Source organism: Equus asinus, chromosome 4, assembly GCF_041296235.1.
Source record: "Equus asinus isolate D_3611 breed Donkey chromosome 4, EquAss-T2T_v2, whole genome shotgun sequence".
Lineage (NCBI taxonomy): Eukaryota > Metazoa > Chordata > Mammalia > Perissodactyla > Equidae > Equus > Equus asinus.
Window position 1 is genome coordinate 46,079,327 of NC_091793.1, and position 549,023 is coordinate 46,628,349.

At 35.6% G+C, this 549,023-nt stretch overlaps 3 protein-coding genes and 1 non-coding gene across 7 annotated transcripts; 1 reads left to right on the forward strand and 3 right to left on the reverse strand.

Moving 5' to 3' along the window:
- Nucleotides 1–185,599: 185,599 nt before the first annotated feature.
- Nucleotides 185,600–207,500, reverse strand: ALX1 (ALX homeobox 1). The gene is made up of 4 exons (XM_014865855.3): nucleotides 207,104–207,500; nucleotides 203,974–204,278; nucleotides 200,815–200,943; nucleotides 185,600–186,228 (listed from the first exon to the last, which is right to left on the reverse strand). Exons 1-4 carry the CDS (start codon nucleotides 207,327–207,329, stop codon nucleotides 185,908–185,910), a joined length of 981 nt encoding a protein of 326 aa, XP_014721341.1. The 5' UTR covers nucleotides 207,330–207,500; the 3' UTR covers nucleotides 185,600–185,907.
- Nucleotides 207,501–225,260: 17,760 nt separating this feature from the next.
- On the reverse strand, nucleotides 225,261–450,421 carry LRRIQ1 (leucine rich repeats and IQ motif containing 1). 2 transcript variants are annotated; one of them, XM_070507201.1, is made up of 26 exons: nucleotides 450,360–450,421; nucleotides 444,251–444,362; nucleotides 440,034–440,125; nucleotides 438,715–438,832; nucleotides 437,937–438,160; nucleotides 436,104–436,178; nucleotides 430,597–432,231; nucleotides 412,143–412,295; nucleotides 410,048–410,198; nucleotides 383,972–384,165; nucleotides 383,306–383,433; nucleotides 378,330–378,403; nucleotides 374,781–374,874; nucleotides 350,443–350,622; nucleotides 347,290–347,739; nucleotides 343,710–343,920; nucleotides 333,923–334,042; nucleotides 317,874–317,963; nucleotides 317,099–317,220; nucleotides 316,479–316,574; nucleotides 316,142–316,224; nucleotides 308,630–308,731; nucleotides 258,362–258,494; nucleotides 255,875–255,935; nucleotides 244,604–244,724; nucleotides 225,261–225,541 (listed from the first exon to the last, which is right to left on the reverse strand). In XM_070507201.1, exons 3-26 carry the CDS (start codon nucleotides 440,037–440,039, stop codon nucleotides 225,399–225,401), a joined length of 4,764 nt encoding a protein of 1,587 aa, XP_070363302.1. In that variant the 5' UTR covers nucleotides 440,040–440,125; nucleotides 444,251–444,362; nucleotides 450,360–450,421; the 3' UTR covers nucleotides 225,261–225,398. The 2 variants fall into 2 exon arrangements, with proteins under 2 accessions (XP_070363302.1, XP_070363301.1); XM_070507200.1 differs by lacking the exon at nucleotides 225,261–225,541 and adding an exon at nucleotides 445,511–445,655 and having other exon boundaries at nucleotides 244,431–244,724; nucleotides 450,360–450,402.
- Nucleotides 265,819–265,922, reverse strand: LOC123283587 (U6 spliceosomal RNA). The gene has a single exon (XR_006524269.1). It is a non-coding gene; the product is annotated as a U6 spliceosomal RNA (small nuclear RNA).
- Nucleotides 450,422–450,450: 29 nt separating the features above from the next.
- Nucleotides 450,451–477,414, forward strand: TSPAN19 (tetraspanin 19). 3 transcript variants are annotated; one of them, XM_014865854.3, is made up of 9 exons: nucleotides 450,451–450,559; nucleotides 456,959–457,051; nucleotides 457,137–457,209; nucleotides 463,844–463,968; nucleotides 468,190–468,264; nucleotides 471,924–472,034; nucleotides 474,004–474,147; nucleotides 475,391–475,474; nucleotides 476,754–477,359. In XM_014865854.3, the coding sequence occupies exons 2-9, from the start codon at nucleotides 456,986–456,988 to the stop codon at nucleotides 476,820–476,822; spliced, it is 747 nt and encodes a 248-aa protein (XP_014721340.2). In that variant the 5' UTR covers nucleotides 450,451–450,559; nucleotides 456,959–456,985; the 3' UTR covers nucleotides 476,823–477,359. The 3 variants fall into 3 exon arrangements, with proteins under 3 accessions (XP_014721340.2, XP_070363304.1, XP_070363303.1); XM_070507203.1 differs by lacking the exon at nucleotides 474,004–474,147 and having other exon boundaries at nucleotides 476,754–477,414; XM_070507202.1 differs by lacking the exon at nucleotides 476,754–477,359 and having other exon boundaries at nucleotides 475,330–475,470.
- The last annotated feature ends 71,609 nt before the right edge of the window (nucleotides 477,415–549,023 follow it).

Consider the following 549,023-nt stretch of genomic DNA (forward strand, 5'->3'; position numbering starts at 1 on the left):
TGTACAGGTATTTGGCCAAAGATTTTAAAGGATACATAGTTCTTATTATGTTTTGATCTGGTTACTTCAGACAAGGAATTTCTATTAAGAAAATAATTTAGAAGAAACAAAAATTTACATATTAAAGATATACATTGCAGTGACATTTACATAGCACACAAATGGAAATTAAGTTTCCAGCATTAGGTAAATGGTCAATAAACTTTTTGTTACCCCAGATCAATTAAATGTCTATGAGATGGATAATTTTGAAAACTTTATATGTACCTAGAAAATATTTGGTATAATGTATATTGAAAAACAAAAATGACATGCACACCTTGATTAAATTACTGCAAGTTGTACAGGCATGTGACATGGATAAAAGGTAATATATAAGTTGAAAGAGCTATAAATAGAGTAAATTTTTACATTTTGTTCCCATAATAAGTGGTTTTGATTAAAAAAATGACAACTATTTGACAAGGCAAAGTCTATTTACTTCTTTGATGTCAAAATTACTTCTCCATTATATTAGTTTTGTGAACACACACATCACCATTGTATAAAACATTCTTGTATTTCCTGGAGTTGCAATAGTTGTATCAGAAAGCCAAAAAATGAGTACAGTTGTAAAAACGAATCCAGAGGGCTGGCCCTGGGACCTAGTGGTTAAGTTCAGAGAACTCTGCTTTGGTGGCTGGAGTTCATAGGTTCAGATCATGGGCACAGACTTACACCACTCATCAGCCATGCTGTGGCAGTGATCCACATACAAAATAGAAGAAGACTGGCACAGATGTTAGCTCAGGGTGAATCTTCCTCAAGTAAAAACGGGAAGATTGGCAACACCTGTTAGCTCAGGACCAATCTTCCTCAGCAAAAAATAAATAAATAAATAATAAAAATAAAATAAATGATTCCCAGGAAAACTATAAGACATAAAACTTATCAAAATCTCTATTGTTATAATATTTTAATATTCTGCAATATCCTTATCAAAGCACAAAATTAAAAAATTAATTATAAAAATGTATTCACTGCAGTGCTGGCCTGGTGGTGTAGTGGTTAAGTTCATGTTCTCTGCTTCACCATCCAAGGGTTTGGATCCCAGGCACACACCTACACACCACTCATCAAGCCATGCTGTGGTGGCATCCCACATACAAAATACAGGAAGATTGGCATGGATGTTAGCTCAGGGACAATCTGCCTTACACACACAAAAAAAATGTTTTCACTGGCTAATAAGTAGGCTTTGACATTCCACAATACTATCTCCTATTCAGAGAAAGGAAGATACCGGCATGAGAATGAAATCATAGACGCCTTCCCTTTGTAAGTGTGGTTCCATTAGGCTCCAAATATCGTTTCCAGAAATTCCTGAGATGTTTTTTAAGAACGTCACTTTTAAAACATGCTTTATTTCTATCTTTGTGACAAATGGTTATTTTATAGTAACATTTTTCAGTTATTTTCAGTTAAAATATCATACAAATTATATAACATACTGACAATTTCACTTCCAAAATGGAATATAGCCTTCGTTTTTCAGTACACTTACTACTACAACTGCTCCTTGTTTGATACATTTGGATTCTAGTGTTCTCTTCACACCTCTTACCTTATTTTGTGTTAACAAGCTTAAGTGTAGTTTAATATAAAGAGGCTTGAATTAGAACCTTATAATCCATTGTTATTCTGTCTCTGAATCAATGGATGTTTCTATTGTAGTAAAGTAAAGAAATATCTGCAAATTAATATTGCTGCTCAAGAGATGGGCTTTACTTGGCTAATAGCCATTTTCAACACAATCTTCTGCACTTGTCATTCAGCCGAATTTCCAACAAAGAATATTGTCCTAGCTATTGGTAATATGGGTTAGTTAAATGGAATTGGACCTAAAGAAATTAAGGTGTGGCAATACAGTCTAATGATTTTATGGTTACAGGGTGTTTGTGTAAGTAGATACAATTCTATTTACTACTTTTTTTTAATTGTGACAAAATACACATAATGTAAAATTTATCACCTTAACCATTTTTAAGCGTACAATTCAGTGGTATTAAGCATGTTCACATTGTTGTGCAACCGTCACCACTATCCATCTCCAGAACTTTTTCACCTTAACGAAACTGAAACTCTGTACCCATTAAGCATTAACTCCCTATTCTCCCCTCCCGCAGCTCCTGGCAACGGCCGTCTTCTGTTTGTCTCTATGAATTTGACCACTGTAGGTGCCTCCTATTAATGGAATCAGACAGTACTTGTCCTTCTGTGACTGATGTATTTCACTTGGCATAATGTCTTGAAGGTTCATCCATGTCATAGCATGTGTCAGAATTTCCTTCCTTCTAAGGCTAATAGTCCATATTATGTATATACCACATTTTCACATTTATTACTATTCCTCATTTCCACGCTTTTCTCCTCCTGGCTTCTTTCACTGCCTCAGTATCTTCTTTCAGTTGTGAAAATATCAATTTCAGCTGATAAGAAATGTTTAAATTATGGCTTGTAACTAGCATATAATTTAAAGTCCAAACCATGACACTCTTGAAAAGGAAAAGCAGAGTTATTAATAATTACCTGAGGACAACTTATATGGACAGGACTGGCCCAGACAACTTGAGATGCCATTGGTTGCCCTGCCTTTGTGCTTCCTTTTTGCAGTGCACACTTTGCCACATGGGCTCCAAACTCTCCAGTGCAGCCCGTGATAGTGTTCCACCATCAAAAAACAAAAACAGTAACAACAAACACCTAAAAGTACTTTAGATCACTCTGAGCCTCTCAAAGTTAAATACCTCATTACATGTTATTCCCACAAAAGAAGGTCCAGGCTAGAATTATTGCTTATATTAACTTTATTTAAGCAACAACAACAAAAAAGAGACAAATTGTGTTTCTTAGATTTTCTAGTTAACTCGGTGATGTAAATCCAGTAGGTGCTATGCTTCACCCTAGATAGTACCAAAATGCCGTTAGAAACTTAGTGTTTTTCATCATTTTGTTATTCATTAAAAGAAGATGGTCATTTTATTTAAACGACCCTTTTTAAGAGTATTGCATCTGAGGTATTTGATATCACAGGCTTCTTGCTAAACTTTATTTCATTCCGTGCAATAAGATGAAAGTGTTTGCTAGCATTCTATAATTTAATAAACACCTCTGCGTCTTTTTTTTCCTCATTCAATTCATTCTCAGAAGGAAAATGACAAGTCTCCAGACACCAATGCTGAAGTCACAGAAATTTACAATCTAAATGACAGAGAATTCAAATAGCTGTCATAAAGAAACTCAGTGAGTTACAAGAAAACTCAGAAAGAAAGTTGAATGAGCTCAGGAATAAAATTGATGAGTAGAAGGAATACATCACCAAAGAGATGGAAACTATAAAAAAAAAAAAAGTTCTGGATATGAAAAACTTTGGGTGACCAGCTGAGGAATGGGGCTAATTAAAAAACACCAAGAGTATGTGGCCCTGTGTTGAAATTGGTAAGTGTGCTTCAGCAAGATAAACAGTCTTCTCATGTCAAAGAGGTAAGTGCTTAGTTCCTGATAACCTGGGACAAGTATAAGTTGACATCACCTAGAAAGCCACTGGCATTTCCATAGCTTCATGACATGCCCTGGTGGGAGAGTCTCTGAACTATTCTGCTATAATAGTTCTATAATAGAATCAGAAAGTTACTTTAATTTTATAAAAAGTGCTGAAATAAAAGACTTGAAAAGACTGGGAAAGTGGAGCTTCCAAGAGGAAGAAAAGTATATTCTCAGCTCCTAAGAAAAATCTTCTAGTGTTTTCTCTATATCTGGAAGTTTTAAAATGAGTAAGGTATTATGGGTCAATATTTACGATAAGCAAAGACTACCAAGCAACATGCAAAGTGTGGAAGGGTAGGGTGTAGAGTAGGAACTGATGACCCCATGGGCTTCATCGTGAGGAGGACGAGGCACACTGCTCTTGGAGAGACTCACCTTAAGTTTAGCCACTAGGAATAATAAGATCAAAAAAACAACTTGATAGATTGGAAATGGAAGGTTTAAGGGAAAGAGGGCTATCTGCCAGTTTCATTTCATATTGACTCAATTAATACTACCAGATGTATTTTCTATCATTAAAATTTCTAATAGGTCATGAATAAGTGTACTTAAAAATATAGTGGAATAGAGGAACAGACTGTTCACTGTCCATAGCCTCAAGTGTAACACATAAATGAAACAAGATGAGAGTATCCATAAAGAATTTGAGTATTTTACAGCAGCAGTGGGCACAAAAATGCGTCCTGTATGCCACTACCTTCATTAAGGGGCTTTACAAAAAGGGGACACAGATAGGACAGGTACAAGACAGTTTCACTAAGGGCTTCCTCTTTAGAGCAAGTGGTGAATTAATCAAAATCAGCATTGGGCTCATAGTTCAGAACTAGTTTAAGACCTTATCCATATCTGAGTCTTAGAGATTCCTAACTTTGTATCTCCTCAACTATGCCTTTCTTTCAATTGCCAATGCTGTCATTCAATTTCAGCGCTGCATCACATCTCACCCTACCACTTTCAGCCACCCACTATCTATTCTTGTACCTCAGCTTACGTTTCAGTTCTGTCAAAACTACTAATTGTTCTAAAGCAGAATTCTTATCATTTCACTCCCATGATTAGAAACATTCACTGATTCTCTGTTTCCTAATAAATTAATTTCTCAGCCTGGAATGGAGGACTTGGTACAATAACCCCCAAATCTTTCTTCTAACTTTATCTGCCACACTATTCCAACCAAATTCAATTCTCGATGCATGCAATAGCTTCCAATATCTCTTCCTGTCTTCATGTTCCGCTTCCTCATCTTTACTACAGATCACTTACACATCCTAAAATATCTTCACAATCATTTAGTTACTTCCTTAAAGATGCCTTTCCCCTTGTTAAACACAAGATAACATGCCCAAAATGGAGTTGCGTACGCTAAGCCCCACATCACCAAACTAAGACTTAATCACAGTTTTGGCTCTCCCAGAAATGGACTCTCAAACCAGTCAATCAGGAATCGCCTGATCAGCACTAGTTAGGTAATCTGCTTGATAGACCCCTGCCATCCCCTAAAGGAAAGTAGCCTTAAGTAATAAATCTGCTTTTTTTGCCTAATATAACTTCCTTCTTCCACTCCCTTCTGCCTATGAAAGACTTTCATTTTTGTACAGCAACTTGGGGCGCCTTTCTATCGCTCGATTGGATGCTGCCCAATTCAAATTTATTTTTCCTCAAATTCTTAAAATTTTTAACATGCCTCAGTTTATCTTTTAACACTCTAAAGGCAATTGATAGCTTCCTTATTTGAACATGTGTTCTGCATATTCCTAACTCCTTGCAATCTACTTTGATTTATAACTACTGTGCTTTTATCTTACCTTTCTCTCAGGAGTATATTCTTGAGGCAAGGTCCATGCCTTATCTTAAGCCCATGCTGAACTTTCTGTAATTTTTTAGAAATTGTTTTTTTTTTATTAATGTTATGATAGATTACAACCTTGTGAGATTTCGGTTGTACATTATTGTTAGTCATGTTGTGGGTACACCTCTTCCCCCTTTGTGCCCTCCCCCCACCCCCCCTTTTCCCTGGTAACCACCGATCAGATCTCCTTGTCAATATGTTAACTTCCACCTATGAGTGGAGTCATATAGAGTTCGTCTTTCTCTGACTGGCTTATTTCAGCCACCCACTATCTATTCTTGTACCTCAGCTTACGTTTCAGTTCTGTCAAAACTACTATAATACCCTCGAGGTCCATCCACGTTGCTGCGAATGGGCCAATTTTGTCTTTTTTTATGGCTGAGTAGTATTCCATTGTGTATATATACCATATCTTCTTTATCCAATTATCAGTTTCTGGGCATGTAGGTTGGTTCAACGTCTTAGCTCTTGTAAATAATGCTGGGATGAACATAGGAGTGCAAGGACTCTTGGGATTTCTGATTTCAGGTTCTTAGGATAGATACCCAGTAATGGGATGGCTGGGTCATAGGGTATTTCTATTTTTAACTTTTTGAGAAATCTCCACACTGTTTTCCATAGTGGCTGTACCAGTGTGCATTCCTACCAGCAGTGTATGAGGGTTCCTTTTTCTCCACAACCTCTCCAACATTTGTCACTTTTGGTTTTGGATGTTTTTGCCAATCTAACGGGTGTAAGGTGATACCTTAGTGTGGTTTTGATTTGCATTTCCCTGATGATTAGCAATGATGAACATCTTTTCATGTGTCTATTGGCCATATTCATATCTTCTTTTGAGAAATGTCTGTTCATGTCCTCTGCCCATTTTTTGATCAGGTTGTTTGTTTTTTTGTTGTTAAGCCGTGTGAGTTCTTTGTATATTATGGAGATTAACCCTTTGTCGGATAAGTGGCTTGTAAATATTTTTTCCCAATTAGTGAGCTGTTTTTTTGTTTCAATCCTGTTTTCCCTTGCCTTGAAGAAGCTCTTTAGTCTGATGAAGTCCCATTTGTTTATTCTTTCTATTGTTTCCCTCAACTGAGGAGTTATAGTGTCTGAAAAGATTCTTTTGAAACTGATGTCAAAGAGTGTACTGCCTATATTCTCTTCTAGAAGACTTATTGTTTCAGGCCTAATCTTTAGGTCTTTGATCCATTTTGAGTTTATTTTGGTGTGTGGTGAAAAAGAATGGTCAATTTTCAACCTTTTGCATGTGGCTGTCCAGTTTTCCCAGCACCATTTGTTGAAGAGACTTTCTTTTCTCCATTGTAGGCCCTCTGCTCCTTTGTCGAAGATTAGCTGTCCATAGATGTGTGGTTTCATCTCTGGGCTTTCAATTCTGTTCCATTGATCTGTGGACCTGTTTTTGTACCAGTACCATGCTGTTTTGATCACTATAGCTTTGTAGTATGTTTTAAAATCGGGGATTGTGATTCTGCCAGCTTTGTTTTTCTTGCTCAGCATTGCTTTAGCAATTCACGGTCTTTTGTTGCCCCATATGAATTTTAGGATTCTTTGTTCAATTTCTGTGAAGAATGTTCTTGGGATTCTGATTGGGATAGCATTGAATCTGTATATTGCTTTAGATAGTATGGACATTTTAACTATGTTTATTCTTCCAATCCATGTGCATGGAATGTCTTTCCATCTCTTTATGTCATCGTCAATTTCTTTCAAGAAAGTCTTGTAGTTTTCATTGTATAGATCCTTCACTTCCTTGGTTAAGTTTATCCCAAGGTATTTTATTCTTTTTGTTGTGATTGTGAATGGGATTGAGTTCTTGAGTTCTTTTTCTGTTAGTTCATTGTTAGTGTATAGAAATGCTACTGATTTATGTATGTTGATTTTATACCCTGCAACTTTGCTGTAGTTGTTGATTATTTCTAATAGTTTTTCTATGGATTCTTTGGGGTTTTCTATATATAAGATCATGTCGTCTGCAAACAGCGAGAGTTTTACTTCTTCATTACCTATTTGGATTCCTTTTATTTCTTTTTCCTGCCGAATTGCTCTGGCCAACACCTCCAGTACTATGTTGAATAAGAGTGGTGAAAGTGGGCACCCTTGTCTTGTTCCTGTCCTCAGAGGGATGGCTTTCAGTTTTTGTCCATTGAGTATGATGTTGGCTGTGAGTTTGTCATATATGGCCTTTATTATGTTGAGGTACTTTCCTTCTATACCCATTTTATTGAGAGTTTTTATCAAAAATGGGTGTTGGATCTTGTCGAATGCTTTCTCTGCATCTATTGAGATGATCACGTGGTTTTTGTTTTTCATTTTGTTGATGTAGTGTATCACGTTGATTGACTTGCAGATGTTGAACCATCCCTGTGTCCCTGGTATAAATCCTGCTTGATCATGGTGTATAATCTTTTTGATGTATTGCTGTATTCGGCTTGCCAGAATTTTGTTGAGGATTTTTGCATCTATGTTCATCAGTGATATCGGCCTGTAGTTCTCCTTCTTTGTGTTGTCCTTGTCAGGTTTGGGGATCAGAGTGATGTTGGCTTCATAGAATGTGTTAGGGAGTACTCCATCTTCCTCAATTTTCTGGAATAGTTTGAGAAGAATAGGTATTAAGTCTTCTTTGAATGTTTGGTAGAATTCTCCAGAGAAGCCGTCTGGTCCTGGACTCTTATTTTTGGGGAGGATTTTGATTACCGTTTCTATTTCCTTACTTGTGATTGGCCTATTCAGATTCTCCATTTCTTCCTGATTCAGTTTGGGGAGGTTGTAGGAGTCTAGGAAGTTGTCCATTTCTTCCAGGTTGTTCAATTTGTTGGCATATAGTTTTTCATAGTATTCTCTTATGATCCCTTGTATTTCATTGGTATCTGTTGTGGTTTCTCCTCTCTCATTCCTAATTTTATTTATTTGAGATTTCTCTCTTCTTTTCTTGGTGAGTCTGGCTAGGGGTTTGTCGATTTTGTTAATTTTTTCGTAGAACCAACGCTTTGTTTCATTGATCCTTTCTACTGTCTTTTTTGTTTCAATATCGTTTATTTCTGCTCTTATTTTTATTATTTCCCTCCTTCTACTGACTCTGGGCTTTGTTTGTTCTTCTTTTTCTATTTCTGTTAGGTGTTGTTTGAGGTTGCTTATGTGAGCTTTTTCTTGTTTAGTGAGGTGAGCCTGTATTGCGATGAATTTCCCTTTTAGGACTGCTTTTGCTGCATCCCAAATGATTTGGTATGTTTTGTTCTCATTTTCATTTGTCTCCAGATAATATTTGATTTCTTCTTTAATTTCTTCAATAATCCATTGTTTGTTCAGAAGCGTGTTGTTTAGTCTCCACATTTTTGCACCTTTCTCTGCTTTTTTCTTGTAGTTGATTTCTAGTTTCATAGCATTATGATCAGAAAAGATGCTTGATATTATTTCAACTCTCTTGTATTTATTGATGTTTGCTTTGTTTCCCAAAATATGGTCAATCCTTGAGAATGTTCCATGTGCACTTGAGAAGAATGTGTAACCTGCTGTTTTTGGGGGAAGTGTTCTATGTATATCTATTAAGTCCATCTGGTCTAATTTTTCACTTAATTCTATTATTTCCCTGTTGATTTTTTGTCTGGATGTTCTGTCCATTGGTGTTAATGGTGTGTTGAGGTCCCCTACTATTATTGTATTGTCGTTGATGTCTTCTTTTAGTTCTGTTAAGGGTTGCTTTACAAATTTTGGTGCTCCTGTGTTGGGTGCGTATATATTTATAAGTGTTATGTCTTCTTGGTGGAGAGTCCCTTTTATCATTATATACTGTCCATCTTTGTCTTTCTTTATCTGTTTTGCTTTGAAGTCTACCTTGTCTGATATTAGTATAGCGAAACCTGCTTTCTTTTGTTCATTATTAGCTTGGAGTATTGCTCTCCATCCCTTCACTCTGAGTCTGTGTTTGTCTTTGGGGCTGAGGTGTGTTTCCTGGAGGCAGCATATTGTTGGGTCTTGTTCTTTGATCCATCCTGCCACTCTGTGTCTTTTGATTGGGGAGTTCAATCCATTTACATTTAGAGTGATTATTGAGATGTGGGGGCTTACCACTACCATTTTATGTCTTGTTTTCCGGTTTTCTTCAATTTCCTTTGTTTCTCGTCCCATGGTTTAATCTGTTCTGATGAAGAGCTGCTACTCTCTGTTGTTGTCCTTCTACTTATCTCCTCTGCTCTTGGTTTTGTAGCCCCTTTCCTTTTTTTGATTTTTCAGGAATGAGGTTTTTCCTGAGGATTTCCTGAAGAGGAGGTTTTGTGGCAATGAACTCCCTTAATTTTTGTTTATCTGGGAAAGGTTTTATTTCTCCATCGTATTTGAAGGATATTTTTGCTGGATAGAGAATTCTCAGCTGTAGGTTTTTGTCCTTCAGATTTTTGAATATATCATTCCACTCTCTTCTAGCCTGTAAAGTTTCTGCTGAGAAATCTGCTGATAGCCTGATGGGGGTTCCTTTGTAGGTTAGTTTCTTTTGCCTGGCTGTCCTTAGTATTTTCTCCCTGTCGTTGACTTTTGCTAGCTTCACTACTATATGCCGTGGGGTTGGTCTTCTTGCATTGATAAAGTTTGGAGATCTATTGGCTTCTGTCACTTGAAGATCCATCTCTTTCACCAGATTTGGGAAGTTCCCAGCCATTATTTCTTTGAATAGGCTTTCTGCCCCTTTCTCCTCTTCTCCCTCTGGTATACCTATAATCCTTACGTTGCATCTCCTAATTGTGTCTGATAATTCTCGGAGAGTTTCTTCATTTCTTTTTAGTCTTACTTCTCTCTCCTCCTCTGCCTGCAGCATTTCTATATTCCCATCTTCCAAATTGCTAATTCCTTCCTCCATATTATCGGCCCTACTGTTCAGTGCATCTAGATTTTTCTTAATCTCCTCTATTGTGTTCTTCATTTCCAGTATTTCTGTTTGGTTCTTCTTTATCGTATCAAACTCTTTTGTGACATAGCTCCTGAACTCGTTGAGTTGTCTATCTGAATTCTCTCTTAAGTCATTGAGTATTTTAATGATGGCTGTTTTGAAGTCATGGTCATTTAGGTTATATATTTCATTTTCTTTGGGATTGTTGTCTGTGTATTTGTTATTTTCCTTCTGTTCTGGAGATTTAATGTATTTTTTCATATTGCTTAATGTTGTAGATTTGTGCCTCTGCATAGAGATAGAGATTAGTTGCTCCTTCCACTTGTTTCTGCTGGTGTGGTGGGGGAGCAGCTGTTTATACTGCACCAACCAGGAACCCTATCTGCAGTTGCTAACTGGGCCTGGGCCCCTCCTCGTAGTCACAGTGGTCCTTTGGATTCCCTCTTCTGCCGTGGGGGCCTTCACGGGGGGGCTTCAGGCTGCTGGTGCCTACTGTTGCAGCCCACCTAGACGTGCTCCCTCCTTGGGGTCTACAACGGTGTTATGGGCTTTTCCAGCGGCCAGGGGTAGGATCACTTATATTTGCCGCTCTGTCACTGTCGGCACCCACAAAATCTCACTTGTCCACTATGGGTCACAGCGGAGCTATTGGCATCTTCTACAGTCTGTGGTTAGCTCACCTAGCTATGCTACTTTTGTCCCGGGGTCTTACAGCCTTGTGGCTGCCGGATGGGTGCTCTCTACTAGTGCTGAGCAGAGGCTTTTGCTGAGGCCACTGTGAACCTGTAGGGTTTCCCCCTAGGCTACGGAGCCGGGTCGCTGGAACTCCACCCAGCCCCAGTCCTGTTCCCCAGGAACTTGGGGAGCCCTTTGCCCTGACTGGGGGATAGCCGGAGATCCTGATTTCAGTGGTGGCTGGTCAGCTGCTGCCCTGCCTGATATTCTCCTCTCCGGGACCCTCCTGGTGTTGTGGATGCTGGGGGGGGGCCCCTCCGCTACTGGCAGACAGAGAGTTTTGTCTGCTGCCCAGGCGGAACTTTGGAGCTTCACCCTGGGCCGTGGAGCTGGCCTCTGGAGCTTCACCCAGCCCCAGTCCTCTCTGAGATCTCCGGCAATCCCTTGCTCTGCTGGGAGGGCAATGGTAGCTGGGGGTCACCTCACCCTCTGGGATTCTCTCCGGGACTTTCCTGGAGTTGTGAATGCTGGGTGTGGCCCCTCCGCTACTGGCAGACAGAGAGTTTTGTCTGCTGCCCGGGCAGAACTCTGGAGCTTCCCCTCCAGGCCGAGGAGCCAGCCTCTGGAGCTTCACCCAGCCCCAGTCCTCTCCGAGATCTCCAGCAATCCCTTGCCTGGCCGTGCAGGCAGTGGCAGCCAGGGGGCCGCCACGCCCTCTGTGATTCTCTCTGGGACCCTCTGGGCACCGTGGACACCAGGCGGGATCTCCCCGCCAATGGCGGGGCAAGACTCTCCCTGCAGGCTCAGGTGTGTAACTCTAGAGTTTCCCTCTGCGTTTAGGAGTAATTGCGGGGGCTTTAGGTAGGGTTCTGGTCACCTGTTTCCACCGTCGCTCCTCTGATATGTGCTCGCTCCTGCCCTAGGTGTGTGTTGATCTTCTGGGGGCGTCCGTTGGAAGAAAGCCGCTTGCAGGTACTAGGCTGTTTGGTCGGGGTCGGAGAGTTTTCACCTATCTCCACCTCCTCCCGGAGGGAAGTCCGTCTGCCTTCCGATGTATAGTCGCGTGGGTCTCTCAGAGAGAGATGCTATCTGGATATCCTTTGTTAAGGGATGAGTGTCCAAATAATTGTAGACTCGAAGGGGGAGAGACAAAGAGGACTACTCACAGCGCCATCTTGGATCTTCTCTCTCTCGTTTTTTAATTAAATGACTTAAGTCTCTATTTCACTTAGAAATGACTACAATATGGACATATAATACTCATAGTAGATAAAAATTTGGCTTACTGTATTCATATTTTAGTCAGTATGTTTATTGTTGATTATTAATAAAATATTACCATAATCTTTGCAAGAGATCTATTAGATGTTGTGATTAAGCATAGCTTTAAAACCTAGCATTCTATGGCACAAGATACCAAATTACTAATTAGAAGTCTATGATTTGACAAGTACTGTTCTGTGCAATGATGATATAACACTAAATAAGACACAGGACTTCCCTTTGCTCACTGATGCTACATTCCAGTGAGGGATACAGAAAATGAGTTAATAAACAAGATAATTTCAGAGTATAATAAGTGCTATAAAGGAAATAAAGTAGAAATTAGAAAAAATAAGATATTATAAAATGAATTGAAAGGGCAAAAATATAAACTTGCTTTGAGGTACTCTGTTCTAAGTAACAGTGTTTACTTTTTGCAGAATAATTAGAATATGTTAATTGAGGGAGAATTTTCTTTCTCCCTAATAATACCTGCATGATATATAACTAAAAAAAATAGTTGTGCTTACATGTTGATGAAAATTTACTAGCCAAATTAGAATAGCAGTTAGTGCAATTTAGTGCGCTATTAAGTTGAGAGATTGCAAAGTTTAAAAGAAAAAATTATCTCCACGCAATTATGGGATATGAGTTTGGAGGGCACAGTGAAACATCAGACTAAAGGTCATTCATATAATCATCTGGAAACCCATTCAACTCATTATATTTCATGCATCATTAGTGAAAAACTGCCAATAAACTGTAAGCTTTTTAATGTAGAGAAATAAAAATTATGGAGGAGTAGATGATTCAAAAGATCGTTAGTGAACACCTCCAAGCTGAGTCAAATCTTAACTTCGGTTCTTTGGGGAATAAATATTATTACAAGGCAACAACTGTTTGGCAATAATGTAGTAAAGTATTCTTGCTTCAACATCTAATAAAGCACAATCTATATTTTGGAACCAACTGTAAAACTTGCTTGTGCTTTGTTTAAAGACCCTCAGAGGGAAACATCCATGAAAAAATAATATTCATTGAAAAAGTGTAGAGATTATAAACAGTGGCTTTTTCTCTTCTAGTAAATTCATAGGTATTATTGGGTAAAGCAACAATAATAGTGATTTACCCCTAAGTATTTTAACAGATTTATATTTACAGATGAGGTATGAAATTTCACTCACAAAACGAGCAAAGGTGCCTGGAGCTGATTTCCAATCCAGCAACTATGTCTTTGCAAGAGTATTCTTTTCTCAAGGAAAAATATTAGTTTTAAGTCATTTATAAAATGTACAAAATGATTTTTATCTGCGTCATTTGTCAAAAGAAAATGGAGGGAAAAAACTTAACTTTAAATTTATGGCCACACTATTCATATATTATTTTCACAAAACGTGATTTCCGCGAACACTGAAGATATTTAGCACACTGAGAGAAACACAAAGCTGGCTTTACACGGCTGTGTGTACAAAATGCTATGTATACAACATGCTGCATATACAGCTAGTCTATCTAATTATTGTTTGGTATTATTCTAAAACATAGAATATGCATACAAATATTATATACATACATATATATCATATGTAATCTTCAAACCCTTTTCACCTCTTGCCCACCATTGTCTTCCAAAACTAATTGACAGCAATAATTTCCTTGAGCTGGTTCTAATCAATTTAAAAACTTTTATCTTGTGTTCTTACTCTTTTTGAGATGCAGTGATGTATTTGTTAGTAAAATTTTACATCTTACTGTCATTTTTTCTATGCTGTGCTTTTCTGCCTGCACATTTCTTAAATTGGTCCTTTTATGGAAGATGAGCAGGCACTGAATTGAACAGTAATTTTCAAGAGACATCACCATTGGTAAGTAGGACACTTAAAAGTCAAGCGCAGTTAAGAAACCCTCAGCTCTAAACCTTACATGTAGCAAATGCCTTTGAGGCGCCCAAAGCTGTGTTCACTGTTTCAGGATATTAGCACGGTTTTCCTCAGCTTTTTGGCACTGGTTCACTGTTGCCACTTGAGTCCCAGAAACAACTCACCATAACAAATGACATGATGATAACAGAGCAATATGATGATCAGTTGACATGGTATACAGCAAGGTTTGGAGAAGGGAGAAATTCCTGGGTGAGGGTTAGGGGAGGACTGTTAAGATAATTTATTATAATGGACATAGAATATGGTAATGACATAAACAATCTGGACAAAGAAATGGGGAGGAAATAGCAAATCTGAGAGACATTTTAAATGGACTAGTAATAAGTTCTAGAGACTGATATTATAGTCTAGCTAACTCAAAAGCCTCCAAAAGTTCTCTCACTGATGACCTCATGGTAAACGATTACCCAATTTTCCCTACTCCCTAACATCTCGTGACTCACAACATGAATTTATCACTCCAGCTGGATTTATATCCTCACTACTGCTCTTGACTCACCTTACCAATTATCACCCCATGCTGATAGATATTTATTTCTAGTATGCCTTCATTTCTCTACTCCATTAATTTATTTTTATTTAGTCTTTCTTCACTATGCAAATCATACTTCACAACCATGTACCCAATAGCTACACTGATCGCTCCCTTTCTTTAATTCAAAGATCACATAGCATCTGTATGGAAACATGTACCGACTTGTCAGTGACATTACCATTCATCCTTAATGTAACACTCTCTTCTTTCATTTACTCACTCTCTGTCACAAACTTCTGCCATTTTGTTCCTGAAACTTCATCTCCAATTTATTCTTTTCACCTCCATCACTCTGCTCTCCCCCTTGTCCGGGGTCTAGTTACTACCTCAGGCCTCAGTGACTACAAGTCCTGACTAGCAGAGCTTCCCAGTCCTAAAACAAGAAGAGCTACCACTTGTTGAAAGTCATTGTTACTGAACCAGGTTTGTTCTGCCTGCTGCGTGATTATGCCCATCACTGACATGACAAGTTTGCAGCAGAGAAAGGGTTTATTCACAAGGCAGTGAAGTGAGGAGAGGGGAGAACAAATCTCAAATCCATCTTGCCAAAAAAATGGAGATTAGGGATATTTATAGGATAAAAGAGTGAGTTTGTCTGAAGTGTTGGAATAGATGATTGGAGGAGAGGAGAAGTGAGATAATTGATGATCTGTGTAAGTGTAGTCAAGTTTCATGGCTCTTCATAGGAAGCATGTTCACAAAATTTCGGCATTAGCATGATCTGAGGGTGTGGGTTTCTACTGATTGACTTCAAAGTGTTACCTAATGGTCATCTTCCCAGGCCCAGTTGATGAGTCAGTGGTCTTAACCAGCCTGAACTAGACAAAGAGTCAACTCTCAGTTCCTGAAAGACTTAAGCACTCCACCCTGACCCGTTATCTTGGTGACCCAAGTGTCAGAGCTGTTATCTATAGGGTGGGCTTTAGAACTAAGTACTTTTGCAAACAGAAACTAACTGAGTATAGTTAAAGCAAGTTGGCCTCCGGTTTCAACTATGTGTCAGACTGTGGGTGCCTGACACCTTACAATAAGCCTATGATTCCATTTTATGCATGAATTAAATGGCTGAATTCTTCCCATGAAAGTGTGAGGGAAATATAGTTTAAACCAAAAGTCCAAACGATAAATCTATGTTCTTTACACTAAATCAAGAATCATCATCCTTTCAAAGTATCTTGCACATCATTTCCCAGTAGATTTGCAAAAATTCTTAACTTCATTATGTTACAGGGAAGAACAAAATACAAAACAAAAGCAAACCAAGTCCTGTCCTGGATGCCGTCTAAGAGAGTGATGCGAATCAGCTTTAGAGTTTATGGACCTTTTGTTTGACTAAAATGAAGGAACTCATATGTCAGCGATAGACAAGGGTGTTACAGAGCACTCTTTTGCTCTGTGTAACAGAAAGAGCAAATATTTTGCATTTCTGTAAGCCACCAAAAAAGAGGGGGAAGTGAGGGATCTGGAACACAGAGAGAGATATGAGAGGTTGTGAGAAAGTGATAAGCCTAAGCCAGGTTCTATAGAAGGAAAAACCCACACGAAACTTTGTGTCGTGAGCAATAGCTCATGAATTTCCATAAAATGTTACGTCTGGCATTGATTTTGAGGTTATTTCTTGGCTGTTTTATAATTCTATCACTTTCCCCAAAATGTTCGGTAAAAGTCTATTACATATGACAACCTTGAGTTGGTGGTGATTTGTGGAAATCATCATAGACCTGGAATTGCAGTAAAGTGAGAGGAGCCTCAAATTCAGAGCAGTCCCAGGAGAGAGCGGAAAAGTATGGTGTCCGGTGAACAGACTGCTTCCTTTCCTCCAAATGTAATTAGAAGAAAGTGGCCCTTGGAGAAGTGTGTGTACAGTTAGATCTTCTTATTGCCGAGGAGTGTGAATATTAAAGAGAAACGGCATACTGAGAGCATGGAGAAATTGAATTTATCCAATTAAAATATTATTATACAAATACATCTCATGCTCAAAAATCCACAAAAACTCCCTTCTTCACACATTGAATCCAATTTATTGGGCTAATTTTTCACCCTCTACATGACCTATTTAACATCCTATTTGTTCATGAATTCACTCATCTCCATTTCAATCAATCAATCATCAATTGTTTTAAATACAGATATTCACTTACTGCCTACTTCCGTCCCTGCCAATATAGAGGAAAATAGACATCTTCATATGTCTCCACCCTCCAAGTACTCATTCTACCCCAGAAATCCAGGTCTACAAACTGTCTTCTCATGATGTACCTATTGTACCTTTCCTGTCTTTGCTCGTGCAATTTTCCAAGCTTCTCCCAAATGATTTATTCATTCTTCAAATAATTAATTGTGCTTGTTTTTGGCCTACAAAGACCTATACAGACTACATTGTTCTTTATTTAATAACAAAGGCTCTTTTTGTGTCTCCAGTTATATTATAAACCCATGGAGAACCTTTTACCGTTTTACATCTCTAACAATAATACAGAATAACGCTGGTGTGGTTGGCTGAATAATGGCCCCAAGACGTCCACATCTTAAACTCCAGAATTTGTGAATGTTACCTTATATAGCAAAAAGTGACTTTGCAGATGTTATTAAGGATCTTGAGATGAGGAGAATATCCTGGAGTATCTGGGTGGGCCCTGCATGTAATGACAAGTGTCCTTAAAACAGGTAGGTAGAGAGAGAATTCATTATAGTAGAAGAAGGTACTGTACCAAGGAAGCAGAGAATGGAGTGATGTGGCCAAGAGCCAAGGGATGCTAGAAGCTACTAGAACTGGAAGAAACAAGGAATGTATTCTCCCCTGGAGCCTCCAGAAGGAACCAGCCTTGCTGACTCCTTGATTTTAGCTTTAGTCCTCGGATTTTGGACTTTTAACTTCCAGCACCAGAAGAAAATAAGTTTGTGATATTTTGAGCCTCTAAGTCTGTGGTAATTTCTTACAAGGGCAGCAGAAAACAAGTACAACTGAGTATATAATAACTATTTAATAATTATTTAATTGACCTTTGGACTTTGGGCCAGGGTAGGGACTTTTGGCCAGCACTCTTCTACCACTCTGTAAATAGCAGTAAATTCTTCATCGTTGCCTGTTTAGCTTGAAATAAAAGGAATATCCCTTATGTTGGGCCCTAATCCAATCTCACTGGTGTCCTTATAAGAAGAGGAGATTAGAACACACAGAAACACATGGAGTGTACATGGAAAGGAGAGAAGACAATGTGAAGGGGCAGCCAGAGGACAGCCATCTGTGAGCCATGGAGAGAGGCCTTAGAGGAAACCAACCGGCAAGCACCTTGATCTTGGACTTCCAGCCTCTAGAAATATGAGAAGATAAGCTTCTTTTGTTTAAGCCATCCAGTGTGTGGTATTTTGTAATGGCAACCCTAGCAGACTAATACAGAGTCTTAAGATATCTTATGTATTAATCCACCAATAACAGATTTCACTAATATATACATAGTCTTTTTTTAAATCTCTAGCTATTCACAGTTCTTGTAGCCAGGATGTCAGCAGATTTTAATTATTAATATTTATTAAAAGTGCTACCAATACTGCAGATGCTTATGTGTACGTATGTAAAGAAATCACAAACATATACACAAGTGGAGAGAAATATTATTGATTTTTAGCCAGGCTTAAAGTGTTAGCACTCCAAAAGTTGTCAGAATATGACTACATGGCATCATCAGAAAAGACATATGAGAAAATGTTCAGTCACTCATGGGAAAGAAAAAGAGTAATGCTTTGAAATTCAGAGGTGACCTTTTCTACTTGGAGACTGTGATAAGCAGAATTCTAAAATTTCTCCAAGATTCCCAGCACCTGGGAATGTTACACAGCACAGTTGAACTAAAGAGGAATATTTACCAGGTGGTCCTGACCTATTCACAGGAATCCTTTAAAAGCAGAGAGTTTTCTCTGGCTAGTTGTGGAAGTAGAATGAGAGATTTGAAACAGGAGAAGGATTTGATATGCGGTTGTTGGCTTGAAGGTGGAGGAGGCGGTGTGGAAAGGACCTAAGGGCAGCTTCTAGAAACTCTAAAAGCAAAAACTTCAGGATCTCAGTGCTGCAACTGCAAGGAGCTGGATTCTGCCAACTACTTGGAGGAGCTTCTAAGCAGATGCTTGCCCAGCTCCTCCTAATGAGAACTCAGCCCTAATGGTAGCTTGATTTCAACCTTGTGATTGAGCAGAGAACCTCGCCCCATCTAGCAGGAATTCTGACAGAGACAACTATGAACTAACACGTGAGTGTTGTTTTGAGCTTCTAAATTTGTGGTAATTTGTTATCCAGCAATAGAAAACAAATACAATCACTATTTAAAGAGCTGTAATAGTACGTTCAGGCTTCTTCAGATTCAAAATTAACTCCAAGATTGTAAAACTGGGTAATGTTCTTTTATGTCCAGCATCTTTTAATCTGTGAGCTTTATTTAAAATGTTTTTTTAAATAGTCATTAAAATATCCTATTATTCTATAGTAACATACCTTCAAAAGTTATTAAATTATGTGTTTATCAGTATAAGAAAACTGATTAATTCAGCTACAACTCACCAAGGAATTGCTCTCTAAATTGCTCATAACCATTAGGAACCAACCTTGTATATAGTAAATCAATGGTCATTGCTGCTTAATAAGTGGGTCCATATGCATAGAAAAGATGTAACCACAAAACAGATAGAGAGTGCATGGCAGAGGAGTGTTAACATACATGCAATGTTAATGGATGTGTAACAGAAAAAATCACTTTTCAACCTACTGAGCTGAACACAGAAGGGGAGATCGTTTCTCTGAGATGGGGACACTAGTAGAATAATTAGGAAACAATCATATTGGAGAAGGAAATTTTGAACAATGTGGAAAATCTGCATGGAAGATCACTTTTTCCCTACTTATAACTGAAAAAATCTACAAAACCCACTAGCCTAATTATCACAGAAGCCCTATTTTACCTTTGAAAGAAGATCACATTTCCTGAAGTTCCTACTCTATGTAGATTTGTGCAATAGTAATTAGGAACAGAAATCGAAAAGACTGAATTGAAGTATAGGCCCTAAAATCTGGGTGGTTGTAACTGAGATCCTATTCTTTAAGGAGCAGCTTCAGGGAGAAAGAATTTGCAATATGCAGAAAGAATAATTTTCTTAGAGCATATTAACTCTGGGTCAATAAAGGAGAGCTAAGTAGACAACACAGGTGGGAGATGTTGAACCAAAATGAAGAAAAATGATCAAGAGGGGCTACGGACTTGATCAGGTAAGAAAGATGATAAGTGATAACCAAACTACTTAGAACTGTTCACAATTTTCCTAAATTTCCATTATAGTAGATTATATATGATTGATTTAATAGTCTAGGTTTTCATCTCAGTTCATATTTAAGACCAGTATCCAGGATAGATAACTAGCTATGTAGCCTTGGTCAAATTGATTTATCTATCTGTGCCTCAGTTTCCTCATCTGTAAAACATTACCTAGGTTACAGTGAGAGAAGCTAGCTCACAAGATGTGGTGAGGGTTTGATGAACTAATGTTTGTTAAATACTTAGAATAGCATCTGGCACAGAATAAGCATTGAGTAAATGTGTGCTATAATAATCTTTAAGACACTGGGCAAAAAATAATCCTCTGATTAATGCATGAATGCATTAACAAATGCATCAACAAACTTTTTGATTGTCAGTCATAGGCACCATATCAGATGCTGTGAATGAAACAGTGCCAGATATAGTCCATTTCTTCAAATAGCTTACGGTCTGAAGCAGATTAAATAGATAAGTAACAAAGAAATATCAAATCATGTGAGAAGTGCTCAGGGGAGCATATTAAATGGTAATAATGGTAACACCTACTTCTAAGATTGGCATGAAGTTTCAACATGATAATTGCTGAAAAGATTTTAGTACAATATTTGGTATAGAATAAGGACTTAATAAAAGTTAGCTCTTATCCTTGTGTCATAATCTTTTTTTCTTGTTTGTGTTCATACTTGTTGTTCCATTAGAGCATAAATTCCTCCAGTGAAATAAAAATCTCATCCTCAATCAACACTCAACATATTTTGGACAATGCGTGCCTGATACTCTACTAAGTACGGAAGACATAAAGATTAATAACGGAAGGTCCTTGCTCCGGAGAGAAAGACAGACTTGTACTTTTGAATCACAACGTAATGTGGTAAGCACAAATGTACTGATATAAGCAATGAACTGTGAAAATTTAGAGAATGCGTCACTGTTCTCTGAGGAAGCAAGAGGTTTCAAAAGATGTATTAACTTATCTAGGTCTTGAATTGAAGGTAGGACCTTTCCAGCTAATGAGTGGGATGGAATGAACTATGCATTGAAAAGATATGATCAGTTTAGAGGTTTTAGGGAAGACTCTTTAAGGCAACAGAGAAGAAAAAGAAAGGAGGGGTTGACAGATATGAGAGGACAGACATGGGTGATTTGGGGCACAGGTTCTGGGATAACTTGTAATCGAGGGTAAGAAATTTAGATTGTGTTCAGAGAGCAGTATGGAACATTGGATCAATGTCCTTGACTTTGCATTTTTGCATGAAATTCCCTTTTTGCTTAAGCTTCTGTGGATTGTGACCTTCATAGAATAAGCTTTGCTTTAGGGAAGAGAATTCTGAAGGATCACAGGTTGATGGGTCTCCAGGTTGGTGCCTGGACCTGATTTTAATCCCCAGTACTGTGCTTAAGAAATACTGCATGCTCTATAAACATGTGTGGGATTAAACTGAAAGCCTGGGCTTAGCCTGAAAGTGTTTCTTACTGAACTCACAATAAAAATTACTTTTGCTAAAATAGTCCAGGTTTGATTATATTTAAACCTACATCCTAACAAGAGAGGTCTCTTGTCCCACAACTTGATTGTTCTAACTAGGAAGGTAACTCTCAAACCATTCACCTGTCTTGGGGAGGATCGAGACAAGATCTTAAAAGGTGGGAGCAGGTTTTCCCCTATGGTGGGCGAACACTTCCCATCATAAGTTTTCCTTGTTTAAAGTATCGAGGGGTAAAAATATTTTTCTCCCTTTCTGTTTAGTTTGATGTTATAAAAGAGAGCAATTAAATATGCAATTGTGGAACCTGCAGGAGCCAGGACATGTCACAAGTTTCTATTTGTATTCTGAAAGCCAGTAGTGCAATTGGTTCTGAACTAATTCATCTTTAAACTAGAAAAATAGAAGTCTGAAAAATTAAGATTCTAAACTTGAAAAAGAGATTTCTCCTCTTCATCACAACTAGCCTAAGAATCTTTCCTAAAATATTTTCTCAAACATCAAATAAGTGACTTTATTACTTGGTCCTGTATGATCACACTGTATTTGTAATCTATTATTTGGCCAATATAGGTCTGAATTTTGTAATGGGTGTGCCTTGGTATATAGTAATTAAATTATGATTAAGTCAATTTTGATGAGTATCTCCTAGTGTTTGTTTGAATTTGAAGGCAATAACAGTGTTAGTCATAGTACGTGTTAGACACACCAAATTGCCTAATGAGATGTCTCTATTAATATATGAACATTGAAAGTTACAATTTAGTAAAATTCAATCCTAGCAAAATATCAAGTCATCAATCCTATCAAAAAGATCAAGTCATGATTTCTCCAATGGAGACCATTATTTTGCACTATACATAAGGGTTTTTCTTTCCTAAAAAGTTACGTGCTTCCGGTACCATCATATATTTCTTTGACTTTCTGTAAACTAACATACCATAGACTAAATTCCAATCCCCAGTGCTTGAGTCATTCGTGAACATGGGTGAGGTGGGCAGGGGAGAAGCAAAGTCTTATTTCCTGACACCTTCCATTTAATTAGTTGATTTTTAAATAGAGGGGTATCTCATTATCTATGTTCTAAATTAATGGCTTCTCATCTTTTATCCACTGTCCATAGAGTCTAGAGACACAGTGTACTTTTGTTGCACAAACTCATACTTGGTGGGGGGATTTTTATAACTGCCACAGGAGATGTCCCTCTGTGCCCACTCAGCCACCACAATTTAAAAATATTGTTAAATGATATAGTTATTATAGATTTATATATTTACACAGCTTATCATTTTTTAATGCATTAGCGTTTAGGAATGAAAATCCTCTAATAATAAAATGTGCTTTTCATCAATTCTAGCCTCTGCTTTTCCAATGTAATCTGTCCGATCATGTCCGTTTAGAGCTAGAGCCTTCATTACATTTAATTTTTACCAGCCTGAAATAAAGGCAGCCATTGTCTATTTTTTTTTCTCTGATTGTCCAAGGAAAAGCTATTTCATGGTGTGATTTAGAGTTCATGTCATCAAGTGGCCAGTTCTGTAAGCTAAACAATGTCAACGATGTAGTCTAGGCTGACAAGAGAATAAACTGTGAAGGGGAGCGGGAAAAGAGAAAGAATCATTTCCTAAACTCTAAAAGAAATAAAATTTGATCTTATGTCATATTCTCCAACTGCTAATAAACTGATGTCCAATATTTGTCTTCTCAGGACTACTTTCAAGATTTTTGAAGGAAAAGAAGAGAAAACATGTTTCTCTGGGCTTAAAGCACTTTTTCAAATTTACGTTCAGACATTGCCTTGACAGTTGTACTGAATTGTGCTGTGTGGGTAGAGCTCTTCAGCAGATTTTCAGTCATTTGTATTTTGGCCCATACAAGTGAAAAATTGAAGAGTTTTTGTTTAAAAAAATTCTTTGCATGATGGCTATTTGATTTTTACTACAGGCTTTGCAGAATCATAAGACCAACAATCCATGTAAACTCTGAAAGAAAAAAATTAATTTGCTTATGCTGATGATCACATAAAGAATGCCTTTATACTAACCAAATGATGCTGTAAATAAGATGAACAGTTTCTAAAGAATTAAAATTACCCTAAAAGAACCTCTTATTTCATTAATTTGGATAAGTGTATAGTGTTGTTTGCATAGAATAGTTTAATTAAGATGCTGCATTTATCAGCCTTGATTTTAAACCTCTCAACTATACAGCACTGGCTTTTCAGGGATCCAATGGAAAAAAAGAGATGCTCTATATTTTATTTATAGTCTCTTCTTTCTTTGAGCTCAAAAATGAGTAATACAATATTGGTGGTACAAGGTGCCTAGAAATACACTCCCATTCCATCATCCCCAAAACTTACATCATAGAAACAGGACAGATTTAAGGACATGATCAATGGCTCAGAAATTGCTGACAAAATAGCTTTGCCCTGAGTTTTGACAAGGATCTGGCCCTGGAGGCAATTACGTAGGCTGTTACATTAGCAAGGAAACACATGCCCCAGATCATCTAGTTCCCCTCCAGGTCCCTTCCGTACAGGGAGAGAAGTGAGGGAGCAGAAGGCCACCAGGAACACAGAAGCAGAGTCGATTGACACTAACGGCCCTTTTCTCCCTCATGGGAGGAGAATTCCTCATTCCACTCTGGTTGCTTAGTCTCCTTCAATTTCTATAACATATTTTTCTGTTCTTTATGCTACAATGACCTTTATCTTTTAAAATCTCCACCTTTTCAAATTTGTTGTACAGTTTTAGGAAATAATGCATAGCTACATTTCCATACTGTGCTAACACTACCTATTAATGTTGTCTCATATGCCTCATTCACGGTCCTAAATCCTGGGCAAAATCCCCAAAAGGAAATGTCAACTGCTTAAAATATTTCCTCTCGGTAATTTTTCAATACTGAGAATTTCAATAACCTGATAAAGAATTTTCTTCAAAGTACAGCACCATGTTAGGAAGACTCAGTCAAAATTAAACATTTTCTGAAGAGTTACGGTCCTACTTTGCAATTGCCTTTCAGAAGTAATCACTGGATTTACAGTTAGGTTTTATGACAATAACTGAAGCTTCCTAACCTAGAATTTCCCAGAAATCTTCCCCTCAGAGGAGAAGAAAAAGGAGGAGGTAAAGGAGAAGTTATCTTAGATTTTTATACAGATTATAAAAAGAAAAGCTGCAATGTTTTTTAACTACTCTCTGACCTTTCATAGATTTTACACATGGCACACACAGGATTGAAGGGAAAGAATTAGAAGTTTCAGAGAGAAAAGGAAGGGCACAAGGTGACTGTCCCTGAGGATTCTCTTAAGGTCCACAGTAAGACAAGTATTTCTACTGCGTTGGGCTTTCAGAGTCCTCCCGGACCAACAACCATGCAACTTCTGGGGAGAAACGGAAAAACATTAGAAAGTGTTCTTATTCTTCCTAAAATGTTGGCTCCCCAGGAAAGAAGGTGGAGGAAATGTCAGTTACACACATACCATATTCCCTCTCTTTCAATTTTCTCAGAGAGGAGGTGGCTTGAGCAGCATCAAGTATCACCAGCCTAAAACAACTGGAGGACATTCAACTCTACAGTTATCCTTGGACTTGGCATCAGCAGGGTCCTTTGCGGCCTCACTAAGAGTGAATGGATCATTCTAGGGGAGCATGGGTAGGGTAACGCTCTCTTGAAGTCTTTGTAGGGGTTTCAGACTCACGGGCCTTTACGGTTTCTCTTATTTTACTCTTACCCGTTGAGTAGTACCTGGATGTGTCTTCTCTTCAGATGCTTTTTCAAAACTGGGAGGTGCCCGGGTAATGTTCAGAGGACACATAGTCAAAAAGGTAGTTGCTTGGGTCTGACTCTCACATGCACTTTTAATGTAAAGGGATAAAAATTCTGGGGCTTTGAAGGATTTAAGTAATAAGACTTTTCTCTTTTTCGCCAGAGTTTAGAACCAAGAAAGAAATAGAAAGGGGGGCTGGCCCCATGATGGAGTGAGTTAAATTTCTGCATGCTCTGCTGCAGCGGCCCAGGTTTGAAGGTTCAGATCCTGGGTGTGGACATGCTCCACTCATCAGCCATGCTGTGGCAGTGTCCCACATACAAAAATAAGAAGATTTCCATCGATGTTAGCTCAGGGCTAATCTTCCTAAAGCCAATAAAAGAAAAGAGGAAGATTGCCAATGGATGTTAGCTCAGAGCCAATCTCCCTCACCAAAAAAATAAATAAATAAAAAGAGAGAGAGAGAGATAGAAAGGAACCAGAGATCAAAACTGTAGGTTTATTACAGATATAAGCTGAGCTGGATACATTGCTTAAGTATGTGGCCAAATGGGTTTGCTAGAACTCTCCCTACATACACACTCAGTGCAGACTTTGGAACACACCCACCTCTGGAGAGAAGTGAAGATCTGTAGAGAAAACACACTGCTTCTCTGTGGAGAGAAATGACTAACAGGCAGAGCAAGAAGGAGGAGTATCATTCTAAGGGAGAAACCTTCCCAGGGAACAAGAGCTTGGGGAATATTAGTAACTGTTCCTAAGAACAAAGAGTATCTCTGAGTTTTCTTTATTGCCCAACTCATATCCATAGAGCAGGAAAGTCGCATGAACTTTGGCATAGGTATATTACCAAGGAAGAGAGAATATGCATTTTATTTATATTTTAACTTTGTTGTATTTCTTAGAAACCCAAAAATTAGAGAAGTAATTTATATAAATTTGACTTGCTTTCCATTAAATCCTCAATTCATTAATATTTTTCAGTGAGCCCTAATATCATAATATACCCTCTGAAAAAAGGGGGTTTATTTATGTCAAGTAACTTTGGGAACCAATAGATACTCACTCACCTCTTAAAGGTTCACAATGCTTCTCAAATGTTAAAGGCTCCAGGATATTCCACATCACAGTTTAGTGTTGTCTAATTCATTATTGCCCAAACTTCTTTTTGAGCATGGAATATTTTGTTGTCTATGTAGTTGTTGTTTCTCAGATACACTTATTCAAATTCTGCATAGCTACTAGTTCCATGGAACACTCCATATAAAATTCTGGGCTTGGGAACTACTCAAATATATTTGGGGCTCTCATCACCCTTGTGAGAAAGACATACCATGATTCATGTTTAAGGAGGACATTTCCCATGAAATTGCAATGTGCTTTACAAATCTCAGTTTGTCATAGTTTAACCGGCAGCACTTTTTCTTTCTTAGTTGTGCATAAAATAATGGGATCCCCTATATCAATGATATCTTATTCTATGAAATACACATGGAAATATGAGACATAGGATGTCTATGTTTTCTTTTACCTATGTATATCCAACACAGTATTCCAAGTCCAAGGTGTCCCTATCATCTAGCTTAGTGCCTGGTACATAGCAGTGCTCAGGTTTTTGGTAAAATTAAAGTAAGGAATGAAGACAGTCATGTGACTTCTCGTACATTTTACAAAGAATTAGAATCTCATAGGTTTCCTGACTGGAATGGAAACACATGTTGTCTCTGGAATCGGGTAAGGTTTCCATGGTAAATTATTTCTTTCTGGTCTCTGTAAAGACAGTATTTGGCATCGCTTTTGTTGACATTAAATAATGTCACTTCCCAATTTCTATGCAGCCGAAGTTCACTGTTGCCAGTTTAGAAAAATAGTTTTGCATTATAAATGCTTCTTTGGTTCCTGTTCACTTCCCCTGTATATTTTAGTCTCTATTAAACACATTTATGTAATGTATTTTAATTTGAGATTCCATTTAATTTTGATGGCTTCAAATTATATTGCAAAAGCAAGAAAATAACATTGCAATTTTCACTTTTCCTTTTAGCTGGATATCTGATTGGTTGAACGTTAATTTGATACCTTAGCCATATAAGGTCAGAACTAATAAGCACTTTCTGTTGTCAAACAGCTGTTAGAATGATGGCTTCCCAAATAATGGCATTTTCTACCCTAATACAAACTAATTTTACTTTGTACTATAATAAGTACTTGTCGGTATCAAATTATCTTAGATCCCTGGCTGAAGATGTAGTGCATAATCAATAGTCTGATATTTCAGATAAGCAGATTGTTTTAAAAATGGGGAGGAGTACTAAAAAGTAGCTTCATTATTTTGGAGAAAATAACGAATTACATAAGCAATATGAAAGGTTATTTGCTAAATTTCTGTAGGACAAGCATTTGTAATATTCATGAAACAGTGAATCAAGATTTTTAGATTTAACGTATGACCTGTAAATTCCACTGAATAAGCCCCACCTTACCCTTTTGTTTCCTTATCATTATTCTTTACTTTCCTCATTAGAGATTCTAGACTCTTCAGATTCTTGCTAGAATGAAAATTCAGTTCTCTTAGCAAAAGTTGATCATCTTACCTCACAGTGTAGGAACTAAATCTCTTATGTCATTTCCCATATTTATATTGTATTGTCATAGAGAAGAGTTTGGGAAGAGGAAGGAAAGTGTCATCCATCTAAACAACCGTCATTTCAAAATTGTATTTCTTTTTCTCCTCAGTTAAAAAAAATGATAGAAGTAAAGTGGTTGAAAATATAAGCTTTCATATATTTTTCTGAGATACTCATTCCAAGAGCATTTCCTTTGTTGTGTAACATTGTGGTTCAAGGTGTGATTACACCGATGACTTATCAAGATGACAGAAATGAGCGACTTCCACTTGAGAATACTTGTGTTTGAGGGATTAAAACAAAGCGAAGGAACTATGTAAGAATCTATCTTTTGTCATCCTAAGACAGCACATAGATGGCTAATTATCAGAAATACTTTAAGCCAAGGGAATCATGACCACCCTCGATTCCTTAAGACGTCTACTACAGTACCTCAGTGAACGCTGGATAACGGATGAATGAAGATTAGGTCCTAGACGTATTTAGGACAACTTGACAAATATTTGGAGGGCTTCCATCAGATGAAGGAAAAAGATCTGAATTTTTGTTCTGAATCATTTTTGTTCCAATCTGAAGTGTTAACATAACCAGCTGTTCTGTCGATATAAAATATAAAACATATATCTTTATTCTCCTTCCCTTCCCATAGTTGTAATTACTTCCTCTTTCACTAAGTATAATAACAAAAAGAGCATTGGTTTTAGAGCCAGCCAGCCAATTATCTCTTTGGACTTTAATATGGGGCTCTAAAGGAGAGCATTAAGACAGACAAATTGAGCTTTGCAAGCCTCTGTTTTACTATCATTTCTCTTCTTTTTTTTTTTTTAAAGATTTTTTATTTTTTCATTTTTCTCCCCAAGGCCCACTGGTACATAGTTGTGTATTCTTCGTTGTGGGTTCTTCTAGTTGTGGCATGTGGGACGCCGCCCCAGCGTGGTCTGACGAGCAGTGCCATGTCCGTGCCCAGGACTCGAACCAACGAAACACTGGGCCGCCTGCAGCGGAGCGCACGAACCCAACCACTCGGCCACGGGGCCAGCCCCCTATCATTTCTCTTCTTATTGCTTCTTTCTATTTCTCTTTCCCCAATCTTTGTTTTATCTAGACTTGTCCTTATCACTCAGGAATTAAGAAAGCCAATCTCTCTGTCAAGAGCCTCCCCTAAATGTAAATGTCTTGGGGGAGCATGGTGTCTTCCTAGTCCACTTGGTGTGCTCCTGGCTCAGCTCATCACTGCTACCAGAGCCTCTAATACCATCAATAGACAAAAAACAAGGACAGCTCTAACTAGTGAGTTTAATTCTTTTTTTATTAACTCATCACCATGTTCTATACAATAAGATCAGCACAGCTGGCCTTGACCCTGTTGCTCTCTGCTCTAGTTTCTCAGAGCCAATAAAATGCCTGATTCAGCTTTCCTGCTGAGTACCTTTACATTCCCACTCTTTTCCATTTCTTCCCACATGGAGATACGCTATGACTAGGGATATCTGGACATGAAGAGGTGGTCCCAAAGATTTTCATGAAATTTTGATTTTTTTCTCTTCCTATCTTATCATTGAACATACAATGGGAGTTTGTAAGAATAAAAGACTTAGACATTTGTAGTTTTGTGAGAGAAGCATCTCAGATTTAGAGGTTATAAGCTAGCCTCTAGCACTGGTGAAGAATACCTTGTAAGTTAATGAGAGGTAACCAGGAAAGCTCCCATGCCAGAACTCTCACCATTGAGTCTTCCACATACTTATGTCCAGGCTAGGATTTCAATAGAGAAGACATGATGACTAAGACACACATTTTACTTTCAAATCTCATTTTATTAAATCTCACTTATCTTTAGACCCATACTCAATTCAAAGCAACCCAATTCTTTCCCCCCTTTTTAAATCTTTTTTTTTAAAGATTGGCACCTGAGCCAACAACTGTTGCCAATCTTTTTTTTTCTTTCTGCTTTTTTCTCCCCAAATCCCCCGAGTACATAGTTGTATATTCTAGTTGTGGGTCCTTCTAGTTGTGGCATGTAGGATGCCGCCTCAGCGTGGTTTGATGAGTGGTGCCATGTCCGTGCCCAGGATCCAGAACCAGCAAAACCCTGGGCCACTGCAGTGGAGCATGCGAAACTAACCACTAGGACTCGGGGCCAGCACCTTAATATCTCTTTTATTGCTAATATCTCAAGATATGCTTCCAGAGACTGTTCAAATATCCCCTCCTCAATGAAGCATTTTACTGCCAATCTGGGCACCTTTTGTGAATCCCTCCTCCTCTTCAGACTCTATTCATATGTCTCGTGTAGAATTTATAATGAATACTACTTCCCAGTTTTCATGAACTAACATAGTGCCTTCCACACAATCGGCTTTCAATGATACCATTGCTGAGATGTATGAATAGATGAATAAATGGCTAGCTGGACAAGACTTTTTTTCTGCTGGGCTATAAACTCGATATGGGCTTGGAATCACTCCTTGGTGGAGCAAGTGAAGGTAACTCTCTGATCCAGCCATTTTCTAAATTAGCATAGGCTTGCTCAGTACTGGCATCTTGACCACAAAGTCCAATTTCATTCATTATCTCCTTCTATTAAGTTATATATATATATATTTTAATCTTTTTTGGCTGAGAAAGATTAGCCCTCAGCTAACCTCTGTTGCCAATCTTCCTCTTTTTTGCTTGAGGAAGATTAGCCCTGAGCTAACATCTATGCCAATCTTCCTCCACTTTATATGTGGGTCACTACCTCAGCATGTCTGACAAGTGGTATGGGTCCATGCCCAGGACCTGAGGCCATAAACCTGGACCGCCAAAGCAGAGTGCACTGAACTTGATTACTATGCCACAGGACTGGTCCCAAGTTATATATTTTATGATATCTCTTAGTCACATGATAAATACAGTAAGTATATGCAAATTACTAAGAACAAAGATCAATGTGTGTTTCTCTACCAGACGGCTCAGTTCTTGAGAACGTGGTGCCCTGTTGCTCATAATTGTACTGATTACCTGCTTATGCTTTTAACAGAAGTTCCATAAAAGATCTTCATTCATCTTCTTACAGTACGTCATTGCAATTTGTAATTTTTTAGAGTGTATTTTTATAAGAATAGAATGTATTCACTCTGGAGACCAGTGACAGTATTATCTGTGAATTGGTAAGAAACGAATGTTCTGTGGAACCCAAAATTTTCAGACTATATTTCTGAGAGTTGATTCACATTTTTCTTTCAAGAACAATTGAAAATTTCTGAAATTTGTTAGTGCTTAAATATTCATATGTAACCTCACGCCCAGATAAACTAGTCAACTTTAAGAGAACTTTATTAGACATTTAGTTTTCACTTTAAAATTTAATATTTTATCATTTTCCCAAAAGAATATGTAATGGTAACGATATATTTTTTTCCCTCAAGCAGTTCCTTGATTAAGAGTTAGACGACTTTCTAACAAGGAGCTCCATCTAGTGGTACTATTAGAAATGTATCAAAGGCGTATATTTTCCTTAAAAAAATATAACTGCAAATTACTCCTTTTTTCTGTCTTATGTATTTTAAATATCTTTGAGTGTGTTTGTGTGTGCGTGCATGTGTGTGTGTATTCATTAAAGCAGATAGTTAGGAAGTGAAATTCAACTTCTCATATGATAATATTGTTGCCATATTTTGTAAAAATGGCTGCACCAAATATTTAAACATTAGTTACTAAATTTGAGACTCTTTATTCACTTACTTAGTTGATTTTTAATTTATTTCTTACAGCTACTTGTATATAGCTTATATATAAATACCATAGATAAAGGAAGAAAATTAATGAACATTGTTTTCTTCTAATCCTGAAGGACACCATATTTTCTTTTTGAGTCAATCGAGATAATACTTAACAATGAGTTTTGACCTTCTAGATTTGGTCCAGAAAAGTGTTAAATCCTGTGACCCTCCTTTCTTGCTTGCTTTTCTGTTCTTGCAAACCAGAATTCAAGTCCGTAACACAGAACATTTAAAGAAAAGTAAACGAATGGGACCATAAAATATAGGAAAAATAAACATCTGTTACTTCTCAATGTTTGTCACTACAAAGTTAAAGTGATATATTTTACATTTTGGGCTGAAAATGTCTTGTGAGTCAAATTGCACTTTGGCATATAAACAGAAATGAGAACATTTTCTTTTCATAGATTATTTGTGCTCATATGGGTGTGTAAAAAGATGCTGCCCAACAAATTAAAGCATATCTCTTATAACAAATGTACCATTTGATTTGTGTCTGTTGTTGAGTAACTAAGCACTTCAAAACTAAGTAGCTTAGAACAATCATATTATTATATATCATGGCTTTATGAGTGAGAATTTGGACAGAGCTTGGCTGGGGTTTCTTCTGTTCCATGTGGCAATGATTGTGAACACTCAGGGAGATTCAGCTGGTCTGGAGGGTGCTTTGTGAGGAGGGCTGGAAGGTGGAGCCCAGCTGGGGGTGTTGACTAGAACACCTACACGTGGCTCCGTCAGCATGGCAGCCTCGGGGTAACTGGACTTCTTACAAGGTGAGTCAGGGCTTCGACAGTGAACATGCCAATAAACAAGCAGGAAACTTCTTGGCTTTCCCTGATGACCTACCCTGGGACTTCATATAGCATCACTACAGTCACACTCTCAGTCACAAGCCCATCCAGATTCACTCAGATAAACACCCCACCTCTGGATGGACAAAGTGTCGAAGGATTTGCAACCATATTTGCAAACCACCAGTCATTCAAAGGGAATAGTTGAAAGCACTAAGAATGTTTCGTCTGTAGAAAAGAAGACACAAAGGAGTTCTGATGACTGTCTTCAACTCGCTGAAGAGTCTCCAATGAAATTAAAATGTAGTCTATATTATTCAAGAAAATTGGTAACAAAACTAATGAGTGAAATTAGAGAGAGAAGTATTTCAGTTTAATGTAAAGAAGGAGACATTTCTGATGACTAAATTTCCCCACTAATATAATAGGCTGCCTTATGAGGCTGTGAACTATCCATGTGCAAGAAGATGTCATAACTCTATAGATGTGAGACCTAGAGTGTGAGAGGTTAGACTGAGTGGACCTCAAGGTTCCAACAATCCAGCCGGATTTAAAGAGATTACCCTGTTACTCTATGGTTTGGAGGGAAGATGAGATATGTGGAGTAAGAAAAATGTAATTTATAATTTGACAAAACATTCACCTACTTCCCATCGTCTTCATGTTGTAACACAACAGCTATAACTCTGAAAGAATTAGTGATCTGATTAAAACCCATCTTGATGTAGGAAATGTATATAGTGGTGTTTCTCAATTCTGCTGCATATCGAAATAGCTGTAGGGAAATTTAAAACAGACAGTGATTCTCTAGCTCTACTCCCAGAGATTTCCACTTACTTCTTCTGGAGTGGGTGTTAGACACTAGTATTTTTTTAAGCATTCCAGGTTCTTAGAAAGAAATGTGTGGTTGGGGTTAAGGACCAATGGCTACAGCATAGGTGATACCCAGGCTCTCTGGCATCACCGTGGGAAACTTTGGCAGCTATGCAAGTTCCCTGGAAAGTCTGGGAAAACAGGTAATTGCAACTTTAAAACAACACCGTGTACCAAGAACCAGAATAAAATTAAAATGCTATCTTTTTCATCATGGCAATAACCAGGTCTACCTAAAACTTCATGTAGAACCTGTAGAACTTTCAGTTTGCCTTTTCAGAGCAGTTAAGGAAAGAGGATACATTTGTAGCTCACATGTGGTCCACAAAGAGAGAAAGTCCTTGTTTAATATTGGTTTCAAGGGATATCTGTCTCTTATTAAATCCAGACAGATCGGATAAGGAAATCGAGGATGAGGACCATAGCACGGTTATTTTGGGACTCCAGTGCCTAGCATTCTGCTCTATATAATAAGACTTCAATAACGTTTGTTAGGTTGAATTACTACATACAATAGAAACCTGATCACATATTTTAGGGACGTGTAATAAGTGGTCACCTTCTAGAGACTCTGTGGAAGGAAACAGGGATTCACGGACAGTAACTTTTCTAGAAACAAGTATGTACTGTAGACCATTTTCATTAGAACTTAAGAAATGTTTTTTATATCAGTCCCAATTTTCTCTCTTAGATATTTCCTGAACTGCTGTTTTTTGTTGAAATTAATGAAATATCCAAAAAGTTCAGTGAGATCAAAGCTATGATTCCCTGTGTATTTCCAGTTATGTCCCCCATGTGTTATTCAACATGAAATTCTTTCAGATCCAAGTGAAGGGTAAAATTAAATTTGCCATTTAAAAATTAGCTGAAAATTTAAAATTTCTCAGGAAACATGTCACATCTAAATTTCTGCTCTGGTTTGGGAATGAGGGTGAAAGAGAGCCTAGTGTGAGTTCTTGGGTAAGAACTAGAATTATTCTCCATTTTTATTTGAAAACCTTCAATTTCTAGTTATACCATCAGAGGGAATCATTAGTTCCAAGCATCAGAGTAAAGGTCAACCAAAATACCTCAGAGTTTATTCACTGTAAATCATCACAGAGTGATATTCAAACATTTAAAAACAGGGATCCCCATAAAGAATAGTTGACAGTCTAAAATGTCCTAATAACTTTAAAAAGGAATTATTTCATACAGTGATCCATAAGAAATTGGTAGTCTGCTATGCCAAATTCATCTTGAAGATCGCTGCACCTGACAAATTGCTAACAGTTTTATTTTCCAGTTCTGAACAAAATAAAAATTTTATATAAACCACCTTAAATTGTTTTTATTTTAATGAGTTGCTTAATTTTCCGTTTTAATGTGTTTTAGTAATTAAAGGAATTTTATACCTAGCCCTCACATGAATGGTATATGATGCAAAAAGCAAAACTGTAAAAGCAGAAGTTTTACCTATGTGCATAGACTACGTGGAAAAATCCATCATTTTTTTGTTTCTAGATAGAGTTTACTTAGCACTGAATGTTACCTCCTTGAAGGCAGGTATTGTAAACTTCTTCATCATGGGATTCCAAGCTCTTGGCACAGGGCCTAACATAGAGTAGGAATTTAAGAGCATTTTTTTAAATAAATAAAGAAATTAATCAATGAAGTTCCCCTTTCTAGTAAGCACAAATTATATTCTTTGGTAGGATTAATTATTATTTTCAGGGCAGAATTGATTCTTGATTTACATAATAATTTCTGAATGCAAGTATAGAATAATGTATTTTTTAATCATATCATGAGATTTTATTTTTCTACTTCTATGAAATATGTTTTTACTGTCAATGTCAACTTTAAATTGTGCAATTTACGCAGATTAGATACTACAAGATGTTACCACATCCACAGTGACATTAATCTAACAAAAAAGTATTCCCAAATATCTCTATTCCCTTCAAGTCCATTGCTAATCAAAAGGAGGGCACATTAGATCTACATCATGAATGACGAGAACAACGAACTCCCTCTGGTCTCTTTCACATAAGCAACAACAGTTCTAGTCATTTCTTACCTGGACAAATAAAAGCACAAAATCTTAATTTTGAGAGTAGAGTTAGGCCTAATTTATCATCTCTTTTTAGCTTGATACTTTCCCTTTCTTTCTTCTCTCCCAGGAAAACTTACTTTTATTTCTGACTTGTGTTTCTTAGGATCACATCCTCTATGAGTTTATCTATGTCTGTTCCTAGGATATTTTATAAGAGAATAGGATGAATTAAGAAGGCTAGCCTCCACTAAATAAGCTTTGTTTAATCCGTAAGACAACCCCATCAAGTACAGACAGGAAACTTCAGAATGATTACTAATATATTGGGCATTCAGTAATTTGCAAAGTTAAGATTTGAAAACAGATTTGCCTGACTCAAAGCTACTATACCAAACCACCTCTCTATTGGTGACAGATGTGTTTGAGGCTAGCAACAATCTCCATTCCATTCTCTAAGTAATGAATTTCTGAGTTGGGTGGCCTACTGATATTGGAAAAGTGAGATACTACTACTTATGTATTATGTATAGTGTATTCAGCTCTTAGGAAGTACAAATAGTGTTCAAGAATGACTGACTTGACCTAAGTAACAGCATTGCTTTGGACCAAGAGCTGCTGAAAGGGGCCAACCTGTGTTACCAATGGGGAGACTAAGTTTGGGCTTGAGAGCCATGATGATGAGGAAACCTGGAGCTGGGCTCCCCTTTAGCCATCCTCATTCTCACGTCTGTTGTACTCTCCTTCCCCCAATGTTACAAAGTGTCTCACTGGGATTAAGAGAAAAATCTCCAACTCAGAAAACTGATTTTTCCCTCTGTGAGAAGTCTAGTGGTCTTATGCTAAGATTATTATAGATTAGTATGTCAACTTTGTGAACCCAACTCTCCTATGCAAATAAAAACGAATATTTTTTGTATATTTTAATACGCATTGACTTATCCAGAATAAAAGTACTGTATAATAAGGAAAAATTGTACTTTTTATTTTTTCTGGCGCTTAAGACTTGTTCACCATTTCAGAAAATCATGACCTTGATAAAAAAAATCATTCATGATATTATGGTATTTTAGTTACCAAAACAAAACCGTGTATTCATTTATATAGTTTAGCTGTTGATTATGATGATTCTGTGTTTAAATGCAGACATTTAACTACTTTGTTAGGTTTTCTAGTACATTTTTGCCTGGGTATTTATATATTGAAATGTATATCATTTTATCACCTATTTCTTTCTTTTCATTGTCTTTCTACTACAAATGGGCATTAATAGATTTATAAATTATGTTCATAGATGAGATATATTACATATGAATTTGAGGATATTTGTTATGAAAAGGAATTGGATCTAAAAGAGATTAGATGAGAATTTCTGATAGCTCATGCTCTCCTTAATGTGGAAACTTTTCTTCTGAAAATCTGAGCTGAAGAGAAAAATATTTAGAAGATGGTCAACAGTTTAACTTGGTTATTACTCAAGAACTTAGGAATATCTACAATGGTTCCAGACAGTTGTTTCTTCCACATGATACTAGTGGCGTAGGGGGGCATGACGGTCCTTTGAATCAATCTCTTTGTCCAAGGGTATGCACTATATGACCCATGGTGTATCTTATTTCCATAAATTTACTTATAGATGGGTTTGAAGTAACCATTGCTCAGAGAACATCTTCCTTAGGTATGAGGCTTCTTCATGGATTATTCAATGTAGACTAAGAAAAAGACTTCATTAGGATATTTATACAAATCAGCATCATCTACGTATTTATGGTTTACTTACATTTATATTTCATCTATACAACAGTCTTGTGAATCATCTCACATAGAGAGTGCTAAAGTTGAGATGCTTGCTACTGTGTAAGATAAGTAAGCTGATTGCTAATTAATGTGTCCAACCCTAAGCAAGGTTCTCCCTCTACACTCACAAACCAAGAGGCAAGAGAGAAGGACGAGGTGAAAACAGCAGAGGTCAATGTGTTCTTTCTTCTCCCTCCCTCCTTTTGTCCCTCTTTTCTTTTATTCTTTTCTTCGTTTTTATTCTTTTATTCTTTCGTTTCCTTCCTTCTTTCTTTCTCTAAGCAGATGGCTATGGAAAATTAGTAATAAAATAAGGACTACAACTGTCACCCTGAAGTCTAAAGTGATAGGTCCAGACCCTAAAGGTCTTTAGATTTAAAATAAAGATTCAGCCAGCTTCGTTGAATTTAGCATTTAATTCAGACTTGAAATGAAAACTAGAGACACATTAGCAGACATTGGTAAAGTGAAGAATATGGAGCAAGATATCAAATGTATTTTGTTGTTTGTATTTCTTTAAAATTTCTATTTAAATTGTGGCTTATATTTAAATGTGGAGCTCACTAATAATTGTGCATAGGTTGATTTTTATAAGTCATCTCTAAAATTGAAAAGAAAATTAGAAAATTCTCTACATTATCAGTCATTCCTGTAAGCAGTCCAGCCTTTATGACCAGGGCTACAAGAAATAGGCAATTACTGGTAGCTATTGGCAAAATTTCCAGGAAAAATGAAACATCTATACTAATTTTGCACTCAGCAAAAATTATAACCACCTCTTGGATTAATGAAATGCTGAGGGTCTTTCTGGCTTTATTAAGTATGCTCTTTTATTTGCCTTAAATCTGACATTTAAAATTTTAGGAAGTGCTCCCCTTAAGCCATACTAGTCAAACAATTCTAAAATTTTTCATATATCCTCAACATCTCATTCAAAGCAATTAAAAGTTTAGGGTTTTTTTCTATACTTTATTCAATTTTGCTGACTTCTAGCCTCCAAAAAACTTAAAAGATTAGAACTCTGAATATGCCTAGTTGCAGTGCTCTCTTGACTCCAGCAGATGATTTTTTAACTTTACTTAGCATATTAAATTGAATAAAATAATTTTATCCATAAATTATCATTAATGCCACTGTCAACTTGGAGTAGATATTCACAGAGGCGAGGCCTGGGTCCTATATTTTACAGAGTTATCTTTTCCTGATCTGAACTGAGTGCAAACTATTCATATTAAAGTTACAGAATTTATCAAGTTGCCTGTTTTTAGGGGTGGTGTGAATTCAGAATGCCATTGTAAGACATAAAAGGGGTCAGAAATAAAGAAAGGGAATCAAGTTCACAGCACTGCCACATCTGTGCTATTCAGGTGTCCACACTTCATAGTATTACTTTAGTTTGTTATTTGAGACACTCTACAAGCAGCCTGTTTTGAAGTGATAACATAGATCTACCTTTCAACTCAACTAAAGCTTCACTCTGTCAAAGAAAAGAATTTTCAGCAAGCCATTTTTCCAAATATATTTGGCAATATCTAATGTTGTAAAACTAAAAGAAAAACAATCTGTTGGAGGGAATATTAAGAAAACAATTGATTCATTTTCATTCTCTGACAACATAACTCCCTATAAATAACAGAAACCTATGCAGCTGCTTCAGGCTATGCATATACATTCAAAAGGCTGGAATAAAGTGGGAAAACTTATCCAACTGAAAAAAAACTGGGGCCAGTCCCATGGCTGAGTGGTTAAGTTCACGCACTCAGCTACGGCGGCCCATGGTTTCTCTGGTTCAGATCCTGGGTACGGACATGGCACCACTCATCAGGCCACGTTGAGGCAGCGTCCCACGTACTACAACTAGAAGGATCCACAACTAAAATATACAACTATATACTAGAGGGATTTGGGGAGAAAAAGCAGAAAGAGAAAAAAAAAGCAGATTGGCAACAGTTGTTAGCTCAGGTACCAATCCTTAAAAAATAAATTAAATAAAAAATAAAATAAAAACAAAAAAAGAAGAGTGGCAACAGTTGTTAGCTCAGGTGCCAATCTTTAAAAAAAAAGAAAAAGAAAAAAAACGAAAAGAAAACTCTGTCTAGTTTTAGTATCTTTGAGATTGATGGTTGACGTCCAAAAACATCGTCAGCATGAAACAAGGTCAAGACATTCAGTCATTTCACAACTTGAAAATCTAGAATGGCCTTTATAATTTTCACATTTTTATTTCATATATTTTATTTTTATCACCAAAGTTTAAATGAAGAGTTTTTCACCATTTTAATACATGGCAGAAGATAAGGTGGGTTGAAGAGTAAGCCTATACTTTATTAATGTATTAAACTAGTTTTTCAATTATTTTTCCACAAGCTGAAGGCCGTTAATACCCACCAATTTGTATTTGTGGTTTGTGAACCCTCTCGCTTTTTCTTCACTCCTTATCATTTTGAGGCGTTGAAATCTCATTTGACGTCCCAGTCCTCCCTCCACCGCAGCTCTGCCATCAGTTTTTCCTCTCTGCAAATGTGAAGGTAAGAGCTCTTTCCCAGATAAATTATATGAAGAAAATTGGAGTTTCCTTGCTAAGAGTGTTAAAAGTATAAACGCAAAGTGATCCAGCATGTTTGTTTATTAACAACTATGTAAAGAGGACTAATTGTAAAAATCTGAATGCTTCCACTAATTGAGATCCTACTATACTAATACATTGTGTTCTGAGAACCTTCTGCATGCTTTACTCCTATGCTTTACAAACATTGTGTAATTGAAACTTCATCAATGCCTTGCAAGACTGATTATTGTGATCACAGTTTTACAGGTGAAAAAAAGGAGGCTTATAGAGGTTAAGTAATTTGCTCAAGATATATAAGCATCTTGAGCCAGTTCCAGAGAATGTTTACAGCACCATCCAAAGGAAGGGTCTAATGAAATGTAAGACAGGGCTCCTGCCTTCCAGGATTTGCCATTATCAGATAATGTTACGAATAGCATCCCTTCAGTTAAATTAGGTCACCTCATGGACTTTTTCTTTTCTTCTAGATAGTCTTTGTATCGTCATTATTCTCATAATTTATCTCAATACCGGCTGATTAGAACTGAGTAAATTGGGGATTTGCCTCTACATCCTTCTATGTTACAATCCTATGTACACATTCTCATGTATTTTCACCACTTTCTTAATAGGGGCATCTAGCTGAAGAACTTCTTATCTTTTTATACGTTGAGTTCTACTTGCATATGGTTATTACTTATGGTTTTTTAGGCTTCCATTTCTCCTCCCTGTAAGTTCTGGTGCTTGCTAAATGCCGTTTTACTAACTTGGGGAGGGCATTTAAATTAAAAATCATTTTCCTCCAAAATCCTGGCTATATCTTTTTCTGGAAATATACCTATTTTCTATTTAAATAGTCATGACTGGAATAATGAATATAAAGCATAACCAGCATCATTATTAAAACTTGGTTTGTGTCCATAGAGAGGGTCGAGAAGCCCACATCTAGTGACAAGGTGCCAGATGGTGGTTGTGCTGTTTAATTAGGAATCAGAAGAGAAAAGAGGCTACAGTTGGACAGGTAGTTGTCCCAGCAAGAGCTACAATAAGGCTCAAGCTCCATCTTTGCGGAAAGAGGCACTTTGCTCTTTCTGACTTTGGTCTCCAGCAACAAATCGTTGGGGAGCCCAATGGAGGCATTCCTCTCCTTATTACTGTTTGCCTACATTATAATGTGCCCCCCCAATATACCACAATATAATTATCTCAGATTCAACAGTAAAATACACACCTAAATTTCTGAAACAACGTGAAATATTTAGTCCTTGTAATCAGTCAAGTAAATCATGAAACATAAATCATGACTCCCCGTTCTTGCTTCAGTGTAAAAATCAGTCCACTGCATTGATGAAAACTGCAAACAAAACTAACCTGAGAGTGCCATCTGGTGGAGAGATCTACTACGACCACAATAGGCTATTAACTTCCCACAGGCTTTTCTTAAAATAAAACAACAGAAATAAATTGGGGAAAGCCTGCTATCCAACAAAGAAAAGTCCTAGCTAATACCTGGCAATTAAGAAAAGAAGGTGAAACCTAGAGACAGAGATAAAGGTTTTGCCTCCTTTAGCCCCTCCAAGGAAAACCTACTACTCAAGTTAAAGGCAGAGAAGGAGAGCGCGAAGGAGGCCTGTTGTGTGTTTCAGAAGAGTTGATCAGACTGCCTGATACAGGGTGAGGACCAGCACACAGTGCTCAGATTTCAGGGAGGGAGAGCTCTCACTGGGGTAACTACTGTGAGACAGAAGAAAGGACAAAGAAAATAACCAGAAGTTGAAAAAAGAAATGCAGCTTTCCCTCAAAGGATTTGATAGAGGTATAGATGTGACGTAGTAAAAGTGAATTGTAATAATGGGTGCTACGGAATGTGCAAGAGAAAGGAGTGCCTGATGGGTGTTTGGAAGTGAGATGATTGCCCTGGGGGCGGGGCCGTGCGACAAAGATGTTTCAAATTATATTTATACACAAAACACCTTGCATGAGGGCAGAGGTTGGTAAATCCCTGGTGTATAGCTATAACTTGGGGCTTTATTTGCATAAGTGCCTCTATTTCCTAAATAAAGTTGAGTGCACTGAAAAAGAAGTGTGAGGCTTTTGCCAAACACTATAGTTCCCTAAACTTGATCCAGTGGGGTAGAAAAAGGGGCTGTCTCCTGCCACTCTATAAATGGACGCCATAAAGAAATAGAGCTCAAATTTTCGTACTTCTGAATTTCACCATAGGGTACTTATTAGAAATGTGGGATTCCAGGCCCCATCTGCTATGATCTGGGGGTTGATGATGGGTGGAACCCTGGGATTTGCATTATAAAATCACCCCACAATCTGATGCAGGTGGTGTGGGACCATAATTTGAGAACCGCTTCCTGCTGAGCCAAGGACAAGTGAGCTGAGGCTTACTGCCTCAAAGTAAGCAGAAGTGATGCTGAGGGACAATGAAGTCTAGTTTGTGCTGCTGTTGTTCCCAGGCAAGTCTAAAGGACCTTAAGATTATAAGAAGACCGACTCATGCCGGTTTGCTGGGGATTTTCTGTTTTAGCACTGAAATTCTTGCACCCCAAGAGACCCCTCCGTTCCAAACAAACTGGGACATCTGCTCACCCCACTGAAGAAACTTTTTTTTCTTTTGGTGAGGAAGATTCACCCTGACGTAACATCTATGCCAATCCTCCTCTACTTTGTATGTGGGATACCTCCACAGCATGACTGACAAGTTGATCAGGTCCACGCCCAGGATCAGAACATTTGAACCTGTGCCACCAGAGCAGAGTGCACAGAACTTTAACCACTTGTCCATGGGGCTGGCCCCAGAAACTTCTTAAAAGTGTTGCGCACTGTTGTAGCTACTAGAAGCAAGCTTGCCAAAGAACAAGAGGGCCTCTTGAGGTGATCTGGAGTGAGACCATAGCTGCTGGGGAGCCCCTCTTGGGAATTACACCAAGAGGAGGAGTGAAGGCCTCAAGTGGAGCGGCTACCCAAGTCAACAGCAGGGAAGAAGTGGTATTCAAAAGTGCTCATTGATTGGAGTCATCACAGGGGCAGTAGACCATCTGTCCTGCTAGAAGCAACTTTCTTTTTTAAGCTTTAACATTCCTTTATTTCCCAAATCAGTAAATCAACTGGCAATAAAAGGTAGAGGGGAGAGGGAAATGAATTTGGCATAACTTGATGTTAGGAGAGCCACATTGATCTGAGTAAGACCAAATTTAGTGTGACATCTTCTGAAGTCACCAATTCCATCAACATGTCATTCCTTTACACTCCATGGGCAGTATAACTCTTCCAAAATTAAAGAAAATAAAAATATCCCATTAGGAAAACTGGTAAGTATTGAGACCCAAAAGCTCAAGCCAGTTCCACACACCTTAAATTTTTGACCCAGCCCTAAAATTGTCAGTAAAACAATGAGATAAAAGAAGACAGCCCTACATGGGGACAGAGGTGGTTGACTTTTTACAAACAAGAAAAATATGGTTACAGATTTTGTAAAATCTGCTGTATATCTATTTGAAGATACATGTGTTTGATATCAAAGGCCCCAATTTAATTGAAGGAAGTCAGGTCTACTTTCTAGAATTAAAAACCAAGAAATTGCCTAACTGGATCTCCTTTCAGAAGATCAAAGTTTTCTTAAGATCTGTCCAAGGATAAGATACTTCTTTTTTGCACCAATGGAGATTGAATGAGCTTGAATGGGTGTGGCAGAAACAACCAGTTCTCACCCAAATCCATGATCATCTCTTTTTTCTTGACACAGAGCCACACTATGTCTCCCTTGAACTTAAGTGTGGCCTTGTGACTGAGTTTTAGCCAATACTATCAAGATTGATCCATGAAACTTTCCCACACATTCTCCTCAACATACGTTTCCCTTCACACCAACAGTGATGGTGGCTCACAGGATACTCTTGGAAACATTTGGTGAAGATGATAGAACCTCCATCCACCTGGGAGCCTGAATGACTGCTGCAGAGGACCACCCTGTCCAAGTGTTCACTTGACGGGTAATCTATGTAAGAAAATTTTTAAAAATCTGTTGTACAAGCCATTATATGCTTTGGGGAATATTATTAGCAAAGTTAGCCTACTTTCACTAATTTCATCAAAGCCCTAGGCCAGGCTGCACTATAGAGCCACTGCTTTTAGTAAAAGAAGATATCCAGGGATGAGCGTGCACGGGGGCTGGTGCACCCTCTGCCTTGGGCTCATGTCATTTCAATGCAAAAGTAGTTCCCCTGAGGCAGTCCATTTCCCAGCAGAGAGTGTTCTCAAGTGTGAAGAAATATTGCAGCAGGCAAGCAAGATTTCTCTTTAATCCGTTTTTACTAAAGGTAATAAACATTAAGGTCTCATAGTAGAAAAAAAACAATTCAATTACAGGTGAAAAGGAACACATCATGCTGCTACTTAACATTTATTTCCCCAAATTGGAATTCTGATTAAACATAAGTTTTAAGTTATAGGTCATTTGAGAAGCTTCTGAATGTCATCTCTATATTTAAAAAAGTACATATGTCTCCTAAGGATCTATAAATTGGAGAGTGGGTCAAATGTGCCAGCAGCTTAGGAAAAGGAAACCCCTTAAGTGAGGGAAGTGTTGCTAATAAGTGGAAAGGTTATGTTTTATTGAATATACACATTCATGGTCACAGTTTTAAATTTCGTTCAAGCAGCGTTGCCAAGATTAAAGTTTATAATTAAATCCCCATTTTACAAAGATGTCAGTTAGTTTATTCAGTGGTTTCATGATTTAATTAATGACTAAGACAACTTATTTTAAGCATGAGTAGTTTTAATAGCAAAGTATAGTTTAGATTACTAACTTGCTGTTCCAGAGGGACTGCTCCCTTGTGAAAGGGCAATTCACTGTAAGGCTTTCTCATGTTCAAATCTGTTCTCTCTTCACGTGGAGTATTTTATGACTCAGGCATGTGGTTTCCACACAACTATCTTAATAGCAGCTTCTTCTCGACTTGCCCTGCACTGAAACACATACATTTTCTGTCTTATGGACTTAGTTCTGTATTTGTGGTGAGACTGTTAGGAGAGAGGCAAAACTCCTACACATGTATCTACAAGGGTGTACTTTATCTAATCGACACAGTCACTACCACTTGCCCAAATTTCACAAAAAAACCCTAAACTAATAAGAATTATGTAATGAACGTGGGAAAAAAGGAGGAAGATCCCAAAACCACTCAAAAAGCTTTATTACACTAAGCTCTGGCCTCTGTGACTCATCAAAAAGACTTCATTGGGTGGAGGAAAAGTGAGAGCACTTGTCACGTGCAGATGACTGCCTTTTCCTACCGCCAAGGGAAGCAAATGGAAGGAAGGGGATGGGCCTGATTAATAAAAATTTAGGGCAGCAGAGGTAGAGGAGGTCAGAGAGTTATCCAAAAAATTGTTATGATCTAGTATTTGGGCAAAACTAAACACTTAAAAAGGATCATAACAGAGCTTCTATTGGGTATACAAAGACTTCACGATAAGAACTCTTAAAAACAGACATCTCATCGAGAGTGAACCCTAATGTCCTAACATAAACTATGAACTGTGGGTGATTATAATGTGTCAATGTAGGTTCATCAATTGTAGCAAATGTACTACTGTGGTGGGGGATGTTGATAATGAGGGAGGCTATGCGTGTTGCGGGGGGGCAGGAGGTAAATATGGAAATCTATGCACCTTCTTAATGTTGCTGTGAACCTAAAACTGCTCTAAACAAAGTCTTTAATAAAAATAAATAAGTAACAGACATCTGCTACACCTATAATTGGTAGTAGGGTACAATAGAGAGAGAGAGGAAGAAAGATCATGCACCTGTGACAGCTCTACAGCTTGCACTGGGCTACACACTTAGAGGATATTCAAGTATGAGCCTAATTTTCAAGAAGCTTCCACTAAACCAGGAAATAAGTCTCATGCAATGAGACAATAAAATCATGCTGGAAAGTAGTAGGTGATTAAATATGAAAACAAAACCACATAGCAGTGGGGAAAGAGGACTGTCTTGCGATATGAAATTTGGAAAAGTAAATTCTGACGTCAGCTCTGCAATAGCTAGTTAGCTGACACTGCTGAGTTCACCTGAATTCTTTAGGCCTCACCAAAAGATTTTAACCACACGATCTCTAAACGTTCTTCCACCTCTAAATTCCAGGACTTTAATTTTAAAGCTTATCAGACTAGGATGAGAACAAATGTGTTCTCAGAGGATATTTAGAGAAAATGGAACTTGAAATGTGCTTTAAAGCAAAAGTAGGTTCCAAAAGGTGTCCAAGAAGGACCAGGAAGGCATCCAAACTTGGAAATATTAACACAAAGTAAAGATTAAATATGGTGAGTGGCCTGGCGTGTCCATTGAACTGTGAGAACTCATCTGAGTGGAGTAGAAGGTTCAGTTCAGAGGCGGCAGCCAGATGAGATGAGCTCATGAGGTATTTTGAAAATCAGGTTGAGAATTTTGACAAGCGTTTTTAAAAGACAATAAGAGAGACACAATTAGAGGATATCAGAGAAAGAATGGATGTTGAAGAAGTAGGTGGGAATGAAATGGAACAAAATTTTACAGGGAATCAAAATGATGCCTTAATGAACCAGGGTGGTGGCCAAAAGGAGTAGCTGGTCAAATAGTTTGTTTTGAATAAAAATATAATTATGTCAAATCAGGTAGAGATGTACTGGTTCAAGCTGCTCCTGAGGCAAAAAGAAAGCAAGAAATTTAAGCTGTTCTGTGCTTATTTTGTAAACAAAGAGTCGACTCTTGTAATCAGTTGCACTTCTGTTCCCCATATCCTGTGCCCATATACAAAAGCAGGCCTGCAACAACCATAATTATTTGCATTTTCTGAATGTTTGCAATTAATGCTCATGTTTCTAACAAAAAAAATAAAAGCAGCTATAAAAAGTGATTAACATAGGCACCAATTAAAATGTTGAAGTACGTGAGGCTATTGGTAGCCATATCATTACGGGGGAAATGTTTTGCCCTGTAATTAGCAGTCAGTTTTTAAATCTTCAAGTTGCGGATAGCTTCAAGTATGAAAGGATCACATTGTACAAACCGGGGAAAGGAAAAGGGGAAGGTTCTCGCCATTATGCCACAGATATTGATAAAGTTTGGACCACTTAGCGACAGTTCAGTGAAAAAGTCATGTTGATGTATATAGCTTGTGGAAGCAAAAAGAAACAAGCAATAGAGGAGATAAAATTAATCTTACGCAGAGGAGCTGAGAAAATTTAAGAATTTAGCACTCCCTCTACGTGAAAAATTGCTAAGCCAAAATTGGTTGGTGTCAGTTGCGTTCTGCAGACAGGAAGCAACAAGGTACTGAAGTTGTTGCATGTTGTTTAGTTAAATACAGGGAAGGGTTCATTTGCTCTATGGATTGTTTCCGAATACAGGAAAGAAATAGAAAACACGGGAAAGTTATGCAATGAGTTTTCACAGTCATGTTTAGAGACAGCAAAGTAAGTCATCTCTGAGATGTGTACCTGTCAAATGGAATAACAGTGTCAGAGATTTGGGTGAGAAATCAATCAGGAGCCTGTCTAAAAAAGAGTGACAGGGGGCCAGCCCCATGCACTCTGCCTCCGCGACCCCTGGTTTCGCCAGTTCGGATACTGGTCACAGACCTGGCACCGCTCATCAGGCCATGCTGAGGTGGCGTCCCGCATAGCACAACCAGAGGCACTCACAAGTAGAATATATAACTATGTACTGGGGGGATTTGGGAAAGAAAAAAAAAGATTGGCAACAGTTGTTAGCTCAGGTGCAAATCTTTACAAAAAAAAGAAGTGACAAATTGTAAAGAACTAGAAATTACTATTGAATACATTATATTCAAAATGCTTCCCTCTAAGAAATTATGATAAATAATTCATGTTGCTCTTATATACTCATTATAAAAAATCTAAATAATGCAAAAAAGAATAAGTTTAATTAAATTCAATAAAATTAATTAAACTATAAGAAAACCACACAGACTATCACTATCCAGAAATAACCTAATAAGAAATAACCTAGTAAATGAATTAGCTGATTATAAATACGGTTTTATTTATTTACTAGACACAAAATCTTTCAGTTTTATTGAGATATACTCAACATACGATAAGCTGCACGTGTTTAAGATGTACAATGTGATGAGTTTGATACATGAAGACACAGATGAAATTGTCACCACAACCAAGATAATGACATACTGGAAAACTTTTGGGGATACTGGATATGTTCATTATATTGATTGTGCATTTAATAGACGCTTAAAATTTTTTGTGTAAACGTTAGCTCAATTGGTCATCCTAAAAACACTCTAAGGTTGGTAATATTTTTATCCCCACTTAAAAATAAGAAAACTAGGCATAAATGGGTTAAGTAAATTCCCAAGGTCATACAACCAGTAAGCATCAATCTGAATTTAAACCTAGGTATCCTGGAATATGAATTATCCATTCAAATATAACATCCGTATGTATATACTGATACAAGTGGTAGAAAGATAGAATTTATTTTGTAGAAATTAAATCACATTAAAATTATATTTTAAATTAAAAGTAGTCTATTTTATTTTACTTGGATTTAATAAAATATAAATGGAAGTGAAAACGAAGGAATCATTGAACTTTAAATAAATTTTTCTTCACCACTAAAGATATCATTTCTACAAGATCCTTTAAGTTTAAAAAAATAAATTCTTATAAACAGTAACAGAATAAAGGGAAATTGTGTCTCTACATTGGTTTATTTAACATCCCTTAAGAGCTTAAGACTAAGATATTATTTAACTTTAATGGAAAGACCATGTAAGATATTGGTTGGGCATACTGTTCCCCGCTGGGAAGGTTTTTCTCTGGAAGTGAGTTTGTGAGATTAAGAGAGAGAGACAGACAGAGAGAGAGAGAGAGAAAGAGAGAGAGAGAGAGAGAGAGAATGTGACATGATACATAGGGAGAGGTTCTTAAGTCTAAGTCAGTGGTTGAAACCAGGAACAATTTTGCCCCCCAGGGAACATTTAGCAGTGTCTGGAGACACTTGTGGTTATCATAACTTGGGGAGAGGGATGGCCTCTAGTGGGCAGAAGGCAGGGATGCTGCCAAACATCCTACAGGGCACAGGACCGCCTCCTTCCAATAGCAAAGAATTATTTGGCCCCCAAAGCTGAGTATGTCCTGAGGGAGGAGAAGTCATGAGTGAGTCAAAGCCATGGACAAAACAAGAGAGCAGACACTTAGGTCGTAGAAGCAGTAACAGTGAAAGCCAAAACAGAGGGTTGCTTAGCGTGTTGCCCACAGTGGCAGAGATCTTGTAGGGAACCATGGAAAGCTACTTTTGAGAAGAAAACAGGGATTGACACAGTAGAATCAAGTCTCCAAAACTATGCTGGACCTCGATTCACTTTTGAGTTTCTCCCCAAGGCCTGCCAAGACATGCTTCTTGCTCCGCTTCCAGTTGAACCTGAGAAATAAACTCTTCTCACCTGCTATATGCTAAGCTTGCCTTTTATTTTTTTGAAAACTGCAAGAGCCTAAAAGAATCCCCAAGTTTGATCATTTATATATTATAGTCCTGTAATCTTCGGTATTTAATATACATATAACTTCTAATAAAATATTTCACCCAAATCATTCATTCATTTCACCAAAATGTATTTAAGTTGTTTTCCACATATATTGTTGTTCTCCTGTACAACCTGTTCTCTCATGGTAAAATTATAGTACTGGCACTGTCTGCTCCTTAACCAGGATCTTCAATAACGATTGAGTTAAAATAATTAAGATTATTTAGTATTAAGATAAAGAATGTTTATCATCTTTCCTACTATTATTTTAATATTAAAGAACGAAACAAAAAAAGTCATATAAGAAAACTCTTCACACTTCAAAAAAAATTATTACTTTCTTGATATAAAATATAATATAGTATAGTGTTTAACATAAGATTACAACAAAAATCTATACTTTTAATATTGTATCATTTTTATAATATTTTTGAAAGCCTACAATAAAATTTCACGATTTTGGTAGATTAAATGCTTAAACATTCTCAGTTTGCCCTTTGGAGAGGTCTGCCTAATTCTTTCATATTTGTTTATGATCAACAACTATGATATAGTTATTTCAAATCCATCTGAAATTATAATTTGGCATGACATTATTACAAATTGCATTTCATTAATAAATATAACAAAGCCCGGTATGGGATGGAGTCTCAATTATAATCTGCCACTTATTAAATGCATGAACATGATAAAATTTTATAATCTCTATAAATCTCAAGATTTATCTTCCATAAAATAGGAATCCCAGGGCCTATGTCATAGTTGTTAAGATAAAGTGAGGTAACACAAGCAAAATATTGAGCACAGTTATTGACAAATGTTAAGTGCTCATAAATGTCATCAATTATTATTGTTGTTGGTACTTGCGTTATCATGACATCAGCAAAATAATTTTTATTTAGTCTAAAGCTCGTTCAATGCAATGACAATAGCCATAAAACTGTTTATTTGGGACTACAACTAATTTATTGTAATTTTCTAAATCTATAGCTTATTTTAAATTTGATTCGTCATGTAAACTGGGTAAAAACTTTCCAAATTTAAAATATGTGACCTGGTTTTAAATATCATTCCATTTACCTGGTGGAAGCTTGGGAAATGGAAGACCAAGCAAGACTCAATTCTGACAACCTTTCTGTTTAGTCTGACAGCAGAGAAGAACTCGAAGCACGAAAGCGCAATTCTACATGATGGTGGAGTCAAATTCCATTTCCATATGACAGATAAAGGTGAAAAAGCAGTTGTCTCTAAAATTAACTTTTTCACAGTAAAGTGTTTATGAAGGTAATTTCTCCAAACACTGTGACAAATGAATAAGTCACTGCCACTGATTACTACACTGCAGACAGAGAATAAACACAAATTGCTGCTAAGAGAAGACTTAAAAACATTGAAGTTAATTGTCATAGCAATGCCAACCCATGGGCTGAGCTGGACTTCCAATTTTAGAGAATAAATAAAAGTCTGAGTAATACTAGGATGTCAGCAGGGACCATAGATATAGCTCTAAATATATCCAAAAGAAATGTGGGGGACGGAGAGTTGAAGAGAGGCCTACGTTAGTTTAGGCCTAATTTGAGAGTTAAAGAATGAAGTTATTAGAGAAGCTTTTTCATTTCTTTGTGGCTTCATTCTTTTGGGGTCCGTTTTTGTGACCTATAGAACCACAAAGAGAATTAAATACATTTTTCTATGATTTTAACCAGAGGATTGTGGCTTATTCAGATTATTTGGCAAGTCAGAAAGAAAGAAAGGAATTCTAGCTATTATGTTTTTGGACTACTATTCCAGTATGTTACAGATGAGTGATTTTTTTTTTGTTACAAGAACTCAGTTTCTTCTCAGTGGAAGAAAATTGTTCAGTGTATTCAAAGTAATTGTCAGGCAATTATGTAATTTAAAATCTTTTAGAAAGTGCTTTCCTGAACAATTTAACAATTTAGGAGTAAACCTGATTTTCAAACTCCAGATTAAATTGTTAAAGTTCTAAAGGATTTTAGTAGACCTAGAAAGATAGTATAATTTCTCTTTATTTGCAGTAGAGGTCTTTTAAGAATGGTAGATTTTGTACACTGATCTCGCTATGTTCTGTAGGATTAACTTGACATGTCAAGTCGGGGCCAAACCCAGCTACCCAGGGCCCCTGTGTATTTCTGTGCTTAAAGACCTGACCTCGTAAGTATATGTGCTATGTGTGTGATTTTGGCTATCCAGAAGGAAAGAAAGAATAGTATCTTGAGTATTTCAAAGAGAAGGAAAATGATTTTAATTTGTGTTTATATCTAGTATTTGTTTTTAATTTATAGCCTATTCAATATTTAATCATTCAAGTACTTTTTTGTTTTTGCTGAGGAAGATTCATTCATTCCTGTGCTAACATCTGTTGCCAATCTTCTTCTTTTTCTGCCTGAGGAAGATTATCCCTGAGCTAACATCCATCCAAATCTTCCTCTACTTTGTATGTAGGTCGCCGCTACAGTATGGCTGATGAGTGGCATAGGTCTGCACCCAGGATCCGAACACACTAACCCTGGCCGCCAAAGCAGAATGCGCCGAACTCAACCACTATGCCTCGGGGCCAGCCCCATCATTCAAGTGTTTTTGAGCCCCTAGTATATGATCCATCATCTCTAGTATTTTATATTCTAATCATCAATGGGAAAAACACATACACAATACAAAAAACATCTATTAGCAATATGCTGAAACACAGTCATTTACAAAGTGCAATAGTAATTTTGAAGATGCAACCATTAAGTCTTTCTAGTAGAAGAAACGGTGTCTTAGGGAAGATGAATTCAATTTTTGTCTGATTAGAAATGCGAATCTTTCAGACATATAAGAGGGGAGAAACACATTCAACTCGCTGAAAAGAACTTGATTCACGCATTCATGCCCAAATATTTTTTGACCACTTACCATAAGGCAAGCACTGTTCTCAGTGCAGGGATCCAACACTAAACAAAATAAAATCCTTGACCTCAAGGAACTTAAATTCTAGTGGTAGGGAAAAAAAAGGAGCTAATAAAAACATAAAATGTTAGTTGATGAGAAGTGCCATGAAGCACCAAGTAAAAGAAAACAGTAAGAGAATACCAAGTGTCATCGAGAGGATTGCATTTTAGACAGAGTAGCCAAGGAAGGCCTCTCTAATAGGTAACATTTGAGAAGATGCTGAAAGAGAGCAATCACTGGGAAATAGTATTTGTGGGAGAAATGCACCCCGGAAAGAGAAAGGGGTGAGTGGAAAGACCCAGAAGTGGGACCATGTTTAGGCATGTTTGAGGAACAGATTGTACAAAATAATGAAGAAGACTGTAAAAGTTTAGTCTGGCTGAGGAGTACCCAAGAGAGACTGAAGGTAAGGTTAGTAAAGGAAATTTCAGGAAGATTGTGTAGCATCTCCTAAGTTTAGCTAGGAAAGGGATATGATCTTTGTCTTAGAAAGAAAACTGGTGATAATGCAGGCAACCAATCCACTTGAAGTGGAGAGACCAAGTGTGAACCTAGTAAAATGGTCCAGGTAAAAGAAGATGAGATCCTGAAGTGGCCATGGGATGGAGAGAGATTTAGGATAATCATGAAGGATAGTCATGAATTGGACTTGTAGAATGAAGGAGAAGGAAGATCCAAAGAGGTTCTAAAATTTTTAGCTTACACAAGTAGGCGAGTGATGCTATTTGCAAAAGTGTGGGTTACTGGAGGAGGGTCATATGTGGCCAGAAAAGAATGAACCTCATTGCACAGAGTGTTTGTGGGACCTAAAGACACTCAGAAAGAGCCATTCACTAGGCAACGGAATGACTGCAATTAAAAATAAAAGACTGAATGCTTATTTTTAAAAATCAGGACAAGAGATATAAACAAATCTGAAGAAATACAAATGACCAATAAATAAATAAAAGTCTTATCCTATTCGTATACTCTCAGCCCCAGTTGGCCCTGGGTCTGGGCGGGACTGCGAGGTTGAAGGGCTGGGATGGAGCTGCCACATTCTCTCACCGCACATTCTCAGTTCATGCTGGATCCAGACCTTTTCTCTTTCTGCCACTGGAATTTCCATCTCTCTAAGACCCACATGTTGATATAGAGGTATCTAGCATTTCTCCAGTATTCTATTATTTGCCTCTCCATCCATGACTCAGTACAAGAAAGGAAGAGATTCTTCTACCCAGGATCCACCCTCCTAGGAGAGCAGAGGAGACAGGGATTATAAATGCTTATACTGTAAGAGTTTTGCCCCTCCCGGAAGGCAAAGCCACATCAGAGGATGGTATAGAGACAGTATCTTTGATGCAAACACAGAGAAGATAAATGAGCTATATTTTAAGTACTGCTTTTAGAGGCATCTTGTACCGTTCAAGAGTTCTTAGATTATTTTTCTTTGGACTATTTGCCCTTAAATATGCAACTACCGCCTGAACTTCTCTTTTCAATTAGATTCTTGGAAACTGAATAAATGCAAATAGTAAATTATAGTGATGGCACTTTGATTCTGGATCTTTGGTGAGGTTTACTTTGAAACCCCTTCAGGATACTCAGCTGATAGGTGGTTTTTTTTTTTTTTTGGAAGATTAGCCCTGAGCTAACATCTGCTGCCAATCCTCCTCTTTTTGCTGAGGAAGACTGGCCCTGAGCTCACATCCGTGACTATCTTCCTTTACTTTATATGCGGGACGCCTACCACAGCATGGCTTGCCAAGCAGTGCCATGTCCGCACCCAGGATCCGAACTGGCGAACCCAGGGCCACCGAAGTGCAACATGAGTACTTAACTGCTGTGCCACCGGGCTGGCCCCTCAGCTGACAGCTTTTGACTTAGTTCATTAGATTGGAATGCCACAGAATAAGTCAGAGACACAGAAGAGAATCACTTTATAAAGCAATTATGCACTTTAAAATAGCATGAAAATCATTTGTGTAAGTGAAAAATAAGAAGACGGCAACCATTTTGTGTTCTTTCCAGAAATGAGTTATGATCAAATTCATTTGCCTGATTTTGCTCAACATACTTGCTGTGTCACAGTATTCAAGGGGTAACTGTGCCATCAGGATTGTTAAAAATCTATTCACATCATTTTCCCGAAAGGTTCTCCTATGCCAAGCTTTCTTCCATTTTCTGTGTATTATTTATCTTGCTATTTGTTTGCTGTCCCTTTAAGAAATTAATTCATTTGACTGCTTTAGGAAAGGAAAGCAGTAAGTAGGCTAAAGCAGCAGCGGCACTATTAGCAGCAATACTGTTTAGCTTCACATTTTCCAAATTTGAATTCAGATAAAGGTCACATCTGAGAATTGTAAGAGCAAAGCTTCCTTTAAGAAAAGTCGGAATGCATTTTTATATAAACATATGATTAAAACACACATAATTATAGACTCCCATGAAACACCTGAAAATCACAGAACTCTGTTGAGAAAAGGAAGCAGAATACCCAGTACATCTCAATTCCTCTTTTGCTGCAGCATGAGGGCAGTGGCTTGCTTTCACAGACAGTATTTTTCCAGCAGCTTCGAGAGAGACTCAGGGTGGCGGTGGAGGGATGGGCAGGCTCAGAACCTGTAGGGTGGAGGGGGTGAGACCACAACATGTGCAGCTTGATGAAAAATCTCTCCCTTTCCCTCATGGCTGTACTGATGCGGTCATTTCATTTATTTTATATAAATTTGTCCAGCACAGTGCTTGCTATGTAGTTGATGCTGAATAAATGTCAAATGAATATATTAAATTATATTAAATATATTAAATTTGATTAAATATATTTGGCAGACCAATATAATTGAGGATTTTGGTAAGTATATCTATAGTAAATATAATATAGAGATAAATCTATAATATAGATATTGATCCTAATACATAGATAGATATTATTTTTCTTACTTCCTGGTAGCAGCCAACAACTTTAATTTCTGAATCTTTGCTACATCAATTCTAATTTGAGCTAGATTCTTATATACTAAGAAAGTTTTGCATTGGAATTTAGCCAACATAGTCCCATAAATCATTACAGAATCCACAAATTTTCCCTCACTCAAATTAGAGTGAAATCAATTTATTACACCAAAACATTTGAGTCTATTCTTTATTGCATTTGTTAAGCATTTTTCCTTGTTTATATCTGCCTTTCCCCTCCTTATACCATTCCTCAATGCTTTCTCTGTTAAAGTAAGGTGGAATGTAAGGCAGGTTTGCTGAATTTAATTAATGCAAAGGAAATAGTTATCCTAGCAAGAGAAACAAAGTAAAAGCTTTCAGAGTTTCCTCTACTAGTGAATGAGACTTTCATTGCAAGGTGTAGATAGAGGCTGGAATCATGAAGGAGGAAAGAAATCCATTCATAGATAAATTACTTGGAAATAATTTTTAAACTAGTGAATTATTTAAGTAAAAGTTTAAGAATCTATTTATAACTCCAATTATAATATTCATCCATTTTTTAAATTTCCAATTCAAAAAAGTATAGCAACAGTTGAAATTTCTAGCATGATTAAGGATTTGGATACATTGAATGATTGAGTATATATGAATGATAATATTCAAATAATCAGAATACATCATATATACTATTAAACCTTAATAAACTTAAATTTATACTTTTTTAAATCAGAGGGCACTTTACGGTCTTTCAAGTTTTAAGACCATACATACACATAAAATCAGATCTTATTTTCTGCACTTGAAATGAAGAATATTTAAAATCCACAAAAGCCTAAAATTTTAGAATTAGTTGGAGCCTGAACTTTCGTTTAATTCAAACCTCTTATTTTATGGACTAAAAAGTGCCCTGAGAAGTGATAAAGTCAAAAAGTCAGTTAACGTCAGAAGAGAGTTGTTATCAGGAGATTAAAGAAATGGAATTAGTATTCCCCAAACTGGTTTGCAGATAGTGATTAGGTGTGCTGTGAAAGAGCATCCCAATGCGACAAGCGCAAAGGATTTAGAGTCGTGTTTGGATTTATACCTCATCTCCATCACATTTCAGCTTTGTGAGCTTGGGTAAATAACATAACATTTTTTAACTATTGGTTTCCGTTATCAGTGTATTTTTATAGCCTATTTTAGAAACTTGAGGCAGTTTAGAAAAAAATATGTAATAATGAGAGCACTTTTCCCCTAACTTCTTTGGTTTGAAAAATCTCCAACCTAGAAAATAGTCAAAGGACTCTCACACGCCTTTAATCTAGATTCACCAATAAGTTAAAAATTTGCTTCAGAGATACAATTGTAAATAAGGTAAAAGTATACATATAGACATAGGACTATAGACATAGTTGTAGACATAGATATAGACACAGATAGAGATTTGTTTCATTTTCCAGAAAAATCTGAGAGTAAATTGCATACACAATGAGACTTTATCCTTAATCACTTAAGTGTCATCATACTTTACCCATCATATCCTAAGGACAAGGACGTCGTCCTACATAACCACGATAACATTATCACACTCAAGAAATTGATCACTTGTGCAATAATAATCTTCTTACATAAAACATCTCCCCAGTTGCTCAACAATGCAGTGTAACTTAAAGAAAAAGAATTACATCTAGTTGTCTTGTATTTTTAGCTCATTTCATCTGGAATAACTCATTTAATATTTTCTGGCATTCACATTTTGTTGGAATCTAGGCCAGTTGTGTCACAGAATATCTTGTAGGTTTGTCTAATTGTTTTTTTATAGTTAGATTCAGGTTAAATATTTATGTCCACAATCTTATTTTTAGGTGATTCGTCCCTCCTATTGAATCATCTCAGAAGGCATATAATTTAGGTTTGATGATACTAAGCTTAATCACTTGGTAAAGGTGATGCCTACTAGATTTTTCCATTGCAAGGTACTTTTTGCTTTTGTAATTCATATGTAAGCTGTAGCGATATTTTCTGATCATGTGAACATCATGTTCACAAACAACCCTAAAACAAAGTGGTTTAATATATATTAATGATCCTTGTCTGTAAATCATTTATTAAATTGATGGTCACAAAGTGCTGATTTTCTATCTTTCCTGTCATTTCATCTAATTTGTTAGATTATATGAGTCTGTAATTCATTCTTTTCATTATTCTTTTGATTTTCAAACCGTCCCACATTTGGACAGTGAGAGTCGATCAGAATGGCACCTCTGTCCTTTGCACATGATGCCGTTAGTCTAAGTTCTTCTTTGGTTTCTGGCACAAAAATATGTTTCAGATTCACCTTATCCTTTTTCTGCCTCAAACTTGAAATCCTTAATTTCTTTATGCTGCACTGGATCGTTTGAATGGATGTGGTTTTTAGAAACCAAGATCCAGGGGCTGGGGGTATTCTTTGCTACTTAGATTTTATTGCTTTTACATTTTTTTGTGGCTAGAGCTATGAGCTATCTCTCTATATAATTATGAAACATATAAAATTATGAAATATATAAAATTATAAATATGTATGAAAGTGAGTTCATATTTATTGTTCCAATTAGAATCCACCATCACGAATTTTCTTCTCAAACTCCCCATTCCAAATTTGGATCTCTCTTTTCCCACAGTGAAAATGCTGGCTGACAACAGCATCCATGTATTTTCTCATTTGCTCTATCCTACAATTCACCAGAAATTGCTTAAAAATCGTTACACCAATGCCATTACCAACAACAAACCTTCTAAGTAAGCTTCAATATTTCTTTGAAGGAGTGTGTGTGTGTGTGTGTGTGCGCGCGCACGTATAATCAAATTACTGTGTTCAAAATCTGGGTCAATTATCTTGGTCTATTATCTGGGTCTATTTTCTTCTGAATGGTTATGTTATCAGTTTGATATCAGGTTTTGTTCGTTTGTTTTTAATTTTGGGATTTGCTTTGTTTATCCCTTTAAATTAGTTTTTTAAAACAATTTGGAAAATTTTTGCATAATTCAAAATCAAAACTTCATTAAAAGGTAAATTCTAAGAAGTCTCATCTCCTTTCCCTTTCATTCTTCTCTTGGCAAATAGTTCAGTCATTTCTGGTTCATCCTGCCAGGATTTCCCTTTTCCAATAACAAGAGCCAGGGTTAGTTAGTTGCATGATGCTTGGTAAGTTACACATTTATTTGTGTATTTGTTTTAATTTTTAAAAGATACTCATCTTATTATGAAAATTATATTAGATCTATATAACAAACTAAATATTCTCTAAACAAGGCAAATGTAAGTAGCAATAAAAATATATTAAAGTGAAAAGATGAGAATAAATTGTTATGAAATTTGCATCCTAAGACAGTATTCTAAGAAATATATTTCATATACTCATTTACACAACCACAGCAAGCTTTCTTACACAATCACATTTCTATCTTTTGATAAAACGTTTTGGCACGTCTGAAGCAATGCCAACAAACTCAATTTGAAAGCTAATAGTCTAAACAACTATTTTAATTCAAACAGCTACTGAATAATTATTTTATTCCTACGATTTATGAATTTTAATGTTCCTCAAATTTTAGTAGGCAGTAAGTTTCCTCATCACAGAGATATTGATTTACATAATTTTTTTGATTTCTTACTGGGCCCAGTATAATTATGCATATCTAGAAAATGCTTTTAAAGATATTTGAAGAATGAATAATGAATTCTTCATAGAATTCTACATGAATTAATGAATTCTACATAGAAGTCTGTCAAAGGCTGCAGAATTTAATAAATTATTATGTATATGCATATATAATGACATCTTCTACTTTAAAAGTTACTAATTATTTCCATTATAATTTGCGTAATTACTCAGAGTCCTTAGAAGATTTTGTGAGGTAATTTTCTAAATTGATGTTCATTTGAATTATTCAGCTTCCTGACTGACTTGCTGGTTTTGTCTGTTACCTTGGCCCCTAGTAGACAGCCTTATAAAAATAAACTCAGAAATTTGTGTGAACTTTCAAAGTATTAGTGAATTATTTCAGAATTAAATTCCTTTAGAATACGGAAAAATGTGCATTTTCTCACAGATTTTCTAAATCTAAATTTCTAAAGAAATTTGTTTATTATTAGCCACAAGATGGTGCTGTTTTCCCACCAGCAAGCCTATAAATTGTCATGTGGGATATATATATTTTCAGCTATAAAATGCAGTATATAGGACAGCAGGGAAAATAGTTTCCCATTTGAACTGAAATCATAAAAATGGTTTTAAAACTGTTCTTAATGTCTGCCTTCCCCAAACACTCTTTTATTAGAATGTAAGGCTATTTCCTAACGCTGTAGCTTCATATACCCAACTAACTACTCAATGTTCCATATAAACATGTAAGTCTCAAATTCAACATATCCAGAACTAAACCCTCAATCTTCTTCATCGCCCTCACCCAAACCTGTTTCACCCAGCTGCTGGGTCTTTCCTGTTGCTTGGGCCAAAAACCTTGGAATCATTTTCACTCCTCTGTTTTTTTCGTTTCCCCCTCTCTCCCGTCTTTTCTCTCCCCTTTTGTTCCGTCTCTCCATTCAAATCTGTTATGATTTGAATCCTGTTGACTCTACTTGCAAAGTATTTCCAGAATCTAATCACTTCTCATCACCCCTACTGCTATTATCGTATACTTGGCCAGCATCACCTCTCAACTGATCTCCTTCCTTCAGTGCTTGCCTCCCTGCAGTTTACTCTTGACCTAGCAGCTAGTTATTCTTTCTAGTGATGCTGCTCAAACCCTGTAAAGGCTCCCCATAACACTCAGAGTCAATGTCTTGGTTCCCTGTTACTCCTCGGGCCTCACTTCTACCATTCTCCCTCCTCTTACCCAGCTCACGCCACAGTGGCCTTCTTGTTTTTCTGCACACAGGGGAGACACATCCCAGTTTTGAATCTCTGCTCTGCTCTTTCCCTTTACTTTGAATGCTGTTCCACAAATTATTACTTGGCTACTGCCCAGTCTTTCAAGGTTTTGCTCAAATGACACCTTCTCAATGTTACCTAACCTGTCCCATCTACATTTCAGTACCTCTGTGCCACTTATTTTCTAGCACACTATGTAGATTACTTGTAACTGTTAATATCTGTTTCCCTCATTCCATGCGTGTAGAGGTTTGTTTCACAGATTTAAACCAACGGTCTGGAACAATGTCTTTAGTAGGTGCTCAATAAATACTTGAATATATTCTATTCTAGGCATTAATAATTAGTATTCAATCGAAACAAATTTGATTTGCAGTTTACAGAGAATTTTGCATAGAGAAATATGAAAAAAACTAAATAAGATGTCAATTATATTGTATAATTGGCATCAATCTTAATTCAAAGTATATTTACTTACATCCCATAATATAAAACATATTTTCAATAAATGGCTAAACCATAAGCAAAATAGGCATCACTAAAGTTTGCAAAGCTCACTTGACATTACATGCTATGATTTGATGTAAAGCTTTCTTCTGAAGAGAGGGGATTAGGATGACGCAATGAGCCATATTTCGTTTCCTAGAATGTATATTTCTATAACATAAATGTATCTGTTGCATAAATGCACACACACTTTTATATTCGATTTCAGTTTTTGGTTTTATGTGAGAACATTTTAATGTGGCTTCTATGCTTAGTCTGTGTATGTGTAATTGTGGTGGACTCAGCTGTGGCTGAGAGAATCCGTTTGTCTGGTTCAGTAAGACATCCCTGTGAAAGGCTGAGCCAGGATATGCAGATTTCTAACATTTACACCAAAATGGGGTCAGGGATTTCAAACCAGAATAACTATGGTCACACTCATTTCTGTCATAGTCTTTTCGATATGATTTGAAGCTGAAACTGTATGTTCCACCAGTTTGACTATTTTTCTTAGTTTTACTAACTACTTTGGCTAAACATACTTGTTATTAGTAAGTTATTTGACTAAATTGAAAAATAAGTAGTCAGTAAACTCTAAAATTAGTTAAAATGTCAAAACTGATTATGTAGACATGTGCAAGTCTCCATATAAAAATCTATGTCCCCTTTCCCATGAATAGTCACGTGGGTTCCCACAGCATGGACACTTTGTAACACTGTCCCTCCATTGCCATAAGCGTGGTCACAGCCCCACTATGATCACTATCATGCTCCATTTCAGGTATTTTCAAAAGTACAGTGATTGAATGATTTTATCAAGGATTGTTAGTTCAGAATTTTTGTATACATGTTGCACTTACATTTTTAACCTTGAAAGTTATTTAAAGTAGTGTAAAATCTAAAAAAAAAGCCCAAAACTAAAGTTTATTTTATTTCTGCTTTCTAACCGTCTATGCTTCTAGTTTACAAATTTCAAGCTTTCAAATTTATCAGTCAGAAGAGAGAGAAAGAGAAGAAGGAAGGAAAGATGAAAGAAGGAAGGAAGGACAGATGGAAGGAAGGTCTTAAATAATTTAGCAATGTTACCGCCAGATGATGGTTAGCACTCAACTAATAAAGTTAATTCAAGGCACTTTACCTTTTAGATAGTATTCTCTGATCAAGTCCTGTTGTTTTATAGGAATGAGCTATCTACTTACCTACTTATAATCACATATGTAATTCCTCATTCTAACACCTGAAATAAACATTACTTCATATAAGCATTTATCTAATAATAAAATTTTTTAGTTCGCATCACATCTACTTTGCCTCTTTTTCCTTTGCATGAAAGAAGACTTTCAAGACTCCTGCATTTATGCAGGGCCACGTGTCAAGTATTGGTCAAATGGCTGTGAGGAGGGGGCCACCCTGTGGCTCAGTGGTTAAGTTTGCACACTCCGCTTCAGTGGCCTAGGGTTCCCCGGTTTGGATCCTGGGCATGGACCTAACACCACTCATCAGGCCATGCTGAGGCAGCGTTCCATATAGAAGAACTAGAATGACATACAACTAGGATATACAACTATGTACTCAGGCTTTGGGGAGGAGAAATTTTAAAAAGAGGAAGATTGGCAACAGATGTTAGCTCAGGACAAATCTTCAAAAAAATAAAAATGAAATAAAACGACTGTGAGCAGAAGTGGCTCTTGTCATTTCCAGTCTAGACCTTTTAAGAGTGGCTGTGAGTTCCCTATGCTCTCTCTCTTTCCTTATTTCCATGACCCTGGAAACCATGCTTTGAGATGGTATGTCCCAACACAGCGGAACTTCAGTTCCCCTGAGGTCCCTGAGTAAACTTCTGGAGCGATTACTCCCACTGATCTCACTAGACATGTGTTAACATTTGGGAGATAGATTTTTAATGCAGCATACTCTAGGCCAATCCTGAGTAATAAACCAGTAAAGTATAATTGTAAGGTTAGGCTTTATTTCTAATAAAGTCAAGATAAAACTTGCTATTTTATCACTATTTATCCCATAGCTATTAATATTTTCACATATTATCTTATTCTGATAAATTTTCGTACAATAGTTCCACTTGAAGCAGGCACCTTAAAGTAAATTATTCAGTGAACAAATGCATAGTACCTCCGATCATCCAAGTTATGTTATAGGACTGGGAGAATAAACAAGCACGGTCCCTACTCCAACTGAGTTTAGAATCTTTGGGGGAGACAGCTGACAAATAAGAAGATATATCAACTTAATCATGACAAATGTCATGGAAGGCAGTAAAGGGGTGTGACCTAATCTGGGAATTTAGGGAGGGCTGGAAGAGGAGACTTGAGTAAGAGCTGATACTTGATGTTCAAGGCTGGGATCAAGAGCAATTATGGAGGACTTGACCTTTGCAAAGATGGCCATCTTCCTAAAGAAATATATCTAAAATTACATCACTGTCTGGATCCTAAGAACATAGATAAATTTATAAGCAACATTTTAATTGCCAACAACTTGGTCCAGGGAATGAGTGCTTAAACTTAACATTTTAGTAGAGAAAAAAAGCTTATTTTCCTGCCTGTAAATAGAAGTCTAAAGCTGGAAACAAGCATGAGCACAGAAAATTAATCCTCTCCCACCAACTGAAAAAAAGTCAAGAAACTGCACATTTGGCAGGAAAATTCTAAACAGCCCGCAAGTGCCAATATCAGAAGAACAATCTTTACACTATGTAGAAAATTGCTAGTTAATCCTTCTCCAAAAATGTAATTTTATAAAATGAAAGCAAGTTCTATGTTTTAGCTATAGTAAATGAGTATACGGCTCTCTCAGATTGTTGGAAAATGTAAACGAGATTTCAAACAAATTATTTCAAACAGATTTAAACTACAATCTTCCTAATATACTACTTAATCTCTTGCATTTATAGAGTGATTTAGGCTTTCCAAAGCATTTTTATACACATTATCTCATTTGATTCTAATAGATGAAATGTACGTAATTATATATAAAAATGTAAAACCTATGACAACTCCACAACCCTCAAAATTAAATGTGAGTTGAAAATAAACCCAGTCTGTCTGGGGCTAGAATAAGTAAAATGAAATCAGATTTAAGATAGTATTAAATGGCAAAAGACAATGTACAAAGCAAAGAAAATAAGAATCGGGAAGAGCCTTTACAGATCTACTCCAAACTCCTCAATTATAATAATAATTGTAATAACTTCATACGGTTTATAAGGCATTTTTAAAAAACATACATGAGACTTTTAGATCACAGGTCATAAGTGGTACATTGACATGTGACAATCCTTTTTCTGTGTCTGTATCCTACAAGGAAATGACACTTTATAGCAAGGCTTTCTCCCTTTTGTCTATAAACTGTCATCTAAATGCACTGAAATCTATAAGCCCTTAATTAAAACAGGGTGATCCAACGATATTTTAAATTTAGGAGCAGATGTTACCTTACCATCAACTCTTGCTGAGATTTCACTGCAATAATTCTCCTGAAACTGATCACTCTGATTTCCCCTTGACTCCTTCATTCGATTTCCAACACAGCAGTTGGAGTGATCCTGCTAAAGTATATACAAGATGTGTTGCCTCGCTATACCCCCTGACATCTACTGCTCTCCCTGTCTTGTTCATTCCTAACCATGGGGACCTCATTGCTATTCCCTTGCAGTGCCTTAAGGACAGGACTGGCTACGTAAGTTGTGGAGCCCCTTGTTCAGAATTTATTAAGAATTTCACAATGGTGTGGCTCTTGTGCACAGGATCATGTGCACAGGTTGCACACCAACGCATCAAGCCCTCCTAAGGGATTTGAATTTACTGGGCCTTCTGCCAGGACACTCTTCTCCCAGATACCTGCACTCTAAACTACTCCCTATACCCCTCTTTCCTCCACCTCTATTGCCTAAGCCTTCAGTCCTTCCTTTAAATGCCACATTCTCAAGCCTTTCTGCCCACCTTATTAAACTCATAATCTTCACACATGCACTCTTCCATTCTCCTCATTATTTTTGCCCATAGCTCATATGCTATCTAGCACATGACATATTTTACTTATTCAACCCGTTTAACTTCTGTCTTCCCTTATTAAAATGCAAGTTTCCAGAGAGAACTTTGTTATTTTTTACTTTCATTGCTGTATCCCCTGCACTTAGAACAGTTGCTGTTACTCAGTAAATATGTTGGATGAATAAATGAGAATATGATTGGCTTTCAGCAATGAAATGCTAAAGAACATAGCAAGATTCTCAGGAATTACTGTGGAGCAGCCTGAGGTAGCAGGATATGTACTCCAGATACGTCATTGACTGAAATCTGTTAGTAGAATTGTGGCCCTAAAGAGCTGAATCAGAAAATCTCAGGTGAACCGTGGTTGCTGGGACACTAACCTCTGTCCTCCACCCCTCCACTAGCAGAATGTGCCCTCCTCCCTCGGCTCCCTTCCACCAGCCTGGTGCAGTGAGATCTGAAAGCTTTAACATTCCCTTGCCTCAGTCTTCACCTTCCATCCCTTCAGGTAAGTTTGGCTGGTAGGCAGCAGTAAGTAAATTAACTGTTTTTCTAATATTTATTTTTGGTAAGTCTGTTTTCTCTCTAAATGTCCACTTATTTAGAAGATAAACTCCTCTCTATACCACGTGTTAAAAAACAAAATTCATATGGTAAATTTGAAGATTTAATTGTTTTTATTAAATGATTCATGAATCAGGCAGCATCTCATCTGGCAAGCAGAGAAATACTCCAAGGGGTTACACAACAGGGGAAGGCTTTTATAGTAAGGAGGGTGGGACAAGGAAAGGAAGTCATCAGCAAGGAAAAAATGAAAGTTCACTGGAGGAAAGTAAAAGTTCAGGTGACAACAGCTTCTCATTAGCTGAGCTGCACCCTTTTCCATTGGCTGGGCTTGTTGCTGGGCAATAAAGAAGTCTTCCTTCCTCCTGCTGGAGCAGCAAATTAGCTGCACTTCCTGTTTGGGAGTGCCAAGAACCTCTCTTCCAGTTGGGCTCAGTAACTGACACTTAGTCTCTCTGTAACTTCTACACGTTAATCCTAGATCAGCTCTCTGGGCCATCCGTTAGATGGAAATACAAATCTCTGGAGACAGTCGTCTTCCTAGAGTCTAATTAATCTTGTTTTATGTTTGAGTTAAATAGAAGTTAAGATCATCATCTGAGAGAAGATTATTGGAGGACTGTGCAGAGGGGAAAATGTGCGCTGTAACGCTCTGAGAGAAAGAGTAGGAAAGAAAATATACTAAAAGTATAATGGGATGGTTTGTCAGTGTGAAGTGTGCATATTATGTGTTTTTTAAGACCTCTCACCTCTTTTCAGCCATCTTCTCTTTCAGAGCCTCAGTCGACCTGTTCAAATTCTTTTATCTGAACTTTCTGGAAATTCTATTTTCTAAAATCGAATGTTCATTTCTTGCTAGGACTTCTTTGGCTAGAGTCAACTTATATGATATGGTAATTTTCCCTTAAGATTCTGCTAAATTCTACTTTACCAGACAGCTCTTATTGTACAAAATGAGTTCAGAGGCAGATTGACATAGAGAAAGTTTATGAGCTTGGATGCTCAGCAAATTTGTATTTCCAGCCCAGGTCTGCCTTCAGACAGTAGATTGCTCATTTCTTGCTTATCTAATCTAATAAATTGAAAAGATATTTATTCAAGGAATATTTGTTGAGTGTCTTACTATGTGCCTGTCACCATTCTTGACACTAGGGATAGAGCTGTAAACAAGATAGGCAAAATCACATAGGGCCACACAATTTGCTTATAATTAATTTCTTAATTTATATTTTGCTCTAACCTAATCTATTGCATTTCTTCTTGTAACAGGAAAAAGTAGATCAAATATAGATAATAGAAATAAAAAACATATCATCCGTGAATTGCTAGCAGGCAAACATCTAGAATGGAGCTTACATTCTAGTTGGTATAGACAAACAGTAAAAAGCAGACAAGAAAATTTCAGACAGTTGTCAGTGCTGAAAACAAATAAAACTGAGACGGTGATGGAGAATGAGATTAATGAGGGAGATTGGCTAGCTTTTGGAGACGCTATGAAGATTAAATATACTCATATGGTAAGAGAAATGGGTATTGAGCAGAATGCCTGGAAAACTTTCAAGAAATATTTTGATGACCAGTAACTTCCTATAGAAAGTATATCTCTTTGGTGTCTATTTATGATTAATGTTTCCCAGAGGGAAACCACATAATCACTCTGGCGATTTTCTTGTGGATGAATCATATACTTAGGGTGAAGAAAAACCAGTGAGACCAAAGAGCTGAAGACAAACTACTAAAAGGTCCTTTCGTCACTCACAGCACATCCTTTTCCCCAAAATCTTTGGAGAACTATTACATACGTATATTCCATTTTTACATTTTGCTTATCATTAGAATGAGAGTTTATAGAGAGTAGAGAATATAGAAGTCATTTTGATGTCGTCAAAATGAACTTAGAAATTCACAGTTAGAGCCCAAACTGAGACTCTTTTATAGATGAAATAAATTTAGGAAAAAATGTCACAATGGTTGAACAGAAATGTGAAATACTTCAAATAAAAAGCATCTCAAGAACCCCAAGCACTTACACATGCCCTGAACTTCATAAAGCATGAAGTTTATTGGTCTAAACTTTTTTCTCTTCTGAAGTACACCATTTTGCCTTACCAAAAGGGGATTATCAAGATAAGGTTGAAAGCCCGCCTGGACTAGGCTGAACTGAGAAGTCACCTGATCAGGAATTTTTAATCCATAAAGCTAGCGTTTTCAGATAAGTAGGAGTGAGGTGTTGAAGGATATAAGCAAGACCCATAAAAACACATTCTCTTATAGCTAAATATATAGTTTGCTTCCCAAAACAAACAATTTACTTGCTGACCTGAAGTCAAATGAAATATGCTTTGATGATATTTAGGTCAAACAATAAAAAATTGAAGTTCGATCACAAGAAAATATTTTGGACTACTTTCCACATCCCTACACTTCCACCTAAGGAAAGAAATAGACTTTTTTCATAATGTTATTTTTTCTTTCAATATAATATCTATCGAGCATATAGACATTCATATCACCATCATTACCAATTAGCATTTGCTAAATTTCCACCAAGATCAATCCTAGTTCATAATAGTATCGAAGAGGAAAAATCTTACTCTTTCAGGAAAGAGAAGAATATCTTCATAATCTTGAAGTTGGCAAAATTTTGCTAAATGAACCCAGAATATGTTAGTCATAAAGGGGAAAAATGGACAAGCTGAAGTACATTAAAATTAAAAATTTCTTTTCTCCAAAACATACCATTAAGAAATGTTGAGGGGGCCGGCCCACTGGCATAGCAGTTAAGTTCACGTGCTCTGCTTTGGTGGCCTGGGGTTCACCAGTTCAGATCTTGGGTGTGGACCTACTCACTGCTTATCAAGCCTTGCTGTGGCAGGCATCATACATATAAAACAGAGGAAGATGGGCACAAATGTTAGCTCAAGGCCAGTCTTCCTCAGCAAAAAGAGGAAGATTGGCGACGGATGTTATCTCAGGGCTAAACTTCCTCAAAAGAAAAAAAAAAGAAAATGTTGAGGAATAAGGCAAAGCACAATAACGGGATAATGTGCTTATAGATGAAGATACACATTCTAGAACAGCACGGTATAATAGAACTGTTTGCAGTGTCCATAATTCAGCTGTCCAATATGGTAGCAATTAATTCTAAGTGAATACTGAACACTTGACGTGTGACTAGTGTGATTGAGGAATCAAATTTTTATTTAATTTTAATTATTTAAAATTTAAATGTAAATATTCACATCTGACTATTGGCTACCATATTGGACAATGCATTTCTAGAGGGTTTCGGAGACTTATTTATAGTTGCTTGGATGGTTAGAACCCGGGCCTCCTGACTCTAAATTCACTGCTCTTGTGTGAAACAAGCCAGTTTTGATGGTCGCAATGGAAAACTTACACACATTACTAGAAATAAGTTTGTATTTTACTCATTTTATTTGTTGTTATAGCTCTATTTATGTTGATTACTTTTACTCATTTTACTCAATCAGTTGGCACATGTGATAGTTATTGAGATAGCTAAAAGAAATTTTTCAGGAAATTTTTTCATCAAATGTTATCAAATTTATAAATTTTACTTCCTCAAAGAGGCATCATGAAATAGTGAGAAGAAAAAATTAAATTGAAGATCAAACCTTGCAGGGTTTTTTTTAAGGTCTGGTTAAAATTTGCTGGGGGTTTTTTGGTTTGTTTTTTCTTTTAAATCTGTTCAAGCTAGTGGAAGCCACTTCACAAATAAGCTTGGTAAACAAATTTATTTAGTGTGATTTGAGAGACACCAGAAAGAAATTCTGTCATAAAATCTCCTTCCACCAAGCAGGGATCACTGTCGTTGATCCTCATCGTAAGTCTTTATTTGCGCCATCATTGCCATTTAATAAACAGCAATTAGATTCCTCCATTTCAGCACTAAAGACCTATTTTCTTTTTTCAATCAAAACATTGCTAGCATTAGGAAGGCTGGGCAATCTGTCTTGAGAGGTAGAGAGAAAAAACCCTGTAGGAGTTAAGATCACAGGGAAAATAAAGATTTTAGCAGGAATATGAAATTAGAGAAAGGGATGACTCAGAAAAATAAATCTGGAGGAATCTGTACAGCCATGAAGAAAATATGTTTTTGCAGAAAACAGGATAAAAGAAGTTCAGATCAATATTTCTTTTTCATTCAAAAGTAAGGGTGGCACCAGGTGACATGTAGACTTTCACTTTGCTGTACTTTTTGTTCCTGATACTTATCACAACTGTAATTATAAAATTATTTGAATGTTTCAAATTAGAGTTTGTCCTTTCCACCAAACTCTAAGTTCCATGAGGACAAGGCTCCTGTCACTTTTGTTCATTGTTAAAATATTATCATTAAAACAATTCCTGTCATGCAGTAGGTATTCAACAAATATTTGTTGATGAATGAATGAACGGATGAACAAACGAATGATTGTTCCAACTAGACTGCAGAGATCTTAGGGCAACGTGTCTTCTGATCTTGTCACCTCCTTCTATCAGTGCCATACAAATACAGTTAGGTTATTAAAGTGCTTATTCTTGATGACAATAGCTACCATCTATTGAGAAGTAAGCATACGCCAGATTGTTAAGTGCTTCGTAAGTTTGTTACAACTTAATATCCAAAATTACCCTCGGTTATAGACTACTATTCCCATTTTACAAATTAGGTAGTAGAAATACAGAGATATTAAATTACCCAACATCACACAATCTATAAATAGTGACATCAGCATTCTTCCCAAGTCTGTTTAATACCTGTCCTTTCGTTTTCTCGACTATACTGCATGTGATTTGGAGACAAAGTCAGGGAAAAAGAAGACAGTTATCAATGAAAAACAATATCACCTACTTCACAATTTTGCAAATATCTGGCTTTGGTTAGTGATAAAATGTGTAGGGTTGGGTAGGAGCATATAACTAGGTCCTCGAGGCAGCAAAAGTTTGGCACTGATGCATGCGCCACCTATACTAGTAATGCTGCATGTTTTTATAGCCAAGAAAGACTCGAAATAGGATTTGCACTGCAGATACACAGAAAGACACAAATTAATGCTAGAAGGAGGAAGAAACAAACAACAACCCAGTAAGCTAAAAATTCAAGTACATATAGAACAGGAACTTTGCACCTCATTGGAATCTAAATCTCTATATCAGATTTCCTATTTACAGTCGATGGCTCATATATCACATAATAGCTGAATATTATTGAACTGAAATGAATGTACCATATAGTCCCCAAAATTCCAGTTCCAGAAATAACCAGGATAGTTTGTAAGAGCTGTTAATGACGGGCCATAACCAAGGACTGCTATTAAGTGAAATCATGTTTTTCTGGAATTTTGAAAGATATTTGGGACAAGAGATATCTTCCTCAAAAGTGAAAGGTGTTGGGGAAAAAAAAAAAAAAACAAGCTGATTGTAGACAAATTTGTGGTCATTTGGCTATTTGATTCATACACTGAGGACAAAATATTTTATTCTCAAGAAATTATAGTTTGCCAGCATAGGTTAAAGTCTTTCCATATCTCAAAAGTTTCTACATGTTCTCTGTGATGTGGAATTATTATTGACCACTCACCAGGCAGTAAAAGTATAGTCTGAGTGGCATTTGACACTGTCAATTCGTAATCTTATTAAAAGAGTAGTAGCTTTGAATTAATCTACCCTCAAAGTATTTTAAAAATTAGATTTTATTTCCCATCTGTGAGTTGTCTTCAGTATTATGGCCTTTGTGCGCCACCCAGTGGGGAAACGCATATCGTCTGCACAGCTTGAAAATGGTAATTTTCCTTAAAGTCCAAGACTCGTTGCTTAAATATACAACCTCCTGAGCATCTGGATGAAATCTCATAATGGGAGAACTCAGATTTTTCACTTTCTTCCGCAGCCCGGGAAGCCAGTAGGACACTGTGTAGCACCCTCCATGCACTTCGGCACACAGCCATATGGTTAGAATCAGTGGGTTCACCCAGTGCCAGTTTACAAAGAAAAACGCGAGCAATCAGAGCAGCTCTGGGTTTCATAGCCTGCCTTTGTACAGGGAGCTTTTTACACCTCATGGAAAAGGTAAGTTGGGCAAGGGCTAATATTTTTCTCCCCAGTTAAGGCAGCGGGACTGCAGCTAAAGCGATGTCAGAGTTTCCATCTCAGCTCCTTATTTTCAATGCTTTAGCCCTCTGCCGTAAACATTAACTCTATGAAAAAAATAAAATACATACTCAGTTATATTGCATCTCAGGTAGGGGAAATTCTTATTAAATAAATTGTCTTGAAAAGAAATTAGATGGAGCCTCATAAAATTCCATTTTTAGAGGAAGTAGGACAAACAGAAAGGGAGATAAAGGATTTTTTTTTTTCTAAATTACAATGTGTTTTCTTTCAAACGTCCTGGAAGAAAACAGCGGAAGGAGTCAGAATATAGAGAATTGGTCCAGCCCTATTAGACTTGATTCCTGCCTATAAGAGCATATCTAGTCATTCAGATGATTATAATGCTACGCAAGGACTTTACTCTGTGGAAATCAGCTCAAAGCGGCATTCTCCAGTTCTATCCGCCTAATTGACACAAACAAGTAATTTAGAAAATATGTTTGAACAAACAAGCAAACGCCCCCCTCAGCCTGTCTGGTGGCACTTCCGCTCTCCCAGTCACGGCCCAGGCACATTGAGGTTTCTGTGGTAAGGCCTCTCCCCTTGCAGTACCTGTTACCATGATAGAAAAGCACTTCAGTCTTCCTTGCGGTCAGAAAAGTTCCAGTTCTGCGTACTCAATTCATTTGGGGAAATTTTTTTTAAAAGATGGAGAAAACTCAGCTGGCTGATCCAGGCCAGAGTTCTCGTCTGCCTGATGTGCAATTCTCTGTGTAAAAGGGAAAGGGGGGAGGGCCTCAGATCTCTCACTCTAGAGGTAAAGAGAAAGAAAAAGAAGAAAGAAAACCTGTGAATTTAGTATTAGACAAAAAAAATTGTGTGTTTTTGGCATGGAAACTGCCCTTTAACTTGTGAAAACGTTTCTTACTAGTCTGGAAAAGAAACAGATCAGTTATTTTGATGGGAAGATTTATAGAGAGGGCTTACTTGATATTCTGGGGGGGATTTATTTCAACTTTTATTTAAAAAGAGAGACTATTTGTCATACATTAAACTTATTTCAGAGTATCAGGGCCATGCCACAAGCAGACAAAAATGATTACATTCTAAGAAATAGTGTCTAACTTGCTACCCAGTCCCACCTCAACCACAAGAATACCAAAGTACCCAACATAAATTTTCATTTCCTGACTTGTGAAGAAGGATGTTAGCCCGAGCGGCATCTGCATTTTTTCCTCGTGGCTCTCTGTATTTCCACACACCCACCCAGGAGGCTTATAATGCTTTAACTTTTAAAAAATGCCTTTTATATTTTCATGTCATTGACTTTTCTCATCTTTCTAAGAAATGAAGAACCTAAATCATTTTACTTGGGATCCTGAGAATGAGGGCTATCCAGGAAGACTGATTCAAGACTTCAGATGTAGGCCAGGGAGTTATCATCTCCCTGAACACAGACTTATCAGCTCCCCGAACCTCAGACCTTATCAGTCTGCAAGTGAAACTTAATCCTGAACATAAATTGCATTTCCTAAAAAAACGTAATCTTGCCTTAAGACAGCAACCTCCCTGATTACAGGGAATGTCTGTGTTTACACATTTGTACAGAGCATGCTGACTGTATTAGTGTCCTAGGAAACAAACTGTGTGCCGCTCACAGACCTGCTGCAAGCACTGGGGAGAGAAAGAAAAAGACATTTTGAAATCAGACCCCCGATCTCTAACTCCTTTCAAATTCCTGAAGCGCATTAGCCTTACTACTGCATGATGTACACGGTAGTATTTCTTCTAATGAAATCTGACTAAAAGTTTAAATGAGTTTAATGCATGAAATGTATAAATAAAATGTGGCCTTGATTAAATTTAGACTTGCTACATAACTTAAATGGGTAGCACAAGAACAGCTTTGGTATCATGTGTCCAGACTATTTGGGGCTTTGCAAAAGGAGTTTGGATTTTATCAGTTAGCGTAGAGCACTTTCTATCAAGAGCACAAGATATGTGCAGAGCTGAAATATGCAAAAATACCATGGCGAAAATGCAGTGTAATTGCAAAGACGCAAGAGTGAGAAAATAAAACAAGATAGCAGAAGAAGATCCCAGAACGGATTCTGAAACATTGATTTGCAAAGAGCAATTTACATAGGTAAAAGATGTATCTAGGAGTTTCCTCTGGATGTCTCTTGGTTTCATGATTTGGGAAAATATCTTAATTTCATGGAGCCTCAGTTTTCTCATTTGTAGAAGTGGATCGAGATGCCTCATGTGCCTACCTCCCGGTTTGGTGGAAGGATCAATGAGATACAAACATAAAAGGTCTTTGTATACAGTGCTATACAAATCTAAGGTATTATCGTTGTAATAGACTTTCTTAACTAGAGAAATTCCCTATTGACATCTAAGACTTACAAAACACGTACTCTTTCCAGCTAGCATATAATATACATAACCTGTTATATACAATGGTTAGGGTTCAGTTATTAGTAAGGGATCCTTAGGCTTTGAAAGGAAACTCTCGGGAAAACCTTGACAGCTTATACAGGAAACTTCATAAAGTAGCAGTAGAGTGCGTGGGCTTTGAAGTCAGACATCCTCGGCTTCAACCCTTCCTCTGCAGCTTACTAGCTCTAAGTAATACAGTATACAATCGGGCAAGTTACCATAACTTCATAAACTGCTGTTTTATAACTTGAAAATGGAGATAATAATACCTGCTTAATGCCTTTGCTGTAACAATTAAATAATAGAGCATGTGTAAAAGTTTTAGCTCTTATGCCTGGTATTTAATAATAAGTACTCAAAAGAGTCTACCTTTTTTTTTTCACATTATATATATCATACAAATGCCGCCATACGTACTTCAAGGAGAGCACACTCATAAATAAATGGAAATTATTCCACTTCAAAAGATCAAAGAGTTACTCTTCATTAAGAGTTTAAAAATGGAAGAGCAATACTGAAGTTTCCCAAACTTAAAATAGAGAGAAAAAAATAGACGAAAAGTTATTGAAACATAAGGAGGGAGGGAGACAGAGTGACAGAAAGTCCTCTTAAACCTCCTCAGCAGGAATGTTTGATGATTCTAGGCTAAGCCACAGCCAAACTCTGTTTTTTTCTTTTTTAAATATTGCACAATGCCACTCAGTTTCAGGCATTTAATAGAATGAAACCAGGTGAGTTTGAGCCAATTTTGCCTTTCATTTTTCAAGTTTGTTTATTACTTTACTTAAACCACAACATTCTGAGATCTCACAAGAAAATCTGTTTCTGTGAAATTTTCAGCCTGATTTCCAAACCAGAAAAGAGGTTCAAATAAACTTGGGCCCATTTCAAAAAAGCATCTGAGATTCTGGATGTTTATTTGAAGCAAAATGGACTCCTGACCTTTTGAGGTTCCCCCGCCACCAATAAAGAGAGCCTACAATGAATTTACTGTGTGAAAACCTGGTGCTTCAGCATCTGAATGGATAAAAATCCCATTGGTCTCAAGGAAAGTTGTTTCCAAACGCATGTAGTGGAATCAAGCCTTAAGCAGATATATTGATACCCTCCTTTCAGGAAAATGTACCAACCAATCAGTGTCCTAGCTCAGAAAATCTGTAAATAGGTTATTTATTCAATATACTTTATGAGTTTAAAAAATATTCCTAGGTTGACACCAATAAGAAGAGGCTCTTGTTGGAGGAGGCAAAGGGTTTAGTATTTCCTGGGGCACTATAGAAAAATTCAGCTCCTGGTACAGAGCTGCCTTTAACATCAACGTGGGACTTTAGAAAGTATGCCAATCCTCCCCAAGTTCTTGAACCTTTTCAAAAACTGAATTCTACCACTTTTGAAATGATGAACACTGAGAAATTGGATTGGAAACCACAGCATTAAATGCTTAAAATCCGATCCTTCTGTCAGGACCTGGGATAAATTAAGCTGATGTACATTATTTTTAAAGAAAGGAAAAAAATATGGGAAGCGGATTTCGAAGCCTGAAGGCATAGAAGAAAACAAGTTATGCAGGTGATACAAACCATCTTAGTTCATTCCTATAATGGCTTTCTACTTCCATATGGCGGCCCATACTGGAAATAATTCTTAGGAAAACACGTTTGTATGTGATAAATAAAACATTATTTTGAGGTTTCTGTTTTTATTTTCAGAGTATGCTACTTTTTTATTTAGTGTTCAGACTGCTGCTTAATTTCATTTATTTTTTTTTTTACTTTGGTGTTGAGTTTATTTTTACAAGGAATAGTAAGTAGAGAGTGCTAGAGAACATGTATAGATGATAAGGGTATAGGGTGAATGATTATCAAGTGTTTCCATCAAATGAATTCAGTGCAGCTGGATGATATGTATTAGGATTTAATCAAAGCTTTAGGAATTTAAACACAAAATGGGTTGAGTTTCACTTTACCGTAGTTTAAACTTGTTAGTTGCTTTACCGTTATTGGTAGATTTTAGTAATTTCTGGCTCTCAAATAATAGCATTTGTCTAAAGATACATATATTGTTAAGAACAAAAGCCTCTACCTTATTAATTTTGGTTGTTGTCAATGGAAAGATTTGATTTTGTAATAGGAGCAAAACTGATTAAAAGCTTCCCAATTTAGAGAAATCTTTTAAAAAGGCATTTCCTGCTAATGATTCAGGCAGTAATGATAAGACAAGTTCAAACATCAGAAGAGATTGGGCTGTAGATAACTATCATTCAAATATTTTCAAAATCCAACAGTTTAAGCCTGCTGCATGTATTTCTGACAAAAAGCATGGCTTTTTCCTCTGACATGGATCACTCCGATAGAAAGCATAAGCTTATCTTCAGATCCTGGACATTTGAAAAGCAAGAATTAGAAGAAATAAGATGTCAATCAGTTTTCATTTTGGAAAAGACGCATGTATGCATGTATACAAACATTGTTACTAAAAGTAGCATAATTTGTCAATAAAATTAAAATTATTTAAGTGAACTCCTGGATTTAGTGTGGGTTTTTTAATACTTTCATGGATTTCACTTTAAACCCTTTTAATGTTGCTTAATATAATAAAACGTGAATTGTCTGTGTATCATAGACTTAAAAAAATAATAAGACATTGCAGAATATAGATGGAAATGTGCCCTGCAGGCTACGGAATATTTAAGACTAAATGTATACAACCTGAAGTGAAGACATTAGATAGTAACTTGGAAAATTGGGTAAAATAGAATTGATGAAATATAGAGATATTTGAGACAATGATACCTTCAAAACTTAACTGAGTACTTTATTTATCCTTTTTACACAGTCCTTTTAAATATTTTCTCAAAAATACTCCTGGAACAAGACTCAGATATCAGAGGTGGAGTGAGTGAATGCTTACTGGCAGACTAAAAACTAGTTTAGCCCATGCGGCTGCCCACCTATGAAACCTCTTGTTTCAGTCTGCATTCCAAACTGTTGCATTGCATTTTATAGCATCAAAAGTGAGCAGAAAACATACTCCTGAATCAATTAACACAACATACAATCCTTTTCTACCTCTGATCTTAAACGGTGCCTGTGAATTGAAGCAAAAAGGCTCCGTTCTGGTGAATTTGACCTCTGTATGAGTCACCAATTAGTCCTGATCATTCAAGACGTCATATCCTCAGTTTTATGATTTGGAGCATAAAGTGTTTAAGTGTTTTATTTCACATTATTTCATTTAGCTGGACTTGAGATTCAGGGAAGAGCCAAGGATTGTAGCAAATCTGAAAGCTGAACACTAGTGTAAAACCTGGTGATTCCTAGCAGAGGATGTTTTCTGGGATATTTTGAGTCAACTGGACTCTCCACTCTCATATATGTTGAATCTCAGTTCAAAGGGCCTGCTCCTTTAAGAAGAGGAGGTTTATTTATCTGTATGTCCTTCCTCTTTCCCACAAGTGAGTGATAAGGATTTTTAATCAAATTTTGTTAGTTTATTTACCTTTTGCTACTTTATTTTTAAATTATTTAATTTTGCAATATATTGGATACATGGAAAGTCTTAAAAAATAACCATGCTAAACTACAAACAAATAGAATGTAATCGAAGTGTTTCTCATGTATGTGATATCAAAGTGGAGTTTATATACCATGGGACCCCTTAATAAGGCATAACTAATATCCACCTGTCATTGTCCTTTGCCTGTGAGAGTTTTCTGAGTATTTGCTATATGAAAGGATGTGTTTTGATCTACATACATCTAAAATCATGTGATAACAAGTTTCCATTAAATAGTTTATAATGAAGAATGGCATACCAATGACTTTTATACATTTTTTGCCACAAAAATAATTCCCAAAAATTTGTTTCTGTGGGAGCATTTAAACAATTTAGTCTTCATCTGAAATTATTTTTTTCTCCATTGAATTTATTGCAAAAAAAAAAAAAGAGAGAGGCAGATAAATCATCTGAACACTTCAGTCTTACACAGATAGAAATTTATCCCATGGATCCACAAAGGGCTGCTTCGTACAACACTGACACCTTACACAGTGGGTGTTGTTGACTGACTCTTAGCTGAGGGAAGAACTATTTCTGTACTGTTATAATTTTTATCCAAAAGGGACTCAAAGTACTTTTCAATTTAAGCACTACCATTAAGTTGAAATGCAGCCACCCTGGAGAGACTGCCTGGTCTGTCAATCATTGCATGGCCACTACACAGCTGATGGGGAAACAGCATATTTTTGGCAACCATGGTAAAACCCTTTTCATACCAAAAATACAGTGGATCTTTGATCTCATAGAGGGAAGGCAAGACTTGTTGGCTTTTTCCTCAAGGATTCATCCAAAAATCTGCAAGACCAAATCCATTACTCATACAAAACGCTTGCTGGGGTTGACCACATGACACAGAAAAGAGACCTTTTCAGAAACATTCAATAGGGAATTTTCCTCTCATGCTAAAGTTTTAAAATTCCTGAGAGATTTCTTACGGGAATATAATCCTCACCAAAATTTATGTTCATCTAGTATTCCAAATGTTACCCTCCAATTGAAATTTTGCTTTGTTATTTTATTAATAGTGCTCATATAGTTGTTTTATATACATTTTTTGTTTTATACATGTGTGTGTGCGTGTGTGTGTGTATTTATGTATGTTTCTAAGAAGTCAGGAATTCCTAAGAAGTTAAGAATGCACTTTTAAAAGCCAGGTCTTAATTTGTCAATTCTTTATTGAAAGTTAAATAAGAGGGCCAAGGTCTTTCTAACTTACTGTGATTTTTTAAATATGACTTTAACTCTTCTTTTAATTCCTAGTCTCTGATGAGAAACATAGTAATTTACTCATTTGTAATTCTCTCAGATTATTATAATAAAGGTCATGGACAAGATGGAAGCTGGAAAATCACTATAGTTACAATACTTCCTGAGTATGGGTTTTGTTCAGCTTGACTCGAGATCCCAAACAGGAGAGGAAAGTGAAATAAAATTTCTAGAGCACATACTATGTGCCTGAAATTCTGCTAGGAGCTTCACTTTTCATCTCATTTAATCATCACAACAATCCTGTGGTCGTTCTGGTAGGGCGTGGGATTGTTCCCAGTTACTCACCACCCTTCTCCGTGTTATGTTGGTGTTTTCCTGCCTCACTCACATGAGGCTCGAGTATTTGACTTCCTCTGGGCCATTTAAAGGTCAGAGTGATGCAAGAACCATTGAAGCAGACTCTTTTAGAACCATCCCATTGTTCCTGAATCTCTCTTTTCCCTTTGCCATGAGACAAACACATGCCAGAAGGGGCGACTATTTCTGCCAGAAGGAAGAAAGGAGGGAGCAGAGTTGTAGCTGACCTGAAAAGGATCTACAATCCAAGCAAGAAGTAGACCTTTGTTGTTGTGAGCCATTCAGATTTTGGCAATGTTTGTCTCTAGAGTATAACTTGACAGAATGCAGGTAAGCAACATTAATACTTATTTTGCAGAGGAGTACATTAAGGATCAGCAGAACGAAGTAAGTTGCCCAAAGTAACACGAGTATTAAACTAGACAACAAGGAAATGAATTCAGAATTGTCTGGCTCCATATCCTATGTTCTCCCTTATAATATTTTAGGAGGTCAAAATGCATGCTAACTCATCGAGAAATTCCCTAATTCAACTAGATAACCAAAGAGAATTATCTGTTATCCAACTGAATCACATACTCTTCCTAGGTAGGCCCTTACCAATGCTGGACCACCAGTTTGAAAAACTCCTTTGTTCTCTTCTCTTTTATTTACTTTTCTATTCTCTGTCATTTATCATCTGCGTATATTTCTTCTAAGGTTAATATACATATTTTTCAATTCAGTATTTGAATCTCAACTCTATCACTGGTTTCAAATCTCTAACCTGCCACTTACTAGCTATATTGCCTTGAACAAGTCATTTAATCTCTGTGAGCCTCAGTTCCCGGTGTTTATAATGGAATAATAATACCTTTCACAGACTTTTTGTGAGAGTTAATAATCCATAAAAAATGTAATCAGGCACATAAAAAACATTAAAATCTTGTTTCTAGTATCCTATCTTTCCTTGTTGGGAGGCAACATTTGTCGAGAATAGATGGTAAAGGGTCATTGGTAACTGGATCTGTAAAATGTTCAAATAACGTTCTTGAAACCAACTCAGTGAATGAAATAATTTCCTTGACCTTGATTTTCCTCAGTTTATTTATACCTTTTAAATGTTTAGTTTCTTCCAAAGAGACAAACTTGTTTTCTTTTGTTGTGTTTTCTAATTTTGCTTTCTAGATTGTTTTATAACAGTGGTAAGTTTGGCGATATTTTTGTTTCTTTCCATTAAGTCAAAAATATCAGATCTTCTATATTAGATTCATTGGGCATTGTTATGTCTTTATTCCAACACCTCTTATAGCACCAAGCACAAAATACTGCAAAGTTTTTAACTTTAGCCTTCTTTTAATCTAAGTATCAGCCAGAATTCGAGAGGTGATTTCTGTTCACTTTTAGCATTGTTAAAGTATAACATCAGAGTGACAGATCCATCCTTCATTTAATGTGAAATTGTTTACCTTTACATTAAATTTTGGCATCAGTCATCACGCCTGGGGTCACTTCACCAAACTTCTACTTTTATGAGAACCATAAAAAGAAAGAGGAGCAGACTTCAAGTTCAAAACCTTGATTGAAGTTAGGATTTCATCAATTACTAGAGTAACATTGAGTCTCAATTTTCCTTTCTGTTAAATGGGATAAAACAATCTATCTTCATGATACTCAACGTAATTTGAGTTTCAAAGGAGAAGGCATTAAAAAAACATTATTATAACATGAGTGATATTAAATATTAGGAATTTTTTCTATTGTACCTAAGATGATTAAAAAAACTACCATTTTCTTCTTATACCCTATGTTAACTCACAAATTCAGGAAACTTCAGTTTAATACTCTTAAATATATATATGTGCAAACAGTAATGAATATGTATTTACATATATATTTATATGTGCATAAAGTATATATTTTTTAATTTGTCAGAAAGTGAATTGTTTTTCCCTTTTACTTAAATCATGTTATTAATAGACTGGTACAGAAATGACAATGATTTGACTTCTATGAAAAGATAAGAAAAGCTTTTTATGAATTAAAGGTATTTTAAAATATAGTTAAGTAAGGCAATAGCATATCACAACTTTCCATTGTAAATCTCACAGAAAGAACAGCTTTGCTGCCCCTTCACCTTGTAGTTCAATTTCACCTTTTCATTCATAAGATGTACGTATTATGTTCAATTTCCTTTTCCATCCTCTATCAAATTTAGTGTCCAGGTTATTTTCATTTCTGTAACTCATCACTATTCATCAGGTATATTAGTGCTCATATTTTCTGCTCCAACAAATGTGAAACAAATTTAAAACCAAAGGAGCTGATCTTGAAGTAATCCTAGAAGAAAACATGGTTTTCAAATTCTCCACAGCCTGCACAATAAATTAGGCTGAGGACAGAGAGACTTTTTACAGAGAAACTCAACAACATATGTAGAAAACTTATATTTGCGCCTGGGTGCTCATGTTTCCAGATTGTTTTTCCTCTAACGCTAAAAAAATGATATTTGATTCGATCTGGGCACTTTCAACAAATGGGAAATAACTAGGTACCAAATACTCACTTGACACCTCTTTATATATGACCAGATATTGTTAGCTCATTTCTGCATTATCTTTTCACGTACCTGTAAGAATACATAATCACATCTCTTAACCATGTAACTTAGGTGGTTTCAATTATAAACTCACCAGCAAGAAAAAAATTTACCTTTGTGAGTATTCATTAGAGTCCACCAGGTTGGAATTCATCCTTTGATTGTCACAGATAAGTGCTTTTGTGGATGTTCAAAATGAAAGCAGCAGAGTTCACAATCTTGGCTCACCATGCTATCTGTCCACGGTCTTTGAAAGATGGCATATTTTCAAATATCCCAGACTGGCTCGAAATGCTGTCATATGTCACATCGGATTACCTTAGCCAGCTTGTGTTATGTTACATCAAGGATGTGACTAACATCAACCACATGGAAGGCAGCAGAGCAGTGCCGTCCGCCAGATAAATTTCAAAATGGCATGGTTTTTAGAAACCAGGATTTAGAAATTTCTGGTCATTAAGGGAAAAAAAGAGATCTTTAAATTACTTAAAAAGAGATTTCTGTTTTTTTCACTCTCACTTTCAAAGAGGTTGGCAGTTGTAGGCAAATTACGACTTGCCATCCTGAGTATTCCTAATCAAAGTTAAGCAGCAAAGAAACTCTGAAATTCATAATATCAAGAGCATTCTAGAGTACAAATACTCAAGTGAAAGTTAAAGGCAAGGAATTTAGAAAACACTATTCAACTGAATATTTGATGAAAACAAGAAATTTAATGAAAAATGGAGCAAATGTTGCATGATTTAACTATACTTCAAGCTCCACTAGTTTCGTTATGTAAAATGATTATATATTTGCATATTTTTCAGTGAATAAAAGGGATGCTTACCAACAAAATAATCAGACCAATAATGCAAATATTTCTAACATACATAATCCAAATTTATGCAAATTTGTCAATTAATAAAAACTATATATTGGAAATACTGTTAATAGTACCATGTAACTGAATGTTACTTTACAGGGTTCAACAAAGTCCTAATATTCTGTCAACCTTCAAAGATACCAAGACTCTCCATGAAGCCATTAGAGTTCATGGCCAATAACAGGACCAAAAACTTGAATAAGTGTCAGGTCTGACCAACGCCCACATTAATACTGGAGAGACAGTCCAGCCCTGCTCTGTCTGAAAATAGGGTTAGCAAGAACATTGTCTCTCAGTTAAACCTATTCATGGATATGCGGGATTAACCAACTATATAAAGAGGTTATAACACTTTCAAATTAGAATTTACAAATATTTCATACCTTTTTTATTTTCTTATCTCTGGTAAATCCCATCTTCAACCATTTTGAAATCTCTAATCCTTCTGGCTTCTTTTCTCCATCCTCCCTGGATCCTACTTTAACCTGTCTTACAACAGCACATACAAATAAATTGTGTTCCTATTCTTGCTATCCACTCATATCCATGAGTTATTCCAGTTAAGGAAAATTGCCTGAGCCATATATTTGGAAACCAAATTACTGTTCTCAGTAGGGATACATGGTTTCCTAATTACTCCGGACTCTCTTCTTAGTTATTATCATCTAAGCCAGTGTTTCTGAATGGAGTGACTTGTCCCCCATGGGACATTTGGAATGTCTGTAGAGATTTTTGGTTGTCAGGACTAGGGGGCTGTTACTGGCATGTGGTGGACAGAGACTAGAGATGCTCTAAACATCCTATAATGCACAGTATACCCTGAACAACAAAGAATTATTGGCCTAAAATGTCAATAGTGCCAAGGTTGAGAAACTCTGGCTTAAGCTTCGATTTTACCACTTATATGACTATGCATTAACATTTTTACTACAAAGAGTTCCTTTGAATCTTTGATCTGTGCATCGAAATGTCTATATAATCTTTCTGCTTGCATGTCCAAAGTTGCTCAAACTCAACTTGTCACAAACTAATCCCAAATTCTCTCCTACAGGTCCTCAATCCCAGTCTTTGTGAGTGGCATCATTATCCACTACCTAGCATCACAGGCCAGACACCCAGAGTCACCCTTCACATCTCTCTCCCTCATCCACATGCCAATACATTACTAAGTTCTACCATTTCTACTGTCTAAATATTCTCAAATGCATCAATTTCTCTCTACTCTAATGCCAAACATCTTGTGTGAGCTACCAGAATGTCTTACCTAAACTCCTTTAGCAGCCTACCAGCTAGACTCACCACATCAACTCTTAGATTTCTCCCAGTCCATTCACTAAAAGGCATCTAGAGTGATTTTTTGGAAGCTCAGATTTCATCAAGTATCCCTACTTTCTAACATATGCATACTTAAAAACTCCATTTTCTTCCCAATATAGTGATAAAGTCTCTTCTTGTTTTGGTCCCTGTTTGCCACCTCAGCCTCATTCCATGTCACTCCTCTCGCTCATTCTCAGTAGGGCAGCCTTCATTGCACCGTCCTTCAAGTCTTTCCTTTATTTAAATAATCTCATACTTCGAACTTATTTCATTAATTTCACAACACACATTATCTTTCTATAACTGTTCTTAATCTTTGGATTATTTTAGACTAACATTTGTAATAGTCTTTAAACATAACACAGAAAGATAGAATTTATCACCAGCACTTTGATCCAACGTCTTCTTCATTCTTGAGTGCAGCTTTTCAGAATATATTGACATGTGGTTTTCTAAATGAAGCATAGATACTGTATTTTCCATGTGACTACACATATAAGCTTGTCTTTCTATTGTGTTATACCTTAGTCCAGTGATCAAATTCTTGGTCACATTTATTGTTCTCTTTTTTCCTTTTTTCTGGTATTTAGTACTACAGAGAAATCAGAGATCAGACTTAATTTTTTTTGTAGGTAACTATTTCCCCATTTCTAGGGGTTCTTTTAAGAATTATTAAGTGTAATTGTATGTAATTAAAAATATTTTGTAATATATGTCTAGTTGTATGTCTTTTTCTAATACTAAAAATGATGATAATGATGAGTATTATTGTTAAGTAAGTCCTTAGTATGAGTCAGACACTGAGCTAAGTGCTTTATATGGAGTATTTAACCCTCACAATTACCATGCGAGCTGATTACCGTTGTTATCCCCATTTCACAAATCTGAAAACTGACACTTAGAAAGGTTAAGTCATATTCCCAAGGTTGTGCAAATGGGGCTTAGGTAGGGCTGTATGAGTAATTTTTACTAATGGAATGATGTTGTAAAAGTGATTTTTCACTTTGGGGACAAGACCAAAAATGATATGTTTTCTCTACCTTCTCTTTCACCAACTGGATGGTGCTACCCAGTGTGTCTGTGGAAGCCATTGTCAAAGATGGCAGAGCCTCTATCAACCTGGGTCCCTGGATGTACTGAATGCAACAGAGGCCCTACTCAATCCCAACCAGAAACGCCTACAGTGGATTGTCAGGGGAGTGAAATATAAATTTGTATTATGCTAAGCCACTAAAATTTTGTGATTTGTTTTTGTGTTTCTCTCTAAACATTTATTAATGCAGTCAAAAAGACAATAAAAAGCTACACTTAAACTCTTCTAGGTAAAACAGGCTGTTCAGTAAATGTTCTTTCAGTGTGTGTTAAAGGAAAATATAACTTAATTCATGTAGAAAATGAATTCTATTGGATTGACATTAGTAAGATGTCTGTTATCTAAGAGTCAAACTGTACTGAGGGGTTGATTAGATAAAATATTTCTGTATTCAGTGGGACCTTGGCAATATTTAAAAGTATACTGTTTTTTATTAAAAACCTTAAAATACTTAAACCTTCTGCCTTCAATTTTAATTTTGGTGATCTATCCAAAACAAATTATGCTAAACACATAAAAATGTTATGCACAAAAATATTTTAATTATAGGATTAGTTCATGTGAAAATTGGAAACAAGCTACACGTCCAGAAAAAGGCATACATTAGGGAAATTATGGCACATAATTTATTTGTTTCAATATTATTCAGCAATTTTACTTATTGTTCAGAAGAATATTAAACATAATACAAAGATAATGAATTATAAAGACACTGAAAGTGTCATTTACAAAATTGGAGGTTTGGTAAATCTATGCTCTACCTCTGTATATTAATTTTGTGTCTGTATATATATATCTGTATCTGTGTATATTACATTCATATCTATAGCCCAGAATTTGCCCTTGAAGATTTTCCTTTTATCTTCCTTCTCTTTTATTTATAGTGATCTGTGTTACTATTTAAAAGGTTAATTATGTGAAATAGTTATATGAAACCTATTACCATGGTTATTTTAAGCATGTTGAGGATGTATTTTTATTACATCATAAAGTGTCCTCTTTACTTGGACTCAAGGAAAAAAATTCCAATTCCAGGCATCACTGAACTGCTCGTAGGCAGGAATTTAATTTTCATTTTGGGCTATCAATCAAGTGACTGATGGTCTACACTTTGGCAGTTAAGAAGCAGAGAGCTAAAATTTGGGCTTGCTTCTCGCATGTGTGCAGGATTTTGTGACACATGTTTTATTATCTAACTTCCACCTGGCACCATTTCATTTTAAATGCTTATTTTCATTTAATTTTACATAACTCTATTGTTGCATCTTAGCAGTACCTATGGCTCATTGCACTTATCATGTGCCAGCACTGTACGAAGCAGTTAAAATGTGAATCACTGAGTCCTCCTAGTTACCCAAAGAGGGATAAACAATTATGGCAGTATCTACATTGTCCAAATAAGGAAACTGAGACAGGAAGGAGTAAAGTCGTTTGACCAAGTTCCTACAGCTATTAAGAAGCAAGACTGAAAACCTAGGCAGCGTGACTCCAGATTTAAAGCTCTCTTACTACATGCTTGTGTCTTAGTAAGTCACCCTAACCTCCTTGGAGCAAGCCAAAACACAAATGCATCATCAGTTAAATGGATTTTGGAATGGAGAAATTTTTTTTTAGAAGCTAGAAAATAGCCACATTTTAAAATGAGACTCCGCAGCAAAGGAAACCATCAACAGAATGAAAAGGCAGCCTACTGAATGGAAGAAAATATTTGCAAAGTATATATCTGATAAGAGGTTAATATCAAAAATATATAAAGAACACATACAACTCAACAGCAAAAAAAGAAAACAATCTGATTAATAAGTGGGCAGAATATCTGAATAGACATTTTTCCAAATAAGACATACTGAATAGGCATATTTTTCCAGAGAAGACATACAGACATGCAAAAGTCAACAGAGACAGGAAAAGGTGCTCAACATCATTAATCATCAGAGAAACGCAAATCAAAACCACAGTGAACTATCACCTAACACCTGTGAGAATGGCTATTATCAAAAAGATAAGAAATAACAAATGCTAGTAAGGATCCAGAGAAACGGGAACTCGTATGCATTGTTGATGGGGATATGTGTAAATTGGTGCAGCCACTGTGGAAAATGGTATGGAGGTTTTTCAAAAAATTAAAAATAGAACTACCATATGATCCAGTAATTCCACTTTAGGTAGTCATCTGAAGAAAACAAAAACACTAATGAAAAGATATATGTATCCCCTGTTCATCGCAGCATTATTTACAATAATCAAGATATGGGAACAATCCATATGTTCACTGAGGGATGAATAGATAAAGAAAATGTGGTATTTATATACAATGGAATATTATTCAACCATGAAAAAGAAGGAATTCTTGCCATTTGCAATAATATGGATGGACCTTGAGGGCATTATGCTAAGTGGAATTAGTCAGACAGAGAAAGACAAATACCATATATCTCACTTATATGTGGAATCTAAAAACAAAAACAAGTTCATAGATACAGAGAACATGATGGTTGGGGGTGGGCAAAATGAGTGCAGGGTGTCAAAAGGTATAAACTTCCAATTATAAAATAAATGTCATGGGGATGTAATGTACAGCATGGTGACCATAGTTGATAATACTGTACTGCATATTTGAAAGTTACTAAGAGAGTAAATCTCAAAAGTTCTTACCACAAGAAACAAAAATTGTAACTTTATGTGATGATAAATGTTAACTAAACTGGTGGTGATTTCACAATACGTACAAGTATTGAATCATTATGTTGTACATCTGAAACCAATATAATATTAAATGTCAGTTATATTTCAATTAAAAAAAAAGAATAGACTTGCCTGACACATACCTGAAAAGTCCATGGGATGGATCTAAACCTGTGATTGTTCTGGGTGTTTGCCAACGTCACCAGGAATATCTGTTTCTTGGGTCTACTTTTTTCTCTGTTGGTTTTATTCTCAGACAGGGTCCCCCACCCTTAGAGTGGCAAAGATGGTTGCCAGAAGCTCCAGGCTTCCTTGGCACCTATTGCTGCCATCTCATCAGGAGGGAGCAGCCTTTCCTGAAAGTGCCAGGAAAAGCCCTGAGAAAAGTTCTCATTGGTCAATGTGGGGGTCACAGCACCACGCCTGGCCCGATCATCATGGACTATTATTGGCTGAAGCAGGTCTAGGACCCACCCTTAGAACTTGGGGGAGGGATGGGATTAGTCGCACTGAAGCACAAGGACTGGAAATAGGGAAGGAGTGAGTTTTAAGGAAGGAAAAGGATGCTGGAGAAGTTAAAACCACAGATGTACACAGTTAACATCTCAACCCTAGCTAGCCTACTCCCACTTACGTTTCTGAAAAAAATAAAATAAGATAAAAATAAAATCAGAATCTCATTGGTTAATCCACCTGTCTACAATGTCGTACTTATTTTCTGCTTAGATTTACTCTTCCTTTTGTATAAGCAGAAGAGAGACGGGAATACATCCAATTCTTAAGAACTTACCTTATGGGAATTGAAACCTCAGCTTTTTTTCCTCTTTAAATAGAATGATTTAAATCACTTCTTTTCAAGCTGTATTGTGCATACAAAGTACCTGGTTTATCCTGTTAAAGTGCAGATTCTGAGTCAATAAGTTTGGGTTTTGCAGCCCGAGATTCCGTATGTCTAACAAGCTCTAGTTTCTTAGACACCGGTGCTGGTTGATAGCCACAAGAAAGTAGCAGGGCTTTAAATAACTGAACAAGCCTTTGAATAAAATTGAAGCACTATTTAAATTGGTTACACTGGCAGAACACCTAAAAGACTTAATGAAACTTTCAAAAGTTCTTAATTTATGATCTAAGGAAACTTTAGGGAACAGGAGAATCAAGCTGTAAAGCATGTTGCCAGCCACGGTGAGAAATAGATAGAGGGAAAGTTACATTCTTGTGTGGTGAAGAAAAAATATTCCCTGAGATGAAATGAAACACATATTTATTACTGAATTAGCACCACCTTTGCTTCTTGTTTGTGTTCATTCATTGTGAACTTAGATTTCATTTATTTCCTCCAATCAATGATTTTAATCAAGGATATGCCTTGACTTGCAAACTATGGATCTCAGAATCCATGAACTCCTCCATGGGCAATGCGTAAGACATAGGAAGCTTGCCTGAAGGATCTGGTTGGCAGACGTATTCAATTTAATTGTCTAAAATGGGATAGCAGCTAGTTTTTATTTATTTACATCTTGAATTTTAGTAGAGGAGGCAAAGCGCAGACCTTGGACACAGATTGCTTGTACTCAAATCTCACCTTCTCTGCTTGGTAGCTGTAATGCTTAGGACAAGCTACTCTGTAACCTCAATTTCCTCATTTGTAAATGGGAATGATATTAGTATCTATTTCAAATGTGTTTTAGAAGATGTGAAGATTAAAAGAGCTAATATATGTAAAAATGCTTATGACAGAGTCTGGCACTTTATGTGTTAGTTATTATTAGTTTGGCTCTTTGCAATTAAAAAATAATTTCAAGATGCTTGATCCCAGCTAGTAATTAGGAAATTGTTGAATGGTGTAGGCTCAATTTAAGTATACATAACAATATTGACTGAATCGAGAGAATTAACTCTTATCTTTTGCCAATTATAAATTGTAGCTGAAGTTACTGCTTAAACACTAGACACTAACTAGTATTCACAGCAGGGGAAAATAGTTACCAAAATCTCCAATTAGGGTTTTGTTTATACTTCCACTGGGAGGGATGATTTGTTAGTTTGAAAGAGACCGTTCGTGTTGATTACAGGTGTCAGCGCATCCAAGTATGGGCTGTGCTTGAAAACCTGCTGTGAGATGCAAGACACAAGAAAACCAAGCCTAATTGTTTTAATTCAAACATATTTTCATTTACAACTGTGTTGATTGCTTAAACCCAGGCTGAGTAACATATGTGAAAGAAAACTTTAAAATTGATGTTTTTAACAACATGAATAATTTGACCTAAATCAATGAATTTCCTTGTTGCTTTCTTTACTACTGAAAAAATCTGATCTTTAATAAACACCATCAGATGTATTAAACGCCTCTCTTACATAAATAAGATACAATTTTAATTTTGTCTTGGGAAGTGGCTAGAATGTATATGTGCTTGTGGGTATCATCAGAACACTTTTGAAGTCAAAGAATTCAGGAGTAAATAAATCAGACTCGGGTAGAAGTACATAAAAAATATTGCCTGATATGGACTGAGATAGAAATTGACGCCATCCTAAATTCCCCCACATGTAGTCTTTATTCTTGGTTGAGAATGTGGGGATGGGTTTGAGAGGAAGATGGATGACTACTTTCGTGAAAAAGAAAGCTAGATTGTGATACTTTCAGATGTCCTGATTTCTATGAAATCCCCAAAAAGTCATTATAGGGAAATGGATATCCTTAAAGTGACCTTACAAGTACATACACAATTATGTTCCCTTTATAATCTCATAATGCAATTAAGATATTTAACATATTATGGGGCTTTTTTGTAACTGACTCCTCAGAATTTAACTTCAAATAGCAAAATCACCCAAATATTTTGGACTTTATGACCTGTTATTTACTGCTCCTACTTTATTGTAGGGTTAGAAATGGAAAACATTGGATTAAGTGAAAAAAATTGAATAAAAGTAACAAAAGTGTCGAACAAGTATTTCTTTTATTTTTTTTAATTTCAAAAAAATATCTGTTTTATCAGCTTTAACTCTTGGGACTCTTAGCTCAGGGTATAATAAAATAAACAACATAGGATTGTCTTCCCTGTCAAAGTTAATTTGAATCAGAACAGAATATTTACCTTTACTTTGAGTTTGTGTGATTCAAGGTTAGTCTATTTTGGAAAGACGAGTGAGGCAAACCTAATCCTTTTCTGAAGCTCATTAATTGGAAGCAGGACCACACTACAATAGCCTTTCTAAACTGAAGGGACAAATTAGGAATTTAAATGAGATGAAAACTCTAAAACAGGGCTCTCCTAGTGGCTTCTTCTGTTCATACAGTTACATTCTAAATAAAAAGCTGACCCCATTCGTGTTAAATTTCACTAGTAACTGATAAGCTAGAGCAGAGAGTACATTAACACTCTGGGTAGTCTTGTCAGTCACTCTGAAAGAGCTCATAAATAATGTATGAGGATTTCTACTTTCTTGGCAAAACTCTTTCTTTTTAAATCAGTAGATAAATGGATAAATAAACAAATAGATCAATATATGGGTTAATTATTTTATCACTTCTCAGTATTGCTACCAGATCTTGAAGATTTTAAACATCATTTACATTTCTCCAAGTGAATGACTATACACTGACATTTTGTACTGTTTCTACAAATATCTGGAATGTATAACATTCCTAGTAATTGTGCAGTTGACCACAATGTCACAATCTTGCACTATTTAAGCTGTCTCCACAATGAAAACCAAATTGCAGATTAAAGTGAGTTGGCTAATGGAATGAAATTCTTGCACTAGTATTTTAAGCTTTGTCTAGATTTTTAAGCTCTCACTTAACCATCAAGTATTTTTCATTAGTTGTAACTACCCAGTACATTTCTCAAACCCATGAATTAGCAACAAAATGGCTTTTTGGCATGTTTCAGCAATATAGAAGAATAATTCCAGTGCAAAGCACTGTCCATCATCTATATTAATATATATTTCCGTACTGAACACCACCAATATCTTGTATGCTGAAGCACCTTGAGAACAGCTCAGAAGCACAGGAGGACAACCCAGTTCTTCTGAGGAGGCAGCATGGTGCGGTAGAAGGACCATGGACCTTGAGTCCTGACACCTGGAACTTAGTTTCCTGCTCTGCTACTAGCCAGTTGGAGGTACACAGGCAAACAAGTGGGGCGTGCCTGGGCGCCCATGGTTTCATGTGCAAAACAAAGGCGTTAGATAATCTCTTTTGTCCCTTCTATCTTGACTCTATGAGACCATGATGTTTGAATGACTCAGGCATAAGCAGGGAAGTCAGAGTCATAGCCTTTAGATCTGGAAGGCCTACTTGCCCTCTCTTTACATTTACTTTCAAAATTCCCAGAAGACTAATCTACACAAACTATCTCCAAATCCACCCCCTCCCACCATCTTCTGTCACTTTTAGCTAGAGCATAGTGTAGAGTCTATAAATTATATGCAACATTATGTAAGACTATAGTACACGCTTACATGTGTTTGGGGAGTGAGGGCCAAAAAGTTTCATTAGATTCTCAATGGAATCCATGACCTGAAAAAGATTGACTCCCTACTCTAGTTTCTATTCCTAGCCCATCTGCATAATCCAGCCACTATATATTCCCATCTCCACCTACAGGTTCAAATATTTCTATTTGAAAAAGATTTCCAAGTCAACATTGGGATTTAAGTCGCTGTAAAATAACTAAAGTTTTGGAATCAGAAAGAATTGGATTCAAATTCCAACTCTATAACTTACCAGATATAAAATTTGGGGAAATTTATCATGGCCACACACAGGGTATTCTTTCTAATATACAGACTATTCTTTGAAATATTAAATAATCATTCAAATATTTTTGAGCACCTAGTATGTGTCACTGATGGGATTGAGAGGCTTGGGTTGTTTTGTTTTGTTTTGATATAAGATGACTAAGCAAAGTCTCTTGGATCAGGTGACATTTGAGCAGAAACTTAGAGGTAGAGAACGAGTGACACTTGGAGATGTAAGAGAGAAGAGCATTTCAGGCAGAAGAAACAGCAAGTGGAAAGGCCCTGAGGGTGAAGCCCACTCAGTGAGTTCCAGGAATACCAAGGTTGGATCCCCGGTTGGAACAAGGCGAGAGAACTGAGAAGGTCAGAGAGGTAACTAGGCATTTGGTAAGGATTTCAGCTTCTTTATTCTGAGGATTATTAGCAGAAGAGTGGCATGATGTGACACACATTTTAAAGGAAAAACTCTGACTGTTACATGGGTCATAGGCTGAAAGGGGGCAAGAGTGAACAGAGGCCATTTAGGGAATAATTGTATTAAACCAGGTGAGACGTGATGTTGGTTTATACCAGCGTAGCAGCAGTAAAAGTGGCAAGAAATAAATGAATTCTGGATCTATTTTGAAATAGTGCTTACTAGAGTTACTTACAGATTGGATGTTTTGTTTGGTTTTGTTTGCCTCAGTGACTGGATGGATGGAGTTGCCATTTTCTGAGATATGGAAAAGGAGGAGATGTGGGTGAGGAAAGTGAAGTCAAGACTTTGCCTTCAGCTGTGTTAAGTTCTAGATATCTTTTGGGCATGTAAAGTTCTGGGAAAGTCTAGCCCAGTACATTTATGTTGGTGTCTTCAACATAAAGATTGTGCTTCAAGACAAGACTAGACCCAAGATGACTTAGGGAATGAGTGCCGTTAGAGGAGAAAAGAGGGGCAAAGAGAGCCTTGTGGTATTCTTACATTTAGAGGTCAGGGATGTGAGATAAAACCAGCTAAGGAGACTGAAAAATGCCTTAGTGGAATATTGTGAGAATTTACATGAGCTAACAGGTATATAAAGTTGTTGGGCTTTATTTTTAAACAACGCCTTATATATAATAAACCGTCAATAAATAAAACATATTTCATTCATACTAGCCTCTCTAGTTTTAGGCTTCATCTAAAATTTTTAACATCAATTGCCCAAAGGCCATTTGTATCTAATTGCTCCACTAGCACCTCGAATTCAACATATCTAAAACTGAGCTTAATCACCTTCTCCATTAACCAGATGATTCAATTGTGTGCTTTACCTTGGTCTTGAGTATCAATGCTCTCCCAACTAGTAGGGCAAAATTAATTTCCAAAAGAGATTTTCTATGTTTATTCCATGGGTTTGCTTTAGTGCAGAGATTCATGAACTTGCTTTCTGAAACATGATTCTGTAACAGAAATCCAAACTTCTTAACGATGGCATTCAAGGCTCTCAGTGATTTGCACCAAACCTTTTCCAAACCATCCATATTCCTCTCGTTTTTAAGAACAGTCTGCTCCAGTCAACATCAGTAAGGCCCTTGTATCACACCTGCTCTGTACACTGCTGCTGAGTCACCTCTGCTTAGATTGTTTTTCTTCCTATCTTTGGTCCAATAATATTTAGACTGTATGTTGACACAATAGCACAATTCCACCTTATTGGAGGGTTACCTATCTTAAGAGCTGGCTCCAGTGAGATGTTCTTCGAAAGCTTTCCACAGTCTCCAGTCAGAAGGGACCTCTCTGTCCTCTCAGAGCATTTGGCTCTTACCTTGCTTATAGTATGTCCCACTTGTACCTAGCACTTCAAAATTATCTGTGCATGACCTCATTTCCCTTCTAGATTCTAAAGTGCTCGAGAGTCCATGAATATTATTTATTGTTAAAGTAATTAAACAAAGAGGTCATTAGACTGAGGTGGCTCTAATGCCTTAATAGCCTATGTGAGCAAACTGAAACCTCAGCCAGAGCCAGTTCCTTTATGCACTTGTATGGAAGAAAACAAAATTTAAGAACAAACAATCACAAACAGCCCACTAGGCTTTTCCAAATAAGGCAACCACTTAAGCAATAGCCAATCAAATAATTTCCTTTGCTTCCACGTCTGCTTGTTGGAGGAGGTAACTGAGAGGACATGACTGCTGGTTGACCCTTGAGCTGGACCTGGGCAATCAGAGGCTCCCCACCCTCTTGCCTGTCCTTGGAATATAAGCTGTGACAACCATTCCCATAGTGGGAGCCATTTTCAAGGACGCAGCCTTGAGAGAGCAAGTTGTTGTTGAGACCATCTGGGCATATGCATGACTGAATTCAGTTAAACTATAAACTTTTAAGATTCTGGTGGGTGGGTGCAGTGATCTGCTAGTCTTCTGGCCACCCAAGATAAGCCCCCATGTAAATTCTCTTGCTTATTGATCCTATCACCTATCAATCTGGGATGGTCTGCCTCTTTCTTCAGTCTCTCCTTGCCCTTCATGTAGAAGGGCCAGTTTCAGATTTCACCTGGGGAGCTCTTGAGGTTGCAAGTGAACACTGCTCTACAAGAGTCTTTCCCCAGCTCCTGTTGGAGCAGCGTGCTCCTAACCACTTTTGGTTTGGGGTTGCCAGATTCGAATTAATGTTTGTTCAAATGAACTCTTGAAAATTTTAATGTACTTCAGATGATCTTTTAACACCTCGACTGCTAACATCTCTCTCAAGTGTTTTTGTAAAAACTTGCCTCAATATATGTTGAACTGTATTCACTCTACACCAACAGCCTTATTTTACAGAATGAAGGTTAAATTACCTGCCTAGGGGCCACACAGTGACCTTGATAGAATCATAAGAATTATGCTCAGTTCAACTTTTCTTCCCATTACACCACAGTAAATATAGATAACAAGTAATCATATATTTCATTAACAGAGAAGAATATAAATTTTTAATGGAGTAGAATAGCATGTGACTTTATAGTACCCCAAATCAATAATTCTGTCAGTTCTTGAAAAAACAAAATATGTATTGTTAAATTGTGTCAATAAATGTATATAATTATCCAGTTACACCCTAAGAAAACCAGTAGCATTCATCTTGTAAATTACTTGCAAAATGTCTTTTCATCTTGATTTCATCTATTTTTTCCTTTTAAAAAAACTTTATTGAGGTTTAATTGACTCAGAACAAACTGCACGTGTTTAATATATACCATTTGATAAGTTTTTACACGTTTACACTCATGAAAACATCACCAAAATCAAGATAGTGAATATATTCATCACCCCCAGGTGTTTCCTAAATCCCCTTGGCAATCCTTCCCCTCCCTTTTTTCAACTCTCCAATACCCACCCCACTCCCACCTCAGCAACCACATACTACTTTCCATCACTATAGAAGAGTTGGCATCTTGAGAGTTTGCGTTTTATTATCAAATTAAAATTGATCCATACAGCATGTACTTGTTTTTGTCTGACTGCTTTCACTTAGCATAATTATTTTGAGGTTCATTCACGTTATTGCATTTCTCCACAGTTCACACTTTTCATACTGCTATAAATAGTATTCTATTGTGTGAATATACCATGATTTGTTTACCCATTCACCTGTTGATGGAAATTTGGATTGTTTTCAGTTTTGAGCTATTAAAATAAAGCTGCTGTGAACATTCATGTGCAAGTTTTTGTGTGAACACATGCTTGAGCAACTCTCTAGGAGTGGAATGGTTGGGTCATTTCTAAGTGTATGTTTAACTACTTAAGAAATTGCCAAACTATTTTCCAGACTTTTTGCACCTTTGCGTTCCCACCAGCAGTGTATGGGAGTTCCATTTCTTCCACATCCTGCCGTCAACTGACTCGGTTTGGTTAGTCTTTTTAATTATAGTCATTCTAATATTTGAATTTTAAAACATTTAAGTTCCAGGCATTAGCAGCAGGGATACAAAGATTAATAATATATGCCTCTTCTTTCACAAATGTGGTAGACAATGAGAAAACAAATACTGAAACACATCATTTTAGTACAATGTGGTAAATCCTTTAATATAAGTATGTAGAAATTCTTTTAGGAACGTAGAAGTGAAGTCAAAGGTTGGGAATGACTTTTAAAGACTTACCTTGAAAGAGACTTTGACACTAATGAATTAATTAAGATACCTTCCTTTGTAAGATAGCTTGACGTTACCCAGCTAGAAAAGAAGAAAAGACAGAAAAGCATGTAAGGTCACAGCATTTATAGAGAGAGGGAAAGATGTGTGTGGCTAGCACACGTGCAGTGGGAACAGAGTTGGCAAGAAGGGTAGGGAGCAGATTTTAAAGGAATGTTTCTGCCATGCTAAGGGGTTCAAGTATCTTGAGGCTTGGGACAGGCATCTCCACATCTGTGCTTTGGAAAACAAAAGGCAGACAAAGCTGTGCAGAATGGGCTAGATGGAAAAGAGCCTGTGAGCAGAAAGACGTGTAGGAGGCTAATCAAAAGAAAATGATGAGGATCTACACTGATGTTTTAGTTTTCAAATAAAGAAAAATTCAACATGATATATTTTTGAGAAATATAATAAAAAAATCTCTCTCTCATAAAGACGCTAATTTCCCAAAGGACCTAAGTCTTTATTATACACTTATGATGGAATCCCCTAAGAAGGAAAGTTTTTGAATCCTTAGCATCCATTTCTTCTCTTAGAGATTTCAACTGCTGTTCAGTCTTCTAATAAGAGAAAGCCCACAAAACCCAAAACTCCTAGGACAAGCCTTTAGAGAGTTTACAGAGGGTTTTCATTAGATTACAGACGTCTTACCATCCAGCGCCACATTCTCTTCGGTAACTCCATTAAGTAGGAATAATTATTCTTGCAGTATACTTGAGCATTCCATAGGGCGAAAGCCACAGCATATGGTTTTGACTCTGATCACTCCTCTTAATAAAAAAAAAGTTTAAGTTAAAGTGGTGTATGGTATAAATTTATAGGTAATATTACTGCCTGGGGTATATAAAAATTCTATCATTTATGGCTAAAAATTGCAAAAAGGCCCTTTTCATGAATTTTATTTTTCCATAAGAAAAGGGAGTAATTTCACAGTATAATAAAATGGCTACATGTATGTACTTCCAAATCCATCTTAATATATCCCTTATACTAGAACGAGCTGAAACATATTTCAACTCTTCATTTACATGCATTCTGAAGAATGTCATAAACATAATACTAAAAATGCTTCCCATACATTAAATAGGATATGTTGCCCTACAGCAACGATTATTAACTTCTTTTGGTATCGAAAAGAATAATTACTTGTGTCCTTTTATGTACAAAAAACTGAGCAAGTCTCTAGGAAACAACTGCCTGTATTTTACCAGTTTATTAATATATTTATTTATTCAACAAATACTTACTGAGTTTCTGCAATATATGAGACATGGTTGTTAGCTGTATTGACTCAGCCCCTAACTTCATAGTGCTTACATTCTTATTATTTCATCTTTAATGTATTCTTGAGTATTGTTTCTTTAATACATCTCTGCTCCAGGGTTTCTCAAACTTGGCACCGTTGACAACCACCAAAATGTCTCCATTAGCAAATATCCCATAGGGGACAAAATCAACCCCCATTGAGAAGCACTGCTTTATTCAAACAAGAAGAGAGAGCTGTGTTTTTCACTTTAAATAATGCTGTTTTTAAAAATATTTAACTAAATTTGAATCTAACACTATTTCTAAATGATACCTAAAATCTAAGTAAAAAGTCAAACAAAAATTCCATTATGTTGATATTTCGTAATGTGTCAATGTTGCTCAATATCTTGGTATTTGAGGTTATATAGTCCAAACAATTAGATGACAGACTGAATGTTTCATTTATCATGTGGCAATGTAGTCGATTTTCTTTTAAAATATAATCTTTCATGTTATTGTTTTTAAAAATGTAACTTTTATTTAATTTTTCTTCTAAAAATCCCATAGTAACTCAACAATTATAAATCAAAGTGTATATTAAATAAATACACACTGTGAGGCTCCACTGCAATATTAAAATTGTTCTGTGAAGTTTAATTGAATCAGGACAGACTGTGAGTAATTATTTATAAAAAAGATTTGTCAACTCTGATAGAATAACTAACCCATTTTTCCAAGTGTTGAATCCAGCTTTATACTGGAGGAAAAACATAGCTTTTGGGTTTTACATAACATGTTTCAAAATATTCAGGATTTTTCACACATCAGATAGGCGTTTCTGAAAACTGAATACAAGTTATTTAACTGGATCTAAGTTATATAACTTTCCAGCAGCAAAAGGGGAAATCAATAGAAAGGGAATATTAAGAAAATATAAATTACATCGTGCAATTCGAAATAGGGGGCAATTTTTCATCCATTTTTTTTCATTCTTTTAAGAGTTAATTACAGTATAGATCTGCTCTTGTAATGGAGATGAAGTATAATATTTTTAATTTTAAGTTTTCTGTTATATTCTTCAACTTTTCTCTGTTTAAAGTGAAATCTATTTTGAAATAGGGCACTGTTTAAATTAATTGTTCCATTATGTGCTAACACAAAATCAAAGTTAGTAGGCAATTCAATTTTACTAGTGGACAGACTGATAAACATTGCTTCTTGCCTTCATATGAAAATCAATCTCAAGTTATTGATTCAGAGGCAATCTCTATTTGCCTCAGTGGGCTAAGATTATAATCAGAATGTAACCAGCCAAGAAAATAAGATACCATAACTTACTCCTTTTGGCCTGAAAAAGGTTCCTGGCACAGTGCAAGAAGGAAATCCACAATCGTTTCCCAAGGACTCTTACTTCCGGAAGTTTGTCCAAAACAGTCTTCACAGATAATTTACATGCATCATTCTTTTCTTATGCTCCTATTCTCTTACGTGGTTGTGAAGGGATGAGATGATGAAAGGGAGAAATTTGTAAACAGGATCAGTTTGTTATCTAATCCATTCTGCTTTGGCAATTGTATAATTCTGTGGCCATGATTTACTCTAAAATAAGGAGATACTGATGAGCAAGGCAGCTTTATGGCACCACACTGTGTTCACAAAATGGGTGTAAAGCTGGTCTATAGACTTTTATTGTTTGAAAAGGCACTAACACACTACAGGTTATTAAGCATGTAGTATCCATTGTACCTGTGAGCAGGAACACAACTACTTGTTATGAATCATCACTCTGTTCCTTTCTCTCCTTGTCTCTTGAAATAAGGTTCTGATATTTCATATCCATATTCTATTGCATATTTTGTAAGAGTGAGAATGTTAGCATTGGTTGAAACAATAACTTTGACCTATCGATATTCTTTTCAACATTTACAAGCATATATAGGAGCGTTCATCTCTTCGATGTTGATGATAGTTGAAACAAAAGGAACTTTTTTGTTAGAAATCCCGTGGTTCAGACCCTGGCTCCACTCATTAACAGCTGGTCAATTCATTGACCGCTTTAGGTCTTTAATTTACTGTTTATAAATGGGAACAATATCTTTTGCTTCAGTTGTTAGGATAAATTGAATTAGCCTCAGTTATTATTATAGCAATTATTACTATAGCTATTATTATTACATATTATTGTAAGTTATGATTTGTTATTGAAGATGTATTTATGGAAATAAAAATCTGCGCTTTCATGATCCAGGAAGATTTCACGGAGGAGATACAGCTTGTAAATACAGAAGATTGCAGAGCAGAGAGAAAAACATCTCGGGGAGCAGAGGCAAGACAATGTTCACAGCACACATGAACAACACGTGAAAAAAAACACAAACAGGAGACTTTTATCAGAATTCTACGACAGACACAAACCCCTCTCCTTTTCAAGGTTGTCTCACATAGTCTACCCCACAACAATAACACAAGGACTAGAGATTTGCAGTAGCTCCCTTATAATCTATTCTCTACCGAGCAGATAGAGGGATCTTTTTAAAAACATAAATCAAATCATATTACCCCCCTCCTTAAAATCTTTTAATGGCTTTCCATCACAGCTAAAGAAAATCCAACCTTTTTGCCCTAGCCCATAAGGTAGTATGTGAACTGGCCCCGCTTTCCTCTCTGATCTCTTCTCACACTTGTCTGCCCCTCACACTAAGCTCTAGCCATGGGTATCTTTATTTCAGTTCCTCAAACACATCACGCTCATCCAGGGCCTCTGCATCCTTTGCCCGGAATTTTCTGTATAGATAGTCACATAACTGGTGCCATATTGTTATTCAGATCTCAGCTAAAAAGTCACCTCTGCGGAGGGGCTTATTATTTCCTAGTATATTTTATTATTTTTAATGTACTTACTTATGATCTATTTCACATCACTGGACACTAAGCTTCATGAGAACCATGAGTGCCTTCTTTATTGCTACATCCTCAGGACCTAGCATAATGCTTCATCAGGGTTGGTGCTCAATGAATATCATTGTAGGAAGGAGTGAATGAATGAAAGCGATGAGTGCATATGCACTTTTTTAAAAAACAGAATTCCCTTGTGAGGGGAGGGGTACAAAGTATGTTGGTGACTCACTTCATGTGTCTAGGAGGATTTTTAAAATGTAGCAAGGTATTTTACATCTCTATTACTCGTTTCTACTTTGTTTGGTTCAAAAAATAGAAAGAAGAAATAGTAACAGCAATCTTTTTGAGCCAATTATTTGCATTTTCCAGTTCTTGGAGCTTAACCAACGTATTTAGAAATCCACACCCAGAACATTTGGATCTATTTACAATGTACGGTATTTTGAAAATGATTGATCGAGTACTGAAGGTATGGATAGCAAGGATGGCTCAAATAATTAAAATAAACAATAACCAAAAAAATCCATAAATTGAGGACTACCGTTTCATTGGTAGAAAGCAAGACCATAATCCTTATTTCGTAAAGAGTAAGGCGTCTTATTACAAAACCTATAAGTCACTTCCTCTGTGACATTAACTGCAAAGAGCTTTGTTTCAGCACATGTGTACAACACTCTCTAATTCACAGATCCTGTTCAGTTTAATAGAAGAGAAGGTTTTAAACTTCATGGTTATGAATGGGTGCTCTTTCTTCAGATATCTCTTGTTTGATTATCTGAAATTGGGGTTACAGTAACGACTGAAAACATGACATGGTAGGATCTTTGTTCTTACAGCCCAGGACTGTTTAATTTAACTGTATAGCTTTGACACATCATTTTACTCCTTTGAAGCAAGGAAAGCAAGTGGAGCCCTTTAAAAAAAAGAAAACACTAGAAGTTAACTTTTAGTAATAAAGTGAGGAAGAAATTTTTTGGATTATTCCATCCTTTAGGCCTGTCTATCCTCACATCATCACATTTTCAGGAAGAAGGATTGGCTGAAAGCTGGCTCCAACTAAATCCTTTTTAGTGCTGTTTTACTGAAGGACTGGAAAGTGACAATTCCTATCAAGCAGCTGGTTTTTTCTTCCCTTGCCAGACTCCAGGGCAATCATATTAAACTGAGAAAAACCACAACTCAATCGTTGGTCTTCCACTTAATTTTTCATACAAATTTAAGGTCAGACTGTGGCCTAGCAACCAGTGAGGTGCTTGTAACACGGGAAAAGTTACACCATGCAGCTGACAATCGAGAGAATGCTTTTAAGATGCTAGTAGAGACAGAATTCAGTGCAATGGTGTATTTTGAAGTCTATGCTAATTCTTACAAGTAGTTTTTATTTTCTATCGATTATAAAGTTTTACCAGTAAGCAGAGTTGAAAATCTGAATTAATTTTTGCAAAAGTATACATTCCTTTGAGAAACATCAAAATTGCAATCAAAAACCTATTATAGATAAAATATTTACCTACAGATATTTGTAGGTAAATAAGAAGATAACAGAAGGAGAAGTATGTGTGCTCTTGAATCTGGAGTTTCCATTTAAAAGCAAACTGTTTTGCTGTTCCTATATTTTTTTCGTTTGCTGAAGCACATGATTATTATTTTTAAGTAATTGAATAAAAATGGTCCTCATATTATACAACTTTTTTTTTCAGGAAACATCCCATACTTGCTTACATTTTTGATAAAATCTTGAATACTTTGATTTTTTTAAACTTGATAACTCTTGTTCCAATTACTCATCTGGAGGGAAATGCAAATATTAAGCTGTATTTGTTATGAGTCAGCTCTTAAGCTACTCTTCAGTCTTTTGGTTAACATCTTCTATGAATTGACCATGTGATGCCTGAGAGTCCTGAACTCTATGTTTTTCTGATGACTAGATTGGCCCTTCGGTAACATTTGCTCAGCATCAATATTCTATGAATGAGGTGACGTTTCATTGGAAGAAACAGATTGAAAACTTGTGTCTCTCATTTTGTCACATCTGGGTGAAGCTCCCAATGCAATTGTTTTTACTTTGTTTTAATCTTACAAAGAAATGCTAAAATGGAAGGGCTGACCCTGTGTTCAAAGTTATTGTCAGAAACAGTGAAGTCATAGGCTTCTGTTTTTAATAATCCCTTACAAAACACAGAGCATCATTAATCATAAATGGCTGCAGATTTTCTAGATCCTGGCATTGCTATGGGGCCTGAGCGTTTTTAAGTGTTTTATAAATTTGAGCAGACAACAGCCTCATGACATTTCATAAAAATTTGGCTATGATGGACAGATGAAACAACAGTCAAAAGCATTAAAATACTTAGAAACCAAAGATAGTTTTATTGCATTTCAATAAAATATGTCTAATTTTCATCTTCTTTCAGTTTTTATATTTCACTAACATATCAATCAATCAACAATTATTTGTTGAGTGACTACAATGCATTCAGCACCATTAAGCACCATAGGGAATACAAAGAGTTATAAGAAATTTATTCATTCATGAAACATTATATTCAGCATCTGAGTGTTTTGGAAGTGCTCTGTGCTTTGTGAAGATGAGGAGGACATAATTCTTTTCTTCAAGAAATCTGCATCCAGTTCTGGAGGTAAAATTTTTACACATGAAATTTAGGAAAAATACTGGATAAGTGAAACAAATTGAAGTTCAGACAAAGAAACTTCTTTGGCTCTTATTTTCAGGGAATATTTCCTGTTTGAGATGGGAACCAAATTGAGTCTTCAACCTGAGATTCAGATAAGAAGAGAGAAGTAGATGAATGCTGTGGTCTGAATGGTTTTGTCCTCCCGAAATTCACACGCTGGAATCCTGATGCTCCAAGTGATCCTTATAGGAGGTGGGGCCTTTGGGAGCTGATTAGGCCGTGAGGGCTGCATCCTCATGAATGGGATTAGTGCCCTCATTAAAGAGACCTCAGAGAGCTTGATTGCCCTTCCAGGATGTGAGGACAAAGCGAGATGCCACTGGGCATGAACCAGGAAGAGGGCCCTCACCAGAACTTGGCCACGCTGACACCTTGATTTTGAATTCCTCAGTCTCCAGAACGGTGAGAAATAAATTTCTGATGTTTATAAGCTACTCAGTCTGTCGTATTTTGTTTAGCAGCCTTAACAGACTGAGAATGAACTTCTGTGTTAGAGAAATAACATGAACAAGAGGCATACATGTAAAAGATGTGTTTTATGAGAAAGTGAATAGATCAATTTACTACAGGGAGTTTATGTGGCAGAAATAAGGTTGACAAAAATGTCCCAGGAATTGTATTTGCACAGTGCTTTTTCAACTCAACTCAATAAAGTGCATTAAACGTTATGCATAAGACATATGACTGGATTCCATAAGGAGTGAAAAGTGGAAGAGATAAAGCATGTATTCTCAAAGAACTCTTAATCAATCACTGGGGGATATACAAAGAACTCTGATAAATGTTGGAAAGAAATATCAGAATAGTGCTACAGGTATGCAGGGCAGAAACAAGCCATATGTGACATGAAAGGAACTCTCAATAAAGGTGCCATGGGAGCTAAGTCTTGGAGAGCATACAGGATAATGATAAGCAGTATTAGATTGTGAAGTCATTTCATGTAGAAGGAGCAACCGAGGCACAGGGAGTTGGGAAAATGAAAGGGGCGCTCATGGAAGAGTACATATTCATTTTAATTTGAAGGTATGTACATGAAGGGGAGAAGACAGAAATAGAGTTATATACAGCAGTCTGCTGGTAAATGTTTAACAACCAGGTCTCTACAAAATGTATGCATGTAGCTGCACTCTTGTATCCAAGACCAAACTGCAGTTGCAGTTAGCAATCTAGAGTAGTTCCAGCATGAATATTGGTTGATATTCTTACTTACAGAAATTAGTAAGATGAAAGTGAAACAGTAAAGATGTATGCTGGACTTTGATTCATTCATCAACTTCTTTGTTAAATCAGATAATTGTTTATGAATTCTGGGAGAATATTTCCTCAATTTGTTATGACATTCATGATTTGAGGGCTGCAGACATGACATATGTTTAAGTTTCAACTGCATTATTAACACTTTCTTTTTTTTTTTTTAAAGATTTTATTGTTTCTTTTTCTCCCCAAAGCCCCCCGGTACATAGTTGTATATTCTTCATTGTGGGTTCTTCTAGTTGTGGCATGTGGGACGCTGCCTCAGCGTGGTCTGACGAGCAGTGCCATGTTCGCGCCCAGGATTCGAACCAACGAAACACTGGGCTGCCTGCAGCAGAGCGCGCGAACTTAACCACTCGGCCACGGGGCCAGCCCCTATTAACACTTTTTCTATCACTTTCTTAAGTCTAGACCAGGGGTCAGCAAAGTACAGTCCTTGGGCCAAATCTGGCCCACTGCTTGTTTGTGCAAATAAAGTTTTGCAGGAACACAGTCATGTTCATTTGCTTCCCTATTATCTTTAGCTCTTTTCTTCTGCAGTGGCAACTGCTGGTCAGCAAATTTTTTAAAAAAGGTCAGAGAGTAATAATTCAGGCTTGGGAGCCAAACTTCTCTGTCAAAACTACTCTGTGAAAAAGTGGTCATAGGCAATACATAAAAGAATGAGGATGACTGAATTCCATCACAAAAACAGGCAGCTGGTTCATAGGCTACAGTTTGCTGACCCTGGCTCTAGATAATCAACAAAACAGTATGTTTCAATCCCTGATTTGTACTATTTTCCAGTTTCCATGGTGTAAATATTTCCACAATGGTGATTCCAATCTACCAAGATAACTTTCTTGAATGCGGAGTTAATAAGAGATGCAAAGTAGTGTACCATTGTAGAGTATTTCCACCATCCAGATACAATCTATGTAAATGACCTCAAGAGCATAATTTAAAATACCGTAAAATAATTGAGATAATGAGTTTTGAGTATTTGTTACTTTTGTTTATAATAAAATATTTAACTATAATGCATATTAACTATAAGTTTATATAATTTAATTTTTTTAATGGCTGTATTTGACAATTTACTCATAAAATTTCTGAAAATTTAGCATTCACTCTTGGGAACTAGTAAAGACTGTCTCCATTGGCTGTAAAACAGAGAGGATACATTATGGAGGACCTTGAATGTCAAACTCAAGAGACAGAAATATAATTCACTATGCAAGATAGAGTCTTAGAAGAGTTTTGAGATTGTGAATCACGTGATCATGGTTGTGCTTTAATGAAGACTTATCTGGAAGCAGTGTGAGGGATGAATTAAACTGGAGACAAATTGGAGAGTAGGATGCTAGTTAGGAAGTTCTTAGAGTGGTTTAAAGAATACAATGAGAAAGTAACCTCTAGTGGAGACAGTAGGAATAAAATGGAAGAGACTAAGGGATCCAAGTCTACAGAGAAGAAGAACCAATACGCCTTGGCTATGGATTGCATCTGGAGGACGAGGCAATGGGAAGAGTAAAAGATGACTCCAATTTCAAGATTTTTATCATGTGTGATTGTATGTTAATTCCATTGACAAAATTAAGATAACCAAAATGTTTTTGAACAGTTTAGTTTAAGATCGCTAAGGTTATATATCAAAAAAGTAAAAATAATTTGATGTAAAGAAAAAATATGTTCCTTTCTAGCATGTTTGATGATCAAAAAGTTTTGATTCTGGATGCTCCATCAAGATGTAACTAACTGGGATAAATTTCAGCAAGTTAATCTTTATGGGTCACAGTTTTCTCAAATTGTAAAATAAAGATTATAATAGTATAAAGACATAATAATATCCCCCATAGGTTGTGAATGTTAAATAACACTACTCAGATAGAACCTAGAATGGAGCTTGGCACAGAGTAAGTGGTCAATAAAATCTTATAAATTAATATGTTTTTAGTAGTGGTAGAAATAAATGCAATTGGAGTATGCAAGAACTATGCCTTCTTTCAAACTTTTTACAGCACATAATGTTCTCTATCTGTATAAACATGGATTATTTTAAAATAAAAAGATCAAGGAGTACTTTAAACTCATTATATTTTGAATTTGGTAAAATCCTTAGGGTAAGGAAAGAAAAATTACTCAAAAAAAAGTATTTAATCTTGGTTAAACATACATCCAGGAATTGGTGAGCTTTCCTCTTTCCCAGATACTTTAATGATGTGCTTTCTACCAAAGGGAAGTCTAACATTTTCTACAAAAAATACTATTTACTTTTTAGAAAGATTCATCTATGCTCAGAGATTAAGCTCCCATCTCTATACTGAAGGCATCCAGGTTCATATGTCCAGTCCAGGCTTCTCTTCTGATCTCTATCAGAAAAATCTATCCAAGAGTCTTCTCCACCCAGGTATTTCACAAGCAACTTTAGTTCAACAACTTTGAACAGATCTCATTATCTTCCTCACCTCACTCCTATACCCCCAAACTCTTCCACCTTTATTTACTCTATCTGCCTGTGACCCATGCCAGAAATCTGGGAGTCATCATTTACTCCTTCATTCTACTCACTTCCTGCATTTAATTACTGCTCAATCATGCATGTTTTCTGTTTTCTAAAAGTCTCTCATATCTGTGATGACAAAAGATCTTTGTTAGCCTTTGGAAGTCCTAAATTTCACCTGTTATCCCAGCCTAAATATGGGTTACAACACTTTGCCCTTACAAGGAGACCCAGGTTGATGATAAAATATATCCTACTCGTCTCCTTTTTCATTCTTCCATAGCCAATGATACTGCTACAGTTAAAATTCCTGTTACTGCTTCCTGGATTTCTTCAACAGTCTCCTTAATGATCTCCAAGCCTTCAGCTTATTCTGCTTCAATTCATATTGATCATTGTTAATAAAATGGTCTTCCCAAGAGGGAAATTTGACATTTTACTCCCTTGCTTAAACTACAAAGGGTTTAACATTTCTCTGAGATCAGGAAGATAAAATCCATACTCCTTATCTCAGCCTTAATAGATTTTTCTAATGTCCAACCATCCTTGCCTTTCTATAACAAAACTTTTAATTTATATATATTATTTTTAATAACAATTGACTTCAGCTTTTATTTCGAATTGTTGAATCTATATTCTCAACTGAAGTAGGACTATAATTTTCCGTCTTTTATACTGTCTATCTTGTTTGGAATCGAGATAATATTAGCATCACAGAATGGGCAAAGCAGATTTCTTTTTGTTTATGATCTCTGAAAAAACACGTATAAGAGAAGAATTTCCTGTTCCTTGGAAATTGATAATAAATGCCTACATAACCATTTGTTGCTGGGACATTCTTCAATGGTTAATAATGTCTTACCTTTAAAATTTTTTAATACTTTCCAGAATTTTGTTTATTTCATCATATTTTTCAAATTTCTAGTGCATGGCTTTTCAAATTTATTACTTTTCAATTTTTCATTTATCATTTTAAAATATCCATCTGTAGTTATTTCTTTTTTTATTTTGTATTTTAATTGATTACAATTTCTTTTTTTCTTAAGTATTAACAAGTGTCTACTTTGTTAATCTTTCAAAAAACAGTTTTTGGTTTTCTTACTCTTCTCTTATTTGTTATTATTGCTCTCTAGAGTATTCATTCCTTCCTCTGCCTTTATAATTTGCTTCTCCTTGCTTTAGTTTGTTGCCTTTGTTCAAGCTCAATTGAATTCTTAATCCATTTATTTTAAACTATTTTCTTTTTTCTGCTATTTGTATTTGTAACTATTGCTTCCCTATGTGTACTATTTTGCAGTGTTTCTCAAACTTTGGTTTTACTTTTTCTTTTTTTTTTCCTGTGGTTCAATTCTAAGCATTTCACCATTGCCCTTGTCCTTTTTAACTCAAGGGTCATTTAATAATATGCTTTCAAACTTCAGATAAATGGGATTTTGTTAAGCTATACATTTTATTGCCTTATGGTTAGACAAAATTCTCTGTACAATGCTAATTCCTTGAAATCTATTTAATATTTATTTGTGATCTAGAATTTGATCAATTTTTGTGAATGTCTCATGCATTCTTTAAAAGAACGTACGTTTGCTCTTCATTGGGTGTTGTTATGTATGCATGTACTGGTTTGAATTTGCAATTGAGTTATATGATTTTCCATAAATTTGCTAATTTTTTTGAGATTTGAGACATGTACGTAAATATTTCAAACTGTAATTGTTGACCTCCATAGTTCTTGCAATTGTCAGTAATTTGTAGAGAAAAGAAAAATGATATCTTTATAGAAAATTATTTGCTATTTATTAATATATGTAAAAATATATTGTGAGATTTGGCAGCAGTCTATAATTTCCCTTGTTAAACAAGCGTGTGGCTGGGGAAATAGTCTTTGTTCTTTTTATTCTTGTCCCATGCTGTGGTTTGCAGTTCTGAACCCCGCCTTCAGAATGGAGGTACTCATTTTGTCTGATGCCGAAGATATTGGCAGTTGAAAGGTCTCAACTGAAGTACCTTTCTGAAAAATGGCTTCTGCTGAAGGGAGCCGCGTGCCACATTATGCCTCCCAGTCTACATCAAATGACTGATCAATATGGACCTTTCAAGACTGGGTGCCTTATCTCAAGGAAGGACAACTTTGAAGAGCCATACCAGCTCCAGAGCATCCTGAGACATTTGTTACAACTTTATTGCAGTTAAATTCCTCCCATTGCCCAGGCCTACCACCCTCACTCCTTCACAGGGATTGATCTTGAGAGCACTCTCCACCAAATTAGCTACACACAAATACCCATCCCAGTCTCTTTCCCTGGGAGAACTCAACCTTACATAATGCACTTGCACTTGTGAGAATGAGGGGTTTAAGAAATAAATTCATAAATGTCAAATGGCATGATAGTCCCCGTAAAGTGCTGCTTGATATATCTTCCTAGGGTGGTGTCAGCTCAGATAGAAGCTATCCTGACACAGACAAATATAAAATAAAGAGCAACTCAATAGAACCAGAAAAGTCTATTAAAAATTAAAGGATTTGGGGGCTGGATAGAAAGTTCATAAGAGATATGAGCTTAAAGAAAAGTTTGAAAGGAAAACCAAAGTAGAAATAAAAGCTTGCTTCTAACAAGGGTAATAAGTTTTATTAACAAAACCTAACAGAGATGGAAAAGATGACGGAAAGACACTTCAAAAACGTAAAAAATAAAGAAGCATTGAGAAAAGCGACATAATAACATATTGTAAGGAAATCTTGACAGTGACTTCACTGAGGCAAGCTACTGATATGGCTGACTCTTCGTTCTTCCCTCTCACCTTAAATTTGCCTCCTCAGAGAAGAATTCCTTGACTACCCAGTCAAAAGTGGGTCTTCCTGTTACTTTCAATCTCTGTACCCAATTTATTCCTCAATAACATTTATTACAACTTTTAACTCTTTTATTTACTTGACTACCTTTTTAGCACATCCTTTCTAAGTGTCTGGACCTTCAGGAAGGAAGAACCACTATCTTTCTCACTGATCATTATCTCTTGCGTGTCTAGTGCTAGACGAAGCACAAAGAAGAGAAAACACGTATCACAAAAACACAGGAGATGTTCGCAATAATGTGCTGTGTAGCTTCACCCATATGCAACAAGAATTTGAAAATAGAATGTCTTAAAATGCTCTTTATTAGGCTTGGAAGCTGAAATCTCTTAAGTCTTACAGGTCATCAGTTTCTATCAAATTCACAGATAACTATTAATGTATGTTGTGTGGCTGACACCATACTATGAATTGAGATGAATGAGAAAAAAAAAGAATTATACTTGTTAAGAATTTATAGTGTTGTTGGATCAGGAGATAGACTTATAGAAAACAAATTGAAAATAATAAAGACAGATAAAAATCACATGGGCAAATGAATGGCATTCATGCAACAGCGGTTGAGGTGAACTTAAGTGCCAAAACAATAAGAGTTCTGGGTCATCATCTCCACTCAGTGAATAAATTGAAAGGTGAAAAATGGCAGGTTCCCAGATGGCTTTAGTTTGGTTTGGCTCTAAAACACAAATACTGTACTCTTAAAGGGAAAATGATATTTCAACATTTCTTTTCCCATGGAAAAAAATTAAGAATTGTAAATCTTTGAAAAGGAAGTTCATATTCACCAAGCTTTTAGCTTCAGTTCCAAAGGGCAAAAGTCCATTTACGTTTAGATAAACACTTACGAATATTTCAATTTCCAACAAATGACAACAAATTTAGATTTTTTAAAAGTTACTCTTAAGCTTTTCTTCTTAAAAGTTATTTAAATAAAATAGCTGTTTCTTAAGCAACTTACTGAAATACAGTAGCCATAGCACATAAACTTTTGGCTCTCTCTTTCTTTTCAGCTGCCAAGTTCAATTGCATAAATTATCCAAGTTTTCTAAAGTGTACACTGGAAGATATTTCCTAAAGTAGTCTGAAGTGTGTATATAGATTATTATTAAAGTTTATCAGAAAAATGTGTTGTTTCTTAGTGTATCAAGATGACATAATTCTCCATGAAGAAGTACACAGGTACATGAAATAATTTCATGCAGGTATATATGTGAACTAGAGTGAACTTAATTAGACACATTTTTTAATTTAGAAATCTATTTTGCAATAAAGAATAAATAACTTTTTTCACTGTAGTAGTATACACGCTAATTTTATTTTTGCGTATATTTTAAAGTTTTAGGTAGTTTTGGGGTTGGCCCTGTGGCATAGTGGGTTAAGTTCAGCACACTCCGCTTGGGCAGCCTGGGTTTGTGGGTTTAGATCCCAGACACGGGCATACACCACTCATCAGCCACACTGTGGTAGCAACCCATATATAAAAAGTAAAGGAAGATTGGCTCAGATGTTAGCCCAGGGCTAGTCTTCTTCAAACAAACAAAAAAAACAAATAGGAGATTTGGCAATAGATGTTAGCTCAGGGCTAATCTTCCTCAATGAAAACAAAAAAGGAGATTTGTGTAGTTTTAATAAATTTATGTTTATTTTTGTTGGTTTAACTAAACCATTCTAACATCAAATATAAAAAATACCTTCTTTTATTTATTAAATGTATACAAATATGTCTGTAACTGAAGGGATACATTTGAATGATTAATTATTTCATACATCAGTCAAAAACTTGTAATTTTTAATCTCATGATAACTGTATTAATATTTTCTACTGGACTGTCGCAGAAAGATACAACACATGATCAATAAGTATTCCCTGAAAGGGTACTGCAAGCCAAAAGAATCTTTCACTGCTTAAAGCCAAGGGTCTTGTTTGTGCTATCTGTGATGAAGATTGATATTTTTAAGATGTTTCATCCATCCCTCTTCCAGCATCTGTGAGTTTCCATTCACTAAGATGATTAACAAGTATCAAAGAGTTTCCTTATGGAGCGGGCCAAAGCTGGTATCTGCTTTCTGTCCAAGACAATGAGGTTGATGCCAAAAAAAGTACACAGAATTATCAAGGCAAGGTTTTGGCTACTCATACTTCAACATTTATTTGCTTTCTGTGTTCACATGTGTGCTCCAATAGAAGCCAACCATTTTCTAACTTTTTGTAGCACAGTCAAATCAGGTTGGAGAAAAGCTAAAATGAGAATTTCCATATGCTTTATGTTCATTATACAACCAGAACTGTGCTTGAGTTTTTCTGCTCAGCAAGCCATTGAAATAAGCACAATTATATAAAAACCAGAGAATTTAAATAAGTTACAGAATCCTACATACCTGGAGAGACAAGGAGCCAGGATTGTAAATTTGGAAGCTATCCTGGTCTTTTTCTTGCCCCCATCCCCCCGTACACACACGTAGGAATCATCTGCTAATAGTTTATCCAGGAAAACCCATCTCTCTTAAATATAAATATTTTTAATAAATTTTTTTCATACAATGTTACAAGAAAAAATTAAAGTTACAAAACTGTCATAAATAAGAGAGAACTCACTAGAATAAAATTTACTAGGAAAATGTTGCAAATTATTCAGAAATTATAACTCAACAGTACAAAATGAACACCACCACGAACCACAACAAAATACTCTACGGTTATAATGGAAGACCAGAAATAAAAGAACTCAGAATAGTTATACAGGCTGTAGCAGGTGACAAGCATAAAACAGAAGAAAGAGAAAGGGAAACTTCAGAAATAATGGATGAAATCACAGGAAGAAAAAGGAAAGTAGATACTAAAGAAACCACATATATGTATGAAGAAACCATATATGTATGTATGTATATATATATGATAGACAAAATGATAAATATAAAAGACAGGAAAAGGTGATTCACCATAAATATAATTGAAATTCCTGAGTAAGAAAATGAAACTATGAAACAAAACAAAAATAAAATATGCAATTAAAGAAAATGTTCTGAAATAGAACTGTGTTGCATTCATATATTGAAAAACCACGTGTGTGCCAAGGAAACTTCACTCAGAGCAATATGACATCTCTGTAACATTATCGGACTTCCAGAATTTAAAATGCCAGCCAAAGAAGATTATGTTACGTAAATGAGAAAGAAAATAAAGCTGGCATCAGACTTTCACACAACAACATTCCACAAGGAATTTCTTCACATTTGCTCAAGCTCTCCTTCAGGTATAAAGACTAAAGGAAAATAATTTTAAACCTGAAAGTGCTCAGAGAACAGTGTTCACATAAACCATTCTTGAGGAGCCTACTAGAGGATTAATTCCATTCAAATGTCAGCAAAAGGATAGGCTGTGAGCATTGAGTGTGTTTCACTCCAGATCTAAGAACAAAGGGTAGGGGGAGGATTAGAGTGACAGAATGGAATTGACGCTATGTAATCTGACAATGTAGAAATTGTACAGCAAACAAAATTTGCCTTTTATATCTAAAAGCAGCCTAAAAGCCAGCATCAGATTTAATGGAAAAATAATGCTAGAGGCATTCTTGTCAAAGTTAGTGAGAAGATGAGGATGTCACTATTACAACTATATATTTTACACTTTTTGGAGGTATTAGCCAGTGAAAATAAATTGGGGGAATAGAGAGGTATATAAAATAAAAGGAGAGTAAAGTTTTCATAATTTGTATGTATAATTATTATTTAGCTGGATTACTTAAAACACTCAAATGAAAATAAGACAATTCAGTAAGACAGTGATTCTAAAATAATACAGAGAAAAGTAGTCATCGTAAATGACAACAACTAGTTAAAATATCTAATGGAAGAGAAGAGCTGGTGTGCCATAGCAACAGGAAAGATAAAATTAAGAAATTCAATGTAAAGGCAATGAAGATTCCAACAGATTTTGTTTTATTTTCTACTCTAGGAGAAATAGATATGTTGATTGTAAAGTTCAATAAGAAAAATAAACAAGCAATAATAACAATACAACTCTAAATGAAACAATGTAGAAGGACTAACCCTGCCTGACAGTAAAACAGGAAGCATAATTTAAGGTTTTGATAATCAAAATAGTGTGGTATTAGAGCATGAGTAGTAAGATAGACCAAAAGAACAGAATTGAAAGTCAAAAAGTGACTCAATTACACAATTACATCTATTGTATAATGAAGAATGCATCTCAAATCATGGGCAAATGTGAACTTTTTAATTCGTAGTGTTGGAACAGCTTAGTAGCCATCTGGAAAAAGATAAATTTTGATCCATACTACATACTTTATGTCAGGACAAATTCTAAAGGAGTTTCAATCCTCAGATGTTCAAAATGAAAGTAGAAGAAATGATAGGTGAACTTCATACTCTTGGAAGGGGGAAGAAGTTTCTGTGATCTGTGTTGTAGCTATTAAAGCTGTATAACAATTACTCAAAACTTCGGGGTATAAAACAACCATTTATTGTACTCATGGCCTCTGTTGGTGAGAAATTCAGACAGGGCACAGCAGAGAGGCAGAGAGGGCTGTATGATGCCTAGAGCCACGGTTCAAAGACATGAAGACTGGGTCTGGGGTCATCTGAAGGCTTCTTTACTCTCATGTTTTAGGGTTGATGCTAACTGTTGTCTAGGGGCCTCAGTTCCTCCCTTGGGCATCTTCATGTAATGATCTGGACTTCCTCACAGCATGATGGAGGGCTTCCACAGAGTTAGCTTTCCAAAAAGAGTAGGTCAAGGGGGAGCTATCTCTTTTTTAGGACCTAATCTTAGAAGTCACGTAGTATCACTTCTGCTGTATTCTTCTGGTTGAAGCAGTCAAAAGACCAAAGATTTAAAGGGAGGAAACATAGATGCCACTTCTCAGGGAGAAGAATGTCAAAGTTACTGTTATGAGCTGAACTATGTTCCCCTAAAATTCACTAAGACTCAGTACCTCAGAATGTAACTATATTTGGAGATAGAGTATCTAAAGAGGTAATTAAGATTAAATGAGGTTATTAGGGTGGGCCCTAATCCAATATAAATAGTCTCCTAGTAAAAAGAGATTAGGACAAAGACACACAAAGACAGCCATCTCCAAGCCAAGGAGAGAGGCTTCAGAAGAAATCAACTCTGCAGACACCTTGATCTTGGACTTCCAGCCTCCAGAACTGTAAAACAATAAATTTCTGTCATTTAAGCCACCAAATCTGGGGTACTTTGTTATGGCATATCTAGCAAACTAATTCAGTCATTTTGTAAGAAGAGTATGTGAAATGGAAGGTCTTGTGATCATTAGAAAAATACAACCTTCCAGAGCCAAAATTCAGAAACAAAGAATGAGGACAATAACGAAACATTTTTGAGTGCATAAATGTCAGGCATGTCTACATGGCAAAATTATCACAAGCAAAACCAGAAAATACATGAGAAGCAGGCAGAATAATTGGAACTCATATCACCCACAAAGGGTGCATCTCATTAATAAATAAATATCTGAAAGAAAATCGGCAAAGGACTATATGAATTCATATTTCCAAGAAAAATAAATACAAGTGGTCCTTAAACATATTAAATGATGCTCCACCTCAAATATAGTAAGAGAAAATATAAATTAAATTCTCATTTTATAACTTTAACATTAACAAAGTTCAATGTTTGGAAACACATTCTGTTGCCAAGGCTACAGCAAACATACTGTGTGAGTGGAGAATGGGATTACTATGGAGAGTAAGTTGGTAATATCTAACAAAATTGCAAATGTATTCATTCTTTGATCTACTAATCTTTGGAATTTATAATACAGATATGCTAGCACACCTATGAAATGACACATGTACAAATTTATTCCTTTTGGCACATTTTGTAATAACAAAAGTTTTAAAACAATCTATGATTCCAGATTTAGAGAACTGATTAAATAAGCCACAATACATCCACTCAATGGAATATTATGCAGTTGTAAAAAATAATAAAGAAGCTCTTTATATACAATGCAGAAAGAAACCCACAATATATTTTCAAGAAAAATGAATAAAGATAGAGCAATGTATATATTTGCTAATTTTTGTTTAAGAGAAGGGGATAAAGTATATAGCTATTTTTAATTCCCTTGTGTTTGAAGAAGGAACCACACACATGAGAATCTAAAAAAGTGGCTAATTGTGAGAATGGTAGGCAAGGACAAGGATGGAAGAGAAGAATATAAATCTAATGCTTTTGCATTGTTCTGATGTTTGAAAGATAAGAATTATTTGTTGAAAAAATTAATCCAAATTTTAAGAAGATTGAGAAAGCACCATAAGAATTTTCTACTATAAATGCTATGTAACTTAAGGATTTTGCAAGAAAAAGGTATTCTGTGTACAAATAAGTATGAAAATGACATGCTTAAACAAAATTAGCAATTACTTTCAGCTTTTTCAGATAATTTTGTAGGCTAGTTATCACTGTTAGCAGTCAAGGGGTAGTTGATATTTGACAGCATTTGCCAAATATATGCCAATTTGCTTCTTTCCTTTCTCTTTTTTTCTTTCTTTCTAAAAGCACCTATTAATATCTTGAGGAAAGTCTGAGAAATTCTATTCTATATATTAAAATGTCACATTAATAAAATATGTAACAGGCAGCAACCTTGAAATGATAAATTTTTGTGGTTATTCACTTAAATTGAAGGTCAAATATTGTGGTATTCCTTCAATGTGTCCTCAGTAGAACTTTATAACTGCCCAACAAAAACAATGGGTCATTTTTAGAGCCCCTGGTCTAGGAATAAGTTGCTTTCTACATTACGCTTGGATTTTTTTCCCTGTGGCAACCTGTTATTACTTCCTAGAAATAAGGCACCATGCTAACCCTTCTATAGCAATTCTATTCTCTTAAAGAATAGTTAAGGAGGTATCACAGAGGTACAGAGAAGGCAGGGTTCACTTTGAGTTAAGGTGATCAGAAAAAGATGATGGGAGCGAATGTGAATCAGCCCTTGAACTATTATCATGAATGAAGATTTTGAAAATGTCATTCCAAACAAAAGTATGGGAACCCTGAGAAGCACACTTCCGACTTAGCTAATGGGACTCAGTACACAGCCAATAAGTGGGTCTCTTTCTGACCTCTCCGTTGAGAATTCATTTTTTTCTTTACTTGAAACAACGCCATATTGTCTCATTTACTGTAGCTTCATCCTAAGTTCTGATATTGGATCTGTAAGTCTTGGTTTCCTGGTCTTCCTTAGAAATCTCCTAGCTGATCTTGAGCATATATTCTAACACATAAATTTTATCAAATTTTATGAAAACTCCTGTTGGTATCTTGATTAGAATTGTTTTTAATTAATAGGTCATTTGGGGAGGAATTGAACATCAGCTTCACATTATTTGTGTTCTTTCACATCAGTTAACAAGGTTTTAATTTTTCTCTGCAGACGTCCTACACACCGTATGCTAGATTCTGCTAGGTACTCGATGCTGTCTGAGAAGATTGCAGCTAGTATGTTCTATTAATTACAGTTCCAGTTTTTTCTTGCTTTTGCTTGTATGCACACTGGAAACACAAAGGAGTTTTATTCATTAATCCCATATCCAGCTTTTTCCCTAAAACCTCATATTATTCCCAAAACTTTTCCTGGGATTTTGGAGATTTTTCTAAATAAATAATTCTACTACCTGTAAGTAATGACAGTTTTCTCCTTTTCCAACACTAGACATATATTTTTAAGTGTGTTCATAAAATACAAAGTGCACAGGTAACTCTAAAAGAATAATAATAATTAGTAATTATGTCTTCCTTTCACATGTTTTCTATTGTTCAACATTTACAACATTCATGTGAGGCTATATATTATTAAGTAATTAATTAATTAACTAGTATCCCTTTTTTGTGATTAAACACTGCCCCAATGTTGCTCTTCATTGAATGAGGATGCTACATTGCTAAACCAAATTACCTTAAATGAAAAACAAAACAAATGAGTTTTGAAGTTGAAAACTAGAGAGGCAGATCAAGAATTTCCAGAACTAGGTGCTCAAACAATGTAGGAAAACCCAGGCTCTATTTTTCTTTTTTCTCTCTCCTTCCCTTCACTTTTCTTATCTTTTCTGTTTCCATCTCTTTTGCTTCTTCTCATCCGTCAGCTTTTCTCTGTGTTGGTTTGTTCTTGGGATGTTTGACATGGGGACCCACAGAAACTTTAGCTTACATTACCCAAGCTAACAATACCATAGTTTCTCTTTCTGTGATTTCAAGAAAGAAGTCTAGAAGTAAATGTCTGTGTGCTGGCTTGAAATATGCTCACATCCTTGAACCAATCACTATAAGCACCTTGATTAGCCACCTTCCCACACAGATTTTAGTGTATGTGCCCAGGAGATGTAAATGTACTTCTGTGGGAGATTCTGAATTGCAGTTCATTGTCCCTATTGGATTTGAACCCAAGTTGGCTAGTGCCTTACCCTTGCCTAGCCTAATCTGTGTCCTCTCGTGGAGCTGGGTTTTGAGGATTTGAGAGAAAGATTCTGTCCCTGCATCCCAGCTGCTGAGAAGGATCCTGATTAACCCACCAGGAACTAAGCTTGGACAGCCTATGTGAAGGAGTACTCTCATTGACCCATCACCTACTGCTTTTTCACCATGTACAAGATCAGAACTCTTAGATGGTTTTATCTGTCAAATTAAATCTAACTGTTTCATGACCACTTCAACATTAACTGGAATATTTGCCTACATTAGTCTTTGAGTCCAGCCATGCTTAGTACAGGATCATTTCTCTCTCATCCACTGAAGTGACAAGTCATCTTATGGTAGAGAAAACATAACTCATAATATCCAGGGAGTTTTTTTTCAATTATTCATCTGAGTAATTTTTAACCAAAGATTTTTCCCAGGACTTCTATACTCTTTTTTAAGTGCCTGCCTTTAGTAATAGTCAATATGTAATGGTGGACATAGTCATGGACTTAAATTCACCCTCTGCATTTTCTCCCAGGTGAAATTCAGTGAGGGTTCTTTAAATTCCCTGAACCTCTGATTTTTTATTTATAAAAGTAATTATTTCATAAGGTTGCTTTGATTATTAAAGGCTTATAAATGATAAATTTATTTACTTAAATGGAAGCTTTTATTTTTTTGTACATCCAATATGTCAAAAGCATTGTGGAAAGAAATACAAAGACATACCAGAAGTAGTATCTCAATTCAGAAGCATATAATTTAGTGAGAAACCAAAGCATAGACAAAAACAAATTCTAATATAGAAACTTAATGGTAAAAATGTAAGTGACTTCAGAAGACATAATAATAATTTCCCATTTGAGTAATGTACAGAATGGCTATTATAATCTCAAACTAGTATTTATAATTAAGGTAGTTAGGCATAAACGCTTATTCATTTAAAAGTAAATGTCCTTGACATCTAAATCTATGGAAAACAGACTTTTCAGTCTCAGTAACATACCACCAAAGCAAAATATACAATTCTGCTTTCAGAAAGCCCTAATTAATTGTCAAGCCCAATAAAACCCACCATTTAGTCAATTTTCAGGATTGTTACTCTGAGTATAATTTTATGGTCATGTCCAAATTTGAAGTGAAGTAAATTCTTATTGAATAAACTGAAAATTTTTCCTAGAATGATTTGGATTTGATGTTTCCACTGACCGAATTAATGAGTCCCTTGGCATAGCCAGAATATATCCAAAGAACAAACTCAGAAGAAGTTATTATTCTTGAATCCCAGTCTTTTCAAAATAGCTAGCTATGGATGCAAAGCTTTCACCAATTTTGTTTTTTTTATTTTTCGAAAGATTAACTTAGATGCTGACAAGCCAGAATAAAACGTGGATTGGTGGTTTTAACTTATACCTTATCTAATGGGAGAGCCTGCTGTGTTGTTTTGGGTACTCTGACAAAGAGGGAGGTGTCAAATATTTGTCTGTCACCTAATGCTAGGCTTAACAGTCACTAAAGTGCTTGGATCCCCTAGCAGGGTTAGCTAGAGAGGGCCTATCATGGATTCTTAATTCTCTAAGAAAACATTAAAAAGTGACTTCTAATTGGCCTCATGAAAAGGTAAAAGATCAACCAGAGGGGGTGTATTTAGACAGAAAAGTGTCGAATTAGACCTGGAAACTTCCTGCAACAATCTGTGTAAGATTCTTCTAAATAGAGTATGTAATTTAAACTTAGACACTATTTTAGATATTAAAACTCACCTATGCCCATGGAAGTTTTAGTAATTACATGTTTAAAAACACACAGAGGAATAGCACCATTTAGTTTTTTTGTTTGGTCTGTTCAGGACTCTATTTAGTAAATATAATTTGATGACCATGAAATTTTAAGCCTTGGATTACATCATAGTTCTAAATAAGCTAACTTTCATTCGTTATTTTGTTTAACAAAGATTTGAGTTTTAGCTTTATGCCAAGCACTAGTAATAGAAAACTGTATAAGATAGTATCATTCCCATTACGAATGTCATGCAAACATACAAACCATAAAAGTAGTACATACGGTAGACTTTCTTTGAAAGTCTATAGGATCACTCAAGTGGCGGAGCGAGGCATAGATTAAGTCAGGGAATGACTGCAGGGGACAGAACATGGAGGAATCCCTAGCTCAAGGGTCCAAGGTGGAGACCATGAAGTCCCAGAAGAAGGCAAGAGCAGTGAGTCAGGAGCTGCCCCCTGAAAGGAATGACAATGGCGATCGTGATGACAATAAGAGCTGGCATTATAGAGTGCTCACTCTTTGCCTGATAACATTCTAAGAACTTTATACACGACACATTTAATGCTCAAAACAACCCAAGGTGTTCTTTCAATTATTATCCCCATTTTACAGATGAAGAGACTAAGGCGCTGAGCAGTCAAGTATCTTCCCAAGGTCACACCCCTACTAAGTAGAGGACCCGTCGAGCTGGAATTCAAACTCCAGCAAGGACTCTAGAGTCTGCCTGCATAACTAGGAAACCATGAGAAATAAAGAGTAACACGGGTCCCAGATTTCTCTCTTGGATGACTCCATGGACTGCATGCTAGTGTTAAAAATAAACACTAAGGGAGAAAGAGCATTTGGGAAAGCGAGGAAGAGATAATTAAATTTTACTCCTGTTCATGTTGAATTTGAGAGTCTTATAGGAGATCTAAATCGAATAGGCCATGGTTAGAAATAAGGGTCTGGACCGAGGAGAGAGTTGAAAATTAAAGATAGGTATTTGGAGGGCCTTGTATTGAAATCATAAACTCACTCAAAAGTGAGTAGAGTCAGAAAAGATCCCAGAAGAGAGCTATAGAGAAGGTCAATATTGAGTGTGCAGGCAGAGGAAGGTAAGCCCACAGAGAATTCTGAGTCTCAATGGCCAGAGATGAGCAGGAAGAAAGATTTCAAACATTCAGGGGGAAGAGGTTGGAGGGAGTGTAAATATCAAGCATGGGTCAAAAAAATAAGAAATGGAAAGTGATGATTCAATGTGGTATTTAAGAAGTCTTCATAAAAGCCATTTTAGGGAAAAGATGAGAAAATTCATATTTTATTTGGGTAAATAGTAATCCTAAGTATCTGAATAAGTGACTGAATGCTTAAAATGGCTCAGTGACAGGCTAATTGCTTTACATGGTGATAAAGACGGGGAAAGAAAAGAATACAGCAAGTTAAGTGATCTTTTCAGCGCTCTACTTTGAGTACACAATCCTGCTCAGGTATTTCCAAGCTCATCTTTGCTGCTTCTCTCAGTACTTTGTACCTGCTCTGAATCAAAACCTGTTGTGTAATCAAGCATCTATGTCGAATTATAGAAAGTGATTAAGTAATCAGAAGAGGTGATACTGTGGAAAACAGAACAACTAACATTATTAATCTCATGAAGTAAACTACAAGGGTAGGTTAAGCAAGTCAATAAGGTAATCTTTAAAAATACTGAGTTCATTCAAACCAGATCATTTGTCTCCATACAGGCTGTCAGCCATAAGGAATCACTGAATGTTAGAAATGGGTGGAAATGGAAGAGAGAAGTAACGCAAGGCCTAAAGAGCTAAAATAATCAACCAAACGTCACACAGCGACTAGTGGTAGAATATAAATCAGAATACGTCTCCTGATGGCAACTTCAGGGTTCTTTAGGCCACACTATACTGTGTTCTTACGAACTTTATAGTCTAAATAATTTGGACTTGCACCTGAAAACCCTTTTATAACTAAATAAGTCAGCTACATTAAGTATTTATACACAGATTGATAAATAAATGATTCCTGGTGGATATGACTGAATATGTTACTGAATACGTTGCAACCCTTTCATTATTATTCCTGCATCTAGTTGGTAAAACAATATGTTAATTAATGGAAAGATTAACTTTTGGAGAGGATGTCTTATTTCCGAGGATGTGCAAAGAGATAAATCATCATTACTATTACCATTAGTTTCCTGACATTTTGGCACAGTGGCATATCCTCTATAAAGAGCTGAGGAAAACCTGCAAGAGAATACTGTTCACAAGAACTGGGGGTTTTCCTCCCTGCCAATGTAAATATGTCTATGTATAAGCCTTACATTCCTTCATAATGTATAGTTCGAGTGCCTTTAAATCCCCCCTCAATATATACATATGCGCCTTAAATTTAGGGAAACTGTGGTATTTTATTCCAACATTTGCTTCCAAAGAAAGGAAACCAGAGGAAAGAATCCAAAACTTAAAACCTTTAGGTTTTTGAAAAAGTGATATCGCCTTACATATATAATGCAGCCTAGGACTGTATATGACTGTGCTAGTTAGTCCAAAGAAATAGGCAGATATTTTTGTTCTGTGCACTTGTCTGTATGTATGTTCTATTTCAATTAAAAGTTTCCTTTTTAAAACAAGAATAAATAGAAACCATTATAATTGCTATGACCAAAGTCTGTATTTTAAGCCTTCTTAATATAATAAATCATGAACAAAGATTGGAATGTTTTTCATCCCTTAAATGCATGAGAAATTTTTGAAATTAAAAAATATATATACGGATAAGCATACTAGCAGTTTTATCATTGAAACAGAAGTATTTTATTTAGATAAAGAAAATGGAAGGATTTGCTGAGAATATATTCACCGGTGCTCACTAAAATTTCTTAGGTTGACAATGAGCCTGGAGCATGTAGACACAAATCACTTTAGAGAATCAGGATTAGCAGTCAGTAAAATTAATTGTCAGGAATGACTTAGGAGGGATCTCAAAAAGAAAGAAACTTGAGTTATGATCAATTATAAAAATGACCAAGTAGCCAAAACTTACAAAGGTCAGGGCTTGGGCTTATCACAAACAAGAATCTATATTGGAATTTGGGAGTTAGAATTTCTCAGTGAACCCATAATTTCAAACTGTCAAATTGGAAATTTTTGCTACAAAATAAGCTCTTCTAGAGAAGGGACTATGAATTATAATGTCTTTTTAAATTATTACTTTCACTTATTTCCATATAGCAAGCACTCAATACAGATTTGTTGAATAAGTGAATGATAAGTGGAGTCTCTCCTGGGCACAAACTGTCGTCCTAGAAATGTTTGTCTCCCTTTAGAAATTCTAAGGAAACGTCCCTTGAGGTGCTGGTATTCCTGATATGCTCATTTGAACAACACGGAGGTTTGGAAGTTACTAGAGAAGTGGAGGTCTTCGTCACGTTATCTTACCCAGCTGAGTTTAGGAGAGATACTCCAGGAGGTCTCTTCAACTGCATGTTTGCACCACTTTATCTTTTAAGATAAAAGGAGTGAGGATAGATCAACCGAGAGAATTGAAAAAGGTCAGTGTGTGGAAGGTGTGTGTGGGATATATGTAAACAACCAAGCAAGCCCGACGAGAGTTAGAGACCTTGGTACCAACCTGGCAGGAGTGTGCCCTAGAGTGAGGTCCTCGACTTTTCCAGATATTTCTCTGGAGTCCTCAGAGTTTCATTCTCTTTTTCCTCTCATAATCTTTATTTCTCTTCTCAAACTCCCACTTTCCCAATTCGAGTGACCTAAGATATCGTCACAATTCCTGTCCCCTGCTCCTTCCCCCACCCCAGGCCCAGCATTTTCCACTGGGGATATCTACTAGTTAGTAAGTATCTCCTTTTTAATAGAAAAGATGTTTACTTACCAAATATATTGTAAGTATATCTCCTTGCGAAGCAAATCATATAAAATGAATTATCAGCCAAAATTCTTCTCTGAGGTAATTAGAAATGAAAGTCAGATTTGGCTGAAGTGAAGATCTGCTTTTCTTTAACCTAAAACTATGTAGTAGTTGAACTCCACAGAAGGATTTGGCAATGCGGTAATATGTTTCTAACCAGGGCCTAATTTCTTGCTATTACCAGTGGTTTATGGTCAAAGCATTACAGTCAGCACATTGTAAAAGACACTGGGGAGAGTGGCTTCCTTAGTGCCAAACTGGGATTGGGATTTCATTCCTGGTCGCCTATCGGCACACATCTCTACAGGCATCCTGGTTCTGGTACTGGGATAAACAAACACAGGAAGCAGAGTCGGAAAGCAATCTGTATTCGTGGTTTGTTTTCAAGCTGGCTTTCTCCTTCACTTGAACGAACAAACCAACATACAATCAGAATGAGTGCTGCCCAGAGACGGGAGTGAAATTTAAGAGATCTTACAGTGCGGTAAACTCAAAAATGTAACCTTCGCAAACCATTTTTGAAGCCTATAATTTGTGTTAGAATGATTCAGAGTGATGGGCCTGCCATACAGCTGAGCCTTGATGTAACACCAGGATTCAGCCTTTCCTTTCAGTTAATAAAGGGCTCAGAAGCCGAGCCTGCTGCACTATGGCTCCAGGTACCTGTTCATTCATTTCTTTTTAAAGCACATATGGCAGGAGAGCCTATTAGGAACCAGGCATTGTGTAAGATGCTATGGATGCAAAGATGAATAAAACATGGTTCCCGGTGCCCAGATTGCTTGGATTCAAATCTGGGTAGAAATACTTGCTAATGATTTGACCTTGAGCAAATTATTCAACCACTTTAAGCCTCAGTTGCCAGATCTTTAAAATAGAGAGAAAAAGAGTACCTATCTTTCAGGGACTGTTACATGTTGAAAAGAGAGATCCACGTCAAGTGTTTGGCATAGCACCTGACCCATACTGAATAATCACTATGTGTCATGCTTATCATTGGGGCCAGTTCTACACTTGATCTACAGTGTTTTAGCCCAGAAAATACTATTACACAAAATAGGCTGCAGTGCAGATATTTTTATTATTATTTTTACTTATGCTTCTTTAAATATAGAAAAACAATAAATGTAGACTATCTGTGATGTCTAAACTCACTTTTCTTCTAAGAGCTTGTTCCGTTAAAGCTATCCTAATGATCGTATTCTGCTCATACGGTTGGCTGTACAGTGAATCTAAACCAGTAGGTTGTAATTTTGAAAATCACAGCTCAAATAAAATTGCTTTCGATTGATCTTTTAAAAAGAAGACAGCATCATGTAATTTTAATTTTCTACAATAGCCATAGTAACCTAGAATTTAACAATGGCCTATGGCATCTTTTTAAACTTAAAGATCTATTGATTTGTTCACTTGCTCTTTTGCTGTAAGAAAACAAAAACTCTGACTGCAAGTAAATTTAATCTGAAGATTATGAAAACAAGACTTTTAGCTAAACACATGCAGACAATATCCATTTTTTCTATATTTTCAAAATATGTGATGTTGATTAGATTGCCATACCTTCATCATTTACCATATTAAGAATAACTTATCTTTATTATAGAACATTAAGTATTTCTCAGAGAAACAAAACCTAGAGTTATAAGTGTTATGGGAAATTTGAAAAAGTTGTGAAATTATATGGAACCTTTATATCTATATGGAATAGTAACATCTTTGAATCCAGCATTCTTACTTCATTTCTCCCAACCACACTGATTTTTTTGTTGAAACTTCAGCAAGAAGGAAACAAAAGTAACCCAGCATGAGATTTATGCAATGGGGCCCAACATGTATAACTTGGTTTGGAAAATTTTGTCTGCTCCATTTGGCTGAGTCTGAGCAAACGGGTTTTATATAATTCATCTAAACAGATTTTAAACAAAAATGACCTGTTTTCACTTATTTATCAATCATTTTAGCATCCAATCAAGCATGTTGGTACCATGAATACACATTTGTGATGACATAGACTTTTTCTTGAACATTTTATTAAACTTTTTATTTAATTATATATAAAACATTTATTAAATTTTGTTTAATATTTTATTAAACATTATTTTTCTTGTGAGTATAAATGACTAAAATTATTAATTAAAGAATTAAGTTAGATTTCTATGTTGGTCTATAATTCTTAATCTAAGACCATTCAACTTGTAATTTAATATCTACAATAAAATATTAAAAGTATGCAGTAAGAACTATGTATATAAAACACATAAACAAATCATACAACACAAAAGTGAAGTGCGTAGGAACACAGCAATAGATATCAGTGTTTATAAATCCATGGCATTCAAGGTCAGCATATAGTTAGAGATTTGAGACATTCTATAATTCAGAGAGCGGGGAACTGACATTGATTATATAGGACCAGAGAAACATAAATCTGACATAACAATTTGCCTAAAAAGTTGAGGACTAGTAGGAAGGAGATTTGCAGAAGAAGATTTCATTTTAAGCATCCTGCTAGGAGAAAGGAAAACTAAAGTCAGCTCCACCCTAAATATTTGGACAAACATTCATTAGAGACTGGCCAAAATCAACATCATGTTCCTGGATTGCTGAACTTGTTTCTTGACCCATTAATTGGCCATGCATCTGGGTTGGCTGCTAAGCCAGCCAGTTACTCATTCTCAAAAAAGAAGGAACTTTTGATTTTGACATAGCCTTTATTTTTGTTTGGAAAATATGAAAAAGAAGTGTGATGAAATTACATTTCTTTGCAACACTTTCATTATGCAAAACATATTTTAGCACATTAGATAAATGATATTGGGCTGATAGCAATAATCACAACATATACAAGGAGTACCCATTTCCTGTAAGTAACAGGCAATCATGAGAAGAAGCCATCTTCTGTTTACCATGAGATGCAAACAGTTTTCATCCTTAAGCCATCATTCATATTTTTCCAGGTCAATTTTTGTAGTGAGGCAATTTTGTTCATTGTTTATTCCCTTTTCACAATAGTGTTCTTATGACTTTTGCATTGTTCCAGACAAGCAATGCCTGAGACACTAAAATGAAGGTCTTAAAGCAGAAAACAAGATTTTCCTTAGTTTTTAGATGCATCTTTAATTTTTAACTGTCTTGATATTTTTGTCTCTGCTCTGATTTATTTCAGTTTGTGTTGACATAACTGCAAAACAACATTTGAAAAACAATTTAGTGTAACAAGCAAAAGACCTGTAGTTTGCTTGCCTACTCAAAAGTTTAGTTGAGCAAATTTTCTTTTTAATTGATTGAATTGCCAAATGAACATATCTAACAGTAAATGTATCTTTGAGAAGCCACATGATCTAGTTCCAACATTTATCACTTTTGAAAATTGTGGTAAAAAATTATATCACTATCAAATATAAACGCAATGCCAAAGTTTCAATAGAAGTTTCTATTTTTACCTAATTCACAATGCTATCACAGAAGGCAGATTCTAGTAGTTTGCTTATCTCTTCAAAGAAAGGCAGTAATTGTTAAGACAGAACATGATTTGTTTTTCTGATTAAAACAACATGAAAAATTTATATAATCTATATTTATGTGTCTGACTAGTGTAAATGGAGCCAGAGAGAGAAATCAGCTACTCATTATTTATGCATATTTGGTTTGTATAATGTATTAGTTAAGGTCCTTTCAGCTCTAAGTAGCACAAAACTAACAGAGGCCTAAAGCCTTGCTACTGAAAGTGTAGGCCCTGGACCAGCAGTATCAGCCTCACCTGGAAGCATGTAGACTTACTGAATTATAATCTTAAATTTAAGAAAATTCCCAAATGATTCAGCTGCAAATTACAGTTTCCGAATCAGTGGCCTAATCAAGAGAATATTTCACAGAATTGGAAGGTAGTTTCCAGCTTCCCAGGCGGCATCTCTGTAATTTTCCTAGTTTTCCACTCATGTTGCCAAGAAGGCTGCCACTGTGCTAGACATCATGCCTTCAAATGACCTTGTTCAAAGACGTAAAGAGCAGTTTCTCTTTGTTTGTGTCCCTTTTTGACAAGGAGGAAAATCTTTCACAAAAGCCCCCAACAAACCAACAAACCTCTTGGTGTTGTTGGCACCTGCCTGGTGATTCCATTAGCAGGGGGCATGAAATTGTCAAGATTGGCTGAGACTCATCAGTATTAACTTGGGGACTAAGGTGGGGTCAGCTTTCCTGGGTGCACAATCACACAGGGGCTTTGCTGCTGAGAAGTGGTGGGGAGGGTGGGATGACAGACGGACATCAGCAGTGACTGCCAAAACTATTGTGCTACTTCTGGTTCTTTATCCACCAAAGACCTGTCATGAGACTCACCAATGACACCACAGGAATCTATTTCTGCGATAAAGACTGTAATTTGAATGTCAAATAAAAGTCTTCTCTTAAAACTTATAATAATGCATTGTCTCTTTTTATGCTCTTTTTGTAAACACAATGTGATGCACGCAGTGAACCTGTGTAAATTTTTTTGCACTGTTATGCCTGTTATGCACTGTTACTTATAGACAGAACAAATAAGAGTAAATAGTCTCTCAAAATTAGTTTGAAGACAGGACACATTGAGAAAGATAAGATGTTTCTGTCGAATAAGTCCCATTCTCACACTGATTTAAAGCACCCCAAACAGTTTGGCAGAGCTCATTTTTTAAAGCACTTTGAGTTACAGTAAAATGAGTTCACAGAATTAATTGATTTAGTCACCAAATATTTACTGGGCACTTACCATATACCAGGCATTATTCTAACTGTGGATTCAAGGATCAGTGGAATAGTCAAGATCAGGGGACTTGTAATTGAGTGAACAAGACATAATAATCAAACAAACAACAATTCGGAAAAAACAATTACCAAAAGAAAAGGTAATAAAAATTAAAATAAGAGTGCTGAGATAAGGAATAGACTTCATTAGATAAGAAAGTTAAGGAAAGTCTTTATGAAATGATATTTAAGCTAATTTAGAGCATGGGGTCTGCAAGCTAGGCCATCTGTTTTGGTGTGCCCTAAAGCTAAGAATGGTTTTTTACAATTAAGTGATTTTTAAAAAAAAAATAAAAAAGAAGAATATTTTGTTATGCATGAAAATTATATAAAATTCAAATTTTAGTGTTCATAAAAAAAGTTTTATTGGAACACATAGAACTTTCACTCTACAATGGCTGAATTGAATAGTTGCAACAGAGACCCTCTGACCCTAAAGCCTAAAAATATCTACTGTCTGGCCCATCCTTTGGCCCGTCTAGAACATTGCCCATCTTTGACCTACAGATGAGCAGAATTCAGCCTTAGGAAGAGGCAGGGGAAAGGCATTCCAGGTAGAAGGCATATGCACAGAAATTCTAAAACAAAGCAGAATCAAGTGGCAGAACCATAAGTGACAAGTGGGAAGGCAGAAAGAAATTAAGTAGTAGAGATGGACAGTGGCCAGTTCATTTAAGGTCCTCATGTCAGCCAAGTGTGACTGTCATTAAGTGCAAGAAAAGCCCATGATGAATTTTAAGCAAGGAATACTGGATTGCTTACATTTTTAAAAGATCACCATGGCTTCTTGGTGGAAACTTCATTAGAAGAGAGCCATAGAAGGGAGAAATCCAAATGGAAAGCTACTTTCTGGTAAAGGCCAGTCAAGAAGTGACTATGGCTTGGTCAATGAACTACTTGTTACAAATCCTTGAGGAGAAAAGTTCAGAAGTTAAGGGTATTCCCATGAGGTCAAGTATTTGATCCAGATACTTATCTCATTGAATAAGTTGTAGGTCAGTTCCAGTTTTGTGGAACTTACGTGGTGAGTTGTCTGTGTTAGGAGATGAAAACCAGGCATGGCTAGGAGGGCCATGTTATACAACATGTGCTATGTTAGGGTAGTTAGTCAACTGTAACCTAAAAGTGGATTAAAAAATGGAGAAAGTGTAAGCAGTCATTTATTTATATAGTATGCTCTGAACTTTATATAACTATGTCAAGTTTTATTTGAGAGCAAATATTTCTCTCATCATCAAGAAAAAAAGAAACAGAGGCTGCCCGGTGGCATAGAGGTTAAGTTCATGTGATCTGCTTTGGCGCCCAGGGTTCACAGGTTTGGATCCTGGGTGCAGACCTGGCACCGCTTGTCACGCCATGCTGTGGCGGCGTCCCACATGAAATAGAGGAAGATTGGCACAGATGTTAGCTCAGTGACAATCTTCCTTACATACACAAAAAGAAACAGAAAGAAGGAGGGAGAAAGGAAAGAGAGATGGAGGGGAATGGGAGGAAAGGAGGGAAAGAAGAGGGAAGGAAGGAAAGAAGGAAGGAAAAAAGGAAGGGAGGAAGGAAGGAAAACTTCAAGTATGTCCTCTTTGAAACTCCAACAAACAGCAAACTTCTTTGCTGTGTGCCTGACTTTTCCTTATTCTGGGATTTTAGTTATGCTTCAAACAGTTTTGGATGGTCTCTTTTGTGAAGTAAATTGATTTCATGAAATAAGTTGAATAGTTTTGCCTTCCTTCATAGGAACAGAAACAATGAAGCTTTATAAACCATTTGCAAAGTGCTGTGTAAATTGCATCTTTGCCTCATTTTCCCGTTGTGTACTTGTGAGAACTTTGCTCTGAATAAGCACTTGTTTGGCACACAGAATGCTGAAATTCTTGCACCTTACTGTTGGAAGGAGACAATTTAAAAACTATTTAAAGCGATCATGGTCAGTTCTTGCAAAGGAGTCACCCATAACAGTTCCTCTATGGCAAAATCTTGCCACTATGTAATCTATCAGAGCCAACTCCTGAAGGTCCTCTTTAAGGAACGCATAAGGAAACTGAACTGATAATAACCGCACATGCAGCACATCAAGTAGATGTTTGTTTTTATTGTTGTTAGTACCCTGGGCACAGAGTCAAAGTTAATGGGCAAGTCATCTGAAGTTTGGAACTTTCAGCAGAAACTAAAGGAGGTTAATTGATTTACACTAATACTGATAAAGGGGCTTTTGTTAGCTGAGAATTGGTTAAAGCAAATTTGTCTAAGTATGATTCTAACCAGGAAAGACATTAAACACTAAATGTCAGGGTAAGATTCCAAACGTGAATTAAGATGAATCCTTCATATTTCAACATTATATAGAGTGCACAGTAAAAAGAGCACTGGATGAAGAGTCAGGAATCTAGAATTCCACTCTATAATTTATTAATCATGTAATTTAGAGAAGATTATTTTAAATACCTCCAGCCTCAATTTTTTCAACAGGGGAATAGGGTAATCTTATTTAATTTGTTAAATAGCTAAATGAAACTGAGAACATACTTTGAAAATTATTTACACACATGGTTATTAAAAAAATGAATCATTAAATGAGCTCCTAGAATCAATATAGTTACTAATCTAATGCAAGCAAAAAAGTCAAATTACTCTGGGCATAAATAGGGCGCTAAGGTCACTGAAATATTTCCACGAGTGTCTGAGGAAGGTAAGAGGAGTCAGAGGGACATAAATCATCTCCAACCTTCACCGTCACTGTTTCTTCTCATGTTGACTTCCGAGCTGGAAAGGTTGCCCCATCTCCGAGTTAAGCTTAGCTCTCAGACATAAGACAGATGAAGCAGGTTATCAGCAACTAGTTTGGGGAGGCCAGCTTATAACTTTTCAGTTCACAACAGGTTCTTTTCAAAATTCCACTATAAATCTGGACACATGTATTTTGTATAACTTCTAGTTTTTCATATAACTTCCATTTTCAAGCATATATATAGGATGGGGAAGTCAGGATATAAAGGACCACTTCATATTGTATTGTGGCTCTTTGTACCCCGCTGGGAGCAAAGGACAGAACAGATGCTGAAACCAAACCTGTATAACAATCAGGAGTTTGGGCCAGAAGCTAAAACACTCTTTTACAAATAGTAATCACAAATCTTTCTTAAGGTGACCTGGGTTATAAAGAAAATGGAAACCCTACCTCTTAAAAGACCATAAGAAATAAAGTGTTATCTTTCCAGCTGAGGTTAGAGTTGTTTGTGACCTTAAAGCTGGCAGCAATGGAAAAATCATGTCAAGCTTTAATATGTTACCCATGTGATAGTTTTTCGAAAGGAGTAAAGGCACATGTGATTCTGATGACCTCATATGAGATCTAAAGGTGTTACATTAGAGCAGACGACCAGCAAGCTTTTACTTGAGACCTTTTTCATACAGAGTGCTAAAGATACTGCCCACACCATATAAATTATACAAGGTTTTCCAAACGTATAGCTGCCTGCTTTTAACTAAAGCTAAAGTCAGCATGCCTGTAGGATTTTTGCTGTTTTGACCTCAAATAGCCTCAAAAACAAGGCATGAATATTGACTTTAGGGGGGAGGGAGCAGGAAGAATTTTCCAGTGAGATTAGCCTCAAGGGGTATTAAATAGTAAAGAAGCAGCACAAATATATTTAAGCTGCATCTGTAAATAAAAAGTTCCTCTGGGACAAAACAAGTAGATGATTAAGTATTTGAAAAACATACAGCAGACACGTGTAACAGAGTCACTAAATGCAAAGAAAATTAGGCAGAATGGAATAACAACAAGTTGAGATAGGCTTGGCTAGCCTAGACACAAAGAGTAGCGAAAGTCTGGAAGCATTTAGTCTTTCTTTAATTAATTTTTACCTATAAGGACGTTTCTCAAATGATTCTTCTAAAGCCATTTCTTGAAGCAAAAAGTAGAATCCTGGAACTCATATTCCAGCTTGAGACAAATTAGCTTTCCCAAAAGGTCTAAGTATTGAAAAGAATTAAAAATAGTGTTGAAAGATAACATGAATATTTCATATATATTTAAATATGAAATATATATGAATGTATAAGAAATATATAATCATATATAATATCCAGAATATTTGATATATATATACATATGTGTGTGTACGTGCCTGTATATCTGTATACACACACACGGATATTTGCCAAAAAACATAGAAGCCATCATGCACACTTCCTTAGGGAGCGGTTGATTAACTGACACAGTTGTTCCAACTGACTCAAGTAGCTGTTCATGGACTCATCTCAAATGTTTGAATTTTCCCAACTCGGTCCTTGCATTGGAAATGCTCAATGTAATGGTCAAGATAGAGCTCCTTGGACCGTTGTTGTAATAAAAGCAATAATATAAGAAAAAGAGTATTCAACCAGGCACATATCCTTTCGAAGAATATAGCTCGGTTACTAACAAAAGTTAGTTGAACTACCTTAATGCTGGTGAAAAATGGTGACCAGCCTAAATTCAAGAGACATTTTTCAAGGGCAACTCCAAGAAAGCAGCTTTCCAGTATTTACATTGGGCTCTTGGACTTAATTCACACTTTTCCCCCATGTTAACTTGAGTTAGTACATGGGAACACCCATAAAACGTTCACTCTTTGAAACATCATTTGTTTTAAATTAGGAAGCAATAATGTATTTTCTTTTACATTGCACTGCTATTGTTTTGTTTTTGTTTTTGTTTTTTTACCAGTCCTAACCAGTGGAAAGAAGCACTGGGCAGTGTAACTGAAGACTGGTTTTTTCCTCCATTCTCCCACTTTAGCCTTTTGATCTCTATTCACTTAATCTTTCAGCTTCCATTTTTTTCTCTCTCACATATAATCTTGAACTCCTCTTCTCCCACCTCCTTTTGCAACTTGTACGATTAGTTATGCAGTTTCCCACTTTTATCTTCAGAAATTTTCTCTCTACTGGTTTCCTCCCATGTGCTATCATAAATACACTTATATGTTTCCTTGGCTGAAAACATACACACCAACACACACACACACACACAAACAGCTAACAAACTTTTCCTTGATCTTGTCTTCTCGTAACCTACTCATCCTGTCTCTATTTTAACAATCTCAAATTTTTTCAGGTCCTCAAAAACTGTGGTCTCCAAAAACATTTTAGCATTACATGGTGGTGCTAAGCATGTTCTTTTCCAATGGCCTAGAGCTCTACTCCTAGGAAAATACCCCAGATACATTTTCACACTTGGGCAACAGGTGAAAATACAAAAATTTTTAGAGCTATATAGTCAGTAAAACAAAATTCTGGAAAGAAACCGAATGTCTGATTGATGTATAAGTAAATTTTGATATCTCTTGCATTGGACAACTATACAATAATGAAAATCAATTTACCTCAGCTACCAGAATAAGCATGGATGACTCTCAAAACATGATGTAAATGAAAAAAAGAAAATCACAAAATAATACGTCATAAGATTCTATTTACATAAAATTCAGAAACTAACAAAATTTAGCAATATGTGAATTAAAGACATATACATGTATATTAATAATATAAAGCAAGACAAGTAAATAACATGCACAAAATTCATAATAGTAATTATATATTAAATATACATAATATATATTTCAATATCTATGTACATATATTGAAGAAAGAGAGGAGGGGTACACGAGCAAAGGAACAGAGAGCACTCAAAATTACTGGTAATGTTCTATTTCCAATAAGGAAGTGAGGTGGTAAGCCGTGAAGGTTATATCTAAACTTTTCTGGGTACAATCTATTGTACAATTTAAAAACTCTATCGTCTCGCTTGTTTCTATCCCTTTACATATTTCTCAACCAGGAATATTCTTTCCTTTTTCTCATGCCCCCAACCAGTGTTTGCTGGCTAACTCCCAGTGACATTCCCCATCTCATCTTAGTCGTCTCTTCCCTAAGGGAGGTCATCCTTGGTCTAAAGTAGATCAGCTCCTTTGTTGTATTAGCCCATATCATCTTGCGCTCAGCCTTTCTTAACAGTCAGCTTACTTGTTAAATGCCTGTTTTCTCCACTGGGCTCTAAACTTTATTGGGGAACATAGTACTCAGCATGGCACCTGACACATAACGGATGATCAATAAAGAATTCTTGAGTTGAATTATTCTCTCTTTGGCTAAACTTCTTATAAAAGCAGTTTATAATGATGATGAAAGTTTCCTCAAGTCAAATATATTCTTCATTACCCTAAAATAATGACTTCTTTCTTCACAAATCTGTTGTATTTGCTTTCAGAGAGGTCACCAGTGACCTCATAATAGCCTTTAGTTAGTGTAAATCCTTAACCAATTCAACCTCTCCTCGAGATTTGATACTCCTAAAGAGAATATTTGGTAATTTGCTTCACTGAATGTTTGGTGTGTGTCAGAAAATGTGAAAATTCTTCCCTTAGATTCCATGACACGTCTTTCACCTGGTTCCTCACTTTTCCAACTTTTCTTCCTTTCTTCCCTGAGTTCCACTTGCCTCTTGTTTTCACCAAGCATTGCTCCCAGCCCTTGATTCTTCCTATTCTATACCCTATTCTGACTGATAATTCTTAGTTCAGCTGATCCTCATCTCTTGAACTATTACAGTATCCTTCTTACTGCTCCATGCCTCTAGTCACTCTTGTGCCAAGGCGCCTTCAACATGTTTCTTTAAAAAAAAAATCCACTGTTATTCCCTGCTTTAAAACTTGTAATTTCCTCTTATTGGTGATTGGATACACCTTAAATTCATTAGCTCAAATCATAAGGCCTTTCACAATATCTGACAAATTGCCTCTGCAGCCTCACCTTCAGATATTTCCCACTGTACCCTATGCCCCAACCACCCCAAATTATGTGAACTTTTTTTAACACATCCTTTAGTAGTTACTCGCATACGGGGCTCTCTCACATTATGCCTTATGCTAAAAGTTCCTTTTACTTTGCATCTTTGTTTATAAAATTCCAACATCATGGATCCTAATTTGGGGGAGAGGAGAGTGTCGGAAAACCATTTGAGAATCTGATAAAAAATATATTGAACCCCTTGTCAGATAAATTCATACATATGCACACAATTTTACATAGAATTTTGTGGAATTTGCTCTGCCTTATTCATTTTTCAAGAATGAAAATGAGTGCAGTGAGTTGAATGTCAAAATACTATGTAAATGTGATGAACTCTTCCTCCTTCCACCCAAGATAGAAAAATCTTTCTATGCCCTTTATTGCCAATATAGAGAACCCAGGTGAAATGGCTTCAAAGGAATTTTGAACAAATTGGCAATGTTGTCAGGTTGGTCATGATTTAAAAACAGATATAGTCTCTATCCAGATCTGTAGTGTATTAAGCAGTAGGGCACTCCATGAAATGATACAAACATCCCCTAAAGTCAAAAGAGAATGCTAGGACTAGTAAGGGTCAGAAGATAATTACCTGAGAAAAGCAGTAAGATAGGAAATTACGGAATGCTAGCAGGTTAAGACCACACAGTTCTTATAAGTCATCATCTCAACAACACTCTAGCCTCCTGTTCAACAATTAACCGTTCTGCAAACATGTATTATGCGTTATTCCATGTTAGGCATTAGTCTAGACACTGGAATACACAGAGTAATGAAAATGGTCTATGATCTTGAGGTTTCATTATCCAGAAGTATACAGCGTTCTTTATATCTAGTTCCCCATGAGATATATCAGTGAATGATTTATTCCTTACACCTATCATACATGTTAAACATGAATTTAAGGAAGACTGGCTGACACTACATATAGGCTGAGCTTGAACATCAGGATCATCAACTCTGATTACCTTGATAAGTTTAAAATGCAAAAGAGGACACCACAGAAATGCTTGCATGGACCTAATGAAACCTGATAGGAAACAACAAATATATTTTATATTTTTGATAAAGGTGTGATGTGAAATAATCAATCTTACTCATATATGAGCTACTAATTATAATTTTGCTGCATTGAACGTCACAGGGTCTCTAAAGCCAATTAATTGAGCAAGAGGAAGCACTGCCTGATTTCAAGTGAACGTTACTGTGTGCATCAGAGTCGCACTGGCAGTGCCTCCTTTCTGGGGTTTTCCACAGCAGCAGTTTAAAGGGCATAGCCCTGCCCCTAAGATGCTGAGCACGACTTTGGAAGAAATGTGCTCACCACTAGCAACTGGGCCATGGAACTTTTCACTAAGTCTAAGAGGAAAAATGTGTTCACTGAAACTGGTTTGAAATACATAGTTTTTTCAGCTAGATTTCACATTTTTATTGAACTTTGCATAACAAAACAAAGCAATTACATGCACATAAACATTTTAAAAGTGGGGTTAGAAAAGGAATATGAAACAGTAGCTAAAAAGCATGTGGCATTCTTGTTCAGCAGTTTTCAGATGTCCATTTGCTTCCTATTAAAAGCAAGTCCAAATTTCTGAGTCTCTTTTGGTATTTTATTATTTCCTAAAAGTTATAAGCAACAACCAGTTTCACACAAAGACTCTACAGCATATTGAATGTGCTCAGAACAAAAAATATATGTTTCTCATCATTATTTTCAACCACATCTACCACCACAGAGTAAATACTGTGAGCGGGGTGAGTGTGTAGCCACAAAATCAAAAAAACTAGCTTATCAGGGTGATGATTAATTTTTTTTTAGAATCAAAGAAAATTTCCTTTAGACAGTATTATATCTAAGCTTTTCTGAAGAAAACTTAAATATAATCGTTTCAGTTGTATTACACACATCAGCAATAAATAGGTAGATGAAAGGAGGAAACAAGTAAAACATAGTTTAATATTTTAAACAATTATGAGGCCTTTGAATTTACAAAACACATGCAGTTAATTTAACTTATTTAACTCTTACAATCTTGTGAATTATGGGATTTTAATCTCAATTTTACCAATGAGGAAAGTAGACAAGCCTTGAAGAAATTGAACAAGTAGCTCGAGATCAGTTATCTTTAAGTATGAGAGTTGGGGTCTTACTATGTCGAGTCCAGGACTCTTAACTCATCTAACATAGAAACTGTCTGAGAATCTCATCAGGAATGGGAAAAATATTAATTCTGAAAAAAAAAGTTTAAATGAACAACCCATGAGAACAAATCACCTAAAGTAATTTGCAAGAACCACAAAGAGCGTGATACATTATATGTTATCCTCTAAGTCCCCTACAGGCATGATATTGCTCTCAATAGGTCTCAATAAACACAAATCAATAAATGAAGAGCAGATCGTCCTAGCTAACATTTTCCAATAGAATGTAAATTAAGAATGGGGAAGTGAAAAACTAAGTTTAGCAAGATTTTGTCATTCCCTTGAGTAACACTAAACCAAAGATAACGACTCTGAATTTGATCATCTAACAAGTAGTTCTCTTACCTAAGAGACACATGGTCTAAATCAGTAACTCTCAATCCACATGCCAGAGGAGACCCATGAGACCCTTCAGCCTGCCGTGCTGACCCACAGCTGTGCACAGCTATTCCTACCTAGCCCATTACTGCCGGGACCTGACTCCCCCTACCCTCAGGCAGTTAGCACACCTCGAAGTCTAGTACTGGACAAAGGAACCAGGAGTTCATCCAGCAGTGAGGTTTGAGCAGATGCTTTGCCTCTTTCCTTTTTTTTAGTCATCTTCAGATCATCAAAGCAAGCAAACCTAACTGTGGACATTCAGCCTAAATTATGATAATTCATAAAGGTCATAATTAAGCAAGTTTTCTGATAAGCTCTGAGAGAACAAATACTAAAAGGAGATACAGGGGCCAGCCCCGTGGCCGAATGGTTATGTTAACACGCTTAAGTGGTTAAGTGGGCAGGCTTTGGCGGCCCAGGGTTCACAGGTTTGGATCCTGGGTGTGGACCTACACAACACTCATCAAGCTGTGCTGTGGAGACATCCTACGTAGAAGAACTAGGAGGACTTACTACTGGGAGATATAACTATGTTCTGGGCCTTTGGGGACAGAAGAAGGAGGAAGATTGGTAACAGATGTTAGCTCAGGGCTAGTCTTCTTCACCAAAAACCAACAAAAAAAAACAAGAATGCTGAGAGACTACAAATAAAGATTCACTTTGATTGCCTTTTTAAAAAAAGATGCATAAATTAGACACTAAGTTTGCAGGTAGAAAAACTACCATTGTTAGGTAGAAAATCAGGAACTCAATGTCTTTTCTTGTTCGGAAGGAAGATTACTCCACCTCTGCACAAAGTGCTACAAAGTGGCAGGGATTAATATGAGTAGGTATGGGTTTATTAACCCAGTTTTTATTAAAATGCACTGTAGACTTACAAGGAGTTAATTGAGAGGCTAAACCATAAGTACAAGTTTTGAAAACATTTAATAAAGCAGAAAACAGTAGTGAGCAGAGTGGTTGTCACAGGGGATACCAAATAATATTTGTTGAATGACCTGGGAAGACTGTTTCACTATAGCTTGAACAATTACGAGAACAATGCTGATGAATTATTTCCATTTAATCCATCACACATGTATTGGGTGCCAAGCAGGTATAAGTCCCTTCAACATATATTGTGCATGGTGAAAATTCTAAGTTAGAAAAAAATAGTGAATTTTCTGAGGAAATTACATTCTGTGCTTTCATTTCTCTGGTATGGGATGAGTTTCTGTCACAACTGCAAGAAAATAGTAACAGATAACAAGAAGAAACTTCTGGTATCCTAAGACTTAGATAGAGGAAGAGGTTACTAGAGAAATTAAAGTATCTGTATTTTTTAAATATATGTATATTATTCATTATATATTACATATGTTATTACGTCTATGTGTGATAATTTTAAATTATTTAACATTTAATCTTTGAAAGTTACTTTTGCAAAATATTTTTGCTGCGAGATGGACAATAGGATTTTAAGCAAAATTATAGCAAAGCAGTTATTATTTTAAAAAATACACATTTTAGATAAAACAGCATGTTAAAAAAGACAAGTCAACATATAAAAATCTGTATTATTGATTTCTTGTGATAATTTCTACAGAAAATGACCATTTTATGTTTCTGATTACAACTATTATTCTCTATGAGCCCTTGCTGAAATGTTTTTACAAGTGAGAGGTGTTAAAACTCTATTAAAGAAATTAGTCAATTATAGATAATCCATTGGCAAATGAGGTTTCTATCAACAGACTAAAGTGGTAGCTGCTTGAAATAGGACTGAAGATTGAATCTATTCATGAAAATGTGTTCCCTATTGACTGGTGCTTAAAGAACTTGATTATTTAGTTTCAATTTAGAAACTGTAGTTAGTGTCCCAAAACTCTACTTGAAATTTCTTTTACTAGTCTTTTTCACAAGGGAGCCAAACTGTTACTTCCTCATAACTGCCCTGCAATTTTCAGGGATTACTCTAAGTGTGAATTGTCAAGTATTCCTTCCAGCTGCCTCCTGTCAGGCTATAATCCCATACTGAGCCTTGTCAGAGGTCACTGAGCTCCTGACTAATGCACTTCATTAGAGGAGGAAAACAGAATGTCTCCAGTACACAAATGACAGGAGACATACAGCAGAACTGGGTGTTACTTAAAAAAAAAAAAAAATCACACTAAAATTTAAATCCATGAAATTTGAAAAGTCATATTTCCAATTATTCAGAACAAAAGTTGTATCAAATGTTTATAATCACTTGGCATTATTTTTCAATATCTGATACGTTTTGGAATTAAAATTTTCCAGCTATTAACAGTGATGGATGAAGCATTGGTAAGAAAATACGCATACCAACAAATCTGTTCCTTTTTCCACAATTGCCCTTTAAATCAATTTTCGGGATATTTAAATTTTCACTTTTCTCTGTTACTTAATATATTGTTACATTAATTGAAATCCTTGCAATCTTTTATTGTGAAATCTACTTTCAGTGAAGGTGGAAATCTGCAAATATAGGAAGAGGTAAAATTTTTAATCTCAAAAAGTTTATCTTGTGGAATTCTTTAATACACAAACATTTGGATGTCTCAATAAGATATAGCTAGGCAAAAAAGTTTTCCACCATTGTGTAATACACTGGTTTTTTCCTTCTTCTCCCCAAAGCCCCCCAGTACACAGTTGTATATTCTGGTTGCGAGTGCCTGTGGGTGTGCAATAGACTGCTTTAAGAATCACTCTTTAAGCAAACCACTAAGCGTTTGTTCTCTATTTGATTTTGATGCTGATGTTTCTGTTATTATTGTTGTGGTTTAGCCTTATACGAGCAATCCTGAAAGACTATTCTTTACTTAGAAAGATACTAATATTCATTATGAAACATGCTAAGAAATATTTTCTTGTTACTTCCCTGCTAAATTTAAATAATCTTAATAGGAGGTAGGAAAAATATGAATCTATGAAACCATTTTATGTAGAATAAGATAAAAAGAAGCCTTATTCCTACATAGGGATCAATTATAAATTGCAATAACCAGTATCTGACTACCGTACTCTCTCCATTAACAAACAGGCTATCACTTTAAGAAAAGCTCTTTCCTTAAAGAGATGATTTACTTTAAATGTCACTTCAAAGTGTCATGTAAAAAGAAAGATAAAAGACGTCAAAGTACATTGCAAAATTTTAGGAAGCTTTATATTTAAAAGTTAATGTTTTGCTTGCCCACCTGAAATTACTAGAATCAGTAATTTTTCCTGAAAGAATTGACTGATTGATTCCACATCTGTCATAAGAAGTTACATTTAGAGGGAACTAGAGTGAGGCATCTGTTCCTTTCTTCGTTTTTCAGACTGAATATGCATATATGAATTGTTTAGAGCAGCAATACCATTGGTATGTTTTGTCACTTTTATTTTTTATCTTTTTTTATTCATCTTCTTCCAGAAATGCTATTATTTTTTCCTTTCATTTCCTCTGAAAAAGCGGAAATATATATATTTATAAATATGTATAATTATATATAATAATATATAAATGTATATATTTCCTATATTTTTTTAAATATACATGTTTTGTCTTATGTGTCCTAACTCAGAGGCCAGGGGCCAATTTAAAAACTCATAAACTTAAACTACGCATCATGGTTAAAACTTACTATGGGAAAATTAGTAAAAATTGTGGCACAGTCTCACTAATATTCATTACATTCTGGTCAAAGAACCCCTGGAGTGTGCAATTATTTCTCAATCACAGTTTAAGAAATAATTTATCAAGTCAGAGCTTAAAGATCCACCAGTTTCTCATAATTCCTTGAGGCTCTTTCTTGTTTAGAGAAAGTCTTAAGTTGATATCATTGAGTTTTCCTAACGGCATTCTCTTTTCAAAATGTTTTAGACACCAGTTAGTTACTCTTATACACAGAGAATTGCGTCATGACATTTTGATGTGGTCTCACAATTTCTTTCTCACCGTAGTTTGCAGTCACCCGCTGGACCTCCATGGCGGTGGAATCGAATGACGTTTTTTCTGAAATCCCAAGGCTTCAAATTAGGGATCAGGGGTAAGCTCTTCTCAGCAGAGGGGGCTCATGGGTCTGGAATTTAATTAAAGTTCTTCTAGTGGTCTGAAACGTTCTCAACTTTCCTTCTTTCACCTACCTCTGGGAATTAGTTTAAAATTAAAAGTTTCTTTCAAGGAAAATCTCTAATATTCGACATCTCATTTGAAAATTAATTATTTTCATCCTGAAAATAAACTATTGGAAATATAAGATGTGAAATGTAATGCATTATTAAAACACTTTAAAAGATGACTATGTTGTAATGTATCTTTATACAGATGTTGGATTGTAGACTTTCCAGTGTGTATCAGTTGCAGCCCAAGACCTTTCTGAAATTGTAGCAAGATGGCTCCAGAGCCCAACTGAGACTCATTCTCATTGAAATAACTCAGGGAGATGTTTTCTTAGAGATTCTAAATACAAAGTTGCAATTTTATATTATTAAATTCAATTAGAAAGATTGTACTCTCAGAGGCGTTTTCTATCTTCTTAGTAGATTAATAATATACTTTTACGGAATAAGCAAATGAGGGATCAGGAAAACATTTGCTATGAAGAGGGAGGAAATGAGATATTTCACCAGGAGAAGACTTGAAGGTCAGCAAGGCAGGCATCAATGCTTTCCTCAGCATTTGAATGGCTGTTATATAGAAAATGTGGTGTATCCTTTCTGCCTTGCACCAACATGTGAAACTGGCACTAATGGGTAGAAGTCAGGAAATAGATATTTGGATTCCATTCAAAAGATCAGAATTATCTAACGTGGAGAAAGCTAATCTCAGAAAGTAGCAAAGTCGTCTCTGATGGTTCAAGGACACTAGGTGGCAGTCAATCCAGAATCTACAGAGAGATTTCCGCAATGGGAGAGCACTGGGATTATACAGCCTCCAGAACCCCTTTCAACCCTAAAATTCCTGGCTTCTATGTTTAGAAACACGATGAAATAATGCAAACAAACTAGCAACTGTGAGGTGCAAAAAATCTCTGTAGACTGGTTCTGCACCTATCATTTCTAGAAGTTTGAAATGAAAATATGAAGCACATAAGAATAAAGAAAAACCTTTCATAAGGAACTTTAAAATGATAAATTAGAAATGAGCATGTATATTTTGACCTTTAAAAATGTCACTTGCTGGTCCATTTTTTCCCTTATTTTTGTTTATCCAGTCTGGGTCAGGGAAACCACAAAATAAGACAGAAATATTTTCATATACTAGGAAGTAGGAAGTGCTTCTTAAGTGATGAAGACATGTTAAAAGATACAGGAGCCAGCTTGAAAGGGGGTACTGGTGGCCCACTCTGTGACAATTTGAACATCAAACTAATTGATAGAAATAGATTATAACAGATTGAAAAATATAGGAAACTCTGAGGCTATAGTGGTATAAATAGAAAAGATGAATTAATTGAAATTTTGTTGAGGAATGGGATATTGACATATGTACAGAATACTTAATTATAAAGAGCAAAAAACTAACTTTGCAATGGAGAGATCTACCTTAATCAAGTGAACAAAATGAATATCATGAGCATGGGACCAATTGAAATTATATACTACCTATCAGGATTCAATGAGAAGAATGCAGTGATATGTCAGTGATGCATAACCTGAATCTAGTCATTGGGAAATATTAGACAAACCCAATCTGAGAGACACTTCAAAAAACTAATTGGCTTATAATCTTCCGAAGTATCATGATCATGAAAGTTGAGGAGTTGTTCCATATTGAAAAATACTAAAGTGAAATGACAACCAAATAAACATGATTCTGAACTGGACTATAAGGGACATTGTTGAGACAACTAGGGAAATTTGAATGGAGTCTGAGGATTAAATGGTAATAATGTATCAATGTTATTTTCCTGATTGCAATTCATACATTGTGGTTATGGAGGATAATGTTGGTAATGAATACACACTAAAGTGTTTGAGGGTGATGGAGTGCCATGTTGGGACCATAAACTTAAATGTTTCATAAAAAAATATTCTATGTGCTGTGTACTTTCAACTTTTCTGTGGGTTTGTGATTGTTCAAAACAACGTCTAATTACCATATTACCGTTCATCTTCTTTTGGCTCAATATATATAAGGACTGCTATTGGTTTAGGTTATCTAATAATAGAGTAGATTTATTTGTAATTAGTGATCTTTCCATTTTTGAAAGTTTTTCAGTCAAGGATCAATAATCATCTTTCAAAAATATTAAAAAAAGAAAGTCATGAATTCTCTACCAGGCCAATGGGAGCTCTAGAGCAAAGAGTGCCCACTGGAAGCATCTACCCTGTTCTATTCTCTGCTTCTGAGTTCCACTATTTTAGGCATCTCACACAGATGGAATTAGTTCCGTCCCTGGCTTGTTTCACTTAGCATAATGTAGCAGGGGCCGGAGGAGGGGGAAATGGGGATTTGTTATTCAATTGGTATAAAGTTTCAGTTATGCAAGATGAACATATACTAGAAATCTGTTGTGTAGCATAGCGCCTATAGTCAAAAATACTGTATTGTGTACTTAAACATTTGTTAAGAGGGCAGATATCATGTTAAGTGTTCTTACTACAGAAAAAAGGAAACTTTTGGAGGTGATAGATATGTCTATTACCTTGATTGTGGTGATGGTTTCATGGGTGTATGCATATGTCCAAATTCATCAAACATTAAGTAGATGCAGTTTTTCCATATCAATTGTACTCAAAGCTGTTCAAAAAATAAACAAACTTATGTATTGGCAAAAGAATTTTGGATACAGCAGGGAACATGTGGGATTTAGAGTGTTCCTATGGTATAACACAAACACTACTAACTAGATCGTTAATCTCAAGCATATCATTTAGCCTCTGCGTGTAAATTTTTCCGTCTTTTTAATTGAGCTAATAATTCCAATCTAGGCAGGCTCTTGTAGAGTTTCAATGACTCAACCCATCAAAAAGCCCTGTTACAATGCCTAGCATATAGCTGATATCCACCCATCCATTCCATTCATTCACCACGTATTTATTGAGCAGTGTTTAAGTTCCTGGCATAAATTATGGACTCGAACTACAAAGATAAATAAGACACCTCTGTATCCTTGAGACTTTTGTAATCTAGCAGGTAAAACACGCACACAAATTATGATATACAAATTATGATATGAAATGAGAGAGTTATGCAAGAGGATATCAGAAAAAAGAATAGAGACTAAACAAACATCACTTCCATTTGGAGGGAAGGTCAGAATAAATAAAATCACTGCTCAATTATAATTCTAATATTAAATATAAATTATTTTCTTTTATTTTATTAGACTATTACAGACAAATATGCTTGAGAGAAGGCCATGTATAAGAAACGTGTCGTGTCAAATTGAGTCTTCATTTAACAAAATAATTTGGGGTTTGTGATATCTGAATAACACTGTCTTATTCTATTGTGTTTAAAATAAAACAACTATATTTAACACTTACTGGGGACTGGCTATGTACCAGACAATGCCCTAAGCAGTTTACACGGATCACTCATTGAATCCTCCCAGTGAACCATTGGCAGTAGGTCCCATCACTGTACACTTTACGGGTCCTGAACTTTTCTACCTACATGTCCTCACATACTGGCTTCATCCCATCTTATTCCTTTAAATACTATCTATATGCTGAACTGACTTCCTTCTTTATATCTCCAATTCAGACTTTTCTATCTGAACTTAACTCACATATCTCACTGCCTTGGGTGTACAATAAGCTTTTCAGACTTAGCAAACTGAACTGGCTTCTATCCTTATTCAACAAAAGTTGCTCCACAACCTTTCCCCTATCAGTTAATGTTGACTCCATCCTTCTACTTAATCAGCCCAAAAATTGTTGAGTTATCCATGATCATATTCTCTCATTCCTCACAAGCTATTTACTCACAAAGCCTGCTAGCTCTATTTTCAAAAGTGTATTCTCAGATCTGACCTCCTATTATTGTCACCATTGCTACCATGTGGTAAAAGCCTCTTCTTAAACTCTTGGCTGAATTTTTGCCATAGCCTCCTAATTGGTCTCATGCTTCTGCCCTCACCCCATTTCAATCTACTCTTAGCCCGGCAGTTAGAGTGATCCTGTGAAAGTTGTATCAGACCACAACTCTGCTCAAAACATTTCCATTGCTTCCCAACTCATCCAGATAAAACCAAAGTCCCAGAAATGGCCTAAGGAGTCTATAAATTCTCCACCTTCATCTCCTCTTATGCTGCTCAGAGCTTTTGCACTTGCTATTCCCTTCTTAGAAAGCTCTTTTCCCTATACTTGTAGAACATTCTCCCTCTCCTCCTTAATGTCTTTTCCCAAATGCTATATCCAAGAAAGTGAGATTTTTCCTAATGTCCCTGGTAAAAATTTGTACCCATTTACCCCTGTATTCCTTATCCGCCTTCCTTGTTTCCCTCTCATTTGTCCTCAGAGCACTTTGCTAACATTCTACATGTTTTTGTTATTGTTCTCTATGGTCTGCCTTCTCCATCTAGAATGTCAGCTCCACGACAGAAAGAATTTTTGTCTATATTGTTCACTGCTCTTTCCTGAGCACCTAATACAGTGTCTGGCACACATTAGGCACTTAATAAATACTCTCAAGTGCTTAATCAAACTCCTCATATAGCAAAGTGCAGCACCAGAAGTGAAACTCAGGAGTCTGATTCCACAGTTTGTGCTCTTACCCCTTGTACTGTACTCTTGAGGTTACCTTTAGCTCATCTCCATCTCAACCATGAGCACCCATTCTTTCCATGACTCTCAGTAAACTGGATCAATTCCCAGAATTTCTCTGATGTTGCAACTCTGACAACATGTGTAAATTGAACTGATGAATGCAGAATATTGTTGTTATAGAAGAGTGGGATTAAGAGGGGATGCATTCCTGGATGAGTTTAGAAGATGTCAAATAGGAAGATACTTGACCATATGTCCAGTCATGACAAAACTTCATATGGTTCTAGAGTCAGTGTGCATCTATATGTGCTCCTGAAACACAGCCAGTACATCCAGTAAGTGTTTTCCAAGCCCTAGAAAATCTCATGTTTTACAGATTACCTGTAACATACACACATATATACACCCCTCACCACCATCCCCCCTAAATTGGCACTGATATTCCGTAATATTCTACTCCCTAAACATAGGCACACCTGCATAGGTTAGTATGAAAGCCAAGTTGACAGCATATTTTATGCACTGGCTTATTTCTTGGCCAAAGATTTGTTTTCTGTCATAGAGACCAGGCTTTGGAGCTGTTTTTAATGCAACATAATAGAACACATATAGAAAGATCTCAGCCAACTTAAAAATGGTATATTGAACACCTCCTGTGTCCAAGGTGCAAAGAGGCTGGAAAGGAGGATAAAACAGAGTTGTGTCCAGGAGGAGTTTGTAGTTTGCACAAGGAGAGAGAATTAATACATACATAAAATAATTATCAAACAACTAAGGGACAAATTATGATCCTGATTAAACAGAATTAAGATAAAAAGATGAAACTATGAACCAAAGTAGTTAAGGAAGGCTCTGGGAAAGAATGAAAGAGAACACTTAGTAAGCACCTGCTATGTGCCAGGTGCTTTGCATATATTGCCTCACTTAATCATCATAGTAACCATATGGGGTCTGAATTATGATGTTCTTTTTATAGGTAAGGAAATTGCGTTGAGGTCAGTCCAGCAAGAATTTATTGCAACCTTATTGCAATCGTTTTGTATCTTCAGCCAGGAAAACAATGCCAGGCCAGGAGCACAGTGCCAAGCTTGGCACTGTGTTCCTGGCTGAAATAAAAACCATTGGTTTCTGCCTCTAATGAAATTTCAATCTTGGTTAAGGAAGTTGGTAACAAGATAGGTGAACATAATTTCAATTTAATGTTGAATCATATTAATATGACTACACTTACATTCTGTGGGAATAAGAAACTTCTACCCAAAAATGTGGGTCCCAGGGAAGTTTTTCTGGAAGAGGTGATGCCTGCGCTGAAGCCTAAATGATGACAATGGGGAAACTGCAATTTTCCAGAGGGGACTGTAAGAACAAAGTCAGAGAGTTCTGATACTGCATGGTGTGTATTATTCAAAGTCCTGCTAACTGTTGTAACACACAAACCCAAAAATATGTCTTGGCTCGAACTTGACAGAAGTTAACTTTTCTCATGCTTGTATTATCAAAGGGAGCGCTCCTTATGTCAAAGAGGCTCTTCTTAAAGTGATGATTCTGGAACCCAGGATCCTTCCATCTTAATTCTCCACCATCATCAATGTGTTGCTTCCAAGGTCTTCAAGCTTTTTGGCATCAGGTTAAAAGAAGGGGAAGAGAACCTATGGGAGGTTTTCACGCAGCAGTCCTGGAAGCAGTTGACCTTACTTCCATTTGCGTAGAACACAGTGGTATGGCCACTTCTGTCTGCAAGGGAGACTACAAGGGAAGGAAAGATATTTTATCATTTCACACAGGAAGGGAAGAAATTGTTTTCATGAATACATAGCAGTGTCTGCCATTGTGTATAAATTCTGTTATTGCTGTGGAGTGAGATTCAGTGAAAGAGAATAGAACAGCCCTGTCATAGAGAACATTTCATTACCTCATAAACAGCTTCAGTTAAAATCAACAAACGTTTATCGAGCACAGCCAGGTACTGTATTGGGTAGTAGGAGGTCAAGATTGAATCTCAAGCTTTGGGGCTGACCCCGTGGCTGAGTGGTTAAAGTTCCATGCTCTGTTTCAGCGCAGTCTGGATTCATGGGTTCCGATCCCGGGCACGGACTTGCAGGTTCCAATCCCAGGCACGGACTTAATCCACTCGTCAAGCCATGATGTGGTGGCATCCCACATACAAAATAGAGGAAAATTGGCACAGATGTTAGCTCAGGGCTAATCTTCTTCAGGCAAAAAAAGAGAAAGATTGGCAATGGATGTTAGCTCAGGGTGAATCTTCCTCACCAAAAAAAAACAAAAAACAGAAAAGAATAAATCTTATGCTTTGTCATCAAGGTGGTTATATTTTAGTAGGATACACTGGAAAGTCCATTGATAAGAGAAGCTTTGATTTTTATAATTGTAGGTGATAAAGACTTGGGGAAGGGAGGAACATTGAAGTGAGGGGATGGTGTGATCTGTTTTGCTTCTCTGTATTTAAGCGATGGCAAGCATGGTGCATTTGAGAGTGAAAGCATAGAGGCAAATGAGAAGGTTTGGACCTAAAATAGGTCAGTATTAGTGGAGTAGAAATAAAAAATGAAAAGTAAGAGGTCACAATTTACTATTTGTAGAGAATGGAGGAAAAGTCATAGATGAATCCTAGGTTTCTGACTTGCGTAAATGAGGAAATGGTTTTACCAATAACTAAGATATGAAATACAAAGGGAGAATTTGGCCTAGCAGATAGGATGATATAGTAAATTCAATTTTGACAAGTTGAGTGTGAAATGCCTGTGAAACATCTAGTGGAAAATGTCCGTCTGAATCTCAGGTACTATGGTAGGCTGAAAAATGGCCCCCTAAAGATGGCCACATCTTAATCTCTGGAAGCTTACACGGTAGAGGAGACTTTTGCATGCTACTTCACCTGGTCAAAGAGGCTTTGCAGATGTGATTAAGGATCTTGAGATGGGAAGATTATGATGGATTATCCAGGTGGGCCCAATGGAATCACAAGGGTCCTTAAAAGAGGGAGCAGGAGGATCAGAGTCAGAGAGAGAAGAGGATGGAAGCAGAGATCAGAAAGGAGAGAAAACGTTATGCTGCTGTCTTTGAATGTGGAGGAAGGGGCCAGGAGCCAAGGAATGTAGGCTTGGAAAGCAGAGGTGGGAAAAGGCAAGGAAACGTTCTCCTCTAGAACCTGACAGAAGGAACCAGTCCTGCTGACACCTTGCCATTAGCCCAATGAAACCAATTTTAGACATCTTACTACCAGAACTGTAAGAGAATAACTGTGTTATTTTAAGCCACCAACTTTGTGGCCTTTATAGTGGCAACGGGAAACTAATATAGGTACAAATGCTTGTTTTCCAGGAATGAACATGTAAGTATGTGATAGTTAAAACCGTGAAACTAGACACACACCCAGAAAGTGTGAGGTAAATAAAGGATAGCATCCTGGGAATTACGAAAATTTAAGGAATAATCTGAGGGAAAATACTTTGGAGAGTTGACCAAGAATAGATGAAGAGGGCAATGTCAGGAGAAATGAGAGACCATGGCATCAGAGAACTCAAAGTTATAAACAGAATTCGGATGGAAAGCTAGCAGCACATTCAAATACAGCACAAAGGTTTTGATAAGTTAAGGGACATAAATTGCTTGAATGGGGAAATGCAAGGTGTTAGGCTGGAAAAGAAATTGGAAGAGGAAGAGAGAATATCATCTTGGAGCATATATATTTCAAAGCACTAATGACATTATGGGGCTGATCTGATGTGAAGTTTTGATATTAAATTGAATTATAAACCCAATTCCACAGTGTGTGTGTGGGAGGGGGTCCCCACACCTCCAACAAGCAGTGCTCTAGACACTAGCTGGGTGTCCTATAATTCAACTCAATTCTGACACTGTCTACCTGGAGATAGCATCAGATTCCACAGGTTAAGCGTTCAGTCATACAAGACTGCCCTCCACTTCAGATGCCAACCATAAATCCAGGTTGTCACCTGTGCTTCTGACAAACTGGCTATAGATTAGAGGTTCCCCAGATGTCCTCCTCAGGCTTGGTTAATTTACTAGAATGGCTCACATAACTCAGAAAAACATTTTACTTGCTGGATTACCAGTTTATTATTAAAAACTATAACTCAGGAACACCCAGGTGGAAGAGATGCATAGGGCAGGGCATGGAGAAAGGGCGCGGAGCTTGCTTGCCTTCTCCAGGCACACCACTCTCCCAGCACCTCCCCATGTTTACCAACCCAGAAGCTCTCTGAACCCTATACTTTGGGGGGGGGTTTATGGAGGCTTTGTTACATAGCCATGATTAATTAAATCATTAACCATTGGTGATTGATTCGACCTCCAGCCCCTCTCCCCTTCCTGGAGGTTGTGGAAGTGGGAAGTGGTATTGAAAGTTCCAACCCTCCAGTCACATGATTGGGTCCCTTGGCAACCAGCCCCCATTCTTAAGTTACCTAAAGACTTTCCAAAAGTCACTTCATCACCATAAAAAAAGGCATATTTATTGCTCTTATCATAGGCAATTCCAAAGGTTTTAAGACCTCTGTGACAGGAACTGAGATGAAGACCAAATATATATTTCTCACTACAAATCATGATGTCATCAAGTTCAGACTGACATTTTTTGTTCTTCTATCCTGCCCCATCTCCACGACATTCTGTTGTTTCCAGTTGATTCCTCAGCTTCCTCTTTGTAGTACAACCTATCCCGTGGATGCATCAACTAATTCTTCTTATTAAAATAAGGCAATATGACACCTCTCTTTGGGATATTTTTATTCCAAACTTGTTGGAAAGTAAGGTTTTGTATTACTTAAAGGATGACAAACATAAAGAAGATAGGGTTCTGTGGCAGGAGGTGGCAGGCCATTAATAGTGATATCAGAATGGCATGGCAGTTATCTTCATCCATCAGTAGCTCCTTTTCACTGAATTGACTCTGTGTCATTTCTTTTATGTACACAACTCTTTATGCTAGATGTCAAGTTCCTCAATTTACGTGTGATAAAACAGAGACTTGAGAGTTTAACCAACTTGCTCCAGACCATAGCTAATAAGGAGCAAAACTGGATTTGAATCCATGTCATTTCCATCAAAATTCCCATTCATTCCACTATTTCATTCTATGTTGTCTACAGGGTGAGGGAAGTAAGAATAAAATTGTATTTCATAGACAATAAATTATTAATCAGTCTTCCCCAAAGTGACATTTTTTTCAATAAAAGGAAGGTCTTCCATAAATTTTTCTGTGATAAAAAGTCATAGAGTAGGGGCCAGCCCGATGTCACAGATGTTACGTGCACAAGTTCGGCTTTGACAGCCCAGGGTTTGCCGGGTTTGGATCCCAGGTCCGGACATGGCACCACTTGGCAAGCTATGCTGTGGCAGGCGTTCCACGTATAAAGTAGAGGAAGATGGGCACGGATGTTAGCTCAGGGCCAGTCTTCCTCAGCAAAAAGAGGAGGATTGGCGGCAGATGTTAGCTCAGGGCTAATCTTTCTCAAAAAAAAAAATATATATATATATATATATATATTTAAAATTCATAGCATAATAGTTTTAATACTGGCTAGCTTTATTTAATTGGTTAAGTACACTATGCTTCTCAATCAGTGTCTGCTTGATGAAGATACAACAAAATTTTCACTTTTACCACTTCAATCACTTTAGTATTAAGTAATTGAATGTAATGTGTGGAAAAGTATTTTAAACTTCATATACTGTTAAAAAATATAAGCTAGGGGCTGGCCTGGTGGTATAGTGGTTAAGTTCATGTGCTCTGCTTCAGCAGCCTGGAGCTTGTGGGTTCGGATCCAGGGCATGGACCTACAGACCACTCATCAAGCCATGTTGTGGTGGTGGCCCATATACAAAATGGAGTAAAACTGGCGCAGATGTTAGCTCAGGGACAGTCTTCCTCAAGCAAAAAGAAGATATCTATATCTATCTATATCTTAAAGCTAGTACATACTTTGAAATATTCTCCATACGTTAACAACATATGATCCTACTGGACTATATATTTGGTAAATGCTATAATTATATAAAATGTGCAAGATATAATAATAAATTCTGGCTTCAATATTTCTCAAATATTCCATATATTTTTCTAAATGAAGTGTTTCCTCCATAAATGTAAACTGCTCCATTTTTTCATGTTTTCCTCATTTTCAGAGATTTTCCTGCAATTTCACTTCAAGGATTGATGCAAGTGCAGCTGTGGTTTTTAAGGAGGTGTTTACACCACTTCTCATGCAGAGTTCATCCATCATCTTCAACTCACATATTTCAAAAATTGAAATATAGAACAACAGTGGCAAATGCATTTGACACCAAATAGGACTCCTGAAATGCAACATACCTTAAGGAAAAGTTGAAGTCAACCAAATCTAAACATAAGTATGAGGAATACCTCTGTATGACCTTTGGGTCAAATGAGTGTAAAGATGTTTAAGATTTTAGTTCCCAGCTAGGTTTAATGTTGAATATAAGCTCTATATTAAAAAGACATTATCAGAAAGGACTAAACTATAAAACCAGAAGATTTACTTCTGTTTTCACAAATCACTGTTTCCAACGAGTTTGACATTCTTACATCCCTTCCTCTGGTTCAAGAGGATCTTTTCAAAAAACAGGACATTTCATGCCCCTTTTCAAAAAACTTCGTTGACTGCCTCTGCTACTCACAGAATAACATTAAAACTGCTTTACCACAGCATCAAAAAACCCTTCATGATCAAACATGAATTTTTACTTCAGACATGGCTTATCCTCGCTCCATGGTGGAACCGCCAGCATGTTTACCATACCCCAAACATTGTCTGTACAATCAAATTGTGTACATACTATGTATGAGCAAAGCATAGAGCCTGGCAGCAACAAAAACAGTTTTATTAAAATTTATCAGAAATGCTTAATTTCCCTTTCAATACTTACCTACCTATTGGTCATGCTTCAAATCCAAGCTTAAATGCAAACTCTATTTGAAGTCAGTCTATTTAGTCCAGGCCTAGCTATTCACTCCCTCCTCTGCACTCCAGTCATACTCTAATCCAATCTCTTATGTAAAACATTGTGCTTTGCATTGAAAGTTTGTGGCTACGTGTCTCTCTCCTTCACTGGACTGTGAGCTCCATGAAAAGAGAGACCATGTCTTATTCTTCTTCAGATCCTTAGAGCTCAACATGGTACTAATTCTTAATTAGAATTCTTAATTCCATATCTAAAACTTTTATCTTGGTGGAATCCAAAAGTCTTTTGGATTTTACAAAAATAATGTGATATATATGATATGTAACCTATATGACCACAATCACGTCTTGGGGACTTCATTCTGTAATCATCATAATCGTATTTCTGCAGTGAAACATCATGTAGTAATCATCAATGATGTTTACCAAACGTATTTCTAGTTTCCTCTCTTCCAGACACCCCGCAGGATTGTACTTCTTGTAGTTTGGCAGAGCCATGTGGCTAGTTCCACTGAGAGTGGAAGTGATCTGTGTCATTTCTAAGTATCACTTGTTAAGATGAGATCCTTTGCAGCTCTCTACATCTCTAGCATGACAGCCAGTAGTGGTGGTGGATGTTCTGTCAGAACAGGTGTTTAAGTGACTATGTGAAACCATAGTGGACATGTTGTTATAAGCCACACACTTGGAGGTTGTTTATTCTCACAGCACAATTGAGTTCATCCTGACTGATACACATTTAGTATTCATACGAAGTGGGCAAATAAGAACTATGACTATCATGTTATTTCAGATCATGTTTTGTAATCAAATGCAATCAAATGATTTATTTCCTCATATTGGTTTTTCTACCAAATACGTTATAAAAAACTTTCCACTTTTAGAGTTTCATAATTTTGTAATTATGAAAAAGGCACTGTGAGCCAGAATCTATCAAACTTAACAGCGGGCAATACAGCTGAAATAGTAGGCATTAAAAGGAAGGGAAGAATCTCCTTGAACACAAGGTGTGAAGTTTTTGATATTTTATCTGCTTTTTTTATAAAAAGTATATATGTAAATGGTCAGAAAAGCAAAGTAGTGTAGGTTCACTAATATTAATTTTTAATTTTATTTTATGCTGATCTTCACTGGAAATTAATGTAAAGAAAAAACATTAGATTGATATATGATACAAGAATGTCATTTACATGAGGAAAATTCCCTACAACCATTCTGACTTCTGCACATATAAGAATAGAAATTGTTGTCCTTCTCTACATAATTTTATTAGATAAATTTATTGAGTACCTACTGCGTGTGTAGGTACTACTTTAAATACTTTACGTGTCTTGACATATGGAAGCATAAAAATTAATCTATGGGGTAAATCTTATTATTAGGCCAATTTTATAATATTATGAAATGGATGCAAAGAGGAAAGCAACTTGCCTAGCATCACAAAATTAGTAAGTAGGCCATACCCAGGCAGTCTGACCGCAGAACCTGTCCTCTTAGCTATACTATGGGAACCATGCAGCAACTCCCAATCTAAGGAAGCACAAAATACTCTTTAATACTTTTCATTCCATTTATCTTGGGTCTTATTTTCCACTGCTTATTAACCCAGTAGTTGATTTCAAAACATATAAAAGGATCAGCAATAGAGGACAATTACTTTATGCTACAATATTACATTGCCAATTCATATTTTGTTTGCCAGTCATTAAATCCTAAGAATATACTTTCAGAAAATATGTCATATGCCCATTTTTCTATTTCAAAACGTCTCTCAAGATACACCCATTACCACTGAATACATAATAATAAAAGTAATAGTAGCTACCGTTTATTGGTACCATTTATTGGTACCTGCCAGATGTAACACCAGGCATTTTGCTTTCATTACTTCACTTGGGACGTACAACAATCTTTCATGTTTTACATTCCTAATCTTATTTCACAAATGAGGAAACAGACTTAGCATAGATTTAGTAGCTTACTCAGAGATAGAACTGGAATTCCAAATGAGATCAGCCCAGTCTCAAAGTCCGTGCTGTGTACTCTATGACACATCATGCGTTTGGATGGGTATTGAAATAAACTAAAAGTAATTTCATGTAAGGGTTTTGGGTTTTTGCTTTTTTTCTTTTTATATGTCAAGAAAAATACCATAATAGTTGATATAAAAAGAAAACATATTCCGTTCCAGTATGGATTTCAAAAATGAATGAATTAATCAATATTCTTTTTTTGGAAAGCTCTAAGAAATCAAGTCAATTTATATGGTATGGCGGCACATAAAACCAGAAATTGTAGTTTGGTTTCTTTAGCAGTTTATTTTATATAATTTGAAGTTACAATGGGGCATCTCAAGAAGTATAATTTCTTCAGCTACAAACCAGGTACTTGTCATTTCAAAACGTAGCCCGTATCGATATTCCTTGTGCAACGAAACATGATCTCCTTAGCTCTTTTGGGGAAGAGTGTATTTCAATATGTAACCTCTGCAGCCAATCAGCATCAACTAGCCCCAGTGCATGTGGCACTTCAAAGAGCTTTGATGAACTTCAGTTTAAAAGGTGCATGTTATTTTTAAAAAACTGTACATCACACAATTCAAATGCAAAGATAGTCGGGTAAGAAATATGATAACACATATACCAAGAAATCTATTTCTAATAAATCTTGTGGTTATTTATTACCAGATGCTGCCTAGTTTTCCTTAGCAATAACACCTCCTAAGCAACCAACTTCAGAAGCACTCATGTCTAAGAGAACACCAGAAGCAGCATAAATCCCCTAAAAGAGCAATAAAATACCTTTCCAAAGAAACCAAATCCAGATTCCATACCATAATTCAGGCAGCACGGCCCATCATAAACAAAAATTCATTATGCCTGCTGTGTGGAAAAATGTTAAGCAAGAAGAAATAAACAGAGAATGTTTTAACAAATCATATTAGCCAAATGAAAAAAAAAAGAGGATAAAGCCACAGTTCTGAATGAGCCTGCCAATAAACCTTAAAACTGAGCCAAAATTTGGAAGAAATCTAAACATAGCCAGACCAAGTCTGAGTCTTCCTAAGATATTATATTCTGGGTTTTTCCTTTCAACTGTTTCCTTTAGGTTTAAGGGGAAACCTTGACCAGATCTAGAGATGTGATGTTAAATGCACACAGACTGTATCCAAACCTAAATTGAGGATGCAATCGAGTGAAATTTAGAGACATGAAACAGAGCATCATTCCCATACAAGAATTATAAAATACAGCAAGAGGGGATGAAAATGTTTGTAGTTCTAGAACGTTGCCTTTTAAAAAATCTAAAAATGGTTGTTTGTAATCCAGTCCTCCATCAACGTGCAAAGCTGTAAGTAGATGCAGTATGTATATTCCTCAGAAGTTTAGCGGTGTGGTGAACTTTTTATGAACAGGTAGTAAAATGTCCTACTCTGGATAGCCAGATACAATCAAAGTACTTTCTTATTTGATATAACACACACTATGACAACTAGCTGCCTGGGAAAACCCAAGGAAAAATGAAAATTCCTAACATGAAATAACATCGGTCATTTGTAGAACAAGACAATCATTCAGTTCTTGGCATCCTGGTACTTTAGACAGGCACGCTGCACATAATAAAATTGGGCAGATATAAATTGACTTCTCTCTGTATGGATGAGAAGTTCCTCTTCACGTGCTGGTCAATGTCCCACCACTGTGATCTTGTGATCTCCCAAGATCTTAGGATAAAGATGAAGTGTGAAGGAGAGAGAAGAGGGAGAAAGGAAAGGAAGACACCTTACAGAAGTCAGTCGAATCTGCCTGCCGTTCTCTGCTGGGGAGATTGTGAAATTAGGCCCATCTTTCTTTCCTGGAGAATGTTTCTTACATGTGTTCAGGAACAACCCAGGCTGCAGGGAAGGCTAAATTTGTCTTTGTAAATTATCCTGAGATCTTAACCACCATGTTTAAGACTGTTTACTGTTGAATAGAAAAAGGTCTATTAAGTTACAATCAACCAAATTATGAAGATATTTTTAGAACACAATGCCTTGGGAAGTTGTACCATATTTATATACATAGTGGAAAGCCTTGGGCTAAATACTATCAATGTACCAACCACAACAATTGAAACATATCACACTATACTCACAATTGATACATCTAAAAGGAACAAAATAGATTAATCATCTGGAAATTATAATTGATTAGATGATTATTTAAAAGCAATGTTATATTATTCTTCAGTGTAGATTTTTTTTTAAATAATCTTCCAAATACTGAATTCTCTTCTCATGGATAAATTTCTGAACTTGATGTGTGCTTTGAAACAATCTCTGTTTCTTCCTATACTTCATACCTACATATACTCAAGTGATCTTAAAGAGGGGAAGAGATGACAGGGGAAGTGAAAGAAAAATGTCCAGCCCATCTTGTCCTGCACATTACCTTACCACTCAGTATCGTAAGGCAATTCTCTCTCCTACTGTCGCCTCTCCTTCTCATTTTTTCCTTTTATTATCTGTACTTCACCCATTTTATCTAAATCACCATTTTCCAATCTCCCTTTTTGAAAGAAGAAGAGAGGATGCAGGTAGACAGAGAGACAGTATGGAAGGGAGAAACTCAGTGCAAACCACAAAGTGGTGAGAGAAGGCAGTTCTGAGAATCAGCGTGAGCAAGCATTAGAATGATACACAGGTGTCACTGATGCAGATAAAAACCATATATATCTGTGTGTTCATTTTGGCCTTAATCCTAAGTTGGGAGGGGGGTGGTTATGTGGTCAAGTTTTAAAGAAGATAAGTTTTTTAAAAATCTCCTGGCCTCATTTTTTAGTGAATGCGTAGTTTCATTCTCTTTTTCACAGCCCTTTTCTCACCAAAAATACTAAAAACTTGAAATAAAGATTTGAGTTTCACTTATTTCTTCTGTGCCTACAATAAAATGAGCTGGTGTGTGTATGTAAAATGATCTGGTATGTAAACGGTGAGGAAGAAACGGTGAATCTACAGTGAATAATCAGACAAAAAATTACCCTCAGAAAAGCTAATATATGGTTAATTCATAAGTATTGCAGGACACAGCTTGTGGACAATTTTTTTTTCTTATAATTAAAACCAGCTATATTCTAACACACAACATGTTTTGAAGATTATTGAATTCAGTCAAAAAAAAAGGTAGTAACCTTGTTTATTGCTCGATTATTATAAAGACTTACTTATTTGCCTAAATTACTTAAAATTAGTTTTGTTTTGAAAAAGGCTAAAAGAAATAGATTCACCAACGTGAAACTAAGACTAACCAGAATTTCCTTTTCAGGCCTTAAAATAAAATCCCAGAAAACAAATATGCAATTATTTATTTTCATGTCATTTACTATTTCACATCCTTCAAATGCTATCAGAATAAAAATTACAGCAATGAATCTATTTCAGGCTAATGGCTAAATATTCCTGTTTAAATAGACATTCTTTCTCCCATGTGCTTTTCAACAAAAGCTTTCCTTATACTGTACTCAAGGCTGACAACTTCTAGTTAATTTACTGAAACTGAAATGTCCATATTTATATTATCAATAAATCATTTATGCTTTCATAGGCATGGAAACAAATATTTTGCTGTTCGATTATATGTATTTAGGAATCACAACTTCTTAACTTAGCTAGATTACACTAGACATTTAAGCGATGTTCTTTGTAAGCAAATATAACATGGAACTGCTGACAAGAGGAAAGACCTCCAGAATTAAGAATAGAAAAGAAAGATGAGAGTTGCTTCTTGAATAAGCTATTTTACTAAATAATCTACATTATTTTTAACTTTTAGGTACCCTGTTTGGCTTTTGTGCTTTGCAAATCATACAAGAGATTGTTTTCACGTGTAACATGAAATCAGATTAATGAAAAAATAATTATTACAGTGAATAAATGTTTTAAATGGCAAAAATTAAAAAGTATTTTGGCTATTTAATCACTTTAAGTTACACAGGCATATGGCACAATCTGCCCTAAGAATAAAAACCTGGGTTGGTCAAATTAATCAAATAATTTTCCCAATTTGATATCTTACTCTGTGTTTTAAAGAGCAAGAGCACTACAATTTTTAAAATTCACTAGCAATGGAAAAAGCTCTCTGTATTTAGATTTTGCTTAAACAGTCACCTTTGCAATACTAAAACTCAAACTTTGCATTATTTATGTAATTTACTAGCATGATTATCAGCATTCTAATTTTCAATATTTGCTATCTTTGGTAACATAAAATATGCTCACTTATAAAATTAGAACATATACATAAACAAAAAGAATATTTTAATCACCAGATGACAGGGATATGGATACATAGAGAATGAAGTATAAAGATATAGATGTCATTATTCATATGTTCCAGTGTTCATGGATCCCCTGCCGCAGGCACCAACACAAATATGCCACCCCACAAATACTTTCACTTACATACATAGTTCTTTCCTCTTTTTCTCTTCTTTCTTCTCATTCCATTCTTTCCTCTGCCTGCAAATGTGTGTATGTGATATCAGATAGACAGAGGCATAGATACATTTTTAGATGGCTTTTATTTGTCAAAGTACTATAGTACTTAGATAGATTTAGTAAATTTTAGAAGCTGTAAAGGGAAAGCACATAAGCAGATAAGGAGGATTTGTATCATTTTTTATGTCTACATCCGTAGATACACTGTGTACACATTCACATACATAGACATCCACAGAGCACATGTTACCAATTAAAAGTTACATAAACTTAAATCTAAGTAAAAGCTTCAAAGCATTTTAGCCTGTGAAAAACATACATTGCCTTTAATTCAATGAAAAAAAATACTTTCTATAAATAAGCACAAAAATTCTTCTATATTTAATTTTTGTTCCTGTAGATCTATAAAGCCAGGGAGGGAAAAGACAGAAATGATTATTTCCAATTTTTGCTAAGTATGATATAAGAACTAACAGTTAGTATAGTGACTATTTTCCTTTGAAATCAGGTATCGTATTTCTTCCTGCCCTTTGTTTGTAATCATTTTTTTTGGTTAGTGTTAAATTTTCAATTTTGAAAATTAGAATGCAAGGATTCACCTATTTATAGACTATGTACCTAAGCATCTGCTAAATAAAAGGAACTCCGTGAAATACTAAAGATATAAAAAAAGTCACTCTGAAGAATGTCTAAATCTAGCAGAGGAAACATTTGCATGTTCAGCTAACTGTAAGGCACGAAGTAATGGAGGTGTGATAAAAGTGTATTGGAAACATTCAGAAGAGAGTGATGCGTTCCAACTGGGCTTTGAAAAGCTGGAGACTTCACAGATATCTTTCTTAGGAAACAGTAGCAGCGGATTTCAAAGAAAATGTCATAACTTGAAATTTACGAAAAGGCAGGGAACCGTGGCATGTCATAACAAACAAGACCCAGAGTGATGCTGTCTGGTCATATAAACCAGTTTGATGTTTTGACTGACTTAATCAGTCAGGTCAGGAGAAGAAAGGAGGGGTGTACTCTATGATTGACGTGACCAGTATAGACAAAATAATCACACTTTGTGTGTGTAAAGAACCAGTGTGCATCTGTGTACACATTACACAAGAGAGACACATAGATGATAAAGGGGACCACTATTTTCAAGGAATTTTTTCTACTTTATGAGCTAATTTACTGCATAATCAGGTAAAATATCAAGCTCTACAACTTTTGAAGCACTCTTTGAAGGACAATATTTATGTTACTTTAGGTGGTATGTAATAGACACACTTATTCATAGATAGCACAGTTCTCTTCTTGCTTCAGACCTGGTCAGGGTCACGTCAGTGCTGTAAATCCCAACCAAGAAGTTCAGATGTGGAATCCTGACTGCTTTTTACCTTTTAGTTCTCTTTAAAAGGTGCAAAACTCATTTCCTTTAAAAAGTAGAAACGAAATTACTGTGAAAAGATATAATTTAAAAATATATAGTCAAATATATATTATACATATAACATATATATAGTTAAACTCCTTTATGGAAGAATTTCAAATAAGAAATACAGAAGAAATGGAGGAAATAGAAAATAACCCACTGAACACCACAGTAATAATTACTGCAGGCAAGATCTACTAGGGAATACTATAATTAACTTTAAGGAAAAATAGGATATTTGCATAGCCTCAAAGTATCTCCCCCAAATACTTACTAATTTCTGTGAAGGTTTTAACATATATCCACAAACCCTTTGATCCTCTTCCCTCCAGGAGGTAGAGCTTAATTCCTCTCCCAAATAGAGTATGGAAAGAAAATAAAATAGTAACTTTACAGTGGGGAAAATCAGTAGCGTCTTAAACAATTGATCAAGGCTAACATCACTAGTGGTGAGCTGTGTTTGTATCATGTACCACCTGATATGATATAATGAGAATGGCATTTCACCTCTGTGAGTATTCTTTCCAGAAACACATAAGCCCACTCTTATCATATGAAAACAAAGCGGTCAAACCCAAATTGAGGGACATTCTACAAAATACTTGACTAGCACTTTTAAAAAATTTCAAGATCATAAAAACAAAGGAAGACTAAGAAATTGTCGCAGACAAGAGAAGACTCAGGAGACATGGTGACTATGTGCCATATGGCGTCCTGAATGGGAACCTGGTTCAGAAGACAGGGAATTAGTGGAAACATGAAATCTGAATAAAGTCTGTAGTTTAGTTAATAATATCGTACCAATACTAATTTCTTCATCTTGGTAAAGGTACTGTGGAATGAAAGATGTTAATGATAGAGGAGGTTGGTCAAGGGTATAGAGAACTCTGTATACTGTCTTTGCAACTCTTGGGTCAATCTAGCATTATTTCAAAATGAAAAGAAAAAAACGTCAAAGTGGGGCTGGCCCTGTGGCCGAGTAGTTAAGTTCCCGCGCTCTGCTGCAGGCGGCCCAGTGTTTCCTTGGTTCAAATCCTGGGCACGGACATGGCACTGCTCATCAAACCACGCTGAGGCAGCGTCCCACATGCCACAGCTAGAAGGACCCACAAAAAAGAATATATAACTATGTACTGGGGGGCTTTGGGGAGAAAAAGGAAAAAAATAATAAAATCTTTAAAAAACAACAACAACAACAACAAAAAACGTCAAAGTAGTACAGTAACCCCTACGGACCTTAGTCTCATCGTGTTCTCCTTCACACAACTGTCCTTCAGGGCTCCTAGTCTCTCCTGTAGCTCCTTCATGTCACCTTCTCCATGAGGCCTTACCTCACCATCTCAATTATAACTATAACCCCCTTCCACCCCAACAATTCCCTATCTCACTTTCCCTCTTTGTTTTTTCACTTAGCACTCATCATTTATAACAGACTATGCTTTCACTTATTCCTTTAGAATATAATCTCCATGGGGCAGAGAATTCTGTCGGTTTTGTTCACTGCTATTTACTAACGACCTAGAAGAGCACCTAGCACCAATGGCTAACTATTTGTTGAACAAATGAATGAAGGAATTGTATGTATATTGCACTTCTACTATGTTCCACATCCTGTGAACAAAATGGACATTATCCCTACATTTGTAGATAGTTACACTACAATGAGGAGATAGATACTTACAGAACAGCTATAATAAAGAAGCCCATTGCTATGACCAGGGAAATAGAAGGTGCTAGAAACACACTGAGCAGAACCGCCTAAGTCAATTTAGCAAAGGGTCAGCAAAGACCTTCTGATATAAGTGAATTTTAAGTTAGAACTCAAAGAGTGGGAGTATAACTTGACAAAGAGGAGAGAAAGAAAACATTTTTTCCAGGCAAAGGTAATACTTAGAAAAACCTAAAGATCAAAAAAGAGCCTATAGTACACCCAGGAATTCAGCAACCATCATCCATGGGTGTAGCATTGAGTGAGAAAGGTTAGAGATGTTAGCAGACACCAGATCCCGGAAGACCTTGTCAACCATGTTACAGGGTTTTGACTTTAACCTAAGGTTCTTGACGACATTGAAGAGTTGGAAACAAAGAAGTGATTTGATCAGATGTGGGTTTGACACTCTATTGCAGTATGGAGATGGGCTGTATATCGTGATAGATCAGACTAGAAGCAGAGATGCAGCAATCCAGGGAGACGTGGATACATTAAATTTTTATTCTGATGTCGAGAAATTTCACTTTTTATCTATAATATTTAAGAATAGCTTTTTCTTCAAACTAAAGTTAGTCATTAACTCATGAAAGATATGTTCAGCTTGGCCCTAGAACCTCTCTCTTTCTCTCCTACTCTCCTTTCATATGTTCTTAACCTGCACACATACAGTCACACACACATACATACACATGCACACCCATTTCACATTGAGATCTGTTTTTAAATAGCTGCTATTATAGTAAAGGGATTAGGGTCTTTAATTGAGAGACTCTTCTACTGTCAAGACACATATGTACACATTGTCAATACACATTGTACACACATATACACACATATGTTTACTTAACAATGAAACTTTAGTTTCTTTGTAGCTACAAGAGGTTTTTATTTTTTAAAGATTGGCACCTTGAGCTAATAACTGTTGCCAATCTTTTTTTTTTTGCTTTATCTCCCCAAACCCACCCTGTACACAGTTGTATATCTTAGTTGCAGGTCCTTCTAGTTGTGGCATGTGGGACGCCGCCTCAATGTGGCCTGACGAGCAGTGCCATGTCCACACCCAGGATCCGAACTCGTGAAACCCTGGGCTGCTGCAGTGGAACGCGCGAACTTAACCACTTGGCCACGGGGCGGCTCCCCAAGAGTTTTTTAGAAAGCTAAAGTTTATCTGTCCCTACCAATTGAAAGCCTGATATAAAATGCTTTAAAAGTGGCATGATTTTTTTTTTATCCATTGACTCATGGTCAATTTAACGCAACTTACATCACATAAGACAAGCTTTCAAACATGTATTATGATCATAGTTAAACTATAAACCCATTGAGGGCAGGATCTATGTCTGAGAATGTATTCCTGTATCCTCCATGATATTTAGAACATGGCTTGACAAAAACTCTATGTTAAGATTTGATAAATAGCTATATTGCCAGCACATGACGTTTAATATAAATAATTCAAGTTTTTATTGAGTACTTCCTATGTGCCATTCATTGTGTCACATATTGCCCACAAGAAACTCACAGAAGAGCAGAGGAATACATATTTTTTATAGCACTGAGTTTGCAAATCCTATCACCTTATTTAGCTAACATGATTATACTGATTATTTCATTAGAAATTAGTATCTAGATGCCAATGTGCAGGAGGTGACTTTTGGTGGCACATAGATTGGAAGGTAAAACATTAATATCCCAAATGAAAGACGTTCTTTTTTCTCGCTTTGTGTTTTTTTCTTTCCACACTCCTTTCATGAAGTCCTTCTCCTCAATCTCCCGGGCCTCCAGGGCTCTACGGTTACTCCCCAACCAAAGCTCCCTAATGAGGTGTCTGAGCCAGTGATAATCCCCAGAGGTTCCCAACGTTCCAAAATCCCCACTCTCCCTTCCCCCTCAACAATGAAAACTTGAGACCAGTATTTTGGAAAAGCATTTCTGGAAGGCTGCCAGCCCCTGCTCTAGACATTAGTGAGATTTGATTTTCATTCCATTCATGTGACCTTACTTTTTCTAAAAGAAAAGTGTAGTAGGTTTTTCAGAGGTGGGAGCGTTGGTAGCAAAGACAATATAAGAAAGAATTAAAGTTATTTAACAGGAGCCAAAGGAGAAAGCGAGAGAATTCAATGTGTTTAACACTCGTGCTTCTCTTCTTTTGAAGGCTGTATCATGAGCACTTATGATTAATTGCACATCTACACTTTTAGATTATTCCACAGTGAAAGAGACATTGCCAAAAGTGAATCCTTAATACTTTGCTTTCATTTTTCCTATGTCAGTCTCCTATTACATTAACTGCACATTTATTCTTTCATCTCTCATTCCTCATGGCGTTGAAAGACAGACATATCAGCACACAGTAGCTTGATTCACATTGAAATAACCTGGAAAATGCCCCAGAAACAACTGGGCCTTCCTGTGGCTGTGCCACAAAGAGGAATTCAGGATATCCAGTAGATCCCATGATCCAATCGCCACTTCACTGCTGCATGCACAGTGAGCTTACACTACGCGTTTTGCATCCTGGGTAATCAGACCATGTAGTTGGGTTGCTGAATGAGGGGCTATTTAAGGCAATTTGGGGGAAGATTTTGTAGTTAATGCCAGTCAGCCAGTCTTCTTTGAGCCCTAAGAGCATCTTAAATGCTTATATTCAAAGTTCAAAAAAGTGATTAAAGACTTGGGGGCAGTAAATTTCTCTGAAACTTGTACCCAAACAGCCATGGAAATCAACATGGCTGGCACTTCAAAACATATGTTAAAAGTGAAAGGTTAGTTGAAGGTCAAGAGGGGGGTGACAATGTACCTCATGTCCTCTCAAAATGGTTCACAATCAAAAGTACCTTGTTTTCAAGGTTACCTAATTTTCTTCCTCTATCAATGGAATCAAAAGTAATAATCCAGAGGAGATCTCTTCCTCCTCGAGGCAGGAAGCTTCCACACATCATGTATTCCTTGCAATTGATTAAGATCGCCTTAGATGTGGGGAAGCTGTTTCTGATCCCCTTATCACAGTGTAAAGTAAAACATGCTTGACTGGTTAATAAAGATGGAAGATGGAGTTACAAAGAGGAAAAGTTCACTTGACAACCCAAACAAAGACTCAAGTCCTTTGGTCACACCCAAGAAAGTCAGACAAGCATATTTTAGAAATAGACGCTTAAAGGCTCCTTGGCAAAATTTTTCTAATTTACCATCAATTAAGAATAGAACTAAGAAAAAGTGTGCTCTATATTAGTTGTCTGAATTCAAACACATAAAACAAAACCAAAAGAAAAGAATGTTTTCCAGGTTTAAGTTCTACAGTCTAGGTATGCAATTGCCAAAGGCATCTGTAAAAGCAATTTTTTCATATGTACAGAGAACACTAAATGAGTTCACTGTACTTCATAAGTTATTAATATGTATGATTTTAACTTCCCCTTTCATAAATCACCATTCATTCTCTCTAGTTTTTCCATATATACTATAATCCATTTTGGACATTGCACAAGCAGTCATTTCTCTAAAGTTTTGCTATAACAATTAGAATCATAGCATATTAGACGTTCAACGGTCCTTAGGGGTCAGCTAGATTGGCCTCTCATTTTACAGATGGGGAATCCAAGACACAGAAGTTAATGTCAAAGCCATGTCAGAACCAGTGCTTCAACAATGCTCTTTCCATGGGAGAACACATATACCGTAACAGTTACAAGTGTTGGTTGTGGAATCAGGTTGCCAGAGTTTGAATCCTGGCTCAACCACTGACCAGCTGTGTTACTTTGGATAAATTAATCTCTAAACCTCAGTCAGCCAGACCTTGTGGCCTAGAGGTTAAGATTCAGGCTCTCACCACTGAGGCCCGGGTCCATTTTCTGGTCAGGGAACCACGCCACCCTTCTATCGGTTGTCATACTGTGGCGGTTGCATGTTGCTGTGATGCTGAAAGCTATGCCACTGGTATTTCAAAGACCAGCAGGGTCACCCAGGGTGGGCAGGTTTCAGAGGAGCTTCCAGACTAAGACAGACTAGGAAGCAGGACCTGGTCACCCACTTGCGAAAAAAATTGGCCATGAAAACCCTATAAGTAACAGCAGAGCATTGTCTGACATAGTGCAGGAAGGTGAGAGGGAAACCTGTTGATGAAGTGCTTAGCAGGACAATAATTTGTTATATTAACCTTTGTAATTTATCAACCATTACTAATAATATCACCCCTATCGGGCTGTGAGAGCTGGAACCAACATTTTCTCCAGGGAAAGTTTTCTTGAAAGGAAAGGTTGCTTGAAATCAAACATGACAAATTCTTAGTTTCTATATTCCAAAGCCTCTTAGCAGAGTGTCTGATGTCACTAAATGTCCATTTTTATCAATATCAGTCTATATTATCCAGTCATTCAATAAGACATTGCACAAAACATGAGATCTTTAATGAGATATTACATATATGAAAAAAGTGATAGAAATTAATAACCAATCACAGAATATAAAGAACATTAAACATGTAATATTTAATTATTACAGCTTTCAGAAACTTAATTTTTAAAGATTGAACTATTTTGATTTTCAACAGGAAGAATATCTTTTATTGACACTTGTTTTTATATAAGGAAACTCACCAACTTATATCTCACACTTGTTATATCACTCTGAATACATTTCCTTAAAGCACACTCCCCTCTGTGGTTGAAAAGTTCACAAGAGGCCCCTTTCGTTTCTCAAGCTTCATATAAACGGAGCCGTTTCAGAACGTTGCTAAGCACTTAGAAAGTTTGCGATGTGGTTCATTTTAGTGCTGGGAAATTCTTTTTGGTGTTACCCTGACCTCAAGTGGTCTACTTCCTAATGCTTTTAGCAGCGAAAAACATATTACATTCAAACCTATTTTATTATTTATACTGTTTATAAATTAAGTAGAAAACACCCTCAAGTTTAAATAGCCAGAGTTTTTCTTTCAAGCCTGAAACAGAATTGTTGGGATGATCAATTTGTTCTCCATTTCTCCCTCTCTTCCACCTCGCCTCCTCTCCACAGAGTGAAAACTGTGTGTTCTTATTGTCCTGGCCCCCACAGTTGGTGCTTCTTCTGACTTTGGTAGTTTCACATAATTTATACCTTGATTTTCCCACAATGAAACCTATACCTATTCCCTCAAGACTGGGCAAAGTAGATATATTTTTTCAGCCTCAGTTTCTTCCACGGTAAAAGGTGATATGATTACCTCCTTCGGTGTTCTGAGATCTACCTAAGCTGGGGCATTGTAATAGGATGGTGCCTAATAATGCAGGCCCAGAGGTCAGATAAGGATCAATTCAAAGCCCATCTCAGCTGCTTACTAGACCTCTGGAGTAAGCAGTTTGAGTTTTCATCATCTATAAAGTGGATATAAATAATGAGATTGACTTCAAGGCGTTGAACGAGTTAAATGAAATAACACAAGTAGAAAACTTAGCGCTTTGTATAGCGGTTTAAGTGCTCAAAAGCATTAGCTGTGGTCACTATCATCATGTAAAGCAACTGGCACAGGACTTGGCATGTGTGGTTGAATAAATGGAAATTATTATTATCAAATATTAGTGCTATGGCATTTAACAATAGTAGGAACAAACTCATACTCACTTTTAGGTTAACAAGTCATGTGCCATTTTTCAGATGCAACACAACCTATACTAACCCTCCAGTGACACTCAACCTCATTCAAATGATGGAGGTAAGTATGATTTGAAAGGCAGATCCGCGGTTCATGGCAGCTCCCAGGTGGCCGGCCTGCCCCTGATCACACACCAGGCCTGCCCTGACTGTTGCCTATCGGGGCTTCAGCCACATGACATGTGCTTTTCATTAGCGAGAATTGTATTTTACCTTTGAAGTTCTTGTTTTAAAATCCAATAATACTAAATATTCAGCAACCCAAATTATATAGAACTTCTCTAGGATTGTACATAGCTCCTTACGGGCTTACCAATTTCTGTGTCAAATACAAACTTTATTTTATATACACTAAATCCCAAAGACGTTTATTTTGGAAACTTTTTGATGCTCTAGTTCAAAACAGATGAACGCGACCCAATAAAGCTAGGTTTTTTTAGATAAATTATGTAATCACATCTCTGAGTCAGGCATTCCAAAGAACCTGCTTTTAACAATAAAAATCTGGTTGATATACTCATTTACCCTGAGGAGAGCATTGCAATCCACGTTAGTATTTCACCAATTAGGCATTAACCAACAAAAAGATTCTGTGATTAGACTAGAAAAATCCCCTATATTATACATCACCTCCTGGAGATTTGCTATGTGCATTAACATATTAAAAACTCTGAAAATTCCTCGAGGACAGAAATCTCTTCCAATTTCTTTCACCTAGCTGATAAACAGACTTATAATGTGTTTCCATCTGAAGAACACCTATTACCAACCTGAGGAATTAGTGTTTCTTGAAACATCGTGAAGAAAAAATATTAATTTAAATGACTAATATGGAAAATAATGATTTTTTCCTGCTTAGATTGGGTGAGTGAGCAATATTTGGCATCTCAGCTGTCACTTCCAGTCTCTGGAACGGAGAGGAAGACCAATCTTTTGCTACAATCTAGATAAGTTACATACTTAACAGCCTACCATTGAATTTTGCATGCCTTTGTTTTTGTGGTTAGGGGAACTGAGGCTGGCCAGGAATGAAGTGAAGATAATTTATATAGTTTTTACAAAATTCTAAACCACAAACATCAATGTTAAATACAAAAAGCAATTTCTTTATTTTTTGGCTTTTTTTTCAGATGTACATCATATTTCGAATTCTGTGTACATTACATCATGTTCAGCACCGGAACACTAATTATAGTGCATCCCCTCACATGTGAGCCTAATCACCCTTTTTGTCCCCCCCCCTCCCCTCTTCCCCAATGGTAACCACCAGTCTAATCTCCTATGCTGTGTGTTTTTTTTGGAGTTGTTTTTATCTTCTACTTATGATTGAGATCATACGGTATTTGACTTTCTCCCTCTGACTTATTTCAGTCAGCATAATACCCTCAAGGTCCATCCATGTTGTCACAAGTGGCTGGATTTCATCATTTCTTATGGCTGAGTAGTAGTCCATTGTGTATAAATACCACATCTTCTTTATCCATTCGTCCCTTCATGGGCACCTAGGTTGCTTCCATGTCTTGGCTATTGTGTATAATGCCGCAATGAACATAGGGGTGCAAGTATCTTTATGCCTTTGCGTTTTCAAGTTCTTTGGATAAATACCCAGCAGTGGAATAGCTGGATCATATGGTAGATCTATCCTTAATTTTCTGAGGATACTCCATACTGCTTTCCATAGTGGCTGCACCAGTCTGCACTGCCACCAGCAGTGAACAAGGGTTTCCTTCTCTCTACACCCTCTCCAACATTTGTTGTTTCCTGTCTTGTTAATTATAGACATTCTGACCGGAGTGAGGTGACACTTCATTGTAGTTTTGATTTGCATTTCCCTGATGGCTTATGATGTTGAGCATCTTTTCATATGCCTGTTGGCCATCTGTATATCTTCTTTGGAGAAATCTCTGTTCATATCTTTTGCCCATTTTCTAATTGGATTGTTGGTTTTTTGTTGTTGAGCTGTATGAGTTCTTTGTATATTTTGGATATTAACCCCTTATCTGATATATGGTTTGCAAATATCTTCTCCCAATTCTTAGGTTGTCTTTTCATTTTGTTGATGGTTTCCTTTGCTGTGCAGAATCTCAAAAAGGAATTTCTATTAAATACATCAAAATTAGGTGCAAAATATATCTTAATGGTACAGCTAATAGCAACTTACATGGGAAAAGTTTAGATTTAATTAAAGGTATTGAATTCATTCATTTAAAAATATTTAATAAGTGCTTGTTGAGCATCTACCATTGGATGCTTGGATGCTGGAAACATGCTGGTGGAAAAGATACAACCCCTGTCCTTAAGATGGTGGCAGAGACAGATGTTTTAAATGAATAACACACAAGAAGTGAATACTGTGATGGGTTAAACTCAGGAGGCTATGGGAGCAGATCAGAGGGGCACTGAGGTTTCAGATAAGTCTTCCCTAGGACATAGGGTTGCCAGATAAAATAGAGGATGCCCAGTTACATTTGAATTTCTGATAAACAATGAATAACTCCTTAATATAAGTATGCTCCATGCGGTATTTGTAACTGGGTCTCCTGTACTTTTATTTGCAAAATCTGGTAACTCTACTAGGACATGATGTTTAACTTGCAAGGTGAAAGAAAAGAGTCAGATGAAGAAACAGTGAAGTCCAGCAGAAGCAAATGGACCCACATGTACAAAGATGCATATTTAAGCATGGGCACAGTGCCTGTGGAGAGGTACAAGCAGGTCGGGATGGCAGAATCAGAGATTTGGAAGGAGAGGGGAGTTGTAAACATATTTTGGAGTGTCTGCTTTCGTTAGAGGTGATGAGGAGCCATGAGATGGTTTTATGTTTACTGTTATCAGATTTGTGCTTTAGAAATAGCAATCTGGAATAGGGCCAGACTGGATGCAAGAAACCCATTAAGAGAGTGCTGTTAGTAAACTAACTGAAAGATGATGGTGCTTGAATTAATACGGTGGCAATGAGCTTGAAGAGATATTAATGACTTCAAAGTATATTTAGAAAATAGTGTAATGGCTAGGGGTTCATATCCTGAGATCCAACTGCTCTGCTGCTTATGAGCTGTGAGTGGTAACATACCATAGGGATTCAGAGTAAAGACGTTTCAGTCTATTGATATAAATAGAGTCCTCTTTGAGCTCAGGTTCTCACTGTTAATATGAACCTAATAATAGCATAGGATTGGTGTAATATTACATTAAATTATACATGTAAAGTGCTTAGCACAGGACTTGGTAGCTGATTGGCTATGAGAGAAAAGAGAGAGGTGTAAAGAATGGCACTCAGGTTTCTACTGGGTTGAGTTAGAATAACAGAGGAGTGAAAATGAGAAGTAGCCCAGAAATAGACCCATGCAAATATTGTCAACTGATTTTTGACAAAAGAGCAAAGGTGATTCAAGGGAGAAAGGATAGTCTTTTCAACAAATGGTGCTGGAACAAGTGGACATCAACATGCAAAAAAGTGAATCTAGACACAGACTTCACATATTTTGAAAAAATTAATTCAAAATGGACCAAAGACCTAAAGCTAAAAGACAAAACTGTAAAACTCCTAGGAAATAATATAGGAGAAAATCTAGATGACCTTGGGCTTGGGGATGATATTTTAGATACAACACCCAAAGCATGACTCATGAAAGAAAGAATTGATAAGTTGGACTTTGTTAAAATTAAAACTTTCTGCTCTGTGGAATATACTGTCAAAAGAATGAAAAGACAAGCCATAGACATGGAAAAAAGATCTTCACATAACACATATCTGATAAAGACTTGTATCTGAAATATACAAAGAACTCTTAAAACTCAACAATGAGAAAACAAATCCAGTTTTTAAAATGGGTAAAAGATCTGAACAGACACCTCACCAAAGAAGATATACAGATGGAAAATAAGCAGATGAATAGACGCTCAACATCACGTATTATCAGTGAATCGCAAATTAAAATGAGATGCCACTACATACATATTAGAATGGCCAAAATCCAGAACGCTGACAATGCCCAATGCTGTGAGAATGTGGAGCAACAAGAATTCTCACTCATTGGTGATGGGAATGAAAAGTATGCACAGTCGTTTTGGAATACAGTTTGGCAATTTCTTACAAAACTAAACATACTCCATATGCTTCCCATACAATCCAGCAATCATGCTCCTTGGTATTTACTCAAATGAGTTAAATACCTATGTCCACACAAAACTCTCCACATGAATGCTTATAGCAGCTTTATTCATAATTGCCAAAACTTAGAAGCAATCAAGATGCCCTTTAATAGGTGAGTGGATAAACAAACTGCGGTACATCCATCCATACGATGGAATATTATTCGGTGACAAAAAGAAATGAGCCATCAAACCACAAAAAGACATGGAGGAAACTCAGAGGCACATTGCTAAATGAAAAAAGTCCATATGAAAAGGCTACATAGTGTATGATTCCCTCAATGACAGTCTGGAAAAGAGTAAACTATGGAGACAGTAAAAAGATTAGTGATTGCCAGGGGTTAAGGTGAAGAGAGGGATGAATAAACAGAGCACAAAGGATTTTCAGGGCAACAAAACTATTTTGTATGCTACTGTAATGGTGGATACATTTGTCAAAAGTCATGGAATGTACAAAACAAAGAGTGAACCCTAATGTAAACCATGGACTTTAGTTAATAACAATATATCTAAATTGGCTCATCATTATAACACATGTACCACGCAAATGCAAGATGTTAATAATTATTAAGAGGGTACATAGAGGAACTCTCTGTACTTTCCTCTCAATTTTTCTGTGAACTTGAAACTGCTCTAAAAAAACCTCTATTAATTATATATATTTAAGCAGAAGTGGGTTGAGATTTTATGTCCAGTTTGAGCTTCCCTATGTCTGCTCTCTATATAGCTCTGCTCCTCAGAAGAGAGATCTGTGGTGTGGTCAAGGGTATAGCTATTGCAGTAAAAACATCTGCGAAGAATATTGATAGTGAGAAAAGAAGAGAAGGGAGCAGAGGGCCCAGAGTCACCAACATTTAGGTGTAGAGGAAGAGTAGACTGGAGAGGAGTAGGAGAGGCAAAGGATGACTAGATGAGGGTGGCACCACAGAAGCCAACATGGAAGCATTGAGCAGGAAGGAGTGGTCAGAATCAAGTGACTCTGAGACTTTGTATTAGTTTCCTCCGGCTGCTGTAACGAAGTACCACGTACTGGGTGTCTTAAAACACTGGAATCTATTGAGTCCAAAATCCAGGTGTTGATAGGCACTGCAGTTCTCCAGGCTGTAAGGGAGAATCTGCCCCACATCTCTCTCCTAGCTTTTGGTGGTTGTTGGCAATCCTTGGCGTTCCTTGGCTTACAGAAGCAACACTCCAATCTCTGCTGATTATCACATGATAATCACGTATTCTCTTCTTGTCTGTCTGTCTGTGTGTATCTAAATTTCTCTCTTCTTATGATCTTCACTTGATTACAACTGTAAACACCTTACTTCCAAATAAGGTCACATTCACAGTCACTGAAAGTTAGGAGTTTGGGGGAGCCACGATTCACTCCAGAACAGAATTGATTAAAGGAACTGAAAGGTGACCATTGGATTTAGGTAAGCTTTAAAAAAGTCATTTCCGTGGATTGGTAGAATTCAAAACCCAGTTGTAGAATTTTGACTAGTCAGTAGCAAGTGAAAAAGTAGAGATATTGAGTGCAGGTACGCCTTTATAGGAAGTTTTGGGTCAAATCTAAAAGTAGTGAAGGGGTGTGAAGATTTTTTCCCAAGTTTGTTTTGGTGAGGAAGGCTGGCCCTGAGCAAACATCTGTTGTCAATATTCTTCTTTTTGCTGGAGGAAGATTGTCACTGAGCTAACATCTGTATCAATCTTCTTCACTTTTGCATGTGAGACGCTGTAACAGCATGGCTTCATGAGCGGTGTCTAGGTCTGCACCTGGGATCCGAACCTGTGAACCCTCAGCTGCTGAAGTGAAGCTCAAGAACTTAACCACTATGCCTCCAGGCTGGCCCCTCCCAACTTTTATAATTTTTATTTTTTAACAAATTTGATTGGGTAAAAGGCAGAAAGAAGAAGTTTAAACATATAGAAGATGCCATAAAAACTCTGACAAGATGGGATGGGATGCAATACAGAACAAGGATTAGAATTAGAAAGAGAATCTCTTTTCCCCTAAACTAAACATGAAGAAGAAAAATGACTTATGGGACTAGGTATATTTGTAGACATAGTGGCAGGAAGTTTCCAGTTCTTTTAGGATGGCATTTTTTCTTCTTTTTTTTTTTTGTGAAGAAGGTTCAGTCAGATGGGGGAGTATTATAGTAAAAGATTTGAAGGGTGGAAAAGCTTTGAAATGTTTATGGTGGGAAAAAAGGAAGGAGGAATGACTGTGATCAGGCATGTGGAGGGTCCCTTTGGGACCAAAGACCTGGTGAAGTTATACATTCTTTTAGAGGAGCTAATCTACACAGATTCCTGATGTATTTTTAGTGACGTTCATTGGCCCAGGTGGAGGCAAGTGTGATAAAAAGAAAACAGTAGGCTTTTGAAGGTATTGGCCAAAGAGTAGTTGAAAGAATGGGCTGTGATGTTAAGCTGGATAGGAAAGGAAGTAGTTATGAAAGGGAGTGTCAAGAGAAATCGTACCGTGCTGAAGTGGAGGCAGCGGAGGATTTAATGGAGTCAGACAATAGGCATGTTGAAGAAACTAAGTTAAAATTTTTGAATGGTGTAGTGTATCACCAGAGAATGGGAAGTCAGAACTTAAGATTTCTAAGATGGCACAATTCTGGCCAATCTGGAGCTTTGGGGTGTCCCTAGTGATGTCGATGCCTGAAGTAGGGGGGAGGTGGGAGTTGCTGGAGTTGATCCTGCAAGACACTGAACTGGTTATAAGGCACTTATTAAAGTTTTTAAAGTATTGTGTAGATCAGCCAGAATATAAAATATAGCTAATATTAAGGATATATTTATTTTAAAAATATGCAGCATCCTGATGTTAGCAAAGTTGTGAATTGGTGAATCATATGTATGGCATCCTCTCCTCTTCTTTGCTGGGTTTTCTTATGACTGTTAGTTTGCCTGATTTTCCCCCATAACAGACCCACACATCCCCACCCACTTTGCTTCTCTCAACGTCACCTCCATGCTCCTAAAACTTCTCTGGTTCTCTGATTCGAACCTATTGCTTTCAACACCTGTGGTTTTCAGGTCAGCTCCTTAAAAATAGTTGAATAGATGAATGATTCATGTCAGTGAATTGAGAGGGAGCAAAGCAGAGAGAATGCAGACTAGATCAAATGCCTTCGGCTAAATTCTAGTCCTACCACTTACTAGCTGTGTGACATTAGGGAATCTTAACCACTCTGGGCTTCAGTTTTCTTATCTGAAAAGGGAAATAAGGGGATTTACTCATCTGTTACATAATAAGCACTGCTTAAGTGTTGGATAAATAAAATTAATGTTAATGAATTTACGTTCTTCCTCACATACAACAGCTGGGACTCCTGTATGAAATACTTTAGCTATGAGAAAGAACTCTAGTGGAGGGCATTTCACACCAGCCAGCACAGCTGATGATTTTCTCTTCCCCCAAATCACATTGGTGTAGACATCTCTTACACCTGTGCAGTGCCATCTACTGGTAAAAAAATAATAAAAAGTGGATTTAATATTTCCCTCAATAATAAAATTGTTAAAATTTCACAATTTTTAAAAATACCTTGAGATTTCAGATCTTTTCTAATCTGATATCCTTCCTCTTTATCTACTTTTTGTTTGTTTTTCAACAGGTAGATTTTTCCAAATAAAATCAATACACAAAATTTTAGGAATGTCTTTCTACAAATGCCTTGAAATGACTAGATTATTTGCAGGTTAAAACAATAACCCTTAGTGTATATCTAGTGTCCACATTGCTGAGCGGTTTACAAACTCAGGCAGAAAGACAAGTGAAATAGCAAGACCAAAGTATGGCAGGTCTATGGGAGACAAGCAGCCTCCCCATGGCTCGTCAGCTGGGGTCCCTCACGATGATGTCATTCACTTTAACAGCATGGGCTGGACATGAGCTTGACGGAAAATAAGGAAGCTGCTTTCTTACTCTTGCTGGGTAATCCAGGGAGTGGTGGCTGCCCTCTTCCTGAATGCTACCTAAGATTTAGACTTGAAGACTAGGTTTTACTTAGGTATGGGCTCTGGGGAAAGCAAAGAATAGATGGAAGACTGAGGGGGAGATAAGGAGTGGGGGAAAGAAAGCAGAGAAGAGAGATCATGAGTTAGGAAATGACTTAAGAAGCTCGTATCGTTCCTTGAGGTGAGAGATGCAAAGTGCAACTCATCTTTTTCTTAGGTATTATAAATTGTCCTCAAATTGAACTTTTCACCATTTTATAATAGGCTTTAGTGCTGATCTCTAGTTTTGTTTTCTACGCCGCCATCAAACTGGTTTTATGGATCTCTTTAATGATTTCCCATCAATTTGACTTATTGATAATTGATAATTGACTTACAGTAGCTGAGGATAAACCCATACGATTTTTCATGTCCATGAAATTCTCTTTGCATGGAAAGGCTTAAATTAGAGATGATTTCTTATCCCATATTTTGGATTCTTTTCAGGTGATCAAATTCAACAATCTTTGCAACACAGCTGTAAGCCCATCAGAAAAAAAAAATGCTTCTGTTAGAGGACTAATAAAGGCAATCTGCCCCAAAGGGGTTTGTTTGTTAATTGCTTTGGTCCACTTTACAAGGTCAAATCCATTCTCCTAATGACGAATCTCATCTGTTCTGGCAGAGAAAGAAATGTTTTCTTTCACTTCTACGTGTGGCAAGAGCTCATTCATCTCAGTAAGTTCTGAAGAGAAATCTAGCTACATCAGAGAGAGGAGTACTCAAAGGGCAACTGATGGCCAGGAAGATAGATGGAATTCACTTTCCTGAGACAGACATTCGAATGGTAACAAGTGATAGAAAACAGCTCTATATTTCAGCATGATGTGTGTTCAGCTCCTGATGATTAAACCCCCTGTGAGCCATCTGCGTTTAATGGGTTCGAACTACTTTGTAGCTGCAGTTTCTTCCTTCCACTGCTCTCTTATTTATTTGAGAGGAGACCGAACTCCACTCTTTAAAAGTTAAGCATGTAAGAAATCCTGCCAAGAGAATCAGAAAGAAAAGGCAAATTTATAGCCCAGTGTTGTTTTAAGTATTTAGTAGTATAAATAAGAAGTGTAGATAAATGTGTACAAGTAGACGCATAAGTGACCCTCTGTTTATCGCAGTTACATTATTTGCCTAAATTCCAGAGCAGAATTAACCCAATTAGTTTATATAATGGCTAATGCTGTCCCTCAGCTGCGCTATTAGAGATGTGCATAACTGAAGCTGGAAGGGGGATGGTGTTATTTTACTTATAAGTCAAGCCTTGGGGACTGTGGTTTGTATCCAGTGATTCTTGCAGATAAAAATCAGAATCCAGTGTGGAAATTATTGTACTTCGAAGCAATGTACACTATTCGTGTTATTAATGCAATTAAATTGAACTTCTGGTTTAAAATGCCAATGATGATAATGGCTTTCTCTATGTGGTGCTGTCTTACCCGAGACATGTCACATTTTACTAACATCTCATTATTTTTCTCTGACTTAGAAAAGTCGGCAGCCATAAGCACTCAATAAATATTTGCTGGATTAAATTGAACTCTGAGAACTGAGAGGTGAGGTGGCACTGATTATCAGTGACACATCTGGGATCAGACTCTTTATTCTGTCCTGCCGAATAGTGATCTTAGTCAAAGCCAATGGAAATATTACACGAAGAAGTTTAAATCTAAGAAATTTCGCACAGCTACAAATATTAATGTCATATAATTACATGAGCCCAGCAAGTTGTCTCCTGCCATTTATCTTCATTCTTAATATATTGACTATTTTCAGAGTTTTCCCTCTTCCTAACATCTAGCTATATAGCTCTCTTCCTAGGTCAATAAAATTTCCTTCTAAGATATTTCCCTAAATAATTTCTCCTGCTTTTTTTTTTCCACTTCGAACCAGAAAACATATCTACAAGGGGAGGCTCCTCAGGGCTTTAAAAACATCGATCAATTTCACAGCTGAGAATAGAGGGATCTAGATAAGAGAGAGCAATTCCTCCATTAAACCTCTGTTTATAAAATTTAGATAAGAGTTTTGTACAAAGTGAGACAAACATTGGCCACACTGAGGCAGACAAAGAGTTAAATTAAAGACACAAAAGCAACACCCAGCTGCAGCTTCTTTTTCTTTTCCCTTTCATGAGTAGGGAGTATTTTTCCTGCAATGACCTCAGAATCTTCTGTCTTTTTCTTGGTCAGAGATCAAGGGGTATACCAGGGTGAAACCTTCTTCCTATTGAACTTTTCTATCAACTTTCTGCAGATGTGGATTTTTAAGCTGCACTTACAATTTTTTCATTTTTTCTGTTAAACATTTATATAGAGATCTTATTAAAATATATATGCTATCTTTTCTTAGTAGGCAAGTTTTAGCAAATGTCATCCATCCAACTTAACTGAATATTCCTCAAAGAAAAAGGCCATGGCTTGCATTTATTCCTAACCTCCATGACTAGCATAGCACATTGTAATATTATGAGCTCAGCACATATTCATTAAGTTATTTGAGAGTAGAAAACTTGACAAAACATCATTGATTAAATTATTTCTCTGCTGAACCTGAGAACTTTGGTCCAGCTAATAAAATAATAAAATAAGAAAAAAAAGTTTAAAATTAGAGAAAAGTTGTGGTATGATGTAAAGAAAGAAAGGACTGCAAATATTTTAACTAGCAGAGACCTAGCTTTTCAAAACATAGTTTGGTTCTCTTTCTGGAAAAAGAGATAAAATATTATATTCTTATAAGATCCTACTCAACATCTAGCTCAAATGTCACCATGTCTCTTCAGCTTTCCATGACTTATAAGGGGTTGAATTAATTGCTCTCTTGCCTGTTTTCCAATAGTATTTTGTTTGAGCCACTTCCATGTCATATTACAATTATTTATTGTACTCTTTCATCTCCCCAACCAGCATGTCAGCTTCTCTTAGGTCTTGGCACAAAGGAGCCTCTCAATACATGTTTGACAATTTAAATAAAACTGAATTTAAAGATTAAAAGTAAAGAAAAATATCTAACATTGACCCAATAGGAGGACAAATTAGAGTCTGAAAAAAGTGTTTCATTTAAGTACTTCACAGACTACGACAAAGTATTTTCAAATACATTTTTCAATCATTTTTTCTTCGTGGCTTTAAGGAAAGCCTTTAGGATAAGAAGGCAGGAGAGGCTTTGGACACAGAAATTCTTTATACTCTTTGACAGTAAGTTTCTTCATCTTTGAAATGGAGACGATAATACCCATTGTCACAAAATTGTGGAAGTCAAAGGAGAAAATAAATGCGAAAGTGCCTTGTTAATTTAAAGCTTTATGCAACTTTTTCAATTACTGATGAAAAAAACTAAAGCTCAGAGGAATTGAATGACCCACCTAAAGCTTTAAAGCTAAAAATTGGTAGAACTATGATTCCTAAGGCCATATTCCTTCCATGATGCTGCCCAAACCATTTGCCCTCTTCCCAGATGCCTAGTCCCCATATACTGCACCCTGGCTCCTCAGTGATCCTCATTAAAATGCCTCATTCATTCATTCAACAATGAATGCCCTGCAGCTGCCTGCCTTAAAAAGTCCCATTCTCTTTCAGTCCTACATTCTGCCAGTAAGAGAGAATCCGATAAATTATCATGTACCCTATTTTACTCCTTCCATAACCTTTGACCATCCTCCAGGATGAAAAAAATTAATCTGGAGAAATGACCCTGGTGCTTAAAAAGGGTTTCTTAATCCCTTTTGTGCCATGGACCTGTCTGGCAGTTTAGTGATCTTGGGAATACCTTCTTAGATAATGTTTTTAAATACATAAAATGCATAGGCTTGAGAGGGAAACCAATTACATCGAAATGTGCAGATATTTATAAAACTGATGATGGGATGCAGTAATACCTCTGCATCTTTATTGACAGATGAAATAACAAGATCCAGTAACGAAACTAAAAACTACCTGAATTTCGAAGTAGTTTGAAAACCGTGCTAATCAAGTGATCAACTTGAATTACAATTATTTCAAGATATCTATAATAACTCTAATAAGTTAATATGCAAATACCTGTTCTTTCTATTGGTGGCAAAATCACAAGTACTGCTAATATTCTTGAATTTGTTGTCCCTATTCATAAATAAAAGAAAATGCTGCTTCATTCTAGGGGTTAGTGAAAATAAAGATCTAATTACTTTTCCATCTCAGTTTATGGGGCCTCTGAATGCCATCCAAAGATCTACCTTTCCCCACCCACTCCCCACTGAGTTATGAACCCTGCTCTAGCGACATGGGGAGATTTTGAGCATTTCAGTCTTTTCACATCCACCAACTGGACCTCATCGGTAGCCTGCAGGGGGCTCCTTTTGCCTTCTGCAGAAAACATATCATGTTTTGATAATGCTGGCAATTGTTCTGGATTATTCTCTCAAATCTTTAAAGTGTAAGTCAAAGTAAATAGGTAAGAGGAAATATTACAAGTATACTTTACATGAAGATGCATGAAAAACTTCAGTATGTTATAATGTCTCTTATTCTAAAGTTAGACATGCTATAAAATAGTGTCATGATGAACTACTCAAGTGAAGTCATTTATTTGCCTGTAGGACTTAAAAAATGCACAGTAATATGAATTCTAAGGCTAAGAAGAAAAGAAAAAGCTTCTCCCAACTTTCTACTATTTTATCCCATAAAACTGAAGAACTGGCTAGCTCCTATCTTAAAGCCTTGCTCACCATTTTTGAAATATATTTCCAGGATAAACGATGGCAATAGGTTTATTTAAAAAGGAAAGTTATTAAAACAAAACAAAACAAATCCTATTTTAGCATTTACTATACCCTGTAAAACCAATATTGCACACTCTGTTTTTGAGGTCTCATGCCGTAAATGCTGTCTCTACTGCCAGGCATTTCATTTCTGATTTTGTTTTCATTTGGCTCATCAGTGACATTACTGCCTGGCTTGTATAAAACATATATAATGAGACTTAGAGGCTAAGAACAAAAGTACTATTTAATGTATCATTTTATTAAATTGATTCCCTTACAAAAAGCCATACTTTCTTCAATGCAAAATATGAACAGCTATAAGGAAATAATGTCTGTTGGAATTTTATATGCCTAATTTCTTAAAGTAGAGATGGCTTAAAGTTAGCAATTGTGTTTTAAATAATAAACATACATCTTTATATTCTAATCAAAGAAAACAGAGGTCAGCCCAACTAGAATTTGAAAAATAAGATTATTTCCACATTTCTCCTAAAATATTTGGCAGCATAAGTGGTAACTATTTTTAATAAAAAATAATATCTAACATAATCACTCATCATTTACAATACTATTTGAATTAAATGTTAAAAGACAAAAGTCAGGGTCAATGGTAAGTTTAGAAAATTATTTAAATTTTTCAAACAGCTTATGCAAAATTTGCTTATGCAAATTGATCTTTTCACTTCTGATTTAGCCAAGGCATTGTTTAATTGCTGATAAACTAAAATTACAGCATTATATGTAAAATAGCATTATATAAAACACAGGAAGCTGATGTATGAATTGTACTTTGGAAATTAAATAAGTAGCCAGTATTTGAGAGGAGAAAGTATAAAGTAACTAAAAGGAAACAATAACGTATCATCTTTGTAAGAACTGTACTAAGTGCATTAGTCTGCCCCTTTCCCCTTCCCGGGAGGTAAAAAAACCACAGCCCATTGAAACGATGAAAATAATACACTCCCATAACTTACACACACAATTTCATGAGTTTCCTCAAGGTTATACAGGTTAAGTAACTCCTCTCTATTCTGTTGAGACATGTTGTCAGGACTGAGGGCAAAGATTACAGTGGCTTTCTTTTTCTACTTTCATAAGAACTTATATGAGAAGAAAATAACCACTACTCAATATTCATAAGATGTAAATGATATATCATCAAAAATCCACAAACTGTTTTCTGAAATTTCATTTTATGTTTATGAAGGAAACTGCAAACCTTACTTAATTCTCTATTAAATTTCTCTCTTACTGTGAGGTCCAAACCTTAACCAAATTGCTCAGGAAAAAGAGTACAAGAATCATCTCTTAAACCATCTGTGCAAGAAAAATGTGTAGAAGGGGCAAATAGGGGATGAGACTTCATGGGAACGAACATCCAGTGGATCAGCTACTTAATGGACGGAAACTCCCGATAATCAACAGTGTCAATCATTAGCCCAAATAAAAGTAGTGAAATACTCCTTAGTTTTTCTTCCTTAAGTATATAAATTCAACAGCTTTGTGAGTGATATAAATTGTAGTACACTCATGTGCCGCACAGAGACATTTAGGTCAACGATGGACCCCATATTTGACAGTGGTCCCATAAGATTAGTAGCATATAGCCTAGGTGTGTAGTAGGCTATACCATGTAGGTTTGTGTAAGTTCACTCTATGATGTTCGCACAACAACGCCATCACCTAAAGACGCATTTCTCAGAATATATCCTCATTGTTAAACAACGCATGACTGTATATGAAACTTTTTTAAACCTAAGTTCAGAAAGAGCAAGAGAAAACTCAGGAAGTGCATTTCATGCACTCTTTAGTTTTATCTTATTCTTATCCTATTAAATCAAAAGTTCATTTCGTTATATTTTAGCAACTTAAATACATAATACAATTTTCAGCCAATAAAAAAGAAACACCGGAATGTTAACACAAAAAATTTCTCGCAATTCTTACTGCCATCATAAAATGTGGGGCATGGATGAATGTGCAAACTTTATGCAGGTGTCTGTCCAGGAAAATTGTGGACTCACACTAAGGATAAAAACCATGGTTCCCTTATTTATATTATCATCCCAAATAGTACTTCATACACTGTTAAAAAAAAAATGTGCTGATTAAATTATATTTATACAGAGCATTGCAGATATATAACCTCAATTAAAAAGATGTTATTTAGGTTGAAAAAAATTTAAGCTACAGAAGTTCTAACTATTAAATAGAATGAGGAAGAAAACTTGAGAGTAGAAAAACTAAGGAATGAAGTGAAATTCAAACTTGACTCTATGAGCTTTGTCTCTCCTTTTTAAAATATAAGGCATTAGCCAAGGGACGCTAAAATTTAAATTTTAAAGCAGAAGAAAATGAACATGAACACTACTAATTTGGGAAATTTCTAGAAAGAAAATCTCACATCGTAGTTCTAAGTTTTAGTTCACAAATTCCTATTAACCATATATACTAATATATTAAAAGAAGTCATTCTCTTTTAAAACATGAAAGATATTTAACAGCTGCCTAAACAATCCTTTAACCAAAGCTCCTGCATGTAAGCATAATTCTCAGGGCCAAAGTTGAACAAGTTTGTCTTGGGAAGAAAACTGAAAAAGAGAGAACACAAAAGTAATAAAGAGCAGAGTTATTATGAAGTCAAGGGATGTTTGTTTAGGACATCACTCATCTCCATCATCTGCTTGATTTAAAATTTTATTACAAAAGATGTCTAACTGTTGTAAATATTTCCCCACTAGGAAGAGACACTTACTGGATTTAAGTACTTCTTCTGAAATTTAATTTTTAAAATTCATTTCTTCTTGTCCTCTAGCCTTTAGGGCTTCCAACCATATCCCTCAAGGCTGGAGGAACCACAGGAAGATTCCAAGAGAGTACAAAGAGCAGATCTCGCTCTGATCCAAGCCATGGAAGTCATCTTCATTTCAATTAATTTTCTTTGCCTTTATGAACTTAAGAGTCTTTCAAGGAGGTTAACATTTCACTCATCTGAAAAAGCTTGGAATGTGACAGGGGAAAGGGAGGAGAAGTAAATCAAAGGGGTTAGCCATTTTCCAGATGCAATGTATTTCTCTTCTCTTTTTTCCACCAGAAACTTTAGAGAGCCTTCTGACATTTTAATTCCCTATGCAAAAACCACAGTAGCAAAAAATGCTTATGGCTTGTATGTCAAAAAACAAACACACGCAAGCATGTGCCCTTGCACATGCCCGTGAAGTAAATATAAATTCCAATTCACTGCTCCTTTAACTAAAATATTTCTCTTAGTGTATTTATTAGATGTTTGTGTGTACAGTTTAATTGACACAATTTTAGTTTAAAAGCAACAGCAGGTTTTCTAACTTTCTTTTTTTCTTGTGTGTGATAACCATGTCACTGAGTCCATGCTGGTTTTTTCATTAAAAAGATGGTATTTATAAAAACTGTTCTCCTGACTATATTTTAAATCAGACCGGAATGTTTCAGTTACCACCTTTAGCCACATGGTTTCAGGAAACTATGCCCAATATTTCATGCAAATGCTGGTCTTTTCAGAAGAGTTCTTTTTTCATGGGGTGGAAATCCACAAAAACACCTAAAGGTAAAAAATCTTCGAGGCCTGGAGATAAATTCTCAGCAACACGGGAAATGCCCGATGCATCGTGGAGCCAGAGAGGGAGAAATGGCAGTTAACTCCCCGAAACACTCTGCTTCAATATTTACCTGACAGCTTTGGTATCTTGACATTTTCCCCAGTGCATTTCTTCCTTTATCAGGTATTATTTTACAAGGCATTTCTTGTTATACAGAACTAACATAAATCAATCTATAACACAGGAATTTGTTTAATACATTTATTCTTTAAGAAGTTGCATGATCATATTTCATCGACTCGTACAATAGAAAAAAAAATCCTACTACTAAAACAGAGTTTGTGGAGACTGGTGTATGGTAAACCTATTTAGTCTTCTCAGAGGTTCATTCTTAGATTTTAATGTTAAATAAAAACAACTATTCATTTAAGCTGGTCTCACTGTATATCTTGACCTTTAGCAATTCCACACACAGCAGCTTATTGTGGTATCCTTTAAATATGAGAAATAAGAATGTTTTACTTTGCCATTAAAAGAAAAATAAAAGAGCACTGTATGTTACATGGCCCATGAAATATTGGCAGTGTGCTCCTTGGCTTTCATTCGAAGAACGGCGATACTGGAAGACCTCCGTTCAAACTCTGGCTTTGTTTCAAACGCGTGTCCATTGGTAGCCCCAGTAAGAAGAGAGTCAGTGAAAAAATTGTTGAGGGGCACGTGGCTGAACTGGTTCTGGTGGTTTGAAAACCCTGTGTAACTGGAATCTGTCCGAGGCGAGTGAGAGTAAGGTGTCATACAGGACGAAGTGTCACGTGGTAACATGCATGAAGTAACCACAGAACCGCCGCTCGCATTTCCTGCCCACAAATTGTTCTGAATCTGGAAGATATAAAACAACAAATATTACATTTACGCGTTCTCCATTTTGTTCCCTTACTTTTGTTTAACTGCATTTACTATATTTTGTTAACTATTCATTGTTTCCTCCTATTGGGTGGTCTGTAATTGCATGCTGAGTACATAAAGCGATTGCTGAAAAATAATTATTTGAAAGATTTTTCCAGCTTGTTATCCTGTAACGGATCACCAAAACCCACATACTTGACCACATAAAATAGTCTCAAAATATGTCAATCTCTTGAGTGTTCTCAAAGTCATGATTTTTTAAATGAAATCTGGAAGATTTAGTCATGATTCATGACCAATTCATGTGCTTAGAAAAGCAGTGTAAAATATGGTTTTAGGTTTAAACATAGTTTTCATCTTTCTAAACAAAATGACACAATTGCTTTTTTTTTTTAAAGTTCTATAGTTGGTCTCTTGGTGTGGCAGTTTTTGTGGAAAACCACTGCTAACATTAGGCTATTTGCTCTATCGATATTTTTGATTAGACCCATTTTGGAAAATGTTTACCCTTTCATTGCTTTTTATTTCCTACAGTCTTGAATACATAGTTATTTAAATATGAGAAATATATACATATTTTAAACATTTATTCTATGACACATACAATATAGTGAGGCCACAATAGAACTATGACATATAAAACAAATTTAGAATTATAAAAACATGACAATTACCAAATAACGGAAGCACAATGGAGAAAAATTTGCACATATTAGCAAAACTTTCATATGAATAGAATCAAAGTACTACGTAACATCTTCTATAAGATTGAAAACTGGGTGGTTTCGTGTCCAAGAAATTCACATTTCACATTATTAAATTTCTACAGGTTTCCACAGGAAACAATTCAGTGCAATATTACCAATAAACAGAAATTCGTCTGAAGTTACTAGCATGTAAAGAAACGCTAAGTAGAATTTGCATAATATGAATTTTACACAGGAGGTATCTTAGACCAGCTATTTAAAGAAGGAAAAAAAAAACCAAACAGTGATCACATATATTACTGAAAAGTACAGGAAAAACTGTGACAAATGGCAGAAGCTGGGGAAAAAGAAAAATGTTGCATGGTATAGCATGGCAGAGAGATGCAGCCTTAGACGATGAAATTTAAAAATTGTATGCCTTTCACGGTATTATTACAATAGATTTGAACTAGAGCACAGCAACAATGTATATGTTTATTGCATCTGGCTTTCTTTTTTAAAATCACAATAATTAGAATGGAATCATCAATTATTTCAACACATACACAAATATTTTCTTATATTTATTTTTACATAAAGATTCCCATCTACTACATATAGCCTCTGGGGTAGTCTTACAAAATCCAAGCTTAAATCATACATTTTAAGACAACTTATTTTCAACTAATAGCAGAAAAAGCATTAAAGAATCTTCTAGATCACACTGGTAAAGATGTTACTCTGTCACTCAAGAAAGGACCTCTCAACCAGTTTCAAAACATAAGAGAAAATCTGAACAACTAATTTCATGCCTTAGGTGGGGCTTCAATGATTGACAAGATGCTCATTTCAGGGTTGTTGTAAAAATAGTTCTTTATATAAATATGTTTATAACCTCATTTAAATGTGTAAAATCTGTAACATATTTCTATAGACATATCTATAGATACATATATATAAAGATTTGCATACCTTATTAATCCTTAAATCATCATGGGCTACGTTGTTTTAATTTTGGCTCATCCTACTGTATGTATGCCACTTTAGCCAAAATATAATGATGGGTGCTAGTGATTGCTGAGTTATGTATCTTAAATCAACAACAGGGGCTGTTAATGTCATTTCTCTGTCAAGCTAGCTCTTCTAACTTGATCTGGGTGACTTTCCTCTGACATTCAATCATTGTGCTACACTGCAAAAACCACAGTCACATGTCTGACAAAAGGGCTTTCAAGAAATGAAAGTGAACTTGCTTGTTTATTTTTGAAAAAGAAAATGAAAGGCAAAATAGTGGGAGAGAAAGATTATTTACGTTTTATGTTTGTTAAAGGATTTCTCCATTTATATATAGTGTTGCTAGAATTTATTATTAAAATCATTTACTCGTATTCCAAATGCATAGAAATATATTTACCAACTAGGCGAAAAAGGGAAAATAAGGAAAGTACAGGCAAGGAAGATAATCTATGAATGTAAATTAAGAAAATGTTTTCTATTTAAAAGAATTAATATTAATCTTCCTATAAGTTGAAAAGAAATTCTCCAGTTTCCATGACATGGGCAAATATTTTTATTTTGACCAAAATTTTTTATTTGCACATGATCAAGCAAGTTAAACGCGTAACTTTTGGTGAAAGAATTTCTAACACACAGAAATGTTTTCTGAACGGAACTGATTGGTAAAGCAAGTTACTACAGCAATATTTTAGTTGGACTTGAGAAGATACCCACATATTCCCATGGGTAGTGACACTGTCACACATTTCTACTGATATGTCCTGTTTCCATGATCTCTATCTCCCCTCACCCTCCCTCCCATATCTTTCTTTCATTTTTAGACTCCTGGCATGTCTCCACTTGACTTTAGGGATCTAGCTGATTCTTATATTGAAAGTTAGATGCAAATCATAAAAGATAATATCCTCAGTGAACTGAGGTTTTGTTTCCTTTGAAGCATTCCCTTTGCATGTTTAAACATCTGATGATGACGATCAAGATCATGCTCATGATAGCTAGTGGTTATCAGTTAATTACCAAGTGTCAGGCATTAGATTAAATGAATTATGAAGACTTCTAATCATTTCAATACACTAAAAGGTATGTGCTTTTACTATCCCCATTTTGGAGAAGGTAAAACTATAGAACAGAGAGCTTAACAATCTCACCCAAGATGGTGGAGACAACTTCAATAACTCCAAGGGTGGAGGTCAAATCTGAACCCAGGAAATTTTGAGAAATGCTACTGTAATATGCAAACTAGTCTTATGAGTTGAAATTGCCTGTTTACTTATTCATACTCCTAACTTTGTGGGGGTTCACAGGCTCTATTCTCTGGAAGCAAAATCCCCAATGATTGCTCACAACTCTTTCTTCATCCTTAGGCCTAACACAATACATGAAAAGACTTTAATACAAATTTATTTAATGATTGAAAAAATCTCTAAAAACATGAAATTTGGACTGATGCATCTTGCAGATGTAATTGAAATTTTATGACAACTTATGCTAATATATCTAAATTTGGCTTCATGATTTGAAATCCAGAATCACCATACTGTAGAATCTTAACGGAAATCATGAAAATTACACACCTAGACCTTTCTGACTATATTTCCCTATGTAGGTTTTCTTTCCTATTAAAGACTTATTCTCCAGCTTGGATGTATCTTCCTGAAGATTCTGATTCATTAAGCATGGGGTGTGACTAAGGGGATCTGTATTAAAATAATGGCAATGATGATAACACACACACACAACTCTGAAAATCACCTGGGATTAGGCAACACTATTGAAATCTAACTTGCTTCTAAATGCAAAACCCCTGTACACGTTCAATGACATGCAATTCCTGTGATAAGAAGCTCACCTGTCCAAAAAACATTCCATTCCCTTTTCAGAGCTCTGTAAAGAAGTGAGTGTTATCTTCCTCGATCTATTGCTTCTGTTTCTGTTCCTTAAAATGGTAGAGAATAAGTAGCATCCTTCTTACATGTGAAAATCTTCAAATCTCATTAGGCAATTATTGTACAATCTCAAGTCTCTTTCCTTCAAGCATTCCTCACATGACATGGTTTCCAGACTGCATGGTTCCAGTCACATCCCTCTGGCTATGATGGAGGTTGTCAACACCCTTCATCCTTATCAACATCCAGCACTGACCACAGAATATCATATTCTAGATGTCATCTGATCACAGTAGGGAAAACCTGGCAGGTATCATCTTTGTTCTAGATCATCTACTTGTGTTAATATCTGAAGGCAATATTTGATTAAACCACAAAGTTGTCTGAGCTTGTGGTTTAATAAATCTGTTGTCAAGGGAGACTGATTCCATGGCTCCTCTAGCCTTCCACCAATTCTCTTCTTCAATAAGTGGTCATTTTAAAACGATGTGCTGGAATCTACAAGTCGTATTGTCAAAAACTGCATGTATCTATTTGTTAATAGAGAAGCCATACAAAAATCTGACTCATTAATAGAAATATTATATTTTCTGTTAAATTTTGAAATTAAAAAACGCATTTTTTTCTAAATAGGATCACTGCTTTTCTTTTTAGGATCATTTCACAGACTCCTACAGTGGCAGTGCTCAGGACCAAATACTGTTTCAGGTGTTTCTGTAGGCCTCTAACTATATAATATTCAAGGGCTTTACAGCCAGGAACAATGTTATTAAATAATGCCCATATCCTTCTTTCATTAAAAAAAAAAACAAAAAACGACTAACTGCCTTTACAATTTTTATTCATTGGTGTATTTAAAAGGAGCATAGAACCTAAAAATATTCCTTGCTTTAAAATGCTTCACAATGTTTTTCAAGAGATCTAGGGGTCTGTTCAAAGCATGGTTCAGGGAACTTAGCCAACTGCCTGCCATTAGCATGAATGGAGTTCAGCTGACTTACCACACTCCATTTGAACATTTGCCCCTTAATGGTTTTCTAATCAAATAAAAAGTTAACACTTAATTAGTCCACAACTTTGGCATTTCGGAGCAAAGTTGTTTTTTTGTCTGACTTTTCAAACTGAAATCAAAGTCATTTAACATTTGTTTTTCTTACAAGGAACTAAAAGCAATAGACAGCAAGGAGAGGGTTAACATATAAATATAGACATATACATTAAGAACTCTTCACTGCGGATTTATCTGTCACAAATTGAAGTAATCTAGCAAATCATGGATAGGAAATCATAAATCTCATCTACCTTCACCCTAGAAACTTGACACAGATACAGTCTTTGTATAACAAAAACTACAAAGAAAATTTTAGTATGCTAAACCTGCCGTATATTTCTAATATATTTGCTGATTTTTATTGTAGTAATTTTTCATACTTTTTAAAAACCTTTTAAAAGAAACGTGCTTTTTAGTCTTTGCCTTAGTCATAAAGTAGCATGATGTGTAAAAAGTATCAAATAGTTTCGTGATAGCATTATATATTCTATACCCTAATGTTAGCGTTATTTAGAACACACTAGTCTATAGAATTTAATCTAGATTTAATAGAAATACTGAACAACATGAAAATATATGAGTAACAATCTTTTCTTAATTTTAAATCACTCTAAAACCAACTAAATAATATCTTTCTAGTAAAATAAGTTGATTTAACCCTAACTCCTCCTTTGTATATGTACTGCTTCTAGCTGCCGCCAACATTTGTGTGGACACACACACACACCCACCACACACAGACATCATGCTACTCTTGCACTGCTAGCCTCACGTCACATTAACCTGCCTGTGGGAGTTAAAGCTTGCTTCAAAAAAGACAGAGATCAGGGATTCACAAAGAAGGATTTGTGAGGATGTTATAGCAATAGCTTCTTAACGCTAAAATCCAAAAGTTGATTTTGGTTTTTCCTCCTTGACAGAATGTTTACATTTATTGACTACTCTATACATTATTCAATACTTACGATATAGATTTATTACCACATTATCACTATATAATTTAATTTACCAGATTTGTATGTGGTCTCTTTAAAAAATGCAAACACTTTTTACGAAAGTAATTCAATTTTTTAAGAGACCATTACATTCTTTCCTAGCATATTCTTTCCTTTAAAATTTAGGGGGATAAAATATTAGTAAGAATCATACGCTTAGTACCTTGCAGGTATTTTTGGCTGTTGACTAACTTTAGGGTCCCATTAACTTTTCTAGTAACGGCATCAGTAGGTTTCTGGCAGGGAGAAAGAGGATAAATGTTTTTCTAAATAGTGAGTTTGGTACCAGTGAATAACACACACTGAGACTCTGTCCACCTGGAAAAAAAAAATCCCAACTTGAATTAATTACACAGTGAAAAGATCAATCTCAGCATGTTTAGGTACTCCCTGAGATAGAAATGAGGGTACATTTCATCAGTGCCTACTTATTAGGTATAATTTTCACCCCCAAAAATTAAGATAATATATAAATACTAAGATTTTTTGGAATAAATTTACATTTCAAAAATTCCAAAAGTATATCTTTTCAATTTATAGTATTATTAAGCTGAAGTGATTAGAAGTTATTTACTCATCAGAAAAAGATCACATATTAAATATTGATTGCTATTTAGATTTTTTAAATAAAATTCCATCTTAGAAATGTGTACAGGCATTTGGGACAAGGAAGAGTGCCTTTGCCCTTAAAGAAAAAGATCAGTGTTAGATGTAACAGTCATATGAGACCAATAATCTGAGAGGAAAACGGCTTTACAGAAAAAGAAAAGTATATATCTCTTGGTAGTGCACAAATGAAAAGCACTAAGTCTCATAAAAAATGTTAATGCTGGGAAATTTTCAAAATGACATCACATGAATGTGTTTAAATTTTGTATTATTCAAATAATATTTGAAATATGCTCCAAGTCAAAGATAAAAGAAATACTAAGGACATTTTTTCTTTTCCTTTAGTGTTAAATGTGTTTGTACACTTTATAGTAATTACGATCATTAAAATGTTTACGGAAAATCTCACCCTCTATGCCTTAAAATGAAACTTTTCAAATCAACTCACTTAAGGAGGAAATAAAATAACTGTACTTAGTATTCGCTATTTTATTTATTATCCAGCTATATTTATTTATTATTATCAAATGGAGAATTTTCCAATTATTTGTCACCTTATTTTTCATATATTTTAATATATGCATGATAGCTATTGCTGACTCATCAGTGTCTGATTTTCAATGACACAATTTCCCTATTAAAACAAAATTCACAATTATAAAAACAAAGATTAAAATATAAATTGTTTTCCTAATGAATTAATAATAAAATATAAATCAAATATATAAATACTTTTATTTGCACAGAATATTTTTAATCTTAGAGATTCCCATTTGGTGTCATATACGAGCTTTGAATTTATTCTTGAAATCCTGAATAAAGTTATCAATTATATTAGTTTGTATTCGTGTTAACTACAAAGCTAGAATTTTATTTTTGTGATTTTTAAATCAACTGTGAGTTTGTGCAGGTTTTTTTTCCATTTAATGCTCCAGGGCTCAGAATAAAAAAGAAAACCCATAGAAACATGAGGCTTAATAAATATGGCACACATACAATTCTGGATTAAAGTATATCTAAGGTTCCCACTAACAATAATTATGTGAAGTGCAGGTTTTAGGCCACAGGGCTGTTCTCAAAGATTTGCCAGGTTTGATGGTTTAATCTCCCCCGTGGTTCTTCTCTATTCTCCCGTAGTTTCTATATGTATAAGCAACACTGGCATTCTTCAATAATTTATTTTTACATTTTTTCTTATTATTTATTTTGGTAATCTACTCAATTTATTGATTTACTCTCTTCTCATAATATGTAAAATACTTATGACCAATTCACTTAAAGTCAACGCTTTCACAGCCATCACTTAACTAAAAGCAAAAAATTAGCTAAGTTAGTGCTACTGCATAAAGGCATAAAGTCATTGTCACATGAAATTCAAATATTACATTTTTTAAAAAATAAGTCTATTTTCACAATCTGAAACATGAATGCACTTCACTTCTTTTGGAGGATTCTTTACTTCTTTGAAGCGTATTTTCGACAAAATAAAAATTCTGCACTGTTTGTGTCTAGCTGCACCGTCACCTAATTGATACTGACAAAATCTGTCTCATGCTACACGTAACTTATTTTTAACCCATATATACATATAAAATATTCCTTATACATATTTATATAAAACTGCTACATATTTGTATACATTTAATTAAGTCAGCAACTTCATCCATTGTAACAACTACATTTGAGTAACAATAGATTATCATATATTTCTTCTACGATTTTAGCACATTTGTGCCACAATCAGTGAGAAACTGTACACTTATCGATATGACTTGTTGGCCTAATGATGTTAACATTTTTGTCCCTCCATTCATAATAAGTGAAGTTTCACTATCACCATATGACCATTTCATTGGTTGTTTTGTAGACATGAGAATATTCATTACACAATGCATCAAGTATAGCTACATTATTAACAGTTTTTAAAGATTTTAGGTTATTTGCTTACTTCAAATATTTAGGAAAAAACAGAAACAACAGTGATAAAAACGTGGTACTTTCTCTAAAGGTAAAAACTGCTCCAGATGCCTTTAAATTGCTAAACCACAGTGGCTGAAGGAGACAAGTTCAATATTCCTTATTTAGCTTAAGTAAAGGTAAACTTTAAGATTAGTACTGAAACTGGTGATAGAAGAAGGGTAGGATGAAAAATATCTTCACAATCACTATTTTACGGAAACTAAAATTTTCTTTTAAAAATTATCTAATTACAATGTGGAAACAGAATCTGTTAAGCTAGAAATTTTACACAGCTTTAATTTGCTTTGATAATCACCCTGAAGAATACAAATTATCTGTAACTTGAATTCAATCCTCAGTATGTTCACACTCCGAGTGGCACATATTTATAAAGTCATCAATTAAACAACGGAGAGGAAGATACTTCGTGGGTCTCTGTACATTTGGTAAACACAGATTTAGTTATGATTCTTACTATATATGAAGTAAAACCAGATTGAAAATTTCGGTAGGGAAAAACCTCAACTCCTGTTTTGAAATTTTTGATGAAAATATTTTTTTCATGAGAAAATAATTTTGGTAGATTGAGAATATTCTCAGGCTTCTCTAAAGTCACCATATTTGGCTATACTAATTTAAAGAAAAGTACTTTAACTGAATTTGATCTTTCCCTAGGTCCTTAAATAGTAAATTTACTCACAGATTGGATTAGTTTAAATGCTACAACATAAGAGATATTCAAACCACTTAGCCACCTCTCTACCGTAGAAAAAAATTAATAATTACTAATGGCTATTATAGAATTGCTACGATTTACTGAGCACTCACTACATACTAGGCAATGTCCCAAGTACTTGGCATAAACTATTTTGTTTAATTCTCACAAACAAGATATGAACTTTTATCCCCATTTTATAAATGAGGAGAAATATTCCTAGAGGTTAATTCATTTACCAAAGGTGTAAAATCTATTAAGTGGCAGAGTCAGGATTTGAACTCACGACTCCCTGACCATGAAGCCCATAGTCCCACATTAACCCCCGGCCCTCCTCAAATCCCAGGATTCAGCGCCATAGATTGTTTAGAAATCAATTTAATCCTCTCCATAACAAAAACGTACCATCAGTATCATCATCTACGCCACCAACTCTAGCACCAACAATACCTCCATTTTACAAACAGAGAATCTGAAGATCAAGGAAGTCAAGAGGCTTCCTCAAAGTTACCCACCCAGCTAGTAAATGATACAGTTAATGCACATGTAATTTGAACCAATCCTAATGGCATGAAATTAAGCACTCCTTATAAGAATGAAGGCTGGCTATAATCTTCCGGAAAATGTTTACACCCTCACAGAAAATATTTTATTCACCAAAAATAATTATTTAAAAAATGCTTTGGGGGGCTGGCAGTTTGTGTGCTCTGCTTCAGTTCGCTGGTTTAGATCCCAGGCACAGATCTACGCACCGCTTACCAAGCCATGCTGTGGCAGGCATCCCACATATAAAGCAGAGGAAGAGGGGCACGGATGTTAGCTCAGGGCCAGTCTTCCTCAGCAAAAAGAGGAGGATTGGTGGCAGATGTTAGCTCAGGGCTACTGTTCTTCAAAAAAAAAAAACTGCTTTGGTTTTGATAAATTAAAAACTAGTTAGAATCTAATGTCAATAGATACTTATATGCTTCTTAAACTCAAGGACAAAATTATGTGGGTCTCTTTTGGTTTGCTGGATCTAGTTTGTTTCCAGAACTGTTTACAGAATTTGGCACAAATATCACCTAGTTTGTGGTCTGTCCACAAAGCCGGAGATTTTGTCTAGATCATTTATATAATCCCTGTGCCTAAAACAGTACCTAGTACATATTTGTGGATAAAATACAAATAACTCTGGAAGAAAAAAAAATTAAGCCAAAAGGAGTCTGCAAAATCTTTCTAGTCTATTCCTTTTAAAGAAGAGGAAATTGAGACTCAAAGAGGAAAAGTTAATTGCTTAAGACCACAGAGCTGGTTAACAGCAGAGATTCAAAAACCATCTGTTTTATTGAAAATTGTCTAATTTTTGTTTCATAATGTGCTCCTGAATAAATATTGAAGTGAATCAGTGCTTTTTTTCACATTTATTCAGTGTATATATAATTTGCTTAATACTGTGGTGATAAGAAGGTGAGTAAGAACTGAATCATCTTTCAAATACTTTACATTGCAAATGGTGTAGCAGACACTTTATACAACCCACCGCAATGTCAGTGAGAAAGTGATGTGCTGACTGGAAGAGGAATGAGAGGCGGCTTCATGGAGAAAATATATTTGAGGTGAGGGGAAGAGAATTCCAGAAAGAGGGAAGAGATTCAGCACTGTTGACTGTTTTTTAAGATGTCACGTATTGGAGAACATCAAATTGTTTAATTTAGCTAAATCATAGTTTCACCAAATGGCAACTGATATTATGAGCCAAAATAAAGGGCTTCTAAAAAATTTTTTTAATTTTTCAGTACATCCAAATATACTACCTTTAGAATATATTAATACTGACATCACATCTCTCACTTTCTTGTTTGTCTGCTATCAAATATGCGCAAGCTTAAGAAAAAGAATATCTTAAAATAGTCTAAGAAATGTCTGTATTTTTTTTTTTTTTTGAGGAAGATTAGCCCTGAGCTAACTGCTGCCAATCCTCCTCTTTTTTGCTGAGGAAGACTGGCCCTGAGCTAACATCCATGCCCATCTTCCTCTACTTTATGTGTGGGACACCTAACACAGCATGGCAAGCCAAGCAGTGCCATGTCAACACCCGGGATCCAAACAGGCGAACCCCGGGCTGCCAAGAAGCGGAACATGCGCACTTAACCAGTGCACCACTGGGCTGGCCCCATGTCTGTACTTTTTAAATGCTTTGTATTATCATTTTATAAATTTTAAAAAAGAAGCATTTTTCTTTTCCAAGGTGATGCGATCTCTTGGGGTCAAAAGAGAACTATTTCATTGCTCAGTGATGGATTAAGGAGAAAGATGTTGCATAAAAAGCCCTGGACTCCTGAGCTTAGAAAACGTGGGCTCACGTTCAATGAGTTAATGGCTATAAGAAGGAAGCCTGGCTTAAAATATGCCCTCAACTGGTAGTTACTATTTTTCTGTTATGGCTGTTGTTTCTATAGTGTAATGAAGACCAGCAGAAACAAAGTATTTAGAACACTTAATATTAATTACTATTCATGAATAAACATATTCTATGTTATATATAGACATCTTTATGCTAGGTAGGATTAATATCCACACTGAGTAGGCTTGAGGAGATCATTTTCTAAACCATTTCTGGTTTTCATATATTTCTGTGTATGCTTTTGCTTTCCTGCCAAATTGCTAATTCTTTATTTCTGTCCTGCCTCCAACATTTTCTAGTTTCCAACTATTTTTGTAATTAATATTTTTTCTATAATCAGTAACAGTAACCAAATTCAATGTCTTACTGCGTTGAGTTGTTGAATTCTATTTTAGTTCCTATTTTTCCCATTAAAATATCCACTCTCAAGTCACATGATAAAAAAAAGTTTCCTTAGGTTGAAGCTTGAGAGACATGATCTTGGCATAATTATTTTTTTCAAACAAACAAAAAAATTCAACCGCATATTTTTAACTTAAAATGGAACTCTCTCCTGGCTTTATCCAATATCTTCATTGGGGAGTGGGAAACACTTGATTTCAGAATTTCTGGCAACCAAACATTAAATGACTGACCAATATAGAAAAATACTATGGATTTCACCGTATTGATTTCTATCACTGTTAATGAAATTGCACTGTCAAAGTACCTTCAACATATGATCTCTGTGCTCCCATACTTACATTATGAGGTGGTATACCAATGCACATAAATTATGGAGAAGCCACAGGCAGAATTAGTGCAAACTTCCCATGATTTATAAGGGAAAAAATTTTAATTTTTTGTTGACATGAAAAAAACTCTCCAATGTATAGTTTGACTGTACTATTTCCTTTCCTGCTTGAGCTACCAGGTTACCTCATTCTGCTAAGTGACAATATCTAAAGCTGTGAGCACAATAATACAATAGCAGGATAATCCTAGGAAAAAAGGGTGACTAGTCAGAGTATATTAGGTAATATTAAGCCCTTAGAAAGAGCTTAACTGGTGCCAGGCATTATTCTAAATGTTTTATGCTATACTAAAGAAGAAAGGGGAGGTAGAGATAAGGCAACCAACAGCAAGGAACGAGAAGTGGAAAGTGGACAGAAATGGGCTTTACAAGGAAAGGAATGAAGATAAAAATAATAAGATGCAAATAAAGATATCCCATGGTCAAGTCTTGTGGGATAGACTTATCAGTAAGACTGTCAAAGCGCATTTGAAAAGGGTACATAATTTGTGACTTCACTCTTTCTAAAGTCATCACTGTCAAGTAGGTCAAAATTATATGAAGCCTATGCCATCTCCATTTTTTATTATTTCCCTGGTTGTGAAGACATTCTCTGCTCCCCTGAACTAAACTGCAGACTCAAATAATATAACTTAAATCTTAGGCTCCTCTGGAATTAATTTATTCACCAGTCAATCATTCAAACATATTCACTGGGAGAAACAGTCTATTGTGAGGGTAAGATCTTGCAGTTGGGCCAGATTGCCTCTGCTCTAGTGGTGAAAGTGAGTAAATACCTTACCTCTCTGTGCCTCGGTTTCCTCATACGAAAAGTGGGGATAATTAATAACACCTACCACATAAGGGTGTTGTGAGGATTAAATGAGTTACTATATGTAACCTGCTTGGAACAGTACCTGAAACAGTGAGGGTACAGTAGTGTAACAACTGGAAAACATCCAGTTCCCAGTAGAGAGGAAACATCCTCATAGCTCTTTGTTTAGAACTCAACTAGGACACTTAAAAATATCTGGTGAATAAAATTTCATTAGCCCTATGAAGATAAGTAACCAGGAGTGTATACATGCTTTTAAACAGGAGGAAAAATAAGGGAAGTACTTTAAGATTAATTTTAAAAGTAAGAGAAACAAAACTCCTCTTACGGCAGGTAGGGGCACTTATCAAAAGGTACCCACACCGTTGGTCTTCTGGCAAACTGCAGTGGCAAGGCTTCCTCGTAGCAGCCTTTTTGAGACGTCCCTGTGAGAGACCCTGTGTGATGAGGGTCCAGTTCCTTAACTCACCTGGGCCTGGTTTCCTAACTTTCAAAATGAAGGAGTTGAACAAGGTGACCTCTAAGGCTCTTATTCACATATAATATTACCTTAATAAATTTGGTGAATTTTTCTGCAGGCATGAATGTCTCAAGATAGGATTTTAAGGACCATAAAAGGCATAAGAACATAAGAATAGCACAAAATTAAAAGGCTGAATTCATGTCCACAGGGTATGAATTTACAGTGAAGAAAATGAACACTCTTAAGTTTGGGGCTGCAACGACTTGGTTACTGGACTATCGAGGTATTCCACCACCATATATGTTACATATTTGTTTCAGAGTGGACTCTTATGATGCACATCCTTAAATAATAAGGAATATAATAACAGATAGCTTCCTTATAACATACATGCTCCTTATCATGTATCAAAGACAGTTCTGAATATTATAATTCAGTATTAGGAAAAAGTAATACCCAATTAGAAAGACAAAACATTTTTTATTTACATGCATTCCAAAGTATGAGAAAGAAAAAAAGTCTCTAAATTAAAAGGAAAAATTAGAAGAAAAAGAATTTCTGAATAGTCTTTGAAATGACAGAACTCCTATTATAAAGGAAAGTGTTTCTTAATATGATAAATTTTCAAAATTATGTTCAGTGCCAATTCTATATGTATTTTAAGTCACAACAGCTAAATATTTTCCTTGAAACAACGAGCAGCTGTGAAGCTGAAAAAACACATAGGAAAAGAGATATTTTTAAGGGGAACTGAAGGTTTCATACCACATATGACACTAGGTTATGGTATGGTTCGTAAAGCAACGGGCGCAGAGACAGCATACAGAGCAACGCTTTACGTATCTGTAAAAGCTAACAAAGAAAGTGAGTCTGAATAATTAAAATGTAGAGTAATTAAAAGACTTATACTACTAAATGATGCAATATAAAATACATATTGCAGTTGTTGCAATATATAACAAGGAAAAGATCCTGAAATATTTTTAAATGAATGGCTCTGAAAGAAAACCAACAAAATAAATACTTTAGTCAAATAAAAACCTAACAAACATGCAGAAAGCCTTCTGGAGGTTAAGATTTTCATTCTTGACTATTATATTAGATAAAATAAAGCTTACAGTAACCCCTTTAAGAGTATACAAACCACATCTGTTTTTCTCGGTCCGCATTCAGCTTGGTTTACCATACCTGTGGGTAGCTGTCAGTCCTTGGCAAAACTGATATATCATAGGTGGCGGCGAAATGGCTTTTAGCTTGTTGTATTTGGCCATAACGTTCTCTTTTTCTCCATTTGGCCCTTCGATTTTGAAACCAAACCTAATTTTTTAAAAAAGTAGAATTTTAGCTAAGGAATATTTGATAATGTAAATGTGATGTTAAAAGGCTTCAAATGAGAAAGGTAAACCAGGTCAACAAAATTACAAATAAAGGCATTTATGTCAGAAAAGGATCCACAGATTGTACTTTCTATCGTGTCCTGATATGATAAGTGGGACGTCCATGAGGCGATATAATAGAAAGAGTTAAGATATTCTCAGCAAATTTAACGTGTGTGTCTGCGACTCTGCTTTCTCATTTATGGAGAACAAAAAGGAATTAGACTATATGATCTTGAAGACTCCTTATATCTCCAAATTATGATAGCTAATCTTTTCAGAAAATGCTGTAGACCTGGAAGACATCCATAACTTTTTAGTTTGGGTTTAGCACATAATATTAACCTAGCCAATCTATAAACCAATTAATATCTGGGTCTGTCAAAACAACTGTCTTTAAAATATGTCACAAAGTGAAAATTCTTCTGGGTTGTACCCATGCTTACATAATCTTAGAAAAATTTAAACATAAAGATTGTATCTAAAACATCTGGCATCAGTGGAAATATCATGATTATTTACAAACAGAAAATATTAAGATTACATATTATGTCGAGCATGATAAAGACCACAGGTAAAATGGAATCATCTGAAGTTGAGCTATGGTTTTAAAATATACAAATGTGCTTATTACATAAATTATACCACTTATCCCATTTATATTCCAGTACGGAAAATGCTCAGAAATCTTCACAATCATTCTTCAATTTGAAACACTTACAGGGAATATAAGTAAGAAAAGAAATGGCGTAGATATAACCAAGTGTCAAGAAAGCCTGTGAGTCAGTGCGGCCTCTAAAAAGGTCACCAGGGAGTCCTCAAATTTCTCTAATTACACACTAGAAATACATATAATGGCAGCTGTCTTCCTCAGAGGGTTAAATATTCACTCATTCACACTTGTGGCTCTCCAGAATCTTCACTTTACTGCTTTAGTGTATTAAAAAGCGATACAGAAAATTATTTCTAGTATATATAATTTTAACATTTTTGTGTGGACATTACACTAGCAATTTTCGGGAAGCTCTTTTAGTCTTTACAAATCTATGTTCAGAACATAAAATATTTAGGAAAGAAGCTAGAAATCAAGCATAAAAATGCAAATTATAAAAAGCCTTTCATTAAAATTTACTTGAAATTCTCTTTTTTTCACATTCAATTCTAACCGTTTATATCTTTACCTTCACACTGATGGCCACATGCTAACCCTCAGTTTAATGTTTAACTACATGCTGCAAATCCGAGACGGCCCTTCAAAGAGTTTTCAGCAATTAAAACAAGGCAAAGAGAGCTACCTGTTGAAAATGGTTTCTCAGAACACTGCTGGTAAATGTGGATTATCCGCTATGCCCAGGGCTCCAGACAACATCAACAACAAAACAGAACAAAACATATTTTCTTGCTATCTCCACAGACAGGCACCAGCAGCACATCGAGGGAATTCAGTAAAGGGGTGTTATTCTTTTCATTGAGAAAAAACTAGACAATCTCCTTAAAATGGGTGCCAATTACCACTGCGATGTGAAACACAGGAAAGAGAACAACCTGAGTAAATTAGGTTCAGGTTGGCTCTCTGTGCGTGTTCTTAAGACAAAAATTAATCAGGACTTGATGAAATGTTAAGGGGAAAACACGCATTGTGCACAGCTGACCACTCTATGTGTAAACATATTTTTCTATGGTTACAATATAACTAATTTAAACATATGAACATGAGACCAAAAAAACACACAGGGGCTCATGTTAACACACTTGACAATTCTAAAATTCTTCCTTACCATATACTTTCTACATATTTACTTCCTGCACTAAGCTGAAGTAACCATTTGCCTCCACAAACTAAAGCGAAAATCTGCTGTTTGTTATTCCTGCCCCCCCAGAGGCTGTCTTTAACGATGCAAGGCCTTCCAAAGGCTTCATCTTCAGGAGAAATACGATTACTCCACTCGGAACCAAATTTCTCACTCCTTTATCCAGTTCTCTATTCTAGTGGGTTATGGGAATTATTCACAAAATTCACTATTTTCCTACTTAGAGTAGTAGAAACACACAAAGAAAAAGGCCGTTCTCCTGAATTACTGTTACTTGGGAACAAATAAAATATACATTAAAAATAACAAATCTGGTAAAAATAAATATACCTGACAAGTAGAATTTTATGCATTATAATTTTGTTTTTCAAATTACTAAAAAATTTAGCATATTGAATCCAATTTGATGAGTCAAATTTAATTTATAAATGTAGTTGAGTATATATTTAAAAATTACTTTAAGGTCACCATTTCTATCACTTCTGCAAAAACTATGTAAGTTATTTAGATTTGAAAAAAATGATAATGGAATGTCATGTATTGGCAACTACCAGGGTCAGAAAATCATAAATGAACTATATGATCTTTCTTTAATAATATATAGGGAGAATAGGTTATGGTATATATAACAATTGGGAGTTTGTGAGATTTTTTTCATTTTTCTTTGTTTTATTATAACACCAACCTCAATAAAATTATAGAATTATGGGCCATTATGCAAATACTTACAAATATTATAAACAGACAAAAACTTACCAATACTACCTGGTATCTAACCTAAAAAGAACCTCAATGTCTGATAAAATAGAAAATGAAGTAAGAGACATGGATTACTAGTTTGGATAGCTATGATTCTGTTTCCTGTCTTTTAAAAATTACTTTTCAAAATCAGATATATGTTATCATATATTTTCAAAATAATTGTTAATTTTTACGCCTATGTAATAACTCAAATGTTCTTTTGTTTTATGTTTTTGTGTGAGTTGTCAAATCCTTTGCAAGTAAAAAAGGAATTTTAGTAAACCTACATGCATATATTACATTGTTCTCTACCTCAGTTGGAGAATCAGTTTCTCCCGTTGTGGCAAAATCCAACTATGAATTATTCTAACACGATCCCTGACCCCCAACACACACCCAAGGCCTTATTGGGCTCCTACCTGGACCCGGGCCTCAGTGAGCTCTGTCCTCAGAGCAAGCTGTTCTCTGACATATACATCCGGGTAATGGGTTTTCTGAAAGACCTTCTCCAGCTCCTCCAGCTGCAAGCTGGTGAAGGTGGTTCGGTGTCTCCGCTTCTTGCTGCTGGATACGTTGCTGTCACATTTATCCCCAAGTTCATCCAGCTCTCCCTTCTCTGGCATCCCTTTCACAGGAGACATCCGGAGACTGTTACAGTTGTCCATCGCTCTATTTAGTTCCGTGTGAAGAGGCTGTCCTTCGACTTTAGTGATCCCATAGTTCACTGTACCCGGTGGGGGGAAACACAGTTCTCAGGATTGTAAAACACTTCCATGAAAGAATTAAGTTGAAGTAACTTAGAGCATCAGGAAAGCTGTCTGTTCATGATTCATTGTGCCAGTGTTAATTTGATTACCACATTATGTCCAATTATTAACTCACTTTGGGCAAGTTTAAAACCATTTAAAAATATGTACATGGACCTCATATAATTTGCCAAAATTCACAGCTCTACGTTACAGGACTAATGTTTATGCACATAATTTATAATCAAATAAAGGTGGTCAAATTAAAAGATGCTGTAGATCTTTTTAAAAAAAACCTAAGTGAGTATAATTTTGGAAAAGGGAAGCACATTTAATGTAAGTCATATATTTATTCACAGCAGACAAATGAAGCTACTTCCATGGCCCAAGAAAGAGATGTCAATTTTAAATAAAATCTGTAAATCAAAATATAAACAAACTATTCCCAAAAGTTATCTTCGTCCTCCACACAAAACCTATGGATTATAGATTCAAGATACGATATTGTTTCTACTATATTTCAAGTATCTCGACCGTATATTCATGTCTGCATTTTAAATGTTTTTTCAAAAGATGACCTATTAAATTATAAAATAAATTTCATATCAGTTTCTGGAAGTGCTTCCTATAAAAAAGAATAAAATTTAAATAGACTTCTTCAGCTTAAAAACTCACTTGCAATTCTTTCTAAATATGTCACATTTATGCTTAACTTATGAAATATGTTTTAAGACAGAAAGCTTTATTTTTCCCTTTAGTCAAGCACAGAAATTAAAACATTTATTAAAAGATTACAAAAGATGTCATCTGGTATTCTGTTTAGGGGTGTTTTAATTTCAGTGATTTCCTCCAGAGTGGACTGCACGCCTGTAGTACGATATAAAACAAAAATGGATCATATGGTGCCACACACACACACACACACAAAAGCAATAGATGCACATAATGAAATGGGAGGCATTTTTTTTGAAGTAAAGTCAACTCAGTCAGAACAATAATTTCCAATGAGTTGTCATACTTTTTTCGTTTTTGTCTGTTTTTAAATTCTCGTAAGGTATTAAACTGCTTTAATCATATAAAAATGTATTGAACTTCAATGCCTCTATAACTTAAATGCTTAATAGCTTTCATGCAAAAGAAGATGCGATGTAAAACTAGACATAAAGAAGAGCCATGACTGATTAACAATACGGTTTTGTCTCCGTGGGCAGGGTTCCACCGGGAACTGCGCTAATTAGGGATGGGGGCGGGGAAGCAATGGCGAGGCTAAGTAAGGGCAGCTCGGAGAAAGACAGGAACTTTCCTAAATTTAGCGGACGGCTGCCTACATTCATCTCACTAAATACTTTCCTATTAAAATTCATCCTAATAGGGTGAAGATCGCTTAAAAGTTGATAAAGTACCCCAAATCACCTATTTCTCTTCTTATTTTGGATTTCCGACAATCTAAAATATTATTGATTGAGTCCTACCCAGCAGTCAACACAGGACGTTACAGAATCGTTTTTTAAAAATCCTGTCCATTCCAATAACTTTGCGTATGCATCTAAGAATTCCAAAAAGAAAGTTACTGCAGTCTGAAATATATGCAGAAAGCCAAAAATTTCGTGAATTAAAAATAAAAATTGATCGCTCGCGTCTTTCTAAATGACAAAAGATTTAACTGATTTTCTCTATCGTCTGCGCCTTTCTTGTTGGTCTAACCTTGCGAATCAAAAGTAACTTGCAACGTTGAATGAAATAAGTAAAACATACGAGATCTTTCTTTAAGCTTACTGTGTACAAAGTGTCTAGAAAATGATCTCCTACGAGCCCAGCGTCCCTTGCCAGATTTTGAACCTCCATTAAAATAGGGGGCGGGAGGCTTGTTGTAAATATTTCACACTTAATTCGTTTGTTATTTTAAAGCAACCCGCTCCTTACAGCTTAACTGTGGAATATATACAATGATAAGGAAAAGTCCTCTTGGAATTGTAAACTTGCTTTAGCTGTCGCGATCTGAAAAAAATAGGTTTGTATTGGGTTACAAGATAGAAAAGATAGATGGTTTGTTTTGATAACATTTTGACTTTGAGATACTTGGCCATTCAAAGTTGAAGATTTCACCCAGAAGCATTCCGAAAGGCTTCTTAGGTGACTTTTAAATGTGGATTCAGAAAAATAGACAACGCAGAATTCGGCAGTGTGTGACTATACCGGGGATTCTTTGCCGAAGCTATTTAAAGCGATTTGGAGTTTAACAAAAATTTGTGCGTTGCACTGCAAACCCAAAGAAGCAGAAATCACAAATTCACATAAACTAGCAACCCTCCAACTTCACATGGAAAATTATCACTATGTCTTGGAAAATAAAAAAGGTTTTTCACTTAAAAGAGCTCAAACTTTTCTTATTCGTGACCACAGTGACGTCCTCTAACGAGCTCTGATCGATTTCAGCTCCTCCTGCCGGGGCCGCGCGGCGGGCCCCCAGAGGAAGCGCGCTGTCTTGACTCAATTACGTTCTATTTACCGCCCTATCAGTTTACTCTTGGATCCTGGATAGAGGGACTCCGGGACCCGTAGGGGACAAGACACGACAGTCAAAGGAGAACTGCGCGGAGGCAACCTGGTGCCGAATCCGTCCTTTGCCCCCTCAAGTCGCTGCAGCCAAAACACCGCTTCCTAAAACGCGCACCGTCCCACTGCCTCCTTCACCCGCCACTCTCGCTGCCCTTCTCCTTTCTTCCTTCCTCCCTGCCTGTCCCGACCTCACTTCGGGTTTGCGGAAAGGCACCCGCGGCTCGGCCTGGGGCTGGCGACTCACCGCTGCTGTCCTGACAGGGCGAGGTCCTCTCCAGGCGCACGTGATGCTCGGCGCGGGGAAGCGGCCCGAAGGCCTGCACGCATTTGCCCGCCGACGCTTTGCTGTAAAAGGACTCATTGTCCAGCGTCTCCATAACGTGCTCCAACGCGCCTCCTGCGCCCATGTAGAAGTCACTGTTTTTACTCGGCGGGCTCTTGAGGGCAAACTTCTCGCTCAGAAACTCCATAATCCTGGAAGGCTGTCGCGGAGCTCCTGGGGCGCGGAGGCTGGAGAGCGCTGGGGGAGGGAGCGAGTGGGCGGGAGGAGGGAGGGCCCGAGAGGAGGGAAGGGGAAGCGAGCGCTGCGGCGCCGGGAGCTGCCCCGCTCCGAGCCCTTTAATCTGTCCCGGCTGGAAAGGGGGCACCCGAAGTTGCTTTTATATCTTGAAACTCAGCTGGGCTTCTCGGGCAACCTCCCAGTTCTAATGAATATGAAAATAGGCAGGCGACTAACTCCACCCCGGGTCCCCCTCCATCCCCACCCCACCCCCACCTTCCCCCACTTACCCGGGCAGGGCGCGTCCAGGCCTAGGTTAGACAGACAGCTCCATTTCAGACAAATGCCAGGAGGGACGAGGCCCCGATACCCAGAAACATTATCGCCGCGACTGTGGACTGGCATTTCGGAGGAGCTTGGTGAGATCGCAAAGCAGTTAACCCTCCACTCCTCGCTCTCTGCGCCCTCCCGGGCCGCCCGCCCGGCACCCGCTCCCCACCCCGCCCCCACGCTGGCCACTCGCTACCAGAAAGATTTAGAGGCGTCTTAAGAACTTGAAAGGAAGTATTGCTCTAAAGGGGTTTTATTTCATCCGTAAATCGTTTATGTGGAAGATCCACATTAATCCGAAGCCCAGGAAGCCGGATACGTTGGCAGCTATTAACCGGGACGGCCGTGGTAGAGGAGCCGCTTCTGCTTCTAACGGGAGGAGCTCGGCGTCCCGCCGCGCTCGGCGCTCACGAGCCCATGGCCTTTCCTTTCTTTCTGGAATGCGGCGGCCTGGGGACGTGGTGACGATGGGTGGGAGAGGGAAGCCGAGCAGGAGGCATTGAAACCGTTATACCCATGTCCACTTTTTTCCCCACTCTCCTCCCCACTTCTCTCGTTGGTCCACGATTTTATCGTTACATCCAGATTATTTTAAGAAAACTAGATAGGGAAAGTGCCTTCAAAGAGCCCTTAGCCTAGGCCAGAGGAAGGCACGTCACACAAAGGGGTTTATGAAGGAGGAAGTCTTTCAGCGTGATTTTTTAAAAATTACCATTTTCACTTTTAAGGAGTCGCGGTGGTGTTACTTAGAAAAGCGCGTGCGGGGAACCAGGGGCGCGCGCGCACGGGGCTGGGCGCACTGGCGGGGCGGCGGCTCCCGCTCGCAGGGCCGGGACCTCGGGTCCCGCCGGCGGGGTTGGAAGGGCGGGCGGGAAGCTATCCGCTGCCTGAGGGCAAGCCAGCCCTGCGGGGTTGAAAGCGCCTGTGTGTGGTTTGGGCACTGAGTCTGGCTTCCGAGGAACCTGCGGTGTCTGCGGAAAATGCGTTCAGCGCCTTGGGCACGAAAAGTCAGCCATTTGCAACAGGCCTCTTAAACTGGCAAATTTGGTGAGAAGCTCCCACGAGTTGGGGACTAAAGACGGCACCTTCCCAGGAGGCCTTGGCTTGAGGGTTCTGATAGCCTTTCGCACACAGGCCCTCGCCGCGCCCGTCGCTTCCCCAGGCCAGCCTGGCAATCACGCCGCGGCCCTGGGCACGCCCGGCAGCCCCGACTCTGAGAGTGGTGAGGTCAAGCCCAACTCTAGCGGGCATCCGGATGGGTGCGGGAATTTCCACCCGCTTCGGGGGCTTGGCTGCGCCAAGACTCACGGGCACTCCCTCTTCCAGGCCAAGATAGGCCGCAGCCGGGGAGAAACAGTCTTGGAGCGCGGCGCACACCAGAACTGCTCCATACCACTGCTCTAGAAGCGAGGCTAGCCGTGAACACCCGGATCGGGCCGGCGGAGCCCATCAGATCGGCCAGCCCGGAGCAGCAGCCTGGGTTCTCCCTAGACGCTCCTCCCGAGGAGGGGGCCAAGCTCAGTTCACACGGCGCCGCACTCCGCAGGGCCTTGAGAGCGCACTCAGGTTCTGGCGAGTTGACGCTATTCCTGGAATTATGTAACTTTTCTGTATTATGACTACCTCCCGACCTGTGCAGCTAGCACCAACAACGAATTGTTAGATCTCAAGGGGGCGCGGTCAAAGAAAAGCTTTCCGGGACTGCGCTCCGGGAGAAAGCCAGACTGCAAGCAAGACGTGGGAACTCCAAGCCTGGCATCCTCCTGCAGGGCGAAAATAAAAGAGCCAAGGAAACGCAGGCGAGAGGGTGCCCTGGGGCATCCGGACTATGCTTAAGGCGAAGGAACAGCCGTGCGCTTTCTGGGCACTTCCTAGCCAGTTCCTGGGCCGCGCCTGCAGAAACGCTGGATGTCGAGCTATCCACTCATTCCTGCGTGGGTCGATGATTTTCGATTCTCTCCTATCCCCCTCTGTACCTTACCTTCAATTTTTCTGAAAGTCTGACTTTCAGACATGGGGAGATTAAGAGACATGGTCGTTAAATCGATTTTTCAAATATTCACAGCAGCAAGATCAACGCCTTGCTGACTTGAGGAAATATACAAACAACTCCTAGCTATAAACTTAGTTATGTCGTAGAGCTCTGTCAGCTTGTTTATAAATATGCGTCTTAAGAGCCCTAAATTCCCTGAAAAACATTCGGTGTCTTTTAAATGAAAGACATGATGCAAGCTCTAGCGTACTTGTAGCCAGGAAAGGTCCAGCTCAGAGAGAGCTACAGGGGAGCCAAATGGGACAGCTGCCTAGTAAACCCGTTTCCTCCCCAAACCCAAAACCCACTTTTGATGGTAGTGGTTGGAGGGATGGGTGCAAGGTGTCACCAACCCCACTTTGTGTCCCTGGAATCTCCTGGAAATGCAAATCTATTATACGGAATCCTGTGTGTTTTGGGACATGTAACCACATGTCCCCATAAGGGAGGGAACAGGTAATGGCAAACTCCCATAACGAATGCTTAATCTGCAGTTTTTGGCATGAAGCTGCATCTCTGGTTGCCAAGAGCTGCGTTAAATGGATTTTGAGAGGTTGAGTTGCAGTTTATGGTAGTGACACAGCTCTAGCCATTGGAGCATTAACGATAAAATAAAACTAATTAAAACAATCATAATTAAATGATTTCAGGAAGTCGCAAAAGGGAGAAGAAATTGGAGGCTGATTGGATAGGAGGCTGTCTCACGTTCCCTGAGATGTACCTGGCCTTTTTCTGCCTGATGCTTTGAGGATAACCTTCTTGGAAATTGACCATAGCACTTCGATAAATACTTTCAGCTACTCTTCCCAGCCGGGCTTGGCTCTTTCTTCCTCAGCAGGCTTTTAAAATCTGCTCTTAATCCTCATTCCTTATCCCAACCCTCCCCAATTCTGACCACTTGGCTTGGCCAGGGCCCCAGGGGCCAGTTTTCTCAGGAACCTTGGCTGGCAACAGAGACGCGGTTTATTAAGCCAGGTTCTAATTGGGATTTTATCTCAGCAGGCTCAGCCTATCAGCTCCAGGCTACCATTCCCTTCTTTGTTCCTCCTTTCTATTTCGCCTCTGAGAGCATTCTTCAACTCTTTCCATACCTGGAACCCAGGTTCTAAACCTGGGATTCAGCTCCCCATCTTTCCTGTCAGTCAAGAAACCAACCTGACATAAAAGCCCTTGCAGGAAGTGATGGGAGTGGGGGTAGGAGAGGGAGGGAGGAGATGGGGAGCCATCAATTTCTTTTAAAGCCTAACAAAATTGAGGACATCCCAGGAGTCCAGCACTTTGAGATCCCTGGGCGGTGTGCAGCCATTGATGCTTCTTCACATCTCCTTGATGGTTCTGAGGCAGCGCCTGCAGAGGGAGTGAGGAAGGAAGGTGCAGAGTCCAGAAAGGAAAAGGATGAGGCTTAGGGAGCCCTATTGCAGGTTCAGGTGTCAGGCTTTTTGAAACACTGTTTTCTCCTCATTCCTCTGGCACCATCGGATGCTAACACAGTGGAAAGGCTATTTTGTGAAGTGACTCTGATGCTCCAATTTGAAGTTGCATCTAACATTTCTGCCAACAGTTTATTGTTGCTGTTGTTATGAAGTGTCAATCCCCAAACATAGTGATTTGGAGTGTTTTTAAGGAGTTTTAAATAGTTTCTTAGAATTAAAGTAATTGAAAAAGTTAAAACTAAATGAAAAGCCCATTGAAATGACTATCTGACTCCCCCCACCACACACACACAAAGGTAGGTTCAGATAAGTCAAATTCAGATAAGGGATTTGCTGTCTGTCAGCTTGATTTATTTACATTAAAAAATTCTCATGATCTAAAAGCTGCTCTTAATGCCTCCCACCCCCATGAGAATATATTTTGGGAAATAAAAAATATGTGAGTAAATACATCAAAGCAGCCGTTGAAACAATGTGTAGACCACTCTAGTTCCTTTCTTTCTCAACTTATTGAAAGAAATGTCACACTTATATAGTAACAGTGGGAATGTCAAGATAGGATTGCAGAAATTTCAGTCTTAGCACTTTATTTTTGCAGTGAGAGTTGGAGCATAGTAAAGTAAGTAAAGCTAGGAAAAATGCATGCGTAATCAGATGAACTGTGCCAAATGTAGAAAAGCAAGAGTCTGGAGAGGGGAGGGGAAGCTGGGTGGAGGGAAAACTTTTATGAAAAAGTACTAAAATAATTGAATGTCATGTATGATGGCAGGAAGCCAGATGGCTTCATGTTTGTGTGTGCTCCGCTGCTGTTCTCTTTCCCTGGCTTCGTCTTTCGCCTTCCCACAGCTCTACAGACATAACAGATACAGAAATACATTTTGCATAGAAGCAGCTCAAGAAGTTTTCATTAAAATAAAAATATGTACACATACAAATAAATATGTTTATTATTTTATTATTATTTTTATATTATTTATTTTTCTTTAAAATGTATGTTCCAATCCATCATCGTCTACTCCAGGAAACACACTTACAGACTAATACATAATTTTGTCACAATTTGAAGCTTCCGTATTTAAAATTTAAAATCAATTACCTGAATTTTAATCAACCTTATCAGTCTTTCAAGTGTGCTGTTACAATGCTCAAATATAATAGATTAAATTTACCTGTGATTTCAGTAATAACATCAGGTATTTGGTATTTCAGGAACTCACATGATTTTTCAAAGAGCTACTTTTGTTTTTGAATTTCAATTTGTTTCCATAATAGTTTTTCACATAGTTGCCTCTCTTCTTAAGGAGAGAAGTGGATTTTTCTGCTCTCCTAAAGGATCCAATTTAAATGTAAAAATATAAGGCGGCTATTTTCCCCACGTACAAATATTTTGACATCTAACACATTATTATTTACATTTATTATGGACATTGTTTACATTTACTATAGAAATTTATTTTATTACAAATATTAAAAAATCATAATTCAACCACCATAAACTAGTCACCTTTATTTCTCTACGAGATATATAGATTTGAATACTGCATAATTAAGCTAACCTATTCAATTCACAAACCCAGATTTCACTAGCAAATTCCTAATCTGTTCATCTATAAACACTTTTTCGACTATTTATTTGAAATAGGAACTGCTTAAACTTCTAATATATTTTAAATACATTTTTTCCTGCTGATTTACTAGCTATGTCTTAAAGACAGAGCTGCTTATTGTCAAGAAGATGCTGTGCCTACATATTCATGCCTTGAGCTTTCAGGTTTCAGGAAAGACTTTCTTAAAGAACATCTCGGTATAGATAGAGGCAAAATAACATGACGGATATTTCTCCTTCGGATCAGAATTATAGAATGTAAGTGTAAAGTCCATGGTCATTAAACAAACTGACCAGGGTACGGCAGGCCGATCGATAGGTCCCAAGGCAGGTCCAAACAGAAAGAAGCAGATGCTTCTCGATTTAGACCCCCCACCTCGTGTGCCCCTCCCCTGCCCACGAAGACCCTTTACCTGTGGACAAGGGGACACGGTTTGGGCGCCAAGGCGGTGCTCTTAGAACGCACCTCATTGTAAGAAGCTGAAAACCATTCGCAACCTAGCTTCGCCTCTTGCCGTGGTGCTTTATAAATTCGACAGAAAGAAGGAAAACACAAACACGTTTATTACATCAAGGATTATTCAGGGAAAAAAGAGAGAGAAGAGCAAGAGCGCCAACTCCTTTATTTCAAACATCATTAAAGAACTTTAGAGAGAGGTAAAGATTAATATTCACTCACTTCTCCCTTCCAACCTGTCCTGCCCGCCCCCAGCAACATGGATTCCTGATGTGAATTTTGATAAGTGGGTTTTAACTAGCAAAGTGTTGGAAGTCGAGTTGCGGAACAAAAAGCTCTCTGTGGCTCGCAGATGGAAAGCCGAGCTCGTGGGACGCCCCTCCTTGGGGTGCAGGCAGGACCCGGCGCTGCAAGAGGCGCCTCGGCCGCGCGCGCCCGCGTCCTGGAGCCTGCGCCCTCGCCCAGCGGTGGCCGCAGCGCGACCTCACGCCAGGGCTCTCTTGTCCGGGACTTGTGCAGAGATTGAGTGCGGGGCAGACTTCCGGAGGCGAGGCGCAGCGCCCAGTGCACCCGTGGCTTGCCACCTGGTGCGCACCTCGGTGCAGGACCACCCTCTGGGCTACTGGCCCCGGGGAGCCGCAGGGGACCGCCCTGGTTGGCCTCCGGGGTGAGGGCTGAGTCGCCAAACGCCTCCTGATTTGACCTTAGGGCAATAGGCTAAGTCACCTACGATGGGGGACGAGGCTGTGATTAAGGGCGCCTATGTGGACGAGTCTCTAGTCTGAGCAAAGAGAATGAAGTTTCGCTTCTCCTGTAAACTTAAGAGCCTCGAGGACTACAGAAAGAAGTTGGTGGTTAACCGATTTGCTGCTAATATTTCATCACTGGTGCTTTCCCTCCTTTTAAAGTCTAACTCTTGGAAAAACAACATATTTTAAGCTTTCCATCCAAATATTGATATTGGCAAATAGATCATCCAACCGTCCCCTGGTGAGGACAGTGCCCTTTTTGTTTCACAAGTTGGTAATCAGAATTAATCCATATCACCAATTGCTGCAGATTTAGAGGATAAAGCAGAAGACTTGTAACTCTCTTTGACAGTATCGTGGGTGCGTGTACGTGTGTGTGAAGTAGCGCACACCTCACTCTTCTACCTGTCTTCACAGCGAACGATCCAGTCTCCCGGTTGGGGAAAGTCCGCCTGACTCCAAGAGACTCCCAGCGGACACGTTAAGTCCGAGGCAATGATCCCGTGTCTTCCAAAGAACTTGTTTTACGGTAAAAAAAATTTCTTAACCTCTACTGGATTTTGGATGTCCTCTTTGTTAAATGAAGCTGACGCACTACCTCTAGCAGGGTGGCGCCCGCCGCCTTCGACGACGTCTGCTAAAAAGGAATTCTCAGGACCTCAGCCGGTTACGTCATTTTGCAGCTCCCAGCATCAGCTGCCCCAAATGGACCTTTGCGATAAAGTCAGAACAATTAAACACTTTCCTACCTTCACAGTTTGCTCTCTGAGATCACAAAACCTCAGGAACGCACATTTATTAATAACATTTAAATATAACAAAAAGTTAAAATATTCACTGTTATTCTACCAAGTACTTCAGCATTTTTTCAAGCTACCAAAAAGAAAGAAAAGTTTGGCTTTAAATAATCCATTTATATTAGATTCTTTGTGAGATTTCAATCCCTTGTGCAATGCCAAAAAAGTTATAATAAGCTCAGTTCTTACTGAAGACTTTAATTTTAAAAGTAACGTGTTTGGGGGGAAATTTCTTTAATGCAGTTACTTATAGGGAATCCAAATATTTCCAATAAAGTTCATTTCTGATTAACGTTAATGAAATTAGTTCTTTCACATAATATTTGATTCACATGTGCTACTTTTGGGGAGGAGGGTTTTCAGTCATTCTTCCACTACATTAAGAATTGTTCAATAATTGAATTAAACAAAATTCTATTTTGAGTAAGAAATCCCTTTAATCTTGCATTCTTTCTAATGTTAATGCAACTTTGAATACTGCCTTAGAGTTTAAAAACAAATATAAATCTTGGCAAAATGAATAACTGAAAGAAACTTTATTAATGTAATTTATTTTTCTTGAAAAAATAGATCTATGGGCAATGTCTCATTTGAGCTATACGAGCGTCTTGGGGTATCTGTAACTGCTGGGTCACGTTGAGGCAAACCATAGCTTATATAAGGGCTTCTGTAAAGTATGTCATGCAACTTTTAGCTCCAGAAGTGAATTTTGTGGAATCCTGTAAATGTATTTTTTAAAAATTTTCTTCAAGTATTATCCATTGAAGGTGGACTTTGATTCCATTCAATATTTTCACCAAAAACTCAAATATAGATATCGCAATTACAAAGTTTTACAAATGATGCAGTCTTAGGAGGGCTAGTTAAAACTTTAGAATACAAAAAAACAAAAATGGGAGGCAAATATTTTTGGAGAAGGGAGAGTGATGGAATTAAACCAATGGAGACAAACATAAAGTTGCAAATTAAGGTTAAAAAATAAATATAGGAGAGGGGGAACATAGCTTTAAGGGTCCATGCAATAAAGAGCTGAGGATATTTTGAGTCTACAGCATGACTTAGTTGCTAAGGAAGCTGAAACACACTGAGCTTATATTACATTAACAGAAGCGAAGCAGTCACACATCGAGAAGGATCAGATCCTCACTATACACGGGATTATGCAGAACTGAGAACTGAGAAGTCCTCGAGAAAAAAACTCTATTTTTACAGAGAGAAACGGATAATTTTGAGCTTTTCTAGTGTACAGTGGGTGAGTCAAAGAGGATTTGGAAACTATGTCATTCAAAAAAAGGTTAAAGTAGTTAGTGATTTTTGACTTACAAAAGACATGCAAAAGAATGATTAAATTTATTCAGTTTAGACTCACTGGTGGAACTAGGTGGATTGGCTTCAGTTCAAAAACAGGTTTTTTATGTACAAAGCACGCTTTTTAACAATGAAAGGTCTCTATGAGTAAAGTGGGCTGATTCTCAAAGCCACACGCCACTGGACAAGAGATGTCACAGTGGTAAATCTGTGTTGCCCAAACCAAAGCTTCCAAATGATGTCCTTAATGCTTCCAATAGCATAGCATCTCTGAAGTTTCCTTCACAAAATAATTACCGTGTTATTAATCCAAATTAGGATTAATTTTCTCAAAGGAGAGAAGAAAAACTTTTTATCATCTTTTGCCTTAGTTATAAGCTGAAGTTAAAGACTACACTTAGAAAGTAAGTGTTTTCTATCAAATAACCATTGTATCATTCTGGCTTGCCTAACTTTTTTGTTATCTAGATAACCTTTTGGATTACCTGTTGTCGGCAATTTGGCTAATTGGTTGTACACATCTTTTATCATAGTGTATATGTATGCATATCTATTTCAATTATAACATCAAAAGTGTAGTAAAGTACAGACTAGATTCAGACTTACTGGGTTTGGGTCCAGCTCTACCACCTGCTGGCTGTGTGATGCTGAGAAAGGTATGTAACCATGCTATGATTCAATATCATCTTCTGTAAAATGGGCTAGGAATAGTACCTATCTCAAAAGATAGAAGCAAATATAAAATGAGTTAATGTATCTTCAGCATTTAGAGGTAGTGCCTGGTTTTATTATAAGCACTATGCGTATACTGTTTTTATGATTTTGAAAATTCAGAATGGGAAAGCATTTCATAAAGATTATGGACATGGCAAAAATAAAACAGTGGTGCTATGAAATTAAAAAATGACTTTAAAAACCGAAAGAGAATTCAACTATTTAAATTAATAAAGTGAAATACATAATTATGATTATTTAAGAGATAGAAAGAGAAGGAGAAAGGAAGATATGGGAAGCAAATCTCCATGAGGATTTTATGTCCTGAGGTCTGTCAGGTAAGTGTGCTTGCCCCAAACTACTATTCAGTAGTATTACCTGTGGCAGAAACATAAGTGTTACCTCTAACAAATTTTCTAAGAGTTTTGGGACTCAGGTGACTGGGCTTCTACTCCCACCTTTGCCATTAACTATCTATCTGTGTAATCTCAAACAAATACAGTTACCTCTAAAGATCTCAGTTCCTCTTGTTAAAATATTCTCATTGTAAGCCACGTATTGAAAAAAAGGCTATACTGAAGAAGTACAATTTATGTATTAGAATTACAATTCACATCAATTAAACTATATGGTGTCTAGGAGGCTGCTGTGGACTAACGTTTGTGTCCCCTCAAAATTTGTATGTGAAATCTTAATCCCCAAAGTGGTGGTATTTGGAGGTGGCGTCTTCGGGAGGTAATTAGGGTTATATTCAGTCATAAGAGTGAGCCCTCATGATGAAATTATGCTCTTATAAAGAGGTCTCTCTCTCTGCCATGAGAGGATATGACAAGAAAATGGTCATCTCTGAACCAGGAAGAGGGTCCTCACCAAGAACCTAACCAATGTTGGCACCCTGATCTTGGAATTCCAGCCTCCAGAACTGTGAGAAATAAACCTTTATTGTTTAAGCCACCCCGTCCCTGATATTCTGTTACTGTAGCCCAAGCAGACTAAGATGGAGGCCTCCCGATTCTTTGATTCTAATATCCTCCAAGTAAATAATATTAGAAATTCTAGCTTTTCCCAACCATTACTAGTCTTAGAGGACTCAGCATAGACTCCTGAAGGCTTCATGGAACTCATTCCTGGGGGTAGAATAGTTTGTTCAGGAAATCACTGTCCCTGTCAATATCCTTTGGAGGAAAGCATTTACAAAGAATTCTGCCAGTTTCTATATTGGAAACAGCTTCAATCAGACTGAAGAAGCATCAGCTTTTGTAAAAAACTCTCAACAAACTCTGAAAGGCTAACACCTCTGGAGGTCATTCAAGTTTTCTCCCCTTTAACACGTATAAAGAAAATCAGTCCCCATTATCAGGGACTTTGGTATGGGTATCTTTAATGTCATTTCATATTTGAGTCAAATTATTATTTTTCTCTAATCATGTGTATTTTTATTTTGAAATTATCCCAGTAATTATTGGTAATAACGCTATTTGAGAATACTATTGCCTTCTTATTTTTCAAAACCATCACATAGCAGTTTCCCACCTAAAGACCAGACTATAACCTGAAATCTATAGGCTGGATGGGTCTCAGGGTACTTTATCCAATTCTACCTCCTAATCATCTTTCCCATTAATTCCTGTCTCTCTCACCAGGCTCTCTCACTTCTGTCCAATCTTCCAGTCCCTGGATTGCTCTACTCTCCATTCCCTGAACATGTCGCCATATCTGTCTCCAGGTATTTATTCAGGCTGTATCCTTTGCCTAAAATGCTCTCCCCAATATGAATTCATCCTTCAAGATCAGTTAAATGGAATATGAAAACACCCTTTCCCTGTTCATTCTCATTTGAACTTAATTCTTCCCATTCCCAAAACATTTTTTTTATTCCCTGTAGGATGCAAACATAGAAGTTCCATATAGTGTTGTTTATTAGGTCTAGGTTAATACTCATGGTTTAAAATTAGCTTATATTTATGAAGATAATAAAGTTTTTCGTTCTCAATAAAAAAATTGAATAAAGACTAAGAAAGAAATCAAATCAATGGATGGATATCCTTTTCTTTGTCTCTCTAGGGAGACAATAAGCCACTATTTTCTTGAGGGGGAAAGGATGAGAGGTGGAGAATGTGAGCCAGTCTAGCCAATTACCTACCATCTGCTTTGGGACCTGGTAGTAGAAACATTTCATGGGTCTATTTTGGAGAATAGAGCATTGCCTACAGAGTTCTGGTGCTGTTTTCTAGAAATATAACCTTTACTTGCCCATGTGAAAAAAGATAACATGCTATTAGAAATGTATGCCTTTTACATTACCAGTGTATTGTGCACACTTTCAATGGAGGCTGTTCAGTATTTATGTATTTGAAGCATTGAATTCTACTGCCATTTCAAGACAAATCTAGATAAGTCAGTTTTAAAGATCTTTTGAAAATATTTTTTCATCATTTCATGGAAATACTTTCTAAATAAGGTATGCAGAATTGATCCAATTTTTGGTTTAATTTTGGAATATTGGTCTGGAAAGGTTTTCTGTGTCAAGTCACCGTTTATTGAGTGCTTATGATACCCGAGGTACTGAGCCAGGGGCTTCTCACAGACTCTGTTACTTGACCTCATTACACCCTATGAGTTATAACGTTAATGTAATGATAAGCAAACAGCCTCAGAGACTTACTACTTGTCCAAGATGACATATCAGAGTGAGGACTAGAACACGAGGCAGTTAGACTAGAAAAAGCATTTCTTTTCACTTTCTTCCTTATGCCTCATACCAAAATATGCACCAAGCAGAACGAAATAGCTGTGCTGAGTTCTTACTTTGTTCTATGTATTACCCTGAGTTATTCTCAGTATTGGTTTCATTTTGAAATTAATGGAAAATCCATGGTTGGACTAAATCTGAATGACCCAGAGAGAGAGGAGAAACTGATCCACCCTTACTATGTCTTCTTGGAATTTTCTGTTGATACATGAACTTTGGGAAAGAAATCCTGAATCCAGTAACTGTGGAAGGAAACTTCAAATCCATATCAGAGAGCAGAGCAGTAAAGTCAGCACTTATTTATATGATTTGGAATATATACATATAGCTAAATATTATTAATACTTACACATTTATGGATATCAATCAGAAATCATTTTATTTTTATACCTCTTTGTTTTTCTCCAAGACATGTAATTTTAGGGGCTAGTATAGCTGAAGTTTCTCTTGTAAGATAATGTCTTTATAATTCTATCTGAGAAAAGAAATGCATTGTATATATTGGGTTAAATAAAATATATTAATTTTATCAATTCCTTTTTACATTTGTACCATGGCTACTAGAAATATAATTTAAAATTACACATGTGGCTCACAGTATATTTATATTGTACTTGCTTATCTAGACCAATTCTATAAGGATCATAAAGCAAGTTTGAAAGTTTCTGTTATAGTCTTTGCAGGAGAAGAGTACTTTTCAGAAATTCCAATGACACACTTATTGAGGAAAAATAAGGTTTTCCATTTACTCACCTGGTTAGCACTGATGGATGCACTCAGGCCTCCATAAGGAAAGCACAGACTTGAAGTGGTTGCTCACCTTTGCTCTTGCAATGTAAAAGTGTTTACAACACCACCTCCTAAAATGTAGGGATGCTATACAGATTATACTCAGTCATGATACAAACAAGCTTGAAATAAAAGGAAAACTTTACTTGTAATGTTAATCGAATTGGTTCACTTTTCTCAAAAGGTTCATAGAAAAGACTTTCCTTTCTGTAACATCTTGGCGAGTTATTGTATGAAGGCAAAGATGACAGATGAGCCCCAGAGAAGCCCTCACTGCAACTCTCAGTGCTGTAGCAGACATGACCAATTGTGGCCCTCTTTCCTGCTGCTTCGTGCATGCTTCCCTACTTAGCTCAGAAGAGTCCTCATGGTCCCTTCCTACAGGTTGCCATCCCAGATCTAGTAGAAAGGGCTCTTGCCCTGAAGTGCTGATGGGGATATGAATTACAAGTGAAAAGTTTCCTTCAATTTTTAACTTGTATAAAATTCTAGCTCCTAAGAACAGTGGATGAACTTCATGGTACTTGGAGGGGAAGGAAGGATGTTGGTCAGACAGGACCATAAAAGCATGTATTGATTACCTGCTTTTTATAGAAGTTACAAACACACTACTTCTTATCTTTCAAATGTATTATATTTTTCTGTGCAACTGTTATTGGCTTTTATGTTCTATTAGATTATAGATTTTTATGTTCTGTTAGATTAAAACTGGATTTATGATACAATAGGATGCCAAATATAATATGGGTCCTATTAAAAGATCTCATCTATGCCACAGTCCAAATCATGCCATTTAAAAAATTAACAGCTATACATATGTAAAGCCTGAGACAACACAGACTGCAAGGTGAGTGTTAATCCTATTTCTCACCATCAGCAACATAAAAAACTTCAACTCGACTTTATAGGATGGTCTCTGATTAAAACCAAATAAAAACAAATATAGAGAGAGTTATATATAGCTATATGGTTTTATATATATATTATATATAACTCTCTATAAAATCCATATAGTTATATATATAACTCTCTATAAAATAGATTTAAATTCAATTATGAAGCTATATGGTTTTATATATATATTATATATAACTCTCTATAAAATCCATATAGTTATATATATAACTCTCTATAAAATAGATTTAAATTCAATTATGATGGAGTTAAATTATGCCATCTTAATGTCTAGAACCACAATGGAGAGTTATCTCTCCTGTTTATTTCATAATATTCACTATGTTTAAACGAAATAAAGTTCCTTTTTCTTATAACTAGGATTTTCATGCCTAATTTTCTATGGTCACTATCTCTCTTTTACCTACTATCTTAAAATTATTTTCTGGGGCATGGGGACATCAAACCATCCTAACTAAGTGATCTCACAGAACAGCCTGTAGACCAGTTCTATCCAATAGGAATACAATGTTAATTATATATGTAATTTAAATTTTTCTAGTACTCACATTTTAAAAAGTGAAAAAAGAAACAGATGAAATTATTTTAATAATATGTTTTATTTAAGCCAAAATACTACTGTTTTAACACAATCAACATAAACTTATGGGGCAATTTTGCATTCTTTTTCTCATACAAAATGTTTGAAATCTACTGTGTATTTTACACTTCCATCAGATCTCAGTTCAGACTAAGCATATTAAAAGTACTCCAGAGCCATGTGGCCAGTGGCTAACGTTCTGGATAACACAGATCTAGACTACAGTTCTTCATCTGCTGGAAAGAGTCTTCCTCTGAATCTCACAGTCATCAATGACAAAAACAGCTCCATCTAGGTACGCAAAAATATCACAGAAGGTAATAGATTTCATGCTATACTGAAATGGACAGTAGAATTACATCTACTATTTGTGATTAGTTAGAAATTAGCCTTATCAACTATTAATCTATAGAATGCTTAGGGGTGGTCTTCCCCTAAATTAAAGAATATTTACTAGATAACTCACTTTCCCCCAGTATAGTCATGAAAACCATAAATTCAGATGATGAATAATTTTCTGGCCTTTAAAGATGATGGGAACTTCACTTGGTAGGCAATATAATAATAAAGAAAATATAATAATAAAAGGAGACCTTATCCACATTTAATCTCTAGTAAGTGAATGACAAATGAATTTTTCTTTTCAAAAACATAAGCAAAAATATTTCTCCTTTCTAAGAAACTTATAAGAATCTATTATAGTCACTTTACAGTAAACTGGTGGTATGCTATAATTTAATTTTATTAGTCTGAACTTTGGATCAAATCTACCCAGATTTTGAGAAAAACTGAGGAAAATATGAGTAAATTCCAAACAACTAAGAGAAAATCAGCATGATGACGAATTCAATGACTGAACAGCAGAATCAAGAAATATAAGAACCAAAGCTCATTATGCTGATGATGTGAGTATCTGAAATTAGACAAAGATCTCTTAAAACACTGCTATTTATTGTTCATTTGCAATTTTAATTTCAGTAATCTTTTAATCCCTGTTTGTGCCTTCCAACATACTCTTTCAAATTAAAATGCATTCTCCCTTGTTTTCTCCTAAAAAGAAAAACTCAAAACTAATTTTCAAGAATCCTAATGTATTCTGTCTTTTGCCTCTAAGGCAGAGCAGTGCCTACCTCTAACAATGCTTTGGCTTTTGTTATATTATTCTGGCTTTTTTTTTTTTTTAATGTGAATGCTGTACTTCCAACTAATTTATGAGCACAATAAGAAATTAGGATTTAGAATGCTTCCCAAAACACTTAATAAGATCTCTTATAATGCACTATGTGCACAAAGATGTTGTTGGCAGAACCAGACCTTGGGAAGAGGATATCTTCATAAACCAATATAACTCACTCTCCTTTCAAGACATACTGGAATCACCAAACACCCTACCTCACACTTCTATCAGCCTTTTTGTGATCAGTGATTCACTTTGCCATTCTTCCTAGAAGTGACTGATGACAATCCTTTGTTATAGAACTGGGGCAGGAGGACAGGCAGGAAAGTGAGAATTGAGTTGGAAAGGGGTTAGGGTAGACACAGGGTGCAGGAAAGGACAAAATCTCATTTGGCGTCACACATTTGTGTACTTGCATTGCCTAGGTTCGTTTTTGTGCTTCCAAAATTCAGTGTCAACTAAGTGACAATGTAGGCTCCTATTTTTACCTTCCCAAATCCAAAAGACAAATATTCGCCTCAATGTCTCCTCCCCAAGGAAACAGGAGAAAGAATATTTCTCAGTTTGATTTCTTTCAGGCTTTATTCCAATTTTAAAATTAAAAATTTTTAAACTAAATTTAAAATTTATTCAATTTTAAAATACCTTTTCTATTTTCATAAGACAAATAAATGTGTTAAAATGATAAGTTGAGCTTTGAGAGGCTTTTTAAATGACTGTTTTAAGGTTGGACACAATAAACATCACGACAAAGAACTTCCAACTTAACACCATAATTAGGAAACTATTTTATTGACATACTTATCAATCATCACTTACAAATTTAAGAGCATCAACACCCATCATCTTCCTCAAAATTAATATTATGAAACAATTACACAGATCACAGAATAAGAATACCATAGATTAAGGTTATTTTTAGGCGCTAAAACAGTTTAATCCTAAGCATCTCACTTCTCATACTAGCCTTTCCAGTTCATTGATTTGAGCATATGAACCATAAAACCCCATCGATATCAGCCTTAATGTGGTTTTCTCCTGCCAGGGTTCACAATAAGCTGAGATAAAATATTTTCCATCATTACATTATGTTGGTTTGTGGATGCTGTTAGTAAAAGGATGACATAACAGCATGTTCATAAAGCAACTACACATGGAGCTTATGTTCCAAAGCTCAATTTCTAGGCCACAACATATGAATCTGTGGTTTTTTTATTGATTGACAGTTCAAGGCTCATTAACATTTGTCTCAATCAAGTTAAAGGGAGTTACAGGTTTGAAATGCAACAGGGCTCCAAAAGTTGATGGGGGGGGCACAAACTAAATAAATGCATCTCTAAGTCTGCCTAGTCAGTTTTCATTGAAATGTTTCAATAAAGAGTAGGAAAAACAGAGGAAAAAACTAAAGTTCACTGGATCCTATTACACAGAAACACACTGGAAAGTCACTGTAAAAAATGCACCAGACTCAGGATAGATCCTATAGAGCATTAAATGTAGATGAAGCATTTTACACAGTGTATTTACTAAGATATTACAGAATGTTACCCATGCAACAGAGTTTAATAAAACTGGTCTGTAATTTTAGAAAATATATTAATATTACAAAATGATAAGGTTGCTCTTTGAAAAGATTTTTTAAAGGATAATTTTAAGGCACCTTAACAAAAATTAAAATGATAGAGTATTGTTGAGTCAGCAGAATAATATTAACAAACGACAATTAGCATCTGCCTTTTACAAATGAGAAGAGTAATATACATCTGAACGACCTGCATGAAACATTACAGATGCAATATCCAATTAATTAAATTGATAAATATTTATATTTCATTTAAATTGAAATTGAATGTATATCTTCTTATAACTCTTTAAGATGACAAAGTGAAAAAAGGCCATTTTCATTATCTGTTTTGAATTACTTTATATATCAATTTATCTTTGAAATATCCAATTATAATAATCTGGTTGAATAAAATTTATTAATATATTAATTATTCATTAAAACTACATTAAACAGTATCAGTAAAATATAGTTATATTCTCTTATAACTTGTGTATGGTATTAACAATTATTGGTAACAAAAATCTTTTTAATACAAGTGTCATAAAAATTTTAAACCAAAGAAGAAAGTGGATATGCAAATTCCATTATAACATTTCAAAAATTAATTTTCAGGAGGTCATTTCACATGGATATAGGAAAAACTGCAAAACTGTATTTTACAGATGGGAAATAAGATAAACTCCATCAGAAAACAAAATCATGAAATACATATAATAATACAAATTAAATACAGCCCTCTAAAACCTTGTATCCAATTGGTAACATAGCCAGATATCCACAGATCTCTTGAAAGGAAACTGTTTGCCATGTTTTTGAAGGTGGAAGCTTGAAGGATTAGTGTGAAGTTTTTGCCTTCTTTTTGCCACTTCCCCATCCACCACTGAGTTGTACAGGATTGTCACGGAATGATATACGTTCTTTCCTAGAAGGTCTTGTATTTGTTATCATTGGTGCAAGTGTTCCTTTAATTGAACAACCTAGACAGTGATATTAAATGTACACTTTCACTTAACTTGATTCAAGCAAAATTATATTTTAAAGTAAGAAATATATTTGTCAACAACACACATTTTATAACTGTATGATCTTTGAGTTTAAAAAACGTATGTTGACTTTCCTTTTCACTTGCAACACAATGTAATCAAAGTTTAGTATAAATTACGTTTAGGTTAACTAAAAGGAACTGACTGAAAAATTGAATAGATATAACAATTTCCTGCTAGCTACAATTCAAATGTCCCTGGTATTTCAAGATTATCAGGTGATATATCTTCTTTGTGTTTAGATATTTAAATTTGATTATATTTTATATTTTTAAATTGCTTATATTTTCATAATTCATATATTAAAATTAGTTTTAGAAATAGTCCTATTGAAATAAGCATTTCTTTGGATAAAAGGATTCTTGGTAAAATGGAAAGCATGTTAGATCCAGAATCTAAAGATATTCATGGGTTCTAATCTGGCTGCGTAAAACACAGCTTTGTGACTGGACAGGTCACAGGCTTTCTGAGACGTCATTTTAAAACCAGGGAAATAACCTGTGCATTACAGGGTTGTTGTGAAGATTGCCTTTCTAATTATATTTCAATGGTGGAAAGATCTATGAGAGTGCTTTGTAAACAGGTGCTATCAAATGGGAGAAATTATTATTTACATGCAACAAGTTAGAACTTATCCAGAGAAAAGTAACAGAACTGTTAGAGGTTAAAAACAACTAGTAGTTGTAAGAATGGAACAGTGGACTAGGAATGTTTTACTCGGCAAGACCCCAAGAGGCCGTATCAAGAATACCATTAAAGAATTATGATCATCTGCTTTAAGTCTCCTGAGGCTTAAGCAAGCGCCCAGGGCTGTATCTGTGGGGAGACGTTGGAAAAGCAGCAGAGCGAGGGCTTCTAGAGCCCCCTCAGGCCTGGCTGGAGGCAAGGGTTCTACCACGTAACTCTCCCTTGTGATGCTTTTGTGCTTAAGTAAGTTTAGGGGGAAAAATATCTAATTTTTTTTAGAGGGTAATAGTTTTCCAACTAAAATTTAAAATATTTTAAAAATATATGTCCAAATAGAAGGGTTAGGAAACATTAGACTGTGGAAATTGATCTGTAATTTCAAATTTGGGGCAACACGATCGTGAATATTGATTGTAAAAGTCCGTTTTATATTTAAAAGCTCTTTTAAAACAAGAGCATTGCTTTTGGTTTTTAATCTTAAAACTGTGATTAAGAAAAGTTCAAAGGAGCCAATGAATCTTCATAAAGAGAGTATATTTTATTTTTAGAGAACATTACTGAAAAACAGGGAAAAAAATTAAAGCTATTGTTTTAGGAAAGGGTGTCCTGGCACAGAGAGGCCAGCGCCTATGGCTATAGGCACAAGTCTGTAATGCAGTTAGAGGTGGAACGTGGCTTATGAGTTTAGAGACCTTCACAGCTGGCACTGGGGAAGGCAATCTAAGCGGAGAGACGAACTAAGAGAGGTGCCAAGTGAAGTTGGCTTCCACGGGCCAGATTTATCCTGCACGAAACTATTGCCTGTAAGTCAGTCAGTCGTTCTTTTCGAAACTGCAAGAACGATTTCAAGCAATAGGAATATTACTGGTACATAAAAGCAGGAGTTTCCTAATGATAAAACAGTGGCCTAAAAAGCGTAAGAAAGCAGCCTAAAAGCTTATTCTCTTCTACTTACTACTTACATAATGGAAATATATTTTTTCCAAATAAGAGAATGGAATGTCTACTTTGGTCTATTTTAAAAAACAGTCACAATAACAGCAGACCCTCACCTTGCCCCAGCAGTAACAATTCTTTGATGAATAAACTGATTCCTGGATAGCAAGTACATATTCATGAGAACACGTTATTTAGGGAGGATGCTGGGGGTGGAGGGGCGGGGGACCAGGCGGGTGTGAGAAATGAAGAACTATTGGGACACATTTAAAATTCAGATACATTTATTCAAGATAAAAACTTTAGAGATTAATAAAAGAGTAAGCAGATTTCTACAAATGGCTAACACAAATGTTATGTTCCAATAGAGAAAGCTAAATCAAATTCCTTATAGGTGTTCTTCAAGGTAATACATAGAAATAAGTATGTATTTTAAAATATAATTCAATAATAGTTCATTGTTGTTTAATACTTTTGATGAAAATATTTTAATAATATAAAGATGTATTATTTAATGCCATTATTTTTAGTATAAGCTTTTTATCAAAGATGGAAAATAATATGTAAGAAAGGTGACACTTTCTGTGCAAAGTATTGAAATACAGATAATTTTGTATACTTCTAAAATAATTATTTCAAAATGAAATAAATGGAATTGCATTAAAACATAACTTTTCCTTAGGTCTAGTCCTCATTCTTAACAGTGTTTCCGTATTCTAGAGGATTTTTTTATTGACTACAAATTTACCATATGGTACACTTTCTTTTCCTAATACTGTTTTGTTGTCTGTTATTTTGAAACTGCTGATGAATCTTCAAGTCTTTTTGTACTTATCCACAATGTAATCCTAAATTTAGAAGGCAGTCTGTAAATTTTTCATTGTTTAATGTAATTCCTTCAGCAAATAATAATTATATTTTAGAGAACATGTGTGATATTAAAAGACAGCTTTATAGCAATTTTGAAGTATACTTTCAGTGGAATGAAAATGCTGTAGGAAATTTGTCTTTAAAATTACAGAAACAAATGTGACTATATACTAGTTTTAAAGCAATACTTTAGATGTGATTAAAAGCTTGCATTTATTTTGCTATGTGTAAATAAACAATTTGAGCAGTAATCAATATCGCTTATTCTCTCATTGCATTTAGTGAGAGTCTTTTGTCATCATATAAATTCTTGAACCACTAGAAAACTAGAAAATAAGTTGAGGAGTAAAACAACACATCTATGAAGGAACCACATATTGGCATTCATTGCAAAGCTATTATTTTGTCCTATGATTACTCTAGAAATGAAAAAAGAAAATAAAGAAGCAATTTAATACAGCCAATGTATAATCATTCTAAAATTACTTACCCACAGGAAAATATAATAGTGAGAGAATCTTGCCTCAAAAAATTATTAGAGCCAGACCTACTGATGGGTTCCTGGAATAAAAAATTATGACTAAAGGACCTTTGATCATTCTTTTCTCTTTTCTGCAAAATTATTGTTATAGATTTTATGTTTCTTTAACAGTCTGCTGCATATTCGCAGGTGATCATACAAATAAACCAGTCGGTCTCTTACATATATTCTGAAAGTATGTCTTGATAAGTATGCCCTATCTTCCAATAAGTCACTTCTTTGCCACATAATCTGTGTTCTGCTAAAGATTTGTTCTGGTCCTTTAAAAAAATTTTTTTGGTTAAATCCTTGGTTCTTGAACAAATGTCAAGGTCTATATATGCTGTGTTTTGATAAGTAATTTAATATGTAAAATGCTTTGAATGACTCTCCTGGTATGTATAAAAAAAACTTCATTGAACAGGTCAAAATAGAAATTTCATAATGTATAGTAATACGTCATTGAATTTTCATTGATACACCCAACACTATGTGTCTGGATATAGAAATCATTTCAAAATCCTTCCCATATTGTATTTCTTAGCAGCAGATACAGCATAAGTAAAGCATGGCGAAAAAAAATTCGACATTTTAATGAAAGTGACCAGAACAAATTTTTAGCAGCAAAGCATTTACATCAGTTTAAGTGCTGTGAATGAGTTACACTGGGCAAGTTTGAGGTTGAGGTGGATATTGCAGTATTCAAATAGCAGTTGCTTTTTAAAGTCACTGCTATGTCCGACCTTGAATGACAATGATCGTTTTCAGTGAACTTCAGGTAGACAGTTTAAGGTCTAACACTGAGAATGAAAATGACATAAACAGGTTGTTTATGTCATATTCAGATTTCCTCAGTGTAACATGTTGATTTTGTTTGTTGTTGAAGCTGTTTCCAAGCTTTTTCAGTGAATAAACGTTTTTTCTATAACATAAAAATATTAATAAAATTTCTGTTTTCTTTGAAATCTCAATTGGACAATGAAATTTACAGTTACTCTTTTTACCCAATATTTAAGAGACATATAAATAAGAAAAAGTTAGTTAATAGTCACAATAATGTCTACAATATTTACTATTGTTGCTAAAACATGATGTTATTTTTTTAAAACATGTGTGATACATATAATTTGCTTTGTCTATGTACATTTAATTTGAAAAAAAAACAATTCCTAATGAGCATAAAAGCTAATGTATATCAGATAGGGTGGGAAATCTTATGTCGATAGACATTGTATAGATTTTTAATTTTGTATTTTGCCTATTTCTTGATCTTTTATAATAGCTACCATTCATATTTGATCTAGAATCCTTGAGGCTTCCTTATAACATGCATTCTTTTCCCAAGTTTTATTATTTTTAACACACTACTGTGTTGAGTCCTTCTTAAAGACACCTTGTGGCTGTGTCTGCACCATTAGAATGTGGTGCTAAAAATACTGTCTGACTTCTATAAATTCTGCGGTTCTTATACTAACATTGTTCAACATTGTTTCCATTATTTTTCTGGAGGAAATTTTTTTGAGTGATTTATTTTTTGTTCTAATATCTAAATAGATTTTGTTATTTTTTTCAGAATTAGATTTGCCTTCTGTCACATTTAAATTAACTAAAACTCTTCTTTCCATTGATGACTATTCTATATAACTCTTGTTATTGCAGTTTTCCGGCTTTCCACCAAACTGGTAGATACTTATTGAGTATTTAAACTTCTAAATTGAGTAATAAAAAGTGTAGCTCAATAAGCAGTTGAGTGAAACTTAAAATCCATAAGCTACCTGGGTATCATTTTCTGCTTCACACAGTTGGTACTAAAAATCAGGTCATATGTGCCCTTACTCTTGTTAATTCAGGAAAGTTCTGTTTCCAATTTCTCTGATCATTTTTTTTTTTAATGTTCTCTTCAGGACTCTATTCAATTCCATTATATTTACAATATTTACACCTGAGTGTCCATAACTATTTGTAATTAAAGAATAATGGCATAAATAATGCTAATAATTGAGAATATTTTTACCCTTAATTGATATGCAGATTCCTTTGAAACAACTCTGTTCTTATATAACACTATATTTTAACTTCTAATGATCTCATCTTACACCTCATTTTCCCATGTTAATTAATTTTCCCAAAGTAAACTTTTAGCAAAAATATGCATTTTAAGTAAATTCTAAAATGTTTATCACTGAGCAGTTATCCTTTGGAATTTAAATGTTAAAAACCCAAATTCCATTTTCAAGATCACCTGGGGTCTTTGAAAACTTTAATGTAAAATCTTCCTTTTACTTAGACATTCATTCCACATGTACTTAGTGACTATTGTGTAGCAGGCACTGTTCTATTCTGCCTTTCAGTGGAGCTTCCCTGTCAATTTTCTTCTGTGTACCAAGTAATATCAGTAACTATCATACCGTAGTTGCTTTCCATTTGACTCTATTCTCATAATCCCATCTTTACAGTCCTCATATGGAACTTGTATAAAACAAATACTTATTGCCACTTTCCCAGATAGTGAAGACTTGTGAATAGGTTTCCAAAAAGTTTTCATGGAAACTTTCATTATCCCTTTTCATGCTTATTAGTTCTTAGCAGGGAGACATTTGGCAACAATAAACATGACTAGCCTGAGGATTTATTATATTATTGCACTTCAGTTTCATTCATTTGACAAATGCATTTCACATTTGATCATACCCATTTATTTTCGCACCACATTAGCTAGTGTAAGAAATTGGTTTGAAAACAACAATAACCACCAGAAAAAAAAAAAAAAAAACAGAGTAAAACAGTTAACAAAGAAAATGATCATGAAGGAAAGGGGTAAGAACTAAATTACAACGGTTAGAAACATGATGCTTTAATCTGTTATCAATAGAGCATACATGGATGCTGTCCTCAAAAATGTTAAAATGTGTGTAGGTTTTTGTTTTGTTTTGTTTTGTTTAGAAAGAATAAATGTAGCTGACATATGTACAACTAGTTCTCTTACACAAGTACAGATGAAATCTGTCTTTCTCTGCATAATGTCAACTGCTGGTGAAACTAACTACTGTTTTAGATCTGTAAACATTATTCAGTGTTACTAATAACTGTTACATTTAACTGTGTCAGGAATCATTGTTGACTGTTTCATTAAACTGTCTCAGATCTTGGCAATAGGTAGTATCGAGCTGCTAAAGGACATTAAATCAACGGCTATTTATTGTGTGACTACTCTGTGCTGGTTTTAATATTTATCTGTTAAATGATTCCACCAACCATGTAAACTTGCTCTTGGTGTAACAGTAATTAATTTTGACTCTCCTATTCTGGTTAAGGGCATATTTTAAAGGTCGAAGTGTTATTGCTAATGTGTTTGTTTAATTAATTGTCAAAGTTTAGGGCCAAAATATCAAGACCAAACAAATTTGTATTTTAAAGCTCCTACCCCAAAATTTCAGGCCAAGAAAAATCAGAGTTAATGGTTCAAGCAATAATTTTAAAAAAGCCTTAAACTTTAACATTGTTAGAGACCAACTCTCGCTGAACAACAACAATGATAATAATTCTATGAGATGTAACTCTAGCTTCCTTATTGACATGTAACTTTGAATACTTTAAGAGGATAGACAAAGCCAGATTTCATTATACATAGAACAAAAACGTTTAACTTGGCCACAATTGTTTATAAAATCTTATTTTCACCTTGTTTTTATCTCGGGAAAAATATAATGTCTAGAGTGAGATTGAAGTTTGAATCTTTTTTTTTTTTTTTTGAGGAAGATTAGCCCTGAGCTAATATCCACCACCAACCCTCCTCTTTTTGCTGAGGAAGATTGGCCCTGAGCTAACATCTGTGACCATCTTCCTCTACTTTATTTATGGGACGGCTGCCACAGCATGGCTTGTTAAGCGGTGCATAGGTTGGCGCCGGCCTCCAAACCAGTGAACCCCGGGCTGCCGAAGTGGAGCATGCGAGCTTAACTGCTATGCCACCAGGTCAGCCCCAAAGTTTGAATCTTTTTAATGGGAAATCTGATAGTCAGTATTTACCTTTCCTACAATGAAATTTGGCAACAGTTAGCATAGATCATGAATATCAAGGAATTAGACAATTTTGTAGTCAGAACATCATCATTTATAAGTATGCTAATTAATTAAAAATATTACTACAGTGCATATATGTAACAATTTATTGTGCATTTAGCATCAACAAAATTTTTGCTTGAACACAATTACATTGCTTTTTACCATTAAATCTACTAGGAGAGTATTATGTGTTATTGCCTATATTTTTTCATCATCCTTCAACTTCTCATTACTCTTTGATTCTCTGCCAAAGTCAATTCACTCATATCTTTCCTGAAAATGTCCCATTGAAGGAGAAGCAGAAGAAGTCCACATGTCCTAGGCCCTGGCTTGGCACTTTATATTCACTGTCTCTTTTGATTCTCATAACAACTCTGCAAGATACATATCATCTTTTAAAGATGAGAAAACTGAGGCAATGCACTTAAATTATTTGCCCAAAGGTAAGAGACAGTAACACAGTTGAAACTTGGCTTTATATGCCCAAGTCAAAATAAAGAAAGAAGTAAAGAAGCCAATACCTTGTTTAATATTCAGAAATAAAGTATGTTTCTAATATAACAGTACTACAAAGAAAATTACTAAGGAAGCAAACGTGAGATGCATATCTGTTTTTCATGGCTTGGAATGGAAAAAAACTGTTCATTACCTGGAATTAAGACCTGTAAAACTAAAACTGAATAAAATATGTCAATGAAAAACAATGCTACCCTCAATTTCTGTGAGTGGAGAAACACAAGAGATATTTCTATATCTGTATCCATAATGATATCTACCTATATCTACATATGATCTCATAACTTCTAACATGATTTTTTTAACTTAATTATTTTATCAAAAGTTGTTTTCAGACTTTCTTATCCTTTACTTACGTCACTGTCTTCTCTTTACCTCTCAAGGTCTCTGTAAACTAGGTGTTACCAGAATATCTGAAGTTGTGCAAAGACTATGCCCATATTTGAGTAATTTGGGCTATATTACATGAAAATATACTTTAATAAAAATAACATTAATGAGTAGTGTCTCCTTTGAACTTTGCAAAAATAGACAGAATACTAGAGACTTTTCTGTTTTCTTTTTTCTTTAAGATAGTATCTGAAGAAAATACATCAGAATTATATAACTATTTAGATTTTTGTACAAATAAGACCAATATGCTAGTTAATTAGTGGACAATTGAACCAAAACTCAATTATTATTTTTATGCATAGTTTCAGCCTATATTGAAAAATATCCAAGTAGGGACAAGATTACACGTAACTTTTACCCACCTTTTGAACACTCTATGTGACAGAAAATTCAATTAAATGTAAAACCTTTCTAAACGTGCAGTAAGGAAATTATTTATCTGTAAATTTAAGTTATGAAATGTAAGGGACCAATAGGAACTAGCAGAGCTGCCCAAATGGTCAAAATGCTGGTTGTAGATCTTGGAGCCTTGAAAAAGGTAGACTTCAAAGGAGATGTTGGTTAGGAGTGGGGCGGCAGAAGGCTTACAGAGCAGCAAGATGACAAAATGGGGAGGTAAATCCACCAATGAATCATCAGTGATATAAAGCGATTTATAACTATATTTTGAACTGTTATTTCTGATGTTTTACATTTTGAAAATCATGCTTGTAACTGAATATAAATGATAATGTGGCAAGAATTAGGAGGTAAATTTCTCTTTGTGTGTGTGTCTGTGTGTGTGTGTATCTATCTATCTATCTATGTATCTATCTATCCATCTATCTGTATATTTTGGCCTGGTATTTTATGTAAAATTGTAAACTTATGATCCAAATAAGAAACTTGGTAATATGAAAATGTCACATAATTGTGGTTTTCTCTTCCTTTAACAATAAGAGACTCCATGATGGGAATGTTATTGTTCTGACTGGCAGGGGACAATAAAGTATGAATATTTCCACATTCTTTGTGTTGAAAGAGACTCCCTAGATGGTTGTGAGCAACAGGAGCTGGTCCGTTACCAAAGCTCTAATTCCTTAAAAGAAACCAGGGGCCTCTAGTGTTGAAAGCCCGGTATGGCCCTCATTTGAGTAGTCTATTTCGGAATTGTCTTAGAGATGGTAACTGTATTACTCAGACTGTGACTTACTGAAGACAAGTTCCTAAGGGATATAGGTCAGCGTGAACCACGTGCTTACATTTAGAAGAGTCTCTTTGGAGAATATGCAATCTGTCCGTTCCAACCAAGTTTCCTTACTGTAGGAGTGGAGGGGGAACAACTTGCGACCACAGATGTGGGTCATGCTACCTTAAAAATTGACACTGCAATTCATTAACACATTTTTGCATTGGATGGAGTTTATTATTAGTACTTTCAGGGAGAAAAACCAAAAACAAAGCTATTTCACATAAGAGATATTGCTTATATTTTTGAAATACCAAAATAATGACTTTTTAAATTTTTTAAAATAAATATAAGCTCTACTTTTTAAAAAATTTGCAACATTTACTATATTAAGTGTAACTATAAGCAACAGAGGATGACCTGTATTTTTATAAAGTTTAGAATTTTGATATTTAATTGAATTTGAAATGATCTCTACAACATAGAATAGTACTTTGTATATATTAGGTGCTCAATAAACGTTTACTGAACAAAACAGCCACAAATAACTTCAAAGGTACAGTTCATTCAGGGTGGGTTTAAAATATTATTAACCTTATATTCAAAAAGAGAACCCCTCTATTTCCTTCCAGTTTTGGCCCATAAATGTACTAGAGTTCTCTTCAGGACATGCATTGCTTTCTTCAGGTGAGACCACAGGCCTGGCCCTGTAATATTCTGCATGAGAATATCAGATTTAAAAACAAAGCCATCTCTCACACAGTCCTATAAATTAAAAAACTGAAATTTATCTTAAAGAGGATAGCTATCTAATCTTATTCCTTGTTTTTCCTGTAATAACATTTTACATTTGTATAAAACTTCATAGGCTTTATGAATTACTTTCAAGATAACTTATTTATTAAATTACCTTGTAGCTGTAGGTTTTGTACCTAGTTCTCTCTTTAATGTATTTAATTTCAAGTTTATAAGCAACAACTTCTTTCTAAAAAGTAAACATCTGGCTAAAGATCAAGCTAAAGGTCATTTCCAAATGCTACTCTATGAAATGTTGACTGGGTTCTCAATAGGAAATGGGATATTTTTCTTTTAAAAAAAATGTATTGGGACATTAAGATATCAACTACTAAGTATTTACAGTAGAATATTCTTAAGCCAAATTATTTCAGTAGGCATGTTGAGTTTCAGAATCACTTCTAGCTTTTTAAAATTCAACTTTACTTTATAAAATAGCTGCAATTTCTCATGGATGATAGAATCTTTGGATCTTTACTTGGAAAACATCTAAAGGAAAGATTTACTTTTTCCCCATCTTAGTTGACTGCACTTAGCTAAAGTAATTAGAGACAATTTAAATAAGTTTGAAATCAGGGTCATTTGGAAATATTCTGGCATGGAGAAAATTTTCAGTTACAAATATGAATTTCGTACTATGAAACAACAGAAATAATAGCTTCTGTTCCTTTTTAATTGGGAAATTGTCATATACAAAGTTTTATTGTTCTAGTCGCAGAATTATGAAATTTTAAAGCTATAAGGAGTCTTGGATCTCTTTAGGTTTTTCTCTTTTTTCCCCCTTTTCTCACATGAGTACAAAATATGCATTTATATAGTCATCTAATTTTCACCATGATATTTTCTAAATGGACAAACCAAACATGAAATATCTCATCCAAGCTCACAAAAACATATGTATGAGACAGGGGATTCAAATTCAAATCTGGCTTACTCCAAGTTTCCTTCCAGTATGCCAGGCTTCCTTTTACCTACTAAATTTATAAAGGAGTTCTAAGTGACTTACCGAGGTCACAAACAAGCTGGTGAGGAGCCAAGCCAGAACTAGAAATTGATTTCCCAATCTCTCCACTCATACTCTTACCATTACCACACTGTCTCTCACCATGTTGAAAAATGCAATTGCCATATTCACCACCTCTCACCTCTGTACTTCATAACTCCAGTTTAGTAAGGGCTATACTATACTTTATTAAAGTCATTCCTTAGTCATTTTCCCTAGTTAACAACATAGTTTTATAGGCTGGAAGTAGCATATAAATCTTAGAAGAAAGAGAAAAAGAATGATGGAAAGTTTTCTTAACAATTTGAGATCTTATTATATGTTTCCTCAATTTTTCTCAGTGGTGAAAAATTCTTGGTAATTTTTCTCACTCAAACGCATTTCCTAGACTAAAACGTCATGAATAAAATAATACTAGGCTTTAATTTGGTCCAAGCTGTGAATCTCTTCTAAAGAGAATAGTGAGTCCAATTTACTTTTAGAAAGATGTTTTTCATACACATACTTAAAATTCATATACATATATATAAATTATTATATTCAGAGAGTAGTAATTCAGTGCATGCATATGTGTCAGTTATCGATTTATTGCCTCTTAGCAATGAATACACCCTTCATTACATGTTTTGTGATTAAAGAATTCCTTGAAGCATTTCTCCTTTGAAGTGAGATATGGTAAGCTTTCTCAGTAGAGGGTGCTGGAGGGACACTGCCTGAGGAAGGGGCTTTGCACTTACTGGCATAGGTGGGGTGGGGTTGGTCTGGTGGGTTTGAGGACCTCTGATGCAGCCTGCCTGAGCCACAGGCCCAGAACGTGATCCCTCTGCCACCTTGCAGCTTCCACCTAGTGAGACCTGTGTGCTGTCCTTTCCCCAGGGAAACAAAAGCCTGCTGCGCCTTCTGCCTTATCAGGGCCCCTCTCACTGCATGCCCATGCTCCTGATTGCTGTCACCTGTGCCCACTCCTGCACTCCAGAGCGTGTCCTCTTGTTTGCCCAGTAACTCCAGACCAACTTTGGTCTGGCCAAACCAGGGAGCTTCTGTGCTGACCTCTGGCTGAACCACACCTTCTCTAGTGAGGTCTGAACCTTCCAAGTTTGTCCTTTGAGTGCCCCCCCTCAGCCCTAGGGTAGCATAGAGCATTTCCCCATATTTTGTAGCTGCTCCTTTGGCATAGCTAATAATACTTAAACTTTCCCTGTTTAACCTACTATATGAGAGCCACCTCTTGATTGGACCCAGATTGTCACAACATATATTTATGTAGTTTATACACTTCACAAAGGCTGGAAATATGCTAGTGTTGCTCAGCACTCTTTCCCCTGGATAAAGCACTGGCCTGTCACGGAGCACTCTGTAAATATCTTTGAATGAACAAGTGACAAGATTGGCTTCATGTAGGCTGGATCCATGGGAACCTGCATCTAGTGATTGTGTCATTTCAAAGACTCACCTGGAAGGAAACCCTTACCATTTGGATAGATTCTGCTCTTTAATGATAACAGCACCAGGATTTTGGACAGGTCAGGTGCTCTTAGAAGCTTTGCAGACACTGTTGAATGTCAATCTTCCTTCCTTTGTCAGTACAGCCTGCCTCTCACTATGGAGCATGAAACTGTAGACACTTTCTTTTCCAGCCCTCAGGCAGCTAAAGGATGGCCATATTCATCCACGAATTCATTCATCAAATAGACATCAAAGGACCTACCATATGCCAGGCAGTTGTTCTAGGTACCTAGGAAACTTCATTAAATTCCCTGCCCTCCGGGAACATACATGCTAACAGGGGAGAAGGAGAATAAACAATAAACGTGAAAAATTAGTATCCACTTTTGTGACCAACAGAATCTGAAAGGAAGTCTGTTTAGCGCTTCTGAGAGAGATTTTCCTCCCTGAGAGAGGCTAAACCCTTTAAAATCCCATCTTCATGTTGATTGAATTCCATACTACAGTGCTATTTATAGTATGTTGCAACCTTTCTCTGATATCTGTAACCGTTAAGCTAAACCTCACACCACAGTTTGGAGAGAAGGTCATAGAATGTTAATGGAATTGGTTTCCCTTGTTCTGGAGAAGACAATATCCATTGAAAAATAAGGTGATATGAATATATGATACAGAAAGAAAAGCAACAGTGGCTGATATATTCATTTATTATCTTAATGTAAGTGACTTTTATGTGCTAAGCACACACAATTCATCTTTGTACTTTCTTTTTGTAAAGGAAACCATAATTTCTAATAGTGTCTTTTTGTTCCGTCTTTATGTTGAGATAGATGGAAGCAAAACATTTATGGTGCAGAAAAGTTGGATAGGAAGCAACTGACATATTTACTCTAGGAATCAGAGGACCCAGATTTGAGTCTCAGCTCTACAGCTTTCTGCCTCCTTAACTCTTGGCAATTTACATGTATAAAATTGAAATCTAAATCCTACTTATTCCAAAGTAAATATCACGCAATAGCTGGCAAGGAAAACCCTTCTGACCTTTTCTGTTTGCTTTTTTTTCTTTTCTTTTTTCCCTCCACTTTTTTAAGACTTTATTTTTTTAGAGCAGTTTTAGGTTCAGAGCAAAATTGAAGGGAAGGTACAGAGATTTCCCATATAACCCCTGCCCCCATTCATACATAGTCTTCCTCATTATCAACATTCCCCACCAGAGAAGCACCTTTGTTACAAATGATGAACCTAAATTGACACAACATAGTCACCCAAAGTCCATAGTTTACATTACAGTTCTCTTTTGGTTTTGTACATTCTATGGGTTTGCACAAACGTATAATGAATGACATGAATCCATCATTATTATATCATACAGAGTATTTTCACTGCCTTAAAAATCCTCTGTGCTCCACCTATTCATCTCCCCTCCCCCTCAGCCCCATAGCAACTATTGATATTTTTACCATTTCCATAGTTTTGACTTTTCAAGAATGTCACATAGTTGGAATCATACAGTATTTAGCCTATCCAGACTGGCTTCTTTCACTTAGCAATGTGCATTTAAGTTTCCTTCATGTCTTTTCATGGCTTGGTAGCTCATTTCTGTTTAGCACTGGATAATATTCTATTATCTGGATGTACTACAGATTATTTAGCCATTTACCTCCTAAAGGACATCTTGGTTGCTTCCAAATTTTGGCAATTATGAAAAAAGCTGCTATAAACATTTATGTGCAGGTTTTTGTGTGGACATAAGTTTTCAACACCTGTGGGTAAATACCAGGAGCGTGACTGCTGGATCACATGGGAAGAGTGTGCTTAGTTTTTTAAGAAACTGTCAAACTGTCTTCCAACGTGGTTGTACCATTTTTTATTTTCACCAGCAATGAATGAGAGTTCCTGTTGTTCCACATCCTTGTCAATATTTGGTATTGTCAGTGTTCTGAATTTTGGCCTTTCTAATAGGTGTGTAGTGATATCTCATGGTTTTAGTTTAGATTTCCCTTTACAGTAAGTATTGAAGTTGAGAGTGTTGGTCTTCCAACTTTGTTCTCTTTCACTATTGTGCCGGCTATTCTAGGTCTTGTGCATCTCCATCTTTGTACTTTCTTACTGGCCTGCATAGTGCTTTACACATTGTAGGCATGTAATTGCCTACTATCATGATGTGTGGTTTATACAATGACCCACAGATGCATGCAATAATATTTAAGTTTGAAGTTTACTCAATGAGGGATTATAAATGCATATTATGTATATATACTGCAGCTATGGACAAATCAGATATCCATATATATGTGTGTATATACATACAGAGACATACATGAATATAAAACATGGTGATAATTCTTGATTTTCAAATTTAAAATTATGTTAAAATATGCTTAGTAATTTGGAGAAAACTGTAATGGTCATCTTTGGAATCTACTTTTGCTTGAGCTAGCACTTTCAGTCTCTCGATCTGCATATATTATTGAGTATTGACATCCAGTAAACGATTTCACTTTGTATTGATAACTGAAATTAATCTTTTTAATAAAAGCTGTAAAATTATTGTGTTAATATATTGGCAGCATTACATAACGTCAGGACTGCCTCAGAACACCTTTCCTCAACTGATCTTAAGCTTTCTAAAACACTAAGGGATTTTCAGAAATCTCTGTTAGTTATTGATTATCAGTAGGAAAGTCCAACTCCTCCACTTTACTTTCAAACTTACCTGAAACTAGGCTTCATTTTGAATCCAACCTTATTTTACATTACTTCAGTATGTGGAACTTCTGGTCCAGACAGACTCCTCAATGTTCCATGAACGTATATTCATATTTTACCCTTTGCCTTGTTTAGATGGCTGCTTCTATGTCTTTCCTTACTTAAACCCCAAATATCATTCTAGGTACAAGTCAAGTCTATTGCCTCCAACAAGCCTTCCTCACCTACTTCAACTACTTTAGCGGCTTCACTTCTGAGAAATGTTTTTTAACATATTCAAAAAATTCAGTTCCATATTAAAAAGGCTTACTTTTCATGAGAATTTAGACATTCTCAAAGCAGAAATTGACTTTGAGTTGATTATGCACCATCACAGAGGTATTGTGGAGTCTCAATCCCTGGCTAACTTCGAAAGTAGAGTGAGTTCTGGGAAGTGCAAAGATGAGCAGGAGAAGGTGACTGGAAACCTAAACTAGGTATATAGCGAGCAGTGGCCATTCAATAAATGGTTCTTGAGTGGTAAGAACCACATTAATTATGTTCTACTCTTACCAACGAAGCTGTATATTTTAGTCTATGAAAGAATAAAAGGCAATATAGCACTGGGTTTGGAATAAGAAAAGATGGGTTCAAGTTGCTCCTTTCTCTTGCTAAGTTTTTTGTGCCAAAGGCAAATTAAATAAACTCTCTGAATCTCATTTATGTTATCTGTCAAAGAAAAATAATCATTATAAATAAGAAAAGATAATGAAATTTGTAAAGCTATAAATTGCTATAGTAATGAAATTATTATTATTGTAATGCATCCTTTATTTTAAGTATTAAGTGGGAAAATTGAGAAAACCAAACCGTTTAAGAAAATCAAATATTTTGTCTAAATATTATCTAACTGAGGAAATGTCTTGGCCCATTCATTTTATAGATGGCAATTTTTGAATAAGGATGTGACATCTTTCATCTCTTTTAAACCATAAGACAGATTAGAAAGCTAGGAAGGAGGAGCCTGCTGTGGCTTCTTGTAAGAGAGCAGAAAAACTTGAAAGGAAAGGGACAGAAAACAGGAAATTCTCTAAGAAAAGACAATATTGCTTGAGATGGTGGGTATGCTGAAAGTATGCTGGTTCTGGTATTATTTGACACACAGGAAAGGAAAATAATTCTACTTTGGAGTTTAAAATTATGCAACAGCAACATAAAACACATAACAATAACAAAGACTATAAACAAGTACTATTCTTTAGCCCTTGGTATATGCTAGGCAATATATCACATGCTTTATGTATATTTTTACTCATTTCTTTCTAAAAACTTTATGAGATAGACATTATTCCCATTTTACAGAAACTCATTCTTAGAGGTTAAATAATTTACCCAAGGTCATACAACTTATATGTCATGGTGGAACTGGGATTTTAATCCTGAGTTTATCTGATTCCAAAGAATACATGTTACAAATATTATAGCAAGCTTTGAAAGAAAAATATGTAGAAAAGTTCAAAGGCTCAAAGAGCTTTATAGCTGCAGCCCATAAACTACTCTCTAGATTTGGCTTGAAAAGCTAAAAGAAATACTTTAGCTTTAATAAGGTGACAAATTTTTGAGAAAGAGAGAGAGAGAGAAAGCTGGAGGAAAAAGAGCTTTCAAAATACCAGAGCTGTAAGTGGTTGGCCCAGGGCCATGAAGGCCAAGGACCCAAGGACTTTGATGGTTAAAAGATTTCTATAGATAATGGGCTAAGCCAAGTTTTTCAGTCAAGCCACTATTAAGAGTAGGTTTCTTACAGGTGGAACTAGTTAGCCCATGGGCCTAGATGCTAAGACTTCTATATCTTACCTCAAATGATTCTTCCTTTACAGCTACGTGTAGGTGGCAATTATAAAGAACATTTATTAAGCACTTATTTTGTGACAGATATTGCTCTAAATGCTCTACATTGATCCAAACAACAACTCTACAAGGTAGGTACTTCTTTTATCATTCCCATTTTAAGGATGAGGAAATTAAATCATGATTAAATGCAAGCAAACCGGTGTCAGAGCCCACACTCTTTATCATTATATCATGCAGACAGCACAGTAAACTAGGAACTACAGTCATCAGGGAAGGAGTATTTTAGTCATAATCATTCTGCTATTTAATAAAAGCTATTTTTCTAAAGTGGCTTGTCTCAAATTGTCACTTAGTGAACAGATTTAGTGATTAGTAGAGTTTGTAATAATGTCCCTTATTGACAACTAATTGGAATTACAGTGAGAATGGCCTTATTACAGTTTCTTAGAGAATGTGTTAAGAAATGAACTCTACACAATAATCTTGTATACTCTAAAATCTATGATTCAATGACACGTAAGTGAAAGATGAAGCTTGTGCATTTCATGATAGTTGCTGATATATTGACCTATTTATGTTTTAACATTTAGATGATATATTATGAACAGAAGCTTTGATGTTCTGTAAAGCGACGGGCAACGTCTTTGGTGTTGTTTTGTTTTTTTTACCCACAGTGCTTGAAAGAAATATCATATGAGTTTGTAACATGCAATGCTTAAAATGGATATAGTGTTATTATTATGTGTGGCACAGGTTGATTCCTTCTGAAATGTAATGTATATTTTGAAAATTGATGCAATTAACACATTATGTTAATAATGCAGAAAATCTATATTAGATGAATAATTTTACTTGGGTGATAAACCTAAAATTATTTCTTTCCTAACCATATTGACTAGATTTTGTGACAGATTCTATAATCAAGTAAGGAAAATTCAAGCACTCGAAGAACTTTGAATCCTGGGAAATATTTTTAAATTAGATATATTAAAATTATTATTTCAAAAGAAAATTAAAGTTTATCAAAATTAACTTGATGTATTAATGGATTTAAGTGATTAGAATCTACTAATGCTAAGTATATGAATAAAAAGTAAAAGTTAGAGAGTCATTTTGGAGTTTTCATTTATCTGGAGAGCACCATCTGGACCACTGAATATTTCACATTTAATCAAATATTGACTTTGTATATGTATAACTATAATATCAGTGAGTAATAAGACTTTTTCAAGAATAACTTAATACTGATAATAAAGTGTAAATTAATGTGTGGACTTTTGAAGCTCACTATACTTTGGGGAACTTAACAAAATATGATATGAAAATAAAACATCTTTATACTAATATACCACATTTTAGAAGATTCTTCAAAATCTCTAGGGTATGTAAGTTAAATGAAGAATTTGGGGCTCTGTCACCCCCCAATACCACAAGATATAGATATTATTTAAATGTTTACCTTTTTTTCAGAGTTAATAACTGCAATGCAATTCTCCCCAAATTAAAGGTAATAAATGTATGTGACAGATTTATAAATGTAAAATGTCATCATTAATAAATATAAACTGTCATCTGTTCAATAGAAATAGTTTTTAAAAGCATGGTTTTGACAGTATACCATTATTATCTAAAATACGTTATGTTAAAAGAATTTCCTTTAAATAGTAACTTTACCTACAACATCTATTAAACCAATGACAAAAGGCCAAAATACACTACTTTGATATATAAATCCAACTTTTTACAATTAGCCTAAAAAATCCTTTTAGAACTAAATGATCAAAGAATTCAATATGATCCATGGGGGCAGGGAGTAGACCACTGAGGCACAGAATACAAGCAAAATAAAAACTGATGCTGTTAATTTTAGAAATAATTTAATTTTGTTTACATCAAAAGAAGACATTTAAAGAAAGAAAAAAATTCAAATACTCATTTTTGGGCAGTTCTGGTTGCTGGCGTCCTTACCCCCTATCTGTAAAAGAATGCTTGCTGGCGTTAGGCTCCATCAATTCATTTGTGATTTCTAAATTAATTCTGAAGGAAACCACAACTTACTTGAAGATCCCGCTGAGTGTCTGTGTGCTTGATTTTTTTTTTCTCTCTTCACAGACAAAGCGCTTCCACTGGTCATGGAAAGAAGGTCTAAATCTGTGTCTTCTCTGCTTACAAGTCTTGCCTGGGAGCAATAGGAGAGAATGTATACAATCATGAAACAAAATATGGCATTTTCTGAATGCAGCTCACATTACCCCAAATAAACAAACAGGCTCTGTCAAACAACCGTCTTCAAAATGATACCACAATCCTTTATTGCTGCCCAGGCAGAACAAATGCACTATGTCAAAGCATTTTTTGCAAATAGGAGCCGATTTTAAAATTGAGCTTTGCTATTTGAGTCTGTACAACAAAAGAAAACATTTTAGTAGAGTAATTTTGATGAAAATCAATCTTAAAGGCAACTGATGAAACTTTAAACAGCTTAACATCACTTATTTACCAAGTATATTATTTAATTCTTAATTGAATGTTAGAAGTGTCATATTGGATTATTTTCTGCAATATTTATATTTTACCCCTTGTAAGTATATCTTCTCAATAAAGTTCCCTGAAATGCCTTTCATCCCATATTTGTATACTACAAAGTCACAAAAGATCTCTACCTTCTCATTATAACCATTATTAATATAAAAATATCACACATTAAGTCTAATTTGGGGTTAATGGTAAATTTATACAAATTTCAAGATATATTATTTTAAGGACATAAGAATTAGATAATTTATTTCATCTAAAATTACCATCTGAACTTTTACTACTATCTTGGGCTGAACCTAAGAGCTGAAAGAATTGCTTCTTGCCTATAAAATATTGTTTTCCATAATGTCTAATATCGTTAAGTAAGGATTTATCAGGACTCAGTCCTGAAGTGGGGGAAATGCCACAATGGAAAGCAAAGCAGCCTCAGAGTAGGTGGGATTTAGCTCAAACCACAGGATGCTTGAAATCCTGTGAGAAAGCATTGTCCTTAATGTTTGATGTGAGAAGAATTTAAATACAGCAAAATAAAACCATAAAACCATCAACGTGGTTAAAAAGTTGTCTCCATATGATGAACTACAAAAACTCATGAAATGAAAATCTAAAGATCATCCTCATGGATTAAGAAGATGTGGTGTATATATACAATTGAATACTATCCAGCCATAAAAAAAGAAGGAAATTCTGCCATTTGTGATGACATGGATGGAAGCTGAGGTCAATTTGCAGAGTGAAATAAGTCAGAGAAAAACAAATACTATATGATTTCATTGATATGTACAATCTAAACAGGTTGAACTCATCAAAGAGAGAATAGATTGGTGATTGCCAGGAGCTAGGGGTGGGGGAAATAGGTGAAAGGGTACAGACTTCCAGTTATAAGATGAGTAAATTCTGGGGATCTAACGTACAGTGTGGTGACTCTAGTTAACAATACTGTATCGTATACTTGAAAATTGCTAAAAGAGTGGCTCTTAAATGTTCTCGCCACGCACACACACATTAAAATCATCCTCTTTCAGATTTAGATCTTTGCCCTTCTCCCTTACATTCCCCTTCCTACCCTTACAAACATGAGCTCTCATTGTTAAGTAAGCAAGTTTGCTATTGCTGAACTCAGAATAGAAATACAATTCTATAATGTTAGTTACTTTTTGATGTACCTAGCGAAGTGATACAACTGCATTGTAAAAAACCTCAGTAGAAAACTGTTTAAAATGAAATAAATAACAATTGGCTTCCAATTTACGCTTGTGATTAGTTTGAAAAATGTTACACATTCTTTCTGAATTTTATTTCAATTAGTACATAAGAGTACATGCCTAATGTTCCCATTAGAATAGTTCTATCAATACTAAGACTTAAAAAGAACCAGTCAAGAATAAGGGGGAAATACCAAAGCAATACCACAGTTTTGGTGAGACCAGTTACAAAACAAACAGAAACATGTTAACCGCATAGGTGACCCTGCTGCTGGCTGAAGAGGCTTTAACAATAAGCCTCAAGATTTTAAAATCAGATTTTATTTGCTTCAATTAGATTACATAATTTCACTGTGCCTATTTAGAAAGTATAAATCCCACCGTCCTTCAAATAAAACGATACCCATATGTCAAGAAAATATTTGTGAACTCATGCCTTCCAAAAATCTCGCTATCATCTAAGCCATTAATGTCCAAAAGATTGTTTCTTCAGAAATAGAAAACAATTAATGTCAATTACTAATTAGACCAGATTATAACAGGGAATCAAATTTAGAAGCGAAATTTAACAGGAATTCATGATTTCACAATGGTGCCACCCAGCAGTTTAAATTCCAACCTAGAAATTTCATAAAGGGGCTAGTGACAGGTCCATTATCCCTCTGACACAGCCACTTGTGCATTAATAATCAGATTCAATTCCTGAAAACATCGGCTTTCAAGTTGCACATCATTTTTCCTCGTACTGTTAATGAATAGATAAATCATAAAAATACATCTTTTCTCCTATAGCACGCGAAACGGATATATGAGAACTAAACACAACTGATCATGCTTTTAGCTCTTATTCTGCCAAAGCACGTTTCATTCTAAAGATCTGCAACATTAAACATTTTGTATGATTATAACACAATAAACAGTTTTAAGTTAATGTTGGATAAGAATTTTCTTATGTGCAATTCAACAGCAAATATTTATTAAATAGTAATTTTGAAAAATTCTCATAGGTCTTTGTTTTTGAATAGCTCAGATTTCTAGCACCATCTACAAAGTTTGTAATTTTTTCCCTATATTTTCACAGTGAAATCAGGGGTATGAATTTTGCAACATGACTTCTAAACATCTGGATCCTGATTCATCTCCAACCCAGGCAACTTAATTATAAATAGAGGATCTCTCTCATTTAATAAAGAATAAGGAGTTCCCCTTTATTCTGCTTTTATTTCATAAACAAAATTTTATTAAATATTTATTTTAAAAGTATTTTTAGAAGGTAAGACATACTAAATAGCTTACATAAAAATAAGTATCTATTTACTTATTATCCAGATTTTTCAAAAAGCAAAATAAAATAATACAAAGCAAAATCAACTTATAAGCTACCTTGTAGTATTTCTACATATAAATATTTAAAAAATTTTAGTGTTATTTTCAAAATTAACATAAGCGGTATCTTTTTTTTGCAGCTTTTTTTTTACTGTACATTGTATCCACAGGATCTTAATTTAGTTCATTCATTTTAACTGTTTGAATAATATGCAAATTGTTATAAAATTATTGTAAATGCTATGAACATACCACATCATTATACCAATTTCTAAACATGTAAGTGATTTTAAAGTATTTTTATCTTTGGTTGCAGAAAGCTGAGTTATGCATAGCTCTCCATTCGTAACACATTTTCACCAGTGCACAAACCCCTTCTCTTACATAATAAGGCAGAATTCTTGTTATATAATATATGTGGGCATGGAAGGCACTGTAAATGTTTTATAGAGCTATAATTTACATGAAATGAAATGCACAGACCTTAAACATGAAGTTCCGTCATCTTTAAAATTTTTATTTTGAAGTAATTCAAAACTCCCATAGAAGTTGCAAAAATTGGTTCTGAGAGTTTCCTGTATAGGCTCTACCCAGATTGCCACAGTAATATCTTATATAACCAAAGTTTGATCATAAAACCAGGAAACTGACACTAGTGCAATAACATTACTAAACCACAGACCTTATTAAAATTTTACCAGTTTTCATATGCACTATTTTTTTGGTTTGTTTATACTTCTTTGACATTTTATCACATGTATAAATTCATATAACTATACGAATCAGGGTGCAGAACTGTTCCATCTTCTCAGAGAAACTCCCTTGCTCTCCCTTTAGAGTCATACCCTCTCTCAACCTAACCACTGGCAACCACTAATAAGTTCTCCATCACTATTATATGATTTTTGAGAATGTTATGCAAATGAAATCATACAAAAATGTAACCTTTTGAGATTGTCTTTTTTAATTCAGCATAATGCTTTTGAGATCCATCAAAGTCTTTGTATGTATCGAAAGTTTGTTGCTTTTTATTCTTTTCTCTTGTATATCTACTGTACGTATGTACCACCATTTCCTTATCCTGTCACTCATTAAATGAGATTTGGGTTGTTTCCAATTTTTGGCTATTACAAATAAAACTACTGTGAACATTTATATACAGGTTTTTAATTGAACATAAGTTCATTTCTCTAGGAAAAATGCTCTGGAGCAGCATTGTTGAGCCATGTAAATGTCTATTTAGCTTTATAAGAAACTGACAAATTTTTTCCAGGGCAGTACCCTTCTCAGCAGCAATATATGAGAAATCCAGCCGCTCCACATATTCGCCAGTACTTGATATTGTTAGTATTTTATTTTAATCACTCTAATAGGTGTATAGTGGTATCATATAGAGGCTTTAACAACTTCACTAATGATTGATTAATGAGGTCTAATATCTTTTCATGTGCTTATTTCTATCTGAATATTCTCTTTGGTGAAGTATCTATTCAAGCCTTTGCACATTTTCTAATTACACTGTTCAATTCAATTATTTTTTACAGATCACTACTGTGATGGTCAATTTTATATGTCAACTTGACCACATCACAGGATGCCCAGATATTTGGTTAAACATTATTTCCGGGTGTGTCTGAGAGGGTGTTTCTGGATGAGATTAGCATGTGAATAGGCAGACTGAGTTCACCAGATTGCCCCTCCCCAATGTGGGTGGGAATCATCTAATCCGTCCAGGGCCTGAATAGAATAAAAAGGCAAAGGAAGGGAAAATTCCTGCTCTCTGCTTGTCTGATGGAATTGGGACATACATCTTCTCCTGTCTTAAGACCAGACCTTCTATGACTGGCACGCCTGGTTCTCAGGCCTTCAGACTCAGACTGCAACGACACCACCAGGCTCTGCTGGGTCTCCAGCTTGCAGACAGCAGTTCACGGGACTTCTCAGCCTCTATAACTGAATGAGGGAATTACTTATAATAGACAATATATAATTCCTTATAATAAATAAATATATCTATAAAATCTCTCTCTCTATATGTGTGTAAAATAAATCTCTTTATATATATTTATATATATATATACACACACACACATGCATAAAAATCTCTAGATAGATTTTCCAGGTAGATGGATAGCCCAGAGGGGGCTGATGGTGTAATCTGCAGTCTGAGTCTGAAAGCAGGCGGGATGAGTCATCTTACTGTTCTTTTTCAAGATTGCATTGGCTATTCTAGGTCCTGTACACACACACACACACACACACACACACACACACACACACACACACACAAATATGTATAAAATATAAGAGAGATATATTTCATATTGGTTCTGTTTCTCTGGTGGACTCTGATTAAAATAACTACCAAATAGTTCCTTTGTGCCTCCTTCTAGTAACTTGTCCTCAGAAGCAACTGCTGTTTTGATTTCTTTCACCATTGGAGAGGTTAGCTTTCTCTGTTCTTGAACTTAATATAAAGAAAATCATACAGCATGTACTGTTTTGTGTCTGGCTTCTTTCACTCACTATATTGTTTTTGATACGGGCCATATTGCTCTGTGTATCAGGAGTTCATTTCTTTTCATTTCTGAGTAGGTATGCCATTGTAAGAATATACCACAGTTTATCCATTCTCCCACTGAGAAACATTTAGGATGTTTGTATTTTTTGGCCTTTATCAACAGAGCTGCTATGTGATTTTCATACAGGTGTTTATGTGGACATTTGCTTTCATTTCCTTTGAGTAAGCATCTAGGAGTAGAATTAACAGGTCATAGAGTAGGAGTATGTATAACTCTATAATAAATTGCCTATTTTCCAAAAGGGTTTTATCAGTTTTCATTATACTAGTAATGTATGAGAGTTCTAGGTGTTCCATATCTTTGCCTACATTTGTGCTTTCTGTCTTTTAAATTTTAACCATTCTAGTGCTGTGTAGTAGTATCTCATTGTTTTAATTTAAATTAATGTGCTTATTAACCATTCAAATATCTTCTTTTGTGAAGTCTCTCAAATCTTTTGACTTTTTTTTATAACTTGGGTTATTTATCTTTATATTATTTATTTTAGGTGTTTTTAAAAAGTATATTCTGGATACAAGCCCTTTGTTGGATGTGTACATGGGGAGGAGGGGTTATTTGCATGTGGAGCGTTGCTTGTGGAAAGAGAGAAAGTTGAGAGAGAGAGAGAGAATATGAATTTTTCTTCCAGGATGTGGTTGGGTTTTTCATTTCTTTTCATTCTGTGAATGGTGTCTTTATAAGTGCAAATGCTTTTAAATTTGATGAAGTACAACTTATCTTTTTCTTTTCCGATTTATGTTTTTGTTTGTTCTAAGAAAACTTTGCTTACCCCAGGTTTGTGAAAATATCTTACTACATTTTCTTTAAGAAGTTTTATAATTTTAGCTTTTCCATAGGCCCATAATTCATCTCAAATTCATTTTTAAGTAAGATGTGAAGGAGGAGCCAAGATTCACTTTTTTTCCATGTAGATATCCCAGTTGTCTGGCACTATTTGTTGAAAAAATTATTCTTTCCCTTTTGTAATTGCTTTGATATCTTTAAGGAAAATCAATTAACCATGTAAGTGTGGTATTTTCTTGGACGCTATTCTTTCCCATTGATTGGCTTTTCTACCTGTATGCATATAACACACAGTCTTGATTACATACTGGGGCTTTCTAGCAAGGCTTGAAATCAGGTAGTATGAGTCTTCTTAATATTCTTTTCAAGATTGCATTGACAATTTAAGGTCCTGTGCATCTCCATATACATCTTAAAATTTGTCCATTTCTACTAAAATGTTTTCCAGGATTGTACTGAATTTATAGATCATCTGGGGAGAATTGACATCTTACAATTTGAGTCTTCCTACTCATGAATATGGTGTAGCTATTCTTTTTTTGTTTTGGAGGAAGATTAGCTCTAAGCCAACATCTGCCATCAATCCTCTTCTTTTTGCTGAGGAAGATTGGCTCTGAGCTAACATCCATGCCCATCTTCCTATATTTTATATGTGGGACGCCTGCCACAGCATGGCTTGATGAGTGGTGCTAGGTCGGCGCCTGGGATCTGAACCCATGAACCTTGGGCCGCCAAAGCAGAGTGTGCCAACTTAACTGCCTCACCACCAGGCTGGCTCAAGCTCTTTTACTTTTTTAAAGCAATGTTTGATAGTTACTAAGGAGATCTTGCACATCTTAATGTTAACATTTATCCCTAAATATTTTACATTTTTTACATTGTGGCGAATGGAAGGTTTTTTAAATTAAATTTTTCTAAAGTTTGTTGCTAATATATGGAAATATGTATATATATATTTTTTTCCCTCCAAGAATGGGCTTGAAGGGTAATAAGGCCTAGAAAGACCTATTTTAATAAACACTGACAGATTTCCTTCCAGAATGACTGTACCAGCTTCTACTTTCACCAGCCATCCATCAGTGTTTCCACATTGTTAACAGCACTTTACATTACCCCAATCTTCTGATTTTTGCTATTCTGATGAGTATAGTCATGTAACTTCTTAGTTTTAATTTTTATTCCTCTGGTTATATAACTGAGCATCTCTTCATATGGATTTAGCATTAAGCATCATTCCTGTGAACTATCTATGTATATTATTTTTCTACTGCATTTATATTTCTTTTTCATTGGGTTAAGTGACTTTATATTGTTCATTTGCAGGAGTTCTTTTTATATTTAGGTAGTAAGCTATTGTTAGTTTTAGGAGCTGAAAATAGTATGTCCATCTCTATAATCTGTTAACCTTTCCTATAAATTCCTCCATAGGGAGGAATATTTAATCTAACACAGTCAAGTCAATCAATTGCCACATAATTTATACTATTTGTATCTTTTTAGAGAAGTCTTTCTTTATTGCTAAGTTCCAAAGATATTCTTAATCATTTTATTAGATCAGTTCCATAGCTTTACCTTTCACATTTGAGTCTTTAAAACTTCTGAATTCCCTTTGAACATTGTAAAGGTTGTATATGGTTTACATATAGCCCTGTTTTTTTCTCAATGCTAGTTTCCTGAATTCTATTTACCAACAATCTGACTTTTCCCACCTTTATCATATATTACATTCAAATATAGCCATAGGTCTATTCCTGAACTCACTACACATATCCATTGGTCTATTTATCCAAGCCTGTGCTAGCACCACAAAATGTACTTTAGCTTTGAATTAAGTCTTTTTTTTTTTTTTTGGTGAAGAAGATTGTCCCTGAGCTAACACCTGTGACAATCTTCCTCTGTTATGTATGTGGGATCCTGCCACAGCCTGGCTTGATGAGTGGTGTGTAGGTCTGTGCTGGCGATCCAAACTTGAGAACCCCAGTCTGCCGAAGCGGAGTGCACAAACTTAACTAATACACCACCTGGCTGCCTCCTGAACTAAGTCTTTATACCTGTGACACAAGTTGCTCTTCTTTTTCAAAGTTGACTTATATAATCTTGAGTTTTTATTTATCAATACGTATCTTAGAATGAGATTTTTCAGGTTCCTAATAAAACAGCTGTAATTTTGGCTGGAATTGCTTGTAATTTATGGATTTATTTGTGGACCGTTGACACATTTTATATACTATGTTGTTGCATCCATGAATGCTAAACTTACTGAGTATAGTGGATATTATCATCTCTCACTCAGATCATTTTTAATAACTGAATCAGATTCCTCCAGCAGCTAGGAAAGTTGAAGCCTGGGGGATCTCAGCTGAATCCCTCTCTGGAAATTGTCCTTAGATGAAAAGAGCTGCCGCGCCCAAGCCACACCCTTTCCTGAGGAGATGCATTGTCATAAAAGCCGGGTCCTCTTGACTCAAGCTGGCACAACTCAAAAGGGTCTACCTACTGCCAGAGCTCAATTCCTCTGCTGCAACTCTGTCGCAGTTCCCCTTCTCCCTCTGCTCAATCCTGCATCTTTCATCCTTCAAGGGAGTTGTTCTTGAAAGTCTTCCCCAATAAATGTCCTGCACTCAAGTATCAGAATCTCAGAGCATATCTCCTGGGGAAGCTGAACTATGACAGTCTTCTGCAGGAAAATCCTTGAGCTTTGGGGGATAAGTTTAATCAACAATATAATTATTTAGATCTACAAGTCTTCTGATATATATTTGGAAGTAAGTAAAATGATATTTTATTTCCATTTTTCTCATTCTTGTCTGTCGCACAATATGCTTTGATCTTGTTTGGAAGACAAAGATGTTATTTATTGGCTTCCTCAAAACCCACCTTTGAATGCCTGATTATGTCTTACTCTGTCCTCACTCTTGAAGGTTAGTGAAGAGTATTCTGGATGATATTTTTATTTACTCCTATTATTAAGAAATAACTGCATTGTCTTTTGATATGCATTGTTTCTGATATGATGTCAGCTGTCAATCTAATCATTATTCCTTCATCGAAAATCTTTCAATTCACTAATTCTCTCTCCATGATGTCCAGTCCAGAGTTTATTTCAGGGATAATATTTTCAATTTCCAGAATTTATAATAGGCTCATTTGCATATCCATCTTCCTCTAATCAAAATTTGATCACTGGTTCCATAATTTTCTTTCCATTTACTATTAGTATTATTCCTGTATCTTTGAGGATCTTATAGTAGCAGCAGTTGCAGCTTTTTTTTCTTCTAATTTTCCTCTTAATTATGGGCTGGTCCCAGTTGTGCAATTATCTGCCTCTACGTCCCCAGCATAAGTAAGTTGCCTTCATTCCCCAACACTCTCGGCCTTCAATTATCCCAGTATCCATCCTTTTGGCATAAATTCCTGATCCCTTCCCCTGTGTCTACTCTCAAACACATATAAAATCTATGTGTTTTTGTTCTACTACCATTTATCTTGTTTTTCTGTTCAGCTGTACCTTTCTAATATGAAAAAAAGCATTTATCATTGCTATGTTTGTCATATAGTTGTATGTAGTATAATATAGTGGGATATGGAAGAAGGAAATTAATGTCAGAGCATTAATCTCATAGAATCATTGTGATTAGTAATCTACCCAATCCATTTTCATTCATTTTTAGAAGTATAATAATAATTAAACATAATATCACTTTTTTTATCCTGGCATTCCTGAACACTTTAATATTCCCCATTCTTGCTCCAAAGTTGCCACTCAACATTCTGTGTGAAAGTGTTAATCAGTAATATATGCGGTGTTAATAGACTGAAGTACCAATTTTCCTATGGCAATCTACACGCCACTCTGCCAGAGGGGTCTCTATCAAAATGCAAGGAAATATTTGCTGAGTGATTATTTCAAATCTGTGCATAGATTCTACAAATATTTTCATAAACACATTGATTACAGCTATTGCTGTAATTTTGCTCCATTTTTCGGGAAAACTCCTTGAATGAGTGTTCATGAGAATAATGACTATAACTGCTCTGGATACCATAATACTAGTTTCCAATAGAAAGTTCATTATCTTTTTATACTAAATTCTACATGGTAAGCTAAATTATAATCAGTTTTCTTGGCAAATGTGGAATCTGAGCGAGGAGTATTAGTTGGTTGATATAAATGGAAGGTGTCATAAAGTTAGGGTCACCTGATACCTCCATTTTCACCTGCCCAGGAATCCACATACTTCTGTCGTTAGTTAGGGTACTCTCTTCTCTGGAAATTTCTGGAAACACACTGAAAATTTCATGTCTTGTGGGCTCCTTTTTTCTAGACTCCATATTGGCCATTCTCCTTCTGTTGACATAGTCTTCCTTCTAATAGCATATAGTACAATTGACTTTAGCAATGCACACACAGTTATATTGTCTAGAGTCTACAATCTGGTTACCATGTTTAGAACTTGGCTGTTCTTAAAGCTCCAATAATTTACACTTTATTACTTAGAGTGGCTGAGTTCACAGTTACTTGTTAACTTTTATCTGGCTTGATTTTCTGAGTTGTGAAAGTACTTTGCAGTTTCCCTCAAGTATCTTACTCTTCTAAAACATTCAAGAAAGTAATATGATAATGTAATTTCCTGAGTAATTTTATTTTAATTATGTAGCATGCTAATATTTTTAAATCTCCCATATAGAATTAATATTTAAAGTAATATATTTTAGAGTTATATTACAAATCAAGAAAACATGTTATTTTAATAGATAGCATTTTGAGATTACCCCAAATAGATACAGTTGTGATATTTTCATAATTTTTACTAATTATGGACATATTTTAAAGTACCATTTATTGAGTACTGATATCTACAACATTTTTCTGTAACTTTAAACACATTTCTTACCACAAGCTGAACTCTTCCACCATTAAGTACGTCAGGATCTAACTCGGGCAAGAAGTGATTGCTGCATAGTGATGAAAATAGAAAGCATATTATTATAGAAATGTAGAGGAAGAATGTGAAAGAAATGCCCAATAAAAAGCTTGAGAGAAATCAATAATTTACAAAATGGAAATAATAGTTTTCCTAATTCAGGTTACATGCAAAGATCTATACAAATTTACTTCTTTCCATAGTCATTTTAAAATTTAATTTGACATAAAATTTAAATTTCTAAATAACATTTTAATGCCACAATTCTTTGCCAAACATAAAAGAGCAAAAATTTGAAAGTACAAATAATGATAGCTAATAAATTATAGAAAATATAAATATTTTATTTACATTTACTTATGTATCTTGTCTTATGAGAAAAGCAAAGCTTCCTATTTTAAAAATAGCTCTAGTGTGTTTAACTCATTAAATACTAAATACTAATGCTCACAATTAACTTTTGTTTAAAACTAGAACATTGATATTTGGCTTTTCAAGAGCTGCTGTTCTTAAAAACAATTTTTCTTAAAATATTACTACCCTTTCCTTTATATATTATAGCTTCAAAAGAGAAAATCCATGAACAATTGCCTGTTACATCATATGTTTAAATGTAACTTACTTAGAAGGGATATTGTTAAATGTTTAAGCATATCTAAAATACATCCTGAAATATTTTGCTTATATTTTTCACATTATCTATACTAATGCTCTTAAATTTCTGAACCAGACCTCTTATATCTGGTTAATATAGATGGTAAGCTATGGGTTATATTATATTTGTTTTTAGTTCTAAGAATGTCATCTTATAAATTATGCTAAATTGATAAAAATCAACATAAATAAATTGTGCTTGCATTAATTAGAATACTTAGTAAAATAAAAAATCCTCAAATGTTGATATTATGCTAAATTGATAAAAATCAACATAAATAAATTGTGCTTGCATTAATTAGAATACTTAGTAAAATAAAAAATCCTCAAATGTTGATCACTTTATTTCTCCTTTCTTTGATCACAATGAAATAGAAAATAACAATCCAGATTATTAAATGTTATTTTAATTTTACTTTCATTCTTTTTTTTAATATTTTTAAAAGAATTACGTAAATAGAATTGACCACATATGAAGGTTTCAATTCATACATATTATAAAAAGGGACTTCATTTTTTTTACACAGTTTAACTTGCTGCTAAATTAAATTTTAACCCTCATAATTGTAGGATCTGGTTTGTTTGTTTGTTACTCATTTAAATAGTTATTACTCACAATGCCTGGAAACGTTTCCAAAGTGTTACCTACATTTAGATTCAATATCAGCTTATATACTTAACAAACACTTATAACAGCACTTTTTGTTTTACTGTTTTGTGGATATATGTAGCTAAAATGAAAATGCTGAAAATCCATGTCAAAAATATTATCTCTGGACTTTTATTTCCTTAAAACTTTGGTTCAGTAGTTATGTGCATACATGCTTTATATTATGTTGTTATGGGCTGAATTTTGTTCTCTCAAAATTCATATGTTGAAGTCCTAATACTCATACTTCAAAAAATGTGACTGTATTTGGATATAGGACCTTGAAAGAGTAAAGTAAAGTAAATGAGGTCATATGGGTGGGCCCTAATCCAATATGACTGGTGTCCTTAATAAGGAGAGGAGAATAGAACACAGACAACACAGACTGAGGGAGGATCATGTGAGGACACAGTGAGAAGGTGACCATCTGCAAGCCAAGGAGAGAGGCCTCCAAAGAAACCAGAATGACTAACTCCTTGATTTTGGACTTGCAGCTTCCAGAATTGTGAGAAAATAAGTCTCTGCTATTTAAGCCAATCAATCTGTGGTATTTTGTTACGGCAGCCCTAGAAACTAATGTAACAAAAATTAATTGATTACCTATTAGGTTCAAGGCACCTTGTTTGTTGCTAAGGGATAGAAACATTTGATATCCTCAACCTTGTGAGCTCACCTCTCTCCTGTGAGATAAAGATCTTATCATCTCACTTTATATAGGAGAGGAAACTGAAGCATTAAGATATCATTGAAAATTAGTTATATGACTAGTAAAGTAGCAGTGTCAGGGTTGAGTTATCATCTTAACTGTCAAACATAAATGATAACAAAAATAACAAAATAAAATACAACCTCCAATACATAGGATATTCATAAACATTAATGGATACCATGCATTTTACTTTATAAGGTAGAATCATTCGTGTGATTCAACTGTTGATATTAAGCATTACAGAGACAGAGTTCTCAAACATTTTAGGGTGAAAAATATAGAGTGATTAAATCTATTCTATATAAGAGGCCTTTTTATAAACTGGTAATGTGGTGTATTGGCCTTTGGCTATAAAGCCATGTTTGTTTTAGCACAATTAACCTAGGTTTCACTTTTCAAGAAGTGTTTACAATACAAAAATCTAATTTAAAGGAAATGACCTCACCATTTCATATTTCTGGAACTAGTTGTTTCATGAACCCCAACCTGTGTGTGAAGCCACTGGTATGTATATTCTTTACTCCTTTCTAATTTTTCATTTGCAGTGGTATCCTTGCAGATAAATTCCTCCTCCTTACCTGGGGAAGAAATATGGAATAGTTATTTGTTATTTAAAGAGATCAAATTTTGGCCAAGCAGTCCAGTCTAGGCTAACAATTTTATCACAAGAAAGAAAAAAGAAAAGATTAATTCATGGGAGCAAAATCATCTGTAAGAAAAATAATGTCACGCACTTACAGGTTAAGTATTTTTCCTGTTTGAGTTTTAAACCCACCTATTTTGAAAAACAAAGGAAAAGTTTTAATGCAACCAACATTTTATAAGGCTTGTTTTTTAATTAGAAAATGCAAAGACATTTTTGGTAGACAGTAGCATTCTAGTATAAAAAGAATATCTGTGCACTATGATGTCTCTTCAGGCTTATTTTAAGGTCCAATTTTTCTTATACTAGCCTTATCCATACGAAGAGTTTATAAATTATACTGAGGTTATTTGAAACAGAGTTTTTATTTTACATAAAGTGCAGCTTGTTTTGTGTAAGCTAATACAACATTTTAAGCTAGAAATCTAATTTATATCAGGTTTAGAGAATCTGTGGTTATGCCAGAGCAGCTATTTCAAAGACGGAGGGGGGAGCATGACAATGAAGTTGGGAGTGGAAAATATGCAAGAGGAGAAATTATGCAAGGTAAGAATGCAAGGTAACAAACATCAAAGAAAACAAAATAGAAAATAAAAAGAAAAATCCAATCCTCAGATTCAAGTGTAAAATTTACTATACATATGTTTGTGTTTTTTAAAAAATCTGCAGACATTGCTGCTATGTCAATGACATGCATTTCAGAGTTATACCGAGGGCCTGTTGGTCTAGAGCCTTCCTCCATAGACTCCATCTTTAGACTGCTTCTTTTTTGATGGCATCACTGTATTTAGGGACTTGTTAGCTTTGTAGGCCTGACTGACAGTACACCAGAGAAATGTACCTGTTGAAAACTAACTCAATGGTAATCAAACTCACAAGAATCCTATAATCTAAAACATGATATTTCAAATGTCAATTTATTACTTTAACTATTCATTCACTATAGATCATAGAAAGTTACCTTTTATTTGCAAATTATTTGGAAAACAAATGAAGCATGGTGCAAACTCTATTTTGAATGCTTGGTGCATGTGCACACACACCCTCACACATGTCCACACAAGCTTATTTGTCATTCTTAATATGTTGAGGATGATACATCTATCATTTCTTTTTTTTTCCTTAAAAATTGCTGTAGCAGTTAGTGAAATGATTCTAATTTTCAATCCAAAGAGATATTGGAGCCAGTTCTCAGGAAAGCTAAAAATCAGAATGTTTATTTCTCTAAACTCTGTGTTACTTAGTAAAGTTAACTTCCTATCAGTTTTCATGCCAACTTATGTTTCTGAAACAGCCACATCCCTTGCATCCTGAGCTTAAGCCAACTCCTCCATAGCTGCTATATTGGAAGAACAATTACTTCCCATGAGAGGAGGGGAGACCATTGAATCCATGAGCAGATACCATGTTGATAAATGGCCTTATGAGTATACAGAAACTATAAGGGACACTCAAACAAAGGGAAGATCTGGCATTGTCACACTCAGTTACCACACAGCATTAAGTCTCTTCTCCAGCAGAATCCCAGCTTTTTATCTGCCTTTCACAGTTGCCCAGATCAGATGTTGGCCCCATGTGTACAGTGACAGAAGATAGTGAGGACTCTGACCCAGATCATCAACTGAGCCCACAGTTGGAACCTTACCTCCTGTTGATATGTATCTTCTGTACAGAGAATCCTTCTGTAACAAGTGTACCTTTAGCTAAAAGTAAAAATTATCTCTTTCTTTCTGTTTTTAAAAATAGTGACATATATTTGCAATAGTCACTTTTTAAAGTACTTATTTTGGAACGTTTTCCTCAACTCTGCAATAATACTCCATAAACCCTAAGTGGTTTTACATCTAAACTCAGCCAAGGTTCTAAACAACAATCCTTGAGGAAAGATGACAAATTTCAGTGCAAGGTCCGATTCACATTAGCCATTTCACCCTAAGGTGAATAACTTTTTACCTTCTCCTCTAGTTACTCTTCTCTTTCTCCTTCCCTAATTAGATAAATTTCTTGAAATAGCAGACAAAGCTCAGTCTTTGTTGACTTATTGCTATTCATGCATCAGCCCACTGCCATGTGGCTCCCTCCCCATACCATTTCACTGGAACTGTTCACACTGAGATCACTAATACTGCTAAATCTTTGGGATTTTTTGAAGTTCTTATCTTACTGACTCCTCTATAATATTACACACTGTTGTTCACTCCTTCCTTCTTAAAAGGCTTATTTCCTTTGGATTTTGTGTCTTTGCACTCTCCTTATTTTTCTCTGACCTTTTGTCGAAACCCTATTTTCCTTCAAGGGCACCTCTTCCCTTGTCATTCCTTCCAATCTCAGCATTCTTCTCTGGGGTTCTATCCTGGCTCCATCTTTTTCTTACGCTATACTTTCCTGTATGAGGATATTCATTCAAGTTCTTCAGTCACTTCCACATCTTCTGAAACATGTATCCATCCAAAGCCTCTCCATTTAAGTATCCCAGAGATTATTTAACGCAAGTATGTAAAGAAGCTTAACCTATGTATTATCCCACCTTTTCCAAGTTCCTATAATGCTACCACCACCGTCAATGTACAACTCAGAAACCAGAGTGTTGTACTGAACCAGCATTCTTCCTCATCCTCCAACTGCATGTTTTACCTCTTAAATTCTTTTCAATCTGTCGAATCTCCTGTATTCCCATTGCCACTATTTTAATTCAGGCTACCATAATCTCTTCTGAATTACTGTAACAGCCTTTTCACTGCTTTTTTTACTTTTGGTCTTGCTCCCATGTATATATCTCCATACTGCAAATGGTCTTGATAAAAGTACAAATCTAATTGTGCTATTTCATAGGTTAAAATTCTGGTTCTCCATTGCCTTTGGATAATGTTCAATATTTTTTGGATAGCATATAGGCCTCGAATATACTTTTGGACACATCTCTTCAACTCCTGATTCAATCACCCAGATATTATAATTACTAAAAATGGTCTTTTTTGCCTATAGACCTCATGCTTGGGATTATCTACTTTATCAGTGTTGTTCCTACTTTAGGTCTTCAGGTCTCAGTTTAGAAATTGCATTCTTTGGGGTAAGCCCCTGGTCTCCCAACACTGCATTCTTTGTTCAACTTAGGTTAGAGATGTCCTCCAAAAATCCTATAGAGACCCCACAATAGGATTTATTACGTTGTATTTTACTTTCTGATTCATGTGTCTGTTTTGCCTACTAGGATAAGTCAAGTGGTACTTAGTAGGATGGTGCTCAACAAATATTGGTGAAATAAAGGAATAATTTTCATAGCTGATTAATATTCTCTCAGTGCCCTGAGAAATGTGGAGCTGGAATTTAGATTTTAGAGGAACATGTGCATTGTGGAGAATAACACATATTTAAGCATGATTAATTATTACAATAGAAATTTCAGCTCTGAAAGTCAGAATTAGATTGGGATAAAAATTGACAACTAAAGGTAGCAAATTAAAAAACAAAACAAACCAAAAAATCCTCCATCATATAAGGCTACTTTATACAACATCTACAATGTACACAATCCTAGAGGAAAGCAGTTCAGCCTTAAGAATTTCACTAAACGAAATGAAGTTTTTTTTTTAATTAATGGAAATATTTTTCTTTTCTTCATAAAGAGAAAAATAAGTGTTCATTAAGCCCATATGCTTCAAATAAATCAGTTTTCTAAATTTTCAATATAGCATAATATACGCAGGGAGATTAAGATTCAATTATCATTTGTATTTTTAATACATATGGCAGCTTTCGCCTGACTATTTTCTTTTCCCTTAATGGCCTTTCTCGGTAATATAATAACAAAATACTCTTGGTTTCATGGATGGAGATGAGTTCATTTCTTTACCAAAAGCTTTTGGAGGATATGGTTGCCGGCTGAGCAAAATGCTTTTACATGCGATGGAAATATTTTTGGTAACTTTGATAAATGGCTGGTTCTATGTATCTTATGCTGGAAATACTAAAAATATGATTTACATTATAAAGATTAAGTGGCTTGTATCTGTTTATTAAAAGAAGTTATTGCATCATACCTCACAAATAAAGTACAAATAAAATTGGGAGTCTGGCTTAAATGTTACACTAACAGAATTTGAAATTCATTAACATCTGTATAAATACTTGTTGATAGGCTGTTTATAGCTTCTTCCTTAACCAATCCAATCTGTTGTTGGAAAGTTGACAGCGCTGGCATGAAACCAATAACTCTCTAAGAGCCATTTGTGACTCTTGTGACAAGCAACATCCCTATTCTTTTAAAATATGTTTAAATATATATGTAATTGATCACTGAGGAAAAATGACTTCATGAATAAAGAAGAGGATTGTTGGTGAAAAAGTTTAAAAACAGAAATTTTGGGAATCGAGCCAAAGCTGTACGTAAGGGTCGAAGGCTAACTGCCCCACTGATCACTCCTTTACATATTTCACTATATTTTATGGCAGAGAGGGTAAAAAAAAATACTAGAATGAAAAATACTTGCTAGTTTCTGACATTTGAATTAATTTTCAAAATTTGTCTGTTTAGGACTTGGGTAGTACATAAAGTGTATGAATGACCTCTACAAAAGCAAAGAAAAATAAAAGTGAGTTACTAAATCATATCCTTAAAAATATATGGATTTTGCAGACAAAATTTTCAATGTTATGGAATTGCCAGATTTAAGTGAAACCCTCCGGAAAACAGAAACATCCTTTTACAAAGTGGGTGTAGTTGTGCTTATTAACCAGCTATAGTAAGTGTTCTGTATTCAACTTATGTATAATTCTACCTGAAAGCATATGTTTTGCCATTTGTATTGTTCAGTTGAGCTGTATCTCCTCATTAATATCTTTATAGTGAAGTACCAAATACTACATAAAGAATGGTTCTTTGGTTTATTCTGTGAGAGCCACGTAACTCAAGAAAACTGCAGTTTGTTGAAGTCAAAATGTATAATGTGTCTCCATGTTTGCTGTTAACCAGGGCTGGGACTAGGGTAAGGCAAGTTGGACAAATGAGATACTTGCCTTAGATACAAAATTTAAGGTGGTGCCAAAAAACTCATTCATCAGGGTAAACAATATTTTAAAATAAAAATTAATGCAAAATCCATTATGAACAAAATATCAAAGTTTTAAATGACAAGATCAGTAACAGCACTGTGCCAAGCTCTGCTGGAGCCTGAGGTAAAAGGAAAAATTAGTAATACTGATCCGTCTCTGCCATGGTATTGGCAGATTGGTCCATTTCTATCTAATACTAATACACATGTCAACAGGATATTCTTTTTAGAACTACCTAGTAGCTATTGTCTAAGATTGCTTTCTACTGTTTCCTGTCAATCTGGCACACCATTTAATTTTCCACTAGAAGAGGCCGTATAATTGTGACATGTGAGAGATTAGTTATAGAATGAGTTAATTCAGTCTATAAAGGAAAGGTGATACCTTATTCATCTTTCTATCTGCCTAGCAACTAACTTGCACATAGTAAGTTGACTTTTTCACTTACTAGCTGTTTAATGTTGGGAAAATTATTTACCTTCTCTCTGCGTCAGTTTTCAATCCTCTTAAAATGTGTAAAACAATAATATAAAATAATAGAACACCTATAATGCCTAACATATAGTGAGGATTTAACAACTGTAGCCGTTTTTCTATTGTTTTTTTAAACAGTGTGAAGTGAACTCCATTATGCATAGCCTTAATGTCATCTCAATTTCCATAGGCTAAGATTCAAGTACCCTGCAGTGAGACAATCTGCAGAAGTCTCTAAATCTAGGCCAAGATCAAGGTGGCAGCAGAGGAAGATTCCAGGATTAACCACAAAACTAGGCAGAACAATGTTCTGGGGTGAGTCCAGGAAGTCCTCCTTACCAGAATTCTAAATCTGTAACAGGTATTATTTAAAGGTATTTTATTTCATAATATGTGAGGATTTTAGTGTGTCTTTAATAAAGAAAAATTAATTTCCAAAAGATAAGAAGAGTACACAGCCCTAATTGATTTGAAGTTATTTCAAATAATTTTTAGCAATTGCTCAGTAATAACCATGAAGGAGGCTCCATTGACATGATTCTCTCCTGTTTCACTCTCTCAATTTAATTATCCTTGGAAAATATTCCTCTATCCAACCTAGACTCCCTCAGGGAGTGTTAATATAGTAGGTCATCCAAACTAGGGCCCACCCAATAGAATAATGGAGAGTATGATGATGTAAGTAGGTTGGCTTTCAAAATAACATGCTCATAATGGCCACATAAACGTTACTGCCACATGTTATTTGTTTGTTTTTTGGTATAGTTTTAGACTTTATGCTCCTGCCATATCTAAAAGTTTCTACTCTTTGGTAGAAAGACATCTGTAATTCTACTCATTCATGTATATTTATTAATTAAGGGACAGGTAGATGGTTTATTTCCTTTACTAGTTTCATTACAAGAGAAGCCAATAAGTGGCATGATATTGATACATTGGTGTTAGAAGCTTGATGAACCCAATTAAACATTTTTTTATATCATTGTGTGACTTTTTTCATAACTATGAAACAGAAATGCTCATAGCACATATGTCTATACATTCATAATGCATTTCTCATTGTCTATTAATTTTCTGTATCCAATGATTTCTATATTTGTCAAACTGAAGAATACAGATATACTTCTGTTACAGAGATATCACATGAAATACTGAATATATATTAAAATATTTCTTGCATTATAAAAAGCAATAAGTAAATGTAAGCAAAAATAATTTTCTTTTACAATTTGAGTGACAACACATTAGAGACTAATAAACCTGGCCCCATACTTATTGTTTTCCATAGGCAGTAATTTAAACAAGTATCCCCATAGCCTGCTGAAGATTTAAAAGTTTTCTAAGTGGATACTTCATTAATACAAAATTTTATCTTTTATTACATTATCTTTAGAAAGATAACATTTTATGTAGAAGAACTCTATTTGAAAATGGATCAGGGCCTCCACTCACGGATTTCAGTTTTAATTGAAAAGACAGGTTAAAAGCATTACTTATCCATTCACACTTTAGTGGAGACAGAAGTCGACACAGGCATTATAGGTCTTCCCTACAAAATTAATTCTTAGCTTTAAACTACTCATATAAATATTGATCTCTGAAGCTCATTTTTTGGAGTGGGAGTTGGAGTTGGAGTTGGAATTGGGGGTGGGGTATGAAGCTAGAAGGGCCCTTAATTAGGCAAGTCATCTCACTTACCAGACCCTTTGTTTTCTCATTCACGAACATAAGAAAGAAAAGCAAAACACTTCGTGACTATTCCTATCATCCTTGTGCAGGGACCATGCTAATCCCCATATCATTCCAATTTGAGTAGATGTGCTACCAACGTGAGCAACGGAAGCTCTTTTTAATCACTTTTATTTTCTCATGATATATACAATATACACAAAATATTGCACATAGCAGGTGTTTATAATTTTAAGATTTATAAATAAAATACATTATAAATATAGAAATAATTATAGGAATTATATATTACATAAATTGCATTTAAAAGATTTAAAATAATTATGTAAATAAAACTATTATAAATAACTATGTCACGTGAACCCTGCTCATTAAAAAAAAAATAGAACACCATACACTAGAAGGCCTGCTCAAAAATCCTTTACTTCTCCTGGGGCTAACCACTGTGCTGAAGTTTCTAACCTTGATTTTCCTGACTTCCTTTATAATTTTTACCACCTATGTATTAAGCAATATAGTGTAGCCTTGTTGCTTTTGAACTATACATAAATAGAACAATTCTGGAGTTATTCTTTTGTCTTCATTTATTCAATATTGTTTGTGACATTCATCTATGCTTCTGTGTTTAGATCTAATTTTTAATTTTTTATTGCTGCACTGTATTCCACTGTATGGATGTATTGAGTTTATTCACTCCATCGTTGTTGGCCACATGGGGAGTTTCCAATGTTTGGCTGTTAAGGACAACACTGCTCTGACTATCCTCGTACAAGAGCTTCTATAGGGCAAATATCTAGGAGCGTAATTGAAGGACTATATGATATGCATATCTTCAACTCTACTGTAATGTCTAATTGTTTTCCAAATGTTTATACCAAATTATATGCCAATCAGCAAAATAATAAGAGTTCCATTGGTTTACATATTGTCCAACACTTAGCTTTGTTAGGCATTGTTTCTTTTTAATTTGCAGTTTTACTTTGCATTTCTCTGCTACCAAATGATATGAAGCACCTTTTTATATGCTCACAAGTTAACTGGGTTTCTTCTTTTGTGAAACATATTTTAAGGGCTCTTGTTTTTCTTTTCCATTAGGCTGTATGTATTTTAATGATTTTTAGGAATTAGTTATATATTCTGGATATGAGACTTTTGTTAGTTAGAAGTGTGGCAAATACCTTCTCCATCTCTACAGGTTGTCATTTCACTACTATTATCACATTTTTGGATTTACAGAGATTCTTAATTTTAATGTAAATATATTTATCAACATGACCAGTACTTTTTACATATTTTTAAAGAAATAATTCCATATCATAGGTTATGAATACATTATTCTGCATTATCTTCTGCAACTTTTATATTTTTGCTTCTTACATTTAGGTCATTAATGTAGCCAAAATTCATTGTTTTAGTATAGATAATTGTTTAAGTAAGATTTATCGAAAAGTCTATCTATTCCCCACTGATTTAGAACACAATCTCTCTCATAATATCAGTTAAACATATGTGCATGGGCCTCTATCGGTTGTCATTTTCTATACTACTTTACTCTATTTCACCCTACCTTGCCCTACAATTACTAGCATACCATACCATACATCCCATCCCATCCCATCCATCCCATACAATACCATACCACATCACACTATATTCATTGTCTCATTTGCTTCAGCTCTATAATAAGTTGTGGCGTTTGGCAGCTTTGCCCACTTTATTCATCTCTGTTGAGTGTGTTTTGGCTGTTTGTGGATTTTGATTTTCCTTACAAATTTTAGATTCTGCTTGTTAACTTTCATAAACAAATACCTTTTGGGATTTAATTGAAATTGTATAGCATCTATAAGTTAATTTGGGAAGAATTTAAATCTTTGAAATTTAGTCTTCCAATTCATGTGTATATTTGCAGTTTTTCTACGACATTTTTGATAAAGTTTTATGATTTCCTCCATAAAGTCTTGCCTACTTTTTGTGAGACACATTCTTCAGTATATGATTTAAAAAAACCTATCACACATTGCAGTTTTTTTTCTTTCTCGGTTGATTTCCTATAAACTTAAGTTTAAGATTAGATTCAAGGTCAGTTTTGGTAAGTTACATTTTTCTAGGAATTTTTCATTTCCTCCAAATTTTCAAATGTATAGCCATAAAGTTGTTCACAATATTCTCTCACTACAGTTTTAAGTCTGTATCATTTGTCTTCTCACCCTGTTTTCATTCCTGATATTTCTATTTGCACTTTCTCTTTTATTTTCATGATTAGACTTGCGAGGGATTCATCAAATTAAAAAAAATTATTGTTGCATTGTTTGACATTTTTTCTATTTCATTAACTATTGCTCTGATACTACAATATGTAGATTATTTTATCGTTCAGTTATTTTTTAAAAAATTTCTTTATGATTTCCTTGACTCATGAATTTTTTAGATGCTTCTTAATTTCCAATAAAGTGAAAATTTTCTAGTAATAGTATTTCATTTATAGTTTATTAGCATTATATTCAGAAAACAAATTGCACATGATTTCAGTCTAAGTTAAAGTTTTGTAAACGTCCTGTGTGTGCTTGAGGATAATGTACATTCTCCAGTTGTTGAGTATTCTATACATGTTCTTTAAGCAAATGTTATTAAATTGGTTTATCAAATCATGTCCTTGCTGATTTTTTTTTAATTTATTATTTTGTTTTGAGGAAGATTAGCTCTGAGCTAACTCCTGCCAATCCTCCTCTTTTTGCTGAGGAAGCCTGGCCCTGAGCTAACATCCATGCCCATCTTCCTCTGCTTTATATGTGGGATGCCTACCACAGCACCGCTTGATGAGCAGTGCCATGTCCTCATCCGGGACCCGAACTGGCGAACCCTGGGCTGCGGAAGTGGAACATGCGCACTTAACCACTGTGCCACCGGGCCAGCCCCCCTTGCTGATTTTTTAAGTGCCTGTTCTACAAATTACTGAGAAAGATATATTAAAATTCTCCCAATTTAGTTTGGAATTTTCAAGTTCTCCTTGGTGCTTCTTTGGTCTTTGCTTTATATTATTAAAATTTTTTTAAATTAATAACAATTCATTTTTTATACCAGTTTTAGATTTAAAACAAAATTAGGAGGAAGGTAGAAAGATTTTTCCATATACTCCCTGCCCCTACACATGCAAAGCCTCCCTCATTATCAACATACTGCCCCCTCCCAGTGGTACATTTATTATAATCAGTGATCCTAAGTTGACACATCATAACCGCCCAAAGTCCATAGTTTACATTAGGGTTCATTCTTGGTGCTGTAACTTCTATGGGTTTGAACAAATGTATAATGGCATGTATCCATTATTACAGTAACATACAGAATAGTTTCACTGCTCTAAAAATCCTCTGTGCTCTCCCTGTTCGTCCCTTCTGCCCTGCCCCAAACCCTAGCAATACTAATCTTTCTACTGTCTCCATAATTTTGCCTTTGCCAGAAAGTCAGATAGTTGGAATCATACAGTATGTAACCTTTTCAGATTGGCTTCTTCTCTTAGTAACATGCGCTTAAGGTTCCTCCATGCCTTTTCATGGCTTCGTAGCTCATCTGTTTTTAGTGCTGAATAATATTCCATTGTCTGGATGTACTACAGTTTATCCATTCATCTACTGAAGGACACCTTGGTTGCTTCCAAATTTTAGCAATTGTGAATAAAGCTGATACAAACATCTATGTGCAGGTTTTTGTCTGGACATAAGTTTCCAAATCATTTGAGTAAATACCAAAAAGTGAGATTGCTAGGTCATTTGGTAAGAGTATGTTTAGTCTTATAAGAAACCTCCAAACTGTCTTCCAAAGTGGCTGTACCATTTTGCATTCCTACCAGCAATGAATGAGAGTTCTGTTGCCCCACATCCTCACCAGGATTTGGTGTCATCAGTCTCTGGGTTTAGGCCATACTAATAGGTGTGTAATAGTATCTCATTGTTGTAATTTGCATTTCATTGATGACATAGGATGTAGAGCATCCTTTCATATGCTTATTTGCTATCTGTATACCTACTTTGGTGAACTGTCTGTTAAGGTCTTTGGACCGTTTTTTAATCAGGTTGCTTGTTTTCTTCTTGTTGAGACTTAAGAATTTTTTGTATATTTTGGATAGCAGTCCTTTATCAGATAAGTGTTTTGTAATATGTTTTCCCAGTCTGTAGCTTGTCTTCTCATTCTCATGACATTGACTTTAACAGAACAGAAATTTTTAATTTTATTGAAGTCCAACTTATCAGTTACTTCTTTCATGCATTATGTTTCTGGTGTTGTGTCTAAAAAGTCATAGCCATACCCAAGGTCATCTAGCTTTTCTCCTGTGTCATCAAGCAGTTTTAGAATTTTCATGATTTCTTTTTCTTTTTCTTTTTTGAGGAAGATTAGCCCTGAGCTAACATCTACCACCAATCCTCCTCTTTTTGCTGAGGAAGATCCGCTCTGAGCTAATATCTGTGCCCATCTTCCTTTACTTTATATGTGGGATGCCTGCCACAGCATGGCTTGACAAGCAGTGTATAGGTCTACACACGGGATCCGAACTGGCGAACGCCAGGCTACTGAAGCGGAACTTGCAAATTTAACTGCTTTGCCACCAGGCCAGCTCCGAGGAGTTTTAGAATTTTACATTTAGGTCTGTGATCCATTTTGAGTTAATTTTTGTGAATGGTATAAGGTCTGTGTCTAGATTTATTTATTTTTTTATTTGTAGATGTCACTTGTTCCAGCACCATTTGTTGAAAAGAATATCTTTGTTCTGTTGTATTGCCTTTGCTCCTGTGTCAAAGATCAGTTGAGCATATTTGTGTGTGTCTATTTCTGGGTTCTCTATTCTATTCCATTGATCTATTTGTCTACACTTTTGCTAATACCACACTGCCTTGGTTACTATAACTTTAAAGTAAGTTTTGAAGTTGAGGAGTCTTGGTTCTCTAACTTTGTTCTTCTTCAATATAGTGTTGGTTATCCTGGGACTTTTACTTCTCCCTATAAAATTTAGAATCAGTTTGCCAATATCCACAAAATTACTTGCTGGGATTTCAGTGAATCTATAGATCAAGTTAAAAAGAACTGAAATCTTGCCAATATTGAGTCTTCCTATCCATGAACATGGAATATTTACCCATTTATTTGCTCTTTATTTCATCAGAGTTTTACAGTTTTTCTCATATAGATCTTGTACATATTTTATTAGATTTTAATCTAAGTATTTAATTTTTTTGGTGGCAGTGTAAATGGTATTGTGTTTTTAACTTCAAATTCCACTTGTTCATTGCTGTTATATAGGAAAGTGATTAACTTGTGCATATTAACCTTAGATCCTGAAACTCTGCCATAATCGCTTTACTTTAAGAAGTCTTCTTATTAATTCTTTTGGATCTTCTATATAGATGATCATGTCATTTGCAAAGACAGTTTTGTTTTTTCATTCTCAATCTGTATACTTTTTATTTCCTTTTTCTAGTCTTATTGCACTAGCTAGAATTTCCAGTACAAGGTTGAAAAGGAATGGTGAGAGGCAACATCCTTGTCTTGTACCTGATCTTAGTGGGAAAGCTTTGAATTTCTCACCATTAAGTATGATGTTAGCTGTAGGTTTTTTATAGATATTCTTTATCAAGTTGAGGAAGTTCCCCTCTATTCCTAGTTTATTCAAAGTTTTTATCATGAATGGGCAGATTTTGTCAAATCCCTTTTCTGCATCTATTGATATTATGATGTAATTTTTCTTTTTTTAGCCTGTTTACGTGATAGATACATTAATTGATTTCTGAATGTTGAATCAGACTTGCATACTTGGGATAAATCCCACTTGGTTGTGGTGTATAATTCTTTCTATAAATTGTTGAATTTGATTTGTTAATATTTTGTTGAGGATTTTTGCATCAAGTTTATGAGAGATACTGGTCTGTAGTTTTCTCTTCTTGTAATATCTTTGTGTAATTTTGGTATTAGGGTAATTCTGCTTTTGTAGAATTTGTTAGGAAGTATTCCTTCTGCTTCTATCCTCTGAAAGAGATTTTGAAAATATTTGTGTAATTTCTTCCTTAAATGTTTGGTAGAATTCACCAGGAACCCTTCGGGACCTGGTGCTTTCCCTTTTGGAAGGTGATTATCTATTGTTTCAATTTCTTTAATAGATATAGGCCTATCAGCTTATCTATGTATTCTTACGTAAGTTTTGGAAAATTGTGTCTTTCAAATTGGTCCATTTCATCCAGGTTAAAAATTTGTGGGCATAGTGGCTATCATTGCATACCTTTATCGTTCTTTTAATGTCCATGGGATCTGTAGTGGTGTTTCCTCTTTCATTTCTAATATTAGTAATTTGTGTCATCTCTCTTTTTTTGCCTTAGTTAACCTGGCTACAGGCTTATTGATTTTTATTGATCTTCTCAAAGGACTAGCTTTTGGTTTCATTGATTTTCTCTATTGATTTCCTGTTTTCATTTTCATGATTTCTTCTCCAACTCTTATTATCCCTTTTCTTCTGCTTACTTTGGGTTTAAGTTGCTCTTGTTTTTCTAATTTCCTAAGGCAGAAACTTAGATTATTGATTTTATATCTTTCTTCTTTTCTAATATACGCATTCACCACTATAAATTTCCCTCTATCCACTGCTCTTGCTGCATCCCACAAATTTTAATAAGTTGTGTTTCCATTTCATTTTCATTTAGTTTAAAAGTTTTAGTTCAAAATATTTTTTAATTTCTCTTGAGATTTCCTCTTTGATTTTTTTAGAAGTGTTGTTTAATCTCCCTTTATTTGGGGATTTTCTAGTTATTTTCCTGGTGTTGATTTCTAGTTAATTCCATGTGGTCTGAGAGTAGACATCTTATATTATATCTGAGGCTATGTTATAATAGTTCATTAAAAGTAAAAGTATTATATTTTCCTGGTAAATGGAAGTTTTTATCATTTTGAAATCACACTGTTCTTTAGTAATGTTTAGTAAATATTTAGTAAATTTACTTTAGTAAATTACTAATTTTTAGTATATTTTCTAATGTTCAGTAATGCTTTTTTTATGCTGTAAAGTCTATTTTGTCTTATATTAATATAAAAACACCAGCTTTGTTTTTGTTAGTGTTTTTGTGGTATATTTTTTCTATCCTTTTACTTTCAAACTTATTGTACATTTATAATTTAAGTTTGGCTCTTGGTTTTCATTCTTTTAATTCTAGAAACTACTGTTGTCTGCTCACTGGGTTATTTAACCATGTACATGTAATGTAAGTACTGATAGAGTTGAATATATATATACATACATATATTTATAAAATCTTATTTTATGCTTTCTATTTGCCTGACTACACTGTGTTCTTTTTCTTTACTTTCTTGGCTTCATTTTGGATTGAGTACTTCTTTTCTTTCTATTGTTTTCTTTTTACTTATATGGAAATAATATTGTTTGCATATATTCATTTTAATTTTTACCCTGGAAATCATAACATATGTAGTTAACATAATCTAAAATAAACCAATTTTTCCCTCCTTCTAGGGAATATACGAATCATAGAACATTTTAACTCAATTTAGTTCCATTCTGACTTATATATTAATATTTCTCTGTTTTTTACTTGACATTTAATTTCACAAGATATTATTATTGCTATTCATTCTGTCAATTTATGTTTGATTTTACCAACATAGTTCCTATTTATGAAGTTTTTCTATCTTCTTGCAACATGGATCTTTCATTTGTGATTTTCTTATGAAAATAACTGTCCATTTAAATAAATTTCTTTAATGAGTGTCTACTAGTAGCAAACTTAGTTTTTGTTAATATGAAAATGTCTGTATTTGTTTTTATTCTGATGAGTTCCAAATTGGCAATAACTTTCTTTCATTCATACAACTTTCAAGTCATTGAGAATATTCTTTTTTCCCTTCTGCCTTCTATTATTGTTTTTAAGACATTAGCTGTCAATTTAACTGCAACTTCATTGAAGATAATCTGTCTACTTCTTTCTCATTAAGATTTTTTTTCTGCTGTATAGTTTTACTCTTATGAGTCTAGCTGTGGATTCCTTTTAAAATCTATCTGCTTATCATTCAACTTTTGAATCCTTGGATCGATGTCTTTCATCCAGTTCAGGAAATCTTTCAGTTATTATCTGATTGGATATTGCCATTGCTTTATTCTATCCTGCCAATCCTTCTGAACTCCAAGTAGACATAACTTGAGCCTTCTCTAACTTTCTTTATATATTTTTATTTCTTAAGTTTTTCATTTCTTTGTTTCTCTGCACTAGATTCTATATAATGTCTTCTCACATATTTCCAAGTTTGTTATTTCTTCAGCTTTGTCTCATCTGCAGGTAAACTCGCATTATAAATTTTAATTTCAATTAGTTTGTTTTTCATTTCTAAAATTTATATTCAGTTTTCTCAAATCTTCTCTCCCCTACAGATAATTCCAGATAGATTTTATTCCTTAAAGTAAACATATTTATCTTATAATCAGTGTATAATAAAAATTAATATTCATTATTTGTGTATTTTTATGATGTCTACTGTTTCTATTAGTCTGATTCATGGTGTCTTATTTTATTATAAATGAAAATTTATTTTTCCACAGATTTTATATGTTTTCAATTCTGGCAGGTATATAGAGGTGCTATCAGATTAGGATCATGTTAAATTCACATCTTAAGACAGCTTTTAAAATTATATTCTGAATTTATGTTTGTCTCAGCTAAAGAACTGATCTATCCCTCTTTATTTCCCAAATAGAAGTTCTGTATAATTTTTTAGCCTCCAATTATTTCATTTTTTCTGTCCAAATTTATTCCTCTATCCTAATATCATAAAACTCATATAGCACTTGTTTGCCTAAAAATGTTTCTGCACTTTAAGTTACTAATTTTTTACCTTTTTTTCTCTTCCAAGTACTCACTATAAGCGTCTTTCCTAAAGTCAAGGAATCAAAAACAAATAAAGGATTCTCAATCTATGTAGAAAAAATTGTAACCAGAGTTGGCTTCCAATGTGTTTCACTATGTTGGAAAAATATATTATTAAAACATTGCCTATCTTTTTGAAGGAGACATTTTAATAGAGCTTGGTATAGAGAAGAAAGAACTGAATTAAGAAGCAGAAAAATTGGTCACTACCGCTTTAAATCTGTTTCATCAATTGTAAAACGGGAATAATACATCCTGCCAATCTGTGAGGCAAAATTATGAAATCAGGGGCCGGCCCCATGGCATAGTGGATAAGTCTGGTGCACTCTGCATTGGCAGCCCGGGTTTGCAGGTTCAGATCTCGGGTGCAGACCTAGACCACTTGTCAGCCATGCTGAGGTGGTGACCTACACATAAAGTAGAAGAAGACTGGCACGGATGTTAGCTCAGGGACAATCTTCCTCGAGCAAAAAAAGAGGAAGACTGGCAAGAGAGGTTAGCTCAGGGTGAATCTTCCTGACCAAAAAATAATAAAAAATATTAATCATTTGAGTACTGTAAATAAAAAGACTATTATCTTTTTTGTTTGTTTGTTTCTGGAGGATACAAACTTTAGAAGTGGTAATTTTGATTTTTGAGCCAAGGTCTGTGTGATTTCAAGGCTTTTTTCTCTCTGCTATAAGAAAATGACATTTCCTGAGACAAAGTTTGTTTGTGCTAATTCACATAGCACCTGTCTTAAAATCATAGCTATAGCCAGGTAAATTTGATACATTATTACAGTCTTAGAATATTGTAAGTTAGTGTTCCTTAAAAGTACTATATAGTTAATAAGCAATAATTACACACTCCTGGTTACTAACAGCATTTACAAAGTGAGTCACTCAAAAAAATGGGATAAAGTATATACAAGTTTAAATAACAGTTCACAAAGCCAGAATAATTCATTATATAGTTACATGTACTGATAATTTGTTTCTTTCTGAAGTTGTGAAATTAAAGTTTTCCTATGTCAAGAACTCTGAAGGTTTGAGATTTGATCCTACATTCAAGTAGAAAGTTAACCTATTGTTTTATGAATGCTGGCAGAAGATACAAAAACTCCTAGGTTTGGGACAAAGGGCTTTATGATCCATAGCACAGCAAGTGGCATGAGCATTAGCATATTTGTTCCGGGTTCCTTTGCCCCTTAATTCCCACAGGGATGAAGTGACGGAGTCCAGGTGGATACTGAGCTCAGGGTATGTTTGTGCCACAGCTGAGAAACCCCAAGCTTAGGGAGCTCAAATATTCTATAATGAGTTGCAAATTAACCTGCCTTTTGTATCGATGAGAAAACATTAACCTTATTATTCTGGACAGTAAGCACATCTGCCCTTTGCTTCAAGGAGACACTGTCTCTATCTTCTAATGCTGTTTGGTACACAAATATTTTTGAAAAGGTAGAACAAAAGGGTAGTTAGTACCACACCTCCAGGATGTTCAGAAATGCAAGAGACCCATGGAGCATTGTCTCACAACACTACTACCAGGCCAGTTTTGAACGTGAAACCAATGATTTATCTCTCCTTTCCTTCTATTAGAATTCTGACTGAAGTAACCCCATAGAAATTGTTAATCTAACCAAAATATTAGGTCCTATTTACTGTCTATGATTTTGAGTATTCAATTTGTAAACTTTTTTCTTTTTAAAATTGTTTTCCTAATTCGAAAAACAAATTAAACTAAGCCAGACGATTTACATTTAAGTTTAAATGAGAAAACAAAAAAAAGGAAAACAAAAAAAAATCAACAAGTTCTATCTTTAAGTCAAATTATGCTGTGTTATAATTCTTTTGTAGCACAGGAACACACGTAGCTAAAAGTTATTTTAGTTTTTCAATGAGCACAAACAAGATATATGCTTTAAATAGTCACACACTTATTTATTCTCCAAATGTGTGAAAAAGCTATTCTTCAGAAAGTATTTACCATAGGAAAAATACAGTGTTATAGAATAGTGTGTTTTTTGATCAATTCATCCATAATTTCCTACGGCTAGAATGTTCATTGTGCTTTTTCATTCCCATAATTTAACATCTGAATAAGATTAGTAGAAATTTATAAATTCCTCTGAGACCAAATATGGAAAATTTTATTTCAAAATTATTTCTTATTTTCCAAAAGTTATCCACAAGAGAAAAAGAAACTCTTTGTTATTTATTACAGCTGGTATATTAAGAACATTTTTAAATGTCATTCATTTCCATATTCAGGAATATGACATTAAGGGGAATTTCATGGGAAAATATAGCTTCCTGAAGAAGTGGAAACACTGGGGCTTTGGATGCAGCCACATGTAGGTTCAAATTCATACCACTCACATGTGAGCTCAAAAATCTGTTTCATTTTCAAAAAAGTGAAGATAGTTATATCTTTCTTACAAGATGTGAAGATATAATGAGATATACAAAGTCCCCAGAGAATATTCTGGTTGCTCAACAAATAGCATTCTATTCTCTTTTTCTTCAGAGGCTGCTACCTCAAAATATTCAGAATAGATGTTAGACATCAATTCCTTAGGTATGGATATTTACTAGAGATTCTTATCATATTGTTTAATTACTAGATGGAGGGTAGGAAATTAGTATTTACTATAGCTATACTAAGAGATAAATTTACAAATGAAAATGCATTTCTTTCATAATAAAGAGAAAACATACAACCAATCACATTTTTCAAATGAAAAAACCGAAATTCAGAAAAGTTAGGTGATTTATCCAGAACGCAACAGCTAGTTAGTGACAAATCTGAAATCTTCCACTTCATACTTGTGCCCTTTTCACCATATGGGTAACACTAAGGCAACCAGAGGGTTGAGTTGTCTGAGACCACAGCTGAGTACTTTCCATGTACACAGGGGTCAAGAATACCCACTACTATATTCTTTTGAGTTATAGAACCAGAAGACAGAAACAATTTCTTAAGTGTGCACAGAAAAATGCAAATACTTTAGGTCATGTGAGTCCTGAGTAAATCTCAGATTTATAACATTAGGTAACAACCCAAATAGTGTGCTGTCTTTGGAATTTAAGAACTATTTGTATAGATAAAGCATAATAACAGTAGACCAGGCTAGCTAAATTTTTCTTCATTTAACCTAATTTTGTGTTTAATTCATCTATTGAGTTTGTAATATCAATTATAGTTCATTTTTATGACTTTATCAATCATATTTCATTTCTAGAATTGCTACCTAGTTTTTACAAAGCTTTCTATTTTTACTAGTCTCTTCTTGTTTCATTACATTTTCAAATTCATTTTTGTGTACATAAATACATAATATTTTATATATTTCATCAAATTAAAGATGCTTTTTTTTCTGTATCTGCTATATCTATTTTCATGATTCAATGGATTGATTTTGTAGTTTGTTTTTTCTGTTGATTCTTACTCTAGTGGCTTGTTTCCCAAGGTGTTTAATGATTTTGTTTATTGTTTTAGTTAGTTTACGTTCTTTAGATCTGTATTAATGGGAATTTTTAGAGGTATGAGTTTACACTACCCAACTCAGAAAGATTTTTGACTGCTTCTTCCAGGTACTAGAGGGCACATTTCCCTTTATCAGGAGAGATAACTCCTAAGCAATCACTTGCTACACCTGTATATTTGTGTTTTCTTTCTTTGTATAATTTTTATAATTTTTAACCATTATTTTTATTTTACTTTTAATAAAACATATATATTTAAGATGTACAACCTGATGATTTTATATACATATATGTAGTGAAATGACTACTACAAGCTAATTAACATGTCATTTCCTCACATAGTTTTCACTTTGTGTGTGTGATGAGAGAACCTGAAATCTACTCTCTTAGCAAATTTTTAGTATTCAATACAGTATTATTAACTATAGTCATCACGCTTTATGTTAGATCGTCAGACTTACTCAGCCTTATATTTGGATTTTCTTGTCATTTCTGACTTCTGAGGAATTCTCTACTTTTATTGCCAGCTCAAACTTTCATTTAAAAATACTTTTTAGAGGATTGATGTTGCCTAACTTCAAGACTTACTATAAAGCTACAGTAGCTAAGACAGTATGATATTGGTGAAAGAATAGGCAACTAGATCAATAGAACATACCAGACAGCCCAGAAATAGGCCCACACAAATACAGTCTACTGATGTTTGATAAAGGAGCAAAGGCAATACAATGGAGAAAAAAGAAGTCTTTTCCACTATTGGTGCTAGAGCAACTGCACATCCACAAGCAAAAGAATCCAAACACAGACCTTACATCTTCGCAAAAAATTAACTTAAGATGGATCATAGACCTAAATGCAAATCTCACAGCTAAAAAACCCCTAGGAGATAACATAGTAGAAAATCTAGATGACCTTGGGTTTGGTGATGACTGTTTAGATGCGACAGCAGGGACATGATGCAGGAAATAAATAATTAAAAACTTCTTCTCTGTGAAAGACACTGTCAAAAGCATGAGATGATAAGTCACAGACTGGGAGAAAATATTTGCAAAAGACACATCTGATAAAGGACTGTTATCCAAAATATACGAAGAACTTAAACTCAACAATAAGAGAATGAACAACCTGATTTTTTAAATTGGTAAAAAGTTTCAAACAATAATGAGATACCACTACACACCTATTAGAATGGCCAAAATTCAGAACACTGACAACATCAAATGCTGATGAGAATGCAGAGCAACAGAACTCTCCTTCATTGCTGGTGGGAATGCAAAACGGTACAGCCACTTTGGAAGATAGTTCGGCAGTTTCCTACAAAACTAAACTTACTCTTACCATATGGTCCAGGAGTCTCTCTCCTTGGCATCTACCCAAATGAGCTGAAAACTTATGTTTACACAAAAACCTGCACGTGGATGTTTATAGCAGCTTTATTTGTAATTGTCAAAACTTGGAAGCAACCAAGATGTCCTTTAGTAGGTGAATGGCTAAACAAACAGTAGCAATCCAGACAATGGAATATTATTCATCAGTAAAAACAGATGAGCTACCAAGCCACAAAAAGAATGGAGGAAACTTAAATGCATATTACTAAGTGAAAGAAGACAATCAGAAAAGGCTATATATTGTATGATTCCAACTACATGACATTCTGGAAAAGGGAAAACTATGAAGACAGTAAAAAGATAGTGGTTGCCAGGGGTTAAGGCAGAAGGAGAGATGAAGAGGTGGAGCACAGAGGATTTTTAGGGCAGCGAAACTATTCTGCATGATACCATAATGAAAGATACATGTCATCATAAATTTGTCCAAATGCATAGAATGTACAGCACCAAGAGTGAACCCTAATGCAAACTATGGACATGGGTGATGATGTGTCAATGTAGGTCATCGACTGGAACAAATACACCACTCTAGTGAAGGATGCTTATAGTGGGGGAGGCTATGACTATGTGAGGCATATAGGAACTCTGTACACTCTTCAATTTTGCTATGCACCTACTCTACTTTAAAAAATAGTCTATTTAAAAATTTTTTTAATTTTGTATGTTAAGTGAGCTATACATGAACATTTAGTTCACCACATTGCCTGAAACAGAAATCTCTTTAACAATAACCATGGAGACAGAAGCTCAACATGCCAAGACTAACAGCTGATAAATTTTGGTGACAGTATGTATCTGACGTGGCTGGAAGTAGAGATACGATTCTAGCAGCAGTAAGAGTTGCAGTTTTCTCATGAGGACTGATATGCCCAGCAGTGGTCCACATATTCCCAGTCCATTATCTCACAAGGACTCAGAGACTTCCCCAATATTATTGCCATTTTACAGACAAGAATGCTTCAGCCCAGAGAGATTACACATAACATCACATAGTAAGTGATAGAGCTAGGAAATTAAAATTAGCCTGAAGCTCTCACCAGAATATTTCTTACCTATATAATCACAATTTTTTTATCTTCCCACCAGAGAAATAAAGTCCAGGTCCTAACTTCATCTACCTTCATGAGCAGGGTTTGGGAATCAAGAATTACTTGTAAACTTTGTATCAAAAACTAATTTTTGATGTGGTCACTATTTTCATATGTTCTTCTACTTTTCATGGTGTCTTTTTGAGACTGGATAGTCTTGGGAGGACATATTTTTATGCTGCTTAATAACTTGATATCATAACCCATAAAATTTTATTTTGCTTTTCAATATTTCTCTTAATTCTTCAATTACTTCCTACTTTATCTTTACCCATCTTCTATTTTTCCCTACCTTTACTTCAGTTGTCTCTTTTCCCTTCTATATTTCTTCCAGTGCTCATATTATGCCAAGAATACAGACAACATCTCTGACAACAGTGAAAGAAGTTTAGGTACAGTCTATAAAGGCAATTCTGGGAGAGGTCATAGAGTAATGGCAGGGCTGTTGAGAGAGTACTGACATCCAATGAGTCCCGTCACTATTGAATCTAGCTATTTGCTTTTTCTTAGCTTCATCTGTAAGCCCCAAGCTAGACATTCTAGGATATGAGCTGCTTCACTAACAGGAAGCATACACTGGCATTCCTTGGCTGAGGGAATATTTTTGACTTAGTTATCTGTTTTTCTTTTACTGGGATTTTGCTTTTTTTTTCCTGAGGAAGATTCGCCCTGAGCTAACATCTGTTGCCAATCTTCCTCTCTTTGCTTGAGGAAGATTCACCCTGAACTAACATCTGTACCAATCTTCCTCTTTTTGCTTGAGGAAGATTTGCCCTGAGCTAACATTTGTGCCAATCTTCCTCTATTTTGTATGTGGGATGCCACCACAGCATGGCCACCAACGAGTGGTGTAGGTCCACACCCAGGATCCAAATCCATGAATCCAGGCTGTTGAAGTGGAGCATGCTGAACTTATCCACTAGGCCATGGAGCCGGCCCCTCGCATTTTTCTTTTTAACTTGATCTTTCAATCTTATAAATTTTCTTCTTGTACTTGCTGGGGATTTGAGATTCTCCACCTTGTTTTGTGTCTATTATTTAAGACATCAGTTCAGAATTAGGCTTGCAGTTCTGGAGAGGTAACATTGCCTTGCTGAGCCTCATCTACAAAATTTGGCAATCACAATTTCTTTGCCTTACTCTCAGAGTTGAATCATATTAAAAAACTGATGTGTAATAGGGATGATAGTAAAAATTATTAAGCTTTATGACATGGGCACTGACCAATCAGAAAGGACACTGGCTTTGAACTGGAGCAGAGCTCTGGAAGGCAGAAGTCCTTTAGTTAATGACTATCATAGACCTTGGAAGGAAGGAGCTAAGGTAGCCATAGAGGGTAGGGTGGCAGTAGTGGGGAGAGGCTCAATGAAGTAGGTATTTACCAATCAGATAATAATGTATTTCAGTATTTTAACAACTGTTCCAGTCATACCTGCATATGTCAGTCTTATTATATCAGCTCTGTTTAAATGCTCTCCAATTTTAGAGCACTATATTATTTCATAGTATCTATGATGCTTTGATCTTGATCTTGATCTTGCCAGAAAATGACAATTGAAGGTTTTCACATAATGTGTCAACTACCACCTGCCTGACAGTAATTGTTAAGCTTCTGACTATTACGAGATGCATTCTGAGTTCAGAGAGGTTAAAATGTGAAAAAAATGTATATCTTGGAATCAATAAAATACTGAATACATGATTAATATTTTTGTTAGCACACTGTATTCTATAATATGAAATGTAATAATCCATAACAGCCAATCTTAGATCATTAAATTAGCCTGCCCAAGACAAGAATTATGCTGCATGATTTTTTATTGTTACTCTAATATAAACTTGATACATTTTACATGAAGTGCTTAATTATTTTGAGTGTCTGCTATTGCCAGGCGTTATCCTAAGAGCTGAGGATCTAGCAGTGAACCAACTGAGTCCTGAGCTTCAGCAGCATACAGAATAAAGACACTTTACTTATAGCTATTAAACATATACTTCTGCACACGATAGCATTAAGGACACGTCAGTCGGTCTTAGATTCAATGGGCGTATATAAGAAGGGAATTATTCTTTGGTAAAGTCTGATCAGGTCCATTGTTTCTATATTGAGCTTTGTGAAGCCCTAGGAGGCGTCGTAAATCCATCTCAGTGGCTGCTATGGGAAGTAGCCAAGAGATCAGACCCACGTCCTAAACCAGAGCAGATGTACTCTTAGCTGTTTTACACGCAATATTGAATTTTGAGTAATATTTCATTTGAAGAAAGAGGTTGTCTGCTAAAATATAAGTTTGAAAAACATTAATCTGGTGGACAAAGCACTAATCTCAGCATGAAAATGTTTAAATTACATTTCCAACTTACTCCCCATTTATAATTTGACTTCAAATAACCAAAGCACATCTAAACACATGACTGACAAATGATTCTGATTGTAGCTTTCAGTTAAACGATGAAGAAAGCTATGCAAATTATTCTATTTCAGCTGCTGTGCATGGAACAGCCTTCATCCCATGCTGTGAGGACAAGAATTCTGGAACCATCCTGTATCCATTATGTGTAGGGCTACTCATGCTTTTCCCTCCTTTGGGAGGCATATAAAAAAAGAATATCAAGATAATATTGATGTTATTGTGAGATTCTGCTGGGATTTGTCACATGCCCTTCACATTACACTAATTTTCATTTAATTATTATAAAAACTCTGAGTGATGCCCCCTATTTTTAAAGTGAGGAAATGGAGGTTAAAAGAATTAAGTAGTTTGCCCATGGTCACAATGGTGGAGCTCTGATTTAAAGCCAGTGGTCTGTTTTCTCTAATCTTTATCCTTACCTATGCCAGGCTATCTCTTCACGTCAACTTTCTATACCCTAGATATGGTTAGATTAGGGAGATGGGGGATGGGCAGAAGTGTGTCCTACCTACTTCTCTGAGGTGGGTAAAGGTATACACGTAAGAAATTGTTACATATATAAACTTTAAAAATGCAGCAAAACAATAAATCTGCTTGAAAATAAATGAACATTTGTTCTAAAAACTAATAAATCACACAGACTTCTTATGTGAAAAAAGAAATGTGTATTTCACTAGTTGTGAAATGCTACTATTAAAGTACCCAGAGAGATGGACATACACGAAATAACATAGCTTTATATCATGGCAGGATAGACAGCACATGTAGCTCAGACTAGGGGGCTAACAAATCCATGCAGGCAGACCAACCTTTCTGGCTAAGAACCAGGAGTTACGCTTGTTACATAGAATTCTCAAGGGTACCATGCAATCAGAGGTCACAATCGAGGCAACAGAAGCAATGTCACCATATCAGAGAATGGGCCAATTCAGATCTGGTCCCTGACAGTCACTGAGGTCAAGGCTTGCGGCAAATAATTGTATTAAACAGGAATATTCCCTGCACACTTTTAGAATTGTCATCTGAACAAACAAGTCCAGGTCATCTGTAGGTTAAATCTGAGTTCTTTTTCCTGGTACTTAGAGCTTACTTTCTAGTCTTAATCCCTTACAGTTTTTAAACTTACAACTGTAATTTTCTTTTGATCAAGTAAATGCTTAATACTTTATGGTTTTCCGACCTTAACAACAACAAACCTTCATTTAAATGCATGCATTTTCCATTTAATTCCATTGTATTATTTGTTGTCGAATGTAATTTTAAAATTCTGATTATAGTGATAATATAGTTTAAACTTCACAGTTTTAATGTACAGCATAGACTGTGATATACTTAAAATAACAAGGAAAATAGTTTTATATTCAAATTCAATAATCTCAAATTTTGTCAATTACGATTTATGCATCATTGCATGTACTTTATACAAAAGCAATTAAATTCAGAATAATAATTTTGGATAAAAGATCCAAAACTTACGAATAGTAATTAATATGTAACAAAAGGTGTATTTATAAATAAGTAGCTGAAATATGCATTTAAATCAAATAGTGAAAATAAAATATATATGAAATAGGGTTGCCTTCAGGTTTATACAAGAGACTTCATGTACAATATTAGTTCACATTTTCCTCACAGCAATTTTGAATTTATAAATTATTACAACTATGTTTTAAGAAATCTCAGATCACACTTAAAAACTTATTTTATTTTTAATTTTAGTCCATATTATTAATTTAGTGATAAATGTTTAAAACAGCTTTAGTTATGCTACTATTTTAGTTATTGCTTAATTTAAATAAAAACCCTTGAGAGATTATTATTTTTACTATAAATTTTACTTCTTTACCTATTTTCCACAAACCATGCTTGCACATGCTAGGCTCTCTTTTGTTCATATAAATTCCAAAAAGTAAGAAAATCAAGAGTCTGATGCTCGTTTTATCTTATATTACTTTATATTTCAGTCTTGAAAATTCTCATATTTAGTGTTTAAATTATATACACACACACAACACATTCACAATTCCATGGTATAGTTCCAAATGAAACACACAATAAACCAAATAAAACTATAAGACTAAAACTGGCACTATTTCAACATTCAACTGAATAAGAGTGAAACTTTTTCAAGACTATAATTAGTATATTATCAATAGAAAAGAGTGGGCCTTATGAATAATATGACACATCACATTCCAAAAAGGAATCTAAGATAATACTTTTCTTACTGTTTAATCAACCCTATAAAGTTGCTTATTTTATAATGATTTTTTAGAATGTGTGAGATCAAAACTGAGAATTTATATTGTTTGATAAATTGTATGATCCCTGAGAAGTGTAAATCTCAGCTTAATTTTAAACAGCTCAGACTAAGTGTCAATTTCAGAGACTTTCCTCAATGCTTACTTTTTTAAAATCATATTTTTAAGTTTAGTTCTAATATATTTTTAATCTATAAGCTTATTAACTATACAAGGAGAAAAGGTATCAAACGTATGTTAAACATTAAAACTGTTGTTTTAAGGAAACACTTCTTGACCTCATTAAAATAATTAACATTTCATAACATTATATTTCACATACAAGTTATGGAAAAGCAAAAAAAAATTATCAAAACAAACTATAGTCAATTACATTTTCAGAGCAGCAAAATGCACTTGTAAGAGTCTTCCTTTCCCTAATCCAATTGCCAAAGGCATTTTAGCAGCTCAAATAGGTGGTTAGAAACATTGCTGCCATATTTTCTAAAATGTACAGGTTATTTTTGTTGTCGTTATTCCTTCATGGTTTTCCCTTTCTGTATGTATAAATACTAAGAAAGATTATATGCATACATATTCACACATACACATACATATGTAATTGGAGTTAATTTTTAACATCATTGTTCTCACACTATTCTGGCGAGTTACTGAAACATTATTATTTGTGAGTTATTTACTTAATTATATATTTTATAATCTGAATTACCTCAAAGTAATAAAAATGAGGAATTGTACCGCAAGCTACTCCTTTAGAGATGCCTGGTGATTTTCCATCCTATTGGGCAATGAATCAATATTTTTAATAGCTTTAAATATGATGAACAAATAGACAGTAATAAATTTCATTTCAATTTTTTTCATATTTGATATACAATTTCACCTTTAAAGGAAGAATTTTAGTCAAACTGTCTTCTACTTCTTTAATGCTATGGCATTTGACTTGTTTCTAAAATTATCTGAGTTTCGCACTCTAAGACCTGGGTCACAACCTTATTTAGGGACAGGAAATAGTTATCAGGTCACTGAGTGGTCAAATGAAAAAGGATTTGAAATGCTTCAGCACTTAGGACTCTATTCATTGAAATGATTGACTCCTACGTTGTTTAAAGGTTGAAGTTTCTTTACTGGAATTAGTCAGCTTATGCCTACATAGCAATTTTAAGAAAAATCTACAAAGTATAAACAGATAGATTATAAGAGTATAAATGAATAGCCTTATGCATTTACAAAAAAGAATGTTCTTTAGGATATGCACAGATATTTTAATTAACAACTTATCTGCGTCCAAACCTAAGATAACTCTCTTGGCAGTTGGGTGCAATAAAACGGGAGGTAAAAGCAAAGGGAACAGAAAGTCATTTCTCTACGCTCTTTTTCTTCTAAAGTAGACTTAAAATTTGCCATGCTAATTTAGCAGCACACTTTACTATCCATACAAGATAAAGGCATATAATTATTCCTCTATAATAATGATTAGCCCAAGCCTATGATGGATTTTTTTTATGTTTTTATATTCACCTGATATATCTTTAAGTGAAACAATCTATCTCTGATGATGGAAATAGGCAAAATAGGAGAAGTTAGGGCAAAATGAGTAAACACTTGATTCGAGTCATTTAGCATTAGATCTGTTTCCCTAGAGGCCATGATCATTATTGAAATCAAAATTATCATTTTGCACAGTTTCCAAGGCAAGTCAGTGGCAGGGATTTTATGTAAAGAGAAGCTCGTGGGTAGACGAAAATATTTTTAAAACGTATGAAAAGTGATAGAAGAGAATTAAGTGAAAGTACTGCTTGAATAACTCATTTTATGATGTTTGGAAGCCTAAGAATAAGACATTATGAAAATTGCACAAAATAAAGGTATTCCATATTGACATAACTTTTCTATATGATCTATATGATCACTAAATCTTAAGAAATACAGGTTTTATTCCATGAATGTTAAAGGAAGCAATCCCATCACCGATGGACAGAAAGTTGGAAAATTAGGCACAGATTTTATTTTTAAGTTTTATTTTATAATAAGAAACTGGGCCATTAAAACTATGTAACCAAAGCTGGAGTGCGTGCACTGGAAGGCCCCTGCAGTCTTTTACAACTTTTCCGAGGCCTCGGTTGTGAACTGGGTTTGCACTCTGCCAGCAGAGCAGCTCTGACCCATGGAGAGCACTCCTTCAGATCAACACTGCCTCGGGCCTTTCTGCTTTCTCCAAGAAGTCTTACATTTCAGGCATCAAGTTGAATTTCTTCTGGAGATGATTAACCCAAACCCATGACAGATTTTTTCCAAGATATCCAACCCCTTATGTTTATTTTATCCTGGCTCTTTTTTGGATGTACTGGACACAAGTAACTTACTCATTTTACATGTTAAAGGGCTGATGGAGAGCCATTAATTCCCTTAAAAAATGAGAAAATATTTCAATGTGCTGGGTTCTATTGTGTGAGCTCACATTAACTGCATGATTTAAAATTTTAAGAAAGATGTTTCTCCTCTACTATAGAATTTTTTAAAGCATTTCATCACATCTCAACATAGGGATCTTACACTTTTTGGGAAATGCATTCTAGTGGTGTATTAAGAAACACAGTGTTAGAGGGATCAGTTACTGTTTCCATAAGCCCAGTTTGTAGAGGGTTTCAACTAACCTAAATCTTGGCACACACAATTTTAGTTAATGGTCAAATAAAAATATATAAAAAAGTCTATTCTCTTTATATACCAACCCTTATCATTGTTTCTATTTCTACAACATTTTCTTCTTATCCTGAGTGAGATGAGTTCCAGAAAATAATTCAGGTATTTTTACATTCTTCTTAAAGTAAAATATTTTAAACTCAAAGACAATTGGATGACTTTCTTAGAGATGATTATTGGTATTTTTTGAACAAGAACATTTTTTCTTCTTTGAAGAAACAGTGCAAAAGGGTAAGTTTTTTATAGGTTATTTTTGAGCATATATTCTAATCTCCTAGGACCTAAAGTTCCAAATGCAAAGGGATTTTTATTATGAACATTCAAGTTATTGTTAAAATATTTTAAATATTAAAATGCTTAAATATATAAATTACTAACATATACACATAGCGGTAGGAAAGCTTACTCAATAATGTATTTGGACATTTACTCTTCTAAAATTGACAGAAAAATATCAAAGGAAAAACATAAAATTAAATTTAAAGGAAATTTCAAATGTAAAGCCTTGGTTTCAACATAGCGACTGATAAAGACAAACAATCTAAAGAAAAATATATAAATTCTAATTTAACATTACATGCCAAGAGCATGAACTCATTTTATCAGATGGATATTTGTATATATGCAGACAAATGAGAAGGGAAAAAAAGCACAATATGAGATTGGAAAGCAGCTTCAAAGTATACTCCACCACAAACACAAAGAATTCCATTTGTATGTGAGCGTGTCATTTATTAGTGGAAATTCTGAGAAACTTGCAACTTTGAGTTTGATATAAACTTTGAGTTTAGCATTTGAGTGATAATAAAATGTTGATTATATGGTAAGTTTTAATTTCTTAAAATTAAGTCTAAATATTACTTATAATAGTAATTCATTTAACTAATTTGCAAATAGTATTTGATATAATCTTTTCTCTTTAAATAGAAATATCTCATACTCAATTTAAGGTCATTAGTGCAAAGAATCATAGGATATATTTAAGAAAACTTCAAGGGATAATTTTATTTCTATATAATATTGACGAACACCACAAAATTGTTAAAAATTATAAATCCTAGAATCACAAGAATTACAAAAAATCAGTTCACTGCTCCAGCTCAGCAATTCCAAAAGTATTAGTTTTTTCTCTTCCTCTTGAATAAAATTTCAAAATAAATTTTACCTTTACAAAACATATATATCACTATCTGAGTCAAAATATTTTATCTCTAAGTAGGGGATAAAAACTAAGTTAATTTTTATAATTAGATTTATTGCTGGAATGTTTAAAGATATCAGTTTCTTCTTTAATTCATGCTTCAATAGACTACTTAGGTTCAAGACCTTATATAGAGTGAAGAGAAGAAATGATCAGGGATAGCATATACATTGGGGGTGGTAGGTTAATATCAGAAGTGTGACTGATTGATTGATTGACATCACTTTTAGAAATCTGGATTAAAGCTGCCTATCAAATTTGTCCAGCTAAAATTTAGAGTAGCCCAGAATTTGTCTTCATTGACCAGAATCTGTATCTTGTCTATTCACTCAAGCACACGCATTTTATCTTCACCTGGAAATTCCCTTTCCATGGAGTAATAATCAGCTGAGCAGATTAATAAATTTCCTCAACATACATACACATTTTAAAATATAATGCTTCAAAATGTATCCAGTCACAATAATCAACTTCTAAATTATACAAATTTCATTGTAAATGGCTACTGTTCCTGATAATGGCAACAACTAAAATGTGTTGAGCTTACTAAGCATTAGGTACTAGTCTCAGTGTTTTACATGTACTGATTCATTTACTCAACTCTGTGACCTATGCATTACTTTACCTCATTGTACCAATTTTATAAATGAGGAAACAGACACAGAAAGGTTAAGTGTGTGATTAAAGTCATACCTCTAGCAAAGGGCGGAGTTGGGATTTAAACCTAGGTATTCTGGATCCATAGCTCACTCTCTTAACCATTAGTATCCTTTTTTTAATTAAAATAATGATCTTGAAAAATCTTGCAGAAGGTGGTGAAACTTTGGGAAAAATACATAGGATCCCACAGTTGTATTAAACTACTATACAATCTCAATGGAAAATAGAAATAGTTTATTTTTCTGAGAAACACAAAAACATATATTGACTTTAATATATTAGTCATCCCTATTCTTCTAGAAAATGTTTCAAAAACTATGAAACCTTAAAATGAAGGAACATTGTTTATGATGATGAGGTTTTTCAAGATCCAAAACCTCACAGCTGGTTGGGCTTAAGTAGGAAATGATTAAATGAATTCCAAAGTTTGCTAAATAGATCTGAGGGGTGGCTGAGACAGTGGGACCTAAAGCTTGAATGTGAACACTGAATGAGTTGTAAGTTTAAGTTGGGAATAGGCCAATATCTGACTTTGAGTAATAGCAATTGGCAGGAAGAGTGTTTCTGAGAATCCAAAGATATTTTTTTTAAGTCAGGACTGTTTATTAATTCAACAAATACTTATTGAGTGCCTAGTATAGATGAATCTAATACTGTTGCTAGGTTCTGGGGATGGGAGGAAACAGAAATATGACTAAGACTTGATCCCTGACCTTGAAAAGATTTACAGTCAGGGGAAGAAATTGATTAAAAACCTGTAGTTATAGGACAGTATTAAAGAGACATGGACAGAGGCATATGGGAGGCTTGGTGGTATTAGGAATTACTTACAGATGACATGACATTTATCTGAGACATGAAGGATAAGTAGAAATTTGAAACTAGAAAGGTGAGAAAAAGCATTAGAGATAAAGGAAATATGATGAAAGTATGAAGGGCAGGACATTTTTTTTTGGAAAGAACAAGCAGTCCATTATATTGAGGGAGATAATGAAGTAGTTCAACATGGTTAGGGAATATTTCAGGATGGGGGAGAAACGGCACAAGGTGGTGCTGGAAAGGTAGGTTGGGAATAGTACTCAAAGAGCATTGTGTGCTTAAGACTTTGGGCTTTGTACTAGAGGAATCAAAGACATTGTAAGATTTTAAACAGGAGTGTGCTATATGCAGAATTACAGTTAAGAAGACACTGCAGTACAAGTATATACGACAGCATTTACAAGACTGAGAGATGCTATCATCTTGTAGCTATTAGAAGATTGTATAGTCTTCCAATAGCTATTAGAGAGGAGGCTATTACAATATTTCAAGGAAAGAGACACTGCAGGCAACAGTTCATGTGGGGGTAGTGCTTATATTTAGTGAATGAGAAAGAAAACAGAATTAAGAATGATCCTGATTTTTCTAAGTGAGGAATGGCTAATGATATTATTAAAGAAATAGAGAATAAAAAATCTAACAGGTGGGTAGAGTGGAATGAATATAACACAGTTCATGTTAGACAGGCTGAGTTTGGAGTGCCTAGAAAAAATCAAAGGGGAAAGGATGAAGGAGATAGAATGAGTTGTCATTGCCTGTGAACATAGTTATACAAGAGAATTAGGTGTTAGATCTTGATCTTTTTCATCATGCCATGGGATTAGGTCTGATTTTTACTTCCACGATGTTTTCTTTTGCCTATTTACATGTCTCCTCAACTGGACTCAAGGGTAGTTTGGCTTTTTATTGTGAGGAAGAGTGGCCCTGAGCTAACATCCAATGCAAATCTTCCTCTTTTTGCTTGAGGAAGATTGTCCCTGAGCTAACATCTGTGCAAATATTCCTCTCTTTTGTATGTGGGATGCCGCCACAGCACGGCTTGATGTGTGGTGTGTAGGTCCACACCTGGGATCCGAACCGGCGAACCCTGGGCCACCAAAGAAAGTGCGTAAACCTAACCACTACACCACCGAGCCAGCCCCCCAAGGGTAGGTTTTTTAAAGACAGAGACTATGTCTTACTCATCTTCGTATCCCTATATTCATCTTTGTATCCTTAGACCTCGCATAATGTCTCACAAAGTAAACATTTGCTCTATGAGTAAATAAATACATGGATTGAATAGAGAATAAGGTCAGAGACAAACAAAATTCTACAGAATATTGATATTTAAGGAACAGGAATAGGCAGAGAAGACAACTAAAAAGGAATGGTGAGATAAATAGGAGAACCAGGAGAGAGTGGGAATCAAAATGTAAAGAGAGAAGGGAAATTCTAGAGAGAAATTCCTGAAGGGGCAAGTAGAATGAGGGCAGAAAAGAGGTCCCTCAGTTTAGCAACTAAGAGGTTAACATCGATTGCCATAATGAACATAGTTTGAATAGAATGATGTGAATGTGACCAGAGTGTACACTCTGCATAACTTTCTAAAAGAATTGTACATGAGATTATAAATTTCGGTTTATTAGTTTGTCTCTCACCAAGCTGAACTTCTGAAGCAGGAACTGTTTTTTCACTTGTTCCTCCAATTTCAAGAACAGTGAAAGAAAATAGAAGCTTGAAAATGCTTTTTGAAGGAATCACAAAAGTAGCACAAAGAGAAGGTAAGGAATAAAGACACTGATTAGACTGCCTAAGGAGGCTCATAAAAAAAAAAAGAGAAAGGGATGGGCTGGTAGCTTGAAAAGGAAACAAAATCACATTTTCAAAGGCAGAGACACAGCTTGTTCATATAGCAATTTTAAGAAGTTAGTGGATATAGCAGAGTCAGAAATTTAAGAAACAAAAGACAGGAGACAACTAAACGTGCACAATATCATGGGATCAGGCAGAATAATATCCAAAGCAAAGATAAAAATTTTAGCCTTGGAAAGGAAGTGGGACACTGTTTAGAAAGAGAGAAAGAAAGTTATAGTGAAGTTTGGAACGTTAATGGAAATAAAAACAATGCTTGCTGCCACGTACTGAGCACTGTGCTCAGCAATGATTTCCCTCCTCCTAACTGCTCTATGGGATACATATTATTCTTCTCATCAACAGCCGAGAAACGAGTTAAACGTACCCAAGCCTCATCACCACTATTTCTTTGCTTTTTCCCCTTACATCTGCATGTCTACTGTATTCATCCTGGTCCAAGCTACCATCTCTGGGCTGGATGATTGCAATGACCTTCTAACTGGTCTTATCATCTTCATTCTTGTTTCCTTTCTATCTGTTCTCCACACCACATGTTCCATAACCCTTACTTGAAAAACAAATATGACCATTTCATCTTTTGCTTAAAGTGACAGTTGCTCTTAGAATAAAGAAAAGCAAATCCTCAATATGGACCAAAAGTAACAGACTAAAATTGCTGTGTCCCCTGCCAACTTCTCCAGCTTCATCTCTTTCCTTGTTCTCTGGCCATAGTATCCTTCTTTCAGTTCCTTGAATGGCCCAAGTTACCCCTGTCTTCAGTCTTTCAATAGGCTCATGCTTTGGCCTGGAACACTCATTATACACACCTTCTCTCTTTGCCTAGTTACTACCACTCAAACTTCAAATTCAGCCCGTGTCACTTCTTCCCTTATCCTTCTGGGCTACATTTATAATGAGCTTCCCTTACTTTTCCTCCATAGAACTTTATTCAGTTGTGCCATTATACATTTATATGAGTATTTATAAGTGTCAGTCACCCCCTGCCCCGCCCCTGCCAGATAAGGAACTCCATTAACCAGGTGTGTGTTTATTTTATTCACCACTGTATTCTTATCTCCTTGTACAATGCCAAGTTCATGATGGATATTCAATAAATATGTGTTGGTAGATTAAATAGGGAAGAAAAGGAATTAAGTCTTAGTTCCTTCATTGTAAAGGCTAGCTATTCTAGTATCTTCAAAACAGTTCTATTCAACTTATCTAATGACCTTACGTAGCATGTATTATTTGCTCCAATTAATTAATGAGAAAATTAAGTATATAAAGGTTAAGTTACCAAAATTACATGAGTTTGGGCTGGGATCCAAACTCAGTCTTATCTAATTCCAAGTTAGTGCATGTGTTTCTGCTAGAGTGGAGATAACAAAAATTGAAAGGACAGATGAATGTAAGACTCATCCAAAAAAAAGAAAAATCCAGGCCTGCCCCGGTGGCCTCGTGGCTAAGTTTGGTGCACTCTGCTTTGGCAGGCCAGGTTTGGTTCTCAAGCACAGAACTACACCACTCTTCTATCATTGGCCATACTGAGACAGGGGCTCAAATGCAAAATAGAGGAAGACTTGCAACAGATGCTGGCTCATGGCGAATCTTCTTCAGTAAAAAAAAAAAATCCTAGGTGAGTAATTTGATGCAGAGGTAAGAACAACAAAGTATAAACATTATTGTTACCACAACAATAAATATTTTAAATTCACCAGAAATCATTATCATTGTTAGACCTCCTGAATTAAGTCAATATTCATTTAGATTTACCCGTATATTCATCCTTTGCTCTTCATTACTTCCTATATCTCCAAGATTTCACCTGGAATCCTTTCCCTTTTGCCTAAAGAACATCCTTTAGTATTTACTTTAGACTTGGTCTATTGGTGAAGAATTTTGCTTTGCTTCTTTAAATGTGTCATTGTTTTACCTTAATATGTTTTAATTTATTAACTTTTTATTAAAAATCTGGCCTTTAGTATGTGATTTCAAAAACATCTCACTTAATCATTTAAAAAAATTTCATCAAGGTTATATATGTGCATGGTTTTAAGAGGGGAAAATGGTAATCGCCAGCTCTACCCCTCCCATCCCCAATTTACACTCTTAAAGGCAACTACATTCAATCATAATCATCATTTCTTTTACTGTTGGCCCACGTATATCTTGACTTCTTTATTTTTGAAGTTTTTTATATTACTTATTGACTTCACAATATGAAAGATGCAGATTTAGCCATTTTACAATACCTCTACCATACAGACAGATATCTCCTCTTCCTATTTCCTAGACAAATCATCATTTTTGCTTATACCATGATTCAGTGTTTACCTATTTATGAATATGTTAGTATCATTTACAGTTGAGCCCTAGAGGGTACTGAAAGGGAAGCCTTCATAGCTTGTTCTATGGTTTTCCTCTAGCTGCAGGGAAGCATGAGGCTTTTATCCTCCGGTCAAGAAATTGTTAGAATCTGTACTGAATCCAGGATCAATGAGAATTCAGCTGTACCAGACCAAGAACTTTGACCTCATCATTGAGATTGCTTATTGAGCAATAAGTAACCAGTATTGATGAAGTGCAACTGAACCAGAGAACGGGAGCTAGTTATATATCCTGAAGAGGACTGTGTTACTAACTGGTCACGTACCTGAGAATACTATGCAACTAATTGATTATAATCAGAGCTGACGGCTTCCCTTAACTGAGGTTGTCCACACACTCACGGCCTCATCTCTCATGCCCACACATCTCCTAAGTGCAGAATGCATAGGACACCAGATGCTGTGCCCAGGCATCATGATGTCCTCACTACACGGAGCATGCTGTGTGGTCTCCTATCCTTTGTCCTCCCTTAAAGCTAAGGAAATTTAGTTTTGTGTCAAGCCTATTGTGTTCCACAAATTTAAGGGTTGATTTGACCTCAAAATACACTGCTGCTAGTAGAAAAAAGTGCCACAGCAGTTAGATTACATTTCCTTTCTTGTATAACTTTTTTGTTTTGTCACATTTGGTTATCTCATTTTTTACATTTAGTTTTCTATATACTATAAATAGTCTCCAAATTCTGTTAGATAGGTACATATACTGTACACTCATGCATTAATATTCTATACACATATCTATAGGTTATCCCAAAAGTCTCTTCCCAAAGAGTTTATCTCCTATCAAATATGTCCAAGCACATCAAACAAACAGAAAGATTTTCTTCCTCAGAGAGATTGCACATGATGTTTTCTGACATCATGAAGTATTTATTCTCTAAGCCTTGTGAGCTGTCATCCTGAGATCTCTCTTCACCATCATTGTAAAGATCCCTCTGTCTCTTTCTCTTGCTAGATCTCATGTATTCCTTTTTCATGGTGTACTTCTTCCTTTTTTGGAGGTAGTTCCCCCAGTAGCTTCCTGAGCAAGGTTGCAAAAGAGACAAATTAAGGCTCAATATATTTATATTTTTAAATTTTACAAATAGTTTGCCTGTTTACAGAATTCTAGGTTGGAAACAACTTTTGCTAAGAATGTTGAATAGACTGTTCTATTATCTTCTAGGGCCTAAGATTAATGTTGGGAAATCCAGTGCCTTTTAGATAACTGATCCATTGCATGTGATCTGTTTTTCTTTCTGGAGTACTTTTAGGCTCTTTCCCTTGTTACTGGGTTTATGACATTTTTCTAAGATGTGCCACAAAGATGGATTTATTTTCATTCATTTTCCTAACATTCAATGGGCCCTCTTGATCTGGAAACCAGTATCCCTTAGTTTTGAGAATTTTTTGATGATTTCTCTGATAATTTCCTTCAGTCTATTTGTTGTTGTTTTATCCTTTCTTTCTGAATCTCCTATTATTTATCAAGGGTTGGACCTCCTTGACTGAGTCTTTTCTTTTTATGTTTTCTGTCATGCTTCCCATCAGTTGGTATTTTTGCCCAAGTTTCTGGGAAATTTCTTAACACTATCTTTTAACTTTATCTTCTGTCAAGTTTTCATTTCTGTTATCACGTTTTTGTTTTTCAAAGACAGACTTTTGGTTCTCTGACCTGATTCTTATTATAGCATCTCAGTCTATTTCATAGATGCAATCTTTTCTTATGTCTATGAGAATATTCCAGGTATTTTTGAAGACTTTTTCACCTGGTACAGTGCCTGTTTCAGTTGATTATTATGTTTGTTACTTTTTCCTGTATTCTTCATGTTATAGGTTTCTTTCAAGTGTTTAAGAATCCTCATTTATGTGCTTACATTTTAGAGTGGGGGTCTAAACATTGACAGGAAACTCTGCACAAGTGAGTGAGGCCTATCATCTGAGAGCCTCAGAGTAAGGTGCCCTACATTTGTACATTGGAAATACCTGATGTTAATATTTAGATGTTTCCTCTTGGAATGCTAAGAATCTCCAGAAAGACTCTTCTAATCTCTTTCCTGGAGGTTAAAGGCATGGCGCTATGCAGTGAATGTCTGTGTCTCTCTACAATTCCTATGTTGAAACCCTAACTCCCAATGTGATGGTATTTGGAGACGGAGTCTTTGGGAGGCAATAGGGGTTAGATTAGGTCATGAGGGGTGGGGCCCACATGATAGAATTAGTGGCCCTAAAAGAAGAGGGGGGAGAGAGAAATGCATGCACCAAGGAAAGGCCACATGTGTACACAACAAGGAGGTGGCCATCTGTAAGCCAGAAAGCTCTCACCAGGAACTGTATCAGCAGGCATCCTGATCTTGGACTTCTCAGCCTTTAGAACTGTGAGAAATAAATTCCTGTGTTTTTAAGCCACCTAGTCTATGGTATTTTTTACGGCCATTCGAGCTGACTAAAAAATATAATTATCAGCACTCTGGAAGCTGAGCAAGGGAAGGGCTTGGGGCCTTGGCATTTAATGTGTATACCTACACTTACTCTTCTTAGTTTTAGCAAAGTGCCAAGAATCTCAAATAAGCCTGGTATTCCTGAGTCCAGAGACTGTTTTATTCCATCCAAAGAAATAAGTTCAAGAATTTTGCAAGGGTAATTCAGACCTATTTATTTTATTATCCTCTTCACCTCACTTCCAGAAGGCCTAATACCATCAATTCTGAAACTCTGAATTTGAGATAGTTCTTATATTTCATTGCTGATTTAAGCTTTTTCTTTCTCCTTATGGCTCATATATTTATTTTCTAGCCTAAAACATTCTATTGCTGTTGCTCCTTCCTTATATTCCCATACTTGTTAGTATGTGCCTTAAAAATATCTCCACTGAAATTTTAATAAGGGTTTTCAGATCCATCATCTTTATCTGGAAGACCTTAGATTATCATTTAATTTTCAAAATATCATGAGAAGTAAACATTGGTGTTCCAAATTACAGATGGGAAAACACAGACATTGATCATACAGCTAGTGGGCATCTATGCAAGATTCAAACCTTAGTCTTCTCCGTCCAAATCCCTTGTTACTTTGTTATCTCATGTAGCCTTCTTCAGCTGGAAGACTAATGTCCTTGATGATGAACTTTCCAAGGTGTCATAATACTTCTCTGGGACCTTGATAGGATTATTGGCTATCCCAGAAAGATAGAAATTGTCCTAGGTAGCAAGTAGGTGGGCACTTGATACAGGTGGGCAGAGAGGTTTCTTTCAGGGGGTAAACAGCAGCACAGATAACAAAAGGGTACCATGGGCTTCTCCCTGCTTTCTCTGTGAAGCTTTGGCTCAGGAGTCCTAGTGTCATCTTCTTTCTTCCTTGTGGCTGTACAGAGAAGCAGCAGGTGGAGAGCTGAGTGGCATGAGTGGCTTGCTTTCATTTTTGAAGAAGAAAGTTTTGCCGAGTATAGACTTTCATGGTGGAACTTATTTTCTCTTAACACTTTGAAGATATCATTACATTGTGTCTCAGTCAGCTTGGGCTGCCATAACAAAATAATGCAGACTGGATGTTTAAAGGACAGAAGTTTATTTTCTCATAGTTTTGGAGTCTGGAAGTCTGAGATTAAGGTGCCAGAAAGTTTAGACTCTTGGAGGCCTCTCTCCTTGGCTTGCAGATGGTCACTTTGTCACTGTGTCCTCACATGGCCTTTCCTCTGTTAGCATACACTCCTGGTGTCTCTTCCTCTTCTGATTAGGATACCAGTCCTGTTGGATTAGGGCCCCACTCATCTGATCTCATTTCACCTTAATTATCTCCTTAAAAGCCCTATCTCCAAATACTGTCAGATTGAGGTTTAAGGCTGCAACCTATGAATTTGGGGAAGGGCACAATACATAATTTTTTTGGCTTTCATGGATTATATTAAGAAGCCCGCTTCATTGTTATTGCTCCCTTGAAGATAATAAACTCTTTTCTCTGGCTCTTTAAACAATTTTTCCCTTTGTCTTTGTTTTTTTAGCAATTTTACTATGATGTGCTACAGTATGGTTTTCTTTGTATATATTTTCTTAGTGATTCATGGGGTTTCTTGAATTCATAACTTGTGGGTTTTTCCTCACTTTTGGTAAGCTCTCAACCATCAACTCTTCAAATATTACGTCTACACCATTCTCTCTCACCTCTCCTTCTTGGACTGTAATTACGCATGTTAGACATTTTTGCTGCATCTCACACGTCTCTTCTCTTTTCTGTATTTCCCATTCTCTTTCATTTCATGCTTCAATTTGGATATTTCTTCCAGAGCTATTTTCCAATCCAGTAATTCTCTCTTCAGTTTTGATTAATCTGTAGATAAATTCATCCATTGAGTTCTTAATTTCAGTTTTGCTGTGCTTTTAAGTTATAGACTTTCCATTTGGATATTTTTACAGGTTTAGTATCTATTGAAATTCTTAATTTCTTTTTCTACATCCCTAAAGTTATTACGTATATTTCTCTTAAAGTTTCCATTATCTGAAATCTTAGTGGCTCTATTTCTATTGTCTATTGCTTATCATGGTGTTCAATGACTTGTCTCATCTTCTTGTATGCCTATTTCTTTTATTGTGTGCCAAATATTGTATAGGAAAAAATGTAGAGATAATTTGAAGCTTGGGATGATGTTATCTATTTTTTGGAGATCATTTATATTTGTTTCTGGCAAGAGGCTAGTAGAAAGTCAATTTCCAGTTCACCTAGACTGGTGACATTATCAAAAGCTTGCTCAGCTTCTCAGCTTTCTGGATTTCCTTCTTGACTCATAATTCTTTACTTATTTGTCAGTACTCCAATGATTTCAATTAGATTTTTTAAAACTAAGTTTTCTAGCTTTTAAAGCTGTTCTCTGCAGGAAGGTTGGTTTGAATTACATAGTCCTCTATTAACAGAAGTGGAAGTTCTCTTGTATTTTTTTAATGAAAAATCAACTAATAATATCTCACAGTCTACATATCATGGTTCATTCAAAGAATTCTAAGAGCTCTGAAGGACTTTCTTATTTTTTAACAATACATACATCATATATATATATATATATATGAAACGCATAAAGTATATATATCTAATATATATTTATATATGTAAAGCATATATACAAAAGGTATATATATGTACATGTAAACATATACTTGGTAATACATTATATACATTTTATTATGATTGAATTTAGGGGGAAATTCGAAAATACAAAGTACTTATAACTGATGTGGATAAAAAAGAGTTTAATCAGCTTCTCTATGACGCTGGATTGCCATTCCCTGAATCTCCCTTATGCATAGATAAATAATTTAAAAAAAATTACAGTTTATGGGGCCAGCCCGGTGGCACAGCAGTTAAGTTCGCACGTTCTGCTTTGGCGGCCCAGGGTTCGCCAGTTCAGATCCCTGGTGTGGACATGACACTGCTTGGCAATCCATGCTGTGGTAGGTGTCCCACATATAAAGTAGAGGAAGATGGTCATGGATGTTCCAGTCTTCCTTAGTGAAAAGAGGAGGATTGGTAGCAGTTAGCTCAGGGCTAATCTTCCTCAAAAAAAAAAAAATTACAGTTTGTTTTATGCTTCACTGGACTACATTCCCTAATTGGATTTTCTTCTGTAGGAAATCGAAATGATCCCAAACCTGATATTATTAAATGGTATGATAGTGCCTAGAACAGATTTAGGGAGTTTTCTTTATTAGCACATAATATCCACTTATTTTCTTTCTTATTCAAATACTTATTGAGTTCCAACCATATACCAGGCTCTATTCTAGGTGCTGAGGATACAACAGTGAATAAGACTGACATGGTTCTCCTTTCACGAAAACTTACATTCTACTGGTGGAAACACAACATGTAAGTAACAGTTTAAACTAATAAATGAGACAATAGCAGGTACCTAAATGTGGCAGGTGCCATGAGAGAGAGTAACTAGGCAGAGAGGAAAGCGCTACTTTAGATAGTGCAGTAAGGGGAAGCCTTCTCACAGGACTAGAAATGCAAAATAAACGAGAGGAACCATTTGTGCAAAGTGTTGAGGGCAGTTTCCGGGCAAAAAGATGAACTACAAAGGCCCCAAAGTAAGAAAAGCCCTATTCAGTTTGAGGAACAGAAAGAGGATCTGACGTTTACAGTCAGGTGGGCCCTGATGTGGAGTATAGCTTTTGTTCTAAGTGCAACGGGAGGCCATGCAAAGATTTTTAGACACTTAGTTAACAAAAACGTGCCATAATTATATTTTAAAAAGAAGTTAAAATATAGTTCCTGATCTTCAATTATCTCTAAGTTGATCCTCCAACTTACTTTTCAATTTTATTTATCTTTGCTATTGACTCTTTCCCCAGGGTCCTTTTCTATCTATTAGTCAAGCTGAGAAATAAAAAACAATCATACAAAAATTAGACAAGATTTTGCTAGCTGATTTTTAATTCCCTGTAAGTGCAGGCAGATTTTCAGTTTTCTAAAAAGAATAGTTTTTCTCCTACATCATTACTGTAAGGATTTTATTAATTATTATAGATAAAGCACTTGGAACAAAGCCTTGTACAAATTGTAAATGACAGGCAAGAGTAAAGAGACTATTCTATTCTACTACATTACATTACACTATATGGTAGATACAAGTTCATCCAGGAAACTGTGAGAACACAGTGAGTAGTGTTCTAAGCTAGAATCAGAAAAGTTTTCCTAAGGGATTAATGCCTGACATGACAAGGATTAGTCAAGTGAAGAGAATTTCTGAAATGCATAAGACAGTGAGTCCAATTTGTCAAAGGAAGAAACATATTCAAAGACATTATATAAGTATCTTGCAGCTCCATCTATATTTGAAGCTGTTTAAGAGTACAGTCCTTTGTGTTTTTATCTATTCATTAAAAAACTTTTATTAAGCATCAATTATATATTAGGGGCTATACTAAGAGTGATGGATACTAAGAGGGTACATGGAGCTCAAATTTAGTAGGAAAATGGTAATACAAAGTATACTGATTGTTGAAAATTGAGATACTGGTGGACAGATAACCTTTTATAAATATTCATATCCATGACTACTTTGATTAATATTGAGTCTTGCTCAGTAGAAATAAGACTCTTCTTATTTCTTCTTAAGAGCATGCCTTCGTGTAGTCTTTGGTTGCCTGTATAGACCCTGCGGCATTTACTCTACCAGTTCTTACTACCAATTGCTTTAGCACTTTTAGCAAGTACTATATACAGCTTTGGAAATACAAGACCTACTGTAAAACAGTCTACATCATGTGACCCTGTGCACTAAGCTGGTACTAAAAGAGAGAAAGTAGGAGAAGAAAATGCTTGTAGTCACACAATAAAAAATACCACAGGGGGCGGGCCAGGTGGCGCAGTGGTTAAGTTCGCACGTTCCGCTTCAGCAGCCCGGGGTTCACTGGTTCAGATCCCAGGTGCGGACACGGCACTGCTTGGTAAAAGCCATGCTGTAGTAGGCGCCCCATGTATAAAATAGAGGAAGATGGGCAAGGATGTTAGATCAGGGCCAACCTTCCTCAGGAAAAAGAGGAAGATTGGCAGTAGTTAGCTCAGGGCGAATCTTCCTCAAAAAAAAAAAAAAAATACCACAAAACAAGATGGTTTGAGTAGAAATGCTCTGAAGAAAAAAGCACAGAAATTAAAGGTCTTTTAACGCCTTGAATTCTCAAAAGTTTAATACAAAAGTATTTGAACATCCACGTTGTATAATGACATATGGTATGGGTGAATCTTCATTTTTGTAAGAGGAGAAATAGGAAGGATGTTAGTGAGGACAGCACCACACTGTGAATTAAGAAAACCTGACTTTAAAAGTACAATTGTCTCAGGGATTGGAGGATCTAAGGCTAACCCTCCCTCTCTGAGAAGCTTGTCGGGCCAGATCCAAGTTTTTTCCTGGCTTGTCTAGTTTCCTTCCTTTGTCAAAGCCAGAACTCCAAACTTGGCATTGGCTTTAGAAGTAGCAAATTTAAAAATTTCAGCAGATTAGGGAAGGAAAGTCATTTATGTATAAATAAAAAGAGCAATGAATCAAGCAAAAATATAGTTTTACTTGTGGGCTGTGTGGACTGGTTCTCATCTATCTGAAAATCAAAATAGGTGATTGAAAATATTGTCACTCAGAGTCTAACAGATTTGGTACTTCATAATGTTAGGTAATCATAATAATATTAACATTAGATGACATAGTAGCTAATTATAGGGCACAAGTCAGATATTTATCACCATGTTGGCAGTAAACTGTTTCTTAAATTAATGCAAGCTATGAGAAAGGAATAAAAAAATTGATTACTGTTTCCCAGAGTTTTGCCTAATTTAATAGTCTTTGTTTTTTCATAAATATTGTGATTCTAAGTTTAAATTCACTTCAGGGTTAGCCAAGAACATTTGCTCTTCAGTGTCTGTATTTTGTTTGATTTTGGCTACCTTTGTTTTGATAAAGAAATTATCTCTATTTCCTTTCAGCCACTTACTCTCTGCATGATCTTGGGCAAGTCACTCATCAAGCTCTCAAAACTAGTTTCCTCATCTGTAAAATGTTGACAGTTATAGTACATTGTCCAGAGTTTCTGAGAAGGTTGAATCAGAGAATTTAATAAAACTCAGCACAGTACCTAGTAAAAAATACAACAAATACTACCAATAACAAACAAGAGAAAAAAAATAAAGCTATGCTTTTACAATGAATGTTGCCAATGATTACATGTTTTGAGCACCTACTCTGTATTTATATTGTGTGTTTCAAGCATTTCATGAGTAGGATCTCATGAAATCCCCAATAATGAGTATCCAGTTTTACAGGTGAAAACTAATACTAAACAGAGAAGTTAAAAAATGTCCCCAGGGTCACACAGCCAATAAACGGTAGCATCCAGATTCAAACTGTTTTAGACTAACTCTGGAGGCTATACTTTACGTCCATTAAGCTATGCTTCTCCTTATACCAGTGATAGCTATACAAGAGCGATGTCAGGGCACCAAACTTAATATTTAAAACCAAAAAGGGAAACTTGGTGAAAGATCTTCAAGGGAATAACCAAGGAAGTGTTTCAAATTCCAACACAAGATCAGACATTGAAACGCAAGTAGAGATTATGGGTGATTAAGGATAAACCAAGACAGGTACTCAACACTAAATAAATATAAATAGATAAACAAATAAGTCAAGTAAACCAGTGTTGAATCTGTAAAGTCCTCAGGCACTTAGTTGTGTATTATAGGAAGAATTGACTGATATATAACCCATGGCACATATATGAGGTTACCCTGGGAACAGGTGTGGTCAAAGCGTCCTCAGCCTTGGTTGGGTTAAAGGTCTAAATCAGGCAGCCAGACAAAAATTGCCAATATTTCATGAATATGACAAAATATTTTGTAAAACAAGCTCTCTTAAAAGGATATAGTTATTTACCTTATATCATTTAATATAATTTGATATTTCATATTAAATATTCCTCAAATTTAAGCATATTTTTTACCCTAGACCAGGAGTATATCTACCATCCTCTCTGTCCTGATAGTGATATCCAGATAAAGGCAACAATAATAACAAAAGTATTTTAGTTCAATTTATAAGAGGAATCATGGAAACCTCACATAAGTAATATTCAAAGTAGAGAAGAAAGTATTTTTAAACTTATCATTTTTAAAAAAAATCAGATGTTATTATAAAATAAATGGGCATTATAGAAAGAAATAGTAAAATAACAGTATAATCTAATTTCAACAAAACCAAACACCTTATAATACACTGCTGGTATGCCATTGTGCTGAGATGCTGTTCCACATAGACTCATTCATTCTAAACCTACAGCAAAACTTAATTTTGGGGGATAAGATGCCCAACTATTAATTTTATTTGAATTTTTAAGGGAAAACAAAAATTACATTGTGGTGATGGTTGTATAACTGGAAATATATTGAAATTCATTGAGTTGTATTCATAACGAGTGCATTTTATACTACGTAAACTGTATTTCAAAGACCTGGTTTAAAAATGTGCCCTCTTTTGGGAAGCTGGAGTTAGGCTGCTAACCAGGAAGCTAACTGGCTTTTGTGGGCCGGTTGGAAAATCAGAGTGTGAGTCTAGGAGATGGGTGAGGCCAGAGCAGCAGTTAAAGATAACATGGGATTCAACCTGGCCAGTAATGATCAAATAATCTTTGCCTCACTCTTTTCCCCTTAAAAAAAGGGGCATAAATAACATATTAATTAGGGGGAAAAAAGTTCTGCCACGCACAACCGTTTTTGCTACGCATACTCCTTAAAAAAAAAATAAAGCCTTAAAATAACTGTTAGTCACCAGAATGTCTGGTACATACATTAAAGACCATTCAGTGAAATTAATGAAATGACAAATGTACTTGAGGTTGCAAAAAAAAAGTAAACTAAATACATTTCATGTGGGGGAAAGAAAACCAAAATACACGTCATACCACAAAGCATATGTGAAAATGTTCTATGTTCTATATCTCTATCTCTATCACTTTGTCTCTATCACTATTGGAACTATTCCTAGGATATCTTATATTAGTATACAAATCAATAAATATATCATACACACCTATATACTATCCTTGATGATAACAGATCTCCACATTTCACAGAACAAGAGAAAAATGCAACAGCACATGTTAGGATGGATGTCTGTTTTCTGATTCTGAGATGCACACTAATTTAAAGGGTAAAAATGCTCCCATTATCTTCTTCCTAGGCATTTCTTTTCTAAAGAAATAATGCTCCTATTTAACAGGTCATATCTGTGGAGTGGTTGTAGATTTTAGCAGAATCTCTATTCTTCCTTTTAAAAACAATGAAATGGTGAAATTAAGCGTGCAACAAGGAAACGAAACTTGATTAAAACCCAAGTCTTATTTTCTATTGGAAACATATTGTAATTCAATTAAAATACTGATCCATAAATTTTTTTGAAATATTGATTTTTGACATCTCTAATGGTCACCAAATTTTTTACTATGGAAAAATTTAAATATTAAACAAAACTGAATGGCAGAACAAATCTCCATATGCCATCATCTATTGATCCAACAATTTACCACATTTGCATTACCTATCTTTCTATGTATATATTTATATCTATATACTTTAAAGAAAATTCTAGACCCCATGTCTTCCACTCCTACATACTTAATAAACATCTCTAGAAAAGTATAAAATTGGTGTTTATCAAATTTTTTTTAGTTTGAAACAATACTGAATAGAAATGTAAATCAAAATGTATCTATTTTCCCGAACAAAGAATCCTAAAGTTTATATGGAACAACAAAAAATCCTGAATAGCCAAAGCAATCCTGAGAAAAAAGAGTAAAGCTGGAGGCATCACAATCCCTGACTTCAAAATATACTACAAAGCTATAGTAATCAAAACAGCATGGTACTGGCAGAAAAACAGACACACGACCAATGGAACAGAATTGAAAACCCAGAAATAAAACCACATATCTATGGACAGTTAATCTTCGATAAAGGAGTGAAGAACATACAATGGAGAAAGGAAAAGTCTATTCAATAAATGTGTTGTGAAAACTGGACAGCCACATGCAAAAGAATAAAAGTAGACCATCATTTTATACCATACACAAAAATTAACTCAAAATGGATTAAAGACTTGAAGGTAAGACCTGAAACCATAAAACTCCTAGAAGAAAACCTAGGCAGTATGTTCTTTGACATCAGTCTTAGCAGTATTTTTTTGAATACCATGTCTTCTCAAGCAAAGGAAACCAAAGAAAAAATAAACAAATGGGGCTACATCAGTCTAAAAAGCTTCTACAAGGCAAAGGAAGCCACCAACAAAATGAAAAGATAATCCACCAACTTGGAGAAAATATTTACAAATCATATATCCAATAAGAGGTTAATTTCCAAAATACATGAAGAACTCACACAACTCAACAACAATAAAACAAACAACCCAAACAAAAAATGGGCAGAGGATCTCAACAGACATTTTTCCAAAGAAGATTTACAGATGGCCAATAGGCACATGAAAAGATGTTTATCATCACTAATTATTAGGAAAATGCAAATCAAAACTACAATGAGATATCACCTCACACCCATCAGAATGTCTATTATTAAAAGGACAAGAAATAACAAGTGTTGGAGAGGATGTGGAGAAAGGGGAACCCGAATACACTGCTGGTGGGAATGCAAACTGGTGCAGCCCCTATGGAAAACAGTATGGCGATTTCTCAAAAAGTTAAAAATGGAGATACCATATAACCCAGCTACTCCACTTCTGGGTATTTATCAAAAGAAAAGATTTTCGAAAAGATATATGCAGCCTTATGTTCATTGCAGCACTATTCACAATAGCCAAGACTTGGAAGCAACCTAAGCGCCCATCAATGGATGAACGGTTAAAGAAGATGTGGTATATATATACAATGGAATACTACTCAGTCATAAAAAAGATGAAATTGTGCTATATGCAACAAAATGGATGGACCTTAAGGGTATTTTTCTAAGTGAAATAAGTCAGACAGAGTAAGACAAATACTGTATGATTTCACTCATATGTGGAAGATAAACACATAGATATGGAGAACAGATTGGTAGTCATCAAAGGGGAAGTGAATAGGGGGCACATGAAAGGGGTAAAGGGACACATATATATGATGAAAGATGGAAACTAGACTTTTGGTAATGAACACGATGCAGTCTATACAGAAGCCAAAATCTAATGATACACACCTGAAATTTACACAATGTTATAGACCAATGTGACCTCAAAAAATAATAAAAAATAAATAAAATTGAATCATGAAATATTGAATCAAATATGTAAAAACTGAATATGCATGTAGACAAGGATGAGAATGTAATGTCAATTATAAAATTCATTTTTCGTGTTAAATGCTAATATTTTAATAATACTTTTATAATAAAGGAATATTGAAAAATAAAAAATGTATCTATTTCCAACTATGCTAGGAAGATGCATTAATTTTAAGATTTAGAATGTGCAGAAGACAAAGTATTAAAAATTCTAAATAGTTCACTTCTATTCAAATATATTTGACTCTATTTTTTCCTATTAGAAATGACAATCCAAAAGTATACGTAAAACTATGAACATTTTAATATTAAAAAGAAAGCTATGGCACTCTTGCTTTTAGTCACATTTGCTGCTCTATTACATTTAAATATTTCTGTTTAATAACTTAAGTCCATAATTCTTCTGAATGCTGAAATCAGAAACATAATCTGCCACTTAGCTATGTAAATCCTTCACCCCAGAAGTGAGTTAGGCCAGCCTCAAATATAGTAAAATATTTAAAATTCTAGAGTTTAATTTATAATGTTTAATGCAATCTGACTGTATTGGCAGTAAAGTGAATATATTAGAACATCATTTCAACATGTGATCACTTCCATTGATACAGGCCAATATTATCTGTCAGTGTAAAATTTAACTAAAGTTAGTGACACTGATAAAACAGCGTTATAAGACTTTCACATAAAAATACAAGGAATTTAAATTTATATAAGCATTAATACAGCTACTACTCTAATATGCTCATGAATCAACACACTAAATTAGTATTTTTAGCTCCAAGAACCAGATTTTGACTTTAATTTTACCTTATACATAATTTTTTACATATGTACTTTAGGACTACTGAGGATTTAAGAATTTTGTTTTAAATACAATTTTCCATCTTTTTATCCTTTTTACCTTTCTATACATCTCTGATTAAACCATACCTTCAAAGTAACCATCTCTTCTGGGCTGTGACTTCTTTGATAATTTTGTATCAGAAACTTTCTTTTCACTGTTTTTGAACAATGCTAGGCGCATGGTGGGATCTAGACAAAAAGAGCAAGATAAGACAAAAGTTCAGCCTCTGGTTCATTCCTTCTCCGAAATGGCTATAGATTTTCTTATGATGCTAAAAAGTAATACCCATTCTATAAGGTTCTGTTAAATTGATGCTTATGTTATTTTAAAAAGCTTCATAATGTAAAAAGGTAACCAACCATTCATACATTCTTGGTTATCTAGTTAAACACATAGCTAATATCTAACACAAAGAACAGAAATATTCACAATGTGAAAATTTTACACTTAAATTTTCCAGTTATGGCATTATCTTTTTGTTTGGGGAGTTGCTTTATTGATTATTTTAGCTCCTTTCTTAAATTCCTGGTATTTCTGCTGAAATAAAGTAAAATTTTCATAAATGCATAATAGGTAAAAGCTATTATTACAGGAAAAACCACATGCCCTACTTTTCTCTCCTGTAAACTGTGAGGAGCTGGTGTGTAGGAGACGGAAGAAAGACAACTAATGGGATGAAGAACAGATAGAAAAGGATTATTTCACTAACTTTACAGATAAACCAATGGTTTCTCTTTCGCCTTAATGTCTTTTATGTACATAACAAAGAAGATGTATAGATTCTATATTTTTTTTATAGTCAAGAGCATTCTAAATCTATTAATTTTAGAAAATAAGTAGGATGATTGCAAACGTAGCGTCCTATAATCTTTTACTGGTAATGAATGGTTCTACAGAATGTGAAATTGGGGATTTGGTGCAGTTGAATTAAGACGAAAGGTTTTCACTTGGTGAAGAACTGTGAAAAGAAAATGGTGAAGTTAAGTAACAGGGAGTAGAATAAAGAGTGGAAAGTTATGCATTTAAAGTAGGTTAACATAAAACCACAATGTAGAGCGGTATGCATTTTCTTAGTATTTTACATCATCTTGACAAAAGAAAGTTTAAAAATCTTTGATTAACATCTAGTGCAACAGAATTGAATATGCTAAATGGAAAAATAAGATTTTATATATCATAAAGCCCAAATTACATACTTCAATAAAATGCTAAGGTAGAGTGTTTTTAAGCATGTGAATTAGATACGCAGAACAGTATTTGCAGAGTTATTCTCAAACATCAGTAACCTAAATTTCCATTAGTCTTCCAGTAATAATTTATCCCTATTAAGCATGATTTACATGTTTCATAGAGATTATATTACTCAAGATTAGGAAAAATACTAGTCAGTATTTGGCCACATCTCATAATTATATGTGACCTAAGGTATTATAAGAATTGGGTGCTTCTATATGAATTCAATATGAATTATATCAATAAGAATGATTTTTAAAACTGTATATGTATTTAATAGAATAAGTATTAGATATCATCTGAGTCATTTATGAGAAAACCATAATGATATGTCAAAAGGAGACTTAGGGAAGATAGCTCACCACGGCCTTATATTCCGTATGATACCTTATAACCTGCTGATCTTTCTACACATTCTCCTGCATTTCTTGCTTTTCAATTTGATCTATGTATTTCCTGAGCAAAGACATTATAATTTGACAGACCTGGGGTAGATCCAAGCTCCAACTTTTACTAATGTTATAACTCTGGACAAACTGCTCTCAGCCTCTGCCTCCTCCTCTGTTCAACAGAAACAGTATTGACTTTGAAGCATTACTTTGAGAATTATCGAGATAATGTGTGTAAAGCATCAAGACTTGTGCCTGCATACATGCAGGTGCTCAACAAATGGCAGGTAGGAAACATATAATTACAAGACAAACAACAATAATATTTCCAACTTATGATATTCTTGGAAAAGATCTAAAATCCTTCAAAGAATAAGGTGGATATATAGGAAATTGATGGATCCACAATTGGCTTCATTTTATTCAATATAGCACATGGAACAAAAGCTATGGATCTTTTATAAGTTCTTTGCTACTGCCCTGGAAAAAGAACAATCTCTCTATGAATTGATTTCTTAATATGAAAACATGGATAAAAATATCAGTTTCCTCATATTATTTCCAAGATCAAATAAGTTAATACACAAAAAATATTTAGAAGAGTTGTCCAGCTCACTTTACTCAATAAAATAATTTTATTCATCAAGAGCACATAAAGAGTGCTACATATGCAGTATCTTTTGCTTCAAAACATTCTGACTGTGCCACCTTAAATTGATTTAAAACAAATTAATTCATATTTCAAAGGGATGAGGATAAGAAGCAAGAAACATAGTCATCCTAGATGGAAAAAAAAATCACTTGACTTTGATAGTCTCTGGAAACACTACTGTGAATAAGACACTATTCTTACCCTCAAAAAATACAAAATCACATAAAAAAGTCAGGAGAGAGGATATTGTAGAGACTACATTGTGACAGCTTTTCCTTGCATTATAAAGTCAGTTTTGTGCATTTAAATCTACTCCTCTGAGATCATCAATGGCAAGTCTATGTTGCTGTTTTTTAAATCTTTCTATCTCTCAGTATGACTTGCCCAGTGTCTGGGAAACAGGTTTTAAATATGTCTTTAATAAAATATTTAAAGAAACCCATAAGTAAGCTGAGTTTCTGTTATGGATATGGCTCTGTACTCCACACTTTATATCCATTATCTCATTTAAGTAACAATATTCTTAGGCATTAGCATACCCTTAAAATTATTTCATCCCTCGTGTAATCCCTTTTCAGCTTCTGGAATCCTAATCTTAACTCACTGGTTTATTTTATTCTCATTAACTTCATACATGAAAATCGAGTTATTATCCATTTTATGAATGTGCCAAGTAAAGCAGTGCTATAAAATGTTTTATGTTAAAGTTGAATGACAAGCTATATTTCATTATCTTATAAGTACTATTTATTAATTTAAATTTGCCTTCCAAAAATCAAATATATATTTAAATGACTATAATACACACACACAGTCAGGCACATATACACAGTCAAATGTATTTAGTGACTTTTTATCTAAGTTATCGCTGATTCGGTTAACAGTAATTTATTGAACAGCTACCACGGTATTAGGTTCTGGGAATTCAGTGGGGGAATAAATGCAGTCTCTGCCCTCAAAGATCTTACTACTCAAGAGGTTTTATTATTGGTTTGTTGAGAGCACAACAAAGTAACATTTGATCAAAATTCTTTTTGGAAATCACTGAGGTAAACAAAATAAATCAGCAGTAAATTTCATTTTGCCACAGTTTTGTCTATAATGTTCCCTTTTTATCCTTCCCCCTTAACATTCCTTAGTTACCTTATCATTTTGCAACCTGATCTCTTTGCTGTAGCCCATGAACTGCTTAATTCATATTAAACAGTTGGCCTTTCTTATTTTCTACCTGGCTTAATTCTTGGTTATAACTAAATGTTCCCAACACAATCTCAAGCTATTTTCTTAATTGAAATAAGATCAGCACCTACTTATTGAATGCTTAGCATGTACTTGACACTGTGTTATAACACAGGTGTTATAAACAGCTGCAAGATGATTCTCATCCCTAGTCGTGGCTCTACCCTTATAACTAAAGGAACCTTGTTTGTTTCATCCTGCTCTTTCTTTTCTCTATGAAATTTGCAAATTGATATGCATACATATGATGCATGTTGGAAAATCATATTATGTCTTCATCCTTATATTCTTAGCCCTTAAACTTCTTACTGTCTCCTCTCCACCAAAATCCCTTTACTTAGATCTCATCCTCTCTGAGCAGTGCTCCACATCAAAACCAATCCCTCACTCTCTTTCCCCATCCAGCTCAGCTCAGTCTTGCTACCAATTCTGCTCACTGCCTTTAGGTTATTGACTCCCATGTTTTCAATAAACCAGCAACTCTCACCTTGCACATGTACTAAACTCTAAACTTCCCTGGGTATCAGCTAAATTCCAATGTAGATCACCAAATTCTGAAATTACTTCTGTGCATGAAGCAACAGTAAAAACACAGAGATAAACAAAGAAATAAAAACTCACAAAAACAAGCCCAGTCATAACTGGTTTATGCTTATGTCCATCATGAGGGAAACAGCAGTAACTTACTGGAAAGGGAGTTTCCAGTATAGGGAAAACAACAATCAGGACACAAACTCAAACTGAGTCAATCACGGTAACTCCTCACAATTTTAGATTCCATCCCACGGCTTCCAATGAGTTCCTCCCCGAAACCGCACCTCCCCCCAACCCCGGCCATCCTCCTGCTGCTTCTGTTTAGAAGCAGGTGGCCTCACTTATCCTAACAGAAATCATCAATACTGAGTCTCCTTGATGGCCACCCTTTCCTTCTTCACTAATCAGCAACCTCAATGGGTATTCCTCCTCTATTGGCAACTTTCTTTAAATAATTGACCCCCTGACTTTTGCTCTATTTTTACTGTTATCTTAAACCAAATATCATTGAGTTATATCCGTTGACTGATAAATGTATGGACAAGATACAAACAGGAAATATTAAGTGCTTGGTACTGAGAAGCTTGCTCAAAAGGTTTTTCCTGGTAGAAATTTGAATTAAAGCTTCCATACTCCATGCATTTATGCCTCACCTCCTCGAGGATTATTGCTCTGTCAGATTGTAGGATGTGATTGGTTCTGTTTAATTAAAAGTTTCTATTCTCTGAAGCCCCACCTGCCACCCTCCCTACCCTCACAGAGCCAGTTTCCAGTAGTTTTACGGACAATGTTGCCCTCTGGTGGCTTAAAAGTTCAAGTTGGCAAGTTGTCCATGTAAGGTATATATATCTCCACGTATATTTAAAAATTACTAGCAAATTTTAAAGTGTTTAACAGAATTTAAATATTTAAAATATCATTTTAGTTTATTAATGAGTAAAAGTTTAAAACTATGGCAATTATTTTAGGCAGAATCACATAAGCTAATAGCATATCATAAGTCAACTGAATTATAAAACTGGAAAAGTACAAGAAAATTCTTCATTCTATAAGAAAACTTGAGTATGGTGTCTTAAATGATTCACTCACAGATACAAAATGACATAAATGCTACATAATCAACCTAGCAGAAGATTAAAGTATCACAAAAATTGAAGAGGATCCCACTGATTTTCTTTTTCATGTTTTTCTTCTTCAATCTAAACTTGAATATTTCTGTTCTGTCTATCTGTTGTGAAGGAGGAGTAGAGAAAAACAGTGAAGAGAATTTAAAGCTCATCATTAAGTTTTACATTTCAGAATGCAAATTTTAAAGAAAAAATAACTTTTGTTTCATCGATCTAATAGTATTTTGATAAAACAAAAGCTTAACACAGAGATACAAAACCTCACACAGTAATAAGAATGCAATTTAGTTTACAATCATGTAATCAGAGTAATGATCCTCACAAAAATTATACAATTGCCATTGTGGATTTTTACCTAACAGGTCATGCTTAATGACCGCTGTCAAAATGTTAAATTTACGACGTGGCTGTTAACCTGGATGTCTGGTTGTCCCTTTTAATTTGTTACCCTACCATGCCCCCTTGTGACAGATAAAAAGAGGTCTAATTTTTTTGCCCAATAATTTTGGCCATTAAAGGAGTGATTTTGTCATATGAGCACATATTCCTTATTGAAACTTTTGCTAAAACAGACTATTTACTATGCTGATTTATTAAAATGTACTCAATCTAAAAAAAAACCCAGTTACAAGAATTAGCAAGATTTATATATTTCCAGAGACACATTCTAACAAGATAAACGTTTCCTTAGCTTCAGTATCAAAGTATATTATAAACACTGTAAATATCTTTTAAAAAATAGATCTTGAACACAAATAAGGAATAATTATTTGTTGAACATTGGCTGAAGCAGTTCTTAAGCCCCTTCTGATATTCGAACTTGCCCAAGAAGTTTCAGAAACTTATTATTCTCACAACAGCTATTTAAAGAATGTTTGTTGATACTGTTGAAGATGAGTAGAAATAGACATCAAAGCAATAAAAAAGTTTATCAAACTACGGTGATTTACTGGACTGGATTCCACTTCCCCAGGACTGAAAGAGAGTGTCCCTATTGTTAAGGGTTTGGAATTACTACTTCCCTGGGTAACCACCGCACAGTGTTCGGTTCACAGAGCCCCGAGGCAGTTAATAGGAGTTTATAAAACAAGAGAGCTAGGGCACAAAGCAAGTTGACCAACAGAGTTCATATTTACGTCTTCTTTAAAAATGCATAAAATTTCAGTATTTTAAACCTGACAAACTTGCAGTACACACACACAAAATATTACAGTTATCTCAAAAACATAAAATATAAAATTAAGATATCGCTAATATAACACTAAAAAAGGAAAGTTGAACATTCGTGAATATAAAGAATGAATCATTAGTAACTTGTCAATGGCTAGTAAGTCCTGTGTCAACAAATATTAGTTCTTCCTTAGAAACCCACAGTATTTGGGTTATTTCTATTTCTGTTTTTTTAAATTAAATATATATATTTCTTAGAATTTTACTATTAAATGATTAAAAATAATGAATAGAAAAGTTAATAAAGATAAAAATTAATCTTCTGAATGCTTCTCTGTATGCTTACATCAGCTAGAACTATATGATAAATGCAGATTCCTTGCTCTTCTCAGGAGCATTTTATGGAAACATTTCACTGACATTAATACCTTCATAAAAGAAACTGATGAGTAACAAAAACTGAAAACAGTTAAAAAAAAGTCATGTTTCTTATATTAAGCCTATGAGTCCGTGAGTAACTCTTTATAAAGTTATAAGTAAATGCAAAGTTATACGCAATATGCAAATAATTTCAAATAGTTTTAATTATAAAGTCATAATAACCTGCTATTTCTTACCTTGACACCTGTAAACTACTCCACCTATTAAGTAATTACACTAAAATGATTAGAAGTGTCCAAAGAAAGACAAACGATTTGAAGAATGGTCTGGCAAGTGGGATATAGGAAAAGATGCCTTTGAACATTTCCCAAGTTCTACATAATCATGAAAGATAGACATTGTGCTCCTTTTCCAAAGTGTCAAGTTGTGGGGCCTTCACAGCTAACATTCATTGAACTGATGAATTTATATAAATAGTTTATTGAATAATCAACCAATTTAAAAACACACAAAGGAATAAGCACATGAAGCAGATGCCATGTAGAATTAACATTTGCCAAATTGAACTGGCTTAGAAACAAATCACAGCATAATTCTCAATGTTCAATAGATAGAATAATCAATAGCAAATTATATAAGAAACAGGGAAAAAGTGAAAATAGTATTTAAGAGTATAACAAATCATTTAATGTAATAACGTAATTTTCTCTAAGTTTTCTTGGTTTTTCTTTTGGAATTATGACCTCAGACATACTCATACCTGTGCATTTCATTCCTATTCTTATTAAACATAATTTAGTGAAAAAAATTTTAAAGTAATTTATCTTCAATATCAGACACACAGTTATTATTCAAAGTGCCGTGATTACCCACCTAATGTTTTCCTTAATTTCTTTGATTTCATTTTCTGTGCTCTCTTCAGCATTTGCTGAGCAGTAGAAATATCCTTAAAGCCCCTATTAAAAGATTAAATTTAATAAAGGCAAAACAAACATCCAGACCATATTTATATATACACATACATATAAACATACACATCTGAATTATACTAAAACAAATTTGGATTGGCTTTTAAGAATCTATAATTTAACAGATGTATAGTTTCTTAAAAAACTAATACAAATATTCATGAAATCTTGAAAAATATCTGCCTTGGATATTTAAAAGTCTCTCAATTTCTTAATATTTTAGTGTGAAACAGATCACATACCATTCTTCTGAAATTTTTTCTTCTTTTTCAGATTTTAGCAAACTCTTTCTGTCGGTCTTTGATTCAGATGTCCAGGACAAAGTTCTATTTTCTGATCTGGCAATAGAAAAAAACACACTTAACTGAATCAACACAAGTATATCAGCACTTTAAAAAACTACAAGCTGTTTACATTGTTTCAAACTTGGAAATAAAATCCACTTAATTTACAGAAAAACTTTATCTTGAAAAGTAATAAAAGTCTGCCATTAATTTAAAATGTTTACATTTCAATTACTTGAACCATATTTCAATCCTTTTGTCAAAATAAATGCAGCACTGGAATTTTTATTCTAACCCTTATCTCTATCTATACAGCAGTATTTAAAAGTCCACTTGTTTACAACAAATTACATTATTTCACTAACACTTAAGTTTTGTAGTTGCTTTAACGAACCTACCTCACACATTTTTCTTACACTGAAAACGCCATAAAATCACTATATTTTTAACACTAAATGTTCTTCCATATTTCTAAATAAGTAAGTTCACACCTACTTTCATCGTTTTACTACTTTTGTGAGGAATGTAATATTCTTGTCATTCACAGGATGATCCTCTAAAAGAGTAATTTAGCTTACCTGCTAGTAAATTGAGTGTATTCCGAAGAAAACAAATTTTCTTTCTCATTACACAGCCATGCTTGCGCTGGATGACTTGGTAAATTAAGTGAAGTTTCATCACATTTTAAGGTTCCAGACAACTTATTAAAAAAAAGTACATAAGTATAAAATAAATTGAAAAATTATAGCATTTATATTGTATTACTTTATATACATATTATTGAGTAGCCTCCTAGAGGAAAGAAAGAAAATTTGAAAATTATAATAAAATGAAATTTATGAAATATACATATAAATGTCCTTTGTTGTAGGGGTGAGAAATATGCTTTTTGGTATAGTTGCATATACAAAATGATTAATTATAAAGATCTTTAAAAATCTCAGAAAACAAAAACTTCAAAGATTACCAAATAAATAACAGATATTCCAGTCCATTGACCTCTAACTGAAAATCTTCAGCTGTTGCCCTCTTAATGCATATTTTTGTACTTTTAGAGTGCTGTTGACTAGTGATTTTAGTCTACTGCCAAACATGCAGCTGAAGCATATCATTTTTTTTTTTGCTACTGTGAAATAAAGTGTTGAAAGAAATCCAAAATAAAGAAAAAAATTAGGAGCAAATGAAAGAAAAGCTACATGAAAAATTACATCTGGGGATGAGGAGGCAGTCAGAGGATTCTAAAAGTAATTGTGTTTTTCAAGTCAATAAATTGTATTATTAATCACTGTAGCATAGCATAACCTTAAGAAATGAGCAAAGATCGAGCACTAAGAGGTTTCCATGACATGTTACCTTTGGCCAGTGCAGCTGGTTTGGGAGAAGCAGTGTTTGTGAAGGGAAACGGGCGGAATCTAAAGCTAGCCATTCTTTCTCTAAGGCAGCCTGCACAAATAATAACATTAATGTACATAATTTAGTTTGCATAACTTTTACAAAGAGTCTTTCAAATTGTCTTATATACAACAAATGTTAAGAAAGTATATCAGAACTTTTATTTACAGGAAAATTTGCTACTTGCTATTATGAGATGTTATGCATCTGTTTAATGCAAACATTCTGAAAAATGGGATAAGAGTTTTCATCCCCAAGTGGGATTAAGTGAGAAGTCAAGTGCTCTGAAAACTTGTGGATCGCTCAGTGTATTTAACTGTCTGATAACTATGACTCTGAGCCAACTCATGCTGTAACTGAGGGAAATAATCTTTCAGCTCTTTATAATGCAAATTATAATATTTTCCATCAAACCTCATTATTGAAAATTCATAGTATTTTAACACATTAGTATCGATTTTTCTATAAACACTGCCTGTAGGATAGCTTTTACTTAACTTTTTTTCAAAATTTCACAAGTTTTCTGAAGAGGTAGAAAAAAGAATTTCCTGGCAATAGAAGGAAGATGGTTCCTGATATTATATTCCCTAATTCAAGTGTTGAATGATAAAAATATAAATTTAAATTTTGAAGAGATCCTGTTTTAAATCCCTTCACTCTTCATCTCAAAATATCTTTATTCCGTTTATGTAAGTTCCAAATTCATTTTATCTTTCTTCAATGGAACTATACAAATTATGCTGATTAAAATTTAGGATATAATTATCTACATTTTATTTGCCTGGTCTAATACGGTTTAGAATGAACTTCTGTGGTTCTATAATGTTTTTTGAATCTTTACAAAAAAAGATGATCAGAATACCAATGAAATTGTTTTTTAATAGGTTCTAAAATGAGCAAACATATTTATAATTTAAAAACTAGAATGACTACATTCTGAGAAGACCTAAAAGCAATTTTCCATTTATATAATGTTAGTGTTTCTTGACTATCTCTTGAAAGACCATGGGGAAGGCAAGCCTAGAAGGCCAGCCTGACTACAGACTTGCAGCACAATGGCAGACTTTTACTTATAGCATTTAGTCTTAGGAAATCTCATCAAATTCATGTTATTTGAATATCTATGTAAACAGAACACTTCTACTCAGTTGTTAGATAGTTACTTTGTCCAATACTTTCTAGGCAGAGATTACCAATATATATATTACAGTTACATACCAGGTATATCTGGTTTGAGAATATATATACCTGGTTTAAGCAGTGCTATTTGATACAAAATTGCAGGATTCAAGACGGATGTTTTTAAATTCTTTCTTTTATATGACAAATAAAGGAAAATTCAGGTCTATCCCAGGAAAGATCAAGGCTCATGGCATATCAAATTAGTATCCCTACTCTGGTGAAAATTGCTAAAGTGAAGAGAAGATGTGAAGATGTGGAGACAATATTACAAAAGGCAATGTACCAGACGATTCTGGGAAGATGGGGAAGTAGGAAGCACCAGGACCCTGTCTCCCAACCTAGACAACTTCACTGGCAGAATCTGTGTGATATAACTATTTTGGAACTCTGGAGTCTATTGCAGGCTTGCAACTTCCAGGGGAAGGCTGACTTGGATGGTAAATTGCAGTAATTTTGGTCAATTTCAGCTCTTGGCCCAGTAGCAGCTATCTATCCTCCATTCTCCAGCCCTGAGGCAGGCAGCTGTTCATGTGTTCCAGGAGTAGCTTGCACATAACTTGCAGGAGCCAGATTAAACAATGCGGATCCTGTCCTCCAAATTTTGGGAAGCTGTGCTCTGATCACTGATTGTTTCTTCTGATCACAGAGGTGCAAAGAGGTAGGTGGCTTTTGTTCTTGCTCCTCCCCTATTGTTTCAAGCTGGTGCCCCATCAGCTAAGTGATCACCAGGGGATTTAAAGAGCTTGTGTTCTACTCTCCTCCTCTTTTATTTTTCCTTTTTTCCCTTTTTGGGAGGCAGAAATTAAAGACTAGGGTAGTCATAAAAAACAAAAACTGCTAAAATATTCAAAAGCATCTGCATATACAGGGAAATTAGAAAGTCAACATACATGCCCAGGGAAAGGCACAGGATTAGAAAAGATCTGAGAAGACCTTAAGTTTACAACTCAGGCTGATCTCGGCACAGAGACAGCCTACAGCAATCTAAACAAAAATAAAAACAAAAACTCCACAGTAAACTGTGGGGAAAAGAGAGAATCTGATTTTCAGAGTTAACACATTATTAGATTCAATGTCGAGTTTTAAATAAAAAATAACATGGCATACAAAGATATAGAAAAGTTTATGGCCCATTCAAAGGAAAAGAAAATCCCTGAAAAAGACCTCAAGGCAGATTTACTAGACAAAGACTTTAGAATAACTGCCTTAAAGATGCTCAAAGAACTAAAAGAAGAGAGAAAATGATGTATAAACAAAAATGGAAATATCAATAAACAGATAGAGAACCTAAAAAGAAAACAACAAGAAATTTTGGAGCTGAAAGTACAATAACTGAAATAAAAAATTCACCAGAATTCACTAGTAGGATTCACTGGAGTGATCTGCTTCTGAATAGGCAGATAAAAGAATCAGTGCACTTAAAGATAAGAGAATGGAAAATATCAAGTCTGAGGAACAGAAAGAAAAAAGATTGAAGAAAAGTAAACAGAACCTAAGGGGCCTGTGAGACATCATCAAGTGGACCAACATGTGCATCATGGGAGTCACAGAAGGAGAAGAGTGGAAGAAAGAGGGCAGAGTAATAGCGACCAAATATTTCCCAAATTCAATAACATACCTAAATATAAACATCCAAGAAGCTCAATGAACTTGAAGCAGGATGAACTCAAAGAGACCCAAACTGAGACACATTATCATCAAACTTTCAAAAGCCAAAGAGAAAATCTTGAAAGAAGTAAATGAGAAGCAATTCATCACATACCAGGGATCCTTAATAAGATTATCAGATTTCTTATCAGAAACTTTGAAGTCCATAAGGCAGCAGACTGATATAGCCAAAGTGCTGAAAGAAAATAACTGTCAACCAAGAATCCTATATCTGGCAAAACCATTCTTCAAAATTGATAGAGAAGTTAAGACATTCCCAGATAAACAAAAGCTGAGAGTTCATTACCATTAGACTTGTCCTGAAAGAAGTGCTAAAGCGAGTCCTGCAAGTTGCAATGAAAGGACACTAGACAGTAGTTCAAAGCCATATGAAGAAATAAAGATCTCAGTAAAGGTAAATACATGGGAAATTATAAAAGCTAATATGATTGTAGCAACAGTCTATAACTCCACTTTTTGTTTTCTACATGATTTAAGAGACTAATATGCTTAAAAACTATTAGATTAAAAGCTAGTATTATTGTAACTTTGGTTTGCAACTCCATATTTTGTTTTCTACATAATTTAAGAGACTAAGGCACTCAAAGGAATTATTAGCTTATGTTTTGGGGCACAAAATATATAAAGATGTAATTTTGTGATATGAACAACTGAAAGAGGTGGAGATGGAGCTGTAAAGAAGCAGAGTTTTTGGATGTTACTGAAGTCAAGCTGGTATAAATTAAAATTAGAGTGTTATAACTTTAAGATGTTAAGAGGGAATGGGGAGTTATTGTTTAATAGGTATGTATTTTCAGTTTTACAAGATGAAAAGAGTTCTGAATATGGATTCTGGTAATGGCAGCACCACTTTATGAATGTATGTAATACCACTAACTGTACGCTTAAAAGAGGTTACGATGGTAAATTTTATGTTGTGTGTATTTTGCTACAATAAAAAAATTGGAAGAAAAATAAAAAAAGATAACGTGCCACCTGAGGAGTCACTGGAAAAGGATCAGTACTTCCAGGCAAGGATTCTGACTTATACACTGGCTTTTATATACACAAACAACTGTTTTTTCCCTAAACACCTGCCACATCACCTTCTTTTTATATTCTCTGGGACTCCAGCTGTTTTCTTTCTGCAGCAGAACAAGGTCCCACAAAGCACAGTGATTTCTTTGCCATATCAATATAGATGTTGATGAAGGTCTCTTCTTTAGAAAACTACATAAAATCTGGGGAAAAATTTAAGTCTCTAAATTGACATCTAAAAGTGCAGAAAATTTTGAAAATAGTTTTTCTTGGTTTTTAATGTAAGGTCACAAATTTTTATAAGATTCTAGAACACTCTTTACCACCGTGTCTCAGAAATTTCTAGAAGTATAAAGAGGTTTAATATAAAATGCTAAAGATACTTTTAGTAATTATATAATCACAACTAAAAAATGTTACCAAGACTACTGATTTATATGAGCTCAAGCTTAATATCAGATAGTCTATTTTGGCAGTACCTAGTATGTTGAGGGAAAAAAGTCTCAAAATGTCAGGAGGAATTGGCCAGGATTATAAATATACTACTGTTTTAAAAATGTATATTAATATATTGTGCTTACCATTGGACATTTATACAAATTTCAGTTATTGCTTAAGAAAACTTTCTGTTCAGATATTAACTTACAAGTGAGGATTTGGAAAGCCTTTTGGTTATTAGAAGACTAGTATCAAATTTACTTATATATTAAAAATGAACTTGAACTTAGATAAATTTATAACTGTGTGTTCACAATTAAACATATGAACATATACACATATATTTGGCTTTTGATCAGAGAAGACATCATTATTCTATAATGCAACTTTGATAGACCAGAAAATAAGGCTTTCAGAAAGAAGAGTTGCAAATAACATTCATGTTTATTTGCATATGTATATACAAAATTTGTATGTCATCTAGTGAAATCCTTTCATTTGACACATGAAACTAGGATCAGACTTGCTCTAAGCCACAAGTCAGAGTTGCACAAGTCCTAGAAATTCTAAAAGCTGTGACTTGATCTTTTTCCTACTCCCTTCACTACCCCACTTTCCTCCTCTTCTGCCCAAGTTGCCTCTTGCTATCCCACAAAGAATTCTTTCTAATACTTCTTGATAACTTTTGTAGCATCTCAGAATCCTTACAGTTTGAAACTTGGTCCATTACGGATTTCAAATTTCACTTTCTAAACCCTCGCCTCCATTCTCAATGCAAAAGCATGGCTACTCATACTGTTAGAGATTGCTGTTACATACCATGCATGTCTCTTTTCACTAAACCAAACGTAACACTTTGCTCTACTTTTTTCCTTTGCCTACACTGTAGGTTTTGTTTGTTTATTTTCCCACAGTGTGCTGTAATAAGTAATACTCTGTGAAGTTAATTTGAGATAGGGATCAAAGATGAACTCCAGAGCTGAAAGTTGCCCAGCTTAATGCATTTTGCCTACTTCTCAAAAATTATTCCTGCAAACTTATTGAATTTGACTTTGGTTTGAGACAAAAAACAAATCCAAATTTGACTTTTGTGGCTTTCCACGTCTATCATATGTTAGCTTTTCTCATCTTCTCTCGGTTTAGGGACTTATAAGAGGATCTGTTGTTTAAATTTAAAGACAACTTTATTGGTTCTTTTATATGTTGGCCTCTAAACAGTATACATAAAAGAGAAAAAAATCTGTTAAATTAAGTCAACAAATAAAAATATCAATGAAGGGCCAGTGCTGGTGGCCTAGTGGTTAAGTTTGGCATGCTCAGCTCTGGTGGCCTGGTTTCAGTTCCCGGGTGCAGACCTACACCACTTGTCTGTCAGTGGCCATGTTGTGGTGGTAGCTGATGTACAAAAAGAGATTGGCAACAGATGTTAGCTTAGGGCAAATCTTCCTCAGCAAAAGAAAAAAAAATCAGTGAAAATTACTTTATAATTTAAAAGTTGTAAAACAAAAGTGCTAATGTAGATCACTATGCCACATCAGACTTCACACACATATTGCTTTTGATATTTATGTTATTATAGATATTTTATGACAAAGTGGCAAAAATTTCCCACAAAGGACATTAAGACCCAGGATCATTAAAATTTCTACTAAAGTAATTCTTTTAAAAATGTTATGCACTGGGGCTGGCCCCGTGGCCGAGTGGTTAAGTTCACGTGCTCCGCTGCAGGCGGCCCAGTGTTTCGTTGGTTCAAATCCTGGGCGCGGACATGGCACTGCTCATCAAACCACGCTGAGGCAGTGTCCCACATGCCACAACTAGAAGGACCCACAATGAAGAATATACAACTATATAAGTATGGGGGGCCTTTGGGAAGAAAAAGGAAAAAATAAAATCTTAAAAATGTTATGCACTGTGGACTCCAGGACCAAGACAATGTCTTATTCATCACTATTTCAGAGTTCATTATGAGTAGTACATAATAGATGCTTAATGTTAGGAGACAATTCTTCATGGGTCCCCCACATTTCTGCATGTCTCGTGACAGCTTTTTTCCAGACTATCTTCCCAAGGATCTCTGTATAGCTAACAGCCTGGAAAGATAGAGATGGTGTCCCCTCCTCCTGGGTTAGAGGGCACTGTGCTCCCTGACTCATAGGGTATGGGGCACACTGATTCAACCAATGGGGTTTGAACATGGTTCATAGTGGAGGAAGGAGCTATAATTATCTTGTGGGTAGGGTCCTTCACGCCAATTCAATGTACTGTTGCTGTTGCTTTTATATCTGAATGTAGACTAGAAATTGATGTGTTACATGTTTTACTTTTCCATCCCATAAGTACCAGAGGGGATTATCTCAGTAGGGGAAGACTTATAAGTACAGAAGTGTTAGTGTGACACACTTTCTTGTGATTTGATACTTGTGGTATGACCAATGGGTCAGGATTTAGCATAAGCACCTCTACCCTCTGATGTCTAAAGCTTTCACTATATAGATGACATTCTGTTTGTTGTCAAGTCAAAATGATAAGTAAATTATATCTCAATTGAAAAATAAAGCCTGAGTTTAAACCATCTTGATTATGATAAGTGTTATCATAACTCTGCCAGCAGAAGTTGGCTGATAAATCTGAACAAAATTCCTGGGGCCTGCATTCTAGGGTCTGTTCTGCAAGTAGTTTCTTGGGACTCTGTGGGAGAATGTGCAATGCCCAGTCTCTTCAGAAGCCAAGGAAAAAATACTGTCTCTTCAGCCTTTCACCACAAGAAAAGAGGCCTAACATCTTATTGGACCCCTTCAGTACTGGAGACAATACAAGCCTCTGTGACTGATGATTTTGCCAGTTGGAGCCTCTGGCCTCCATCCAGAGGCATTCCTTGTGGTTTTGGATTTGTGGCCTTTCTGACACAGATACCAGTATATTCCTATTGAAAAGCAGCAATAAGCTCTCTGCTGGACTACTTTATAAACAAAATGACTGACCCTTGAGGCCTTGTGACTCTCTGGCCTGATATTCCCGATTTGGGGTAGAACAGCTCAGATTCAATGACTATCAAGGTGTGGCCTCCCAAAGCCTCACTTGTCAAAGGGAATAGCCAGCCTAGCCCCAGTGCCATGTTGGTGTTAAATGAAAAATTGTAAAGTATACTTCTTAGGGAAACTTGATTTCCACTCCAAGGCCTGAACCAAAGCTGCTGGCTTGGAGGGACCTCAGTTCACTCTGGTTCCCCTAAATGCTTGGGCCTGGTTCAGGGATGGTTCAGCTAAGCTGAAACCCAGCTGACTCTTGGGCTGTAGCCAGTGGCCTCACAGTTTGGTCTGCCATTTGGAAAACTACAGACTGGCTGACTAAAGACACTAGTGTTTTGATTACTCATATGTATGTCCAAGGACTCATTCCGTGATGACATGACTAGAATCAAGTCATGGATTAGGCCTGATTCTGTTTCTGATGTGGAGGCTATCAACGCATGCCAGACTTGTGACTTCTGCAAAATGTACCCATTTGTCTAATGGTGGAAAAGATCCCATTGCATGGATTCTTGCCCCTGCCTGCTCTTGGAAAATTGACATTACACTTTCAACACCTTAGCACTGTTGATACCTTTTCAGGTTATCTAAAAGCTGACTTTGGCCATATAACTGTGGCCCTTGAAATTCACCTGTATAATTTTTCGGTTTTCTGCACCATTGGAGTCTGACAGTTACGTGCATTTTGTCACAAAACTACTCAACCATAAGCTGATAGTATGACTTCACCATTCTCACTTCCTCTGTCCACACACGTTGCTAAGGCATTTTGATAGTTAATGTGGCTGTCCCCAGAAAGGGATCATACCCTTGAAGCAACTTTCTAAGTAATGATTAGAAAAAAATGCATGGAGGGTAATATAGACCTGTTTCAACAACTCAAGATTCTGTCGGACCATTCCTGGGCATGATGCTATTTCTTTCCCCTAACAGTACGTCCCAGGCCAGCATGATTGACATATTCTCAGGATACAGCCTGGACAAAGAAGGCTCAGGACATACAAACTTAATGCTGGTCAAGTTTTATAAAAATGCATTTGTTCCTCGTGTTCCAGACCCTTCCAGACAAAAGGTCTAGGTTTGAATAGAGAATGATTAGAAAAAAGGTGAAGTGACACCTACTGAAATGGGACACTCTAATTTTGAGGATGTGGATGGAGAACAACCATCCAGGACCTTTGAAAGGAGCACCTCAGTTTCTGAGAGGTATAGGGAAGGGAGGGACATTGATGATCTTTTGTCCTTCAGAAGTATCCCAGAAGCCTTCCTCCACAATAAAAAAAGGCCCCTTTAGGGCCCTCCCAAACTGCTGCAAGCACCTTAAATTTACCTTATTGCTGAGTTTGCCATCTCCTTCCAGGAGGCTGTGACCACAATGTGATTGTCATTTCACTTAACTTTACTGAGAAGTCTAACAAGGCAGCAGGGTGGCCCAAGATCCTGCACCTTCCATGTAAAACATCTCTGGATGTTTCTCCATCCCATTTTCAGTCATCCAATGGGGTGGACTAATGCCACCTGGAAGGTGCCCTGGTTATGAATCACCTTCAAACGTTTAAGAAAACACCACTATGGCCCTGGAAAGTATGCAAGTCAGCTTCAGCTCATTGGCTAGGGTTGTTTTAGACAGCAGAATTGCCTTAAACTTCCTCCTTGAGGGCCAAAAAGAAGTGTGTAATAGCTAACACTTCCAGCTATACCTGGATTAAAGCCTCAAGTCCAGTGGGAAGATCAATACAGAAACCTAAAGAGAAAACACCTGGGGTATTGATAGTAACCTTAGTTAAATGCATCATGAGGATAACCTAATTGATTTTGTCCTAGCCCCTCTCAAATTATTCAGAGTGGCCACCATAGTGGGTATTTATGAGAAAATTTGCCACATAGACAAAAGGGGTAGATATTGTTGGGAAATAATTTTCCATAGGTCTCTAAGATTTCTGCGTGACTTACGACAGTTTTTTTCTGGACTATCTTTTCAAGAATGTTAATATAGCTAATGGACTTGGAAGATAGAGATAGTCCTTTAGTGTTTTCCTCCGAGGCAGAAGGCAAAATTTGTTTGCTGTCTGGTATAATAAAGATAATGACTTCCTCTTGTGCATAGGATAGGCAGGTTTACTAGCAGCCCTTTATAAAATATGGGGTTTCTTAGGCTTGGGATACCTAGGGGGGAATTCTTCAGATTCCTCCCTGTGGAACTTGGGGGCAAAGGAGATCTGATATGAACATGAAGCTCCTGCTGCCCGACGTGACAAGTAATAAATGGCTCATTTCTTCTGCCAGCATCCATGAAAGTGTGGCAGCCTAACTTAGATTGCACGCAGAATAAAATCTCAGATCCCTCACAATTCTTGGCACTTAAAAAATTAAGGTAAACTATACTTAATAAAACCAAAATAAATGGACTCTTGTTATGAGTGTTCCATTGGTTAGCCATTTCTTAAATGCAATCACACTTCAGAGAGGCAATATAAAAACTTCATGGCAGATTGATCTAGGCTTTTTGATTAAGGCTAATTTAGAAGACAATTTTATATTTACATCTTTTATAGCAATTGTAATTTCTGCAAGTATCCAAATATATTTCTGACATCCCCTAAACTTAGGGCCCTGTTCTATCTGTCCCTATGTACCTACCTCAGCACCATGCATAGTACCTGCCATATTGTAAGCATTTAGTATTTGTTGGCTGGAAGGGAAAAAATAAGTTTGAAGAGATGTTATATGACTACATTGTGATACGTCTTAAAGAGAAGAAATATGGACTTAATCCAAAGGCAGCTATTTTTATTACCTAAATGAATGATAAAAGGGAAGGCCTGGTTAGATAAGTCTTGCGCTTGTATATAGGAAAGTTAGAGAGAGAAATAAAAAAATACAGGGACACTGTGGTAACTTGATTATGTCATCTGAAGTTGTAAGATAATTTTAAAATAAAGCGGTAATGATGGAAAAGGAGTAAGAAATGTCAAAGGCAGACAAAGTAACAATACCTTCCTAATTGGTTCTTGGCTTTAATTCTCAGCTCTATAATCTCTGCATTGCAAACAAAGTTGTTCATTTAACTCTTGTGCTCAGACTCCAATACTAACATATTTGAAATAAAATCCCAAGTTCTTGACATTATATCCTAGGCTTTATGTGGACTGAACCCTGGCCATTTTTCTGTTTCTTCCCTACTTTGGCTCTTCTCCACCACTAATCAGCTCTACCTATTGTAAACTTTTTGCTCCTTTAGTGTAATAAGCGAGTCCTATTTCAAGGCTTCCACACTGGCCTTACACTTAGCCCAGAGCAGTATTACCCTATGCCTGTTCTTTCACTTTATTTTCACATCTCTATTAAAATATTATACCTTATGGAGGCCTTTACTGATCATCCAATCATATTCTATGCTCTATCCTTTAAGTTTCCTTGCTTTTTATAGTAATTTTCAACACCTTATTGTATTCTATATATTTATATGTTTATTCACTGTCTGTCACCTCAAGTTAAATGTAAGCTCTTTGAGGTCAGGGATCTTATCTCTTCTGTTCACTGTGATGAGAACATTTAAGATAACCACTGACTTGAAATATTGATTTATAAATGTTTCATTCTGACCATTTCATTCTGGTATAGCTTTAATTAAAATTAAGATCCTCCTGAGAACATCTACAAATATTGGATTTAAAAAGGAGCTGAAGGCACTCAAGAGCAATCAAAGCAGTGAGGACTTAAAGAGCCAAGATCCCAGAGAGTAGAGTCTTTTGCTGATGTGAACCCTACATTTGCCTCTGCATTTTCCCTCAGGGTAATTCCAAATTTTAAAAATTAACATGAAAGAGCAGACAAGTAGAAATCTGAGGCCCACTTGTAGCAGTTTCACTGGGATGAAGGGACAGAGGTTGAAGTGCAGGAATGCCAAGCTAGTTAGGATTGAAGGATCGAGATCCCTGAGAAGAGAGAGCTACAGAAATGTGAGTGCCAAAGTCATGTATAAAATTTCCCTTCACGTGTTTGCCAATTCCAGGTAGTACGTGTGTAGGAGAGAGACCTAGACTCAAAGTGCAATAGCAACAGCTGGGGTGCTAAAAAGCTAAGAAGAAATTTCTTCAGTCACTTGATGCTGTGGAGAAAGGGATTAGAATTTAGGGACAAACAAGGTGAAAGTAACCCAGTAAATAGCTCAGTTTCAGTTGAAGACACCATATTGGCTCAACCCTAAGAGAAATCAGAAATAGACCAGCTTGAAAATAAGCCTGAAAAGGATCTCTGCCTATACAATATCTGCCTCACAGAATAAAATTAAATCCTCTTTAGAGAAAGAAAACATATTCCAGGGCCTTAAAATTTTTCCACATATGTCTAACACTTAATCAAAGATTAAATGCTAAGAAAGAGAATCAACTGACTCAAAATATAAGAAATAAACAGTCAATGGAAATAAACCTACAAGTGATCCATATCTTACAATTAACTGAGAAAGCTTTGAAAATACCATACTTTGTATGTTCAAGAAAATATAGGAAATGATAGAAAACTTCAACATATAACTCGATTTTACAATAAATAATCAACTAGAAATTCCAGAACTAAAAAATGGAATAACTGAAATTAAGAATTCAAAAGATAGGGGGCCTTCCCAGTGGCATAGTGGTTAAGTTCACAGGCTCTGCTTTGGCAGCCTAGGGTTCGAAGATTTGAATACCTGGCACAGACCTACACACCACTCATCAAGTCATGCTGTGGCAGCATCCCACATAAAATAGAGGAAGATTGGCACAGATGTTAGCTTAGGGACAATCTTCCTCTCTCTCTCTCTCACACACACACACACACACACACAAAGTAGTCTAGGGTATGGTGGTAGGAGGGCAATATCTTCAGAGAAGAGAAAAATAAGACATTACTGACTTTTCAACAGAATCTACAGAAGGCAGAAACTAACAAAATGGCATCTTTAAACATCAAAAGCCAGAATTCTATACCTAGAGAAGATATCCTTCAAAATTTAAAGTAAAATAAATTTTCAAGCAATCGAAAACTGATCTGGACTAAAATAATTACTAAAGAAAGTCTTTCAGACAAAAGAAAATGATCCCATATGGAAGCATGTTAATACAGGAAGGAATGAATGCATGGAAGAAGGTAACCACAAACTAACAAGCTAATGAGGGGGAAAAAGGGAAAAACAAAAATACCTGATTAATGCAAAATAAGGCAGTGAAGAAACAAAAAAGAAACACAGAACAGTTAGGACAAATAGAAATATGGTATATATAAACCTAATTATACTCTTAATTGAAATAGTCTGAATACATCAGTAAAAAGAAATATAATGCAGAATGGAATGTAAAAATAAGCAAAACTCAACTATATACTCTTATAAGAGTTTCACTTTAATTATAAAAGCACAGAAATATTGAATGGGATTGGTTAGGAAAATATATATTATGAAATTAACAGCCAAAAGAAAGTTGTTGCAGGTATGAAAATATCAGAGGAAGGAGCTGTTAAGGCAACTAATTAAAGAGGAAAACTAGAATTAAAGAGGGAAATTTCACATGATAAAAGGGTCAATAATACAATGATTTAACTATCCTAACTGTGTAAGCTCTAAAGTATGAGGCAAAATTCGACAGAACTAAAAACTGATTTAGAGAAACTGACAATGATAGAAAGAGATTTTAGCATTCTTCTGTGAATAACTGATAGAAATCGCCCCCAAATTACTAAAGATACAGAAGATCTTGAAAAATACAATTAATAATATGAAGTAATTGAGATTTTAGTAACAATATACTTAACATCTGCAGAATGCACATTCCTTTCAAGTGCACATGGAACATTTCCCCAAATTGATTACATGCTGAGACAAATTTTTAAGAAACAAATAACATCAATCTTACATTGAACTCTTCTAGAAAACAGAAACAGAGGAAATATTTCCCAACCAAAAGTATAAGGCCAACATAACCTTGATACCAAAATCCGGAGAGTTTTACAAGAAGAAAAATTTACAGGCCCAACTTCTTGAATATAAATGCAAAAATCCTAAACAAAATGTTAGCAAGTCAAATTCAGAGGTATATTAAAAAAATACATTACAGCTAAGTCGGTTTATTCTAGGAACATAGGTTTAATGTTTGAAAACCAATGATTGTTATATATATAAAAAGCATTTGATAAAATCCACATCATAGCTATAATCTTCCTCCTCATCATATTAACCTCTTGGAAAGTTGTAAGAAGAAGCTAAGGAAGATAATTTCCTTAATCAAATATAGAGTTTCTATAAGAAACCTATATTAAACATCTAACTTAGTGGAGGAATATTGAAAGATTTCACTCTGAGACCAGGAGCTAGGAAAAGATGTCTGCTAATATCACCACTATACAATATTTTACTGGAAGTAGTAATCAGGACAATAAGGCAAGAAAAATAAATATGAGGCATAAGAATTGCAAAAAGAGAAATAAAACTGTCATTGTTCTCAGATGACATGATTGTGTATACAGAATATCCAAAAGACTTGAGAGACAACCTACCAAAATTAATAAGTGATTTCAACAAAGTAGTTGAATACAAGGTCAATATACAAAAATAAATATAATATCAGAAAACATCATATACATAGGAATAAATCTAACCAAAAATGTACAAGATCACTATGAAGAAAACTACAGAGTATTGTGGACAGAAATTTTAAATGGCTTAAATAAATGGTGGGATATTCTATGTTCATGGATTGAAAATGTAATGTTCTAAAAATAACTGTTCTCCCAAACTCATTTATAGATTCGCTGCAATCTCAGACATAATCCTAACACTTACTGTGCAAATTGACAGGATCATTCTAAATTCATACAGAAACAAAAAGGGTCAACAGTAGCAGTAATAATTCTTCCCTAAAGAGGAAGATGAAGTTGGAGCTCCTATAAGACTAGATATCAAAACATCATAAATCAAACAGTAATTAAAGTAATGATGTAAAGATAAACAAGACACCAATGAGAAAAATTAAGATAACCCTTGCACAGAGTTACCTGATTTAAACAAAGCTTCCACTGCAATCCATTGTGAAAAGTATGGTCTGTACAACAAATGGTATTGGGTCTATAAGATAACCAAATGTGTGTGTGGAGGGGAACTTGACCTCTTCCTCACACTACACACAAAAATTAATTTCAGATGCACCATAAACTTAAATGCTGAAAGCTAATATCATAAAGTTTCTAGGATATCTTAATGACCTAGGAGTAAGCAAAGATTCCTTATATGTCACAACAATTAAAAACTTTTGTTTTTAATTTAAAATTAGAAACATTCTGTTCATCAAAATAAACCATAGAGAGATTGAAAAGCCCCAGAATTTAGAGAGGATATTTGCAAAGGAAAACAGAGTAGTACTTAGAATATATAAAGAACTTCTACAAAATCATTAAGAAAAAAGATGAACAACTCAACTGAAAATTACACAAGCACTGGCTCATGTCACAAAAGTGGATATCTAAATGACCAGTAAGTGTATGTAAAGGTATTCAACCTCATTAGTTATGAAAGAAATGCCAGTTAAAACAACTATATGATACCACCACAAACCTACTAGAATAGGGGAAAAGGGCATGAAAATACAAAGTGTTGGTGAGGATAGAGCGCCTCTGAAACTCTCATATTCTGCTGTAAATTGATACAATCACTTTGGAATATCATTTGACACTATCTACTAAACATTGGTACACATTATGATGCAGAAATTCTATTCCCAAAAGAAATGTGAATATGCACATCATTAGACATGTACAAGAAAGTTCACAGCATCTTTAGTCATAAGGGGTAAAACTAGAAATAACTCAACAATAAGTAATCTACCAATAGTTGAATAGACTTTTAAAAAGTGGTATATTCAGGTAATAGATAAAAAGTGGTATATTTAAAGGAGTGATATATATACAGCTACACTCACCACAGATAAATCTCACAAACAAAATACTATGTGAAAGAAGAGTATATACTGTACGATTCCACCTATAGGAAGTTCAAAAATAGGCAAAACTACTCCATTATGATGGTGTTATGAATACTATGGAGGCATGAGGAAGTCTTTGGGGATGTTAATATGTTCTATATTTTAAGCTGAGAGATGGTTATGTGGGTGTAACTGTCTAGAGAAGAGGGAACAGAATGAGCAAATCTAAAGATGTAAAAGGCAAGTGCTCTGTACAGTAAAAGGGTATTCAATTTGGTTAGAGCCACAGGAGAGAAGTAGTGGATATGTGTGTAAGCGGATAAGTTTGCTACCTTATTGTGGATAATAACTTGAATAACAATTTAAGGAGGTTTTCTCATTTTGCTAGGCAACAAAGAACTACTTAAGGCTTATGTTGTCAGGGCATAAACAAGCTCAGAGTTGGATTTAATGAAGAATAATTGATGAAGCATTGTGTAAATCTGGTTGAAGGGTACACAGGAACTCTTGTAAATATTCTATGACCACGTTTACACACTGCGTAAATGAAGAAGATGTCAAGAAATCAGAAGCACACTTTTTCAAGTGTTATTTGAAAAAAATCTGTTGAGAGGACAAAAACCTTAGAAACTGGTGTAGCTCCAAAATAATATACTAAAAATATTTTAAGGCCAATATTCTATGTTGTATATATTTATATGTTGTAGTTGGTACTTACTTCATTAAATGTAAAATCTTCTAAATCTATTTCTTCATACTCTTCTTCAGATTCTTCATTCTTAATAGCCTCCAGAGCTGTCGTCAGTTTCTTTCGCAAAAGAAAGCCTTTGCAAACTGCCTAAACAAACATGGAAAGCATGTTATACAAGGTTATAGATCAAACTCCAGACCAGATTCTCTGTGTTCTCCCATTAGGAAGATAAAACATCTTAGACCTTAGTTTAATGGCTCAATAATCTGTTTTTTGAACTTTATGTGACACTTAAAACTGCAAGATAAATTAAACGACAGCTTGTGTCTAAAGTCCTGAATCTCAGGAGACATTCCTCATGGTAAGCAAAAAAGAATCTTTAAAACTCCCCAGCTGCACATGTAGGTCAACCAATCAATTATCCAACTATTCCTCCAGGACTCATTCTAAACTAAGAAGAAAGGGATATAAAGGAAAACCAATTTTGCTAATTTTCAAATGATTATGTATAAAATAAACTAACACACATTTAGGAAAACTTCAACATATACAAATGGCCATATTAGAGAGGGAGTATCATGGCCCATGACAATGAACTAGCTTCATTTTAAAATAAGCACCAAATAATAGAAGTAAAAACATTCAGATTCCTCAATAATCTTGGAGTGGGGAAAGCCTTCCTAATTAAAACTTCCAGAACACTGCACTTTTTAAAAAATCAGTCTCTTTATATACTGCTGAGGAGTGAGCTCCAGCATATAGTAAGTGTAAAAAACAAGGTAGAAATAAGTGTCTACCGCATGCTGCCATTTATCTATGAAAGATTGTATATATATATATATATATATATATATAAAATAAACATATAATTTATATAAACATATATTAAATATATGTATATGTTGTGCTAATATTTAAAAAGTGATAGTACAAATCATAAAATTAATTTTAAAAATTGTTACCTATAGAGGCAGAAAACATGGTGGAAGTTACAGCAGTAGAAGCTAGACTTCTCTGAATATACCTTGCTCGATTTGACTTTGGAATCATGCACATGCTTAAGATAATTGTAAAACAAATAAATATGAAATAAAAAGAAATTCCTGAAAAAATATAAAAATATGTTTCATGCTGTGGGCATAACCACACAGAAGCTATTTAAAGTGACTTTAAAATAGATTTATTTCACTATATCCCTAGTGAAATGCACTCAAAAGACAAATTTAACTCCAAAAGATACCTTAAATATGTTTTCAGAAATCATATTCTTGGTAATAAAATTGGTATTGTTACTCAGAAAGATATATATATTGAGAAGTGGAATATACAAAAAATGGCCAGACCATAAATGACAATATAAGTCACCACAACTTCTACAGCAACCAGCCTAGGAAGTCAAACCATGACTGCTGCAACCTCTTGGCAATTAGCCAAGAATAGTTAAGAGTTGGCCAACGACTGCTGGCTTTCCTACTTTTCGTCCCTACTTCTAACTCAGAACCAACCAGAGATAACCAAATATGCTTCCTAAACCAATCGCATAAGATGCCCTCTTCTAGTTGTCTGCCTCTGATCTTCCCCATGCCAATAACGTCCAATTAGAGCATACCTGAAGCCTTTTCTCTTTTTTTTCACTATAAACACTTTCCACTCTCTTCTCTGCCTTTGAGTCTATACCAAAGGCAAGCAGTGGTGACTGACTCCCTTGCTATAGCATGCTCTGAATAAATAGCCTGTTTTTTCTTATTTGTGTGGTCATTGTTTAGTTCCACTATGTATGTGCCTGTGTACACACACACACACACACACACACACACACAGGAGGGGGAGTGAGAGAGAGAAGAAAAAGAGCAAATTATTTTAATGTCATCAGGAACCACGATTTTGTATAAAAGAGATACAAATATAAAATCAAATAAGTAAAAATCCTTTAGTTCTAAATTTAATTTTAAAATATCAGTATGAACCCATGGTATATTTTTTTCTTAAAAATATATATTTTTGAGGCTAGGCCAGTGGTGTGGTGATTAAGTTTGTGCACTCCACTTCGGCGGCCTAGGGTTTGTGAGTTTGGGCCTCAGGCGTGGTCCTACCACTGCTCATCAAGCCACGATGTGGTGGCATCCCACATAAAGTAGAGGAAGATTGGCACAGATGATAGATCGGCAACAATCTTACTCAAGCAAAAAGAGGAAAATTAGCAACAGATGTTAGCTCAGGGCCAATCTTCCTTACACAAAAAAATGTATTTTCAAGCCTTAGTACATTAAAAACATTCTAAAAACAATGACCCCACCAGTAGCAACAAGCACTCTTAAATCCTAAAGCATCCCAAAATCCAGAGTGAGGTCTCTAAATATTATTCCCACTGAAGGAACCCAGGATCTTTGGAGAAATGACTGAATCTGGACCTGGGGCAAAATGTACACAAAATGAACCTGGAATATCAAGTCACATTAGAAAGCAAGGCAAGCTTTAAAGACTACTGAATCGTGTCAAAAAAGCTAACTTGAAGAGGTTACAGTTGGCCAAATAATGGACAATTTGGGCATAAATAAGAATAATAACTGTAATAGAATTAAACACATTATATATTTTAAAAATTTATGTATACATTATGATAGAACACGTTATGGTGAACTCTGGAGGATACTAGGAAACCACATTAATCTAAAAGTTGGTAAATAAAAGGAAAGCATCAAGCATTTAACCTGGCTTTCCAGTACGAACTACACCTCAGGGTAACTAAATAGTTGATTAGACACAGTTTCTCTTTATAGGCATATTTTAGTTAACAAATGAGGAGGAAATAATATAGACAGTATCAATATGTTGCAAACCATTAATAAAAAAATTGATTTGACAATGCTATCAATGGCCACTAATATTCCCAAAAGGCAACCAGACATTATGTACCTCCTCACTGTAATACATACCATCACCTCTGAAGTATTCTTGATAAAAAACCAAACCCAAATCATATCAAATGTTAGATCTTACTGTCAGTTCACAGAAAATGCGGGGATGAGAAACATGTTAAATGATGTCATGGGGATGCTTTTGGAAAATTCAGAAGGTAGAAAATTTATAGGAGAAAAGACCTGGTTTCTTCAATAAATAAATTACAAGAAAAAGAAGAGAGGTAGTTACTACATATTAAAAGACTTAAGTAACATATAAACCAAAGGCAAAGTGCTGACCTTGTTTGTATTTTGATTAAGAAAAACCTGTAAACACACATTTATAAAACAGAGAAATTTCAACATTGATTTGATACTTGGTGATATTGAAAAATAACTGTCAGTTTTTAGGTTGGTATTACATTGCGGTTATATTTAAAATAACGTCTTATAGAAATTCATACTGAAATATTTACAAAAGAAATGATAAGCTATCTGGAATTTGTTTCATATGATCTAGCGATGAGGAAGGAGACATGGGTTGGTTATAGAAGATCACTACTGGCCAGTAGTTCAACTCATGTTGAAGTTTGGTATAAGTTTAGTATACGGGTACTTGAAGCTCTTCTATATGTTGAAATGATCCTCAATAAAATGTTAAGAGACTTATAGATGGTGCAGTTTTCTTTTTTCTTACAATCAATATAATTATGTGAAATCAGAAATCAAGATTTTAAAATTAGGTGAACCGTCAGGCTTCTTTTATTGGTTATAATCTGTAATTTCCAATAATCATGGATATGATCACTATTTTCGATGGAAACATAAAGAAACAGTATTCTGCCATGCAGCCCATCAAATACAAATCAGGGACAGTTAATTAGTAGAATAGATTTTGAAATTCACTGAGAGTCTATTATATGCCATTCACTGATGATAGAGCAGTGAATAAAACATAGACAAAAATCTCTATATATGAACTTTCCATTCTAATGGGGGTAAGAACCAAAAACCAAGTAAATAAGGAAAATATATCCAATGCTAAATAAATGCTACGGACAAAAATCAATCAGTGACAGGAGATGGGGAGCATTGGGAAGGGATTGCTATTTTAAATAGGGCAGCAGGGGAACCCCTCATTGTGTAGTTAACATTTGAATATATATACATAATGGATCCATGGGCCACTAACCTAAGGATACTATCAGCATGCAAAATTAATAGTCTGAATGTTGTTCCTTATATCTGTTCTCTGGCTTAAAATCAGGACAGGGAGATTTCTCTAGGGTCCCACAACTGCTGTCTTCCATGCATTCTTACACTCTGACTCTATGACCAGCTGGCCTTGCTCTATTCAGATAAGACAAAAGCTATGCTATAGCTGCTACTGCTGTCAACATTCTTGGGCCTGTGGTCCTTAGCAGGAGTTGGAAGAGGCTGATACAGACAGAAATACAATGCCTCACAGTGTCATTACTATACCCAGAGCGACTGGCTTTTCAGAAGTGGCAAATCCAGTTCTCTATCATGCTCATAGCCTCCTTTCTCTGAGGTAGTATACTGGAGTCTTTCTCTTCCCATTCCTGTGCTAAACACTTGAGCCTTTCAATGTTCCCTTCCTTTTTCCTAAAACCTGTGAGAAACCCAGACCTCCAGGAATAGGTACCAGTCCTCTACTCTAATTTCTGGGTGAGGATGGCATTAGTGAAGGGGCAAGATCCCCATAACTGTACTCCTCCACCCATCCAACATTTTTCACATAAAATTCAATTTTTCTTCTCAACTCTGAGATACATCCTTCACAAATATTCTCTGTGTTCTACTCCTCCCACCCCTAGTCCCACTCTTTCCACATGGAAGCAACTTGTGTCGATCAAACCTCACCATCTATCTCAACAGGCTCTTTTTTAGCTTCCACCAAGACAACCTCACAAAAGAGGTAGAGGATATGTTAGGACATTGTCATTCCCTCAGAAGCATTACAATGTCTTTTGCGTTTACACATGTGGCACACTTCAGATTCCATTTACATATTGAGGTCTCTTTTTCAGAAAAGTATGTAGTATGTTTGGCAGGCCTGGTTAAGCTATAGTCTCTCATCTATTTATTGCCTACACTATGATGTTCTACTTTTCGCTAACATATCTTTTATCTAACCTACAAATTTCTAATTCAAATTCTAATTGTTATCAACACTTTAAATCAAGTTTAAAATCATCTGCAAAATGAAAAACATAAAAATCATATAGGATTGTTAAACAGATTAAATTAGAAAATTTATATGCAGTGATGTACACATAATTGTCACATACTAAGCATTCATTAAATATTATTTCCCCAACTTCCTTGCCTCCTTATTTTTCATAATTCTACTTAGTTTATCAAATAAGAAAATTGTGATATTAAACATCACATAAAATTCAAAAACTACTATTGACAAAATTTTAATCATTTTTGCCTATAAAAATGAATTTCAGTATAAAAACAATATTCCACTATTTTGTAATGATATGAATAGATTATAACTTCTCAAGAGAGTTCAAGTTTCTCCTAATCTGAGGAGAAAGGATGTCAATATGAGTTAAGAACTTGAAGAGTATTAAACGGCAGAAACAAAAGAGAGGACATCTTTGTGTGATGAGTAACATGACTGAAAACATTGCTTGAGAAAGTGGCCTTCCTCTTTTTAACTTATCCATTATGGAGAATACCATCAGCTCTTTATGTTCTTTATTAGTCTCATGTAGTTGTGTTGTTATTGCAGACCTGGGCATTTCCTGTGCTGTCGGTGACTGGCATATACAAGCTACTTTAGAGGGAAACATACTATTTTTCTCTTCCCCCTTTTGTCTTAGTCCGTTTTGGCTGCAATAACAAATATACCATGGACTTGATGGCTTAAACAACAACGATTTATGTCTCTCAGTTCTAGAGGAGGCTATGGAGTCTAAGATCAAGGCACTGACAGATTTGGTGTCTGGTAAGAGCAAGCTTCCTGGTTCATAGATGGCCATCTTCTCACTGTGTCCTCACATGGCAGAAGGGACTAGAGAGCTCTCTGGGATCTCTTTTATAAGGGCACTAATTCCATTCACGGGGGCTCCACCTTCATGACATATTCTCCTCCCAAATGCCCCACATCCAAATACTTTCACTCGGGAATTAAGTTCCAATATATGAATTTTGTGGAGGACATAAATACATTCAATTTATAGCACCTTTCATTTTGAGATTTTTTAAAAATTCCTCTTATTTGGGATTCCTTTATCTGGCATTTATGCTCTCTGGTTCCTTGCTATCTTTCAAAATGCTTTCTCTCTAACATGGCAAATGGGTCTGTGACTTCTTACTCCTAGGGAGGTACCCTTCACATCCCTTCTTCCCTGACCCTGTCCTGGAAAGCTTCCAAGCATTAGGGAGACATGCTATCTTTCCCTTGATTCTTTTTTTTTGTTAGGTCATCTTCTCTTCTTCACTTACCCCTCCCTATCCTTTTTCTTATACCTAATAATGATAAGGTATTAAGATTAGGTGCAGACCTAGGGAAAAGAGAGCATAAAGGGAAATCTTTAATCCAGGCCTTCAATGACAAGAGCAAAAGGATTGATTCATGGTGGTTCACAATGGATCCAGACCAACTCATCAGGAATAGGATTTCTACAAAGCTCTAGACTGTCAGATAGTATGTATTTTTCTGGTGTGACACATACAGATACCTCCCTCACAAATCTGTCTAGGGTCAGGAATTCAAGTCCCAGCCATCTCTATTCAGTTTATGAGAAATAACAGTAATATAAATGTGTAATAAGTAATGTTCAGATTCTCCTTATAACTTATTTCTGTCAAGGTTTCAATTTTTCTGCCAGTCATCCATCAATGATTAATTCATCTTTCTTTCTCACATATTCAAATCAATTTCTTGGCTAGACAATTCTATGTGTATTAGACATATCTGATATCTTGTTCTTCTCCAACTACCATCAACTCCCACCCCCGGAACATACTATGTATACACTTACTCCTTGTTAAAATCCTTCACACATCTCTGACCATGTTCCTCTTAATATTCTAGCTCTTATGATACTCTAGTTGCACTATAACTTATTATTATTCCAATAATATGAAATCCTGCATTCTTTTACTTCCACTATCCTTTATAGCTGGAATTCCATTCTCTTACATATTTGCATTGAGCCTTATCTATTTCTCAGGTGTACATTACATCCTTTGTATTAGTTAGAGTAAGCTAAGTAGTATAACAAAAATATTAAAAACATATAACTCAAAAACAGTTTATTTCTTGATCACATAATGAATATTGAGAGAGTAAACAGGACAATGGCGCAGCACTTTAACATAAGGTGATTCACGTATCCAGGCTTTGCAGACTCTGCAATCCCAACAGCTTCCAAGGATACCTCAGAAGCTATCTTCATTTCAGCCAACCAGAAAGGGAGAAGAATATGAAGGAAAGTCTGTGGAAGGTTTTATGGGCCAAACATGGAAGTGGTGCCTATATCTTTCACTCACATTCTATTGACTAAAACTCAGAAAAAAGGTCACACAGAAGCACAAGGGAAGCTGGGATATCCAGTCTGGTTGTATGCTAGGAAAAGGAGGATGTGGGTTTGGTGAGCAGAGAGAAGTCTCTACCACATCCTTCATGAAATCTTCATTTTGTTCTTTCTAAAGCCCAGGTTCTTTCTACTATATCATGCTCTGCTCTCCAGGATGATTAGGCAGTCTAGAATTCATACTTTAAACAGTTTAAGAAACTAGATGATTGTATTCAGAAGAAGAGAAAATGAAGTTGAGTTGACTTCAATGATTTTAAGTTACCATGACGTACAACAAAACAGACTTGCTCTAAATTGCAAAGAAAGGCTGGATTATGCTTACTTTTGTTAACAGATACAAAGAAGCTCAACAAAAAGACATTCAGCAGAGATATCAGTCACTGAAGTAGACTGTTTCATAGGTAATGAAGTTCTCTTTATTGAATGGAATGAAGCAAAAGTTTAATATCCATTTGCCATCAATGCTGAAAAATGTATCACTCATCCACTGATGACAGAAGGGAATTTAGACTTTATAACATATTCATTCCTCATGTAGCAGAATACTATTTTGAGATGGTAACTGAGGTTTCTTTCTTTTCCTTGGAGTTTCCTTGAACCCATTGCCCTCCCCCAACTCCCACCACTATTCAGGCATCAGTAACAGCTTTGTCGATGCATTGCCCTTAGGAGTACAGTCCAGACAAATTAAGTCAACAGAAATACTAACTATATTCATTAGAACCATAGCAAAGATAATTCTCTTGAAAACTATGGCTTTAATAGCAAAAGCTAGCAACTTAATTTTAAAGCTATTCTTCCAGTTGCTTATGCTAATACTTTGGAGGCATCCCTGACTCTTCTCACTCTCTCATATACCACATCCTCATGGACTAACACTACCAGCTCTCTCTTCAAAGTATATATGCATACCCTCAAGATAAATCAACATATACTCTGGGATGTGATTTTCTTACCAGTTCTCACTGCATCACTCCAGTCCATGCTACCATTATCTCTCGTCTGGATTACTCCAATAGCCTCCCAGCTGATTTTGCTGTTTCTACTCCTACCTTCCTGTGGTATAATCCCAACATAAAATAAGCTTGATCATGTGAGTCCACCGCTCAGATTTCTGTAATATCTCTCCACATCATTCAGAGTAAAAGCCAAAGTCTTTACAATGACTTATCAGTCATAAGTCCTACTCTTCTCCCCTTTATCACTCTCCAGTCACACTGGCTTGTTGTCACTCTGTAAACACAGTGGGTATGCTCCTAAATCAGTGCCTTTGAATCTGATATTCCTCTGCCTGGAATATTCTTCCTCTAGATTTCCAATGGCTTAATCTCTCACTGCAATGTTTCCTTTTCTGGTTTTCCATATGCATCCTGTCTAAAACAATAAACCTTCCTTTGGTACACCTATCCCACTTTTCCTGCTTTATTTTTTCCCCTTAGTACTTATTATTATCTAACATACTTATTTAACTTATTTATTAACTGCACATCCTAACAGAATGTAAGCTAGTGAGATTTTCATGCCAAGAAATATTTGCTGAATGAATAAAGAAACGGAAACACAATTTCTGTTTAGTTACCATCATTCAATTCAGGCACAGTTCTGTGAATTTCCACAGACCTCATTTTATGTATTTATTTAGTCTATGTTTGCCTCTTCCACCGGATGTAAACTCCATGAGAGCAGGGATTGCTTATGTTTTGTTTGTTTACATTTCTTGAGCCTAGAACAGTGCTTGACAAGTAGCACTAAAAAATATTCTAAAGAACATTTGCTGTTCAAAAAAATATTTATAAAAATATTTGATGAGTGAATAAATAAAGGGATGAATGTGATCAGGTTAAACTTTATTTCAAACTCTGGTCTTGGTGAGGGTAAATCAAATCTATCACTACTTGCTTTTGGAATTTTTAAGTTATATGGGTATTTGAAGGACTTCAATAATTATTTTAGCAGATTTTTAAATATGCTTCTAGAAATAGTTTTAGATTAGGCCAAATGAGACCTGCTTTGGCTAATCAAATGTTAGCAGCTGTGACAAATGACACATCTGAGCAGAAGTTTTAAATATGATTATGTGGTTCAGCTTAGGCCTCAGTCATGAGAACAGTATTTCCAAATTGCAGGCTATTCCTTCAGCCTAGACACTAAGCAGAGGCACAGCCAACCTGCAGGCAACCTTCAGCCAACCTATAGCCTACATGTCACATGAGAAAGACATAAACCCATATATTTGTAAATCACTGATATTCGGGGGTTGTGTGCTATACAGAATAACCCAGTGAAATACAACTAACACATCTCTCATGTCTATTTCACCAAAAGATGAAAACTAACCTGAATAAGAATAGCAGCCTTCTCTCTCTGTTCTTGGATATTTACAGTATTTTCTCTTTTTACTTTTCTTGAAATAGGTTGATTCTCGATGCAGGAATTTGCCTGGATTGTCAGGGGTCCTGGTGCAGCAGTATTTAGCCTTGCAGACAAATGAATCTGTTTGCGCACAACGTAACCACGCCAGTATGCCTGGATTACCATAGCCGCCATACTTTTAAGAAAAGAAAACATTTTTATTGCCCATAAATGCACATGGACTATATAAAGTATTATTTAAAAAGACCACTTATTTTGTTTAAATATAGTCGTAGAAGTAAAAACGGTACGGAAACCTTCAAATCTGAAGGAGAGAAATGGGTCAGTAACTTAGTGAGGGATGTGAAAACAAGGGATTTTTGTTTGTTTCTTTCAAGGAGAGAGCTATTCCTGAGATTTTGTATAATACTGAGGATGCTGAACTAATGGGGTGGGGGGGGGAAGTGATGATGCAGAACAGAGGAACAAACGTAGGAGCCAATGTTGAGCTGGCAAGAGAAGATGGGATCCTGTTCACAATGGAGAGTTTAGCTTTGGAGAGGAAGGAGGGCCTCCCTTCACTGTAAGAGAAAGGACCTCTCAGTTCTTGGCGATCTTCACTTTCCTCCCTGCCCATGGACAAATACTTAAATCATACTCTTACAAGCCCAGTGGTAAATTCTAACACTTCCTCAGCCTACATTTATTTGCCAATTTCAACCTCTGAATCAATCAATGCTGTGTTTTTCCCAAATCCCCTAAGGCTGACCAGCAACATTAGCAAAATTTAGATAACAATGTATAATGATTGTAAGTGGGTTCTCAGTGTCCTTAACCATTTAACTCTTCCTAATTGGATATGTTTTCCTTCGCCCCACAGATTATTGCAGGGATATTATCAAGGTACAGAGTAGAGTCAAAATGATAATTATTCTATCTTAGCCTTTTTCCAAATTCCTGAGTTTAGTTTAAAATGCATATGAACGAGAAATGATTCTCGCAAATCCCCCTGCCCTAGTGCTTCCTTGAAACAGTTTTCAGTAATTTTATAATTGCCAAACCCAGTGAAATTTTCTCCTTCCCCATATTAGAAAGGAATGATGTAACCATTTTCTACTGTTATTTTGCTTTATTTTTGTTATTACTACTGGTGTCATCATCATCATCATCATCATTTTACCTAAATCCTCTAGAAGCCTTCGATTGATTTTGTTATGAATAGAAAATTGAAGTTAATGGATAAAACTTCTGGCCTAAGATAAACTACTTATACACCCAATACTTGGAAAACATAATCATGTTTCAACAAATCATTTCCTCCTCCTAGGGTAAACAAAACTTTGTAAATTTTGCTATGAAATTAATTCACGTTTGGCTATTCAATCATCAATTCATTCCTTTATCTTTTGAACAAAAATATGTTAGGAAATTTGAAAGCACTATAATAGGTATTCTGATAAAGAAAAGAATCTGAAAATCTGTTAGCAATGTATAGTGGTAAGGAATGAAAGGCCCATAAGAAAAAACATTTAACCTGAGACAGTATGTCATGTTTCTCTACAGATACATACAAGTTTCACTGACTGTAGTTGTGAATTTCTTCTAAAGCTGACCAGTCATTGAGTGCTTGACTTCCTCAGCCCAATATCAACAAAATTTCCAAAGGGAAAACAAAAATGTAGATGAGGGATATTCTCCTCAGTGACACTAACACAAGGCCTGCTCTTCACTACATTGAAAGCAGGTTAAAAAGCTGACTTTAGGCTTCCTGAATATAGGATGCTCTCTCTGTTGAGAAAAACAGCTTATATTATTACTATCATTATCATCATCATCATCATCATCATCTTTTTTTTAGTAAAAATCATAATGACAAAAATGCCCTTAGCATAAGAACATACACAAATCAGGTTTAGGAAGCACCTACACAACTGACAGTGAATCTTCCTGAATCACTGAATGGCAAGGTTTAGCAAGTGGCTATATATTTTCTCTTTACTCTTTAGGTCTTTGGTTTGTCTTATATTTTCAGTTCTTCATCCTTCCTTATTATCATCATTTGGCTATTTTATTTATTATGGATACAGAAGTTCTAAATGTTTTTATACGAAATTTCAATAGGTAACATCTAGGGTTTGGAGATAAAGCTACCCCAAAATATGGTACCCTGGCATATAGTGTTGTGAGCTGAAGGCATTTCAGAAAAGACACGTGCAGGAAGGACTTTCTGACCTTCCCTGGAAGCAGGTCACAAGACAGTCATGTGAGAGGTACTCTCCCTATACCCAAAGGAAGGAAGCATTCTTACCTGAAGATGAAGGACAAGAGGAATCTGAATGAACAGGACTTTCTAAGTTTCCCCCAATTTACCGCTCTTAGCTCATATCCTTTGTCCTACCATATTTTTCCACAACTTTCCACTCTTCATCAAACCTAATATAAAAATGCTCACTATTTCTTCAGGTCTTCATTTCTTTCTGAAGGCTCCCATGTCATGTAAAACCTATATTAAATTTGAATGCTTTTCTCTTATTAATCTATGTATTAATCCCTAATTAATCTAACAGGGGACCTAGTAAAGAACTTAGAAAGGTAGAAGAAAAAGGTATTTTTTCTCCTCTACAGAGCAAAAGCAATCTACTAAATAAATTGGTAAAATATAAGTCAGGAAATGTTAAAGCCACTTTCAATAAACTTTTTTAAAACTTTGCATCAGGAAACACATGTTAGCTTCAGCACATCTAACTATTTAATATAGCTCCCAGAAAAGATATCACGATTCACTCTGACAACTCCTGAAGGAACAAAGACTGGAAAAGGCAAGATTAACAACTGTGACATTTTGTGTTCTGCCCTGTTCAGTACCAGTTATTACAAGAGAAGTTGAATCTGATCATTTTTAATTTTGTTGGCTTGACACTGAGGCCAAAAGTAAAAAGAACAGAAAAAGTTGACAGGCCAAAATAGAAACCAATCTTTGCTTGTTCAACAAACAATTAGAGCCAACCATCAGCTCTTTTAGAGTTTAATAGTTGGAAGAGGTTTTATGTAACTAATCTCAAAGAACATTGTCCTACCTTACAGAGTTCTTATGCCAAAGAAAATTGTAGTACCTGTAATGAAATACTTGCTTATTAAGTGTTTACTAGGTCAATAAGCAAAGAAATAGCAATTGAAAAGGTATATTTTAAAAAATAAAATACCTGATTATTCATAAAGTATCCTTTTTAGTATTTTCAGAATAATGTAGCATTTTATTTCTTCTTAAAAATTCATTTTAATTGGTTAGAGATTAGAAGGCAGAAAAAAATTTCATATTTACTCATTTGAAATTATACAATACTAGATAATTAAATCAGAATCTACCAAAATTCAACCAAATTAATCTACACTGTAATTAATAATTTGTGCACATCATAAAAACAAAATCAAGGGAATTAATATGAAATATAATAGTGATTTAAATTCTTTAGCAAGCTATAATTTGGTAACAATGACTAAGATTATCCATAATAAAAAATAATAAATATACAACTTTAAAAGAAAAATGATCTCTAAATCTTACATTTTTTCATGATTTTCAATATTTTTGTTGTTCCTCAGCAAAGACCTCGTCATCACTCCTTCCATAGATGGTATTCTTTTGGTGGGGATACTGCCTGCTTTGCTGTCTTCTCTTTTCTGGCCTTCTACTTTTTCCTGATTTCTTTTCTCGGTATCTTCACATAAGGAGAGGTTGGTTGATGGGAAGCGACTAGGGCCAGAGTCCACTTGTTTCTCAGAAATATCTGGTGAGTCTGGTTTCTGTTCATTTGCATAGGAGTGGAGGACTCTACTTTGCAGGATGCCATCGCTGTTGGTAGGTGCCAGATGATTTTGCTGGGCTTCTGATTCATCTTTCTTGGTGATACTTACATCTCCATGTTCATGTGCATATCGATATTCATTACTAAGTGTCATCAATTTCTTAAAATAATGGCAGAGATTTTCTGCTGCATCCAAGGTGAGTATATTTCTGAGCAAATAAATAATAAAGGACATTTAATAGGAAGAATTATATCAGCAAACATTAAAACTTGTAGAGGTTTTGAAAATTTCCCTGTGTACCCTGACATAAACATTAAACTTTACTATTGCATTCATTAGAAGGTTATTTCTGGTTGTTTATATAAAAATTGATCTCATTTCTAACAAAATTTTAAAATATTTGTTGAGTTAATTTTAATCTGTTAATCCAGACAAAATGTCTGGAAGTTTTAGGACCATTTTTATTCAAGGCATTTTTGGTACAAATGAATGAGAAAAATCCATGTTTTTACTACCATAAACACAAGAAATCATGGCTGCCTAAATTTGGAGAAGTTATTTATGAAACAAAGTTGAAAGTACTTTCTACATTGACTCTTGCCATGCAAAATATTTATATTGGACTTTTAAACAAAGAACTTATATTATGGGAAAGTTTTTATTCCCATTTTTCTCTGAAAAAAGAATCAATTGCAAAGAGAATTCAAATATTTTAAGATATAAATGCCTGTGATTCTCTCGAAAAATTGCTGGATTTCTATCTTATTGAGGTTAGGACTTGTCTACTTAAACTTTCGGGTTTGTCAGATTTGAGGCTCTCAATTGTAAATGTAAAGGGCTTTGCACCTGTATGAGCCTTATTCACGGCTACATTTTATTTATCTTCCTTTATTTCCATTTTATTAGTTTTTAAATTTTACTTCAAATTTATATTTTCTGACTGTATTTAATATACAGACACAAGTTACCTTCAATTTTTTCTGAAACAATGCAGAATATAAATAAATACAAAAACATTTAATCATGCCAAATGAAATGAAAGTTAAAATTATTTCCTAAAATGTAGAATTAGACAGTTCTTATGTTCACAAAAGTAATTATTAGACATTAGGATAGGCCCATCCAATATATGTTTGATATTTTGTATTTCATTCATTTTGTTGGCTAATAATGCAAAAGATATTAGGATGTTCAATATTAGGATGTCAAATGCTTATGGTTATGTGTTGAATTCAGTAGCATCTATGATTAAACATATAAAATATAGTCTATTTTCCATTTTCAATGCTAAAATAAACCTTAAATTGCAATGACGATAAATTGTCCAAAGGAATTGAGAAATGTAAATTTCAACATGAGGGTTGTCAAGGGTCACCTTTACATAAAAAAATTGTTCATTAGCATACATATACAAGGAGATAGCAGTTTAGATTTGCAAAGAGGTAAATGTAAACAACCTTAGTATTGTTGAAAGTAAACACTATCTATAACAATTTGAATTTTCTTTTCTTCTTCTCCCCAAAGCCCCCTAGTACATAGTTGTATATTCTAGTTGTAGGTCCTTCTGGTTCTGCTATGTAGGACACCGCCTCACCATGGCTTGATGAGCAGTGCTATGTCTGCGCCCAGGATCTGAACCAGAGAAATCCTTAGCTGCCCAAGCAGAGCATGCAAATTCAACTACTCAGCCACGGGGCCGGCTCCTAATTGGAATTATTTTTAAAGCTATGAGATTTATTTATAACCTGAATAAACTATATTCAAAAACATTTAAATAGAAAAACTAACTCTTACAAAGGATGACCATGTATGAAAGCACAAATAGCAATAATTTAAGTTTGTAATTCAGTAATTAAGTGTAGACATTTGGAAGCACATATTACTGTTCCAGTTATAATGCAAAGTCATCATAAGTGAAATATGAAATAATTTTCCTTTTTCATCTGTATTTTCAGAAGCAATACAAATTAGAAAATATAGTTACAGAAACATCAATTGTAATTCATTCATAGTAATGCATTCAGAATTGGAGGTGGGGAATGGGAAGTTCTCCTTCTTTGGTAATTTATTTATTTATTTTTGGTGAGGAACATAAGGCCTGAGCTAACATCTGTTGCCAATCTTCCTCTTTTTTCTTGGGGAAGATTGCTGCTGAGTTAACATCTGTGCCAATCTTCTCTTATTTTGTGTGGGACACCCACCACAGCATGGCATGATGAGAGGTGCATAGGTCTGTGCCCAACATCTGAACCTGCAAACCCTGGGCTGCCAAACTGGAGCACATGAACTTAACCACTACACAACCAAGCTGGCCCCTTTCTTTGATAATTTTTTAGGACTCTACTCTCAGCTTTTGTCCTTTGAATGTGTGCATGTGTTGACTGCTTTTCTCTACTGGGCCCTCATAATAATTTAATATATAAATATAACATGTGTAATATGATACTTTATATATAATAAATATTATATGTACTATATAACTTGCCATGCTCTATTTGTATCTGTTTATTTATATAATTTTCTCTTATGCTAATCTGTGAATTCTTTGAGGGTAAAGTGTAATACTTAGTTTATTGTGTGTTTTTCCCACAATAATTGTTGAATAAATTTATGACTGAATAATTGAATGACTGACTGAATGAATGAATGTTTGCATCTTGTCTTGAAGCCATCTTCATGCTTTCATTTATTTTATGCAATATTTTAACTTTCTACTTATGTTGAAAATACATATTAATATATTTCAAACAATTAAAAGATGATGCCCAGAAGTTTTTCTAAAGGGAGAATATCCCTAAAACACATTGTTCTAATCTAAAAAAGTATGATTGTAGTAATCAGAATATTTTTTAAACATATATAAATTGCATTACATATTTTCATTATGATAAGGGGACGATAACAGTCTTACCCTTTTCCAGTAATATAGTTTTCAGTTAATAAATTGAGTTCTCTAATCTGGGACTGACAAAGTACCAGGAAATGTCCAAATTCTAGTTGACAGTGTTCTTCAGTGGGGCTTTCCAAATAAGAGTTTAGCATTTCACCATTGAGGATTCTTAGAGCAGGTAACATTTTAAGTAGAGAATGCCTATTGAAAACAAGAAAAAAAATTAATAATATGGAAAAGGAGAGTTTATATATAAAATAACCATATGTCTATTACTTAAGGACAGAGTATATCTCAGAAACTGCTTTTGATTTTGTAGAGAAAATGACACTATTACATTTGTTAAAGAAATGTATGGTATCACGTCATGTACAAAATAAGTTTTAGAGTTCTGGACATAAATTTAATGATTTTCTTCTGAAACGCAAATGGAAAATTCAAGCAGTTGCAACTTGGTCTGGGATAAATAAAAGGCTGCATTATGAGAAGAATAATATCAGATATACTCTTTTAAAAAGAAGACAATTGAAATAATCTTACTAAAAGTTGCTGTTTATTTCAGAAATAGACATGAATTCTGACTGTTTCTCTTAGTAAAATATAGCGAGAGTAAGACTAAAACAAGAGGGGTGAGATTACCCTGTTTTTCATGATGTGGAAAAATCTAAAATTATGATATTTTTCCTTGAATTTTGCTAATAATTATAATTATTGAGAATCGTCAAGATGTGAGCCAAAGTCTATATCAATTTAAAAGACAAATGCTGTGAAAAACTGGGTCAGACAGCAAGAGCTGTCCACAAACCCTGGCAATTTAGAAGTAATTCCCAAGCCTTTCATAACGAGAGAGCAGTTCTCTTTCAAAAGGCTATACTGATGGTCACAGAATCAAAATGGACTTCCTGAATGAGTAAAACTCTTTAGTTAAAAATTAACAGTTGCTATGAGGAAAACTACAAAACTCTGACCAAAGATATCAAAAAAGACTGAACAAATGGAAGGATGTTCCATGAAGACATTTTCATGGGTAAGAAGATTCAATATTGTCAAGAAATCAGTTCTTCCCAACTTGATATATATCAGCAAGATATTTTGTGGATATTAACAAACTGACTCTAAAGTTTATATGAAGAGGTAAAAGACCCAGAAAAACCAACTCAATATTGAAGGAGAAGAACAAAGATGGAGGACTAATACCACCTGACTTCAAGATTAACTATGAAGCTACCGTAATCAAGACAGCATGGTATTGGCAAAAGAAATAGACCTACACAAATACCGTAAACTGATCTTTGACAAAGGAGCAAATGAAATACAACGGAGAAAAGATAAAAGGTGGAATAACTGGACCATCCAAATGCAAAAAGATGAATCTGGACACAGACCTTATACCATCCACAAAAATTAACTCAAAATGGATCACAGATCTAAAAGTAAAATGCAAGTCTCTAAAACTCCTAGAAGATAACATAGGAGAAAATCTAGACCTTGATTATAGTGATGGCTTTTTAGATACAACACCAAAGACAATCCGTGAAAGAAATAATTGATAAGCTGGACTTCATTAAAATAAAAAAATTTCTGCTCTGAGAAAGACACTGTCAAGAGAATGAGATGATAAGGCATACACTGAAAGAAAATATTTGCCAAAGACACATCTGATAAAAGACTGTTATCCAAATTATACAAAGAACTCTTAAAAACTAAACAATAAGAAAATGAATATCCTGATTAAAAAATGAGCCAAAGACCTTAAAAGACATCTCCCCAAAGAAGATAGAAAGATGGCAAATAAGCATATGAAATACATTCAATATCATATGTCATTAGGGAATTGCAAATTAAAACAACAATGAGATTCCACCACCTACCTATTAGAACGGCCCAAATTCAAAGCACTGATAACACCAAACACTGGTGGACATGTGGAGAAACAATAATTCTCATTAAGTGCTGGTGGAAATACAAAATGATACAGCCACTTTGGAAGACAGCTTGGTGGTTTCTTACAAAACTAAACATATTTTACCACTTGATCCAGCAATCAGACTCCTTGGTATTTACCCAAACAAATTAAAACTATGTCTGCACAAAAGACTGCACACAGATGTTTATAGCAACTTTATTTGTATTTGCCAAAAGTTGAAAGCCTCCAAGATGCCCTTTGGTAAATGAATAAACAAACTGCGATACATCTGAACAATGGAATATTACTTAACATTAAAAAGAAATGAGCTCTTAAGCCATGAACAGACATGAAGGAACCTTAAATGTAGTGTTACTAAGTGAAAGAAACCAGTCTGAAAAGACTATGTACTATATGATTCCAATGATGTTACATTCTGGAGAAAAGTGAAACTATAGAGACACAAAGATCAACGGTCGCCAAGGGTTCAGGCAGAGAGAGGGATGAATAGGCGAAGCATAGAGGATCTTTAGGGCAGTGAAACTATTCTGTATAATACTACATGTGGATACATATCATTACACATTCCTCAAAACCTATAGAATGTAGAACACCAGGAGTGAACTCTAATGCTAAGAAGCAGGTAAAAAGTATTATGCTTTGTTAATAAAAAGTTTAAGGTAATTAAGAAGATTTGCGTCCATATATCTTGAACCTTTTTCATAGTCTTGAAGCTAGCAATGTTTGCCAACTCATAAACTACCTACTACATTTACTACAAAGGGTTAAATAAATGGTATATATCATGTTTCTGGTTGGATTCATTTTACGTTATGGTTCAAAAGCAGGATGTTATATTAAGATAATAACTATTCATCACAGGTGATGAGGCAATCAGAGGTATTCACCACAGAGGTATGACATTAAATATAACATGAAATCTTTGGCTGAGGCAGTCATCAAAGCAAGGAAAGGTTACTCTCTGAAATTGAGGCTGGTAATAATCAAAATACAATGAAGAGATTAACTATCTGTATTCCACCCTACCAAATTGTTTATTACATTACTAAGAAAGCTACACTGTATTCTTTGTAATGTCAAAATAACTTATTCAGTAATAATTATATACTGTCAGGTATGAAAGAATGATGCTTTTGAGATATGATAATAAAGGATGTTGAAAGTTAAGACTGTATTGGTGTTCATCCAAGTTAAAAAAGCAGATGCTCTAATTCTATTACTGATCCTGTTTCTTTGGATTAAATTTCCTAAATTATAGATGAGTAACTACAAGCCTTCAATAACTTGATGAAAATTGCCCTTGAGAATAACCAACAGTTCTAATTCTCTGGGTAGCAAGCAAATTTCTATCTAATACCTTGGTGTCTAGAGTGGACCTGACCAGCAGAAGAAATGAGGTGTACCACTGACAGACTGTAGACTGAAATAAGTACATCTTATAAGGAAAATGAATAAAGCAGACTTTCTTATTATAAGTCAGATTCCTTAGAAGTTAGGTAAAACTTATTTTTCTTTTCTTCTAGAGTATAATCATTTCTGGTTAAACAAAAACGGTAAGCCATTGGATGTACAAAACATTTCACCTGGATCCCAGACCCACAGCAGTATTGCAGGTGCAATAGCACCTATGACATACTCTTGAGCTGCCATCTTTCAGTCTCATTTTGGTTAAATGAGGAGGTGTCAACAAAAGGAAGGCAATACTCATGCTGCTAACATGAGAACCACAGGGAACATATGCATCCTTTATCTTAGTTACTCTCTAAATCTATTGCAATGGGAATTCAAGGATCACCCTCGCAGGGTGATGGTTCTGAAAAGATTGTCCTTGAATGATTCCATCAGTGGTACCTGAGATGCTTTTAAAATACAGTCTTCAGCTACACCAAAGATCTCTACTGGTGGGTTCAGAGAAATCCGTGTTTTTAAAATAGAGCCTTTCTTGTGATCTTAAAGGATAAGAACAACTGCATTGGGAAGAAAAATAGGCTACGACACATTATACTAAAATCAGAGATGCTCAGGTTTAAAAACCTTTAAAAACTCTAAAATTCTTATCATTTGCAAATTGTCTTAAATTTTCAGAAAAATATATGTCACTTGGAAATTTATAGCATGCCCTATATATCAACGATTGCAGAAGAATTTGCCAAAATAAGAGATATTGTGGGCCTGGGCAGTTATATTCCAGCGATCTATTCATGGGTTAACGTTGCCATTGGTTTTACATAAATGGTATAAAATTTTCTTAGAAAAGTATTCCTGTAACACTAAAATTAGAAAGTACATATCAAATATATAGAGAAACCAGCTTTCTATTCAGAAATAATTGACGACAAGATGAACATCTATTTTCACCAAATAATCTAATATAATCCTAGAGTCAAGAATATAAGAATTTGCTTTATTAGATTAATGGACAGATCAATATTTTACCACAAATATTTTACTTAATAGGTGTTTATTCTCCAGACAACCAAAATAAGTAAAAATAAATAAATTCATAGATGACAGGGGACATTAGGTTTGTTTCCAGGTATTACAACTGGCATTATGTGGAAGTTGTTCAGATCCTAACTGACAATAGATCAGCAAGGGGGAAAATGATAATTTTATCATCAAATAGTATATTTTGGACATGGCTATTGATATAGATTCCATTAAGTTCAATATTTTAGCTACAGACAATAATTCTAGAGAATTTGGCTCAACAGGGCTTGAATTTTTACTTTGGAATATTTTGATGTCAGATTCATCACCTTTATATAAAAAAAATTCCCAAAAGTTTATTTTAGTCAGAATATTTTTAACCTCTTTTGGATGTAAAAATTTAGTTTGCTTGGATCTTCAACAGTATGACAATATCTTGAAATTTGTGATTTATACAATAAATATCCAGATTGGAGTTAGCGTTTTATTTTAAAGATCTTGTCTTTAATTTTTTTTTTTTTAAGCAACAGTTCTCAGATCTGTGTAAGTCAGTAAAGCATGGATTGGCCTTAAGTTCAAGTGTAGCCTTATAAAAGTCTATGATGAATGTGTTAGAAAGTGCTGTAACAAGTTGATTCATGTTGGAAATGAAGTATAAGAATACCGTGAGATCTCAATATTAGTTTTTCCAGCTGGGCTCCTCCTAGTCAAGGACTAAATCAATATTTCATTTAGTAAAAACTTCCTTGTGAATATTCTGTCACTTAAGAAGCTCTATTAATCATTAATGAATGAAACACTTTCCCAAAGGAGATTCCAAACTGAGTTTGTGGATTAAGTTTTAAAAAGAGATTTCTTAGTACATCAGTTTTGTTCATGTTATCACTGGCTAGACATGAAAGTAAGAAGCCATTGGGAAAATCTATAACTAATCCCTTTGTTGGTATCAAGGGGTTATGTAAAGTTCACTGGAACACACTGCTTAAAGTTTGAGTTTATCCTTTATTAACAAATCCATATTTTATGGATTACTAGATTTTAAATCCTTTAGATAAATGAGTCTCTTCTTAAAATTATGAAAGTTGTATTAAGCTAACTGACCTAAGTGAAATTTGATAGGTAACATTTTCAAGGTTCTATTACTCTAGTTCAGAAAAGTTCATTAAAACTTTTAGAAATTATAATAGCTAAATAATTGTACATATTTATAATATAAATACCACCTATTTTCTCTCAGTATTATTTGTAATTAAATGTTTTCTTTAAAATGAAGTATATTACTTAGTAAGTGTAGTAAAAGGTGAATATTTATCGTTATATATTTATATTAGTTTAATATATTTTACCACAAGCCTATTTTATTCAACAAAATGAGTGTTTATACTCCAAACAAACAAAATAATGAAAAACAAATAAACTCAAAGATTATTCAGAACGTAGGTTTGTTTCTAGTTGTTGCACCTGGCAACGTGGCAGCTGTTCGAATGGAAACTGATGCTGGATCAGCAAGAGAATTCATGTTCTACTTGCCCATCACCTAATAGAAAAATTATTGCCCCTAAAGAGCTTGCTCTGAATATGAAATGACTATTTTATTTGTCATCATAGACTTGGTCTATACAGTTACTTGGGAAAATAAAGATATCTATCTAAAAACAGCCCATCAGATATTTTCTTTATAAATAATATCACCTGCCAAGTACAGTCTTTTTGACATAATTATACTCTTCTTTTTGTATGGTAAATTTCACTCTGAGATCTGGCTCCTAGATATGTGGGCCCAAAACTTGGGATTAGTACTTTAAATCCCAAAGTAAGAGAAGCACAGCCCCAGAAATTCAGCCAATGCATCTGGTTGGGGACCTTGACTGCTTCTATTCCAGATGAGGGAGTCCACCCAGCCGGCAAGAAGTCTAGAAACATATTTAGAGGGCTTCTTCACATATACACAAAATTTTTAAATAGTTGTAATTTCTGATCCCCTATGATTTGACTAACTAATAGTTGATATTTTCTATAATAATTTGTCATAATATTTTCTCAGGACACTTGGAGTATCTGATAAACACTATCATTCCCTAGAAGTCTGAGGACTCCTGTTTTAGAATTCCCGATATTGATAATTACTACAAATCAACAATAATATCAATTGTCAATTTATAGATAATAACATTTTCAATCACTAAAATAAAATTAAATAAATTCAATAGAAAAATTAAAGGGGCTGAAACATGCATTTTTTCAAGCTTTTACACATTATAATGTAATTAAATTCTGTAATGTATTCCTTCAACAAATAATTTTGGGTGTCTACTACTTACAAGGGATAGAAGTATATATATATACTTTCAGTTCTGAATTAGAAGGATCTGTACTATAATCGAGGGCCACTCCTACTACTTAACTTTAGCCCTTTTTTTTTTATGGGTTTTTTTTTTATTAATGTTATGATAGATTACAACCTTGTGAGATTTCAGTTGTACATTTTTGTTAGTCATGTTGTGGGTACACCACTTCCCCCTTTGTACCCTCCCCCCACCCCCCCTTTTCCCTGGTAACCACCGATCAGATCTCCTTCTCAATATACTAATTTCCACCTATGAGTGGAGTCATATAGAGTTCGTCTTTCTCTGACTGGCTTATTTCGCTTAACATAATACCCTCGAGGTCCATCCACGTTGTTGTGAATGGGCCAATTTTGTCTTTTTTTATGGCTGAGTAGTATTCCATTGTGTATATATACCACATCTTCTTTATCCAATCATCAGTTTCTGGGCATGTAGGCTGGTTCCACGGCTTGGCTATTGTAAATAATGCTGCGATGAACATAGGGGTGCAACGGACTCTTGAGATTTCTGATATCAGGTTCTTAGGATAGATACCCAGTAATGGGATGGCTGGGTCATAGGGTATTTCTATTTTTAACTTTTTGAGAAATCTCCATACTGTTTTCCATAGTGGCTGTACCAGTTTGCATTCCCACCAACAGTGTATGAGGGTTCCTTTTTCTCCACAACCTCTCCAACATTTGTCACTCTTGGTTTTGGATGTTTTTGCCAATCTAACGGGTGTAAGGTGATATCTTAGTGTAGTTTTGATTTGCATTTCCCTGATGATTAGCGATGATGCACATCTTTTCATGTGTCTATTGGCCATATTCATATCTTCTTTTGAGAAATGTCTGTTCATGTCCTCTGCCCATTTTTTGATCGGGTTTTTTTTTGTTGTTAAGCTGTGTGAGTTCTTTGTATATTATGGAGATTAACCCTTTGTCGGATAAGTGGCTTGTGAATATTTTTTCCCAATTAGTGAGCTGTTTTTTTGTTTCAATCCTGTTTTCCCTTGCCTTGAAGAAGCTCTTTAGTCTGATGAAGTCCCATTTGTTTATTCTTTCTATTGTTTCCCTCAACTGAGGAGTTACAGTGTCCGAAAAGATTCTTTTGAAACTGATGTCAAAGAGTGTACTGCCTATATTCTCTTCCAAAAGACTTATTGTCTCAGGCCTAATCTTTAGGTCTTTGATCCATTTTGAGTTTATTTTGGTGTGTGGTGAAAAAGACTGGTCAATTTTCAATCTTTTGCATGTGGCTGTCCAGTTTCCCCAGCACCATTTGTTGAAGAGACTTTCTTTTCTCCATTGTAGGCCCTCTGCTCCTTTGTCGAAGATTAGCTGTCCATAGATGTGTGGTTTTATCTCTGGGCTTTCAATTCTGTTCCATTGATCTGTGGACCTGTTTTTGTACCAGTACAATGCTGTTTTGATCACTGTAGCTTTGTAGTATGTTTTGAAATCGGGGATTGTCATTCCGCCGGCTTTGTTTTTCTTGCTCAGGATTGCTTTAGCAATTCGCGGTCTTTTGTTGCCCCATATGAATTTTAGGATTGTTTGTTCAATATCTGGGAAGAATGTTCTTGGGATTCTGATTGGGATAGCATTGAATCTGTATATTGCTTTAGGTAGTATGGACATTTTAACTATGTTTATTCTTCCAATCCATGTGCAAGGAATGTCTTTCCATCTCTTTATGTCATCGTCAATTTCTTTCAAGAAAGTCTTGTAGTTTTCATTGTATAGATCCTTCACTTCCTTGGTTAAGTTTATCCCAAGGTATTTTATTCTTTTCGTTGTGATTGTGAATGGGATTGAGTTCTTGAGTTCTTTTTCTGTTAGTTCATTGTTAGTGTATAGAAATGCTACTGATTTATGCACATTAATTTTATACCCTGCTACTTTGCTGTAGTTGTTGATTATTTCTAATAGTTTTTCTGTGGATTCTTTGGGGTTTTCTATATATAAGATCATGTCATCTGCAAACAACGAGAGTTTTACTTCTTCATTACCTATTTGGATTCCTTTTATTTCTTTTTCCTGCCGAATTGCTCTGGCCAGCACCTCCAGTACTATGTTGAATAGGAGTGGTGAAAGTGGGCACCCTTGTCTTGTTCCTGTCCTCAGAGGGATGGCTTTCAGTTTTTGTCCATTGAGTATGATGTTGGCTGTGGGTCTATCATATATGGCCTTTATTATGTTGAGGTACTTTCCTTCTATACCTATTTTACTGAGGGTTTTTATCATAAATGGGTGTTGGATCTTGTCGAATGCTTTCTCTGCATCTATTGAAATGATCATGTGGTTTTTGTTTTTCATTTTGTTGATGTAGTGTATCACGTTGATTGACTTGCGGATGTTGAACCATCCCTGTGTCCCTGGTATAAATCCCACTTGATCATGGTGTATAATCTTTTTGATGTATTGCTGTAATCGGTTTGCCAAAATTTTGTTGAGGATTTTTGCATCTATGTTCATCAGTGATATCGGCCTGTAGTTCTCCTTCTTTGTGTTGTCCTTGTCAGGTTTGGGGATCAGGGTGATGTTGGCTTCATAGAATGTGTTAGGGAGTTCTCCATCTTTCTCAATTTTCTGGAACAGTTTGAGGAGAATAGATATTAAGTCTTCTTTGAATGTTTGGTAGAATTCTCCAGAGAAGCCGTCTGGTCCTGGTCTCTTATTTTTGGGGAGGTTTTTGATTACCGTTTCTATTTCCTTACTTCTGATTGGCCTATTCAGATTCTCCATTTCTTCCTGATTCAGTTTGGGGAGATTGTAGGACTCTAGGAATTTGTCCATTTCTTCCAGGTTGTTCAATTTGTTGGCATATAGTTTTTCATAGTATTCTCTTATGATCTCTTGTATTCCATTGGTATCTGTTGTGATTTCTCCTCTGTCATTCCTAATTTTATTAATTTGCGATTTCGCTCTTCTTTTCTTGGTGAGTCTGGCTAGGGGTTTGTCAATTTTGTTAATTCTTTCGAAGAACCAACTCTTTGTTTCATTGATCCTTTCTATTGTCTTTTTTGTTTCAATATCATTTATTTCTGCTCTTATTTTTATTATTTCCCTCCTTCTACTGACTCTGGGCTTTGTTTGTTCTTCTTTTTCTAGTTCTGTTAGGTGTCGTTTGAGGTTGCTTACGTGAGCTTTTTCTTGTTTAGTGAGGTGAGCCTGTATTGCGATGAATTTCCCTCTTAGGACTGCTTTTGCTGCATCCCAAATGTTTTGGTATGTCGTGTTCTCATTTTCATTAGTCTCCAGATAAAATTTGATTTCTTCTTTAATTTCTTCAATGATCCATTGTTTGTTGAGAAGCGTGTTGTTTAGTCTCCACATTTTTGCACCTTTCTCTGCTTTTTTCTTGTAGTTGATTTCTAGTTTAATAGCATTATGATCAGAAAAGATGGTTGATATTATTTCAACTCTCTTGTATTTATTGATGTTTGCTTTGGTTCCCAAAATATGGTCAATCCTTGAGAATGTTCCATGTGCACTTGAGAAGAATGTGTAACCTGCTGTTTTTGGATGAAGTGTTCTATATATATCTATTAAGTCCATCTGGTCTAATTTTTCATTTAATTCTATTATTTCCTTGTTGATTTTCTGTCTGGATGTTCTGTCCATTGGTGTTAATGGTGTGTTGAGGTCCCCTACTATTATTGTATTGTTGTTGATGTCTTCTTTTAGTTCTATTAAGAGTTGCTTTACAAATTTTGGTGCTCCTGTGTTGGGTGCGTATATATTTATAAGTGTTATGTCTTCTTGGTGGAGAGTCCCTTTTATCACTATATACTGTCCCTCTTTATCTTTCTTTATCTGTTTTGCTTTGAAATCTACCTTGTCTGATATTAGTATAGTGACACCTGCTTTCTTTTGTTCATTATTAGCTTGGAGTATTGTTCTCCATCCCTTCACTCTGAGTCTGTGTTTGTCTTTGGGGCTGAGGTGTGTTTCCTGGATGCAGCATATTGTTGGATCTTGTTCTTTGATCCATCCTGCCACTCTGTGTCTTTTGATTGGGGAGTTCAATCCATTTACATTTAGAGTGATTATTGAGATGTGGGGGCCTACCACTACCATTTTGTGTCTTGTTTTCCGCTTTTCTTCAGTTTCCTTTGTTTCTCGTCCCATGGTTTAATCTGTTCTGATGTAGAGCTGCTACTCTCTGTTGTTGTCCTTCTACTTATCTCCTCTGCTCTTGGTTTTGTAGCCCCTTTCCTTTTTTGGATTTTTCAGGAATGAGGGTTTTCCTGAGGATTTCCTGAAGAGGAGGTTTTGTAGCCCCTTTCCTTTTTTGGATTTTTCAGGAATGAGGGTTTTCCTGAGGATTTCCTGAAGAGGAGGTTTTGTGGCAATGAACTCCCTTAATTTTTGTCTATCTGCGAAAGTTTTTATTTCTCCATCATATTTGAAGGATATTTTCGCTGGGTAGAGAATTCTCAGCTGTAGATTTTTGTCCTTCAGATTTTTGAATATATCATTTCACTCTCTTCTAGCCTATAAAGTTTCTGCTGAGAAATCTGCTGATAGCCTGATGGGGGTTCCTTTGTAGGTTAGTTTCTTTTGCCTGGCTGTCCTTAGTATTTTCTCCTTGTCGTTGACTTTTGCTAGCTTCACTACTATATGGCGTGGAGTTGGTCTTCTTGCATTGATAAAGTTTGGAGATCTATTGGCTTCTGTCACCTGAAGATCCATCTCCCTCACCAGATTTGGGAAGTTCTCAGCCATTATTTCTTTGAATAGGCTTTCTGCCCCTTTCTCCTTCTCTTCTCCCTCTGGTATACCTATAATCCTTACGTTGCATCTCCTAATTGCGTCTGATAATTCTCGGAGAGTTTCTTCATTTCTTTTTAGTCTTGCTTCTCTCTCCTCCTCTGCCTGCAGCAATTCTATATTGCCATCTTCCAAATTGCTAATTCTTTCCTCCATATTATCGGCCCTACTGTTCAGAGCATCTAGATTTTTCTTAATCTCCTCTATTGTGTTCTTCATTTCCAATATTTCTGTTTGGTTCTTCTTTATCGTATCAAACTCTTTTGTGACATAGCTCCTGAACTCGTTGAGTTGACGGTCAGAACTCTCTCTTAACTCATTGAGAATTTTAATGATGGCTGTTTTGAAGTCATCATCATTTAGGTTATATATCTCATTTTCTTTGGGATTGTTTTCTGTGTATTTGTTATTTTCTTTCTGTTCTGGAGATTTAATGTATTTTTTCATATTGCTTGATGTTGTTGATTTGTGCCTCCGCATGGAGATAGAGTTTAGTTGCTCCTTTCACTTGTTTCAGCTGCTGTGGTGGGGGAGCAGCTGTTTATACTGCACCAACCAGGAACCCTGTCCGCAGTTGCTAACTGGGCCTGGGCCCCTCCTCGTAGCCACAGTGGCCCTTTGGATTCCCTCCTCTGCTGTGGGGGCCGTCACAGGGGGGCTTCAGGCTGCTGGCGCCTACTGTTGCAGCCCACCTAGATATGCTCTCTCCTTGGGGTCTGCAACGGTGTTATGGGCTTTTCCAGCGGCCAGGGGTGGGATCACTTATATTTGTCACTCCGTTGCTGTCGGCGCCCACAAAATCTCACTTGTCCTCTATGGGTCGTAGGAGAGCTATTGGCATCTTCTACAGTCTGTGGTTAGTTCACCTGGCTATGCTGCTTTTGCCCTGGGGTCTTCCAGCTTTGTGGCTGGTGGCTGGGTGCCTTCTACTGGTGCTGTGCAGAGGCTTTCCCTAAGGCTGCTGTGAGCCTGTAGGGTTTCCCCCTAGGCTAGGAAGCTGGGTCTCTGGAACTCCCCCCAGCCCCAGTCCTCTCCGAGATCTCCGGCTATCCCTAGACCCACGGGGCAGGCAACGGCAGCTGGGGGTCGCCCCGCCCTCTGGGATTCTCTCCGGGCCTCTCCCGGAGCCGTGAATGCTCGGCGTGGCCCCTCTGCTAATGGCAGACAGAGAGTTTTGTCTGCTGCCCGGGCGGAACTCCGGCGCTTCCCGTCCGGGTCGCAGAGCTGGCCTTTGAAAGTTCCCCCAGCCCCGGTCCTCTCCGAGATTTCCGGCAATCCCTAGTCCCACAGGGTGGGCAACGGCAGCTGGGAGACCTCCGTACCCTCAGCGACTCTCTCTGGGACCCTCCAGGCGCTGCGAACACCCGGCGGGGACTCCCCGCCAATGGGGGGGAGAGACTCTCCCCGCAGGCTCAGGTGTGCAACTCCAAAGTTTCCCTCTGCGTTTAGGAGTAATTGCGGTGGGTTTAGGTAGGGTTCTGGTCACCTGTTTCCACCGTCGCTCCTCTGTTGTGTGCTTGCTCCTGCCCTAGATGTGTGTAGATCCTCTGGGGGCGTCCGTTGGAAGAAAGCCGCTTGCGGGTACTAGGCTGCTCATCGGGGTCGGAGAGTTTTCACCTATTTCCACATCCTCCTGGAGGAAAGTCCATCCGCCTTCCGATGTATAGTCGCGTGGGTCTCTCAGACATCCTGAGATGCTGTCTGGATATCCTTTGTCAAGCAATAAGTGTCCAAATAATTGTAGACTCGAAGGGGGAGAGACAAAGAGGACTACTCATGGCGCCATCTTGGATCTTCTCACTTTAGCCCTTTTTAATGCCTGAACTCTCGTTTAGTTTGGCCACTTTTCCCTAATCTCTTATCACTTTGCTTCTGAAAACAATATTCCCCAAACACTATTTTCCTTTTCACACAACTATTTAAAATTTCTCCATAGCTCTTTAAAAAGAGTGGCTAACATTTATTAAGTGTGCTATGTGAGAGGCACTCCTATGCAATGCTTTCATGTAGTTTCCTCAACTACAAAGCGGGGATACTAGGCAGCAATTTCATCAGGCATATCGTGAGGATTAAATGAGAACAATGCTTGGAACAAAGTAAATACTATACCACTGTTTGCTATCATTATTAGTTTTCATGGTTACCATTTTTTTACATACATTTTCTATACCTAACAAGATTATAAAAATGACTTGAAATCATGGGTTACATTGAATTTCTTTTATGATATTCAATATGTTAGGACACTGGTTGCATATAGCAAGCATAGAGTAAATACTTGGTGACTGAGTAAGAACCAATATATAGTCTGGTTAGCCTAGTAATGGAAAATAGTAGATTTTTGCGTGCTTACTATGTTCCAGAAGTTTTCTCAACAAAATATGTGTATTATCCCATTCAATTCTCATAATTATCCCATAAGCTAGGTACTATTATTATCCTCATTTTGCCAAGAGGATTCAGACACATAGGAAAGTTAAGTTATTTGCCCAGGATCACACAATATAGGGCAGGAGTAGGATATCCTTGTTTAAAAAACAGTGATTTCCAAACTTTAGTGTGCACTGAATCACCCAAAGGGCTTGTTAAAACACAGATTACTGGGCATCATCCCCTAGTCTCTGATTCAGGGGGTCTGGACAGTGGCCAAGATTTTGCATTTCTAACAAGTTTCCAGGTGATGGTGGAGTGCTGGTCTGAAGATAGACCTCTGAGAACCACTGCACTGAGTTATATTCTTTCCTCTATGCTACACAGCTTAAATTGCACTTGGAAAAAGATGTTTCTAAACAAGAAGTTGACAAGTCCTATCCTAAAACATGTGGAAACATACCAGGTTACCTTAAAAAACAATGTAATATTAGGAATTTATGTGGAAACTGAGTTTTGAAGATAAAAGAAAGAAAAATAGACTTTCAGGCAAAGATAATAACTCTTCTGTGATACATAAGTTATCAACTAGTAGCAAATCACACAGGTGTTTGACTTGTTGTAAAAATGCTGCTATTTTCTTAACCAAAGACAAAATAACAAATTCAGGAAACCAATGCATCTGGAAAGAGTGTCAGAGGTATGCAGAGGCCTCAGACAAGGGAGGAAAAAGAGAGTACTTCCTAGACTCTTATCTTATTCTACAGGTAGATTAAGTCAGATATAGGAATTTCAAACATAACTAGATCATTGATTCTTCTGTAATAAATCTTATTTTCCTCTGAAGTGATCAGCACCAGGATCTTCCTGGTTATGGCCACACATCAGAGAGAAACCAAATCAGGACAAATAGTCAAGTGCTTCTGACCTATGATCAGGTGTCACAACAACCTTTTTTTCAATTATTCATTCTTCTTTGTCTACATTTGTTCATAAATGTTGTATTTTCACTACCTGGTCAAATTGAGAAGACTTGCTGACTTGCTCCAAACTCTAAGGATCCTGAAATAGATTTTTCCTACCTGAATTTTAACAGATGTTTGCCTTTCCTTACACTTAGCATGTTGCCAAACTCACCTACCTTGATAAACCCATGACCCAACATGATACAAATGTCAAATGTACAATAAATCACATCAAACCATGTAACAAATGAATGCTGCTAGATATAAAAAGAGACAAGAGTTTAGGACAGAATCATCATCAGTACCAGAAAATTCCAAAGTGGACATATGCAAAGTCTTTCAGTATTCTGGGATGTAATTCACCTGGACCTGGGTAAATAAGTAAAGATTTGAGGATGTGTGAGAGAAAATCACTTAAGGCCCAGGGAAAGATCCAGTGGAAAGTGAAAGGCAGGAAAATTACAGGAATTTACATAGGGCTGGGAATAATTCTCATCAGCCCAAGTTGAAAGGATACATATAAGAGGCATCAGGGAGAATACTCAGAAAGTTGGCACCATAGTAGTGGGGCTAAATTAGCACTAGTCTAAAGATTTCTTTGGGACTTCTCTAATAGAACTTAAGAGCAATCTTTGAAAGCATCTCATTAATTCTAAGTAACTTAGCTGCTGCACAAAAGAAACAAAATAGATGTTATTTAAAGGAAAAAACAAAATTAAGAAATCAGCGATATAAAATTTAAAATGTCCAGAATACAATCAAAATGACCAGGCATGCACGAAGCAGGGAAATATGACCCATAATCAGAAAAAAAAATAATAAAAATAGATTTCAAAATGATAGAGATGATGGAACTAGTAGACAAGGATGTTAAAATAGCTATTATACATAGTCTTCATATGTTCAAGACGATTTAGGAAAACATGAGCACAAATAGGAGAGAAATTGCAAATGTCAAGAAAAAAGACAAATAAAACTTCTGGAGATGAAAAACACAATATCTAAAATATAAACTGAAAAATAGTCTGGATAGGATTAACATCAGAGTAGATACATAAAAAGAAAATAGAGCACTTGAAGACATAGCAATAACTATTAAGAGTGAAATACAGGCAGAAAAAAGTGTAATAAACGTAAGAACAGAGCAATAGAGACTTCTGGGATATATCAAGGTCTAATATTGGTGAAATTGGACTCCTAGCAGGATAAGATAGGAAGAAAGCAGAAAAAACATTTGAAAAATAATGTTCCCCAAATTTCTAAATTTTATAGAACTATAACTCTATCAGATCCAAGGGGTTCTATAAATCCTAAGCAGAGAAAATCCATATAAAACCACACCAAGCACATCATAATCAAATTGCTGAAAACCACTGACAAAGAGGAAATATTAAAAGTATCCAGAGACAGAGGAATGAAGACAAGAATATCAGCAGACTGATCAGAACCAACGAGAACCATGAGACAGTGGAAAGACATTTTAAAGTACTGAGAGAGGAGATTGACTGCAAAGGGGCATGAAGTAATTTTGTGAAGTAATGAAAATGTTCAGTATCTTGATTATGGGGGCTTTACAAAATATTTACACCCACAAACAAAACAGATGAGGTTTATTACATGTAAATTATCTCAAAAAACCTGATTATAAAAAAAGATGTTGGTCAATTTGGGGAAAACAGTGTTAGCATAATATGAGCGATTCAGATTAGAGAAACTTTTTTAAAGAAGAAAATTCATTTTAAAAAGTTACAAAATGTCTTTCTTCATTTACACCTAGGTCCTGCAAAATTCCAAAGAGAGGCATGAATTCACACATGCTTATAACACATACTTTAACAGACACCAACTTTCCCTTTTAAGAAAATAAAACAAAATCAAATTACTGGCACAAAGAAAATAATTTTAAGTAGAAACCTATGTGATTTAGATGACTTGCAAAAATTATTTCCGAAGAAATGTCTTTTCTATAAATATAAAAGTCAAGTTAACAACATACTAAAATTGTCACACAATCAATGGTATGGATCAGAATTATCATTCAAATTTGCATTAGTTCATGTGTATCCAATAAAATATTTTAGGCTGAAGATTTTTTTTCTTTAAAGATTGGCATCTGAGCTAACAACTGTTGCCATACTTCGTTTTTTTTTTTCTTTCTGCTTTTTTCTCCCCAAATCCCCCCTGTACATAGTTGTATATTTTTTTAGTTGTGGGTCCTTCTAGTTGTGGCATGTAGGACACCACCTCAGCATGGCCTGATGAGCAGTGCCATGTCCACGCCCAGGATCCGAACCAGTGAAACCCTGGGCCACTGCAGTGGAGTGGTTGAACTTAACCTCTCAGCCATGGGGCCAGCCCCTGAAGATATTTTTTAAACTATTTTTACAAAACTATTTTGTTTTTAATAACTTTTAAATTATTTTTCATTAATTTTTTCCAAGCAATCAATATACACAGGACAATTTTCATCAAATTATATTTTCTGGGAGATCTCGTCAAGATGGTAGTATAGGCAGACCCTGAATTCACCACCTCCCACAAACACAACCAGGTTACAACTATCCTTGGAAAAATTACCCCGGAGAGAGAACTGAAAACTGGATAAAAAGAACCCCCACAACAAGGGACAGTCCTGACTGAGGCGGAAGAGGCAGAAATTCCTTCTGGAGAGGAAAAACCCATCTTTGCGAGCTGCAGACCTTCACAGCTGGCCGAGTGGGAGCCACCGGAAGATACGCAGCCCTCCCTGGAGGAGTGAGGTCATGAGGGGGGCCCATTACTACTAGAAGCATCCTTCAGACTCAACACAACTGAGATGAGTGTCCCACTATCTGGCTTTGCTGGCAGTTAACTGCAATGGGGGATACCCCCAGAAAAGCTGTTGGAGGAAAGCTGTAAAAACCTAGCTCTTGAAGGGCCAACACACAAACTCACCCATCTCAGAGAGCAACCTAAAATCACCAAAAAGACAGCTGCAGTCCTTTGGTGAAAAGAGACTTATCTGGTAGGCTCTGGGTGCATCTCAGTTAGAGGTAAGACCTCTCCAGAGACTGAGACTTTGGTGGTGGCCATTTTTGTGACCTAGTACATGCGTGCTGACACGATGCTGGCAGACACCACTGAAGTTCTTCCCCTGGCCTGATAGTCCAGGGATCTGCCACACCCACTAGAGTGCAGATTTAATCCAGTTCAGCCAGGGCAGGAAGCCTGCCCTAAAGACTGGCCCCACCCAACAGTAAGCCCTCAGGCTACTTGTCAGCCTGCATAGACTGGGTGCCTTGATCCTCTACAAGAAGGCGATTGTGTCCACCTCTGTGGGGCAGGGCCTGTGTGAGGACCAGGTGAATTGTGGGGGGCATTGGTGAAGAGGTTGGGGCCTCTGCAGTGGGGCAACTGGGTACACTCCAGAGGGTCAGGAAGTGTGCACAGTCCAGGGCTGTGTTGACAGTGTGTGTGGACCTGTGGGGGGTGGGGCTTATCAGTGGCAAAAGACCTGTGCTTCACAATCAGCCACAAAGAGGATTGACTCCATCTTCCAAAGTCTGAAACAACTGGTTGCTCCTGTGCCTGGGGTCAGCCCCATCCAGCTGCAATCCTAAGAGAGCTGACAACAGTCTTGCAGGCCTGAGGCCTACAGCAACCGTAAGCCCCTGAGCCTAGCAACCAGTTACACTGTGTACATACTCAATTAACAGGAAAACTGCAACAGGAGTGTGCCACTAGACCTTGCAGCCGATGGTGCTGGGGTTCCCCAAACACAATTTACAAACAGCCAGCCAGGGAGGGAAAGACTAGATTCCTTGGGTACCTGAGGTAACAGCAACCCTGCCACAGCAGAAGGACACAGAGGCCCACACAGGGGTCACTTCTGGATCATCTGGACTGGTGATGAGAGGGAAGCACACTGCTGAGCCTCAAAAGGCATCTCTTACATAAGGCCACTTCTCAAAGCTCAGGAGACAAGGCTGACTCATCTAATACACAGATATAAGAACAGAGAAAGAGGCAAAATGAGGAGGCAAAGAAAGACATTTCAAGCAAGGGAACAGGACAAAACCCCAGAAAAAGGACTAAATGAAACAGAAATTAGCAATTTACCTGACAAACAGTTCAAACAAAAACTCATAAGGATGCTCACTGATATTGGGAGAAGACTGGATGTACACAGTGAGAACATCAACAAAGAATTGGAAAATATAAAAAAGAACCAATCAGAAATGAAGACTACAATACTGGAAATGAAAAATTCACTAGAAGGACTCAATAGCAGAGTAGATGATACAGAAGAACAGAGCAGTGAGCTGGAAGAAAAACTAGAGGACATCACCATGCTGAACAGATAGAAAAAAGAGACCGAATGAGAACAGTCTAAGGGAACTCTGGGACAATATCAAGTGCACTAACAATCATAGTATAGGTGTCCCAGAAGGAGAAGAGAAAGACAAAAGGGCAGAGAATCTATTTGAAGAAATAATAGTTGAAAACTTTCTTAACCTAAGGAAGGAAAAAGACATCCAAGTACAGGAAGCACAGAGAGCACCAAAGAAGATGAACACCAAGAGCCCAACACCAAGACACATTATAATTAAAATGTCCAAAATTAAAGATAAACAGACAATCCTAAAAGAAGCAAGAGAAAGGCAACAAGTGACATATAAACGAAAGTCCATACAGCTATCAGTGGACTTCTCAGCCAAAACCCTACAGGCTAGAAGACAGTGGTGTGCACATATAAAGTGCTGAGAGGAAAAAACCTACAGCCAAGAATACTCTATCCAGCAAGGTTATCTTTCAGAATAGAAGGACAGATACAGAGCTTCCAAGACCAGCAAAAATTAAAGGAGTTTATCACCAAGAAACCAGTTCTACAAGAAATACTGAAGGGACTTATTATTTAAGTGGGAAAGAGAAGACCACAAATAGGGATAAGAAAATTATCAAAAAAAAACAAAAACAAAAAAAATAGGCAATAAAATCACTGGTAAAGGCAACAATATAGTAAAGGTAGCAGATCAACCACCTATGAAGATGATATATAGGTTGAAAGACAAAGGGACTAAAATTACCTATTACAATAAGAGGGTAATGGATAGACACACACAAAACAAAAGATTAGATATGATTTCAAAAACATAAAATGTGGGAGGAGGGGATTAAAAGAGTAGAACTTTTAGAAAGAGGTCAAGCTAAAGAGACTATCAACTCAATAAATATTGCTATATATGTAGAATATTATATAGGAAATTCATGGTAATCACAAACCAGAAACTATAATATGTAAACAAAGAAGTAAGAAGAAGGAAATCAAGCATATTACTAAAGGAAGCCATCAAACCACAAGGGAAGAGAGCAAGTGAAGAAGAAAGGAACAGAGAAGAACTACTAAGACACCCAGAAAAAAAAGTAACAAAATGGAAATAAATACACTTTTATCAATAGCTACTTTAAATGTCAATGGACTAAATGCTCCAATCAAATGCCATAGGGTGGCCAAATGGATAAAAAAAACAAGACGCATATATATGCTGTATACAAGAGACACACTTCAGACCTAAAGATACTCACAAACCGAAAGTGAAAGGATGGAAAAAGATATTCCATGCAAATGACAAAGAAAAGCAAGTGGGGGTAGCAATACTTATATCAGACAAAATAGACTTTAAAACAAAAACTGTAACAAGAGACAAAGAAGGACTCTACAGAACAATAAAAGGAACAATCCAACAAGAGGATATAACACTTATAAATATCTACACACCCAACATAGGAGCACCTAAATATATAAAGCAATTACTAACAGACATAAAAGGAGAAATAGACAGTAACACAATAATAGTAGGGAATTTTAACATTCCACTTACACCAATGGACAGATTCATCTAAACAGATCAATGAGGAAACACTGGCCTTAAACGACACATTAGATGAGATGGACTTAGTAGATATATATAGAACATTCCACCATAAAACGACAGAATACACATTCTTTTCAAATTCACATGGAACATTCTCCAGGACTGATCACATATTAGGCCACAAAACAAGTCTCAATAAGCTTAAGAAGATCGAAATAACACCAAGCATCTTTTCTAACCACAAAGGCATGAAACTAGAAATCAACTACAGGAAGAAAATGAGAAAAGCCGCAAAAATGTGGAGATTGAACAAAATGCTACTGAACAATGATTGGGTCAAAAAAGAAATCAAAGGAGAAACAAAAAAATACCTAGAGACAAATGAAAATGAAAATATGACATTCCAAAATCTATGGGATACAGCAAAAGCAGTTCTAAGAGGAAAGTTTATAGCAATTCAGGCCTATCTCAACAAACAAGAAAAATCCCAAATAAAAAATCTAACAGTGCACCTAAAGGAACTGGAAAAAGAAGAATAAACAAAGCCCAAAATTAGCAGAAGGAAGGAAATAATAAAAATCAGAGCAGAAGTAAATGAAATAAAGACTAAAAAAACAATAGAAAAATTAATGAAACTAAGAGCTGGTTCTTTGAAAAGGTAAACAAAATTGACAAACCTTTAGCTAGACTCACCAAGAAAAAAAGAAAGAAGTCTCAAATAATACAATCAGAAAGGAAAGAGGAGAAACTACAACAGACACCTCAGAAATACAAAAGATTATAAGAGAATACTATGAAAAGCTATATGCCAACAAATTGGATAATCTAGAAGAAATGGATAAATTCTCAGAATAATACAACCTTCCAAAACTTGATCAAGAAGAAGCAGATAATTTGAATAGACCAATCACCAGTAAGGCGATCAAAACAGTAATCAAAAACCTCCCAAAAAATAAATGTCCAGGACCAGATGGCTTCCCTGGAGAATTCTACCAAACATTCAAAGAAGATGTAATACCTATCCTTCTCAAACTCTTCCAAAAAACTGAAGAGGAGGGCAGCCTTCCTAACTCATTCTATGAAGCCAACATTATCCTGATACCAAAACCAGACAAGGACAACACAAAAAAAGAAAATTGCAGGCCAACATCACTTATGAACATCGATGCAAAAATCCTCAACAAAATACTAGCAAATTGCATACAACAATACATTAAAAGATCATACATCATGATCAAGTGGGTTTCATTCCAGGGATGCAGGGATGGTTCAACATCCACAAATCTATCAACATGAAACACCACATTAACAAAATGAAGAAGAAAAATCACATGAGCATCTCAATAGATGCAGAGAAAGCATTTGACAAGATGCAGAATTCATTTATGATGAAAACTCTAAATAAAATGGGTATAGAAGGAAAATACCTCAAGATAATAAAGGCCACATATGACAAACCCACAGCAAATATCATTCTCAATGGAGAAAAACTGAAAGCTATCCCTCTAAGAACAGGAACCAGACAAGGATGCCCACTTTCACCGCTCTTATTTAACATAGTATTGGAAGTCCTAGCCAGAGTAATCAGGCATGAAAAAGAAATAAAATGGATCCAAATTGGAAAAGATGAAATGAAACTGTCACTATTTGCAGATGATATGACTTTGTATGTAGAAAACCCTAGAGAATCCACTAGAAAACTTTTAGAAATAATAAATGAATACAGTCAAGTTGCAGGATATAAAACCAACATACAAAAATCAGTTGTGTTTCTATACACTAATAACAAAATAGCAGAAAGAGAAATTAAGAATACAATCCCATTTACAATTGCAACAAAAAGAATAAAATACCTAGGAATAAACTTAATGAAAGAGGTGAAAGATCTGTACACCAAAAACTATAAAACATTGTTGAAAGAAATTGAAGAAGACACAAAGAAATGGAAAGATATTCCATACTCTTGGATGGGAAGAACTAACATAGTTAAAATATCCATACTTCCTAAAGCAATCTATAGATTCAATGCAATCCCTATTAAAGTTCCAACAACATTTTTCACAGATATAGAACAAAGAATCCTAAAATTTATATGGAACAATAATGACTGCAAATAGCCAAAGGAATCCTGAGGGAAGAGAACAAAGCTGGAGGTATCATACTCCCTGATTTCAAAATATACTACAAAGCCACAGTAACCAAAATATCATGGTACTCGCACAAATATAGATACATAGATCAATGGAACAGAATCGAGAGCCCAGAAATAAACCCACACATTTATGGACAGCTAATATTCGACAAGGGAGCCAAGAGCATACGATGGAGAAAGGGGAGTCTCTTCAATAAATGGTGTTGGGAAAACTGGACAGCCACACGCAAAAGAATGAAAGTAGACCATCATCTTACACCGTGCACAAAAAACAACTCAAAATGGATTAAAGACTTGAGTGTAACACCCGAAACCATGAAACTTCTAGAAGAAAACATAGGCAGAATGCTTTTGACATAGGTCTTAGCAGCATATTTTCAAGTACCATGTCTGACCAGGCAAGGGAAACAAAAGAAAAAATATACAAATGGTACTACATCAAACTAAAAAGCTTCTGCACAGCAAAGGAAACCATCAACAAAACAAAAAGACAACCTAACAATTGGGAGAAGATATTTGCAAACCCTATATCAGATAAGGGGTTAATAACCAAAATATACAAAGAACTCATAAGTCTCAACAACAAAAACAACCAACAACCCAATTAAAAAATGAGCAAAAGATCTGAACAGAGATTTCTCCAAAGAAGATATATGGATGGCCAACAGTTACATGAAAACATGTTCAACATCATTAACTATCAGGGAAATGCAAATCAAAACTACAATGAGGTATCACCTCTCTCCAATCAGAATGGCTATAATTAACAAGACAGGAAACAACAAGTGTTGGAGAGGATGTGGGGAGAAGGGACCACTTGTTCACTGCTGGTGGCAGTGCAAACTGGTGTAGCTGCTATGGAAAGCTATATGGAGCATCCTCAGAAATTAAGAATAGATCTACCATGTGATCCAGCTATTCCACTGCTGGGTATTTATGCAAAGAACTTGAAAACACAAATGCATAAAGATATATGCACCCCTATGTTTATTGCAGCATTATCCACAATAGCCAAGACTTGGAAGCAACCTAGGTGCCCATCAAGGGATGAATGGATAAAGAAGATGTGGTATATACACACAATGGAATACTACTCAGCCATAAGAAAGGATGAAATCCAGCCACTTGTAACAACATGGATAGACCTTGAGGGAATTATGCTGAGTGAAACAAGTCAGAGGGAGAAAGTCAAATACCATATGATCTCACTCATAAGCAGAAGATAAAAACAATGACAAACAAACACATAGCAACAGAGATTAGATTGGTGGTTACCAGAGGGGAAGTGGGGAGGGAGGAGGGCAAAAGGGGTGATTAGGCATACATGTGTGGTGGTGGATTATGATTAGTCTGTGGGTGGTGGACATGATGTAGTCTACACAGATTGGAAATATATTATGACGTACATCTGAAAGTTATATAAGGTTATAATCTAATATTACTGCTATAAAAACAAAAATTAAAATTAAAAATATATAAATAAATAAAATGGAAAAAAATTGTTTTCTGCAACTATAATAAAGTATGCACATATGGTACAACAATATTTCTTTACCTCCAGTTTATTTCCTGAAGAAGTGGGTTTCCAGTGAGAGATAATTCACGGAGAGAATAGCACGCATCAAACCACTTTATGGTACTTGTAAGATCTACAGAAAGTAAACAATAAAAATCACTATGAAAGGTATCACAGATAAAGAAAAATAATGTCAGTGACCATTTTATTTATTGGTTAGATATTAAAGAAAAGGAACAAAAGTTATTTATTCTGCAGAATATGATATGCTATTAAAAGGAGACTGTATTAAAAACACCAACTCTGCTGTCAGAATATTTATTTCTAGGATATAGCAGCTGTGTGAACTTATGCAAATCATACAGCTGCTTTACGATTGAGGTTCATATCTATCTCGCAGGGTGAAAATTAAATGAGATAATGTGTATAAAGGGCTTAGAACAGTTCATGCCAGATTATAAGCACAAAATCTGAAAAAGTGAAATCTAAAGTAATAGAATAGTAGTATAATTGAACATATCCCTAAATAGAATTACATGGATCTGTTATACCTTTAAAAGTTAAAATAGTAGGTCAATCTAAGGTACATTACAGATGAATTTATACTGGAATTGCCCTCCCACAGAAAACAATCATAAAAATGGACAATGTATAGGAAGTACCTATTTATAAGCCTGACTGAGATAAAAGAAACACACATGGTAAACCTCCAATCACAATGGCTTTCTGCCTGAGAGCAATTTATCACTTCAGAGCGGGAAGTGGAGACCCAAGTGTTTTTGCTGAGTGAGGAGGCAAAGATTAGAACTGAAGCTGGAATTTATGGCAAAAAGTATTGAGAAGAAGCTGTGTGTGTATATGTCGGGGGCGGGGAGAGTTGGCAGAAGTTTATGTGAGGATTCCCTGCGGGTCCTTGAACAAGTGCTAGGTGTTACACCAGCAGGGCAAGAATCTGAAAAGCCTAGCAGAGATCCCTGCTGTAGGGCTAAGGCTGAATAATGACACTAAAGGTCACGCAGCAGTGAAAGACATTGGAGTTTCATCCCAGCCAGAATAAGATCTAATTGAGCATCTCAGAGATTGAGCTAAAATCCAGAAAGACTATGCATTAGGAGTGAAAACAATGCCCTGGGGTAGGGGCATGCACTAAGACTTGTCTTAGGAGAGAATGAAATTAAGGCTGATAGAAACAAAATTATTCATCAGTTATCCATCCAATTGCCTGCCAGAAGTAAACTTAACACCCTTTAAAAGGAAGACAACAATGTCCAGACTCAGTAAACTGTATTCTGTATAAGGTTCAACATATAGTTACAAATTACTAGACATATAAAAAATAGAAAAATATGATCTTATCATTAAGAGAAAAGCAGTTAATAGAAACACATCCCAAAGTGAGCCAAATGTAAATCAATTTTTTGACAAAGACACCAAAGTAATTCAATGGTGATAAAAGCTTGTTCAACAAATGTTGCTGAACAACTGGATATCCCTATCAAAAACTGAACTCATCCCTTCACACCATTCAAAAAATTAATTTGAGACGGATCACAGACCTAAAAGTACAAAACTTCTATAAGAAAGCAAGAGAGCATAGAAAATCCTGTTCTCAATCTGGAGGTAGAAAAACATTACAAAGGACACACAGAACAGTAACTATTAAAATATGATAAATTAAGTTTCATCAAAATTGAAAACTTCTGCTCATCTGGATGCCATTAATACAATTAATAGGTAAAAGAGGGACTGGGAGAAAATGTTTACAAAGCATATCTGCCAAAGAATTTCATCCAGAATATATAAAGAATTTATACAAATAAATAAGAAAAAGACAACTAAATTTTAAAAATGGTTAAGACACTTGAACAGACACAAAAGAATATGCAGAAATCATCAATAAATCATGCAAAGAGGCTTAATATTATTATTCACCAGGGAAATCAAACTAAAATCATTATGAGACGACACAATGAAACACTAAACACCCTCTAGAACGGAGCAATCAGAACTCTCCTACATTGCTAGTGCAGATGTAAAACATTATGAGCATTTTGGAAAACAGTTTTTTCAGTTTTTTATAAAGTTAAGCATAGACCTACTCTATTATCCAGCAATTATACTCTTATATATTTACCCAAGAGAACTGAAAACATAGGTCCACAAAAGGATTTGTACCAGAAATTTCCATAGGAACTTTATAATGATAGTAGCTCAAAATTGCAAACAATTAAAATATCAATCAACAGGAGAATGTACAAATTGTGATATATTCATGAAATAGACTACACTTCAGAAAAAAAAACCTACTGATATGGTGGAATGTCACATGAATGCTGAGTAAAGAAAGCTAAAAGAGAACGTATTGTTTGATCTCATTAATATAAAGATGTAGAACAGTTTAACTTATCATGACAAATTTAGAACTGTGGTTGTCTCTATGAAGGAAGTGACTGGGAATGGGGATGGGGAAATTTTGGGGGGAGTTAGTCAACCAAATCAATTCATCATTCTTCAATTTAACAAACTTTTAATGGGTGCCTACTCTATACCTGTTAGGAGGCAACAATTTAGACAAGTTTGTTTATTCATCCTCATTAGGCTATTTATTTCATAGGTAAAAGATACATGAATTTTAAATATAAATGTAATTGTGACATTTGCCCAGGTCTACCAGAAAGATATGGAAGTGTTCTGATTTTAAAAGTGGAAAGAAAATTTTGATTGAATTATTTCACCATGCTTTTGAAGGAGTTCAGAATACGCCACCCCAATATGCCATTCTGGCATATTGACAGTTTTAGTTAAAGGTGCTTAAAAAACACAGATGCAAGAACAACACTCTGACCTCCTTCTTCCTCTTAAAAGCAGGAGATGAAATTCCCATGTTAAAGATATCCTCCACATACCAGAAGACATTTTTTTTTTAGGAAGATTGGCCCTGAGCTAACATCCGTGCCCATCTTCCTATATTTTATTTGTGGGATGCCTGCCACAGCATGGCTTGCCAAGCGGCGCGTAGTTCCGCCTGGAATCTCAACTGGCAAACCCCGGGCTGCTGAAGCAGACAGCGTTAACTTAACCACTATGCCACTGGGTGGGACCCAGGAAGACATTCTTATCTCAAGGACAGGAAGTCAAGGCCAAGAGAAATGTATGCAAACTTGTTAAACTAACCTTTATTTCCTAGTCACTTGTACATCCAATTAATTACCTTAGCCCAAGCTCCTTTGCCTTGTCATATTTTCACAATTTACTACTCTTTGTCCAACTCACTACATAAGTGTTTAATTCTAACTGCTTCCTGAGGTCTTTATTTTTCTTGTGAGAATTCCCGCATACATGTTAAAAAAAAAAATTAAAAACCTGTATTCTTTTCTTATGTTTGTCTTATTGTTATTTTAATTCTTAGGCCCGGCCTAAGACCCTAAGAGAGTAGAGGAGAAATTTTTCCTCCCTTACATCTTACTGTATAGATATTTTATTTGTGAATGCCATTAACACATTTACCCAAAACAACTTCTTACTATATTTAAAAAGTAAAATCAAAAGCCTATTATTTAAAAAAATTATGTATTATTCTAAACTTACCAGAGAGACAATTGTTGCTGACATCTAGTTTTTCCAAAGAAATAAAATGAAAAAGTGGTATGATTTTTGTTAAGCTGAAAACAAAAATAGAATACATAAAAATTTTAAATTAGAATGTCCTTAACACTATTGATGTAACTATATAATAATACATTTTTAGAACACAATTATAAAAGATAGGCAATTGTATGTAGTTATATATACAATTGTATTTGTACAATAAAATGCAATTATAGCAACATCTATTAACAGTACTTACTAAAAATGCAGTAATTCTAAAATTCTAAGTATTCTATAATGGAAGATTTATATGCATCTCTAAAGAGAAAGGAATTGCCAATTCCAATCAAATATCATGGACTTCAATGTGTACTCAGTCTTTAAATAAAAATAAGTAGATTTTCTGCTCTTGCCGTTTTGTTTTGTCTTTGTGTAAGGCTAAATATACAGAGAATTTATATTGTCTGAGTATTTTTTTCTGGCTCACACATATAACAAGCCATTAAGTAATAAAAACATAAAACGTATTTATTCTCACTTTTTGACAGAATAACTGATTAGAGTAACTAGTTTTGCTTTTTAATTAAAAAAATGTTTTATTCACTATATTGAAAGTATTACAAGTAGAAAGTTACACTGGGGTTATTTCTAAATTTGAAATATGCATCTGAGGAACACAATTATAGGAAATGTTTCATATCAATAGAATGGACTTAAATTTGGCAAAAATATATTAACATTTAAAATTAATATTCATTATTAATTCATGCATATCTAAATTCTAATAATAATGAACTTTGTACTTTTTAAAAGTTTCTATCTTTTTCTAAGACATAATTGTCACTAAGAAGCTTTATTCAAGCAAGGAGTGCCAATGATATCCAAAATATTCCCATCATTGGAAGCAAAAGCTATGAAGGGAAAATTAGTTTAATTTGCATTTCCGACTAAGACAGTCTACACTTACTTTGTAACATAATGTCACATTACTCTAGCTACCTGGAAATGAAAATTAAGCGAGTTTATCTAAATCTTTAAACAAGACAAAAATCTCTTTGTATAAAACATATTCTCACTACAAATACAAAAGTCTTCTGAACTAATACCCCCTATAAATGTTGGAAATCCATAAATGTTCAAAATATGCTCCAATTAAAGGAGTACTTCTGGTACCAAGAAAAAAGAGGCATGCATTAATTTCTACTTCTTTTACTTTCTTGTTTTTTATACTGTCCCTCCAGTTGTCCTGGAAGAGATTTTTACATCTTTATTTTTACCAACTCCCTGCCATGGAAAAAAAAAAAAACCTACTATTATTCTAAGGTCAGAAGCTTACAGAATAATGAACAGGAAGCCTCATGGTTCTGGCATAAAACTAAGCCTTGTATCGACCTTGACTCCTCTCTTGCACTATCCTGTTCTGCATTAGCAGAGACAGAATATACTACTGATGAAGAAATAGACTAAATAATGAGGCTGGAAGAAGATCTCTCTGAATGTAACCAATCTTAACTACAATATTACTATTTATACAAAACGTATACAACACCACTTCTTAAAAACAATTTCCGGGGGAAAAAAATCCAAGGTAACAAAAGTATTAAAATATTGGCCATTACATTTATACATACAATTTGTTATTTGCATACACATTCTTTAATAGTAAAATTTACTGAAATGTCACATGTACACTGAAAAAGAAAAAAAGAAAGAAGGAAGGAAGAAACTTACAACTTTTTCAATACATGATTAGTGGATTTAAGTCCTAATTTTATGACATTTCTAACTCAGGCACGTTGTAGATCATTATTACAAGTAAGAAATTTAAGTTCTTCAAGTGAAAATATAATTCTAATAAATGTATTTATTAACAAGAACATTCTTATTTGTTTTGTACCTTTACTATATTTCTAATACTAAATCTTTACCCATCTCCTAGAAGAATTTTGAAAGATTAATAGTTGAGTTTTTCTCTTTTTGCAGAACATCTCATTTTTTTAACCAATAAGTTATATGGCAACATATAGATAGCAGATAAATTATGTGAAGACATCAAGTAAAAATAACCAGTAAAGTTTTAAAATTAAAAATAAAAATTGCTTTTACAAAAATCAGTCTAAGTAAAAAAAATGTTTGGTTTGGCCAAATATTTTTATAATATTGAAGTTTTATCTTTTCAGATAACCATGCTTTTAGGATCATGTTCTTTTTCTTTTTTGGAAATTTTAATCAAGAAAACTGGCTATTCATTCACCTTTATGACTATTCATTAGGATGGCAGAAACCTAATAGTAGAATCTTTTTTTTCAAACCTCTAACTTTTCCTTTTACTGACATTCTGTGTATATTCTTTTTCAAGAAAATTCAAACCAGAAAGACAAAGGACATTAGTGAAAACCTAATACCATTTGACCTTGTCACATTAGCCCTGGGCATTAAAAAGATATAAATTTCAAAGACGACAAAAAGCAAAAGATTTGTACAATGAGCAGCCAATGGGTAATAGTTTCCACTTTCTGCTCCTACTTAGAGTCTCACTGGAAGTTAGAAAGGCTTATGAAGCCAGAGAGTCTTCCAATTAGAGCTCCACTGAGAAAAACTTAAAACAGTCACATGTCCTAATGCAAATTTAAAACATAAGTCAAGATGAAACAGTATTTCAAACAATATGTACTAAGTATCATTCTTTATATGTATTTCATTTGTTGGGGAAAAAAGCATATGGACACATAATTTCTTCCTTGCTATGAAAATATTTATCAAAAATTAAAAGAAAAATATATGCTATTTAAAAAACACACCAACCACAATCCAACTATCACATTTATAAAATTCTTCTCAGGTTTGCAAAATATATTGACATACATTTTCCTTTTGATCATCATTAAAGTCTCATTAATTAGGTAACGTAGGTATTACTATCCCTTTTACACGTGAAAAAACTGAGGCTCAGGTAAGGAGAAGAGAGTTCTTCAACATCAACTGACAGATAAGTTGTAGATTCAAAATTCAAACCCGAATCTGCTGACTTTAAGTTTTACCAAACCTGGTGTTGTTCTGAAAAAGTTAATGTACATGTAGAAGCTTAATGTAAGATGGGTAATTTCTACAGTTAATGTTATTAGCTTATTGTGAAAAATCCCAAGGTTGAATTACTTTTCACTATGATTTTAGGAAATGATTTTCCTGTGGTTATGTCCATTTCTATAAATCACATTTCCCTGGAGCCCTCAGGCCTTCTCCCTTCACACTTCCAAAAATGACAGCAGGTTACACGTGCAAAGAGCTTTGAGAGATTCACAAAAATACATTCAAATATAAGTGACAGTATTATTTAAAAATTCAAAATATTATATATTATATAATAATTTTACCTCTTTTTAAAATATAGTTAAGTTCAAAAGATTAAGTTCTATTATTCTTAAGAGTTTTTTAAGGGTAATGACATATTACTCAGTTTTGATCCCCCAAAATAGCAAACACCACCTCAATATCCAAATGTTATAAGGCAAAGCAAACAAAATTATAAATAAGGATTATTTGCTTTAAGTATCCCAATTATTGTTATCAACTCTAAAACATTTTAATAGTCTTGTTTATGATAATTCTTAGTCATACCAGATTGATAGGGCAAAAATCTATTAACTACTACTACTTTTAACTTCTAAAAGTAGAATATTTCTTTGATGATTTAAATTGTCCAAAAAACTTAAAGGCATTATTTTTCAAAACATGTTCTTGATTTAAATATTTTCTAATCTCTTTAAATATTATTAGGCTCATTAATGTGGCTTGAGATCCATTTCTACAAAATACGCTAGATATGTCAATTACTGAGAGATTTACTACATATGTCCAAAGCATACCTGAGGATTTCTATTGAAATTGTATTTCTTACCTGAAAAATATTGTGAAAAGATTCAATGGGTTTGTGATGGCCCAAATTACTTAAACAGTGTTATCTGCTAGAGCTGGCTCTAGAATAAATGTCATTTTAAAACCAAATCAACTTCCATATTTTAGATCTGATTAAAAGAATTTGAGGGAATTTTTTAATACAGATTCAGTTTTTGACTTGTCAAATAGTGCAATAGTCTAATACATGGAAATTAAATCATGTGGGACATACATGCTGAAAGGATGAGCACTATTGTGGCAGAGATTGAGAGAAAACTAAGTTTTGGGGGAAAAAAGAGGCATATATATTAACCTTGGATTGTCCCTATTCACTTGTTTTGTAGGAACCGTGTAACTTAAAGAAGGAATTTCTTGTTAAAGGTGGTTTCTTTCCCTTACTCCATGTGCCTTTGATGAACAAATTAATCATATTAGCGTGAATAGGTCTCAATGAAATATCAGTGGAGGGAGACATACACATATTGTGCTCCTGTTTTGGTTTTAGACAGTTATTCTCTGCAAAGATCCAGATGTTTGGTGGTTTCAAATGGATCTTCTGTGGCAGGTACACATCTCAATTTAACGTCAAGGTATTTTTTTAAAGTGTTACTTTATATCCTTAGGGAAATCGAATTTAAATCAATCTTAACAGTTACAAAAAGACATGGAAGTTGAGAGCAGATTCAAAATTGTTCTTCCAGGACTTAATAAGTACCACTTGAGAGAATGAGACATCCTTCTGAATTAAATTAACTACCTCCTGTATTTCCAAGGACTATATTCTTTACAAATATAAGCAAACCTGACCTGAGAGATTCCTACAAGTATATCTTTGAGAAGAAAGAAAATGAGTAGGATAAGTCACAATTAAAATTCTACTAAAATTTGAGAGTGTATCAGTACACAACTTTAACTTTTTAAATTTTATAAAGTTCTATCTATATGTAATAATTTGTTGTGATGCACCTTCATCAAATTACCGGAAACACTGAACAGCTTTTCTACTTTGTTATGAAGATCACACATTTATGTTAAGTAATCATTCACTCCACTTAAACTTAAGCAAAGTATATTTTTACCTGTTTTGAGAGAGCGTCAGGTTCTGTAGTAAAGGGAGCCAATATGAAGAAAATGCTTCCACAGTTGAAATGCTGTTATCATTCAAGTGCAATTCTCTTAGTAGAACATGATTCTCCAAGGATGGAAGCTATATTTAAATTTGGCCATTAGCTTATATTAAGCAAAATATTGTTGTCATTTAACCACGTTTAAAATATAAAACTTACCAAAACTAACAACAGACATTTTCTGGTAAACAGCATACCATAAATCAAAGTATATTATAAGAATTTTAGTATGAATAAAACTTTCAATAATTAACTTCATAATTAGAATTTGTTTTTTAATAAAAAGTACTTTTTACAAATTTTAATTAGAATTTCATGATAGATAAGTTTGGTCTCACTTATATACTGAAATATAACTGAAAGGTTGTGATTTATTATGTTTCAGTATTATGAAAAACTAATGTTAAATTAGATTTCCTTATAAAATATTCTACTATGTTGAATACTTTTTAGAGGAAGGTACATAACAGTGTTAAAGTAAATTAGAAATCAAATACAGCTGATAAGCAAAAAAGAACAAAGAAAAATTAATCAAAATTGCTTTTAAAACGTGCAGTTGATATTTTTATCAAAAAAAATTGTGTTAATCACAGAAATTAACTAATTCAAAGCAATTACCTCACTTAGATAATTTCCCTGTAACTTCAGTATTTGGAGCAATCCACAGTTTTCAATGCCCTCGACTTCAGTAAGATGATTATATGAGCAATCCAGGTATATAATGGTAGGAGTATCACAAAGCCCTCTCGTACTAATTAACTGATTGTGGTCCACAATTAGTCGTTGAAGATTTTTCAAAGATTCTAAGCCACCTGGAAGAAAAATTTTCCAAAATCACTTGTATCATACATTCTTTCAGACTCTAAAGGAGAGTTTCAATCTTTTCTTAATAGTTGTACCTTTATATTTCCCAATATTTCTTATTATAAGTGAAGACAGCCCAATTTCCTGGTGAAAAATGTGTAAGTGTAAAATGTATTATTATTTAAACTTGTATCTAAGAGATATATTTTTGAATGACATATATCACTTTAAAATTGAACAAAATACTAAAAGGCATACATTGGGCACTTAATGTTTTATATTCAAATAACAATGGAACAAGGGAGACATAGAAGGACTCATTTTAAAACAACAGTTTTCAGGGCAGGCCCTGTGGCCGAGTGGTTAAGTTTGCGGGCTCCAGTTTGGCAGCCCAGGGTTTCGCCAGTTCGAATCCTGGGTGCAGACATGGCACCCTCTTATCAAGCACGCTGAGGTGGTGTCCCACATGCCACAACTAGAAGGACCCACAACTAAGAAAAAAAATACACAACTATGTACCAGGGGGGTTTGGTGGAGAAAAAGAAAAAATATAAAATCTTTAAAAAAAAAAGTTTTCATCTCAGTTTCAGGGTCTTTGAATTTTGAATCGTTGCTTAGGGTTGAATGTATAACATTAGAATGCCATTTTTCTATCATTGAGATAGCTACCTTAGATTCCCAAATGAAGTAGTTGCAATTGTATTAAAATTAATGAAATATTAGCATATTCTTCTGGTATTTCGAGATTGTCACAAGTGGCCTCCTCTTTGCCTAGATAAACTTAAAATCAATATGATACTATCTAAGAAATACAATAAGGCACTTAGACTATAGCTCAGAGGTCATAAGGAAAAAGTTGAGAAGGTTGTTTAAATAAGCCATCAGAGTTAACATTGGAAAGAGACTCTAAGGAAGTCTGTAAAAGTTTCACAGAAGATATTAAAAATCTAGAAAATGTTGTTTAAATTGATTATTGGACCATATATGTTCTCTGTAGCTACTACCGTGTTACACGAAATATGCAATTCTGGAAAAAGGAAGTATTTTTTAAGGTCTAGAGTAAGTACCAGCAAGCAGAATGTCTTCTGTGATTATTGTACATATGCAAGTCATTGAGGCTAAACCTTGGAGAATTCAGCTTCATTCTGATTTTCTTGACAAACCTCCACAAAATATTTTCTTCAATTAAATGTTGGAATATACATGAGTTTTTTTACCAAAACTTATTTGATAGTAAATTGAAGGATAATCTCGAAGGAAACATAATTATGTATACAAACGAATATCTAGAATTCATGTAATAAATCTATCCTGAAGGAATTTAAAGCATTTAACCCAAGATTTAGTCTTTTGATTACATATTGTGATTTACATAAAGAAAGGACAGACAGCCTGCTTGTATCAAAAAATGAAGAAATAAAAGGAGGAATCAAATTATGTTACCAAGATCTCACAAGAAAACTTGATTCTGCATATTTTAAAAATTCAGATACTATTATTATATACAGTATTACTCAGGATTATGAGTGTATTGTAAAAATACTTCATAGAGATACATTTCAAGAAAAATAACATTTAAAAGTCACAGTTTCTCTAACAGTTTAAGTCAAATAAAGCAACTTAATGTTACAGATGATTATTTCTCATAAAAAAGAATACGTTTTTATACTAAAAAGTAAATTTTCTTATAATGTTAAATAAAGTATGCAATATCTAAGAGAAGCAGGAAAATGCATAGAAGACCTATAAATGAAAAGACAGACTGAAATTTAAATTCAGGCAGTAATCTTACATTTTTAAATATTTATCTAGGCTCAATGAACGGGTATTTTCCTGTAATGTATAACAGCAATTATGACTTAGAGAAAATTGTTATCTGATGTTATCAGGAGTGAGTTGTTCTTCCCTATAAGGTATTTGATTAAAACAGATCAATTATACATGATCAATTCCAAGGGATTAGAAATAATATATTACATATAATAATAAATATAGATTAGGTACAATGTAATTTAAAGTCTGCTGAAATAGAAAATACTTTGGAGTTTAGCATACCTTATGATCACATCTAATGAACATTGATTAACCCACTGAAGCAGATAAAAGGCATTCCAGGTAGAAGGAAATTCTAATTAACATAAATTTGTAGCTGTGTGAAATAAAATGTCATTTATCAAATATTTAAACATCTTAACAATCTATTTTCATAAGCTTAATATTTTTAAAAGCCATGAACGTTGTTCTTAGGTCTTTCAGAGCTAACCAGAAATAGAATTTTCGATTAGCTTATTTAGAGTGTGGAATGCATTTGTGAAACTTTTCACAGGTCAGCCAACACACAAACCAAGAATGAAACATTAGGTTACACACTGAGGAAAGGTAAAGTATTTGGCATAAGAAGTTGAAAGAAAACAGCCAATAAGGCAGAAAAACAATTTGGAGAGGAAAAAAGGAAAAGGCAAACAGAATTCTGTGATGATGGGAGTGGTTAGTAAAAATAAAATTAAAATAATATATATTCTTCAATTATCAAAGGCATTTTTCCCTACACTAACTTATATACGGTCAACAGTGTGAGCCAGGGTGGCAAAGGCGTCTGAAATAGGCCACTGCAGTGGCAGTGATGAAGCAGCTGAAGACTTTTGCTAGAGGCATCAATGGTGTAATCAGGATGGAAGCCACAGTGCAATGGAAGTGAAGACAATGAGTGTAGACTACTTATTAGAAATTTGATACTGGAGAGAAGGGCCTCCAAAGTCCTTAAAATAGCCCACAAAACCCTATCTCTGAACTCATTCTCTATTATTGTCCCCTTCCCTTGGTTCATTCTAACATGCTGACCTCCTTGCTGTTCCTCACACATGGCACACATGCTTCCCCCTTAGGGCTGTCTGTATACATAAGAAATAACCATCAGTGTGTGACATGTTAAGCTAGGAAGAATTAAATAGAGCTTATTAGCTAATTTCAAATATTAAGGCACCATGATTTTCAATCAATACACAGAGAAAGTACAATTAGTCTACTCAATGATCTGTTAGAATTCCAATCTGGTGGAATTACCATGACTTCAACCTTTAGATATTGAGGGTATTTGACTGAGCATTTCTACTTCTAGGAATCCGTTATATAGTAATACAAAGCTGTAAAGTAAAATATAGAGAAATTCCTTGTAAAGCAAAATATAGAGAAATTCCTTGTCGTATTATTTAAAAACAAATAAATGGAGATAAGTTAAATGTCTATCAGTAAGGGAATAGTTAAATAAATCATGGAGAATCTATAAAATGAATACGTATAATCTTCAATATGAAGAAATCTGACATAGAAGGATGTCTATGATGTATTACTATATATAAAACCTAAGTTGCATACACACGCTTTTAGCTATTGAGTAAACCTGAAACAAAATCTACACATCTACAATTGCATTGCATAGGACAAGGACCTTGGGAAAACCTGATGCTGTCATCCATCAAAAGGGTTTGTTATATAGCCAAAATGGGGGAACAGGAGGGCATACTTCTTAGATTTTAAAATGAAAGTTTTAAAGGAAATTCAGTGAAATTGGAAAAAGGAGACTCAATAGGATCTCTAAAACACTGGCCTAACTATAACAGTGATGGAGGATATGCATTAAAATATATATACATAAGTTATACCTATTAATTACTAATTAATATATATTGGTTATATAACCTAAAACTTAGCTTAATGAGAAAAAGGAAAGGAAATCATCTAAAAAGTATGTGGAACTAAGGTCTGCCAAAAACAACCAACCATGTGAGTGAGGTTGGAGGTATATCTTTCAGCCCCACTGAGCCTTGAGATAACTGCAGTCCTGTTTGACCTCATGAGAGACCCTGAGCCACAACCACATAGCTAAGCCACTCCCAGATTCCTGACCCACAGAAAATATGAGATAATAAATGCTTTTCGTTTTTAATTGCTACATTTTGAGGTACTTTGCTTAATAACAATATATAACTAATACACTAAGGATTCTATCCTGAAAAAAATGGGAAAGAAGAAAATATATTAAAAGTGATTTGGGCTATGGAATAATATTTAAAGAAATTTAATGTAACAGGAGTTCAAAGATATTAAAACAGCAGATGTAGGCAAACAAATGGACCAAAATAACACGCTGACAGAACTAACAAATACTTTAGAAAAATCATTGTACAGAACAGACAGCTAAAGATTGAATTGTCCACAAAAAACAGATAATCACTTTGAGAATAAATTGTGAAGAAGTAGAAGATAGAAAGACATAGATTGAATTAATTAAATAAAAATAGACGGGAAAGATAGATAAAATCAACCAAAATATAAATCAGCTATGACTGGAAAATAGAACCAAGCCAAAAAAGTTTTCAAATATACAAAAAACTAACTTTTCCAGAAATAAAAGGATAACTCACTCTGTAGTTTGAAAAGGACATTACATTCCAGAAAAAACTTATGTGGATTTATTGACAATAAGATGTTTCTTGGTTAAGTTATCAGTGAGGGAAAAAGAAAATGTCATTCAGGTATCTAGGCAGAAATCAATTACGAGGAGGGAAAAGTCAAGTTAGCTTCTAGGTTTACCACAGCAACATATAATATCAAAATGCAATAGAGTAACATCCACAAGGTACCAGTGAAAGTGTGACCTAAAAATGGAATGCACGGCTATATTCTCATTCAACTATGATGGCAATGCCAGATATTCTCAAACAGGAAAAAATTCATGGAATATAGCATCCATTAGCCCTTCTTTGAAAAGTAAGACTTAAAAAGAACTAAAGAACTATGTAAGTCAGATAAGCAAAACATGAAAGGAGCTGTTGTCATGAAAAGGACTGGTACTGGGTATGTAACATCAGCATGATGGCAGAGTGAGCTCTTCTCTTACACTCTCCCACCTAAGATACAATGAAAAGAGCATTCATATGCCAACACACAACACAAAAGATGTCTGAGAGACCCATGCAGCCATACTTCTGAAAGTGGAGGTTCTGGACTCCCTAGAGGAAGTAGAAGGAGGTAAGGGGATCTCCTCACCCTCCCCCAATAGCAGTGACACAGGGCACATGACTGCACATGGCTCTGAGAGTAGAGGGGGAATGGGCGGGGCTCGTGGGAACACCTTTGCTCTCCAAGTTCCCTCACAGCCTGTAGGAAAGCCCCACATAGAGGTGGCTAAGCTATTACCAGGGTGTCTTCATCAAGCCAGCATCCAAGGAAAGCAGATAGTGAGGGCAAATTGAGAATGCCTCCAAGATTGCACTGGTGAAAGAAAGTACCCCTCTCCCAGCCCAGCACTCAAGCTCAGCTGGTTGGCCAGAGCCCCTGTGCATACAGTAGAAAAGCAGCCACTGTGAGCAAGTGAGCTGGGGTTGTGGCAGGCTTGCAATACACAGCTCTTGACTCCCACCCAGTGGCAGCAGGTGGAAGCTGCAAACAAATACTATCACTATGCAGAGGCACAAATCCACACCATCAAACAATATGAAAAAATATTTTAATACTCCAGATCAAAAGGAAAATGAGAAGTGCCAGCATTCAATCCTGAATTTATAATCTAAATGACAGAGAATTCAAAATATCTATGATAAAAAACTCAATGAGTTACAAGAAAATACAAATAGACAATTCAATTAAATCAGGAACTGCTTCACAAAAGAGATTGAAACTATAAAGAAAAACCAATCAGAAATGTTGGAGATGAAAAACATAATGGATGAGATAAAAATCTGGACTCTCTGAACAATAAAACTGACACTATGGAGGAGAGAATCAGCAGTCTAGAGGACAGAAATATAGATATGCTTCAGATGGACGAGGAGAAAGAACTAAGACAAAAAATAAATGAAGAAATTCTCCAACTCAATAAGGAAATGAAACATAAAGACTATAGGTATTCCAGAGGGAGAAGAGAAGGAAAATGGAGCAGAAAGTTTGTTCAAAGAAATAATAGGTGAGAACTTCCCAAACCTGAGGAAGAAGGTGGAAATACCAGTGAAAGAAGTTAATAGATCTCCTGACCATATCAATGTAAAAGGACCTTCTCCAAGGCATATAGTAGTAAAGCTGGCAAAAGTCAACAACAAAGAAAAAATATTAAGGACAGCGAGGCAGAAGAAAATAACCTACAAAGGAACCCCCATCAGGCTTTCAGCAGATTTCCCAGCAGAAACCTTACAGGCTAGGAGAGAGAGGAATGATATATTCAAAATTCTGAAAAACAAAAATTTTCAGCCAAGAATACTCTATCCAGCAAAAATATCCTTCAGATATGAGGGAGAAATAAAAACTTTCCCAGATAAACAAAAGCAAAGGGAGTTCATCGCCACAAGACCCCCAGCTACAAAAAATGCTCAAGAAGGCCCTCATACTTGAAAAAGAAAACAAAAGGTTTACAAGGCCTTGAGGAAGGATATAAATAGGTAGACAAAATGAGAAAATTGCAGCTATCAGAACAGGTTAGCAAGCACTTAATAACAACATTAAAGATATAGGTAAGGAAAACATAAAAAATAAATATAATCTTGTCATTTTAACCACAAACTTACAATACAAGATGGAATAAATTGTGACAATAATAACTTAGAAGGGGAAGAGGAAAGGGATGGGATCAGCTTAGTATAAGGAAAGAATAGGCCATCAGAAAATGGACTTTCTCATCTATGAGATTTTTTATATAAACCTCATGGTAACCACTAAACAAATAATCAAAACAGAGACACAAATGATAAATAAAGATAAAATGAAGAAAACCATCATAGAGAACTACCAAACTGAATTCATAGTCCAAAAAGCAAAAGATGAGAAACAAGGGAAATGCACAAGAACTGGAAAACAAGTGATCAAATGGCAGCATTAAGCCCCTATATATCAATAATCACTCTAAATGTAAATGGATTGAATTCTCCAATCAAAAGACACAGAGTGGCTGAATGGATTAAAAAGCAAGATGCAGCAATATGCTGTCTCCAGGAAACACATCTCAACCCTAAAGACAAACACAGGCTCAGAGTGAAAGGATGGAAAACAATACTCCAAGCCAATGGCAAACAAAAGAAAGCAGGTGTTGTCATACTTATATCAGAAAAAAGTGGACTTCAAGATAAAATAGGTAATGAGAGACAAAGAGGGGCAGTATATAATGATAAGAGGGAGACTTCACCAAGAAGACATAGCACTCATAAATATATAAGCACCCAACAAGGGAGGACCAAAGTACATAAAGCAACTACTAACAAACCTAAAATGACATATTAACAACAACACAATAATAGTAGGAGAACTTAAGACCACATTTACATCAGTGGATAGATCATTCAGACAGAAAGTCAACAAATTGTGGATTTAAATGAGAAACTAGATCAGATGGACTTAATAGATATATATAGAATACTCCATCCACAACAACAGAATACACATTCTTCTCAAGTGCACATGAAACATTCTTAAGGATAGATCATATGTTGGGAACCAAGGCAAGCCTCAATAAATTTAAGAAGATTGAAATCATATCAAGTACCTTTTCTGACCATATGCTATGAAACTAGAAATCAACTACAAGAAAAAAGCTGGGAAAGTGACAAATATGTGAAGACTAAACAACATGATACTGAACAACCAATGGATCATTGAAGAAATTAAAGGATATATCAAAAAATATCTTGAGACAAATGAGCATAAAAATACACCACACCAACTCATATGGGATATGGCAAAAGCAGTCCTAGAGAGGGAATTTCATAGCAATAAGGCCCACCTTAATAAACAAGAAAAATCTCAAATAAGCAGTCTTAAACTACACCTAACAGAATTAGAAAAAGAAGGACAAAGTCCAAACTCAGCAGAAGGAGGTAAATAATAAAAATTAGAGCAGAAATAAACAACAGAAAAAAAACAGTAGAAAGGATAAATGAAACAAAGAGCTGATTCTTTGAGAAGATAAACAAAATTCACAAACCCTTAGCCAGACTCTAAGAAAAACAGAGAGAAGTCTCAAATAAACAAAATTAGAAATGAAACAGGAGAAATTACAACAGATAACACAGAGATACAAGGGATTATAAGAGAATACTATGAAAAACTATATGCCAATAAATCAGACAATCTAGAAGAAATGGATAAACTTAGACTCACACAACCTCCCAAAACTGAACCAAGAAGAAATAGGGAATCTGACTAGACAAATCACAAGTAAAGAGATTAAACAGTAATCAAAAAACTCCCGAAAAATAAAAGTCCAGGACAAGATGGCTTCTCTGGAGAATTCTACCAAACATTCAAAGAAGATTTAATACCTACCCTTCTCAAACTATTCCAAAAACTGAGGAAGGCAGAACACTTCCTAAACATTCTATGAGGCCAACATCACCCTGATACCAAAGCCAGACAAGGACAATACAAAGAGAGAAACTTACAGGCCAATATTGCTGATGAACATACATGCAAAAATCCTCAACAAAATGTTAGCAAACCGAATACAGCAATACATTAAAAAGATCATACACCATGAGCAAGTGGGATTTATACCGGGGACACAAAGATGGTTCAGCATTCACAAATCAATCAATGTAATACACCACATTAACAAAATGTGGAGTAAAAACCCATGATCATCTCAATAGACACAGAGAAACATTTGACAGGATCCTACATTGATTTATGATAAAAACTCTCAATCAAATGACATAGAAGGAAAGTATCTCAACATAATAAAGGCAACATATGACAAACCCACAGCCAACATCATACTCAGTGGTGAAAACCTGGAAGCCATCCCTCTGAGAACAGGAACAAAACAAATGTGCCCACTTTCACCATTCTTAGTCAACATAGTACTGGAGGTTTTGGCCAGAACAATTAGGCAAAAAGAAGGAGAAATAAAAGGAGTCTAAATAGGCAATGAAAAAGTGAAACTCTCTCTGTTTGCAGACAATATGATTTTATATATAGAAAACCCTATATAATCCATTGGAAAACTATTAGAAATAATCAACAACTACAGCAAAGTTTCAGGGTACAAAATCAACTACAAAAATCAGTTGCATTTCTATACTCTAATAATGAATTAACAGAAAGAGAACTCAAGAATACAATCCCATTTACAACCACAACAAAAAGAATAAAATATCTAGAAATAAATTTAACCAAGGACGTGAAAGACCTATACAATGAAAATTATAATTATTGAAAGAAATTGATGATGACATAAAGAAATGGAAAGATATTCCACGCACATGGATTGGAAGAACAAACTTAGTTAAAATGTCCACCCTACCTAAAGCAATCTACAGATTCAATGCAATCCCAATCAGAATCCCAATGACTTCTTCTTGGAAATAGAACAAAGAATCCTAAAATTCATATGGGGCAACACGAGACCCTGAATAGCTAAACTAATCCTGAGAAAGAAGAACAAAGCTGGAGGCAACACAATCTCTGACTTCAAATTATACTACTAAGCCATGGCAATCAAAACAGCATGGTACTGGTACAAAAACAGGCACACAGATCAATGGAACCGAATTGAAAGGCCAGAAATAAAACCACACATCTACGGATAGCTAATCTGCGACAAAGGAGCTAAAAACAGACAATGGAGAAAAGAAAGTCTCTTCAATAAATGGTGTTGGGATAACTGGACAGCCGCACGTAAAGAATGAAATTATACCATTCTCTTATGCCATACACAAGAATTAACTCAAAATGGATCAAAGACTCGAAGGCAAGACTTGAAACCATAAAACTCCTAGAAGAAAATATAGGCAATACACTCTTTGACATCAGTCTTAGAAGGATCTTTTCGAATACCATGTCTACACAGACAAAGGAAACAAAAGAAAAAACAAACAAGTGGGACTTCATCAGACTAAAGAGCTTCTGAAAGGCAAAGGAAACCAGGAAAAAATGAAAAGAAAATTCACCAACTGGGAGAAAATATTTTCAAATCATATATCCAACAAGGGGTTAATCTCCAAAATATATAAAGAATTCATACAACTCAACAACAAAAAAACAAACAACCCAATCAAAACATAGGCAGAGGATATGAACAGACATTTTTCCAAAAAAGATCTACAGATGGCCAATAGGTGCACGAAAATATGTTAAACATCACTAATCATTAGGAAAATGCAAATTAAAACTACACTAAGATATCACCTTACACCTATTAGAATGACTATAATAACCAAGACAAAAAATAACAAATGTTGGAGAGGTGTGGAGAAAAGGGAACCTTCATACACTGCTGGTGGGAATGCAAGCAGATGTAGCCACTATGGAAAACTCTGTGGAGATTTCTCAAAAAATTAAAATTGGAACTACCATATGATCCAGCTATCCCACTACTGGGTATTTATCCAAAGGCTTTGAAATCGACAATTCAAAGAAACTTATGTACCCCTATGCTCATTACAGCATTATTCACAATAGCCAAGAAGTGAAAGCAACCCAAGTGCCCATTGACTGATTATTGGATAAAGAAGATGTGGTATATATATATATATATATATACAGTGGAATACTACTCAGCCATTAAAAAAGATGAAATTGTCCCATTCGCAACAACATGGATGGACCTTGAGGGTATTATGTTAAGTGAAATAAGCCAGACAGAGAAAGACAAACACTGTATGATTTCATTCACATGTGCAATATAAACTAACAGACAGACAAAGAGAACAGTTTAGTGGTTACCAGAGGGGAAGGGAGTTGGGGAATGGGCAAAAGGGGTGAAGGGGCACATTTATACTGTGTCTGACAAATAATACACAACTGAAATTTCACAATGTTATAAACTATTATGACCTCAATTTAAAAAAAAGGGACTGGGACTGGTACTGATCCATTTTTATACAGATCTAATGCTGCTAAAGGATATACAGATAGACTCATAAATCCTGATGTGATGTCATAAATCCTGCTGTGAAAACCAAAAATTGTGAGGGGAGAAGAAAATTGGAAAAAGTGTAAATATCCTAATTTATTCTATTTTCTCAAAGAGGAGTTAATATTGTCTCAAATAGATTAATCAAAAGCACATCTTTTAATAAACTACTGAACAACAAAAAATATATAACTGACAAAATTGGAAGGGGGAGATGGAAGTGTAAATGAGATAATTTTACCATTTTTAGCATGAGGAAGGCAATAAATAGTCTAAAATTTTGAAGTCAAAACATTTTCATATAATTTCCTGCTCTATTGCTTAACAACACTTTCATGAGTTTTTAAATATGTCCTAACTTAATAAATTGTTTATAGGAAAATTGGTTGAAAATGAATGTTTCCAACCAGTAATTCACATGTGGATGATTTTTATTCACCATAAGATTATTTTATAATTTTATAATAACATTATTTTATAATTTTATAATAACAATATATTTCAATAGTTGCTTTCCTTATAAATCATTGTACTTTTTAAAAATTCAAGTTGATTTCCTATTTCAGTAGTGGTAAATTTCTGGCTGTACCACCTCAAAAGTAGTACTAAAATGTTAACTTATTTTAATATTAGAATATAAAATATATGCCTAAAGCATATCTCTCTATATATACTCAATCACAAGTATTATTAAACAATTTCTAACATTTAATTAAACTTAATTACCTAAACTTTCTTAAAATTTAAGGTAATTAAACATTACCCTAAGTACATTTATTTACACATGAAAAGTAGGCATCATCAGCCGAATAGTTACAAACAATGTTCATTTTAAGTGATTTCTTATTTTGCCACCTTTTTTCACCTTTAATATTCCTCCTTCATATAGGAGGACATTTTGTTTATCATTTTACATTTGTTATTCCTCAAAGACTTTCAAATTTCTATTCAGGTGTTAGCTATGTTTATTACAGTTTTATTTTCTTAATAGCGGTATGTGACAATTTTTTCTAGAAATTAGAAAAAAACAGTTTTCAGTGTGAGAAAACTCATTAAATCTGCTGAATACAAAGATCAATTTCTTTAGCCTCAGAGTTTGAGGAAACAAATTCAAAATTCACCAAGAGAAGGCAAGTATAACAGACAATACCACATAAATCTGGAACCCCAATCAGCTATACCCAACCGCAGGACAGGAAATTAAACTGTCTATCTCAAATCTCAGGATTCAGTAAGAGGAAAAAAATTCTCCTTTTAAAATAATAAGCATAATCTGACTCTCCCATAGGTTTGCAGCTCAAACTCACTCTAATGGCAGCCAGAGAAATTCCACCAAAAATATAGCACAAATGATTGCAGATTGTTTGTGTCCCTCAGCATCTGAAAAACCCTCTCTAAAGAACAAACTTTCATCCCATATCTAAGAATAATCACAAAACTTAAGTTCCAAGGGAAAAAACAAGTGACAAAAAAAATGACATGAAATAAAGTACAACAAGTAAGAGTTAGCAGAAACAACGAATTCTAGCAAAACCAGACCCACATGAAAATTAGAATTAACTGAACTTAAAAACTCAATGACCAAGATTAACAGCAAGTCAGAATTTGTCACCTAGAATACAGATATGTAGAAATTACCTAGAGGCAGCAGAGAGAGATAGTAAGATAGAATGTAGGAAATATGAAGGCTAGAGTCAGAATATCTAATATATATCCAGTGTTTCAGAAGAAGAAATGAGGATGAAATGAGGATGAAAAAACATTTGAAGTGATATGGCTGACAAATAGAGAAAATTAAAAAGTGCAAGCTACATATTCAATAATTGCATCAAACACTAAACAGGATGAAGCAAAAAGAAATCCACACCTAGACATATCAGAGTAAAAGTGCACAACAGCAATGACAAAGAGAAAAATACTTGAAAAAGACAGAAAATACCCTTAAGGTTTCAGAAATTTAACTGCCAGCTGACTTTTTTTTTTCTTTCTTTCTTTTTTTTTTTTTAAAGATTTTATTTTTTCCTTTTTCTCCCCAAAGCCCCCCGGTACATAGTTGTATATTCTTCGTTGTGGGTCCTTCTAGTTGTGGCATGTGAGACGCTGCCTCAGCGTAGTCTGATGAGCAGTGCCATGGCCGTGCCCAGGATTCGAACCAACGAAACACTGGGCCGCCTGCAGCGGAGCGCACGAACTTAACCACTCGGCCACGGGGCCAGCCCCGCCAGCTGACTTTTTAATAGCAACAGTGAAAGCAATGGAATGATATCTAAAAGGTACTGAAAAAAAAATCTTCGACTTAGAAAAATACAGCCAGTTAAATTATGATTCAAACACGAATACTAAATAAAGACATCTACATACAAACAAAATCTGATAGAATTTTCCACCAACTAGTTCTCTTACCAGAAGAAATTTTAAAGGATCTGTATCAGGAAGAAGCAAAGTGATATAAGATCTTAAATGAAAGAAGAATAAAGGGCAGAAAAGCAATAAATATGGGCAAATATAGCCAAACTTTAACGGTATAAAACAACCATAATCTGTTCCTTGAAGAGTTAAATAAAAATACATTTAAAATCCTGAACAACAAACATATATGTCAGGAAAGTTGAGGTAAAGATATCAATTAAGATGCAATAAATGAATGCATTTTATAATTTCTATGGTGAGCAGTAAATTAATAAAATATATATCCAGCAAAAGAATTGAGAAAAAAGAGAAAACTAGGGGGAAAAACATACCAATCAACTAAAAAGAAGACGAGAGACAAGAGGGAGAAAAGTAAAAAACGTAGCACAGGCTTTCTGTTTACAGTAATGATGGAGTACAGAAACAAGTCTTCCACTGATAACTAGAAAAAAATGACAAAATATAAACATATCTGCTCAAGGCATTAAAGAACTAAAATGGTATCACAGAATAAGAGGATTAAGTTCCAGAAGAGTGAGATGAGCACATCATTCAGGATATTTATTAATTCTGAGAAAGGACAGCTTAAAGCACTAGGAGGTCAAAATTTGTGCTCCAGGCTTCTCCTCAGAGAAGGAGGCCTAATGAATCCCTACCTTACTTTGTCTGGGACCTCCATGTACTATACATTAATCCTAATGTAGAATGGCTCCCAAGGTACTGAGGCCACACTTTAAATAATCTCAATACCAATATACGGAGTTAGCTACACAGAGATTGCTAATACTTACAGCTCTAAATGATAAAGACCTCCAGAGGAAAAGAACATCAAAACCTCAAAATGATTCTACAGTTTTGTATTTCCTTTGTATGCTCTGACTACAAAGTAATAAAAAAAAAAAACAAGGGGATAATATCATGTGAACAAAAACTAGATAAAACAACAAACAATAGAAACCATCCACAGAGAATCCAGATAATGAAGTTATTAGATCCAGAAAATAACAAAACTTCATTAAGCACATTAAAGAGAATAAAAGTTAAAAACTTACATATTAGATACTATAAAAATGTGAACTGAATGCTAAATAAAAGCAAATAAAAATTCTAAAAGTGAAAATCTACAACTACAAACAAGACTTTCAGGGCTGGATTGGACATTATATTAGACACAGCTGAAGAGAGAATTAGTGAACCATAATTTGAGTACAAGAAAACATCCAGGGGTCAGCTTGGTGGTGTAGTGGTTGGGTTCTCACACTTGCTTCAGCAGCCCAGTGTTCGCTGGTTCAGATTCCAGGTGCGGACCTACATACCACTCATTTGGCCATGCTTTGGTGGCATCCCACATACAAAATAGAGGAAGATTGGCACAGATATTAGCTCAAGGCCAATCTCCCTCAAGTAAAAAGAGGAAAATTGGCTAGAGATGTTAGCTCAGGGCCAATCTTCCTCACCAAAAAAGAAAGAAAGAAAGAAAGAAAATATCCAGAGTGATGCATAGAGGCAAAAGAAATATGAGAAAATTGTAAGAGTATGTCTAGGCATATAGATAATATAGATCTATTGGTCTATATAAAGAAATGATGGCTCAGAACTTTTCAACACTGAATAAAAATGCCAAGCCATAGATTTAAGAGGCACAATTCAGGCAGGGTGAATACCAAGGTAACCACAAGTAGAAACATCAGAGTAAACTGAAGAAAATAATGGACAAAAAGAAAAATCTTAAAATGAGAAAAAAAATTATCTTTCAAAGATCAGTAATTGGGTTGATGTATATCAACGTAATTGAGAAAAGCTAAAATAAAATGGAACATGTTCACAATGCAGAAAAGACATGCCAAATGGTAAGTCTATATCTCAAAATACATACACACATGTGAGTGTGTATACATATACATATATATGTTAAACCATACTCAATCAAATAAAATCTGAAAGAATTCATCTTCAGCATACCTGTACTAAAGAAAATACTCATGCATATTCTGCAGGTGGAAGGAATATTGTAGATGAAAGGTGGAATAAAGAACAATGGAAAGGTTTAAAAAAAGTGGGTGACTCTAAATGTTAATGACTTTATAAAATAATAATGTCTAAGATATTCCAAACACATACATTTAAAACACATGATAATAATAGCACATTAAGTCGGGAGGGAGTAAATAAACTTTAAGTTTTCTAAGACTTCAGTATTGCCTTGGAAAAAGAGGAAAGTATCAAATAAATTTAGATTTGCTAAATCAAGAAGGCATGATATAATATCTACAGTAAACCAAAAGAGAAGTAAAATAATATATAACTGGTAATATAATAGAAAGGAAAAATGAAATAATTTGAATCCTCAACCAAACCAAAAAAAGGCAAGAGAAAAAACAAACAGAACAGGAAGAACAAACAGAACCAAGTAATGAAATAGTAGATTTAAACTCAAAGGAAAAATGAAATAATTTGAATCCTCAACCAAACCAAAAAAAGGCAAGAGAAAAAACAAACAGAACAGGAAGAACAAACAGAACCAAGTAATGAAATAGTAGATTTAAACTCAAATATATCAATAAGTGCACTTAATTATTGATTACACTTAATTATTAGGGACTAAAGTCTACAAATGAAAGCTAGAACTTGTCAGGCAGCCTAGATGAAACAACAAAAACAACAAATTTTCATGTTACATAAGAGAGACATAAGAAAATTAGAACTTGTAGACATACTGTAAGCAAAATGGTAGAAAAAGATACATTACGTAAACACTACACAAGTAATTCTCAAGTGTGGTCCAGAGACCCCATCCTCTCTCCTACAGATGCCTTTAAAGGTTTCATGGAATCAAAACTATTTTCACAATAATTCTAAGTCATTATTTGCCTTTTTTACTCCCATTTGCTTAAGAGCACATAGTGGAGTTTTCCAGAGCTTACATGAGGTGTGATATTGTAGCAAACTGAAGGCAGAAAGAAATACGGAAATCCAGCTGTCTTGTGTTAGGTTAGATATTAAAGAGATATGCAAATATGTGTAAAAATGACCCTCTTCACATTACATCTTTTTGTTTAAAAAATACACATTATTTATAAAACTGCTATGAATGCAAAGGTTTTATCTTCAGCTTTGAACAAATTAGTAAATAAAAATACATTTCTCAGTTATTTTCTAAAACAGTAAATACTGATAGAGATAACCCACATAAATTAAAGCTATTTAAGGGAGGTCCTCAATAATTTTTAAGAGTGTAAAAAGGTCCTGAGTCCAGAAAAAAGCTGGTTTGGTTATGTCAGACACAGAAGACTAAGGCAGAAAGCTTTACTACAGATGAAAAGGGGTGTTCAAAATGATCAAATTGGTCAATTCTCAGAAATATGTAACAGTCACAAATTTGTATGCACCAAATAGCATGACCTCAAAAATATTTGGAGCAAAAAAAAAAAAATTGTCTATAAGAATAAAGATCTACAATCATCATGGGAGTCATAAATATAACTTTTTCTCCATGACTATGCTATTATGATCTGTACCTCATTTAATCAACAGGCAGTAGGGCACAATGAGAAATGAACAGGCTCTGAAGCAGGCAGTCCTGAATTTCAATAAAACATGCCTATTCCAAAACTAACTGTATGAATATAAACAAGTTACTTAACTTCTCTGAGCCTTTGTTCCTTTATTTGTGAAGTAGGGGTGATTTCACATTATTGGGAGGATTAAAAATATTATGTTCATGTTGCTTGTACAGCACTGTCACATGCTGGGTACTAAAAATGATAGCTATTAGTGTTTCCTAACAAATATCTTCAATAAAAACAAGGAATTAAAATACTATAAGTGAAGTGAGCAAATAAGGCTTCAAAGAGAAATGTTTGAGCTAAACTTTGAAGAAGGAATAGGATATTCATATACACTCAAAAAAGTAGATACACAACTAATTAAACAGTAATTTGATCCAGTCAATGCATTTGGATCAAAAGGGGTAATCTAGATGGGAAGGAAGTTAGAATAACTTGTCACCCTTCCTCTTTTAATCTTGCAAATCTTTGCTGTCAAATGAAGGATGAGAACTGACCAAAACAGACTTACAGCAAGCCTTACCTTAGAATACAATTACTTCGTCAACGTCTATAAGAAAACGATGCTCTCCCAGTCAAAATTTCTGATATTTCTGCCACTCCCCATCCAAAACAAAACAAAATAAATAATAGCCACAAGAATATTCAAGAGTCTCTTTCAAAGGACTTAAATATAAGTATAAATATAACGGCTTGCTTATTCTTCAGTTTATTGCTTCAATATATTCTTTATTAGCTCTTTAAAAGTTTCCTAGGGCCCACAAAATAAAACTGAAGCCAAGTATGTTTATCCCTCAAAGGGTTCTTGCCCATGGCAAAATTAGCATTTGGCTATACAACTTGCTACAAATATCTATTTCAAAGAATTCCTCCCACAGAAATGAGCCAATAGTCTAATAAAACATTCCTGCCACAGGGCAAAAAAAAAAACTCTCCTATAAGGAACAGCAAAACTAAAGATGTTAAATTAGGGTGGAGGTTTCCACTAAATAAGTATTTGGTAAGTGTCGACCTCCTTTAGCTACTCAATGATTGCTATATTTGAACAGTTACGTACAAATATGCTGAGTTGCACTTGATATTTTTAATTTCAATGCAAAACTCCCTCAGGATCATACATGTTGTATGGAAACAAGAATACTGAAACAGGAATCAGGAAACTGGGGTTCTAGCCCGACCTAGGCCAGAAGTTAGATGAAAACTATGTGGGTCTGTTTTTTCATCTGTAAACTAAGAAGCCTAGACTGGCAGATCTGTTAATTCCCTTTCAGCTTTGTACTAGGCATTGTGTTGCATTTCAAAACTGAAGAGTAAGCTAGCACCATCTAGTGGAATCCAAAGAATTCACTAAGTATACAATGAAAAACACTTCCACAAGCAAAATCTCCAGAGCCTTATTTTATTTTACTTCATTACTTTTTTCTAATGTTCCAAAGATAATATTTGGTAGCAGGAATTAACCCAGGCACATTTCCCCTGTGAGCCATGATGCGGTAATCAAGCCTATGTGAAAATGTTGAATTATTTCAACATCTTTCATACTTATGTCACTTTTCCAGAAAGCAGTATTGTCTGAAAATAAAGCAGCAGAAAAAAAAATCTCTTAGTATCTCTACCCACTTACAATAATATTTCCTAGGAATGTATTACCTGAAATTTAGAAATTAATAAATTAATTGCTAGCATGAGAGAAACACTTTTTCTAGATTAAAGTTTTCCGAAAATAGCGGACACAGAAGCTTCATGAACGAGAAAACAAAAATAATTATTTGCTCTTATACATTAGCATCATAATTATTTTCATTTTTACCCAATATTCAATAAATGAAATATAGCAATTTACTCCTATTCTTTCTTTTTCCATAAATAACTGTCACTAGGATACGCTCAGTGAAAGTCAGGGTAGTCACTTGTCCTGTTTGTTGCTGCATCCTCAGCAATTACCAGTGCTGTGTTCTAGTGCCTGGAAAAGTGCTTACACATAATAGGTGATCAATAAATTTGCTCATTAATAAACTTGTTAATGAATAGACCTTAAAATCATTACATTTTTTTCAGCATACAGAGTTGTAACAGTATAAACAGTAATAATTTTAAATATTATACGATTATTAGAGAGGCAGCAGAATGAGTAAAAAAAAAAAATTATGTACTAGGGTTAGACTGCTGAGTTTCAAATCCTGACTATCATTTACTAATTACATTATCGTAGACAATTTACTTAATCTCTTTATGCCTCAGTTTTCTTACCTAGGAAAAAAACCGATTTAACAGTACCTAATTCATAGCGCTTATATGAAAAACAAACGAGTTAATATGTATAAAGCACACAAAATAAATGCCTGGGGATAAAAAAAAGTTATCTATTGCTATATTTATTATATTAAGTTGTATTTTTTCCTGTTAATAATGCTTATAAAAGAATTTTGTCATACATCATGAAATTTTTCAACATTAATTTAGTTTGAAAATATTTCTGCTGGAAAGTCAATAAAATCCAACATAAAAATGGGAGGAACAAAGAAAATTAGATTATAAATTATGTGACCTATTTTTCGTTGGCTTTGGCTATTCATTTAAAAACTAAATCAAAAATACTAACTCAAAATACAAAAGATTTCCCACAGATTAGTCTTATAAGCTTTAATGATCACTGTGGCAACACATATTCAAAAAATTTTTTTCCAAATTACTTTAGAAAATAAAATACCAATTTTGCCTGAAATTTACTAATGGGAAAACTCGGACAAAAGTAAGCACAAACTATAACAATGATATCATAACAAACCTGAAAATTTAAACTGCAATTTACCCAAATTAAACTGAGTTATAAAAGATAAAGTCATGTAACTTTAAGGAAAAAAAAACCATAACACATTTTAAATTAATAAAATAGTATAATAAAATCTCTTGTCATTAAAATAAATCCATCTTTAAAATCATCAACCTAAAATGAACTTAAATTAAAGCAATTATTTTATGCATTCAAAATGTGAAATAACTCCAGATCAAGTCAAAATATTCTATAATCAAAAACTTTTACCAAAATAGAACCAATTACAGAAAGCAATATAAAAATATACACAGTATTCTTTAAATTACTACAAAATTTGTATGAATGCGTACATCCCAATATAATAGTTTATTTTTTACTACATTTGGCCAGAAAATAATATGTAACTCAGGATGTAATATATCTTAGAGATACTATTTTGAATTATATTTTTAATTTATATTTCAGTTATGATTAATAGTAATAATAATAATTAAAACCATCTCTTTCCATAGCCACAGCACACAATATGTTTAAACATTAAAGACATTAACAAAAATATATCACTAACTTTGTAACTTTCAATTTATAGAATTAAAATTTAAACTATTACTTTAAGAAAGTATATTTCACATTGTGTTTACATTTTTACACTTGAACAGTTTAATTAGAATGTAAAACATTCAGCATAAATAATTTCAAATTGCCTTAACAAGATTGACAAAGTTGCTATTCTTATTTACTTAAATGCAAAGAAAGTCGAATAAAAATGTGCATTAATGTTTTCTAATAAAAAGAGTAGTTAGAGCTAGCATTAAATATTAGCTACAGCAGTAACTACAGCTTAGTAAGAATTAGGAACAAATTAAACTTGAAACTACAAATGTAGAATACACGGTATTGCTTCCAATTTTATTTCACCTCCTTAAGAAATATAGCATGAAATGGTAACTTATAAACTTATAAACACAAATCTATCTTTGTGCCCCTTCATAAGAGTTCTTAGCATCAATATATCATTGAAAGACAAAATCTATGCTTTTCACTTAGCTCAACCAGAATCTCTGTAAGCAGCTCCTGAAGATGAAAAACAGACTCCAACTGGTCTTGAGAAAGTCTACTTTCTCATGTATACTCTTCTCACACTCAATAAATACAGTGTTTTCATTGTACCCAACAGACAGCAAAGATGTCTTTTACCCTGTTTGCTCTGTACTACATGGAGATACTTCAGGTACATCAATTAATACTATGGCAGTTTTCACATAAATCTTGCAGATATCCTATCCCAGGAAATCCACTGGCTACAAAAAATTCCATACAGTACTGCTGGCAATGAAAATGAAGTAAATGGGAGTTCAAGCATTTCTGCTTATAAACAGCCTTTTTCTTTTTTTAAGTTTGTTTCAGTGTGTGCCAATACAGAAACATACATTATCAATGCACTTGCCTTCATTCCAATGATAACAACAAAATTATTTCTATATGTATTTTAAAATAAAATTTTAAAGTAGAAAATTTATATCAAAAGTATCAGTATTTCCATATGCGAGAAGTCATGAGTGGTCCCAAAGCAGGCAGCACAGACACATGGGCAAATAAACACATTAAAGAATATTATACATTATAGTTTCAAAAGTGTGCCTTGAAATGTTTGCAAAATCAAAGCTTGCTTTGTGAAAACAACTATATTTTTGACGTATTAAAAAAAAATGGGAGATGTTGGTGACTGTCTTCACCCAACTCTCCCCACACCTCTTCCAGAAATTCATAAAGAGCAACAAAGAAATAAAAGTACCCACAACCTATCTTTCCAGTGTAAATGAGAGATAAAGAAACTATAAGCTCAATTTTTTTCTAAGTGAGGTAATAAGTATCCAGGAACAACACAATCCAGGCTGAATCCACACTCATACAGAGGGAATCCTATGGAAACTGAATGGATAAGTAAGAAGTGGAGGTGACCCAGTGGTGAAAGAACCCACGTATTATCAACAAGGCCTCCCTCCAGAAAGAGAGCACCATCCTGAATGGGACGATAGTACTGAGACCAAGCATATAAATTGAATTAATAAATCCAATTGGCCACATGAGAGAAAAATATTTAAGCTGGAATAAAAAAATAAAACCCAAATCTATGCTGTATACAAGCACATGCTTAAAATAAAGTGATTCAGAAAGGTTAAATTTTTTTTTAATGGCCAAGTAGGGAAATACAAACAAAAAAGAACTATATTAGACAAGGTAGAATTTAGTTTCAAAAGCATTAAAGAGACAAAGAAGGGAACTTAGAATTTTCAAGGCTAAAATTCACAGTAAAGATAACACAGTTAAGAATATCTATGAAACAGCATAGAGAAACATTCTTAAAGCAGAAACCAAAGGATACGCAAAAAGAAATGGGCTGATTAGTAACAGACAAATTTAAACTAGCTTGACTCCCTCAGTCCAAGGTCGATCAAGTAGACATAGAACGCCTAAAACAAATGATCACTAAGGTAGATCTTAAAGATAAAAATATAAACTCTATATTCCAACAACAAAAAATGGCCTCCTTTTCAAGTACACATGAAACATTCCTGAAAATTGACCACATATTAGAAAACCACAATAAATTCCAAAAAGCAGAAATGGTACAAAAATCATTCTTTGACTTTAATGCAATAAAACTAGAAAGAATAACAAAACAAAACAAAAATGGCCTTTTCATATAGAAATTTAAAATCTTAGGTAAAAGATAAAATACATATAAAATGGTAAAACTGATGAAAATACCTATAACAGAAGTTATGGACTTAAGCAGTGCTTAGAGGAAAATTTATAGACTAGTATTTATGTCAGTAAGAGTGCAAAAGGATACAAAAATAATTGAATTAAATATTTAGTTCAAAAATAGAAAAGAACAACATAATAAACAGAAGAAAGGCAAAAGAAACTGGTAGCAATGCGTATTAGTGTTAGAGGTGGAAAATGGTCCAAGCCATATAAAGTGTGTCTGGCACTATCTTCCTAAATGACAGAGGTCTTTTGCACCAGCAGGACATATTGCAGGAAATTAACCTAAAGATATATCTGATAAAGTATGAAATGACATAGATATCAGGTCAGTCATTATGGCAATGTGGAAGATTGGAAATCATCCAATGTCCATCAACCTGGGACCAGTGGAATAAACTCTGGTCCATACACACAATTGAATACTATGAAGTCATGGAAAAAGAATGCTATGCACTTCATAATATGTTGTTAAGTGAAAAAAAGCAACATAAAGAACAGCGCATAACATATTCTATATTTTGTGAAGGGATTAGCATATATACATATATTTCTTAGATATATGTGTATATATGTGTGTATATTTATATTTGTGTGTATATTTATATTTGTATAAATACACATATTACATTATACATATATACATAAAACACCTATCTACAAAAGTAGATGGGAAAACACACTGAAAAGGACAGAGATGAAAGTACAATCTCTTTAGGGATGTGTTTTTTAATGTAATTTGACTTTGGAAACATATATCTGTTTCACATACCAAAAATAAAATTGAATCAAACAGGAAAAGTGAACTGATTTTATTTCAAATTCACAACATAATCACAAAGATAAAATGCTTCAGATGATCACATCACTTTGTGGGACAAAGTACAAGGACCAAAAGAAATTTTAAAATCAATTTAGTAGTTTTCTTCTTAGTAGTAATATTGGCATTGTTGTTTTGAAGCTATCTCATGGATATAAGAGATAGCAAATAGTTATGTTAATGTTGTTATCAACCAAGAAGTACAGTGGACGAGGAAGGGCATACAACCATAAAGTTAAAAAAGTAACTTTAAAAGTAAATTCACAGGGCAGGACAATTTGTGTATCAAAAAGTATAATAAGGCACTGACTGAAGTATTCTATATTATAAAAATCTATGAGTTCATTACAATACTAAGAAAGAGAGAAGAGGGGAAAGAGAAAGAGAGAAAGAGAAAACAAGTGCAAAACCAAAGCAAAAGAAATAAAACAAAAAATAAATCCATTTGGTACCACTGAAAGTAATGAGGGCCACTAAGAGCTTACTGTAAAAATTTGTCAGTAGAAAGGTAGGCACTTATCCTTGTCTTTTCTCTAAAACTATTTCAAAATAACCAAATTGTTCTTATTAAATAAATGATTCCAGCTTAAAAAATGTGGAAGGAATGATCAGAAAACTCACCCTTTGGACACCACCCCCCCACCATTGTGATCAATGATTCAGGTCACATTAATCAATGGATGAAAGCATCAGATGAAAGGTTGCTGGAGAACTTTATAATGGAGGGTTTAGTCTATCACTAGCTATACTCAATACTCAATTGTAGCATCATTAAAAGTAAACAAGCCCTGTATGACTCCTGATGTAAGGCAATATGAAGCTCAGAGCACCACCTATGAAAAATTCCTGCCAAAATGACTGAATTTGAATCTAATCAAGCCTATTGAGCTAACTTCCATTTATAGGAAATGCAGGGCTTAATGAAACAATTTTAATCACACTAAAAGAAAGTAAATTGACAAACTCAGAATGCAGGACATTGTACAGGACAATTAACACAGGTTCTGCAACAAATTAATGGCAAGGAAGACTGTTACAGATTAAAGAGACTTGAAAGACTTACGTAAATGTAATATGTGGTCATTGTGTTATGATTCAAAGAAACCCAGATAATTTTAAGAAAATAAGAAAAATTAAATTATGGATTATCAATTGTACAAGGAATCAATATTAATTCTATTAGGTGTCACAATGCATTGTGGTCAAGCAAGAAAGAACCATATTATTAAAAACCATTTCCTGAGGTATGAAAGGATAAAATTATATAATTTCAGGATTTGCTTTAAAAAAGAAAATCAAAACCAGAAAAAAGTAATGATGAAGGAAATGCTGAATATGGTTATATGGAATCTCCACATACTTATTTTGTGTTAGAAGTTTTCAACAATAAAATAAATGAAAGAAAAAGCAACACATAAGCTAACAAACAAAAGCAGGCCTAAGTAGAACAAGGCCTAAACACAGAAAGTAGGCTTACTTCTACTCCGTTATCCACTCCCATCCTGCTCCCTAGTATTTCAGTCCAGACCACATTCCCTAATGACTATCGAACAGAGGAGGTGGAAAGGATGGTACCTTTTGGGGGTCCAAAAATTTAAAACATTAGTATTGTACCAGAGTAAAGTTTTTATCTAGTTCCCGATTTTTTGGCAATCCTTGATTATTCATTAACTATTATTTAAGCCTCTATCAACTCACTTGAGAATCTTACAAGTTAAAAAAGAAAAAATAACAGAGAATTTTAAGCTAGGTGGTGAAAAATATAATGAGATTTTTATTTTAGAATTGTCACACTGGAAATAGTATAGAAGTAATCTGAAGTCGAATTTCAGTGGACAGAAGAGGGAAGTTGGGTAGTAAGAAGTGAGAGCAAGAACAGAACACTCCTTCACAAAACTTGACAGCAAAAGGTAAGAGAGAGGAAGCAATGGTAGGAGTGAACAGCAATAGCAAGAACCTGATGTCAGACAGGGGATAAATGATGGAGTGAGGCACCAAAGAAGACTGACAGGCATACTTATAGAAAATAGAAAGACTGACCTTAACCAAGAAAAGACACTTTCATCACTAAATTACATGAATTAAAAAGTACGGGGGTGGAAACAAATATAGATATATAGGTATACAGATATACAGATGGAGGGATGGAGGTAAGGGAGATTCAAACTGATGAATTCTTTCTTTTACGTGGTATTAGTAGCCTTATCTAAAGAAGGTAAGGTTAGTACAACTGACGTACGCAGGCAAGGAGAGTATTGATGAAAAGGTTTACTGGGGAACAGTTCTGACAGATGCTGAGAAGTGCAAAAAGCATAGGCTGTATAAAAATATGATGGCACCAAACTGTGGTATTATATTCCCCAGTAGAGCCCAGATCACTACTGGTTTAAGAAAAGGAACAGGAAGATGAATATATTAATTTAAGGAGCTAGTAACAACTACCCGTTTGCCAGTGGTGGGAGCACATTCCTTTTATATACATTAAAAATAATTTTATTTCCTTCATACATCTGGATAAATGATTAAATAAGTATGGAATGAGTAAAATAAGCAAATTAGTGATGGCGGCCTACTCTTAAAAACAGATAAATGAAACAAAATATAATCATGAGAAATAAATGTCTATATACTCAAATTCCATTGTTCTCACCAATTCGAGTGATTTTATTATGTGAAAGTTCAAGACTTTGGATATTAGTGCAGCCATCCAAACCATGAAAAGAAGTCAGTTGATTTTTACTAAGACGAACAACACAGAGATCTGCCAGATTTTCACAGCTGATGGTCTCAATATGGTTTTCCTAAAACAAAGAAAAAATTTAATTTGTTTTATTTCAATGGTTTATTAATGAAATATTTAAAGCTTTCAAAAAGAGGAAGGATGAGATATGATCTCCAAATGAATATCTGAATCTCTAACTTTGCAGATAATTACGCAGAATGTTATACTGTCTAGAAGAAAATATTAAGTAACCTAATAAATAATTAACTGATTTTGTATTTATTAATAATCTTTTAAAAGATAGAAAATACAAAGGATCATATAACAAAATATTTTAAACAATCTAAATGAACATAAGTGAATATTTGGTCATAGTTCCTATAAAACTGTTATTTTAAAGAAACCAAGCACTGAAAAAATTGAAATCTCTCCATTTCTCTTCTTTAGGCCCTTTTGCTCCCTTCCCCTCTCAAGAAGACCAATATCATGAATTAGGCATATATCTCATATATACATACACATCTCTGCAATACATAATATTGGTCTCAGTGTCAAGATCACATGTCAGGATGCAACAGCAATTCTCTTTTTTAAGACCTTTAAGCTTTTTAAAGATAAATGTGCTTTTAAGAATCTGAATGGTGTAGTCCCCCAGTATCCCTCTCAAAAATATTTATGAGTATAGCCATTGTCTAATGTATGGAGCTTAATAAGCAGCTGAGGAAACCCAAAAAGTTTTAAAAGAAATCATTGGTGGAAGCATTGCCAATTTTAACTGAATATAATTCAAAATGAAAAGAAGCCTCTAGTCCTCCCCAATCTTCTATGAGAAAGAAACGGGCTGAGAAAAATTCTCAGATGCAAAACAGGGCACTTATGGAAAAGGACGTATGCCTTGAGGATGGAGTCAAAAGCCCAGTGGGCAGAACCAAGAGTCATAAAGAACCATTCCAATGGAGGAGAACTGAGTCCTTATTAAGGAATTGAGGATATGTGTTTGGCAATGGACCAGGGACTGCTACAGCTTCTTGTTTTCTCCCACTTTGAATGGGAATGACTACTGGAATTAATCAAGCCCTGTCGCACCACTGTATGTGAGTGTGTGAATGGGCAGGGGAGGAACAAGTTTTTCATTTTACTTCACAGATCTCTGAGTTGAAAGAACTCTGAGCAGATCGTTTCGACTGGATCTGATCAAATGAGAAGATTCTGTGCTTCAAGTCTGAGTCTGATGCCATAAGTTGACGAAACTTCGGAGTCTTTGAGACATGAGTGTATTTTGCTTGTGGGAAGGATGTGACTCATTAGGAGCCAGAGAATAGATTGTGGGAGACGATCACTTTGATAGCCCCAGTAAATCTCACAACCCAATATTCACACAAGCACATAGTCCCCTCCCACATGAACTCAGGGCTTGGCCAACAGAACATTAGTTAGCATGATGTCAGCAGATGCTTGATCAGCACTTGCATTTTGGAGCTTGTCTTTTTGGAATGCATCACTCTTGGAATTCGGGACCCTATAGAGAAGCCCAAGAGAGCAGAGAGACAGAGAGAGAGAAAGAGAGAGAGAGATTGAATTCCAACCTTGCAAGGCATCAGACATATAAGAGAAGGCATTTTGGATATTCCAGCCACAGCTGAAAATTACATAAGAGACCCAATCAACACAATATGAAGCAGAAGAAATATCCAGGGAAGCCTGGCCTCAATTCATGGCCCACAGAACAATGAGCAAATAAAATGGTTGTTGTTTTAATTTACTAAGTAATGTGGTCATTTGCTAGGCAGCAAAAAGTAACAAAGAACAGTAACTACATCATCTGCAAATAGAGTTAAGTAATTTCCAGATCATACTACCTTATGATCTTCCCTCTTGTTTCTCACAAATTCTGGCCCTTGATCTCTTTAGACCTTGAGTTACAGGGTATTTTAGTAAAGGTTTCTTCAAAATTGCCATTTCTGAAATGTATACATGATTCCATTTTATATTTTAAGATAAATAATGAGAACAGAGGACACACCTGTGCATCAATGTACTTCAGTTTTTTGCAGTTACTCAGATTGTGCAAAGAAGTTAATCCACAGCGTTGAAGAGACAGAAACTGAAGATTTGCACACTCTGCCAGTGTGGAGAGACTGCAACCTGGCAAATCTTGAAATGTAACTGTTGTAACCTAGAGAATTCAAGAAAATTGGAATGCATAACATTATCTAATGATAATAGTATAAACTATACTAGTCTTGCAAAATTGTTTAAAAGAATTCATCTAAAAAAAGTAACGTTATTGGGTCAGCGACATGGCAGAGTGAAGTCACCCAGGACTCTCTCCCCTCCAAATTACAACCAAAAAGAGCAACTGCTTTCCAACCAAAAAAAAAAAAAAATCCTACTAACAGAAATTGCCAGAGACCCACAGCAGCCAAACAACAGAGGGCGGAGAGGCTGGAGCCCCCTCAGAGGAGCTGGAATGAGGTAAGAGAGATCTTCGCTCTCTCCCCTAGAGACTGGGATCGCTGCCATGGGTGAGGGAAGGAGCAGGGGAGAGGCTGCACATCCACAGGATCATCCAGGACTCCCACAGACCCGTGCAGTGGAAACCCTCTAACAGGGAAAGCTTTCACATGGGGGGACTCCATCAAGCCAGAGCCCCAGGAAACCAGAGAGGAGGAGCTGATCGGAATCCAGGTCTGTGCGTGAGACAAACTGCCCCTCCTCCCCCAACCCGCCCTGTGCATGGACATCGTGGCTGAAGGCAGAGGGTTCAGAATGCGCTGCTCTCGACCCCCATCTAGTGGTGACAGGTTGTAATTGCAACCAAATAAGAGCATTATGTGCAAAAACCGCTCCTCTACCATCCAGGAATTTATAAAAGCTCCAGTCTAAAAGGAAAACAATAAAAATAGATAATTATGTCCTGAGGACTTGGAAATAGGTAAACTAAGTGAAAATGAGTTCAGAATAGCTATCATCAAAAAATTCAATGAGGTAAAGGGAAATATAGAGAAACAAGTCAAGTTCTGGAGTTACTTCACAAGAGATTGAAACTATAAAGAAGAATCAATCAGAAATACTAGAGATTAAAAATACAATGGATCAGATAAAACAGAATACGGATTCCCTGAATGCCCATGTAGACACCATAGAGGAGCAAATTGGCATAATCGAAGATAGACAGGCTGAACGGCTCCAGGCAGAGGAAGAAAGAGAACTAAGAATTTAAAAAACTGAAGAAAATCTCAGACAAATAGCTGACTCAATGAGAAAATGCAACTCAAGAATAACTGGAATTCCTGAGGGCATGGAAAAGGAAAATGGAGCAGAAAGTGTGCTCAATGAAATAATAGAAGAGAACTTCCCAAATCTAGGGATTAAGACAGAAATGTGTGTGGAGGAAGCTTTCAGATCTCCTAGATTTGTCAAGGTAAAAAGACCTACTGCAAGGCATATAGTAGTAAAAAAGGCAAAAATGAATGACAAAGAAAGAATACTCAGGGCAGCAAGGCAGAAGAAAATAACATACAAAGGAACCCATATCAGATTTTCAGCAGATTTCTCTACAGAAACCGTACAAGCTAGGAGAGATTGAAATGACATATTCAAAACTTTAAAGGATAAAAATCTTCAGCCAAGAATACTCTATCCAGCAAAAATATCCTTCAGATATGAGGGAGAAATTAAATATTCTCCGGACAAACCAAAGCTAAGGGACTTCGTAGCCACAAGAACCTCCACTACAAGAAATCCTCAAGAAGGCTCTCATACCTGAAAAAAGAAATAAAGGGGGGAAGGGGTCACAAAACACAGAGTAGGGAGACAAATAGATAGAATCAGAATAGGATAGCAAATATTTAACTATAGCATTAGGATAAAGGGAAGGAAGTCACCAAAGCAAAGACAATCTTATCACTCTAACCACAAACTCACAACACAAGTTGGAATAAGAGATGAAAATAATAATTTAGGAGGGGAGGAGGAAAGGGACTGGATCAGTCTAGACTAAGGAAGTAAGAGATCACCAGAAAATGGACTATGCTATACACAAGATTCTGAATACAAACTTCAGGGTAGCCACTAAACTAAAAAACAGAACAGAGACACAAAACACAAATAAGGAAAAATCTAAGAAACTCAGCATAAGAAATTGCAGAAGTCAATGGGTAGGCTAAAACACACAGGGTGAGAAAAAAAGGAAACACAGGAAAACTGGAAAATGAGTGACAGAATGACAGCATTAAGCCCTCATGCATCAATACTCACCCTCAATGTAAACAGATTGAACTCTCCAATAAAAAGACACAGAGTGGCAAGATGGATTAAAGATTAAGATCCAACAATTTGTTGCCTCCAGGAAACATACCTCAGCTCCAAGGACAAACACAGGCTCAGAGTGAAGGGGTGGAAGACAATACTCCAAGCTAATGGCAAACAAAAGAAAGCAGGTGTTGCAATACTTATATCAGACAAAAGAGACTTTAAGATAAGGCAGGTAAAGAGAGACATAGAGGGCCAATATATAATGACCAAAGGGACACTTCATCAAGAAGAATATATAAATATCTATGTACCCAACACAGGAGAACCAAAGTTCATAAAGCAACTATTAAACCTAAAAGAAGAGATCAAAAATAACACAATAATAGTAGGGGACCTCAACACCCCAATGGACAGATCATCCAGACAGAAAAGCAACAAAGAAACAGTGGAGCTAAATGAAAAACTAAACAGTTGGACTTAATAGACATATATAGAACACTCCATCCAAAAAGAGCCGAATACACATTCTTCTCAAGTGTGCATGGAACATTCTCAAGGATAGACCATATGTTGGGAAACAAGGCAAGCCTCTATAAATTAAAAAAACATTGAAATAACAACAAGCATTTTCTCTGATCATAATGCTATAAAGCTAGAAATTAATTACAAGAAAAAAGCTGAGAAAGGCACAGGATGTGGAGACTAAACAATATGCTATTGAACAAGCAATGGATCATTGAAGAAATTAAAGAAGTAATCAAAAAATACCTGGAGACAAATGAAAAGGATCATGCCATACCAACTCATATGGGATACAGCAAAAGCTGTATTAAGAGGAAAATTCATCGCAATACAGACACACCTTAACAAACAAGAAAAATCCCAAATAAGCAATCTTAAACTACACCTAACTGAATTAGAGAAAGACGAACAAACAAAGCCCAAAGTCAGCAGAAGGAGAGAAATAATAAAAATCAGAGCATAAATAAATGCTATTGAAACAAAAAAGGCAGTATAAAGGATCAATGAAGCAAAGAGCTGGTTCTTTGAGAAGATAAATAAAATTGACAAACCCCTAGCCAGACTTACAAAAGAAAAAAGAGAGAAAGCTCAAATAAACAAAATCAGAAATGAAAGAGGAGAAATAACAATAGACTCTGCAGAAATACAACAGATTATAAGAGAATACTACGAAAAACTATATGCCAATAAAATGGATAACCTAGAGGATAAATTCTTGGACTCCTACAATCTCCCAAAGCTTAGTCAAGAAGAAGCAGACAATTTGAACAGACCCATCACAAGGAAAGAGATTGAAACAGCAATCAAAAGCATCCCAAAGAACAAAACCCCAGGACCAGATGGCTTTCCTGGGGAATTCTACCAAACTTTCAGAGAGGATTTAATACCTATCCTTTTCAAGCTATTCCAAAAAATTAGGGAGGATGGAACACTTCCTAACACATTCTACATGGCCAACATCACGCTGATACCAAAGCCTGACAAGGAGAGCACAAAAAAGGAGAACTACAGGCCAATATCACTGATGAACATAGATGCAAAAGTTCGCAACAAAATTTTAGCAACCCGAATTCAGCAATTCATCAAAAGGATCATACATCATGATCAAGTGGGATTCATACCAGGGACACAGGGATGGTTCAACATCCACAAATCAATCAACGTGATACACCACATCAACAAATTGAGGAATAAAAACCACATGATCACCTCAATAGATGCAGAGAGAGCATTTGACAAGATCCAACAGCCATTTATGATAAAAAATCTGAACAAAATGGGGATAGAAGGGAACTACCTCAACAAAATAAAGGCCATATATGACAAACCCACAGCCAACATCATACTCAATGGGCAAAAACAAAGCACTATCCCCATGAAAACAGGAATGAGACAAGGATGCCCTCTATCACCACTCTTATTTAACACAGTACTGGAGGTTTTGGCCAGGGCAATTAGGCAAGAAAAAGGAATAAAAGGAATCCAAATAGGGAGGGAAGAAGTGAAACTCTTGCTCTTTGCAGACGACATGATCTTATATATAGAAAACCCCAAAGAATCCATTGGAAAACTGTTAGAAGTAATCAACAACTGCAGCAAAGTTGCAGGGTATAAAATCAATTTATATAAATCTGTAGCATTTCTATACTCTAACAACGAACTGAAAGAAAAAGAATTCAAGAACACAATACCATTCACAATCACAACAAAAAGAATAAAATACCTCATGGTGAATTTAACTAAGGAAGTGAAAGACCTATACAATGAAAATTACAAGGCTTTTCTGAAAGAAATGGATGACGACATAAAGAGATGGAAAGACATTCCATGTAAATGGATTGGAAGAATAAACATAGTTAAAATGTCCATTTTACCTAAAGCAACCTACAGATTCAATGCCATCCCAATCAGAATCCCAAGGACATTGTTTACAGAAATAGAAGAAAGAATCCTAAAATTCATATGGGGCAACAAAATACCCCGAATTGCTAAAGCAATCCTGAGAAAAAAGAACAAAGCTTGAGGCATCACAATCCCTGACTTCAAAACATACTGCAAAGCTACAGTAATCAAAACAGCATGGTACTGGTACAAAAACAGGTGCACAGATCAATGGAACAGAAGTGAAAGGCCAGAAATAAAACCACACATCTAGGAACAGCTAATCTTCAACAAAGGAGCTGAGGGCATACAATGGCGAAAAGAGTCTTTTCAACAAATGGTGCTGGGAAAACTGGAAAGCCACATGTAAAAGAATGAAAATTGACCATTCTTTTTCACCATTCACCAAAATAAACTCAAAATGGATCAAAGACCTAAAGCTGAGACCTGAAACCATAAGTTTTCTAGAAGAAAATGTAGACCTAAAGCTGAGACCTGAAACCATAAGGCTTCTAGAAGAAAATGTAGGCAGTACACTCTTTGACATCAGTATTAAAAGGATCTTTTCAGACACCATGTCTTCTCAGACAAAGGAAACAATAGAAAGAATAAACAAATGGGACTTCAACAGACTAAAGAGCTTCGTCAAGGCAAACAGGATTGAAACAAGAAAACAACCCACTAACTGGGAAAAAATATTTGCAAGTCATACATCCGACAAAGGCTTAATATACATAATATATAAAGAACTCACACAACTCATCAACAAAAAAATCAGACAACCTGATCAAAAAATGGGCAGGAGACATGAACAGACATTTCTCCAAAGAAGATATACAGATGATCAATAGGCACATGAAAAGATGTTCATCATTGCTGATCATCAGGGAAATGCAAATCAAAACTACACTAAGACATCACCTTACACCCATTAGACTGACAAAAATAACTAAAACAAATAGCAATAAAGTTGCAGAGGTTGTGGAGAAAAAGGAACCCTCATACACTGCTGGTGGGAATGAAAACTGATGCAGCCACTATGGAAAACAGTATGGAGATTCCTCAAAAAATTAAAAATAGAACTACCATACAATCCAGCTACCCCACTACTGGGTATCTACCCAAAGAGCTTGAAGTCAGCAATTCCAAAAGTCCCATGCACCCCAATATTCATTGCAGCATTATTCACAATAGCAAAGACACGGAAGCAACCTAAGTGCCCATCAACAGATGACTGGATAAAGAAGATGTGGTATATATATATACAATGGAATACTACTCAGCCGTAAAACAGAACAAAATCGTCCCATTTGCAACAACATGGATGGACCTTGAGGGAATCATGTTAAGTGAAATAAGCCAGTTAGAGAAGGACAATCTCTGTATGACTCCACTCATATGAGGAATCTAAAAATGTAGACAAAGAGAACAGATTAGTGGCTACCAGGGGAAAGGTGGGGTGGGGGGTGGGCACAAAGGGTGAAGGGGTGCACCTACAACATGACTGACAGACAATATTGTACAACTGAATTTTCACAAGATTGTAACCTATCATTAACTCAATAAAAATAAAAAAATACAAAACAAAACAAAAAGTAATGTTGTTTATTCAAACACACATTTATTAACAGCTCAGTTTCATTTAAACTATCTGGTCTCTTTTGCTCCCCATATTGAAATGCAAAATAATGCAATCATCCACAACCAATTCAAGTTCAAAAGTAATATGCATAGAAGCAATAATATAATAATTTATTAGCTCATTCCCTCATTTTTCACCAAATTCACTTTCCTTGTTTTTCATATCCTTGGCATTATTTTCAGGATTGCACGACAAAAATGTTTAAGACCTGTGTTTGGCAGTATCCTATGGATATCTGTATAGTACCAGGAGCTACAACAGGTCAGGGGATGGATTTTGTGTCCAACCTACCTGCCACACTTCAACTAGAATAGCTCAGCTATCTTCCAGAAAAAAAGAAAGTTTGACTGAGAAGAGATATTATAAAACCTGTAATAAGCAGAACCACTCAATAATACTTGAACCATGCAATGCAAACAACATTCTATCACAACTCTTCTGTATTATAAAGGTATGAATCATTCCTTACTACTGAATAATATAATATACACAGATGATATAGAATCTGTGGTATAACAAATCATGACTAGTAATTTTTTTCTGTATTTTTCAAACATTTTGAAGACCATACATTTACAACATTTCTTGTTATTGAGATAGTGTGGACTCCACTTCATAAAGCTTTTTTTCTTAAGGAACTTTTCGTTTTAGTGTCAGTCTTTTAAACTCAGGAAAATTCAATATCAAAGAATGTATTCAACTTTTTTATATGTATATTAAAAATTACACTTATAGTTCTACAAGAATATGTCAGATAGAAATATTTTGGGATTACTAAAAAACATTCCACTTAGTAAACTCAAGAGCTCTCATCTAAGTAAAATGTCAGAGGAATACTATGATAGTATGTTGGTTCCTTACTATAATTGAGTCCATGTACTGAAATAACTATATAAGTTAAATGACTTTATAGTGAGAATACTTTCATATTGCCACATCAAAAATCCTAAGGCCACGTTTCCCATATACTGAATAACAATTTAAAAATTATTAGCTTTGTAAGAAGAGTCTAATGTATATCATACTTAAAGCAGAAATTCAAAAAATATTGTACTGAAATTGAAAGCATTATTGCTTCAGAAAGATGGAAAAGTATAAAATTCTTAAGTGCAGTGACTCCTATTCATATGGAACATTTCCTGTGCATTAAATTAAACTAAAAGTTTTGTATTTACATATTTATGTAAGTGAATGAGAAGACCATACGTTCATGGAGATATAAAGAAGAGATTAAGTCTACTCCTTGCATTAAGTAGCAAAAGCAATAATCGATATTTAAAAAACTTCGAGGGAGTAAAACTTTCTAGTTTCAAAATTATTTTAGGAATTTATAAATTATTCATAATCTAAAACAATTTTGAAATAAATTTCTTTTTTATAATTTTTCAGAAAGAAAAATATTCACCCATTTGTGTCAAGATAACGCTCATTTAATTTGTCCACAAAGAGATACAATAAACTCTGTAATTGGAAAACTGACTCTACTAAAAAATAAACACACCATTTAGAATCTAGCACTTAAAAACTCTACAACTCTGCAACTGCAGCTTTATAATAAGAATTACCTAAATTACTTTATAATTTATATTATTCTGCTTGATTTAATAATATACTACTTACAGTCAACTATACAAACACAATTAAGTTCTAGTTATTAGGATATGGTAATTTTTATAGTTTAATTTAATTATAGTACAGGAGTGACAACTGCTGTAGTGTCCTTGTTAATGGTAACTACTTTTGAATATGAGGCATTTCATAATATTTCCTGATCCCTTTTATTGAACATTTAAAACATTTCCTTATTATATAGCAATTTATTCTCTACCCTACCTTAGATTTTTCCACACGAGATCAAAATAAACTTTTACATTAATCATTTATTGATACACGCATGATAATAATCACATAAATAAAACTGCTTGATGCTCCAAAAATTAAGGTCAATTTTAGAACTAGTACTCATAGGTGTTCATCACTGTATGGTTAGCCTGAAAAAGAGCAACCAGAGCACAGTGGATGTTCACTAAATGTTTCTTAAGTAAGTAAATGAAGAAACCACCCCAGCCCTATGGCAAAACTAAAATATGTCTATAGCATTAATAGTTTCTTTCCCTTATAAAGAGTAATATAAAGATATTTGAAAAATTAATACTTTCAGGATCTCTTGACTTGAAAATGAACTGTTCTACCTATAGAAACTATATTCATTATATTTTAATAAAATATCACAAATCAGTTTTCCACTTAATCATTTATATTACCCTAAATCCTTGACAGCTCATGATACATGAAATGACCTAAAATAGCTCTGTAGTTTTTGAGAGTTCACTCTTAATTATTCTTGAGTTCAACCCAAGGAGTATCAGTCATCTATGGTAAACTGTAATTACAAAAGTAACAAAAGCAACGACTCTACGTTTTGCATTTTGCAGAACATCTGTTCTGTGCCACCATCTCAAATCTATTCAATCCAGAGAAATAATATTGTTTAAAAAATCAGCTGTAGAGACTGAATCTGAGGTATGATTTGTGGTTTAAATGAAAGAAAATCTAATTTCAAGTAAGTCATGTACATTATGACTTCACTCATAAGTGGAAGATAAAGCAACAACAACAAAGAAACACATAGACACAGAGAACAAATTGGTGGTTACCAGAGGGGAAAGAGGTGGTGGAAGGGCAAAAGAGGTAAAGGGCACATGTATACGGTGACGGATGGCAACTAGACTTTTGGTGGTCAACACAATGTAGTCTACACAAATGTAGAAATATAACAATGTACACCTGAAATTTATAGAATGTTGTAACCACAAGCCCATTAGAGCCAGTTCAAACAGACCCTCTCTTCTCAACAGAACGATTAAGAATTATCTTTCATAAAATTTTCAAAATCACGTAGTCAAAGTATGTGCAGAAGAAGAAACATTGACCTGAAATGACCTCGGAACCAAAGATTCTCTTCTTCAGGGAACCAAAGGACCAGGACATGACCAGATCTTAAAAGTGAGACTCTTATCAGAAGCAAGGATTTGGTCATCCAGGAAGATCCAGTGTTAAAATCCCTTCCCTACCTCACCACAAACAGACGACAGTGTGTAAGCCTTAGAGTGCTAACTCAGAATTTCAGCACTGCCAGAAGGCCAGGGGCTTACTTTTCCAAACAACTGCCTATTGTAGTAACCCAAGGGTGGCCAGTTTGCCTCCAGGCTATAGCCGTGACCTGTGACCTTTTACAAGAGTCTGAAAAATTTACCCTGGGGTAGCCAATACTGTACAAACTCCACGCTGTGCGCTACCTCTACTGGAACCAAAAGGTGAATATTTGTTTACTTCAGGCTGACTGGGCAAATTTCAGGCTATACTACTGGACAACCTGAATGTAAAATTAAAGGCAGTATCCCCCCTAAATCCAGTCTCTTTCCTTCCCACTACAACAAGAGAAGCTGTCCATGATTATACACAAATAATTGGAGAAATTTATTCTAGCAGACCCGACTGACTAGCCTTTGGAGAATCCAGTTATGGAAATATTTACTGACAGGAGCAGCTTCATGGACCGTGGACTTTGAAAGGCTGGGTATGCAATAGAAACTCTTCTGGAAGTCCTAGAAGCAGAAGCCCTCCCTCCACGTACCTATGCCCCGAAGGCAGAAGTCATAGCCCTCATGACAGCCTTGCATCTTGGAGCTAAGAGAAAGGCAACCATTTATACTGATTATAAGTACGCCTTCTGTCATTGCATGCACTTGGGGCCATATGAAAGACAGAGGTCTACTAAGATCAAGAAGAAAGGAGATTAAATATGCGGAATAGATACTGGCCTTATTAGAGTCTGTTATGATGATGCAAAAAGTGGCCATAGTACATTGCCTGGGCCACCAAAAGACTTATAGTTATATAGCTAAAGGAAATAATTTGGTTGATCAGGCTGCAAAACAGGCAGCCACAACCCAAAATTCAAATCCTAAGGCCCTAGCACCCATCCCAAGTGTGGATCTGCCCCAGTTTAAGCCTCACTATTCAGAAATGGATTTAAATAGAGCAGATTAATGGGGATTTTATACAGACTCATGAGGTCCAGATGGTAATCAGTACCAAACAACTAAAGAAGGCTGGGTTTGGGACTGGCCTGGTGGCCTAGTGGTTAAGTTCATGTGCTCTGCTTTGGCAGCCTGGATTTCACGGCTTCAGATCCCAGGCATGGACCTACACACTGCTCATGAAACCATGCTGTGGTGGCATTCCACATAGAAAATAGACGCATATTGGCACAGATGCTAGCTTAGGGACAATCTTCCTCAAGCAAAAATAGGAAGATTGGCAACAGATGTTAGCTCAGGGCCAATCTTTCTTACCAAAAGCAAAAAAAGAAAAAGGATGGCTGGATTTATAATGAAGAGGGACTAGTGATTATACCCAGCACTTAATGAAAAAAATCATTACTCACCTACATCAAGAAACCCATATGGGAAAGATGCAATCTATCATTAATTACAAAAGTTTTTATTGTTGGTCCACAAATGCAAAGGACTATCCAAAAGGTAGCACAAAATTGCTTGATTTGAACTAGAAACAATCCCAAAACTGGGCCACCACCAATAATCAAAGGGATGAAAACCCAAGGGACAGAAGCAGAAGATGATGAGCAAACAGACTTTACCATTATATCACGAGCCATGGAAAATTACAGATATTTGCTGGTATTTGTGGATACGTTCGCACGATGGGTAGAAGGCTTTCTATGGAGGACAGAAAAGGCTTCCAAAGTAACAAAGCCCTTACTAAAAGAAATTATCCCTTGTTTTAGGCTGCCTCGTTCAATTCAAAGCAACAATGAAGGAGCTTCCATAGCCAAAGTAACACAAGAGATGTCTGGAGCCCTCGGAATACAATGGAAGTTACATGCTTCATGGAGACCTCAGTCTACAGGACAGACTGACAAGATGAACCAGACCTGAAAGAAAACAATGGCCAGAATATGTCAGGAGACCTACCTAACATGGGATAAGGTATTGCTAGTTGCCCTGCTTAGGGTAAGAGTAGCCCCTAGAAGTAGGCTTGAATTGAGCCCTTATAAAATGTTATATGGGAGATCCTCCCTTAAGACTACGTTTTATTACAATCTTGAAAATGGTCATATTGTAAAAGAATTGGATGCTATAAAATGTGTACAGTCTCTAGGTGCTTGTTTATCTGCTATACATAAATATGCTTCTAGCCAGTTAATGTTTCCTACAGACTTTCCCCTGCACTGCAAAAGCCCAAGGGATTGGGTCCTCCTCAAGACTTGGAAAAGTCAACACCCTGAGGACCAACTGCTACCTAAGTGGAGTGGACCCTATGAAGTCCTTCTGGTTACACATTTTTCAGTAAAATTTAAAGGAGTTAAACCTTGGATACACCATTCACAAGTAAAAATAGTACCCATTTCCAGTCAGGACCTCCTTCGTCCCCTTTATAATTCTCAAACAGGTAATGTCCTTCACAGAAAAGAGGAAACAGAAGGATCAATCATCCAAACACTGGGCGACCATGGAGGCCTACAGCCAGCAGTTCTACCCAAGTGTATTCCTGTGAACCTCTAACTGAGCATAAGGTACTTTTCAGAAAAAACAGGGGGCTGGCCCCATGGCTGAGTGGTTAAGTTCGCATGCTCCACTTCAGCAGCCCAGGGCTCACCAGTTTGGATCCCGGGCACGGACCTACACACTGCTCATCAAGCTATGCTGTGGCGACATCCCACATAGAAGAACTAGCATGACTTACAACTAGGATGTACAACTATGTACTGGGGCTTTGGGGAGAAAAATAAAAGAGGAAGATTGGCCACAGATGTTAGCTCAGAGCCAAGCTTCCTCAAAAAAAAAGAATTCTCATTTTGGTTTCAGTCTTTAAAAAAAAAAAGCAACAAAAACTGAAGAAACTCTTGGATCTCCAGGTACTAGGCTAAGTGGGTTTCAACTCCTTTTATGACACCCAACTTTGACTGACCAATACCAGTATCTCCAAACCAGGATGAGAAGAAGATGGCATCTGATGTAGACAGCTGTCCCAAGGCTCCAGACCAGGCCTGTATTCCTAACCTTATATCTCCTCATTTAAATCCTCGTAATGTTTAAACCCTACATAATTACTACAATAATTAATTTCTAGATTGCCTTAGCTTTTTACCCACCACAATACCTTATTCTCCACTAACTCTATAAGATAGATGAGAACCTGATTACAAAACCCTTTTGATTAATCACAAAAATACCATTTAAGATTTTCCTAAAACTATGTTTGTTTTTCCAATCCACATCTTAATGAGCCTCTGATGGCAATGTTGTTTTACAATGGACACATTCCTTTGCTACACACAAAAATCAGTCAAATTGTTGGATATGTGGTCAACTTCCCCTTTCTAGTACATCGGGGTTACGTTGGTGGGTTTCTTCCTTATGAGATATGGATTGGAAAGCTTTAAAGCAATTTATTATGATGGAAAGATCTAGCTCCAGTGTTCATAGTACATCCAATACTCCTAATTATGATCCTGAAATGAGGCCAATAGCCCATACTGATAATGATATAGGGGCACAGCTACTCTTTCTGTCTTACTTGGACAATACAATTATCCCAACAACTTGCAAATAAACAAAAGAAGACTGATTACTGTGAGAACTATGGGAAGTTTTACACAAATTTGGGATGGATATGTTTGGCTTACTCTTAGTCATGGATCTTTACATGCACTGGCACCTTTATGCTGGGAACAAAGAAATCATTCTCAACAAAATCTACCAAATTGTACTCAAAATATGGGATGGATATCCCCCGAGTCATGTCAAAATGCTATCATACTTAAAGAAAGTGATTGGTTTGCAACAGACTGGGCTTGATCACCAAGCATTTACGGGGTGGCTCTTAATGGAACTCAGTGGTTATGTGGAACAATCCTCTAGCCTTGGCTACCACTTGGATGGCTAGGATGCTGCACCCTGGGTTTCCCTTGGATGCAAGGAAGGATTCACCCTGAGCTTACATCTGTTGCCAATCTTCCTCTCCTGAAGGCTAGATGGGCTCATTCAGTGTTCCAATGCTATGACCACTATGACTATATTTGTTCCTTCCTTGGGGCTAGAAGATATCACATATACAAGCTCTGACTAAATTTACTCAACAAGCCCTTAATGACAGTCAAGCAGGAATAGCCTTGTTAAATACTGAAGTGCCTTTAATGAGGAAGGCTGTCCTTCAAAATAGAATGGCCTTAGAGATTCTAAGAGCATCCCAAGGTGGTACATGTGCAGTTATTCAAACTGAATGCTATGTCTTTATACTGATGAATCTTCCAATGTGTCATTCTTGTTAAAGCACATGAGAAAGGAGGTGAATGCCTTGAGCAGTCCTATAGCCAGTCTTGATTTATTTGATTGGCTTCCCTCAGGTATTGGCTCCTTTTTGTGATCCAGATTACAATTCCTATTTCTATTACTCATTGGAATTCCAGTATTAGTCATAGTATTCAAACTGATTACTATTTTCTTTACTCAGTGTTGTTAAGTCTGGTATGCAAGCTAAAGTAATGATGGCTCAACAACTTGAAATGGTTTGGTCAATTTTATGACTCTGGACAAATTTCCCTTTCTGATAAAGATTATTTTTGATAAAGCTTAAGAACTAATCTTAAAACTAGTATTTTCTATAATTGTAAACAATGTAAGCATAAAGAGTCACAAAAGCACATGTACAATGTTTGTGCAACAATCTAAAATTAATTGGAAAAAACATATGAAAAACTTCCTCTGTTTATACACACACACACACACACACACACACACACACACACACACTCACTCACTCTAGTCTATTATTTATTCCCAATGTGGATAACTAGGCAAAGCTACATGATAAAGGCCTAGCACCAAGGGACTTGATGGACCGAGGGCAGGCAGAAAATATCCTGGTGCTAAGGGGTGTTGCACTGATCATCAATGCTTTTCAATAAAAAGGGAGAAAATGATGAATAAAGAGAAAGCAATAGGATATATTAGAATATATGAGGAAGCCATTTGGTTTAAAATTAATTTGGCCTAACCTTGTTTTTACAAAAAGGCCTGATGTGGCCAGTTGGACATGCACTGTACACCTGTTTTAAACATTTACAGTATCCTAAAGCCAAGATAGGGATGTTGCCTTCCCTCCCACATCAACATCTCTTTATAAATAAGGTTTATAAATAAGGATTTCTTCCCAATGGGGCATGGCTATACTTACTAATAGGTCCTTTGGCGATGGTCTCGTTACACCTTCTGTTCAGGCTCATGATTCTCAATTCTCTTGTCAAGTCTATTCCCAGAGACCCAAAGATATCAATCCCTCTTGGAACCACACTCCAGAACTCATGAGTAGTTAACAATTAAAAGCTGGTCATTCTTCAAGTCCTTGTTATGCCTATGCCCCTTACCAGCAGGAAACAACTAGAGCAGTTGTTACCCCATCCTCTCAAGATTGAGGAATGAACAACAAAAGGGGGGATTTGTAACCACAAGCCCCCCAGAGCCAGTTTGAACAGACTCCATCTCATAGAAACAGAGTGATTTAAGAATTGTCTTTCAGAAAATTTGCCAAGTCACATAGCCAGAGCATGCACAGAAGAAGAAATATTGACCTGAAATGACCATAGAACCAAAGATTCTCCTCCTCATGGAACCAAAGGACCAGAACATGACCAGAATTTAAAAGTCAGACTCTTATCAGAAGCAAGGGGTCCATCATCCAGGAAGATCCAGTGTTAAAATTCCTTCCCCACCTTACCATAAATGTTTAGGACATTACCATAAATGCCTAAAGCCCACCAATCAAAACCTGTCTAGTCAGTATTTCCATGTGCCAGCCTGATCTCCCTAACCTCTTAAACTTTACCTCAAATCCTGAATCAGGGAGACAAATCTTAGGGCACATGCCCCCATCCCTTTCAGATCGATCTCGCAAAATAAAGCTACATTTCTTTTCCCAAAAACTGATGCTGTAATAATTGGCTTTTTTTAAATGCACATTGGGCCAGAGAACCCCAATTTTGTGTAGTAACAATACTATAGATCAATGTTACCTTAATAGAAAATTAATGTTAAAAAAGTCAGCCATGTACCATCACACCACCAGTTTATCGTAATTTGCCTTGTATAAGGGAAATGAGACATTCTGATCTAAAAGTTAATCAGCAACTAAAATGTTATCATTCATGCCATGTTATAAAGCCATATCAATATCCTTAAGCATAGTACACTTTTTTGTGCTTGTTATTTAAAGCAAGTTACCATTAGTAGCAAAATACAAAAAATAAAAGAAAAATGAATTGTTAAAACACTAAAACTAGGAAAAATAAAAATATCTCAGTTGTCAACAATCATTGCTCTCAGTCATATCCCTTTGGTCTATTATTGCATACAGTGGGTGGTCCAGCATTTTCAACTTTACAACTTCTTTGAGAAATCAAGCAGCCCTCAAAAATCCATTGACTTTTCTCTTCAGATGCTTGAGATCCATTTTTAACAATGACTATTAAATGTATTAGAATCCCTAGACAAGATTCTTCATATATACTATTTTAAAACTCAGCAATCTATGAAATAGGTATTGCTCCTCCAGTTTATAGAAGACAAAACTGAGGCTCAGAAAGGTCAAGCACCTTGCTCACGGTGACACAGCCAGAAAATGAAAATTAGAACCCTAATCACACTCCATACAGGGCTTGTTAGTACTGTATCAAATTACACTCAAATAATTTTTGTTAATTTTCTTTTAATCAATACACTCTATCTAAATTGTGAAGCTAGTAATAATATGGAGATATGATTAACATTCAATTCGACTTATCCATCCTCCCCCTCATCCACCCCACAGTCAAGTAATGAAAACCATTATTTGTTTGGCAATACATAAAGAAGTATGGACATGAGACAGACCTTAATTTGTGCCCTGAAGGCTTAAGGTGAGAGACTAATATATGCAAAATGAATTCATTACTGGGTAAAATTGCAGAAGAGTAAATTTTTCTCTTCTAAAGGTCCTCTCCAGAAGGACCTTCTAAAGATGGCAGTGGGCGAGCAAGATAAGGACAAAGACATGAGGCTAAGTGATTAGAAAATCAAAGTAAGAGTGAGTCATGGTTCAGTAGCAGTGGTAAATGAAGACACTATAAGCCATCTGCCAAACAGAGTCATCACAAGATGGTATTTTACAACACTTCAGCATTTATAGGGCACATTATATATTCATAACATATATATTTATATAGTATATAATTTATATAGCATAATTTATATAATATATAATTTATATAATTTTATAATATATATAAACATGTATTATAAACATTATATATTTATAGGGCACATTCACATATATTTTTTATCTTTACACTGTGTATTTGATGCTTCAAAGAAAACTTAAATGTTTAAAATATTTGCTTTGAGTAGTGGTCAGAAGATAACAGCGTCTTTTAGAACATTGCTACTTGAATGAGCCCATGGATCAGCACAAGAGCATCACTCAGGGGCATTGCAACAATGCAGAACACTGGGGTTGATCACCAGACCTAATGAATCAGAACTGACATTTTAACAAATCCCCAGGAGATCTGTATACACACTACAAGTTGTTAGGCCTTGCTCTAAGAAGAAAGGGTTAATTCTCACTTTATGTAAATTGACAGGAATTTCACAGAAGGAACAGAGTGGGCAGGAGAAAACACATCAAGGAGAAAGAGTTTCACATATCTTCACTTTCTCAGTGTTCTCCTCATTGGACAGAACAGAGACCCACAAGGAAAGAGAAAAGCATCAGTGTTTCTCTAACTTCAGTTTTCCTTTTGAAATAAGTATACTGCAGACCTGAAGCTGTCACTCATGCCTACCCCAAACAGGTATTAATGAGGAAAATTACTTAAAATAATTAGAAGCTTAATGTCATCAATTCAGAAAGCCTGCAGCAACATCTTAGGGAAAGTAGAAAAGGAATGATTCTAGAGATAATGTAGCCAAAGAAAAAAAGTAATAGAAGAACTAATGAGAGATTCTACATGTAGCTCTATAGCCTAGGAAACAGAGGACAATTCAAAGTAGTTCCTGTTCCTTATGCTGCTCTTTCACACCCCAAAGATCTCTTTAAACCCCACTATCTTATTATCCTCTCACAGAATACCCTGAAAGCTTATTTACAGCAATTATCATGATCTATAACAACGTATTTATTTATTTAATGCCTTTTTATCCACCACAGTAAGCTCCATAAGGACAAAGACTGGGTTTTGTTTCTGTTCATTTGGTCCAACAATAAATATTGAATGATCACATTGGACAGATGAATATTTGCTGAGTGAATGAATAAAATAATGCATATATATTAATATGAATGTTTCCCATCCTAGGCATCTGTCAGTCTTTATTGGATATATTTGAGATTCAGGTCCTAGCTAAATATATGTATTCTAATCATTAGTCTATTCTAGTATTGCACTATTTGAGTTGCACTATTGCACTACTACACTATTCTTTCCTGTTTTTCTACACATTTGTTAGCTTCTGTCTTAATTTTGACTGAAACTATGGTCTCCATAAACATAGAAAACTAGTAGTATTTGGTGAGAATTCTTTTAAATTTCAAGCATATATGCATCATGTTTATTTGGCACAAGGCTAAATAATCAGGTTTCAAAATAGAAATTCTAGAGTCTTCCACTGTAAGCCCTTCTTTCACAGCACCCGTCAAGTACTAGGAAAATCCATTTCATTCCAAAAGAAGCCACCAGGTGGTGTTGTGGCCCAAGGCTAAAGCAAACCCAAACCTGAATATCAAGTTAGGAGTTTCACACTAATTCAACCCTACAGTCCTGGTGCCTCCCCTCTCGGAAGCTTAGTAATGGCTATAGGTCCCTTGGACACAGCCTTCAAGATATAAACTGAAGCTTTTTATAGCGCTTCACTAAGGGAGAAGACACCCTGAATAATTTTAACTGAGGAGATCTTTTAAATATATCCATGTCTCTCAAATGGGGGCAATATTTCATTAGCAACTTCAGTAAGAGACAGAATTCTTGGATACAAAATATGCCTTCTACTAAGATATTAAAAGTTACACTTGCTAATTGCTATTACATCTGAAAAAGTATTACAAAATTTTAAAATACCTGCTGTAAAGTATTCCAAGGGCCACACCGAAGAATTTCTAGTGTATTCAAAGGGGGCATGGTGTTTGCTGGGCATTTTACAAGTCTCTTTCTCTTAACAATTTTCTTTTGTTGACTTTCCTTGAAAATTTCAAACCAAGGTTTAAATGATTTCATCCAAGCTAGCCTCTTTTCTTCAATGGAAGACAGAATTGCTGGCTCTGGTACAGAGCAGGTCAGGATAATTTCACATTCAGCTCTATTTTCATGACCTTCTTCTGGAATTTCTTTCATTTGAGATTTCACAGAGTTTACCTCTTTAAAAATCAAGGAGTTTTTTGCATTACAGCCACCCAAGTCTTCACAAGGAGACTGTCTACCTAAAATATAATTTTGCTTGTTTATTTTGCCTTCTACTTTGATCGTGGCATCACTGACGTTAAAAATCACATCAGTATTCAGAGCATTGTCTTTTGAGTTCTCTTGAGTTTCTTTAGATTTTAAATCTCTTTCTTTTTCTTGTAGTATTACATTTTTGCATATATCTTCAGAATTATCTAATTTTAGTGGTAGTAGTTTTTGTTTCATTGACATCACTGAAATATTATTCTCTTTATACAATGTTCCATTCTGTTCTCTCTCCTCTTTTTCCACTTTTTGTATCTTATTGTGTTGATTATCTTTAGTTACTGTCTGCGCTTCATTGTTTTTCTCCCCAATAATTTCTTGATTATGTCCTAATATTATGATTTGGGTTTCTTGTCTCACATTCTCATTAATAGCAGGTTTCATGAGTTCCTCTTTTTGTGTTTGTGACTTTAATTCTTGCAGCTGAAACTGTTCTGTCACATTTTCTTTTAGATCTGGGTTTTCCAATTCATTCTTTTTGTCTATATTTTCAAGTTTTCTTTCTTGCTTGACCAATTTTTGTGAACATTGTTGTTTTCCCAGGTTTTCATTTTTTTCTTCCATTTTAAATTCTGCCAAAATTGCTTGGTTTGATATAGATTCTTTTAATTGCACTTGTATCGATTGTTTGAATACAAGCTGTCTATCCGCATTTTCTCTGTTACTCAATTCTTCAACCAGCCAAAGGGGATCACCTTCCAACTTCTCTGACTTTTCATTCCCTCGCTTTTTGGCTATATCATCCTTATTCTCTGTTGTCTCTTCAACAGTTAAATGTTTGGCATTACATTCTCCCTTCTTTAATGCTCTACTTACTATTTGCTGTTTTCTTGCTTCTTCTCTTAATCTTAATTTTTCCTTATTTAGCAGTTGCTCTTTTTCTCCTCTCACAAGGTTCTTTTTATCTTCATATTCTTTTTCTCTCCTTTTCCTTTCCTCTTGCTTCTGCTTTTTTATCTCTTCCTCTATCCTTTGTTCCTCCTCTAATCTTTTTCTTTTTTCTTCTTCCATCTGTCGAATTTTTGCTTCCTTTTCTTTCCACTCTTGTGCTTTTCTTTTCTTAATTTCTATTCGTTCTTTTATGATTGGGCCATATTTTTGGTAGGCCACAAATGCTTTATATTTAGCTTGAATTTTTATAGCTGCATTATGCTGCAGTTTTAATAAATGCATTTTCTGTTTTTCTTGTAGGTCTCTAAATCTTATTCTTTCTTCTTCCATTTGTAAATGCAAGTTTCTAATAAATTCCTAAAATAAAGTAAGATAAATAGTAGTCAGCATAAACTAAATGTGAGATATTATTAAACTATCACCTAAAATATAGATTGAAAACAAACACTAAAACTGAAGTCATAATGAAGTTACTATAAAATGCACTTAGAGGAACTAAGCCAGCCCTGTTAGACTAGCAGTTAAGACCTGGTGCTCTCATCACAGCACAGCTGGGATTCCTTTCCTGGTCAGGGAACCACACCACCCGTCTGTTGGTTGTCATACTGTGGCAGCTGCATGTTGCTGTGATGCTGAAAGCTATGCCATCAGTATTTCAAATACCAGCAGGGTCCCCACAGTAGACAGGTTTCAGTGGAGCTTCCAGACTAAGACAGACTAGGAAGAAGAACCTGGCCACTCATTTCCGAAAAAAATTGGTCATGAAAACCCTACGAATGGCAGCAGAGCATTGTCTATATAGAACTGGAAAGTGAGAGGATGGTGCAAAAAGACAGGGCAGAGTTCTGCTCTGCTGTACACAGGGTCACTAGGAGTCAGAATCCACTCAATGGCCCTAAAAACAAAAAGGAACTAAAGTCATCTATTTTAAAGGGTATTCATTTTTTAAATATTTAGGGGCTTCAGTCAAATTATAAGTTGATACTCCAATATTATGGTTATACCAAGCCACCTAGATATAAATTGAGGAATTCCTCGAAGATAAAAAGTATATGAAACCAGAACGACACAGAGAAAAAGCAAGAGAAACCACAAGCAAAAATGCGTGCAGGAGAAAAGTACTTCAAACTTTCTGAGTTGGGAGTTCTGATAAAGGAGACTCCTGGAGCTGCACAGACACTGCAGAAGCAGGGAATTATTTTGCGAGGCTTATGATACCAGGAAGGTGAGGTGGAACATATGTCTAAGTAATGTGAAGAACTAGCCTAGTCACACATCTTATCCTTTCTCAACCATTAAGAGCTAAGCACATACTGAATTAAATGAGATAATGTGGAGTTAAGTGAGAACATATCATTGTCACTAGAGTCCTAACACAAAAGTAAACATGAACCGGAGCATGAAGAGGTTAAAAAATCTTCCCGAGAGCAAAAAACTTTGAGATAAGCTTTGCTAACTGCAGCTGTGCATATTCAACATAATCAACTGTTGTTTAAAACTAACCAGGACTTTCTGTCCCTCCTTTGTAGATGAGTGAGCTGTCTCTCCCAGGAAGGCAAGGTCCAGACATCAAGATTCAGCCCCACAAGGCCAAATGCAAGCTGAAGATGAAAACTAACCACAGAAGTCCAGGCAGTCAAGGGAAAGAAGTTCAGTCTTCAGGCTAAATGCAAGGCTGGTGGGAAGGCACCAACCAGCAAGGCCACATGCTCTCCCTCCCCTGTGTAAAACTGCAGATAAAAACTCCTACCTTCTTCCCCGCAGGAGGTGGACCTGAGTAATAACTCCCATCTCCTCCTCTGGCTGCCTTTCCGCAGTAGTAAACCTCTTTCCTTGCCACAAGCCTGGGGTTTCAGTTTTCTTCTTTACAGACCCTACTATGCAGCAGATTAAATGATCTTGTGTTTGGGTTTGGCAATTAAGATCAAGAAAATTCAGCAAATATTTGAGGAAAACTAACACAAAGAAGGTGAGAATGAAAATACTTCAAAAAACAGAAGGAAGAACCAATTTCTGAGAAAAGAGGGCTATTAAACTAAATGAAAACTTAAAGAAAATTTTTTAAGAAAAAATGTTTAAACAAGAATACCTTTATATAAAAATGAAATGAAAGTGCTCAAATAAGAACATCTGACTCACTCAAACAAAAAATCAAAACAGAATGCTGAACAGATGACTGCCTAAAGAAAAACTTCAAAATTAGGTGCCTTCCCAAAACAATATACAAAATAACAAAGACATGAAGTATATGAGACATTCAGGTATAAAGAGGATCAACACAGCATTTCCAAGATGACTACTAGGAGTTCCAGATAAAGAGATGAGAAAAACTGAAGAAAAGGGAATAACAGAAAAATGATTTAAAAATCAACAAAAGGTCATAGAATGAAGATTTGAGTTACACACACATAGAAACAATGATAACTCATACAGATGCTAGCAGTATTTCAGAACCCTAAGGAATGTAAGCTCCCTGAAGGCAGGGGCTTTTTTCTGTTTTATTCACGGCTGTATCTTCAGCACTTACAGAAGTGCCTGGCACACAACAGAAAACCAGTAAATGTGTGTGGATGAATGTCAAAAGTGAAAAATCCTAAAGCTTCAAAAGAAAATAATGAATATCAAATTTGTAAACATAGGTAGCATAGGCAAAAATAGGGAGCAATATCTTTAAATTGTTTAAACTAAATGGTAATAAACCTGGATTCTACAGCCAATGAGACTCATCATTCAGTTTTAAAAGCAAAATAAAAATATTTTCAAGTATACAAAGATTGAGAAAATTTGCCATCCAAAAACGTTTTTTGACAAGTATTTAGGTATGTACTCCAGGAAATGAAAACTGAGTCCAGAAAGCAGGGGAAGACTTACAATTCAAAGAACACTGATGATCAAAGAAGCCATTAATACTTAGGACTTAATTTTTGTTCTGTCTTCTTCTTTCCATCGTTTCACTCAAAAAGTCAGCTAACAGTTTACCGTTGCTGCTTTTTAGGTAATGTGCCTTTTTTCTCTGGCTGCTGTTAAGATCTTTTCTCCCCCTTGTCTTGAATTTCAGTAGTTATAAAATTAAATTCCCAGGTGTGGTTTTCTTTGTATTGATTTTATTTGGGGATCTTTAATCATCTTTTAAAGTTTGGATTGATTTTTTTAAAAACAATTTGAAACCATTTCAACTATTTTCTCTTCACCCATTGCTTCTGCTCCATTCTCTCTCTCCTTTCCTTCCAAAATTACTACTATAGACATTTTTTATCTTTTTACTATGTATCACATACTTCTTGTGCTATTTTCTGCTTTTCTCACTTTTTGTCCTCTCTGTACTTTAATTTGGATATTTTCTATTCACTTCTCTTCAGTTTCACTAATGCTTTCAGCTGCTATGTCAAATCTGTTAAACTTATCCACTGAATTTTTAATTTTATATATGGAACTTTTCAACTCTGCTTGTACACTTGATACTTCACTATAGATTCTAATTCTCTTTTTACATCACCTATCTGTTTAATCATCTTGCTATTGCATGATAGTTAGAGGTACTCTAATGGCTCTCCTAACTCCAACATTTGGATTACCTGCAGGTGAGCTACTATTGTCTTTTTTTCTTGTCATTCATATGAACCTGTCTCTTTACATGCCTAACCAACGTTTTTATTTAAAGATGGACAGTATAAACCTGTGTTCAAGAGTGTGCTTATATAAATAAAGAAAAGAGTTGAAGAAAATACAATCAAGGGTAATACTGTTTATACTGTTTAGCTGGATAACAGGATTATGGGAAATTTTATCTACTTTATACTTGTAATTACTTCAAGTAATTTTATATAAAAACTATGGAGTAAACAAAAGTTAAAACTAAATAAATGTCTTAATCTTAAATTCAAAGGGGTTATTTAAAACAATTAGTTGTGTTCAAAACTGCAGTAACTTTTTATAACAATCCTCAATCATAATGAAATGTCCATAATAGTATGTTTCCTCAAACCTTAAACGAAATTTAGAATTACAATTTTATATAGACATGTTCACTCACTGAACCAGGTTATTTTCATTTTCAGGACATTCTATTTCAAGGAGAGTTTCTGATGATTAACGAATTTTTTTAAGTTTTAGTAAATTAAATCCTACACCAGCTAGGCAATATTATTTTTAAATGCCCATTTCAAACATAGTAATTTATTTCAAATGAAGAATAATTATTGTACTGATTAAAAACGATAAATATATACCTCATGTTGTTTAAATTTCTCTTTCCACATTTTCTCTTCTCTATGGAGTTCATCATTCATCTTGTCCTGTTCTTGCTGAACAAATATTATAATCAAATATTAAAGAATATTGTGTTCATTATATATGATTATCACAATATATACTTGTAAACAATGGTTAGAGATAACAATGCACCCACTGGTCCTCAGTTATTAGTAGTGGGATAACAACTTTAATCTCAACCTATAGCATCATATAAATGATAGCTACAGTTCCCATTTTGAGCACATAAAGATGTTTGTACCCTGGGAAAGTTGTTTTATTTAAGTATGTTTATTAACATAATAAAATACATTGACTAGAAATACTGTTGGACAATGCAAAAATTACAAATAATGATGTTTGTAAGATGGAGTTTGCATTACAATTTTTTTCTTGCCACATCATTCCACTTAATTCACACAATAAATCAGTGGGTAATAGTTTTCTTTCAACAACTCTTTATTAAGACCTATTTGTTAAGTCTCTGCAGAATAAACAAAGGTCAGTAAAATATAATCTCTTTCCTCAAAAACTTTAATATGGAAATGCTATTGTTAAGTTCACATATTACCACAAATTTAGCTGAATAGGTTTATCACAGGAGAAGAACTCTAAAGGATTAGGTGTTGGAATAGGTGTTATAATTAGAGGATCATGAAAGGTTTCATGAAGATTATATTTGAAATGACTAGGCTTTTAAGAAGTTAAGCAGACATTTTAGGCATTTAGTAAATGTTTTTATAGGAAAATGATTACAGCTCTGTTTCAGGAAAATTATAAGTTTGTATCACATAGAGTTAGAGAAAGAGTCAAGGAGACACTGAAAAGATTAGTGAGGTAATATTAGAGGAGCCCATATGAGAATCGATGAGAGCCTTCTGTAGACAGGGTGGCAAGAGTGAGAAGAAGTGCAAAGACAATGGAAACATGAAATTGCCACAATTTGCTATATATAAAGGAAGTGGGAAATAAAGTGGGATATAAAGGAAGTAGGAAAAGTTCTTTAGACATTATCTTAATATGAGCTGCAGGACCTTTTGATGGGATTTAAGCAAGGAAATAACTTTAAAAAAATATATCCTTCTGACAGCACTATGGTGGATGAGTTTGTGGAATATAAGACGAAGAGTAGTGAGCTCAATTAGAGAGTACAGTAAATATTTCAAGCCAGACATCAGGACACCCTGAACTATGGAGTAGCAGTAGATACATGCATGAGAAGACAGCTAATATAACTATTAGAAGGAAGCAGATAACAAAAGAGAAGGAAGAATTAAAAACGGTCCTCATCTTTCCAGCTTAGACTATGATGATAGTGGGGCTCATCAAAATAAAGAACACTAGAGGAGGACATTAGCTCAGTTATGGGGGTGAGGCACAGACCATCACTTACATGGTTGAACCACTTCAACCAAATAAGTTTTACATAATTTCCATGTATATCAGACCACATAGGAAGGACATTGAATGATCAAGAAAATTCTGTTGGCTTTTTCTATGATTAGAAGGGTATAAAAAAAGCAAGTTTATGTTGTAAATGTCATCCTTCCTAGGATGATCTTCAAAACTTCGTAGACTCTAGAGGCCCCCAAGATCCAAAGCAGTATCTGAAATTCCAATGAATTTCAATAAAAACTAATCAAGGAGTCTATATTAAATACTGTTAATCCACAGACAATTGCTTCGCTTATCAGGAGTAACTGAAACCCACAGAACAAAGCTCAATCTACACTATACTCTAAAAACCAATACCCTTCAGAAGTAGCTACTGATTCAAAAAATGTATGAAAAACAAAAATTAAAAACTTTACCTTCTGAATATTCTCTAATTTCTTCTTTTCAACTTCAAATTGTTTCATCCAGCAATGTCTCTTTTCTTCTTCTTCTTGAAATTGTTTTTCTTCTCTCTCCCTCTGGGCTTTGAGAGTTTCTTTCTCTTGGTCTTCTAGTTCCTTCTGTTTGTCTTGCCAAGCCTCAAAAGACTGCTTACATCTTTCTTCTACTTCACAGTATCCAAATTCTATATCAGCATCATCTGTATTCATGAAGAGAAGTAATATTATTATTCTTAAAATCAAACCTGTCAAAAATGATTCAACGAAAATTATAAAAGTAATTTCAAAATGAAGAAATAATGTCAACATATTACCAAAGTAAAAGTGATAACATGCAAAAAGAAAATATATTCTTGAATATACCTGGAAATTCCATTGCAGTCATATACATGGAAATTCCATTTCAGTCAATAAAGAAATCACATAACTTGCCTTAAACTATTCCACAAAACTTAATACAAAAATATAATGTGTAGTTAAGGGATATTTAATAAATTCAAGGCTGGGTATATCTATTGCAGTCAGCTATATATGTGGAAAAATTTTAAATATATTTAAATCAAGTTAATCTAGGAAGCATAAAGAAAACTATGAGAATATGTAACTAAACAAATATAGTCAAAGCATAATAATTTTCAAATACTGTGACTGTATTTTTCTAAATGTCAAAAGAAAACTGTCTAAATTTTTTTTCATATAAATATAGTCAATCACATAAAAATTATCAAAAATATCACTGAGCAGTTTGGTCCACCTGGTAAAACATGTTCATTCACAGGCGAGTCATGAGGATCAGGCTCTGGAACAGAATCAGGACTGCCACGATGGGTTTTATTTCTCAGAAATTCTTCTTTTTCAATTTCAGATAACATCTAGGAAGTGAAAAGAGTACCAATGATTAAAGAAAACCTAAATAGAGAGTAAAGCCATCTTTTTCATAAGATACTAAGTATTTATAGACACATATCGAGAACTTTATTTACTTCAAATCTTTCTCAAATACAATTCTATAGTACATTGATAATTATTCTCTTCGTGGAGAATAAAAATGTCTTCCCAAGCAAGCAGACTATTTTATCCTCCCTATGTTTTTCAGAATTCTAATCACTCTCTAATATTTAACCACAATATTCAATTAAACTGCCTGATAATCATTTCAAAATATTTCTACTAATGTTTGTTTTCTTCCTAATATATTTCTCACTTTCTTACCTGTAGTGATTTCTCACATATAGAAATTAATATATTCAATACGTTTAAAAAATAGAACTATTCTCTTAACACGAATAATGCACAAGTCATAATTTTGACTAATACTTTTCAATAATTAGACTTCCACCATACTCTAGTTGGAAAGATACATGACATCTATTCCAATTAAGTACTAGTATGATGATTCAAAATTAGTATTTCAAGTTTGATGTTACCAAAAGGAGAATAAAAGACATACATATAAGTAATTTTCAGATTATGTCAAACATCTTAGGGAGCAGGAATAGAGTTAGATAAAATTAGAGAGAGTTAAGTAAAATGAGAAGTAAAAATGAGTCCAAGATGCTGAACCTGTAGATTAGATTTTCTCTGAAATATATTTCTGGGAGTTTTAAACAAAATAGGCTCCCTTTTACTCATTTTTTTAGGGATTTTTTATTTGTATCTTTTTAAAAAACAAACATAAGATGTTCTCTATTTAAAATTTCCATAGAGTATTTAAAGTCTCTGCTGGAACACAGTACATTCCTAAGCAAGGTAATAAATACCACAATATATTCATTGTTTTCCTCAGAGTTTTAGGGAAAAAATATCATGCAATATAGTTCTACTGTTTTATCTACATGCATTTTAAATTCTCAAGTATTGATGGTTCAAATCACTATTTCTAATACTTTTAAAGATTGACATTTGAGTTGGTTTATATTATATGCCAAAGGAAAACATAAAACCAAAAGTGATTTGATTAAAAATAATTAAATTTTTAACTTTTAAATCAGTGAACTATCATCCTACATAAAAGGAAAAGGTAAATTTCTAACTGTACTACTGAGCACTTTCAGTCAAATGTTGAACATATACCTTCATTAACTGTTCCGGATTTGCCTTATCTTCAGTTGATAATTCTATCTTTAAATGCACATGATTATTAGAAACTGTTCCATAACTATAGCCTAGAGAAAGAAAAAATATTATAACTGTAAATATTAGAGTAGGGCATAACATGTTAACATTCCAAACCCTTCCTATCATCCTTTAATCTCAAATTCTTAGTATATTCTTGATCAGTAACTCAAAATTTTTTAAAAAATGAAGAATAAAGAACAGAGGAAATCCGTACTCTTTATTCTAAAAATAAAAGTTACTGGGGCTGGCCCCGTGGCCAAGCAGTTAAGTTCATGAGCTCTGCCTCAGCGGCCCAGGGTTTCAACCATTCAGGTCGCGGGTGCAGACGTGGTTCTGCTCATCAGGCCATGCTGAGGTAGCGTCCCACGTAGCACAGCCAGAAGGACCTACAACTAGAATATACAACTATGTACTGGGGGGGCTTTGGGGAGAATAATAAGGAAAAAAAAGATTGGCAACAGATGTCAGCTCAGGTGCCAATCTTAAAAAAAAAAATATTAAAAGTAAAAGTAACTAATTTTTAAAGCACTTTAACTCTTTATCATCCTTCATATGCTAGACTGAAGTTTATTTTCCATGTACACAGAATAATGTTGTGTTCAATATTGCAATGACAACTTGATTAGAAATCAACAAAGGTTCAATTCTATTTCCCACAAACTAGCAATATAATCTTGCATAAAATATTGAAAGCACTTTAATAAAAGTATTACTTTAAAAGATTATAATTACTAGCATGTGAATGAAGTGAACTTTCAATCCTGATTTTACGAGTTTTTGTTGAATTTATCTTTTTATCATCTGGGAAGATGTAGTTATGTTTCTTTTCCTTATTCAGTTAACGTTATGATAATCATGTTATCAGGATAATGTTCCCTAATAGTAAACTATTTTTAATAGATGACCATTCTGCCATTAAACCGACTATTCACACCTATTTTGTCAGATATTATAGATTTTCTTCTTCAACAGCTGTTCACAACCTTTCCTGGATGCTTTCCTTTGTGAGTGGCTGAAAAGCAGAAAATAACCTTCTCCGGGTTCCTCTGAAGCTAGGTTTCTGAGGGTGATTTAGGTTCTGCCAATTGAGACATTTGCGTTGTCTTGATTTTCATAAAAATGTTGTGTGAAGAGAGGCAGGGAGCAATATTTTCATTTTCCTGACCCCAACTACGATAATGGGAGCTTGGGTTGGAGACAGGAGTGTATAGTAGAGAATTAACATTGCTGAATTTCTTAATTATATCAGACAGCAGCTTCTGCAGCAGCCCAGTTCTGCTATATATGTGTATATTTTTTACGTCTTGGATGTTCATCCTAGAGTCTGTTTCTTCAGTTCTATTAACAATTCTGTTATTTACTGTAGTAGCTAGTCTCTAAAGATGTCTCTCCCACACTTTCTGGTATGCACATGCTGTATAGCTCCCACCCACACAGAACCTAGCTGACCCTGTGTAACCATCAACGTGCGGTAGAAATGACGTTGCATGACTTCTGAGAATAGGTCATAAGAAGCCTTAGAAGGTTCCGTCTCAGTCTCTTAGCATTTTGTTCGTGGATGCTCCTTCTCAGAATCCAAGAGCCATGCAAGCCATAGGGAGAGACCACATGTAGATGCCTCGAGATGACAGCCCTAACTGAACTCCCAGCCAACAATTAGCATCAACTGCCAGCCATTTGAGTTAGTCATCTTGGAATTTCAGTCCAGTAAAGACTTCAGATGACTTCAGTCTTAATCAACATCTTGACCATAAATGCATAAGAAATCCAAGCAAGCAAGAACTGTCTAGCCAAGCCCAGTCAACACACAAAACTATAAAAGATAATAACAAATTGTTATTTTAAACCACTGTTTGTTTTACAGCATTAAATAATCAGAACATCTACTCTACCCATAAAAACAAACATACAAATACCCCCCACAAAATCTTACTGCTTGAAGTAGTTAAAATAGCTTCTGTTTACAACTGAGAGCCCTAATCAATACAACCTTGTTCATAAATGAAATTAGCCTCTAGTGAATTTACGAATTGATGGCTATAATCTGTAGATTTTTTCCTTGATAGATTATAAGAATTCAACTGCAAAATTATTCCTAGTTTCTAATTTGAGAAGAAATTCCTTTCTACCTTCTTAGCAGATTACTAGTTTAATCATCTTTTCAAAAAATTTTAATAATGCGAATTTTCTTGGAAAATTATTTTATTCATTGAGTCTATCAAATCTATTTGATTAGAACTGTACATGATATCTCACAGTTTTATAAACCACTGCTCTAATTGTAGTTATATAACCTTTTATGTAACCAATTTTCTTTTCTCTTTTTTTTTGGTGAGGAAGATTGGCCCTGAGCTAACATCTGTTGTCAATCTTCCTCTTTCTGTTTGAGGAAAATTGTCCCTGAGCCAACATCTATGCCAATCTTGCTTCATTTTGTATGGGGGACACCGCCACAGCATGGCTTGATAAGCGATGAGTAGGTCTGTGCCCAGGATCTGAACCTGCAAACCCTGGGCCACCAAAGCAGAGTGCATAAACTTAACCACCATGCCATTGGGCCAGCCCCTGTTACTAATTTTCTATAATTGTATTTTCTTCAATTTTTTTCATAATTAGGCTATATAAAATTGCCAATATATTTTCACTGTATAAACCTCAGTAAATATAAATAAATAGACCATTAGAGTCCCCATAACTCAACTATAGATAATCACTGCCAAAATTTGAAGAGTCTACATATAGTAAGTCTTTACATATCCATTCACACAGGTGCTCAGGACAAAAATCTTGGAGCTGATCTTTTCTCTTCCTTTCATACCAATCCATCAATAAATCATTTTGGTTCTTTCTACCTTAAAAATTGTTTCCAGAATATGACCATTTTTCATCATTTGTACTCAAATCACTCTCATCCACACCATAATATTACAATAGTCTTTTAGTAGATTCTTGCTACCTCAGGGCATCTCCTCTAAACAGTCACCAGAATGATTGTCTCAAAATATGTCAGATACTGTCATTCCTTACTTGGAAGCCTTCACATATGCAGAATGGAATCTAAAGTCCACACTGCGATTTCCAAGAGCCCTATATGTTCTGATCCCTTGTATTCTTGGATACAACCACAAAGGCTTACCGTTCTTCAAACATATCAAGCACACTTAGTGTGCTTTGGCCTTTAGAGTGTCCTCCTCTGAAACACCGACTCTCTAGATATCCACATGGCTCACCTTCTCACTCTTCGAGATATCTATCTGGCTTTCCTTCTCAGTCATTACTTAAATGTCACCTCCTCAGAGAGGCCTTCCCTGACTTATCCTATCTAAAATACAACCTCCCATCTTCATCCTCTTATCTTCAAGTTTTTCCTTCACAGAAGTTATTATTATTGAAATATTACATATTTATTTATTTGTTTATTGTTTGTCTCCCCACACTAGAATATCAGAACAGAAGAACATAACCTTTGTCTATTTTGTTCTCTGTGGTATTCTCAGTAGCTAGAATAGATACTTTCACACAGAAATATTTGTTGAATGAATATCTATGAATACCCACATTATAATTTATACTAATATTTGCATAAATGCCGTTGAATTTTATAATGTTTTAATAATACATCACAAACATTTTTTATGTTACTAAATATTGTCTAAGCCACCTTTCTAACGGGGCTATTATTGGACACACCAAAGTCCAATTGAATACTCAGGTCGTTGCCATTTTTTATTATAATTCTAGTTAAACTTTCAATCATTTCATTTTCTTTGAATAATTCCAGAAGTAAATTTGCTTAGTTGAACCAATAAAGATTGTTAGGCTTTTGGCATAAATTATATTTTTATCCAAAAAGATGTATAAACTGATACTTCTAAAATATTCCCATGATTATTTTTCTTTTCTTCAGTGTAAAGTAAAAGAATGTCTGGTGTTAACTCGGACTAGTAAAACAAACTGTTGACACTGGTTATTTATTGGAGACATAGGAAGGCAGTAATGAAAGTGAACGAACTAAATTGAACAGTCCACTATCCCATAGATATTACATTAGAGATAAATGCACATACATGTATATAATGAAATAAAAACTTCAAGCAGTTTAATTTTCTAAATTATAAATTATTCTTACTTACAGAAAACTTATCTGCCAAGCAGATAAAAACTGTACTTACTTAAAACATCAGGATCTTCCAAGTCCTGAAGAATGAGCTCTTCAACAGTTTTACTCTTATTCTTTATGACGTCAATACAGTGAAGAACTGACTCAGGTAATTCATCTACATCCTGAAAATTTGAATAACGAAAGAAACCGTAAAATTGTTTATTAAAACTATGTATCAAAAATTTGATAAAAATTTTGATATACCAAAAATTTGAGTAAAATGTGTAAAATGAGGTAAAAGGGTTCCATGTAAAGAGCATACTTCAAACAAATATATTTTGTTAAAATTTGCTTTTTATTTTCAGGTAGTTATAAATTACATCCACGATTCTTTTGGATTTCACAATCAAATGAAGAATTTCAGAATTTTTTGTCTCAAATTTGCTGTGGATAAAAAGACAATATTATGTAAAAATATAAATTTTTCCAAAAGTAAGATGTTTATTACTGTAATCCTAATTAAAAATCGAAGTGTAGTTATTTTTTGAAACTTGACAAATAAGTCTTTTTGGAAAAAGTTTAGTTGAGAAGATTCTGAAACAGCAAAACAAGTAAAGGAATTTGATTCATTTGATATTTAAAAATATAAAACTGCAATAGGGAAAAAATTAACAGAATAATGGAATGAATAGATAGTCTTTGATAGATTACATGTATATAACAACTAAATATATACAAAAGATATTAAAAGTCAATTGAGAAGAGATGGATAATTCAACAAGTGATACTGGGAATATGAGCTAAATATATGCAGGAAAATTTCAAATTAGATCTACATTTTATAGCATATCTAAAATTAAATTACCATTGGATTAATGATTTTGATGTAAAAGAATGAATCCATGAATAAACTTTCTAAGCATATAAACATTGGGGAAAATACACAAATGAAAAGATAACATGCTTGATTTCAAAAAAGTAACTATTTCCATAGGTCTAAAGATTTCACATAAATTTTTCTTTTCATGTATATCTAATCACATTAGAATGCTCACGATTAAGTAAAAACGGCAGGATGTAAATACATATGTGTGTATATATACTATAATCTCAATTTTGCAAAAAATATACATATATACATGTGGAATTATAGGTGATTTCTATCTTCATCATACTTTTTATATTTAAATGTCTATCTATATATATTGTTTAAAGGTGATCCAAAGGTAAAATATGAGATGAGTATACAAAATATATTAAGAAAAGAAATTTGTCTCCTGAAAAGCTTACTCCAATTAAAGACTCAAAAATCTGACTCTTTAACACTCACTGTATCACTATCATCACTCTGGGTTTCTGATTTTGAATCACTATCAACATCATCTTTTTCCAAGGAAGAAATGCTGATTTTATCCAATTCAGCTTGTATTTCTTCTTGGAGCTTTGCATCATCGTCATCATTGTCTTCCATCATCCTTCATAGTAAAACACAGAACCATTTAAAGAAAATTTCAAAGAGGCTAATATGCCAGTAAAAGCTACAGGTTCTTTAATGTGTGATATCAATCCAACAGGTTCTATGTAAACATGTTTTAGCTTAACAAACTTGTCACACCTTATTATAATTATGCCATATATTACAGAATATTTTTTTCTCTCTCCATTCATTACTTCTTTAATGTTTGACTACAAAATGATCAACTCTAATAAGATTCTTTTAATTTTCTAAGGGAAAAGTAACATGGAGTGGACTGGCTTACCTTTCTGAACCAAGAAACTTCACAGTAAAACTCATCCTCATCATAATGGGAATAATTTTAGGCAAGATACCTTTGAACAGCTTGAATATTCAGAGATTAAAATACCCAGAAGAGAATAACCTAAGTCAATAAATGGGGAAACACATGGCTAGTTTCTACTCATAAACTCGAGTTGTTACTTTTAACAGAGAAAGCAACACGTTTTTACCAACAATAACATGTTGTAATAATGTATAATATATGGCTTATAAGACCAACATTTATTTCATTTAAATCTTTAATATTTGTAATAGATAAAGGTCACGCAGTAGATTACATATATCTTCACATTATCATCATTATCATCAACCACCATCAGTAGATTCCACATGTTGAGTACCTGTGACAAGCCAGGCACTAGAAGACACTTGTGTGACTGACAATGTTCAGAGGAAGTTAACAGGTTAAAGGTTATTACAGTCATTATATAGATGAGAAAACCAAGGTTTGAAGAGGTTATTTAATTGCATAAGTCATTATGCTAATACATAATAGATGTAGGATCCTAATTCCAAAGCCTGTGCTCTTCCCACTACCAAATGGTCTCCAAACTCAGTCAAGCTCTTCATCAGCCCAGCAATCCTTGTGAACATGCCCTAGTCCAATAGTCTTCAAATTGCAGATGACAATTCGTTAGTGGATCAAGAAATTAATTTTTAGTGGATCTTGATCATCAGGTTTTAATGTTAGGAAAGGAAAAGTTACGATAGGCCAGAAAGGAAACAATAAGTATACTATAAACACTAAACATAAAAATTGTTGAAAAAAACATTTGTTTCAATTATAAGTATATATATATATACACGAATCTATAGACATACGTATACATATATGTATATATGTACCCATGTACGCATGAGCTCCAATGTAGTATTTTTTGTTATGTGTTTGTTTTACAGTGGGTCTATACTCTAGTATATACTCTAGTAGTCAGCTGTTATTTTATTTTCCAGACTGACAAACTTTAATTCTTTCCTCAAGTCCCACCATTGTCTTCTTGGCCCGCCTTTCCTTCCTTCTACCCCTCCCTCCCTCCTTTCTTCTTTTATTCTTCCCTCCTTCCTTCCCTCCTTCCCTCCATCCTTCCTTCCCTCTCTCCTTTTCCTCCTTCCTTCCCTCCTTCCTTCAGTCCTTCCCTCCCTTTATTCTTCCCTCCCTCCCTTCTTCCCTCCTTCACTGTTTTCCTCTTTCTTTTCCTTCCTTTACTCATTCATCTCAAAATCAACTTTTTGGGAGCCTACCAGGTGCACTCCCAGCAGTGCTAGGTGCTACAAATAAGACAAGCAATCTGTTTTCACAGTTTATCGTCCAGTTAACAAAAAAATGAAACACCCTCATTTTTCTACTTCTTTTCCTGAAATCTCTTCTTCCTCATCTTACTAGGAGAGGAGCCCCTCTTCCTTAACAAAGTGTAACTCTTCTCCTATGCTCTGAATCTGACAACTGCTCACCTACTGAATTGCGCTCCATCCACTACTCCTTCTGTTTACTGTCTCGCCATACACTTTTATTCTACTGGCCCCCTCTCCACACAAACACAATCAGTTCACTCCCATCCAAAAAAAGATACTTGTGCCTGCCTTTCTTTTAGTTATAGATTTCACAGGTAAATAATTTACTTGAACTGATCTCCAAGTATTGCCAAAACTCTTGGGCATTTATCCCAGAGAAATGAAAATCTATGTTTACACCAAAACTTGTACACAAATCTTCACAACATTTTTATTCACAATAGTCCCAAACTGGAAACAATCAAAATATCCCTCAATAGGTGATTGGTTAAACCAACTCTAGTCCATCCACACCATGGAAACAAAAGAAAACATATTATGTGATTCCATTTATATAACATTTTTGAAATGACAAAATTTTATAAATGGAGGACAAACTAATGATTAGCAGGAGTTGGGGTGGGCAGGGTCGGAGGAAGGTGGTTATGGTGATAAAACGGCAGCACTAGAGAGCCTTATAGTGTTGGAACTCTTCGTATCTTGATTGTGGTAGTGGATTAGTGAGCATATTTATTTTATTTATTTACTTTTTTTTTTGCCCCACCGCCCCGTCAGCCCGCACCCCGACACGGCCCCGCGTGCCCTCAGTCTGCACCTCGACACGGCCCCGCGGCCGCTCAGCCTGCACCCTCACACGGCCCCGCCCGCCGGCCCCTCAGCCGGCACCCCGACACGGCCCCGCCCCGCGCCCCCTCAGCCCGCACCCCGACAAGGCCCCGCCCGCCGGCCCCTCAGCCCGCACCCCGACACGGCCCCCCGCCCCCTCAGCCCGCACCCCGACACGGCCCTGCTGGCCCCTCAGCCCGCAGCCCCTAGCGGCCCCGCACCCCCTCAGCCCGCACCCCTCTCGGCCCCACCGCGGCGTCAGCCCGCACCCCGCACCTCCCCAGACCTCACCCTGCCGCCCGCTGCCTACTTTGAAAGCGCCCGGAGCCAGTGAGCATATTTAGATGCAAAATTATATATAAGGTAATACACACACAAATAAATACAAGTAAAATTGAGGAAATCTGAATGAGATCAGTAAATTGCATGAATATCAATATCCTGGTCGTGATATACTATAGTCCATAAAATATTACTATTGGGACTGGTCATGATATTATACTATAGTTTATAAAATATTACCATTGGGAGACAGTGAACAGAGTGTACAAGGGATATTTCTGCCTTGTTTCTTAAAACTGGATGCAAATCTACAATTCCCTCAATAAAACTGTAAAGATATCCTAAGTACTCACTAAGAAAACAAATAAACTATGATGGATCCATAGAATGGAATACTATGCAACCCGGTTAAAAAATGAGTATCTAAGGGCTGGCCCGGTGGCACAATGGTTAAGTGCCCAGTTCTGCTTTGGCAGCCCTGGGTTCGCTGGTTCGGATCCCGGGTGCAGACATGGCAGCGCTCGGCATGCCATGCTGTGGCAGGCGACCCACATATAAAGTAGAGGAAGATGGGCACGAATGTTAGCTCAGGGCCAGTCTTCCTCGGGAAAAAAAAGAGAGAGACAAGGATTGGCAGCAGTTAGCTCAGGGCTAATATTCCTTAAAAAAAAAAAATGGGTATGTATACTGTATCCCTGTGGAAAGGTGACCAAAGGAATAATTGAAAAAAGGCAAGTGGCAGAAAAATATGCACAATAACATTTCTTTTGTGTAACTACACACATACACAGGCACACTTTTTTAAACAGAAGCTTTCTGGAAGAAATTGGGGAACTTTTAATTTTCATTTCATACATTTACATTGAGTGATTTTTTATCATGAATATGTACTATTATAATTTGAAATGCTAGTTTAAAAATACTCAATTTTACCCACAACCTCCCTCCTCCAAAGGAAAACAGAGCAAAATTTAAAAAAGAAAAGGAGGACAAAACGCTATCCTGTAATTAGAGTGCAATTCAAAAGCTTTGTTAGAAAATTAGATGTTTTTTAACGTTGTTACAAAGCAGAATGCACAGGCACACAGAACTTTATGTAGAAAGAAAGGCAGGAGAATAAGGCAAAAGTAAGAGTCATTTCTATCATATGCCCCTCTCTGCTCATCTACTGATTCTTTAGATCTGCCCTAATTACACACTCGAGCACATACGTAATTTTAAATTTTCTAATAGCAGCTTTCTAAAAGTAAAGAGAAACAGGTGAAATTATTTTCATAATATATTTCACTTAACCTAATATAGCCAAAATCTTATTTCAACATGTAATCAATCTAAAAACTATTAATTATTAAGGTCAATATAAAAAGTTTACATTCTGTTAGGCATACTAATTCTTCAAAATCTGACGTGTGTTTTACACGCAGCACATTTCAGCTCGGACTGGCTGCATTTCAAGCCCTCCACAGCCACCTGGAGCTGGTGGTTACCGGCAGGACAGCGCAGCCCGAGATGGACCCCCCTGTAAAGGGGCTACAGTAAACTACCTCGCGTTGCTAATAAGTCACTCGGAGTGGGCTAAAGCTGCCCAAAGTGGAAAATCTTAAGGAATTCCACCCTTCCACCCTTTACCACTGTAAAGAAAAGGGGAGAAAATCTACTTGTAAAGGTAACCATAAATTATATATGGAAAAAAAGAAAGAAAAAGGAAGGGAGGGAGGGAACTGTCGCGGGGGGCGGCGGGGGAGTGGAGGATGGACCAGCCAAGCCTCCCTTGGTCCTCAGGGTGGACCTTCAATTTTTGAGGGAGCTACCGAAACCTCCAAAACTGGAGGGAGCCTCGTGCTCCGCAGACTCGCGCGGCCGCCCGCTCGGCCCGCGGCTGCCCCTTGGCGGAGAGGGGCCCGGCTCCGTCCGCGCTCCCACAGCCCGGCCTCGCCTCCCGCAACACCAACCCGGCCTGGAGGGGCCCCGGCTCACCCACCAGTTGCTAATTCCCCCGGCTTGGTTGGAACACAGCGCCCAGAGCCTCCAAACAAAGCGTAACCACGGCAACAGCCAATCCCAAGGAAGATGGACCGGCCTTTCCTTACAGGTGCCCCAGTAGGACAAACTATCTCCATTCGAAATTGGAGTGAACTCTACATCTCAGGAGCTGGATGAGGCGCTTACATTTTTTTCCAGGTAGATTTTAATATTTAAATAAGTTTGAGAAGTATTTAATAAAGAAGTGACATTTTGTTACAATTACCCAAGTAAAGGTAGACCGACCTTTAAATTGTTTCAGAGCTAGCTATATTTATACTTGAATGAAGTGAATGTTGAGTGACTCATGTATAAATTGTTCATTCCACAAAACGTTAATCCTAAAGAGTGATTTGGGGGTCTGGAAATATAGGATAGAAGCCAATAAACTCTTTGCCTTCCATGAAAACAGTTTCTTTTTAAAAAGAAAAAAAATTAATCAATGATCTCTCAAGGCCTATCAGAAATTTCTAAGTGAACGGGTATGCGGGATGAGAAATTCGAAAAATTACTTTCTGGAATATATTTTACTGTAAAATATTGACAGTGACACCCACTGTTTTAGTATAGCATTTGAAGTTATAAGTATAGATAATGCTATTTAATTTTAACTTAAAAATTCCTCAAGATTTCTTTTTTGTGGAGCAAATATATAGGGTACAAAACGTGAAATTTCTTCTTAGTTAATAACAGATACTTCTGATTTTAACTTTCTTAAAATTTGCAAACAAAGCATTAAATTCCAAGAGGAAGTGGTTAAGCATAATTTTAGATATCTGACATACAATACAGTAAAAGTAAACATTTCACTGAGCCTTTCAAAGAAAATAGACTCTATATCCTGGTAACAATAAACCTGTATTGCATCAACATAAGAATTAACAATATAGAGTGAGAAATCAGTAGATTTTTAATGTTAGAAAAGCACTTTAGTGTCTCGTCCAGGAAAGATAATGATTTTCAAAAATAAACTGGTTTCAAATCGAATTAAATTTAGAATATTTTCATTATAGAAGTTTATGTTCAAATGCCATTTCTTCTTTTTTTGTTTAGTTTTATTTATTTTTTTTAGTTTATTTTATTTACCTCTGCTTCTCTTTTCCACTTAAAGACCATCCCAGACTTTCAGGTTCCCTCTCTAACCCTCTTTGCGCTCTCTCCTCGCAGCTGACATGGTCATCACTGATTTATAAACTATTCAAACTTTTTTAAAATCCTCAGGCTACATTATTATGTTGAAATTCACATGTAAAAATCTTAAGATTAATTTTATTTGTAATTATAAAACTATTCAGTCTTTTCCTAAATAATATCAAATCCATTAGTAAGCAATTAATTTCTAAAACTAATTTTAAATAGCTATTTAGTCATCAGCTAATTTGAATATGATGTCTAAATTGTTTTCCTTCTTTAAGCTCACCTTTTCAAACAAATTGATAGCGTATCAATTATAGCTCTGGTTTGAATCTCAGCTCTGCCACATATTAACTAGGTGAACTCAAGAAAGTTATTCTTCCCTCCTGAGTCACTTTCCTCATTGGCAATACTAGAAAAAATAGCATAATAGTGCCTAATTTGCAAAATTTTGATGGTCAAGGCAATTCTCAAATAGCTGCATAGCAGATGTGTGTTTGTTTCATTTCCTTAAGGATGATTATTAAATAATATTTATTTATTTGTTTGTTTATTTATTTATTTATTGCTGAGGAAGATTGGCCCTGAGCTAACATCACTGCCCATCTTCCTCTATTTTGTATGTTGGGTCGCCACCAAAGCATGGCTGCTAACGAGTAGTGTAGGTTTGTGCCAGGGAACCAGACTCCTGCCGCCAAAGCAGAGCACGCTGAACTTAACCTCTAGGCCATGGGGCTGGCCCCTGTATAATAATATTTTTAATATGCAACCCATAATGTTGGCTTCTTAGACATGACCACCTGCTTCAGAGTCCATTGCTTTCCCACAGTTTCCATCCCATTTCCCATCCTCATGTGCACCTCCCTTGTATAACCTTAGTATTTCTATACCTGTACTACTTATTAATTAGTAAGATTTAGCCAAGTACTGAACTAAGTGTTTTACCAACATAATCTCACTTAATTTTCACAACATCCCTTTGTGAAAATCATACATTTACAGATGATGACACTGGGGCTTGGAAAGGGTAGCAATTATTAAGTAGGTGGATTCAAGAAAACTATTTTACCTTCCTGACTGTCTTTCCTCATTGGTAGTACTGGGGATTATAGCATAATAATGCCTAATTTGCAAAATTTTGATGGTCAAGGCAATCAATATGAATGACATTGTAGAATATAGAATAATGTTAATAGCTTAAGAATTTAAGCTCTATAGACCTGGGTTCAAATTTCATCTTTGCCTCTTTCTGGCATCCCAATGCTGGCAACTCTACTTCCTACTATATCTCTCATATCGTGGTAGTATTCTCCATCCTCAAAGCCGTCTTTCCGTTTGGATCACATTCATTTCTTATGAACAAGGGCATTAGCTTTGTAAAGTATCTCCCTGTCTTAGATTTCTTTTCTAATTAGACTTCCACACCAGTGACAGAATTTGCCTCCCCATCACCTTCAGAAAAATAAAAGCAAATTCTTAGCAAAGCATACATGGTCCTTCACAATCCTTAGAGTCTACTTCTCTAGCCTTATCCTTCATCTCTTGGCACTCTGACCCATGGCCCCAAGCACTGCACTATAAAGCTTGTGAACACAGTGTTCCATCTGCCTTGAAAACTTCCTACCTCTGCCCCATGTTTGTCTGCTTGGGACATTCTTAATCATCTTTCAAAATTATCTCAAATTCATCTGCTCTTTGTAACTTCCCGGTTCCCTTTATTCTCTATCCCCGCTCCCCCAACACATAATTCAGAGTTGGCCACAGGTTTTAATATTTGACTCCGTATCTTATTTATTCATTTTTGTGTTCCCATCTCCTGGCACTTAGAAGGAACTTAAAAACAATAACAAAAAGTAATTAGAGTACTATTTAATTAGTGAAAAATGACACCTATGAATAGGTGAATTATTGTAAATTGTCTTATAGCATTTATACAGTTAAAAAATGTCTCTGCTGTTGGACTTTAATCAGGAAATGAACAAAAGAAATACCACTTTATTTGATTATGATAAAAACAAATTCTTTGTCTATAGAAAAAGAAAATATAGGTTCTTCACACTACAAATATTTAAAGAGGAACTGCACTAACTTGTTGTGTATCTGTATGTTGGCACATATTCATTTTCCTTGACATTGTTTCCAGTATGTGAGGCTGGTGGCTGAAAAGATCAGCACATGACTGTCTCTTCTTACCATTCTGTGCAAACATGGCTATGGGCTTCCTTGACTCGTTGCTTGGACACCCTGTTTGGTCTGAATGTTTGCGCTCCCCCACCCCAATTTTCACATATTGGAATCCTTACACCCAATGTGATGGTGTTAGAAGGTGGGATAGGAGGTGATTAGGTCATGAGAGTGGATCCCTAATGAATGGGATTGTTGTTAGTGCCGTTGAGTGGATTCCGACTCCTAGTGACTCTGTGTACAGCAAAGCAGAACCCTGCTTGGTCTTTTTGTACCATCCTCTCACCTTCCAGCACTATTTCAAACAATGCTCTGCTACTATTCATAGGGTTTTCATGGCCCATTTTTTTCAGAAGTGAGTGGCCAGGTCCTTCTTCCTAGTCTGTCTTAGTCTAGAAACTCTGCTGAAACCTGCCCACCATGTGTGACCCCGCTGGTATTTGAAATATCAGTGGCATGGCTTTCAACATCACAGCTGCCACAGTATGACAACTGACAGAGAGGTGGGTGTGGTTCCCTGACTGAAAGACGAATGGGGCCAGGCCGTAGGAACACTGAATCTTAACCATTAGACCGCCAGGGCTGGCTCATGAATGGGATTAGTGCTCTTATAAAAGAAACCCCACAGAGCTCCCTGGTCCCTTTCACCAAGTGAGGATACAAGAAGTTTGAAACCTGGAAGAGGGCCCTCACACAGCCATGCTGGCACCCTGATCTCAGACTTCCAGCCTCTAGAATTGTGAGAAATAAATGTCTATTGTTTATAAGCTACCTAGTCTGTGGTATTTTGTTATAGCAACCCAAACAGATTAAAACTCTGCTGCTTTGAAGTTACCATGAGCATCCTCCTTACCAAGTTGGCTGACTTTGAGAGTACTGAATTCTCACTCTCTTTGACCTCTATATCATGTAACACCATTTTAGAAATTTCTTCCTCTGTTGGTTTCCATGTTTATCTTCTCATTGTGTAAAAGTCTGCTTTAAAAAAATCCAAATTCCTAACCATATTATTCTCTACCATCACACCTCTGCTCATCTTCATCTATAGTCAATCCCTCTTCTCTTTCCTTCATTCCCATGACATCAGCTCCCTGTGGATGACTCCCAAGTCTGCATAGCCTATGCTATCCATTTACCTGCCCTCCATTAACAGTCCTTAACCACAAAAATATCTTTTACTAACTCAAACTCAATTATTAAATATTAAATTTATAATTTTTTTCAAACAATTTCTTTCTCTGTTTTTCTGTTTGCAGTGATTATCATTGTTCTTTTATTTTTCCATCCTACAGGAATCTTTCTGATCATCTTTGATTCTTTCTTTTCCATAGTAAAGCATATGGAAACTGTATCCACACCCTTTTTTTCTCCCTCTAATTACCTTTTGTAATTCCCTTTCCTAACTGTCAGGCATTTTGTTTGGATTTTTCCACCCTAATTCACTTCTTTCCTTCATCTTGGGCGTGTAGTGGCCTCTACCTCCCCTGAGAATTGTCCTATGACTAAGTATGTGCCAGTGGGTTATAAGCAGAAGAGAAGCGTGCACCACTTAACTTGCTTAAAGATGTTTGCTGGAGTTTGCTCACCTTCTTTTCCTTTCAGCTGGTTATACAGGATGACATTTCGAGCAAATTTGGGAGTCATATATTGAACAGGCTGGAACAGGCCCCAGCCAGTTTCCAAAGGTGATTTCCTAGAAGAGAATCAATTACCCATCTTGGACTGAGAGAGAAATAAATTTCAGTTTGTTTTTGTATTTGGGTCTTTTGATAAAGCATTTTTGCCTCGACTCTAACATGCTAATTATGACCAAACAACAGTCAAGTCTGCGCCTTCAACATTTCACACCAGAGTTATGCCGAGAGTGCTCGTTCTTTAGTCTCCTTTCTCTTTCTCATTTGCAGACAGAGCTCAGGACTTTGGGCCTAAGTTCTTGTTTAGGCTGTAGGAGAGGATCATAAGTTTTTCATATGCTGCAGTAAATAGAATTGAAGCCAAAAATGTAGATCTACAGCATCTTGGGGAGAAACAAATAAAAAGCAGACAGTCTTTCCAAGTGAGTGTCCCATCAAAACAGGCCAGACGCTGGAGGAATCTAAGACTAAAGGACGGAAACTGGAGAAACAAATGACAGCAGGAGAGTTCAAAGCAGAGGGTGGAAGACAAAGCCTAGAGAGACTCTTTAGACTGTGAAGAACTTTGGGAGTTTTTAGGAGGAATGTGGCCTCGGGTCAAAGTATGGAGAGAAGTGCATGGACTCTAACCCAGACATCTCTTATTTCTCTACTCTTCATGGCATCCTTTATTTCGACAAATAGATTAGTTTCTTCCTAACTAGGGACACATAGCTTCAAATTAGTCTCATTAGATCTGCTTTCTTCATGTCTATTATGCATTGTATGTATAAAACATTGTAAACTACAATACTTTTTAAAATATGGTGCTAGCTAGAATTGAAACAATGAAGGAAAAGGGAAAGCTTAAAATTATTGTATCTAATAAAAATGAGCACCAAAACCCAAGGGGGTAAGTGTTGACTTTTCCAAAAAGTTTTAGGAAAATTGGCTATCTGAAAAATAATTTTTAACTAACATAACCTTAAGTTAGTTCCTTTCCTTACAGTGTATACCAAACTAAATTATAGACTAATTAATTTAATTCATCCATTCATTCAGTCATTCAACAAACATCTATCGAGTACCTACTATGTACTAGACTCTGGGGTTATAATGGTATACAAGACCTACTCTCTCTACTTAAAGACCTCAGCATCTACTTGGGACAAAAGACAAGCAAAGGAGAAATTAGGCAAAAATTGAGGTTACTCAAAGGCTTCCAAGGCGATGCCTCAATGTAGAGCTATTATCCTGGAAAAGAGGAGGGGTGGGCAGAGGTGAACGAAAGAGTCCAGCAAGGAGAAAAAGGTGTGTTAAGACTGGAAACAACATAAAATATTTTACTTTCTGAAAACTGCAAGCAGTTCAGTAAGGCAGCTATTGACATTTTATACAAATGCCCTCTTGGTCTCTACTACCTAGCCAGTAAATGCAGATAGAGAAAGACAAGTACAGTTTCAAGATAGCTTCAATATGTCCTTATATTCAGGAGGGCGGAGGGGAATGTTATACTGACCACTGGCATGAGAAGAAAAATGTGCAAATAAACGACATGAGTAGGTAGAATTATTTAAAGTTGCTACTGTGGTGAGTGTTTATACTAAAGTTGTGTGTTTCTTTTCAGAATCATCAGTATTTGGAGAGAAAAAGAATGTTAAGGAAAAGCAAAACATTAATTTTTAAATACTTTCTTAATCTCTTTAATGGAGCTTTCTTGGTAAGAATCTTCATAATTATTTATTTAAAAATGTAATGTGTTTTATTGGCAATTTAAAAAAAAGCATTGATTGTCTTTTTTGTAGGTTTTTGGACTTTTACTTATGGGATTTGGCACATGGCTTTTATTAGATAGAAATAATCTTTTCACAGCTTTGGGTATGTATCTGTTTTCCTTTTATTCTGTGAATGAACCAAAGTGTTGCATTTCAAACAATTGCATAAATGATTTATTCAGCAGGTGGCAGTATTTCTCTAAAATTCATTATGTACTGTCCAATTTCTCTGAAAGTCTTTGTCAATTGGTTTTGGAAATACCTTATGAAATAATAGGACCTAAATCCAAGATCATAAAGAAGAGAGAATTTGGGGAGAGAGAGCTTGGAACTTTGGACAAGAGGGATGAGAGAAATGGAAGATAGTGATTGTTCTGCTAACTCTAAACTTGTACAGATTTGTAGACTTGAAAGGATAGTGAAGATCAACATAGTTTCACTGCCCAAATTAAACAATCTCTTTTAAAACTCAGTTGTCATCTTCTCTCACCATCATGTGGTTTGAAATAAAATATAATATTCTCTTTGGAAACAACCTAAATGTCTGTCAACAGATGAATGGATAAAGAAGATGTGATATATATATCTCACATGTGTAAGATATATATGGAATACTATTCAGCCATGAGAAAGAAGGAAATCCTACCATTTGCAAAAACATGGATGGACCTTTAAGGTATTATGCTAAGTGAGATAAGTCAAACAAAGAAGGACAAATACTATATATCACTTATATGTAGAATCTAAAAACATTGAACTTCTAAAAACAGAGAGTAGATTGTGATTACCAGGGCCTTAAGGTAGGGGAATTGGGGAGATGTTGTTTAAGGCTACAAACTTATAATTAGTAGATAAATAAATTCTGACAATCTAATGCACAACATAGTGATTATAGTCAATAATACTGTATTATGAACTTCAAAGTTGCTAAGAGATCAAATCTTTACTATTCTCAAAACAAAAAAGAAATAATAAATATGAAAGAAAGGAAGAAAGAAGAAAAAATAAACATGATAAAGATGTTAACTAATGTTACTGTAGTAATCATATTGCAATATATAAATGTACCAAAACAATACATTGTATACCTTAAACTTACACAGTGTTATATATCAATTTTATCTCAATAAAATATATTCCCTGCAAAACACATTTTCTGAAGCCAGCATTACCCTCATACCAAGACCAGACAGGGACACCATAAAAAAAGAAAATTGTAGGCCAATATCCTGGATGAACATAGATGGAGATATCCTCAACAAAATGCTGCAAACTGAATCCAGCAATACATTAAAAGGCTCATGCACTGGGATCAAGTGGGATTTATTCCAGGGATACAAAGATGATTCAACATCCACAAATCAATTAATGTGATATGTCATATTAACAAAATGAAGGACAAAAATCATATGATTATCTCAATAGATGTAGGAAAAGTATTTGACAAAATTCAACATCCACTTATGATAAAAATTCTCAACAAAGTGGGTATAGATGAAATGTACCTCAACATAATAAAGGCCATATATAACAAACCCACAGCTAACATCACACTCAATGGTGAAAAGCTGAAAGGTTTTCCTCTAAGATCAGGAGCAATACATGGATGCCCATTCTCACCACTCTTATTCAAAATAGTATTGGAAGTCCTAGCCATAGAATTAGGCAAGAAAAAGAAAGAAAAGGAATCCAAATCTGAAAAGAAGAAGTAAAACTGTCACTATTTGTGTATGACATGATATATATATAGAGAGAGAATCTACCTAAAGAATGCACCAAAAAACTGTTAAAACTAATAAATGAATTCAGTAAAGTTTCAGGATACAAAATCAATATACAGAAATCTATTATATTTGTATACACTAATAATGAACTATCAGAAAGGCAAATTAAGAAAACAATCTCATTTACAATTTCACCAAAAAGAATAAAATACCTAGGAATAAACTTAACCAAGGAGGTGAAAGACCTGTACACTGAAAACCATGAGACACTGATGAGAGAAATTGAAGACATAAATAAATGGAAAGATATTCTGTGCTCGTGGATTGGAAGAATCAACATTGTTGAAATGTCCATACTAGCCAAGGGAGTCTACAGATTTAATGCAATCCCTATCAAAATTCCAACAGCACACTTCACAGAACTAGAACAAATAATTCTAAAATTTGTACAGAACCAAAAATGATCCTGAATAGCCAAAGCAATCTTGAAAAAGAAGAACAAAGCTGGAGGTATCATGCTCCATGATTTCAAACTATACTACAAAGCTATAGTAACCAAAAAAGTATGGTGTTGGCACAAAAACAGAAATACAGATCAATGGGACAGGATTGAGAACCCAGAAATAAAACCACACATATAAGGACAATTAATCTATGACAAAGAAGCCAAAAACATACAATGGAGAAAGGACAGTCTATTCAATAAATGGTAACTGGGAAAACTGGACAGTCACATGCAAAAGAATGCAACTAGACCGCTATCTTCCACCATACACAAAAATAACTCAAAATGAATTAAAGACTTGAATGTAAGACCTGAAATCATAAAACTCCTAGAAGAAAACATAGGCAGTAAACTCTTTGACTTCTGTCTTAGCGATATCTTTGTGAATCAAACTCCAGAGGCAAGGGAAACAAAAACAAAAATAAACAAATGGAACTACATTAAACTAAAAACTTCTGCACAGTCAAGGAAACCATCATCAAAATGGAAAGACAACCTACTGAATTGGAGAAAATATTTGCAAGTCATACATCTGACAAGCAGTTAATATCCAAAATATATAAAGAACTCATACAGCTCAACAACACAAGAAAATCTGATTAAAAAATTAGCAGAGGATCTGAATAGACATTTTTCCAAAGAAGACATTCAGATGGCCAATAGACACATGAAAAGATGTTCAACATCAGTAATTATTATGAAAATGCAAATCAAAAGCACAATGAGATATCACCTCACACCAGTTAGAATGGCTATTATTAAAAAGACAAGAAATAACAAGTGTTAGAGAGGATGTTGGGAAAAGGGAACCCTCATACACTGATGGTGGGAATGTAAATTGGTGCAGACTCTATGGAAAACAGTATGGAGGTTCCTCAAAAAACTAAGAATAGGACTACCATGTGACCTAGCTATTCCGAAAAACATCTGGGTTTTTATCCAAAAAACACAAAAAAACTGATTCGAAAAGATATATGCACCCCTATGTTCATTGCATTATTATTTACAATAGCCAATATATGGAAACAACCTAAGTCCTAAGTGTCCAACAATGGAAATGGATGAATGGATAAGAAGATGTGGTATATATATGGTATATATATGGTATATGGTATATATATATGGTGTATATATATATATATATGGTATATATATGCATAAATTATATATATAATGGAATACCACTCAGCCATTAAAAAGAATGAAATCTTGCCATTTGCAACGACATGGATAGACCTTGAGGGTATTCTCCTAAGTGAAATAAGTCAGAGGGAGAAAGACAAATGCTTTATGATTTCATTCATATGTGCAATCTAAAACAAACAAACAAACAAAATAAAACAAAGGCAAGCTCATAGATATAGAGAACAGATTAGTGGTTATCAGAAGGGAAGGAGGTTTGAGGAGGTGAAATTGGTGAGGGAGGGCCACTGTGTGGTGATGGATGGTAACTACACTTGTGGTGGTGAGCATTTTGTAGTATATCCAGATGTCAAATTATAATGCTACACACCTGAAACATGTATAATTAAATTTTGAATATGAGATTAAGAGTCTGGGACCAGTCTTACCCCAGGTAGCCAAGACTATGAAACATAGGACCTATCAGCAGCCATGTGTTTACCTTATGAACTGAGGCACATCAGAAGCTGGTCGGAGAAAAAAGTGAGAGGAATCAGATTCCCTAGAAAGACAACAGATAAGAGACATCATTTACCTCTGATTGGTTTAAGGCCAAATGCATATCCACAATTTTCCAGGTGTGGTTGTTTGGACTTTTTTTGCGTGTCCTTGATATTCATGAAAATAAATTTAATATTTTTCGTTTGAAATGTGTGTATATACGTTTAATATTCCCAAATATGAATAAAATAATTAAATGCATTTAACTTCATACAAAAAACTTTAGATCTTTACATTGCCCTTATTTTACCATTTTGTAGTATGCTGTGGTCACTGTGGACTGAAGTTTAATAGACTAAGGGATGTTTTTATAGAAATATCCTTGGTTGGCAGGAAGGAAGCGATATTTTAACTGCTCAATAGCCACCTGTGGCAACTGAGTATTGGCTATTTCATTGGACAGTGCAGATACAGAACATTTCCATTATCTCAGTAATTTCTATTGAACAGCACTGTTAATCATTGAAAAGATAGCAAAAAAACGTGTACTATAAAGCCAACGTATTTCTTAATAGACATCAAGTAAGAAAAAACACGTTTGTGGGGAAAAGCAAGCTAAATAAGAAAGTTATTATGGGGGCCGACCCCATGGCCGAGTGTTTAAGTTTGCACTCTGCTTTCTCAGCCTAGGGTTTCACCATTTCGGACTGTGGGTACAGACCTAGCACTGCCCATCAGGCCATGCTCAGGCGGCATCCCACATAGCATAGCCAGAAGGGCCTACAACTAGAATATACAACTGTGTACTGGGGGTCTTGGAGAGAAGAAGAAAAAATCCCAGAAGACTGGCAACAGATGTTAGCTCGGGTGCCAATCTTTAGAAGATAAGTATGTAATAAAGTGCTACAAAGTATTCAATAATTTATCTAAAGTTTAGCAATACCTAAGTGCTTGATATTTTTATTCTGTTCTGTTTGTATGCTTTGCTTATGCAAGAGTATTCGTGATGTCTGAATGCATTAGCAGTTTGCTCAGAGTAAATGGGTGTGTAGAGATCTTGTGACAACCTTTCTCTCTTTCCTTCCCCACCACAGTGACAACAGTAGCTTCCATTTATTTAGTGTTGGCTCTGTGCCAGGCTCTGGGCTTAAGCACTTCCCATACAGTATCTAATTTAATAATGTAGTAATTATGGTGAAGCAAAAGTCATTTTCTTTTCTTTTTTCTCTCTCTCCATTATGGACCTGACAGATAATTCTCATTAACGCTAATGTACTTGCTTGTGAAAAAACCCCTGCAGAGGTAATCAGAAATTTATCTTTTAAGTTCTGCTTCTAAAAAATCTTGTATTTAAAACACTTCATGAAGTCTCAAAGTTTCAGGACATGGAACTGAAAATAACCAGTTTGAGGCAAGAAATGTTGGATGCTCCCCTCTTCTTTATCTGCAACTTTCAATTTATTTCTCTCTTTTTAAGTCATTCTGCCCTCACTTCTCCATTCTTAATAACACCATGCCTCCTAAGGTCCCCATCTGTCCTCTGCACTGTACTAGCCTTCCATAGCCTTGTGCTGATCTCCTTTCTCAGCCGTCTTCCAAACATCACTGAGGTAATTAATTTTAAATGCAAATTTAACCACGTAACATTAAAAGCTTCTCTCTGGCTCCCCACTGCCATTATTTACTCATATGACAAATATTTATAGAGCATCTTCTACGCGGTGGGCACTATCCTATGAGCTGAGGATACAGTAGTGTACAAGAAAGATAATGGTCCTGTCCTGGAACCTAATTCCAGGGAGGAAGGCTGGACAACAGCACCCAAAGTGCCCATAGTTTGGCCCTTGCAAACCTTCCCAGTCTCACCTGCCTCAAACTGAAAGTGCCAGCAAAGCTGAGTTTGCTACACACACTGCGCAGTTCTGTGGCTCTGAATGCTGCCACCATTCCAACCTAGATGTTTCCAACTGTCATTTCAAGCCTAAGCTCAGGTGTTACCTTCTTCAGTAATCCTGCCTACCTACACCCTCCCACCTCCTCTCCGTACTGGATTAGGTGTTCTTTGTACCAAGCGGTACAACCGTTTCTGGGATGGAGAGTCTTGATTTATGGTATTTGTTGATTTCCGTGCTTTAAATAATCCCACAATGGCTGATTTCAAGGTGCTAATATGAAGTGAGTTGGCCTACAAATTTTGTGAAAATTTAACAATTGGTTTTTATAAGCTAGAACAAGCTGGCTTCAGCACACCACTGTCTCCACTATCCTGTCATAAATCCTAGGGCATATTTAATTTATTTATTCTTCCTTTTTTTTTTTACAAATATTTGTTAAGCACTTAGTATTCTACAGTCTGTGCCATAGCACTAAGCAGTTAAAAGTTAGTCTATTGACTTATATAAATCTATGTAATTTCTAGCCCAGAGAGCTCACTTCAGATAGGGAGAGAATAAAATATAGTTTTAATGGGGGCCATGTTAGCAATAAACTCAAGGTTTCATACAAAGGACGCTTAATACATACATGTTAAGTAATCAAAAAACTTTTGATGAATGAATGAATGAATAAATGAATACATAAATATTTGGATGTACATTAGACATAGAAGAGTTCACCCTAGGAAAAATTGCCTTCTTTCCTAGAAGACAATGAAGATAAGGTAAAGGTAAAGAGATCATCTGAGATGGAAAGAATTCTCTATCATGTCGTTAAAGAAAAAAAGTTGTTGCTAAGCATAAGTAAGAGGTGCTAGAACCAGGTTAAAAAAAGAAAGAGAATCCTAGCGGTTTGGCAACAGCAGCTTAGCGAAACCTTGGGTTGCTGCATTTATTATTAAATAGAAAACAAATATCACTTAATGATAAATTATTTTCTGGTTTCCACAGATGAAAATAATCACTTGATACTATATATTTTTCGAATTTTTGGTGGAACTGGATTGGCTACTGTTCTTCTTTGTCTCTTGGGTTATTTGGGAATTCACAATGAAATCAGATGCCTCTTAATTCTGGTACGTATATCATTTCAATAGCCTGAATTTGTATCTTCGATTTTCAGTGTCCAAGTCACACAAACGAGCAATAATAATTTAGTCACCATAGCATTTCAGTAGAGTGTGCCCTTGGGAGTAAGGCAAATGAAGCGCCCCTTCCCAAGAAACTTTTCTAGGTAGAATTTTCTGGGTGGGTTTTCCATGGATCAAATCTGGACCCTAACACTCGCACACTTAGATACTAATTTTCAACACAGAGTCAATAGGAAGTCATCTCCTAGGGTGAAGTACGATTAACCAAACTTAAGAATCTGAAGACTAAAACCAGAATAAAGTGCATTAAAGTCAATGAGCAATGCAGATGAGCAAGGAAAAGGAAATACATCCTGTAGTCAGCACATTTTATCCCTGTGGGCATGCATGTGGGAAGCTGACTTACAGCTGAGATCATAATTTATTATTTAACAAAGAGAAATATAACTACTGTGGGGACCAGACTCTGGCCTCTGACTAGCACACTCTCTCTCCCTAGGCATGGAACATGAAAAGATAAATTATTATCAGGAATATAGACCTGAGCATGAGCCATTTACTGTACATGTGGCAGGTATGGATCACAATTCACAGACTCAGACGAAATACAGCTTTTAACATTTTCTTTAAATCAAATCTGTTTTAATTCACAGGCACTCTCGTATCAAGCAGACAGGAAATTCAACTGTAACCATTGTGTCTTTTGCCAGGAAGAATGCAGTTACTTAGCTTTTATGTAGCACTGGAAGTCTGACTGGTCACTCTAGACACTGATTATCAAGCTACGCTGGTTACCATGAAAGCACTCGCTTTCCCAGCTCGGATGGTACCTTCAGGGCTACTCTGTGTGCTATTTGAATGGCCTAGGGTGGCAAAGGCAGGGCTGCTGTTCATCTAGTATGTACCAGTACAGGCATGTCAGTGGAACCCTTTGTGAGCAATTGGTAAATAGCCATTACTTCAGCTCCTTCCCTGCGGTACTCCTCCCTTGAGACATTCAACCTTCTCTAATGACACAGCAATTCAAGGAGTCATGCCTGATATGAGGATTAGTTGCTGCCTGTTGTTAATAATTTCTACATATTATTATTTGAATAGTAGCCCTGGCAGAGACATTTTAGGCAAAACTGGAAACCACAGTTTCATTTCCCTCTGGGGTCTTGCCACCTCATCAGGGCAATGCCAGGAAGCCAAGTGCTAACCCCTGTTGCTCTGGGAACCCACAGACCTCTAGAACTGGTCTCAGAATCTTTTTAGTATAAAAAGAGACCTCACTCTCTCTTCTCAAAGGCTCACCCTCTTTTCTCAAATCTTGTCTTTCGCTTCTCCCAGGACATTTAGCATAGTTTTCTCATTGGGATTCTGATTTTGGATATGGAAACCAGGACAGAAATGGCTTGCAGGAAATTTTCGACTGTTCTCCTAGCCAAAAATTCCCATTTAGGCAAGAGGGACACAGAGTCTGCTACTAGTATAATGTTGGGGATTGGGGATGGGAAAGGCAGGGGGAAACTAGGAGTAAAACATAAACATCTTGTAAGTTTCCACCTCTTGTAATTCAAGTATTGATGGCCTCCAACTGAGAAAGCCTGATAGATTCCATCATAAGGTACATGATACTAGGACCTGCCAGCTTGGATCTTGAAGCCAGGACACCACTCTCCCTTCTGGATGCTCCATGGAAGGGGACTGCTACTGTTTGTAATCATAACACTTCTGCTATTCTCCTCTGAACTTACCAATACTTTCTTGACGAAAACATTCTTCTTTAACCATGTTAATTCAAGTTATAGGCAATCAAGTTATGGGCAGATGTTATAGGCCTTCGTTCTATTCTGTGGCTTAAACGTGATTTTGCATACCCCTACTCTAATCAAATAGATATTAGTTCTGCAGTTTAACTCATCAGAGCAATCTTACTTCCCTCTTTTAAAAGTTCTTGAGTAGTATCTCACTGTGCTAAGTGCTAATAACACATAAATATGCTAAATTTTTCTTATTACTGTAAACATCTAACTGGTATTAAAAGATAATTTTCAAAGGTAAAATCATGACTTACATATATGTAAATGAGCATGCATCAAAGACGTTATTTAAATAATTAATTAATAAGGGAACCAGTAAGAAGTAACAACTGGTTGAAATGAGAATTAGATTTGTGGAGATTTATATTCTCTGTTATTCATTTGCATTTCCACAAATAAGAATCATTTGCATTGCTATGGACAAGAAACTTTGATATTACTATTAGAATTCTCTAACTCTCTACAGAGTTGAAGTAGCCATAGCTTAGTCAAAGGTAATGTTTCATAGCCCCCATAGGATCAGAAACCAGGGAGGATCCACTAGACAACAACCAGCTTGCCGTTAAAAAGAAACCCAGTAATTTTTTTTTTATTGTGCAGGGAAGGAAGTATATTCCTCTACCCTCTAGGTTCTTCTGGCTGGTCTAAGAATTAAAGTGACATGAGACACGATAACAGGAGAAAATCAAACAAATTTAATAACATGTATACATGGAAGAAACCCAGGAAAACTGAGTAGCTCACCAAAATGGCTGAAGCCACCTCCTTAAATAGCATCTTCAGCCAAAAACAAAGGAGGACGTTGGGTGTAGTGTTTGGAGAATTCAAAGGGAGGAAGGCAATTTACATGGAGATGGAAAAGCAAATGTTTGTAAACAAATGTTTGCCATGCCTTGCAGAGATAATGAGAAATGAAGAGGACTTTATCACATGGACCTTGCTAGGTTCCCCCATGTCTACCACACCTAGTCTATATTACACTATAGTTATCTATAGTGATATTTCCTTCCTGAAACAGGCCTTCTACCCTAAATTCTTTGAGGCAGTTAGAGGGAAGGTCAAAGTTTCTTCTTGAGTCTTTTGTTCTTAAAAATAAGCCGAAGAGATACATTTTGGGGTGGCAAATTCTTATCCCTCACAATTGTTTTGCACAATTTTTCTTGCCTCTACCAATCTCTTATAAGTGAAGATTAAGTGAGATATTGTATGTAGAAGTATTATAAATCTAAATATCCAAACAGATCTAAAGACGATATTTTTGTCTCTAAAACTTTTGTCTCTGAAAATAGGAAACATAATTCATGTCAATAAGCATTTTAATGGACTATTTTAAAATATTAAATGTTTAAAATATGTGAAACTAAGGATACTAACAGTAAATCATTCTTATATTTTAGTTAGTAAAATATTTAGACTGCAAACTTTTTAAATTATTATGAATTCTAGACAGTATGCATCACTGTGTGCTGCTATAATGAAGAAGATTGCAATCACCATAAGTTAAAAAAGACAAAAATAGTCAAATAAGTGTGAAAATCATTTTATTTGGCTTTGGATAGGAGTATTTTCAGTTTTCAAAGAAATAGTCCAAATGTACAGACTTAACTTTGCTATTGCAGTTACTTTTGTTACTTTCTATTTTGTTTTTCATTGCTTTTGCATGATGGAATAATTTACATAGTAGGTCACAATTTAGTGAGTTCTTCAGTTTTAGCAGAATAGGGTGTTAAGTAGAGGCCCAGATAATTGAATTCTCCTGTATGACAGTTTTAGATCTAAATGAAGAAGGCATCATCAACGACTCTATTAGACTACATAGTCTATTGAGGTTCTCATGAAATACAGCCAGCCCTCTATATTCACGGGTTTCCCATCCTCAGGTTCAACCAGCCATGGATCAAAAGGTCTACAATCGTTGCATCTGTACTGAACATGTACTGACATTGTTTTTCTTGTCATTATTCCCTAAACAATACTGTATAACAACTATTTACATAACATTTACATTGTTTTAGATAGTATAAGTAATCTAGAGGTGATTTAAAGTATATGAGAGGGTGTGCATAGGTCATATGCAATTACTAACCATTTTATATAAGGGACTTGAGCATCCTCAGATTTTGGTATCTTGCAGGAGTCCTGGAACCAATCCCCTGTGGATAATGAGGGATGACTGTACTATCACTTCTTTCTATTGTACTCTTATCTAAATGTTCATTGATTTTTTTCTTTGCCTTTTGTTTTCAATAGTTTTATTCATGTATATGAGGACAGGAAACTTATCCAATATCTATGTATATTTTAAGACTGTATATTTCATATGATATGCATTTTCCCATCATTGTAGCATCTAAAAATATATTAGAAGCATAGTTGTCATCTCTTTTTTCTTTTGTTTTAGTATGCAGTACTGTTGACGTGGGCCTGTGGTGTTCAGGTTGTACTTTCAGCACTCATCTTCGCAAAGAAAGAGGAGGTATGGAAAGATCATCCTTTTTTTGAAATCTAAAGAAAATTGGATACTTTAGATTATTGAGACTTCTAAACCTTTATTAAAAGCTAAAAGTAAATGTCTTTGAGGAAAAAAGGATTCAATGGAAGTTTATTATTTCCGTCCAGTTGATGCTGACTCCTAGTGACCCTCCGTACAGCAGAGTGGAACCCTGCCCAGTCTTTTGCGCCATCCTTTCACCTTCTGGCACTAATTTTTCAGAAGTGGGTGGCCAAGTCCTTCTTCCTAGTCTCTCTTAGTCTGGAAGCTCTGATGAAACCTGTCCCCCATGGGTGACCCTGTTAGTATTTGAAATACCCGTGGCATAGCTTTCAGCATCCCAGCAACACAACAGCTGCCACAGTATGACAACCTGCAGATGAGTGACCCAGGCCACAGTGGGAAGAGCACTGAATCTTAACCACTAGGCTACAAAGGTGACCTCAATAGAAGTACTAAAATTCTATATAGGAAGGGGTCAGGGGTCATATTGGAAGGGTGGGCTAGGAAAACTTTAACTCTGTTTGCAGAAGATTGAGAATGATGTTGTAAATAACAAAGAATGTTGGAGAAGAGGAGATGAGGATGCTGAGCTTGGGCAATCCAAATTAGCCCCCCAGCCAACCGCGGCTACCATGACTGACCCAGTCACTACAGTATATTCTATTTTTGTAAAGAAATACCTTTCGACTTGTACTAATTTTAAATTTAGCAATTTCATTTAAAGAATATGTACTGAATAATTCATATATTTTGCACAGGTATGGTCACAAGTGATAACAATTTAATTAATTAAACCAAGATTTATATTTATCAAGTTAGGTTCAAAACAGCACACAATAAATTGCCTAAAAAAAATTTGGTAACAAAACGTACCTATTACAGCATAGAGTTACTTTTAATTCTTTAAAAAACTTCTGTGTTTCAGTGTCGTCTTTGTATCATGGGAGATTGTCCTATAGTGAAAAGAGCATGGACTTGAAGTCATGCCGATCTGTGTATGACTATATATCAACAAGCCACTTAGCCCTAAGCCTCTGTCTTCATCTGTAAAATATGGTTAACACCTACCTACCTTATCGCTAAGTGACAACTTATAAAGTTCCTGTCATACAGTAGCCATTTAAGGATTCTCTTCCTTCTCTTAATTAATTTTGAAGGAACCCCTGATTAATTCCTATGCTTCCTAGCCTTCAAATTCTTTCTATATGTAGGCTCCTAAGGAATGACCAACCCCCAACAAAATCTTTCCTATATGACACCATTGCCCTCCAACTTCATTTGCTCTCTTGATACCTAATTACCCAGGGCCTGTTGTTGATGGCTTGCCATTTGGAGTTAAAATTTCTTCTCTCCACATCAAAACTATGTGTGTGTTTGTGTGTGCATGTGTACATGTTTGTGTATAGCAGGTGAGTCCTGTAAAGCTGTTTTGGTGACAAAGCACCAGGTCCCAAGCCATTGGCCTCTAACTTTTGGACCTGGTGATAGAACCTGAGCAATTAAGGACCCTTAACACGTAAATATAGTTTATCAGTTTCATTCATATTTACTTATATTGTTCACATACTCTTCTCTACTTATTTTAAGAATAATAAGAACTACCATTTAATAATAACCACCACATGCTAGAAACTGTGATAAGCACTTTATAGACATTATATTATTGATCCTCACAACTACGCCTAGAGATGCATTGTTAGTCCCACTTTCCAGAACAGGAAGGTGAAAGGGTTGAGAAGAGAAATACTTGCTGAGGGGGGCTGGCCCAGTGGCATAGTGGTTAAGTTCATGCACTCTGCCTCAGCAGCCCAGGGTTCACCAGTTCAGATACCGGGCACGGACCTACACACCACTCATCGGGCCATGCTGTGGCGGGCATCCCACATACAAAATAGAGGAAGATTGGCACAGACATTACCTCAGGGCCAATCTTCCTCTGCAAAAAAGGGAGGATTGGCTGCAGATGTTAGCTCAAGGCTAATCTTCCTCAGAAAAAGAAAAGGAAAGAAATACTTGCTGAAATCTATCATGGGCAAATGACAGAGCCTAGACTCAAACACTTATCAACTGATCCCAGAGATAACAGCTTTGTTTACGTCAGTTTGCCTTCTACATTCAAACTGGATTAAGCTCTTATGGGCCTCTAAGTTTTTTATGCCATTTACAGCACCAAACTCATTGTTGGAGATGCACTAGGGTTTCAGTGGATGTTTGTCAAATGGAGTATGTGTGAGGGAATTTTATATATGTAGCAGTCACAAAGATTATATGTGAAACTTGTTTTTCCTCTTATGAACTAAGGTGTTTCATATGCACTCTGGATCTCCCAAATAATGCTTTAGAGGGGGAGTGAGGATGTAAGTCTGCCCACTCCCCACGACAATATAAAATGGGAAAACATCATTTTCCATTCTAAATAAAAATTAACTTAGAGAATAAGTTAAATAGACAACTTATAGATCTGAATAACACTTTACATTATTCTTAATCTTCTTAAGTATATTAAAACACAGATATATAAGTAACTGTGTAAGAGTTTAACTTGTACAGATGTATTAATTATTGTTGTATTCACACCAGTTATTTAGTTTTCATTATTCAAAGACAGCATAATACAATGAGAAATCATTAGACTAGAATTCAAATGAACTATATTTAAAAGTATCAGCTGCTCTTCTTTATTCATGTAAACAAAGCAAATAATTAAATTCTCTGTGTATCTGTCTCCTTGTTAGTAAAATGGGAATAATATATGTTGTTTCTACCTTTTGGTATTTTGAGGACCAAATTAGGAATTAGTTATGAAAGTCACATAACCTTTTAAATGCATAACTAAGTTTCTATTACAATTTACCTCTGCAATATCTAGATTTTAAAAAAGCAATTTTTCCCCAAACTGTCAGATCGGATTGCTTTTGTTTTTGTATTACGAAAAGACAATTTTTTAAAATTAAAAATCATAATTCCTGTAAAAATATGTAATAGACACAGGCCAATGATTTTATTTAACATCTGATTAATGTAGAACTAGTGTGATATAAAAATCAATTCAAAGGAGAGTCCAAAGAGAAGACACTTGTAAAGCCATCACTTAATAGATACAAAACAGGCCTGGAAAGGAGGGGGACCAACTGCACCCCCACCGAGAAAAATTTCATTTGCATTTCTCTGACAAAGAATCATTTGACTAGCTATGGTTTTACATAACTTACAAAGATGTAAAATCAGTGAAAAACTATGAAAGGTACAGACCCCCATAGAATCAGAGGCCCCTCAAGGTGTGCTAGAAAAGGTTTAGTTTCCATTGAAAAGATACTCAATAATCTTTTTTGGTCCATTTTAAAGTCTTTCACAATTTCTCCTGAGGGCATAAGAATAAATGTAGAGACATTCAGAAGAACAGCACACAGCTTTCTCCCTAATCGTAAAATAAGTCTAATACATTCTTCCTGTAGATCAAAATGTGGAAGACCAAATGCCTCAATACTCCCTGAGATTGCTAAAAATAGTTATAAGGAAGAAAAAACACTTAGATATAAGCAGAAAATAGCAAACTGACTATGAATACTCTTTTACGAGTATCCTAAGGAACCATAAGGAAAGTTTCTATCTTTTCTCACTTTTAATACAATTTTCAACAGGTTCATCAAGTATGGCATGAAAAAATTGATTTAGTCATTTCTCAATATGGATCTAAAAATATGCCTGAAGACATACCCAAGTGGACTATTCTGAATGCTGTACAGAGAACAGTAAGACAAAATTAGCATAAAACTAGAAATTCAATGTCAGAGGTAACCACTGTAGGGTAGGGAGGAGCCAGGGAACATTTGGGCATGGGGCGGAGGAATGAGAGGTTCTTGTATTTCCTCTAAACAAACTGGGTGGAATATCTATCTTGAGTTTTATCCTCCTTTTTTAACTTCTATCTCTTTTCCTGGGTTAACTAATGTGCATTTTAACCTGGTTTCACCTGTAAAGGTGTTAGGGTCTTCTACCAAGTGGGGTCATCTGGCCTGCTGCACCCGGGGGAAGTAAGTCTGAGGACAGTCCCTGCTGGCGCCAGAGTAGCATGGCAGTTACCATTTGAGTCTGAAGGTCAGGACTGCCACACTGTAGCTTTGTGACCCTGATCCTGGACAAGAAACCTTTGCAACTTTAGGTTCCTTATTAGTAAAATGGACAGAATAACCCCTCCCTCTGGTTAGCAGGAGTAAATGAAGTAATAGATGGAATATATCGAAAGCCTTGGGTCTGGGACATAGTAAGCAACTAATACTTGTTAGATAATTTTGTTAGGATTATTCTTTCATAGTTTAGATTGTTCTGGACAGGGTAAGGGAATTGGTATGTCAGCCAAATGGTTTACAGGACTAGATCAGCACCTGGAGTGTAGGTGGTGCTTGATAAAGAAAATAGCAAACATTTACTTAGCACCAGGCCCTTTTGTAAGTGCTTTGCATATATTAACTCATTTAGCCTCACAACCCAAGGAGATAAGAACTATTATCCTCATTTTATAGATAGAGGACAGAGAAATTCAGTAACTTAGCCAGTGTCACACAGCTAATAAGTGGCAAAGCCAAGATTCAATCCCAGACAATCTAGCACTAGATTCTATTCTCTTAACTGCTACCCTAGATGCCTCACATAAAAAGCTATTATTTTTAGTACACTTAATAACAGAAATGCATTTTAGGAGACTTGAAATGTGATTAGAAATGCTCTTGCTTGTCTTATTTTCCCCTGATGGTATGTGATCTGTGCGTGTATTGCACTTTCAGATTGCATTATGACTGACAGCAAAGTATGGAACCTTCTTGTGGTCATAAGCTGATAAACAGGAAAACAGTTCCATGTATGACCTCTCTTGTTGGTGAGAATCCAGCTTACAGTTCCTAGCCATGAATAGAATTGAGATAGCACATGGAGGGTTGATTGTTTAAACCAAACTCTAAAGCACTCTTTTAGTCATTCAATATTTCCAAGATTGTGCCAAGATTTTTGCTATGTATTGTGACATAGGCAGTACTTTCAGTAACAACTTTAGAAAAGAATGAAATACTTCAACTTTCTCTTATTTTCTAGGTGACAAATACATAAGCTGATTCTTTCACATCCTCCCAACTCAACTTGATAGGATTGGAAGTGAGACAATTCTTGGATGATTGATCATTTCTATGACTATTTTCCTTATCATCTTTTTTGGTTCTTTGCGGCAGTTTTTCACACAATACAAAATTGAAATTTACCATCTCACATTAGTCCTAAGAAAGTAGAAACAACCCTGAATCTGAATGTATATTGAACACATGTGGCAGCATATTCTGGATAAATATAAAGAGAACTGCTACAGTTAGGAGGAAGAAACACCTAAGGTGATTTTCTCTTCTATGTTCTGGTCCGAAACATGGTTTGTAGCTTTCATAAATCAAGTGTGTCTTCCATCCTGGGCTCCTATAAGATGAATTTAGATATAACAGTGTCCTCCAAATGCAGCCCACTCATATGAGTAGAGATCTTTAGCTCTGTTTAACATCTACAGTAGCAGCTACAACGTAAGGGATTAAACAAACAAAAATATGCTTGTTTATTCACTACACTTCAGTGGAGAATAAATTAATAAAGTCATCACCAAAACCACTTTAATATGCATGGGAATCACATAATTAACTGCATTTTGAAGATTTTATAGTAAAATTCATAGAATCCTTTTCCTAGTTACAGTGTTGTGGCCAAGACAATTACACAGATTGGATGAAGAATAAGAATAAAGAAAATTCAGAACAAGTGCCATGTTCTTGCACAAATTCTACATTAAGAAAGTGGTTTTGTGATGAGCCACTGAATGCAACTTACCTAGAGGTAAAGATGAGTCAAGGCCTCTCCAATTGTTTATAGTGCCTTTTTGTTTTTGCAAGTCAATTTAGAATTCTGATCAAATTTTTGTATAAAAACAATGTTATTCATGGTGATTAGGTTCTTAACCTACTTCACTAAGTTGAACCCATAACTAGGTGAATTGCAGTATTATTTCAGGTATATAATAAATAAATTAAGTAAACTTCCTGGGAGCATGTGATCTAAGTGCCGCTAGAACTCGGGATTCCATCAACCTTTGTCCCCAGCCCTCCTTCCCAAATCCCTGCCAAGAGAGGAGGCACTTTTGGCAAAACTGTGGTGTAGAGGGTTGGCAAGTGAGCTGCAATACCAGAGTAAAGAAGTATGCAGATTGGCAAAAACTGAAGGGAGGGTACCCCAGCAAGATGAAAGTGGTGTTCAGGTAAATGTGGCAGAAGCAAGAGTAGAGGTTCATCTGGAGTAACTGCTGTTTACAGGTATGGGATATTGATAAACTGGGAATTCCATCCCATGAACTTCTAATACTTTGTATAGTTTATATCCTGATGGTATTCTAATTTTAATAAGTAATTATTAAATGATTATGTATCTTTCAATTACAAAAAATTCATTCATAGATAGAGCATTATGGTTTTTTGGGCTTTTTTTTTTTTTTTGAGGAGGAGGATTAGCCCTGAGCTAACATCTGCTGCCAATCCTCCTCTTTTTTGCTGAGGAAGACTGACCCTGAGCTAACATCCATGCCCATCTTCCTCTACTTTATATGTGGGACGCCTGCCACAATACGGCTTGCTAAGTGGTGCCATGTCCACACTGGGGATCCCAACCACCGAACCCCGGCCGCTGAAGCCCAATGTGCAAACTTAACTGCTGTGCCAACTGGGCCCGCCCCTACAGCATTATGTTTTTTAAAAAACCTTTTCTATTTGGAAGATAATCATTTTAGATGGTAGTATATATCCTCCTGAATTCGATAGTCTGTGGAAAGTCAAATCTCTCTCAAAACTTAATAAATTTCTGATTTCAGTTACATGACAAAATCTTAGCAACTTTAAAAGTAGCAGATGAAGTGTCCTGTTGTCATATGAAGCTCTCCGGACTAAAAAGTCCAGTCTCCAGTCAGGCATTGACTTGCTTTTTAGACTTTGGTAAATTACTAATCTCTATGTATCTTCTTCTTTGTAGTGGAATTATGTATGAGAGCATTTCCATCTCCAAGTCAATCTAAGTAATTTCTGTTCCTTAGGGTTGTGAAAATAAAATCAACACATGGTATAATGCTAATGCTTTAACATTACTTGGAATTAACTTTGGACTTCTGGCTTCAGAGGTAAGGTTTTGTTCATATGTTTAAAGATAAAAAATGTTAAGTCTAGACTATACAGAATAAACTGCAGAACAACCAGGTGGAGACCTAATTAGACACGTTAATTCAGTCAGAGCCAGGACCTTGAGACTTTCCACACCCAGCAGAGGAATAGGTCCCAGCTGGAGGTGATGTCCCTAAATCAGCCAAATGAGTGGACCCTGTTATTAAGTGGTAATCTGGCCGGTATTGATTTCATTACTTTGTGATATAAAAAAAAGAAATACTTTGCATCTCAGCAGTGAGAGCAGCATCTTGGGAAATCTGCAAGTTGGCAAATCTCTGAAATCTAGGCAGATGTTTGACATTAGTAAATCTACTCATATACTCATAGTCACTCATATACTCATTAATTCACTCAGTAAATTTGGAGGGGGAGAACATTTACTGTGTGTCAGGTACATATTAGATGCCAGAGATACAATGGGAAGCAAAAGAGACATATCCTGTGACCTGGAGGGTGCCAGTCGCAGAACTGAGATTCAGAAGCAGGACTTCATTCATTCTTCGGTCTCACTGATGACCAACGAGAGTAAGTGAAGGCTATGGGTTCAAAGAAACTGTGAGAGTGGATAGATGATTACAGTGTAGACTATAACACTGGAATGGATATATAATGCATCGTTTGGCCAGAATAGTATACTGAATTTAATTTTATGTTGATCCACAAAGGTACTGACCTAAAATTCCATAAATTTTCTTCAACTGGTAACAGTTTTAGTCTCAGAATGGTGGTAAGCCAAGATACTCTTATAGCATTAGTATCACTCTTTTGAAATGTTTATTCTCCATTGTGTTCATGCTAAGGGGGGATGGTAAGACAAGACTGAGGGGGCATGGTATCTGTGCTCCATTTTATCATCTATCCTTTGTACATCACTTTGAATGATCCTATGCCAAAAAGAGGCAGTTCTGTAAGACTGATGACATGGTTAGAAGGATGATGAACAAAAACAGATCAGCAATTCATTAAGGCATCTGATGATAACCCATGTAATTAAAATTAAACAGTCTATTCCATGGTGTCCTCTATGAATGAACTTGGTGACACCTGGGTTATTCTAGAAGACGCACTGCAGACTTCTTATTCACAACCATGTGTACCTTAGTCGGAAATTTCTCACCCTCTTTGATCCCTTTTCCCTTTACAGTATGCATTTTGGTTATTATATAGTAAGTGTTAACTTTACAAATTATGCTTTTTGACTATATTTTGATCTCTTATTATTTCCTTTTCTTCCAGGTTTTGCAAGTCTCATTAACTGTTTCTTTCTTCAGACATATTGGGAATAGAATATATGCAGAAAAGTAATTTTGGATTTTAATTTGTCCAGAAGAACCAGTTAATTCTCAAAATAATCACATGTATTCTTTTATTCCAAAATAAGGTTTTGATTTACATTAATTAAGTTTAGGACTTATTGAAGTCATTGGTTATATGTAATATAGAATTATTGAGTATTATAATAAATTACTCCATGAAATTTTTATCAATTTGGTTTTTCAAAATATCAAATTCTGCAGTTCAGAACTTTATGTTGACTTATTTTCTGAATTCAGAGGCTATCATTGCATATACTGAATTCAAAATGTGGTGAAGTATCACATGTTTTTAGTTTCTTATGTAGAAAAAATACCTGTATAATGTTCAGAAAATACTAATTAAATAAGCAATTATAACATGTACTTTACATGTGCAAATTTTAAGGAAAGAACACTGATTTATAGGAGATTTAAGAGAAAGATTGAACTTCATGACACTGATCTTTAAACTGAATTAATCATTAATTTTTCTCTTCTGATAATGCTTGCAAGTGGATAATAATAAACTTAAAATTTTAGAGATTTGGATATACTTTGGTGGCAATAATATATTAAAATAACAATAAATTTTTAACTGTGGCAAAAATATTCTATTCTAAATGATCACTGAATTCATACTCTTTCTTCTCGTTTTCTTCTCTTTTTCCTTAAATTTTGTTCAATATGTGCATGCACAATTCTCTGAAGGATATAAAAATAACCTAGCTGTTCCATTTTCCTAACGATATAGTGAGAACAAAGTCCTTTGAAAAATAAAACGTACTATAAGGATATGAGGTATTATCATATCATTATTGTCCTTTATAGCAAAAGGCTGCCTTGACCTTGAGGAAATGAAGAAAAGAGAAATTAACTGAAGATCCCACATTGCTCCCACTCCTATAGAAGGCTCACTCTCGTTTACTAATTCAGTCATATCTCTTTTCATCCATCTATTCAGTACATTGAAAATTTCAGAGACCTATGGACTTTTTTTTAAGTCAGCACAAAAGGAAATAGAATAACCTTTTTCTCTAAAGTGACCTGTAAATAGATATGCCTTCTATTCTTTAAGGAAAATTCTCTTGAAATTTAAAGCTCATTTTCAAATTCCTGTTTTCTCTAAATTATGTCATAGGAACACATTGATAGCAAAAATCTCTCACTGCAGGGGCCTGCATGGTGGCACAGTGATTAAGTTTACACGCTCTGCTTCAGCAACCCAGTGTTTACAGGTTTGGATCTCAGGTGCAGACCTACACAGAGCTCATCAAGCCATGCTTTGGCAGCATCCCACATTCAAAATAGAGGAAGATGGCACAGATGTGAGCTCAGAGACAATCTTCCTCAAGCAAAAAGAGGAAGATTGGCAACAGGTGTTAGCTCAGGGCAAATGTCCCTCACCAAAAAAAAAAAAAAGTCATGAGTGAGAGCATGAACTTTGGTGTCAGACTGGCCAGGTTAAATAAATAAATAAATAAATAAATCTCCTACTGGAGTTGAAAACCAACTTATCGATAATCAATGATAATCAAATACATATTATAGATTATTCACAAAATATATGCACCACTGACTGAATCTATCACCTTTATAATTCTAGGGAATATTGTCTTAAAAGACGTTGCTTTATACCGTAAATAAAATAAAGATTTATTTGGTAAGATAGAATAGATCAAGATCATGTCTCTCTCTTAATCTTCTTTTTTAAATTTCTGAGATAGAAAACTTAGAAACTTCTGAAAGTCAATATGGATCAGAAATGAAACAGTGAATTAGAATTTAGGGTGACACCTAATTCTCACATCCCCCAAAGGCATTTAACTTGCCTCAGGCTCTCCCTTTTAATTATGCTTCCAAAAATCAGGGCTATTTTGTGATGGTACTATATAAATGGAATACCTTCAAATTTGTCTTATCTTCTTATCTTCTTCCAGATAAGGATACATGCATTCAGTCAAAAAGCATTTATGGAACACCTACTATGTGCCAGGGGCATTACTAACTATTGGGATATGAAGGTGAAGAGATACACGTATAGTTCCTCTACAGGGCTGGCTTCAGCAGCACACGACCTGTACTTAGAAGAACCCCCACTTGATTTAATACTTGGCAGTTGCCATGTTGAAATTCTTAATAAGTTTTGAACAAGTGACATCACATTTACATTTTGCACTGGTCCCTGTAAATTAAGTAGCCAGCCCTGTCCCTGTGGTTAAACTCAGAGTCAGTCAGGCAGCATGACATGTGAACAAATACATTCTACAGATGCGATAATCTTTATAGACACCCAGAAAGAGAAGGCGTAAGTTTGCTTTAGGGTATCAGAGAGCACTTCAAAAAGGAGAGTCATTCATTCACCATTTACTTATTGAGCAACTGCTATGTGCTGGACATTGTTCTAAGTGCTAGAGAAAGAGTCATGAATAAAACAAAAATTCCCTTCATGGAAGTTACCTTCAAGTCAGGAGCGCCAAACAACAAAACATAAACAAAACCATCAGTTATGTCAGATGGTGGGAAGAGTTGTAGAGAAAAAAAGTATGTCCCGAAGTAGAATAAGGAGTGTTGTGGATTAAGGATATACAAAGAAGGTCTCATGGAGAAAAGGACTTGAGTAAAGAACTGAAGAAGATGACAGGATAATGGGAAAAAACATTGCAAGCAAGAGGAAACAGAAGTAGGAAGGAAGGAAGGAACTGAGACAAAAGTGAACATATTGAGTTCAAGGAAGGGTAGGTAAGGAAGCCAGTGTGGCTAGAGTGGATGAGTAGGTGGCCTGGGAGGCTGGGGAGAAAGGTAGAAATGTTCAGAGGAGGAAAAGGTCTTGTGGGAACTTGTCAGCCATTCTCAGGGTTTTAGTTTTACTGAGTGAAATGGGAAATGATTGGCAGCTTTTGTACAAGCGACGTGATTAGGCTTGTATGTTAATCAGAGGCATCTTGCCACCATGTTGAAAATAGACTAAAAGGCACAAGTGTGGAGTAAAGAGAACAGATTGGATTTTATATAATAATCCAGATTAAGAGACGATAGAGGGTTTGGCCAGAGTAGAGGTGGAGCTGGTGAGAGGTGATCAGCTTCTGTACACGTTTTGTGGTGGAGTTATCAAAATTGGCCCATAGTTTGAATGTAGAGATGTGAGAGAAAAAGAAGAGTCAAAGATGATTTGAGTAACTAGAAGGATGGAGTTCCCATTTACGGAGATGGGAAAGATTGTGGGAGAAGCAAGTAATTTTAATTTAACATTTAACACTTGAAAACTCCTTCTGAAATGATTTGTTATGTATCTGCATCCCCTACTAATCTGCAAGAAAGTCAAGGCTAGGGCTATTTTAGCCACCTTTGCAACTCCAAAGCCCTGCTCAGAACTTGACAATGTAGGTGACCAACAAATGTTAACGAACTTTCATCAGTCAGTTTACTCAGTATGCCTTCAGATAAAGCCCAATTGCCCTCTTTGGTTGTCTGATGTTGACTGTACTCAATGGTTTTGATTTCATTAGGCTATCATAAGTATCTGTCCAAACTTGTTTGATAAACAGTAGTGCTAGTTCAGTTAATCACTGCTACCCACGTCTCTTTTCTCCAGGAATCTGATTGAGAGATGTTGGCAGAATAAAAATTTTAAAAGGATTTCACTTAAGTGAATTTCGAAAAGAACACTACAGTAGAAATACTGTCAGACAGCCCTAAGTGTTTGTTTAATGTTTGTGACGTTTATCTAATATTTGCATATCTTTATTTTCTTTTTCTGATCTTAAGTGAGTAGGTCTTCAGGGACATAAGAATCTCTGGAAAAGGAGAACAAAAATCAAATGTTTTCACTGCCATGATATAGGGCTGCAAAAGAAAAAAAAACCTTTATTTTACATTACCTGTTATGTTTCATTGTTTTGCCTCTTTTACTTATTTTTCTTGTCTAATCCGTTTTATTTTTGAAGTCACTCATTAGATGAAAGAGGATCATGGCATATTTCCAGTAAATCTCTATAAATATTTGTTGAACAATGATGGATTTTAACACTATACAAATGATAAAAACAGGGAGAGTAGAAGCTATTCCTTGACAAATTAAATTATAGAGACTAAGCCTTTGCTAGTATTCTGAATATTTGGGCAAAGTAAAAGGAAGTATTTTTGTACAAGAGCATTTGAAATGTGAAAACAAAGTGTATAATCATTGTTGAAAATTATTAAGGCATACTACTAATTGCATTCAAATATACTAGACATTCTCTTGAATTTCTGAAAAGATTTATGGAATGAAACATGCAGAACTGCTAATTTCTTTAATTAACAGTTATTGGAGTTGCATATTTTATTTCAGGGGAAAAGTATAAAAGATGTTACAGAATAGAATATATCTGTAAGAATCTCTACAGTTTTTTAAGAAAATAAAAGAGTCTGTTTAATATGTGTGTAAATGTATATGTATAAATAACTTTTAATTTATTATATGTAATGGAATTGGAAAGAGGATATTATCTGAAAAAAATCAGTCATTTCATGATTAAACTTCTAGGGTATAGACACGTTAAAGTGTGGGTAAGTCAGATTTTATAATTGATATTCCAGTGTTAAGTTGTTTACTATTTATTCATTTATTTTATTTCACTTAGAAGGAAATTCTATTTTCTTCCATTTTGAAATGTATCTTATTACTCTTGAAACTCCAGAAAATGGAAAACATTAGGAAATATTTAAACAACAAAATCAGATTTAACAACAAAATCAACAATTTTCACATTGTAATAAATATATCACTATCTAGCGTGTTTAAATACTAGTAAATGAAAAATGGCTAGCATGTCATGGACCACAAATTTAAACCAACTGAAACCATAGGAATTTCTTCTGTGTTAAAAAATACAACATGTTTTGAAAGGGCTAGAATAATTCCACAAGAAAATTTGGCAAACATTACCAACAACCTCAAAATAAATTATAAACAAGCAGTCACAACATTGGGAAGATTATTTTTAAGTCTGTATGATATAAAGATTCTGAGTTTTAGTATTTATTTTTGTTTCTATTGATGCTTGACTTTCTGGTATAAAAATTTTCTTTTAAATCCAATCCACCTGAACTATTATTGGGAACTTGAAACTGTGCATTTGATTAGTAATTCTTGCTAAACACAAGAAACAGATAGCCCTGCACCCCATCATACCAATTTATTGCACATTTATCTTATACTTATAGCGTCATATATCCATCCATATTCATTAAAAATATTACCAACATCATTTTTCCATCTTTCGATTTTAGTCTATTTCAAAGCTAACCAATCCTTTTTCTATAATATCTCTGATATTTCTCTTCAAACTACTGATACTATGCCAGAAATGGATTTGTCATAAGAGAATTCAGGTTTTTCAGAAACATCACCTATCTTTATTTTCTCTAAATTAGATCTACCAGCCCCAATATTGCTGGGTGTGGTAAGAAAAAAGGGGGACCTTTTCTTTCCCTAGGCTTGTACAGGGAGATTCATGTGTTGTCCAAAAGATGAAGACTCCTCTCATCTTCTGAGTATCCGGGTCTCATCAAGCCCTCTACCACCACCACTCCATAAACTCTTGAGGTAAGGGACAGGCTACGATTTGCCCAGTTCACTTGGGCCATTCTCCTTGCAAGACTTGTGAGAATGTCTTGGATTTTACTTTTGAATGAGGGTGTTTGGCAGCTATTTGTTCTCAACCTGAGGCCTCAACCACAGTCTGCAGTTGGGCTAGCTTTGAGCACTGTGATGTAGTGTCTCCGTCAAATCACAAGCATGCATAAAATAAGTTAATTTATCAAAGAAAACATGGATGCCTCTTTCACTTGGGATCTCAGAATAAAAGGCAGTATCCTTTAGAGCTTATAAAGAGCATTTTTCTAGAGATCCTCTGTGCAGAGAAGAGTTAGCACAACAAACCTGAGACTGTCTATCCATAGAAAATCCTGCCTGCAAGGTTGACCCTTGGCTTGCATCCGGGATCTTGGCTGATAAATAGTTCCCTACACCGATGTAAAGCTTTCTTTAAATGGTAAGAGGGGCTCATTCTGCCTGAACTGTGTGTACAAACAGTAGGGTTTATTATGAACACATGTTTTCCTTTCGGGATTCTAGAATTAGGATATGTGCTCTGCACAGGGTGCCCACGTAACCAGTCCCCAATAAAAATCTTGGACACTGAGCCGTTGACGGATTAAGCATGTCCTGTGTGACTCTGCAGGAGAAAGACCCTCAAAAGCTGATACCTGGTTTCCTCCATACTTATACCCCATGAACATTTTCCCTTTGCTGATTTTGCTTTGTATCCTTCCAGTATAATAAATCTCGGCCATGGGTAAAATTATATGCTGAGCACTGTGAGTCCCTCTAGTGAATCACTGAACCTGGATTGACCTTGGAGACCCTCAACACACTTTCTGGAAAGGAGAATTCTACTTCTAGCAAAGTGCTTGAGATTCAGGAATGATGCTGTCAATACACAGAAATTTATTACCTTCACCCAAAGGTGGTAGCTGATATTATTAGCTCACAACAATTTTCAATTGCTACTCCTATTCCATTTCACCTTCAAATCAGTCTGAGCACACTGGATTTTTCAAATACAAGCTCCTGTTCCTCTCCATGTCTTTGCTCATTCTGTTCCTGTGTCCTTGTGTGCCTCCTCCAACTACCCCACTGGCGGAAACCTAATGTCCTTTAAGGACCACTGAGAGACAGGAAGGTGGAGTAGTCAATGCATGGTTTTGGGATCAGATGGTCTGGGCTCAAATTATGCCAATTACTAGCTATAACGCTAAGCAAGTTATTTCTCCTTCTGTAGCTTAGTTTTCTTAATTGAAAAATTCATATAATAAAAAGTAAACCTATGAAGTGGGTACTACTATGTTAGGATTAAATGATTCAATATTTGTAGTATTTAAAACTGTACATAGCACATTATAAATGAACATTATTGACGTGTTTGTAAAGCTAAGTATACTGCTTCATAATTGCTCTGAAGAATATATTATATTGGCTTCCTAATTGCTCTGAGGAATATACATGGTATGCCACTGGCTGAAATCCATGAAGTGGGGGTCACAGAGTAGACTTTCAGAGAGAGGAGTGTTTTCACATCTTGATAAGCCACCAAACTGGCCTCCTACTCTTCTGGAGCAGTAGGTAGAACGGGGTAAATTGTTCTGTGCCTGATTTCAGGAATGCCTCAGGAGGGCACTGTTTTAAAAGATCTAGAAACATTTTCCATGAAAATCTGTCTAACACTCCCAGTAACTTGAAAATAAATTGTGAACAAAACAGTCACAGCATCAGCAAGTTTACTTTTCAAGTCTGTAGGATACTGAGAATATATTGAATTTTAGTATTTATTTTTTGGGTCTACCAGTGTTTGAGTTGTAAATCTTTTCTTCTAAGTCCAACCAATTAGAGTGATTGGGCCTCTTGGCCCTCTGAACTCAGAAGACTTAAGGTGAGCTTAGAAAAATATCTTGGCATCTTCCCACACTTCCTGCCACTCTGCCTATAAGTGCCCCATAAAAATAGTTCTTTTACCTCTGTAGTCCTCTAGTCCATTGACTCCTCCATATCCTCACTATTCACACTTACCTTCTGTCTTCACCTCCTTTTTTATTTAATTAGATTCGTGATTCATTAGTAACTTCTTTACAACTATCCTTATCTCTCCCTTAATCTCAGCAGCCAAGTCTATGCTGATTCTGGTGTAGTTGAAGTTTGCTGGAGAAAATATTACAACTGGGCAGAACATTATAAAATCATGGTCACTGTCATTAAATCAGCACTCAGGACTTCCTGGCAATGCTAGTGGTTTTCTGGGAAAGTTCCTCTCTCATGGGGAATAAGATCATGTGCAGTGTATTATGGAATGGAGAGGAAGTGAGGAAGTGCTCTTGCAGGAACTATAAAAATGGTCATAAATTATGAATATGTAATACACGTTCCTTGTTTATGGATTTTGCAAAAGTGTATCTTAATCCTTACACCAGTATGTTATGGCAGAAAAAACACAGGGTCAGGAGTTAAACGACCTGGAGTTGAGCTTTGGATCCATTCCATATAGACTCTGGAGTCCCATAATGACTTGAGTTTCAGAGGCTCCTTCCCACCCAACTTACCTCTGCTGACTTTGACAGCAAGCAAAATATTTTGAAAGCACTCTATCCCTATTACAGAATGAGCTGCAGAAGGAATTCATGGATGGCTGCCCTCATGTGAGACTGTAATTTTCTTGTTTGTCTCTCATCATTCAACTATGAGCTGTGAACATCAGTAGTTCTAATTTAGAAGCTGTTGAAAAATAACCCTCTTCACAAATCTTTTATCAAAATGTCTCCTCAAAGTTCCAGGCTTTCTCTAAAGCCCTAGCTATCTATGCCTTATGGGAGAAAAGATCAAGGGAACAAATTTTTTTTTTAAATACCATTGTGTTAAACTTGGATTTGAGGTACAGTGTTTTCTTAGTTTCTGTAAAGGCCCTGAATTTCATTATGGTGTTATGTTGTTACTCCATTTCAACCCAACCGTTTTATTTATTTATTTATTTATTTATTTATTGCCGAGGAAGATTTGCCCTGAGCTAACATCTGTGCTGATCTTCCACTATTTCGTATGTGGGTCGCTGCCACACATGGCTGCCAAGAAATGGTATAGGTCAGCACCCAGGAACTGAACCCAGGCTGCTGAAGCGAGTGTGCCAAACTTAACCACTAGGCCACAAGACCAGCCCCTCAACCCAACTGTTTTAAAACTAACTAGGTATTGTGCAGTTCAGTTCTGGCACTAGCCCCCTGGAGTTAGTGAAGACCCCACAAGTTAAAGGGCACAGTGCCCAAAAAGACTGATCATACTTCAGATGCCAGCCGCACTTAAGGAGTTATCAGGGACCACCCATAGTTCTGACCAACAGGCTATAAATTTGGAGATTCCCACCATCACTTCAGGTTTGATAATTTGCTGGAATGACTCATAGAACTCAGAAAAGTGCTGTATTTATGATTATGGGGTTTTTTCTTGCTTTTTTTTTCTCCCCAAATCCACCCAGTACATAGTTGTGTATTTTAGTTGTGGGTCCTTGTAGTTGTGGCATCTGGGACACTGCCTCAACATGGCCTAATGAGCGGTGCCCTGTCCATGCCCAAGATCCAAACCCTGGGCCACTGAAGCGAGCAGGCAAACTTAACCACTTGGCCACGGGGCCGGCCCCTGTGATTATGGTTTTATTATGAAGGATAAAATTCAGGAGGACCAATCAAACAAAGTGGCACAGAGGCTCTACACTCTAGGAAGGAACAGAGAGCTTCTGTGTCCTCTCCTGTGGAATCAGAGTGCATCGCCCTCCCAGCACATCAGTGTATTCACCAAACAGGAAGCTCTACCGAGTTTCGGTGCCCACAATTTTTATTACAGTTTCATTACATAGGCTTGATTAATTAAATCATTGGCCACATGACTGAACTCAGTCTCCGGCCTCCCCCACTTCCTTGGAGGTCAGGACTTTGACTGATATCATGTGGCTCAAAGCTCCACCACTTTAATCACATAGTTGGTCTTTCTGAAGTGGCTCACCCCATCCTAAATCATCTTATTAACACAAACTATCTAGGGGCCCACAATGAGTCACCTCTTTCGTATAAACTATCAGGGCCCACTATGAATAACAAAGAACGCCCATCCCTGCGGAAATCCCAGGGCTTTAATTTCCCTCCTCAGAATCATAGACTAAGGCCAGGCAAATTCTTTATGAGAACAACAGGTATGCTGTTTTTCTTATGAATAGACACATCAATAAACAGATAAAATATATGGGTGTATGAATTTAATATAGACAGCACATAATATTTATTACTATTTATTAGCTGGCAGTTTGTGTAAGTCAGAGCACCTTGGTTCACAGTTCCATCCCTCATCAGTTCTGTCACTTCTTCAGGCAGTTACTTAAATTCAATGCCTCAATTTTCTCATTTGTAAATGGTCAAAATAAAATATCTAGCATATTGCTAATTATTTCTTACCTATCCTAGCCCCCCCCCTGCTTGTGTCTATGGTCTTAATGTCACAGATTTTGTCTTGTTTATGTTTATATCCTTTCTAGTGCTTTGCACGTGGAGGTCACAAATGCACATTCCAGGGATTTTCATGAATTCTGAACCCAAGGATACAACTATTACTTTGTTCTTCAATCACTTCAGTTATCCTCATTTGACTCAAAGGAGTGGGAATTGGGAACTAAGGGGAATTTGATCAGAATTCTTTCCCAAAAGCAAGAAATAGAAAACCCAATTCAAACTGGCTTAGGCAAAATCAAGAATGTCATTGCCCCTGCAACTGAACAGTCCATGGGAAGTTCGGCCTTTCCGTGTGGTTTGGTTCAAGGCTGAAATGTTACTCAATCCATGTCTTGACTTATTTTCCCTGGGGTATCTCTATCCCCAGTTTCTATTTATGGCTTCTATCTGCTTCAAGCTTTTCCCTAGTCCCAAGATGGCTGCAGAGAGAACTCAAACCTTCATATTGCCACTCCAGGAGAAGATTGAAAGAGCTTTTCTTTCTTAGAAACTCCAAAGAATGTGTAAGTACTGGCTCAGACTGGATCATTTGCCCATCCCTCAGTTAATCACTTTGTCCTGTGGAGAATGAGATATATTATGAGCTCAAGCCAATCAGACACTACTGTTTGAACTAGGCATCCAGTTAACCCCATCTAAACCAAATTCAATAAAAATGCAAAATGTGAATTACCTACATGAGAAGACACATTGTTGTTTCCTTTCAGCCACTGTCTTGCCATCTTCATCCTTTTATCAAAGAGTGTTTCTCCTCAGTTCCTTTGTTCATTCCTTCCTTCCTTCCTTCCTCCCTCCTCCCTCCTTTTGTTATGTCTTTCTTTCATTCTCTGCCTCTGGGCTATTGGCTAAATTTACTACATACATTCCTGCATCTCTCAGCCTTATTCCCTCCTTCACTTTAGTTATATCTTGCTTCAATTGCATTTCAGAAATTTTGGTCATAAATCAGGGTAGAGAATTAACCAACAGACAGATATTTATTAAGCATAGAGTTGATCCTTCTTAACCTGGAGTAATTCATTGGGAGATGAACCGCCTCCTAGGAGAATTGTTCAATTAAATATATTCAAGGAGCACACATGAGACCAGTAGGAAAAGTTTTATCATGGCCCGAATATTTTTTTTTTAATTGAACTGCCAATATGCGGGGAAGAGAGTATTCTTGACCTTGAATGCCATGTCTCATAGCGAAACTTGCTACATCATCCCAAAGATGAATCAGTCTGTCCTTGATAGCCTGAAACTAGGATTCACAATTCTCCTTTGGCGTGTGATGTTCACAAAAGCATTTGATTTTAATATGCAGTTGTTTTGTCAGTGCAAACACTTCCTGACCTATATCATTTCTTCTGTATGGCTTCCTCAGCTGGGGAGGAAATGCTACCATGGCAACCTGTCAGCTGTTGCCACATCTTCATGGCTTCAATTGTCTATTCAAAAGCAATTAAAATTTTCAAACCAACTTACAGTGAAGTTCAATGGCAGTACAAGTGACTTCAGCATCCTGTGGCCTCGTGGAATTTTTGTAGAAACTCTCAAATTTCTTTTAAATTTAATTATTGCCTCACATGGAAAGTTAATCATACTTTAAATTTAACTAAATTTCTATCTCTTGTTTGATGAACAGTTCTTGCAATGAGGGAAACCCTCTCTGAAAGAGTTTCATGAATCTTTTCCAGAGTGACATTTGATATGCCATTTTTAAACTTATGTTTTCTGGCTAAAAAGCACCAGTTTTTTTGATCTCCTGATTTTCATTTTATGTGTATCACTAAACTTAGGAATTGTCTTCTTTTCTTATTCATTTTTTTCACAAAGAAATATGGTTTTATAACTTCACATGAGTTAAAGATTACTCTGAGATATATTTGCCTTTCATAAGCTAAAGGATTCACCCATATTATACCCCATACACTTTTATTTCTATCCCCTATCTCTTTTAGGGGTTTTTAAAACATTATATTATTGTTTCTTGCTGCCTTCTGAAATAATTCTTCAATCTGATATTCCAGCTCATTAATTCCTTCTTGAACTGCATCCATCCTATTGTTTTTCACATTGATAATATTTCTCATTTTAACTAGAAGTTCTGCTCTTCCCTATGTCCACATTTCCTTCAGACAATCAGCATCTTCGTTTTTACCATAGACTTTGACAGCAATGACCTAGACCACAGATTGTCCAATGTGGTACATCAGGAAGCATGATAGATTTGCTATATAGAATATCAGGAGCTTGGAATAAACAACAGTTGTTCATTGCATCCTGCTCTGGGGTCATCCACTTTAATCTCATTAAACTCACCAGGGCAGACAGACTAGGACCTGGCCTTTGGCCCTTTCCCATATCCACTACCAAATAGAGTAACTAATGTGTTCCTGAATAACAAGACATCACACACAAAAATAATCAGAAACCAAAGGAGTATAATTACTACAAGGGAAAGGGGAAAAGCACTGAGAAATATTTACTATCTGAGGAAGTATTATCAGTACAGAAAAACCAAGAATTTAAAATAAGCTTGATAAATATGCTTAAGGAGACAAAAAAGAGAAGCAGTTCGAAACTAGAACAAAATATGCCCCCCAAATTCGAAGTTAAGATATATTACATTAAGTATGAAAAATAGTGTTTGAAATGAACAGATTGGTGGCAGAAAAAGTAAGATACATGCTGCTGAAGAATGAAACAGTGAATTGGAAAGTTCAGCTTGAGAAACTCTCCCTGGAAGATGCAAGGAAGGACACTACAAAAGAAAAAGCTGAGTGATATGGAAGGAAAACTAGAAGTGCCAACATCAGGAAGTAAAGAGCCCAGAGAAACAAAAGAAGAAACTAAAGAGAGTAAAATATCTCAAATTGAAAGTGTTCTCTGGGTGCCAAACAGGAATGTGACAATTTAAAGCATTGAAATAAATTTTCATAATTTATACAAGATATGATAATCCACTCAAAAAAAAAAAAACAATGGCAATACTTTTATAACTAGTAAGGCAGTTGAGGCAATTTTCTAGATTCAAAATCTACACTATTTGCTTCACCAATAATAATGAATTAGAAAATGTAAGAAAAATGAAGTAGCATTTATAATAGCAAAAATACCTATAAAGTGTATTTCAAATAAAATAATTCAGAATGCACAAATACTCTACAGAGAAAACTTAAAATTGTTTTTAAAAAGGGACATGGAAGATGATATGAAAAGTAGAAAGAATTTCATTCTCTTGTCCATAGTAATATTATAATTATGTCAATTCTTCACAATTTAATTCATGCATTTAATACAATTCCAATAAAAATTCCAGTTGAAAATTTTGGAAAATAAGATTAGCTTGCTGTAAAATTTATGTGGAAAAATAGAAGTCCATGAATGCCTAAGCCAATCATGAAAAAGAAAAGATTGAGGATATACCCTTCCAGATACTGAAATTCTAAAAAAGCCAAAATAGTAATAACAGTTAGCTGTAGCATGATCAGAAAAAACAACACTCTAAAGAACAGAGGGCTCAGAAACAGATCTATGTATATATGGACATTAAATAAGTGATAAATTTAACACCACGTATCAATGGCAAGTGTAGAAATATTTAGTAGAGATGCTGGGAAAAATGACTTGCTATGTGGAAAAAAATAAAAGAAGATCCCTAACTAACTCTACATACAGAGGTGAAAGTCAGATGGAATAAAATCATAACAATGAAAGATAATCTATAAAGTTAATAGAATAAAATAAAAAAGAATATCTTTGTGAACTAGGAGTCAGGGACTACTGAAAATTTTAAGAGCACAAGCCACATGGAAAAAGATTGAATACATCAAAATTAAGACTTTCTGGACAACAGAGAACTCACTAGACAAAGTTAACAGACAGATAACAGTTGGAAGAACATATTCATAATTTTTAAAAGCGTCAAGGGTTTTAGCCATGGCAAGAGATTTTTGGAGCTATTTTAAGTACACATTCCATAAAATATCATCATTACTGAAAAAGTTTATCTGTAAACTTTTATCTCATTTACATCTAGCTAAATCATTTCCTCCCCAAAATTATGTTTACATTACCCATAAAAACTTTATGAGACATTTTACAAAATCAGCAATAATTCTAAGCTAATAATTTGTTGACAAAGTTTGTAACAAAGATAACGTGAGCTTCTTTGACTAATAAACCCAAGTAGAACGAAGGCTTGCATGTCTGCATCATATCCAACACCGGTAACTCTGAAGACATGCTTATTTCAATCAAATCAACAAACTAAAATAAGGTTTCATTTACCAAAGATTATTTTACATCATGTTAACTTGAAAGACATTTGGGTTAGTTTCTGTTAGACTTAGAAATAATTTGTGTAAGTGATTACTTTAAGTCAATTAACTAGAGCTCTTTCAGAAATTACACCATCTGGAGGTAAAAAAAAAAATCATACATAAAACATATATATATGCACACACACACATAAATACACAGACAGAAGCAAGGAAGATTTTATAACCTCCATTTAAAAGATTTTCCTTAGATTTTTGGGCAAGGGTGCTTTCATAGCAGTCTACATCTCCAAAAGCTTCTTTTCCCTTTTTCTTTTTTTTTTCGTTTCTTTCTTTCAGTCTTAGGAATCTGAGATGGTCTACATAATAGGTCCCAGAGAGGTCACAAGTTTTTGAGATTAACAGCGAAGTTTAGTTACTTATCAAAGGACTAAGAGACATATCCAATTACATTATCCTTAATATGCTTCTTTCCCTCTGGTGACCTAGTTTTATCTTAATTTAGGAAAGAAGGCTTAAATAAAACTACTATCAGGCTTTGAATATCAGCTTCCAATGTGGCCAAATTTTGGACCATAAGTTACTAAATGTTTTCAAATATCTTGTCAGGTTTCAGCCAGGACAAACAGTAACTATTCCTGGCAGCATTAAACAAGTCCGTTAATTTTTTAATTTTAGTTTCCCCTTAATTGTTTAAGGGTAGCAGTTTCCCAGAAAATTTCTCAGCGATTTTTCTCTAATTTCGCTATTAAACAATTTGTTTATACTTTATAGACACAATTCTTTCCAATTTAAAGCCAAACTAAAAAGATCAGCCTGCCCTGTTCACTCTGAAGTTCTCTCTAGACTCCCCTGGCCTGGGAAATTCCCTCAAGCTTTCTCTTACCTGGGAAATGTACCAGCATTCCCTTGAGACACCTAGCCATAAGACTTGAAACAGCCTGAGTAAAATTCATGTCCTATGACTTTAACTAAGGAGGTTCAGATTTCAGGAGAAACTCACTGGGGGAACCTGAAAGGTGCTACGAAGCCAGAAGGGCTGAATGGGCCTGTTTGGTACCAAGTAGATTCCAATTGGTATCTGATGGGTTTCTCTGAAATCCTGCCACACTATGCCAAGAAGTGTTGACACAAATAACCAATAACCATTCTATAGATAAGAGAAATAAGGTGAGTTTTTCTTGAGCCAAAACTGAGGATTGTAACCCAAGAAGGACTTTTCCAGAAAGGAAAGAAGTGTTCCAGAGAATCATGGTTTTCAGTGCAGTCTTATATCTTTTTAGAACAAAGAACATACGTTAAACACACTCAGGATACACATTCTTCAAAGTTTCAAAGAGATATTCAGTTGCAAATTAGCAGGTCAACGTGACCCTGATGTCAGGAAAGGGACCAACATGGGCATTACCAATAGGCCATAGGAGGGGAAGTAAGCGTTCTTATCTTAAAAGAGTGCATTCTTACCTTACTGGTTAAAGCAGATATTCAGTGCATGTTTGATAGGCCTTAAGTCAGGCTTCTTTATTTCAAGTCGAATCAGTTTTGAATCAGAATAAGTCACCCCACATACCCCAATATGTGAAAATCTCAGTCAGCTATAAAGTCAGCTATAAAGAAACTTACAAATTTACAACAAAAAAAAAGAAATCTCAATGGAAAAAATGGACAAGGATATGTTCAGGCAGTTTACAGAAAAGGAAACCCTATGGGCTATCATCATATGTGGAGACCTTCAAATCCATTAGTTTAAAAAAAGAGAGAGAAAAAGAAATGTACACTTAAACAGCAGTAAAATATTATGCCATCATAATGGCCTGGTGGAAAGTAAAAGTCTAGATAATAGTAAAGTTGGTAGCAATGTAAAGCTATAGCACTGCTTTTGGGAGTATAGACTAGTATAGCCTTTCTGGAGAATAGTCTGGCAATACTTACTCAAATGAAATGTACATATACTCTATGATATTGCAGTTCTGTAAATATTCCAGGGAATTTACATGTCACTGATCTATTTTCAGAACTGCAGTCATAGGATATATATATCCTGTTCCGTATATATATATTTCACACACACGCACAAGGGGACATTATTAGGATATTCACCTCAGACTGGATTAGGTCCCTGGAGAGTTGGAGGCAAAATAGGTGTCCATCACTTGAAGGGTGATAGGTAAAAGTAGTGGATACACACATTATAGGACCATGCAGCAGTTAGAAGTGATACATTAAATCAATCATTTTCAGTCCTGTTGGACTTAGGAGCTCTTTTCATAAGAAATACTTGTGACACACAGAAAAACTCCACCTACATTAATTTGGAGGTAGATACTTTAAAGTAGTAGTTAAGGTTAAATGAGGTCACAAGGGTGGGGCCCTAATCCAATGTCAGCCTGTTCAGGTGGCTATAACAAAATACCATAAATTGGGTGCCTTATAAACAGCAGAAATTTATATCTCACAGTTCTGGAAGCTGGGGAGTCCAAGATCAAGGTGCTGGCAGATTTGGTATTTTGGTGAGGGCCTGCTTTCTGGTTCACAGATGGTTCCTTCTCACTGAGTCCTCACAAGGGAGCTCCTTAGGGCCTCTCTTATAAGGGCACTAATACAATGATTCATGAGGGCTCTGCCCACATGAATTTATCACCTGCCCAAATTCCCACCTCTTAATACCATAATCTTGGGGGTTAAGATTTAGCATATGAATTTGGGAGGTACACAAATATTCAGACCATAATATTCAATACGACTGTGTCCTTAGAAGAGAGACCCCAGGGATGCATGTAAACAGAGGCAAGTCCATGTGAGGATACAGCAAATCCTCTGTGAGCCATCTACAAGCCAATGAGAGAGGCTTCAGGAGAAACCAAACCTGCTGACACCTTGATTTTGGACTTCCAGCCTCCAGAACTACAAGAAAATAAAATTCTGTTGTTTAAGCTACCCAGTCTGTAGTATTTTGTGATGGCAGCCCTAGCAATTGAATACAGGGATCATCAGTCTGTGATATTCTCCAGGGAGAAGGAAGCCCGTGGCCTCCACAGCATGAACCATTGCTTCCAGAGAATCCAGGAGACAAGGTGCTGCCTTCAACAGCAACTGCCCAGGTTCTGGTTCTTCAGAGAGTGGAATCAGAGCACTAGGCTGACTGCCAGGGCTGTCAGGCACTAAATGCTTTCTGAGTCAAAGTTTGATCAAGAAATTAAAATAAAAATCACTATACAATTATTTTGTAACATCTAAGTTCTAAAGAAACATGGCACGTTTTTCAAAGCAGGCAGTAGACTTTGAAAAGGTTAACCTTGTTTTTTTCTAATCTATCAAACATTACAATTTCAGGGTCTGGATTAATGCTAGAAAGTCTGTTAATCAAAAGTCACATGCTTTTTAAAAGCACCACAATCATTTTTTTTTTTTTTTGAAAGCAGAGAGAAAAACTGCTTGTAATTTCCGCAACAGAAAAAAGCTCCATGAGTTAGCTACCATACTTTTCTCTGTCCATATTCTTTTGCATGTTTTATCTGTACTTTATTTTTTGCTGTATATCTCTTAGCACATTGCTCTCAGTAGAGGACAGAGAGCAAGATGTCATGCAAAACACATTATTTATGCATTCCTATCTGTACTAAAAATTCATGAAGAATTATTTCCAATTTCCTTTTCATTAAGCTCAAAATAACATCTTGCTGTCCCTGCTCGGGGAGCTTCCCAGGCTGAACCCCCAAACTAGACCTTATTTATGCCTTATTCCTCCTTTACAACAAAAGCTCAGTATCTGGCATTAAAAGATGCATGAAAGAAGAAACTTCAAAATATTTTTTCTTGGAGTAATAATTCATCATTCTGTGAGCGAACTCTCAGTTTTCAGGACAAGTAATGAGGTTGACAAACAGCTCCAGACAGTCAGCAACTTTAGAACCTGTGGATTCAAATGGATGGGGCTTTGGCGCACAGTGGTGGAGACCACATTCAAGCTTCCTATTTCTTTCCTCCACTTCTTCCACATAAGACTTAGCTGGACTAATATCCACCTGGCTGAGACTAAAATGTCCTCACCTCTCTTGTGGCTAAGGTGGCGATGTAACTAATTTTTGGTCAATGAATATGAATAGAAGTGATGTTTTCAACAACCAGGCCATGCCCATAAAAATAAAAGTTCCTGCCCTCCCCATCTGCCTTTTCCCTTTTTCGGGTCTGAGACGTAGATGTGGTTGTGAGCCACCTTTGGATCTGTGGATGAGGGCAATATATCAGGGATGGCAGAGCAGCAGGATGCAAAGCATCTGAGCCTGACACAGTGGAGATGGCATGTCAGGCCTGGAGGATCAACCTAGACTACAAATTAAAGAAATAAAGTACATTTTCAAAGCTACTGCTGCTTTTTAGTCTGTTGTTACAGAGCTCAGCCTTCATTCTATCACCCATAACTTACCTCCCAAATCTGGTGTAGTAAGGTTTTTTTGGAGGCAATGAAATGACGAAGTTACACGTGAAAGCATTGTCCACTTCACACGTACAACAGCAATGAGTAATATCAATGGACGTACTTGAGGACTGAGCTAAATTTTGCCCACACTCTGTGTGTATGTGTTTTTGTCCATGTGTATGCATATTTATATTCTCAGAAGTATTATTTTAAAAGTTTAAGCTGTGACACAGATAACTCTAGTGCTAAAATTTACTATAGGAACATCATTTTATAGGTGAGCTTTCAACTCTATACATATGTTTAAATCTGTTCCTAAGATTTTAAGAGTGTATTCCACATTTACAAAGGTGTCTTTAACAGTGCTTCCTAATTTGAAATTTTTGTTAATACTTGTGTAACAGAGTGTTAATACTTGTTCTTAAGGAAAAAATAAAATCTAGATTGAATAATGACTGAATATGTGTAAATGAGCTGCAAAAACTTTAGGATATTTTCACCAATCTATTTCTTGAATATTCTTCAACTATAATTACATAAATTATCTTGCTTAATCTTCACAACAAACTTTTCTAGTAGATCCGCTAGCCACAGACGAGGAAACTGAGGCAGGGAGCCATGATGTAACTTGCACAACGATTTGCACTTAGGAAGTGAAAAGATCTGGGATCTGAACAGGCAGTCTGGCTACAGAGTAAGCTCTTGGCTCTGCGGGTTGTATCCAGCCGGGCACTGGCTGTGGGATGTGTTGCCAACTAAGATTTAAGAAACACTGGGGCAAACTGTCAAGGGTACAAAAGCTCCTCTTCTTATGAACAGGGTAAGTTAGGAAAGGTTATATCTAAATTCATTTGTTTGCAATGTCATAACCATACTATATGAGTGAACGTTAGTGCCGTTTACTGGGGACAGGCAGAAGTGACATACTTTTGTTGTGAGAGTATGTTCAAATATGCAAAAGTTTGCAAGCTGAAGTCTGTAAAAAGAGGAGCTTCTGATTATGACCGTTTTTAAGAACAAAGTAGAGGCCTGATGGGCTAGAACAACATGTCAAGAAAAGGCAATGAGATTTAGGACTTAGATTTGAGGTGGGATCATATTTAATAAGAATTCCCCTTAATCACAAGCATGAAATAGAATATGCAATCCTTTATAAGCTGGTATTCCATTAATATAGTCCTTTAAAATATTTCTTAATAGTATACTAGCTATTTGAGTTGGATAGGGCGGTATTTGATTTAAGGAGATAGATATTTGAATTAGTATTCAAATAAGAATTTAATTATCTCATTAAGCTAGTAATTAGACACCTTACCTTTGGACCTCAAATGCACCACTTAACAGCTGTGAGACACTGGACAAATTAAAGGCCTCTTTGGGTCTTTGTTTCTAAAATCCTAAGTTAATAATACCTGTTCTTAGGATCGTGATCAATATTAAGTGAGCTAACGTATGAGAAACGCACTTCACACTGGCCAGATCCATCATACACGCTTAAAAGATCTACTCTTACTCTCATCCCCACTTGACCAGTACTGAACATGTTCCTGTATGCCACCTAATTTTATTCGTTACCTAAATATCCTAAGAAGTGTGTATTCTTATCAATTAGTAGGTGAGGACAGATTCAGAAAAATTTTGGCTAACTGAAAAATCACACAGTAACTAAACTTTAGAGAATGGAATTGACCTTAACTCTTCCTACTTGGACTTTAGTATTGTTTTCACTATATAATAGCTGCTGCTGCAAGATAAGGATAGAAGTGAGGAATTATGGGAACTGAGAAATTATACAATTGTTTTTGTCAGAACCACAAATTAGTTGTTTTTCTTTAAAGATTGACACCTGAGCTAACATCTGTTGCCAATCTTTTTTCTTTTCTTCTTCTTCTTCTCCCCAAAACCCCCAGTACATAGTTGTAGATTCTAGTTGTGAGTGCCTCCATTTGTGCTATGTGGGACGCCGCCCAAGCATGGCCTAATGAGTGGTGCCATGTCCGCGCCCAGGATCCGAACCAGCAAAACCCTGGGTCGCTGAAGGGGAGAGCGCAAACTTAACCACTCGGCCATGGGGCCGGCCCCACAAATTAGTTTTACAGATTGAACAAATGCTATCAAATTAGAATTGAAAAATACTCCCTAAACATCCAGGAAAAATAAAATATTTACCACTACTACATATACACATAAGAAACTTATGGAACATGTCAGTTCAGTTGAAAAGTGGACCATCCTATTCCACATTGATTTATGGATATTTCTTTGCTTTTCTACCATGCTAATTCTCTACAGCACTGTGATCCAAATGTATCAATCTGTACACCTAGCAGCTACATCATCTTTGGAAATAAACTCTCACTCCTACATTCCATATGTTAGAACAAGTCCTATGGGGCCATGTTCTATAGCGTGCGATAGACAATCTCTTTTTCTGATCCACTGCCCCATCACAACAAATTGGAGCATTATTACATGGCAGGTATTGTTCTAAAAGTTTTACATAAATTAAATAAAAACTATGAGCTGTATTTTTTAGAAGAAGAAGCTGAGAATAAGATGGGCTAATTAACTTCCTTTAGGCCTTAAAGCAAGAAACGATGGAATAATCATTCAAACATATTTTGTTTGACTTCAGAGCCAAACTCTTAGCTACTGTCAATTACCAAATCTTAAATATTTTGCTAATTTTTATCAGAAGCTCATTTATGAGAAGGATATGCAATCATTTATTCCTCTAAATATATATCATATAAAGTCAAACTATTAAAGAACTATATCTGTATTCATTTGGACTCTCATAGAGTCATATTTATTAAATAGGGTTTTGACAGTAGTTCACATATAGACACTGAGGAATGATTAAAAAAAACAGTTGTGCAAAATGCAATGTGTGCATTTTAGAGTATTCTTGAATATATCTTGAAGATATGAGGATTCCAAAAGAAATTTCTTTCAAGTCTCAGAGCCAGGAAAGATAGATATATACAAAATATATAGATACATATAATACATATGAGATACATACATTACACATCTCATGCTCATTTGTAAGATATGGTGTGATTCATAACTCCAAATTTCTTAGCTCTTACGAATCTTATCTATTTCTTTTTACTGTGGGGCTCTAACTTCTCCCTCTCCACTAGGTACTTGTACTAGTTAAAGTGTAGGTGAAGTAGCTAGGAAAAAGAGACTCCAAAATAAAGAAGTATAATAAAATAAATGCTTGTTTCTCTTGTACCCAATTTGTCTGGAGATGGGCTGCAGGGTGTCTCTGATCCATTTAGAGACCCAGCTTCCCTTCATCTGATCGCTCCTCCACCTGGTTGAACTGAGTCACCACAACTTCCACACTCCAGCCTGTAGGAAGAGGGAAGAGCAGAAGTGGAGAGCACAAAATTCCATTCTAAGTAAGACTTGCCGAGGTTGCCAAGATCACTTCCACTCAGACACCACTGGCTAGAGCTAAAACATCTGGTCACACTTAGTTGCAAAGGAAGCTGAGAAATGTCGTCTCCAGCTGGGTGGCCATGGACCCAGCTAAAACTCTATTTTTCTTAAAAAGAGAATAAATTTTAGGGATCAGTTAGAAGTCTGCCATACTTCTCATCAACATTTAAGCTGATTCAAATTTCCTCTACATTAAAAAACACAACAAAGCAAAATGAAACAAAAACATTAAAACTTGGTGCCAGCCTGTGGCCGAGTGGTTAAGTTTGTGCTCCACTTCAGAGGCCCAGGGTTTCACTGCTCATGAAGCCATGCTGAGGCAGCATCCCACATCACAGAGACAGAAGGGACTACAACTAGAATATACAACTATGTACTGGGGGACTTTGGGGAGAAGAAGAAAAAAAGAAAAGATTGGCAACAGATGTTAGCTTGGGGCCAATCTTTAAAATTAAAAAAAAAAATTGAAACTCTTGCCTTGTCTACTCTATTTTCTAGCTACTATCTTATTTCATTGTTCTTCCACTTGGAACAAAAGTTCTCAAATGTTGTTTCCAATCACCGTCTCTATTTTCATACCTCTCCCTCATTCCTAAAGCTATCTGGCATTCTCCCCACCCACCCACATGCCTTATAAAACCAAAATCTCCTTCCACAGTTTATGATTATATATTTGTGTGTGATTATCTTAATTATTCATTGAAACATAATTAGTGAGTCAGACACAGCTCTAGTTGGTGAATTACAGCAGTGGTATTCTTCTTGGGAAGACAGAAAAGAAACATAACACTTGATTAACATTTTACTTCAACATTTTGATGAGGACTAAGAGGGCAGAGTATAGTAATTCCACAAGGTCATGATTACCTGAGACAAGGCCAGAACACGTAAGGTGTGGTAGTTAGTTTAATTTGTTAACTTGACTGGACTCGGCCACAGGATGCTAGATATGTGGTTAAACATTATTTCTGGGTGTGTCTGTGACAGTGTTTCTGGCAGAGGTTAGTGCTGAATTGGTGACCTGAATAAAGCAGATGTCCCCCTCCTCCCAGCAATGTGGGTGGGCGTCCTCCAATCCCTTGAGACCTGAACAGAACAAAAAGGTGGAGTGAGGTTGAATCTGCCCTCCGCCTCACTGCTGGGCTGGGCCACAGACCTCCTGTCCTCAGTGCTTCTGGTTCTCAGATCTTCAGTTTCAGACTGGCCCCTGCATCACTGGCTTTCCTGGGTTTCCAGCTCACAGAGGGCAGACTGTGGGAAACCTCAGCCTCTATAATCATGTGAGACAATTCCTTATAATTAATCTCATTGTGAATAGATAGATACAGATACAGATATAGATCCTATTGGTTCTGTTTCTCTCGAGGACCATGAATAATTTATAAGGCAAGATCTATGTTTATTTTCCCTCCATTGTATTTCTAGTGCCTAGTACAGTCTATGCACACAAAGAAGGTACTGCATAAGTATCTGTTGAAAAAATTAGAGAATTATAATGGATCATGTATTTATCTTTCTGTTTTGACTTTTTGGAAGCTCAGAGTTAAAATGTACTGCCCACCTCTGGCAATTGTACAAGACCTTATGATATTGAATGTGCACGCAGACACATTCTGTCTAAGTGGCTTAGGGTCAACCAAGGGTGTGGTTTAAGGCTTGGGTACAAATATAGGAGATTCACTTAAGTTATTAAAGTTTCAAGTTTCTCACCTTTAAAATGGGTATAACACTATGTACTTCATACTACTTTTGCAATGGGATGATATAAAAGAACTGAAACATTCCAAGTTCCAAGCATTGGTTCTCCTATCAATTGAACTACTTGGTAAATAAGTTCACGTATTTCTTTCCCTCTTTCTAACAGTAAACATAAGATAGTCAAAGTGAGATAGTTTCCCTTTTGATACTTGTTCTCTTCACCATAGCTCTCTTGGCAACATTATCTTTACAATAGCCTATTAAATGCATTGAAACTGACATGGAAGGATTACGTGCCACAGAAGCATATTTGTCTACATGATGTGCAACTAACACTGGCCCTTATATTGTTACATCTGCATTTCTTTCTTTCTGATTGAAGATATGTAGCCAGTTTCTTAAGAGAGTGAATCAGTTGGGTTTATCATGTGCATTACAAAATCTTCTCTCTACTAGTTTTATCAAGTTTCCCAAACTTATATTTGATCTTATGCGTTATTAGGTATGATTATATAATACTAGTCCATATATGCAATCTTATCATTCTATTCAATTTAAGCTGTTTTATGAATTCCAGAAAAAGCATCTCCTCTGAAAATGTATTTCTCTAGCTTTCTTTGAATGAGCACGGTCACAGTTAATAGAATCCTCACTCTTGTTCTTAATTATGCTGGTAACAGAGGAAGGTGTTCGTAACTTTAAAACTACCCCCTTTCATATCAAGCAGCAGGATAAGGTTTAGCCTTATTCCTAAATATAAATTATAAAAGCATGAAGACAAAAGAATAAAATGACCACAACTGTTGTACACAGACATTTTTAAATTCAACTTTACAGTCACCTCAGGAAAACATGTCACTTTATTTTGACAGAGTCTCTTGCTCCAAACAGTTGTTTCTGCTCGTTTTCTTGGCTCCTTTCTTCTCTTCCCTTAACCATCTGCCTTATCACTGCGGTACACTGGAAAACTCCAGTTGTCTGGATCAATATTTCTGTCTGTTTCATTTTGCTTAAATCCTTCTACACACTGTTGCAGGCCAGCAGAGTCACATAAGCACTGTCACATGCCTTTCTGTTGCTAAGGGCAACACTACAGATGGCAAAAACTGGCTATTGTACATCACATGTTACACACACAAACGCACGATGGTTTGAAACAGCTTAAACCATTCAGGGGCCCTTTGCCTCTAAGTGTTGGGATTTTATTTGCCATGTGATCACACGACCTTTAAAACACTGTGCTAAACCCAGTTAAATAAAATGATTTCCTCTCTAGTTATTAGGAAATCAATTAATTGCCTTTATGACTAGGCTAAACCTCATTTCAAAGACAATAAGAAATATGTAAAACACAAGGTCATGTGTAAAAAAGGATATGGTCAAGTTTATACTACATTTGAATTTCTAATTTCTGTTTCTCTGCGGAGTCCATTGTGCACTCTGTCTTTCTCCTGATTTTACTTCGAGTAAATGTGTTTCAGACTTGGGGATCCTATGTAGCTTTTAAAAATACTGACTACTTAAGACTTGGAAATAGATATACAAAAATATAAATATATATAAGTAGATGACATTTATCATATAAATGTACACATATATAAAATGATATAAAATATTATTAAATTGTAAATGCAAGGGGTCCTTTTCAGAGTCAAAAACCATTCTTTCATGGATCAGTGATTCTCAGTGCTTGGCTTTGTCTGGATTTTTGTTCTTTCTGAACAGCTGTCAATCATTTTGTAGAATAAAAGTGAATCTTGGAAAAACGTGAATGTGATTTTCATGCAGTGAAAGCTGCGTCTCAGGTTAAGTCTCTATGGACAAAAAGAATTGAAAAGCTGAGGCAATTATTTAGCTAATTAAAGCAAGAGAGGATGGAGCACATTCCCTAATCTAACTCGTCAAGCTATTACTCGGTTTTCACATTGCTATTGCAGAGATGAATTAATAATTCCACCAAAGAGTAGCGTCATCTGAAATCACTAAATATTTGGGGGTGCAAGAAATGATTTTGGATTTTGGGTACCATTTATCTATATCACCTCTTTGTCCTCCATTTTTTGGTGAAATTAGAAGAAGATGGATTGAAGTCAGAAACAGAGATTTGAGTTCCTCCTCCTCCACTGACTGGGAGTCTCATATGATACTAGACTTTGCTTAGCCTCTCTGCATTTCGGTTTCTTCATATGGAAAATAAGGAAAGCAATAATACATGGGTTTGGAACATTTACATGTAAATCTGTTTTTAAATGATAGCGTTTCATATTAATACGTGTTATTGATAGATACTGGCTTACTGTTTTAGGACTTCACCAGATGCAGCGCCCATTCAGAAAAAGATAAGATCAGATCAAAATGGAAAAACAAACAAACAGAAAAGCACAAATTAACAACATTAATATTGCCTAATAGCATAATTCAAAATATTATCTAACATATAAATGTGAACATTTATTTGTTTCTGTATGTAGTTGAAAGATCTATCTCAAAATATAACAAATAAAAGCATTTAAAATAAGGATAGAATAAATTTCTCAGTTATCTATTTTTGGGGAATATTAATATCATTCAGAACTCTCTTAGAAGACATGTTTTTATTTTACCTTGCCTACTCATATATCATTTTCCCTAAGAGTCCTTTACTAAAATTAAGAAAATTGAACTATTTAATGACATTCATTTTACTAATCAGTATGTGCTGGTTTTAGCTAACTGAATTGCAAGTAATGAGAACAAAATATATATTTAAATATTTGCTTCAGTTATGCAAACATAGAATCATATTTCTGAGAAATATAATGGTCTCAGGAGATCATGCAGTCCTGTCATATGCTGCAAATATTATCAATCGCATGTTATAGATAAGACAATCTGAACAAGACTGTGAAATGACTTAGTTCGAGACAAAACCTTTAATGGAAGAAATAGGATTGTAATTAAATTTTTATAATTTGCACAATATTTCAGTGAAGCACTGATTTACGTTATAGGATGGGTTTCCCTTAAAAATAATTTAGGTGATTCCAACTTGCTTCTCTTATTTAGCCCCTTGTTAAAGTTACTTACCTGTAATATCACTGAATTTCATTGTGTTTTCTTTAAGAAATGCTCTTGATTTCTCTTAAAGGAGAGGAAACAAGATTTTGGTTGGCGATGTTAGTTTTAGGTACCTGGCCCCTGGGCAGCCTCAGGTTGGCTGTGCAAACCGTGGAAGTTCAAAGATCTTACCACACTTTCTTCTTTGGGAATCACTCTTAGAGATTCTTGCTTCTGCCAGGGATCCTTCTCTTTTGCCTTCCCTTAGACGAGAATCTTAGCCCTTTCAATAGTTTCCACAAGCAGTCCCCTTGGACGATGTATTTTATGGGTTTCAGTGCACTCAGATGGAGATTTGGGAGGAGTGATCCTTGGGGCAGGTGGCAGGCTTCCATGCCCCCCCCCCCCCCACCACCACACACACGATCTCTTCCCTCCTGTCTCCTAGCTCGGCCCCTGTCTCTTACTCCTAAACTTCCCTCCTAGAGTGCTTAACTTTCTTTCAATCCTGAAGAGCAAGCCAGTTCCCTTTTTGTCTTCTGCAACCCTTGAAGGAGCTCAGCAACTAGGACCAGGGGTTCATATGACTAAGCTGTTTCAAAAGAAGGATTTGCAGTATATCTGTATATTAAAAAACGCTCTTGGGGCCAGCCCGGTGGCGCAGTGGTTAAGTTTACATGTTCCACTTCGGCAGCCCGGGGTTCACTGGTTTGGATCCCGGGTGTGGACATTGCACCGCTTGGCATGCCATACTGTGGCAGGCGTCCCATATAGAAAGTAGAGGAAGACAGGCACGGATGTTAGCTCAGGGCCAGTCTTCTTCAGCAAAAAGAGGTGGATTGATGGCAGATGTTAGCTCAGAGCTAATCTTCCTCAAAAACAAATTTAAAAAAAAATCCTCTTGCTCGTGAGGTAGATGTGGATGTCAGGAAGAAAGAGCAAGTTCCAATCTGAGACACAGTAGAACTTGAGAAAAATGCACACCCAGAGATAGTGACTAGTTTGTCAGGGGCTAACTGATTTTAGGCTCCACTCAGGGTCTGAGGAGAGGAGGCTAGCCCCTGGCATGTCTGCTCTAAATGAAGCTAACCTCTGGGCTTCATCATCTTGGGATTGCTCTCACTAGTCACATTTCCACTCCAATCCCCAAGGCTAGATTTCTCTCTCTCTTCTGGGTTGTGGAGTGTCGGTCATCAACATATGCTGACCACTGCCTATGCTTAATTATGGTGGTGAGAAAGTATCAGATCTGGCCTGTTTCCTAACTGGGTTAAGTTACCACTAAATAATTCAGACTTAACTATATTTTTATTTTAAAATTTGATTTTGGATTTTCCTTGACCTTGTTACCCACTCTCCAATGCCTTTTTACCTGATTGAATTAATCCTAAAAAGGATCAGTTGATGGGACAATAAAAAAAACAGCTAATAATACTGATCATTATGTAAGAGAAAAAGGCAATTTTTAAATGAATTCGACCTCTTGTTTGAATTGCATTCAAGTAAATTTATTTTTCTGCATTAACAGATTTTCTCATGTCAGTTAAGAACAAAATAAGAGTAAAGTGACTGGAAAACTAAGAATATTATCAATATTAATAATTTGATTATTATCAACCCCCAGTAGTGATGTTTTTATTTTCTCTCTTCTGTTTTCTCTTGGTACCAAATTTTATTTTGACCACCTGTCCCTAAATTTCTTTTCAAAAGATTAATGTTGTAACTATTCAACTGCACATTTATCTCAACTGGTATATGTTTAATGTTTGTTGTGTGGCAGAACTGTTTTTTGCTATAAGGTTTATAGGGAATTACAGGATGTGATCTTTGACTTTAAAAAGATAAAATATGCTTGGGGAAATAAAACTTAACCATAAGAATAATTTAGAGAACAACAAGTCCGTAATGTATCCATACAGTAAATCAGGCTTTCATTTTTTTTACAAGCCGTAAAATGTTTATTAAGTCTCTTGTTTTTTCAAGGCATTCTGCTTACTACTTGGGATACAGCGCTGAGAATACAGACATTGTCCTTGTCCTTGTGAAAGGCAGTACACATTAAACTAATAACTGCAAGAATGAGGTGATGATTAAAATTATCATAGGCACTGCAGAGAAAAAGTATCATAGGCTGGAAGCCTTGGTAGTAAAGCAGGTAACAAAGGAACAGAACCTAGTCTGGAAAATTGAGAAGGATACCCCGAAGGAGTTACATTTAAGTTGGTAAGTGCAGGAGGAATAGGTTGTGGGCACAAAGGAGAGAAGAGAGTGATGCAGAGAAAGAAAGATACAGGAAAGTGCTGATTAAGAAGTCCAGGGGATTTGATGATGATACTGAGCAAGGGTGAGGGTGAGGGAAGTAGTGAAAAGAGCAGCCAGCTCTTACAGGATACTGTAGTCATATAAAGAATTTTGAATTCTATCCTAAGTGCAATAAACATCCATTAACAGAGTTTTAAGCAGGAGAGTAAACACTGTGATCAAATTTGCCTTTTAAAAATGTCACTACGACTAATAAGAGAGAATGATTTATACATAGTGGAGGGGGTCACTCATAGCCTAGGGAGTAGAGGATTAAGACATGGTGTGGGATAGCGGCAGTGTTGGTGGAGATAAGTAAGGGAATTTAAATTGTATTTATGAAGTAGAATTAAGAGTTTTGATTATGGGGGCTGAATACGTGAGACAAAGAAGAGGAAAACATCAGGCGAGTCTCCCCGATTTCTGGCAGAAGCACACAGGTGGAATAATGGAGAAATAAACTAGAAAAGGCAAGATTCACGTGAGCTGGAGTAACTGGATAAGGTTTATGCCAGGGATGAGTCCAAAGGAGAGAGAAGTTTTAGATGGAGAAGAGAGGGAGGGACCAGTCGGGGGGATCTCTGCACACACTTGGCAACAGCGGACACATCACTGGTGTTGAGGATGGTGATACTCACTGATAGGCTTAGGTAGACAGAGAAATTAGAGTCTTTGAATGTTGAAGTCTTGTATCTAGGAAAATGGAGAGCCATTCACAGTTTGGCTAAGCAAATGGTGAATTAGCTATATTTCTCTTGAAGTAAAGCACATGGTATTTAGAATTTTGAGAAGCTGAAGACAAACATACTGATTGTGAAACTATGATAAAATGAGAAAGGAAAAGACAAAGCCTCTAATAAGAAAATGGGCCAAAGACATTCACGGTGATTCACAAAAAGAAGTATAAATGGCCAGGAAACATGAAAAGATGATTAACTTTATCAGTAATCAAATACGGCTGAGAACTAAAACAAGACATCATTTTAAGCTATAAAGTTGATAAATATTTTTTTAATGCTAATGATGATTGCTTTTTTGGAAAGGTGGCAAAACAGGTACTCATACACTGTTGGAAATATATTTGGAAGAAAAAATTTGGGAAGATTATTTTTAAAGTTTTGATAATTCATACTATTTAACTTACTGTTTCTACCTGTTGGTAGAAAAAAATATATACATATATACTTTAAATTCTTTATGTTTTAAAATTTTCTATTTTCTGATTTTTTTTAGTAATTGGAAAAAGAGCAACAAAAAATTATACTTTTAAAAGCTATTGCAGTGGTTCAGTATGAGATCATTGAACTAGGCTGGTGGCAGTAAGAGTAAAGAGAAAGAGGTATGAGAAGATTTTTGAGGGAAAAACAAACAAAATTCAGTGACTTAATACACTAGATTGGGGCCAGCCCAGCGGTGCAGCGGTTAAGTGCCCACATTCCACTTTGGCAGCCCAGGGTTCACTGGTTCGGATCCTGGGTGCGGACATGGCGCTGCTCATCAAGCCATGCTGTGGAAGGCGTCCCACATATAAAGTAGAGTAAGATGGGCACGGATATTAGCTCAGGACCAGTCTTCCTCAACAGAAAAAGAGGAGGATTGGCAGCAGATGTTAGCTCAGAGCTAATCTTCCTCAAAAAAAAAAAATACACTAGATTAAGAGAAGAATGGATCAGATTTAGCATCAGGATGATGAGAAAATAGTACAGTTATGATTAAAGCAGGAAAGTTGTATGACTCTTTTGGGAGGAAAAAGAAAAGTTCAGTGTTACGAATGTTTAAAGAAAAATATTCAGTATTGTATAGGAGAAACAAGGCTAGAGCTTAGGGAAAGATCAGACTAGTAAATTTACGGAAGAAGAGAACAGAGAGAAAGAATAGAAGACTGAGGACTGGAGCTAAGGTCTTACTGATCCAAAATTTGCTTTTAGCATTTTCAATAATAGAGATAATAGGATTTATATTTAAAGTCAGTAACTAGAAGACTAATGTTTTTGGACAGCTGCATATACACTCACTAGATGAGATTACAAATTAACTTGCTTAGAGCTATTTACTTTAGTTATGTCTGGGCATTGTGACTTTAGTGAGGAGACATGCCAGATGCAATTTACATTATGTAGGTATTAAGGACAAATCTTGTGATGTTGCTGGACTATGTTTCAGGGAAAAAAAAAGTAATTTATTTGATTTTTTAAAAATTTCCTACATCATTCTTCTTAATGATTACTTGCTCAACTGGTTTCTTTATGGATTAATTGATTTCAGAAACTATTATCTCATGACTGGACTTTACATGAAAGACATGAAGAACATTAATTGGAGATAATTAGCTAACTGTTGATTCAACATGAGAAGCACCATAAAACCTAGTTCTAGAACCTGTTTTCATAATAATTCATTATTCTTTATTAAAAATATTCCAAATCAATTAAACTAAAATATCCAAGCAGTGTTGGGCATTTTAAAGGAAAATTATTTTGTTTAAAATTATTTTTAATATACCTGGTATATTATTTATTAGCAGAATAATAATAAATAGCTTTTCTTCCTCCATTAGAATATAAGAGTGGGAACAGATCATGGCGCCTGTTCTTATTAGAGACTGACAATGTGTTGCTCAATAAATAATAATTGAGTGAATGAATGCATCTTTTATCTTCTTAGTAAGAGGCATATAAGAGAGTTGGGAGATATTCATAAGGTTGGAATTTTTACAATATGTGAGGCATTATAATAAAAGATCAGGTAAGATGGTTTTATAGAAGAGGAAACCAAAGCTAGCAAGTTTAAGTAAGTTGGAATTTGAAGCTGGGGAATTTGGCTCCAGAGTCTGTACTTTTAACTATTATACTATTCTGATTCTCAGATACCAAAGTAAGACAGACTCTGCTGAAGAATTTCAAAGGAGATATAACCAAAAACCGGTTATGTGAGTCTTCAACCCCCTCACTCACCTGGGCACAGAAACATCAATGAACTGAGGGACTAGATCCTGACAAGAACCTTCACCGGGGAGACGGGAGCAGGGTGTGGTTCTTCCTCTTACTCTCAAGTCAAGACACAGAGACTTCATTGGGTCTCTCAGAAAACTTGATAGCTGTCCCCTAAGGTTAGGGAAGTATATGGGATTTGCTCCAGACTCTCAGCTGTGAATCTAAATGGCAGAGCTGGGCTGGGCAGCTGCTCTAAAGGCAAGAGTATAAGAATTTTGCTGCCTAGCTAGGATCAACTTTCCTTCTCACTACTTATAGGAGCAAAGGGATGTGTGAGTGTTTCTTGAGGGCCACATGTGTGGCACATGTAAAAGAGAGCTAGCGCGCAGATAATCTTAGGCTTTGGCCAGTGGCATCTCATTATATTCTTAGGGGTTGCAAGATTAAGCAAGAAGCCCCAGAAAAAAAGACAGAAGCATTAACTCAGATTGAGGGAACTGCATATGAACCAGGAGCCTCTGAAGAATGCATAAACAGCTAAAAAAGATATTGTTAAGCTTTAAATACCTGGTATGCACATAAAGAATGAAGCCAGGATACAAGAATACCAGCCAAGTAAGACCTGGCTTCTTCCTCTCACTCTCCTGCCTTCCTCTATTTCAACTCTGAGGAATCAGAGCTGTAATTAAAAGGAGAGTTGGAAGCCTAAGGCAAAAGGAGATTGGCTATGACCTTGAATGAAATCAACAAATTTGACTAGTAAAACCAGATGTTCTAAATATTGAACTGATGCTCTTTTGTGATTTACAGAAGCCAAGGAAATTTTAATTATCTAAGAATAAGGTGTAAACTCATGAGACTGCCCATGTTTTCACCCAGAGGCAAGAAAGAATTCTCCCACAGAGGCAAAGACAGATATGCTTTCTGATTACATTTCACGACACTCACTTGTTCAATGTACCGTTTATAGGAAAGACCTCTAAAATCCAGGGATTACTGAGCTCCTGTCCTTTATCCTGGTCATGTGGTGGAGCTCTATCGTGGCACCAAGGTTTCAGGGCAGATGAAGAGCTTTACCTTTCTACTATAGAAATACAAGCTTGCTATTTTCTTCTCTTCTGTGATTCAAAAAGAGGATTATACCCAGGCATATGTGGACTGACAGCATATTACTTAAGTAATTTTAGGATTATGTAATCTTGGTGGTTAGGATTTTTTTTAAAAAGTCAAGCAGTTGTCAACTTGTGCTTCGAGGATTTTTTTTCTCTAGAAATATTAGCTATCTTTGGAAAATGGATATAAAATTTAAAACTAATGATTAGATGTTACTTAACATGATTTTCTTTAAAATGTGTTTAAAATCAGACATTTTTGTCAATTAAACCTTACCAGGTGATTGTTTTGATTTATTAAATGTATCTCCTTACGCGTGAAGTAAGAGCTGAGAAAATACAAAATACATCCAATATCTCCAAATTGGTCTCAAGAAGAATTAAACCTATGAAAGATAGACAGATGGACAGATAGATATGGAGATATTCAGTTTCTGATGGCATAACCTTCATAGAGGAAGACTATTTAGACTAGGTTTGATCTGATTAACAGGAACTGCTAGGAGATGGGAGAGAAACCTTAAAATTTATAACCTCTCATCACAAATTAGTGCTGCTCGAGTTGGTCTTCCATCTGTCTAGGATGGATGATGTCTTAAACTCTATTCTATTCTATTCCTCAAACTCTCCCTAGGATGGAAAAGATCATGACCCGGGAAAGCATTCCTTTCATATTACATCTCTGTCAGGCATGTCAGTTCAGAGAGGGAGAGTGCCTGTAACCATGAGAATCTTGCACTGTGGGATCAAAGGAGATTAGCAAGGGTTGGGGTTTGTTATGTGGGTGATAATAGGATTTCTAGCTTTTCTTCTTTGTCTTCTCCACACAACCAATAAATGCTGTTCTCTATTTTTTGTAAAAGTACATAGATAATACTGGATAGTATAGTTTTACCATTTAAGTGGGTCAGGGAGAGTTGCAATAGCCTGTTTAAAAATCACAGAAATATCTTCAGAAGGAATTCAACAATTATCCCCAGAGATCACAATCATCAATAATCTGGGTGTGTCCGTATTTAGCTAGAACAATGAGTATGGTGGCTAGTTTCCAAAGGGAACACAAAGCAGTCCCACTCATCACTCCCATCGCTGCTCGTCCCATGAAGACGTCAAGGTTATGTCCCCTCCTGCTGAATCTGGGTTGGGCTTGTCCCCCCTTTGACCAAGAGAATGTGAAGGAAGTGATGCTCTAGGACTTGTAAACCTCAGAATTTAAAAAGTTTGCCTTGAGACTTCCACTTCCTTCTCTTAGAGCACTGATGCCAACATGAAAGAAATTTAGGCAGATTGGCTGGAAGGAGAGAGGTCACACAGAAGGGCAACGAGGAGCCAGACATCCGGTCACAGCTACCATTAGATTGTAACTGTGTGAAGACTCCTAGCCAGATCAGTAGAGAAAGGGCACATCTGGGCCCGCCGAGCCACAGAATCTGAGATCTAACAAAAGTGTTGTTGTTTTAATCCACTATATTTTGGGGTAGTTGGTTATACAGCAATAGGTAACTGAAACAATGAGGATCCCCTAAGTCTTGCCTCCTCTTGAATGCATTGAATTTCAGTTTCTTCTTTTAATCAATCAAATAAACAAACATAACTCTGCTGAGGCATTAGTATCAATTAATTTTTAAATTGTCTCTTGACTTTTTACCTCCCATATGATATATCATCTAACTTAAACATGACACATGAAAAATCTCATCCCCTATACTTCATAACAAAATAGACTCTAATATCCCCCTTTCCTCAGGGGGAAATGACTAAATTAACTAACTAAACATCCACCCCAGTGGATACTCATGTTGCTATCCAAGAAGGCCATGTGGAAAACCAGTGGAGTGACAAGAGATAGCCTAGATGACCTTAGCCCATTTGTTTTGGGACTCTGTGCCGGAATTAAAATGATGATACTGTGTAGTTACATTTTGTGCAGATTTGAATCATACCAATTTGAGCGAGTGTGATATTAAATATCAAGTTTCACTTTATGACACAAATCCCATAAATAAAACTAACTCTTAGGAATCACATGATTTCAGAGGTTACTGGCAATTGTTTGTAAACTGAGTTTACATTACTGCCACATGATGGGGCTACATTAGCTGATAAACGGGAAGAGCAACTGTCATCAGAAAAAATAATCTGGAATTATCTGAGTTTTCAATTATGTGGGCTGTGAGGAGCAACGTTTCTTATAGAAAATGTCACTACCTTCAGTATTTCAGACTATGTTGCCTAGGGTGGGCGTGGAGATGAGTGAAGAAGAGAGGCAATTTTCAAAACGGTTTTTGAAGACTTGAAAGCTCTTTGTCCTCAGAAGCACGACACAAGTATTGAAAGGCCTCTCTTGGTATTCAGGAGATCTGAATGGACTCTAAACCTAGATCTACCACTTCCCGAACGAGTGGTAGATCTAGGCGGGTACCTTATTGAGTCTAAGTACTTCAGTGATGGGATTCATTTATTCTACTTCATTCATTTACGCATTCATTCATTAGTGGACTTTTTTGAGTGTCTACAATGGGCAGGCACTGTGCAATGACAGTACAAACATGAATACATCATGATTGGTGACATAACAGGATTGATAACATCTTACAGGGAACAAAAATGGGTGTAATCACCCCTAGAGTACACTTCAGCTCTAAAACTTTGAAATTTTGATTCCTCTCGGTGTTCCAACACAAACTGAAATTCAAAATGAAAAAGACAAGCTACATACTAATCTTATTTCTGTTATAAGCTTGAAGCTATTGAGATCAACACACTTTCAAAAAAGACTGCTTGCTTTGGTAGCATAAGAGCCTCCCTGGGTAGTTTCATAATATTCAGTGACATGCTCCATAAGCTAGAAAACAATCACTAGACCAAGATCTATTCCTCTTGCAATATTCTGTTAACTTATAGAATGGCCTCCACATAGGTGTTAAAAAACTAAATGGATGAATTGGAACATTTAATAATGTCAAAATCCTCGTACTTCACTTTTGTAACCCAGAAAATCAATTTTCATTTTCTGTATGGAACCTGAAGGAAACAATGACTCGTGCATTTACAAAAGATGGGAGGAATGTTGGAGAGAATTTGCCTTACTTTCAGGGTTTCGGAGTGGGGTCTGCAGACTACCTGCATCAAAAATCTCTAGGGGCTTGTTAGAAAAGCCAATTCAGAGGCTTATCTAGTCTTACCAACTGAGAATTTTTGAAACAGGCTTTTGGAATCTGCATTTTAACAAATTCCCCATGTTAATTCTTATACACCCCAACCCTTGTAGATCACAGAGTCTAATCTTTCCGCCTTATTTTGCAGAGGAGAAACCTGAGGCGCTGAGGTTCAATGACTTGTTACGTCATCTACTAAGCTTCTTCCAAACAACAAAGGCAACAGAGCAAGGTGGTGTTTTCGAATACGTTCTAAAGAGAAAAATAAAAAAAAAAGTTCTAAGGACATTTTCACAGCCTGCTTTTTCCATGTTTGGATCTATGATGAATATATTCATTCCTTTCCATCCTCCTTGGAAAATTCCTTCAGCTGTTCACTATTCACCTGGAATTTTAAATGCTGTTGACCTAAAGTCTGCTTCAAATCATTTGACAAGAAAGACAAGTCAAGTCACAATAACTCTGTTCTCTCAGCATGCGTCATCTTAGGCTGAGGACAATCAAAACAGAGCAGAAGGGGGAAGAACGCTGTGGTACAAACAACTGAATATATTTGAAATCACCTGTCTCCTGGATAGTCAGGGTGATGCAGTATGCACTTAAAATAACAATACAGACACTAGTAGTTTTAGTTCATAATTATCCATCTTGAGATAGATAATATACTTTTTTAGAAGTAATCATGTAATCCAGTAAATGCTTTTGTCTTTAAAACCTTAATCTGGGGCCGGCCCCATGGAAGAGTGGTTAAGTTCATGTGCTCCACTTGGGTGGCCCAGGGATTCCCTGGTTCAGATCCTGGGCGTGGACATGGCACCACTCATCAGGCCATGCTGAGGCGGCATCCCACATAGCACAGCCAGACGGATCTACAACTAGAATATACAACTATGTACTTGGGGGCTTTGGGGAGAAGAGGAAAAAAAAAAAAAACCTTAATCTATGAAATTACCATCTACAACAAATAAACTCACTAGGTTCTTCTTTAGTCTGCACTATCCTTATTTTTGGTTAATAAGAAAGTAATATGCCCTTCACATACTAGGAACACAACTGGTGTTTGATGATTTTCTAAGCCATAATAAGCCTTGCTTTGTTGAAGGAGATTGTGAATAGGTACTAAATTTGTATAAATGAAAAATATTTTTAATATTGCTAATATATTTCTTCTTACATTCCTACTGTTAATTTATAAAGAGCTAAGAATATTTTGTAGCCACGTCTGTGCATGTCTCACTCTCTTGGATCAGCCCCCTTCTAGGAAAATATAATTTGAAAAGTCTTGTCCTTTGGGAAACAATCTCCTGAGAATGTGGTGCTGGTTATTTACGACACTTTCTTCAAGGGGAATGAAGAAAAGAAAAACATTTTCAAATTAGCTTAGGGGCAATTGTGACTTGGACAAAGAATGTAGGTGTTAGTAATATCATCCTGCCTGGATTAGGGTTGCACGCAACATTGCTGGTAGAAATTAATTTTTATTTGACATTGAATTCTTGATGAAGTTCTAACTTGTCAAGAGTTGTAAGCTTATAAATGTGCGTATATGGTGAAGTTTTATTCAATTAAACCTCATAATGCTCTTGGTATTCTATTGTTCTGTAAAGGAGCTCTCTTGAACATGTTGTTTCCTGTACCCACAGGCTAATCCTCAAATTGTACCTTCATAACTGAACATTAGTCTACAACTTGGGAATAAATCCTGTGGCATTTACTAGTTAAACATGTATTATTTCCTTTACAGTGCAGCTTTTTTGCTGACATTTTTGGAGTATAAAATGGAAGTAAGGCCTTTTTGTGTTCTTTTTCTTCATTTAAGACATGAAGAAATCTGACATTAAATAAGATTACCAATGGAAATAAAATGAGAAGTGTACTGTTGATGCATCTGTAGTTTTACAGATCCACTATAATGATCTGGTATACTCAATATTATGTATTCATGTAAATATTTTATACTTCAAAACAAACTTACTTGGCAGTCTTTTATTCATCTCCCTTGAAATGAAAGCATATCACTGCAATTAAATAATAAAGCAATAAGTAAACTTTTTATACTACCCATCTATTTAACCATGAGATTTAACAACAGGCTATCAGGATATTGAACCATAAACCTTAGGTAAATATGGGAGGATATTTGGCACAAACATTACAAAAAGAATAATTATGTTATAATCCTTATGGGAATGGGTATTGTGTATTGCCGGGGAACACTTCCCCTACCTCTCGATGACATCCTAAAGAAGTATTAGTACTACTTATATTTGTTGAAACACGGCTGTCTTTCAGCCACTGTGCTAATACTTTGAAACATTTTTGTTTGTTTCTTTGTCTTATTTAACCTCACAGCCTCCCTGCAAGTTAGCTATGTCACAGATGAAAAAATTGTGCTAAAAAAAGGTAAAAATAAGTAACCAACTGAAAAGGGCATAGTTAATAAGAGGCAAATCTAAAATTTGAATCAGAACCTGATTCCAAATTTCACAAAGGAAAATATAACTTTATTTTTATTTTATTTTTTTCTGAGGAAGATTAGCACTGAGCTAACATCTGCTGCCAATCCTCCTCTTTTTGCTGAGGAAGATTGGCCCTGAGCTAACATCCGTGGCCATCTTTCTCCACTTTATATGTGGGACGCCTACCACATCACGGCTTGCCAAGCAGTGCCATGTCCGCACCCAGGACCCGAGCCCAGCGAATCCCAGGCTGCTGAAGCAGAATGTGCAAACTTAACTGCTGCGCCACCAGGCTGGCCCCGGAAAATATAACTTTAAAATATAGGCATTAACTTTTAAGGCAATCACTTTGAAATATAAACCTCAGTTTTTTATATTTATAGGTATTTTCCCAAGGAAAGGCCCTTATTACACTAATGGGAATTATGTTGACTGTGAAAGTAAAACATAATTTAGTCACAGCATAGTAGCAAGGCAACATAACAAACAGTGGCTAGAATGCTGTGTTAGAATATACATTCTGGAGTCAGATAAGCTAAATTAAAATCTCAGCCTCACTATTTACCAGCTGTTTGACCCTGGGCACATTACTAGTCTCTAGGTGCCTCAGTTTCAATATCTGTGAAATAGATATATTAAGAATACCAATTGCACAGAGATATGGAGGATTAAGTGAGTTCATGTATGTCAAGCTTAGTACCCACAGATAGTAAATGGGGCATGCAGATGAGCTACTGTTGTATCACACAGAACACGTGTAGTTCATGATCATGACGTTATAGAGATGGATAACAAGTGTTTGTCAGATTAGGAGAAAAGGTGAAAGAAATTTGGAGTTGAAAGAAGGAAAATATGTACATTTAGCTAATTAATGGGATAAAGAGTGAACAATGACTCATAAAAGTAACAGAGTTTATTACAGTATTCATATTTAATCTAACATAAATTAATTTATTCAATATGTATCTACAGAATGGATTTGGCATCTAACTGTGTTGGATGTAAGAAACTTTAAAAAGTTTCCCTAAAAAAAGAGAAAATCTTGCCATCTACAACAATGTGAACGAACCTGAAGGGCATTATGCTGAGTGAAATAAGCTAGTCACAGAAGGACAAATCCTGCATGATTCCATTTATATGAGCTCTCTAGAATAGTCAAACTCATAGAAACAAAGAGTAGAAGGATGATTTCCAGGGGCTGGGGGAGGGGATATTGCTGTCCATAAACTGTCAGTGGTGTAAGATGAATAAATTCTTGAGACCTGCTATACAACATCGTTGTACATAGTTAGCAATATTGCATTGTGAACTTAAATGTGTTAAGAGGGTAAATCTCATGTTAAGTGCTCTTACCACAATTTTAAAAAAGAATTTACAAAGAGGCTCTATCCCTGTCCCTTTAAGGCTTACAATCCAGATTTGTATCAATAACAAAATTAAGTTCAAGTCAAAAAATCCTTCTTAGTGCAACTACGAAGTTGAGATTCATTGGGATCTTCAGTGTCTGTTCAGTGTATAGTTGAAGTTACTTATTACTGCATTATTATATAAAGAAAAACCATCTTCTTTTTTTTTTAAAGATTTTATTTTTTTCCTTTTTCTCCCCAAAGCCCCCCAGTACATAGTTGTATATTCTTTGTTGTGGGTCCTTCTAGTTGTGGCATGTGGGACGCCGCCTCAGCGTGGTTTGATGAGCAGTGCCATGTCCATGCCCAGGATTCGAACCAGTGAAACACTGGGCCGCCTGCAGCGGGGTGCACGAGCTTAACCCCTCGGCCATGGGGCCAGCACTGAAAAAACATCTTCTGAATAAGCCTGAATCTCAGGGGAATGTAGCACCGATTTACTGGAATATAAATCACTGAATAGATTTAGGAGAATAAGGAAGAGTAAAATATAAATGCAAAGTGTGGATTTAGTCAAATAGCAATTGATAGTAAGATAAAAAATTACACTGGTACAGCCACTATGGAAAACACTATTGAGATTCCTCAAAAAATTAGGAATAGAACTACCATATTATGTAGCTATTCTACTTCTGTGTATTTATCCAAAGAACATGAAAACATTAATTTGAAAAGATATATGCATTCCAATGTTCATTGCAGCATTATTCACAGTAGCCAAAACTTGGAAACAACCTAAGTGCCCATTAAGGGATGAGTGGACAAAGAAGATGTGGTATATATACACAATGGGATAGTACTTAGCCATAAAAAAGATGAAATATTGCCATATGTGACAACAGAGATGGACCTTGAGGATATTATGCTAAGAGAAATAAGTCAGATGGAGAAAATCAAATACACGTGATTTCCCTCATATGCGGAAGATAAAAAACAACAATAGCAAACAAACACATAGACACAGAGAATAGATAGATTCTGGTGGTTACCAGAGGGGAAGGGAAGACGGGAGAGGGTGAAAGGAGTAAAGGGGCACATGTGTATGGTGACAGATGGCAACCAGACTTTAGATGATGAACGAGATATAGCTACACAGAAATCAAGATATAATGATGTACACCTGAAATTTGTATAATGTTATAAACCAGTGTTACCGCAATAAAAAATTAATTAAAAAATTAAAGTATTATAAGAGGCATGATCAAATGCCTAAATGTGATTTGATTTTCATTCTTACTTTAAAATTTCCTATAACTTTTCTTATAAAGTTGGATATATAATTATGATCATTTCAATTATTTATACACAAAAATATCAAGCTGTATTAAACGCGTATTTTTGCAGTTTCAGCAATTAGTAACTGGGAAAGGAAAGCTGGTAGAAACTAACCCTAACTGATAGAAATGATAAGGTGGAAGGTGGAACCATCAAGTTCAATCAGAAGACAATAAAAGAATTAGTTTCATCGTTGGTTGCTGTTTGGTTTCTAGAATGTGAGAGTCTGGCAGAGACTGTCATGCTCATCAAATATCCAGGTGTTCCCCTGTATTTCAGAGATCCCCCCTCCCCACCATGTCTAGCTGGTAAAGATGGTGATTTATCACCAATTGATTGGAAGGAGCAGGATATGATTTCTGGTTTAAGGCTTCCAAGGGCGCGTGGGTCTCTTCATTCTTTTTTTCTCCCCTGTGTAGCTGGAAGCAATTCAAAGAAAGTAGAGTTGCAAGATGGAAACCACCTGGGTTCTTCCATCCTTACTTAGAACAGAGTTCTTGTAGGAGAGCACCGTGAGTGAGAAACAAACCTTTGTGGTAAGCCTGTCAAATTTGGAGGTTGTCTGTTTCAAACACTGGTGTTATTTACCATGATTAATATACAGGGGTATTATTTTTTATTTTAGTCCAAGTCTCAGGATTTCCCTGGGGAAAGATTTTATTCCTTCCTGATTATAACTGCCCTCCTAGCCTCTATGTCGCTACTGTTGTATGATTTCTTTATATCATTTTTGTTAATCAGTAGGCAGACTCTGACCATCTAGTCTAGATGTTTGATGCAGAGTGGCTCCCTCACCCCACAAATTTCCATGCTCATCCTCATCAGCCCCAGGAAGACCTGCCACTGTGATGACATCACATGGGGTTTTTCTTTTAAAGATTGGCACCTATTCTAACGTCTGTTGCCAATCTTCTTCTTTTTTTTTTCCTTCTTCCCAAAGCCCCCCAGTGCATAGTTGTATATTCTAGTTGTGAGTGCCTCTGGTTGTGCTATATAGGATGCCGCCTCAACACGGCCTGATGAGCGGTGCCATGTCCACACCCGGGATCCGAACCAGGAAAACCATGGGCTGCCGAAGCGGAGAGCGTGAACTGAACCACTCAGCAATAGGGCTGGCCCATATGGGGTTTTATTTTACTCTTTAGCACTAGAGTTCAGCATCCTTTCATTTAGAATTCTTGATTTGTATATGTGATCTGACAACTAGTATTTCCCATTTATCTCAGTTCCTTCTTCCCCTCAAACATCAAAAGACAAGAAATAAATTCTTCTCTGCCAATACAATCTAAAATAATATCTAGTCTAGCATATTTAATGCCGTGATCGTTGAAATATTCTTTGTAATTGACCCCAGCAGTGACCTAAAGATTTTCCATCTTGACCTACTTACAACCACAGAAAAGGCTCTAACCATCTGGAGTAAGGGGTTAGCATCTGCGTTTACACCAATTTCCACTGGAGGAAAAGTAGATTAAAAACAATGAAAATCACTTCTTTAAAGTGGGTGGAACATAGTATTTCTGAAATGGAGCAGTAAGGGCAATAAAAATCCATTTCTCCGTAAGAGCTCAATAATTGCTAAAACTCACCTTTTCAGAACTGTGGAAATTAACCAAAGGCTTGCAGCAGTCAGAGGAGTATTTATTCAAGAAAAATGGCAGAATCTAAAAACAGCGAGGTGAGCTTCACAATGTTTTAACTTGCCATCTTCCGGCTTCGTACTAGCTTGAAATCAGCAGCCTCAAAACTATGATAGCTGTTAAAACTAACAGCCTGACGAACACTGGAAGTTGGCAGACCAGGTTTGGAGCACCTCAAAAACCCTCATCCCCAGAGAACAGCCACTATTTGACCTGTCTAGTAGCCTCCTGGAAAAGCCCCATTCCTAAGAGATGGGGAGAGACCTTAGAATTTATAACCTCTCATTGCAAATTACTGTTGCTCTAATTGGTCTTCCACTATCTAGGATAGATACTACTCTATCTAGGTAGAAACTCTACCCTATTCCTGTAACTCTCCCTAGGATGGGAAAGATCATGACTTGGGTAAGCATTCCTTTCATATCACATCTCTGTCAGGCACGTCAATTGCAAGAGGAAGCATACCTGTACCCATGGGAGATACCAGCTGGGATATGTAATTAATGATGTTTTCTAGTTTTCCTGGTCATCTTGTTGGCAGTTGTATTCTGTCTGTTCTTCCAGGTTGTGAGAAGTCCTGAGAGTGGGCTTACCAAGTTATCTCCCTAACCAAATCGCCCTGAAGCTCTCATAAATTTAACTTACAGAGTTGCTAAAATTGGCTCTAATAAATCATGTCATCTGGATCTGAAATGTGAATTTCAGATGTATTTTCTTAAAATATAACTAGAATCATTTTGCTACATCTTATGAAGGTTATATTGTAGTCAGAGCCATCACCCGTGGGCAGTGCATTAGAGCTTTCATCTGTCTGTGGGCGTGCAGTCTCTCTGCCAGGAGAGACAATGGCCGCAGCCTGACCAGGACTTCCTAATCATTTCCAAATATAAACCAATCCTGGTTCCTAAAACACTCACTGGCCAGATGAATGTAATGTTAGGATTAACTTAGACCAGTGATTCTCAGTCCTCACTGCCCAGTGGAATGCCTTAAGAAGCAAAAAATACTGATCAGAGACTATGGAGGTGAAAAGCATCAGCAGTTTTAAGAAACCTTTTGGCTCATTCTAATGTGCTGCCAGCATTGATATTGAGCGGCTTAGACTACTCATAGAACCTAACCAGGACTGAGTTCAGTCTTGCAAACTACTTGGACAGAAAATTATGAATAATTAGAGGTAACCACAATGTTCACTACAGTAATAGTGTTTTAAAAAATGCTTCGATTTAATACTATGTATTTACCCAGAGAAAGGTTTTAAAACATAATCTAAATAAAATGCTCGCATTTCTTTCTTATTAATAATTCCTACTACATTTTAATCAATTGTATGGTTCTTAATTTTCATTTTTTTTGTATCTTATGTTCTCTGAGTAGCCTTACACACAGAAATTAACAAAATGTTAATGTGCTCTAGGACGGTTGATTTGTGAATGAAATAAACATTTGTCGGGATTAATCTAGCAAAGTCACCACTATGTTCTCTTTCTGGAAAAATAACTTCTCGTAAGTAAACTTTCGGAAAAAATTGTGTTTATGATTTGAGAACTGCCTATGTATGTAGAGTTATGTGCACTGCATTAAATAGTGGAATAATGCCTATTTCTATGTAATCAAACATCACTTTTATCTTAAATTTTTATAGAAAATACCCCAGTTCAAACCTGACAAAAATTACTGTATGTTCAAATAGTGTAAAATGTGAAGCAGACATTTGTGAAAATAATATTATGCAAATTCTATGTTAAATGAAATGGATAATTGCAAAATTTTCATTTTATCATCCTCATTTAGTTTAGATAATTTAAGTAATTAGAGTAATTTATGTGGAAACATTTTTCAATTTTAATATAGGCAAAAATTATAAAATGCATATTTTAAGAGTACAGTTTATAATAGAAAAAAATACTTTTGGCTGTAGCCCAACATCAAATAGGGCAAACAGCAAACTAAACATATTGAACAGAAATAACTTTGAATATCTCAATTCTTAATACCAGTCTCCATTTTATATTAAAAAGTTATGAAATTAACATTTTTCATTATCTGTCAGCAGTATTTTCTGGCCATAAAATACAAGCAGTTTCATAGTTGGAAATATAAAAAAAGAAGACTTCATTGTTTTGAAGACGTCTGATTTTAACAAATAGATTCAATTTCTCAGAATCAAAATGAACTGAAATCGAAATTTTATCACATTAAGGTGAGACTGTCTTCTTAAAAATGTGAGAATATTTCCACTATGTGTGTAATTTTTTAATTTATTTACACATTATCCTTCTGTCCTTTCTTCATCAAGTTCTCCATTTTTTGGAAACAAAATGTCTTTCTGTGTGATTTTGCACTCACAAGTTTCATCTAATAGTTATTTAAGCCATATGAAAAGTCATCAGCAATAGTTTTTTAATAAAGTTCTGAAACCATTATTTTCAAGATGCATATCATGTAGCATGGCAGTAGAGGCAGAAAGATTTAATATTTATTAATTGTATTATAGAGTTTCAAAGAAATTTATATATTTCATGTAAAAGGAAACCTATTTATCTTCTGCTTCTTATCTAAATTATCATATTCTAAATAGACAGGGCAATTTATAATTTGTGGTATCTTGACATATTTCAAGTATTTAAAACCACCTTACACAAAATGTATTCTTTTAAAATCATATAGATTTGTATTTCTAGAATTGTTCTATTATATGAATTCTAAGAGAGACAGAAAAAAGTTGTTTGCATAGATCATTTCACTTCTATCAGGGAAATATAAATGTATTGCGTTTTGACCCTAAGGTCCTAGAGCACAGGGACCCTTTATTTTTATTTTTTATTCTTTGTATCCATTATGGTTTATAGTTGTTCTCCCCAAAATGCTTAAGGTAGGAAAAAAGGGAGGGAGGAATGGAGGGGACGGAGAGAAGGACGGAAATAAGGAAGAAAGAAAGGAAAGAAGATGCTTAATTACCCCTCCACATGTGTCTGTGCTTCCCCCAGGCCTGAAATATCATTCCTACTCATCTATAATATTGTATCCCGTTTATTGCTCAAGATCAGGTTCAAATCCAATTCAGTGATTCCTCTGATCATTCTCAAGTGGATGCAATTGCTTTTTGAACATCTTGTCTAAGCTTACCTCTGTGCAGACTTCACTCCCAGCAGCCTCTCTCAGCTAACAGCAAATTCAAGTTGACAGCATCTATGAAGCTTACATTCTTAGAACAGAGAGAGAGACAGAGAGAGAGATGCTCTCTCTCAGCATCTACATCAAACCTTAAAAAGAACACCAGTTGGCTAGAGGAATGAAATCTTTTTGCTGTTGTTGGTCTGGATCATGCGCTCACCTTTTTGGTGGGGAAGGAAGAGCTCCTTAGTGGTCAGCTGTACAAGAATCACACGGTGTAAGAAATGGGCATTTCTCTCAAAGCAATTGATGCTGGCTAGAGAAAAAAATCAGATACCCACTATATATTGCATTTGTTAAAAACAATTCAAAATAGAGCATATAGAAGGCAATGAATAAATATGAGCTTAATAGATAAATAAATAAAAGAATGCATTTCCATTACCAAAAATGACTGTTTTGTAATATCAAGCATACACTAAGCTGAAAAGGGAGGCATGTCTTAGAAGAAAGTAAACCACACCATTTCAATCTATTTAGAAATCTTAATTTTGTTTCACATAAGTGCCTTATGATAGGATATGGATAGTAAACTCATTTTACCCAACTATGTCTTTCTTAGTCCTTTCTCTAACACTTGATTGAACGTTTTGAATGTGTACAGATTTGCCTGGAAGCATGATCTGTATTTTAAAAGAAATGTGTACCAGTTTTGTGAGGTTGGGCTATAGCTTAATTAAAATTGAAAAAAGATATTTATAAAATGAAAAAGCTATCAGTACAATCTGACAAACACAATATTGCTCCATCTTAAGTCTATGTTAAATTTACTGCAGTGATGTTTTTCACTTCCTGCTGTGGTCAGTCATTTCAAATGTAATATTATACAATAGAAATGGTCTAAATATGAAAAATCACTATATGGATAGAATTGTTTTATTTGGTTTTGTATATGCTCATTTGATCAGCTTGCATTTTTTGATTATACAAAGTATTCTATAAGCACTAAAACCCTTAGCAATGGACTTTTTAAAAAAAAATTTTTAGGAAGATCAGCCCTGAGCTAACATCTGCTACCAATCCTCTTTTTGCTGAGGAAGACTGGCCCTGAGGTAACATCTGTGCCCATCTTCCTCTACCTTTTTATATGTGGGACGCCTGCCACAGCATGGCTTGACAAGTGGTGTGTAGGTCCACACCCGGGATCCAAACCGGCAGACTCCAGGCCACTGAAGTGGAACATGCGAACTTAACCACTGCACCACTGGGCCGGCCCCAGCAATGGACTTTTAACACAAGTTGTTAAAGAGTGGTGTGATTTTCAAAATGAAAATTACAACCATGTTTGCCAGTCTTTTGAGGTTGTATGTAGAAAGATATTATACTTTTACTGTGTTTCCAATGCCTCCAGTTACTTCCAGCATCTTTGTAGAAACACAAAAGAATTGGCTACTCAAATAGAACAACACTGGGTTAAGGTGCCAACAGCAGGTCATTTAAATATACTTGGAGATCTTAGCTACAAATAGTTGTGGCTGAAAGCACCAGCCAGTATTGTTAATAATACTTATCTTTTCAGAGATGCTTGGCTTGGCAACAAATTTGTGGCAATACTTTCCCGTCATACTTGGCCCTTGGGTAATTATCAATCACTTATTTTGTTTTCAACAAACATCATGTATAGGGTGTTATTTCTAATGGACAACACATACTCCTACCAGAGTGACATGTATATTTGCAGCAATGTGTATGGAGAACTATGTAGAGTATCTGAGAAGACCTGTTTATTTTCTAATACTGACTTAAAGGCTGTTAACAAAGTTTGATTTTATAAAACCAATCTTTTACTATTGTATTGCCCAGATAAATAACATCTCTATGTTGCTAGCCTCTCTTTTTAATACTGTCTACAAATATCTGAATACAAAATTGTACTCAGTGCCCAGTTTTAGGCAGTAATAGTGTGGGGAATGGGATCACAAAATTCCACTGGCATCTGGGTTTAGAATACAAGGTTAAGAACACAGAGTATGAAGAGATTCCTTTTGAAACTGGGTGGCAGGTGATGAGAATTACATACGCAAAGCAGGAGATTTTAGAGATCACGATATTAACACAGTAAAGGAAACAAAATCACAAAACCCAGATACTGTTCAGTACTATTATGTTGATCAGTGAAACTGGCTTTTTAAACATTTTAAAAAATTTTTTAATTGAGCTAACATTGGTTTATAGCATTATATAAATTTCAGGTGTATATCACTATGTGTCAATTTCTGTGAAGACTACATTGTGTTCACCACTCAAAGTCTAATTGCCATCTGTCACTGTACACATGTGCCCTTTTACTCCTATCACCCCCCACGCTCCCCCTTTCCCCTCTGGTAACCACCAATCTGTTCTCTATGTTTGTTTGTTTATTGTTGTTTTCTCACAGTCCTCTGTTTTCATTTCCACCCACATGTCCACAATCACAAGACATTGCTTTCAATTCCAAGAACCAAGGTGACTACTTTTAAGAGGGAAAAGATGTGCTAATGTTTGCTGTTCCTTTATCACAGAACAATATATGTCCTCTGGTGGATTAAAAGTAGGTTGGAAGTCATAGGGGCCAGCCCTGGTGGCCTAGTGGTTAAGTTTGGTGCACTCTGCTTCAGTGGCCCAGGTTTGGTTCCTGGACATAGACCTACATCACTCATCCATTAGTGGCCATGCTGTGGCAGTGACCCACATACAGAATAGAGGAAGACTGGCAACGGATGTTAGCTCAGGGTGAATCTTCCTCAGCAAAAAGAGGAAGATTGTCAATTCAGGGCGAAACTTCCTCAGGGGGGAAGAAAAGTAGGTTAGAAGTCATAATTGCTACTGATTTTATAAATAAGTTTCCAAACCAAACCAGTGTAGAATAAATCACCTCTCAAAGTTTATGCTAGGGTCTGGCCCTATTCCCAAGTGGTTAAGTTCTCACACTCCACTTCAGTGGCCCAGGGCTTTGCTGGTTCAGATCCTGGGTACGTATATGGACCTAGCACTGCTCATCAAGCCGTGCTGAGGTGGCATCCCCCATAGCAGAACCAGAAGGACCTACAACTAGAATATACAACCATGTACCGGGGGGCTTTGGGGAGAAGAAGAAAAAAAAATGAAGAAGGTTGGCCACAGATGTTAGCTTAGCTACAATCTTTAAAAAAAAGTTTATCCTAGAGCTAACTCCTCTGAATTTATGTTTTGGTGCTAGTTGACATTATTATGCAGCTAGAGATTTTGTATGTCACTTCCTTTGTACTTTAAACAAACTTTATTATTTGTATTAAAATTAGCCTAAGGTTTAGGAACATTAGGACTTTTTTTCCCTAAATTTTAAAATATGAGGGCATTAAGGAATTATTTTTTCAAACTTATTCTCCCTATCCCAACCCAAGACAAATCACTGTAATAACTAGAAATCTTCTGGCCTGGAAATAAACATTCTAATTTAATTCTGTTATTTTGCTGGTATGATCTGACAAGGATAAAAACATTTCTCAATGGCAGATAAATTACCCTAACATTAAGAAATGGTTCAAATATTGTCAGGCAACAAATACAGGGCCATTTCTCAAGAGGTTAAGATACCTGAACCTGAACCAATGTGTTAATTCAGTGAGATAACAGAAATGTGATGCACAGAAGTAAGCCAATGCACAGAGACCACTGGGATCAACTTCTACCATAATTTTCCTGGATTTGTTATATTTCCCTTCCCACCTGAAATAGTAAGAATCTAGACATTTCAGGTATCAATCTCACTTTCCTATGAATAGAAAGATTAATATTTACCTTTTAGAGTAACAGATTTTCTTTGCAGGTTGAGTACTCCCACTATTTGAAAAATGTGCTTCCTGGAGTATCTAGGAGTTACTTCACCTGGAAACAAAGATACATAGTTTCCTGATTTGAAGTTGTCAATGAAAGTTAGATAAATGTTGATAGTTTTAAACAGTGGTTCCAGGAAAAGATACAATAAAAGATAGTTAGCTGTCTATAACGTATTTCAAGGTTGTAAGCTTGAAAAATAAGTTAGCTATACTGAGATCATATTCTCTGAGGTGTACTTGCTATTTAAAGAGTAACCTTAATGTACCATAAATGTAGTTTTTTTTATGAGTTTAACATAGAATCGTGAATTAGTTTAGGCCCGGAGAATCCGACGAACTAGTTTTTATTGAGAGGCCAACGGTAAAGGTAGATGCTTAAAAACATTTCCATTGGCACAAAAAAACAGTAACAACTTATAAAATGGTCAAACTCATTTTGATTAAGTAATTAACATATTGATTAACAACTACAAACTAATGCTATGAGAGAGAGTGGAAATGTAAGTGAATATTATGTCTCTTATTCTTATGGTGTTCCAGCCAGGTAGAGACAGAGGAAAATCAGCAAACACTCAAAATGTGATGGAAAAAATGCAAAAGGAAAACTTTCAAATGCAATTCCAGGGGTACAAGTAGGAGTGAGTGGCTCTGTGGCCTCAGGGAAGGCTTCACAGAATGTGGATAGAAAGAAGATTTAGAGGATAAGCAGAGTTTACTTGGGAGAAAAGTAGCGATGGTATTCTAGGCATGGAAAACAGCACGAACAAAGATTTAGAAGTATGAAAAAACATGATTTGTTTTTGAAGAAAGTATAAGAAGTTCCACGTCGTTGAATCAAAAAGTAGTGCAGCTGTTGGACAGGTGAGATGGTTGGTTTTAGAAAAGCAAGATCTGGAGACGGACATGAGAAATAAAAGCTGAGGCTCGAGTTATAAAAAGCCTTGTAGTCACTGGAAGGGGGAGAGGGTATTGGAGGGCACAGGCACAGAGAGACATAATTAGATGTATCTTCCAGAAAAGCCATGTGGATATCAGCATGGGGGATGTAGTTTATAAATGCATATTGATGTGTAATTTTAAGGCAAAGAAGTTATCACACAATTAAAATCATAAAATGCTCAAAATAAGGAACTGACAGAGCTAAGTTTTAGTGAATATTGGCACTAGTTTCAGAGGGGAGAGATTTTGATCCTATTTCTTCTATGGAACTCTTGCTTACATTTGGCTGCCTAGGGAAATTAGCATATTGTACTCTAATTTTGTTTTTATCTCTCCCTCCCCTGCTGGTTGATGACTTTTTTCTATTTTTAAGCAAGGACCATGTCTTATATTTGCACCCTGGTATACGATATACCTCTGAGTCATGGGATTCAATAAATGTTGAACAAATGAACGATCAATTAATCAAAGTTCTAGTCAGCTGCCAGTACGTAGCAGTTGAATCCAGCACCTTCCCATCTTCTTCAGAATTTGACCAAGACGTGATTCTTTACTCGGTGTCAAAACTCTCTGCTGCTTTTCCATCTACTCTGTACCCCCACCTTGTATTTACAGGTAGGCAAAGAAACAATGTTGGTGAATTTATAAATATTTTTATGAAAACAAATGAGATTAGGTATAAAATTATTCCCCACACTAGCATTCTGATACGCTTTTTTGGTAGAAGAGAGAGAAGTAGCACTTTAATTAACATGAGGATGAATTACACATAATTCAGTTTAGACCTTTAATCGTATAGCCACGATCTATGTCCTGACCAGAAAAAAAGTGCCAGCACTGGTGAAAGAGGAATGGGAGCAAAATAGGTGTTCAGAGCCCTGTTTTCATGAAAGGGGAGAAGCTATTCTATCTTTTCTTTCCATAAACCTACGTAAGGTGCCCCTTCTCTGAAAGTGGCCCAAAGTCCAGATTTTGATCTGCCTGTTGGAAGTTCAGACTAATAATTTATCTAATGTAGCATCCCAAGAGATCTTTCCTTTTGAATAGCAAATAGCAAAATACTTAGACTTTAAATTTGAACTTCTACATTTTTTTTAAAGATTTTATTTTTTCCATTTTTCTGCCCAAAGGGCCCCGGTACATAGTTGTATATTCTTCATTATGGGTCCTTCTAGTTGTGGCATGTGGGACGCCGCCTCAGCGTCGTTTGACAAGGAGTGCCATGTCCGTGCCCAGGATTCGAACCAACGAAACACCAGGCCGCCTGCAGCGGAGCGTGCGAACTTAACCCCTTGGCCGCAGGGCCAGCCCCTGAACTTCTACATTTGATCAATAATAATGAAGAGAAGCTCACTGATAATTTTTCTATTGTTATTTCTTGCTCCTTCTACATGCATTGGTGAGACTGTCTCAGTCTTTCTAGAAGAAGCTTATAATTGGAAATGAAAGAATAATAAATAAACAAAAATCCAAACAATGTAGGGAGCTTCTATTTTAATAGAAATTGAGCATTTCAGAAAAAAATCTAATATTTCCTATACATTTATATGGTCATTTGTTTATTTACTTCCCACATTTTTTAAGTGCCCACCGCGAGTCCTGCATTGCTCTACGTGCTTGAGTTATATAAGCAGGCAATAAAAAAAATCTTAGGTTCATGGGATTAAAGACAACAAAAAAATAATAAATAACTAAATAATTATAGTTTATTAGAACACAATAAATGCTATGAAAAAATCGTTAGAGCAGAGTAGGGAGAGCTGAGAGTGCCAGGGTTGAGGAGTGGGATGCAATTTAAAAGAGGATGGGCAAGGACACTCGAGAAGAGTTGGAGTGAAAGTGTTCCGGACAGAGGGAACAGCCATTGCAGAGGCCCTACTAAGGGTGGAGCATGCCTGGGGTGTTTGAGAACAGAAAGGAAGCCAACATGGCAGGAGCTGAGTGAGCAAAGGGGATGAACGAAGGAGAATGGCACGTAGGCTTGTGCAGTGTGTTCAGGGATGGAAAGCAGATCATGGCAGGCCTTCTAGGCCATTGTATGGAATTTGACTCGACTCTGGATGAAACAGGGAGCCATTGCAGATTTTTAAGAATGAGAGTGACAGGATATGACTTCCATTTCTAAAGGAGTATTTTGGCTGCTATCAGAAATGAAGTGTAGAGGGACAAGGGGAGAGTTAGGTCAACCAATTAGGAGGCTATTAGAGTAATACAGGTGAGAGAAGTGGTAGTTTACACCAGGGAGACAGAAGGAGAGGAAACAAAAGTAGTCAGTTTCTAGAGTAGAGTATTTTGAAGGTTTATCAATACTTTAATTTGGTTTCATTTGTTTAATTTGTTCTTATACGAACTCAGCTAGAGATGATAGTCTTAAAATTGTCATGTAATGCTAAAACACTCCCTCAAAACATTGCATTTACTGTTCCTTTCAAATATATTTATATTCTTTCACATGTGGATGGTGAGCTGCTTGAGGATAGGGTGCAAATTTTGTGTATCACTCAGCCTTAACTGTAAAAAGTACTCAGTAAATTTCTTGGCTTACGTTTGTGAAATTATGTGAAGACCCAAGAAAGCTTTCTGAAAATTTCCAATTTTGTTTAGTTATCTTATTTATCAAGTCTTCTGTGATTAAAAAAATATGTGAGATCTAAGAATATGTTTTAGGACAATAGATACTCATAATTATTTTAATAAGATAGCTTGATTACAAAGGCTAATCTCTTAATCCTTTCATCAATTAAAATATAATTACAGTGAGAGAATTTAATATTCTCTGTACTGTTGATGCAAATGTGCACTCAAGAAGATATACTACCAGTGAAAGAGAAACGTGAGACAAAGAAGAGTAAAACACTAGTTGAAGCCTAAATTTGTCCCGTCAAAGTGATAGGAATTTAAGTTAATGAGATATTCCTGGAAACGATTAACACAGCATGCTTGGATATAGTTCTTTTCATAAAGACATGAAAATCAGTACAATAAATGTAATTACCTTTGCTCTTTATGTTTTTAAAGTTTGTTAATCTTGTACAAAAATGAACAGAAATGTCCAATAACCTCTATAATTTAAGCTATCTAGTAAGACAACCAAATAATATAGCTCCCAGATCTGCCAACAAATAGAAAACATGTACCCTATTTTTGTGTTCTATGGAGAGTAATATGCATTTTAACCTTGATCTGGGAGAATACACATTGTCCTAAACTAAAAAAATATTCGATACAAATTATGATTTGAATTTATAAAGTGAAAATTCATTTAATTATGTTAGCCTAATTCTTCTTTTTTGTTGTTTTGATCTAAAGTCCATAATATTAGTAAAGGTAACTAATCCAAGAAATTGAAAGCGGTAAGGAATTATGCGGAAAGTACTTTTACACGTTGTGTCTAATGGAAGGAAAGAATCTTGCTAGCGCTCTTGGGCTAACCACACTTGGCCTGTATAAACTCGGCCCACGTCTACCTTTGCATCAATGTTTAAATTTCAATGTGACTGAAACCAGTTTTTCTAGTTAGAAAAATAAACACGACATTAGTCACAATAAATGATAGACTGGGGACATTTAGAGCATGAGACAAAATGATCAGCGATAAGTTTTTGTGGAACTTCATGTAACACAAGTAGTTCTGTTTAAAAATACTGTTGAAGCATCTGCTCTTTCAAAATCTGAGTTCGTTAGATGATTTTATAATTTTTTCTTCTAAAACAATCACCTTTAGTAGCCTCCACAGAATGGAGACTAACATTATACAAATCACAAAACTATTCCAACGGCATCCTCGTGTTTTTTGGGGTTTTCTGGTTTGTCAAAGTTTGAAAGCAAAAAAAAAAAAAAAAACCTGAGACATTTTGTAGATAAAGACATTTTAATCTTTGACTATTTTACTATCTAGTGGAAAATAATTCAAGCAAAACCACATGGAGATGTTTCAAAATTCTTAACTTTCTCAGAAATAAAGGATATAAAGACTTTGAAATAAAATCTGAAATACCCATTGATTCTAGTTGATTACGAAAAGTGTTTAACGCACATTTATATCTGGTAGCAAGCCAATTCATTAAGCTTATCTGATCCTGTGTCCTTATCTTTAACAACACTTTTATCTGGGAATTGGTCCATTTAGTTGCAGGATGTCCATCTTTACTAGGTAACCTTTCCTTATAACTTCCATCTTCACTGAGAATGGAAATCATCAGCGAGAGAAATCCTCAGAAATTTGGGTCTGTACTTCTCCTCTAATTGCATAGAATATCTTTCATGCCTGCAGATATTTTTACATCTAAGACAGTCTGCAATTCTGCTTGCCAACATGAAACTTGTTTCACAAATTTTTCAGCAGCTGCTATGATAATGAGCCAGGTTTTATGTAAATTAGTGATCTTCCTAATCAATTTTTAACTACAAAATTAAAATTTAAACTACTTTTGAGTAAATTATTTTTTTAATAAATGGTAAAATGCTTTATCAAATTTATTTACTTAGCTCACTTCCCATTCTATTAAGTTTCTGATTTCAAGAAATAGTTCCACGGAGCAGAAAATTTTATGATAGAATGACAGTTTTTAAAGGTGTGATATGTTGAAAGGTACATCTTACTTTTCCTTTTAACTGGTATTCTTATAAAATAATATATTTTTACTAATTAAATGTTAGTGAGGCTGGCATATTTTTGTGCTACCACTTTAAATGCAGTATATTTACTTCAATCATTTCTTTAAAAAGATGAAGCACCACAAAATAAAAATACTACTTTTGATGCTGCAGCTAATTATTCCTTTTAATTGCCTGAGCCAACCATTTTCAAACCACAAACTAAGCAACTATTAAATGTATCCAATTATTTACAGAGTACAAGCTACTTTATTATTATTCCATGAAATGACCACTCTCTAGAGAGTAAAGCGTAATACTTCTTACTGATGGGTTTTGTGTCCTGTGACTGTATTCATGTGTATATGGACCTGCTTTTCCAATTTGATACCCTGGAGTAGACTAGTTTATAAAGGATGAAGAGAGAAAATGTACTCAATCTTTGACACAAAACAAGGAATAAAGTTTATTGTTACACTTTCATATTTTATCTGAACAGTATACATATTTCTGTAAAACACAATTGGCTGTATCTTTGAATACAGTTATTTCCAAACTAATCAAAGATAAATTTTGAATTTAAAAGCTCAGAGATAAAGCAAGATTTATCTATGATTCAATATCATAGACATTGCAAGTATACAATGAGCATACTGTGAAACATCAATATCCTGAGTTAAAGTATATAGGAACATTTTATTCTCATCAATTTAAATAATGAATCCTTAATATCCAAAGTTGAGGTTTTAAAAAAGAGCATGGATTTGACTGCTATTTTTGGTAGGTATTATTTTTAAAAATCTGCACTGTAACTTGTAGACTCGGGTATGGAACAACATATAGCTTGCTGCAGAGCAGAGTATATTAGGGTTAAAAACCGAAAAAAATAATTATTTTATTGTTGACACTATAATTTGTTTTTCCTTTTGTTCCCAGATTCAAGGTCCACTTCTTGTCCAAATATTTCTTTCTCAGCTTTCTTAAATCTAGAATTTCAAAGAGTGCCTAACTAAACTAGATTCTCAGTACATCTTTATTAATTAAATTAATAAGAATGAGAATAGTTTCTTTCCTCCTCTTTATACTGACAATGTATTCTTTATTTTTATTGGCTTTTAATTTTATTTATGTTATTTTGGTGTATAGAAATGTATATTTTTATTTTTCCCAGCTTTATTGAGGCTAATATCACTGATGGACAAAGATGCAAAAATCCTCAATAATATACTAGCAAACTGAATCTAACAGCACATTAAAAGGACATCACCATAAATAAGTGTGATTTATCCCTGGGAGGAAAGGATGGTTCAACATATGCAAATCAATAAAGGTGATATACTTCGTCAACACAATAAAGAATAAAAATCATATAATCATCTCAATCAATGCAGAAAAAGCATTTGAAAAATTCAACATCCTTTCATGATAGAAACTCTCAATAAATTAGGTAAAGAAGGAATATGCCTCAAATGCAATAAAGGCTGTATATGACAAACCCACAGCTAACATCATATTCAATGGTAAAAAGCTGAAAGCTTTTCCTCTAAGATCAGGAACAAGACAAGAGTAGCCTCTCTCACCACTCCTATTCAACATAGCACTGGAAGTTCTAGTGAGAGTAACGACCAAGAAAAAGAAAGAAAGGCATTCAAATTAGGAAAGGAAGAAGTAAAATTGTCTCTATTTGCAGATGACATGATCTTATTTATAGAAAACCCTAAAGGTTCCAACAAAAACTATTAGAACTAATAAATAAATTCACTGAATTTGCAGAGTACAAAATCATCATACAAAAATCAGTTACATTTATATACAGTAATTATGAACTATCCAAAAAAAGTTATGAAAATCATCTCATTTACAAGAGCATCAAAAATAATAAAATACTTAGGAATAATTTTAAGCAAGGAAGTAAAAGATCAGTACAATGAAAGTTATAAGGCGTTGATGAAAGAAACTGAAGACATAAATAAATGGAAAGATATTCCATGTTCATGGATTAGAAGAATTAATATTGCTAACATGCCCATGCTACACAAGGCATTCTTTAAAATAAATTGTTGCTATCTCCTTTTTGGCTATAACCTAGTTGTCTGATCATTCCTTAATTTCTATAACACTGTGCTTTCCTGTTACTCTGTCTTTTCCTCTATTTTTTCTTCTAATAGTACAGAAACCAATAGAATCCCTAATAGAGGCAAGTCAACATCAGAATTGAATTATTCAAGTTTCTCTCATTTTATCTTTGTGGTTCCTTCCTTTTTTCAGTTCGTTTCTTTCTTCCTTATATAACTTACTTGTTAAGGTATCACAGCATGCACACTGATTATACATTTATGTTCTTTCATCTTTGGTACAAATCTTTGTACCTCTAAATATCCAGGTCTGACACTTGATCTAGCGTCACACCTCTAACTGCTCTCGTGGATTCTCTGATAATCCTGTTTTCACCCCAGATATGTTACATGTTAGAAAGTAGCAGAGTGCAGATGGAAACCCCATCAGGCTGGCTCCTGAATCTGCACTCTTAAGCAGTGTGTTGTCTGCCTCTCAAGACTGTGTCCAAGGAGAGAAAGACTTACACGCCTGAAGACAGGAGCCAGCAGTCCAAATCAAAATGTCCAGCTGTGTCTGGGAAAGCCCGTAAGGCAGAGATTGTAGCTCAGAGTCTAAAGCTGTGATTATTAAATAAAATGTTTGTTGACAGAATGGTAGAAGCAATGAGAATCATCAGATAGTGGTCGATCTGAGAAATGTTTCATGAAATAACTGGATAGAGTTTTCGGATGTACTTACAATACACAGAAAAAGATGATAAAATGGTGGCTCTGAAAAACAGAAATATTTTTCCTTGACACTTCATGGAGACTTCTAAGGACCTTTCCTTAATCAGAAGAAAATCAACATCCACAGGGCTTATCTGGCATACGGTATATAACAGGAAACACTTGCCAGAGGCAATATGTTAGATAAGTGGGTACTTGAGCAGTGGATCCAAGGAGATATTTTGAGGTTGGACAATAATTTAGTCACTGTGGGCATAAGGAGCCAACTAAGCTCTAGGAAATTGGATTAGACCCTTCTAGCTGGAGGGTATTTAAAGTGGATTCTAACATGTACTTAGGAAAATTGATGCAGAATTTTAGTTTAAAAGTTGCCCACCTCCCCACAAAAATTTTTTAAGTAAAAGAGGTCAATGCCCAGTAAGCCTCTAAGTCCTATCCCAGGCACAAAGATATTTATGTTCCAAAGCAAGACTTAATAGAAAGGGAATGACTAATAAATTGCCTTCTTCATTTTTGGCGACTCAGGAACTGGGTGAGGCTGTGCCTATGAAAGGAAGTTCTTTAAAACACGCTACTGGGCAAGACTGGAAGTGTCAAGGACTGAGAAGTTCAGGTACCTCAGGAGACTGCTAGGGAGCAAAATATGTAGGCTTGAAACTCAAGAGAGCAGTCTAGCTACAGTAAATGTTAGATTGCTTAAGTGCTTGGGGTGTATTAGATTATTTTTCACAATATTCAGTCCTTTCAACCTTATGAGAGAAATATACTTCCCTGTCCCTTTATGTGGGGCTTGGCCAAGTGACTTGCTTTGGTCAGTAGCATGTCGACAGTTGTGTCAGTTCTAATCCCGGTTTTGAAAGGCATCAGGTTGCTGTGGGCGCTTTTTGCACTCTTGCTCTTTGCCTTGAGAAACATGCCTTGGGGCAGGCCTGGTGATGGAGTGATTAAGTTCTCATGCTCTGCTTTGGTGGCTGGGGGTTCACAGGTTCCAATCCCAGTCATGGTTGTACACACCACTCATCAAGCCATGCTGTGGCAGCATCCCACATACAAAATAGAGGAAGATTGGCTCAGATGTTTTGCTCAGGGACAATCTTCCTCACAAAAAAAAGGAACATGCCTTGGAAGTTAATGTTCTAAGGTGAGTGAGAGACAAAAGGAGGAGCCCTGAATGAAGCTTAGAATCCACAGAACTAGGCCAGCCTAGACAAAGTCATTCCTGACCAATCCAGAAACATATGAGGCAATAACTGTCGCTTTAAGCCACTAGGTGTAGAATGATTAGTTTTTGCAGAATTATTGTGGCAATAACTGACTTAGTCAGTGCTCTGCACTTTGTTCTTGAAGTAGCACTATCTTCCACTGGAATCTCCTGGTCCCTCTCATTTACATCTGTCATGCCATTATTTCAAATTGTGACTTTTATCATGCCTTTCTAATCAGAAATTGACAGAGCTATGTACAGAGGTGGAGAGAGATCATTAAAGGTGCTCCAGCATTATCAAATAGAGAGAGAATCTCACTGATAGGAAAAAAAGCAGAATTTAATTTAAGAATCTACTTAGCTGAGTGGGAAATATAATGCTCAAGTCTTATGTATGTACAAATAACTAAGAGACTACAATGTGACAATTAGACTCAGAGTAAGGGTATGTGAAAATAATGGAGGAGAAAAATTGCTGGTTGGCCTTTTATTAGGCTATGGATTCTCCTTTGACTCACTCTGAGTTCTCACGTTTTACGCATATCCCCAAATCCTAAAGGCATAAATTAAAGGGACTTATATTATTAAATATGATTATACATTGCTTTTCCTTGAAAGATATGCAATTATGTCTCCCTACTTTTAAGCCCAGAACATTATTTTGGCTTAAGTCCAAAAAGCACCAATACTTATGCATTATTAAATTTTAAAAGCCCCGAAATCAATTTTCAAATCCCTGAATATTGTTATTTTCAAAGGAAATATGATCTTCTTGGCTATATTTCCTACAACAAACAAAACCATTCTAAGAAATTATTTCACAGAACTTCTAATTGTGATTGGACTATGGCATACCAACCTAGAGTGAAAATTGCCCTATGTTTATTACAGAGTAGTTTAAACAAGTTTTTCTATGTCAAAACCTGGAACACTTAAACTGTCACATTTAAAGCTTCTTATTACAAGGTCCTTGGTATTACCACAGAGCTACCATGTTCCCTAGAAGGAGTATGTCTTCAAAAACACATTCTGCTTCCAGTTTCCCAGCCCTAACCTGATTGTCTTCTAAATTCTCTATTGCAGGTAAGGGCAATATCAATTTCCCAATTATTCATTCTCTGGCTGATAGTAAGCCCCTATTCTCTTTCAGGAAATGAAATCTAATCAACCACAAAATCCTTTAGAATTGTCCCTTGTAGCATTTCTCAGAGATGTTCTTTCCTTTCCTGATATTGTGCTGTCTCAGACCTTTAGAACATCTTCTAAAACACTGCAGAGACCACTGCCATGCTTGTATCTGCTTAGCATTCAGCACATGTTTACTACAGAGAATGAATGAATGAATAAATGATTACTCCTTTCCCAGGAAACTCCTACGATTTCCCATTTTTTATGGCATTAAGCAACGAAGCTTCAGCAGAGTAATGGAGCAGATCTCTAGGACATGACCTAATTACCTTTGCAATGTCATCTCTTACTGTATCAGACACATACTTCATGTCCTCCTCACCAGGAAAATTCACTCACACGCATATGCTTTTGTTGATATTGTTTTCTTAATCTGAAATATCTTTCTCTAAACTTTCTCTTTGGAAAAATCCTATTTTTTCCTGCAAGGCCCATTTCAACTCTATAACTTAATAGTTAAGAGCACAGACTTTGAGGCCAGGTCCCTTTGGAAAATGTCATTCAATTTCCTATAAAACTAAACATATGTCTACAATGTGGCACAGGAATTCTACTTCTAGGAATTTATGTAAGAAAAATGAAAAGATATTTCAATGAAAAGAAGTGTCAAAGAAATGCATAGTAGTTGTGTTTATAATAGCCAAAACTAGAAACAGCCCAGGTATCCATCAATAGGAGTATGGATAATCATTGTATATTTATATTCACATAAAAGAATACGACTCAGTAATAAAAAAGAATAAACTTCTCCTACAACATGGATAAAATTAAAAAGTATTATTCTGATGAAAGAAGCCTTACTAAAAAAGCACTACTATATGATTTCACTTATAAAGAGTTTTAGAGAAGTAAAAACTGAGCAAACTGCAGCTGAAATATAACTTAAGCTGAAATAGAATAAAAAATAAATGCTTGTTGTTGTAAGAAACTAAGATTCTTGGGTGGTTAGTTGTGCAGCAAGGCTGACTAATAACAAGGATAGTTAGGAAACAGATTTCCAAAGTATAAAATAATATTATGTACAACTCTAGTTTTGAAATTCAGTTGAAATAAACAGTAGTCTCTCTTAGTGATTATGTCTCTAGGCAAATAACCTATTAATCAGAGGATACTACAATGGCAGCCTGGTTTGTTCAGTGACAGGAAAAAGCTTGGATTAGGCCAGATGTAGTGTCCATGCAAACCAAGGCATAGCTAGAACTCTCATTCGGAGGGAGGAGGGCAATATAAACAATTAGCCAATCCCTCACTGGTTAGGAACACCAGCGGATGGTCCTAGACTCCTTTGGCAGCTGCTTTAGGTATTGTTTAGAAAACACAGCATTAACCAAATTACTGTATTTCAAGGGCAATCTGTCGTTGTAGGTAATATGCTATCCCACCTGGGCGCTATAGTCACTGTTCTTCCTATGCACCCAAACTCCTCTATCTACTGAAGGGTTAGTTCCTAGGGCTCTCACCTGGTCTAGAGCATCAGCCTCTTGATTGCCAGGTGATTTTAGTGCTTTATGAGCCAAGATGTGGACAGCAGTGAGGACTACCTTTGGTTCTTGCAGGTGAACCCAAATGTATTTCTACACGTCTTGACTCCACAAGGGCTTACTCATGAGTATCTATCCCTTAACAGGAAGGAAAGTTCTTACCATGATATGTTGCTACATAAAGTTGTGTAGCCATGTCTGATTCTATGCACGTTCTCAAATATGACATTCCAGTTAAAGCCTTGGTAATATAACCAATGTTTCCAATTGTGTCCTGTTACAAGAAGAACAGATTCTTATTGAACTTATGCAAATAACTATACTGTCATAAAAATAAGAATACTCACTAAGAGTTTCTGTATTCTGGAGGGATCCAGTAGGAAGAAAAAAGACAAATGTTTCATCTTTGTTCACAAGGGTATATGTTAGCAAATTGCTGACAAGAGAAAAGAGAAAAAGGTTTTCTTAAATTGGAAAAAGAAACATAAAAGAACCAACAATGTTTCAAATAAAAATTCATAAAAATTATAAGCATCCTCATCAGTTCATTTAGTCCACATAATTAATTCTTGTTGATCTTGGTTTTTTATTAGCAGTTTTATGAATTCATCAGTTTTCCAATTAGAGTTTTATAAATTCTTAATCAGTTCAGTGGTATGATCTTAGTTAATAGAAACCTGTACTTGTCAGAGTCTTTTCCATGAGCCTCCTTGAAGATGAAGCACTTTTGCAGGAACACTTTTGCAAAGTGTCAGAGTAAAACAATAACTGTCTATAAATGACAAAAGACTTAAAAATGGTTATGGTTAAAGATCTGATGAGAGTTCATTATAATGCAATTGGCAAGAAAATTTGGTTATTTCTGTGACATTCTTTTAAAAATAATAAGTAGAATTATGACTAATAACATTCTATCAGGACATAGATATTTGGAAATTGCATATAATTTCTGGAATAATTATATTAATAATATATATCTATACAAATATAGCCCAAAGAAAGTTTAGCATCATTTCTTATTTAATAATGCTTCCCACGTATTTAACATATCAAGTCCAACTGGTTTAATATCTCTCTTTTATAAAGAGAAGGAACAAATCTTCTGAGACATTCCAGGGACCCTCTGGAAAATCCCAAAGTTAGTTTGAGGTCAAAAAGACTTCATTTAAAATTTGATTTTTGGGAAATTTGTCAAAAATGTCAAAGGTTTTAAAATACTCGATCAAAAAGGATCATAGGTCACTATGAAACAATACTTAGTTATCCATTTAACCAAAGTGACAATTAAAGACTTTGAAGGTAAATACAGAAAGCTACATAGTTGTGAAAAACTTTAGCTTTTTTAATAAAGAAGATTCAGTCTTCTTAAGTAATCAAAGACTTGATAAAGACAACATAAACACAGGAAATTAATTTGATAAAACACAGAATCTTTGTTTTCTAGGTGGATCACTTAAAAGATAAAGAAAAACCTTTCATAATCTCATCAAGAACAGATCAATAGTTGAAGAAAACTTTGTCCTTTTATCGGATGGAAGAAAATTGTTTCCATTTTACATGAGAACACTATTGATATTAAAGTTTATTTTTCTTTAAGTCAACTAGAGCTCTTTTACAAATTAACTTTGACATTATCATCCTGAGATAGAAAAATATCATATGTACATGAATACATTTATAGACATACGTAAACATACAGACAGACATGAACAGAGACTCTATAGCTTTCATTTCAAAATTTTAGCTATGAATCAGGTACAATAATATAAAACCCACTAGTGTATAAATAACAATTGAATCCAAATTTCATCTCTGGCAGATGTAACAAGTTAAAGATACCCCTCAAGTGGCTAAAGATCTTTACTAATATTTGTTGAGAAGGTTTTTAAGATTTGTATTTGCCCTTGATGAGTAATCTTATGGAGGCTGTGGAATAGAGTTTGAGCAAGGAAGCTTCCATAGAAGTCTGTATTTTTAAAAGCCTCTTTTCTTCTTTTTAAAATCAGTCCTTGTGGGTACTGTTTAAGTTACCTCTAGGGACATTTACATTTCAAAGACATGATAAAATTTACATCTTGAAGGAACAGAGAAAGAATGCAGTTTTCTCCTAGGAGTGTTGGAGTATATTTTTCTATAATCAGAAGTCTAGGATAATTACTATTTAAAATTTTCCTTTGAATTAGGGGTCAGATGGCAAGGGTACTTTGTCTATTTCATTGCCAAATACCACAACATCCTCCTCTTTGATCTCCTTACTGTCCCAGGGATTCCACCCCTCAGATTCTCAATCAGGTTTTGTCACAGAGTTCAGATCTTTCTTTTTTTGAGGAAGATTAGCTCTGAGCTAACTACTGCCAGTCCTCCTCTTTTTCCTGAGGAAGCCGGGCCCTGAGCTCACATCTGTGCCCATCTTCCTCTGCTTTATACGTGGGACATCTACCACAGCATGGCGTGCCAAGTGGTGCCATGTCCACACCCGAGATCTGAACCAGTGAACCCCAGGCTGCCGAGAAGCGGAACATGTGAGCTTAACCACTGCACCACTGGGCCAGCCCCAAGAGTTCAGATCTTAATCTATGACAGCTTGTACCCTCCTAGCTTTGCAAAATGGCATACTAAAGTCTGTAACTATCCTGTTCTCTCACTTTGTCTTTTAGCCCCAAATCTAGCAAAACAGAGGACAACTTCACGTCCATCTCTAACCTCAGTTCTTCTTCTAACTTTCTAACTTGAGCTTCAGCCTCTAGTTGGGCATTGGTAGCCAGCTAAATTACCCACAGTTGAGGCCAGCTCACTGCGGCACCCATTTGTTTCCTTTCTTTGTTGTAGTGTGCTGTGAGCAGTTTCTCAAACAAATGCATTAAACCAGCTAGTGTTTTTGGAGTGTCCCTGTACTCACATGATGGTCCAAAATCATCTAACATATGAGCCACCCCTCCCCACACAGAGGTCAATGGCCCACTCTGGATTTCCCCTGAAGATTCCTCTTTCCCAAGACCCATTTCTCCGCTTGCTGATTGGCTCACCAATAGTTGGTTTGCAACCTTGAGAGTTCCCCAACTGAAATCTGAAACTGGCCCCCATACACAGAGGGTGAGGACAGACAGAAGAAAGAGGCAGGTCACTCCATATTGGTAGATGGCAGCTTTAATAAGTACGGGAACTTACATATGAAGCTTGTCTTGGGCACCACAAGATGAGAAGATCTCTACACCCATCCACCAAAATCTCAAAAGTTTATACAGAGGCTTTCACTGGATTCAGTCACATATACCATCCAAATAGTCCCAAGAACACATTGCTATCTCAAGATTTCATCCTTGAAACGGCTCCAGCTGTGGGAACAGTGGATGGAATGTACATTCCAAAGTCAAGAGATGGGGTAAGGAGTCTCCGATTGCCCAGGTCCAGCTCACAGGCCAACTGGCAGTCATGTCCTCTCAATGACAGACTCCAACACCCAGTTCCTAGAATTCAATATAACTTATTGCCTACAGGAGGTATTTTCATGCCATGCTTTTTGGGAGTTCTTCTGTTATCTTGTGTTTTTGGCTACTTAAATTGTTTTTTTTTTTATGCCCCTTTTCTGGTACTACTGCCTTCTTTCACTGGGAGAAGTTTCTTCTATTCCATATGATCATTATGGAACTATGGATCTCATTTCCAGGGTCCAGTTCGATTGTTCATGTGTAAGAACATGACCCAACATAACCAAGCGATGTTTTCCCTGGGAAGTATAGAAGTAAACCAAAAATAAAAACAAACAAAACATTGTTTTATTTTTTTCATCTTGTTGAAATAGAATCATTCAATCATATGGGCCTTAAAGGTCTGTGCTGCATATTTGAAGATTTACAATCCATAATTAATAAACTTAATCCAGCAAATAAAACATATACACTCTTTTGAGTCCAACATAGATGAGTTTTAAAAAAAATTGAACAAGTGCTGGGCCACAAAAGACAACTCAATAATTCCAAAAGAATTGATAATCATAAAGATCAAGTTATTTGACTAAAGTATCAACATAAATAATCAGCAGTAAAAATAAAATTAAAAATATGCTTATAAATTATGCAAGTAAGAATTGAAATTATTTAAAAGGAGCACTTAATTAATTAAAGTGATATATAACCAAAATTTGTAGTTTGCAACTAAAGCTGTACTTAGAGAGTAAATTAAAATCCTGAAGTAATTTACAAATGAAAATATAGTAGTTGTTCAAATCCAAAAGCTAGAAAAAGATAGCAGAAGAAATATATGAATAACATGAGGAAAGAAATTCACACAGAAAAGCAAAAAGTATTTCACCAGTGATATCAAAAGTTGATTCTTTGAAAAGACTAATAGACAAATGTTTATCAAAACTGATGAGGAGGGGCTGGCCCCATGGCTGAGTGGTTAAGTTTTCACTCTCTGCTTCAGTGGCCTGGGGTTCACTGGTTTGGATCCTGTGCACAGACCTACACACTGCTCATCAGGTCATGCTGTCCAGCATCCCACATAGAAGAAGTAGAATGACCTGCAACTAGGATATACAACTATGTACTGGTGAGTTGGGGAGAGAAAAGAAAAAGAGGAAGATTGGCAACAGATGTTAGCTCAGGGCCAGTCTTCCTCACCCCCACCCCCCAAAAAAAGAAAGAAAGAAAGAAAAAGGAAAAAGCATACTTTAAAAGAAAACTGATTAGAAAGCAGATATAAAAGGTCAAAATAAACTTTATGGAGAAGTGCATATGTCTACAAGTATAATCTAGGATTTCAAATTAAAAAATAGTACTAACAAATTTATTGCAATGTACTAAAAAATTAGATGAAATGAACAATTTAAAAGAAATGAGTTACCACAATTCACTCAATAAGAAAGTTAACTTAAAACACATCAATAGCAAAATTGAATTAATAATAAAGTATCTATCTACCACCTGCTTCTTACTTTCCTCAATTTCCCAGGCAATTTCTGTCTTACGTAAGAATATTTGAGAGACAGAATAGGAGTGTAAACAATGGATCTCATTTTATGATTCTAGAATAACCTTGATAAACAAACTTTGTAAGGAGAACATAAAGAAATCATAGACCAACTTCATTTATGTATATAGATGAAAAAACTCAAAATATGAAAAGTTTGATCCGTCAATTTATATAAAGAATAAAAGTATATCATATTCAAGTAGGATTTATTCGAGGAGTACAAGCACAATTGAACAGCAGAAAATCTATGAATATTAATTTTATAAAACAAATTAACCGTATGTTTGCTGTTACAGAGTAAGACAAGCATTTGCTGTATCTGGGTCTCCTCCCTGTTTCTCAAACACACCAGGTGAACTTCTCTTAGGGTTTTTTCACTGGCTGACAGCTCTGCCTAGAACACACCCACCCCTCAACATCCGCAAGGCTAACTCCCACAAGTCTTTCAAGTCATTGTTCCAATAAAGTCTCAGGGAACCCATCCTGACCACTCTATTCAAAACTGAAGTCCAGGGGCCAGCCCCGCGGCGGAGTGGTTAAGCTCCTGTGCTCTACTTCGGCAGCCCAGGATTTCAGCAATTCGGATCCTGGGTGCGGACATGGCACCACTCATCAAGCCATGCTGAGGTGGCATCCCACATAGCACAACCAGAGGCACTCACAACTAGAATATACAACTATGTGCTGGGGGGCTTTGGGGAGAAGAAGAAGAAAGAAAGAAAGAAAGAGAAGATTGGCAACAGATGTTAGTTCAGATGCCAATCTTTAAAAAAAAAAACTAAAGCCCAACCTCCTTCCCCTGAGCCTCCCAAACCCTTAGCCTACTTTAGTTTCTCTTTTTTTATTCTTAAGCACTTATCACTACCTAACATATCTTATGATTTAATTACTTATTATGTTTACCGTGAGTTGTTTGCCTTCCCTTGCCCCATTCCACTGGATTATACATTCTATGAGGACAGGGATCTTTGTCTGTCTTGTTTATTGATGTATTTCAAGCACCTAGAACTGTGCCTGCTATATAGTAACTCCCCAATAAATATTTGAATGAAATAATTCATGATTTAAAAACTCAGTAAATTAGTAGTGAAAGGGAATTACTTTAATATGATAAATAGTACATGCCAAAAAACCATGGCAATATGGAGAATGGTTTTCAGTTATCATACATTGTTCAGTCGTACTGGTTGAAAGAATATTGAAATATTTTTCTACTGTTGGATAAATACCTGCACCCTGACTCCTTCAAGTGCCTTCTTTCTGCTATTTCAGTCACCCTGGCTCCCTTCCTGGAATCCTGGTCCTCTCTATGATCAATTCCTTTGATCACTGCCAATTGCAGTTATTAGTTACAGAAATTAAATATTTTTAATATCATCATTATTTGAATCAAACATGAAAGAAAATGTAAGTGAATGAAATCACCCAAGGGAGTATGGAGAGAAAAAAAGACCTAAAGACCAAGGACAGAGCCCTAAAGGCATCAACAGTTAGAAAGAGGAGAATATAAAGAAGATGGATGAGTTATAAAGATGTCACAGAAAAACTGTAAGCATTTGCTTTTTTGAAAGCCAAAGGAAAAAGAACCTTTGTCTGTCATGTTGTCCTCAAATGACCATTGAAATTGTTGAAACAATATTGTTGTGAATTTATAAACCATAATCCCCATCTTCAAATCTTTCTGCTGCTGCTTTCTAGCTGTGTGATCTTGGGCAAGTTACTTAATTTCTCTGTGCCTTGACTTCTTGGTCTGTAAAAAGGGGGAAAAGTAATAGTTTTCATCTCATTAAGTATTATAAGTGTTAAACAAGTTACTAGATGTAAGGTGTTTAGACCACTGCATTGCACAGAGCATTATCAGGGTTTTGTAATAATAATAATTATTATTATATAATTATCATGAATGGTAAAAGAGTTAGTATACATTAAGTGCTTATAACAGTGGTCAGCACATATTTTGGACTAAAGAATTATTAGCTACAATGGCTTTGTATATGTTTCTGTCATAGATGTTTTATGCTTCGTCTGTAGTCAGCTTGATGCAGCTTCTCTTTAGAATGTATCTATGACTTGTAAATTTAGAAACTCTCCTCTCTCCAGAGATTTGATGAGATACATGCATATACTTAATATGCGTATGTGTATACATATATATACACACATAAATACATATGTTTCTATCAGAGACAGACACAGTTCTTTCTCTTTCATCCTCTTGGAATTTAGTTTGGCATCAAGTGAGGATATACATTTCTCAATCTAGCAAGTAATTCTTCTTTTCTGACTGATTTGTGATGCCTTATTTATTATAGTCAATTTACCACCAAGATTTTGGAAGGACATATTGCTGGGTATTCAGAATTCCTCAACTTGTGAATGCTACTACGATGCAGTAATACACAGAAAAATACAAGAGCACTTCAAACACTGAGCAATCGTTACAATCAACATAATAATGAATAGAGTAAAACAAGGAACAAACTATTCGTTCATATAGTTATCTTTTAAAACAATGTACTGGTAAATAGTGTCAAATCCTGAAAGTTATTAATGATGATATTCCTAAACATTTACCAAATGTTCTCAAAATGTGGTCCCTGGACCAGCAGCATCACTTGGAGCCTGTTAGAAATGCAAATTGGCTCCCACCTACCGGATAAGAAACTCTGGGAAGGGGCCTAGAAATCTGTATTTTAATAGGTTCTCCAGGTGATTCTGATCCACCTAAAGACTGAATCCACTGATCACAGCATAGACGAGCCGGTAGGTGCTCTAAGTACTTAAGTATCATTTTAATTTGATAGAACTCCAGCACCAACCTAGTTTTTCTGAGTTGTTCTGGTTATGCTTCAATGAGAAAAGCGATCATTTGTCACACTTTAAAAAACAATAGCACTAATAAACAAAACTATGTATTTGTATATTGTATGTACACATACATACATATAGTGCGAGAAAGGATGAAAGAGTGAAGGAAAGAGAGAGGGAGAGAGGAAGAAAGAGAGGGAGAGAAAGAGGAAATTTTGTAAGAATGCTTATCAAATAGTTAACCGTATTTACTACTAGGCTGTAAAATTGACAGAAAGGCAAAGAAACATGAACACAGGGGCTTTCACTGGATACCATGTACAAATTTACACTTTGAAGTGTATTCAATGAGTATTTTGTATTAAAATAATAATTTAGATTTTAGATTAGATCATGGAGGCTATAGAATTTGAATAAATCAGTAATGAGATTTCGTAGTGAGTCAAAGAAAAAGCAGTTTGTATAAGGAATGGCATACAAAACAAATATCATAAAACACTTTGTTTTTCCATCTCTAAGGAGTTGTAGACCTAGATTAATGCTGAGCACAGTAGTCGACATAAAGTATTTTAGAAATATAATCTATTATTATATAAAAGAAATTTACAATTCAAGAGGGACTGAAAAATTTAGTGATCATGGTCAGTACATAGAGGCAGGGGGCGCATTTCCTGTGTCAACAAAGTGACAGCTGTTGGTATTTTTGCTTGTCAGAGCTATTTAGCCTTTGTCTACAAAACGCAGAAACATTATCGAAATTCAGTCATTGTCTACTGTCTTGAATGCTTCCCGATCTTAGCCAATTGGTTAAAAATTTATTTGATAGCTTTGATGTTTGTCAATTCAGTTAATCCACCCTCTATGTATAGAGACATCAGATAATCTAGTTACTTGCCCTGTTTCTACCTCTCTGCCCTTCATCAGTCATGAAAATCTAGGAGGAACAGAAAATTCACTAGAGATTTCGGGATTGTGTAGACTTTGGTTTCATGAAAATTTTGAAACTATATCAAATAACATTTGGTATGGAGGATAACACAATAAAAACTTTTATTAGACTAACAAAAAGAGTTTCCACAATATACTGCCTATATAACAGTATAGGAAAAGGAACTGACATAATCTCATGATGCGAATTGATTTCAGTATTTGTCTTTAGTATTGTGGTATTAAAATCTTTTGGGGGGGGATCTTTGAATGTTTTTTCTCAACTCTGGTGCTACATCTTTGGGAGCTTTTATATAATATTGTAATTCTGAGGGCTTTGGTGCTTAAAAGTAGGCATCAAATTCAGAAAGTGATTTAGATACAGGCAGGTATTTATTTACAGCCTCTGACAGTTGCCTTCTGATTGTGTGAACCGGGACAACTGAAGTCTCAGTTTTTTCTTCTCCAATGTGTCGCCAATAACTGCACCTACATCATAGGGTTGGTGTAAGGATTAAGAAAAATAAGGCATATATATTATTCTGCACCTCGCAAAGGCATATACTTAATATCAAATTGATACTTGCTAATATTATTAAACACGGTGTGGACAAAAAAGACTGGTTTCCCTTTAATTGTAGGTTGCAATCTTCTTCCAAGTTCTGCTCTTCCCCTTCTGTGTGCTGCCTCCTCCCGCCCACACCAACACCATGTGGTCATTTTTCTGCTGTGTGACAGAGGCAGCACTCAATAATCATTAGCTAAAGGATGTTAGCAATTGAACAGTACATCTTTGAAGGCTCCTTGTTGTTAAAATTAAAAAAAGTATACTTTCCACCTCCGTGACTGGAGTTCCCCAGCTCTCCTTTTGGGCGCTTTCCACCCCACACTTCTTATTTTCAAAGGTGTCTACCCCGTGTGTTAATTCTACATTTTCCTCCCGTTAAAATCTATGCATTCACTCAAAGCTTACACGGTAGTATAGAAAAACATGAACTCTGAAGCCAGCCAGTTCTGGATTTAAATCTCCATTCTGTCATAGCACTAGCTGTGACTATGTGTAGTTTTTCTTTCTTTCTGAGTATCACCTCTGTG

Coding starts and splice junctions, on each gene's coding strand:
- ALX1 (XM_014865855.3), bottom strand. CDS start 207,329: ATGGAGTTTCTGAGCGAGAAGTTTGCCCTCAAGAGCCCGCCGAGTAAA. Junction 200,944..203,973: donor TCACTGAGGCCCGGGTCCAG/GTAGGAGCCCAA, acceptor TTAAAAAATTAG/GTTTGGTTTCAAAATCGAAG. Junction 186,229..200,814: donor GGACTGACAGCTACCCACAG/GTATGGTAAACC, acceptor TATATCTTCCAG/ATTCAGAACAATTTGTGGGC.
- LRRIQ1 (XM_070507200.1), bottom strand. CDS start 445,654: ATGATGGAAGACAATGATGACGATGATGCAAAGCTCCAAGAAGAAATA. Junction 350,623..374,780: donor CTTCAGGAAATAAACTGGAG/GTAAAGAAATAT, acceptor TGTTTTCAATAG/GCATTCTCTACTTAAAATGT. Junction 255,936..258,361: donor AGTTCCAGAAATATGAAATG/GTGAGGTCATTT, acceptor ATCACTATGCAG/CAATCACTTCTTGCCCGAGT.
- TSPAN19 (XM_014865854.3), top strand. CDS start 456,986: ATGTTAAGGAAAAGCAAAACATTAATTTTTAAATACTTTCTTAATCTC. Junction 457,052..457,136: donor TCTTTAATGGAGCTTTCTTG/GTAAGAATCTTC, acceptor TCTTTTTTGTAG/GTTTTTGGACTTTTACTTAT. Junction 474,148..475,390: donor TGAATGCAACTTACCTAGAG/GTAAAGATGAGT, acceptor TCTGTTCCTTAG/GGTTGTGAAAATAAAATCAA.